This window comes from Vulpes lagopus, chromosome 7 (assembly GCF_018345385.1).
Source record: "Vulpes lagopus strain Blue_001 chromosome 7, ASM1834538v1, whole genome shotgun sequence".
NCBI lineage: Eukaryota > Metazoa > Chordata > Mammalia > Carnivora > Canidae > Vulpes > Vulpes lagopus.
The window spans coordinates 39,207,024-39,783,739 of NC_054830.1; the positions used below are offsets into that span (position 1 = coordinate 39,207,024).

A 576,716-nucleotide genomic window follows, 5' to 3' on the forward strand; every position below is an offset into this window, starting at 1 on the left:
TTTGTGGCTTAATATGTGACATATCCTGGAGTATGTTTCAGGATACATTCTCACATTCTCTACTTGAGAAGAATGTGTATTTGACAGTTTCTGGATGGGAATTTTTGTATATGTCTGGTCCATCTTTAAGACTAAAGTTTCCTTAATGATTTTCTGTCAGGATGATCCATTCATGTAAGTGGGGGTGTTAAAGTCACTTACTATTATTGTATTGCTGTCAATTTCTCCCTTTATGACTTATAATATTTGCCTTATATATTTAGGTACTTTTATGTTGGGTGCATAAATATTTAATGAATGTTATATCCTCTTCTTGGATTTATCTCTTTGTCATTATATAATGTCCTTCTTTGCCTTTTGTTATAGCCTTTGTTTCAAAGTGTATTTTGTCTAATAGGAGTATTGTTATCCAGCATTCTTTACAACTTGCATAGAATATATATTTTTGTCCCTTCACTTTTAGTCTCTGTGTGTGTGTGTTTAGATCTAAAGTGAGTATTTTACAGGTAGCATGTAGTTGGGTCTTATTTTTTCATCCATTCAGCTACCCTCTGTCTTTTAATTGGAGCATGAATCTATTTACATTAAAGTACTCATTAATAGGTATGGACTTAGAGCTATTTTATAGTTTTCTGGTTGATTTTATACTTCTCTGTTCCTTTCTTCTTCTCCTCTTGGTCTCTTCCCTTGTGGTTTGATGGTTTCTTTTCTTTAAAATTTTATTTATTTATTTGAGGTGGGGGGCAGAGGGAGAGGAATAAGCAGACTCCCCACTGAGCAGGGAGCCGAATATGGGGCTCGATCCCAGGGCCCTGGGATCATGACCTGAGATGATGGCAGACACTTAACTGACTGACCACCCACCCAGGTGCCCCTAGTTTGGTAGTTTCTTAGTGTTATGTTTGGGTTCCTTTTCTCATTATTTTGTGTATCTATTATTAGATTTTTGATTTGTGATTAGCATGAGGTTCATATAATCAACCTCTATCTACAGCAATTTGTTTTAAGCTGGTAGTTGCTTCAGTTTGAATACATTCTGAATGTACTAAATTTGTACTCCTCCGTCGCATGTTTTAGGTTTTTGACATTGTACTGCATTCTTCAGCTGTCAGTCATTCTTTCTTATAGTTTTTGTCTCTTTGTTGAAGCCCTCACTGTGTTCCTCCATTTTTCTCCCAAGTTTGGTGAGCATCTTTATGATCAATACTTTGAACCCTTTATCACATTAATTACCTAATTCTAATTCATTAGAGTTTTTCCCCTTGGGGTTTTGTGTTATTCTTTTGTGAAATATATTCTATCTTCTTATTTTGTTTGATTTTCTGTGTTTGTGTCTATGAATTCAGCAGAACATCTACTTTCTCTGAAGGAGTGGCCTTGTGTAGGAGCAGCTGGTGTGGAGTTTATATGCTTGACAACCTTGGCAGACCAGCTGTAGAACAGTTTTGGGCCAGGGAGGTCTCAAGGTTTGTCATGTCAGGGTTACCCTGGCTAGTTCCTAGAGTTGTAGTGAGCATGGAACTGGGTCTCAGGGTATGTTTCACCTGGGCCACCTTGCTGGGATTGTTAGAACTGAAGTGGGCATGGGTCCCAGTCTGGCTTGGTGGCCAGAGTTGCCTAGACCCTTTTTAATTTATGCCATCAAAGTGGAGGCAAAACAGAAAAAATGGCACTCACCAGTGCCTCTTACCCCAGAGAGAGTTTCAGCAGTTCTCTGCCCATTTGGTAGATGGTCTAGGGTTAATAAGCAGCTTTCTTTCACTTACAGTCTAGTTGCCTTTTAAATCACAATGTATTCACTTTGCCCCAGAGCAGGTGAGTGTGTACATAGGCCATTCAGTTATATCCCTCCCTAACACAGGTTGTCTTATTGAGGTTGGGATACTTCTCATTTCCATGTCTCCATCTGTCCAACCCTTCTCTGTGTGGCCTCTCTATTCTTTGTTGTGCAGGAGCTATTTAATCAGCCTTCAGTTCTTCAGGAGGAATTACCCTATATGTAGGTATAGATTTGGTGTATCTGTAGGGGGCGGAGATTTCAGGGTCTTCCTATGCTGCCATTGTGAACCACCTTCCCTGTTATCCTAAATAACTCTTATATTTATCAGTTTAAAAATTGAAGCTTAATTTTTTAATTTTTTTTTTTTAATTTATGATAGGAACACAGTGAGAGAGAGAGGCAGAGACACAGGCAGAGGGAGAAGCAGGCTCCATGCACCGGGAGCCCGACGTGGGATTCGATCCCGGATCTTCAGGATCACGCCCTGGGCCAAAGGCAAGCGCCAAACTGCTGCGCCACCCAGGGATCCCGAAGCTTAAGTTTTGATTCAAAAATAATATACTTTCAATTCTTGAAAGATTAAAACAGTACAAAGGAGAAAATGAAAATTGCTCAATTTGCTACTCTGACATTTCTGTTAATATTTTGGCACACTTGACTTTCAGTCTTTCATATCTAGATTTTGCTTTAAAAAGTTTAAATTTTACATTACTTCCTCTTAGGAAGTTATTAAAAATATTTAGTCTATATGATCACATCATTGTCATTTTTTGGGAGTACCTCCTAAGAGGAGAAAGCACTATGGAGTTCTTGGAAGCATTTCAGAGCAATTTTGTTGTCTGCTCTTTTCTGAACTAGTTTGCCCTCCTAATCATCATGAAATGTTATGAGATTCAATTTGGGGACTAGTGAAAGAAATTTATTTCTCCTCCTTCCATCTTGTCCACTATCTCTACCTTCCTTCCCATTCTTCCTCCTCCACTTCTCTCTCTGCCCTACTCTTTTCTTTCCTCAGCTGGCCCTTGATGGGTAAAAACACAGATCCTCCCATGGGGATCTTACTAATCAATACCCACACAACACAGTGGAGATGTAGATTTTTCTCAGTTGTGACTGCTGTAATTTGATATTTACCATGCCAATAGCCACCACATGTTTCTTTTAGTTAAATGACATTTATTTGACATCCTTTGTCACATGAGTAATCTTTATTCTATGCAGTCCATTTATCTTCTTTCAGTCTTTCAGCGACAATCTTTGTTCAGATAATAACAGTACCATGTATCCATCAGTTACTGGGCATTACAGTGTGCCAGGTGCTTCGTATGAATGCTTTAAATATATTTACTCACTTAATCCTTGCACACTTCTTAGAGGTCAATGGTGGCATCATGATTTGACAGGTGAGGCAGTGAGGCTCAGAGGGTTAAGGAATTTGCCTTCACATGGCAGAGCTGATAAATGGTGGAGCTGGGATTCCAATCCTACTTTCTTGGATGCTGAAGTCAGTGAATTAATCAAATGTTCCCCCAACGATTGGAGGAACTTTATAGAGTGGCGTTAAGATGTCTGCTAAATGAGTGACCTCATAGAACAGAATAGATTTATTTCTCCAGGAAGTTCAGTGAAATGAAAAGAATCCTGTGAACTTTCTCAAGGCCCAAGTTCTAATGAACTTGCTCTCAAGTCTAACTCACCACATCTTTCAAGTCGGGGAATTCCAAACTTGAGGTTTCCTCCTGAGGCTCTGCATTCAGCGATGCCCAAGGCTCTAGTTTGGCATTTTGAACAAAGCCCTTTTGAGTACTCAGACAGTGATGGGCTTCATGTCACATCTATAGGAAATCTTACCAGGAACTGGTGTCTGACTGAGTTGGTCATAAAGCAGACAAAACATGGTAGGTTATGAAAACACTCTGTTTGCTTAGTAGGAGATGGGTCATGGAATGAGCCCTGGTGAAATGAGATCTGGTCTCACATGGAAAGATGGTAAGTCTTTGGGCAAAGCGAGGGTAGAGTCTGGGAATCCATCCTAAAGAAAGTATGTGAATATTATTGGCACTTCAGAATAAGCTCCATTAGGCAATCCTGAAACACCGTGAAATCTGAGTTTACTTTTAATCAAATTTAGGGCATAGTTTCTTGAGAAAAATCAAGAATCCAAGCTCTTCATCATTTTTTTTTTTTTTTGGAGACTGATGGTGGAGGGAAGTAAACAAAAAGTTTTCCTCTTCAATAAAGACTTAGCTGCAGTGACAACCCACTATATTTGAGACCTCCCTTTTATGCACAACAAAATTATTTTCAGTAACAATTTCAAAATAAAACAAGTAATAGTAATAAAAAAGGAATGCAGACAGTCCAAATGTTATTATTATTATTATTTTTTTTTTAAAAGAGGGAGAGAGGAATGGGAAGGGACAGAGGAAGAGGGAAAGAGAATCTTAAGCAGGCTCCACACCCAGCACAGGTCTGTATCTGGACATAGATCTCGAGCTCATGACCCTGAGATCTTGATTGCAGCCTAAATCAGGAATCAGATGCTTAATTGACTGAGCCACCCAGGTGCTCCCAAACGTTCTTTTTTGACCTAATCTATAATCATGCCCTTAAAAAATAAAACAATATTACTGCATCAAAAGGAAAAAAGCAATGGGTTAAAATTTTAAATCATATTGTGTTTTTTGACAAAAGAGAGAGAACCCTTATATTCCATTGTAGTAATAAATATAGTTTTTGTTTTCAAGGTTCTGCAAATTTGTCAATGACTTCAATAAAGTCAACCTTCATGACTTCAGGTTAAATAGATGGTAGAGCCAGTTTTATCAATCTAACTTTACTCAAGGTTGATCAGAGAATATTTTCTATTTTAATTTTAAAACATTTCTTTCACATGAAGCAACAGATTCTCAAATAGCTGGGAGAAATCTTAAGCATAAGGCTAAATTTCATGGGAATCCATACAATTTTTATATCACCACAACTTCCAGAAAATGACAACATCACCCACGTCTGTTTTTATTCAGATTGGATTTTGGTGGCTTTTAAACATCTTTACAGTTGAAAAAATTTAAACACAAACACCCAAGTGGTCATATTGAATGACAATTGGAGTAACTCAAATTCTATTTCTTGGTCCATGCATCTGTTGTGTTATCTTTATTTAGAAGCTCCTGTTTAAATACAGACTTGTGTTGCACCGTGAGGGATTGGAAATAGAAATCATGCACAAAACAAGCTCAAGCCATTAAGAACTTGATCTTGAAACCAACACATGCAGTTGAGTTCCTGTTCATTGGGAATGACTGTATGATTAATTCTCAGAATTTACTTTTATATGGAATATGATGTTTATGAAAATATACAAAAAAATCGAAATCATGCTAATTTGAAGCTTGCAGGTATTTACTAAAAGTGAACTGAGTAATTAGTTATTCAGTTAGTAACTAGTAAACCAGTTAGTAAATTTAGTAAACCAGTTAGTTTAACAATTGTTTAGAACTTAACACCGACAGGAGTGGTATTTTTGTTTGTGTTTTTAAGGGAAGAGTATTTTTTACATTGACATTCTTTAGAAGCACTAGCTTATGGTCATAATAAAATGAAGACTAGGCAGTTTTATTGTTATTTTTAAAAAAAGATTTATTTATTTATTTTAGAGAGAAAGAGCGTGCATGCAGGGGGAGGGGCAGAGGGAGAGAAAGAGAGTCAAGTAGGCTCCCCACTGAGTGGGGAGTCCTATTGCAGGGCTCATTTCCAGAGGACCCTGAGATCATGACCTGAGCCAAAATCAAGAGTCAAATGCTTAACTGACTGGGCCTCCCAGATGCTCCTGTTGTTTTAAAATTCTTTACAGCCAGTGTACTTCCTCATTGCCTGAACTTGGGGAGGATCATCCTCTCTACCTCCACCTCTCCCTTTGAGCTTTGGTATATCCCCTCTTAAAGGATTGCTTTGGATTCAGGAGTTTCCAGCTATTTCTGATATATTTCATGATTCTTTTTTTCCTGCCACTTTTATCAAATGAAGGATCCCGGAGGGCAACGTGGGCCAGGGTTAGAATTCTTTGGAAATGTAGCCTGTTTGAAGGACATCCCCGATCTGAGCATATGAGCCCATTGCCCTACCATCATGAAAATAGCAGTTTGGTATTGCTAACCAGAGGAAGTAAGTGCCTCAGCCATTGGCCTGCTCACTCCTAGTCCGTAGCCAGGTGTCTCACCACAATTAGAATGCCTTATGACTCTGGTAAGTGATTTTCATCAAAATTGGATCTTTTCCTAATCTGAGTTCTTTGGGAGGTACTCAAGCATACCAGCCCTCTCTCTTTCTACCAGAGGCAGAAGTACTACCAGACTGGCTCTCTAGGTCATTCTAGCAAGTTGTTCTTGCTAGCTGTGTTTATTCCCTTCTCCTAGTTGCATTTTTTTCTAAAGTGGCTGCTTAACAGTACATTGTAATCTTGATCAGCTAATCCCATTAGGAGATGGTCCCTTTGCTGGACAATCTCATCAGAAATTCCCCTGGAGGGAATATTAGTATTAAATTTGGTGGAGGGAATCCTAATTCCATATAATACATCCTCTCTAAAACATATCCCTCTCCCAATGAAACCAGAAGATCTATGCATTCATCCTTATCTTGCTAGTACTCACTTCTTAGAGGTTTTATTTTTACTATGGAAATGATAAATATAGCAAATGAATTCCATTTGGTTTTCACTGTGAGGTACAATACTTACTGAAATGAGGAGCATTGGGAGCCTATGAGAATAATATGTCTGTAGAACATCTGGAGGAGAGGTAAAGAAAATGTTTTTGCAGGTTTTTTGGGAGGAAACAAATGGGCTTTGGGTTGTTGGAGGTAGGGGTCTGAAAGCATTTTGTCTCATATGAAAGATGAAACATATTTAGGCCAGGAGGCCAAAGAGACATGAATCATGGAAACCAAAGCCTATTAGGCATAACATTAAGTGTACTGGTTTGTTTGCCAGTCCTGGGTTTATTGTCTGGGATCTACCCTGGGGCATGAGGGGTGGTGCATTTCTCAAGTTCCTGCATCAATTGGCTGGTTTGGGCCAATGGGATTCGTCAAGGGCTAATGGGAGGGATATACCCCCTCCCCCCTCACCTTGATTAATGTTTCCTTCAGGAGCTGTTGATTCCTCTGTGGCTTCAGGCATGCTGTGATTCTAGCTTTAGTGGTTGGCCCCAGCCCCTGGACTGGGACAGGGCCACTTTTTGTCCCTGTATATTCAGGGTGGTAATAGTTTCCTGCTGTTCCTGCTCTCTGGGACTGCCTTGCTGGCTCCTCAGCTCTTTCCTCCCTTGAGTAACAGCTACCTGATTTAAATTCCCTCTGCCTTAATTGTAGAGAAGTTTCCATTTTTTTCTGATAGGGTTAGGAAGAATACATTCTGAATATTTCTGTTTTTAAAAGTGGCCCAACAAAAACCACATTTGAGGCAAACATTTGTTTATTATTCACTTACTAAGTCTTGTCCTTCCTGTCTTCCTCCTGGGATTCTGTTAAGGACTGAACCTAAATTGTTCTAGACCAATATCTCTGCTGACATGAACATCAATGGAAAAGAATACAGGTTTCATACTTATTCGGTTAATTGATTGGATGGATTGCGGGCGCTCAGTAAATTGACTGAATGCTAGAGACTCAGGGTTGGGAGTAGGTAGGAAGCCAGGCACCTCTGTGGTCATAAGAATGTTCCTGTTGCCACTACCATGGCTGACTTCTAACCTGAACTTCCACTCTTATGATGCCCAAGATCTTGAGTCCTGTCAGAGAAAATGTCACTGGCTAAGCTTAAGTCACGTGGCTCCCTCTGTAGTAGAGTATATGGGCATAGGGAAGAAGGAGCTCTATATTTGAACTTGTGTGATGGATAGGAGTCTATGCAATATAACCACCCTGCTGAGACCACACACAGTGTAGAAGAGGAGACTCTCTGGAGGGAACTGGGTCACTTTTGGGAAGGGATCATGGAGTCCCAGCAGTACAGAGGGATGAGTATTCACCTCATGCTCAATGAGTAGTAGTTTTTGGTTACTGTTCCTATTCCAGCCCCTCTGGTGAAGGTGTGATAGCAACTAATATTTTTTGACACTCAAGAGAATCTTTTCATTTAAGTCAGTTTACAGGTGAGAAAACTGTGGCCCAAGATGCTGAAGTAAATGCCAAAGTCACATTCCTGGAAATGTAGCATGACTGGGTTTTGATTCAGGTAGGTCTGACCCCAAAGCCAAGAATGGCAACTGTGATATCAGGAAGCCTTTTTCCAGAGGAGCTACTTTTGTTCACCACTCACCCTCCTCAGAGGGCCATTTTACACAGGGGTTGATTCAAGCACCAAGTCACTTGCTCAAGAACATACATGGTGGGAAATAGTGTTAGGGGCTGTATTCCAGATCTTGTAGTTCCAGGGATTTTTCTTTATTTTCTCATTCCCTCAGGTGTTTCAGTGAGAACTCTGGTCTTCAGAAGCAAAAAAGAGACAAAGAAACCTATGGTTGTATTGGAAAAAGCTGTGTAAGATTATCTCCCTTCAGGGGCTTACAGTGTACAGTGTATTGAAGGCTCTGAAAAGCCCTAAAATGATAAGCCCTGTAGAGCTTTTGGGCTTTGTTTAACTCAAAATTTACTCACCAAATTTGATCTTGGAACATGTTATACTCATTAACATTTGTATTAGGCAGTGTTCTCCAGAAAAACAGACACAATAGGAAACGTATCCTAAGCTGGAGACTCAGGAAAGCCAGTGATGTAATTCTAGTTTAAGTCCCAAAGCCTGGGAACTGGGGAGCAAGAGGTGTAGGTCCCAGTCCAAGCACAAAAAAAGGAGTGAGTACCTTCTTCCTTGCCTTTTGTTCTGTTCAGGCCCTTAACAGATAGGATGATGCCCACTCACACTGGATTTTATTGAGTTGGCTAATTCAAATGCTCATCTCATCTGGAAACACCCTTGCAGACACACCCCAAAATAATGTCTAGTCTGGACACTGTAGCCAGTCAAGTTCACACATGAAATTAACCATCACAACAGATCATCTGATGAACACCAATTAGGGAAATTTTACTATCCTACTATCTTGCCATCTAGTAAGCTGATGAGGATGTGGTCTCATGGTTGGGGCTGTAGCTGCTTTGAGGGACAGGGGAAAATATGTTGGTAGCTCAGGTGTCCCACACCACCCTGGTGGGGGCCATGCAGTTTGGGTGCCAGTTCAGAAATTCTGGAATTTCTCAGACCTGCCCACATTCCAAGACACAGCTTGTGTTTATGAGTGACTTTCCCTTTCTTTTCCTTCCCAAATACACAGGCACACCACCTTGCTATGTCACCTTCTAGAAAGATTAAAATGGATTTAAATACATTTGGAACTGTTGTGATACCACTTATAGTAACTAGAGACCTCCTAGGTGTTTAAAAACTACGTTTGGAGTCCGTATTAGTTCCAATGTTCAGTTAACTAACTCGTGGACTGTTGTATCCTGGGTTTAGGGGCAAACTCCTGATACCATGAGTCTCCCCCTGACAAAGGCACATGGGAGAATTCTACAATTTAATGGGAGCATTCTCAATTAAAAAAAGCAATCCCACCTCAAACCTTTTATACCTGACCTCGTTTTAGAAATGAACAACACAGCAATCTTTCCAAATGGAATTTTCTGGGTTTTGCGTGTGCGTGTGTGTTAGTGGTGGTGGCAGTGGTGGTTGTTTCGTGGTATCCTCATTAGAGAACTAAATAATAAGGTCTCTGTAGAATTACAGTGACTGTATTTGAACTGTCAGCCATCTTCCCGTGATGCATTGCAGCTTGCATCTTTTGGCTGCAAAGCTGTGATGTTATAAATCTGGAAAGAGACAGGCAAATTACAAATTAGGCATATTGTGCTATTAGCTGCAGATTTCATGATAAATTCTGCATGTAAAAACTTCCCAACAATGGTCCTATCTGTGAGAATTTGTACATACTCTGTATATATCTTTCGAAATGAAGACCGATGACTAATGGTTTGGTTGAGGAATAAATACATAATGAAGCATCACCTTTGATCTTTCTTGCTTTCTTTGAGGTCAAAGTTGGGATGGGTTATAAATCATGATTTATGCCTTTAAGTCTGTGGTATTTTTCTTTCTTTTTTTTTTTTTTTAAAAAAAACAGCCTGTTCCCCCCTTGGTTTGATTTGAGTTGTTTAATTATTCATCAACCTGCAGTACTTCCACTTCTTCAGTGTTAGGTGTATTTGTTTAATTTTGGATACGGTGTGATTTTCAAGGCTTGACTTTGTTTTTCCACCTGCATGCATTGTCTTTGTGTTTATTGCATTATATGACTATAATATGAAGATTTGGTTGCAGTAAATAAAAACCTAAAACACATATATGTGTCCCTGCGATGAACTGCAATTGAGACCAGAGATTTTTAAGTAGAATTTACAGGCATTTTCTTCACTTGATATATCTTTTTTATTTTTCTTGAAAACTCAAATTTCTTTTTTTTTTTAACTCAAATTTCTAAATGTTCATAGAAGCCGTGAGGCCTCCAAAACATGACATGCTTCATACACAATTATAATGAATTTTTGACTACAGCTTGACTTGCTAGTGTAGGCATCTGATAAGAGGGAGTTTTTAAAAATGGTATTTCTTAATAGATAATTGGTTAATAGAGAAAACTTGAACTGATTTTGCAGTCCCAGAGAGGCAACCTGTTCCCCTCAAGCTAGAGAGACAGCGAGGCGAATTCTTTTTTATCTTAATGGTAGGTTTTAAATTTGGGGGTTGTTGGATGGACAAGACCCTGTGACACATATAGCCCCTAACCTCCATACTCTTCAATGTTAAACTACCTCAATCAACCTCTTAGCATAATGTGATGTTATAATTGGATAACAGCAAAAGCTTATTTCATACATTCCTTCTGTTAATTTGTTTTTATGCCCCTGTTAAACATCACTGCCACTTGGTACTTCCTGGGGAAGAAACAGTTGGCAATGTACTTGAGACAAACCCTGGAGGGCCTCACATACAGGGCAAAATGCCCCCTTCCTCCCCCATATTGTCTTCATACCTTGAGAGTTCTCTTAACTATGAGATTGTTGAAAGAGCAGAGAATATTTTAGCGAAACCAGCGTCACCTCATTAAGCAGCCTTAGCAAGAGCTGAATGTGGCCATGTGGCCACTCTAGTGAATATAGTCCCGGCACTAAAAAACATTTATCGCCATCATTAAAAAAAGAACTTTTAAAATGAGTTTGAAAGAAAGTCATTACCTCCTTAACTACCAAATAAACTCAGTGGTCTATGTAGATTATGATGAAATATCTCTGGTGCTTCCATCTTACTCTCTTTGTTCCGAAGCTGTAATTCATGGCTCGCCTGTACTGGCAGTTCTCCCTCCAGGTCCCTCCCCGCTCCTCTCTGCTGCCTTCTCCCACTTCATAGTTTGGCTTGTTTGCTTTATGCTCTTGTTTTCATCTCAGAATTAACTTTATTCCCTATCGTCTTTTAATGTGTGTGTGTGTGTGTGTGTGTGTGTGTGTGTGTGTAGTCTAAGGTATAGAAACTTTGACTAAAACTTGGCTGCTTTTTGGAGGATAGAGAACCAACTATTATAGCAAGTTTTGCTTTTGGATTTCTGTTAGTGTTTTTTGCAAATACTGTAATTCACTGATTAAGTGGAGGTTGTAATATATTCAGGGAAGCTTTAATGAGTTGACTTAGATCATCAGGGATAGAGAAATGCCCAATTTCTCTATCTTCTAAAGGTCCAAAGTCTGAATGTTCAGTGTCTGGAAAGCTCCACGAATCCTAAGAGGACACACTCAGTACTTTTTCATTCAGAGAGGGCAGATAACAAAAGTGTTCCCTTCTTTCTGTTTTCCTCCTGCCTGCTTGGTAGAGCATTCTGAACGTAGCTGTGCTCTGTCTTTCAAAGCAAAGGTAGGAGTAGGGTTTGGCCAAGGCATTCTGAGGATGATACTATCACTAGGCATTGGAACCTTTGTGCTAGTCAGCCACTTTCTTGGCCTCCTGTTTCCATGGCAATATCTAGAGGGCTTTGGGCAAGAATTAGCTAAGTCTCCCTTTTCATCTGGGTCATAGTTTTAAAACTCATTGCAAATCGTTTTGTGGCTGGAGGTTTGCTTAAATTAAGTGTGGGATTTCAGTGAAAAGGGGCTTAGTAACAAACAAAACCACATCAACGTGTGTGTCTGTTGTGAATGGTCATGTTTATTTTAAACTAACAATATCTCTGGTAGGGTTGAGGCCCCAAGCTAACTTGTTGATTAAAGTCCCCTTCCATTAGTTCTGGGCCTGGCAAGCAGGACAAAGGACAAAGCCTTCATGGCTGCAGAATGACATCCAGAGGTAGCCACACAGTTGAGATACCTGGTTCTAATTCCCCTCCCTCCTTCCTGGATGTGACCTTACATATCCTCAGAGCCTCACTTAGGTTAGAAGGCATGGTTGTGAAACCAGACCAAATAATGGATGTGAAAGCATTTATTAATGACTTGAATTTGTTACAATTGCCTTTGGGCTTGATTTGTGGGAGGACCAGTGTCATGGGAATATGATCTGTGCAGTCACACAGGCCCTGTGCTCAGAAGGGCCCTGGGCTTGGTATAATGCTCTACTTTTGCCATCTTGAAATTCTCAATAATTTACAAATAAAAGGCCTCACCTTTTCTTCCTCTACTGAGTCCCCCAGTTGCATAGCCAATCCTGATTTTGGGCCCACAGGGGGTTCATCTGGCTGGATTTGTTCACTCAGCAAGTGTTTCTGGGCCCTGCTCCAGGCAGGTGTGATTTTTTTTTTTCTGTCCTGGATCAGTCTCTAGCCTCATATAGTTACAGTCCCAGGTAGAGATTCTTACTGCTGGTGCTCTCATCTGCAAGGCAGAGGCATATCAACTGGGAAGCCACTGCCACTGAAGCCACAGGGACCTTCCTTTGTAGGTCTACCTTCAAGACTTTGAGGAATGTTGAAATTATATTTATGCAAAATTTATAATATTCTGCTTCACCTTTGGATCTGCCTCTGCCAGTAGGGAGTACTGTTTGGAAAGGTATTCTGGGTATTTATGGTTTTCATAAATAATCAAGCAGGGGACAATGCTGGCCCTAGGTGTCAGGAGTGAGGAAGACTAGATTTCCTGCAATGCATGAACAGCCCCACGTCTTAGGTTATTTTCTTGCATTCCACATGACATCCTACATGCAGTTCACATGACCTAACTTAGTCATTCTGGTAGTGAAAATTACTTTCCATTTATTGAAAGTAGGAACTCAATGCTAGTTTCTACACAAGTACACTATACTTTTTACATGATTTTAATATGCACTGAATTATCCAGCAGTGCCACTACAGTAAAAAGAGAAGTTATAGTTTGTTTCATCCAGAACTTGACTGTGAACTGTTTATTCACTAATTTGAAATGTTGTCCATGAGGACAAAAGTATTGGTGGCAATGGGGCACCTGGGTGGCTCAGCGGTTGAGCATTTGCCTTTGGCTCAGGTTGTGATCCCGGGTCTGGGGATCAAGTCCTACATTGGGCTCCCTGCAGGAGCCTGCTTCTCCCACTGTCTATGTCTCTGCCTCTCTCTCTGTGTCTCTCATGAATAAATAAATAAAATCTTAAAAAAAAAAAAAGTGGTGCTTGACCCCTGCTATTGCACACTGATTATAGTGTCTACACTGGCTGTGGCATTCAGGGTAGTTCAATGCACACAGACACACGAGTATACCTATTTAGGCCTTATTTTGACATATGCAGTCCTAACTTCATTATTAAGTAGATCCAAGCATCTGCCATCTGCTTTATGGTCTACTTAACACAGGACTCAGCTCTCGGGCCACGTATCTGTCCTCTGGTCTGTGGTCTGTTTCTCTATTGGTCACAAGCCTAACCAGCATTAGGGCTGAAAAAAAATGATATTCAACAGAGACCTCATGTGGCCCACTAAGCCTGAAATATTGACTAAATGATCCTTTACAGAAAAAATTTGCAGATTGTCAATATATTGTAGTAATACTTGAGTGGTGATATATCAAAATACATAGTTCATTATAAGTTATTTTTCTTTTTCATATCTCCTTTATAGAAGTGTAAGGGCCTCATATAGATTCAGGCCATTTGTCTGTTGGATATTTGCTGCTTTCTCTCAAGATAGTAAAAGGAAATGACTGTTACGTTGAGGCTGGTGTGGGGGGGAACTTGTGGTCTCTCTTTGGGAAGGGCTGCTTTAGGCGGAAGGCTAAAGTGTATTTACAAACACTAGCCTCCTCTCCTCTGTTGGAGATGTGCCTTCTGTGCATGTTCCTGTGGCCTTTAGCTCTAGATTTCTGGGAGCACACCCACACTCATATGCCACCCCTCCTACTCTTCTCAGGTCAAGGCCCAGGGACGAACAGTGGCTACACTAAAGCTGGTGAGAGGTTGTCTATGCACAGCAGATTCCTGCCTGCCCCTCTGTGGCCCCTGGTCTCATCAGCCCTTTCCCTTTGGTCTTGGTGCATTCCACCTCCCCAGGCCTTCCTGCTTGGCCTTCCCCAGCTCTGCCTTCCTCCCTGACTTGCCTCTGCCTCACTGAGAACAGGCCTCCCTCATGTACCTTGCTCCCACCATTCCCCAGCTCCGTGGATGTGCATAGATGAGGCTCAGTCACTGTTTGTATACAACAGCTCACACTCAATGGTTGTAGTTCTTTCCCATGTGAGGTGTGTGTGAAAAAAGAAAAATTAGACATGTTTTAATACTACATTGGCCTGTCTTTGAAAGTAAAACCTTTAGAAACTTATATGTGAGTTTTCAGCACAGAGTGGCCAGAAAGATGAAGACTTCTAGCCATTGCACTTGGAAAGGTGAGAAACCACGATCAAGACTCACTGGAAAGCTTGGAATTAGGGCTAGGGATCTGAAGGAACAGGGGGACACTACTGCTTGGGAGGAGTAGATCTGGGGAGCTTACCCTGATGCCTTGGCTCTAAAAACTGCCTTCCCACTTGGCAGCTAAGTCTTTACTGCACAACCCTATCTCCAGCCACACCTCATGAGATCTGTGGAGACACTGGGCTTTTCCCCTTTGCCTTAGTTCCTGTCAGTGTACTAGTGACTAGTAATTAGTTAATATTGTCATCAGTTCACTTTAGGGTTTTTACATCATTTTCTGACTTCAGGGCCAAACCTGTTGCTCCAGTAGGGAACAAAAGTCATAGAGGCTCTCTCGTCTCTATGATCCTCCAGTCTCTTCTCTGGTGCCCTTCGAGTTGCAGTGTCTACAGTAGGATCCCTTCACTAAAGGGAATTTGGGTCACATAACTTCTGGCTGGACTGGTTTGCAGTTGTTCAGATGATCTTGTCAAGGATTTCTCCATCTCTTCTCTCAGGGTGGCTTTCAGTCTCAAGCTGTTTTTTTTTTTTTTTTTTTTTTTTTTTTTTTTTTTTTGCACAGGGGCAATGCTAGCTTTGTGGGAAGGAGAAATGCTTCTCTCTCTACTCTTTCCACTTCCATGGAGGCAGGGAACTCCTACTCCCCATCTCATGTTTCATGGGGAGAAGGAGCAGCATCTTCTGATATTTGAAAGAAGGAACTGGGTATGTTCAACTCAGCTACCTTTTGTTTTTTGGCGTGAACTGTTCTTCAGGATGCTCATATTATTGGCCATGTGTGTAGTAAGCTTACTTGGACAGGCTGCACCCCTGAGAGGCTGATGTCTCCCATTTTTGGAGGTAAAGTTAGTACAATTGTGATGTGAAGTCAAGCTTCACTCTCCAGCATAAAGCTGATACTGTTTCTCTCTGTCATCCTGACTCTCCTGTTAATCTCTTTTAATTAGGCTTGTACATAGGAGTCAAGAAAGATTGGTACTTAAACATCAAGCTCCAGACCCCATCTGTGGCCATAATTTGTGCTTTTCATCTTGATGATTTAGCAATCCCAAAGAAAAATTTCCTTTCTTTGTACTGTGTTAGCAGCAGTTTCCATATGAACCTCTCGGGTTAATTCTGAGTCACATGCCAAATCTTGAGCTGTGTTACTGATTGGCCACACCCAAGGGTCACAAGGACCCTCAGGTCTACAGGCCTCAGACTGAAAGGAGGAAGGGTGAATGTCTGCAGACAATGCTTCTCAAGCCGTAATGTACATACCAATTGCCTGGGGATCTTGATAAATGTAGATTGAAATTCTCTAAGCTCTGGGGTGGAGCCTGAGAGTTCTGCATTTTTCTTTTTATTTATTTTATTTTTTTGAGTTCTGCATTTCTAAGAGCTCTCAGGTATGCTGACACAGCTGGTCTGGGCACCACATTTTGAGTAACAAGGTCTGAAGCAACATTCGGATGTGGTTGCCATAGGGGGAATGATGCGAGTCACAATACCAGGGAGGGCCACCATAATCCCTTTCTGTAAATCCATTTTTTATGGCTTCTGCTCAGTGAACACAAGCACTAAATTTCCCATGAAACCTAGCTCAACAACTACAATCTATAGTGACCTGTCCTTTATTGAACTCCTTTACATTTACTGCATGAAATTAATCAAATTGTTGATGATAGTGAGACTTCGTGACATGAAAAAACTGAGGCTAAATTTATTCTTAAAAAACAAAGGGAAGGAAGAAACCTTTTTTCCTATGTGCAAGGGCTATTCTGTAGGGCTCCTACTGTAGGGCCATCTATTCTCTAGTACTGAGATTGAGTGGGGTTCTGTGGCCTGCCCATAAGATAACTTGCTTCATTGGAGGAAATTAGTTCTATATTCCAAACAGATTATACTTATAAAACAAGTCAGCTGGAGCAAGAATTACTTGAATAAGTTTTTTCTTTGCTTGAGAATAAGCAAGAAGTTTATTTATTATAATTTTTTCTTTAAAAAAATTTTTTTCTTTTTTTGTTTTTTGTTTTCTTTGTTTTGTTTTTAGTTTATTTATTATTTGAGAGTAATGTATGCCAACATGGTAACAGTGATTTTTCTGGTGTTGATGAGGTTGTTCTGGTTGTCTAATACAGTGTAACTATTCCCTCCACCCCAACTGCTGGCAAACAGCCTTTTATTTGACTCATGAATATGTAATCTGGTCAGAGTTTGATGGGGCAAAGCTCATCTCAATTCTGCTTGTGTTAGTTGGGGTGGCTAAAAGGCTAGAATCATCTGAAGGGTCACTCATATATCTAGTTCCTGAGCTGAGGAGACTCAAATGGCTGGGGGCTGGCATAGCTGGTGTCTCTCTAACTCTCTTTAGTTTCTCACATGGGTGATCTCTCCAGCCTGGAGACTTCCTTTATGTTAATGCAGGGCTCCCAAAGCACATGTAGAAAGAGCAGGAGTGGAGAGGGGGAGGGGAAAAGAGAGAAAGGGAGAGATGGGGTTGGCAGGTGGTGGGGGCAGGACCAAGCTGAAGCCACATATTCTTTCATGACTTGTCCTTGGAAATCATATGGCATCACTTCCATTGAATTCTCATTGGTCAGTGAGAGTACAAAGATCCACTTAGTTTCCAGTGGAGGGAACAAGGACTCTTAATATGAAATGTCAGTATTGAACTACAAACTGCCACAGAGACTGTAAGTGATATGATAGCCTTGTAAGAATATATACCTTTTTGATGTTTTCAAGAATATATAGCTTTAATATCCAAAAAAATTGCAATAAAGTGACTTTGATAAAAAGGACTTAGTATGGGACCTCGGACATGGTGTGTGTTTCTCTGTCCTAATATCCTAGCCACTCTCATCACCGATTATGACAGAATCAAGCCCGTTCAACACAGAATGAGGCGTTGGTAATTGGGCTGGCCAAATCACAAACAAATTGATTTCTTCTCAATTCTCCTTGATAGTACCAACCAGCAGTAAGTGAAAAGCTCAGGATTTTCTAAGTCAAAGGGGTAGAGAAAACCTCCTTGAAACAACTGCCAGTCCTTTCTGTTCAGCCAAACTGTGTAATTGCAAAGCCTGGCGTTGGGCTCGAACAGCAATATCCTAGCTGCAGGGCATGGCGGCAGATGGAGTATGGCGTCTAATAAGCTCAAACTCCCCAATGCAGCCTGGCCACATAAGGAGAGCAGTAATAAGACTCCAAGAATGAAAACATCCATCAAAGCCTGACAAACCTCTGACATAGATTTTCTTTATGTTACTAAAAGAGCTAGTTAAATGTGATGGAACTGCTAATAAAAATTCTTTGGTGGTCCTAATGAAACAGCTTTGTACACCCAATCTCCTTCCTTGTTAGGTGAAAAGGAAAGCTGCATTAGAATTTTTGGTGGCTAACACTGATTATGGTCTGGGAAAACAAAAGGTAACCAGATCAAAGCAACTCAACTCACTTGTCTTTTGGATTTGGAGACAACACAGTGATGAGTTGTTTTAATGGTAGCCACAGAGAGATTGACTTTGTCATCATAGTCAAAGAGCAGATGCTTGAAGGGATCAGGAGATGAAGGCGCGGGATTTGCTTTTCCCTTGTTGGGTCTAATATGTTGCTTTTTCTTTCATTGAACATGTTCCCTCAGGCCAGTGAGGTATTTCTTCTGGACTCAACAGAATGGAGAGTGATGTGTTCCATGCTGGAGTCAACACTGGCTACAGAGGAATTCTTAAGGCACTTTAGTTGCAACATAGTGCCTTGGTCATTTTTAGGTTGTGTCCCCCTCTCGCTTGAACTGCACTGACCACAAAACATCTGGAATGATATGGCATTGCATTTGTCCACCCTGATTACTTCCTGTTTTCCAATGTCTGTTGTTAGAACGCTTGATTCCGTTGGCTTCCTTGCTTCCCTGCTATTTAAGGGGGTGTCATCTTTTTTTTTTTTTTTTTTTTTTTAAGAGAAGGAGATGCAGGAGGAGGGGCGGGGTGGGGAGAGTGAGAGAGAAAGAGAGAATATGAATCTTAAGCAGGCTCTACACCCAGCATGGACCTGATACAAGGCTCGATCTTACCACCCTGAGATCATGACCTGAGCTGAAATCAAGAGTAGGACACTTAACTGAACCACCCAAGTGCCCCAAGTGGTAGCATCATTGGCCAAACTAGGAGTCCTGAGGTCTGTAGTCTTTTGTCTTCCCATGCTCTACATAGCCATGCCTTCTGAGATCTCGCCAATCTCCAAAGGCCAATCTCCTTTACCCAGGACCCAAAGCAACCCTGTCCCTTTTCCGGTCTGGGGGAATTCTTACTTTCTCTCCTTTATTTCTGAAGCTGTTTTCTTCCCTGCCCATCTAGTGTTCTGGCTTTCATGAATGTGGGCCTTTACACAACCCAGGGAAGGTGGTAACAGCCTTCTTCTGCTTCCAGGAGAGGAAGACACAGAGGAAAAACATATAAATATACTTCTCAAAAACATAACCCTGTGTATTGATGATTCTGGTGTGTCATGCTGATTTTATAGATGAAGAAACCAAGGCCTAGGGAGATGAAGGGATTTGGGTAAAATCATACTGTTAAGAAGCTGAGTGAGGCCTGTGTTCTGGGAGTCGAAGCCCCGCATGTCTGTGTACCTCTCCATCAGTAGCAACCGTCAAAGAGGTTCATCCAATACTGTTCAAATAGGCGATGCACTTCTGAATATTTGCTGTCAGAACGGCCTTTGATTTCTAATGTTCATTCTCTGGGTGGAGCAGTGGATCAAGGGTCAGAGCATCTGGGAATTTTGGCCTTCAAGCTGCCATGGTTGTGTGATCTTAGATAAGTCGTCTGACTTCCTGTGATCTCAAAATTTTTTTTTTAAAGATTTATTTATTTATGAGAGAGAGAGAGAGAGAGGCAGAGACACAGGAGGAGAGAGAAGCAGGCTCCATGCCAGGAGCCCGACGTGGGACTCAGTCCCAGGACTCCAGGATCTCACCCTGTGCCAAAGGCAGGTGCTAAACCGCTGAGCCACCCAGGGATCCCCAATCTCAAATTTTTTAAATCTAAAATACTTGCTCAGTCAACTTCACAAATACGAATTGGGAGAAAACATTGGCAGCATTCAGTGAGTTGTAAGCACCACATGGGTACAGCATAAACAGTCGTGATCACTGTGGTCTGCCTTTACTTGCTTCAGACTCCAGGAGGTCATATTCTTTACCTCCTTCAGTTCTGAAAGTCCCCAAAGACAGAGTCATGGCATCACAAAATGGGCATTAGAGGCATTTATTTGCTTATTATTTATTAATTTTTGTGTGTGTGTGTGGGACCTGGGACTGTCTCTTGTCTCCTTGGGATTTAACACTCCTACACAGAAGTTTGGGATGCCGTCATGTTGACAGAAGTCACTGAACAATTAGCTTGTATCATTAATAGTTTGTTACCAACCTCCTTGCTTTGCTGATGTGTGGCCTTGGGCATCTCAATTAACCATTGTTCCTCTCTAGTGTATTATGAAAGGGGTTGACTATGCTCTGTGACAGTTCTATCCTCAAGGAAGAAGTTCTCCTGATTAAAAATAAAAGACTCCTCTCACATCTGCTTTGCAAACACAGCCTCATCCCTTGCTCAAGATCTGTAGGTCTTTGGTGCCAAGTAGAGCAGAATGCTTCTTTTGTAGTGCTCTGTTACCATCTGCATAATGGGAATCCTTGTTCAGGTGACTGACTGTTTCCCTTACTAGGCTGAGTTGCCAGGAGTCAGGGCCTTCGTATTCTTGATGGTATCATCAGCACCATTTAGCAAGGTTTTTTTGTGTAATTACCCAATAAAGCTTATTTGAATTGAATTTTACTGCTGATATGCCTTCTCCAGAAAAAAATGGCTAGTAGACTTGCTAGGAGCTGTTGTTATTCCTATAGCAAGTGTATTTTGCAGATATTTGGTTGTTTAACTGCAGAAGGTGAATACAAAAAATATACCTTATGCCATGTATTATTATATCAAATAGTATGCCATAGTAGGCAAAACCATGGCATCAGCAGGTCAAGATGTCTTATCTGCCATAATGCCTCTAAAGTTATTTTGGAAGTTGCCTTAGAAATAAGCTTATTATGAGGTTAGAACTTAAGAGGGTCATGAAACCACAATGTATATATGTGAGGTATGAGGGAAATATTTAAAAATGTATGTCGCTAGGCCCTCCCCTCAGAGATCAGTATTCACTGTGCCAGAGGTGAGGCCCAGGAATCTGCATATTTAACACCCCTGTTGTTCAGATAAAGGTGGTCCTCTGAAAGCAATCCGAGAAACACCAGACGTTTTATTCTAGTTCATTAACAAAAAGCTGAACAGGGGATCCCTGGGTGGCGCAGCAGTTTAGCTCCTGCCTTTGGCCCAGGGTGCGATCCTGGAGACCCGGGATTGAATCCCACGTCGGGCTCCCGGTGCATGGAGCCTGCTTCTCCCTCTGCCTATGTCTCTGCCTCTCTCTCTCTCTCTCTCTCACTGTGTGCCTATCATAAAAAAAAAAAAAAAAAAAAAAAAAAAGCTGAACATTAGTTATTGGCAGCATTGAGATTTCTAAAGCATTGAAAAGTTGTGTGACTCAAAATTTCAGAGAAAGATAAAAACCTTAGAATTCACCTTAGGAATTCAGGTAAGGTTTAAGTAGGGAAAGCTAATGTTCCAGTACCTATTATGGCATAAAAAACGACCCCGTGGGATCCCTGGGTGGCGCAGCGGTTTGGCGCCTGTCTTTGGCCCAGGGCGCGATCCTGGAGACCCGGGATCGAATCCCACGTCGGGCTCCCAGTGCATGGAGCCTGCTTCTCCCTCTGCCTGTGTCTCTGTCTCTCTGTGTGACTATCATAAATAAATAAAGCCACTCTGATCAACTAAAGAATCTTAAGCAGCCACTGAGGAAGAGACGTGCAGAAAACCGAGAATTCCCGGGAATTCCCGGGACATGATGGGTGGAGGGCTTCAAATTCCTTGCTTATAAAAACTAGATTAAAAAAAAAAAAAAAAAAAAAAAAAAAAACGACCCAGTATGTAGCTTAAAATACATTTTATTTGTGACTTTTAGGGTCAGGAGATAGGGAAGGACTTGGTAATGCAGTAGGACTTTGAACTGCAGTCCACCAGCTGTTTCTATGGAGGATCCACTTCCAACATGGCCTTTTTAATGGTATGTCTGTTGCCAACAATACTCCTTGGCCTGTCTTTCTGTCCACACCCTCCTCGGCCTCTCCATATGGCTTGGCTACTCAGGGTCTCGTGGTGTCAGTGTAATGGTACTTTTTTATAGCAGCTAACTTTCAAGAGGCAGGAACTGGAAGCCACCAGCTCACTTAAAGTCTATGTGGATACTTGGCACAGTGTCACCTCTGCTGTATATCACTGGGCTGTGCATTCCTGGGGCCCGCCCAGATTCAAGGGGACATAGGTTTCACTGCCAAAAGAGCATGTGGGATGAGGAACGTTGGATAAACCATATTTGGAAAACACTATTTGCCACATGTAACTCACACAGGTTGGAGCAAAAGAAAGTCTCCTAGAGAATAAATGCCTTAGTAAGGGGGTCACAGTATAAGCATAATTCAGAAACAAGTGCATTTATTGGGAGTGAAAATGTTGGTGGGAGAATTTTATAGCTCAAGCTTAATAATTTCCATGTTTACACAGTGTTCATTTCTTGCATATTTTCATGGCATGGTTGAAAAAAGCGAACTCACTTTCTCATGTGTTCTCATTGTCCTGCACATCTTCTTCAAGAACAAGTCTCCACAAAAGATGTGCCTTCAACTTATTGATGGCCTTGGAATGTTCATACATTCCCATGGATCAGGTTTAAATGTGTATGTCCTCTGACTTTCCTTGAGTTTTTAAGAATTCATACAGTCATGTCTTCACTCCTCAGTGGTATTTCCTCTTTTCCAATAATACTTTAAAATCTAATTTCATTGTTCCATTAGATGTGGTTCTTCCATTTTGATTTCTGCTTTTTCACTCTTTTGCAATTGGGGCTATCATATCAGTGACACTAACTAGTGGTTTTATTACACTAGAGCGTAAAAGAATTGCATTTCCTCTACATTTATAAATGTCGTATCCACATTCAGGCTGTGCATAGATTTCACTGAAATGCCTTGAACTTGTTAGTTGATCCACAAATAGCTCCTCTATATATTTATGATAATACTTTATGCTGAACAACAATTTCACACTTAGAACTGTCCCTACTGGTTTGTCTGTTTTAAATGTCATCTGCTCATATTTATAAATGTGGAATGAGCTCACTTAAATTGGATTTCTTGGGTCCAAGACACTGCTGATTTTCCTAATGACCAAATAACCAAAAAGCAGAACAGATTAAGGAAAAAAAGAAAAAAGAAATCTCAGGCATACACAATTTTCAAGCAGTCAGGGTTTGTTTAAAGCTGCTTTGTTCGGCAGGAATGGTTAATAAAAGAAACATTTCCCCAAAGAATTGTTGTGGTCTTTAATTAAACTCCTTTCCCATAGGTTTGTAATGCAGCATTGAACAATATTTGGTCAGTTTCTCTGCCTGGTTTTCTTAGTCCCAGGCTGGACTTTATTGGATCTCAGGTCCTACGGGAACATTAGGAGTGGAGAGAGGCAGGCCACGTCAAATGAAAAGTTAATTGTGTTTAAGCTGTCTTGGATACCAGCCTCCAGTGGGCCTTAGCTGAGAGCCACGCTCAACTGTCGGGTACCTGGCTGTTTAGCTGGGGCCGTGGCCAAGAATTTACCTGACCCAGGGAAAGTGCAGCTGCACAAAGACTAGTGACCACAGGAAAGGCCAATCCAGGTCCTCACCTTTGAGCTGTCATGGGCTCAGGGACAGTGGACAAGGGGGCGATTCATTCTGCTGGTGGGGCTGGAAGTTGGGATTTGCCCTGGGGAAGGAGTGCAGCAGGATAGCAGGCCCTCCCTGTAGTTCATTAAGACTCCAAACTGTGTTGTGGAAAAGCTGTGATAAATTGCTCTAAATGATCTGGAAGCTAAGCACTGTGGGAGTCATTGAAGTATTTTGTCTGGCTCTCTTCCTGTCCTTGAGTTGAGAATTCCGCTTTCAGAGCAGACACCTGCAGTGTGTGCCTGGAGTATCTAAAGTGGGTCATTTTGAGAAGGCAACGCTTCCTTCTTGTCTGCTGCCAGGGTGGACCACTCCCATCTCCTTCACCCATGGCACATCCCTGGCCACACATCACTGGGAAGGGAAACATGGAGTTCTTTCAGGGCACTTCCTCATCTAGATGGTGGTGCCATACTTGTTTATTTTACGATTATTTATTCAGCAGCTCACATCTTTTACTTGCATTAGTGTATGCGTTAACACATGAAATCGCTAGGAGTTGGCCATTTTTCAACCTACAAAAATGTCAGTTTTGTGAGGTTCAGTATATTTTACACAAGGAAATTATAAAACAAGATAGTGTAAATACCATCGAATAGATCAGTAGCCATGAGATGTATATAAGCCAGAAAGAGGCATTTCTATAATCTAGGTGTTAGTGATAACGTTTCCATTGGATAGTGGTCTTCGTTTTCTTTTGCTTTGAGAGACCATGCAGTGTGGTAGTTAGTGCTTGGCCCCCATGTCCAGACATGTTTGGGTTTGATCCTCTGCCTGAGCGTGTGTCAGCTGGTTGGCCTTGGGGAAAGATCTGGACCTGTGTTGTCATCTGAAAATGAGGCTGATATTAGTACCTACCACCTAGATCGCTGAGCAGATCACATTGGATAACATCTATCTTGTCAGATGCATCTCCCACCAAATCCCTTTGCAACTTATTGCTCTGCATGCTCTGGACTTCTTTTACTTTCAGTGTTCTGGGACCCCTTCTGCCACTGCCTCTGCATGTGCCATTTTCCCACTCTCCAGAATGTTCTTCTCCTATGCTCTTTCCTATGGGGTTCCTCCTTGCTTGAGATCTCAGCTCATTTCTTGTTTGTTCTTAGCTACTCTCAGCATCTCTGACTAGGTCATAATTGTTGACTTTTACACTCTAATGGAACCTTGTAATTTCCTGTTGTAATCTGATCACAGCTGCAATTTCAGAGTAAGGTATGTATGTATTGATACATCTGCCACCCTTATTTGACTATGAGCTTCTTATGGGCAGGAAACAAGTTGGTTTTTGCTCATTGCACACTGCAGGACCTGACTCATAGTTGGTGCTCCAGAAATATTGAATGAATAAAGTAGTTTGCTTTCTAGAAGTTCTTCCATTTAAGGTTTTGGGGAGAGTCCCTGTATTTCTGTTAAAAAATGAAATAGGAAAGCATGTACATAAGCAGTGTGTATGTGTGTTTGCATTGAGAGATCCATCAGTTAAAAAAAATTTACCCTGGGCATTTTGTGCAAAGTGGTGGATAGGCATTAAAGTATAAGATTTAATAGTTCAGATTCTGTCAGTAGTCTAGGCTCAAGCTTAGTTTATCCTTTGTTTGCTCTGTGGTCTTGGGAAAGTTGCTTGTCCTGAAATTCATTTTCTACATCTATACACTGGATATTAAAAATAGTACACAGTACCTAAATGCTATGAGTTGGATTATGCCCCTTCAAAATTCATATATTAAAGCCTTAACCCCTAGTATCTCAGAATGTGACCTTAGTCGGAGGCAGGGTCTTTACAGAGGTAATGAAGTTAAAGTGAGGTCATCAGAGTGCGCTGTAATCCAATAGGGTTGGTTACCTTCTCAAAAGGGGGAATTTGGACATAGAAACACACAGAGAGGGAAGGTGAGGTAAAAGATAAAGGGAGAGGACAGCTGTGTATCCGCCAAGTTGAGAGGCCTGGAGCAGACCCTTCTCACAGAGGCTTCAGAAGGAACCATCCCTGTCGACCCCTTGATTTTGGACTTAGAGACTCTAGAACACTTGAGACAGCAAATTTCTGTCATTTAAGTTTGTGGTACTTTGTTTCAGCAGCCCTTGCCAACAAATACCCTAAATTAGCCAGTTTAATACACAGACCATATATGTTAAACAGTCCAAAAATATCAGTCACTCACAGTAGAAAACATTGATTTTTCTTGTCCATGGGCCTGTGGGTTGGTTGCAGTTCACCCAGATGCGAGGCCAGTTGGGTTCAGATCTACTCCTTGTGCCTACATCATTCTGGCACTGGCCACTACCTAGGGCATATTCTCCTGGAAGAAAGAAGAAGAGCCCAAGGCGAACAATGCAAGCCCAACAAAAGCCTCTCATGGCATCATACCTGGTGGCAAAGCAAGCCACCTGGCCAAACCTACTTCAAATAGGCAGAAGCATATATTCTGTCTACTATAGTGGGGAGTATTGACAGTGACATGGAAAAGGGAGAGAGTGACGATAATCCAATTGATCAGTTTCTTTAAATTTTTTTCTAAAGATTACTTATTTATTTGGGAGAAAGAGAGAGAGAGAATAAGCAGGGTGGAGAGGGTGAAGGAGAGGGAGAAGCAGAATCCCTGCTGAGCAGAGATCTGGACCCAGGACTTGATCCCAGGACTCTGAGATCATGACCTGAGCCAAAGGCAGGTGCTTAACCAGCTGAGCCACCCAGGTACCCCTTGACCACAATATCTATACGTAACAGGGTTGTCTTTACTAAATCAGATTTTGCACTTGAAACTTTGAGCCCAGGGCCTGGCACCTAGTTGGGGCTAGATAAATGGCTGTTGCTATTATTATTGTTGTTGTTTTTATTCCTGAACAAATTCTAGTGTTCATCTTCAATTGTGTGTCTACACGGACTTTTCCCTTTCAAACAAGTAGAATTAGCCAAATAAATTGCATTAATATTTGGTTAAGTGAAAGTCTCTGTAGGCTGCATTATCGCAGCTGTGATTAATTCTTTTAAATTCTTTTAAATTGCATGTCTGCTTCAGTGGATTGGAACAGAGATATGATTTCAAGCTTATGTTTCTCGTTAGGATGTTGAGGCCACAATTAAATGTGTTTTTTCTTCTTTGAAAAAAAAAATCAAAGGCTCTTAAAATGGATTGTTGTGAAAGGACACATAAATAGGTTTTAATCAATAGCTGAATTCTCCAAAGCATCATCAAGACAAAGTGGTAAATGTTCAGATTAAATTTGTGATTGGTTAAGCTAGAAATCCATATAGTTGCATGTCACACAGTATTTAATAAATGGCATGTAGAGTATCTTAATTGTACCCATTTATCACTTCCTTCTGTTTCTAGATGCATAAAGTTATCAGAATCTGGAAACTCAAACATTTTTATTTCCATTTCCTTGGTTGGGCTTTGTCCTCTGTCTTTTTTTTTTTTTTTTTTTTGTCCTTTTTTTTTTTGTCCTCTGTCTTTTTTGGTGTATTGGATCTGATTTTGAGCTAAATATTTCTGACACAACCTTCATGACTCATTTACATTTAAATAGTAACAGGAAATCTCTTTGCCAAGAAGGCTATTGGAATCAAATTTTACCCCAGATCTTTTTTTTAAAGATGTTGTTACTGACTTTTTTTGTACATCAAAGTACTTTTTTTAATTTTTTTAAAAAATCTAAGTATTATAGGCAGTGTACAAGTTTTTCATTTTTCATCTTGGGTGCTTATTATTGCTTCTGATGCTCATAATTTATACCAGTTGCTATAATGTTAAAAATTAGAAATGAACTTCTGAGATGTTCATTGCCTTTGCTATTGAAATTTCATTAAAGGGAGTTTGAAGTATAAATTCATGCCCTTGAACTTGTTGTCACAGGTTGAATGAGATCTACTTATAGGATAGGGTGGATATAATTATAGAAAAGGTGATGAAATCAAATAGATTTCTATTCAGCAAATTGAGGTGTGATTTATAAACATCTACATGATGAGAAGATTTAAAGGGAGTTGAAGCAAATTGAAGATGATCAAGGGTGAATCTCTCTGGCTGGGAAAACTGGCATATATGATGGAGGATCACAGAAAAAAAAACCTCCCAGGTATCCAAATGGATTTCACTTACCACACTACCTCATAGTCCTAGGAACTTTTTAAAAGAAGGTATTAGAATCACAAGAAGGCTTCCCAGCTTGTAAAGCAACGTCAGCTGCATCAGTGTACTTAGACGTTGTTGTTCTAGATGTCTATGGGAAGAAGAAATTCATTGTGTGCTAAGATCTTGTCATAATTCTCCCTGAACTAGATTTAGGAAAGGCTCAGTAAAACTTGTTTAATAATAACTTAGATTTGATTGTTTATTCTGTACCAGGTGTTGAGAGTCTTACATAGATTAGTTCATTTTATTCCTGTCAAAAGTCTTTTTAGGTTGGTTGTATTATTCCCATTTTCAGAAGATAAAACTGAGGCCTAAGGAGGCTGGGCAGTGGCCAAGTAGTGGAGCTGGGAGCAATGCCTTGGCAGCCAGCCTAGAGTGCCCACAGTCTTAACTAACACATTTGTGTTCAAAATCTCGTGTGTGTCCATCTTTTGGCATCTCTTTCTTTCCCTCAGCTGTTCATGTAGACACTCCACGCTCTGTTTATACACTGGGAATATAGTGTATTTATAGCAGAAAAAAATGCCTGTCTTCAAGGAGTTGATAGTCTACTCAAGAAACAGACAAGTACTTCTACAAACATATAATGAAATTGCAGGTTGAGCAAAGTGTGTTAACCACGAAGCTGAGGAAGGGGCTAAAAGGCTGGGAGGAGAAGTGTTGTCCTAGATGTTAGTGTTTGAGAGTTTTCAACAAAGAATATAAAGGTGTTCTAAAATTCACTGAATTAGGGATCCCTGGGTGGCTCAGCGGTTTAGCACCTGCCTTCGGCCCAGGGAGTGATCCTGGAGACCCGGGATTGAGTCCCACGTCGGCTCCCTGCATGGAGCCTGCCTCTCCCTCTGCCTGTGTCTCTGCCTCTGCCTCTGTCTCTGTCTCTCTCTCTCTGTGTCTCTCATTAATAAATAAATAAAATCTTAAAAAAAATTCACTGAATTGCTTGCTGAAAAAGTAAGCATGATCTACTAGAGTAGGATAACATCACAACTGAAATGCGGTGTGCAAATGATTAGTATTGGTATATGCAGTGGGGTAGGTGGGGAGGACAACAGAAATGGGGCAGCCAGTTAGGACCAACTGGTTTTGAATAAGATTCTTTCTGTTCAAGTCACGCTCACATTCCTTCTGTCCTTTTCCCTGCCACCAGTTCTTTATAGAATATTTGCTAGATTGTTCCCTCTGCCCCTTTTCTACCCCCTTCAGTTGGAAGTTTTAATTTTTCAGATCTCTGCCCATTTATCACATTCTCAAAAAAAAGCCTTCCTCGATTCCCTGTAGAATGTCATATTCTTTGTTAACAAGTTTCCTGGAATCCTGTTCACTCTTTTGAGCTTACGTCTCTGGTGAATGATAAATTTTTTGGCAGGTTGTGTGGATGCTGTCTTCCTTGCTCTGTTGAACTATAGGCTCTTTGTGGATAGGGTCCATGTCTGTTTTAGCTCCTCAGTTATCCCTAGAATTTACCAGAATATAGAACTCATTAAATCTCTGCAGTTTTTAAAAATTACATGAATATCGACAACTCAATATCTCTCTCCATGTTGGTATAAATCAACTTTAAATTTTACTTTAGGAGTAGTTAACATTTGTGTGAATAAGAGACCCATGTTCCAGGGCTGTCATCAGATATTACTGTCTGTTAATTAATATAAGGGATGTTAGAAATAAGTGTTACTGGTGAAAGAAATGGTGTTCAAGGTACCAATTGGTTAAAATCTGTCCTTGCACAAATGGGATTGTTAAGGAAAGAATGATTTATGACACTTGTTAAAGATGGTAAGTCAGACTTTATTCAGGACCATCCTGTTAGGTGTAGGGAACACTGCAATTGGATTTTACATTGGAGGAGAGAGAGAATGGGCCCAACTCTGAAATACAGCACAGGCAAGAGGGAATTTATAGCAAAGGAGTAGGATAAAAGTCAGTGGATGGAAAATTCCTAAGAGGGAAAATGTGGGCAAGGGGGTAGTTCTGGCTAAACCAAGCTAATAGGATTCTTACTGAAGACAGACCAGGTGATCAGACCTTACCTGGGGGACAGTGGGAAATGAAGAACCTGATGGGATATCGAGAATGATTAGTTGTCAAAGGTAGAGGGGTTCTGATTAAATGACTTCTAAGGGTTCTTGCTAAAACCAGATCTTATGAGGACATGCACAGATGGGCCTAGGAGAAGGCTCAGGAGCCTGACTAAAGTTTGGTTAAGCAAAGAATCTTTGTCAGGGTTTAAGATTAAAGTTAATATAGGTCTAGAACTCTGAAGGGTCTAATGTCTGTGCTCCAGGGAAGACTTTGTTGACTAAATTGACTTAATGAGAGGTGAACCTGGCTTTGTATTTACTTCAGGGTGAAACTTCTGTACAAGGTGCTTTCTAAAATACCTAAAACCCTGAGAACAGGTACTTGGCTTGGGCTAGGCCCAGATGGTTTGATTCTCCAGGACCTGCTTGCTCATGACTGTTTATAGGTATGGTGACCCTCAGCTTGAGACTTGCTTATCTGTGACAGACTGCTCAGGTGGGAATAGGGGGTTGAGGAGAAATATGGCTTTAAATCACTCTTAAACATTGGAGGTTCTCCAGATTCAGTAAGAAAGCTTGGCAACTATGAGTGGCCAAGTTGGGTTTGGTCATCTTACAACAAGAGAGCAATAGACCATTGTTGAATGGAAGAGGCGGTGGTGGGTTAGAGAAAACCAAGACAGTCAACAGATCTTGATGACTGATTTATGTGGATGTGAGGGAAGAGGCGAGGATGACTGAAGTGTTGGTTCTGGGAGCAGGTGTGGGTTGGTTGAAGCAGGCTTATGACTCCATCTTGTAAACTGGGCTGGTCTCTGACTCTATTAGGAAGCAGACAATGTTGGTCTTTGGTAACCTCTCACCTCTCTTTCACTGTGCCTATTGTGAAATACTTCTCACCCAGTGCTCTGTCAAGTAACATCCTGTCTGCTGAAGTGCTGTGACTGAAGGTCTCACGGTTTTTGTTTTCCAGAAAAGGCACATTGGAGTCATCTATTTACCCAACCTGCATTGTGATGATTATGGCTGGAAATCCCATGGGACTCCAGCCTGTGTAAATGAATCTGTGCATTTTAGAAAACCTTTTATCTTGGGCTCATTTTGGATTTACTGAAAAGTTGCAAAAACAATATAGATCATTCTCTTATATCTCTTTCTCCACTTGCCCCTATCATAACATCTTATACAACAATGGTGCAATTATCAAGAATAAGAAATTGATATTGGTATAGTGTTCTTAACTAAACTCCATACCTTACCTGAAATTCACCAGTTTTTCTCTAACGCCCCTTTTCAGTTCCAGGATCCTGTTCAGGCTCCCACATTGCATTTTATTGTCATTTTTCCTTACTCTCTTCCAATCTGGGATAGATCCTCTATCATTCCTTGTCCTTATGACCTTGACACTTCTGAAAAGTATTGGTCAGTAATTTTCTAAATGGATCTCAGTTTGGGTTTGTCCAGTGTTTTCTCATGACTGGGCTGAGGGTAGGCATTTTCAGCATGAATTCCACAAAAATACTATCTTTCTCAGTGACTGATAGGAAGGACTCATGATGTTGGTATGTCTTATCGCAAGTGATGTTTTCTTTGATCACGGCTTGGTAAATTGACATTTGCCAGGTTTCTCCTGCGTGAAGTAACTATATCTCCCTTTGTAGTTGATAAGCAAATCTGTGATTTTAAACCTGGAAGCAAGCCAAATGAGGCCAGTGAAATTTGGGGCAAAAAAACCCTTTTACCAACTTCCATTTAAAAAGTGCTCATTCGAACACTGTGTTCGTCTTGGAAAACTTAGGCAGAATGGTTGATGTAGCTAAAATAAAGCCATTCTTTGGCTGCTTTGGTGGAAATTTGTAAAGATGAAAAGAGTGATAATTCCTGTCTCCATACTGCTGTGATCGTAAATCCTATCTTTGATCATTTTACTTGCCTGACTAAAAATGTTTGTTGGGTTCTGAATGACCGTCAGAAAATGCCCTGACTTGCCAATATGCTCCCCAGGCCCCTCTACCACACAGGACAGCCTTGCATTTTCTCACTTTTGTTCTTCCTTGATTTTTTGTCTGTCCTCTGTGCTCTCGAATCCCATGCATTAGCCATGTTCAACCAGCAACTGTTTCTGGGTCTCTATTTTTGCTTATGCTGTCCTCGCAGCCAGAACACTCCTTCCTTTTTCACCTTTACCTTTTAAAATCCTTGTTCCCTGTGGATAAACATGATGATCTCATCAGTAATGAAACTATTGTCTCGCAGCTCCAAACTCTCCTTCCTCTGCTCTGCTTTGTGATACTGAGGCTGGGCCACTACAAACCACTGCTTCCTGGAAGGCTCTGGCAGGATGAGGGGCTGGAGAATTCTGGGAGCTGTTTTGTTGTTGCAAGTGTGACCCCAAAGGATGCTTCTCCATCCCAGAGTGGCAGTTCCTTCTCATAGCAGCTCTGGAATTCACCTGCTCTTTTGCCAGCATGAGCAGAACTAGCCACATTCAGCCTGTCCACACAGCAGGACCCAGAGACCAGTGGCCTCTCTTCACAGGCTGGGTCCCTTGAGGAGGGGGAGTCCCTCCTCTAAGTGCAGAGCTAATGGCAACCGTATGGCAGCCCCACCTTCTCAGACATCTGAGTTTTGGCTTTGTAGAGAATGTTCTCTAAGATTCTGAATTCTAATCATTCCAACCTCTCCCTTTGGTTCCTGCATTCCTGGCGGTAGTAGTGGTCTCCTTATGTGATAGCTTAATGTTCTCTTTTTGCTTTCTTTAAAGTTGATAGTTTCATCCCTAGCTAACACTTTTATTAAATTCTCTCTGTTTCAAACAAGCTAACAAAACACTGGTACGGTTCCTATCTCCTGCCCGGACCCTGAATGATGTGGAAGTCCACACCAGGGCCATTGCTAGGGAACTGAGACTCAAGATGGGTTTGAGGGGATCCCATGATGGCTCATGGGATTCTCAGACTTGAGGCACGCTGTTGAGTCCTGTTAATGGAGAATGTACTGCTGGTAATCATGGCATCCTGTGGCCTAATGATTCATCAGATTTATGGTGAAGCCCCTACTGAGGCAAGGAGTGAGGGGGCCAAGTGACATTTGTCCTTGACTATGATGGCAGTAACGATGACTCTTAGGACCACGGTGTGAGGTGGATTTTTTGAGAGTGCACAGGGGCTCTCACCGAAACCGGGTGACAAGCTCAGGTCTTTGAAACTCTCAGCTCACATCCATGGGTAGAGGACAAGAGAGCTTCCCTGGCAACCTTAAAAGACTTTCTTACTGAAGCCACAGTTGGGAATGATGGTGGTGGTGCTGTCATCATCACCATTGTTTCTCTGGTTTGAGGGAGAGAGAAAGAGAGAATATGAATCAACCCAGTTTGGCTCAGAAGTCTTCTCAAGACCAATTGGCTATAGCCAGGCAGGAATGCCACAGGGGGAACATGACTGCTGACTATGGGAGGCTTTCCCACCAAAGACCACAGAGCCGATACCCCGATAGCTGTCTTTTGATAACCTCCTGGAAGTACAGGCCATGGCGCAGGGAGGAAACCTAGTGCTTGGTCACCTTGGAGGTGGGAAGAAGACAAGAATTCTTTTGCTCTTCAATCTCCACAACAAAGTCTGACCTTGAAATAGTCTACTGCCTCTGGTAGCTCTCTGAAGTTGATTTTCTGAGAGACTTGCAAGATTCAGGACACAAGCTTGGCTGCTCTATGCCTTGGTGATAGAACAAGACTCAGAGTTGGGGAAGAGGACATTTTTTTCCTTCTGCTTGGAATGCACTGTGGCTTTGGAGCAAGGACTGAGGGAGCTCAGCACTGTGTGGTACCTTGAGAGGCTTGCATTTTCGAGGCAGAGAAACCACCTCCTTGAGGAGGGTTTGGGCTGCTGCAGCAGTGGTGGTGGTGGTGGTGGGGCCTCTTCCATCCTCAGGATGCCAGCCAGGACGCCACAATGGAAAGACACATCAAAGGGATTCCCCTGAATAGCGAGAGCTTTGGAGGTGAGGAGTACAGAGCCAGTGTAATTCAGATATAAATGTAATTTCATTTATACTCTCATGCTGCTAAGGCTGGGGATTGCTCCAGTTACTTGAAAACCTGCCTAAACAACTTTCTTTTCTCTTTTTGAACAGCATTGTTATTCCACACCATTAGCCTATGGCAGGCTCTCCTCTTTCTGAAGACTTAGGCATTTGAAACTCAGGCCAAGAGAATGACAAAGGAAGCCCTGGACATTGAGGCCCTGGTTTTCCCTTACGTGTTTTTTTTTTCTTCTCAGTGACATTTCTCGGGGTTTCCAGAACGAAGCTGACTGGCAAGGGGCTCCTGAGAGTATCAACTCCCCAAAGGCATTTTGGGGTTTGTCGTTAACAGACTTGGCCAAGCACACATTAAAATAACTCATTACTTGTTCTACCTGTTGTTTTTAAAAGGCAGCATTGAAACTCTTTGAATATTTTGCTGTGAGGGTTTTGGCAGAACATATTTCAAAGGGGGTGGGGGATAAACAGTGGGAAAGAGCAAATGAATTTCCTGTGAAAGATGGCTAGCTAGTTAGGACACATGTGCATGTTGCTGGTGGATGTAAATTAGAATATTTGGAGATTCTGTGGTATTATTTCTGAAGCCCTTTACTTATTATTCATGGTTTCATTATGGCCCCTTTTATTCACACACACATCTAAGGGCGGGGTAGGGGAGGGGGCAGGTGCTGAGCTTGGCCTTAAAAAAACAAACAAACATAAAACTCGCCATATATTATATTTTAGAGTTATAGGTGCATGCATTTTTTTCCCTCCCATCAAATCTCGCTTTTCCATTTTAGCCACATAAATGGTTGTCATAGTGACATTTGCTTCCAGCCTCCATAGCTTTGGTGCAGAGCAGAAAGCTCCAACAGTATCTGGTGACCGTAAATTCAGCCCTAACTGTCCCCTTCGCTCTCTGAAACTAATCAGAAATGAGGTCTGCCAAGGAGCTGCTCCTGCTCTCACAGAATAAGTGAAAATTACATTGAAATTAGGCTACAATGGCCCCTTTGTCTGAGTTTTTCAGACTGGTGGTGGTCATTTGTAAGGAAAAGTTTGCTCATTCAGCATTTTAAAGGACATTTAGCCAGTAAAAGTAATAGTATCTGTGACCCAGCAGTAAAATAGGACATTTAAGCCCCTTGAACAATCTCTGCATATCTTGGGTCTGGAGTTGTCTCTTAAAAGTTGTGAGATGGTCCAAAGAATAACATTTAAAAATGTCTTCCAGCTGACCTCAACTTCTTTTCTTTGGTAATATTTTGCTAATGTTATTTTGTAAAACTTTTGTATGTATTAAGATCTAGCATCATCTCTAAGGATATTTCCTTCTGGATTGTTTTTTTTTTTTTAATCAAAAGATAAAACTATAATCTAGAGGCAAAGACTCGGGGAGAATCTCACCGTTTGAAGCTTTTAATTTAGTCATTGCCAAGACTGGAAGACTATAGAGGTGGAACTAATTAATAAGAGAACGTGGAAAAGTCAATTCCCCATCCTAGCTCAGGAGGCAGGTCTGTGAAGGTCAGGTATTGCCACCGACCCTTCCTAGGGGTCCTGTGGGCCTTCAGCTGTGGCCAGTCTGACATCCAACAGAGGATGGTAGGCAGGTAGGTATCCCTCCATCAGTGGCATGAAATATGGAAAAAAAAACAAAAAAAGGATGAAGATGACACAGATAAAAACTCATTTGGGATGCTTTTGGATGCAAGAAATCAAATGGTACCCAAGAATGATTTCCTCTGTTTGGACTTAATTTTCTCCTCCTAATAAGACATTGGGAGGTAGGGAATTCCAGAGTTGGTTCTCTGTGAGCCCAGAATGCTATGGCTCTGGGTGATTATCTCTGCAAGTATCTATCCTTCCCCTCCTGGTTTAAATATGGCTACTGTCACCCCAAGTTCACATTCTAAGTCCACATAATCCAGAGCTGGAAGGAGGGAGAAGATGAACATGCCTTACTTGCTCATCCATCTCCCATGCTCCCTCTTTTTCTTTTTTGGGCTTCAGATCTTCCCTTGCCCCTGCACTGTCCACTGGTGTTTCATTGGTAGAACTGTATCATACAGCCATCTCTAGCTGCATGGAAGGCTGAGGAAATGAGTATCTGGCATTTTCTGCTACTACTGGGGTGAGTGGAACCTGCTGATAGAGTAGAAAAAAGAGGTGACTGGTTGCCATTATGGCAACCAAAAAATGGCAGCCATAGATAAAGTTTGGGAAATGAAATGATTGAATGACATTGATTTATCCCTCCACTCCTATTTATGAATAAACTGGCACCAGAGGAGTGTGGTGTCAGACCAAAGATCTGAGTCTGGATCTTCTGAATTTGAGGTTGATGGTGACTTAACATCTGAGTTGCATATTCCAGTTGGCACAGCAAGGGCTTTGTTTAGCACGTATAAGTTTGCTTCATTTTTGCCTTTAGCACTAGGGTTGGGGTTGGGGGAGGGTGGCTACAGGCTTCTCAGAGTAGAGGGCACATATGCTGTAGCTTCCCACTTCTGCTGAAAAGTGGCAAATCATTTCTTCCTAATTAAAGATCAAACATTATTTCAGACGGTCCCCTTCCTAAGATGTCATGGGAGATGTTCCTCAGATCTGTCAGTGGTACTGATCATGTTGTCATTTTTGGCAACTAATTCCTAGAATGAATAATAAAATTATAATAATCTTGCACCGGAGGGAGGACGGCCAATTTGTAAAGTCCATTAAGAACTGAGCAAAGGATTGTCCTCTAATGAGATGGAGCCCGTCAGGGAGACCGTACATCAAGCTGCTCTGTCAAGGATACACAAAGGGACCTGGATGGGAGGGGCTACTGTAATGCTGGCAGCCAAGGCGGGTTGTCTTGGATGCACATTTACATATTGTCATTGATCAGCTGCCAGAGAAGAGGATGACAAGCAGAACACCAGGGTTCTCCATTGTGAGGCTTGGGGTGTGTTTATGCCACCACTGATTCATTCCCCATGGGGGAAGGAGCATTACTCACCATTTCCTCGTGTGCCAGAAAGAGAAATGGAATCAACGAGCATATCATCTCCTTGTTGGAAAATGACAGCGCCCTGATTATAAATCCCCAATAAATTGATGGAAGAGCTGTTCAAACTTCATAAATACAAATGTTTTCTGGGATTAATGGGAAGTTATTCCTAGAAATGACTTACAGTTCAGGAACCAATCTTTGAACTGAGCTATTGGTTTTTGATTTTGGTTTTGTTTTCCTTCAGATGTCACCAACCCCTCAAAGCAGCTGAGTGTAGATGGCCAACATTGTCTCTCCAGCCCAGCCTTGTCCTCCCCCACTTTTCCTCATTTTCTGTTGCCAAACATTTATAGATTTAGAAAAGCTAAATTATCCCAGAGGAAACTTTTTCTTTTTGAAGGCCCTTTATAAGAGAACTTAAAATTGGAAAATCTACCTGCAATATCTGGGGAGACATAACCACTCCTTTGTAGGACAGAAGCCAAAATATAGCTTGTTATTGTGTCTTCTAGAATTAAAAAGAAACTTCAGCAACTATCTTAACATTTTTGTTTTCAGTGTCCTTGTAAACTAGGATATTGAGCCACTTGGCTGTCACTTTGGGAAGGGATTGTGCCAACAATGGCTTATTTTCTGAAACATTAGGATTCTTCTCCTTCGTGAAGTCTAATGGTCATCAGGGGACTGTCACTTGGTATTTGTATTAATGTTGATACTCTTATTGAGTGAGTGCTTTTATAAGTGGGACTGGGTCTTTTGTCCAGCAGTAGGAGCATGTGGGCACTTAATAAGTACAAATCAATACCTTTTGCTGATAGTGGAATGTAGACCCATCCACTTCCCAGATGGCTCCATAGGGAAAGTTGCATTTATAGCTTGTGCTTTATTCTAAAGAATATTCGAAGGGCTGCCTTCTATAGTCCCTTTGTTTGAATCTGTGCTGGGTGTGACATTGACCCAGGCAATACCTTCTGTCTGCTTGCTGGTTGCTGGAGAGCCAGAACTACAATTCTCCTTCCAATGATTTGCTATCATTCTAATTTACCCTAAGAGTGGGCTGGGTAAGCAGTGGGGATGTTGTCTCTAAGCCTGCCAGCCTCCTAAATTGCCTTCAAAGGCACATCCTCCTTTCCTTTGAAGAAGTTAGAGGCTGAGGCTTGAGCTCCTCTGCCATTTCATACTTCCCATAACTTTTTCAAAACAGAACTAGGATGAATATTATCTTCTTGTGGTTTGTGCACAGACTGATTCATTCCATCTCCTTCTTTATCTTCCAAAGTCCCATTGCCAGGTGGATATTGTATATAAGAACATTTTCCCGAATTAGAGAATAAGGGACAAGGAGGGAGCATAGGGAACATATGAAATCTAAGAATTAGGCAGCACTTTAAAACAAAACAAAACAGCACCTTGGTTTCCCTCACCATGGGGAATCCTTACTGGTCTTTCCTCCTCAGATTTTGGACTTCTGCAAAGCCCTCCTGCCCTCCTGTTTGCTTATTAGGTCAACAAATACGATTGAGCATGTGCTGTGCAGCAGGCGCAAGCCTACAAGCTTGGATGCAGAGCAGTAAATGCAAACAGACACCAGCCCTGATGTGATGGGGCCTGTGGTTTAGGATAGAGGCGTAGAGAAAGGAGGATAGATTAAACACACAACACACACACACACACGCACGCACACATTAAACACAACAACACACACACACACACACACACACACATTCTAGCACAACGCGAGAAGGCCTGAGAAGGAGGAGAACAGGGTTCTGTGAGCAAGATTAGTATCTTCCCTGCTCCTTTTGTATTTTTGCAAGCCTCCCTCTTTATCAGGTTGCCTGTGAAATTCTCTTTCTTCCTTCTTTCTGTCAACTCTGTCTGTTTGAATGGCCTCATTCCAGATGTGTCTCTGGTTTGGGATCCTCACCTCTCTTACTAAAAAGTCACAAAGGTACTTCGTTAAATAAAGTGCTGTCTCCCCTCACTGGAAATATGTCACCACTCTCCTATGGGAGGATATCTGGGCTATGGTGGTATTTTAAGTCGCAATTACTTCCTTCCTGAAATACTGTCTCAGTGTTCTTTTTTTTTTTTTTTTTTTTTAGATTTTATTTATTTATGAGAGACACAGAGAGGCAGACTCACAGGCAGAGCGAGAAGCAGGCTCCATGCAGGGAGCCTGACGTAGGACTCGATCCCAGGTCTCTAGGATCAGGCCCTGAGCTGAAGGCGGCGCTAAACTGCTGAGCCACCTGGGCTGCCCCTGTCTCAGTGTTGTATTTCAAAGTGCAAGATATCCAAAGTGAGGGGTAAAAGTTGTGTTTAGATGGTCTCGGGAGAATATTAATTAACACACATCTCATGGGGATACAGACATTTTCTTCTTTTTTTTTTTGAGATACCGTCAATATATAATAGCATATTAGTTATGGGTGTGCAACATAATGAGTCAATATTTGTATTTATTGCAAAATGATTACTACAATAAATTTAGTTAACATTCACCACTACAGTTAAAATTTGCATATATACACACACGCATGTACACATGATACCTATAATTTATTTCTTCTTCTTATCTTTTCCTTCCTTCTTTCTCCTTATTTTCCACATTCACTAGGTGGGGACACCTCACACCCATCAGTTACACATGTATGTGATAACAAAGACTTTTTAAATACTTGTTATATTCCAGGCCTGTTCTAAAACCCATTACAAATCAATACTCTTTTTTTTAATTGAAATATATTTGACATACAATGTTACTTTAATTGCAGGTGTACAGCATAGCGATTGGACAGGTCTGTATGTTACACTGTGCTCATCATCACAAACGTAGCTACCATCTGTCACCATACAATGTAATTATAACACCATTGACTATATTCCCTCTGCTGTAGCTTTCATCCCTATGACTTATTCATTCCATAACTGGAAGTCTGTATCTCTTACTCTCCCTCACCCATTTTGCCCATGCAACCACTAGTTTGTTTTTGGTATTTATGGGTCTGTTTCTATTTTTTTGTTTATTGCTTTATTTTTTTAGATTTCACATATTAGATCAAGTACTATTTGTCTTTCTCTGTCTGACTTATTTCACTTAGCATAAACCCCCTCTGGGTCCATCCATGTCATTGCAAATGGCAAGATCTCATTCTTTTTTATGGTTGGGTAATATTCCATTGTGTATATTTACCACATCTTCCTTATCCATTCATCTATTGATGGATACTTAAGTTGCTTTCCATATCTTGGCTACTGTAAACAAACAGATACTCTTAATTGGGTTCAGGAGAAGATCTCACCTGGATGTTGGTATGACTTGGTTATTTTCCTCTCTGAACCCATAAAGAACAGCCCTCCCCTTAGAAGTTCCAACACCTAGTTAAAGTTAGAGAACTCTGTTGTGTTTTATTTTGCTATCTTCTTTTTAAGGTTATCTTTTATATATAGCAGCTGATTCAGTTTCTTTTGAAAATAAAAATTTTAATATCTATATAATATGTAACCATATAAGGGGTGGTGGTGCCTGGAAACAGCAAAATCATGTGGTTAGTTGGATCCACTGAGGCTTGGATATCTTGCTACCATATGTGTTAGCAGACAATGTGGTAGGCAAGCTGATGTTGCATAGTGCAGATGGGGAGAGGATGCTGGATTAGTCAGAACCTGGTATAAATCCAGGTTTTGCCACATCTCATCCGAATGACCTTGGGCAAATCTCTCTTCTTTTTCAGCCTTGATTTTCTCTCCTTCTAAATAATGATGAATACCAGACTGCTGTAAAGATTAAATGAGAAAAAGCTTGAGAAAGCGTTTGGCATGGCATCTGGCAAGTAGTTGGTGTAGAAAATTTTTTGTTTTTAAGTGGGAGTTGCAACATTTTATTGAATTAGCAAGTGACTATTAAAATAAAAAGACATCATTATGAACAGCTGCTATGTTCCAGGAACTGCGTTGTCAGTGATGGCCATGACAGCCTGGGCCCTCTGCTCACAGAGTCTCCATGCAGAGAGACAGATGAGACATGTTTTACCCAGATTCCAGGAATGAGGACTGTGATGGGGGCAAGGGAGAGAGTACTATGGGAACATCTGATAGGCAAGGTCTCACCTTTACTGGAGAATGGAAAATGTTTGGTGGAGCAATCACAACAAGAAATTGTTTAAACTGAGACCCCCCAAAATGTGTAGGTGCCAGTTAGGCAAAGAGGAGAGGGAGAGAACCACATTGTATACATTAGACACTTCTGAGAACTTGACCCTGACCGTTACACACAGAGCAGATAAACTCATCCAATAAGCAAGCTCAGTTTATGGCATCCATAAAAGGGTTTCATCCATCCCCAGTTCTCAAGGCAGTCCCTTTATAGTGGTGATCTTTCTTCCTGTTTTATATTACAACTGAAGCTGTTCCTTTTCCAAATCGCCTGGCAGCCAGAGGAGTTTTATGCACACTTGGGTCTCTAGAAACAAGCCATTGTTCCAAGTCCTCAATTTCTCCATCTCCACTAGCCTCTTACATACTATTCCCTCATCTCCTACAGGCACTTCATTGTCCTTAAAATGAGAATCTCATTCTGTGATTGTCGGTTCTGTTTGTTTGTTTGTTTTCTGACAGTCATCTTTGATGGGGGCAAGAAGATCAGATTAAATGCTATATTAGACAGCATCTCCCTCTCTATTTCTGGCTCATTTAGAAAGGAAGATCTGTGACATTCACCATGTTGTGCCATGTAAAGAGAAGAAGTCTTCAGAAGCCAGATGTGAATTAGGATGGCAGGGGAGGTGTTAAAATGTTCTTGTTTGTGGCTTTAAAATAATCAATATTCATGTAAAGGTAACTTGACCAGGAAGGGACATTTTCACTAGCATTGTGCTTCTCATGTGTTTCTAAGCCAGGGACTCTTTTGTTATGCAAGTTGGCATTTCTATTTTCATCACTTTAGAAATAGCGCCAGTGTTGTCTAGTCTAATGTCACCTCTTGCTGGCATGCTAAGCATGAACTATACCATGAGTTTCTTTTCTTTCTCTCTCTCTTTTTTTTAAAAGGTGTATTTATTTATTTTAGGGAGAGTAAGGGGGAGGGGCAGAGGGACAGGGAGAGGGAAAATTTCAAGCAGACTTTGTGCTAAGAGTAGAACCTGATACCAGGCTTGATCTCATGACACTGAGATCATGACCTGAGTTGAAATCAAGTCAGACTCTTAAGCAACTGAGCCTCTCAGTCACCCCCATGAGTTTCTTGAATAGTTCTTGTCCCTACTCACTCCTTGGATTGGCTTATGAACCACACCTGCTTTGTAAAATGCTCTTCTGCCTGGAATACTGACCACCCCACCTCCCCATTCACCTGGACCACTCCTTCTGGTCTCAGCTGATACATAACCCCTGGGGAGCTTTCTCTGAAAGTGCAAAATGAAGTTGATGCTCCTTTCCTCCACACATGTTCATATATGACTTTATAATTCTACCATCAGGATACTTATTGCAACCAATTATATTTGCCTGATTACTTGTTAGCTTGCCCCCCACCCCACTCTACTGAGGTTGTGGGTGAGCTGCCATGCTCATAGCTGCATGCCCTGTGTCTAGCAAAATCCCTACACCTAGTGGGTGTTTAATAAATATTTAAATGAATGAGTGAATAAAGTCGTGAATGGATAGGTGGATAAGGATAAGGTAGGTGACATTATGTGTGCTTGGTTTTGAATTCAAAATCATTGATAGTCATTATTTTTCCAGTCTCTTGATATCTTTCTTTCTTTTCACCTAAGACATATCCTTCTGAGACATATGCTAAATATAAAACGTTAGCTTGGGTTTCAGATCATCTCCACTGCTCAGGGCAACCCTGTTAGAGTAGTATCTTTGTTCCTGTTTCATACTACATCTGACCTATCTCAACATAGTACCACAGGAAGGGTTTTCTAAAGGATTTCAGCAATTAATTCAATGGCTAAGGCAGGAATGTTGAAGGTAGAATAAAATTTCTTAAATCCTGACTTGCCTCTGGCCAAGGGGCTTAGCTCTTGAATTCTCATCTGTAAAATGGGAATAGTCATACTCCTTCAATTTCATAGAGTTGGTGTGACTAAATGCTGTATATTTGAATGCAGCATCAATAAAATAGACAAAGGTGACTATAAAAGGATTCTTAGAGCAGTGGCCTTTGTTGGCAGCATGTGTTAAGTAGTAAATACAAAGTTCAAATTAATTTTCACAGCTATAATGCAATGCTGAGCACTCGTTGAGTAGTCAGTAAATACTAGCTGCTCTGTTAATCCTCATTCCTATTAATTTATGAATACACTTCTCTGCTTGCCTCATCCTGAGGCACCAGGGAAAATGAAAGCATATTCCAAACTTCTGGGAGTGACAGCAAATACAGCAGCATTAGCCATACCTCTGCCATCTTGAGAACTCCTTGTCAAAGAATATTTCAAGCATCTCTCACATCAACCTTCCCTTTGCCACCCTCTCTTTCGCTTTTGCTCATGGCAACTCCAGTGACAAAACTTCACCCTGTAACAGGGAGGATGGTGACAGGTGGCAAGTGACTGTGAAGAAAAACTCTTGGGTAGAGGTTGAAGATGAACACGTGCCTTACAAATTTCCCTGGAGGCTGTCATCAGAGAGTTTCAGCCAACTGACATTATTCATGATCTAGCGTGAAAAATTGGTACTGAGGCCACTTTCAGCTTTGAAGTTAATTTGAGCTTTTTATTTTCTTCTGTGCATTTAAGATATCGGACCACGTTAGAGGTGTTGTTGTACTATGGGGCTTGCCTCTTTCACCCCTGAAGCAGTATTCCTTGCCAATCAGATTGTTGTGGATAATTAAATACTGTTGACATCTTTTTGGAAATCACCTTAAGACTTAATAATATGTTTTTGTGCTTAATTTTTGTGAAACTAGGTTCACATTAGCATTTGATTCTTCTATTAATTATGCTTTTCTGCCTGGAAGTAGAAGACAGTGTGCCTGGAATGTCCTCTGTACCTTTCTAGATGAGAGTATACCTAGAATTTCTGGGATTTTACCAGAAATGGATTAACACTGAATCTGGAATTTATATAGCTTAATTAGAACAATCACAGTGATTAGGTGTGAAAGGAAGAAGGATGTTGTTTTAGTGTGAATGTTTGTACATGTACCTACATATGAATATATACATGTTCTGACATATATAATATGTGTCCAGTGCTTTAAAACAGTTGTCACTTGCCAAGATATATAAATGACATAGAGCAACCCTTTCAACTTAGAAATCATGCTTGGGAATGATAGTAATGTGAATGTGATCAGCCATTTTTAACCTGGCCCCTTCTGCTCTAGTTGATGGATCAGTCTATCATGACATCACCCGTGAGACATTCATAGCCTTACAAATCATTCTATCACTACACACTGTGTGTTATTTGCAGCAGCTTGATTTTAAAATTGAATTATTGGCAGGACTTCCAGGTATGGCTGAGTAAGGAGGTCATCAAATCCCTTCCCCAAAATGCATCCATAAAGCTGGACAAAATTGACAAAAGCAACCATTTTGACATCCTAAAAATTAGTCAGTGGCATAAAACAATCTGAGAAGCGTTTATGCTTAAAAGATTGCTGGAATTCACCACTGTGAATCTGTGGTGTTTTAGTCTGAAGCTGCTCTCCTACTCAGGTTGGGTAGATTGGGCTGTCACAGTAGAAGGGGGCTTGCATGGATTTTGTGTAGTGGTGTTATTAATAAAAGTGACGATCTTGGTGACCAGGAAGTAGAAAGGTCTACTGGCCTGAGTTTTCAGTCGTGTTTCAGGTAACCGTGTTCCTGGTTGAGGTTTTGCAGGTTCATAGCAGGGACCAGAGAGAGCCTAAGCTATCAATACATTCCTGGCCAACCCTAAAACTTTCCACATCACTACAGAATACATGGAAGGGCCTAGCAGTAAGCAAAAGCTGGGTCAGACTTGAGAATAACCTGGCCTTTTAATGTCCACTTCTACCCTCTACCATCAGCAAAGGGGATAGTATGCTTACTGGTTTGGGTATTTGAGTTCACATTAGCATTTGATTCTTCTATTAATTATGCTTTTCTGCCTGGAAGTAGAAGACAGTGTGCCTGGAATGTCTTCTGTACCTTTCTAGATTAGAGTGTACCTAGAATTTCTGGGATTTTACCAGAAATGGATTAACACTGAATCTGGAATTTATATAGCTTAATTAGAACAATCACAGTCATTAACTGATTATAAGAACAGTACACATGAAGCCAGATTTAAAAAATAAAATCAAGGGGTGCCTGGGTGATTCAGCTGGTTAAGCATCTGCCTTCCTCTCAGGTCATGATCCCAGGATCCTGAGATTGAGCCCCAGGTCGGGCTCCCTGCTCCATGGGGAGCCTGCTTCCCCCTCTCACTCTGCTATTCCCCCCTGCTTATGTGTTCTCCTGTGTACTTTCTCAAATAAATAAAATCTTAAAAAAAAAATAAAATCAAGAGTTAAAAAAAAAAAAAAAAACCCTGAGACACAGGAGACAGGTTTCAAAGGTTAGCCAGAGAAAGTTTCTGAGTAAATTGAACCAACGAAATAGCAACAGCAGCCATCAGAGGGGAAAAATCAGAATCCAGAGTTCCTACAATATATTATCTAAAATGTTCAGTGTTCAACCAAAATATGAGACCCACAGAAGAACAGGAAAGTCTGACCTATAATTGGAAAAAAACCACATTCAGATACATAAAGTTATAAAAACCATGCCTAAAGATTTAAAGGAAGGTGTATTAGGGTTCTTCAGAGAAACAGAACCAATAGGATAATCTCTCTCTCTCTTTCTCCTCTCTCTCTCTCTCTATATATATATATATACACACACATATATATATATATATTCCTGTTATATATTAATTAGGTTACATGATTATGGAGGCCAAGAAGTCCCATGATTTGCCATCTGCAAGCTAGAGGAATCAGGAAAGCTGGTGGTATAATTCAGTCCAAATCTGAAGGCTTGAGAACAGGGGACTAGAGGTGCTGATGGTTAAAGTACTGGTCCCAGTCTGAAGGCCCCCAAACCAGGAGTACTGATGTCTGAAGGCAGGAGAAGATGGATGTCCTAGCTCAAATAGAGCACATTTACCATTCCTTTGCCTTTTTTTCCTGTTTGAACTGTGAAGGGATTGAATGATGCTTCCCCACACTGAGGTGGGGCCATCTGTTACTTAGTTCACCAATCCAAATGCTACTCTTGAACAGAAATACTCTTAAAGACACCCCAAGAAATAATGTATTATTACTAGCTTTCTGGGCATCTCTTAGCATACTCAAGTGGACACAGAAAACTAAACATCACAGGAAGTATGACAATAATTAACAGCTAGAGTCTCAATGAGAAGATAGAAATTATGAAAAAAAAAACCCACATGGAAATTCTCAAGTTGAATACAATGACTGACAGGAATAATTCACTAAAGGGATTCATGATAGCTGAAGAAAGCATCAGTGAACATGAAGATAGATCAATAGAGAAAAATCTACTTAGAGGGAAAAAAGAATAAAAATAAGAACAATGCCTCAGAAAACACAAGGCATCAAATATACCACCTAAATGTGATGGGAATTCTAAAAGAGGACAAGGGAATAGAAAAGCTCTTTGAAGAAGCAATGGGTAAAAGTTTGTTACATTTGATGGAAACACATCCACCCAGATCAACATCCCCCAAGTAGTGGTAAAGCTAAAGAGATTATCATTTAGACATATTATAGCCCAACTCTTGAAAGTGAAAGAGCAATTCTTAAGAGCAGTAAGAGAAAAATGGCTCTTTACGGACAGGGGAAGTATCAGTATGATTAATGCTTGACTGACTTCTTATCTGAACAGTGGAGGCCAGAAGATCATGGATGATGTAGTCAAAGTATTTAAGGAAGGAAACCAGGGACACCTGGATGGCTCAGTCAGTTAACCATCTGCCTTCAGCTCAGGTCATGATCCTGGGGTCCTGGGATTGAGCCCTGCATTGGGCTCCCTGCTCAGCAGAGAGTCTGCATCTTCCTCTACCTCTGTCTCTTAAAAAAAAAAAAAAAAAAGAAAGAAAGGAAGCCAAAACCATTAACTAAGAATATTATATCCAGAAAAACTATCCTTACAAATGAAGCAAAATAAAGACATTCTGAGATAAGCAAAGGTTGAGAAAATTGGTTGCTGGCAGACCTACCAAGAAATACTTACAAAATCCTTCAGGCTAGAAGGACAGGGCCCTAGATATAACTTGTTATAACTTGAATAGATATAACTTGAATCCATAAAAGAAGATGAAAATCACCAGAAATGATATAGATTAATACAAGAAACTCTGTAAATATATCTTTTGGATATCTTCTCTAATCTTTCTAAAAGATAAAATGGTAATTATAGCACTGTATTATATACATAATATACACACATGTTCGTAGAAACAAAATACCAGGGAATGGAGCCATGCTGAAGCAGAGTTTCTATTTTTTATCAGAATTATGTTAGTATTAAGCTGAAGTTGCTTGCAATAAATTAAGACATGTTTTAATTCCCAGCGCAGCCACTAAGAAAATAATAAAAAATTAAAATATTTCATAGAGGAATTAAGATGTTACACTGAAAAGTAGTTATTTAATGTAAGAGAAGGCAATCAAGAAGAAACAGGAACAAAAAATATAGAAAATAAATAAAATGGAAAATGTAAATCCAGCAGTAACAATAATTTCACTAACTGGGAATGATCTAAACACCTTATTCAAAAGGCAGAGATTGTTAAACTAGAGTTTTTCAAAAGCAAAATAATCTCTTACCTCTAACACAAAGAGCATGATTCATAAGAGAGAACAAAAATCTATAAATTTGTTGCATCAACATGAAAAACTTTTGTTTTTCAAAGGATACCATTAAGAAAATGAAAAGACATAGACTGGGAGAAAATATTCACAAACCCTGTCTCTGATGGACTATATCCAAGGTATATTCAAAACATTCTTAAAATTCAATAATAACCCACTTTTTAAAAACTGGTATAAGATTTGGATATACATTTCACCAAAAAATATATGGTTGGATAACAGATGTATAAAAGATGTTCAACATCAGTAATCATTAAAAATCCAATGAAAACTGGCATGAGGTATCACTACATATCCACTAGACTGGCTATAATCAAAAAGACAAACAGTATCAAATGTTGGCAGTATGTGGAGAAACTTAACTATCACATCATCCTAATGGTAATATAAAATGCTATAGCCTGTTGGGAAAACAGTTTAACAGTGTCTTAAAAAGTTAAAAATAGGGGCACCTGGGTGGCTCAGCTGGTTGTGCCTGCCTTTGGCTCAGGTCATGATCCCAGGGTCCTGAGATGGAACCTCTCATTGGGCTCCCTGCTCAGCCAAGAGTCTGCTTCTCCTTCTCCCTTTGCCCCCCAACCCCTGCTTGTTCTCTCTCTCTCTCTTTCAAATAAATAAATAAGTTAAAAAGAACTGTGTGGACTTAGCAATTCTACTTCTAGGGCTCTATCCCAAAGAAATGAAAACATAAGTTCACACAGAGAATGTACACATGACAGCATTATTTATAACAGCCCTAAACTGGAGACAATCCCAATGCCCATCAACTGGTGAATGGCTAAACAAAATGTGGTTTGTCTATGCAATGAATGAAACCCCATTCAGAAAAACAAAGGAATCCATACCTGTATAACATGGGTGATCCTTAGAAACATAAGTGTAAGAAGCCAGATGCAAATGACTACCTATTGTATCATTCCATTTATAGGAAGTGCCCAGAAAAGGCCAATGTAATCGAGCTAAAAAGCAGAACAGTAGTTGCCTTGGGTGGGGCTGGGGGTGGGGGAAGCAAGTGAGGATTAAGTGAAAGTGGATAGAATTTTGAGGGCAAATGGCTAAGTCTTATGGTACATAAATGAAACCTCAATAAAGCTATTTTAAAAAAACACTGATGCATAAAATATTGAATTTTATTTTATTTTATTTATTAACTTTTTTATTTTATTTTATTTATTTTTTATTTATATTATTTATTTTATTAAACAATTCAGATAAATAATTCCAGTATTTGGATTTCTGAACAAATGATCATCTCCTCTATGGCCAGATATGAGAAGAACTATCTGAAATGCATAATCATAGCACCATAATGCTACTCTCTACCTGTGTTTTACACATACGCAGAACGATACCGTGAAGCTACTGCTTCCCCAGTGAGTGAACAAGGACTTTCCCTGTTACCTGCCAGCTAGCTTAGGTTTTTTATAACACTACTTTCTGGAAATGTTTTCGAAATATATTACATAGCTTTGCTTCATAGTACCTTTTAGGATATAAATACATTCTTCTCTACAGTCAGCATGCTCCAGCACATGCTTTCATCTGCTAGTGTTTGGCAGGCGGCAGCGTATAATTGCTGCTGATGAGTGTCACGGCATGTATCATACTGTAAGATCTTTTGGCCACTGAGTGTTCCCCATGTTATTCTGAGTTGAGTGTGGAGTTTACTTATTCCTAGTGATACCAAAGGCACACAAATGGTAAGTACAGGGGCTGCTCCAGAGAAGCAGTGGAAGAGCCCCCAGCTAAATGCAGATGAAAGGATTGGATTGATTGATTATTTGATTGATTGATCGATTTTTAAAAAAGATTTTATTTATTTATTCATGAGAGACACAGAGAGGTAGAGACATAGGCAGAGGGAGAAGCAGGCTCCCTGGAAGGAGCCCCATGCGGGACTCGATCTTGACCCCCGGGATCACGCCCTGAGTCAAAGGCAGATGCTCAACCCCTGAGCCACCCAGGTGTCCCAGGCTTGGATTTAGAATGTGTGGTGGATGCACTTGTGGAGAAATACTTGAGGAAATGTAGTCAGCATCATCAGGCAGGAGGGGGCTGGGAGAAGTCCTTTGGCTTTGTGATAAACCTTGCTAGCTGCCATGACTTACTAACATTTGCCTGATGGATTGCAAAAGAAAAAAAAGCCCAAGGTTGTCACATCTTCAAGAACTGAAGCACATGGAAGTTATCACATGACTCAGGAACTTCTCAGGGCACAGATTTCTAGAACACATCCCCATGGCACAGTTTCCGGTAGCGTCGTCCCTATTTCTCACAAAGTCTTCCAACACCCATGCCTGTTGCATGGCTGAGGGGTGGGGTAATGGGCTTATACTCTGAAAACATAAGCACCCAGTCTTTCTGTCCTCAGTGGTACCTCTCTGGCTTTATTGTATCAAGTCTTATGCAACGGGAGTGATGCTTCTGAATGAACATCCAGATAGTGTCACTTCCCTGTGTTAAACCTATGAAAGGCTAGCTATTACCCTCAGGATTAATATGCATTGCAATGCCCTAACTGCCCATCCTTCCTTGTCCTCTGTTGCTCTCATTCTAGCCATGGGGTTCCTCCTGTTTGGACAATTTTGTTGCCTCACAGACATGGTACCACTCAAATGCCCCCTTCCCCTGGTGGTATCTCTTCTTCATTTTCTTTTTTTCTTTTCTTTTTTTTTTAAGATTTATTTATTCATGAGAGACACACACACACAGAGAGAGAGAAAGAGAGAGAGAGAGAGAGAGAGGCAGAAGGAGAAGCAGGCCTCATGCAGGAGCCTGATGTGGGACTCGATCCTGGGACCTCAGGATCATGCTGTAGGCTGAAGGCAGGCACTAAACCAGTGAGCCACCCAGGGATCCCCTCTTCTTCATTTTCAAGTCTCTGTTTCCATGTCTGGGAGACTCCCCTCTCACTTACGTGCTTCAAAGTAGTTGATGTGCTTCTCCAAAGTGTTCCCTTAGTAGCTCTTAAATCCTGTTTTCTTGCATTTACCACCCTTATGACAGATACTACTAATTACTCCCTCGATAACCATTATATCTTCCTTCCTTATTAACAGAACCCTGGTTTTTCTCAGAGAAACCATGTGCCCTATTAAAAATACTTACCTTCAATCGGAGAAGGACAAACATTATACGGTCTCATTCATTCGGGGAATATAAAAAATGGTGAAAGGGAATAAAGGGAAAAGGAGAGAAAATGAGTGGGAAATATCAGTGAAGGCGTCAGATCATGAGAGACACCTAACTCTGGGAAACGAACAAGGGGTGGTGGAAAGGGAGGTGGGTGGGGGGTTGGGGTGACTGGATGACAGGCACTGAGGGGGGCACTTGAGGGGATGAGCACTGGGTGTTATGCTGTATATTGGCAAATTAAACTCCAATAAAAAAATATACAAAAAAAAAAATACCTTCCCAGACCCCCTTGCAGCCACATGTGGTCATGTGACCCGCTTATAGCCAGTAGGTTTAAGGGAATGTCTCTTCGGTGGAATTTCCAGGTAATCATTTCCATTTACAAGACCTGACTTAACTGGTCCACCCATTGTTTTGCCTTTGTTCTTTACTTCACACCCCCTGTTTGGCATTCAGATTTGAGCAGCAGCTATCTTGTGGGAACAGAAATGAAGCAAATATTAAGGATGGGGTGCAGGAGAGCACAAGTTGTCTGTGGCCTTTGTCTCACAGGACATAGCCTTGCATGTCTGGGGCTGCCTGCCCTCGTATTTGTTCCTACATGAAAACAGACCTGGTTAAGTCAAATCCCTATTTGATTAAAGTAGTGTGTGCAGCCGAACTCATTCTTGATAGCACCGTTGTTGTTGTTGTTGTTATTGTTGTTTTAATTGGTTATTTGTTTAACTATTTCTAATGACTAACTTCTGCAGAAGGCAGAGATTTTGTCATCACTCTGTAGTCTCTGTGATTATAATGATACTGGGCATGAGTGGATGTTTAGAAGTGTTGAATAAATAATTGGTTCAGTGAATGAGTCAAGGTGAAAATGTGTGGATTTCCCCTATGATTTTTATTTAGTCTTCCTGGGTACACTCCCATATGGAGCTGGGTCTCAATATTCCATAAGGATTTTTGGCCCAACTCTGTAGAACAAGATGTCTCAGCCTTGGTACACCTGATATTTGGGTCAGATAATTTTCTATACGGGGAAGTGTCCCCAAGCAGTGTAGGATGTTTAACAGCACTCTTGTCCTCTATCCTCTAGATTCTACTAGCACCCAAGCTTTCCAGTTGTGGCAAACACCTCTGTAACCAGAGATTGCTAGATGTCCTCTGCAGTGCAAAACAGCCCAAGCCCCTGTTCATAAACCATTGCTCAAGAGAAGAGAGGCTGATGTTGAGTTCTATGAACTACTGGGTAGCATGGGCCTGTGTGAACCCCTTAAATAGCTTGCAAAATTTGTTATGTGTTTGTTCATTGCTTTGGGTAGAGTGCTTACAACTCTCATATATCCTTAAGAGAGTCAATGACCCAGCAAAATCAAGAACCATTCTTCTAGAATTTTCAAGCTGTTTTAAAACTTTTCATCATGTTTTCTTTTAGCCTCCTGTACACTGTTGAACTTCATTAGTTAGAGAGGCTAAGACCACTGCTTAATGACTGTGTGAGTTCTAATCGAGTGTTCAAGCCCAGTAAACTAGTATTGCTTATGAGGCTCACAAACTAAGCCATTTGAAATTTTTTGGAGAGCCATGAGGCCCACAAAATAAGCCATTTGAAATGTTTTGGAGAACCATTGTGAATATGGAAATTGAGGACAGAACTCTCATACCTTCTAACATAATGGTCAATCCACTTAACAAAGGAGAATCAAATTGCAGTTCTCAAAGTCGAAGTGCAGCATTAATTGGATGAAAAGTAAGAAGAGAAACTCTCATAAACAGGTTACTTAAAAATAGTCTCAGGTGAATATATACCAGCAGGAAAATTTAAATTATAAAAAAGAAATAAGATGGATGTAAGCATGACTGAACTGAATTTAATGGTTGATGTTCTCACTTACTTAATCACATAATGCCCCTACTTGGGACTCTATTACTGAAGCAAATCATTTGTTGCATCCAAAGGGAGCCATAATAATGTAAAATGTGCCATGAAATACCCAATTAAATTATTTTAACACATTGGAGATTGTGGGCTGGTACATGTGTCCTAGTCTTTCCTCTGGCTGACAGTCTGGAGGGTATGATATGCATTTAATATCTGGCTTTATTTCTCTACTCTGACCTGTGTGTGTATGTGTGTGATGTATACATCTGGATTCACCACTCTGTTCTAGCTATGAAAATGTTTGAGCATAGCACTACCAAAAATATAAAGAATAAAACTAATCTGTAAATAAGCCAGTCACCTCCTAGAGCATTCCTAGGGGAAGCTGGGAATGTGACATACCAGGAACTTGGAAATAAGGTCTCCTAAACTTTAAACCATGGTGGAAGCTTATTGTAGTGAATCTGCCAGGGACATGTACCTGGCTAACTCATAAAATAGAGTTGTCTGCTGGAAACACATGCTTCCTTTGCTTTTGGGGAGAGGGTGGGGAGAGAAGGTAGGAAACTACCCTTTTCACCTGTAAGGTGTTTTCATAAATGTAGCTTTTAATCATCCTTGTTATTTTTGACTATATAGTTGTAGGCGAACCATGTAGTATTTAGCTATATGTAGTATATTGTGAGGATTAAATTATATGCATTTATCATAGGAAAATAGAAGAAAATAAGAATTTTGCATAATATTACCATCAAAGACAACCACTCAATATGTTTTCTTCTGTTTTAAAATCTAAAAAAACTTTTCTTTAAAAGAACTATTCTTATTAATACAGAAAGCTGTGAAAGTAGCCTATAATGCTTGGGTCCAGAGTTTGAGGTTTTTCCCCTTCAGAGCCTTGCACCCGCACGTATCCTTAGATTGAAAACCATCCACCAAATTCTCTGTTGTTTCTATCTCTATCACTAGTCAGATCCATTATGCACATAAGCTTGCTTGCTTTTATACAAAAAGGCATGTTCTAGGAGATGGGATGAGAAGGGATCTATAGAAAAGTTCGGAAAAGGGAATAATAGCATCCCAAGCCCATCATCCTGATATAACTTAACATGGATGGACACTTAAAAACGTAAATGTCCATTTTTCCAATTTTGCATGACTGGGATCCTACTAACTATTCCGGAAAGCCAGCTTTCATCTCCACTGTGCTTTTGTGTATATTACAAAAGGTACGCCCCTTCCTCGTGGATACAGTTCCCATTTATCCCCTCGGGTTTGTGGAGGGCTCAAACATAGCCAACAACCCTTGATTTTTTTTTTCCCTTAGCAATATGTGGAGGACACATACTATCATACATAGACGTACCACCACTGGATCACATCCAAGAGGGAACACTGAATATAGTGCTTGCGAATTCTAGGCACTGTTTGGAGAGTTTTATAAATATCATCCTATTTAACTCTTCAGCACCCCTGTAGTCGTACTATTACTTTCTCCACTTTATAGATGAGGAAATGGTGGCCTAGAGACATGAAGTTGCTTGTCCAATGCCCTCCGGCTAGTGAATGGCAGGGGAGGGATTTGAACCCTGGCAGTCCTCTCCCAGAATTTGTGCTTTTACTCATTCTGCCATTCTAATTAATCTCTTGTTGGCAATTTCTTCTTTTCATTCCTATTAAAATCATGTTTTAGTGAACATTTTAATCTGCTTGTATCCTTAGGATAATTTTCTATTTAGTTTTTATTTAACACACTATTAAAGAATACTAAATGCCTGGCACCATTCTAAATGTTTTACAAAAATTAACTCATTAATCTTCCTACCAACCCCAGGAGTCAGTATATTGCAGATGAGGCAGAGAGAGATTAACTAGAATAAATGCCAGAGCTGAGCTTCCAACCCATGCAATCTGGATCCAGAGCCTGTTTCCTTAACCATCAAGTTATAGAGCCTCTTAAGAGCCTCTATAAGTATCATGGACCATATTTGGGTATAAAACTACCAGATTGCACTGAAGAGTGTTCCTGTATGATTCCCACGTTAGGGAATTTTGCTCTAGCCATCTTTTTCTATGCATATCAAAATATAGTTCAGATCATACTGTATATCCAAATTAATCCAATTATTTCTTTATTAAAAGTAATTTAATATAAAAAATATATAAAAAAAAAACACTAGCCAGTGAGAAACCATCCACAGATAATCACCTATGTCTGCTTTAGGCTTCACAGTATTTTTTTCATGGGAGTGTAAATGTATCTACACATTATAAAATTGCAATGAAAATTATTTTTTGCCATTAGTCTTTAAAACTAGTGTTTATTGCTTGTATAACAATGAATTTTGGGGTGTGTGGGTGGCTCAGTTGGTTAAGCATCTGCCTTCAGCTCAGGTCATGATCTCAGGGTTCTGGGATCAAGCCCTGAATCTGGGCTTCCTTGGAGCCTGCTTCTCCCTCTGCTTCTACTGCTCCCCCTGCTTATGCGTGAGTATTCTCTGTCTCCCTCTTTCTCTCTGTCTCTCAAATAAAATAAAAAAACCCCACAAATTTTAAAAATCTTGGATTTTTGCTAGAAAAAATAACACAGTAATGAATATATTTGTGCATTATTCTTGAGGCGATTTTCTGTTTCTTTAAGGTAGATTCCAGGAAAAAGAAAAGTTACATCAAAGGCTATGGCTTTATAGATATATTTTTACTTAGTTTGTAGCAGACATTTTCTTAAGTTACAAAAAACTGTTCACGAGGATCATTTTACTCTCTGAATAATATGCAATTATATATGGGTAGACCATACCTTAATCATTTCACTCTTGTTTTAGGATTTCTATTTAGAATGGTGTTCCTCAATTATTTAAAGTTAGTGTTCCCTTTTGATAAACATTAATATCTCCCACCTCATTTAAAGCAATTTTTTGACAGTATTTGAATTACTAACAATTTTAGGAATAAAACATTTTAATTTGATTTTGAAAAATTATCTCCCTTTCACCTAAAAATCTTCCTTTAACATTTCTTGGATTTAAGGTCTGAGGGTGACAAATTCTCTTAGTTTTCTTTATTTTTTTAAAGAGGGAGAGAGGGTGGGAAGGGGGAGGGTCCGAGAGAGAGAGAGAGAGAGAGAGAGAGAGAGAGAATATCTTAAGCAGGCTCCGGGCCTAGCACAGAGTCTGACGTCTGACTCAGGGCTTAGTCTCACAACCATAAGATCATGATCTGAGCCAAAATTGAGTTGGATGCTTAACTGACTGAGCCACCCAGGTGCTCCTGTTTTCTTTCATTTAAAACTGTTTTTATTTTGAAACATAGGGCACCTGAGTGACTCAGTTGGTTAAATGTATGCCTTCGGCTCAGGTTCTTATCCCAACGTCTTCAGATCAAGCCCCTCATCACCGGGCTGCCTGCTCAGCCAGGAGCCTGCTTCTCCCTCTCCCTCTGCCCCTTCCCACCTGCCCCTGTGCTCACTCACACACACACACACACACACACACACACTCTCTCTCTGTCTCAAACAAATAAATTAAAAAATATTTTAAAAAATGTTTTTATTTTTACTTCATTCTGAAAGACATTTTAGCATGTTAATTTTTATTTTTTTTAAAAAGTAATCTCTATACCCAATGTGGGGCTTAAACTCATGACCCCGGGATTAAAAGTTGTGTGCTCTATCAACTGAGCCAGCCAGGCACCTCTGAAGAACATTTTAGTTAAAGACTTTTCTTGGTCTTTCATCAGGTTTTTCATCAGGATTTTACAAATGTTGTTCCACCGTCTTCTGGTCTCCAGAGTTTTTCTTTTTTTTTCTTTTTTCTTTTTTTTAAGATTTTATTTATTTATTCATGAGAGACAGAGAGAGGCAGAGACACAGGCAGAGGGAGAAGCAGGCTCCATGCAGGGAGCCTGACATGGGACTCGATCCCAGGACTCCAGGATCACACCCTGGGCTGAAGGCAGGCGCTAAATCGCTGAGCCACCCAGGGATCCCCATGGTCTCCATAGTTGCTGATGAAAAATCTGTGATTTCAATGTTTGTTCCCCTGTATGTAATGTGTGGTTTTCCTCCAGCTCCTTTAGCATTTTCTGTTCATTTTTGGCTCTCAGTGCTTTGACTATGAAAGCTAGGCATTATTTTCTTTGTATTTATCCTACCTGAGGTTTGTTTAGCTTTGTAAATCTAAGTATATGTTTTTAACCAAATTAAGGAAATTTTGGATGTTTTATATCCAAGTTTTTTTTTTTTCTGTTTCTGTTTATCTTCCTTCTAGGATTGCAACTATCCAAAAACTAATCCATATGTAATCAAACCAAAATCCTATGAGGCTCTGTATATTTTTCATAATCCTTTTTCTCTGTGTGCTTTAGATTTGATCATTTCTTTTGATCTAGTTGCAATTTCACTAATTCTTTCCCCTGCCATCTCCATTCTTCTAGTAAACCCATCCACTGACTTTAAAATTTCACATATTTAAATTTGCAGTTTGATAATTTCCATTGGAATCTTTTTTTTTTTATAGTTTCCAATTCTCATTCATTATGAGAAGATGTTTTCTTTACTTTATTGAACATAGAATAGTTGTTTCAAATTCCATTGCCTGGGTCATCTCAGGATTGGTCTCTCTTGTCTCTACTCCGACAATTGGTTACTGAGTAATTTTGGATTATATCCTCCTTGTGATGTTATCTCACAGAAACTCTGGATTCCATTATATTCTTCTGTAGAGTCCTGGTGTTTTTGTTTTACCAGGCAATTAACTGGGTGGAACTCGAATGGTAACTCTGACTTTTGAGCAGTAGGTCAAATCTCTGTTCTGTTCTTTTATCTTTAGCTGGGCTGTTTGGAAGTCTGCTCTGGGCCTATTTAGTTCAGGTCAGCCAGACACTAGGACAGAAACTATATATGTAGAAACTGGACTTCTCCCTCTTTGGCTTTCTTCTCTCTAGACTTCTCTCCTTACTCTCTGGTTGCTGTGCTAGCTCCAAACTCTGTCTTCCTCTGCCTTGGGTCCTAAAGATTGGTATTTTTCTTTCAGAGTTGTGGCTGCCCGATGTGCTAATTTCAGCCTGAAAGCTGTAGAGACAAGTAAAATGATTTTATGCTTTCTTCCAAGTCGTGACTAGGAAGACTTCAGGCTTCAGTACCTTCAGGTCTTTGTTCTTTTGTGCGCATGTATGTTGTCCAGAGTTTAGAGGTATTATGTGCTGGACCCCTGGGTTCCATAGGCACCTCTTTATACCAGAATGTCTGCTCTGTTCAGGCTTCAGTACTTTCAGGTCTTTGTGCTTTTGTGTATGTGTATGTTGTCCAGAGCTTAGAGTTATTATGTGCTGGACCCCTGGGTCCCATAGATACCTCTTTATACCAGAAGCTGGGCCTGTGTTCTGAAAGTGCCACATAATTTATGTTTCAACAGTTAAACCTCAGAGGCACTTATACCCACCTCCAACTCAAATAGTACTACTTTGAGTAGCATTTATTACTTAGGTTATTAACCATCGATTGGTGAACTTATTTAATGTTTCTTTCCCATGAGAGCATGTGAGCCCTGTGATCCTGGTACATAGTAACATCTCCTCAAATATCTGAATAAACAAATACGTTCAGGAGATGAAGTGGGTCTAAACCACAGCAAAGGCACCAGCAGTAGAGAGTATAGGGTGTATTAACAAGGTATATTAGAGAGAGCTTTGGGGGAATTGGCTTATTGGCTAGGTGGGTGGGGGTGTGTTAAAGATGGAGGATGGTAGGAAAGCCTCCAGGATTCTAGCTGGAGCTACCTGGTGGGTGGCTAGAGAGGGCAGGGAAAGACAGCTTTGCTCTGATGAAGACTGGATTTCTGAGTGTTGAGAAAACTGACTCTTTAGTCTTTCCAGGCCGGTGGTCACTCCTAATTTTTGGTCAGCATTCTCCTGCCCTCAGCCCATCCTTGACCGGAACTGAGATTAAAGGAGCAGTAAACATATTTCTAATTCTTTAGCCCTGATCAGGGCCAGATGGCTCTTCTGAGAGAGAAACGAGTAAGTCTAGAATCCAGGGCATCTATTAAGGAAGGGTGTTTCTCTATGATAAGAAGCTGAGTGTTGAAATTTAATCCTCCAAAGTCCTGACTCCCCAGGACTCCATTAAATTGTTCCTATTAGCGTGATTGCTCCAAGATACCACAAGAGCAGGGGAAATATTAGAAAGCCTGAAAACGAGGGGAGAGATATTGGAAGCTGTGCTTCAGTCATGATTTAGGAGCCTCACTAAATTCGTAAGTGCAAATGTCTGACAGCCTCAGAACCTGAAATCTTTCATCTTCCTGGTGGAATATGAGTTAGCTTGTGCAGTAAAATGAAAACGGGTGGGGAGCACCGCAGTAAAGTTCATGTGCCTTCAGAAGCAGGGTGGGGACGAGAGCATAATTACACGTAGAAATGCTGCCGTGGGCCTCCGTTCCTGCAAGTGGCCGCGATAAAGACGGCATCTAGTCCTGGCTTCCAGGCCAACCTGCACCACCCAAACTTCTCTTATGAGCATCTTTGATTTTGTCAGAGGCTTCCTGCTAATCCTTCAGCGGAGTTGCTCTTGCTAGGCTCAGTCAAGGCATTTAGCCCCCGGAAAGCCTCTCCCGACGGAGTCCCCCTGCAATTAAGGCAAACAGGTTTCCAGGGGGGAGTTGCGGAGCGCTGTGTCTTCCAGGGGGGTTTCTGTTGCCGGTTCTGTTTGGAGGCGGGTCCCCCTAGGAGGCCTGGTTCTCAGCCACCCCCACAGGCCTGGCACCAGGGGACTGATTGCTCATCATCAGGGGGAGTTTTCTGCTCTTCTTGTCATGTGGTGAGAGGTAGAGACTGGGGGATGCTGGGTGAAGAAGGAAGCCAGGCAATTGGAGAATTGGATGCGGACGCCCAGGGATGCAGCGCTGAGTGCATTCAGAGTATTTTGCCCAACAGAATGGGCTCACCAAATGTCATTGACCCTCACCTGTCAGCTCCCTCCCACACGAGCCCTACTGTTACTTCTGGGAGACCCCAGGAGCCATCTGGTGAGTGCTCAAAGCACCTCTGTTATTCTGTGCCAGCCTCCTCACTACGTTTCACTGCCCTTCAGCCGTGTAGCCGTGCATCCCTGGCAGCCGCTTGGTCCAGACACAGCAGGTGCCGCTGCTACTCTGAGCTGCTTTTCTGTGCACTGAAGCCTCTCTCCTGCTTCCCTGCACATCCCTTCCCCATTGCTGCCTTAGTCATTGGGGTCCTGAGGCTGGGGTGAGGTGGGGACCAAAGGGCTCCTTCTGCAATTCCTTGAGAGTGACCTTGTCAGTAACCTTGTGTGCACCCAGAGCTTCCTGAGATTGTTCTGGAAAACAGCCCCTGCATTTCTTCCCTGATGTCTCTCTCTGAAGTTACCATCCAAAGCTGTGGCTGCACAGTGAAATCACACATGAGCTTTTCATAGGTAATGATATCCCCATCCCAGCCTAGAACATCAAAATTAGGATCCCATGGGGGTAGGCCCTGACAGTATGGTTTGTAAGCTCCCAGGTGACCCTGATGTGCTGCCTGGGCTGAGAAGGGCTGCTGAGTTGGTGGTGGAGGGGGTGACCTCAGTCTGGGCTGAGCAGAGGACTGCCATCCCCATCCTGCCTCCCTACCTCCAGCACCTCCTGCAGATGCCTGCAGGCCTCTTCCCTTCCACACAAATGGACATCTGTCCTTGGCTGGTCCTGGCAGCGGCCCATCAGTTTGGCTGGAAGTCAGAGTCTGGATGCTGTTCACTCTTAAGCATGTTAAAGTGGCCATTTCAAATCCGGCCTTGGCTTAGCTCAGGTGAGTCTCCTCACTGGATAGCACAGGCTAGATGGGGGGACTGTGGGGTGGAAAGCTTGAAGCAGGCACGATTATTTTTGGCTGTGCAACCATCCATAACTTACTCAAGCTATCTGAACCTTGGTTTCCCTACCTGTAAAATGGGACTAGAATCAACCTTGTGGAGTTGCTACATTGTACAAATCAGGCAACACATACGAAAGTGTTTCATGAGAGTGTGGCCTTAGGGAAGAGCAACACCTGTTCGGTTTTCCACTCAAACCTAGGGCTTGAGTTCCTCCTGGGGAGTGCGAGGGGCATGCTGGGAGTTCATTACCTCTACTGGAAAAGCCATTCTGGGTATATGTTCGGGGGGTGTGTGTGTGTGAAAATTTGATGTTTTATTTTTGTAAATGGGGAGCAGTCTTACCATTATTGTTTAATTCTGTAATTCTCTGCAATAGTGTTACTTCTTACAGCAGAATTGCTAATTTCCCCTGTACTAGGAATTCTGGCTTTGGAATATTTTCAAGTGTTTAAAATGTTATCTTTTAGGCTCAAGATTCTCCAATATCAAAGACCTCAGAATCACCTGAAAGGCTTGTTAAAACAGATTGCCAGACCCCACCCCCAGAGTTCCTGATTCAGCAGGTCTGGGGTGGGGTGAAAGTGTGCATTTCTAACATGTTTGTTCCCAGGTAGTATCAATCCTTCTGGTTCAGAGAGTGCTTGGAGAGCCACTGTGTAGACTTTTTCTACAGTGTCACAGCATTTCCTGTCCACAGCAGTGGTTCTTCTCCTTCGCTATACCTTAGAACCACCTGGGGAACTTTTAAAAATACTAATCTGGGCTCCTGGGTGGCTCAGTGGTTGAGCATCTGCCTTTGGCTCAGGTCGTGATCCCTGGGTCCTAGGATCGAGTGCTGCATCGGGCTTCCTGCATTGAGCCTGCTTCTCCCTCTGCCTATGTTTCTCGCCTCTCTCTGGGTCTCTCATGCATGAATAAGTAAAATCTTAAAAAAAAAAAACTAATCCCCCACAGCAACCAAATTGGTCTCCTTGGGTGGGGCCAGGGAATCATTATTTTTAAAATGTTTTGTGAAGGTTTCTAATGTGCAGCCAGAGGTGAGAACCACTGACTTGGCGTAAATCCCATTTCCCTGCTTCCAGTATTAGGCTCTAGAATACAGTCTCCACCCAGAAGCTGAGTCTGTTTTAAAAATACCAATCAGATTATCTCATGGCATTTCTCCGCTTAAAACGTCTCATTTACTTTCTGATGTATTTAGGATAAAGTCTTAACTCTGTACCACACCTCCAAAGTCCAGTCAGTCCTACTCCTCCTCACTCATTCTATCCTAGTACCTCACCTACACACCACCTCTTGGGCATCTCTTCCCTTCCTCCAATGGGCCACACCCTTCCCTGTGCCAGCACTCTTGTCCTCTCTGGCTGGGATGCTCATCCCCAACCCCAGCACTGCTGTTTCCTTCTGTCTTTCAAGCCTCAACTCAAACATTCCTTCCTGAGAGAGGCCTTCCTGGCCCATGCTGTCAAACACGGCTGCCACTATGTAGATTTGTGCGCGTTACGGATCACACAGCCCTAGGGACCCCTTTACTTTATGGTCATCACAGATTTGTATATACATGTGACAGTTTTCTACCAGGTGGTGCTAAATGTGTAGAGTAAGGGGAGGACCCTTTCCAATTCTGAACAAAGCCACCGTCTTTTCTATTGGCGGTGGCACTACTAAAATGGGCCATTTCCTACCACCTATCCCCTACTAAGCTCTCATATTCACCCATCTACCATCTTCATAGCCCTGATCAGATTTTGATATCTTGTTTATTTATTTGATTACTTGTATAGCATCTGACTCTCAGATAGAAATCATCTTCCTGAGGGCAGGGACCTTGCCTACCCTGTTCACTGCTGCTCCAGGTGCCTGTGAGGTAGAAGGTACACTAATAGCATTACTGAATAAATATGTAAATAAAGGAACCCATCAAATGATGAGCTACAGATACCTACTCTGTTCTGTGACTATTACTGCAAGGCACCTGCACCCCAGACAAACTCTTCTAGATTATCAGGCTACATTTGGCCACATTGGAGGCCATGTGCCAATCATATCCTCTCTTGAGCCAGGTTGACTTCTCACTCACCGCCCACCACAGGTTAGGTCAGACAATGGTGGGAGGGGCCAGAGCAGACCAGTACCCACATTGCATTTCGCAGGGAAATATGACAGGGGTGATTAAGTGGCCCTGCAGTCCTTTACACCATCGCCTTATGGGGGGGTGGGGCTGTGGAAGTGTCAGTAATCGATAATTGCCCATTTTATATGGAAGGTTTATAGGCTAATCTCAAGAGTAATTGTTTCTGAAAGAGTAGTAAAATTAGGCAAGGAGGCCATCCAAGAGGATGGCTTGTGAGGGGCGGCTGCACAGACAGGCTATTAGCATCATGGAGGTCAGACCTGTCTCGAAGTGAAGGGCATCGTGTGTCCAGAACGGGGCATCCTGGCTTGAAGTGTAATCTTCCAGAGAATTTAAATAGTACTTGGAAGAAAAGCCAGGGTTGACAGAAGTCTGTGCTCTGGAGCAGAGAGGTAGAGTCAGGAAGGGTCAGATAGAAATATCTAGTGATTGGAAGCAAGCAGGCTCTTTTTCCAAAGTTGTTTTCTTCCTTAAGCATGAAGAAGTTTTCTATAATCAATACAACTCCCTAATCTCCTTGCAGTTGTAATATTTCCTTCTATCCTTTCAAAGTGGTGCACAGTGCACATTTCTATGTGAAACCGAAGGTGAAAAGCAGTTGTACATCTCAAACAATTATCCTTGAATTGCAAGATAATTGGCAGGATTGTCCCAAATGTAACCACCCTTACTTACAAGGTCAGTGAGAGGGTGTGGGGCCTGTATGCCTTCTTATCATTTAAAAAGTGTTGATAGTATAGTAGAATCTCTGTAACTAGGACATCAGACCTGTGTATTTTCTTTTGTTTAGTGGTATAAAGTCTCTCATGCAAATGCGTTCAGGTTAAAAAGTTAAATTGATTTTAAAGAAAATAATTAAGGAGCTATCAGGAGAAAGAAAGGAGATACAAGAATTGGTAAGTCCTGGGAACCAGGACTGGGGCACCCAGACCTAAACAAAAGATTAAGCAAATACTCTCTTTGTTTAATGGATGGAGATGTAAGTAAAATTGGTTTTGCTCAACATCTTCATCATAAACATTTGAAGAGAGAAGCAAGACTAACCTGCACTGGGACCACCTGTTTATTCTTTGCTGAGTTGGAAGTTCCCCACATAGGCTATAGAGCAGAAGAGGAAAGGAAGAAGGTACTGCTTAGCCAGCTGGATTAGCCAAATCACTGTTGGTTTTCCGATCGATGGAAGAGCAATGCTGCCATCAGATGATGTGCACGTCCTCAGAAAACCTGCCCTGGCTTTGAACACATAAAATGCATAAATCTTCTCTAGCAGCCATTGACCCCAGCACGAGGGTGGGGCGAAGGTTATCAAACTTGGATCTGTTCCTAACTCAATAACTAGAGAGAGAACAATTTGTACTTGCTGGCTATGCTACAACACCAACAGTTGCCTGTCTTGTGGGAATGCTCCAATGCAAAGAATTTAACATGGATATATTTTTAGATGTTTAAAATGTGGGTCTTTGCTGTCAACAACTGCTACTAGTTTTGAACACATCAGTACTTGCTGACAACTGCTCTTAGCCCATTTCTCTTGATGATTTTACTATAATGGAAAAGAGGCTGGGGTAGGAATTCTAAATAGGCACTTCTTTATTGTAGATTTATACTGTCCAATATGGTAGCCACTAGCCACTGGGGCCATTTAACTCTAATTCAATTAAAATTAGATAAAGCTTAAAATTCACTTTAAATGCAAAATCTCAAATTCAGCTTAAAATTCTCCTTTGGACTAGCCACATTCCACATGCTTAATAGCATCATGTGACTATTAATACTGGATATTATATTTGATAGGCATAAGGATAGAACATTCAGGGCAGAAATTTCTTTGGACAGTATATGAATGAATCCCTTTTCCAGCTTTGGACCAAATCAGCCTATTTTCAGGGAGTATCATCCTCTCCTAGGGGATTTGGGTATATGTGGTTGTAGGGGGGAGGCATTCAGCAATTAGTAAAGTTTTTCAGTTTTTCAATTCCTAGCTATTTCTTAGTATACTTGCATCACCCCAGGATATGCCTCCTGTCAGCATATCTGCTCCATCTGAGGTTGATTGGCTTCTCCACACGAGCATGTTGTTTATTCTGGGTTTTCTAATTCAAAGGAATTCTTGCCATTTCTGGAGAGAGGTAACAGACAATGAATCAAAAAGGAAAAGTCACAAATAAATCAATCTTTAAGATTTTCACTCACTGATGGTCTTCCCCTTAAGGCAGTGAAATAGTTCATGGACAGCATTTGCTCTTTTTGGTAGAGCGTATGTTGAAAAGATTTAAAGAAGAGGTGATTTAAAGGTGCAAGAAAATTTATTTTCAAATTTTTCTAGATAGAGTCAGGACATTGAGCTGGAAAAGCCATAACTGGCTCTTGCAAACTCTGGGTATCTTTTATTGAATGGGTCTTGGCCCTTGCAGCACAGATTGACTGCTGCCCTTTGACTGATGGCAGAAGAAACATCGATTGAGCCTCTGCTAAGAAAACAAGTATCTCCACTCGATTCAAGAAAATACAATGTGTCACACACTTAGTGAAAATCAATAATGCAGGAAAATTTACTGGCTGCTATTCAAATCTCAGTTCCTCTAATTGTAGGAGCTGGCAAAGTCACTGGCTTTTGAGGTTTAGCAGTTAGGCAGTAGGTACCAATCACTAGCTCTCTGGTAGACCTGAGAAGAGCCCAACTGTGTTGTTTTCTGTGAAAATGAAATGGGAAACAAGTGGAGAAAGCCAACTGCAAAATAGATTGGAAGCTCTTGTGATGAGAGCAACTCAAACCCCAGAATGGGACTTTGGGGTTTGCTCTGCAGAAGAGAATGATGAAGAAGTGCCTGGAGCAGGGTTTCTCAAAACAAGATTCCTCACCTGGTTCACTTCCCCAGTAGAAGTTGTCCACCTGGTACTGGTTAGGATTTGAGTTTGTGACCCTGCTTTCTAGAAACCGAGGCAGTGTTTATAAGTAGATTGATTTGAATAGAGAAGAAAAGGAGAGCCCAGAGGAGCCCTGGAATGGAGGCATTGCCTGTTGTGGTCAGAATTGGAGGCAAAAATTGCTTATTACGCTCTGTCCCTTTCTGAGCTACACACACACACACACACACACACACACGCTTTAGAAACAGAAAGGGAAGATTGTAGAATGCAGAGAGGACAGGAGAGAGCTGGAGGATGTAGGTACAGAAGGACTGATGAGACACCGTAACTGAATATTGAACTCTGGGCAGTAATATGGTGAATTACAGCCCAGCCCTTGAAGGATGGCTGGAAGTCATCAAGTCTCTCAATTTTACTAAGTTGTCATTCACATGTTATATTAGCTGAAACTGTAACTACTGCTTCCCCCCTCAGAAGGGAAAATGGCTCTCCGGGCTATGTCACCACCTCCGTGGTATCGATTTTGTGTGGGTGGGCAGTGATTCATGGGACACCCCACCCCTTTCATTTCTTGCTCCAGATTGTCAAGGGTCTTGTGTGAATTGCGCTGGTTTCCCAACAACCCAGCAGGCTGCCTCGTCGTGTTTGCAAATGATTGCTTTGGATTTGGGAGAGAGAGGACCACTGGTGAGAGAATCACCAAATATAAAGTGAAATAAGTAAGACAAGGAGGAAGACGTGGTTTGTGAATCTGTCAAGGATTGAAAGAAACAGTTCTTACCCTTTAATTCGGTGGCATCCCGAGGGAAGAAGACAGGGGAAAGTAAAATTAGGCTGTTGTTATTTTTATGTTCAATTAACAGAGTTTTCCAAGCCACACGTTCTCATTTTTATTGAAAAATCTGCCCAAAGCTCTGCTGCAGAGAAAGGAACAATTAAGTGTTTATGAAGACATTAGGCTGAGTGGCTCTCGGTGAGTCAGAGCTAATTTGGTCCATCATTAGATACCGGGGTGCTTCGGGTGCCTCTCTGATTCTGTTCTCAGTTGGGATTTGGGATCTGAACCAGACTTCTGCTGACTATCAATGTTCTTTCAGACTCTGCCCTGGAGCTTGGACTCCCCCTCTCCCTCACAACCTCTTCCAAACTTGGCTCATGTCCACAGGGGATGTTTTTAAATTTATTTATTTATTTTTTTATTTATGTATGATAGTCACAGAGAGAGAGAGAGAGAGAGAGGCAGAGACACAGGCAGAAGGAGAAGCAGGCTCCATGCATTGGGAGCCCGATGTGGGATTCGATCCCTGGTCTCCAGGATCGCGCCCTGGGCCAAAGGCAGGTGCTAAACCGCTGGGCCACCCAGGGATCCCCCACAGGGGATGTTTATGAGAATATTGAAATCTGGAGATTTTTCCATGAGCAATGCCTTGATCTTGATCTTTGACCTGGGAACCCAGAGCCTTATTCTTGGTGTATTTTCACTGTAATTCTATTCTGTTCTACTCCATTCCAACTCCTTAATCCTAGGCAACGTATTTAGCAGGTAGCTCTCATCTGAGATGTGATATAATAATAACAATGTCTAATAGTAACAATCTTTGCTATTGCTATACTTTCAGTAATATGTTGCATATTCTGTTAATATACACTGATTATAATTGTATTTCATATCACTGTTGATATAATACTTCTTTTGCCACTGCTAACAGTTATTGAACTCTTAGTATAAGCCGAATGCTCTGCTAAGCATTTTTCATGTATTACCTCATTTAATCCTTGCAAAACCCTATAGGTGAGTCTTAATAATTTTACCCATTTTATAGATGGGGAAACTGGGACTTACAGAGTTTAAGAGAACTGCCCTAGGACACACAGAAAGATGATGGCAGAGCTAGGCCTTCTACCTCTGTGTTCCTCATTTGTCACCCCTGTAAATACTGCTCTGTGATTTGGTATGGTGTGACAGGTGCCTCCAGGCCCAGGTGTCTGGCCCTCCTTCAAGCCTTCTGTTCTCAGGATGATGGAGAAGCCAGTTTCAGCCTCCAGGAAGATGTCATTTTCCAGTGAACTGATGATGGCCCCAAGCCCCATTAGTTGGCCAGTGCTCTGGGTTTTAGGGTGGCTGTTTAATGGATCGTGCAGCCAGTTCACTTCTAGGTCACCCCATCCTCGCTGACCCCTGGCGATGGTTGATAGATAGGACCTGGGGCTCCGTCCAGCAGTGGGTGCGTTCTGCAGGGTGCCACCCCCGGGGGCAGTGCAGCGAATCAGATCTGTAGATTAGCAGAAGCTCTGCCCCCACTGCCGGCTGCCTCGTCTAAGTAATGTGTGAGGAAGTGTGCAGGGAGCCATGTGATGATGAATTATGGCTGGCGCTGGGGCTGCGAAGTGGGTGAAATCGACCCAGTCTTGTCTTTGTTCTCATTGAAAAGAAAAACAACAAATCCCAGTTGCTGAAGGTAGAACCTTCAACCACCATCCTAGGAAATCAAGAGAGTCTTAGTTTGTCTTATTCATTCTGCTCTGGGGTATCCAAATCAGCCCCCAGCGCTAGTTGGGGCAGTCACGTGCTGGTATATATTTTGAGAGCACCGAGAAGCATCTATAATTTGTTGTGTAGCACCTACCTGGGAATCTACAACAGTGCTGTCCCTCTAGCCCACACTGGGAGCCCCTGGTGGGTTCAAAGGCTTGCCCAGTGACCTTCACACTGGAGAACAAGATCACCGAGAGGCTACATTTCCTAGGGGCAGTGGGTTGCCTGGGACCAATGCAGTGTGCGCCTATTGTCCTGGAATAATTATTAGCTTCCCTTTCACTCTCAAAAGTATCTTCCTGAGATAGAAATTATATAGTTGTTTTATGGCCCAGTAAAAAATGAAGATGCTGGAGTCCACAGCATAAGTATGAATCTTGGGTTTTTCTTTTTATAGCCCTGTGATCTCGAAGAGTTAGCGTTCTGAGCTTCAGCTTCCTCATCTCTAAAATGGGAAGAATTGTGGCAATTGTTTGTGAGGGTTGTTTTGTGGATTAAACAAGATCATATATGCAAAGGGGCTAATGTGAAGGGCTTACATGTTAAGCACTCCGTGAAAACAATCTCTGTGCGGTGTGTGGGTACACCTTGTACATCTGGAGTGCAAGAAAGGAAAACTGGCTTGTTTTCTTGACCTCAGTCATGTTTCTGCTTGGACCCTCCTTTTTTTTAGGCTGGCAACTTAATAGTCTGTGAGCCTCTGCTCAAATTTTAGTCCTGCCAATTGATAACTGTACTACCTATGTAGGTAATTTTGCAGTTCCACATTCAGTGTCCTCTGCTGTAAGTTGGACTGGTGGTTACAGCTTAAGTTTAAGACTCTGGACTCTGGAGGCAAGCGCCTGCTTCCACATCCTGGTTCATCTGTCCTATCCCCGTGTGACCTCCGGGAGTTCCTTCCCCTCTTTATTACTGTATCCTATCTGAGGTTAGATTTTACCCTACATGGGGCCCCTTTGTGGCTCAGTGGTTGAGCATCTGCCTTTGGCTCAGGTCGTGATCCCAGGACCTCTGCCTATGTCTCTGCCTCTCTCTATGTCTCTCATGAATAAATAAATAAAATCTTAAAAATAAAAAAAAAGTGCCCTAGAGTGTGCTATGAAGATTAGAGATGTGAATACATGTAAGCCTCTGAACTGTACCCCACACATCGTGAGCATCATTGAAAGTTAGATATAGGTACAGTGTTATTTTTCAGGGAAATATGAAGAAATTTAAATAACTGTTCATGATTCCATCATCCAGAGATAGCCACTGTTAATATTTCAGTGTATTTTCTTTTATATTTGTAGAAGTAATTTCTAAAATCCTGTCATGATGTATAGACACTTTGTTATCTTTTTTCTTTTTCTTAGGTCAATCATTTCCTCTATGTTACCGGTTTTTAGAAATTCAATTTTTACTAGTAGCATTATATTACATCGTATGGTGAAATCTATTTTTTATTCCCCTGATATTATATATTTATGATTTCTAACTTTTTTCTATGAAAAGTAATTGTTCAGCAAATATTGCTGAATGAAAAACATAAATTTTGGGATGACTTCTTTGGTTACCTCCTTTGGATAGAGTCCTTTGTGCAGAAAGACTGGGCCAACAAATAAGACAGTGTTTAAGGCTCTTTTTTTAAAAAATTAAACAATCAGATTAATTTGTATTTACTTAAGAATTTTTTAAAACTCTTTTTTATTAAATAAATCATTTTGTATTTAAAATTATTCCCATTTTAAAAAATTTTAATTCCAGTGTAGTTAACATCCACTGCTACATTAGTGTCAGGTGTACAATATAGTGATTCAACAATCTGCACATTACTCAATGCTCTTCAGGATAAGTGCACTCCTTAATCCCCATTACCTATGGCCCCCAACCCCCACCCACTCCCCTCTGGTAGCCATCTGTTCTCTATAGTTAAGAATCTGTGTTTTGGTTTGTCTCTTTTTCCCTCTTTGTTCTTTCGTTTCTTAAATTCTCCATATGAGTGAGATCATAGGGTATTTATCCCTTTCTGACTGACTTATTTCGCTTAGCATTATACTTTCTAGGTCCATCCATGTGGTTGCAAGGTTACTTTGAATTTAACTGGCCACATAGTGGCTACCATAGTGGCTATGGTATCGGACAAAGCAGCGTTGTGCTCTGTTCATGAATGCAGCAGGACAGCCTTGCACGTTATCATCTGGGAGCTCATCCTGGTATTCTTTTCTGGTCCCCACTGTAGGCAGGATGAAGTGGCAGCGGAGCTGCTAGTGATGATTTTGGGAAACAGTTCCCCTTGGTCTCCTGTTTTCATTCAGCAGCATTCCCAGAAGGCCACCAGCCCAGAGAGCTGATGTCACTTCTTCCATTAGAGGAGACTTCAGTGTGCGCCCAGCTTTGCTGTTTTCTTTGCCGTGCTGACCAAGGATCTGCCTCTCTTACCCTTTTCCCGTGTGAGATGGAAACCCCAGAAAAGCCATCTCTCTCTCTCTCTGCTGCTTTGTCCCCTGTCTCATGTTGGTTTGGAAGGTGATGAGTTGGTCCCCTGCTTCCCTCTGTTCCTTCTGCCGTAGATCCTGGCCAGGGCTCAGGGTCCAGGGTTTTAGTTACTCCTCAGATGCTCAGTTTGCGATGTCTTTTGTCGCTGTTTATCCTGGTCATGTGACAAGTAACACAGGGTGGTTCGCTGCAGGCCTGGGCTCAGTACCTCTGTCATGGAGAGCCAGCCGGGCCCTCTGTGGAGTGTGACTGACTCCCATCTGCTTGGCCCTGACCAGTGGGGCCAGAGCAGAACAAGGCCAAACCGCCCAAGGAAACAGCTGCCAAATGGCTCTTGGCAGCCGTGGAGATGCCCTATGGCCTACTCCTGACCACATCAGAAGAGAAATTAATGTCACACCACAGAATCCAGTTTCTTAATTCTTGGCAAGCTCAAGCTATAGATAATCTCATTTGTAAATAAATGGAATCATTTCAAAACCCTAACAGACATAGGCAGCAAGAAGTGGTAAAAAGGTTTGAAGTAACATTTGTTTCCGGCTCTGTCCGGGTGAGAGTTAGCTTACACGGTCCCCTGTGGTCTAACTGTACCTTTTTTTTTTTTTTTTTAAATCAACTTTTAGTTCCACGATTTGAAGGAGTGGCCAGGAACTTACACATGGCAACTATTATGCATGAATTCTTTCAAAGGCAGATTTTCTTCAAAGTGGCTGTGAAGGCAGTAAGAGACAGCCCTCTTAGGTCTACGCGTTTGCTGAGTGTCAGGCACTGTGCTAAATGCTACTTGTGGGTTTTTTAATCCTTACAATGTCCTCCTAGAGCCTATGACATTTGTCTTCTCATTTGCAGATGAAGCGATTTGAGGGAAAAGAAGGTAAGTGGCTTGCCTAATGTTACCCATTTAGTAGCTGATAAAACTGGGATGGCAGTCCGAGCACATGGTCTCTAGGGGCTGTGTTTCTTCCCTCTGCACTAATCATATTTAGCACAAGGAACATAGGTACGTGCCAGACACTGCACGAGAGGCCCTTTATGTGGATTCTTCTTCTTCTTCTCCTTCTCCTTCTCCTCCTCCTCCTCCTCCTTCTCCTCCTTTCTTCTTCTTCTTCTTCTTCTTCTTCTTCTTCTTCTTCTTCTTCTTCTTCTTCTATTCTCACAATAACCTTACAGGCTGTGGGTACTACTCTTACTCCCAATTTACAGACAAACAGACTCTGAGGGTCAAGACTTGAGGAATGTTGACCTAAGACCATGTAGCAAGGAATGTGGAACGAGGATGGGTAATAGTTAGACTCTTCCAGAGCTCAAGTTCTTAGCTACCAGGTTGTACTCCCTCCCTACCAGTTAGAAGGTTTGTCCTGGGAGGTGGCCAAAGTGTTATTACCCAGACATTTCCAACCGATAACTAACATAGTTTATGCTTTTTAAATTGAACTGTGAATTAGGGAGCCGCCACAGGTCTGTGGTGATGCCACGAGAGAGATTTAGTGGTATAATCAGTGCTCTTCAAACTAGTAGCTATAGTGAAGAATCATTTTTTTTTTCAAATTTCCAACTCCTTGTGGTCCCTCTGTGCATCGATAATGCTGTAGCTTGTGGTACATGACTGACTAGGAAGCTGGCAAGACCCTAAATTTGGAGATAGGACCACAGACCTATGCTTAGATATCAGCAGTGTCAACCTTCTCTAAGACTTTCTAAATGCTTTCACTCGATTTCTGTACATATCTCACATCTCATTGTAGACTTGTAGAAAACATGGACCAGTGCTGGTGGTGGACTACACTTGGAGAGTCATTACCAAAAATGGGATTTCAAGCTTGTAATTCAGGAAACACTCATTCCAGTGCCTGCTTTTAGCTTGCTGTGTGGCCCTAGGAAAGTTTCTTTCTCCCTCTGAGTTTAGCTTCTTCATTTAGTGAATAGATTTGGAGCAGATAAATGCAAGATCCCTGCCAGTTCTGAGCCACTGTCATTCCATGTTGATTTTAAGGGTGGTCTGTCCTACAGAGGCCAGTGACCAGAAACAAAAGAACAACATAGATTTGGAATATGCTGAAAATGGTGTGTTTCTTGACAAAGCCTGGCATAGGCGACTCACACGAGCTTAAGAAAGGACCCTGATGATTTCAGTCTGTGGCATCCCTGTGTTTGGCAGATAAATTTCAAGGGCACGAAAATAGGTTGAGGCCACTGAAAATCAAAGCACACCCAATGTGCCAAAGCGAGTTGTGTGTGGTAAATCTTTTGAGCTTAATTACAGTGATAGTTAAAATAACAGGAAATATAATGAGTTTTGTAAAGTACAGTTCCCTCGTTGGTTTTTAAGTGCGGTTTCTTTCAACATCAGTCAGGAGGCTGGAGCTGAAGTCCTGGGTTTCTATATCAAAAGCATTTGAGAAAGTGATTCAAGGGCCTCCACTTACATTGAAGCTTCTGAGAGATCCCTTTCTTCCATGACTGTAAATGCTTGCCACCTAAAGTGTGGTCCGTGGCCCAGCAGCCTTGGCATCTCCTAGGAGCTTGTTAGAAATGCCGAGTCTCAGGTCTCACCCCACACTGAAGGAAACAGAATGTGTATTTTATCAAGATTGCCAAGTGAACCATATACGTTAGTGTGTGACAAGTATAGCTTGAGGCCACTGGGAATTGCTCTTGGAAAGGAGAAAATGAAAGAGTCATTCAATAAGTAACACTCTCGGTGTTTGTATGGTAGGCTGTGTACTGGGTCCCGGCCTGGGGTTTGAAGGCAATGGATTTGGCCCTCTTTCAATAGGAATAGGGCCATGCGGTCTTGCATGTCACACTGGACTCAGTGTTTTGATAGAGCACGAGCACATGAATGACATCAGAGGCACCCGGAGGAGGGGCACCTTTCCTGCCCGATGGTGGTTAGGGAAGTCTTCCTGGGCATATGGCTTTTAAGTCAAGACACAAATATGTGATCAGAAAGAATGGGAAAGTGCAGGTGTTTCTAATGGGGACTAGAAGCATAGGGGCTTGCTTTGCCATCTGTTCCGGAAAGATTTAAAGGCAGACTTATAGTTAGTTTCTGATTTAGGACAGTGGCTGGCAAACTGTGGCCTATGGGGCCTAATCTAACCTACTATTTATTTTTGTAAATAAAGTTTTATTGGAACAGAGCCATGCTCATTTGTTTACGTATTGTCTATGGCTGCATTCATGATCCAACAGCAGAATCGAGAGATTGCAACAGAGACTTTTTGGTCTGCAAACTGAAAAATATTTACTGTCTGGCTCTTTACATAAAAGTTTGGGATGCCTGAGTGGCTCAGTGGTTGAGTGTCTGTCTTTGGCTCAGGGTGTGATCCTGGAGTCCCGGGATCAAGTCCCATGTCGGGCTTCCTACGGGGAGCCTGCTTCTCCTTCTGCCTGTGTCTCTGCCTCTCTCTTTCTGTGTCTCTCCTGAATAAATAAATAAAATCTTTTAAAAAAATGTTTGTAGGCTACTCTTCTAGAGCAGTGGTTTTCAAAGTGTGGATTCCAGCTCAGCTGCATCAGCATCATCTGGGAATGTTTTAGACAAGAAAATTCTCAGGCCCCACTCCAGACCCACCGAATTAAACTTTCTGGGGTGAGGCCTAACGATGTGTGTTGAACGAGCCCTCCAGATGCTCTGATGCACATAGAATTTGAGAAACACTGCCTTAGAGCCAACTCCTTTGTGCTTTGGGGCTTTCCAGAGTCCCATCTTCTCCCAGACTGGGAGATCGTTGCATGCCTGGCTCCTTCTGTCCTTTAGGGCAGCTGAGATAACACTTCTTCAGAAAGACCTGCCTTGGGCACCCCATGTAAAGGTTACTTCCTGTCCAGTCTATCTCACCTCTTCTTTTTTTCATGGCATATGTGGTATTTCTGCCACTTACTCTCCCCCTGCAACCACCATTTTGCTATCTGCAGAGTCCTTCTCTTGCTTTGATTCCTCATCTGTAAAATGGGGATGATAACTGTACTGGTGTTATCTGGTTATTGTGGGGAATAAAGAAGTCACCATATGTTAAGTGCTTTAGTCCCTGGTACATGTAGATGCTTGCCTAAGTAGTAATACAATGCTCTAGAAATTTCCTGGTCTTTGTTTGCAGGAGTCACTTGCTAGAGGAAGCGAACCTGCTTTGGCTTAGGACCCAGATTTCCTGAGTTCTAAGCAAAAGTTATTTTCATTGGTCTCCTTGGCCCTTGCTCCAGTCACTGGACCAATGGAATGTTGGTGCCACAGACTTGAAGGTAATTGGCTTTAACCCTCTTGTTTATAGGGCAAAGGAACCCCCATCTCCTCTGTTGTTGTGAAATGCTTCCTGAATACTTCACGTGTTTTATCTCCTTGGTCCTCACAACACCCCTACTCATCCCCAAGTTTAGGTGAAATACCCATGGCTCAGAGAGTTGCATTCACTTGTCTACCACCACACAGCTACAAAATGGCAGATTGGTGGGTCACCCCCAAAGGTCTGTGTTTTTGATGGATTGCTAAAACTTGTTCTAAGGTGTCCCAAGTGAGCATGATTCCAACCTGTGTTGGCTTCTTTGGAGATCATATTCTTCTGGAAGGGTAGGATCTCACTTCAATATTAATCTAAATTAGTGTAAATTAGTGTAAATGTCATCGACATTCTTACTGCTCTCTACTGATGTGGCATTGATGGCCTTCTCTTCTCCTCCATGGACATATGAATCAGCAAAAGCTGGCTACAGTACATACCACGCAGAATGGGTTAGGCTCATATCCCTCCTATACTTAGCTTCTTTCATTATATTTGAAACAGACACTGAACCTGGCATTGCTAGAATAGCTTTTAGCAGCCAATTAGCTTCAGATATGGGTGGAGAGACTGGGATACAAAAAAACAAAAACAAAAACAAAAACAAAACCCAAAGCGCGTGCACACACACACACACACACACACACTATGTGGGAAAGTGAATTGTTAGGGTGACTAGCAAAGGTAAGACTGGTAAAATATCCACTTACCTGTATATCTCCTGCGATGCCTATGGACAAATATTAATATGTAATGAAGAGTTGCTAGCAAAAACAAATAATTTCTTAGAGTGTATATTTTAAGGGTGAGGCCTTTTTGAAATAAGAAAGTTATGAGATTGATGGTTACATAAAGCCAGGTCCTCCTTGTTCAAAGATTTAAGCAATAATAAGGGCTACTGGCTCTCCCAGGCAGTTCAGCTCAGGACTTTGTAATTACTTTCATCTTGATAACATCCCAGACTGGGGTATTTTTATTGCTTGCGAAGAAGAACTGCCCTCAAGTTATCTGCAAAAAACCAGTCAAAGGCACGTTTATAAAGGTATTGACCTTAAGATAATAATAAAGTGTGTGGTTGAGGGGGTGTGAAGGCATATTGGGTTTGTGCAAGATTCTAAGGGAAGGGGTTGTCACTGGGGAGCAGAAGGGTGGAAGAAGAATGGGAAAACTGGAACCTAGCAAATGATGGAAATGCATTTGGATTCTTTTATTTTTGTCCTGACTCAGAGAGGCCACAAGTATTTAAGAACATAGATGACCATTGTGCCTGGGGCTTGTAGGGCTTTCCTTGAGGCTGCTTCACTGTTTTGGAAAGTGCAAGGGAAAAAAAGGAAAGGGGTTTTAAATAAAAATACTAGTTTCATGCTGAAGTCGTACCTCACCACAGTAAATTTCCATACTCGAAGCTTTTCAGTGGTCCTCCGTCCTCAGACCTGAGGTATGGCCTTATGTTGGAGAATCACTCTGGGACAAGTAAAGCTTCTTCTGAAGTATTTCTTTCTGAAATAAACACCATGAAAATCAAGCCAGTTCTGGTCCTTAAGTGTAGACATGAGCCTCAGTTGTGGGATTCAAGGGAGGAAAGTAACTTGGAGCATTCAAAATCTCTCTCAAATACCTGCTCTAAGGTCACAGCCCAAGATAGCAGGTGGTTTTCTCTTTTTTCCTTTCAGTTTTACTGAGATATAATTGACATATAACCGTGCATAAGTTTGAAGTGGAGAGCACAATGATTTGATATATGTATTTATTGTGAGAGGATCACCACCCCAAGGTTAGCTAGCATCCATTACTTCACAGTTACAGATTTTTTTTTTCCTGTGATGAAAGCTTTTAGGATCTAGTATCTTAGCAACTTTCAAGCAAATACAGAGTTGTTAACCAGTCACCATGCTGTATGTTGAACTTATTTATCTTCCAACTAGATGCTCATAGCTTTTGACCCCTTTCACTCATTTCTCCCCACCCCAACTCCTGCCTCTATGACCGATTTGTTCTCTGTTCCTGTAAGTGAGGTTTAATTGTTGTTCTGTTGTGTGCACATCTTTTTAGATTCCATTTGTAAGTAAAATCATATGGTATTTGTCTTTCTCTGTCTGACTTGTTTCAGATCTACTTATTAAGTAGCTTTCTTTCTTTGGATAACTCTGATTTATCGGTAATAGATGAGTGAAGTGCTGTGTTGAGCAGGGTTCAGAGGTCGTACTTGGCCTCAGCAAGGAGGAGTGCCACAGTGAATTAGCAACATCTGCTGTGCCAATGAAAAAGGCGTGTGATTTCATGTATACCAGGCAGTGGACATCACCATGTTAATGTTGAGCTAAGATGCCATCCTGGAAAAGCACTGTGTTGTGCAAAGCTATTGCATAAGTGGAGTAGTAGTCATATTTTTCTCTGAAATTTTTAATTTTTTAAATTTATTTTTATTTTATTTTTAAAAAAGATTTTATTTATTCATTCATGAGACACACACACACACACACACACACTCAGAGAGAGAGAGAGAGAGAGAGGCAGAGGGAGAAGCAGGCTCCATGCAGGGAGCCCGACATGGGACTCGATCCTGGGACTCCAGGATCACGCCCTGGGCGGAAGGCGGCGCTAAACTGCTCTTAAAGGGTTTAGGAGAGGATCCCCTCTCTTGAATTTTTTAGAGCAGTATTAGCTTCATAGCAAAATGGAGAAGAAAGCATGGCGGTTTTCCATGTACTCTCTGCCCTCACAAATGCATAGCCTCCTGCCATAACATCCCCCAGTAGAGTGGTAGGAGAGTTGTTGCAATGAACGAATCTCTACTGACACTGCAACATCACCCACAGTCCATAGCTGACGTTAGGGTTCACTCCCGGTGTTTTACATTCTGTGGGTTCAGACAAATGCATAATGGTGCATATCCATCCATACATCCATTTTAATAGCACACAGGGCATTTTCACTGCCCTAAAACTCCTCTCTGCTTTGTTCATCTCTTCCCCACCGACCCCTGACAATCACTGATATTTCTACTGTCTCCATAGTTTTACTTTTCCCAGAAGGCCATATGGTTGGAATCACACAGTTTGTAGCTTTTTTTCAGATTGAATAACCACAATCTTAATAAGTGACTTGGAGAGGTTTCATAGACAAATAGGTTTATTTACTTAGGTTCCACAGGTGGATATGTGTCTAGGCCTGAAGGCTGAGTGATGCTGTAAAGCAAGAGTTGGCAAACGTTTTCTATAAAGGGACAGATGGCGAATATTTTAGGCTTTGTAGGTCAAGAGACAAAAATCAAAGTATTTATATAACCATCTGAAATATAACCATTTAAAAATCTACAAATTGTTCTTAGTTCATGGGCTATACAAAAACAGGTGGTGTGCTGGATTTGGCCCCCAGGCTATAATTTGTAGACCTCTGACAGTGGCTTTAGACATGGACGTCACCAGGTAGACAGCATTTCATCTTCAGTTTCCATACACCATGCTCCTCCTGTAAACTGGCTGCTTCCTTTCCTTACCTAACCTGTCAGAGTTTAGTGGGCAACTCTTGGGCCATAAGAATGAGCTCAAAAGCATGAAATCATCCTTCTGATACTCTGTGTGTCATGTCTTGCAGAGTTGGTGTCAATATGGGATATGAGGGAGACTAAAAGGGCAGTTGAGGGTGCAGAAGCAGCATGAACTAAGGGAACATGGGCTGGTGGGCTCCTATAGACGATGCTCTGTGGCTGGAGTGATGCATTAGAACAAAGGCCAGCTCTGACTCTGCCATTTACAAGCTTTGTACCCTTGGACCAGCCGGCTTTCCAAATCTCAGTGTTCTCTTCCATACAGTGGGGATACTGGCACCCGCCTATCTGCTGAATAGGCTTGACATAAGACATAGGTCGTATTGTTTTTATTATGTGAATCTGTAGTGTTTAGCATTTTTTGGATCTTGGACTATTGAATGAAGGTGAGTGTGAGGTGTGGTTTGATGGGCTTGGGAGCCATGTGCTGAGAGCTCCAAACTGGAGAACAGTCCTGGGCTCCTGAATGAGTTAGTTTTAGAAATGAGAGAAAGAAATGTCACAAGCTGGCAGATTATTCTTGTGGAATCATGTAAAACCTGGCAAGTGGGAAATAACCACCAAGAGACTTAAGTAGTCTTGTAAAGTAAAGTAAAACTCTCTTTGGTCATGGTCTGGCCCTCAGTCATGTGGCGTCAGATGGGTGACAGTTCACACTTTTGTGACTTTGTCCATCTTTCAGGGAAGGATTCAGTCTGGCCAGGCTTGCATGGCTGATGCCCCAGAATCAGAATCTGCCCCACGGCAGATGGGTGACAGTTCACACTTTTGTGACTTTGTCCATCTTTCAGGGAAGGATTCAGTCTGGCCAGGCTTGCATGGCTGATGCCCCAGAATCAGCTGAATCTGAATCAGCTGATTCTGGGGCATCAGCCATGCAAGCCTGGCCAGACTAAAAACTGCTAGTGCTAAAGGGATCAAAATGCTCATGCCTGGATGGTCACCTGCTTCTTTCCCTCTAGGTAGGAAGATGGTTCTCACCAGAGGGCTGACCAGGGAGTGGGGAATGGATGCTAGGCAGGTAAAGGAAGTGAGTCCACAGGCCCAAGGCAGGGACAGCTTATTTCTGTTTCAGTTGTATCCTGAGCGCTCATGGATGGCTTTGGCCAGGAGACTGGAACATTTTTTATTTTGCTTTAAGTGTCCTAAATTGTGTATGTGTGGGTATGTGTGTGTATATATATATATATATATATATATATATATATATATATATATATATATATACATATATATATATATAATAGTACAGCATCTGAAAAGTGCAGGAAAGCACAAAAAAGGTGTAAATCACCTGTAATTTCATTACTCAGTTACAACCTCAGTTAATATTTAATGGACAGTTTTTTCTATGTATACATACATTTTGAAAAATATGTCATATAATACCGTACCAGTCAGAGTTCTCCAGAGAAACAGAACCAATAGTGTATATGTATATATGGACAGAAAGAGATCTTGGTATATATATCTTGATATATGTCTGTCTATTTGAGAGAGAGAGAGAAAGAGAGAGAGAGAGAGAGAGAGACTTCTAAGGAATTGGCTTACACCATTACAGAAGCTGAGAAATCCCCAAGTGTCCATCATCAAGCTGGAGACCCAGGAGAGCTGATGGTGTAGAGTCCCAAGGCCAGCAGGCTTGCAACCCAAGAAGAGCCCGTGTTTCAGTTTCTGTCTGAAAGCAGGAAAAGATTAATATCTCAACTCAAGTCAGGCAGGCAGGAGTTCCTTCTTACTCTTGGGAAGGTCAGCCTTTCTGTTCTAGTCAGGCCTTCAGTGCCTTGGATGGAGCCACCCACTTTGGGGAGGGTAATTTGCTTTACCCTGTCTACTGATTCAAGTGTAATCTCATCCAGAAACAATCTCACAACACACTCAGAATAATGTTAAACCAAGTATCTGGACATCTCATGGCCCCCAGGTTCAGACATGCAATCAACCAGCATAAATACTGCTTTAGAAATGACCTTTCATCTGATATATTAGGAGCATTTTCCCATTTCATTATATAATCTTTCAAAAAAACGTTTAAATTATACCACATTTTAATTATTTCACCATTGTTGGACATTAACGTTGTCTTTCCTGGGTCTTGATGTAGTTCCTGAAAATCCTTTCTGTCCTCCAAAGACAACTCTAGTTTTGTTCCCTGAAACCCCTTTATGTAGTTCCGATGTTCAACAACTTCTCTGGCCAGCACTTCTTACTCCCTCCCTAAAACTTAGTACACTTCCTGACATATAGTGGGTATCTACCCTGTGTTTCTTGCCTAAAATAATTCCCCATCTCAAATTATTCTGTACTACACATTCTATTGTTTCTTTCATAGCATTTTCCTCTACCTAAAATATTTGCATTTGTTGCTTCTTTATAGGTCTTCCCAGCTAGAAGAGAAACTCTGTAAGCACAGGGACCATCATAGCTCAAAAATACATTTACAACACAGGCACATAGCAAGTGCTCAGTGAATATCTAAGAAAGGAAAAATGACTATGTGAGAAACTAATCTTCTTTAAAAAAATCTGAATTTTCAGAATCTGATTTGTAAGTCTGGGAAGGAAAAGAATATGATTCCCTTATACAATGAAAAATGACAACAAATATAAGCCATGTTTTGATTCACTTTGGCCAAAATTAGACTATAAAAACTTGATAATTTTTCTGTGGTCTGTTTTTATGCCCTGACATGTATTTCTGACAGTATTCTCTCAAATAAGATTTTGGAAGCATGTCCTATAGCATGCATGGTCCTTTCCTGCTCTTTTTTTTAGCTTGGCATTTCTGTCCTTGATGCCTTCCCAACCTCAGTAAAAGGCTGTCACTGAAAACATGGCAGGTAGTATGTGGAACACCTTTGAGTCCATTCCACATAAGGGTTGGGGTTCACTAAACCCATTATCTAGGGCTTGTGCCAGAGAAGGTTGCTGGGGGGCAGTGACAGAGGAGAGAAGGAGATATTTGCCTGATTCACAAAGACCTTGTTGGCCTTCTCGCCTTTGACCTCTTGATTCCAGTTAGCAGGAAACTTCTTTCTTGTTAGGGGCCAAAATGTAGCCTATAGAATAGCAGGGCTGGCCAGATAAGGCTGGATCATTGTGGCACAGAAGTCTGCCACATGCGCATGGTATCTGCCAATTGGCTAGGTTCTATTGGACAATGAACATTATCAATTGGGAGTTTTGGTCTCCTCTGATATTGAGTTGAGCTCTACTCTTCTCATGGACCAGGTCATTAAACTGTACTGAGGTCAGCAAACTTTTTCTGGTAAAGGGTCAGAGAGAAGATGTGTTTGGCTTTGCAACCTCTCAACTTTTTTTTTTTTTTCAACTTTTCTATTGCACCACAAAAGCAGCCTGACACAATACGAGTGTGAATAGAATGGCTGTGCACCAATGAATCTGTATTTATAGAAACAGGTGGCAGGCTGGATTTGCGCCGCGGGCTGTGGTTTGTACACCTCTGCACTATAGCTTTGTGATTACGGATGTGGATTCTGGAATCAAACACACCTGGCTTCACCCATTTCTGGCTGTGAGACCTCAGGGAGAACAGCTAACTACCTTGAACTCCGTCTCCTTATTTAAGTGAAAGGAATCAAGGAGGTCCGTTAAGAAAGTTGCTCTGCATGGAGACTTCACATTAGCATTATTTTTCTCAAATTGCATCAGGAACAGTTTACTTTTTTACTTAGGAACTCTTCAGTGGGGGGAAAAAAACATGTTCTGATGCAGCAAATGAGACCTTCCTTTAACTTTGGCAACGTGTGATTCTGTGGCCACCTGAGTCACCAAGCAACATAAGGTATCAGAAAGGAAATGGATCCATAAAGAACCTTCGCTTTTAAAGTCCATAACTGGCATCCTTTAAAAATGCTAACTGATTTTTTTCCTCCAGAAAATAAAAATAGGTTTCTAAAATCAAATTTTCCTTTGTGTCCTGTACAAATGTACTTGGAGTAGACAAAATAATCCCAACTTGCCTGCAGAACCACCTCCATGTGGTCCAGCCAGAGCTGCCTAGTGTAAAGGCTCTCACGGCAGTGGCTGCTCAGCAAAATCCAGGGGGGTTGCTTAATGAGGGGTGAAGACAATATGGGCTCAGGGATGCGGCCAGTTGCTTTTTCACAGTTGGTAGGCAGTGTTGCAGGTGCATTCTCTTAATGAGGGTTAATTTGTCTCATATTTTAATTTGACAGAATCTGGCCATGTTGTTATGTATTCCTTGGAGGTGACTTGGTTGTTCTTGGTTGGCATAAAGAGAAAATGGAGTGTAATTTGGGGGTTATTCGAATGATAAAGAAGCAAGCTGGAATTTGTAAGAAATCCTACGTTTCCGGTGCCCAGAGTAACAATTACGTGGAGGAAGAACATTTTAGCACAAACAGCAAAGATGAAGGAGGGCTAAATTATGTTTTGGAAGATTCCAGTTCACAGTGGCTCACTATACAATGAACTGAATCAGCATACGTACCAGAGGTGTTATTTTGCCCTGCATGTGTGATTTTGCCTGTTGCAGATTCTGCTACCTACAGGGTACTTAATGGTTCCTACTCTGAGAGCGAACACAGATTCTTTCCATCCTTAATTGGAGGCAAAAATGTTGTTGAAAAAAATCAACAACACATGTTTTCACTGAGAAAAAGTCACAAAAATGATAGGTACTTATTGAAAAAGTTAAAATGAGTAGAATTGACCCTTCCCGCCCCATGTTAATCTCAATCATAGATTATCACATGTAAGTACTGGGAAATTGCTTGGGTGTGTTTTGGATTTTGAAATGGAGCCATCCAGAAGTCCACAGGGATGTATTCACGGTATTTGGAAGAGTCCTTTAATTTGCACGTGATAGAAAACAGACTCAAACAAGCTTAAGCCACAAGTGAAATGGCCATGTTCCTGGGAAGTTAGAGAATGGATCCAGATGGATTCCTGATTGAATCCTGGGGTTCACTGGGAGCCTCCTATCCTCCTCTTCCTCTCTCTTTCTCCTTCTCCATCATCCAGTTCTCTCTTCTTTCCAGTCCTCTGCAGACAGCTGTCCTGCCCTTGGTGGGAGAGATGCTCACCTACATCCCCATGGTCCTAACACGCCAGTGCAGCAGCTCTTGTGGAGAGAACTTCTTTATCCAGGGACCTGTACATCAGTCCCAGCAAAGGACAGTGACTGGCTCTGCTTGGGCCAATCTCCATGGACAGGGGAACAGTAACGGGTCAAACTGCGGTCACTTTCGTGTCTGTGACCAGGTGGAGGAATGGTGGTTGGGGACTGTGAAGCACAGGGCCACATTAACTCAAAGGAGAGGGAGGTTCTGATTCCAGAAAAAGGGGAGAAAGAGTGCCAGTTAGAAACCCAGTGCCCCAGAGATGTGCACATGTGCACATCCTAATTTAAACAACAAAAAGCGGAATACAGAGTCTTTGCTATTCTGTAGCTTTGTTTTTCTCTTGGTACATAGCCTTGTGTGTGTGTCTCTGTATGTCCTTACAGCTTTCTTTTTAAAAGCTGTATAATACTCACCTTGGCACGCATTCTGTTTTACCAAAGCCAAAGGAGCCACCATTGAATGAAAGACAATCATGTAACATCTCTCTTAGAGCACATGACAATTTATATTTCGGTATTTCATTGTGTGTCTTTGACTTTGACAGCTTTCCTCAAACTCCTAACTCACTCTTTCTTTCTTTCTTTCTTTCTTTCTTTCTTTCTTTCTTTCTTTCTTTCTTTCTTTCTTTCTTTCTTTCTTTTTCTTTCTTTCTTCTTTCTTGATTTTATTTATTTATTTATGAGAAACACAGGCAGAGACACAGGCAAAAGGAGAAGGAGGCTCCCTGCGGGGAGCCTGATGCGGAACTTAATCCTAGGATCCCAGGATCATGACGTGAGTGAAAGGCTCAACTACTGAGGCACCCAGGCACCCTCAAACTCCTAATTTCATTAAACAGATCTAAAAAACAGAGATCTCCTGCTATGTGTAGGATTGGCCTTTGATTTCTGAGCCTCCAGAAAAGCTTCTGACTTGTTCCTTGTTGCCTGGAATTGCACATCCCTGGCTCCTTTCCTTCTTGCTTGAAAAAAGAAAAGCTTAGTCCTGGAGGTGTGATGATTTTAGTGAAGAGTCATTTTTACTCCTGAAGGTCAATGAATTTGTCAGAGCTTTTCCTGCCTGGAGGTTTGGATAGGAGGTAGGTGGGAAATCCTGTGCCCTCAGGAGCAGAGTGCTCCTTTTGGGTGGGTGGAGGGGGGGCTCCTATGAGGAAGGCGGAGGGAAGTAGAGGTGGGCAGGGATAACACTGAGTGCATGGGGGGTTCTGGGGATATGTTGGAGCTCAGTGCCTCATTAGAGAAAAAATATGGAAACCCCTCACACACCTCCTAGGGATTTGGCTCCACATGTGCCAATTTCTTTAAGAGCCTCAAGTTGCCCCCCCAGTTTCTGCCCACGTCCTTCTGCCTCTATGCCTCCCCATCTGTGCGTGCTGCTTTGACTCTACACTTGTTAACATCTGAACAATGCCCAGCCCCTTCCACTGTGTTTTGTGTTTCCATAAAACAATTGGCGAGCATCCCTTTTTATTGGAAGTTTTAGGAGTTCATGGAAAGGAATCATGTTGGGGTTCACGTGCCTCTTCCTGCCACTTTCTGGAAGAAACACGATGGTTTCTTCATTCCTGATTGCCTTTATTTCTGGGATAAAAAGAAACTCTTCTGCCTGCCGCCTGTAGGAGAGTTCTGGGTGACCTTCCTGAGCTGTCACCGTATAACCCATGTACTTTCAAGAGGTCAAATGGTTATTGATCTGCTGACACAGTGCAGTGTTGTGTTGGAAGCAGGCAGGCTTGGTTTCAGATTCTTGTCCCTGCTTCCTGACTGTGTGACTTTGAGCCAGTTACAAAACCTCCTCAGACTCTGCTTCCTCACCTCTAAGAGAGCAGTCGTGACGCCACCTCCCTCAATGCACTTACTGTGAGCCTGAAATTGAGAATCCCTAGCAGAAACCACAGCACCTGAATGCTTGTGGGGCTGGGGGATAGGGGGTGGGTACCTCGCTGAGAGACGGGGCTGAACAAGTGGGCTACAGTATGGAACCTTCTAAGTGCACACCCAGGTTTTGGCTTTATGTTTAATCCAGTTAGGAGCCATTAAAGGTGTGTGAATAGAGCCCGGTCTTAGCCAGTTAATTCTGGGAGCACGGAGGAAGATGGTCCAGTCAGGCCCAGGTGGATGCTGATGAGCGCTGGTGCTAAGACCACCACAGATCTGAGCTGGGTCGTGAAGTGGTGCCAACAGAATTTGGTAAATTATTAGATTCTACCTTGGAGTTGACTTCCATTCATTCCTATCCCTCTGCATTTATTTTTTTGTGATTTTCGGTACTCATCAATTATGCATATCGTATAGTATTCTAATAATTTATTATGACTATTTTTATAATGGCAACAAAAAGAACATCTCTGTGGGGTGTACAGCCTTTATAGGCTCTGGTTCCCCAGCATGAGGGCTACTTATCTACTGTGTTGCCCCAGAGTACTAACACCCAGCACAGCAGAGACCTTTAATTAGTATTAAAGGAGTCATCATTTTTGTACTTGTTCACTGTGGAAGCATGAATTGAGAGATATGAATTGTAGGGGTCTTTGATGGACTCTTTGGAAGGAAGAGAATCTCTCTCCTAAGGAAAATGGCAAACACTTCTCTACAGGTGGTAGTCATCTCCGGGTGGGAATATCACCTGAAGTACATATCTCAAAGAATTCTGTTGCTGCCATGTTAGACCCGATCCCCAGTCACCTGCATTTGAGATGGTGTTTTAGTTTCTTCTGATGCCCGCTGTGTGGGGTAGGATGGTCGAAGAGATGCATTGGAGTTGTTTGCTGGAAAGGGGATCAGACAATACCATGGAAAACTGTGTATTCAGACAAAGCACAAAGCTGTCAGTAACAAGCTTTCTGTTTTTGGCAAAGGCTCAAGGGCTTCAGAATTTCCCCAAATCTCAGGTGTGAAAGCTAAAGTTACCTCTAGGCTGTTTCAACTATGTTACATGATTGGTACTTCTTGATACACCCAAATCTCTGAGGGCTTGGCAACCAGAAAGGCTAATCTTTGATAGGGTTCAACAGTCCTCAAATAACTTCCCTGGCATTGGAGGTACTCCGTTGGCTTTCCCCCACCTCCACCCAGCCATATTGGTAAAGCCTCCTGCCTTGTTCCACCCTTGAGTTTATTTACTGTGGGGGTAGAGATGGCATGAAATTCCCAATTTCTGTTTACGTCTGACATGCCCCCATGTCTATCAGTCTCCTTAATTATGAAACACTGAGACGGACCTTTGAAATGGAAGCCAAATCTTATTAAAGGCTTAATCATGGGTCTTTAATTCATATAATTGCTTCTGATCTCTCTTTCTTAGTCCCTTTTAAGCAAAATAAGTTTGGGGTCTACATTTCTGTAAAGTCGTTGAGCTAGAAGAGGCGGGATCCAGTATAAGTATGTGCAAATTGTACAGAAACATGTGTGCTCTATGTGTGTGTGCCTGGGGGGCGGGGAGCGGGGGGAAAGAAAGGACTCTTGTCACGTATACTGCATGTTCCATTAATCTTCCTAGATTCATGTCCTTATAAATGAGTCTAAAATCATGTTGTCTTCCTGGGTAAGCCCTAGAAAAGTGAGGCGTGTAAGCCAGGCTTGGTCTGTGGAAGGAGGGCCTCCGCTCACAGCCTGAGTCCCTTCTGCACCACCTTTGAGGTTGGTGGGGGAGTCTCTGTCTCCATTTTTCTTTGTAGTATCCAGGAGCCTTCAAATCTCATTCCCAGAGGAACATGAGACCCATCTCTTGAAACTGTGAACATTTTTTTTGAGTTAGATCATGCTTTAGTTAGATAATGTTCAGGTCTGCCTAGGGGCTTCAGTGTGAGGAAATGAGAAAATGTAGCAGAACTGGGCTTACTGAACAAAGCTGCCTGTCTTGAGTTCATCCAACCAAGGCTAACATAAAACAAGTAAAAAAAATGAAATGAGGACTTTTGCTAAGTTTGATTTCATATTTTGCTCGCTGTACCCAGAACTTTCTGTTGCCCATTTGCAGGGTAATATGCAAGTTACCCCCTGTTATCCTTGTCTGTATTTTACAGCTCTTGAAAAATCAAACTGCCCTTTATTCTGACTGTTTTTCATCAAATACAAATGCTTACAAATACACCAAGGCATAAGGTCAGAAATCAATTCCGTCGTCTTAAAATTACCTACATGCGGGAGATGGCTGCTCCAGGGAGCCTAGTTCAATATCTCATATTTTACTTGTAGAAATTACTTGTTTGGCTTCCTAATATCTGGAACATGCTATGGGATATTTTCTCTTAATTTTCTTTTAAAGCAAAGAATTTGAAAGTGCCTGATGAAGAAGACCAGATAGTGTGGGACCAAAGGAGGTGGACATTGTTTAGACTGTGTTCGCATACAGCACTCAGCAGCACCAATGAGCAGCTGGCCCCTGGGTGCTGCTCTGTCACTCCTCTGGACCTTGGAGCAGCTGAGGATTGTGTTTCATCACAAGGGTCTAGGAGTCCTTACCCTCCAAATGATACTAGTGCAGTGCATTCGTGGTATCATTGGCCTTCAAAGTAGGCAGATTTTTCTTCTCATGAGTCAACTAAAACATCTGTCAGAGATTCTTTTCCCATTAATAGTTGCCTTTACCCATTGTAAGCTGTGCTCCAAGTGGTTTGATCCTCATAATTAAAGCATCAAAACCAATGGTTATAAATTATTTTTTAAAGGAAATTAATGATTTCAAGATCATCTCTATAATAGCATCCCTCTCACCTGAATCCTGATAATAATAGTTTTGAGTGGGATAATAAGAGTAGAGTTATGTTCATTCAAACTTAAATGTATCCCTCCATCTTTCCAACCTTCTGTCCAACCATCCATCTGTTTATCTACCCATCGTCTCTCATCAGCCATTCATTTATCCTTCCATTCATCCATATGTCCATCCATCCATGCATCATCTATCCATCCAGCATTCATCATCCATCCATCCATCCTCCATCCATCCATCCATCCATCCATCCATCCATCCATCCATCCATCCATCCATCCATCCACCACTTACCAAGTACCTGCTCTGTGCTAGGCACTAAGGTGGGAAGTGGGACAAGTGGTGAACAAGGCAGACAGGGTTCCTAACCTCATGGAGCATATATTGTATTGGCAGAAATAGAAAATTAAATAGTAAACAAATTATTAACAAAAAATAATTTTAAAAAGCAGAAAAGCAATTTTAGATAGTGGTAACTGGCTTGGAAAAAGTGAAACAGGTAGCGTGTTCAGGGTGGAGGTGCAACAGAGCCACTGTACGTAAGGTGGTTGAGGAAGGTTTCTCTGGGAAGGCAACATTTGAGCTGAGACCTAAATTTTAGAAAGACTGTGTCATGCAAAGATCTGGAGAAGACTGTTATCAGAAGAGTGAATGGCAAGTGCAAAGGGCCTAATATGGGAATGAACTCAATAGACACGAAGAACAGAAAGGAGGCTAGCAGGTGATAAAAAGAGAGGCAGCATTGAGCTGTGTTTAAAGAGCATGGACTTGGAGTTGCCTGAACTGGAATCTCAGTTGCCGTACTTAATCAGCTGTGTGACCTTGGATAAGTTCCTTAATCTCTCTGTGCTTTTCCTCACCTGGGAAGTGGGGGTTAATGATAGCCCTACCTCATGGTGTCTGTTGATAATTAAATGAGCTGATATTTGTGAAGCACTTGGAATAGTGCCTGGCACAGAACAAGCACTCTATAAATATTTGCTGACTAAAAAAAAATTTTTTTAAAGATTTCTTTATATATTAGAGAGAGGAGAGCGAGAGAGCATAATCAAGCATGCTCACCAGTGGGGGGAAGTACAGAGGAGAGTCCCTAAGCAGACTCCCCGCTGAGCATGGAGCCCAAGGTGGAGAGCTCCATCTCGTGACCCTGAGATCATGACTTGAGCCAAAAAGGAGTCAGACGCTTAACTGAGCCACCCAGGCGCTGCTAACTAAAAAAGTTTTTAAATTAAGTTGAGAAATTACATGAGATCTATTTTACCTGTGCCTAGTGATTATAGTAATTCATAGACAGAAATCTTACAATATCATGGCTTGTCACTATAGGGGGAAAAGGTGAATTGCTGACGTATTTCAATATCCTCATTTTAGAGAACAGACTGAGCCTTACTTGCAGATTTTATTTAAATTATTTATGAAGTACGATATATATGACTATGTTCTTGTTATAAGACATTCATAGAATGCTACCAAAGCTAAATTTTGCACTGTTCTTTCCCTCAATTGTAGGCCCCTCCCTGGAGGTCAGTATCTGGCTCCGCTGGCATTTCTCTATACTTTCATATGCTGAAGTGACACATATGAAAATACACAGCTTTGTTTTTATATATTGAGAACATCTTACTTTTTTAAAATTTGTGGTAAAATATACATACAGTTTCCCATCTTAACCACTTTGAAGTGCACAGTTCAGTGGCAGGAGGCACATTCCCAGTGTTTTGTTAGAATATCTTGTTCTTAAACTTCTTTGTTGTTTTCACATTTAATTTTCATTTTCTTTTTACTTAACAGCATGTCTTAGTGATTTTTCTTTAGCATTTATGTAGCTTTTTCCTCATTCCTCTTAACCTCATCTTGGCATTTCATGATGTTATAAATAGTTCTTTGAATCATTTCCATATTACTGGACGTTAAATTACTTCCAAGTTTCTGCCTGTTGTACAGAAAGTGAATCTTTAAAACATTTTCTTTCTTCACTGCTGAATAATAATACATGATCCAGAGCCATATTGGGTAGGAGCATGACTTTTCACCATTTTCGTGTTGCTTGTGAAGCAAAATGATCCCTTCCACTTTGGCAGAAAGGCATCTTTAAATCAGAAAGCAAGTGATGGGCAATTGCTCTGTAATAATCATCTAAGGTTCCAAACTGGTCCAAATGGAGCTTTAGCTTAATGAATTACACGGGCGAGGTACCTTTTACATAAAGCCCCACTGGAGAAAATTGCAATCTGCTTTGTCTCCTGTTTGTTTTCCTTCCATCATCATTTGAGGGGTGCTCAGATGTGGCCTGGTAAATAACGGCGATATGATTTGTAATCAGACACCTGTCCATCCCATCACAACTGTCAGGATTCACGAGGGTCCCGCCACATATGGGGCAGTGCTGGCAGCTCTTGCAGGCCTGAGCAACCCTTTAGTGGCTGAGAGCATGTGAGAGGGTTTGGCTCCCCAGGAGGCGCTGGCTGCTGCTGAATCCCGGGCCCTGGGAGCCCTCACCCGCATGGAAGGGTAAAGGTTCTCCAGAACTGCTCTCCCGGCAGGACTTTGGAGTGTGGTGTGTTTGGTTGTCAGGGACTAATTGCGAAGCTTCACTGGTCTAGTGAGGACTGTCGCAAAGAGGTACATATTACAGGTGAACTAAACAATAAGGTTTGTTTCTTCTTCACCCTGCTGAACATTATATCCCTAGGACTTTTATCTTATAAATGGAAGTTTGTAGCTTTTTTACCCCCTTAACCCCTTTCACTCCTCTGCCTCTGGCAAACACCAGTCTATTCTCTGTATCTATGAGGGGTTTTGTTTTTTAGATTTTGCATGTAATTGAGATCATACAGTGTTTGCCTTTCTGTTGACTGACTTAGCATAATGCCTGCAATGTCCATCCATGTTGCAAATGATAGAATTTCCTTTTTTTTTTTTTTTTTTGATGGCTCAATCGTATTCCATTGTGAATATGTACCACATTTTCTTTCTCTGTTGATTGATTGTCTGACTCTTAGATTGTTTCCATGTCTTGGCTGTTGTAAGTAATGCTGCAGTGAACATGAGCCAAGGATAGTTCTTTGGGATAGTGCTTTTGTTTGTTTCTTTTGGGTAAATATCCAAAAGTAGAAATGCTGGGTCATGTGGTCATTCTAGTTTTAGTTTTAGTTTTTTGTTTTTTTGAAGAAACTGCACAGTATTTTCCATAGGAGCTACACCAAAACAAAAAGATGAGAGAGAAAGAAAGAGAATAAGAAAGAAGGAAGAGGAAAAAACAAGAGTTTGTTAACATTCTACAGCAGATGTGGAGGTGTCACTGGTCCACATCAAGTATTACTATTGTTCCCTATTGTTCCCACTTCCTGGAGTGGCTTTGTAGAGAGAGAGATTGTGGATTCCCTCTCAGAATCCACAGTGGCACTCTTATCTGTACCCCTGCTGATTTGTTTGCAAGTAATCTCTCTCCACCACCTTTCCCTGATGAGGCAAATTCATGGATATTTCCACAAACCAGGCCCTCCTTCTGCATCCTCAGGTCATCCTAATATCAACTCAAGTTTGACAGATCAGAATTTAATGTAGAAAGGTTTATTTTTTTGGAGAAGTCAAGAATTTTTCTGTCTGACACTAAAGTTTGGTCAGAATAATAAGGAATGGGACTGCTTGGGACCCTGAAATTGTTAGGGAAGACCTGGTTTGTATGCAGTCAGCTTCAATTGTTTTATAAATCTCATAAACAAAACAAAAAAACAGTAACAATAAAAACAACCCCCCCCCCAAAAAAAAAACAACCCAAAACAAAACAAAAACCCAGTCTAAGATAATCCTATCCAAAGGAACCATCCAAAATAGACCTCAAGAAGACAGGGAAAAGGGCTCTGGCTGATGAGGCTGTGTGATATTTAAATGCAATGTGCAAAGTTCAGTGTATTAGGAATTCCAAATCACCTCAAAGAAAGGAAGAACAGAAGGGTCAGGTGCTCAAGTGGCTCCTTCATTTCCTGCAGACCATTAACATCCTCAGTCATCATTTATGCTATCTGTTGGGGACATAGACCAGGTATTTTGTGACTGACCAATTCCAGACTTTCTAAAGGAGGGTGTCCCCACCCTCCCCAGACTCCCTTTTGTTCGTGGGTGTCAAGTGTTCATTGCCAAGGCTGCCTGGTCATTGTCTATAACATAGGACATGCCGACATCCTGTTCAGGTCTTGTGAAGAGACTGGAGTGTTGGTGTTGCTACTAAGAAAGTGGCCCATAGCTCAGTTAAATACGGTTAACGGGTTTGTTCATAATGAGAGTTGACACTTCTTGAGCACTTACTATGTGCCAGGCCTTTCATACATTAGGTCATTTAATCTTTACAGCAACTCTCAGACATAGGTGGTAGTATTATCATACCCTAGAGGCTTAGAAGGGTTAACTTGCTCAATGTCACATAACAAGTGTCATTCCAGAGCAGTCACTCGTAATCAGGGGTCAGCAAACTATGGCCCAGAGGCCAAATTTGGCTCCTGCCTGTTTTTTGTACATGGCTCATGATCTAAGAATGGCTTTCATATTTTATTTTTTTATTTTTTAAATTTTTTTATTTATTTATGATAGTCACAGAGAGAGAGAGAGAGAGAGAGAGAGAGGCAGGCAGAGACATAAACAGAGGGAGAAGCAGGCTCCATGCACTGGGAGCCCAACGTGGGACTCGATCCCGGGTCTCCAGGATTGCGCCCTGGGCCAAAGGCAGGCGCTAAACCGCTGCACCACCCAGGGATCCCGGCTTTCATATTTTAAAAATGGTTTTTAGAAAATCAGAAGAAGAATGACATTTTGTAACAGGTAACAGTTATATGGAATTCAAATGTTGGTGTCTGTAAGCAAGGTTTTACGGTCACACAGCCTATATCACTCCTTACATGTTGTCCAAGACTGCTTTGGCTCTATTGCAGCAGAGTTGAATGGTCACAACAGAAATTGCATGACCTGCAAAAAACCATAAGATCTATAGTTTGGTCATTTACTAAGGAAAGCCTGCCCCCCTCTGCTGTTAATCACTGTGTAATTACCTGCCTGTTAATCATCGCTAATAATAATAGGGAGCCCTTCCTTGACCTCTGCCTTATGCCAGGCGCTGATCTGGGCACTTACATTGACTCAGGAATGGCCCTTTGCAACAGCTGTCATCATGACTTCTTTTATATATGAGGACACTGAGGCATCAAGAGGGACGATTGCAGGCACTTGACATCTATGAACATACTCCTTAGACAGGCATACCATTGCCCACATTTGATGAATGAGGAAAATATAGGACAGAGAGGACCAGTGACTTTCCCTCAGTTACGCAGGAAGCTGGAGGCACAGGTGCTCCTGAATTCCACTCAGCATTTTGACAGAGGGGCCATCGCCACATGCCCAACAGGTCTGGGTATGGATCTTGGTGACTCTACCAGCCTGCTTCAGGCTGGCTACATCCTCTGAAAGCTGGTCCCCCCGCCCCTCAGAGCCCTGGACTCCCATCCATCCCTGCTAACCGAGCTTCAGTAATGATCTCATTTACATCTGGGAGGGAGGAGAAGATTTAGTTCAAAACCAAGTGGGCAAAGACGTATTCCATATACGCGCCTTTTAAGCCGCATGCTAAAGCAGGTCTCGGTAATACCTTCTCTCCCTGGAACCAGAGGATTCAAATCCCGCCAGGCCAGCAGCAGGCCCTTCTCCTTTCATGTCAGATAAGTGGAGGCTCATGAGGCATCAGTGGGAATAGTTTTGATGGTCTCGCAAGGTGAGCGCCTTTCCTTTTCCTTTGAAGGCATTGCTTTTTAGGAGTGATTGCTGAGTCCCTGTTTGAATAAATTTAGATGGTATTTCTTGAAAGCACTGGTGCTCACACTATGGATGCATAAGTAGGACATCTGTTTTGGAGGCGTGAGAGGAGAAAGGTGCTCTTAATATCCTCAAAACGGCTTCCCGTCAAAATTTCTTTCCATCTCATGTGAAACTACTTTGCCTGCCCGCCACCCCCCACAACCCACACATGCACACACACCTTCATCAGTCCCAAGAAAATGCTCGCTAAGCACCACATGCCAAAAGCAGCTTCAATTTTTGTGATTTGTATTTATTCCCACAAATATTCATCTCCATTTAAAAATTGGGCAAACAGAATTTCACAGACATCTGAATCTGCTGTAAGAAGACTGTTATGTGTTATGTGACAGGCCATGGGCTACAGAGAGGAGAGAGTATGCATCTAAAATAGAAGACAAAAGATTTTAAAACCCATTTGAAAGCAAGGCAGTCCTGTAATTTCTGCTGACCTCCGTTGCCTTGTGAGTGTAAAAAGAAAGGCTAATTCATAGCGGGTGGCTGGGGGCAGTTTGGGAATGATCCCTGATGGAGGCAGAAACCAGTTTTGAAATGAGAATAAGATTTACAGAAGAGCATTGGGGGTGGATTTGCCACAGGAAATGGGCAACGTCACTCAGGAAGTAAAAAGAGAAACATGCTTAAATTCCTTATCATCAAGTAAAGCATAGATTAAAGACTGCTAAACTACAGCACTCGGATCTGGCCCTCTGCCTATTTTTGAAATAAAGTTTTATTGGGGCATAGCCACCCTCTTATTTATTGGCATATTATGTTGCTTTTGACACATGGTGGCCGAACTGGGTAGTTACAACAGGGACCAAGTGGCCTTGCAAAGCTTAAAATACTGACTCTCTGATCCCTTTAGAGAGAAAGTTTGCCGCCCCCTGGCATGGATACATCTGTACCAGGTGAGGAGAAGGAAAGTCACATGTGGAAAGGGGAAAAAGGGGAAGGTTTAGAAGAAGAGCAAGAACTAACAAGAAAGGTAAGTGGTGAGAGGCAGAGGCAAGGACCTCCTTGGTTTCATTTGTGCAGATGTGCATCCCCTTTTCAGCTTACCGTGTCTCCCTTTCAACCACATATGGCCTGTTAATCACGGTCCTTGACAGCTCCACTCCCCGTGGGACCCTGGAATTATAGTGTCGTTGCTGTTGGCCAAAGGGGCCCCATGATCACAGCTGGCCCTGAAGAGTTCAGTGTCATAGAAAATTTGGAAGCATAAATTCAAAACTCCAGAGAGCTGTAGGGACACATGGTGAATAGCCACATGAGGTCTGAAGGCCAGTGGCACCAACTTCCTGCTTGAGGAGTTCCACCCTGCATATGACAATAGCTCACCAGGGTGAACTTGGCATTTGCCCAGTTTTTAGAGGGTTTTCCACAGAAAAACATGACATGTTTGGTCAGGTAAAGTAGGGAAACGCTGGGATACATACAATTAAACATGTCTGTTTGCTGCAGGACTTCTCAGAGCCTTTAATAAGTCTCATGAAGCTCTGGGAGCAGAAGATGAGGTGTAGTATAGTGTTTGTCAAATGCATTTCATATGACCTTTCCCCTCTCCCTGCCTTTTTTTAAATTGACAACGGCTGGAGCTTATGGAACCCATTTGGGGATGTAGTGGCCTAGGCATTATTTCAAGATCAATGTATTTATATAGGTAACAGAGTCTTAGAAGTCATGAAGCTGCATGCCTTCATAGTAATGTTATGAATCTTCTCCCCAGGAATTCTATAAAATCAAATTTAGGCCTGAATGTTGGTGCTACTAACTTGAATGTTACTCTTGGAAGTTTGTTTTTGGTGTTTGGGTTTAGGGATTTTGTAATTGCAATTTCTATTCTAATTCCAACCTCAGCTTCTACACTCTTATTGGCCTCTGAATTCTCTCCTTCTCAAGGGGGTAATGGCAAAAAGGGGGTGGAAATAATAAAACTTTGTAATTGGACACTTAAAGGTTAGTCACTGGAAAAAATGAACCAGCACATTGCATCAATGGTTGTGGATGATGAGTTTTTGGTTTAAAAAAAAAAAAAAACTCCTGTATTTCAAATACAGCCTAGAATCAGCCCTAATTGCCTGAACCGTGGGCTTCCAAATGAGTGTTTGGAAATTGGCAATCAGCACAAGTCCACATCTGCTGTGATAAACTCCCGACTCCACTGTGTCCTCAATCACGTGAAGAAGCCTTCCTTATTTCCCTTCGTAATACTGTCCCTTCAGTGTAGATTTTGCTTCCTCTGTGACATGCTTTGCAAACAAGGGAGGGCTACCCTAGGGGCTTGGGGAAGTGTGTCAGGGTTTACTCAGAGCTCTAGGATAAGCCCAGTGTATTTTCCTCAAGTATTTTAAAATAAGTTTTTATTGAAGTCTAACATACACACACAGAAGAGTACACAGGACCTGATGGAACAGCTCAGATTTTTGACATATGAACATACCCACATAGCTGGCACCCCTGAAGTATCAGTGTCAATCACACATGTTTTATTAAAGCAAGTACAGATACTTTACTAAATAATACACCTTATGCTTAAAAATAAAATACATGACCTCAGGGAACTTTCAGAACTCATGAATTACTACTTTTTTTTTTTTTTTTTGTTCCTGGGAAAGCTGCCCACTTCTCTAATCTTTTTTAAAAAGAGTTTATTTATTCATGAGAGACATACACAGAGAGGCAGAGACATAGGCAGAGGAAGAAGCAGGCTCCCTCTGGGGAGCCTAATGTGGGACTTGACCCCAGGACCCCAGGATCACACCCTGAGCCAAAGGCAGATGCTCAACCACTGAGCCACCCAGGTGTACCCCACTTCTCTAATTGAACAAATTCATTCTTTGCTGTTAGTTGCTGTTTGCTGAAAAAGTTCGAGGAGAAATGACAAAGCAGAAAGAAGAAGTAGCCGGCCTCGCCCTGAGTCCTTATGCCGTGTTAGGCATTGGGCAGGCGTTGCCCTAAGTGTTCATAAAAAGCCTGTGGGCAGGTACACGGTGTACTTGAAGCCGCTGAGGCTTCGAGGCACTGCCTGGGAGCTACAGAGCTAACATCCCGGATCCATCTGACCTGAACATCTATTCTCTTAATTGCTCTGTTCAATTGCCTCTGTGACATTTCTCGGTTTCCTTTTGTTTGGGGCAAGTGATCTCACAAAAGAGTATTATTGTTATTATTATTTTTTAATGAATTGACTATCCTGACTTCTTTGTGTACTGCTCTAAAAGTATAAAATTTATTTTTAGGTTGGAGACACACATCAATGGTCTTGTTGCCTAGCCCTCTGTCAGTTTTAGAGGAAAAGCAATCCAAGTTGAATTTGGAATGAATTACCTTCAAATGGCCATGCTTTGCAATGTACTACTGTAATCTGGGATATTGCAAGGCAGCTTAATGTGCTGGGTGATGACACGTATGACCATTATGTGGCTCTCCCTCATTGAATGCGTTGGGCGCAACCCAAATCATAAATCTGCCAGCAGACAAAACATAAAATTTACATGCAAGATCAAATCTCCCCTGTTCTGATTTTTACACAAGGGTCACCAGTGGGTAGTAAATTAAGATTCAGAATAAAAGTTACCTGCAGGTGCTAAATCACTAGACCATGTCAGGATCATAGAATTTTCTTTTGTTAATAATACCACTGTTTGTTATCAGAGCCTGTGCTTACATGAACCCTGGGTCACTGTTTGTATAAGGAAAGATGCCCTTTGTCCCTCAGAGATTTTGGATTTCTTTTGTTGAGTGCAGTTACATTGTTTTCCCAAACAGCAGGATATCTGGTACCAAGATCTGAGTTTGAAAGCTAAACGTAGGCAAGCAGACATGCTTGGATGATCTGTCATACTAATAAATCTCGTGTTGCCAAGAAATTACACATATATTTTAATTTCATTAGCTTTCAAGAAATATTTATTGAGCACCTGCTGCCAGATATTGTTTTAGGCACTGAGTGTGCAAATAAGAATAAGACAATTCCATTGAGGAATGATCAGTCAGGATCAGTGCAAGAAAAAGAAATCACCCTAGGTGTTTTAAGCATGTGGGGACTTAATGTTGGAAATCTGATTCTTAGAAAATCCCAGGAAGTGTCAAAGGAGTGATTCTCTGAATGCCTCTGAGGCACAGTCCAGTCAGCCAACAGGAGGTACCAGGAATCCGTTGTCACCAGCACTGCCATCTCAATCACCTCTTGACGCTCAAAAGAGTGGAGAATGCATGTTAAATGCTATTGTACAAAAAAACCCTCACTTTTCTCAGCTCTTTATAACAAAGACAGGGAGATGACCTCTGCCTCACTTCTGTGTTCATGAGTGCAGTTAACATACAGAGTCGAATTTATATCCAGCTGCAAAGGAGTCTGGCAAAAAGTCCTCCAAACTCTCCCAGTGGAAGAAGGATGGAGTGGGAGATCAGGAGAATGGGTCTGTAACATCCCCCAGTGTGGTACAGGTGCAAAAAGGCATAATTTCAAGGTAAAAGGTTCAGTACAGTCACTGAACCGCATCGAGTGTTGTGGAATAGAGAGGACCTACACGCATCCTAACCTGGGGGATCTCTTAGAAGGATTTGTGGCAGGAGATGCATCCACATTGAATCTTAAAAGTTGAGTAGAAGTGATCCAGGTGGAGAAGTAAAGGAATAGCCATGGGGACAGCATGAGCGAAGTGGAGGGGTGTATGTGTATGCATCTGTGTGTATGTGTGTGTGTGTGTGTGTCTACAAACCACAGACAATGCAGAATTCATAATCAGCCTGTGAGTAGATATTATCAGGAGATGGAAGCACTGGAGACAGATACAAATAAAACCAAACATAAAAAGGCCTGTTTGCCATACTGGATAGACACTCCATAAAATGATGGAGCATATTATGAACATTTATTGTTTTTGCCTGTTTTTATTCATTCTCCATACTTTTAAGAGTATCCCTTAATTCCTCTGGGGAACTTATTCTCCCAAACTCAATCAGTATGGTTCAAGTGAGATTGACCCCACCTCCTGGCTACAGTTAGAAGGCATGTGACCTCATTGTGCCCATGAGTGTAAAATGTATTCCTGGCCATGTGAACAGGAGGCTTGAGTCAAGCCAATCAAAGACAATAAGCATCAGACCTCAGACTCTCATTGCAGTAATAAGTCACTATGACCATTTTGGGTGTGTTTTACTTTGCTGGGGTTGCTAAGTGGAAGACATGAGCTTGGAGATGCTGAGGTTCCCCCAGAGACTGCCTGGGAATGACATCAACAGGGAGGAAAACAAAGCCCAGGGGTGAGGAAGATTACGTGCTAATCATTTCCCTTGGATCCATGAGCCATTGGCCATGCTTAGCGCTAGCCTGACAACCCCCAGTCTCCTCAGTCACATGAGCCAGAAAACTCTGCTCTTGTTCAGGCCACTGCGAATTGGATTTCTGCCATTTGCAATGGAAGAGGTCTATCGAAAGGCTATCGAAAGGGGCTATCGAAAGGTCTTAAGTATCAGTATGATGACATAGAACGAGTGGGTGTAAGATCCAAAGCAGGGAGGTGAGTGTGGAGGCTCTCAGCTTCGTCCTAGGGAAACACGGTATGAGCTAGGCTTGGTGGTGGTGGAGGGCACAGGTTTTGGAAATGGTTGGGACCTGAAGTCAGAAATGCTGCTAATTTTATCTGGGCTAATGGCGACGTGCCATAGCCTTGTTTGCAGTCCAGACAGTTGTGTTACAAAGTAGTAACCCATGACAAGTATGCAGAGGTGATGTGTGCACACGCCAGGTCCTGTCTTTAAAATAAAGCTCCCAAGACACCTGGGTGGCTCAGGGGTTGAGTGTCTGCCTTCGGCTCAGGTCGTGATCCCAGGATCCAGGATGGAGTCCCACATCGGGCTCCTGGGAAGAGCCTGCTTCTCCCTCTGCCTGTGTCTCTGCCTCTCTCTCTCCCTGTGTCTCTCATGAATAAATAAATATATTTAAAAAAATAAAACAAAGCTCCTATCTTCTTCTGCTCCTCCTCCTCCCCTACCCATTGATGGGCTGGAGTAGGGACATGGCAATTGTAGGCGAGCTCAGAAATGCTGAGGAGACCAATGCTTGAGGAAGATCTATCTATCTGAAGACCCTGGATTCTGACAGCTTCATATAGTAAGACCACCTACATTCTTGCACCAATGACCACCTTCTCCTTTTACTGAGAGAGGAAGCTTTTATCCTATTAAAGCCACTGTTTCTTAGTCTGTCAAGGAGGCTGGCCCATTTTCCTGACTAACACGGCAGCCTTTTAAATACAGGGAGAGAGGAAGAAGAAGGAGTCCAGAGGAAATGATGGCCAGATTTGTATTTCAGAAAGATTGCTCTAATGGAGAATAGATTTGGAGGGTGGTTACATCTGACATCATGGGGGCCAGTGCACTGGTCTGAGGGGGGAGAGAATGGCATTTGGAACTGGGGTTGTGGTAGATGGGACAAGAGGAGATACAGAAATGGACTAGAAATATGTTTAGGAGCTAGAACCCACATAACTAATGATGAGGTTGAAGGGAAAGAAAGAAGCTAGTTGCCTTAGGCCATTGGGTGGAAGAGTATACCATTTACTGCCTTTGGGACCACAGGAGTAAGACAGGTTTGTGGGGAGAGAGAATGAAGTCAGGTTGTGGCACACTGAGTTTGAGGTGTGACCTCCCAGAGGGTATGTCCAGTAGGCTTTAGGATACAGAGGCCTAAAGTTGAGCAGGGAAAGTAGACCAGAGGTAAAGACCTGAAAGTTGGAAGCAGATAAATGGTAACTGAATTGATGAGTCTTGATGGAATTGCACCAGGAGGAGACAAAGTCTGAAACATAATCTTGAGGGTGTAGCACTTATGAAAAGGAAGAGAAGTGGACAAAACAGAGAGGGAGTGGTCAGAGAGATGGGGGAAGGTCAGAATAAAAAAGATGGGTTTGAGCAGAGGGTGTAGGTTAGAAACAGCTTGCTGCTGGGAGGCCAAAAGAGAATGATTCTTGAAAGGGTCCCCTGGATTTGGTAACAGAGAGGTTCAATGACCTTGACAAGAGTAATTACAGGGGAGAGGTGGAGGCAGAAACCACCTTGGAGTGGTTTGAGACATGAGTAGGAGTAAGATAGGAAAGAGAGAGTGTAGACACTTCCTTCAAGAACTTGGTGATAAAGGGAAAGCAAGGGATCAGGTGTTGGCTGGAAGATGACATTACATTTAAGGCGAAAGTGTATGTTTTTTCCTCCCTGTTTCTAACTCCCATAAACCTGTGAATCTGTGGGTATGCATAAAGGGTGTAACATTTTCCTGAAAAGACCTAGAAACTGTTTATTTTAATGTTATAGCCAGATAAAATATTATAAAGATCTTTCAACCAGTCTGCAAGTAGAGTGATAACCAACTCTCTCTACTTTCATTCAACCACTTGGTATTTATTGGGTGACTGCTATGTACTCGGCACTGTGCTGAATGCTACAAGGGGGAGAGAAGACATGGAACGTGTGATTTCCCTCTCGTAGGAGCTTACGGTGATAATACCTTGTAAAGGCACAGCATTTTAAAATTACACAGTGATCTGGAATACATTTTGTTAACATGGCCTGCTAGCCACACACCTGTAGGAGTGAAGTGCCAGGTGTCCGCAGGAACAGAGCTGCAGGTGCTAGCAGTGTTCTCCACATCACAGAGCGTGGACCCCCGAGTGGAGAGTCGGGGGTGGGGTGGGAAGCAGAGCTCTTGATTCCACCCCCGACCATGTAGCCAGGAGTTCCCTAAGGACATGTACTCTGTGCAGAAGATGATTGGTGTGCTGGCAGAGAGGCACATCAAGAGAAAGGGCTGATCATTCAGGACCCTGATGTGGGCAGAGGTACCTTTGGGTGACAAAGAACCCAGGGGTCTGCATTTTATCTTCTTGTGCTTGTCCACATCCCTGAACTGAGCTTTCGTAGCTGGAGGGCTCCTTCAGGTTGCCAAGAAGGCAGTCCTCCTTGGGTGATGTTAGCGGTGAAAGAGGGGAAGGGACGGCTGGGAGCAAATTAGTGTAAAGATAGTGTAAGGAACATGGAACATTCAGCCAGGTCCCATGATGCCAGCACCATCACTGAGAACACAGCAGGAGCTCTAGTGTCTGCTGAAGGCTCCCAGGACAACGATATTGCTAAAGGATCATAACTAATCCACTAATAGTTGCTGAGAGCTTATTATGTTCCAGATACTGTGCTAAGAGCTGTTCATCCATTACCTCTCTTTCTTTTCTTTGTAAAAAAGATTTTATTTGTTTATTTATTTATTTGAGAGAGAGAGAGAGAGAACGAGCACAGGGGGAGGAGCAGAGGGAGAGGGAGAGGAAAGAATCTCAGACCCTGAGATCCTGAGCTGAAACCACGAATCTGATGCTTAACTGACTGAGCCACACAGACAACTCTCTTTTGTTGTTTTAAAATTAGTTTTTGAAAAGATAATAGAGTCACAATTCAGAAAAAGCATCAATAGGGGCACCTGGATGGCTCAGTTGGTTAAGCGTCTGCCTTCAGCTCAGGTCATGATCCCAGGGCCCTCGGATGGAGCCTCACATCCACGGACCCTGCTTCTCCCCCTGCCTTTCCCCTGCTCATGTTCACACACATACTCTTTCTCTCAAATAAATAAATAAATATTTTTTTAAAGAAAAAGTATCAATACTCTTGCCTGTTGGACAATACTGTTAATAATTTTTGTATATCCTTGTGGATATTCTTTACCTTATCTTTTTTTTTGTTTGCTTTTAAAACACAAATGGAAGCCTTCTGCACCCCTGTTCTGTACGCAGCATGTCCACCAAACAGTATACTATAACTTACGGTTCTTTCCAGGTAGAACATAAAAGAACCTGTTTTTTATTTGTTTACGATGGGGAACAGCATTACATCCCATCCATTGTTTAGATTAACATAATTTGTTTAGTCGTCTGTAAAAAGCTATTGAAATTGTTTGCAAATACAAGTAATGCAGCAATAAGAAACCTTACCTAGAAGTCATTTTCTATCACAGCTGTATCTGTAGGATGAAGTCCTAGAAGTATAATTGCCACGTCAAGGGGTATGTGCCTCTGTGACTTTGGTAGATAATGCCAAAGAGCCCTGCATGATGGCTACATCTGCTTTACACGGCCTGCAGCCATATGTCTGTTCCACGCAGCACAATGGGTTACCCAACTTTTTGCACTGTTGCCAATAAACTAGGTAAAAACTGGCCTCTCAGTATAGTGACGGTGGGCATTTCCCTTAGCATGAATGAGCACCTGTTTGTTTGGTCATTTGCATTTTGCGTTTATATTGTCTTCTGTTTTGGGGTGTCTCTTTTTTTTTTTAGTTTAATAAACATTTATTCCTTTAGTTGGACAAACTCTACACACAAAATATATGGTTTAGGATCTCTTTTTGAGTGGAAAGGAATTTAGGTCTCAAGGTTTTGAGCCTGTTTTCTGGAAATCATTTAACTAAGCCTAAGACTCCTGAAAAAAAAAAAAAACTGCTTCAAGGAAACCAGCAATTAGATTTTTAAATTAAACTATGGATTAAGCCAGCAAACTTAGAACTGGGGCAATTCCTCTCCTTTGTTTCCTCAAATTCACTCTGGGAAACAGAAACCTCATCTACTGGAAGACAGAATGGAAACAATGTGGTGATATACCTTACATCAAGGTGGGCACAATTGGGCTGGCAAGTTTATGGAATGGCAAGTATCTTGAGGGGTCTGAATAAGGATGAGAAAAGTTAACTGTGGAGAACACATGTGAGGATCAAAATGGAAACTACTAACATATTGACACCTGGGGTGTCTCTTTGACTTCAATTTCTAGATGTTCTTATTTATGAGAGAAGTTAGCATTTTGCCCATGATTCTCCCCAGCTTGTCGGTTAGTCTTTTTGCCTTACATAAGTGGTTTGCCCATGCTAATTAAAACATTTTGTATATAATTGAGTTTATCAATCTCTTGTGTTGTACTGTTATCAAAAGGGTATCTCCCATTGTGATGTTATAAAAACACTGTCCCAATTTTTCCCCCAGTACTTCTTTGGCTTTATTTTCATGGTTCCATCTTTGATCCATTGCAGTTTATTCTGGTATATGATCTAGGTATGTATATTTCTTTGCCTGTTTCTCTTTCTTTTTTTAAAGACTTATTTATTTTAGAGAGAGAGCCTGAGCAGGGGGAGGGCCAGAGGGAGAGAGAGAGAGAGGCAGAGAGAATCCCACTAAGCACTGAACCCAACACAGGGCTTGATCCCAGGACCCTGAGATCATGACCTGAGCTGAAATCAAGAGTTAAATGACTGAGCCACTCAGGTGCTCCTTCTGTGCATACTTCTGATGGTTGCTCTGCTACCCCAACACCATTTATTAAAAAACCCTTCTGTACTCACTGATGTAAAATGCTTCATTTCTTATACAGCATTCTTTCATCTAATTCCTCTGACACTCTTTGAAGTCAAAATTTGTCTCCCATTATACAGATGAAGAAATGGACACTCAGAGAGGTCAAATATTCAGGAGTGGTATTACCCAGATTTGAGCATAAGCCTGCTCTGATGGCTATATTATTTTTCTCAACAGCAATCCTAGAAGAAGATGATCTGGCAGGAGCTTGTGTCTTCTCCTCAACAGCAGTACCCTCACGTTATTGGGATTATGTCTCTGTTGCCACTCTCCCAGCCACTGTCTACTGACACCTCCTCTCTGCAGCTCTTGGGCTCAAATGCTCTAAAAGGGAGAATGGTTGGGTCAGCCTGCAGGCATCCACTGGAGCAGTCTTGCTGGGTGACACAGCCTCACTGCCCATTCCACTGGTGGCCACAGTCAGGTAGAAGCGCCAATCTGTGTGGTGACAGCCACACACCGAGGAGGAGGAGTGCCCTTCATTCTGAGGCTTGCCAGAGCTGTCTAGGGGAATGGGTAACATTCTTTATTCTTGGTATGTATGAAGTCTTGTGTCCCTTGTATAGATCAGGGATTTTGGGTTATAAATGACAGAAATCCAACTTGAGCTAACTTAAAAGGAAAGCTTATTCTCTCTTCTAATAAAATTGTGGAAAAAGCTGTGGTCTTACTGGCCTGGGGATGCCAGGATTCAGGAACATCAAAACCATTAAACATTTGTCTGTCTCCTTTCTGTCCTCTTGTTCCTCCTTTTCCTTCTGTGGTGCCATAATTTTGGTTACAAAAGCTCAGGGAAAAATTCTGATTGACCAATCTTGGGTCATGAATCACTGTGGCCAGGAAAGGGGCACATAGGACCTTGGACTGGCCCAGCCTGGCCAGGGGACCACTACCAGGGTTAAGGGCTAGTGGGTAGTGTCTTTGGAAATTTCATCAAAGCATGTGGTTGGCGTGGAGAGGAACAGGGAGGGGTGACTTTTATCAAAGGCCACTAAGCAGAGCAGAACAGATTGATCCCATTTTGTTCTATCCATTGGTTCAGAGCCAAATCAGAGTACTTTGCCTGGTGTTACTGAGTTGTGGCATCCGACAGTGCCTCCTTCCACCCTTCCTCTTTCTGGGAAATGACTGAATGTCCCTGTGATTTTTAAATCAACCATCCTCTTCTCGAATTTGTGGCTACTGATCAGTTTGTCTTACATATATTCGTTTGCATATTTATTTTCTAATAGAGCAAACTTGAATTGTTTGTGTTGGTGGGTTTGCTCCCTTACCATCATGGTGGGATTAGAGATTCCAGATTTATGTGTTCATTGATGAACCAGAAATCTGGAACTAGCTCGAGCAGAATGACAAGATTTAGTTAAGGTACAATGAAGACCAAAACCTCAAGAAGAGTTCAGAAACAGGCTTAGAAAGTCCTCATGAATTCTTCTGCCCCTCTCACCTCTGGTTCTACCCATAGACTGACCTTCTAGGGTTCAGCTGACTGACTCTCCCACTGACCACATGTGTCCTCCTGTGCCTGTCTTTCGAGCGTATACACTATTGTTCTGGACACCTACAGAGACCAATTAGTTGGCTAGGACTGCTGTAATGAAGTAGCACAGAGTTGCTGGCTTAAATAACAGAAATGTACTGTCTCACGGTTCTGGAGGCTAGACATCCAAAATCAAGGCGTCCCCAGAGTTGGTTCCTTCAGAGGCCTGTGAAGGAGAATCTCATTCCTTTCTCCTAGCCTTTGGTGGTTTGCCAGCAACTTTTGTGTTCCATGGCATGTAGAAGCATCGCTTGACCTCTGTTTTCACTGTAACATGGTGTTCTTTCTATGTGTGATAGCTCTCTGTCCAAATTTCTGTTTTTTATACGGCCACAAGCCATATGAGGGCCCACCCTAGTCACCTCATCATCATGAATTACATCTACAGCGATCCCATTCCCAAATAAGGCCACATTTTGAGGTAGTAGGCGTTAGAACTTCAGCACATGAATTTGGGGAAGGTGGGGGATGCGATGAAGCCCATAACACCAACTGATTTTCCTTTTTTTGTCCAAATTCAAACCCCCCAGAAGAGAGAAGCTTACTGGCCCATCTTGAGCCAGATGGTAGATATCTACTAGCAATTGAATCAACATGGTGGTTTGGTGGTGCAGTTAGGTGGCAAGTACCCCTGTGAATTGGGGAGCTTTCCAGAAACCACAGAGAGGGTCTGTTAACTTTGTACATTGACTTCTCCCATCCACTTCTAAACTGCTGAGGCCTCTCAGTGGTCATTTGTTATTGGCAGACATCTTGGCAGTGACGTAGCTGAGCTCTTCAGATGTGCTTCCGTCAATCCAGTGAACAAAAATCAGGCTTACCCTGGCCACGCTGGGATCTAGTCACATTCCCCGAGCTGCCCTTATACCTGGCAAAATGTGCTACACTTACTCCAATGCTTGTTCTCCTTTCTTATTTTCCCTCAGAAGGGAACAATGTTTGTTTTGGATTATAAATGTTCTTTTTTTTTTAAATTGAAAACTAGATAACATAAAATATGAAGAAGAAAGTATGAAGCACCCCCACTCCCACCTGCTTGAAATAAACACTGTTAACAGGTTGATGCACTTTCTTCCAGACTGTTGTAATCTATCAATAATTGTATATACATGCAAATGCATGCATGCATATGTTAATAGCATCATATTATATGTGGTATTCTGGCTTTTTTACTAAAATGTTATTGATATCGTTCTACATTAATCTGTGTAGATGTACATCAACTTCGTACAACAGCTACGTAGCATTTCGTAATGTACTTATTCATTCCATTAATGGATATTTTAGGTTATTTTCCATTTTTTAAAAATAGTGGTATGTTAGTGATCAGATCATCCTTATCCATGTATCTTTATGAATTCCTGGAAGGAGCATCGCCAGGTCAGGGTATGCCCTCTGTTGCAGATGAAGAAATGGTAGCAGAGGATTATCAGTGGCCTGGTCATTCTACCCCTCTCCCCCACCTTTCTCAAAACACACATAGATGCTTAGAGAAAATCTGCTTCTGTGTAGCATTCGGGAGACGAGAGGATGCCGGCTTCCGTGGCAGGGGCTCTCTCCACGGGAGTTCGCATCAGACTGCTCATGTTAGTGGGCCCACTCTCCTTTGCTCTCATGTATCAATTTACAGCCTCCAGCCCTGTGCTCCTGTGGCTGCAGGCGCAGAGCCGTGATCAGGTCCCTACCCATCAGAGTAAATGTGGATGAGTTTTCCTACTCTGTTTATGATCTTGTTGTAGATTGCTTTCTTCCTGTGTCCTTCTATGTCTAGGTTGAAATCTTGTTTGTAAGATGGCCTGATACCTTCTGAGCCCAAACTGGGTGCCAAGCAGAGCAGGTAGTGACCTGGCTGTGGCCCCAGAGGCTGGGGTAGAGTGGGTTTTATGTTGACTGGAGTGGGCAGGGGGTTTTGCCTTTAAAGCCACCCATGAACCAGCAAAAACAAGAGATAAATTTAAGTGACCCTTGGCTCTCCAGGAAGATGTCTTGGTGTCCCTGATTTTAAAGGCCTCTGCATTACATGGAGGGATTGATGTATGGCTTTTTATTTAAGCTGGTCTTATTCACTTTGTCTACAAAGCCTGCTTTCAAATCACCTGCCCATGACAGATGACAAAAATCATGCAGTTTGAAAGACAGTCCCCTGTAGGTCTTTGTTTTCTGGGATATTTGCAGTTCCCTAAATCTTGGCTTATTTGTATTTGGGTTTGGGGAGCCTGTGGAAGAACTCTGCAGGGAGGAGAAGGGAAGGTTGTGTGTGTGTGTGTGTGTGTGTCTGTCTTGCCACAGGCATAGCTCACAGCTATCAGACATATCTGGGCATTGTCAAGGGAGTTTAACCTGGGCGCAGTTACACAGCTTCTTGAAAACTTCATACAAAAATATGTTACTTTTTTAAAAAAGATTTTTATTTATTTATTTGAGAGAGAATAAGCAAGGACAATGGCAGAGGGAGAAGGAGAAGCAGGCTTCCCCACTGAGCAGGGAGCCCCATGCTCAGCTTGATCCTGGGATACCGGGATCATGACCTGAGCCAAAGGCAGACGCTTACCTGACTGAGCCATCCAGGTGTCCCCACATTACTGTTCTCCCTGTCATTTATCCTAAGTGTATTGCAGGTAGGGACGGGCTTCATTTCATGCAACCATTCATCAACCCATGAGCCATAGGGACCATGCATCAGCCAAAGGAGAGTGGAGTCCATGAGGCCCTGAGTCCCTAGTTTGGGAGGGAAGAGGGGGGTGCCAGTACAGTTTTAAGAAATCTTGTGTTAGAGGATGTGAAGTTGGAAAAATAGATTAAGGGACCCCAGGGAGACTTTTTTTTAAGTGCATATCCCAAATGTGTTTGGAGAGAGATTGGACTACGCTAATTTTATGATGTATAAGGAAAATTATAAATTCACCTTACCATGCATCAGGTACCAGGGCTAATGCTTTATGCACATCATTTCATTAAATAGTCATAAAAAAACTTTTGTGCCTTCACTATTCCCATTCTACAGACAAGAAAGCTGAGTCTGGGAGAAGCTACCTCATTTGCCCAGGATCACAAAGCTAATGCACAGCAGGGGTGTGATTTCAGTTCTGTCCTCTTCAGCACCCACCTCGGCTCTCAACCACCATCCTATATGACTCCATGAGTTCATGTGCAGTTTTTGGTTTTGGTGAGATCTTTCCTGAGCAATAAATGAAAGCAAGGTGAACATTATCTCATCAGCAATAGACTTTGTTTCAATGCTGGAAGGATGATTCTTACTGTCCTGGGCAAGATGCTAACAATAATGATAATAGTTTGAGTTAACTGAGGATGTCCCAGGGGCCAGCTTTTGCGTTAAGGCTTTGACATACATTATATCATTTAATCCCACCCAATAACCCTATGAGAGGGATCCCTGGGTGGCGCAGCGGTTTAGCGCCTGCCTTTAGCCCAGGGCGTGATCCTGGAGACCCGGGATCGAATCCCATGTCGGGCTCCCGGTGCATGGAGCCTGCTTCTCCCTCTGCCTATGTCTCTGCCTCTCTCTCTCTCTCTCCCTCTCTCTGTGACTATCATAAATAAATAAAAAATTAAAAAAAAATAACCTTATGAGATAGGTACTGTGATGATCCCTGCAATTTCCCAAACTTTTGCCTGTTTGCTCCTGTTTTATTTTAACCTCCATCCCGATAGTTAGAATTAGCAATTACAAGCTTCATGAAGGCAAGGGACTCTTTCTGCTGCCTCATCAATAAGTTGCTGGTATCTAACCCAATGCCTAGCAGATGTTGGGGATCCAGTAAGTCGCTGCTGAATCCAAGACCAAACTAGTATCCTTGTGAAGCAATCAGTGAATCCCAGAGATGTTCGGTAACTAGCCTAAGACCTCAGGTCTCGACTAGTATACAGGGATCTCAGGAGCATGTTGATACTCTGGTTCCTCCAAGTATGAGTTAAAAACTTCATTTGTTGGCTTCAGAAGGTCTAATGGGAATAGTTATAATAAGGGGAAATCAGAATATTAGGAAGATTTCTAAAGAGTAAACATTTGACCCATTCTGGCTTGGGTAGGCAATATTTAGCCAGCTATGTCCCGGAGAACAGGGCTTCCTGACTGTGGTCAGCTGCCTCATTGAAGTCTGTGGACTGTCTATGGTTGGAGCATCACTATCCCAGCTCAGGAGTTGGACCAAGCTGCTCTTTAAAATCTTTTGTATCAAAATTGAGAAATATCAAGGTTCCTATGCAAAGACTGCAACAAACTTTGCAAGATGGGCCCCAATTTCCCTGGCATTTCTTGCTCTGAAGTTGGTCTTTCTGTGAACCATTTAAAATCCTGCCCTGTGGCTCTACCGGTAAGAGCACTATGTCCCAGGCATATCTTTATCTAAAACCAGCAGGAGAAACCTCAAGGAAGGTATTTTTAACCAAAAGCCATGAGGTTAGTGCGACATGGACTCTACAGACTACTCCACTTCCACTACCAAGCCTGTACCTTGCTTCTGGACGGGGGTTGTTGAGACGCGGCCTGGATGGGCCAAGAAGATACCAATCTGGGCTTCAGAAAAGAAATAGCCACTTACAAACAGGTGCCAGATTCCTTTTTCCTTTTATATTTTAGTCATTTCTTATTTAGCTATGTTAAGCATAGTCCTTTCTACATCAGGCATTGTGCTGTATGGAAGGATTGCCAACAAGTGTGCTAATGACATCTGTGGCTAGGAAATTCTGTGTTGTAGGGGGCTGTCGTAAGCATTATAGAATCTTTAGCAGCATCGTCTGCTCACCAGATGCCAATTGCAACCCCTTCCGGTTTGTGACAACTGAAAATGTCACGAGACATTGCTACTTGTCCCTGGGGAGGCAAGATCACCCTAGTTGAGAACCACGGTGCTAAGTGACTTACATACATTGTAGCATTTAATCGTCCCCACCCTCTCAGCTATTATTCCCCATTCTGCAGGGTTCGGGCCCGAGGCGTAGGGAAGTTCAATGTTGTACCCGATGTCTCAATGTTAGAGCATGTGCAGCCAGAGCTGACGTTTTTAAGTGCAGTGTTCTATCACACTGACAAGTGCAGTGACATCTTACTAGAAAACCATGTTGCCTACCTCAGTTGAGCAATTTCTCTTCTATTTCTATTCCTTTATTTGCTTAACACACATTTTTGGAGCACTTCCAATGTGCCAGGCGGTGTTCTGGATGCTCAGTGGGATAATAGAGTGAATGAAATCATATAAATCCCTGCCCTGTGGGATTTAGAAGTATGAACATGAAGCATCTCCTTGCCTGAACCCTCAGGACAAGTGAAGGAGCAGGGGGGCCACATCACCACACAAGTGACAGCTTATGTTGACATTTTGCTTTTCTTCCTAATATTACTATTATTTTTTTTTTCTAATAGTGACCTCTGTTTTAAGAGCTTTACTCCAGCCAAGCTTTGAATTCCTGGTCACTGAAATTTAGCTTTTAGAACTATACTCTATGTGGCTTTGGTGGAAATTGAAGTAAGATTCGGGAATGGAGAGCATATGTATTTTTAATGCAATATTGCAAAATAGCTGCTCAGCAGTTTTTCAAGTCTAATCAGGTAAATTTTTTCTCGCTTTCTCTCCCTTCCTGGGTAAGCGATGAGGTTTTGATGTTCTTGCAAGTCATTTAATAATAAAGGCATGGATCTGGCCCGTTTTAACTCCCTCTTAATGGGCTGGAGTTGATGTTGTGATTTTTTTTTTTTTAAAGGGAGAATTTTGTTTCATTTTAGGTTCAATGTGAGTTTTTGCCATCAGAGCACACATATAAGTTTCTAACACTTATGGAAGTCTTGATAAATGGCACCATAAACGCAGGCAATTTTCTACATCTTGTTCGTCGCCTTTTGAAATTTACAAGGTTTCTTCTTTAATACAATTGTCTATGCCAGCTAACAGGCGGTTTTACGGTCTCTGCGTATTTATCATTAGGATAAAAAAATCCTCACCTTAGATTCTTTATTCTCCCAGGAACATAAATAATTCCAAATAACCAGCAATATGTTGGCCACAATTTGATTTGGTAGCTCTGGGGAAATAGCTCCTATTTTGCTAACTGTTAAGCCCCTTTCTACCACATACATTTGAGTTCTAAAAAGCCTGGGCACATTGTGAAAGTGTGCTATCAATCTGATGCATGTACACAGAAATGTCAAAATGCAGTTTTGAAACAATCATGACATGATTGAAGTTGCTCTGAACCCTTTTCACACCTTTCATCTTAGGCTACTTTGGGGGAGGGACAGAGAACTGTGTTTAGGGAGGGCAGGTTTTCCGGTTCCATTTGAGGCTGTCACAGGTCACAGTGGTATAGAATTGTTGGAAATTGAGTTATGTTTCTATTGTATTGGGACAATCAGTCAAACTGTCATCCTTTTAAGACAATCAGATCAAATCAGTTCCCCTCTCCTCCCAAATGCCTAGATTAACCTGTTAGGATAATTTTTAATAGTTATTTTTAAAAGAGACTTTGGCCCTGCTCTATATACATCTAACTAACTGCTACCAACTTAATGTAAGATATAACTAAATATATGTGTAGCTGGAGATATATTTTCTACATATTATATAGAAGTATATTATGTGTTGTAGGGACATATCTTAGACGTGTAAAAAGTTTTATTTTTCTCATTTGCTATTATTTCTTGTATATTGCTCACAAACCACTTTATCAGACTTTCTCAACTGTATATGATTGCAAACAGGTAATAGGAAAATGATGGAGACTTAAATGGGATTAAGGTAACTTTTTTTTTTTTCCACGTTAAAAAGAAGTCTGAAGTGGAAGGTTCAGGGCTGATATGGTGGTACCACAAAGTCATTAGGGATCCTGGCTGTTTCTAGAGGTTTGTTCTCCTTCCTTAGGGTGTGACCATTGACTCATAGTCCAAAGCGGTTGCTGGGATACCAGGCATCTCAGCCAGGTTCCTGGCAAAAAGATAGAGGAAGGAGAGAAGTCTCGGCTCACACTCTTTTAAGAGCTTTTGTGGGAGCATCACATAGTATCTCTGTTTCCATCTTACCGGCTGAAACTTCTTACATGGTCACCCAAACTTGCAAGGAAGGGGTGGTGGTGGTATAATCTTGCAGCTGGTTAGCAACGTACACAGCTGAAAATCAGGATTCTGTTACTGAGAAAGTTGGACAACAAGACACACCCTCATTCTACTAGGGGAGAGAAACTTAAACTTGCCAAGTAAAGGTAACTCAGACCCTTCCTGTTTAAGACTGCTGCTTTCAAGTGAACGGTCTCTTTTGCATAAATGCTGATTCTCTCTTCTTCCTTTTCTTCTCCCTGGGTGGCCTCTGGTTAGGAAAAAGGTTAGCAACCTCAGAAGGGGACAGCTGGGCAGGGGGAGGCGCCTCTTGTGTGTGCTGACCCCGCCAGATGAATGGTCCTGCTGTGGTGTGCCAAGGGGGTGAGGACATCAAGCAGGCCTCGCTGCCCTGTGCCTGGGCTGGTTGGGTATCTGGGGTTGCACGGGGAACTATATATGCCCTCCAACCCTGGCCCTCAAGACATCAAGCTCAGTGTGCGACTTGCTTCATTGGCCAGGTGTATCATTTCCTATCAGCCCAGTGCCTGGGCTGGTTGAGTGTCTGGGGTTGCACAGGCTCCCTGCTGCTGCTGACTACACGCTTCTCACACCTTCCATTCATGAGGGCTCTTCCTGGTCTCCCCTGATCTCCCAGCCCTCTTGGAGATTTCACAGCTGCCTCTTGGGGCCCCAAGCACATGCCTGGAGAGGAGAACCCAGGCAGGATGCTAGATCCCCATCTCTCACTTTGTGAGACAACGACAACTTTGTCTCATTCTAACTGCTTGTCTTAGAGGGGTGGGTCTCCCCATGGTTCTATGGGATGTCTATGGGATGCAGGGAGCTGGCCTCAAAGTTTCTGCCACCGCCTCCTTTCAAGGTCCAGGCATATGGGGGGAGGAAGGAGAAAATCGGAGGCTCAGAGGTCTTAGGTCTTTGTCCTGCTTTTCTTGTTCCTTATGTGTGTGTCTCCCCACTCTGGGGACTTCACTGTTGTGGGATGAAGTGCATTTTCCTTCCCCAACAGACTTTATGCCTAAGCCTTAGTGGCCAAAGAACCGCAGAGGAAATAAAAAGAAAAACATCGGGGCACCTGGGTGGCTCAGTGGTTGAGCATCTGCCTTCGGCTCAGGGCGTGATCCCAGGGTCCGGGATCGAGTCCCACATTGGGCTCCTTGCAGGGAGCCTGCTTCTCCCTCTGCCTGTGTCTCCGCCTCTCTCTCTGTGTCTCTCATGAATAAATAAATAAAATATTTTTAAAAAAAGAAAAACATTGATCATAAGGGAAAATACTTTGTAAGATGTCCTTTTGGTATATGCCCAAACTGCTTGTTTTCTAAGTCAGAAACAGCATTGCAATATCCTGGGTTTGGGTGTGTGCATGTGTGTATTTCATTGTAAATGTTATAAAAATCAACTTTGATTCTGCACTGGTCCAATGATCAAGATTAAGAAATTAACAAAAATTCTAGTCAGATGTTTATAATACTATTAGTACATGGTAAGATTAGAATATGCCCTACTTTAATGAATACTGAGTTGTTTGGATTAAAAAAAGAGAGAGACTATTTCTCATTTTTTTAGGTTTTAATTATTTATTTGAGAAAGAGACAGAGAGACAGAGATTGCAACAGAGAGCAGGAGCAGGGAGGAGAGGGAGAAGCAGGCCCTCCCCTGAGCAGGGAGCTTGACATGGGGCTCCATCCCAGGACCTTGGGGTCATGACCTGAGCTGAAGGCAGATGCTTAACCGACTGAGCCACTCAGGTGCCCCAAAGGTACCATTTCTTATTACGATCAGTGTTTTTAGTTCCTGGCATGGGTTCGTCGAATGAATTACAGATATATCTGAAATCAAGTCTGTGTAAGGAAAAAAAGAATTCACAACCCTCTGGACCGGTCTTTTATTTTAACCCTAGATATTCTTTCCCCTTTGGCATTTTGATTGTCTAATTCACACTCAGCTGCCCCTTGGCACATTTTTTTTATCCTGCTCAGAGGCGATATGAAATTTACACGCTCTGTCATTGGCAGTAATTGCTTTAGGGAGCACCATCACCACACTCCTCCGCCACCCGTCAGCTTAGCCCTGTCGAAACGCATGGCACCCACATTAAGAACATGTTTTATTCGGCCTCCCTTACTCGGTGACACCGAGAAGGAAGCAAAGCATCGTTACAGAGCTGAGAGGGAGCGCCACTGTTTCTAAAGCAATAAACATTTTCCCTATCTTTTTCTTCTTTCATGTTGGTGGCTATTAATTGTAAACTTTCATGATATCGAGAACAGTAAAAAGGGCAATAAAATTGTTCCTGTGAATTGTGGGGCTTTGCGCCTGTGGCGTTTATTTGTTTAGATATTTATTTATTACTTAAGATTTTTTTTTTTTTTTAGAGATCTAATAAGTCTGCTTCAGAGGCCCAGGGTAGCCACTTTTTTATAAGGTGACCAAATATTAATCTAAAGATTAATCAAGGTCTGCCTGTTTCCTGGGGCTATACAAGGTACTCTGACTTTTGGTCATACTTATCTTTTTTTTTTTTTTTCTTTGAGAGAGGAAAATGCCTTTTGATTTCAGGAGGGCTTTATTGAACTGTAACTGGAAGTTGGAGGCTTTGTAATTTATCTGTCGAAGAGAAACAGCCATCTCTGTATTACTGGTATAATATTTGCTGGGTGTGTTATTTGTGGCCAACATTTGCTTTGGAAGGAAAAGGCAGGGTTTTCACTCCTCTTAGTGAGCTATGGGAATGATTCCTCTGGGTCAACTTGGATCCTTTGAGGAATTTATACCTGTCCAATCCCCTAAGTCCTAAACCACATTCTAAAGCAGAACCTAAGTGGATATGAGTATGGGTTTCACAGTAACCCTGTCACACTTGGAAGAACTCCCCAATTCCTGGTCCTCATCACTGGTCCACTGCAAACTAAGCTAAGTATTTAGATGTTTGTTTTTACTAATGGTTAAAATAGTACAGAAATATATATATGTATACATATATATACACACATATATATTTATACAAATAGATATACAGAAAATAATACAGAAATATTAAGTGTACAGTGCAAGTATATGGGTAAACCACTATTAGAAGTAATTGTACTTGATGCATATAAAATTACATGCATTTGAAAAGATATGGAACATGTAGACTATATGGAAGCCATAGGGTTTAGGACATGGGGCAGAGCAGATGAGATGTGGTTATTATGGAGATCAGTAATTCCCACTCATAATCGTTGCCTGTTGGAGAGAGTGATATCACCAATTTCTGGTGAGATAAGAAAGTAAGAATAATGAAAGTTCTGTCCTTCTTTTGTGGTGTTAAAATATCATTATCACAATGATAAGAGATGTTAGTGATAGTTAATATTTTCTTAATCCTTTCTCGGAGTTGTAGGCTGGGTGGTTATTCAGAGTATTTGTTACCCCTCTAAAGAGGAGAACTATATATCCCCTCCAACTCTGGCCCTCAAGACATCAAGCTCAGCTATGCGACTTGCTTCATTGGCCAGGTGTATCATTCCCTATTAGAATTTTTAAGAGACAGTGTATATTCCATCATTATTTCTTTCACCTCTTCCATAAGGTCTGACCCATTCCATAAGTCTGGTCGCAGGGTGAAGGTGACATGGAGTAGAGTGGCAGTAGATTCATACTGGGAATGTCGCATGCAGAGGAAATAAAAGTTGGTTGTTGTAAGTCACTGAGACTTGGGGCTGCTTGTTGCTGAAGCATGACTGTCTAAGCAAACTGATACACTTGGCAAAATTAAATATTTTTCTTTCTAAGGCTTCATCGGGTATTTAAAATTTGTTAAGTCTATAAAATTCAAGCATCTAGGACTCAGTGTATATGTATAAACAAAATGGTAGGTAGGAATTTTTAATATAACGGAGTATCTGCCACACTGGGTACAGTAGCCACTAGCCACACACGGCTATTGAGCACTTGGAATATGGCTAGTCAGGATTAAGATGTGGTATAAATGTGAAACATACCAGATCTCAAAGATTAATACAAAAGAATGTGAAATATCTCAATAATTTTTATATTTATTACATCTTGAAATGATAATGCTCCAAATCTATTGGGTTACCATCAAATATAGCAGTAGCATTAATTTTGGCTGCTTTTACTTTTTTAACATGGCTACTAAAAATTTTTAAATTACTTCTGTGGCTCACATTAGATTTTTATTGGACAGCCCTACTCTAGGCTGTGTTAGCTCTGATAGTGTCCACTAGTGAGACCTTGTAGAAGTGGCTTCCTGTCTCACGCTCACTCCTTCCTGTCTCACGCTCACTCCTCATCTGTAAGAAGTGAGAATAATATCTGCCTGCTAAGGGATATTATGAGGGCTAAGATCATGACCATAAATTGTACAACCCATAGTAAATGCCCTTCTTCTCCCTTCTGCCCTTCACAATGATGTATTTTTTAGAAGCTTCCTTTTGCATTACAATCCACTCATATTGTCTCCTGGGGGGGGGGCAGTTAATTTCATAACTTCCAAATGCCTCTGAAATTTAGAACCCTAGTGTTATGGGTAAGAGAACTGATTGGGCCAAAGTTTTGCTCTGAATAACATGTGTGACGCCTTCTCATTCTGCTTCTGTACTTTGGCTTCTCTGGAGGGTAGAGAATTGTCTTAGATTATTCACCTCTTTAGAAAATGCAAATGATCAATGCACTCTAATGTATTATGTGGGGATGTTCATCTAGAAATCATTCATCTTTATTGATTCTTTTGACACAACACATTTGGGGGTGCATAAAGCAAATTCCCTGTGGACTACAAATTAATTTCCTTCATGAATCTACTCAAAGATGCCAGGTTAGTTTATTTTTCCTGATGGCTGGTCCATGAGGCACCTAGAATCATTTGAAAAATGTCTTACCAGTCTAAAACATTTTTATATAAAGACTTCCTTTTACTTTCGTTAGGTATTCAAATTAGTTTATATATATATTTGTGTTTACAAATATCTGGACTCCTCTTGGGAATTCTTTGCATGTGCATATAGCAGTCTGCAAAATTTTAAAGCATCATTTATAATATAAATCTATTGATTCAACAGCCTCAGGTTGTGGTGGGTTGCTTGATGTTGTGACCAGCAAATTATGAAGCTGCAGACTGCAAGCTCTATGACCCAGCTGTCAGACAGCATCCTACTTTGTGGCCTTCACAGTACTTTCTAGAAAGGGTTCCTCCTTATTTCCATCAGCAAGGCCTAAATTAAAGGAGTGAGGATTAAGGGACTGTGGCGATCATTCCTGAAAACTCCACCACCATCACCAGTCTGTGTTGCTGGGCTCTGAATGATACAAGGCACTGTATGAACACTTCCTGAGTTTCTAATCTCCCACAAGCCCTGTTAGTCTGTCTCATTACTTAGGACACCCTTTTCTCCAGAATGGCCCCTGGGATTTGGGACCTCCTCAAGCACCTTTATTATTTAACTTCAGGTTCAGCTACAAATGAAGGATGACCAAAACAACAGTGATTGAAATAAGATTGAAATGTATTTCTTCCTACATAAAAAAATACCTGGGGTGTAGGCATCTAGGACTGCTAGTGTATTCTAAATCCCCGGGGACATGTCTTCCCTTTACCTTGCTACTCTGAATTTGTCTACCTCATGGGTCAAAAAAGCTGGTTGAACTTCAGCCATCATGGTCACATGCTGGCCAGCAGAAAAGAAAAAGGTAAAGAAGGGTCTGTCCATAGGCTTTTCCTTTCAGATCAGCTTTTAAGAAGTTATTCATAACACATCTGCTTACATAAGACTGGCCAACACTTGGTTACATACACTTGGTTGTATCAAGCTGCCAGGGAGATTGAAAGATACTGTCTGGATTCAGAGCAGCCCTGCCCCTGCCAAAAGTTAGAGGTTCTATTAGTAAAAAAAGAAGAGGAGAGAAGATATTGAGGTAAAGAGCTAGTAGTTTCTTTTCTATCATCCCAATAATCCTTAAATAGAGACTTTTATGGACCTTATTTTGTAATACTTGATTAGACTTTGCTCCTCACCAAATGAAGGAGGCAGCAGTATTTCCATTTTTCCGATAAGTAAATTAAATTCACGAAGTTTGCCTTTATGTTAAATCAAAGTCATAATAATAATAATGCCAGTTATTACCATGGATGTTTAATGTGCATGACAGCCATTTATTTTCATCTCTCCAAAACCCATCGAGTTGGCTCTATAATAACCAATTATACTCAATTTTACATGAGGAAATGTTGGCTAACTTGTCCAAGGTAACAGGCTACTAAATAAAAGGAAGAGTTGGTAGTAGAACATAGCAATTAGTTTCGAACCTTTTGGATTTTTGCTTTGTTTTGTTTTTTTATTGTTGCCATAACAAGTTACTCATGAAACTACACCCATTTGTGATCTCTCAGTTCTGTCGGTCAGAAATTCTATGGGCCATTTCCCAAAGTGTAGGAACATCTCCCCATTTTAAGACTAGCAGATTAGTAAATTTATTAGTAACCTTAATTCCACATGCAAAAATCCCCTTTGCCATGTAACATAGCCTATTCACAAATTCAGGGGATTAGGGGATGGAGTCTCTGGAGAGCCATCATTCACCTTACCACAGACAATGACCCCTAGTGAGACACACCTTTTACGTGGCAACCCAGGGCACGTGTGCACTATAGAGAGTTGAAACGAGTTTCACCAAACAGTACTTACCTCTCCAATTCTATTACTTCAGTTTTAAGAAATGCCAGGCTTAACCCAGTAGATTGATTTCATGACCCACAGCTAGAGAAACACTGCCTAAGCTGCTCCCATTTCCACTGCTGCCACCTCAATCTTGTCATCTTCCTCCCTTGTCTGGGTTGTTAGGAGCAGTTGCCTCTCAGGTGTGATTCATGATTCTCCACTCTCCTCCTTGAAGAGAACCCACCAACCCAGCTCCCTTTCCCCTCACCACTCGTTTTCCCCCAGATATCTATATTCCCCAGGATTGCCGAGCTAAGAACCCTGATGGACATTTCAGAGAATGTCTGTGACTGAGATGATCCCTGCTTTTCATAACCAAGGCCTGGGAAAGATGATCACTGCAAAGATGGCAAATGGGTTTAACTTGAATTTACCGGTAATGCCTAAGACTGGGGTGCTGTGAAAAGCAAGACGACATCTCATGAAGGACTGACGGAGGGCACTGGTATCCATGAGGGATGTCTGCTGTGGACATAGGATGGAAGAGAGATGGCACAGGAGCCGGGCATTTGCCATCTCTGCAGTTGGTGGCAGTCTATCACCCCACCCTTCCAGTTAGCAAAGCCACAGTAAACATCCCTTGGAAAGCAAAACCAAAAGGAAGGGGGAGACACTTTAAGCAGCGCTAAATCTGGAATTTAAGAAAACTCTCCCGTGTTTGTGTGGAGGACGAGATAAATAAGATCTAGCAATTAGTGGGAGGCTGGGGAAAAAATGATTTTTGTAATTTGGGAGTACGGAACTGGGAAGGATACAAATCACTTTCTTGGGCTAAAAGACTTCTTAGCTCATTAAAGCCCATTGCTGCTTTTACAACCATCTTCAGCATCATAAATCTGTGCTTTATCATTTTGCGAGGTCTTTGTATTTGGTCATGTGTCTGTTTCCTCAGACCGGAGAGCGGAAGCTCAGATGCTTACAAGGAAGACATTTGGAGGCAACATCATAACCTGGTTCAGAGCCCTGTTCTGGAGTCAGGCTGCCTGGTCTAAACCCCAGCACTGCCACTTACAATAAACTTGATTTTTAGCAAATTGCTTTACCTCTCGGGGCCTCAGTTTATCTTTATGTTGCTGACAGCTGGGGGTGCCAGAAAATGGGGTGGCATTTGTAGGCTGATGGCCTATGGATAAGGCCTCCTGCTTTGTAGGGTCCTTTGGAGTGATAAATCATAGACTGAATGAAGAACATGAAGCATGTAGTCAGAGACTGATAAATGGCAGTTATTATTATTGCTTAGTCCAAATCAATGGCTCGTATTTGTACCATTGTTTAGCCATGTTTTAATTATTTGTTTATGTGTTTCTTTTCCCCAGAGGGGGCAGATCAAAGGCCTACTTTTGTAGGCTGAATTTCAAACTCATTCTATGCATCCATGTGTGTTCCCCAGGGTCTCCTCTCCCCACAGTGGCCATAGGGATAGGGATCTTCACACCTACATCAGATTATGCTGACCCTGGTCAAACCCGACAATTTCAGTGGTGCTTCCCTACCTGTACCCCTCTGACTTCGTCACCTGTCTCACCTCATTCCACGCCAGCACGTGGGCTCCTTGTAATTCCTCCAAGGTACCAGATGTGTGCTGACCTTAGCCATTACAATAACTATTCCCACCTTCTAGAACATTCATCCCATAGAGATATTCATGGCAGTGTTTTCACTTTATTCAGAACTTTGCTCAAATATCACCTTCTTAGAGAGCCTTCTCACACTTCCCTAAAATAGAAACCCCTTCTCCCATGATCACTCTTGGTACTGTTGCTCTGTGCCATATTTTTTTCATAAGCATTTTATCATATCCAGATGTGTTGTATTTTTGCTTATTAGTTTTTTGGTTTATCTTCACCCACACAAAATGAAAGCTCTGTTACAGAAAGGACTTGACTGGTTTTGTTCATAGCTGTATCTACTGTGCCTGGAAGTCTGCCCAGCACACAGTAGGCCCTCAATAATATTAATTGATTGAATGACTAAATAAAATCTGAACAGATTTTAACTGAAGACCTACTATGTGCCAGCTACTACATCAGGCTCCAGTATGTACAAACCGAACAAGATTGGACATGGTCCTTACCATCTTAAATTTTGTGGTGGATTAAGAGAGACACACGGGCAAGTAAGTAAGTTCCCATACATGTGAAGGACATTATGATAAAGGAGCTAGAGACAGCTCTGGGGGGATACTTAATCTAGGGCCTTCTAAAGGAAGGGGTATTTAATCTACACCTAAGAGGATGAGTAGGAATTGAGCTAATGAAGGGGGTTTTGGAAGGTGGGGAAGAGTGTTTCTGGCCAAAGTGGAAACTTAGTCACTGAAGGCTTTCTGGGTAACGTGGGTTTTTGATACCCCAGATCTTTTACAAATGATGACAGTTGCACCATGGGGGCTGCGCAACTCTATGCAGTAGGGATTTAGGAGCAACAATTTGGTTGAAAGGGGGATTGCTTTGAAGGAGTATTTGCCCAAGAAGTTTATATTTAGATCATATTTTATTTTCGGTGGTGGCTTAGGGGGTCTGAGAAGCATGAATTAAGGGGCAAAGTCACTCCTGGTCCCCTGTTAGTGCCACAACCATAGATGCTTCCACAGTGGCTGTCTGGCAGATGTGACAGTGTGTAATTCCCTAGACTAGGTCAACTAAAGCATTGTGATCTCCAACTTGTCTTCTCTCCTGGGTTACTTGATGTAAGGGAAGGAAGCCAGCTACAGGTCATGAGGACTCTCAAGCAGCCTATAGGGAGGCCCACAGCAGGAGGAACAGAGGTGTCCTGCTCATATCCAGCACCATGGGAGTGGACCATCCTGGAAGGCACCCTCCATCTCCAGTCAACCCTTCAGATGACTGCAGACCCAGTCCACATCTGAATGATGCTTCATGAAAGGCCATGAGCCAGGACTACCCAGCTAAGATTATCTCGAACTCCCACAGATGATCTCCTGACCCACAGAAACTATAAGGCAACAAGTTCTTGTTTTAAACCACTAAGCTATAGGCTAATGTGATTCATAGGAAGAGATAACTAATCCCAGAATTGTACTTTTGTTGTTGGTATTTCTTTCCTATAGTAACCAACACTTTTCTTGGCTCTTAGCCCAATTTCCAAATATGTTCTTTTTCTATCTCCTCCATCTCTGTGTTATGGATCATTATTGACCCCACTGAATAGATAAAGAAACAGAGAAAAGATTTTGTAATAGATTTGTAAAAAGTTGTTACAAAACTGGAATTGGTCCTATTGGTGCTCTCATGCCATTACCATTTATTTATTTATTTAACCAGTGATTGGGCATGTACTATGTGCAAGGCATCCCATTGTGAATATGATGAGTACCCTGTTTCTTTATTTACTCATTGCCTTGAAATTGTTCCTATCATTTCTCCTTATTTTCAAATGAGAAAACTGAAGGTCAGCAAGGCTAAGCAAACTTACTAAGATCACACAGTTCATCAGTGGCAGTGTCACTCTCTCACTAACCGCACTTTTAGCAACGCTCTGAGGAGCCCTCTGGAGTTGGGTACAGAGGCAGGGAGACGAGAGGTGAGAGTGATGATGGTGTAACCCCGGGTTTCTCAAATAGTAATGTGTGTGCAAATCACTTGTAAATCAGCCTGGGAATCTGCATTTCTAACCAGCCTCCGGGCTGTGCCACTATGGCTAGCCCAAAACCACATTGTGGTGAGCACAGATGTAGAAGACATGAAGCGTGAGATCAACTGACCAAGGGGACAATGTGTGCCCCCAGCCACCTCACGCCTGATCACAAAGCTTTGGAGATCCGATTTCTGGGAACAGTAAGTGCTGACAAAGCTGTAAAAGAAAGGGCGCTCAGGAGCTTCGCCTCATTTTGGAAGCAGTTAGCCAGCTAATTTGGTTTAATCATCATAGGAAAATGCAAACAGAAAGGAGAGGGCACACAGCCTTCATCCCCTGCATCATGTTCCGGGCTGCCAGACCTCTGGACTCCAGGCTGTCGCCGATACTACACAGAGGATTTATATGTGGAATAAATATTCTTAAATCTTTATAAGGTGCCTAAAATATTTATGGTTGTTTTAGTTTGGTTTGCATGCCATATTGCGCTCCTACATTAAGCAGTTTTTACACCATCAAGCTTTTCCATTAATCATTTCGGCCTGTTCCCAGCAATCTTAACTGAGGGGAGATCTATTACATTCCGCGACCAGAGCCAAATGATCTAATTTCTCCTTTGGCTGTTTCATCGAATGGTTCATAAACCTATGGCTATTATTGTATTAGGAAGACACATTGTAGTCCCCGAGTGTCATGTTGACATGTTTACGTTTCTTTTTCTTAAGAGAAATCATGATTAAAATGGAATATTCTTTCACGAGAGGACATTTTATAACAATTTCAGCCTGATGAAATTAAAATAGGTGAACGTTCAGTCTCCCACAAATGCTGAATTGGTTGAATCAATGTCGCTGAAAGATCAAAACAGTCTTGCTCCTCTCTTCTTAGGACAGAACTATCTTAGAGGAGCTTTAAAGAAGAGAGTTACTTGCTGAGTGAGAATGTTGTCCTGAGTAAACAAAAAATGGTGGTGGTATTTTTTAGGAGAAGAGTTGGGGCTTGGAATGGGGACGCCTGGTGGTGTTGCTTCTCTCTGGTCGACGGAGTGTATGCACATTCTTGAAAAATAATTTTCTGGGTGTCTCTGAGTCCAATTTGACCCTTGAGAAGGTGACAGGTACCATTTTGAATACAGTTGGCCCTCGAATGACATGAGTTTAAACTGCATGAGTCCATTCTTATTTGGGAATTTTTTTGATAAATACTGTATAGTCCTGTGCATGTATTTTTCTCCTGCTTATGATCTTCTCAATGGCATTTTCTCTTCTCTAGCTTACTTGATTGTCAGAATACAGTCTGTAATACACATAATGAACAAAATATGTGTTAATTGACTGTTTATGTTATTAGTATGGTTTTCAATCAACAGCAAGCTATCAGTAGTTAAATTTTGGGGAAATAAAAAAGCCATACATGGATTTTCGATTGTACAGGGGTCAGCACCCCTAACCTAACCCTTGAGTTGTTCTAGGGTCAATTGTAATGTTAAAGACTAGAAAAAGAACAAAACTGCCCCAAATATATTTGGTTTCCCTTGTTTTTTTTGGATTATGTGTGTGTGTTTCCTTTTTGACTGGAGGAGAAATGATCATAATCATCCTCACACCTAAGTCATATTTAGACTTTGTTGTGTACTAATGTTAAATAGAAACCACCACAAAAACAAACCATCAGTCTAAACTCCTTTAATCATGGGATAGTTTGGCTCTCAGGAGAAAGCAAAGCCCTCAGTCTATTTAAGTTATAAAATTACCTTAACTTTTTAGACTTACTTTTGGTAATAGACACATCCAAAGTTGATATGCTCCTGAAGGAAATTTGTTATTCTTTGCTTCACCAATAAGAGAATTTGTAGATAAAATCTAATGAAGTTCAGAAGTCATTTTTGGAAATAATCACTTTCATTCACTGAGTCATCCCCAGCTGAATGTTGACTAATAGGCATCCATGCCATATTCCTTTGAAAACCACACATCCTCCTTTGCTTTTGGTTGTCATTTTGCATTAGTTTAGGCAGATATGAACTACCCAGGCCACTATCTGCCACGTTAACCTGATTAATTTGCCACGGTACCCAAAACTATACATAGCAACTGGGGAGGACAATTTACATGCAATCAAAACAAGCCCAAATCAAGTCCAATGGGCTGAACCACAAACCCTGGAGACGTTCCCACATCCATCCATTGTTACGGCTGCTTTTGTGATTGCATGATGTGATGTAAGATTCAATGTTTCTCTTGTTTTGCTTACGACTATAATTTTTAAAATAATTCTTGCTGGAGTACTCAGCTGGTGAGGAGAACCGACGAAGGGCCAAAATTCAGTATTCTTGACCAGGATTCAAAACCTAACCTAAGTTTTGTTTGCAGGTTGACAGCCCAAAATGGTCCATTAAAAATACATGAATGCAGATGGCTGTATGCAAGGAAGTCACAGCTGTTCAACCTGGTAAGATTCACATGCACATGTTCTCAGCCAAGGTATCTAAAGCTTTAAGCAAAAAGGCACAATAGGGGGTGTCCTTGTGCTGATATAATTACCCTTACCTCTGCCCTTTCTCATTCCCCTCCTCGCTCTAGCATTATGAGGCTTGAAACATGGCCAGGCTCCCTAAATCCCACAGGGCCATGATTATTTCATGATAACAACGCTCCCTGGAGTGGTCTTATTGGTATTATAAAAAGTGTTTATTGTGGAGAAAGGCTATATTTTTGGTGCTGGCAGTAAAGGCTATTGAGAGGCAAGCACAGCTGTGGTTACGGTTTGAATTGATTAATCTCATGCTTTAGACATCTCATTAGCCAATCAAAGTAATCCTAAAATAAGAAGGAAATTGGTAGAGAGGAGCTGAGCACATTTAGAATGAGGCCATTCCTTGTTTCCTGCAGCAAACAGCAGTGAAGCTTCTCCTGAGGTCTGCTTGCTTCCATTGCAGAAGAAAAGGATTCACTGCAAACCCTGCCCTCTCACAGTCAAATTCAGGGATCCTAATGCCCTCTCAGTATCTTCTAAGCCACGAAGTATCTCAGTTTTATCTTCAGAGACAAGATTAGGAGCTAAACATTGGAGGTAGCAAAAAATCAAGTGAAGATTGCCATGAATATGGGGATATTTAACAACATGACAGCTGGGGGTGAGGGGTAGATGCAGTTTACAAGCTTTCTAGAGGAAACAGAGCATGTCCCACCTGTTCAGCCAGCACCCAAGGTGTAGTCCTTGGAGTAGGTTGTAGTGAGGAGTCCCAACTGCACAAGCCCTAACATAGATATCAGACTTCTTTTTTTTTTTTTTTTTAAGATTTTGCTTGTTAGAGAGTATGTGGGGAGAGAGGCAAAGGGGGAGGGAGAGGGCCAGGGAGACACCACAATGAGCATGGAGCCCGATGCTAAGATCCTGAGGATTCTGAGATCACTAGTCCAGCCCAAATCAGGAATCTGACACTCAGCTGACTGAGCCACCCAACTGCCCCCAAATGAGTCTTATTAATGGAGGGAGAGGAGCTACTGCCAGACACACCAAAACAGGCACAATGTGGGCACAGGTCAGCAATTGATGAGCTTGGTGCCCCTAGGATGGAGAGAGGCAGTAGAAGTGGTTGGGTCTTTCAGGCACAAACATAAATGAAAAAAACCCAGTTAGATCCATCTAAATGCCACCTTTCCCCCTGCTGCAGTAGTGAAAGCCTCATTATGTGCTGTCAGTGGAGAGATGGTGAGCATTTTATCAGGGACTGTTTATTGAGCATCTATTATGTGCTGCAGGTAGGACAATGGGATTCAAAAGTGAGTGAGGTCTGGACTTTGCCCCCGACCAAGGAAGGCCCTCACCATCAGGAGCATTGACAGATGGTTCTTAACCTATCGAGTGTTGTGGACTCATTTAGCCATCTGGTGAAGCTTTAGGCTCCCTTCTCAAAATATGTTTTAAAATTATTAAATAGGTATCATAGGATCACAAAAGAAATAAGAGTAGTATTGACAGTTATCGTAATGCTAAGAAAAAAGCAAATCTGTGATATAGTAGTAAGTGTGGTTCTTTATTATAACCACAGTGGATCTAACAAATTAGGAATTAATATAAACAATATTTTGTTATATCTATAATAAATATGACATGATATGAATATATTTGCCATTTCTATGAATGGCAAAGTTCCAGGTACTTGTTTCTCTTATTTATAATTTAAGGATATGTCCAGTTTCAGTGAGATGTCCTTGAAAGTGAGAATGTAGGGTTTTTTCTTCACATCTAAGTTCAGGTTGGCATTGGCTATTTGAAAATTTTCTTAAGTCTGTGGGACCACATCTGTGTTTAAAATGCCTTAGAATTCTCTCCTTGGCCTCTGTCCCTGGAACACAGGTTAAAGCTGAGGTCAAGGGGCAGGGAGATAGAACGCTATCTGCTCCTGGCTCCAGTCACTGGGGCCTGGATGATGGAGGCAGGGGTGAGGGAAGGTTCCTATCAGAGTCAGGAAACTTTGTGAGGAGGAGCCATTTGCATGGGAGGACAAAGCTCCCCATGAAGTGTGTGTGTGTGTGTGTGTGTGTGTGTGTGTACTCTCCTCCAACAAAATCCCTTACTGGTCAGTCTTAGAGCTTCCCCTCCTATGTGAGCTGACACATGAGGCTCCTCTGGTAGGGCTGCAGGTACCAAAGCCCAGGTACTGCCTATCCCTAATCCCATACCCGCCGCAGAAGATGTGGTCCTATAGAACTTCTTAAGAAGAGTTCCAAATAGCCAATGCCAATTCATGGGTATTCTGAGATTAAATGTATTTGCCATTTCAGCCCTAAGTGTGAAAGTGTATTATGTAGGATGATTTATAAGACCATCCCACCAGCTCCGGTGGTGAGATAATCCCACTCAGCTGTGCTGAGTTCATGAGAAGTGAAGATTGCTTGGTCTTGCTGTGGTTTCCTCCATCCACGATATTTTGTACAACCAGATGAATTCAGCTTGTTTTGAGCAGAGGTCCTGGGTGTGATCATACAAGTTATGAACTGACTGTGTTAGGTCTGAGGACAGGTAGGGCTGAAATTCCCATCTGATGCAGAGCTGGGTGTACCTGCTGGAACCTTTTTATGCCTTTAAATTTTTTCCGAAGTACCTCGTATGCCAGTTGGAATTTTAGGTCTTGATCTAGATTCGTCCTTAATTCTTTGAAAAGTATGTATTTTTCTTTCTATCTTCCTCCTCTGCCTGCGCCAAGTAAAAACCCTCTTCTTGGTCACTAAGGTAACTGAGAAGCCCCCAGGCTATAGGAGGAGGTCACTTAAACCTTCTTATAAAATTCTGCTTTTGCCCTATTTACAGAAGATTCCACATATCTTGTCGTCAGGTTCTCCTAAGCCTGCATCACTTCTATTCCTTGTGTTGTTTTTTTTTTTCTCATATTCCCTTGATAGAATAAAAATTCCTTTTAAAACCTATTGTGTATTGTCATACACAATAAGAAAAAACTCTAATTTGAAACTATTAATGGAAAAATAGGAATTAATTGCCATAAAGAGGCAGTAACTATGAGAGTAGATACTGTGCTATGAATATCAAATATTGACATTCAATTCTACTTAAATGCTGGTATAGAGGTTTTCAGGACCCATTTGAGGCTTTGTCTTTGAAAGAACAGAAGGAAAATTGAAGAAATAGCTTTCTCTCTGTGTGTGTGTGTATGTGTGTTTTTTTTGAGTATAGTTGACACACGATGCTCCATTAGTGTCGGATATAAAACATAATGATTTGACATTCTCTATGTGTTATGCTGTGCTCATCACAAGTATAGCTACCCTCTGTCACCATAAAGTGCTATTATAATACCATTGAATATATTCCCTATGCTTTTATTAATTTATATGTATTACCTAATATATATATATATGTATATATATATATATTTTATTCTCATGACTTACTCCTTCAATAACTGGAAGCCTGTGTCACTCCTCTTCACACATTTTGTTCATCCCCTCCCCACTTTTCTCTCTGGCAACCATCACCTTGTTTTCTGTATTTATAGGTTTGATTCAGTTTTTTGTTTGTTTATTCATTTGTTTTGTTTTTTAGATTCCACATATGAGTGAAACCAGATTGTATTTGTCTTTCTCAGTCTGACCTATTTCACTTAGCATAATACCCTCCAGGTCCATCCATGTTGTCACAAATGGTAACGCCTCATTTTTTTATGGCTGTGCAATATTCAATTGTATATATACTATATCTTCTTTATCCATTCATCTATGGTTGGACAGTTGAGTTGCTTCCATATCTTGGCTATTGTAAATAATACTGCAATAAACAGGGACACATATATCTTTTTGAATTAGTGTCTTTGTGTTCTTTGGGTAAGTACCCACTAGTAAACTTACTGAATCATACTGTATTTCTGTTTTTGATTTTTACAGAAAACTGTATTTTCATTGTGGCTATCCAATTTACATTCCCCCTAACAGTGCACAAGGGTTCCTTTTTCTCCACATCCTCATCAACACTTATTTCTTTCTTACTGATGTGTGAAATGTGATATTTCATTGTGGTTTCAATTTGCATTTCCCTGGTGATTAGTGATACTGAACATATTGGCCATTTGTATGCCTTCTTTGGAAAAATGTTTGTTCAGTACCTCTGCCCATTTAAAAAAATTTTTTTTTGATTTTTAAAAAATATTTATTCCAGAGATGGGTAGAGGGAGAGGGAAAGAGAGTCTCAAGCAGACTCTGCACAGAGAGTGGAGCCTGTTGTGAGGCTCTGTCTCATGACCCTGAGATCATGGCCTGAGCTGAAACCAAGAGTTGGATGCTTAACTGTACCACCCAAGATTTATTAGAGAGACAGACAGACAGACAGACAGAGTGAGTGGGTTAAGAGCAGAGGGAGAGGATCTCAAGCAGACAAGCAGACACTGCCACAGCCAGACACAGGGCTTGATCTCATGACAAGAACCAAAACTGAGAGTTAGACTGAGCTTAACTAGCTGAGCCACCCAGGTGACCCTCTGCCCATTTTTAATCCAATTGTTTTTTGATGTTTATCTGAGTTGTATCAATTCTTTGTATATTTTGGATATTAACTGCTTAGCAGGTATATCATTTGCAAATATCTTCTCCCTATTCAATAAGTTGCTTTTTGTTTTGTCGGTGGTTTCCTTCACTGTGCAAAAGCTTTTTATTTTGATGTATTCCCATAGTTTATTTTTGCTTTTGTTTCCTTTGCCTCAGGAACCATATCTAGAAAACTGTTGCTATGGCTGGTAGCAAAGAAATTACTGCCTATGGATTTTTAGGGTTTTAGGTCTTACAATTAGGTCTTTAATCTATTTTGAGTTTATTTTTATGTATGGTGTTAAAAGGTAGTCCAGTTTCATTCTTTTTCATGTAGCTGTCCAGTTTTCTCAGCATCATTTATTGAAGATATTGCCATTTCCCCATTGTATATTCTTGCCTCCTTTATCACAGATTAATTGACCATATAACCAGATTTATTTCTTGGTTTTTTTTTTCTGTTCTTTTGATCTATGTGTCAACTTTTGTGATGTATCATACTGTTTTGATTATTACAGCTTTATAATATATCTTGAAATCTGGAATTGTGATACCACCAGCTTTGTTTTTTCTCAAGATAACTTTGGCTATTTGGGATCTTTTGTGCTTCCATACAAGTTTTAGTATTATTTGTTGAAGTTCTCTGAAAAATGTTGTTGGTATTTTGATAGGGAATGCATGAAATTTGTAGATTACTTTGGGTAATATGAGCATTTTAACAATTTTAATTCTAATCCATGACCATTTGTTTCTGTCATCTTTGTTTTCTTTCATAAATGTTTTAGTTTCCAGAGTACAGATCTTTCACCTCCTTGGTTAAGGTATTTTTTTTTTTTCGGTGCAATTATCAACAGAATTGTTTTCTTATTTTCTCTTACTGATACTTTGTTATTAATATATGGAAATGCTATCAATTTCTGGATATTTTGTATCCTGCAACTTTACTGAATTAATTTATAATTTCTCTTAGTTTTTTTGGTGGAATCTGGGGTTTTCTATATATATAGAATCATATCACATGCAAATAGTGACAGTTTAACTTTTTCCTTACCAATTTAGATGCCTATTATTTCCTTTTTTTGTCTGATTGCTGTATCTAGGACTTCTAGTACTGTGTTGAATAAAAGTGGTGAGAATGGACATCTTTGTCTTGCTCCTGATCTTAGAAGAAAACCTTTCAGTTTTTCACCATTGAGTGTGATGTTAACAAGTTGTGGATTTCTCATATAGGGCTTGATGTTGAGCTATCTTCCCTGTAAACTCATTTTGTTGAGTTTTTATCATGAACAGATGTTGAATTTTGTCAGATGCTCTTCCTGTATCTATTAAGATCATCACATGATTTTTGTGATGTGGTACATCACATTGATGGATTTACAAATACTGAGCCATCCTTGCATCCCTGGAATAAATCCCACTTGATTGTGATGAATAATCCTTTTAATGTGTTGTTGAATGAGGTTTGCTAATATGTTAATGAGGATTTTTGCATCTAGTTTCATCAGGGATATTGGCCTATAATTTGTTTCTTTTTTTTCTTCTTTCTTTCTTCCTTCCTTCCTTCCTTCCTTCCTTCCTTCCTTCCTTCCTTCCTTCCTTCCTTCCTCCTTTCCTTTTCTTTCTTTCTTTCTTTCTTTCTTTCTTTCTTTCTTTCTTTCTTTCTTTCTTTCTTTCTTTCCTTCCTTCCTTCCTTCCTTCCTTCCTTCCTTCCTTCCTTCTTTCCTTTGTAGTATCTGTATCTGATTTTGGTATCAGGGTAGTGCTGGCTTCATACAATGTATTTGTAAGGTTTACTTCTTCCATTTTTTGGAATAGTTTGAGGAGAATAGGTATTAACTCTTCTTTAAATGTTTGGTAGAATTTACCTGTGAATCCATCTGGGCCTAGACTTTTATTTTTGGTACTTTTTTGATTACTGATTTAATTTTTTTTACTAGTAATTGGTGTGCTCAGATTTTCTATTTCTTCCTGACTAGGTTTTGGAAGATGTATGATTCTAGGAATTTATGCATTTCTTCTAGGTTGTCCAATTTGTTGGCATATAATTTTCTATCCTATCCTATACTGTTATAATCCTTTGTAGTTCTGTCAGTTGTTACTTCCATTTTGCTTCTGATTTTATTTATTTGGGTCTTTTCTCTCTCTTTTTTTTTGATAAATCTGGCTAAGAGTTTATCAATTTTGTTTACCTTTTCAAAGAGCCAGCTCTTGGTTTCATTGATTTTATATATGCATGTGTAAATTGAGTCTCTCTGTCATATATTTCTGTTCTTATTTTTATTATTTCCTTTCTTCTACTAACTTTGATCTTTATTTGTTCTTTTTTCTCTAATCCCTTTAGGTGTGAGGTTATGTTGTCTATTTGAGCTTTTTCTTGTTTCTTGAAGTAGGACTATATTGCCATATATTTCCCTCTTAGAACTTCCTTTGGTTCATCTCAAAGATTTTGGACCATTGTGTTTTTATTTTTGTTTGTTTCCATGTATTCTTTGATTTTTTTCATTGACCTGTTGGTTATTTAGTAGCATGTTGTTTAGTCTCCACGTATTTGTATTTTTTTCCAGTTTTTTTCCTTGTGATTGATTTCTAGTTTTATATTCTTAGGGTTGGAAAAGTTCCATAGTAGGATTTCAATCTTCTTCAATTTATTGAGACTTGTTTTGTGACCTACCATGTGATCTCTTCTAGAGAAGGTTCCATGTACACATGAAAAGAATGTGTATTCTGTTGTTTGGGGATAAAATTTTCTGTATGGATTTGCTATGTCCATTTGGTCTAATGTGTTGTTTAAAGGCACTGTTTGCTTACTTATTTTCTAACTAGATGAGATATCCATTAATGTAGTTGGGGTGTTAAAGTCCCCTAGTATTACTGTAATACCATAAATTTCCCTCTTTATGTCTGTTAGCATCTGCTTTATGTATTTAGGTGTTCTGATGTTGGGAGCATAGATATTTATATAGAGATATTAATATTTATATCCTCTTGTTGGATTGATCCCTTTATTATTATGTAATGTTTTTTTGTCTTTTCTTAGTCTTTGATTTTTTTTAAAAAGATTTATTTATTTATTCATGAGAGAGAGACAGAGACAGAGACATAGGCAGAGGGAGAAGTGGACTCTCTGCAGGGAGCCCAATGCAGAACTCCATCCCAGACCCCAGAATCACTCCCTGAGCCCAAGGCAGACCCTTAGCTGCTGAGCCACCCAGGTGTCCCTGTTAGTCTTTGATTTAAAACACATTTTGTCAGGTATTGCTAACCTGACTTTTTTTCCACTCCCATTTGCGTGGTAAATGTTTTTCCAAACTTTTACATTCAGTCTGTATGTGTGTTTAGGTCTTAGATGAGTCTCTTGTAGGCAGCATATAGATGGGTCTTGTTTTTTCTGTCCTCCAGTCTATGTCCTTTGACTGCAGCACTTAGGCCATTTACATTTAAAGTAATTATTAATAGATATGTACTTATGGCTATTTTGTTAATTGCTTTCTGTTTTTTGTTTTTTTTATAGTTCTTCTCTGTTCTCTTCTTGCTTTCTTTGTGATTAATGAGTTTCTTTAGTGTTATATTTGATTTTCTCTTTCTTTTTCGTCTACCTATTATAGGTTTTGGGTTTCTGATTTTCATGAGGTTCATATATAACACCCTAAGTATACAGCAGTCTGTATTAAGTTGCTGGTCCCTTAAGTTCAAACACATACTAATTTTTTTTACTCCTTCTCCCACATTTTATGTATATACTGTCATACTTAACAATTTTTTTTTACATTTTATGTATATACTTCTCCCACATTTTATGTATATACTGTCATACTTTATTTTTTTTTTACTTTACATTTTTTTAATTTATATTTTTCTTACATTTAATTATGGCCATTTCTTTTCCACTTTAAAGAAGTTCCTTTAACATTTCTTATAAGGCTGGTTAAGTGATGATAAATTCCTTTATTTTTTGTTTATCTGGGAAATTCTTTTTCTCTTTATATCTGAATGGTGACTTTACTGGGGAGAATATTCTTGGTTGTAGGTTTTTTCCTTTCAGCACTTTGAATATAGCATGCTACCCTTCTGGCTTGCAAAGTTTTTGCTGAAAAATCAGCTGATAGCCTTATAGGGTTTTGCTTGTCATAATTCATAACTCTTTGCTTGTCTTTAGAATTCTTTATCTTTGACATTTTAATTATTATGTGTTGAGGTGTGGACATCCTTGGATTCATTTTGTTTGGAAAGTTCTTTGCTTTTCAAACCTGGATGTCTATTTATGTCTCTTGATTAGGGATGTTTTCAATTATTCTTTCTTCAAATAAGTTTTCTGATCCTTTGTCTTTCTATCATATTCTTCTGAGACCCTTATCATGTGAGTGTCACTTGATGTTGTTCAAGAAATCCCTTAACTTACCTCATTTTAAAAATTATTTTCTCCTTTTACTGTTCATTTTGGGACTTTCTATTATCCTATTTTCCAGATTGCTGATATGGTCTTCTGCATCGTCTGACCTACTATTGATTCCTTCTAGAGTATTTTTCGTTTCAGCTATTATATTCTTCAACTCTCATTGGGTATTTTCATATTTTCTTTTTTAAATTTTTTTAATTTTTATATATTTATGATAGTCACAGAGAGAGAGAGAGAGGCAGAGACATAGGCAGAGGGAGAAGCAGACTCCATGCACCGGGAGCCCGATGTGGGACTCGATCCCGGGTCTCCAGGATTGTGCCCTGGGCCAAAGGCAAGCACCAAACCACTGCGCCACCCAGGGATCCCCCATATTTTCTTTTTTAAATTTTATTTAAATTCAATTAATTAACATACAGGGTATCATTAGTTTCAGAGGCAGAGTTCAGTTATTCATCATTTGTATATAACACCCAGTGCTCATGACATCACATGCCCTCCTTAATGCCCATCACCCAGTTACCCCATCCCCCCACACCCTTCCCCTCCAGCAACTCTCATTTTGCTTCCTAGAGTTAGAGTCTTTTGTGGCTTGTCTCCTTTTTTTAAATTTTATCTTATTTTATTTATCACTCTCTTTTCCTATGATCCTCTCTTTTATTTCTTAAATTCCACATATGAGAGAAATAATAGGTAATTGTCTTTCTTTGATTGACTTATTTTGCTTAGCATAATACCTTCTAGTTCCGTCTTTGTTATTGCAAATGGTAAGATTTCATTTTTTTGATGGCTAAGTAATATTCCAGTATATATGGATACACACACACACACACACACACACACACCACATCTTCTTTATCCATTTGTCTCTTGGTGGACATCTGGGTTCTTTCCATAGTTTGGCTATAGTGAACATTGCTGCTATAAACATTGGAGCGCCCTTTCAGATCACTACATTTGTATCTTTTAGATAAATACCTAGTAGTGCAATTGCTGGGTCATAGGATACCTCTATTTTTAACTTTTTGAGGAAACTCCATACTGTTTTCAAAGTGTCTATACCAGCTTACATCCCTACCAGCAGTGTAAGAGATTTCCCCTTTCTCCACACCCTCGCTAAATTTATTGTTTACTGACTTATTCATTTTAGCCACTCTAACTGGTGTGACATGGTATTTCATTGTGGTTTTGATTTGTATTTCCCTGATGCCCAGTAATGTTGAACATTTTTTCATGTCGGTTGGCCATTTGTATATCATCTTTGGAGAAATGTCTGTCCATGTCTTTTGCCCATTTCTTGACTGGATTATTTGTTGAGTATTGAGTTTGATAAGTTCTTTATAGATCTTGGATACTAGCCCTGTATCTGATGAGACATTTGCAAATATATTCTATCTCTTTGTCAAAGGTCTCCTTGGATTCTTAAATTCTTCTTTGTAGCCCAGTGAGCATTTTTATGATCATTACTTTTTTTAAAGGTTTATTTATTTATTTGAGAGAGAGAGAGAGAGTGCAAGTGAGCAAGGGGAGGGGCAGAGGGAGAGGGAAAGACTCTCAAGCAGACTCCCCACTAAGTGTGGAACTCTACTCGGGGCTTGACCTCATGACCTTGAGGTCATGATCTGAGCTGAAATCAAGAGTCAAATGCTTAACCGACTGAGCCACCCAGACACCCCAACAGTCATTACTTTTAACTTTTTATCAGGCATATTGCTTATCTTCATTTATTTCTTTTTCAGAGGTTTGTCTTGTGCTTTCTTTTGGAGAATATCCCTCTATTTCCCCATTTGTTTGAATCTCTGCTTTTACAGATTATGTGGAATGCTGACTTCTTTTAAACTTGAAGGAATGGTCTTGTGTATGGTCATCCTTTACATAGACTATGTGCCTAGTGACTTTCATTGGCTGGATAGAGCTGAGGTTGGTATGGGCTAGAGGTCTCAAGGTGGTGGTGGGCTGCAGTTTCCCATACGCTTCATGCAGGGGACACCTTGGTGGGGCAGCTGGATCCAAAGCAGATGTCAGCCAGGAGGAACTCCAGTGCTCTGCACCAGAGTTGCCTTAGCAAGCCATCTGAAGCTAAAGTGGTATTACCTTGGAATGTTCTGGGATGCTTTGTACCTGTGTCACCTTGGCATGAAGGCTTGGGCTATAGTAAGTACTCACCAAAGGTATCCTGATGTGCACTACCCTATGGCTACCTTTGTGGGATGGTGTGGGCTAGTGACCCTAGGGCTCACCAAGGAAATAGGCCAATTATGATACCTGAACTTTGTACTAGTCTATGCTTCAAAAATGGAGAGGGAGCATAGACCATGTCAGCCAGCCCCTTCCTCCCAGAGTGAGTTCCAGCAGCATCTGGCAGAGTCCTAGGGATGGCTTTTTAATATGCTAGTTGCTCTTTAAACCACAACTTTTTCTCTGTGCCCCATTGCATCCAAAACAGTGAGCTGACTTCAGTGTCTGGACACTGTTCTAGTCTGTACTTGCAAGGTAGAGGAGGATCATCAACCATGTTGCTGGCCAGTCCCTCTGACCCTGAGGGGGTTCCAGCAGTTCCTCTGCCATTTGGCTGAGTTCTGTTATCTCTTATAAATGCTAGTTACTCTTCTAAACCACACCTTTTTTTTCTGTTCCCAAGGACACAGGAATTTGCCTCTCATCCCTCAGTATTATTCCCCTCTACTGCAGTTTGCAGCACTGGGTGTGGGGTTCCCTTTGTTTCCCCCTCTCTCTTACTGTTCTTTTTTTGTCATTCTATCTTTTGTTAAGCAGAAGCTGTTGAATTAGCCCCCAGTTCTTCCTTCAAGAGCATTTTTCTTTAAATATGCTTAATCCAGTGTGATCTGTGGAGAAGGTAAATTCAGGGTCTTCCTAGGCTGCCACCTTGGACCAGAACCTCCTCTTTGTGGTTTTAAATTTAATATTATTTGATGCCTTATTCAGAGAGATCATGTTCTACATAGTGTGAAATGGTACCTTAATGCAACCTACCTTGCCCTATAAGAGGAAATGCGAGGGAGGTATCTATTTCCATGGAATTAAAGAACAATTTCAGTTTATAAAATGTGAAAAAATTGTTCATGCCTGCCAGCTCATTTCAAACTAAATGTGAATTAGCTCTTTCTAGATTTTGTCACCTCAATCTAATTGTTATCTCCAGAGTCTGATTTGAGTGGGTCTTGAAGAGGCAGCTGGCATGGTTGGGGGTGGGAATGTTCATTACCAAGGCAGTCTTTCATCCTCATATAATCTTCATGTGTGTCCATGGGAACAAGCTAGCTAACAGTTGGCCCCACAAGTACAATATATCAGCTGCCAGGTCCCCCAGGAGTAAGTCATTTGCTCAGGAAACAGCATGACATGTAATTCTGGTAGTTTATGGGACATGTTTCAATGGCTTTGTCACCACAGTCTCCCTAGGAATGAATTTAAATAAGAAGGTAAAGGTGAAAACTGTAAGATATTTATGAAATAAATTGAAGAAGACACAGATAAATGAAAAGATAAACTATGTTCATGGATCTGAAGAATTAGTATTGTTAAAATGTCCATAGTACATTTATACTATACTAATTTATAGATTTATAGATTCAGTGCAGTTTTTATCAGTTTCAATGGTATTCTTCACAAAAACAGAAAAAGCAATTTTAAAATTTGCATAAAACACAAAAGATCCTAAATAGCTAAAGTAGTCTTGAGAAAAAAAAGAACAGAGCTGGATATCTCACACTATCTGATTTCAAATTATACTACAGAGCTGCAGTAATCAAACCAATATGGCACTGGCATAAAAACAGACACATAGACCAGTGGAACAGAATCAAGAGCCTAGAAATAAAACAAATTAAACTCTAAGGATTTTATTTTTTTTTAAATTGGTGTTTATTTTTAGAATTAAGTGTGAGGTGAATTGATGGTACAGGAAATGGCTCTTCTAGTAGGCCAAGGATGAGGTGATGGATTAAAGTGACAATATTGTCATCAGTCATTCTGGATCAGGCAATGTGCTTTAGTTTTACATTCTTTCTGGGTATCCCTACGTGGCTCAGTGGTTTAGCTCCTGCCTTCGGCCCAGGGTGTGATCCTGGAGTCCTGGAATTGAGTCCCACATTGGACTCCCTGCATAGGGCCTTGCTTCTCCCTCTGCCTGTGTCTCTGCCTCTCTCTCTCTCTCTCTCTCTCTCTCTCTCTGTGTCTCTCATGAATAAATAAATAAAATCTTAAATAATTTTTTTTCATTCTTTCTTGCATTTGATCATCCTGACAACTTTATTGGGCAGGTATTGTTCTCATCATTTTCTAGATGAGAACTTTGATGGATGATAGGTTTAGTAACTTGTTCAGAGTCCTGCTGGTCTATTTTCTACCACCAAGGAGCTATGACTTTTAGAAGACCATGCCATTTTCTTTCCTCCTCTCCTCCTCCTCCTCCTTCTTCTTTTTTAAAAAGAGTTTCTTTATTTATTTGAGAGAGAGAGAGAGAGAGCATAAGTAGGGGGAGAGGGAGAGGGAGAAGCAAAAGCAAACATCCTGCTGAGCAGAGTGTAAAGTGGGACTCGATCCCAGGACCCTGAGATCACGACCTGAGCTGAAGGCAGATGCTTAACTGACTGAGCCACCCAGGTGCCTGTGTGCCACTTTCTATTCCTTGTTTTCCTCATTTCTAGAATCAGGGACCTTGACCAGTAGATTTAAGCTTGAAACTCTACCACAAACTGGGTGGTTTAAAACAGAAGAAATGTATTCTTTCATAGTTCTGGAGGCTAGAAGTCCAAAATCAAGGTGTCATCAGGGCCATACCCCCCTCCAAAGTCTCTCTGGGGACAGTGCCCCTTTTCACCTGTGGTGGCTCCAGACATTCTTTGGCTTGTGCTTGTATCCCTCCAATATGTGCCTCCATCTTCACATGGCCTTTTTGTCTTCTGGGTTTTCTCCTCTCTGTCTCTTATAAGGAGTTTATTGGATTTAGGGCCCACCTAGACAATCTATGATGATCCCGTCCTGAGATCCTCAATTCTAGCTTCAAAGACTCTTTTCAAGTAAGGTCACATTCACAGGTGTTGGGGCTAGGACGTGGATATAGCATTTGAGGGCTACCATTCAACCCACTACACTGGGTCTCTGTTTCCCCCATGGAAAAGGAAGAAACTCATTAACACTGACACTTCTAGCCATTCCTAAAAATATTGCAACTCTCTGCCCTGCATTAGTAGGACTGTAGCATTGAAAAAGATGAGAGAGAAATAAATCAAACAATGAAATGAAATAAATGAACCATGATGGAGGAGAGGAGCTGTGTCAGTCATGGCTTTCAGAGTCCCTAGTTTCACAGACTGCACTGTAGTGCCAGTCCGAAGGCTGAGTCATGGATCACCTACCTGCCTTTTGTGCTCAAGGCATACAAGATTCTTAGAAAAGCTACCCTAGAACAGCTTTAATGCATAGCTCACCCCAGGTCTTCAGAATTCTCCCCAGGTCTTGGCTGTGCTTCCCAATGGGCTATCTCCTCTAGAATAAACCAAGTTATCATTCAGAAAGGGCCTGCTTATATCCTCAAATTTGCATACCCAGATGAGGCTGCAAAGCCATTTATCTCTCGAGAGCAGCCTGCTGTGGTCCCTTTTATTTTTTTATGGGATTGTCCTTAAATGGGTGATTAGTTTGGGGTGATTTATAAATGCTTCAAGCTTGGCAATTTCCTCCTTAATGAGTGGACAGATTTGTGTCTGGCTTTAAGCAGCCTTGGTTTTTGTTGTTTTAGCATGTTCTCCCACCCAGTCCCGCCCCTCGCAGCCCCCACTCTGAGCTGGCTTCCGTCTCCATCAGCTTGATCTTTCTGCCACATTTCCCCAACATCTAAAATTTGCCCGTCTTTGGCCATTTAATTATTTATTTAATTTGGAGAGGCAGGAAACAAGATGCACGTGGTTTCCCCTTTTCATTCCTCTCTCATTCAGACACCAGAGAGGATTGCACTGACCTTGGATCCATTATTTATCCTCTCTGGGCCTCGGTTTACTCATTGGAAAGTAGAAAAATGATAGAATCTTGTTCTGTCTTAGGGTTTGTTTGAGAAGGGAATTAGCTAACATTTGGAAACTGCTTAGCACCATCGTCTGTTCTCGGTTAGTCCTTGATGGATGTGATCTGCTGTTTTTACTGTTCTGATGATATGACAAGAGGCGAGCATGAAAGTGAGGACACAGAGCTTTATGCTCTTAAACCCCATTTTATCTACTTACAATTATTTATTCTTGGTCTCTTTACAGGGAAGCTTATCTACGGTGAGCCCAACTTTCTAACTCACTGTAATGATACACCTTCCCTATGTTTTACTTTGCTCTATTTTTAATTTAATGTCTAATACTAGTGAAGTTATAAATGTATGGCAAAAGTCACTTTGCTATTCCTGAGTTTCCCTTTCTGGAGGCAAAGCACTTTTATCTTTTTTAGCTGTTTTCCATGATGGCTACTTCTACATGTCTAAGAAATATAGTTACATTGTTTTTTCTTGACTTACATATTTTAGACTATTAATAGGCTTCCTGAAATGAAAGATGATAGATTCATTTTCTTGTATACTCTCCCACACAGACACAAACCCACACACAAACCCCCCTTTTCCTCATTCTTTGTTGTTATATCACAATTTTTGATGCAGTTACTATTGTGTGCTCTTATTATTTTTATTATGTAGATATTGTTGACTCCTGAGCCATGGAGTGAATGATACAGTTAATTCTGGCTTTTCTGTACAACCTGGAGATAATAGTTGCTCTGATTATTTATTTTAATTTGCTTAGTTTTCTGGGTACTTGTTGCTAACTTTTTCTCAAACACTCTCATGAAACTGTAAGGCCACTTTCAATATACAACAACACACCAAGTCTATCATTAGTTTTATTTCCTGAGAGTCGTTGCTCTGTACGAACTTGAGCTGTTTGTCCTGGGGGCCAGCTGCACATTTATCTTCCAGGGATTTTTTTTCCTCTTGTGATTGGTGTTCTCTTTCCTGATCTGTTGGAAATTATTCTTGGTTTACTATTTCATTTCAGTGTCACAAATCCCCTAGTATCCTGCTATATGGAATGCAAAGAATATGAATGCTTTACGTTGCTGAAAATGTAGCTATTTTTTTGTCACATTTCATTAACACTTGATTTGGGTATGTAATTCTGGGTTGGAGGTAATTTCTTAGAAAATTTGAGGTCTTGCTCTATTGCCTTTTGACTTTCAAGTTTGCTATTGAGAAGTTTAATACTGATTTTTTATCTTTTTGGGTGATATGCATATGTAAATATGCATATATGCATACATTTGCTTCTGAGAAAGTCCTTATCCATGTAGGCGTGTGTGTGTGTGTGTGTGTGTGTGTGTGTGTGTCTCAGGAAGTCCTTTACTTTCTGAGTTTGTAGTGTTCTGAGGTGTCGTAATGATTAAAGTGGACTTTTAGTCAGTTGCTCAGTCTGGGCATCCATGGGCTCTTTCGTTCTAAAAATTCATTTTCTGCTGATCTAGCACATTTTCTAGTTTTATATCATTGATGGATCACCTTCCCTTCTTTTATTCTTCCTGTTTACTTCTTCTGAGACTTGCATTTTGGACTCTTTGGATTGAGCCTCTAACTTTATTGATTCTCTTCTACTTCATATTTTGTCTTTTGTTATACTTTCTGAGAGATTTTTCTCAACTGTTTCTTCCATTTCTTGAACGGATTTTTATATCATACTTTAAGTTTGTAGATATTCTTTGTTACTCTCAAACTATTTCCTTCTATAGAATTCTGTTTCTGTCTCAGGATACAATATCCTTTTTATTTGGAAATTTAATTCTATTTCCTGCACTTTTTTTCTTCTGAGTTCTTCCCACTCACCCCACCTCCCCTGCGGACTCTATTTGTTTTGGTACAAAGCTTTCATTTTCAAAGATTTATTCAAGAAGATGATGGTCTTTGATTGCTCATTCATATTTTAAGAAGTAGGGAAAAAGCTGCTCAAAAGTTGAGTGGGTGTATTTGGGATGCTTATGTATATGTATTTGAAGTATGTGTGCATGTTGAGATAAGTGTGTAGTATTTTGTATTTCTCTCTGTGTTTATATTATATATGTGTATGTTTGGCTTATGTGTGTTGGGGGCGTGTGTATTTATGTATTTGGGATATGTCTATGGGGTGGAGAATATATTTGTACATTTGGAGTATGTGTATCTGGAGTGTGTGATTCTTATGTGGGTATGCATGTATGTTTGGAGTGTGGGTTTGGCGGGAAGAGATTGATAGCTTCACTGCAAGGTAGCAAGGTACATTATAAGCATTTTGTCTTGATAATCCTCAGAATGTCTGTGTCTGGGATTTCTTCACTTGGATCAATCAGCTTCTCAACTCAGGAATTCTTCAATCTCCTGTCTTGGGAAGTATAAACTCAGCTCCCAGGATGATTCTAGGAGCCCCAGTGGAAAGAAGGGACAGGGGTCTCATTATTGGTGTGCGGACTTTTACTGCATCCCTCTGAAGCACTTCAGTGCTAAGTTTTTGTTGTGCTGTGAGTTTTCATGATTGGAAAACATGCCTGGTTTGATATCTCTGGTATAAAAATCCCATTAACTCCTAAGGGTCAGAATGGGTCCTAGCCTAGCAGTAAGGTGATGAGAGAGGTCCCCAGGAAGTCTAACTGTCCTTTTCATGGACTTTGAGCTAATTCTCCTCTTTTTAGCCTCATCTCTGATCCTTTCCTTTTGAAACAACTGGTATCTCAGTTTCTGAATCTTTCTGGGGCTCAATGTTACAAACTGGCATCCTTGTTGCCTTTCATTAGCCATATATATTTAGGTCCTAGATTTCTTGGGCCTAAATGTATTGAGAAAAATTTTGTTGTCTTTCAACTCTTGGCACCTTATCTTCTGTTGTCTTTGTCCTTGTGAGTTTATAGCTTTTTGTACCTTTATAGTATTTAAATGAGATTTTGGAAAGAACAGAAATACTGCATGATTTCAATCAGTACTTTCCATAAGTCTTACTTACTCTTTGCTAACTTATTGTAAGGTCCCTACATCTTTAAGGAATGTAACAAAAAAAGTGAGAGTGACATATATTTCTAGAGACAGGTAGCTATTTTTGCTAGGTTCTGTGTGTTTTGGTGGGGCTGTACAAACATATTTCTTTCAACATATATTTGTTTTATTTTTTTTTAAGATTTAAAAAATTTGAGAGAGAGAGAGAGTGAGTGGGAGGGAGGGATGGAAGAAGGAATCTGAAGTTGACTTCACGCAGAACCTGACAGAGAGCTTGATCCCACAACTGCAAGATCATGACCTGAGCTGAAACCAAGAGTCAGATACTCAACTGACTGAGCCACCTAAGTGCCCCTCAACATGTATTTGTCCAGGCAGTGTTTTAAAAGGGGGTGGGGAGATGCAGAGGCTACCAGACAGCTCTGCTTGGGGGGAAATTACTTTCTAGACAGTCATGAGAGACAGAATATAAACATTAGCAGGTGGTCTTAAGTACAATGTGGGAAATAAAATAGACAAGTTCTGGAAAGTTATGAGGGGACTAGTGGAAACTGATGGCATCAAAAACAAAGAAGGATGGATAGTTGGGGCTCAGCAAGTTTTTATTGGTGAGAGGAGAGTAGGAGATGTAGCATGATTCGATTGTAGCTTTTGTAAGCTCATTCTGGCTGCTAATTCTGGAGCAGAATGGGAGATAGGGGCTAGAATGGAATCCACAAGGCCTGTGAAAAATTGTTTAGTAACTTGGAGAGAGGTGCTGATGGCTTGACCAGATGGTGAGGTCAGGGCTAAGTTGTTTTGGTGGCAGAGAATGCAGGACTTACTATGGGACTGGATGTGGAAAGAGAATAATCAAGAATAATGTCGGGGGGATCCCTGGGTGGCTCAGCGGTTTAGCGCCTGCCTTTGGCCCAGGCCGTGATCCTGGAGTCCCGGGATCGAGTCCCACGTCGGGCTCCCGGCATGGAGCCTGCTTCTCCCTCTCCCTGTGTCTCTGCCTCTCTCTCTCTCTCTCTCTCTCATAAATAAATAAATAAATAAATAAATAAATAAATAAATATCTCCATTTAAAAGAAAAAAAAGAATAATGTCGGTATTTTTGTTTTCTTTGGGACAGTTTGAGGAGCAAGTTTACGGAAAAAGGCAATTGAGAGAATGGTTCTGGAATGTGAATTAAAAAAAAAGAACCCCACCTTTTTATTACAGCATAACCTATATACAGAAAAGCACAACCAACATCAGAGATTAATTTTTACCAAGTGAATACACTCACATAAATACCATGCAGGTCAAGACATAGGGCCCTCCAGTCCCACGCTGTGTTAATTTTGAGATTTAGGTGTCTTCCACAGCCAAGTGGGGATATTAAGTGTCTGGGGGTAAAAGTTGGGAGCCTGTGGCCTATAAATGATATTTAAAATCATGGGACTAGATGAAGCTAACTAGATAGAGATCATGATGGAACCCAGATTTTTCTACTGCTATATCGTGGGTAGTGTGGATAGTTAGATTGGGAGTCTGGGGGTAGAATCGTGTTACGACCCTGAGCAGCAGCTGTCAGGTAGGAGTGACCAGAGACCATGGTGCTCTGGGAGTCAGGAGAGGGTTTTGAGGAAAGCATGACCAGGTACGCTGAAAGCTGCTGAGAACCTGGGAATAATGAAGTCAGGGATGGGTTCTCTGGCCTCGTTGGCATGAGGGTCCCTGGTGATGTGGAGGTGTGGCTTCACTTGGGAGCTAGCTGTCCAGTAGAATCAGTGGAGAGGGGAACCTGTGTGAGGGAGTGGAAACAGCAGCGTAGCACAGAATGAGACCACTGGTGAGAAGGGGAGCAGAGGAATGCAGGCATCCTGGAATTAAATTAGGAGGCTATTTTTTAAAGGATGAGAGATGCTCTCTGAGTATATACTCTTGGGAATGATCCAGTAGCAGAGTGGTCTTGACATGGGAAGGAATGGGTCTGAGTTCTAAGGAAGAGGAAGCATCCAGAGGACATCTTTATTTTAAGGAATAACAACATTTCCCTGAAGAGAACAGAAATTGTGAGCAGAGACGGGTTTGCGCGCAGGTCAGCTGATGAGCATGGTGTTGGAGTTCTCGTCTTTCTGTTTCCAACTTGTTCCTGAAGCATCAGCAAGGACATAGGCTCAGAGCACAGTGCAGAGATGAGAGAGGTGTCTGGGTGCTGGGGGAGGAGAAGGTGTGAAAGAATCATGGAGACCCTGGGGGAGAAAACATACCAGAGAGATGCAATCAGCTTGGAAATTCTGGGTGCCCTCCTGAGATTTGCAAGCCTGAATCTCCAGTGGGCCCAGCTGGCATGGTGGTAGCTTTGTTTTCTGCAACCATGTTCAAGTGCTTAAGTGCCTGCTGGAGCAGGCAGGTAGAATCAGCGACATCACGTAGTCCTGGCCACATTCCGAGGGATAAGGTAAGCTGCCTGGACACACAGAGCTCATCTGTCATGGAGCAGGACTCCCTTCTGACTCTCCAAGCGGTGCCATTCTGTAGCAATGCTGCCATGGAGTGAAGACAGAAAGCAAGCTGACAGGGAGAACAGTGACTTCCTCAAAGGTGGTGCTTGGTGGTTTTTCTTCTGAGAAGGGTCTCTCTTGGCTTCCAGCAGGAAGCAAAAGCCGAGGAACAGGTGTGGGAAACCAAACTGATTTCCAGCTCCTTCTAGGTTGGATCATCAAAGAAGGTCATCTTTCATTAGTCTCTGATTGCACAGGACCAGCTTGCCAAGCGCATCCTACCATGATTTGTGGATTACTCAACATGCGGTGTCATCTCCCTGTCTTATCTTCTTGACTGACGGGAACCATAATGAATTAAGTCCATCAGGGTAGCAGGGAGCTCTGGTCCCCAAGTCATGCCCCCTCAACCTGCTTCTGGTTTCAGCCAGAGCCAACAAGGGCTGTTCCATGGAAGCTCAAGTGCATCTTGAGCCACATGTTCTGCCTGGAGGATACACAGCTCTGCATTCTGCCCCAGGGCCTTCCCACGGGAGTTCGTTCAGCTGGCACACAGGCACCCATGAGCATTTGCATGTGTGCATGCACACGTGTGTGTGTTAATGCCAACCTTTAATCCAAAGCAAGAGGGGAGCTGGCATGTCCTAGCTCTCCCACCTTTCCAGACACTTCTGGGAGGCATGACATCTGCTCAGGAGGTCCTAGGAGCTTGGAGCCCCCGATGCTCCCGGGACTACCAGTGCCAGCTCCCGCTTCCATTAGCATTCTCTTCCCCTCCCCAGTGCCTTGCTCTCTCTGCCCACTCTCTCCCGTTGCCTGAGGTCACTTCCCAAGTAAACCCCCTGTCCCCAAGGTCTTTTCCCAGGTTTTTCTTTCAAGGAAATGTAGGACAGCCATTCACTTGAGCAACGATTCTTTTAGGGTGACTCCCACAACACTGCAACCATTTCGGGATGATGTCAGTGAATTTGACACGGGACAGGCTGAGCAGCAGTGCAAATGCAAGCTGCTGACCGCAAGGGCTTAAGAGCTTGCGCTCTGGAGTAGGATAGATCTGGAATCCAGTGGACTCTGTCCATCTAGATTTGACATTAATGACTTAACCTCTCTGAGCCTCCCCTTTCACATCTTAAGACAGGTGTGATGAGTGAGGGTTTCCCAGTCGAGATGAATGTAAGTAGCCTGGGGTTCTTGGGCGCCGATCCCTCAGCTCCCCTCTCACAGAGCTGGAGCAGCCGCATCCATCTGTCCCACTTGTGTCACCAGTGATTCTTCTGGTGGCTGGCTGCCCGCCGCACCCTGAGCAAAGCTGTCCTGGAAGCGTATTAAGTGGAGGAAGGGGAGAACCTGCTGCCCCACCTGCCAAGGGCCTGATACATGTCAGGGTGAAGATGAGAACAGTAGTTTATCATAATCGTTCTTAAGGCGCCACCTGCGATTTCTGCCCTGAGCCTGTCTCCTGCCTCCTTCCTTCTCCAGAAAAGACACAGGAGTTGGAAGAGTAGATAGTGTCTGTGCAGCCACTGGAGGAGAGGGCAGATGGCTGGGCGACCCCGGGCAGCCAGTTCCTAGGCCGCAGGATCTGCTGGGCAAACAGGAGCAGCTGCATCTACACCAGGGAAGAAGCCACTTCTGGGTGCCCTTGGTTCCTGAGCATCCAGGGAAGGGTGTGTGTGCGTGTTCCTGACCAGCCCAAGTGGGGCAACAGCTCTCTCCCCAAGATGTGCCAGGAGTTGCTCTTAGCACAATATTTATCTCATCACGTAAAGTAATCTAGCTGGTTAGAAAAACAAGTTTTATTGCATTCTTAGGCAGTGCACTTAGCTGGCTGGTCTCCTATAAAGCCATCTGTGTTTGACGGTAGAAATGACTTATCAGTGTAAAGGCTGGGCAAATTGGATTAAGGAATCACCGCGTGCTGAGAAAGTGGACAGAATACATTTAGAAATGGAAAAGAGGAGACCCCCCCCCAAAAAAAAATCGGGGTGGGAGAATGGAGTGGTGGCCGAGCCCAGCTGTAAATCGCACCTCCTCTACTTGCCTGGCTGTGTGACTGAGGGCGGGTTACTTGACTTCTCTGTGCTTCAGTTTACACATCAAATGGGGAATTCAATGAGAGAACACAGGTATTAGCAAAGTCCTTAGAACAGTGTCTGTAAATAATATGAGTAATATCAAGGTACTGAAAAACTAAACACGTTAGGAGGTAAGTAACTCTGCAGGGCCGGGATCAGGATAAGTAGTGTGAGATATTCACTTGGGGTGAATTTAAAGGGCTGGCATAAAGCTCAGTAATCAAGGTAAATGGTACTTTAATATTTTTCAAAACCTCAAAATCCATGATGAGCAAAATACCGAATTTTAAAATAAAGACCGGATGCCACCCTGCAATTGTACCACCCTGCCTCACTTGCCTTCCCCTAATCCTGGCCCTGCCCTTCCAATAAAACTTTATTTACAAACACAGGTGACCAACACAAGGGCTGCAGTTTGATGCTTCTAATTTTTAAAAAGGATTGTGTTAAAATATTACTTATCCTTATTACTGATTTTTTTTTTTTTGCCACCCCCTCATATTTTGTACGCCAGGCGTGTGTCTCATCTGCCTCACCCTCGTCCCTGTCCTGGATATTTTCTCTGAGAATCTCCAAGAAGTTCTAAATTCAAACCCACTTTGGAGCTCTCAGGGGCAAACAAGGGCTTTTCCCCTTCAGCTAGAAGATGTGGACTATTCAGGGAATACATGCAGGTGACACTTTGCGGGGGTGTCAGGCTGCAGGGACGGGCTCCAAGGTCACCTCCGAGCCCAAGTCCCAGCCCAGGAGAGACGGGTCTGCTGCCACCCCTGCAGCAGTGTATTTTTGAAGTTAAACCGAATGCAGAGGCAGGAAGAAAGCTGGATGGAAAACCCCGGGACCAAGAGTTGCTGCCGTTTTCTTTGTTGTTTTAACCTTCTTGGTGCTCTTCCGAAGGAGGCATTTGTCAGCGCTGCCATCAACTTTAGTGCCATGGGTTTATAGCACTGGATTTAATAGGAAGGACATAAACATATACTTTTCATCCATTCTCGCTGTTACTCGCTCAGCCCAGACAACAGTTAGGATTATCATCACCCTTCGGAGGGAGCTATTAGGGGGCCGGGGTTTCTCCCTGCCCTGGCAGGGCCATAAAGACTGCGCCTCGGTGCGCAGAGACACACCAGTAATGCATCCCGGTCATTATCCCAGGGCCCCCACCCCACACCATTTGTTAGGATTAATCCCCTCTTTTCAAGGCTTAAAGTCGACCCGTTTTTACCTCTCCCCAGACAGTTGCTCAGACATTACAATAGCCTGTACAGGATGCGGGCTGTGGACTGACCTTTCTTGAGGGCAAATAAGTTAGGGCTCGGAATTGTGGCTCATTTAGCCCTTCTGCTAGAGCAGTGGCACTTCTGTGTCATTTGGGCCCAGAATGCTGCCAACACAGCCACTCACTCCAGAGAGCTGGGGAGAAAGTGAGCTTTCTCCTTGACTTACCCACCAGCAGCCAGTGTGATCTGAGCCAGGCCACTCAGCCAGCCTGCGCCTCCCGTCCTGTGCGTGGAAAGTATGGCCAGAGGTCACTCCTATGTCCAGGAGAAAGGCCATGCTGTCGGGAGGCAGTGGGGTGACTGCCTCATCCCAAATCAAAAGCATGAAGGTGGTGACTGCAGATTCTCTAGCTTTGCAGAGTATCTAGCAAGAGAAAGTCCTTCCACTCATTAGAGTGACATGAGAAAAGTGTGTAAGAAATGACTCAAATGAAAAAGGAAGAGACACACACACATATCGAGCAACTATCCAATTTTTAAAAAAAGATTTTATTAATTTATTCATTCATGAGAAACACAGAGAGAGGGAGAGACACAGGCAGAGGAGAAGCGGCTCCCCATAGGGAGCCCAATGCAGGACTCGATCCTAGGACCTGGGGATCACGACCTGAGCTGAAGGCAGACACACTCAACCGCTGAGCCACCCAGGCACCTCAAGCGAACCATCATATTTTAAGGAAGAAATCTGACACAGCAAAGCAAGAGTTGGTTTTCTGTTATTTCTGTGCTGATCTTTGGGATTTGATGGTTTGTTTCTTTGCATTAATGTGAGTTTTGTGACATCCTGGAGGGCACGAAAACTATTCAGTAGTTTTTTTTTTTTTTAAATGGTCAATTTATTACAATTATACTTCAATTTTACCTCACGCTTTTTAATTCCAAATTCTAAATCTCATTATCCTATTTATAAATCTCGCATTTTAGCAATCTCATTAAAGGAGACTTTGTTTACTATTTGAGCTCATTCATTAAACTTAGTTAATTAAGCCTTTTTAAAGATTTTAAACTTAATTTATTAGCTGACTGTATCCAATTTCTTTTTTAAGAACTTTATTTTATTCAGTTGTATGAATTTTCTTTTTTTTTTTTTGGCTCTTTTAGAGTTTTTGGTTCTTTTTATTTTAATTCAATTAATTAACACATAGTATATCATTAGTTTCAGAGGTAGAGTTTAGTGATTCATCATTTATGTATAACAGCCAGTGCTCATGACATCAAGTGTCCTCCTTAATGCCCATCACCAAGTTACCCCATTCCTCCACCCAATCTCCCCTCCAGCAACCCTCAGTTTGTTTCCTAGAATTAAAAGTCTCTTATGACTTGTTTCCTTTCTGATTTTATCTTATTTTATTTTTTCCTCCCTTCCCCTATGATTCTGTTTTGTTCCTTAAATTTCACATGTGAGTGAAATCATATGATTATTGTCTTTCTTTGATTGACTTATTTTGCTTAACATAATACCCTCTAGTTCTATCCATGTCATTGCAAATGGTAAGATTTCATTTTTTGATGGTTGAGTAATATTCCATTTTATATATATATCATCTTTATCCATTCATCTGTCCATGGACATCTGGGCTCTTTCCATATTTTGGCTATTGTGGAAATTGTATGAGTTTTTAAAACTTTCCAAGTACTCAAGCAATGCATATAACTCTAAATATAAATATAAATTATAATTTATATTTAATTTATAAATATAAATTATAATTTATATTTAATTTATAAATATAAATTAAACTTCTATAAATATGGTGAGCCTTAAAACCTCTTAAATGTTACAATACTGTTCTGAAAATAGATTACAACTTCAAGCTTGAGTTACTCAAGTATAATCTCCAACAGGAATTTATAAGGGTGATTGATTAACTCAATCAAACTTATTTCTCTCAAAAAACTCATGTAAGAAAATGAGCACAAATTTTCTAAGGTAAAAAGTATTTGTTGCTCACAGATATTCCTTTTCTTAATTCTAAATCTTTATTTTAAAAGATGCTTACCCAGGTAACAGATATTATTTCAAAGATTTGGGGTCTGCCTTTTTCCAACCAAATGTAGACTTCTTTCTCAGGTTCCTGAAGTTTCGCAGTGACCCAAGATACCAGCTGAAATGCAGATTCATGTCATGTACCTGATTAGCATAATCTGCGTATTTGTTAGTCTATGCCAAGGTCTCCTTAACCAGATCTACTGATCCTACAGATCCACTCAGACTCTGTTGGGTTTTGCAAGTTCTCTGACCTTTAAAATATTGGAACTTAGTAGAGCTCTGCACTTAAAATCATACATATTCTAATTGATATTAAAATTATATCTGATTGCCTTCTCTACATCACAAGGCCATATTTGACTCATGAATGCTGTTATGAGCTGACTTGTGTCCCCCTGGAAAACCATATGTTAAAGTCCTAACTCCCAGTATCTCAAAATGTGACCCTATTTGGAGAGAGGGTCTTTACAGAGGTAATTAAGTTAAAATGGGATTATCAGGATGGGCCTCAATCCTATAGAACTGGTGTCCTTATAAATGGGAAGCTTGGACACAGAGACAGACATGTACAGAGGGAAGACAGTGTGAAGATGGTCCTGTGACACTGGAGTCAGGACTAACTGATACATCTACAAGCTAAGGAGCTCTTGAGCCTCAGCAGCTGAGAGAGAGGCATGGAAACAGATCTTTCCCTAGTACCTGCCAAGGGGCATGACCCTGCCAACACCTTGATTTCAAACCTGTGACCTCCGAAACTATAAGGCAATAATTTACTGTGGTTTTAAGCCGCACCATCTGTGGTGCGCTATTATGGCCGTCCTAGGAAATCAATACGTGTACTGAGGATATCATTCCTGTGACACTTTGTTTCTGCCAACTGGAAGGGTTGACCTCAGCTTCAGAGTAAGTTCATGCCATCTTGTTTTTTAAATCACCTACTTCACCCTGCCCTTTGTTCTTGCTGCCGTCTCCTCCTATGTCACCTCCTCAGAGAGGCCTTCCTTGACCACCCCACTGGAAGTAGCGCTGTCTACTCTCACTTTTCATGACCGACCTCCCTTATGGGCTTCTGAGTGCTCTTTCCCGTCTGAAGTTGTCCTGTTCAGATATTTTTTCATTATTTGCTTCTCCTCTCCCATACCACTAGGACATGGGTTCCAAAAAGGCTAAGGACCTCACCTGAATTGTTTCCTGCTCTATCTCTGGTATCTAGAAAAGTTGCTTGGTACATAATAGGCATCTGACAAATATTTATCTAGTGGCTGAGCTTAGAGCAAGATCAAGATAAAAATAGTTCCAGATCAATAGTTCTTCCCTTACTACTTTAAGTTCTTTTTTCCCCCATGTTCCTGGAAGATACCAGTGGACAGCCTGACTCCCCACCCCTCCCTCTGCCATCTCCCTTTCTTCCTCTTCCCTTCCTCTTCTCCACTCTCCCTCTTTTTTATTCTTCCTTCCATCACAAGAAGCATCATCCATATTCTAGGCATTGTGCTGGGTATCAGTAGGTCCTTATGAAGCTTAGATCTGTTGTGGTAAAAAGCATTAAATTGACTGTTAGCATTTTAACAAATGTTAGGAAGGAAAATCCCAAGGTGCTCTGTGTATTTATGATGGGGGACCTTCCTTAGTCTGGAGGGTGTGTATAGATGACAAAGCTTCTTTGAGGAGATGACATTTTACCTGTGGGCTGAAAGCAGAGGAGGAGTTACAAGGGAAATTGGTGAGGAAGAAGACTCTAGAAAATTGAACAGCATGTGCAAAGGTCCTGAGTGGGAAGGAATGCTCTGGAAGAAATGAAAGAAGGCAAATGTGGTTGAAACATGGATAGGGCCAAAGAGAAAGACTGAAGGAGTCATTTTAAGGATGTGGGGGTGCTTTTCATAAGAGCAAAGGAAACAGGGATCCCTGGGTGGCGCAGTGGTTTGGCACCTGCCTTTGGCCCAGGGCGCGATCCTGGAGACCCGGGATCGAATCCCATATCAGGCTCCCAGTGCATGGAGCCTGCTTCTCCCTCCGCCTGTGTCTCTGCCTCTCTCTCTCTCTCTCTGTGACTATCATAAAAAAAAAAAAAAAAAAAAAAGAGCAAAGGAAACATAGGATTTAGGCTAAATGAGGACATGACCAAATTTGTGTTTAAAAGAGATCATCTTGGGGCACCTGGGTGGGTCAGGTGGTTAAGCACCAATCTTTGGCTCAGGTCATGATCTCAGGGTCCTGGGATCCAGCTCTGCATAGCATTCCCTGCTCAGCAGGGAGTCTTTCTTTGATTGTCTTTCTTTGATTGACTTATTTTGCCCCTCCCTCTGCCCCTCCCCCCTGCTTGTGGGCTCTCATAAATAAATTATCTATCTATCTATCTATCTATCTATCTATCTATCTATCTATCATCTATCTATCTATCTTTAAAAAAGAGAGAGAGAGAGAGAGAGATCATTTTGACTGCCTCCAGGAGGAAGCAAGTGTAGGATGCACAACATTGAATTTGGGAGACCAGCTGAAAGACTATGGCAGTGGCCCTGCTGAAAAATGCTGGTGGCTCAGATGCTGTGTATCCCCTATTCTAACATACAGCCATTGTGTCCATGATATTTCATAGGTTGTCAAGTGAAGGCATCTCTTAACACGCTCTATGCAGCTGGGCAGTGTAGCAGTTGGCATAGCCTTCTTGGAAGGGGCATCTCTCAAAATAAAAAAGGATTTTGCAGTGTGGGATTGTGAAATAATGAAACAATGGAACAGAAGTGCAAAGATGATTCTAAGAAGTTCGCTGCAGTGCTGATTATGGTAGTCAAGCCTGGGCAACAGTTAGATGGCCCTTCTCATGGCATGACTGCCCATACACCCACGTGGTGGTACATTCTGCACTTCAGAACAGTGATGATACAGATAGTTATGGACATGAGAGAATGTCTGCAGTATCTTTTTAAGGGGGAAAACAAGGTTATAGAAATTATAATCCTATTTCTGTAAATAAACAGACAAGTGTGCTCTGGCTTTCAGGAAAACGTAGAAATGATTCTTCGAGTATTTCCTTGTGTAAGAAACTCTGTAAACTCGCTCTCACTCAGGCAAGAGAAAAAGGGAACTATTCCAGGGCATGGTGTAGGTGGACTCTTGCTAAGACTCAGGGCTGGGGCAAAGTGTCCTTGAGGTCTCTCTCACTCACACTATTGGTTTTAGAACTATCCTTAAATGCGAAAGGAAATCTTAAAAAATGATTACTTGTTTATTTAAAGCAATGTCCTCCATTTCATGAGTACTCAGCAGGCTATGTAGATAGGCAAAGAGCATTGGCTCTGGAGTGAGCCCTAAGGTGCACCCCAGCTCTGAGTGGGACTTCAATAGGTCATTGAGCCTTGTAGAAGGTTGTCATCCTCACTAGCGCAAAGGTACATATCTCACAGGGTTTTCCAAAAGCCAGCTGAGATTCATATTTTGGCTCAATGCCTGACACATCTTAGGTTCTGTGTAAATGCTGAGAAATTGTTATCGTTGTTCTCTTAGTACATACCTGCTCCCAGGCACCTGATGTGTTCTTGATTTTAATTGACTTTTACCCCCTTGGAGAACCCATTCAACAAGGGATGGTGGAGAGATAAAAGCTCTGGGGTGTAAGTAAGAGGCCTGGCCATTTTGAATTCTCAGTTTTCCATGAACCCTCTGTGTGAGAGTTAGTACCATGTAGCCCCACAAAGCTAAGCATCTTTAACTTTAAAGATAGAAGGTTAGGCTGAGCCAGCTTCCATCTCTATAAATCTGAGACTGCATGGCCTACGGCCCTGATAAAACCTATGTGACCCTTTGTTGAGACTTCCAGGTAGAGACCCTTATCTGTGTGCCCTCGGCTGGAAGCGATCTTTTATGAACTAATAAGAAAAAATTCTGTTTCTGTTTGCTTTCTGACCCCCTTACACCAACTGATAGGCCTGCATAATGCTGTTATCAACAATTTATGGTCACCTCAATGCCATGCTCTTAACAGCAAAGCTAATCACATTTTAAGCTTTTTGAGTTTTTCTCCTTCAAATAATTGCTTGGCTTTCCCGTCTAACAAATCTTGAAATGATAGTTCGATTCTTTGGTGCAGGAGAACTGGAAGATGGTTCTGGTCAATCCCAGCGATTTCTGCCCCAAACAGGGACCTATTAGGAGGAAATGGCAGTGGCCCACTTTTTCTCTTTTTGTAAGGTGCTGTGGGCCTTGGCTCTGGATGGTTCAATATTGGCCGACTTATTGCTTCCTCGTCTGTGGGTGTCTCTGAAATTATCCATAATTCAAAGTTTATTACCAGCATTTCCCAATTACATTTCTTAGTGAGTTGTTCTCAGAGATATGATTGGTTGGGTATTGTGAAAAGAAATACAAGAAGAAAAAAAAAGATTGCAATGAAATAAAACTTCAGTCTTGGGAGACTATATTTCTTTTTTTTTTTCGGAGACTCATAAAGTCCTTTGTCCTATCAAAGTCACTAAAATGTCCTGTAGTCAAGAAACTGTTTCCACGTAGTTTAATATACTTTGGTGAATAATGCTTTTTTTTTTTTCTCCTCTTGTGAATGACGATTTGTGTTAAAACACTTCTTAGCATCTTGGTGAAAGTTTGGAAAATACTCTAGATTGTGCTGTTGACCATTTGAGCACAACTGAACCCTAATTGTAGCTTCTATCTATAAGAGCTCTTGAGAAGCATTTGACCTTGACCTCCAATTACCTAGCTGAGGGGTGACTGCATGGGTTCTTCTGTGGAAGTTCACTGTCTCTCCCTCCTTCCCTACCACATGGTGAGCACCCCTTGAGGTTCTGTGAGATGTCTTCTCTCCCCAGCTTCTTAGGCTTTAATGGAGCTGACTTTGGCTTCCAGGATCAGAGGTGAGGGGAACAGAACTTCATCTTGTTCTAGCCTCCTACCTTTCTAGCAGCTCTGGGGCAGGCCGGAAGTCAAGAGGCTTTTCTGGCTCCTGAAATCCAGGTCTCCTGTGCCTTCTTGTTCTTCCCTCATTTGGAATCTGGGCTGTCTGCTTCCTGTCTTTGCTTCATCTTCCTTCTATTTGCTGACCCAGGGGTAGTGTTGTATGTGTCTCTTTAGAGACTGGCTTTGATCTTATTTTTTAGATAGTCACTCTGGAAAGCCAGGTAGTGATCCTATTTGAGAGAAATCAAGAGTTATAGGAAACTTCCCAATAAAGAGAAACCCAGGAAGACATTTTGCCCCTGTTGTATGCTTGAGCATGCCGGTTCACTAGGGCTGATGTGACCAAGTACTACACACTCGGTGGACTACACAACAGATACTTACTCTCTCACTGTTCTAGGCTAGACGTTCAAAGATCAAGAAGTAGGTAGATTTGGCTCCTTCTGAGAGCTGTGGAGAGAATCTATTCTGTGCCCATTTCCTAGCTCCTGGTGGTTTGCTAGCCATCTTCGGTATTCTTTGACTTGTAGACATATCAGTTTGCTTTCTGCCTTCATTGTCACATGGTGTTCTCCCTGTGTTTTTGTCTGACTCCAGATTTCCCCCTTTTTATGAGGACATGGGTTGGATTGGATTAAAGCTTACCTCATTTTAACTTGATTACCCCTATCAAGACTCTATCTTTAGGTCATATTCTGAAGTGCTGGTGGGGGTGGGGGTAGGGGTTAGGACCTCAACCTATGAATTTGGCGGTGGGGGGGAGGGGACACAGTTCAACCCATAACATTGAGCATGAGGGAGCACCAGAGTAGTGATGATACACATAGCATCCCCTACTCCTGATGGAAAACGGGAGTAAGGGTGCTGTTGACATTACCTTGCCAAGACCCGTGGGAGGCTGTGGTTTACCCATCAGCTGGAACATCATACAATTTGTATCTATCCTTTGTTTAATGCCTGTAGAGCATCAAGCAAGTTTATATAAATTATCTCATTAAATCCTTAGAGAACCACCCCTCTTCCCTTAGACTCCTGCCAAACTCCTCATGGTGTCTGCCCTCATCCCTCTGACAGAGTCTTCAGTCACTTCCCTCCTATTTTCCTGCTCCAGCACTACAGGTACTCTTGCTGTTCCTTGAACATACTACCTCACTTGGTGTCTCCTCTGCCCAGAATGCCCACCACTCATCCCATACCCTCCCATTCTTAGCTGCCTTCAAAGGCTCAGGTCAATGAAGACTTTGTTGACCATCCTGTTTAAAATGACAATACCCCCCACCCCCCAAAACTCCTTGCCCCTTCCTTGCTTTATTTTTCTCTGTAGTACTTGTCATCAAAGGAATTCTGTGATTTTCTTTGTTGTTATTGCTTATTATCAGTCTCTACATTGGAAGGTAAGCTCCAAGAGGGCAAGGATTTTTCTTTTTCTTTTCTTTCTTTTTTTTTTTTACTGAGGTTGCCTTAGCCCATCAAATAACATTTAGTGTACTGTAAGGGTTCAGCATATATATTTTTAATGAACAGATGAGTGATTGGAATAAGTGTTAATAACCTAAATCCCAGATAAGGAAATAAATTCAGAGTGCTAAAGACCAAGGATACACAGAAAGGGGAGGCGGGGCCACAATGCAAACCTACACTCCAAGAAATGCATAAATCAAAACCACAGTGAGGTATCACCTCACCCCAGTGAGATGGCCACTATCTGCCAAAGAGAAAATAACAAGCTCTGGGGAGGATATGGAGAGATTGGAACCCTCCGACACTGTGGTGGGATTTTAAGATTGTATGACTGCTGTGGAAAACTATAACTACCATATGACCTGCATTTCTACTTCCAGATATATGTTCAAAAGAATTGAAAGCAAGGCCTCAAAGAGATATTTGCACACCCATGTTCACAGCAGCACAGTTCCCAAGGGCCAAGAGGTGGAAGCAACTTCACTGTCTGTTGACAGATAAATGGTTTAAGAAAATGTGATGTATATGTTCAATGGAATAATGGTCAGCCTTAAAAAGGAAGGAAATTCTGACATTTCCTATTATATGGAAGAATCTCGAAGACATTATATTAAGTGAAATAAGACAATCACAAAAAGACAAATACTGTAGGATTCCATTTTTATGAGGTACCTGAGCTAGAAACAGAAAGTCGGAAGGGTGTTAACAGTCGGAGGAGGGAGACAGCAAGGCAAGTTCTTGTTTAACGGGTATCAAGTTTCAGTGCCATAGATGAAAGAAGTTCTGGAGATCTGTTTCACAACAATAGGAACATACCTGACACTGATCTGCACATTTAAAAATGGTTAAGATGGTAAAATAAATAAATAAATAAATAAATAAATAAATAAATAAATAATGATAGTTATCTAGATAGCATCAAATTAAAAAAAATATTTGCTCACTGGAATAAAATGGGGGAGGGTTGCATTGCAGAAAATGGCAACTAATAAATGTAGAAGGAATATAAAAAGACAAAGCCAAAACCACTCATAGTCTGCAGCCTCCTGGGGTATTGCCTCTTGGGCATGTCTTCTGGGTGCTGGCAAAGGTCTGTATCAGATGTAATGACCTCACCAAGAGCTGCCTCTGTTTAGAACCAGGAGGGCCTGGCTCTGGGCCTCAGCATGAAACCAAATAGTGCCATCTCAGGCTCGTTGAATGCCCTTCCCTTTACAAAGAGTAATCCTTCACCCAAGAGGAATCTGGTATCAGGGAGATAGGCTGAGCCCATATAGAAAAATCAAGGGCAAATGCATTTACTGCATCTCTGGCAGAGGCACTTCTACACCACAGCCAGGCCATCCCATAGAATGTGCTGGTGAATTGTTGGGGGAGTTTCTCAGAGCAGTTAGGGCAGGAAGTATAGAAGAGCTTGCATTGGACAAAAGTCAAAAACAGGGCCTGAACCAATGTCTATCAATACTACCGACCCAGGAGATTGTTTTCCAACCAGGGATTAAAAGACAGGGCACTCCTGGAGGGAAGGGGGGGTAGTCCCTCGGGGAGTCTAGGAGCCCAGGGTGTGCTCAAGAATGTCTGGGGTGCAGGCATGGGGGCATCTGTAGGGGCACCACACATGTCCATCCAACAGAGCCCATGTCCACCTCCACCCCAAAGCTGTGCCCAGGCAGGTGTCAGGAAGGCCTCCCACACCCTCACAGCCGGAGGACAGCAATTTGCCAGGATGCTTATTGGCAGCTGAGGCTGCAAGGGAGGGGGAAAGGGACATGTTTTTTGAAATCATGGTCTCAGGAGGAATCCTCAAGTTTGGATGGTGATGGTTAATTTTATGTGTCAGCCTGACTGGGTAGGCAATGAAGTGCTCAGATATTGGGTCATGCATTATTCTGGGCATTTGTGTAAGAGTGTTTTGGGGATGAGATTAGCATTTGCATTGGTAGACTGAAGAAAGTCTTAATTGCTCTTACCAATGTAGATGGGCCTCGTCCAATTAGTTGAAGTCCTGGGTAGAGGGAGACCTGGGTGGCTCAGTGATTGAGCATCTGCCTTTGGCTCAGGTTGTGATCCTGGGGTCCTGGGATTGAGTCCCGTATCAGGCTCTCTGTAGGAAGCCTGCTTTTCCCTCTGCCTGTGTCTCTGCCTCTCTCTCTCTGTGTCTCTCATGAATGAATAAATAAATAAAATCTTAGAAGAAGAGGAAGAAGAAGAAGAAGAAGAAGAAGAAGAAATAAATAAAACCTTAGAAGAAGAGGAAGAAGAAGAAGAAGAAGAAGATGGCTCCCTACAAAGCCATCTAGTAGTAGCCAGTAGTCGTCGTCGTCGTCGTCCTGGGTAGAACAAAAAGGCTCACTGTCCTCAAATAAGAGAGTTCTTGCTTGGGCTCCTTTGTCCTGGTCATTAGTTTTTTCCTGCCTTCAGACTTAAAGGCAAACATTCAAAATTTCTGGGGCTCAACTTGTCAGCCTTTGGACTGGACCTAAACCACCTGCCCTCATGGATCTCCAACTTGCCCATTCACCCTGCTCATGTTGGGATTTGCCTGCCTCCATAACCACAGGAACTAATCCTTATTGTCAGTACCCACTGCCCCATACATACATATGTGTGCATGCATACACACATTCACAGATACATATACATACACACATCCCTTTGGTTCAGTTTCTCTGCAGTACCCTGACTAATGCATGGCCTAGGGTAGGAGGTAGGATACCCATGCCATGAGCCAAATCCAGCCTGCACCTATTGTTGTACAGCCAACATGAATTAAGAATGGTTTTTACCACAAATATTTGTAATCAGTGTGATGATAGTCTCACTAACCTTGAATCCCAAGTAGGGGATGTCCCACCATCCTTGCATTCTTCTCATTAGTAGGCCCATATTACTAACAATAACACATACTTGGAAATTCATCAATAGAAAATAGTGGAAATTTGTTTTCTCTCCTCCTTTTTTTTTTTTTTTTTCAAATATAAGCTCTTTGCCCAGCATGGGGCTTGACCTCACAACCCCAAGATCAAGAGTCACAGTTGGGATGCCTGGGTGGCTCAGTGGTTGAGTGTCTGCCTTCAGCCCAGGGTGTGATCCCAGGTCCTGGGATCGAGTCCCACATTGGGCTCCCTGCCTGTGTCTCTGCCTCTCTCTCTCTCTCTGTGTCTCTCATGAATAAATAAATAAAACCTTTAAGAAAACCGAGTCACATTTTCTACCGACTGAGACATCGGGGTGCCCCATTTTTTCTCTTCTTATATAAGTATCTGGTTAACATTCTTGATTTTATCTCTTGGCCCCTATATACTGAAATATTTACTACCTCATCTTTAATGAAAAAGTGTGCTGACCCCTCACCGAAATTCTAACCTGCCCTAAGTGAAAAAATTGTGGGTACCTTGAAGACATCCAATACAATTTTTTTTTTTTTTTGCTTTTTACACTTTAAAAAGTATCTCTGTTAATATTCTGTTAATTTTCAAGATTAAAAAATGAAATCAAAGAAATTTCCCCTGTGGGCATAATTAGAGCAAAGATTGCGTCCTTTCTGAAGGCGGATGTAGGTAAAGAGGGTGCTGCCTCTGCCAGTGGCTCTGGCTGCCGCCTTCATGCGCTGCCGCAGGGGACCTAGGCTGGGTGTTGATGATGCAGCATTGGCCTTGACCTGTCCCGACCCTTCCTCTGGCTCCAAGAAGCTTGAGTCACTGCAGTGGTGTTTCCCATTGCTTCCTCTCATTGGCTGCCCTTCAGCCCTCCCTACAAAGCCATCTTGAATGCGTCTTGGAGCGTGCTTTGCTGATGGCAGAAAAGATGAGGACAGGGCCAGCTTCAGAAGGCGCTATTGGAAGTCCCAGCTGCTGCACACTACCCACCTTCTGCAGCCTTGCTTACCAGGTGACACCCGGGAGCCTTTCTGTCCAAGGTCACTAAGGTCATCTTGACCACCAAGCAGGCTCTGTCAGTGATGGCCTTGTCTGCCCCCCGGCCCTGTGTGGTGGGTTTTACAAGCACACCCAAACAGGGAAGGCAGTCATGCTCACAGACAGGTCAGGTTTTTCTTCTGCTAGTTAAGCTAAGAGGAGACCTACTCTTGTGTTCCTCGAGAGGTAAGACTCTGGACCCCAGAGTCAGAGATGGGACTCTTGACCTGCAAAGCATGGCTTGTCAGGCAGTCTGGTTTTGAAGGAATTTGTCGCCTACCCCAGGGCTTTTGCACTTGGCTCTTGCAGTTGGCTTAGAACACTCTTGCCCACACTCTTGGCATGGCTGAGTCTTGCTCAAACTTTAGATCTCAGGTTAAATTTTTAGAGAGATTCTCTGATAACCCAGCTGAAAGTATCATATCTCACCCCAATTTTTCATTTATTTACCATATGTCATAAAGTGTCCTGTGTGTCCAGAAACTATTCAAACAAACAAACACCCCAATGGCCCAAACCCCTGGTTATTTGCAGTGTGTCAAAGTTCAGCATGCACCTGAGTCATCTGGAGGGTTTGTAAAACAGATACCTTGACTCCTGAGTATCTGAGTCAGCCAGTCTTGCTGGAGCTCAAGAATCTACATTTCCAGGTGATTCTGGGGCTGTTGGTCCCGGGACCCCACTGGTGGGTAATTCTCTCAGACCTGTGCTTGTTTCCTTATCATGATTTGTAAGTCTTTTTCTTTGTTTGTTTACTTGTGTTTCTTTTTCTGAATGGGCACTCCTTGAGGGGGATCATCTCCGCCTAGCCGCCAGGGAAGCCCTGGTGTTGCAGAGTGACCAGCACATAGTAGGTGCTCTGTGGACACTTGAATGGGTAAGGCCAGCACGCAGCAAGAAAAAGCCTCTCATTGCTCTTCCTCCCTGCATATACCCATCTTGACTTAGCGGCTTCCAATATCCATGAGAAATCTTGGCAGGAGAGACAAGTAGAACCTGAGTCAGCTTCTCGCCCCCAGTGAGCACTTCATGTATTTAGGTTACTTTGGTGAAATCAGTGCTTTAGGATCCAGGGGTTAAGGTTGCAGAGTGGGTGAATGTATTAGAGATAAAAGTGAGAGACAGGTGGAGATTATGTAATAGTAGGTGTCCATAAGTATAGAATGGGTGTTAGGATGAAGGATTTTGCAATCAGAGGCCCTGTTGCATTTAAGCTGCTGGGGAGTCTTTTAAAAAGAGTTCAGTCTTGCTGGGAGCCATCTTCGTGCCTAGGTGTTTCAGATTAGAGAGAACTCCGTGCGGTGCAATCTCCTGAGAGCAACAAGAGGCAAGCCAATCAGCTTTACCTCATGCCTGGAGATAGGCCCTTGTCCTCTGCTGGTTAGAGCCCAAAGTATCTTCGTAACTTACGACACCTTAAGAAGTTTTCTGAAGAATGCTTTGGAACTTGGTACCATTTGCAATTTTTCATTTCTTGAGAGATACAAAGCATCTTAGTCTGTTCTGACTGCTGTTAAAAAAATACCGCAGCTTAAAAACAACAGGAATTTATTTCTCACAGTTGTGGAGGCTGGAAGTCCAAGATCAGGGCACCAGCATGGCTGAGTTTCAGTGAAGGCCCCTTGTGTGTTGTAGATGACCACCTCCTCACTGCATCCTTGCTCGGCAGAAGTGGGGAGGGAGCTCTCCGGGGCCTCTTTTATAAGAGCACTAATCATATGAGCAATCGCCTCGCAGAGGTCTCACCTCCTAATATCATCACCTTGGGGGTTAGGTTTCAATGTATGAATTTTAGGGAATACAAATATTCCATTTGTAACACCAAGGCAGGCGTGAGCCCCCTTGCCCAGGCATGAGCAGTCCCCAAGCCCAGGAGACATTGGCATAACTTATTTTCTCAGCAACTAAATTAATAAAAGCGTCCTCAGCTCAAATGAAGGGACACTGGCCTCATTTTGCTGTGGATCCATTTTATCCATTTTACCTCAGATCAGAACCAACCTGGTGTCTGAGACTGCTTTTGCAAAATCTGTGAACCCAAATAAATAAAAATTGGCATATGTATTCATTTTCTGATTGAAAGTGTGCATAGGTCTCAACAATGCTTGCAATAATCTGTGCTGTTAGGAAGCCAAAGGGAATTTGGCTTGAGAGTTAGAAGATATAAACTAGTTTTTAATTGTGATTTTACACATACGTTATAAAACTTACCATTTCAACCATATTCAGTGCACAATTTGGGGTACTGATTACATTCATAACATTGTACAACCATCACCACTATCTGTTTCCAAAACTTTTCCATCACACTAAACAGAATACTTTGTGTGCATTAAGCAGTAATTCTGTACCTCGCTCCCCTGGTCCCCTGTAACAACATTTTGATTTTCTGTCTTCATAAATTTTTCTATTCTACATGTGTCATAACTGGAATGATATCACATTTGTCCCTTTATGTTTGGCTTATTTCACTCACCGTGATGTTTTTGACATTCATCCACGTTGTAACATTTATCAGATCACCTTCCTTTTTAAAGGCTGAATAATATTCCACTCTGTGCATATACTACATTTTGTTTATTCATCTTTTAGTGGACACTTGTGTTGTTTCCATCTTTTGGCTGTTAGGAATGATATTACTGCTCTGAGCATTAGTTTACAAATACCTTTTTCAAGTCCTTGCTTTCAGTCTTTTTGGTTTACATCCAGAAACAGAATTTACTGGATCATACAGTAATTCTAGGTATAATTTTTTGAGGAACCACCAAACTGTTTCCCCAGAGTGGCTGCACCATTTCACATTCCTGCCAGTAATGTAGGTGTTTTGATTTCTCCAACTCCTCACCAACACTTGTTATTTTGTTTCTGTTTTCTTTTGGTTTTGGTTTTGATAGTAGTCATTCTAGTGGGTAGGAGGTTGTGTATCTCCTTGTGGTTTCAATTTGCATTTCCCTAATGATTAGTAATGTTGAACATCTTTTCATGTTTCATGAACATCTTTTCATGCTTTTCATAGCATGTTCATATGCTATTTATGCTTATTAACCATGTGTACATCTTCTGTGGAGAACTATCTACTGAAGTTCTTTGCCCATTTTTAAATTGGGTTCTCTTTTTGTCATTGAGTTGGGTTAAGGTGGGCCCCCAATCCCATAAGATAGATCTTTATAAATATTCTGGATATTAAATCCTTAGCAGACATATGACTTTCAAGTATTTTCTCTAGTTCTTTGTCTTTTCACTTCCTTAAGCCTGTTAGTGCACAAAGTTTTAAATTTTGATGAAGCCCAATGTATCCATTTTGTCTTTCCTTGTTTATGCATTTGGTGTCCTACCTAAGAATACATTGCCAAATCCAAGGTCATGAGGATGACATGAAGATGATAGGAGATCAAGTCAGTATTAATCATGACTTTGCTTAAGATAGAACATTGGTTTGTGAATCCCCTGAATTATATGCAAAGTTTTGTAGTTTGTCTGGAGTTTTCAGGGGATCGCTATGTTCAAGATAAAGAACAAGGAAGCATCTGGCATAATATGAATTATTTGGCCTCTGCTTGGTTTAGAGTACGGTCTGCCGGTAGGTGTCCTGGCTCACCCGGTGGCAAGATCTTGACCATGTTAATTGTGTTTGGTGGAGGATCTATCATACTTGCAGGTCTTCCCTCTTTATAAATGCTAAGGATTCATGAACTTCTCTGGGTTTTAAGAAATATATTTAATATATGGCCTGTTTCTAAATGTATAACTATAAGCTTCTATTGGAATTAGGCTTGATGTTAATTGAAGGAACGAATTCCAAGCCTGGTTTATAAAATGTACTTGTTCCTCAGGGAAATCAGGTCATGAGAACTTAGGTATTAAAGAAGTGACCCTGGTACAGAGGAGGGTAAAGTAGGAAGGTTAATGGAGTAGAAAATAGACACAGTTGGCATCTCTAAAAAGACTGGGTCAAGAGTCAGAAAGTTGAAAAGTTGATTAAAAGACATTGGTCAAATATAAGCTTCCTTACCAAAGTACTCCTCAAAATGTCGGCTTGGAATCCAGGGAGGGGGCATGCCACATGTGCTTAAGGTAATAAAGTCCATGAATGTTGGTAACAAGGCTCAGGTCAGGGTGAAGGTGGCTCTTAGAAAATCCTTTTTTCATTAGAACCAGTACTCTTCTCCCCAAGACTCTGCTCTACAACCACCTGGGCAGGTTTTGTTCATTCTGGGTAAATGTGAGGCATTTGCAAAACCCATGTTCCTTGTCTTAAATGCCTATTTCTCAGAAAAGGGAAAGGCTTACATTATATTTAATTAGGATGTATTGAGTTCCTCTGCGCTTCCAGGTCATCAGCGTGGAGAAACTTCTTTATGGAGGTAGATGTTTAGTGCCTTTGGAAACTTGCGGCTTCTGCTTAGGACACCTTCGAGATCACTTATGGAAGGAAGAGCTGAATGAGTGGCAGCAGGGGTTGAAAACCGCCCTCTGATACGGAGTCACCTTGTTAGTTCACACAGCAGGTCACAACTCAAGAGAGGTATTTCCAAAGGCTGGCTCATCAGAGAAGCTGTGTGGCCCTGAAACTACTTAAATTGCCTTCTTCATTATACATTCATCAGGTCAGGTTCTTTTCCTCCGGAGAGTGGTAAGACCTGGGAGGCAGGGTTTTAGCTGCAAAGGAAGGGAGGAGGAAACTTGCCTTTTCCTCGCTCCTGATCTGTGTGTTCATCATGGGTGGGTGATGGAAAAGGGAGCCTTGGATAGGGAGACACATTCTTACCAATGGTCAACTCGGTGAACTCGGTAGAGCGAATTAACTAAGCTTGCTAAGTTTATCATCTGCAGTAGCATAGAGATGGGAAGCAACAGGGTTATAGGCAGATTTACACCTGCGCTGGAGGAGGACATGAAATGTTTAGCAGAGGTCATGCTGATACTTAGGGACTAGATGTTTGTGTCCCCCAAATTCATGTGTGTTGAAGTCCTAACCCCCAATGTATTGCTATATGGAGATTGGGCCTTGGGGAGGTGATTAAGTTTGGATGAAATCATGAGAGCGGGGTCCCCATCATGGAATTAGTGTCCTTATAAAAAGAGAAAGAGATCAGAGCATGCTCACTCCCCCCACGATGGGGAGACAGCCATCTACAAGCCAAGAAGTGAGTTGTCATCAGAACTGATTATGCTGGCCCCCTGATCTTACACCTTCTAGCCTCCAGAACTGTACGAAATACATTTCTGTTGTTTAAGCTCCAGCTACGATACAAACAAGTATCTGGCATCTGCTGAAATATAAGCATGTCTCAATGTGAAAATCTATGAGCCCCCTGTCAGGGAAATGCTATTTCCAAGCACAACGATTAAGAATGGTTGGAAAGAACTGGTTTTACCTTTGCCCTTTGACCTGTACTAGATCTTTCATTTTGAGCAAGTTGCTTTCCTAAGTCGTCTTTGTTTTCTTATCTACAAAAGAGGATAACATTCCCACCCATCTCACAGGCTATTTATGCTTAAACAAGGTAGCCCACATAAACTTTTAGCATAGCTTCTAGCACACGTTAGGTGCTCAATAAATGTTGGCCATACTGAATGAGTATTTATGGTCAAATAGAGAATTGGGCTGTTTCTTACCTCTCCAGACTTAATCACAAACTTCATTCCCTTCCCCCCTCCCCCATTACTCGAACCATACTGGCATTTTGTAAGTATTTGTGTGATGATTGTTTTCTTTCCCACTAGACTGTAAACTTTATGAGAACTCACTGTGGCCTTAAACCTTGTGGACACAAAAAAGTACTGTCTTAGCACATCCATGCGGGGGTTTGATGTAGCTCCCAGAACAGAGGGGTGGTAACACTTCCTCAGAGGTGAAAGTGCTAAGTCAAACCCATAAGGTCTGGGGTGGCAGGTAAGAAGGAGGACTAAATGCACGGTACAACCTAATCCTAATATATTTTCATTTAGGGAGTTTCATTTGGCTTCTGAGGATTTTGGCAAGACCCACTAAATTGGTGAGCTAGTTTAACCCTGCAATAGCCCCACTGAAGTAAGAGTCCTTAATAGCCCATTTTTCATCTTAAAAGGTAGCTGAGTGCACAGAGGTCAGTGTTCCACCATTGAAAGGCAAAACCACATTACTGGCAAATCACATGCCCCCATGGACAGCACTCTTTCAGGATTAGTTGAAACTGGAAGCTAGAGCAAAATGGATCATTTAAGCAGAAAAACCCATCTGAATGAAACCCAAAGAACCATACTTTTTTTTGTAACTGCTTTAGGGAATTCACATTTAATCAAAATTGAAGACTACAGCATTTGCCATGAGAATTCTTGCATCTTATCGCGGTTTTAGTGATTTCTTTTTAATTAGTTGCAGCTCTGCAGAAATCCTAACGTGCTTAAAACAATCAGGAAACAAATAAAACAGAGCTGCAGTTGCTTATGGCACAACTGTGTTTGCTTCCTTGGTTTTGGGCAATTTGGCTAACAAGTGACCTGTAACCTACTTCTAAAGGTACAAGTAGATAATTATTTAGTAAATTTTCATACTTCAGTTTATAATACTAATTAGTTCTCCAACTAGTATTCCCTAGGCAATGTATGTCGTCCTCCCTCATCACATTTATGATTCTTTTGACTTGGGATCTCCTGTTTTCATTTAAAAGATGAAAAGCTTAATTTGTGCCCCAAATTCCCGTATTTTTATGTGTCGTCTCTCATATGTTCTTGCCAGGAGTTAGAATACTCTGTAATTTAAAACTCAAAGGGAACTGAGCAAGATGCTTGTCATTTTGAAGCCATTACTTTTATTGCAATCATGACTGTGTTACAAGTAATAACATAACTGGAACAGACTTTTAAGTTACTTCTTGAGAAGTAGATGGAGGCACAGTGGTGACAGGTGAAGGGTTTGGCAGCAGGTAGATGTGAATTCAAAGCACATCTCTACATTCATCTGGGCACATTTCATAATCTGAGTCTAAGTTGTTGATAAGGCCATCTGCCTCGCAGAACTGCCCCACCGATTCGGTAAGATGATGAGGTGGTTTTGCACATGCATGTCTGGTCATTGCTATCAGTGCTAAACGATAGAAATAGAATATATGCCACATACATAATTAAAGCTTTTCTAGGAGCCACATTTAAAAAAGGTGAAATTAAAAGTATTTTATTTAACCCAACATATGTGAAATATTATCATTTCAACATGCATAAAAATGGAAATGTTTTGGGGTTTTTTTAGTAGTCTTTTAAATCCATTTAAAAAAAAGATATTTATTCATGAGAGACACATTTAGAGAGAGAGGCAGAGATGTAGGCAGAGGGAGAAGCAGGCTCCCTGCAGGGAGCCTGATGTGGGGCTCGAGCCTCAGACCCAGGATCATGCCCTGAGCCAAAAGCAGATGCTCAATCACTGAGCCACACAGGTGCCCTTAAAATCTATTTTCTCAGAATATTTCAATTTAGGCTAGCCATATTTTAAGTGTTCAACAGCCAGATATGGCTAGTGGCTCCTGCATTGATTGGACTGTATTGTAGCACTGAATCATCAATAAATTCTTATTTCTTTTCCTTTGTATTTTAGAAGTATTGTTTAAACTTGAGTCATTCAGCCAGGTGAGTGGCTGCTATGGGGATGTGGGGATCTGTCCTCATAGTCCTGAAATTTATTTAGCTGTGAGAGAAATAATCAGTAGCATAATAACTAGAAGAGTATAGGTGCTAATGGTTGCTTGAATTTTTTTTTTTTTTAAAGATTTTATTTATTTATTCATAGAGACACAGACAGAGAGAGAGACAGGCAGAGGGAGAAGCAGGCTCCATGCTGGGAGCCCGACGTGGGACTCGATCCCAGGTCTCCAGGATCACGCCCTGGGCTGCAGGCGGCGCTAAACCGCTGCGCCACCGGGGCTGCCCGGTTGCTTGAATTTTAATTGCCATAAACATTATGGTTCTAATGGGAAAATATTCCTTGATATTAAAAATGGGCACCTAGATTAAACAGTGATGTCAGATGCACCTAAAAACAGCATGAAAAAAATCCATAGAACTGTCCAATTCAGTTGGCCTAATGTTTAGGATTTCGTACCTTTAGGGGAGGTCCGTGAATGGACTTTGGGAGCACAGAAGGCCTCCAAAATTATATGCAACTTATATGTATGTTTTTCTGTGGAGAGAATCCGTAGCTTCCAGCAGATTCTTACCTGGGCCAAGGAAAGCTCAGCCGCTGAGGTCTGCCCGTTGGTTATGGTGGAAGTCCTGTTTGCACAGGAGCTAGGGTTTCACCAGTGAGAAGTTGTAAATTGTATCTTGTCACCATTACCCAGGAAAATCCCTCAACTCACCCACCGGCTCAGAAATGTCTGCACAGCAAGGCACTTGGGAGGCTCAGACTCACTAAAGAAATGGCAGATTCATGTCTCCTGGCTTATGCTCACTCCAGGGCATCCACTGGTGAAATGTGTTTATTTTTTGGTTGAGGGCACAGGGTTGAATGCATCTGAGTTAACTGTGTATATGACAGCTACCCCTCTCTCCCATGTGGCCATGGCAAAAAGAGCTGCGGGAATAGGATGTAGGTTCCGAATTCAAATCTCCATTTGTTTATTAAATGAGCCACACTTGTCTCCTCAAGCCTCTTGCTTGTGGATAAAATGATGATTTCTGGAGTGCCTTCCGAAGTTTTTTTTAGATTTGATTTGCCAAGGTAGATTTGGAAACCTCCTATCACCTTGCAAATTACGACCCAATGTATTTATATGATAGAATGATTTAAAACAGAAGTTGTAAAAGGGATCTAGAATTGGATTTAAATGTCTGTTTTTAATTTCCCTCTACTTTTTCATCAGTGGCACTGGCTGACTCCTCTAAATCTGGAGGCAGGTGGGGAGTCTGATGAGAAACTCCTCCACTTGACTTTGAGGTGAAACCCCTTTGCTTGACTCTGATGGCACAGGACTATCTAGGCTGGTGCTCCTTGTTCTTGTGTGTTCTTCCAAGTGTCTTGTAGTAGTGTTTATTCTCTGGGACACATTAACTAGGAAGAAAGGCGTGAGGGAAGAGCGTTGTCAATGAGCTGCTTCTGGGGGCCAGGGATCTGCTTCTGTCAGCGGGTGGACTTGGAGAATATTGGAAAACCATGGCCCTAATAGTGCACCTTTTGCAAACACTTGTCTTTGGAGGGTTGTTTACATAACACAGCAGATGTAATTATCTTTGCAGCACCTGTTCTGGAAGAGGCAATGAATAGACACCATTAGCACTTCCATGTCTTACTTTCACTTAAGTTGTTCTATGGCAACTGTGACTGACGACTAGTTAGCCTCAAGATTTTGGACCCAAAGAAGGAATTCTGGTTGGAGGAGGGCATAGGGGAGTTACCTACGAGCTGCCTAAACACCTGGTCATATGCATCATTTTTTTTTTTTTTTGTCAGATCAGTAAGCCAGATGTCTGGCATCATGGCAAATGAAACGGACACCCTTTCTCATCCTATCTGTATTTTGTATTTTCAGTAGATATTACAGCTGCAATCGGTGTCATCACTATAACTAGGGAACAGCTATAGGAAATTCATTATTTAAAATCCTGGGGGTTGTTGAGATTCTGAAAGATACCAGTTTTAAAACGCATCCACTTTGGTGACCTATGTTATTCCGTGAACATATGAAATAGTTTGCAGCAATGGGAAGTCGGGTCCAGTCACCCAGAGTCGTTTTTACCAGCAGGCAGTAATGGTTGCAATAGACCGAAGAGATTTCATTGTAAACGTGACCCTGTCTGATAAACTTGCTCATACTTATTCTTGCTTTCAGGGTAACTGGGCCAGGCTGAGGCCTTCTGCAAGACAGCAGTCAGAATGCAGGATTCAGTGGTGAGTCTGATTTCTTCTTCTTCACCGACAGAAATTTGTTTTAGGTCTGTCTTTGGGTTCTGGGCAGAATGAAGGTACTGGATGATTCAAAAGACTTAAATATTCCCAAGGAAGTAGATAATGTATTGGAAGAAAAAAGAAACACCGCCAAAGGCTTTTTATTTTATAAGTACCACTGCAAAAAATGAGCAATCACTTCAAAACATATCAAATAGAAAATAATAATTTATTTTAACTTCATCTTACTTAAGGTTTGTTAACTAATCATGATTTCATGAGCTTGCTTGTAAAACTCTGTCCCTTCAAATCTACAAAGCAAAGGTTTACTACGATGAGCACTTAAAATTCCACAAACCACCTCCATCCACAACTTCCCTGTACATGCAAATTCTTCCATCGGGCTGCAATATTTGCAAACATGCTTTAAACTTCCGTAAAGCTGCATGGTATTTTGCTTTCTGGTAAAACCTTTACACTCTCTTGGGAACTTTAACCAGAAAAAAAAAAAAAAAAGTTTAAATGTGTATCCCAACTCTAAAACACTGCTGGTTTGGTTATGTGTCATGAACCACACAGTTTGGGAGTTTTGAGTTGAAACCTCGACCCTCAATCACGTATTAATGGTCACTCCTATGAAACACGTTGAACAAAGTAACGTAAAATAGGGTTCCATTAAAAATACACACTGGCAGTTGTATTCGTGTTTTCGGCAGGAGAAAAAAGCGTGTTTAACTTTTTCATATGAATATAGTTTAGACAAATTATTCTGTGAAAGTATGCTTAATAAAAGATCTTTCTGAAATTTAAACACTTTATGTAAAAGGTTAGCGAGTAAAAAAGTACAATTGCTATTTTGGGAAAAAAAAAAAAAAAAGAAAGAAAGAAAGAAAAAGCTCTGTTTGTTAATATTGCCTTCCAAGACAGTTAAGGGTGGTTTCTCTCCACTTAAAATAGAGCTATCGACACCCGGAGCTGCAGAGTTGGCCAGTTTTGGACTATAAACAGGATGACCGTCTTTATCTTATATACAAAAAAAAAACAAAAACAAAAAACTTGCCGCATTGAACGAGGCAGGAATTTCTACCCCAATGGTAGCGTTCTCTCTTATGTACACGACGCAGGAGTGGAAAATAAAAAAAAAAGAAAAAAGAGAAATTTATACAGTAGTCACGGATAAGAAGGAATTGTAGACTCTCGTGCCATCCGGGGATTTCGTGCCGTGGGTCAGGAGTTCTTGGATCGTCATCCAGTTGTCAAATATCTTTTTGTTCCTCTTCTTCATCATCTTCTTGTGGCTCAGTTCCAGGATGCTCACCTCCCTGCGGTCGTCGGCCGCCTGCTGCTCGCGCAGGCACTCGAGCCGGCTCTGCATCATGAACTCGCGCCGCCGCCGCTGCTCCTTGGCCTTCACCACGTGCTGCTTGCGCTCCTCGCGGCTCCAGTAGCGGCCCAGCTTCAGCTCGCTCACCGCGTCGTCGTCCGTGGTCATGCCGCTGCGCTCCTCGCGGATCTTGAGCGCGCGCTCGCGCAGCAGGCGGTCGCGCACCGGCCGCTTGGTGATGTAGCGCGAGCCGTCGCTGCGCACCTTGACCTTCCACTCCAGGCGGGCTCCGGCCGCGCCGGCGGGGGCCAGGTCCTTGCACATGCTCACCAGGCTCATCTGGCTCTGCGCGTACTCCACGGCCGACTTCTGCTGGATGAGCTGCATGTAGCTCTGGTAGTGCTGCGCGTGCGCCGGGATGTGCGCGTGCTTGTAGGGCGAGTGCGGGAAGGAGGGGCCGCCCGGCCCGGGGCTCCCGGGGCTCCCGCCGTCGTCGCCGGGCCGCCGCTCCCGCTCCCGCTCCGGGGCCGGGCCGGCCTCCAGCTCCCGCGGGGCCGCAGGGCCGAGCCCGGCGCCGCCCGCCTCGGCATCCTCGGTGATGGAGAGCAGGCTCTTGGGGGCGGCCGGCCCGTAAGCTTCCGCGCCGCCCTCCGCAGCCCTGCGCAGGGAGTTGTCGGGCGACAGCTCCAGGGTGAGCGGGGTGCTCCGGCAGCTCTCCCCCGTGTTGTAGGCGCTCGAGCTGTCCTTGTCCGACTTCTCGGGGAGCTCGGTGATGTCCGACAGCTCGTGCCTGCGGACGTCCACGCTGGTGTTGTAGTTGCGGAAGCCGCTGTGGTGCAGCATCCACGACTCGCGGTACTGCTCCCGCAGCTGCTGCATCTTGTGCGCGCGCACGATGCTCAGGCACTCCAGCTCGATGCTGCGCAGCTCCTCGTTGAGCAGCTCCAGCTCCTTGTCCACGCTCTCGGGGTCGCTCTTGCTGGCGTCCAGGTACAGGCTGTACGGGCTGCTGCTGCCCTTGGCCTGGCACTTGAGCTCCAGCAGCTCCCGGAAGCGCTCGCACTCGTCCACCGGGATGCCCAGGTAGTCGGCGTCCGCGCAGTCGGCCGACAGGAAGGACTCGCTGCTGAACGGCAGGTCGCCGCTGCCCAGGGTGTCCTGGCTGCACGTGAGCTTCCTCTGCCCGGCCAGCGGGGTGGACGAGGCCGTGGCGTCGTCGCCGTTGTTCTCTTGCTCCGAGCTCTCATCGTTGCGCGTGCTCTCGTCCGTGCGTCCCACGCCGCTGTCCTTCTCGTGCTGGTTGGACAGGATGGTGGCCGTATCCGTGGTGCCCCCGTCTTCCTCATGCTTCTTCTGGAACGAGAGCAAACAAACGGCCGCGGTGAGGGAGTTTCCCGGGGGCCCCCGCCTTTCCTGCGGGTCACGGGCTGCCGGACAGGGCAGGCTGTGCAGCGCTCAGGCGGAGAGGCAGGGCATGGTGTCCGTACCTGGCCGTGAGGCGGGCCTACCCGGGCTAAACACCTATCTCCTCCTCATCCTCCTCCTCAGTTCTCCCACCTGTAGGACGAGGAGAGTAGTCCCCTTACCTCAGTGGATGACCCTAGCCATCCATTCTGGGCGGTGGCGGGGGGGGGCAGGAGGCATTCAGCAGGACCCTGATGATGCAGGTGGTGCAGAAGGAAGCTAAAGGGATCTGAGCAGCTCAGGCTACACCCTATGCCCAGGGAATTGCTCTACTTTGGAAAGTATGACTTCATGTTTTCGGATCTGCGTGAAAGCTGGCACTAGCGTTTTCTAAACAGATACGGACCGCTCAGCTGTAACAGCCAAGGCAGGCTCCCTTGGTGGGGGTGGTGGGGGGACACAGGAAAGCCAGCAGTTGCACAGGAAAGCGCTTGGTTTGCTTGCTGCCTTCCAGGCCCGCTGAGTTCCTGATGGTCTTTGGCACAGTGGGGGAGAGGGAGGGTGCACACCTGCCTAAAGCTGCTGGAGGCTGGGGGGGCCTTACCTGCTGCAGCCTGCTGGCCGTGAACTGCATGGCCTGCTGGTGCTGCTCTTCAAGCATGTCCATGTGCAGGTGGTCCAGAAAGTCGTTTCTGTCCTCATCCATCCAGCCCTCGTCCAGCTGGTGGGGAGCGGAGAGTGGAAGGAGAGGGGGGTAAGTAGCAGCCAACACAGGCTTCAGAAAAGAGTCCTTCTGATTTCATCTTATTGACTTTTTAAAAGCACGGATGTTAAGACTCCCTCCAGGAGCCATGAAAATGCAGTGGGCCAGGTGTTTTGCTGTACCTCAGCAAACGAGCCCCCCCTTCACATCAGAGACCTTCCACCCCAGGAAAGCCTCGGCTATCCATGGTTTTATCTTTTTTCAGGGTGACGCTCCTGCATCCACAGCAGCTACTTTCAGTGAAGTGGGCCCCCCAGTGAGGGGGTCAGGTGGAGCGTGCCCTGACTCCTGCGCTCTGGCCCACAACCAAGGTTAGCTGGCCCTGAGGAGAAAGTATCCACGGCATGGGCGGTGTTCTCTGTGACACAAAAAGTGGTCTGCTCACCAGCTGTCTCTGGGGCAAGGCCCAGCACTTTCATCAGGTGCACATCTTCCCAGAGTAGACTACTGAGGGGCCTGACATCCCACAGCCTATGGGCCATATCTGGCCTGCTGTTCGTGTACCCTTTGCGGCCGCTTTTGTCCTACAATGGCAGAGTCTAGTAATTGCGCCAGAAACTACATGCCCCCAAGCCAAACATATTTATTACATGGCCCTTTGAGAGAAAGTTTTCTGGCCAATGGTTCTCTTATATTTTAAAATAAAAATTGTATTTTGTGTATAAAATGTACATGGCGATGATTTATATAAACATAGTGAAAAACTATATTTTGTGTAGAAGATGTACATGGTGATGATATACATAAACATAGTGAAATAATTCCTAGAGTCAGGCTACTTAATGTAGCGTTTCCTCACAGAGCTACCATTTGTGTGTGTATGGTGTGTGTGAGAGACATAGAGCGAGCAAGCGAGATGAGAGCACCTGAAATGTACTCTCTCAGCAAAGTTTTAGTAACAACACAGTATTACTAACCACAGCCATCGTGCAACACGTTGCCTACACTCCACCCAGGTCCAGGATGGTTTGGGAACTCAAACATTTTGATGGTTATGACCTTGTTGTGTTTTCCAGTCCATTATGTTTCCTTATCTTCTCCTTCTTTACCATTCCTACACTAATGAACCTGCTGGGCCTACAATGTAACGTCAGGCTGGATGTGAGCACTCTCCTTAAATGGTTAAAACATAAAATAGGTTTTAGGTCACATCAAGTGAGACCACTTTTTCAGGATGTACAAAATGCCTTCACATATTCAGACTTAACACTTGGACAGCGGTCTACAGTGCCACGGACTTGGAATACAGACCCAGCTTCATATGCGGGAAGCAGACTCACCTGGAGTTCAGGCCTTGCAATCAGCAAGGAAAAGTTCTTGTTTTCTTCACTGGTTAGAAGAGCCACGGCCTCCTCACGGTTCTGTACCTCTATTCCATTAATCTTAAAAAAAAAAAAAAAAAAAAAAAAAGGAAGGTGAGGAGGTGATGGAAGGGTTGGCCACAGCATAATTAGATCATACACAATCATTCTATACTGTTCCAGGCTTATGTGTGTCACCCAGTCACAGCTGGGGCACAGAATAGTCCATGCAGCTTGAAAAGAATGCTCATTTTCAGAAGGAAAGGCCTTGCCTGGCCTGGTCTATCAGTCAGCCATGACAGGTGTACAAGGGAACTAATGTGGAAGCTATGTGAACATAAGTGGCTGAGACTCCAGAAGGCAGACTGAGAAAAATCACCATGTTGTGAAGAGGGACCATCTGAGCAATTTAATCAGACATAATACTCAGGCAGGAACATAAAGGGAATATACTAAAGCATTATTATAGACATTTTCAGATAATATGGGAGAAAAAGCAGCAGCAGGTCTCATGTGACCATTATGGAAGTTGAGGACAAACAAGGCAACGGCATCATACATGGTGTTCTTGTGCTTAGGGTGTCACACCTTGGCTTCTTTAGGCAGGACGGAAAGGCTAGCAGGAGGGACTCTCACAGCATGTGTGAGTCCCAGGGTGGGTGATTCCTCCAGTGGACACAGGAACCGTCTCACCGAGCAGGAAGGTGACCCTTCTACCCAACTCCTTAGGCCAGTGAACCAAAAGGCAACAAAGAGGATGATTCTACTGGTCAGGGTGACCTGACCCAGTGATCAGTGGAGTAGGCAGGGCCATGTTCAGAACTCAGGACTTGCATGTCCCATAGTAAAAGCTAATGGGAAATGACAGCATCCCCACATGGCAGGACTGCAGAGGAGTAGGAGCTTTTAGGAATGAAGGATCCTTAAGCAGGAAAGGGTCCTTAAGCAGCTGAGGTTTGGGTTGAAATCTGGGGAAATGTAGACTGTGCAGTGGAAAAAGGGAATACAAATTACTCCCGGTGAGGTAGAAATACAGTAGATCAGAAGTGAGAAGACACGAGTGAGAGGAGTAGGAGCTAAGCCTTGTGGGACACCGTAGAACAAAGAACCTCCATTTCTGTGAGATTAAGAATTACTGTAGATGAAGCAAGTGGTCTCTTTTTCACTCCAAAGAGCAACAGGCCTTCCGGTAAAGAAATAATCCTTACGAGCCGTTCTATGGTATGGTTACATGTCAAGTCATGAAATATAAAAGGCTTCTCCATCAATTTCACTAAATTTGCCAAAGATGTTCCTATTTTAAGGACAAGACCAAACTTGACACTCATGGTCCAAAATGAGACCTTTAGAGAAATCTACAATGAGAATTCTTCTGGTTCATGAGCTGCGGACTCTTGGCTTGACTTGGGCCCGTTGTTGTACTGTCCTGGGCCCTACAGAGAGAATGATAGGAAGGGAGGTTCGCCTTTGGTAAGGTGCTAGGGCCTCTCTGTCCAGCTGTCCTAGGCCTCACCACTCGTGGCATGTGTCACTTTGCAAGGTTTTTGCTTCACTCATCAATTTAACCTGTCTGGCCTCACTATACATCTGATTTGGTAATCCTTGTTCCTTGATGTCTTCTGTATTTTCGGCTCTAAAGCTATTATCATCAACCATAAAGTGTGCTCTTCAGGGACGAGGCTCCTGGTCAAAGCGGACCTACCTGGATAATGCGGTCTCCTTCTCGAATGCGCCCATCCTTGGCTGCGATGCTGTTAGGGTCGATCTGAAACACACATGGACATGTCAGCATGGAGTGGATAATAACGAAGACATGCATGAAAATCAACAACAGCACTTCTCAAAGGCTAACACATAGTCTTGCTTATCCCTATATTTTTGTTTTGCACAGAAATAAAGACGACTTAGTGTCATGCAAGGAGAGACAAACATGGATTGATCTGTTTCCAAGCCCTTTCCTGGGCATGCATGCTCTTGGACCCCTGCATGCAACCCTGTTCCATGGCAGTGTGCACAGGCCCTGCTGACTCAAAGGATGGTGAGGCACAGCTGACTTCCATTGCATCCACAGAAATGAAAACTGAAGTGTGATGCAGAACAGGCTAAACTGTACCCTTCACTATGCTGGTGAGCAACCATACCTTGATTATTTTACTAAATGCTTCAATTTTGGAAAATAACTTTAAAAATGAAATATAATGGAGACAAGTGGGATTAAGTATAGGAAAAATCGCTCCAAATGCAGTCACAGGAAACCATCTTAAGTGTGGTGAATAAAGTACATCCAAAGGGATAATTATTAAGCCTAGTAAACACATCTCTTGGCTCATTTCACAGAAAGAGGTTTTTACTTCATGACAAGACTGAGTTTCTGTGCTTGCATGGATGGGAGTCTATGTAAAGTATCCATACTGAAATCAGTGGCTTTGCATTGTCTTCTTTAAGAAGATCAAAATAGCTTCCATCTGTGTACTTTGCAGATGCATTTAACTTACATGAATTCAACGATATTCACATTCAACCAAAAGGAGAAAGAGATAAAAAATACTTTAAAAAGTGTAAATGATTCCATCCACCATCCCATTCAATGAACACAAGAAGGGAAATGTGCATCCGCTGTCCCCTCAGGGTTGAACACACAGAACCACGTAAACGGCTCCATTTTATGGCCGATTTGCAGGCTTCTCCAGGGTAATTTCACCTTATGTGCTGACTGACATTTGAACTTAACCTCCATGTAAAGACATAACTCCCTGGACTGTGTGATGAAGGGGATAAAGACATTTGTGTCTTTCCAAAGACTTCTCAATGAGCCAGAGTTAAGGCTGGTTAACACATAACAGAAAAAACAAAACAAAAAAAAAACCCCAAACCAACACAATGCCTTCTCTGCTCTTGAGATGATAGGTATACACACTCTGCCTTCCTACCTCACTTATATAAATCCCAATGTCGTCTTCATCATCGGTCCGGTAGCACACAGTGAGGCCCAGCTTGTCCTGGCTGTTCATTCTGTAGAGATCCACTTCCTAGGCAAACAAAAGGTATTTCCCATGAGCTCCAGCAGGCAGGGAGAGCTGGGGGGGGGGGGGGGGCAAATCCTTTAAAAATATTTTGTTTCAATGATGAACTGGATTTCTTTGTATTTGACTGTGTAGAGTGGTTAACTTACTAAACAAAAAGTGATTATGGACACAGGATCAATGCCCACAGCATTTCTGACCCTTCAGTCAATATAAAGTCATTTTGAAAATAGTTATTTTATTGATTCCCCCAAAAGAAAAATTACCTATATTTCACTCAGTGTCATGACTTCTGGAGTAGGGCTTTTAAAAAGCATTCTTTCACTGTCTGCCACAAACGAGAATATTTCCATAGCCCAAACCATCCAGCCATTTCAGTACAAATGTTTCCAATGTGTTCGGTTAGATTATTTCACGTTGCGTTCCCTTAATATTCACAGTAATAGAACTTGCAAACAGATTACACATAAATTGATCCAAGAAAGGAGGGTAACGTGATAGCGCGCAATTAATGCTTTCCACAACAGCTGTGATATTTACAGTCGAGAAATTAGTTTCAGCCGCTATTACTGCAAATTAAATAAGATAAAAGCAAAGTGAGCCCAAATGCGAGACACATGAGCTCGGGGAACGCCACTGTATTTGCCAATTAGTCTGCGCTTCAGAATGAAGTCAGAACTTTGAAAACTGCTGGAGCCTTGGGAGGAAGTTCTGGGTTTTCTGAAAGTATTTTAACAGGCCGAGTTGCCCTCTCTGCCACGTTGCCAACTACCCCTGCAAGATTCTGCAGCACTAAACTGCAGGCCTGTTTGAAGGTCTCCAGCAGGTCTCCTGATCTGGTTTTTACTGCTGACTGTTCACCAACCAGGAGGGTGATGGCGCTGAGAGAATGGGTCTCCAAAACCAGTCTCTGGGGACTACTCCCTCTCTACATCCATCCTACTGTTGGAGGGTGGTAAGGATGCAGTTGTCGTTGTGGGGAAGATCAAAGCAGATACCTCCTGAACCCTCCCCTATGCAAGGTAGGGTGCCCCAAACCATGGACACTTGCAAGGTGGAATAGCAGCAGGTGCCAATGTCCTGGGCATCAGTGCCAAAGTCCTGTGTGCAAGGGAGAGAGGTGGGCTGAGCATGGCCAGGCATGAGGCCAGACCAGGTTAGGAGGACCCCAGAGGCTAGCAGGAGGAGCTTGGATCTCATTTCACCATTGTGGGAACCCATGAAAAATTTTAAGTCAGGACTGCTCTGATCTGATGGACTATTTTCCGGCAGTCTTTCTGGCTGATGTATGGAATGTAGTGGGGTGAAGGGTTAGGGCTATGAAGACAGGTAGACCTGTGTTCAGATCCCAGATCTACCTTTCTAGCACCTTCCTCATGGACCTGTTGCTGTAGTTCTGTCTCCTTACTAGTAAACACCAACTCCGCTGCCTCAGGCAGGGTGAACACTCAGTGAGGTAAGGCACACAGAGCTCTCAGCACAATGCCTGGCCCAGAGAAAGCAGGAGATGGGAATATAATAATTACTGCCGGTATGTTTACTTGCCTGAAGTCCCAGAACTTGACTGTAGCACAGTGGGTGTATTTCACACGCCCCTCCCCCTGATAACTGTATTTTCCGAACACTGATATGTTAATTAATTCAATGGCTTCCTAATTATGGCTTTAGCAATATGGCAAATTTTCACTAAGCGAAATCCCATTAATTTCTGATACTTTAGGTGAGTTGGATGGAAATTTCTTTCCTAGTGTTTTGAGAACAGGACTACGCACAGTAATGGACAAAGCAGGAATTCGAGGGTCACATTTAACTAAATGTGACCAAATCTTTCCAAATACTTGCGAGTAACCAATTTGCACACTTCACCTATCAGTCACACATCTTCCTCTAACATTTCAAACACATGCCCACATCTCTGTCTCACATTACACTTCCTTTGGGTCTGGGTAAAAGGAAACACTTTCTCTGTTTTGGCCCTTCTCACAGCGTGATTCAGTGCAATTGCGTGATGATTTGTTTGGGTCTAACTGCACAACTGTAGCCAAATGCTGCCACCGAGCCCCGTGCTATCATGGCGGAAGCCAGATGGTTCTGGAACAGGTCCATAAGCAACCAAAGCAGAGAGAGAGAGAAAATGGGAAAGGTTGTAGGGAGGAAAATGAGAAAGACAGTAAACGTTGTGATATTCCTTTTAATAGAATTACAAATGGCAATATGAGTTTTAGCTTTTCATGAATCAACTGGCCGCCAAGGTGAGTATCTAAGCATAAAAGATTTCACAGTTCAGCTGGGCTTTATTCCAGTACTCAGAGTGAGCTTCCAAGTGCAGTTGGGAAGAGTAAGTGCAGAAATTGAGGGAAGTGTTTATGAACTACTATAGCATTTGGACACTGTCATAATATCCAGGAACAAGATTAGCAGGCTTGTCTCACTGACCAAAGTGTGCATCGGTTCAGGAACTCCTGACTCAAGTGGCAAGCTGTATGTGGGGCGAGCTATATAGTCTCACATGGTGGAACCACATGTTGATTAGTGACACACTGAAAATTCAACTGGTCGACCTGCTCTTCGTGGTTTTTCAGTATAGACAATTTGAGAAGCATGACTCTGTGATACACATCTAGAATTGACAGCTCCATTTGAGAACCCGGGAAAAGTGAAAAGTCTGGAAATCATATTTTGGAAAAGAACACACAATGTACTAGGGGTTATTCAAGTCAGAAAAAGGCAGGCTCATAAGGAATGGGAGAGCTGAAGGTCGGCTACATAAAAAAAGGATTACATTTATTTGGCTTAGTTCCCAAAATGTAGAGTCTGCTGTCTTAGGTTTTTATCGAACTCATTAACTCGACACTGAACTTCAAAAGCATTTCTACTTTATTTTTTGGTCAGGGTTTTGATGGACAGATATTTGGGGAACTAGGAAGCTATAAATGTGGACATCAGTTCACGTTGCTATTGGTGGGAGGATTTTTTTCCCTGTACTTTACTCTTCTGAATCTGCCAGTTCCTTTCAACACATCTTTTATAACCAGGGAGGAAACTTTCTTAGAATGTCAGGCTGGTGACTTTAAAACAGTTTCCCCTGAATCCCTGATAACCGAATCATGGATAATACTTTCAGCTCCCCTGAACACATTCTATGTGCTGCCATTAACCCCCCACGTGATTAGCAAATTAATAATAGATTTCCAATAAACACTGGTGGAAATTACACACAATACATGATGGTTAAACATTCCCACATGTGTGCACGGGAGACAAGAGGTTCTAATTACCAGACCTATTCCCAGTTAGCAATACTCTGAGAATGCAGTGCTCTCTCCCTACAGCAGAAAGGTTTAGCCAGCACTGCACCGAGCCTTTAAATTCCACTGCAAATCCTCCCAGGACAGACTGTCATGGCGACAGTCACATTCTCACTTTGTTTAGATTTAACTTAAATATAGCAGAAGCCAAATTCCATCCTTGATACAGATGAGAAGCTGGCTCTGGCACCCCCCCCCCCCACACACACCCCGTGACAGGACAGAGCACAGGAGGAGCAGGCTCTCCTCTGAAGCACTTGCCCTGAGTATGTTAAAGCTTTCTCTTCCACCCTCAATTCCAGTTGGCTGTGAAGCAAAATTTAGGACATTTTTAAAACAGATTCAAGAATGGGAGTGTAATTCTAGTTACACTAGGGGGGTAGTCCTCCAGGAACAGGTTTCTATTTTAGAAATGGTCTGGTTTTAAAAAGGATGAGTGGTACTGGGTGAACAAATGCTGATATGACATTTCCAGTTAAAATAAAGGAAGCGGTATTCTGAACTCCACTTCAGGTATGTACTCGACATTGGTATTAGATAGGATGGCTTGGGTTTTAATATTTCCTTGTGTTACCTGGATCTTCTGAGGAACTCTAGACCAAAACCAGCAAAGTTTCAATTAGAAGGCATATGGTCTAACTTACCTCAACTCATTTTCCAAAGATGGTTCAACATCATAAAGAAGAGCCTGGTTGCTAATAGTTAAGCAAAGAGTGAACCATAAAGGGTTTTCAGAATCTCCTAAAAAACAACACTGTAAGGAGTGCTACTGTCTCGGCTGTATATAAATCTGAGTTTTACCTTGGCTGCTCATCAAGATTATATTAAGGCAATAGTAGTTGAATAATGAGTTGTGAAGTAGAAAAAAAGGGGGGAACTAGCCTAATGTAGTGTGCACAGTAGGTGGCTCAAAAGTGAATGAATGAATGAGCTTGAGATTCCAAGAAAGGAAAAAAAATAGAAATGAACAACAATCCTGGCTGCACCATGAACAAGCCACCTTGGGAAAGTCACTTCATGTCTCTGAAACGTCTCAGTTATTCTATAATTTCCTAACCAGATATATCTGTGAACTTAGCAGACAATTCTCCAAACTCACCGGGTGGCTTGTAAATTCTCAACACTGCATTGTGACTCCAAGCTAAAGGCAGAGCCTTACACAACTGAGCACACATCACTGAAAGCTTAGAGGTTATCAATACATATCTGTCTGTGATGATGGAGATAAGATTTCAAAGAAGACCATTAATCAAACTGGTATGAATAATGTATTAGCATTATCTGGATTATAGTTCCCCCACCACTGGTGTCCTGTTGCTTACTGGTCTAGATGGACTGTTGGATAAAAAAGGAACTGCTAAGCCTGACATTTCAGATGAAATTGAAACGATAGCCCAATTAAGAGAATTAATGGGGCCATTCCACCTGGGTGATTCGAGCTTTCTGTTTCAACGTCAGCCACTTTAATCAGAGGGGATCCCAAAGACTAATTTCAATGGCTTATCCCACACTAGGAAGACGGGTCACTGAAGCATAACTCTACCTTATCGGTTCAGAACTGCTGTGCATATTTCTTTAAATTATCTCAACCCTTTCTATATCCATGCACGGGGCAGGCTATGTGCAACACAGAGGTGTCTCAAAGAGGCTGCACTTCCCTTCAAGGACCTTTATTTGAGATAGGGTAACGAGGCCTTTCTTCCTTCACTCAACAAATGTTTACGGGGTACCCACTCTGTGCCAAGCACTATCCAGGCACGAGGAGTGTAACCATGAATGCGTTGGATAAGAGAGCAGCTCTCATGGAACTTGTATTCTAGCGGGGGGAGCCAGATAGTAAGCAGGGAATGGCACTTGGGGTAGGGATGGCTTAGAGTGGCTGGGAAGCTTCTCTGGAGGTGACCTGTGGCCAAAAGACAGAGCTGGACAGGACCAAGCTAGGATCTGTGGGCTGAGAGCAGAGCAGGTGAAAGGTGTGTGGCTGGTAGTACAAAGAATGGTCAAGTGCCGACTCGGTGAGGGCAGGGCTGACCAGGGAGGGTTCCCTGGAGGAGCCCTTGAGCCAGGCCTTTAAGGCCAAGGACAAATGTATAGATTGGCTGGAGCATCCTGCATCATCTCCAGGACAATCCCTATTCCCTAGTGATCTACTTAGGTTACTCGATGAAACCAGGTTTGGAGGTCATTTTATAGTTTCCCGTTGAAACTGTAGCTTTTCCTTTTCTTTTCTCACCTCAAAATTACATCATCAGAACACAACATAGGTGAGGGCAGACTCATAGCCTGGTGGGGGGGGGGGGGCGGGCTACTGATGAATCAACTGGGAAATTAACACAATAGATTAATGAAAAAGCCTTCTTCAGACATCTATTTTCCTTCTTAATTGCCTACAGAAAGATCTAGAGCAGGTGTTCAGTACCTGAAAATTTATGGGTAATTATGTGGCTGCTCAACCCTTGGGTATACTTGGGTATAATCCTTGTAGCTTTACACAGTTTCACAATAACAGGGATTTGACACTTACCTAAATACGATCATTTTGTGTGCTTTAAAAGACAGAACATCTGTTTTTCTCTGCGCATTTGCTTCCATAATATCCCAACACACTCATATATTTTCCACCTATATCCATGGAACCAGTTATTTTTCAAAAGGTGTGGATGTTGATCTCATTCAACTCAGATGATGAGTGGTGTGTTGAGACTGACCCCCAAACTCAAAACACACCCACTCTTTTTGTAATCTAACCCCAGAATGGAAAAGAAGAGGACGGAACATAGAAAAGAGCGTGTGGACTGTTCTAAGAAATTTGGTGAGAAGCGTGGATGACGGGTACATGCCTGGCTCCCTAAAAACTGGGTCTGCTTGAGAAAACTCCGTCCTTCACACTGAGGTTTTGTTTATGAACATTCTGGAACTGACCAGACTACCTTTGGAGGACATGCCTCTGAAGCAGGGCAGTCCTAGAGGTTACAAATGCCATTCCCTATGGGATATTCCCTCCTGGTTAGCGGCCACACTGAGCTTCAGGGACACTCTGAGCCTTCACCACAGGACTTAGGATGGGCCTCTGATCCCAAAACACCAGGTTCACTTTATGAGATTTGCTTAGTTAACAGAAAGAACCTGGTGACATCTAAGCTGCTAGGGACAAAAGTTCAGAGGTGAAAGCAACCTTCCTGCCTGATTTTAACCCAAAACTGTATTTTGGTTTTCTTAGGCGATGACACGCTTATGTCTAACAATCCTCATGACTTAGGACCTGCCAGGGATGTGAACTCCTTAAGGGCAAGCAGGGTGGCGACTCCCTGAGTTTGTGTTTCTAGCACCAGTGTATTCACTGTAACAGATGCTCAGTGAAAGCACACAAGTAGAAATGAATATAATCCTGGGTGTCTCATGGCATCAGAGGTCTCATTTAAAACACTCAACTGATTTTCTAAATACCTGGGTTGTTTATCTCTGCTTTTTTACTCATGAGAAGAAAGAAGTCTATACTGAATGAAAGGCAAACCAAAGCCTCACTGCTTTGACCCAATGGCAAGACAAATGGAAGCTTAGACTTTTTTACCTCTAGGTTGGGCCCCTCCAACTACTGTGCACAGAAGCACCTGGGGATCCTGTGAAAATGCAGATTCTGACTCATTAAGTCTGAGGGCCAAGATTCTCTGCGTTTCTTGCCATCTCCCAGGTGATGCTGTGCTGGTCCCGGCAGTACACTTTGAACAGCAAGGTTCTAGGGAACTGTTTCAGAGTGGCTTCTATCAAAAGCAAGATGCTCTAAGGTAGTTTACACTGAGAAAGTTACTTCCTTTAGGAAGGCAGACTCAGTCTGTGCTAGTCTTAACACTTCTTTAACACTAACTAGCCCATCTCCTGAGAAAAGAGGGAGTGGGGCGAATTGGCCTCCGGCTCCCCAGCCCTTACCGGGCACCACCTATGATGAGCACCAGGATTTGAGAACACTGCCTGGCGTCCACTGTGTATATTGTGTAGCACTTTCTATTTATGGCACTTGCTGATTTTTTGTCTGAGGCAGTGATAGAGCATTGCCTTTGAAGTAAATTTACCTAGTTTAAATGAGTTGAGTTGGGTTAAAGCAAAATAGAAAGCAAATAATGGTTCTGGTCATAGTCAGATATAATGAAAAATTGTAAGGCAGAATGGGCCACATGGGGCAGATCCTGTGGGAGCTCTGTGACCTTCCAGAAAGCATCTGCAAGTTCTTTTAGACATGATCCTTTTGTCTCCAGGAAGAAACCATAGGTTCCATTGGGTTCCTCAAAGCATCAGACATGAAAACAGATCACTGTTATGGAGTCACATTTAACCAAGTGCCCATGACTTACCACATCTATACAACCCTTGAACAACATGGTTTTAATGGCATTGGTCCACTTACATGTGGACTGTTTTTGTTAAATACAATACAATCTTGTAAATGTATTTTCTTTTCTCTAGCTTACCTGGCTGTAAGAATAAAGTATCTAATGCATGTAACATACAAAACTGGTGTTAACTGACTGCTTATGTTATAGGTAAGGCTTCTGGTCAATGGCAGGCCAACAGTTCAATTTCTGGAGAGTTAAAAGTTAGATGTGGATTTTCAACTGCACTCCTAATCCTTGTGTTCAGAGGTCGGTTAGACTCTGTAAATCTAGCTCCTGAGATATTTAATAGCTCTTTAAAGACTGCTTTAAACACCAATCATCAAAAAGCAGTGTTGTCCTATATGGATTATGAAATAGCCCTTCTTGTAAAGTACTATTCCAGAGAACTCCAGACCCAGGAAATGCTAAGAGGTACTTGGCTAAAGAGAAGTGTTAGATTAAGAAAATATGTGTATGTATGTATGTTTGTTTGTTTGGGTAATTCTTCTATTGTATCTGCTCCCTTTTCCCAGGGCATTTACCATGCTCTTTAACATATTCAAGACTGAGTAGTCCTCTGTGACAGAACTCTGTTCTCAGTGGTTCACTCTGACATTTCTCAAACACAGGTGATGTGGAACCCCGTTTGCACACACTGCGTGTTAACACCTTAAGGACGAGTGTCCTGGGGGAGTCCCTGGCTGCTTCACTAACTAGCCCTGACACTGGGGAGATGAGAAATTGTAAATAATAGGCAGAATCTTCAGTTTTCTGGAAGGCACAAGGCTACCTTTTGTGCAGCCAGTGATGGGTTGCAAGTATTGGGGTCTATGTTGGATGGCATGTATGAACAACAGCAGTTTTTAGTCAGAATAACTGCCATTCCAATTTAGGCCATATGCATTTAGCAGGAAATTTAAATTTTCCAAAAAAATAAAAAAAATGGCCCAGGGACAGTCATGGCTCTCCTGCCAAGTATACTGATTGTTCTGCATCAGCCTGTAGGGGAACAGACAGTGGAGGTGTTGTGTCAACACTGTGACTGATCTTTGTCCTCTGTTCTGGAAGAAAAACCCTCAGTAACCATAAAGAGCTTGAGGATCACAACTATCTTCCATTTGTCTGCTGCGTCTACTGCTGCCTCGGGACCTACTGCCACCCAACGGCCCATGGAGTGCACATGTGTCAATGGGAGGCCCAGACTACATGGTGGTTGGCCATACAGTTGAATAAAACATTACTGGAGTCTTCCTGGATGGCCTGATGGTGCCAGAGGGTTTCCCCTCCACATCAGAAATCTTTCTAAATGGTACCCGATTATCCTAGTCTGTAAAGTCAGTTTTGAAAAAATGCTCTTGTATTTTCAGAAAACATGATAAAACATAGGAACCGATGTTTCCCCAAAAGTACAAATAAGTACATCTTGAGAGGTGACTTTTCTCTATTTTCTATCACTCTTATTAACAGACAGATGAGGGCTGGAGCTCTGTAAAATGGTGTTCTCTAGGGGAGGTGGGTGAGGGATTTGTGAAACAGGTGAAGGGGACGAAGAGCACACTTAGGGTGATGAGCACGGAACACGGACAGGATGGTTGAATCACTATTGTATACCTGAAACTAACGAGACACTATGTTGGTTACACATGACTAAAAATAAACTTAAAAACCCTTAGAGGCCAACATTATCCTTATATATCAATATCTAGAATCATATGAGTCATATTTGGCTTGAAATAACACTTAAGGAGAGTTATGGGTTTGCTCATTTTCTCAAGCTCAATGTTACAAAATGTTGGGCAAACCCTTCTGTGTTGGTGTGGGCTCAGGCCTACTCTATTTATCCACCTGTTCCTGCCTTTGAGTAAAAGTGATGATGACTTCAAGAGGAGACAGGTGGGGAAGCTCACCATAGTTACCAGAACATGTAGAGATCCTGATGAGAGGAGATGACATGAGTTCAAAGATCCACAATAGGACTCATTACCCTATTTTTAAATTAATTTTAAAAAAAACCCTAAATGTCCGCTTTGGGATCAGATCGTTACATTCTATTTTGAAGGAGTAGGGGGGGAAGAAAAGCTGAGTAATGCCTTTAAATCGCATAATGAAAGTGGTTCTTTTAGAAAAAACTCACAGTGGCCATTTCATTAATATCTGTAAACTATGTTTATGCTCACAGCGAACTTGTTCAACTTAGTGATGATTCCTAAATCGAGGCGAGGATGCTCTTACCTCCAACTCCAGCTCTTCCCTGTCCATCTCCTGATGGATGCCTCCAATGTAGTCATTGGGGTCATAGTACTCGTGGGCTGAGGGGTGCCTGAAAACAGAAGAAAGACCTTTATGGCCTGTTTGCAGTTCCAAGTTGCTGCTTTCATTCCCACCTCCCAGCTAGGCCCCGCTGTGATGTAGCCGCAGCTCTCAGGGCTGGGGGACACTGTGTTAGCTCGCTTCTCTCTGGCTGTACTTCCCAGCAGCATCAGGACCTCCATTGTTTAACACTGCCATCCTCTGGGCTAAAGTCTGTCCCCCTGGAAGAGGATGCAGGTGACGGTAGGACCAACTCTGGTGCTTCCAGTGACCAACCTCTAGGCAACTAGTCATGTGAGTCAATAGGACTCATGTCTTTTTTTAATTTTTTAAAAATTTATTTGAGAGAGTGAGAGACAGAGCATGAGCAGTGGGGAGGAGCAGAGGGAGAATGGGGGAGTCTGATGCAGAACTAGATCCCAGGACCCTGGGATCATGACCTTAGCTGCAAGCAGATGCTTAACCCACCGAGCTAACTCAGGTGTCCTAGCAGTTTCATTTCTAACTCTTTCTCTAGGTAGCAGACATATTCCCATTTCCCACTTATTGCTTCACTGTTAGATTTTCTCTTTGGGGAGAAAAAGGCTGGACTTCAGGCAACACTCAAAGAAATTTGCTAGCCTCTGAGTTTGGTCCAAAGGACTTATGACCAAAACTACAATGCTATCATCTAGGACACTGTCTTCCCAAACTTTTGTGTTCCATGACAAGGAATATGTTTGCCATGAAAACCTAAAGCACACATATGTGCATACATGTGCATATAAAGCACACGTGTATGTAAGCACTGAGTACCCACTGCTCAGACAATAGAAGCTTGAGTCTCTCTAGGACAACATATTGAAACCCCATGTTTAGAAGCCACCACCTCTCTGGAACCTGTTAAGAGCAGAGGCAGTGGGAATCCTAACAGGCCTGGTTGGTAGCTCTGATAGGTGCCAGATGTGCATGGAAAGCTGCAGCCTGATTGCTGACTGGGGACTCAAACCATCTTGTTCTCAAAGGTCAGCACAGCAATCAGTGGGCTCCGGTCTTCCCTCCTGGGCGCTTATAGTTTTGAAATAATGGACCAGACATGAATGGTCAAACAAGGGCTGGCTTTCAATTTTCTGGCCCTAACAAGTTAAATATCCTGCCAGCACTGAAGGGGCTCTAAGTGCTGAGGATGCCGCCAGAAGGCCTGGGCTTTCAAGCGTCAAGTTAACACTGGCTTCTCAATCCCAACGCGCACTCTCGCTCTGCTCTGCCCTTGCAGCCAGAACCTGGAGCAGGCTGACCTCTGGACTCTACTGACATTTCTCAAGTTGCCCCTTGGGGGTAAGTCATGTCATGTTAACTAGACTTCCGAGGAAATTACGGGTTTGGCTTCCACAAAGCCCATCACTGTGACAGCTCAACCTCTGAGGGGCAGGAGTTGGTGTAGAGGCTTCATCGATACTGAGAGGCAGGTTTGCTCTGTGAAGTCAAAGGACCGGCTTGAATGATTGTACTCTGTGAACCGGGCAGTTCTTTCCTAGGATCGGCTGGGACACAACAGAGTGGTAGTGTGGCTGAGAGCTGGCAGCTGGGGCAAGACAGACCCGCCTTTCAGGCCGGCTGCCCACAAGCTGAGTAGGACAGGCGCGTCTGTGCTTCCTCATTGCATGGAAGGAGCGGTCTTCTTTGCACAGTGCTGTGCACAGAGCATGCATGTCAGATGGATGATCCCTTCCACACTGTCGGCTGCACCTGAAATTACTCTGTCGGCCCTGCGTTCCCATGACGGCTAGCAGGGAACACCATGGGGCTAAAGGCAAGGCTCTGTCTGGACTCTGACAGAGCCACACTTGCTTCAGCTACCGAGTTCCTAAGAGAAAACCACCAGGTGGCATTCAGAGGTTTGCCCTGCAAGAGGTAAAATGCCCTTTGAGATAAAGCATCAAGTCAGTGATCTGAACCAGGGGCAAGACAAGAAGAGCCAGGAGGGGCTCTCACATCACCTGGAGAGAGTGAAGTGGATGGGTGGGCGTCCTGCCCTCACACAGGCAAAACCACGTGCCCCCGGCTGCAGTGAAGTGCACATCTTCTCAGACAGTGGTCTTAGAAAATTTTCTCACTCTTCGTTTCTTCCCTAGATATTTAATCTCACTCACTAAATTCATGATCGCTGCTCCCTCTTGAGGGCTTACCATATGCCATGCCGAGAACTTCCCATACATTATTTCCCTTAACCCCACACTCTTATACACTGGGTGCTCTTGCTATTTTTCCTATATTAAAATGGGGATAAATTAAATTACCCCAGCTGCCCGGCTAGTTATCAGTTTGAGCATCCGGCTCGTGTGACTTGAAGGCTCTGAGCTACTCTCTCTCTCTCTCTCTGACACTAAGTAAGGTAAGAAGAGAGTCATGTGTAAAGTAATTCATGTGGGGTGTTGGAACACAGCTGTTACTTAATCGGTAAATGCGCTGCTTATATGAGGCACGTGTGGGCTTATTAACAAGGATCCAGGTTTGAAACGAGACCCGAGAAAGCGGATGCACAACCTTCAGGGCTCTCTTTACACTCCCAACTCACTCTGTTGTCTGCTTAAGAGTTGAGTTGTAACTCAAAGCCTTCACATTGAGTTGTAACTCAAAGCCTTCACATTGCCATTTGCGGTGATTAAATTTTATTTTGAAATAACTTTTACGACGTTTGTCAACTAATTTTGTTCTTAGAATATAATTTGAATAACTCTGCTCCAGGGTTATAATAAAGTAATTAATATGTCAGCGAGGTTTTGAGGATTCAGTTGAATGCCTCTATAAACAATAAAGTTAAACACAGACAACGTGGAGGAAAACTGTAAGACACACTAATTTTTTTCACCACACCGAAGGGAAGAAACCAACTTGACTGGACTTTACCATAGGTAACACATCTGAGCTGCAAGATCATGGCACTTACTCCTCGGGCAGGAGATAGGGATCCAACACTGGTGGGGTTGGGGAGGACATCTTCGTGAGTGCCATGATGTGCTCGAAGGTGATGTCGGTCTGGGTTCCCGTGTCCACCAGCTGTGACTCTGACGGAGGCGTGAACATTTTGGTCCGAGGGGTTCTCCTCAGCACCTGTACCACAATGGGCTCTTTGGCTGTCTTGAAAGCTTCCACAGCCTGGTCATGAGTCGCTCTGGATAAGTCTTTACCATTGACCTGTGGAGAAATATTTGGGGTGAGAGAGGGTCATAGTCCAGCAGAAGCTGCAAAGATGGTTCTGTGTAAGCAAGCCAAAAGGAAGAACAACTGGAGGGTGTCGCAGAATTGCAGTCACCTGTTTTTGGTTTCCTAGGGAATGCCTGCTGGGATGGGAGTGAGTTTGGAGGGATACAGATCTGGCATTAAATGATAAATCTCACAGCAGGGAGGTCTGGGCTTCCTGCTGGAATGTCTTTAACACAGTTTCATCACCTGCTAACTTGCCTGTGAGAGAAAAGAGCAGCCTTGGGGCTCAGAGCCTTTATCAGGCAATAATAGCTAACTAGAAATTAATTACATTGTTATGTTTTAATGGGGTGTACTATGTCAGGTGACATTAGCTTTCCTTTTATGGAAGTGATAGGACGTTTCCTTTTTAAATAAATTGCTTTGTGTGTATTTTTTTTAAGTCAATCAAATATATTAAGTAAATGATAATCCGGGCCATAGGTGGATATGGCAGGTATCAAGGAGGCAGTACGCAGATGGCTAGCATTCTGGCCGATGTTTGGGAAGTAAGAGATGGTTTAACTGTTGTCCTGTTTCCCACTGTGTGTGGCCTGAGCTGCTGCTGCATCCCCCGTGCCTGGACGTTACTGAGTGTCCACTGTCTACTGCATGATTTACATGAAGCTACCACTTAACACTTCCCTCAACGTAGTCTGGGAAGTTGGCAGAGCCAACATTATGTTCATCTCCCTTCTCTAACAGCTTCAAATTGACCACATGAGATCACACAGCCAGTCAGTGGTAGGTTACAACTCTGTACCCCTGGGAAGAATTCTGGATGCACCATCCAATCATAGCTGACTCGATGTGGCTATCTTTAGCACAGCTTACACAAGAGGAAATAGAAGCCAGACCTTTATTTCTAGAAAATGAAGTCATTCCAAGCAACCTTTTTGTCCAACTACTGAATTTACCTTGCCCTCCCATCCCCCGCTGCAAAGAAATAGGATATTATATCCTGGTAGTTTGGTAATGTCTAATGTCTGCACTGCAGGCCAGGTTCCAGGCTCTGACGTATTTCAATATTATCCCCCAAGTGGTTGGTTTGCTTTTTAAAGTCAGACACAAAACGATCATACAGGAACCATATTCTGCAGAATATACCGCTGCATAAGTTCCTGAGCTTTTCAAATCTCTGGAGGGCAACACTGACAAATTCGTGTCACTTAACGTACGAGTTCCTGAATACAAATCTCTTAGACTGATAGCCCATTTTTTCAATAGGCATGTTTTTAGTATTTATTTATACATGTCAGAATGAACACTGAACCTTCTCCTGTCTGGCATATGCATCCTGCCCCTGGCCCCCGCCCCCCACTCTCTTGTACTTCAAAGCACACTGACAGTGAGGTCCATCCTCCGAGGCAGAGAGCACTTCAGTGTTTCTTTGTCTGAGCACAACACAAGTATTGATTATGCAGCTGTTTTCCTATTTTTGCTGGGTGCCCTCACTCTGGCCCTCCAGGGACAAAAACTCTTAGGACCAAGTATCTTGTAAACAACTGCTGGGTTGAAGAATAGATGTCGGACTCTCTCCTTGTAATGAAGCCCAAGTGCATCATGCCCGTGGAGATTATTAATGATCTGGATTCAATCGACTTAAGTCATTTACTCACATCACATCAGCAGAACAAGAACTCTGAGCTACGGAACGACTCATGTGCACAGTAAGTGAGCGGCTGAGGCACTGACCTCTTCCATCCTCTACCCCGGAGGACTGGGAACACCAGGGCTTCACCTCCCAACCGTCTCAGCTCTTCCTCCTTTGAGAAGAGCATAAAAGGGCACTAAAGGCATCCTTCCCAGCTTTCCAAACCAGCTGACCACCTTGACTCCCTCCTTGCTCAGAGTCCCATGTGCTGAGGACTTGGGTCGGGAGGGGTGGGCCAGGCGGTCAAACAGCAACTTGGAGATCTGTGAAATTCATGCTGTAGCAGAAGTCTGCGAGCTGTATTTTCTTTCCATTACTGCCCGATGCCAAGAGTCAAACAATACAGGAATTTGCAGGGTGATAGTTTGTTCCTAGGTTAAATCAATGCCACAGACAGCAGGTGTAGGAGATATGGGTGTGGCCAATGCCAGCTAGCCTGCATCATCTTCTACCCTCGGGAGTCACTGTGGATCGCTTGTATTGATCGCTTGTATTACCTCTAGTGAACTCACACATGAAGACTTTCTTTTTTTTTAAGCTTTTATTTATTTATTTGAGAGAGAGCCCACGCACGGGTGAGGGGGAGGGGCAGGTGGAGAAGCAGACTACCTGTTGAGTAGGGAGCCCAACGGCAGGGCTCGATCCCCACACTGCAAGATCATGACCTGAGCCAAAGGCAGATGCTTAACTGACTGAACCAGCCAAGTGCCCTCAGACCTGAAGACTTTTGAATGGGTCCTGCAAGATCTGTCCAATCTGCTTTCTCTTGTCATGCATAAACACCAGGTCTTTTGCCAAAAGGGAACGAATGTGAGGTTTTCTTCCAGGACTCTTCTAGTTGTGTCTAAAAAAGAATCCATCCTAGGAATCTACTTTTTACATGTACAATTAGGTCTTGCAAATACAACACTAGACAATCTCAGCTACCTGGTCAACAAACATCCCTCCCTTGCCTCACCTTCTTCCTCTCTGTGGAAGAGACATAGGTTTTGTTTTCTTTCCATCAGATCAGAGAGCCTTCCCTCCTGGGGAGATTGAGGTGGGGGTTTGATTAACTTTGGCCTATTATGGCCTTGTTCCTTTAGTGATGGATTTAGGCATGGGTATGCAACATATCTCTGGCTGATAGGATAAGATAAGGAATCTTCAAGAGAGCTTTTGAAGTTTTGTCTGTTCTTAAAATAGGACGCAGGTAGGGATGGCCCTCTTTTGCCTCTGGGCAAATCATCTGCATGTGTTACATGGACTCATGGGAGCACGTTGGGACCATGCTGAGAGCCTGTCTCCGAGGCCAAATTAACAACATACTGAGGGATTCAGAGCAGAAACATGGGAGAACTGGGGCTCTGATGTCACCAAGCAAATGAACTAACCAAGCTTAGAATCTCTTAACCCCAAATTTCTTGTCATATTCAGTACTGAATACCTTACTACATCGACTGTTTTAACTTAAATCTTATAGCCCAAAACATTCACACAGGTGTATCACACAGATGTATTGTAAAATTAGGCAGGAATGTATTCTGATTAGTTCCTAGATGCATCCTTCTATCTGTATAAAAGAATTAGTGAAAATGCTTTTCTAATTGGGAGTGTATCTTAACCAGCTCATTTTTATAGAAAAGTGATGGCAACTATGACTTAGGGAGATTTTATAAATCAGTGCTACAAGACTCAGCAGATGTTTAAATGGTACCTCAAAAAAAGAAACACAAAGGACCCGCCTGAGTCAGTCTAAGTTATGAGGATTCTCAGAGGCAAACAGCTGCCCCGTGTCTCCATGCACACAATTCCAAAAAGCAAGAAGGCTTTTCTGAATGTGTCCCACTTTTGGTATTATTAAAAGGTGTTGATTCAACAACATCCATTAACATCTCTACTGCCTAGGATGAAGAAAGAGGGTGGCAAACCCAAAGGGAGGCCTGGAATGTTGGGGTGCCTGCGAAATGACCTCTTGTCTCCCTCCAGGAAGTCACTACTACTGACGGCTGGGTTCCACAAAGAGCCATGTCTGACATCTCTGCCCATAAGGACAATTTCAGGAGCCCAAGGCCACGTGTGTATGTTAATCAGATGTAGTTCAATGAAAGCCTGGGCACAGTCTAGGTGAACTCCTCCTTCCTTAAGTTACAGCTCAGGGACAGAGAGCACCAGGTCTGCAAGTAGGAGAGGAGGGCAGGGTTGGAATCCTGACCGTGGGCTTTGAACAATTTATTCTGAGTCTCAGTCACCTCATCCGCAAAATAAATATAATTATAGTGTTGTGCCTCTTAGGGTTATTATCAAGTTTAATGAGATAATCTACTCATAGTGCCTAACACGCAAATAATAAGAAATTTACTAAGATACCAGTGCTAATGGGGATCCTATACCAGAATAGTCACATTTCCCCAGCAGAAAATAATCTATAAATCAAAGAAGCAAAGTGCAGCCTAATTAGGTAGTCTTAAGAGACATGTGTGTACTGAAAGGCTCCCTGCCCATCTCCTTTTCCTGGACCAACATACACATTAATATTCTAGAGCCCTCAAGTTGGTATTCTCAGGCAGGGGTTTGGGGTGTAAGAGATTAATTTTATAAGACTTGACCCCTGCCACACAAGCTTCTTGACAGGGTATTTTAGGGATCATTACATTCTCTTAAAAGACGATGAGACAAGGCGGGAGTTTACTATCCTTAGACGATCCATTTTTGCAGCCAAATTTGTTTTGAATTACCTTGTGCACATAACACTTATTACACTGTCATCTTGGAAACACATCACTGAGAGCCTTCGCGAGGGGATGACTCCTGTGCACTGTCATCCACCAGAGAACGACAGCTTTTATTCTCGGGATTAGCATTACATCTACATTACACAGCGCGGTGGTGATGATGGCTGCAATTACAGATGGAATGCTCATCCGGTGACGTTTGGCCCGGTCAAATTAAATATCATTAACTCGCCCAATTGAGCAGATTGCTTTTAAAACAGTTTATGCAGCTCTAAAACCAAGTAAATGGAATGTTTTGGAACAAGAAATGCTGATTGCAAACTTTATCTTTATTATAAATTAAAGGCTTAAGTTATTCACCTAAGGCTCTGGCTGGTCCCTTGGGACTTAGGTGCAATTATGGTGAAAATCCAATCAGTCTGTCTCAAGGCAAACATCACTGCCACAAATATGACATGACGCTAAGGAACCTTCAAGAGGTCCTTTAGTGTAAGGTCTCCCGAGACAAGACAATTATGCTGTGGGCGAGGAATAATTCTGTCCTGGTTCCAATTGGGTGGGGGTAACATGCCTGCTGCTCTTTGTATGCGGCAAACGTGACTGTCTTTTCCATGATCCTGAGCACTAACGCAAAACCGGTGGGATTTTCCACCTGGGGGCAGACTTCATTGACAACCCATCTGTCCATCTTGCAGTCAGTCATTCAATCCGAGGAAGTATTTGCCGAGGTTATTTAGTGAGAGTTGTTCCTCTCTTGGCAGATAGGATGGCACTTGGGAGAATTTCTTGTGGACAAATGAGGACACAGCATGTGCTAGCCACTCAAGAAATGGCCAGAAGGAATGTGTTGGGGACAGCATTTTCCCAAGATGTCTAGTGAAGGATCTGATCTGCTAAGATGGCCATATTGCTCCCAGAGACTACACATGCTGGAACACAAGTTGAGCCCATAACCCAGAGAGAAGCTGGATGATCACTGTCCACCTAAAAATGCCATTGGTGAAAGTCTGTCATGCACTTTGAGGGTCGCCTTTCAAAAGAGAATCCCAGAAAGCTTGCAAGGTGCCCTACAACCTAACTGTGAGTAGTTCAGGATACTTTAATATATGATATTTGGAAAAGACATACCATATTCTCTCTAAATTGGAAAATAAGTATCTATTTATGGGAAGACATTTGGTTTCTGAGAATCAAGGAACTGCAATCGCCTCTCTTCCTACTGCAGGTGTAAATGACCCCCACAGAAAGCGCTAATGCAGTTTTAAATCTAGCCTCCTATCCATTATGCCGCTGGCTAAAACAGAACTTTTAGAGGGTTCATTTAATTAAATACAGGGGCAGTGATTTCAGTCAGTAAAATATCACACCTGTGTTGTCAAACTAATTAAAACTTAGATTCCACTGGAAGCAACAGACAATAATAAACTACATGCCAGAAAATAAAAGGTTTCAAGCTCTGATTCAGGTTGAAGCAAACATTTTCTTTTTCATTCATGAAACTCCTTCTCTGTCTTAATTTATTTCAAACATATAGCCTGCTCTGGGGCTTGATAAAGGGAAGGCTAGCTTATCTAAAATATAGGTATTATGTCCATTAAGAAGAGGAGTCTGAATGAAGAAATAAATGTTTATATTAATGTGTTCCTGTGGAAAGCACTCATTTTACTATGTGATGTCTATGTATAAAAAGACTATACTTCCACAGATCTCAATTCCTAGGATGCAGAAACTTAAATCTGTGGGAGTACGTTGGTTTTCTAACACAGATCACACTAGAGTTTGTCCATGATAATTTCTAAATGCGTCCTGATGTTATTACCCTGGGTTTGGTATTTCTGCAACCAGAAGTTTCCCCTACCTTATTGCATTCAGAGTGCCCTGAACAACTGAATTTATAGCGTAGGTAATTGTCTTGTTAGAGGAGACTTCCTTATGTATCACTTAAGTATCTCACATTTTAAAATCCTTTACTTTTTTTCTGAAATAGAGAATATTCCTGGCTACAGCCTCTGAATAATAAAATGAATGACATGTCTTAAAGAAATAAAGGCTTAAAAACCACACATGTACCAATTTTTTTAAAAGTAGTATTTGTCCTAAAATTATAAAATGCTTTCTTTTCAGGTAAAAAAAAAAAAAAAAGTTCTACTTTAATCAACAGTATTTTGTTTATCTCCTTTGGAAGGCTTAATGTCATTACCCAAAGTCTCATTTTAAGTGATGACATCTAAATGTCCATTAAACTACAGTATATTTGAACCACTCTGCATCTTAAAATTAACATGCACATTTTTACATCATCTTAAAGGTGATGATTTAAAGATGCAACTCAATCTATTACAGGAAAGCCAATGTCGAGTTCTTGGAAACAAGGTGTTTCTATCACTAAATCTCCCTACTTTCTCTGATTCCTAAGTTCTTTGGAACATGAGTGTCTTTTCCACTTATATCTTTAATGCCTTTGCAGCAATGATTGGTTTCAGGTTTAAAGTCAGTTAAATATGGTCGATTTTTTCCACAGCCCATCACTGTTTACTCCTGGAAGACACTCTTCCAAATGCTTCTAACCATCCTTGCCCTTCTCTTATTCCTTATACTTATCTGGAAAACCCCCGACCAGTCCTTATGGTCCAACCATCTGCCTGTCGTCCATTTCTATACATGAGTCTAGTGATGCTGGAGAACATTTACACAGTGAGGTGTCACTAAGTAGAATTCACAGTATTTTCTTGATTTGTAATCACATAGTTTTTCTTTTCTTTTTTTTTCTACTGATTGCCTGTATTTTCTCACCAGGCCCTAAACTCCATGAGGGCATGAACCGTGCCTTTTGTTCCCTGTAGCACACACCCAGACCTTAGGATAGCAGCTGGAATGTAGCAGGCTTGCCAGCAGGTCACTCAGGTGACCTATTCACTGATTTGTAGACAGTCGCATTCCCCCACTGTGCACATCTGCTGTCATTTCATGGTCCTTTCTCTACTCCAACAAAAATTCAACATTCTCTGCTCTGTGATCTTATATGCTTAGCTAAGTTGAATAACAAATCTGGCTGAGCCTACTATATCATTTCCAAACTTCAAATGAGAGTAAAATGTTTTGTATTTTTTACATCCATATTTAGTGAAAAGCATTTTCAATATTAAACATATACAGCACCGTTCTCAATATGATCAGCATGGCATCGAGGAGAAGTGTCCTTTTCGGAGAACGTAAAACATGAGGCCCAGAAAAGTCATGGCATGTCTGTAAAAGACCAAAATGGCTCTACCCAAGCTTTCCTGTCCTCTGTGGGTTCTGTATTGTAGGAGACAAGGTCGGGCCACTTCAAGTGAAAACAGAAAACCTCCCATATAGAAGGAGGGAAGGAGACAAGAAAGACTGAAGTTATAGACCTCACAGAAAATCAGAGAATGCAAAAATGGTTTCTTTTTCTGAACCACTCTCTTCTCTCTCTCTCTCTCTCTCTCTCTCTCTCTCTCTCTCTCTCTCTCTCTGCCTCCCTTTCCCCTCTCTGTCCCCCTGCCCCGTTCCCCCACAGCTCCCCTCTCTCCAGGATCACTGCTTATGGTTGTGCAGACTGAGCTGTGAGCAAGGTGTCCAGACAAGGAAGTGAGTAGGGTGGGTGGGCTCAGATGAAGAGGGAGCCCTTTTCTAATTTCCACTGAAGTGCTGGAGAGGCTGGCAGTGGTCCCACTTCGGGCTGTCATCAGGGCAGGAGCAGGGGTAGTGGAAGCACACATGATGACCTAGTCTCTGGACACACAGAGGGGACTGCTTGGTGGCTCAGCTACCTCATCCCTACCCCAAAAAAGGTTTAAACAAGGTATCTTTACCCAGGACTACTGTGTTGCAGACTCTGGGAGAGCAGCACTATCTTTCTGTGCTCCACTGTTCACCTTGGTATCTAATGAGAGGCCAGAATAGATGAAGTAAAATGCAGAGGTGCTTTGGACACTTCAACCATAATAAAGTCAACAGCGGTACAGCGCTCCCGCTATGCCAGCCACTATTCTAAGCACTCTGCATACATTTACTTAGGTGATCTTCACGAGAGGGAGATAATGTAAAATTATCTACATTTTACAGATGAAATCAGGAGGCCAGTGAGCATCTGTGTATCTGCAGACCTTTGACAGTGGCTTCTCCCTTGAATCAGGAGATGCATGCTTAGTTCAGAGGTAGCCAAGCTTCTTCTTCTTCTTTTTTTTTTTTTTTACGTCAATTGTATTGCATTTAATGATCCGTATTGGCATTATCTCCTACTATAAAAGCAATATAGCCACCAATCAAAGGAAAAAGGCGTGGTTACATTTTTGCAAGCATCATACTCAAGACCTTATGAAAACCATTTTATTATGTCATTTCCATTTCCCTGGTGTAAACTTTATATTGGTCTCATAAATGTATCTTATAAACTTAAAGTTGCTATCTGTTTTCCTCAAAGACTAGGGGAGTGCTTAGGATAAAATTCTACCCTCAAGCCAAGGCCAGGTAGGAAGATTCCTCCCTCAAAACAACTGTTGTTATGCCAAAATTAAGAGAGTATTTTTTAAAAAGTGTTTAATGATGTTTTATGTGACCATGGTTATTTAAGTTTCAAATAGTATCCTAATGGAGACTGCACGGAAGTGCTTAAGAACAGGAAGGATAAGACCCTTCAGCTCTAGGGTCTCACTGCTCAGTTTAAATATAGGATGTGTCAATTATGTGTTCTATCTTGAGCAAATCAAGCTCCTGGCTACTCAGTGTTCTTATTCGTAAAATGGGTCAACAGGAGGACTTAACTCACTGGTTTGTTTGAATTCATTAGGTCATACATAGAAAGTAATTAGGCTTCATGCTCCAGCAGAGCGAGTACTCAAAAACTATCAGGCATCTATTACCCTCATTCATTTGAAGATTTATTGGGGAACCTACTATGTGCCAGGCACTATGTCCCACTGATAACGTGGTAACCAAAGCTCAGTAACAGTGGATGAGAGTGACCACTGTCTGGGCTGTGGAGTGAGACACATATGGTCTGAGTCTCTACCATTTACCAGGTGTGACACTGGGTAAATTACTCTACCTCTGTGTGCCTCAGTGTCCCCCAGTGAATCTGGAGGATATTAAAGCATTTACCTCCTAGGGTTTTGGTAACCACTACACAGTATAAAGTAAAGTTCTCAGCACAGTGCTGAATGTTGGCCATTGTCATAACGCTGCAGACTTGGACAAGTTAGTTGACTTCTCCATGTGCCTCATCTGTAAATAGAGCTGTGAAGATTCACTGTAGAGGGAGTCTGGCTCACAGTCAGCACTTTCACAGGAAATACTAGCCCCCACGTGATTCCTAAACACGCCAGCCACCAAATTTCAGTAAAAACTTTACTGCAAATAAATTGTGTAAGAACATCAATAAAAAAGATTTTATGTTACGCTCATGTCTATGGGAAAGACACAGATGGATCCGTAGAGAGATCCTAGCACTGTGCTAAACACTTTCTGTGCATGATCCTATCACATCTTCTCAATCAGGTCACTGGTGAAGTCAGCGGTATCATCTGTCTTTATAGATGAGAAAATAAAAGCCCAACGTTGCTAAAAGCAGCATCTTAAGAAGAGTGCAGCTCATAAGCAGTAGAGATGGGATTTGAACCATGTCTGCCCAAATTCAAGCATATGCTATAATCTGTTTACCATTGAGCTGTGTAGCTGGAGCACTGTTATCTGACCTCCGGCCAAAGGTAAGATTAGGTGTAAACAAGATGGGAGGGTGGAGTGAAAAAGAGTCATCATCACAAGGGGGGGGGGAAGTGGCAGGTAAACCTCAGAGGGAAAAAATCAAAGCTCTGAGAACAAAGTTCCTTGGCCAAGAAAGACAGTCACTGTTGGCTCCTCGGTGCGAAGGGGTAAGTGGGGCCAGGCTAACCCAACGTGGCTAAGCCAGCTGACCTTTCCCAGAAACTCCCCTCGGTAATGGGACGTGTTTCAGGAGTGGAGTGAGGAAACAGGAGTTTTCACTCACCCACCCTTTCCTACTTAGCTGCAGAGAAGCTGAAGGCAGAGGAATCTATTTTCTCATTTCTTTTCCTACGAAGTTGTTCCTTCAAATTTTAACGTGTTTGTCCTACAAATGTCCCGAGGCATTTTGTGAAGCCCCAGAAATGGGACACCATTGAAAATAGTCCAACTAGGAGGAAAATAATGTTAGTCTTGTTAAAATGGAAAACTCTTGAGCCTTAAGAAAACCAGGAGCATCAGACATTTTGAAGCCCTTGAATCTTACAGGAGGCAGGTAAAGAAAGCAAATTTTGAAAGAAGCTCACGGGCCTTAATGACCTGTATCTTATTTATTCCTCTCGATAAGACAATGAAATTTCCTAACTGTCTTTATACAACACCAGCGTCAGGAAACAAACCAACGAATGCCAGGACAAATGAAAAGCTAAAGCTGATGCACTTTACATAGAATTTCCTGGCTCTTGTGGATTTGTATCTTAAATATTTAGTGTAACTTTAACAGTGGTTTGGAATCTTTTTTTGTTTTCTGTTTTCTTCCAAGAAACAAAATTAAGACTTACATAACTTAGATAAAAACTAATTTTTGCTACTATGTCGCAAACTAGTAGTAAAATTTCCATGAAAATGACTGAGATAGAATCCTTAAAGGAAATGTTGTGATTATTGTACTGTAGTCTTAGCAGTTCAAAAGAAAGGTCCATTGAGAATGGCATAGTACCAGCATGAACACAAAACTGACACTGAATGTTGAGAGAATGGACTAGTTTTTCTTTTGTTTTCACAGAATAATTAGTCGGCGGGTCCATAATTATCTATCTCAATAAATTATGATATATCATCTCAAACACTTCTGATTTCCTAACTAGCATTTTTAAAAGATCCCCACCAGGGAAAACCTAGAAAGTATGGCTGGGATTTGCAATATAACTCCAAAGCTAAAAAGCACCTTGATGGGAGGGATCCTGCCTTTTACTTCAAGAAATGTCAGACATCATTCATTCAGAGTATTTTCTGTGTACCGTGCACTGTGCTTAGGCATTTTATATTCAATCACTTTCAATCACTCATTCATATGCTTATTGATCTAAAAAGTATTAGGGATGACCATGTACCCAGTACCCTGCCTGGAGTTGCCAGTGCACTGGTGAGCAAAAACCAGAAATGGGAGCTGCCACAGTAAGTTCATAGTCTGGTAAAGGGGACAGATGCTAATGATCCTATAACTGAGAGAAAGAGAGAACCTGGCTGGGGCTGGGGAGTGGGCCGGTATCAGGATGAGGGCGATCCTCTGAGAAAGAGATGTTGAGCACAAATTGGCAGAATAGACAGGATTTACATGGGGAAAAAGAGAGGATATTCCAGACAGAAGGAGCAGCATGTGCAAAGGTCCTGCAGCTGGAAGAAACCTGGCACAACTGAGGTTCAGAACAGGTAGAAAAGAGGCTATCGCAGGACTGGAGAGGCGGGCAGATGCAGACCACACTGACCATGGGAGCCCACAGAATGGACCCTGACTCTGCGAGAGCTAAAAAGGGGTGGGTGGAGAACTAAACAGACAAAGAAGATACACGTTCAGGTTTGCCTCTTAGAAACATGACTGAGGCACCTGGCTGTTGTGTGAAGGCTGCAATGGGAGAGACCAGGAAAGACATGTCTGAGGTGGCCCAAACAGAACAAAGAGAGATTTAGGAAGTGGGGCCCCTTCAGCCACCCTCTGAGTTATTTCCATTTTCACAGAAGTTGAGACTCAAGAGAGTAAGTGACCTGCTTAAGGGTCACAGAATTATTAAATGGTAGTTAGGGAAGCCTGAACTTGGTTTAACTCCAAGATAAATTACTAGAGGTGTGTCTATCTAGGCAAATGCTAGGCTTCTCAAGAATTTTTGTTGTCCTGATACTGGATTTCCCCTTGAGTACAGGCTCTTTGTAATGTTCTGAATCCTAAATCACAGTTCCTTCCTGGGGCTCCCTGGAAAGTGCACAGCGAGAGCATCACGTCACCATCTGCTCTTCCTGTCCAATGCCAGCTACCATTTTGTTAGACCCTCTGTTTCTTAGGACTCTGGAATCCTACACGTCCATTCTTTTGCTGGAAAACTGTAATGAGGCTAGAATATAGGGGAAGAACGGTTTATTGTGCCAACTGGTTAAAAAAAACACTCCATCTTCTAGTTCAACAATTCTCTCTGCAAAATGGGACACACAGTCCTCAGCCTCAACAGGGGAAGCTTTGTTCTTCACATGAGTTTTCCTATATGGCTGTTTTAGAACTATATTTTAAAAAATGGAAACCATATCTAATTATACAATTCCCAGATTTTTAGTTTTTTTTTTTTTTAAGATTTTATTTGACAGAGAAAGAGAAAGTATGCATAGGCAGAGTGGCAGGCAGAGGGAGAGGGAGAAACATGTTTCCCACTGAGCAAGGCGCCCAATGTGGGGCTCAATCTCAAGACCTCAGGATCATGACCTGGGCCAAAGGCAGATGCTTAACCGACTAAGCCAGGCAGGCACCCCCCAGATTTTTAGTTTTAATCTTTACTGGACATCAACATTCTAAAATGGTATTATGATGGGTAATTTTCAGCATTTTTATTATGAAAATTTTTCCTGATCTTCTTTTCCCTCTTAATTATCCCCAGGAGGAAAATTGTAGAATTGAAGTCTGCAGTTAGCAGGATGGCCTTTGCTATGCCAAGTGTCCTCAGAGTCAGTGGATGGGCTCTATATTTTATTCTCCTAACTTATGGCCGTGGACTCATTATTCTGGAGAAGGAGGGGTGTGTGTGTGTGTGTGTGTGTGTGTGTGTGTGTGTATGTGAGTGATATAAATTCACTGCAACAGAACAAATAAGACAACATAATTCATTGCTTATCTAGTTAATATGATTAAAGCACAAAAACTAACCTCTTGTTTGTCCTGAATTGTACAAAATTTTCTATTTTTAACTGCAAACTGGTGCTCAATTTGTTGAGAAAAATTTTGGTTAGAGGAGAAAATACGTGTCTCTCTCCTGCTGGGTGGAGAGATTATTTCTAAATTTGAATAAAATTTCTAAAAGACAAAACACTTCATCCTACCAGCTCATACTTCATCTGTCCTGTGTGTAAGAATAGTCCATTTAGGAGTGCTTAAATGCAGTCACAAATCCAGATATATCTTTAGTGAATTGCCAAAAGATTCACAGTTTGCAGATACCTTCCCTCGCAACCAGAGACAACTTTATATCAAGAGGCTATATAAATTCTCTTGAAGTTATCTCCACTGGAAGACAGAGCTACCTAATGATCACTGTGAGAAATTAATGCGGAATTCTGGAAATCCTGGCTTTGAAAGCAGAACCACTGAAAGTGAATAGGAATGAGGGACTCTGGAGGAACGGAAGGAATGAGCCTTTATGAATCAAAAATAAACTTAAGGTGGTACTTCTTTCTCCCAAGATTTATAAACGTGATTTATAAATGGCACCAAAAGAATAATGATGACATCCTAGGATATTTATCACCTCTAAAATAGGGAATAAAATGACTCTCCCTCTCAACTTCACAGACACGGAGGGCTTTAAAATATGACCTCATTATAATAATTGATCTTTGCTTTTTTGGTGATTAAATCCTAGGCAATGAGAATAGCAGAGTAATTACAAGTTTGAGCTGCATAAAACTCCCAGGATGGAGAAGGTCCATGATACATCTGTTGATATTAACGGAAATAAAAAATAAAAGATGTTTATGGAAAGTATGAACTTTAATATTTAATAGCCTTTCTAGACACAATGGATTCCACAATCCCCTGCTTCAACTACTCTACCACATGATGGGAGCCAAGAACTACGACCTCACTTCCTTTCAGCTCGTAAGGACAGCCTCAACTGTTAAAACTTCTTGAGTCCTCTTTCTCCTCTCAGTTTTGGTTACACGGAAACATCCCATCAGGGTGGCGGGTCCTTTAGACATCCTCCTGATTCTCGGCTCCAGCACGGGACACCGAGGAACTTTGTTTAGATGACAAAATAACCTTGAGTGTACTTCAGTGAGGTGAGCCATAGAATCCTCCAATGAGAGGTTGGCCAAAGCACAACCGTGAAATCTTTCCTCTGCTGTCAAATTGTCAGTGAGTTTTAAGGAAGAAGCTAACAGGATTGTTTTGGCGAGAGGAAGGAGAATAAAACTGTTTTCAGGGCACAGGAATTAGCATGTGGACTCTCATCCCTATGACAGAGAAGAACCTGCAGCATTTTCTAAGATGATTTATTAGACATGGGTAGAATTTGCTAGAAACCTACCAGGAGCAAATCATCTGGGAAGGAATTAATGATCCAAACACAACACTTGATAATGCAATTAGAATATGAGGAAATGTAGGAATTTTCGAGAGAGAGAGAGAGAGAGAGAGAGAGAGAGAGAGAGAGAGAGAGAGACTTAAAAAAGTAGGGAGGGAGGGGGGCAGAGAGAGACAGGGAGGGGAGCAGTGAGAGAGAGGGACAGGGAAAGAGAGTAACGTATGTGTACATGATTTTGATTATGTCAAACTCAAAGCCAAAAAAGAATCTAACAACTTTCCGAAAGAGTAAAGTTGTCAGGGGGCAGAAGGAGAGGACTAGGGTGCTCTTTCTAGCTCTGATGCTTTGTTATGGTTAGCAAGTGTCCCAGCTGAGTGGAAATGCACTTGCAGCTACGTTTCATCAAAGTGGTGTGCGGGTCTGAGAAAAAGAAACAAGACCACTGGCAGCAAAAATAGGAGACCCGCCCACCACAGAATGGCAAAGCGCAGTGATGAGACACAGTGTTTTTCTTTAGCTGCTGTAGGCAACAGTAAGAGTTCTCCCTCCTACTTTGGTTTGGGTCAGGAAATTTTTCCTTTAAACTTTTTCTTACTTGAGCTGGAAACCAAAAGTCTGGAACTCTGGAAGCTTCTTTTTGACCTCATTTTTTCTTGCCTCATGGATGAGCTCATAGAAAAACATGTTTCCCAGTGGCAACATCCACTGTGTGTGTCCAAAGGAAATTTCCAGCTGTTCTACTTTTCTAGCTGCTGTCCTAGGCTTTGTGTACACACTCTGTCTAGGTAACTCAGGCTTCATTTTCTTTATTTTTACGAATGTCTAACCCTAGACATTTTAAATTTTTATTATTGAACACTGTATCTTCCTTGTCCCCCTCATTTGTTTAGTTTGGAGAGGGTATGGCTAACATTTGTAATGCCTTTTCAAAGCATTTCTTTATTTAAATATTTGGTGTAGTCATACCACCATCTACACAGCATTTTCATACTTTCAAAGTATTTTCATCTGCTTTAGCTCAGCATGTAAGTGTCAAACTTGGGATGGCTCCCTGGAAGCAGAGCCCTCTTGGGATACTCAGGGGCCAATGAGACATATCCACAGGGAAGTATCATGAATGAAATGCTTTTCCTAAAAGACAGGACTCTTTCTGCCCTGGAGCTCCTGCCTGGCTAATGCTGCCTGCTTGGTGTTCAGACAGCTAGGAAGCCAGCCTGGCCACCAGGATTGGATCTTAACCCCGAAACAGGTGGCTCCTCATGCTTACCAACGGCCATCCACAGACCATGTTACTGGTGTGTTTTCATCTGTGTGATACCTTGGCAATGTCGCCCTCCACCTCTAGGTGGTAAGAACTGGGAGGATCACGACTTTGTTGGTTTTGCAACTCCTGCATCATCACCAGTGGCCGTCCCTACTTGGCACACTAGAGGTGTTTAAGAAATAGCATATGGAGCAAAGGACAGAATCTGAGCATTTCCGCCAAATGTACTGTGTATTTCCACCTTTTCATTACTCTTCTTGGGAATAATTTCTTTTAAAAGCCCTGTGTGCCACTGCTCTATTCTAAGAAAGGACTGAGCAACAGTGGTGGCCAATCATGTCCACATAAATTGCCCTTCTGGGTCCACTGCCATGACTTTCTCTGTCTCCCGGAGACCTTCTACCCACAATGATGATCCTTTTAGACCCAAACTTGGAGGCCTGGCTGCTGTCATGTCCTCTAAGAATGCTGGCTTTCTCCCTGCGTCCCCATAGCCTCAACTGGCTTGACAACATATAATAGTTAGCACCATGCTGTACCGGGGCCAGGGCATGAGTGCTGTGAGCCCAGGGCTGCTTTCCATCTTTTCCTCAGCATGACCCAAAGAACAAAGTAGGCACTCAATAAATGCTGGCTTTAGGACAACTAGAGGGTGACTCTCAACTGGGGTAACTCACAAAAGGAACTCCTCTCCGGCTTTCATTAGACAGCAAGATGAACTTTCCTTGAGGGAAGTATCACATCAGTACCTCATGTAACCCCCAGAGCTATGGAATTGCCTTTTTTTTTTTTTTTGTAAAAAAACAAAAACAAAACCAACCTCCCTTTAATAAAGGAGAAAACTGAGCACAGTTTCCTGGTCCAGTCTTTTGACGATACTTCCATTGCAGATCCATATTCTTTCAAGTTTTCCTTATAACGTAATTATACGCTCATTAGTGTAAAATTGAATTTCTGACCTCCCGCCCTTCCAGAATATAAGCCCCCTAGGACAGGGACTTCTCTATCGCACTGCCAGATATTTAGTACAATGCTGAGGACATAGTTCAGACAGCGTGCCGGAGGCAGGTGGTTCTGTGTTAGGATCCTGGCTCTGCCCTGTAGGAACTGCGTGATCTCAGGCACATTAATCTGCTTCTTTGACTAACACTCAGTTGTCTCATCTGTATAATGGACACAACAACAGGAGCTGTACTTTAAGGAGTTGTGTTAGAATTACATGAGATTCTGAAACTAATACTTGTATACAGACCACATGCATGGCAGACAGGAGTCATTTATCATTGTTATTAGCATAAAAATCCAAATCATTGGAGTGTATTAGTCTTCAGCCTTCACTGTTAATTCAAGGACAAAGAATACAGAGCTAGAATTGCTTCTTCTTTTCTCTGGACGTTTCTTAACTGTGGCTGAATAAGGAATAGAGATCATTCTAAAACTTGATGGCCCATTGAGAAAAAGAATGTGCTAGCTCTTCACCTTGACTTCTCCTGGAGGTTTGTCCCTCCCTTCACTGTAAGGGGAACAGATACTTGTTCTCACGTTCCACTTCATGGAGGAACCTGAACAGAAACTTCTATTGCTGGAGGGAGAGGCTAGACAGGCCAGACAACTCAAACTTCAATTCCTGGAAAACTTCTAGATACCTAGGCCTATACTACACATTTTAGGCTTAAAAAGTTGCTAGAGAGAAAACAGAAAAGGAGAAAACACTGGACCCAGGGAAACAGGCACCTCTGGTTACGGAACTATAACGTGTGCAAACACATTGATACATGCAGGTAAGTGCAGCATATGGTATCTGGTATCTAACAGGGAAAGTATAGGAAATACAAGCTATTCATGCCAGGCATTTCATAATTAGATAAAAAGGAACAGAATCCCAGATGTAAAATACTATTGTGATTCTGGGGAGTGGGGGAAGAGCCACTGCTCTTCATCTCCTGATGCCAACTGAAATATTGTTATGAAGGATAGTAATTTCTCTCTAGGTTTTCCAGATTCCCCAAATAGTAAACAGGTGTTTGATTAAGGACAATTGGTTCATATTATTTAGAGTTTTCTTTTATTAAAATGCATGTCATTTCTAATGTTATGTGCCACACCACTGACACTTTTGGGCAGAGGAGGGGAATAATTAGTTGTCACGTATGGCAAAACAGGAATGCGTCTGGGCTGTGGGACACTGCTTAACACACTGGGATGAAACTTATTTTCCCAGATGTCTGACAAATTAACTCTGTTTTCATTGCCTTAATGCTGTGAATAGTGTTTGTCTGCATTATATGGTTTATGCATTGTTTGTTCACAAAAAAAGGGCATTTTTGCTTAAGACTTCTTTATATAGAAACATGCAAACATGCCAACTCTTAAGAAATGTGTTTGTAAAGATACAAGTTCTAAGTGTAGTCGTACAGCTGTCTTCTGTTACAACAAATGGTAGAGTTTGAGAGAATTCTTTTGCAGCAGATGAAGAATGCTTTAATGCTAAGGAAAAAATAAAGCAGTATTTCAATACTTTTTTAAGATCTTGATTAGCAAACCAACCCCTTCCTTCCTATCATTACTGTTTCTGATTTACTTTCCTTCAGAATTTGGGGGAGAGGGAGGCTTTTTATAACAGGCAATATTTCTTCTTGGGGCTCTTCTTAATATTCTTATTTTATTAAATACGAATACATTACAAGTTTTGTAAGATACACCTAATTATAAGGAATGCTACACTGAATATTTGTAAGCCCATCCCCCAATTTGAGAAAAGAGCACTACCAATATGTTGCTTTGACAAGCTGAACATCACATGTCTGTGGACAGAAAGAATGCTGAGAAGAGCAGAAGAAGGTAGCAACAGAGAAGGGCCTGTTCTCTCAGGGACAAGAGTTACTACAGAACTAAAGCACAATAAATCAGATCCTCGTAGTGTGAAGCTGGTGCAATGAGACTCTCGATGGACCGGAACAGAAAGGCCAGAAACAGCCCTAAACACACAGGCACTGTCCTTTGATGGGGGAAGAGATGGGTTTTTTTTCTCCTAGTGGTACTAGGAGATCCAGCCTATGAAAATGAAGTCGACTCCAGCCTTACACCTCTCTGTGAAAGGCAAACGTGATAGAAAGCTTTTGGAAGAAAACACAGGATAGCAGTTTTATAGCTTCAAAGTATAAAATGTAATTCCTTACAGACAGTAAAAGCACAAACCATAAGAAGAGACTGATATATTTGACCGTGTTCAATGAAGGGATTTGGTTCACTGGAAAACATCATAAAGAGAGAGCAGAGACAAGTCACAAACCGGGAGACAAGGTCTGCAAGTCATACCTGATAAAGGACTGGCATCCAGACTCTGCTCTTAAAAATTCTACGAATCAATGGAAAAAGATGAAAAATCCAAAAGAGAATTGGGGCAGACACCTGAACAGATACTGCGCCTACGTGCATACACACACACACATATGCACAGCTCAAATACAGTCAATATACACATCAAGAATAAAACACTCTATTTTGTTAATAATCAAGAGTAAAGCATAGTGAGATCCCTCTTCATATTCACAGCATCATAAGAAGTAAGGAACCAGACGATACCAAGTACTGTCAGGGATGTGAAGCAGCATCATCTACCGTGATGCTGAGAGATAATCTGGCATTGGTAAAACCAAAGAAGCATATACCCTAAAGCCCGCCTTCCTTCCCACCCTCCTGTCCTTTTGTCCATCTGTCTGTCCATCCATTCATCCATCCATATGTAATCACCTATCTCTTAGAGCAGTGTTTCCCAAGGAGTGATCCCCAGACCAGCAGCATCTAAACTGGGAGTGGGGCACAAGACTCAGTGCTTTAACAATAATGCTGATCCATGGTGTCTGATGGTGATGCTGATCCATGATCAAGTTTGAGAGCCAGTGTCCTAGAGGAACTTTTGTGCTTCGAGGCTGGTGCAAGTTACAAATGAGAATCCATTCCTCTCCCCCTCCCCACTTTTTCTATTAAATTCCAAAAAAAAGTGAGAATATCTTTAATGCCCAGTGAGTATGGGAATGGGCGGTGAAGTAAAACAGACACTTATTTGCTGGTGGGCATTACATAGAGAGGCTTATTTGGGGGATAATCTGGCAATACTCATTAAGACCGCTAAAAGTATTTATCCCCTGGCATAACACATCAAAATGTATACTAAGGTAATTATTAAAGATTGGTCAGCGGTACTGTTTTGTTAGACACAGTGAAACTGAGTCCTGCAATGTGAAAGTGCTCCAGAAGCAGAGTCTGTAGGTCCCAAGCTCTCATCATGGTGATGACCACTTAGTGCATCATCAGAAAGAGGTCCCTGCTCAACTTAGTTCACTTAGAATTCTGCAAATTAGGGTACATCTGGTTAACAGGGTCTCTCTAAAAACATATATTTTCTTCTGGCAGGAGGATTCTGCATACCATCATTCACATTATGGGGAATGACTTTAATTTCCCATTTACTATGGAAAGGGAACATTTACGGAGTAGGAGGGTATGTAACTTAGGAGGATACAGGGTACTTCTGGAATCTGAGGTGATTCTGAGAAGGATACTGGTTAAAGAGAACTGAAGGTTAATTTGTAGAAGATACACACACGCATATACACCTGTATGTGTAGGTATATAAGTGTATATGTCTTTAACAAAGCTTCACTAGCCTTCATTTTTCCACTTGTAAACTAGATATTACAGAACAACTTACTTGAAAAAAGCCTTGCTTGGGATACCTGGGTGGCTCAGCGGTTGAGCGTCTGCCTTTGGCTCAGGTCGTGATCCTGGGGTCCTAGGATCAAGTCCCACATTGAGCTCCCCACATGAGCCTGCTTCTCCCTTGCCTGTATCCCTGCCTCTCTCTCTCTTTCTCTTTCTGTGTCTCTCATGAATAAATAAATAAAATCTTTTAAAAAAAAAGAAAAAAAAAGCCCTGCTTAATCACAATAAAATGACTTTTATTTTGTAGTAACCCACTGATGGTTACATTTTGATCTGAATGTTAAGTGTCTGAGATATGAGTTTGTTCTGCTACCTATACATCCAAAAGAATTAAGGAAAACTACCCAAGAGCTTAGGTAATTTAAGAGTCTTCCCTCTTCTAGTATTTTTAGTTTAACTTTGAACAGAGGTACTCAAACTAATGAGCACCAAACTCACCTGAAGGCCAGGTTCAACCCAGATGGCTGGCACCCCTCACAGAGCTTCTGGATCAGTAGGTCTGGGGTATGGCTGGAGATTCTGCATTTCTAACAAGTTCCTACATGATGGTGATGCTGCTGGCCCAGGACCATATTGTGAGAATGAATGACTTGAAAGAAACTGGAGATTCTTCAACAGTTAGAAAAGCTCTCCTTGATCCCCACTGCCTCTCAAATCAAGATCCTTGTACTCCACAATTGAACACTGATGTCAATAACTTTATCTGACTTCTGCACTGTTTCAGCATATTCTTTATAACTGATGAGTATAATAAAATATATTTGAAAAAAAGATTATCCTGCTTGGCAGGTGACCAGTACACTGGAACAGGGACTCTTTCCCCAAAGTTAACCAACACACACACACCACTCAATGTGCTCTTGGTGAGGAAATAGGAAAGCAGGTCATTCAAAGTAGAAACATTCATTCATTCTTGACTTTTCTCAGTGCAGCACTTGCTGTTAGGCAGCAGAATCCAAGGACATTTCACCAATGTTATGACACCTGCCACACTACTGAAGGTTATGTTGCTAGAATCCTGGCTTTGTGAGCTTTAGAGAAGGGATGCTATGTTCCCTGCTGAATCCCACGCTGGTCAGAGAATGCAGGAGAGTTATTTTGGCTCTGGCATGCCTCCGGACCTGCTGATGGTATTCTTTTGTGCCTGCGCTCCCTTACCCCCAATATAGCCATGACCTCTCCTTGCATTATTAATGACTCCAAGAGAAGTCATTTATTAAAGCTACATTTTTTCACTGTTCCATATGTTTCTTTCTGCCAGCCATGGCAGGCGTGTCACAGGAACGCTGAGGGAGGGGCAGTCGTCTCCCCTGGGACTGTACCACCTGCCTCATGGCAATATGCAGCTGTATCTATGGAAGCCATTAGAATCCTGGGACGGGGACTCATTTGTCATTGCTAAAAGCCTTCCTAGACCAAAGTGGGACCTACCTGATACACTCCTCATTCATAAGTTAATTTGGTAAACATGTCCCGAATAGTTTACTGGTTATGTGTCAGGACCTGGGGTGTCACAGACAACAAGACAAAGTCCTTGCCTTCTTAGGACTGACATTTTTCCTGGGGACTGGGGGTTGGAGAAAATAGATAAGTTAATAAGTACATGGAATTATGATAAGTGCTAGGAAGGAAATAAACTGCAGAGAGAGGTCAATATGGTTGGGTGTGGGGGGACCTCTCAGATCAGAGAAGGTCTCTGTGGAGAGGGATATTTGAGCTGAGTCCTCAAAGATGAGTTAGTGAACTATGTCTCAGATGGAGCGGAACAGTCAGCTGCAGGTTCTGAAAAGTAAAAGAGTAAGGTAGGTTGTAGGTGCTGCAAGGACCAGAGCAGATGCATGATGGGCACATGGCAGGCAACTCCCCGAAGTGGTAAAACAAGGCCAGACCACATAGGCCCCTGCAGGCCACAGTTAAGGAGCAGGTTTTATCTTAAGGGCATTGAGGAATCAATGAGCAGGGAGTGGGAAGCTCACTACTCAGCATAGGGTTGGTTGCGTAAACACGGTGGCTGAATGAACGGTAAGTAAATGTCTTGTATGCCCTGTGTTCTCCACTGGCACCTTCCTGATCCAAATCACAGTCATCTCTTCCAACAGCTCATTCTGGGTTCCTAACTAGTACCCTTGTTTCTTTTCTTGCTCCTTGTGCCCTACCAACATGTACACGATCCAATGTGTTCAACCAATCATCTGCTGAGGGTAAACGTGGTGACTAGACCTCCCAGGATTTCACAGCATAATTAAGGAGGCTGAATTAACAGATAATGCAGAAATAAGGGGAGGCTTGGTGCAGGGATACATGGGTACACAGGACCTCATGGAAGCTTAGTGCAGGGATGCAGAGGTGGGTAGGGGTTCATGGGAAGGCTCAGTGCAGGGCTACAACAGACTGCAGAGATACAGCAATGTACAGGGTCTCATGGGAACACTCACAAAGGCACCTAAGCTGGGGTGGTACCAAACTGGCCTCAGTACTAAAAGTAAAGCTAGAGAACTCCTTTAGAGTCACCTAATGCTTTGTGCCCAAAGAAGAGGTTGGTAGAGAGAGGGGAGCAAGTCCTGGTCTAACCCTAAGCCTTTCCTTTTCATTCCTTCATCAACATCGAAGTGCTTTACAGTCTACTGTTAATGGAAGAAAAAGACAAGACCTAGTGATAGATAAATGCCCACAGTGGAAAAAAAGGACTTTCTCAGCCACGGATAAGCGCCATGTCATTAAGGCAGAAGGAGATGGGCTTTCTTTTTCCACACCTGCTTTACCTAAACTAATTCGGATGGTAAAGCTACTTCTAATAATAAAGCTTTTGGCATTGATAAGTTGTGTAAGCAAACATACTCTCACCCACAGGAGAACTTAACAATTTTCAACACTTCTGTATGGAGGTCAAGGTTATGTTCATCCAGGGAACCACCATTAACTCTGTCCATACTTTATCATACCACCACCTGGCTGATTCTCAAAATCAACAACTGTAGGGAGCAAAAAAGGCACAAATTCCTATTTTTTTTTTTGTTACTGAGAGGGAAAAGAACATGAGTTTTCTTAAATGAACCATTCTTAAACCTGCCTGGGAGTTTGATGGGAATGCTGCGCTCCTGAACATTCTTCTCTTTGTCCACCATTTTCCCCTAACATGAGGGACCAGAGGCCCTGTCCCAAGTCCTCTCATTTGTAAGAGAACAGACCCAAATACTCCCAGGCTGATGGAGGTGCCAAGCAGCACGTGGCCCTGTTTGGGAATGCAGGGTCTCCATGTTAGCTTCACAAAGGTGAGAATGATTTTTAAAAATTAATCTAAGTGTTCCATGTAACATAGGTCATCTATTCACTGGTTTTGATAAAAATGATTTGTATTAGAGAAGAATTCAGATTTTGGAATCCCAACACAGACATTGCTGCCATCCCCAGTTATAATTCCTTTGCGTTTCAGTTTATTTTTGAAATGGGGATATAATATCACCCATCTCTTGGTGCCGCTGTGAGGATCTGATGGAGAAATGTGCAGTCAGCACTTAGCACAGTGCTGGCACACAGTAAGTACTCAATAAATAATGCTATGGTTCCTGCAATGAACATCACTGAAATCATATCATTATGTTCTCCTTCCCTTCTTGAAAATGTGTATGCAAGACTTTTAGTAAATGTATTAGTTATTATAATTTCTAGGTTGAAGTCCCAGACAGAATTATTTCCTCATGGCCTAAATAAGTGAGCAAAGGTGACTATTCTACAAAGAAGAGGTGGAAGGAATGAGTGACACTGCCGGGTGTGTTACTCCTTTCCCCTTCCCCTGGCCTCCATCTGAAAACTCTCCTCAAAGCATCCACATACTGGCCTTCCCGTTGTCTGAAAGGACACAGCTGGGGGGAAGGCTGATGCTTGGCCGGTGATGGGGTCCCTGGTACTAAGCCAACAGAGCCACAGACCTCTCCATCCCTAAGCGACTCCTCCTCCACCCCTTCCCCATAACCAGGGGACCGGCTTCAGCTGGGTTCTGGCTACAGCTCTAAAGCTGTCATGTTCCCTATGCCATCAACCCCTGCACATATGGGGATTTTCTGGGCAGTTAATTTATCCGAGTAGAATAACCTTGAAGCATCTTCCTTGATAACTTTAAAGCATCTTCCTTTCTTGTGTCTGTCCTTCTGCTGCAGCAGTGGTCCTGAGTGATCAAAGTCACCCAAGAGGGGCGAGTTTTCCAAAGCAGGAGACAGCTGCTAACTTCACTGTTAAATGTCCCACAGGTACAGGCCCTGTCTTGATGCTTCCCGGGACTCTCTACAGTTACCATGAAAGCACAAAGACTGCTATACCTCAACTGATCTTACAACTCCAAGGTGGTCAAGGGGCTCCTCTTGTATCCTCCTCAGAAGTATTCCAAAGATCCCCAAATATTTCAGCGTATCCCTTATTGCATAGGGCAAATCACTGATATGTGTGCACTTCTTTGCAGTGCTTTCTGACAACCAGGCAACTTCATGTGCTGCTGTTGTTTTTCTAATGTGATTAAAGGTACAATAAGGTATGTGTGCAACAAGAGGCAAAGCCATTGTTCTGCATCATTAAGCTCACAGCGGCCCCAAAAAGAAACTGTAGGCAGCTTGCCAAAGGCCCTAATGAAGAGCATCTCTTTGAATTATCTCTGGATGAGGAAAGGATAAAGTCTGAGCCCCAGAATATTTGATCCTCTTTGCGCTGCTGTTACGAGGGCTTACTAAAGCCAGACACACTGGACCTTCTGGAACTGTAATTTATGGGAACCTTAATTTCTCTGCTTTTAATAAGGCTTTGCATAATAAGAAGGGGAATGCAGTTATTAATTCCTGCAAGTGTTTTGTGAATTCCTTTATGCTACGGTTCAGGACTCCCAAAGAATAGGAGAAAGGGGATTTTACTTAGTTGGCACAAGGGTAATGGGTCTGAAAAGTAGTTTGAGTTTCCTGAAAATAAATCTGCATGGCTTCCTAAATTGCTGACAAAGTGTATTCCAGATGGAAGTCATTTATCAGCAATTTACTGCATGATGCTTTGGCCAAAAATATTTCCACATAAATTCACCTAGTAAAAAACAAACAAACAGAATCCAGGTTCTTTCTTTTGGGGGGCTATGGGATGGGGGAAAGAACCTAAGTAATATAGAAGAATAAGGCACAAGTTAACATCAGATTTGCAGGAGATGGTTAGGGTTGTCACATTTTGGAGGGTTCCAGTGTAATTAACACACCTACAACAATGAATGCTAAATGATATTTTTGTGCACTTATAGTTAAAAGAAAAAAAAACCCCAGCAAGTTATTAAGACTTCATTTTTATGTACTATATTATATACAGAGTAGTGGGAAGTCTGTGATAAAACCACCTTGGTGATGGTTCTGTTGTTCTGCTTGTTTTGCTTCTGAATTCCTGACTCACTGAGAACTGGGGGCTCACTGCCCATTGCACATGACACTCTGGCAGAATTTGGATTACGACATCACCATATGATCACACAAGGGATGGAGGCCAGATCTCCAGTGCCAGTGGCACTTTTGCCCACGCCTCCAATGTGCTCCCAGACTGCTTTCAAAGGACAGAAGTCCAATAGAGTGCTAAGCATGAACTCCTATGTCAGAAGTGTATGTCAAACTGATTTAAGATGCTTGTTTTTTGTAAACAAAAACATTGTTTTTGTTTTTTAAGATATGTGTACTCTGTATACAGGGTGGCTGGCAGTTGTGGGGTGGGGACACATGACCAAGCCCCAAAAGGTTTGTTTTGATCTCTATGCTTCAGTGGAGAAAAAGACACAGACACAGGTACACATGTACACACACACACATCTTTTCTTCACCCAGGGTCACTTTATCATTAGATTGTTCACAGAGGCAGCCAATGCACAGAAGCAGCCTTGCTTCACTATGTCTTTTTAATGCGACGCGCCCTCTGGTGGCGTGTGCAAAACTGGTGCCCAATTGATGGCTAATCAAATTCTTTTTTTTAAGCTCTCTGGCTCTTTAAAGAATATATTGATATGCCATTCATTGTGATAAATTAAGGAATAACCACCTTTGGTTTTTTTTTTTTACCATAAAGACCTTATTCTATCATTCTAATTAAAAAAACCTTTTGAACGGGATTATAATTTTTGATTACTGAAAAAAATTGTTAGAATGATTTAAGGGGAAAACACTTAACTGCCAAGTTCGGTTACCAACAACAGTGTGCAAACCTCATCGTTCAGGATAAAACTGGAATATTTAAAAATAAGACACTCAACATAGATGTAAGGTAAGTTATCTGGGTTATACCTTAACTGTCCCATTTCATTCATCTCAATTGAATTTTCACGTTACTAAGGATGCAGAAGTTTTGAGAAGTCATCTGCTGTGGATGACAGCACCCAAGATCAAGTCATTTGCTCTTGAAGTTCTTAAAATTTTCACAGGGTGAGGTATAGAAATGGCAAGTGTGAAGCATAAATCTGAACCACATGTCCCAGCACAAGAAGTTGCTGAAAGAATCAAGTCTGTGGTAGACGCTTGTGCTCTACTCAAAGGCGCGCCTCATAACTATTTGTAAACAGAGACAAAACCGTGCAAGCATTAATCATCATCCCTCTCTTCTCTAACGTGTTCAAAGGGTGACCACGCTCTGACCCTTCCTAAGACATTCGGGGACACTCCAGAGAGCGGTCAGTTGTAAAAGAGCTTTGTGACATGCCTGCTGGATACATACTTTGTGACTGTCAACATCTACTTAAATATTCAAATATAGGCACCTAAGTGCCACTGTGAGGGCAATCACGTAAGAGATTCAAGAGAATGTACAGAAAAGTCAGAAGAGCTGTCTCGGTCAGAACACAAATACACACCCAAATCCCCAATTCCTTTCCCAGAAGTTACACTCTGCCAGCTGAGTGCCGGTACACTCCCACAGAATAAAATGCAATGCGTTACCTGGCAAACTTCATAGAGCAATTTGTACTGCTCCTCTTGCTTCTGCAGGCTGCACAAACTGCATCCCATGTTTAGAGAAACGTCAAAGGAAGGCTTCAGTACTCGCCAGCACCCGGGGAAAGCAGCGTCCTGCGTGCAGGCATGAAGGTATCCTCGGAGAGCCTCAGGTGCATCGGGCGGCTGCAACACTTCACATTGGCGTTGCTCTCTAAGGCTGAAAACAACTCTCTCCCCTTCCACGCTTCCCCTCCTTCCCTCGCAGCATGCACACACACACAGACACACACACACACACACACACACACACACACGAGCGCGTGCATGCACACACACACACACACACACACACCCCACTCCCTCCTCTGAGGGACTCTGGCAGCTGGATTGTGGTCCAATGCACACGCTATATATACTGCTGCTCATGCATATTAATCAGTTCTCATTGACTATTCATAACAGACAATGATACAGAAACTATAATTGCCAACTATGACAGTTGAAATTTCTCTAATTAACAAGCAAGTGCTCCAGTGGTAGGGAATAATAAAAGACACTAACAATTTTGTAAGCCATTTTCGGGCAGTTACAAATAAACATGACTGCATTTTTAGCAAGGTCTCTTAGGATAATCCCTAATGCATTTAAGCTAAGTAGAAATTCATTTTTAAATATATCATAAAATTTTTGATGATATAAAATGTATTTAATGCTGCAGATAATGATGGCATATAAACGAGCTTTACAGAATGCACATGTTTTGAATAATACTCATATAATATTTAGAGCTTTACCAAGTTGTAGGAAATATGTGCCATATATGAATAAAATACAGAAATTTAAATTGCAGGATCTACGTGTGTATATGCAAAGTAACCAGGGGGTTGTAAGGAGATAGCCTGCCCTAAAGGTGAGCAAGCAGATAATCACTGCTAAAGTGCATTTTCAGTTCCCAAAGCAGAAAGTTCTTTCTTAAAGGGCTGCCCAGCTAAATGGAAGGAAAAGAAGCAACCAGCTTTGTGCCATCTCTATAGCTGTGTAGATGCTTCAGATAGCTTAGAGCCAACGCCACTGAGCTGTCACTGGCTACTACAGATCTGGATGTGATATTCCATGGCTGCCTAGACTTACAGAGCTCTGCTCTGTGCCGTGTGTCAAAAAAGCAGGGAGTTGCGATGATAACATGGAAGGTGAGTACTGACAGCATTTTTAAGAATTTTAATCCTTGCTGTCTTGCCTCTTGTCTCCCTTCATTTAGCCTCTGATCCACTAAGTTTGATGGCTTTAAAAACAAAAACTTTCTTTTTTCAAATGATCACCCCACCGGCTAAGTAAAAAGCACAGGTCCCATTGTTTCAATCCAAATCACTGATGTTTAAAATTCTCACAACTGCTTCCAAATCAGCACCGCACCCCCCTACATTTTATAAAGGTTGAACTGTCTCTCAGGAGGACTCCCACGTCCTGCCAAGAGACATTACAGGGCCTGAAGAATAATGCTCCCTTTCTCTGGGAGCCCAGACACACCTGTGATGTGAGTAAACCTATACATAAAATTCCACTTGGGCTGGTGGCCAGCAGATACATCTGGTCCCATTTCTCGGACCCAGAAGATGAGGCATGGCAGCTTGTCACAGATCACCTAATAGCCTTGGCTTGCTGGGCGGGGAGGAAGGGAACCTTCATTTCAGACCCATACCTGGTGTCACCACGGTGGCTGGAGCGGAGAGCGGAGGCGTGCCACCAGGGAAAAGAAGGCACAGATGGGGCTGAGCAGTGGCAGTGACCTCTGACTTGCTCTGATGATGGATCCATGAGCAGGTTACTGGGAGCTCAGTTTCCTGATCCCTAATTAGCTATAAAACTACTTTGCAGAGTTTTGTTGTAACAATGTGGGAAAACACAAGCCAAAACCAGAGGTCATGCTTATTCACTGCCCTCATCCCCAGAGCCTTCCCTCTCTTTGTGGGTCTGCTATCTTATTCCAAGAGAAATTTCAATTCTTCCCACTTCCGTTTATCCTCTGGCACACCATCTACTCCACCTGGATGACATCAAGAGCCTCCTGACACACTTCTGCTTCCTCTCTTGCCCACCCATGGACTACCCACTCCACAAGGTTGTCAGGTTGGTCTTTATAAACCAGAGACAGGATCACTTCTCTTGCTTGCTTGAAAACCCTGCCATGACTTCTCATCACACTTGGATTAAAATCACATTCTTCACTGAGCCTCCAATGCCCTAGAAAATCTGGTCCTTGCCCGTTAGTTTTCTACCATCATCTACTGGTGCTCTGGTGCTCACCTCACTCCCACCAAGCCATGTCCTTCTTCTGGGTTCCCTCTATCAGAATGCACCTTTCTTCTTCTTCCTACCCACCCAGCACTGCCATCTCAGAAGTCTTGTTAGAAAGGCAAAGGCTTTTCTAACAAAAGCCCGGGCACCTTGTATGAATTTATTTCTCAATCCTCCAAATTACTGTGTGTATCATCCCATTCATTTCCTCAGTCTTTCCTGTTCACTTATGCTTGTTTGTTCCTCACTGGTCTCCTTTCCGGGGCAGGGAACTGTGTCTGCTTTACCCTACAGTCCAGCCCTATGAAGGTGCTGGGGAAACACATGTCCTTTGGTTGAATGAATAGGTGAAGGCTGACGTCTCACAAACTCATACCCTACAGTGCAAAGTATAATTTCCACATACGGAGGACAACGGTGTGCTTGGTTTTCCTCCTCCAATGTTGTGGGCCTTTAAATCTTCTTTTCTTTCTTTCTTTCTTTCTTTTTTTTTTTTTGGTAAGGTTTTGTGCTTCACACTGGCTTGTATCCATATTTTCCCTGCACATCCACAGGTAAATGTAGAAATGGTCGCCTGCTAAAAGGATAGGGAACTTAGGCAAATCCCTTTGGTGTTTGTTAGAAAATGTTCGAATCTCATTCACAAGCCAGGAGAATTTTATTACATATTGCCCTGTATTTCAGAAAAGTTTCTCAAACTTTTGAGTCTTAGGAATCCTTCACAATCTTAAAATTAAGATTGGTGAGAATGGTGAACGGCTGCTGTTTATTTGGGTTATACTTATTGATGTTGATCATGTTAGAAACAGAAATACGAAATTATGTATTTCTTAATTTATTTAAAATAGCAATAACAAACCTACTACATATTAACATAAATAACATTTTTATGAAAAATTACCATTTTTTCCAAAACAAAAATAATTTTTTGAGAAGAATGCTATTGTTTTACATTTCCACAAAGCCCTCTATGTCTAGCTTAATTGAAGACAGCTGGCCTTTTGCTTCTGCATTCAATCATTTGTTATGTGATAGAAGGGCTTCTAGAATACTCTACTTCAAGTACATTTATAAAAGACTGAAAGCAAAAGAAAAAAATAACATCTTGATGTTTTTATGAACATAGTTTTGACCTCAGATCCCTGAAACAGTGTTGAGGACCCCCATCCCCCAGGTGCCTGGGTGACATCCTGAGAATTGCTGCTCTAGAAGAACACATCAATGAGCTAGGAGTCTAAGAACCTTATTCTTGGGGGTGGAGAGAAGAGCGGAGAGGATGCTAATTCAAATTCAACTCAGGGTTGGTTTTCCATTCTTATGATTAATTACATATTATTTGGACTCAAGAATGAAAAACACTCATACCCATTATGCCTGAGACAAGACTTGCCAAACTGATTATTGGCCTTAGAAATACCCTTTCCTTTGTAAAAGTACATCTAGAACTGTTCCATTTTCAAAATGTTGCCTTCACAGAGTGAGAAACACAGCTGCGTGAAAGGAGGTTCACCTGTACTGTGATCCACACCGAGGCATTTAATCCCATGGATCCAAGAGGCACAGATCTTAGCGACGGGAAGTTATTTACAATAGAACTGTTTTTGAGAGAACAGCTGTCCCAAGTAAAAAATGAAAAACGACCGGCCTCACAAAGACCCACATTGTTCGATGAAGATGCTAAATGTCCTTTTCAAGTTAGTAATCACATCATCGGAAAGTGCCCAGGGAGCTCACCAGAGCGCACAGCGCTCCTCTCGGGCGCTCTGTGCCATCAGACACCCGCCTCTTCCTGCCTCCGCGGTAATGAAAAGCGCAGGGCAAAGGAGGGTCACCGAGGAACCGCAGAGACAGGAGGGCCGAAGATGCCCAGGGAACGGCCTCAGCAAGCATTCTCTGAACTTCTGTAAGTCATCAGGGATGCGGCGCGACAGTCAGCAGATAGAGACCAAAACTTACATTGGCTTAATTGTGGAAACCTCTATCTAATTCCAGCATATTATTCCAGCACACAGACGGGGTGCCCATTTGTCCACTACCTGTCATTTGACCTTCCTGTTTTCCCCAATGGGTGGGCGACACCGGTGTCAGCGAACACTCTCTGTCAAACGGTATGTCTTCTGGGAAGAGGATGACAAAAAATAGGTGGGATGATGGATCCACATTCGTGCTGAGAAATGGGGTCTCTCTGGGGGCCCAGCTCTAGGGAGTTGTGGAATCACTCCCACCGCCCTCGAATCTCTGACACCCGCCCACTGGCTCTGCCTTTCCTGAAGCACCTGTCAGCTTTTTTTGGGAACCATGCGGCTTCATTACCTTGGTTTCTTCCCGGTTTCAATCTCGCTCTCATTTTGGTTCCTACTGTACAATGTGGCTGGAACAGTCCTACACACATACACACCCACACGGCGGGTAGAGCACCACCCTCAAGACCCAGTCCACGCTTGCACACATGTGGACCTGACCCCTCCTGCTCTGCCCAGCGGCCTCTGTCTTCTCTTGTTCTGCAGCATCAGGGTGCTTCGTGCCTCACATGTGTGCACATGGTGGGCCTCCGGCATGCACCACCAACTCCACAGCCCTCAGCGTGCCCCTCCCCACCTCTGCCCCTGGGCCATGAGGCCCCTCAGTGCATGCTGCATTTTTGCCACCTCCTTTCTGGCATGCTTCCCACTGTGTGGTCCTTCTGTGTTTACATCACTCCCTTCCTCACTGGAGAGGGCACTGGACGAGACCAGGCCTGATTCAGCTATGGACACCCACCCCTCCCCCCAGCCCCTAACGCTCAAAAAATATCTCAGGAGTAAATCTGATCTCTGCTATTAATTGAATGCTCCCTCACTATGAGGCACTTTCCTGAGTTCTGAGAACACAACAGTGACCAAAATGGACACAGAGTCCAGCTCTCACAAGATCAAGGCCATATACCTGGGAAAAGCACTTTTTTTATGCCTGCTATGGTCTGGATGCTTGTGTCCCCTCTCAAATTAATATGCTAACATCCTAATGTTCAGTGTGATGGTATCAGGAGGTGGGGCTCTGAGAAGTGCTCAGGTGGTGAGAGTGGAGTCCTCATGAATGGGATCAGTGATCTTATAAAAGAGACCCCACAGAGCCTCCAGTCCCTTCTGCAGTGTGATAATACAGCAAATCTCTGACTTGGAAGTGAGCCCTCACCCAATCGTGCTGGCACGCTGATCTGGGACTTCCAGCCTCCAGAATTGTGAGCAATACATGTCGGCTGTCTATGAGCCCCAGAATCGATGCTATTTTGTTAAGCACCCAAAGAGACTGAGATACTACCCTTTTGCAGGACAAAAATTGCTCCTATAAGCCTTCCATACTAGTCACGGCTGGAGATTCAGATCATAATCTGTTGAGGAAACAGCACGGTACCGTCTAGTTCACCTTCACCTTTGTTAGGGTGACACTTCAGTAGCCACCTTCAATGAGTTCTTGGACTAATTCCTGAGCAAGGGGTGAGAACTGCTGGGAAGCCAAGTGTGGATGAAAATCACAATATCACAGCAAAGAAAAGAAGCAACTGCCAACAGGTTAGAACACACAAACACACAAATGTCATGAGTTGCAAAAATATATAATAGCAGCTTTGAGTGCAGTTTTGTTTCTGAAAAGCTCTATCAGCTCGGACTATCTGCTCACGACCTCAACTTTTATTTTTATAAACGAAAGGATGTTTTTCCTTTTGACTGAGGCCCTGCTGTCCTGAGGGCATGTCCTCTGGGCTCCAGGTACCTGATGAACACCCTGGCTGCCTGAGACCCATGGCTTGCTGTTTTCACCTGCAGCAGTCTGGAGCGAAGGCACCCACTGAACCCTGGGAGAGGTGGGCGTGAGAGAACGGTGAGGGCAGCAGGCTGCCATTCAAATGCCACATGGGCACATGGGTATCAGACTCCAGGAGTTGCCTGATGACCCATAAAGCAGCTGGATAAGAATGTACCCAGAGCGCAGGGATCAATCATGGGGAGGCTGGAACACGAGCATTTTTGTTGAAGGCAGCCAGTGGGAAAAGAGCTTCAAGGGGCCTTGGCTTCCAACAGAAAATTCAAGTGTTCTAGCAGGCTGGACCTTGAGGCTGCCCCAGTAGATGCTTTTACTCCTTGAAGGCCCTAGAGCATGTTGTGTTTGTGCTGGTAACAGTGCCTCTTCTTGTTACTGGTAGTAAGGGTGTGCCTTACTTTCCCCAACTATCTTTTGAGATTCCTGGAGGGTGGATTCCTGAGCAAGTCATCTCTATGACCCCTGAAATGCCTAGAAAAACATCCAAACCCTCTCTAAATGCTTGTGAGTTCCTCACAGAGAAGAGGAAGCACACCCATTGGCCCTGGCTCAGGGAGCCAAGTGGGGAAGGGAGGTCAACTCAGTCCAATCCAGAATACCCTGAGAGCTGTAGGGAGGAAATTCACCATCTCCTGGGACCTTGGCTTCCCCACTTTACAGTGTGGCACCCACCCTCCCAAACCAAGCCTGTGGAGGGAGAGCGTTTAAGAGAGAGAAAGCCTACAAAAGCTCTCAGAACAGCCTATGGGTCTGCAATCAACCGAAAGAACCAGGGGACCCCAAGCCCTTCCAGCATGTTCTAGTGCAGGGGGTGGTAAACTTTTACCATAAAGGGCCAAACAGTAATTTACATTTTGTGGGCCAAGAGCAAAATCGAGAATACCATGCAGAAACTTATATAACAACATTTTATTATTTTTTAAAAGATTTACTTATTTATTTTAGTGAGAGAGAGACACACGCAGAGAATAGAAGAGAGAAAGAGAGAGAGAGGAAGGGAGGGGTGGAGGGGGAGAATCTTTCAAGCAGTCTCCCTGTTGAGTGTGGAACCCCCGTGGGGCTCCTTCTCATGACCCCTGTAATCATGACCCAAGCAGAAACCAAGGGTCACTTAACTGAGTGCGCCACACAGGCACCCCTATAACAACCATTTTAAAATGGACAAAATAGGGATCCCTGGGTGGCGCAGCGGTTTGGCGCCTGCCTTTGGCCCAGGGCGCGATACTGGAGACCCGGGATCGAATCCCACGTCGGGCTCCCGGTGCATGGAGCCTGCTTCTCCCTCCGCCTGTGTCTCTGCCTCTCTCTCTCTCTCTCTGTGACTATCATAAATAAATAAAAATTAAAAAAAAATAAAATAAAATGGACAAAATACTCTTCATTTGCAGGCCGTATATAAACAGGCTATGGGCCTGGGTTTGGCCTGTGAACCAAAATTTGCCAACCAGACTATGGCAGAACGAACAAAGAGTTCCTTGATACAGATAGCACCATGAGGCCGTGCTCACTCTTATCCCCTCGTTATGCAGGTGAAAACTGTGGTTGTGGGCAGGCAGTGTGAATGACCCAAGAGCACATGGTCTGGAACAGTGGAGAGGAGATCCAGGTTCAGACTGGGTAACCCCAAAGCCGGCAAGCTGCTGGGCATCACTTGCTTCCCACAACCTCACGTTTGTCAGGAACACCGGTGCACGCAAAGAGGCTCTAAAAGCCAGGTCCTTGTTGCGAAGTGGCAGGAGCTGCTGTAGAAAAAAATCTAAGTGACATAATATATTCGTGATGATCCTGATCAGCAGGCAAAATCTGTATAAATAAGTGGCCTGCTGAATAGGACAGGCATGTCTTGCTGCAACTGTGATGTGTTCCCATCTCATGCTAGATATTATTTTCCTTTTTAATATTTATAACCACCTAGCAGCCTGACCCCTGGGGTCCCTCCTGAGTCCAAGGGATATGAAATGTGTCCGGTCCTCCCAGAGCCACTCTGCCCGTGTACCTGTGATGGATCCCTCAAAGGCTACTTTCTGAATGGCAGGAGGGGGTGACGAGTTTTGTAGCTCCATGACCCCGGCCAGGCTCCCGGCAGGCCTGGGGGTTATCTCAGGCCTGCTGGGAACCACAGGAGTCTGTTCCAACCACTGGATGTGGGGGAGATGTGACAAAGACAGATGTGTGAAGACAGAGGCTGAGGGGAAGGGAAGGTATCTGGAGAGGGCGTCAGGCCAGGATTTGGGGGAATTAAGATGAGGGCAGGCACATCCTTCAAAGACCTGAGGGCTTAAGCCAGGCTTACCCGCGTGGAGCCTAAACTGGGATGATAGAAAGAAAGCAAGTGTCAGGACCAAATAGCCAAGATGAAGGACACTCGGCAAGAGAAACGGAGGAGAGATTCAGAACTTGGGCTAAGGGACACATAAAAAGGGCACCGACTGTGTGACTGTGGATTCAGAGAAATGATCAGAATAAAAGGCTGGAAAAAATGTACATAAGGGGATAACTGTACGTGACAAAATCTTGGAGGGACAAAGGAGGAAATGTGACCTCATCTAATGACATTAGAGGTTACTGACCATATGCTGGACTGGGGCAGCATCTTTAAAATTTTGGATTAGGCACCAAGTAAAAATACAATCAGGAACTTTCACCTCGGGGCACCTGGGTGGCTCAGTGGGTTAAGTGTCTGCCTTCCGCTCAGGTCATGATCTCAGGGTTCTGGGATCAACCTTCAATCTGGCTCCCTGCTCAGTGGGGAAGTCTGCTTCTTTCTCCCTCTTCTTTCTCCCTCCCCGCCGCTCGTTCTCTCGCTCTCAAATAATTTTTTTTAAAAGGAACTTCCCCCAAAATGTATATTTTGTGGACATCTTTTGATAAGTCCCCCAAATCTGACACACGTGTGGCACACATGAGCAAGAGCAAAGACTGTCTCCCTGAGATGGGGGGAGGGGCATTGTGGTCCCCACCTCCCTCCCAGGCCCCCTCACCGGCCAGTTTACATGGAGTACACCAAGGTGCCCAGGCCCCTGTGGTGTCGGTAATGTATCATGATATAAAGTGTAAGAGTCTGGGTGTGAGACCACAGCTGGAGCCTGCAGGCTGGGTTGCTCCGGGGCCTGCCCCCCTCCACCTGTGGGGAGGAGGCAGTGCCCACCAACCCTGGGCTCCCGTGAGCTCATTGGGAGGGGGCGTGGGAACCAGGCTGCTGCCAGCATAGCAGCTCTGGCCAGGGGCGGGAGGAGGGAGGCAGCCAGAGTCAGTGCCCCGGGTGGAAATAAAAGCCTCGCTTCATACCTACCACCTACTGATTCACACCTTCTTATTAATTGCCTGCTATGAGCCAGACACTGTTGTTTAGTGGTAAACAAGGAACATAAAATCCCTGTCTTCATGGAATAAGCTGCTCTGCATCTGACTCACGGCGACCTCAGGACTACCGCTGTTCTCGCTAAGTTCACCGTTGGCTTCCCAAGGGGTCAAACTCCAACAATCCTGTAGTCCTTGGCCTAGGTAACTTTTCTGCAGCAACTTCCCATTTCTATACTGGTACCCTCCGAACTTCCAGCCATAGGGAATCACCCTTTTCAGTGTATGGCCCCAACGCTATTTACTTCCTAGTTTTCTTTTTTTTTTTTTTTTTTAAAGATTTTATTTATTTATTCATGAGACACACAGAGAGAGAGGCAGAGACATAGGCAGAGGGAAAAGCAGGCTCCCTGCGGGGAGCCCGATGCAGGACTCGATCCCAGGACCCCAGGACCACGACCTGAGCCGAAGGCAGATGCTCAACCACTGAGCCACACAGGTGTCCCTCCACTGTGCTTTCAATGAGCCTGTTAGCAATAAGTAGAATACCCTCTGCTTCTCACAATTTGAACTCCAAGCTTTCAAAATCCATTTACATTAAAGCCAATCCCAATATCACCTATCAAAATTCATTTCTAGATCCTAGGTGCTCTGCTAGAGCATTTGCTGCAATCTGGTGTGTGCTACTTTCTTGGGGGCACGTCTTTCCGTTTTCCAAATCGTGTAAATTGGCAAATGTTATGCTAAGTGTTTGGGATAGAATGGTGACTGTGACCAGCCTCTTCCTTCTCTGGGGAAAGCTTCAAGTTCCTGAAGACAGAAAGCCCACAGTGTTTTATGACAAATAAACGGCTTCATTACAGTGATTCATCAATAAGCAAGTATTTACCAAGCATCTGAATTGCACATCATGCCCCCTGAGGAAACACAGAAAAACTGTAAAACCTTGTCTTTATACTCAGAGCTGACAACCTCCTCTGGAAGACAGGACTGAACCATAAGGGGGATAGGGGGAAGAGTCTGAGCTGCAGAGAGCAGAGGTTTAGGACAACAGAGACCATTGCTCCTAATGACCCCCAGGAGATAATGACAACAAAGCTCTTTGGGGCTATGATTCTAGGGTCTGCTGTAATTAAGATAGCCTCCGCGAAGGAGATAGGATTTAGGCTGGTTGTTGCAAGGTGCAGGGGATCTGAACATGGGAGTAACAACCCAAGGGGAGCAATGTGTGCAGAATAGTGTGAGGGAGGACATGCTAGGTGCAGATGTAGCTGGGTGCCGGGGCCATGGTGGGAAGTCCAGGGAAATGGCAGTCTCAAGGGCAAATAAATGGTGGGACAGAAGCCATGTCCGAGGAAGTGGTCTGGGACCAATGTGTTTGTTAGTGTGAAGGTGGCAAAGTATAAAATGGTGAGGGTGTGACACGGGGTAGAGGCAAGAAGTGGTAAGAAAGAGCCCAGATCCGGATTCAGAACTGGGTGTCCTAATGGGCAAATTACTCAGTACCTTTTTTTTTTGGTGCATGCCAGGTTGAACTGCTGCCAAGAGTGGGTAAAACGCAGCTTCTCTGTTTTAGTCTTGGCCAGGCTCTAGGATTTAGGGCACACCTCTGCCATAGACTGTTTTTTTCGACAGCCCATAATGGAGCCAGAGGCTCCTGGACTATTCATGTCTGAAGGAATTTGCGATATAGGAAAAGCACGAGCTGGATGGATGACTTGGGCAGTAATGGGAAGCTAATTCATTATTTTAAAGTCACTTAGAAGATAAACAAGTAGTGACGAAGAGACTTATTTGTGGAAAAGCAACAATATGGCAAAGGGGGGCTTCATAATTCACTTGTACCGCTAAGGTTTGTGTGCTACCACGTCTGACATTACTTATCAAGCTTCTATCCTGGATTTACTTTCGATATGAAACAGCACTTCGGAGAATAAGTAAGCAAACACTATTATGACCAATGGCTTGTTTTAAGGGAAAAATGCCCTCACAAATGGCAATACTAATTTTTAACATTCTCTGGGAAAATGTAACAACTTGATACACTTGAGAACTGAGTAAAAACTATTGACATTATACTTCATCTTTAAAACTGATATATGTGAATCCAAAAGCTAATGAAGTTCCCTCTAATATAAATGAGGGGGAAGTAAAACACTAGATCATAGGCTGCACTCAAACGCTTCAGATTGTGGTCTTATGGGCAGAGCCCAAGGGCAGAGCAAATGGAGGTGATTTAAAATAGTCTCTGATAGGATATATCTGATATTAGTGGGCTTACTGAAGTGAAACAGTACTGTCAAGAGATAGAAAGGTGCAGAACTGTGCGTCTGAATGTTGGGACGCCTGGATCCTGCATATCTTTCATCTACCATGAGGCAGGCACAGCTCTGCTGGGTAGCATCAACGACAAGGTAAGTGGGTGTTCTGAAACCACAACTTATTTTATGGGATGAACCCAGGAGCACTAACGGCATCTTCTTTCACTTTTCATGCCTTCCGTCAGGGCTCGGCAGTTCTGCGCATCTTTCTGAGCCCCTCCACCATGACCTACCTTGGGCCAAGGCATTTCATTACAGGAAAAGAAACAAACGCTGTGACATAGACAAGGTGCTCCTTCATGTTCCTTCACCACTTTGCTTGGGTGAGCCACCCCATAGTCCCACTCGTTTGCCACGCTGAGCTGTTAACTGTACCCTGAACACCAGAGACCACGAACTCTCTGCCACTTGGGGGTTCACGGACCAGCAAAATTATCAAGGGTGAAAGTGCCTGATGAACAGAGTGGCCAGATATGTGTACTGTCTTTAAGGACCTTTGAAATAACTTGTTAGTATCTTAATTGGGAAAAAAAAGTCCTCAAAGAATTGCTGGACATAATCTACAAATTTACAAAGCAGAATAAACGTGTATTTACGGAGTACTCGCTACACGGTCCTGTTTGGGCCTGCGTAGCCACCTACCCTGAAGGGACGCACCGTCTGAAGGTACGGCAGGTGCAGACAGCAACACAGGCCCGTGAGCCTCGAGAGCGTGCCAACCAGGCCGCCCCTGGCCACATGCGGTTTCCCTGCCGGGAGGAAGAAGGATTAACTGGGGTGCACAGAACGATGGAGAATGAACGGGGTAGCAGGTGGTGTTCCTTCGTAGTTCCTCCTCTGAAATGCCAAGTTGTACTGCGGCGAGCCAGCCCTGCCTCCCTGTCTCGCCCTGGCACCTGTGCCCTCCGTGTCTCCTGGGCGCACGATGCTGGCGGGGCAGGCCTCCCACCCCGCTCTTGCCTCCCCCGCTTCATTTACCCCCGCCCTGTGCCAGCTCCTTTGTGCTGGTCAAAAACAGGGCAGAAGGCCTCCTGACGGGTTCCGACCGACGTGGGCTAAGCCTTCGCTGCTTCTAGGAACCCCATGGAAGTACACATTCTATGCGATCCACGGGCTTGCCTCCCTGTTACTGCCCTGCCCCCAAGTTGTCTGCATTGGTGAGAGACCAACTCTGTGCACGTCCTCCCTCTGCCCCCTCCCCTTGCTCCGCTCCTCCAGGAAAGGAAGGCCTCGTTCCCTCTGAACTCAGGTTCTCTAGACAGCGATGGCCTATGCAACTGCAATCCCTCCCACCGTGCTGTCCAACCCAGCCCCTGTTGCCATCTTTCTGCTCATTGGGCCTTCAAGTTCCTCATTCTGAAGAGGAATGAGGATACTCCAATCTGCCACCCCCCAACCTACTCCTCCTGCCATTCACTGTCACACTTTCTGACAGAGGAGTCTACAAGGAGATACCTTCCCTTCTTTCTCACCTTAACACCATGTGATTTGGTTTGCCCTCACCACCTGTCCCTCCTACAGACAACACGCTACCAACACCATCTCATCTACACTCACAAGAACCTCTCCAATGTCACAACCAAGAGCCTTCTGTTAAGTCCTTGATTCAACTGTCTAAGTAGGAGGACACAGAGATCTGTGATCCAAGATTTACTTCTATCAACTTTGGAGAAAATTAAATTGCAATCCAAAAAGACTGGGGGGTCCTTGTAGCCAGGGTCACCTGGTCACTTACTGGCAGAACTGGGATATGAGCCCAGCTTTCTGGACACTGTACTAATGCCTTTTTTTTTTCCCTAAATGCGACCACTGGTTTTACTTCCCTGTAAGGTCTGACCCTGGTCACCATCTAGTCCTTCTTAACTCCTCCTGATAGTATATATTCCTGCTCTCCATGGATCCCTCTGGTGACTCACGCAGGTTTTTCTTCTTTCCTCCTGCCTTCTAAATGAATAGAAGACACACTCCGATGTCATAGCCTTTCCAGGAGTCAGTAGGGTATCAGCACAGATACTAATTCTCTCCTCCCCACCTCTTCTGTGTGCACTCCTGTCAGTGGAGGTGCAACATATCAGAAATGCCCTCTGACATCTAAAAATATCTTTTCTTTTCATCACTTGTAAATAAATACCTTCTGTGCAAAATTGGGAGAAGAGTCAGGGATTGGGGGCTCAGGCTGCTGAATTTGAAATACTGGCTCAACCCCTACTCTAGCACATGTCACTGGGACTTAGCTTGTTTCTGCCTGAGTGCCCATGTCCTCATCGAACCACAGAGGATTGTTGTGAAGAACACTGAGAAGGCTTTTCTGAATTACTTGGTATAGTGGCTGGTTCACGGCATTTATGGTAAATGGGAGATTTCAGTTTGTTCTTCTTCTTTAAATTTTCATCCCTACTGTCTGAGAGGAGAGAAGCCCCACTTCCTTGAGTAGCTCAGTGTCTGTAAGAGCCCACAGACACATGGACTAAATGGCACCAACTTCAGATGTGCTATGACAGATGTATGAGAAGTAGCGTGGGGAAACAGGGTGAAGAGTTAATTCTACTTAGGACATCAGAAAAACCTTCATTTTGAAGAACTGAACACTGATCTGAAGCTTGTTGGCCCTCCTGGGAATTAGGCTCTTCCATGGAATACATGCAAACTTTGCCTTCTTAAGAGTGCAATATCATGTCAAGAACAACACCCAAAACATTTAGAACAGAATTACTCAGACTTTGGGGTGCACGAGAATGCCCTCCTTCTGGGTGGGTGAGGTGGTGGGGTTTGTCAAATGCAGATTCCTAAGCCCTCCCCAAAGAGGCGGCCATTCAGTAGACCTAGGGACCCAGCCCTATGTTTCACGCAGGTAGGTGGTCTATGAATCACAGGGTGAGCACACCGATTGTGATGTGGTGCCAAAGTCCGAACAGGCATCTTCGTATTTAAAACTAATCACTGGGACCACCACTACCAGTTTCCGGGGCCTCTTTAGCATGTTCGATTTCTTGCTACAGTGTGGTGTGGCTGAGGTCATAAGGCTGATGATATTCGTGGGCTTTTGAACCTCCGCTTCTTGTATATTTCTCTGAGTTTTATTGAAGCCTGGTCTTTGAGAGAGAGGAGGAAGAAATCTCGGATAATTAAAGCTTAAAATATTCTTATTTCACGGTGGGGATAACAAGTGAAACTACAAGTAATGATGTAATCCAACTTGTCAAAAAGGAAAATGAAAAGAGGAGACAGAAGGCAGGACACAGCCTTGGGACCCGGCATGCCATGTCATCTTCTAATTAACTAACTGATCCTTTAAACTGTCAAACTCAGAGAGGAGCTCCGTGGCCTGGCGTCTGATTAATATTCATATTTGGGCACTGGATGCTCTGATTTAGGTCCCAGTGGTTGTAGTTAAACATCAGTCTTTAAAAAAGAGAGAGAGAAATAAAAACCAGCCTGGCCAGCCAAAATCTCCAGGTTTTCACATTCATAGGGAAATGAAGGGAGGCCACCCTGAAGTCCATAATCCACGGCAAAAACAAATCCTCCACGGATGCATATTGATTTCTGAATCATGATGAGGACTTGTATATTGAAAAAATAATTATTTTGCTTCTTCCTACTGGCGGCCACAGTGTTAATCACACTCTGGGCTTCATTGTTAAACAAGCGAACGGCGCGTGTAAAATTACACAGCATTCGGTAATATAATCAAGCTTTTAATTTCAAACAAAAATAATTGAATATGTAATTTAATCAAAGCAAGCTAGAATCGATCATTTAAACTATAATAGTGGCAACCTGGACTTTCGTTCTTATGGCACAGGCTGCAAAAGAATATATTCCCTCTCTCATATTGACTTTCCTTGGCTAAAAAATTATTCAGGCCAGGGCGTAAGAAGCGCCTGTTCTAACAAATGCTTTCTGTGGAAAAGGCAGTTGGCTTAAAAAACAAAACCGGCTCCCTCATGGTGAGTCTGGTTCACATTCCCAACCACCAACAGCCGGGCAGGACACCCTGTGGGTTGCTCTTCCAGAAGGTGGTAACATGAGGAAGGGTCCCCTAGAGGCACTGGACAAAACAGGCCTTTTCCTTCACATTCAGTTCACATTTTAAAAATTAAAAATCTACCAAGGAGGAAAATACTTCAATCCAGTTCCACTGTGAGTTCCAACAGCAGTGGCTTTTAGAAACGATTTCCTAAATTATAATTTGAGCCTGGCCTCTCATGGTATAAATCCATCCCGCAATACTCCATTCTGGATTGAGATGCCCTATATCCCATAAACTTTCTCTGCTGCAACTCCTCTTTATCTTATAGAGCTTATTAAACATTCTCAAGCTCTTGTTAAACTTACTACACACTAAGCTATTTCAACTCAGATTCAAAAATGGGTGATGCTGCTGAAGAATGCTCAGACTGGGACCATAATTCACACACACACAGAAAACAAGTGGTGTGGAACAGCTAGACTCAAGCTGATGAATTCAACCAACAGATATTGAGGTCCTACCATGTAATCAGACACATTAATAAGTCTCAGTTCATTTCTGTTTGGTGGGGAGAGAGGCCATACCACTTGTGCAATCAATACATTTTTAATAAAGGAATAGCCCACTTTGAATAAATAAATATATACACTACAAATGACTTGTAGTGCTTTCCAGATTGAGAAGAAATCCTTGGCTAATTTAGTTCAGGGCACAAGTTTAAATTCTAGAAAGCATTCATCTACTTCTACTAAGCAGACCAGGAGAAGGATGGAAACCACTCAGCAGCATTAAGATTATGTTGCCTGGTTCACAACCATCTACGAAACATCAAAAGTGACAAGTTCCAGAGGAAAGATCAGTAGATGCCACCCATCAGGAGCCTTGGTTCATCAGTCCCCTTGGATGAGACCATCAAAGTTAATGGTAAAAAATGTCCTTCTCCTAGATAATTATTTCTAGGATGACTTGGAACATTTCTCATGCTCTTAAAAAAAAAAAAAAAAAGCAGCAGCTGACACGATGCCAAATTCACAAACGCCCACCTCTACTTGGAGTCTAGGCTGTTGGGGAAACCTACCGTCACTGCCAAGCCTGACCTGTGAACTCCACACGGAGAGGAATCCAATACCAAGGCAGGGAGAATCTTGATGTCTCACTTTAGAAGTCAACACACAATGTCAGTACACTGCCTGCCACACGACATCCTGTGCTGTGTTTCTCGGAGCTGCAAATACTCCTTTGGGTGGGGAGCAGACTCCGGGGACACCGAAACTGGCTCAAGTCCACAGGCAATAAAGTAATTAATGGTGTCTTTCAGGGCAAGCGCAGTAAAAAAATAATTGCTCTCAAATTTTTACTGCTAATGAATGATTGGTAGAGTCAATATTTGTGTTGTTGGGAGTGGATATGTGTGTGTGTGTGTGTGTGAGAGAGAGAGAGAGAGACAGAGAGAGAGAGACAGAGAGAGAGACAGAGAGAGAGAGAAGGAGGAAGAGTCTTTTGGATGCAAATATCCAAACCAGTCTATCAGCCTGGTTAACAACTTTGAACCTCCAGACCACAAATGCTGAATACGTTGACTTTAAATGTCTACGGGGAACATATGCCATGGATCAAAGAACACACTGATTAATCCAACAGAGACTAGAGTCTGTCACTTTGGTCATGGTGCAAAGATGTGCCAAACAAGGTCACTAAATATTGTAAATAAATGGGAGAGAAATATCAAAGTTAAATTGGGTTCAAAGAGTGGCTGAGCTGCCAACTACCTGTCTAAATGTGACTGGATTAGGTAAATATATTTCCTTCCCCAGCATATCTGTCCACTAATGTTAAAATAGCACTTCCTCTTTCTTAAGACGCTACCAGCTTGCTGACGCCAGGTAACTCTCACTCACGCCATAATCATTTACTATTACATTAGGTCATCACCTTTCCCTCTACTGAGTCCCACAGATACTCCAATTTCTCATCACACACACACACACACACACACACAGCCCTGCAAAAAGATTTAAAGATAAATCTGCTCATGTTGTTTAATGGGAGTCAGTTCTCATAAGTAATAGGAATCCACTGCTAGTTTGAACAGTGAACACAGAGAAAATTGTGAGCAAGCCAAACCCAGTCAGATCTTGACTAGTGTACATAAGAAACAAGTTGCTATGTTTTTTTTTTTTTTAAATGGGCCAGTTTGCCCAATGGTTAGAACACAGCTGCAGCTGAGGTCATGGTGGCGAGCTTGATTCCCATGTGAAGAGGACAAATGGCCTCATGGCTGCAGAATGAATCCCTAATCCCCACATCATTCCACAAATATGCACTCCTGAGGTGGGGGCACTGCACGTGACCAAAACAAAGAGAGTCAACATGGTTGGTTAGCAGCACAGGATCTCAGGCAGAGATGCAGGAGGGCTGGGGGAGGGAAGGTGAGGAGGAGTTAGACTGGGCAACAAACATTTCCTTCCTCTGCCTCCAACATGGTGATGGTCATTTGTTATCTTCTGCTAAGAAACCATAATATATCTGTCACACAGAGTTCTGCAAAACTGATACAGGGAAATATACCTTGGATAGTTCTTTTGAAATTTGCTTCTAAGGACACAAGGGTGGCTCGGTGGTTGAGCATCTGCCTTCGGTTCAGGTCATGATCCAGGGGTCCTGGGATTGAGTCCCGCATCAGGCTCCCTGCAAAGGAGCCTGCTTCTCCCTCTGCCTCTCTCTCTGTCTCTCATGAATAAATAAATACAATCTTTTAAAATTTTTGCTTCTGTTTTACTGCACTGTAGACAGAGCCATGTGCTGGGAACTCCATGCTCCTAGGGAGCAAAATGTGAGGCCGAGTCTGTTCTGGCTGCGCCAGGCTTCTTGCACAGTCCCACTGCCACCTCCACTGTGTTATGATTCATGCATTGATTTAATACTGGGAATTCCAAAGCACACGCATTTCCTTTTGGCTCTCTCTCTGGTCACCATATTTCACTTGGTTTCAAGTTTTGAGTTACTTCAGTGCTGCCCCACCCCCGCCCCCTGGGCAAACCAAGCTACGGCTTCACTCAGACAGTATAGTTGAATAATTTTATAAGTTATTCATGAAGTAACAACTGGTGTTGACAACAAGCTTTCCAAAGGAAATTCTTTTTACCCAGCCACATATCTGGGTTGTTTTTGCAAGTCCACTGCAGTTGTCTTTAACTTGTTCTTCTGCATAATTTATTGGGCAGCTGTCAAACATGCATGTTCTCTTGTCTCATATGTGACATTTGCACGGTGAGAAATGACACCGGAAACGGGCTACAAACAAACGGACACTCTGAGACTGAATAAATGAAAGCAAAGAAGTACAGTGATGAGAGAAAACAGTTGGGACAAAGTATGCTACATCCTTTGCCAGCGGGCAGGCCTATGAATGGATTCACTGTTAATTCCTGAGCGGTCTGCAAAAATGGACTTACTTCACAGAAACACTTACTTCACAGTGACTGATAGGATTTCATTTAAAAAGCACACTCATTTTAATATACATAAAGTTGTTTCCTTCTTGCCTGAACTCTATATACATATACACACACACATAATATATATATACACACATATATGTATTTACATGCATGTATATATAAATCTATGTATAATTTTATATAATCTACAATGATTTTATAAAATCAACAATGTTGATACTGTAATGGAATACACAGGTTGAGAAACTCCTAAATTTTCCCGAAGAGAACACCCAATTCCTGTGTGTGGGCCAAATAACGCAATTCTGAAAACCTCACATGCACAGACAATTGATCTCCATGCTAACCTACGGAGCACTGTTGCTAAGCTAACACACTCATTCTTTTTGATCTCTTTCCATCTCCTGCATTGTATTCAGTGCCTCTTATCCTTATCCAACATCAACAGGTCATTTGCAGAGTGGTCAGTGTTGGCCAATATAAATAACCATTATAAAACCTCTAGCATGTTTTAAATCAACAACCCAAGTGGCCTACACTGTTTAAAGAATAAATTCCAAATATTTTGATGGCAGAGTGTAGCCAGGGCCTGTGAAAAGCACAGGTACAAATTATAGTTAAATAATCAGATCAAAAAAAAAAAATCAGATCACAGCAAGCTATCCTAGCACAACATTCTCTATTTTTAAACCAGCTTGAAAACAAATAGAGATGATAGTATCCCTTGGGCAGGACAGTAAGCCTGGGCTTTATATCACAGGCAGGTATGTTTCAGAAGAGGTTCATACACATGGCTGAAATTACCGGTACATACACAATTGCAAGGGTTCTCAGCCAAATCTACAAGAGCCAGAGAATGAGAGAGCCCGGAAAAACTCAGAGGAGAGAGAGGAAGCCATTCTCTTAGTCTCCACCTGCCTCTTTCTCTCTCTTGCCCCCAAAGCCCATTAGCAATGACGCCCCCTACGCTCACCTGAGCAGGATGATGCATTGCAACATCAATGTGTCTCCACACAAACTCTCTCTTGAAGGACTAGAAATGGGCTGATGTGAATAGTCTGAGACTTGCTGATGTCTCCCTTTGAGAAGGATGACATGTATCCTCACTCCAGATTTACCTCTTGTTTGCTCTGCCCAGGTTGTTATTGGAATTAATCTGCATTATCTAAGAACACAGTCATTAAGCTGGGCGGAGTAGTATCTATAAATGCTAAGGACCAAGTAGGCCAAGAATAATATTGACCATGAACATGAAGAATATCTACATTAATTGCCATGAAGAGATGGCTATAGCATGGTGCTAAATGAGAAACCAAGGGGTTCTAGAACAAGCACAAACAGTGCAGCATTATTTTATTCATAACTAAATAGGTGAATGCAACAATGTGTGAATAAGTACATAGCATCCAGAGGATGTTTAATCAAGTCTCATCTCTGTGCACTGAGATACCAGCTGATTTGAAGTCTGTTTCATTATTATCATTATAAACATTTTTTCACATTGATATTTTGATCTGATTGACTTATCATCCCTAGGAGATTTGTCTTGAATTTCTACACTCTTTTGGTACACTGGCTGATTTCTTCTAGGGTTCTATCCAATTTTGCATCTCTTATTTCAATCTGTTTGTTTAGTAGTGTACATATCTTTCTGGTGAGCTGAACCCTCACTATTTCGGAGTTCCCTTTCCCAAATTTATTTTCATAATACATTTAAGTTTTTATAATTGGGAAAAGAAGCTGTTTTCCTGTTAATGAAAGAATCACCATGAGTAATGACCAATGACTATTCTCAGAGCATCATCATTGATATGCTTTAAGCATTATTTAAATTCAAATAATGCACCTTGCATTATTTAATTCTTATGATAACTCCATGAGGTTAAAAAGTCTTGCCTAGAATATTCTTTCCAGTTTGTAGACAAGAAAGGTGATGTCGAGAAGGTTAGGGAACCTACTTAGAATCACTCAGAATCTGCTGGAACCAGAATGAAACCTCAGTTGATCCAAATCTAGAGGTTGAGTTCTTAATAACTACAGAACGTCGTGTTAACATTAAAAAATAACTATATTTGGGCAGCCCCAGTGGTTCAGCGGTTTAGCGCCACCTTCAGCCCAGGGTGTGATCCTGGAGACCCGGGATGAGTCTCATGTTGGGCTCCCTGCACGGAGCCTGCTTCTCTCTCTGCCTGTGTCTCTGCCTCTCTCTCTCTGTCTCTCATGAATAAATAAATAAAATCTTCAAAAAAAAATAGCTATATTAGTATCCCTACTCTTGTAAAGAAAGACATTTCAGATCCAGGAAATCAAGACACTGGCTACAACATGCCACTTCTAGAAATCTACCTTCTTAGCACAGAACCACTCTTACTTGCAACACATGTATGATTTCTGAGTTTCTATTTTTCTCACTGTAAAACATATTATAATAAATCTTGTTCCTAGGATGAAGATGCCTTGTTTCCAAAACCTTCTGAGAAGGTGGGATGTAATATCCTATTTTTTACAGTGACAGGTGACTTTTCTCCAGCACCGAGCAAACAAAAACATAACACTGCATTTATGTTTTTCAGACACAGGTTCATACAAGTCAAAAGTACATTCTCTTCACTTTCTTCATGAGGCCAACTGTCTTCCTCTGGCCCCCTGCTAATTTTCTTGATGATGTTTCAACAAAACATGCTGATTTGGGTAATTCCACGTCCATGTGCAAAAATAATTGATGACATCAGCATAGTTATGGGAATTAGACTTATTAGTTAATTATAGAACCAGCAGAGGGAGCACAAACCCTGCATAAATAATAACCGTTTCATCTGAGCTTCTTAAAAAACAGTAGCAATTAATAGTAGGGAGAAATATATTTAAAACTAAATTATCAGTAGTCAGAAGAGGGTCTTTGCTTTCTTGGAAAGCTGTTAGGTAGAAATCCAATATATTGTCTATACAATTTAGATTTTTTATTTATTTTTAAAAAATATTTTATTTATTTCTTCATGAGAGACACACAGAGAGAGAGAGAGAGAGAGAGAGAGAGAGAGAGAGAGAAAGAGAGAGGCAGAGACACAGGCAGAGTGAGAAGCAGGCTCCATGCAGGGAGCCCAACGTGGGACTCGATCCTGGGTCTCCAGGATCCCACTCTGGGCTGAAGGCAGCGCCAAACCGCTGAGCCACCCGGGCTGCCCTACAATTTAGATTTAGATAAAAGTCGCCTTCTTGGGTGTTCTAGAGGGAGAAAGGTGTGTGTGTGCGCATGTATGCATATGTGTACTTGTGTGTGTGCCACTTGGTATCATAGTGATACCCTCTCCACTGGTGAATTAAGGTTAGATGATGAGACTTGCCTAGAGTTGGCAAATACTCACTTGTTTAACCCTGAAACAGATGTTGTTGACTTTTTTCCCTGGAAGAATAAATTACTGATAGACAGTAAAGAGACTGGGTCTCCAACCAAAATACTACTTTCATATAGAAATGGAAGAAAAAGGGCACCCATTTATCCATCCTTTGGTAAGTTGGGTCAATTGCTTTAAAGACAGCTATGATCGACCCCCTCCCCACCACCCAGCAAGTTGTTAAATTTAGAGATAATGTAAGGAAAGACTTGATTTCTGTGTTATGGATTTCTTCTGTTGATTTTGAGAGGATGGTCTCCTCACAGTTAATGTGGGGAAATTAAAAAAGGAAATATGGAACTTATATATTAGCATTTGTTATATGCATCCTGATACACTAAAACAAAATATTTATTTTGAAAAAGTCTTTGTGTGGAAGCAGGCAGGGGGATACATTTCTGCTGTAGCTAATATTCAGAGAATTGCCAAGGCTCAGGATCAGGGAAATGGCATTGGTGAAAAAATAGTATGTGTTTGGTGAAGAAAGGCCCCAGTGTATATCTGTCTGCCTCAAGGGAGAACCAAGTCAGGGGATGACGGAGACAGCCATCCCCTAGAGTGCCTGCAGTTTCCCAGGTGTCCCCTGGGCTTCCGCCAACCTCTTCCTCATGAGGCCTCTGTCCTGTGAGCAGCATTTCCTGTCATCCTCCTGCTAGCCCAGGGCCTACAACCCCAGGGAAGTAGAATGGGAGAGGAACCAGCATGGAAACTGGAAAGGTACTCTGGTGCAGAAGACCTAGAGTCTGGTTATCAGTGAGGAAAGACGAGCTCAGCCCTTGTTCCCCCCTCCCCTTTTTATATTTCTTCTTCCATGAAGGACTCTGAACATAGTGGACCCTCCAAATGTGGCTCTCATCAATTGCTGCAGTTTCCTTTGAGGAAAGGAAACTTTCTTTTCTTTATCCACATGATCAGAAAAATGGGAGGTACCATGGTGGGCCCAATGGACAGACTCTCTTAGGGCGCCCGTGGTGATGGCTATTAACTGACTGCTCCCAGATCTGATGCCAATGCCTCTCTATCAGAGATGGATTGCATCTGAGTGGTAGTTTCTTCCACTACTTTGAAAAAATCCGGAAGACCTGGATGGCTCAGCGGTTGAGCATCTACCTTTGGTTCAGGGCATGATCCCGGGGTCCTGGGATTGAGACCCACATGAGGTTTCCTGCATGGATCCTGCTTCTCCCTCTGCCTGTGTCTCTGCCTCTCTCTCTGGGTGTCTCTCATGAATAAATAAATAAAATCTTTAAAATAAAAAAAGAAAAAAATCCAAATGAATTGATTTTACAGGGTCAGGTAACTCCCTGTGACTGAAGAGTATGTCTCAACACAGATATTTTAGGAGTCCTTTTTTCTACTTATTGTCCTGCAATGTTTTGCATATTTGAGATTTTAATAGCAAAGTAGGATTTACTGAGCCCCTATCATATGCCAGCATAGTGTTAGAAGCCTTAGCTACATGATCTCACTTAATACTCAAAATAGCTTGAAAATGTAAGCGCTCTCTTTTATTTCTAGTTTGCATATGGGGAACCTGGAACTCAGAGCAGTTAAGTAACCTGTCCGAGGTCACCCTGCTCATGTGTGCTAGTCAGGAATCACACCCAGAAGCCTGCCTTTTCAAGTCCACACATGCCCATCCCATGAGAACTTGGCATGTTGCCCATGTCAAGTGAAAAAAGGTAGATGACAATTGTATGGAAGATGATAGAATCCATTCATTATTAGAATTCTCAAACATACATTGTGGGGATTTCTTTGTTGTTGTTTTATGCAATTATTAGTTTGTTGGTTTGGGGAATTAACAGTAAAAAAAAATGAGCAAAAGAATCCCACTGAAAAAAATATCAACTGGTGAGAGAATAATGATTGGGAAAATAATGATCTATGCTAACAGTCTCTCCATAATCCTATTGCCCCTGTTATGAGTTGTGTCCTACATGAGAATGAGCTTTCTTTTTCCATCATGATGGCTAAAGGTCATTACAGACCCAATCAACAAGCCAACTAGCTCATCTATCTGAGTCATTAAGACCAAAATAAATGGGACCGACAATCTGAGGCCTCGCATCCTGATTCATCTTAACAATCCACTGAAAACCATAGTTTTCTATGAATTAAGAAATTTTTTTAAAAAATTCTCTCCAGGAAACATATTAGGTATCTGGAAAATATAGCCCAATCATTTCCTTATTTATGAACCATATTTTCTAAATGAAAAGTTTAACATTGAATGTGATATGAACACTAAGTTTTCTTGATCAAGAAACTTTTCTTTAGTTGATCAAGAATGAAGAAAGATACTGACAATACTTACTTTCACTCAACAAATGAGTTTAACACAGCTTATCTAGGGATTACACATGAGGACAGGGATTCATTCATGTTGTACTTACTATTGCTCATTATAATATTTGTCAAGTGGCCTCAGAATGAATCAAGAGAGACCAGTATAGGGTCTTGTCTAATCATGTTAGAAAATGGTTGAAAATCAAACCCAGTGATTTATTTCAGTGAAAACATCCAGGCTTGAATAGAGCTAACCATCTGTCAAGCCTATGCTATGTGCACATTTTTATTTGTAGCATGTCATAGCCATTCTTAGCCAGTTCTATAGGTAGTTTCAGGAAGTTGTATAAACTCAGGATAGGTGGTGTAAATTTGGAGAACCCAGAAATCTTTAAAGGAATCCTTTGAGTACTTCCCCCACTTAACTGAATAAATACCAGAACGATCATGTTAGTGAAACTCATCTCATGAATGTATGAAGCACTAATTACCACCAATGTGTTTATGTCAAAAACAGGTAGTCTGCTTCCTTCATCTGTTTAGAGACACTGTCTCTGCATCTGTACCCCTGAACACAAGTTAGGTTCCTGTGATCATCTGGAATAGAAATGCAAAAATTTCCCAAGAGGTTACTGATTTGCTTTTTCCAGAAAGACCCAGAGACAATATTAACTCATTTGGATGGTTCTGTGGACAGTGGATGCTACAGCACAGACATGTCACACATGTGTGAGAAAGTACATCTCACAGCAAGTGCCAAGTCATCCACAGCCTGAGGTTCCCTAAGGACAGGGGTTCAGCCATGGGGCGGCCAGAGAAAGGGCCATGATTCACTCTGGCAGGGCTGGGGCCTGGACAGACTTGTCTCTAATTGCCTGGTTGTCATCTCTGAGATACTCCTGGGTGACATTGTGGCTAGAGTAATGAAGAAGATAAATACAAAGAATCCCCTATATTCCAGGATCCTGAAATGCTCTATTTATTTGCTCAATATTCATTAAGAGGGAAAAAAAAATCACTTCATCTTTCATGTTATGCATCAATACTGTATATCATTTTTGCTTGAGTGTAAATTGTGATGTGTGTTCTTTCAATTATATGAAAAGCAAGGTGTCAAAGAGATTACGAATTTGCAGTGATGCTGTTCTTTGTGCTCACATTTTTGACTGTGGAAGCCTGCAGTTCAAACACAAGAGTAATCAGCTCAAACAATCTGAATGGTAATTTTGCTCTAGAGGTGTAAAATCATAATTTCGTCATGGAAGTGTTATATAGCTTGTGAACCTTTAAAAAGAAACTTGATTCCATTTATGATCTAAGAACTTTTCATCCTATTGCATAATGTCACAAAAAGTCTAAAGCATTTTAGGTTGGGTATAATGGCATGTCAAGAGAAAACCAAGCCTCCAGTTGGCCTCCTCATCCCTCTGCATGTTCCATGGGAGGTCCTGTCCCATTCTCTCAATTAACTAATCAGTGGCCACCACAAGATACCAGGTACCATGCTAAGCACTTTGCACCCATTATCATGTTTAAGTTTTTCAATACCCTTTTGCCATAAGTTTTATTGGTCACACTTTTATAAAACTGAACAAGAGGCTTCAAGGGACTAAGTATTATGCTCCAAGTCAGAATGAATTCATACTAGGTCTGTCCTGGTTTGGACCGCCAAAGTAGTCCACTGCTTTTGATGCTCTGCTTGCTGTGTTACTGTTGACTGTTGGGACTACCACTGATGGAAAGTAAACGGCGGAGAGAGATGAGAGGATCAAGTCTTAGCCTGGCAAGACAGATGAGCACATATGCGAAGAAAAAAAGGCAAGCTTCAAAAAGAACTGGTTGTCTTATCGGGGTAGCAAAGGCAGAAATCCTGCTCTCTTGTGACCTCAAGCAGGGTCTCTCCTTACTCTGTCAGACTCGGGAAGGAAAGATCTAGCAAAATTGAGAAGCAGACAGCTGAGACTATCATACAGAACAGTATTCGGGAGCTTACTGGTCATTCAATGTCAAGGTTTTTGTCCCTCCATGAGGAGCTGCTGTGCCATTCACGTGCTACAACTCACTATACATATTCTATATATAGATATATAACATATATGTATATGGCGCATATATATGGCCTATAAAGACCCTTATTATGACTGGCTTTATAAGCTAAAAAATAGAAAAGCGGGTATCTTTTTTTTAAAAAAATCTGAAGCCCAGATTCAGCTCTGCTTGGTTTTTAGAGACCTCTGATCACAGGATTTAGTGGCTAAGTGGTCCTCTGCTTAGTGGTCAAGGAACTGCCTTGTAATAAATCTTAATTACATCACAATAGAGTATCCGCCTCTCTTTCTCAGGCTAGAAAGGAAGTGTTCACAGGCCGGAATTGGTGTAGTAATGACTGTTTTACTCACAGAGGCTAGCCTGGCACCTGGTACGGATGAGGTATTCAATAACTATTTAATGAATAATGAAGGATACTTTCTTCTGTGTTTTTTAGTTTTTGTATTTGTATTGTATTAGTATTTGTGTTTGTGTTTATATTGAATCTCATCTCTCTTCCTCTTCTACCTATTTCTCTTCCTTCCCCCTCGGAGCAGGCATTCCCTAACAACAAAAAATCAACGTCCTTAGGCATGGTGGTAAAGGATGTGGTCTGATCATCCACCCTGGTCCTGTGTTTCCAGGCCGCAGAATCTGAGGAGGGGATTTGGTAAACACAACCCCAATTAAACAAAACAAAATATTCCGTTCTAATTTTCTAAGGAAAACCTCTGAAGGGACTGGAGTTGAAGAACAAAAAGCACGCCTCCATACTTCACCATGATGAAGGGAGCCTGGTGTGTGGGTCAGAAAGCGGCTACCGGGAAGTCACAATTATTGTTGTATATTATTTGTGTTTAGTGCCAGAGAAACGATTTTCTTTTTGCAATATCTCTGTCCCAATAAAATTAAGAACTTAGTGTAGGATCCAAATTCCCCCCAAAGGAGTCAGCTTAAAAAAATTTACTAGCTCTCCTGCCACCCGGATTTATGGCTGCTTCTTTAATAGTTACAGTCTGATACACTATAAGTTTCTTTGGTCACTACACAGATTCATTTATCTTTCTTTTGAAATACACACTGAACATTTTAAACAAATTCTGGGGCTCCAAATTGATTGAATTTTACATCGAGGAATGAATTGTAAAATGGTTTTGGAATAGGCCTCCAAAAGAAGATGGCCTTAAAATAAAAACAGATACTGAAGACTGTATTTTCCTGATTGTCAGTCAAGCTAATTATGCTTTACTCTAAAGCTTTGTCTATCAGGCAAGAAAGCAAAAGGCAATTGGGGGCTCTCTCCTTGCACACTGCCTGATGTCTGGGAATATAACACCAGTTTATTCACAGCAGGAGGCTGCTGTAATTGGCAGTTCCATTTTCCCCTACTAGAGGGTAATTCTCAAGTGAAGGAAACACAATGTTAACAAGATTTTACAAATTTGACATATGGTATTCTATCTGAAATGACCAACAAAAGTTCCTTCTCTCCCCAAGCAAACAGTTATCACTGGAGAGGACTACAGGAGAATGTGATAAAAGGTGGTAAAGACACCTGGAGTTCTTTTATGGGGACGGTAGATCCATGATCATAAGAAAAACAACAACAAATAAGGGCAACAAAGGTAAGCCACTCCGGGTAGTTGTGTCTCAGAGAGGTGTTGGTAAAATGACAATAAAAACCTCACCTAGAACACCAGCTTCCTTAAATGACACTTGGTCATATCTAGGGCCCTCCAGGTGAGGGTTCAGACCCAGGAGAGAATCCTTAGTAGGTCTACTAAGGTGGGGGTAGGGCTGGTCCACGGTGTGAATGAAAGTGGTAATCAGAAAAGATGCAGGCGACCTAGAAACAGTTCTTAGCTTATCTTCATCCTCTCCCTAAACATAAGAGACTCTAGAATGAATTTTTAAGGAAGGTCTGATTGCCTTGATGTGACTCCAAAAACTTTATCACAACATAATTCTTGTTTAAAACCATATACCCCCAGGTGCCTAGATGGCTAAGTTGGATAAGCATCTGCCTTTGGCTCAGGTGATGATCCCAGGGTCCCGGGATCTAGCACAGTGCTGGGCTCCCCACTCAGCAGGGAGTCTGTTTCTCCCTTTGCCCCTCCCCCTGCTCGTGGGTGCACACTTGATCTGATAAAATCTTTATTAAAAAAATTTTTTTAAACCCCATATACCCTCACTGAGATCTCTGGGTTCCATTTTAACTAAAAAAGGAATGGAAGAAAGAATATTCTAGTATGTAAAAAACAAGGCAGAAATGTACAAAAACTTTCCAGGAAAAAAACAAGGATTGTTCCACGCCTTCCTCTTTTATTTATTTATTTTTTAAATTTCATTTATTTATTCAAGAGAGACACAGAGAGAAAGAGGCAGAGACAGGCAGAGGGAGAAGCAGGGAGCCTGATGTGGGACTCAATTCCAGGACTCTGGAATTACGCCCTGAGCCAACGCTCAACCTCTGAGCCACCCGGGCATCCTACTCCCCCTTCCTCTTGAGCATCATTTCATTCTTTCTTGGGAAGGCATTGGGTAGATTCCAAAGATGGGCAAAGATGGATCCCTAGGAATTTATCCTGGATTTGCTGCTAAAATACCCACAGTTTATGGTCTATAGCTCTAATCCAGGGACTGTTGCCAGACCCCATCTAATGTTACATTTGACCCCAGCTGCAGAGATGGTGCATGGACTGGAGATTCATTTTAAGGTTGGTGATCTCCAGGGGATTACACCAAGGGATTAATGAGCGTTTGCAGCCACCAGGTACTTGCAGTAAAGGCACAGAGGCAGGGCAAGTCCTAATTTTCATGGGGAATTAAACTGCCTTTTGTTGCCACCTGGTGACACATAATTGACAATCAATGAGAATCTGCCCAGGTGAAAGAAAGAAAGATGGCAGAGCCACTCTCTTGTTTCAGTGCACTCGATGGTACAGACACTGCACGTACTCCAGCAACAATATTTGCTTCTCCAGGGAGACTATTTGTGTGTTCCTGCCCATTTCTTCTTTCCTTCTGGGATATGCTACAGTGGTGATTTCCAGTAGCACCTGAGCTATTTTTAACTAGTACAAAGACAGGCTTTGAATTAACACTGAATCACGTTAACAAAGAGAGTTTTTACTCTCTCCATTGTCTTGCTATCCTCTGGACTGCATAAAGTGAGAGTCTCAGATATGAAAAAGTGGGAGTCTCAGTTTGGTGCTGATATATCTTTTGTACCTTGCTAATGTGTGCTAATCTAAAAGGGAGCTATGAAATCAGAGTGCCCCAAAGACAGTAGAACCCAGCTAGCATCCAACAACGGGCTGTTTCCATTGTAATTCACTTTTACAATTATTTCTTTTTCTATGACAAACATTACCGATTCTCCACTTCCAGAACTTAGAGAAAATTTTCAACAGTTATGCTAGGTGACATAAGCTAGTCACAGACAAATATTATATGATTCTAATTATACACAGTATCTACAGTAGTCAAATTCACATAAAAAAAAAAGTAGTACTGGTTGCCAGGGGTTAGGTAAAGAAGAGAACAGAGTTGTTTCTTTGGGTACAGAGTTTCAGTTCTGCAAGATGAAAAGTTCTAGAGATTGGTTGCACTACAATATAAATCTACTTAACACTACTGAACTGCTGTACACTCCCCTAAATGGGTAAGATGGTGAAATTTATGGATATTTTATTGCAACTAAAAACATGGAGGAGAGAAGTAGAGGATGATTTGACTGAAGAAAGGTCAGAGAAATGTAACATTGTGGGCCTGGAAGACAGAGGAAGAAGCCATGAACCAAGGAATGCAGGCAGCCTGTAAACACTGGAGAGGCCAGGAAATGGATCCTTCTCTAGAGCCTCCAGAAAGGTATACAGCCCTGCCAACACCTTGACTATAATCCAATGGGACACAGTTGAGACTTCTGGCTTCCAAAGCTGCAAGATAATAAATTTGTGTTGCTTCAAACATTCCTTATCTCCCCACTCCCTGAAAAACACAAATCACTCAAATGTATCTTCCTCTGAGTCAGCTGAGGCTTATTCGGGAATGACAGAGATAAGGTCCATGTCTATGGAAACACTGTAAGCGCATATGAACACTGATATTTGGTGAATACATACCCTATCTGCTAGGGCTATAAAAAGCAAACAGTTTTCTAGGATCTGTTATACCTAAGAGGCATCATGACCACGGAGTTAGATTCAAATTTGGTGCCAACACACTTCATGTTCAACTTACCACCTGTTCTCAGAGCCTCAGTGTATCAAGTATGAAATGGGTTAAGTCAGTACTTCCCTCGAACTACTGTGAGACTCGGTCAAGATGTATGGCAACTTTTGGCACATGCCTGGCTCCTATTATGAATATGACTATTACCAGGCATTCTGATTCTACCAAATTGCTATTTTCTATTTGGTAGGGAAAAAAAAAGAAAAAAAAAAACAGATTCAGGACTTTAACATATATTAAGTCTGAGCAACTCCAGCCACCAGTCCTTTGGTATTTTGGAGGGCACATTATTTGGAGTGAGGGAAGACACCACCATGTTGGGGCAGGCTTGTTCTTGAGGACAGCTTTACCATGTGGGCAGCTCTGAGCAAAACTGTCCAGTGTTGTGCACTCATTCACTGGGTAACCACTATGACAGTAAGGGCCAGTCCACGAACTTGAGCCATTTAATGCTAAAGCCTGGCCTGAGTGCCAGGATTTTCCACAGCTGTCACTTACCAACAACACGATACCTTAGGGACATGTATTCATCAAATGCTTATTGACTTAAGCTGTAGGGTTTTTTTTTTCTTTCATAACATTAGAAAATATTGCTTCTGATTTAAATAGTTTTCTTTGAAGGATGGAAATAAAAAGCAAAGATCCATTTTCTGATTGTATGCATTGATTGAAGGTAAGCACTTGGGAACTTAAGGCAGGGTTTCTCAACCTTGGCACCACTGACCTCGTGTGCCAGATAATTCTATATTGTAGAGACTGTTCTGACCTTTGTAAGATGCTTAGCAGCACTTGTGGCCTCTACCTGCTAGATGCCACTAGTATCCTCACCCCCAGATATGACAACCAAACATGTCTCTGGACATTGCCAAATGTCCCGTGGTGGCAAAACTCCTTCAGCTAGAACCACAGCATTGGAGCATGAGATCAACTCTATTACTAATGGCAGCTGTTCCCTTAAAAAAAAAAAAAATCAAAAAATATTTAACACAGAAAGAGCCACAGTTATGGCCACCAGTTGTGAATAATTTAAAAGAAGCATTTTATAGTGTCCCTCAATACAATAAATATAAATTAAATGTAATAATAAGTAAAACTGCTTTGTAAACTGCAAAGTGCAGTGTTAATGATTATTAAAATGATAGCAGCATGCTCTGGGACTATAGAAAGCATGGGCTGCTTGAAGAACTAACTTTTTATTAAGCCCATGCTATGTTCTAAGTACTTTGCTCACACTATCTCATTTGAATTTCATCCCCCGATTTGTATGAATGAGAAAACAAAGGCTCAGAAAATAAAGTAACATCATATAGTCAAGGTCATTTGGCTTCAATCTTCATTACAGCAACTTAATGATTACATCATGGCTAGTAAAAGGTGGTGGTAGGATCTGAATCTAGGACTATAATTCTCCAAAGCCCATAGTCTCCTATCCCACCCACTGCCTACCATATGCTATGGATGCTAGTCTGGAATGGGAGGGAGATACTCATATGTTCTTTGACAAACCCTTCTGGAAATAATAGCACATATATCTAGAGAAGCCAGCCAAGCTTGGAATCAGATCTATAACCTGAGCTGAAGCCATTTGAACTGGTTAATAACTCGGGCCTAAATTCAGAATCTAAGACTCAGTGAGCCAATCATCCAACCAAGCAGTCACAAACTGACATTTTTAGGGTCAATTCTTAGTACATGCTATTCTTCTTCTCCCTTTATATATTCAGAAAACTAAGCTTTGATGCAAGTAGGAGAAATACATTTCAAAGTGACCTAAATCACAAGAAGGAATTTAGATTCTGTTTTCCAATTTTTAAACTTAGTAATTTTTATGGGTTGAAATGTGTCCCCCAAAACAGGTTATATGTTGAATTCCTAACCTCCAATTCCTCAGAAAATGACCTTATTTGGAAATAGGGTCTTATATTATAGAGATAATCAAGTTAAAATGATGTCATGAGGGTGGGCCCTAACCTAATATAGCTGGTGTCTTTATAAATAGGGGGAGAATTTGGACACAGATGTCAAGAAATATAGGGAGACACCAGGTGAGGACAGAGACACAGCTATAAGCCCGGGAACATCAAAGAAGACTGGCAACCCATTAGAAGTTACCACAGAGGCAAGAAAGAATTCCCCTGTAACCTTCAGGGAAAGCCTGCACTGCCAACACCCTGATTTTAGGCCTCTAGCTTATAGAACTTAGAGATGATAAATCTCTCTTTCTTAAGTCATTGAGTTGGTGACTTTATGGATGAGAGAAATTATGGCAGCCCTAGGAAACTAATACAGTCTCTATTTCATAACTTTTTTCCTATTTCATAACTTAATCCATAAACAGAACTGAGGAAATGCATATGGTATGTTTTCAGGGGGGTTCTAGAATACTGTATTTGTATGAGATTAAGGCACACCAAGTTGTCTGGGGTGGCTTGTCAACTGAGTTGTGCCTGCCATATGCATGTTTTGGCCCATTGCCATGTAATGACAGGGCCCTCACCCATGCCAACTGGCAGCTGGGCCCCCATCAGCCTATCTTCTGCCTACATCCCCAAGGCATGCCCTTTCTGGATCCCAGGCAAAATGGCCTCCTGGCTTTACCCTGCAGGTTTTGAACAACATTTATTCACATGAATTTAATAGATTTGTAAAAATAACATCTTCAAGTTTCTACAATATTTCTATTAACATTCACATTATATAAATATGTTCAGAGAAAAAAGGAGGGCTATTTACTACACGTTGAAATGCATGGCATTAATATTCACGCCCATCTGAAATGTGGGCAAAGACAGGGATAAATTAGTGGGCCATGGGAAAATAAAACAGCAACAAAAACTTTTCTCAAAATTTTTTGAACTGAAGTAGAGCACTAATCTTGAAGATACCAGGGTAGAGGAAAATCTATTTGTGAAAAGTTAAAAAGTTCACATCTGGCATTAGTAAAGCAATGCAGAAAACAACACAGCTCATCTCCTTAGTGAGCTAGGCCAGGGCTGTTATCTAATTATTGCACTTCTGGCTTTGTTTGAGCTGCCAGTGCTGGATTTGTTTATAGGTGTCCTGTCCTTCAAATCTACCCGCAGAGGCTCACCCAGGTCATTTGTCAGGGGCTAAATAGCCCCAGGCCAGGAGTAGACATTTACTTACAGAATCTTCAGATTCTTTTAAATAGGCCTTTGGGATTTTGCCACTGACTGTTCTGCGGCAAGAGGCTCTGGACACCTTGCACTGGGTGTTTCTTTTAATTGACTACCTCGATGTCGCTGCTCAAAACCACCGTAACCCACACATGCCCTCAGTCTGAAGCTTCTAATGACCTTTCTCTGGCCCTCAACACATATGGCTGAGACAATGCAAACATCATTTGGAAGATGAGTAAATTCAATAACACAATTACAGCTACACCAAAGCACCATTTATCAAACTCGGACCACAGCACTTTGTCTCTCTTAGAACCTCTGTTTTTCCATGGCCAGGCATTTGGGGAAAGTCACTAATCAATTTAGGAATGATTAAATTGGAATTTGTAACACTTCCCATTATTAAACCTTCAATCTTCATTACGGCAACTTAATGATTACATCATGGCTGAGAAAAACAAATTATGGGTAGCTGGCATCGTGCAGAGAGCTGCAGTAGCAAGTAGATTGTCAAAAACACCCAAAGTCTAATACATGTGGGTGTATAAATGATTGTTTGCTGTGTACAAAGGAACACCAAATTGCCATTCACATTAAGTAAAAATATGCATTAAAACTTGACATGGTATGCTGGCCTTTACAGTACTCTTGCTTTTTCTGTAGACTGAGTTGATTAATCTGGGGTGAATGGATGGAAATCGGGAACCCCTCAAAAATCAATGCAAACCTGGACATATGCACGTGAGCTTTATTGCAAGAGGAAGTCCCTGAGATCTTACCTGATCCCTAAAGGGGTGCATAAATAAAGACAGTCTCTATTTAGTAAGGGAAGACATGTTCCATAGCTTTCTACTCTGACTTTTTTCTAGGCCCCTTGTCCTCTTTCTTCCAAATTCCAGTATTAGTTCTCTCATCAAAAATTCTTCTATAGGAAATTTTTTTTCCCTCAACTCTTTTAATGACATGGTCACTACTTGATCCAGGTTCTTTGCAATTTCTACCATAAATCATATCCTCCATGTTCTGGCAGCCAGAGAAAACTCAGCTGCACTGCCGATGTGACTTTAGGTATTGACATTCTGTGATGGGTTCTAATTGGGCAGCCAAGGAAAAGGGTGAAATTCAAGTAAATGAGGGGATTACTAACAGCAAGAAGGAAAAGAAAACAGGAACTGGCGTTATACTGGCCCATTTAAACACTAGAGAAATTCACAGGGTAGATACACCTGTGATCATGATGACAAAAATAATATTGAGAATTTATCAGGAGTCAGATAATATGCTTTGATTAAAATTCAATCTTCACGATTATGCCACTAAAGTATTATTTTTCTAATTTTACAGATGAAGAAACTGAAGCTCAGAGAAGTAAGGCAGCTTGCGTGGCTGTGGTCTCTATCCTCCAATATGGCTCCCAATAGGCCATGTCTGGTATTCACAGTCTTGTCCTCTCCTACGATGTACCAGGGCTGGTCTGAGTAGCTAATGGAATACAGCAGAAGTGACTCAACGCCACTTCTAAGGTTAGGGTATAAAAAATAGGAAGGCTGCCTTCATCTGGAGCATTCGTTCTCTCTTTCTCTTTCTTGCTCTCAAGGAAGTCAGACGTAGCGTCACGAGCAGACCTTCCCCATGGTAGAGTAACTGAGGCCTCTTGCCAGCAGCCATGGGAGTGAACTTAAGAGGTGGAACCCGAGCCCTGCCAAACCTCAGATGACTGCTGCCCCAGTCAATAACCTGAATATACCCCTGGGAGAAACCCTGAACCAAAGCCACTCAGCCCTAAGCCACTTCGGATTCCTGATATTCAGAAACTGTGTGACAGATCAAACGTATGTTGTTTTAAGCTACCAGGTTTGGGGGTAATTTGTTACGTAACAATAACGAACGTACTAATCACACATCTAGTGAGGAGGAGAGTCTGCACTCAAACCCAGGCCTGCCTGGCTCTAGAGTTTATGTTCTTACTCTCCGTCAATGTTTCTTTTTTTTTTTTTTCCGTCAATGTTTCTAAACTGCTCTTTTACGCACCTAGCACCTCTTTCATGGGAAAACATACATTTATTTCTGCTCCCACTGCCGCCTTAGTAGGCACTTGTATAAGTAGCTGCCATCTTCCCCCGCCTGCCAATCATCAAAGAAAAAGGTCAAAGGTAACATGGCTCATCATCCAGACAGATGGGAGAAATCCCAGCGCTTAGCAGGTGTGTCCTCTCCCTGGTTCTATCAGCTTGGGAAGTTAATTTTATACACGCAGGACTGCTAAAGCAGACTGCTATCAACGACATTCAGTGGGGAAAATATAACCACATCTCATAATTACCTTATTTATTTAAAAAGATGGAGAAGATTAAATTCACCAAATACCATCTTCCACCACGGGGTTCACATATTAGAGTAAGTCTGATGAACAATAAGGTCACTGCCTTGCCTTCGATCTTCATTTAAAAATGGATGCAGTAAGAAAACACCTACATTAAAACACCGTATGTCCGTAATTTCCTGCAATCCAAGCTTCATTTATGGTGAGAGTGCAGAGCAAATGCTACTACTATTACGGTGACAGTGTACACTTTTAAGCTCAGAGAATAGAGAGGCATTAAACAAAAGAGGACCAGTGGGAGACCCATCCATTTCAGGCCCTGGGAAAGGTCCCTCTTGCCAAGTGAAGGGGGAAAAATGAGCCGTAAGGCATTAAGAAAGGAGCAAGCTGTGAAATGAACCAAGGGGTAGATGGTGTGGTTCATGACCCTGTAGCCTCATAACACAGTCCTTCAGCCACAGGGTCGCTAATGAAGGGCGATGCCTGGAAATTAATGGAGTGGTGTGGGGTGTTCGGGTGAAAGTGGGAGCATGGTGATTTTTCGAGTCCTTTCTGCTCAAGAGTCAGGGCAGGATGGTTATTAAAGCGTCTAGCACTTTGATAAGTTAATATTTCACCATTATATTATAGGGACGAGCAAGCCCAGGCATTGAGTACCCAAGCATCTTCTTTTTTTGAAAAACAGAAGGGATCACTAGTTCTAGAAAGAAGAAAGAGAATAAAGACATGCCCATCTGATTCCAAGCTCTGATGTTCTGATGAGGCAAGAACCTTCATTTTCTTTTGTTTTAACTCAAAAGGCCCCTTTAGTCAAGTGGACCCTGTGAAAATCCTCCACTGAGAGCTCACATCCTAATCACGTCCTTCCAAAAGCCTCACAAATAGATATTTATGGCAAATACAAAACACTGAGCGTGCTGACTTATGAAAGGCGATTTGTTCCATCTGTGAATTGAGACCTGAAACCTTTCTACTTTCATGTTAGCTGTCATTTTTCTCCCACAAATGAAATGAATAATTCCTCCTCATGGCAGTCAATTTCAAATTCACAGGGTTCCCCCACCCCTGAACCCATTATATTTTGTTGCATAAAACCCATCTCATAAAATAAACCTCTCAAAGTTGTAAATTAAAAAATAAACATTCTTGAGAAAATGTCAAATGCAGGCCTGAGAGAAAGGCCAAAAAATCCATTTAAAGGAATACTGCAGTGAATCCGTCCCCAGAAAATTGGGGGAAAACACTCAGACTGGTGATTGAATATAAATTCACTGCCTTCAGCCAGTTTGTAATGAAATGAACCTTTAGCTAGGGGTTGCTATATACTTTTAGAATAGACTATAAGATGAGCCCTGCCTGCAGTGGAGGGAAATAAAAAAAATATGTACCAGAATATTAAAATAAAAGCGAGGGTGAACAAATGGCAGAGGGCAAACATAGTATTTGGCATCATCTCTGGGTGCGCACATAAATAGTCAAGAAAGTACTCCCCCCCAACATGCATGGTGGTTGCATTTAAATTATAAAATGTACCAATATACTGATTGTTCAGGCTGGTAGGGTTTCAGTGGCATATCCTTAATTCCAGAGGAGTTCCCCTAGGTTCTCTGATCAACATCCCCTCCTCCATGGTTTGGTACATGCTTCAACATACTTAGAAACACAGAACACAAATGCCACTGCAGCAGTCAGCCTCCAAGATGGCCCCATCACCTTGCCTTCTGGTACTCACACCTAGGGTACTGTCCTCTCACATTGGGCCGGAGTTCTGTCTGACATACAAGATATGGTTGAAACGATGGTATGTCATGTCCAACATTAGGTTAAAAAATACACTGCAGTTTCTGTCTTTTGTTCATTCTCCCTCCTTCTTTCTCTTTCTGATAATTTGCCATGGGGGAAACCAGTTGGCATGGCTTGAGTAGCCCTTCGGAAAAGCCCACATGGTGAGAAACTGAGGCCCCGTAACGATAGCCAAGGAAGACCCGAAGGAGCCTTGGCAAAAGTGAATCACTGTAAATGAACCACTGTCAACATAGATCCTCAGATGAGCCTTCAGATGACCACAGTCCAGGTGGACAACTTGATTGCAACCTCATGAGAGACAATGAACCAGAACCCAGATTCTTGACCCTCAGAAACTCTGAGACTATAAATTTTTGTTTTTGTAAAAGCAGTACATTTGGGGAATTATTTATTATACAGCAATGGACTGCAGTTGTAACCACTGTTGACACCATATATTTATTGAGTTCTTGTAACATACGAAACAACATGTGAAAAATTTTTCATGAACTATCTCACTTAATACATCACATAGCCTATTGTGCAGGTTCTATTATTCCCAGGTGTCCTTCACAGGGTTGTAGGGAGGATGAGAGGACATATAAAGCATTTAAAATAGTGCCTCGCACATAGTCAGGACTTTCTAAATGTTAACCTTCAAGACTGTTCATATTTCTAGTTTTGTTTTTTTTTTAATTTTTTTAAATTTATTTATGATAGTCACAGAGAGAGAGAGAGAGAGGCAGAGACACAGACGGAGGGAGAAGCAGGCTCCATGCACCGGGAGCCTGATGTGGGATTCGATCCCGGGTCTCCAGGATCGCGCCCTGGGCCAAAGGCAGGCGCCAAACCGCTGCGCCACCCAGGGATCCCCTGTTCATATTTCTAGTAAAGGAGAATATCAAGGTTTTGCAAGAGAAACTGCTTTGCTTTCAGGCACACAGCAGGGAAGCAGAAAACCCCATTAGACTCCAAGTGTCTCTGGTTCTAAGGCCCATGTTCTAAAATCAGGATGCTTCCTTTGACAGAGCAGTTTTAAGGAAACAAAATAAAACACACACTAAAAGCAAAGGTAAATAATTCCCGGATTATCTGTGGTCGTGGATTAACCATGATTTTGGATCTTGGGTTAAAATCCTCTTTGCATGGGGTGCTGATTGAGCCAACAGGACTTACAAATGCTCCAAAAGGACTTGGTAAAAAAAGAAAAAAAGAAAAAAAGAAAGCCTATAACAAATCAAGATTTTTATATGGTGTAAAAATTTATGGAATACCAATGATATTTGAGCATGAAACTGGCTAAATGCTGCCACGAGTCACTAAATCACACCTATCTTTAAGATGAAATTGAGTAAGACAAGGGTGTATGTGCATTACTCAGGCCAAATCTTGAACCTTCAGGGAAACTAACTGATGAGTCCCATTACTAGATTCAGTAGTAGTTGTAGAATTAAAACAGTCAAAGAGAGGTCCAGCCCTCTGACAAATGTTGCTTTTTGTCTTGAGTATAACCCAGGTTGGTTATAATCTTTATAAAATAAGGTACTCTGTAAAACTAAGAGAAAATAACAGAAACTGCATACTGATATTGTTCAAAAAACACATTGTGACCAAGTTTCATACAATTGATTAATCAACATACACCTTTCATCTCTAGAGTGAAATATTAAGTTCTACATAATTCAGGGCTGAATGAACATCTGTTCACTACTGAGATTTACTTATCATGAGCGCTTGTAGGGTGGGAAACTAAGAAATGTGGCTTTTATCCTATTCTGCCTTGAAGAATTCTTTCCTCCTCTGAGTGAGGCAGCCTGAAAAAGGTACTGGCTTTTTGCGATCTCATTTCTTTATGACACTGTCATCATTTTTCGAAGTAGCCCAACAACTTCAAATAAAACTTCTGCTGAGCGCACCCATACTCTTTCAGTCCTTAAGGAGGAAAGTTCAATTCCTTCTGTTTATCAGTGTTTTCGAATTGTGAAGGGAGGAATTAGTAGAACCAAAACCTGAGGGTCTCTACTTCAGGGAGATGCTCCTTTTTGCCAGTACACACTTGCCCACAGTTAACCCACAAAGTTTCTTTTCCACTGTTACTTGGCTGGCCATACCCCAGTAACTATCCAAAAACACCTAGGGGGCGGCATCCACCAGGCTGCTGTAGCCCAGGGCAGGCACCTGTTGGAACTCCTCAAATCCAGTATCCACGTGAGCTCGCCCTGAGAAGCAGATCACCAGTGGCGTGGCCACCAGGAAGTGCTTCAAAATGGTCTTTGTAATGAGAGCTTTTCTGAGAGACCCAAACCCTTCCGATTCCCCCTCCTCAGACAGTTGGACCAGATGGATGGAGCAACCCAAAGCAATCCTGCCGCCCCTCCTGGATTTTGCCCCATGTCCATGCTTCTGATTCATTATGTCAGGAGCTTAACTCCATCTACACAAATGTTGTGGATGCTCATCTATATGTTTAAAAAACAACCACAAAAACAAAAACCCAGCCATGATCATATGCGGCTCCACGTAGTGTTCTTTAGCAAAGCGAGATGGACAGACTGAGTAGGAGGGGGAGATTATGGGAGGAAGACAAGGAAATCAGGTTACGTGCAAGGGACATTATAGTGCACTGGAATACAATTTCCAATACAGACGCTGGCACCAGGTGTTCCAATAAACCCTTATGTTTGTAATGTGATTTTATTGGGGGCAATCCAATTACAGCAAAGTTCAAACCACCATCCTTAGGGTAAGACCTGAGGCCAGGGTCTAACTATTAATAACTCTATTAATACTCCTCCTCACCACACAAACTGTGTCTGCCCTTGGCTGTTGTGACTGCCTATCAGAGAGCACTGTGATCCTAAAACTACTGGGGCATGAAGGCAACCAGCCTGAGATCAGCCACGGCTCAAGTCACTGTTGTCAAAATTGTCGCCAATTGGTTATAAAGTCCAGAAGAGTTGGCAGCTCTCAGAGCTCAGCACCCAGGAGAGCCCTTGGTGATGTGGGGTGTCCACTGCTGAGAACCCCACGTGACCCTTTATGTTCTTCCTCTGCCCAAATGATGTCAGTGAAAGATGCAGGTGAGCAGGCTCCTCAGACCTTTGGTCCTCTGCACACACAGGTCTTTTTGCTTGGAAAGGCTTCCTAATGGTTAGTGTGACGTGTCTAGTTCTCTGGTAAACCATACTGAAGGCAGGCTCTGCTTTGCTCTCTCCTGGACAAGGTCTCTATCTGGCTCTTCAAATCTTACTTAGAAAGCATTCCTGGGACCTCCTCTGTAGCCTGCTCCCTGCCAGTTCACACTTGGCTTCTTTAGGAGTGCTTGGTTCATGGACAAGAGGAGCTGGTATTTCTACCGTGCACCACACTACACTGAAGAGTGAGGGCCTCCCTTCATCATTCTGTTCGCCCAGCACCATCAGATGATGAATTGGGCTAAAGAAATGCTGTCCAATCTATGCCCTTGCTCCCAATTCGCCATGTTTACAAAAGCTCCTGCCCCTGTGTGTATGTACAGCTTTCTTCACCACACATCCCGCAACACTTTTCTTCCCCATTATAGTAACAGGACAAGCAGCTTCTGCACTTTGCTTTTTGGCAGTTACTGACTGATCACTAGCATGCACGATTTCATTTACCTCTAATAATCCTGTAAATTAGGTACTTGTATCATTCCTAATTTATAGCTAGGAATTAGGATTTGGGTAAACGACTTGTCCAAGGCCATGAAAGTCTAGTAAATGACAGAAGGTGGGGTTTGGCCTACGCTGTCCTGACCCTGAAGTCTGTGCTCTTCATTGCTGTGCGCATAAATTGCTTATTCTTACAGGCTCCTGAACCCTTTGACACAAGGACTGTGTGTAGTGATTGGGTGTGTCAGAGGCTAGATGGGTCACAGGGCCCATCCGGGAGTCTATCACTTTGGACAGTAATCCACTTACCCTTAAAATAACAAAAAATGGAGATAACACAATTTTTTGAACTTAATAAAAAGGTCTGATGATCAGAATCTGTCTCCTAGAAGACAATGAGCTGGACAAACAGAAACCCACTGAGTTCATGAGAAGCAAACCACTCATTCTTACTTCTACCCTTGAAAAAAAAATGGAACAAAAAATTCAAATTAATGAATAAGTTGTTCATACTATTTATAATGTGATTTAAAAAATGTAAAGGACATTAGATATTCTCTAATCCACCTTCCACACTTTATAGAGGTGGGACAGAAAGTTCCAAGAAGAGAGAAAAATACTTGAGCAAAACCACAAAGCTAGCAGGTGGAAACATCTGGACTGAACACAGGTGACCTAAATCCTGGCTCAATGTCCTTCTCATTATCCAAGCATGGCGAATTGTTTCAGCATGAAGGGCACCTCTGACTGATGGGGGGGTGGCTGCTTGGAGTGACCCTGTGAAGTCTTTGGAGCTACGGGGGGCCTCTGAGGATAAGAAGGCAGCGAGTGATTAATCATGCCTGATGCAGGGATGGGTCAAAAGATGAAAGAGTCAGCTGCTCTCTTCTTAAGTTCTCTATTTACAGAATTGTATCTAATTGTAGTGAACTCATAATTTATCTCAAGAACAATTATATTAACACCATCACAAGAGTCTAGTTCATCAGATGGTTACAAATCTATTTCAAAGAGAGAACACATTTCTATTTGCAATATGGGATCCCCAGAACCCTGGACTCCTCTTTAGAGGAAAGCCACCAGAAAGGGAAATGGAGATAGGCTCACTGGAGAATCTCAACTCTTTATCCTTTTAAACAGTGGACTTTTACATAGACACACCCTCTCCTATTTGGCCAGCATGGCCACCATTCAACTAGGCTGTGTTGGAATGGCTACATCATACATTTATTACCTGGTTCCTAAAACCGTTAGAGATGTTTTTGTCATTTTCTAAGGTATCTGACAGTCTTCAACTCTATTTTCTAAAATATCATACACCCTAAAGTACCATGGAATGTACTAAGAGAAAGCTCTTATCTATTTTGGGATTGCCCTAAGCAAGCTCAACTGAGTACCTGAAGATACTGCAGGGAGTGAGGTGCCCCAGGATAACCACAAGGCTGGTGTGGGAAGCCCCTCACCAATAAAAGGATGCTGAGTTGCCAGATACCATTACAAAATAATACAGCCTTTGATTAATCTTGAACTTACACAGTTTCTGAGGACACAATACTTCTGGTCTTTCTGCTGGCCAGATCCAGAAATTATTGTACATGCCCTGGGTCAATCCAATGTATTCAATCTCTCTCCAACTTTCCTCATTACATGAGCATAACTGATCCCGGGACACCACTGGGCTTCAGGGAATTGCTGTTGATGGTTTCCTATTTTATTATAGATAAAATAAAAAGTTCTTGCGCATTAGAGAACAAACATGCGTACCTTGCCTTCACTTCATAATCCAGAATAGCAGATGAAATCTTCCCTCTACTTCAGAGAAGGTGGTTTAGAGAAGAAAAGATTACTATGGTTATTATAGATATCCCAGGCCCCTGAGTGGCTGATCACAGCACACAGAAGGGAGAATGTCACCAAGAAAAATCTACAGAGTTAAGGGAAGAGCTTCATTCTGAAGCAGTCCATATGAAGCCACAAAGATGTGCTTTCTTGAACATGTTCTCCCCACCTTCAAAGTCAACATAAGGAAGATGTGAGAAACAGCAGTTAACATAAAGCATTTCAGCTAGGTGCATTTTTGCAATCAGAACGCTCTGTCAATGATGTCTTCACAGTGCTGTCAGTTATCCCAGGGCAGAAATGTGTCCTGAGGGATGCCTGGGTGGCTCAGTGGTTACCGCCTGCCTTTGGCCCGGGGTGTGATCCTGGAGTCCCAGGATTGAGTCCCACATCAGGCTCCCTGCATGGAGCCTGCTTCTCCCTCTGCCTCTCTACCTCTCTCTCTCTCTCTCTGTGTGTGTGTGTGTGTGTGTCTCTCTCTCTCTCTGTGTCTCTCTCATGGGTAAATGAATAAAATATTTAAAAAACAAAAAAAGAAATGTGTCCTGGGTTCACCAACACTGAAGTGCTTACAGAAAAGGAGAAATTTATTTTTTGGTTCACAAGTTGCTATGATGGTGGCTGTCATAATGCTCTTTCAGGTTTTCCTGTCGCTATGTCTTGTCTGGGCAATGTGACTGTCCTGTAGTTAGGCAAATAGATGCCTATTCTTTAAAAGGCAAACATAGAGGTGGTGGAAATTAACTGCATATGCTAGAAAGTGAGGTCACTTATCTGGTTGATTATATTATTCGCAACACAGAGCCTTATAGAAAAACAACGTGGGGGGATTTAGCAAGAAGCTACAAATATCATCGTGTCTACCAAACATTTGGTCCTCCTTTCTCGGAACCACAGTGTAATCAAGAATTTGGTGGGGGGAAAAGTCCACTGATGGTATCAAGAATTTGGTGGGGGGAAAAGTCCACTGATGGTATCAGTAAACTCTGCTTCAGAATGAGCAGTGAAACACTCTCTGCTTTTGCTTTTCCCTGATCTGTTTCCAGAGGATGGACAGAAAGTCAATTTTCTTAGTCCCTTTTCTGGGAATGATAAGTGCAACCCCATCAGTTAAAAGAGTAGGTAGATTTGGCTGAAAAGGCTGGGAAGGAGGTCTCAGACGGAGGGGACAATGGACACAAAGTCACAGGAGCATGACACTCCTGGATGGGCCTGCAACAGGATGGCTGGTGTGTCAGGCTTGGGTTAGAGCCGACTAAAGAGGTAAGTGGAGGCTGAGAGAGGCTAAGAAAGGTCTTAGGGACCAGGCTAAGTAACGAGAACTACACAACGGCTAGAAAAACTTTCTTCCATGAGGAAAAAATGTATCACATGACTGTTTTAGAAAAATTTCAACTCTTGGTGGTAGTATAACAAAAGGATTGCAAGGTAAAAAGGAGGGGAGGGCAAAGATGATGGGGGACCAGGGATGGAAATGCAGAGGAGGGGATGGATAGGAGAGACAGTAACCCGAAGTTGGAACTGACAGGAACTGACAGGTGAGTGAACAGGGAGAGTCCAGAATACTTCTTTTTCTCTTTTTTTTGAGGATTTTAGTTATTCATTCATGAGCGAGAGATAAAGAGAGAGAGAGAGAGAGAGAGAGGTAGAGACATAGTCAGAGGGAGAAGCAGGCTCCATGCAGGGACCCCAATGCAAGACTCAATCCCTGGACCTAGGATCATATCCTGAGCTGAAGGCAGATGTTCAACTGATGAGCCACCAGTTGTCTGAGTCCAGAACATTTATAAGATTTCTAGCTTGAGCGACTGGGTGAATAAGGATGATGTGAAATAAGATGTGGAAGGTAAGGAGGAGGAGAAGGAGGGAGGGCAAGAGTCTGATTTATAAACCTTAGGTTTGAGGTACATTGACCCATAAGCAGAGATGTCCCAGAGACAGGGGGTAGTACAGACCTGGGTTCTGGAGATGGGGAATGGTTGTTTTGGGAGTTGCCTAAGTCAGGGCTGCCCAGAGTATGCAGGAGGGAGGTGAGGTCAGAGGAGCATGGGGAGTGGTTGGTCAAATGCTCCAAGACCCAGGGTAAGAACTCTTGGTGCTTGTTGAGTATGATGGCAGAAAGGTCTTACAGTGTCCTCTGCCACAAGAACTTCAAGACAGAGCTGAGGAAAGAAGCCAGATTATGATACAGAAAGTCAAAAAAGAAAGCAGGGATAAACTGTGTTTTCAGGATGAGAGACAGATAAGGCAATGCCATCACGGGGAGGAAGGTGTGGTCTGGGAAAGGAGTAAAACACAGAGCCTTGTTATGCCCAGTGGGATCTACAGGCCAGCGGCATTAGCATCACCCGTGGGTTTGTTACAATTTCAGAATCTCAGGCCCTTCTCGCGAGGGTAAAGGAATCAGAATCGTTGCACCTTAGTGAGATCCTCAGCTGATGTGTTTGCATATTCAAGTATGATAAGCTGCATATGAAGGAGGCTTGGATTTCTCTGTGGGCAGAACAGGAAAGAGGGGGAGCAAACAGTCTCCTAAAATAAGTGCAATGAGATTACAATTGAAGGAGTGAATTTAACCTTAAGATGAAGCCAGAGAAGGCATATGACCTCATCTTTCTCCCTCTCCCCAATTTCCAACAAATACACCTGGGTGATGAAAATAAACTTTCTTGGTTCTCTGACTCCTAAAACAAGGATAATGAAGAAATATTCAATTTCACAATTAATTTAATTTTTAACATCATCAATATGATGGAATGGGAAATACTTTCCTCAAATCCTCTTTACATCTTTTTAGAATGAGGCCCTTACAGAATCTGAACCAATGACAAGAGGATATTTCAATAGCTCAGATACTGCTCCTACCTCAGATTGTTCACGGTAGAAGCAGTTTTCCTGCCACAGTTTGGCTATAAATGTCTGGCAGCTACAAAGTCAAATATAGTTTGCATCACAAAGAATTAAGCCCTAATTTTAGGATAGATGGTAGTATTTCAATCTTCCAACAAACCTCATGAATGAGATCTCTGTCAGGTCCAAACTTGGCAGGAGATGTTCATTTTAAACCCTAAGACCATGAGAAATGTTTGCTGTTGTTATAGTTTTTTAATGCAGGCACTGTGAGAAACATAGTTAGCATGCAAAGGATGACAATTAAATAAATCAATTTCAGGAAAATTGGCAGGTAATTTGATATGTGTTGATCTACCCATCTCCGCTGCTAATGTTTAAAAAGAAATTTGGAAAAACTTACAGGCAACGCAAGGCTGATAAAAACCTGTAATTACAACCAAAAGGCGGCCCGGGGAGCATCTTTATCAAGTAATTAACAACGTGTCTGGCAATGATGGCACGTGACTCACTGTTCCCAATTTCTTTAAGTGAATTTTAAAGCTATTACCAATGCCCTTGCCAACACACAGCAAGGGATGTGGCCGAGCAGCTTTCGTGCAAAGAAACTTTATCTTCATCAGAGGAAGGTAAGTGGATCAAGCTGACGGGGAGCTGGGAAACAGCGCACGGCAAGGATGGACGGGTGTGGCGAGGGAAGCGGAAAAATCATCAACTTGCTGCCAGATGCTGGGGTCGGGGAGATGCTGGTGGCTGCAAATAGCTCACTTTTAGGTCAACAGCTTGAATCCAGCTCCAATGGGCAATAACTCCAAATTCTATGGCCTGTGTAAGAGCTCACAGATAGGAGGGGTGGGATTACAATCCAGGCCCAAGCACACAGCTGGGAATTTCCACCGCTTTCGACTTGGCAGGGCACTCACAGACTCGAGAGGAGACTGGGAGAAAAAAGATCATTCAACCAACCAATATGATTTTTTCAAACACCAAAAACAACCCCATTAAATCAACAGACTAAAGCCACATGCTGGCTTAGCGGTTACAGCTTCTGTTTGGGACAGTGCAAATATCTGGGTATAGTCAGAGGTGATGGTTCCACATTCAACAGGGAGTCTGCTTCAGATTCTCTCCCTTTCTCTCTGTGCCCCCCTCCCCACCCACCCCTCTCACATGCTGTCTCTCCAAAATAAATGAATCATTTAATAAAAGGTAATGGCCATATATTTGAGGTATGAAGGATTGGTTATGATAAATTAATTATAAAGTGATATTTATGAAAAGTTATCAAAAGGTAGGATTTAAGAAGCTTAATTGGAGGCATAAAGTTTAGCTATGAAGATTTAGTTTCTCAGATAACAGCCACCTTGAAAAAATAATTATCACTCTCATTCTCTCTTCAGAGTACAACCTTATGAAGCTAATTAATTCCACTAAATCATACATTTCAAAATGGATGAAATGGTAAATGTTAAGTTATGCAGATTTTGCCACAATAAAAACAAACATAGAATAAGCCACACATTTAATTTATCCAGTCCATGAAAATTTCCTCAATGTGGCTGGCTACACTGGGAGGCAGAGTTGGCAGGCATTTTGTGTTGTGATTATTTTGTGTGCTGCTGGCAGCTGATTGGTATAGATAACATTCAGACCTTATCATCAGACATGTCAGAGAGGTCATTTAATTTCATATGAGAGAAAAACTAAATATTTTAAAGTACTGGAAAGATACTTAAAAATCAATGGGAAGAAATCAGAGAGGGAGACAAATCCTGAGAGACTCTTAACTGTGGGAGAGAATTGCTGGAGGGGAAGTGGGTGTGGGGATGGGGTAACTGGGTGATGGGCAATAAGGAGGGCACGTGATGTCATGAGCACCAGGTGTTATACGCAGATGATGAATCCTTGAACTCTATCTCTGAAACTAATGATAGTTTCTATAAGTTGGCTAATTTAATTTAAATAAAATTTTTAAAAATTAATTAAAAGAAAAGAAATAGCCTTAAACCTAGTCTATTACAAGGTAAATGTACCTTGTGGAATGACAATGTCTTTTTGTGTCAAAGTCTATTGTATTTTATACTATCTCTGCTATCACCAATAAACTGGTTAAACATAATAATACTCAAAATTCCCTATTTACATGGGAATTAAATGGATTTTCATAGTGAATACGATAAAAATTTACCAACATCGACTTCTAAAAGGAAGTGATCTGTTAACTTGCTGTACTGCTTTTCATTAGCTTTAGTATCTCTAAACTTACATATTTCCCTAAGAAACAGTTTTAGGTTTTGAAATTGAAGGCATTTGATATATTTTTTAAAAATTTATTCATGAGAGACACAGGGAGAGAGGCAGAGACACAGGCAGAGGGAAAAGCAGGCTCCATGCAGGGAGTCTGACGTGGGACTCGATCCCGGGTCTCCAGAATCACGCCCTGGGCCGAAGGTAGTGCTAAACCACTGAGCCACCTGGGCTGCCCGATAATTTTTTTTAAAATCAAACTTAGATGGTATTTAATTCTATATCTTATTATCAGATGGTCAAGTTCTTCTTTAAAAGGAAGACATGGAGCACCTGGGTGGCTCGGTTGGTTAAGCAGCTGACGCTTGATTTCGGGTCAGATCATGATCTCAGGGTCCTGGGATGGAGCCCTGTTTCATGCTCTGAGCTCAGCAGGGAGTCTGCTTGAGGATTCTTTCTCTCCCTCTCCCTCTCCCCCTGCTTGTGCTTGCTCTCTCGCTCTCAAAAATAAGCAAATCTTAAAAAAAATAATAAGACAAAGATTTTTTTGCTCCTGGAAAAATGTCACCAATACAATAAATAAGACTTAAATAACAAAATGGAGCAGAGGCACCTAAACTGTCATTTTCTACGTTCACTCTGCACAACTCCCAGGAGAAGCCTGTCTCCCCTTTCTGTGTTTTCTGGGAGGCAGACTAATCAGTTCATTATAATACACAAGATGAAGACGTCACAATTATCCGATCGCAGTTAATTACCGCTGAGACTGTCCGGGACACATCAGAGCTCTCTCCTCTCATGACATCCAAGCCTTCTTCGGCTGAAAAGAAACTATCTTTTACTGCAAATTCTGAACAAATGTGTCACCATTAAATAGCCAAAACATTCACAATCCTGAATTTCTGTAAGAGTCTAAAAATGGATTTCGTGTAAGCCAGTAATTTCTGTGTTGTTATTTGACGTAAGTGCAGAAAACTTTTGGAACTCATCTCACTGTCCCAACAATTTCTCACTCCCTGCCACAAGTGAGGCCTTTTACTGCTGTTTAAAGCACTCAATTTTGAGGCTATTTCTCAACAGGGCAAAGCCTCCCGGAAACATCACCTCATGAGAAGCCCAGAAACTATTTTCTTATCTCAGAGCACTGTGCAGAAAAAAACACATCCTATACCTAGGGCAGGCTGATTTCCTCCAATTTTAGATAAGCTCTTTTCAATAAGGTTGTGATCGAGGTATTAGGCTTTTATATTTCATGAGGGCAAATACAAGGTACCCAGTGTGGTCTGATTTTTAGATTAATTGTCAAGTCATGTGCCAGCACAGGTCCTCCAGCTACTAGATGAAATCCCTCTTTGAAGGAAATGAATGAAAGTCTGTCTCCTTGGGGTGAAAATGCTGGGCCTTTTTGGCTGAAATTAACCCAAGAGAATGAGGTGTACACAGACACAAGTACAATTTAAGGCTGCTCTGAGGAACTAAACTTAGCTTGTCCCCAAGTACCTCTATCAATGGTCTGTCAGTCTTTTCCACTTTCTCCCATGCTGCTTTCCTTGTCATTCCTCCTGACACAGCCAGTTACTTTCAGTTTCCTCCTTTCTGGCCTCAGGGCCTTTGCAGGTACTATCTGTCCTTCTTCCCAACTCTTGCCTTAGCTGCCATCTTCTCATAGCTTGGGTCTTAGTTTAAATGACCTGTTATCCAAAAAGCTGCCTACCTAACATTTCTAATGGTCTGTCACCTTTTTGGTTTTACTTTGCTCTGGTTGCTTTATTTCTTCTTACCTTACTAAGAATTATATTCACTGGAGGTGGGAGGGTGGAAGGATGTCATCCTAACTTTCTGTTTTTTACCTGTAGGTCTAGCTTCATGTACTCAGAAGTGCCCTATGCTTGGGGCTTAATGCTCTATCTTGAAAGCCTTAATAATTTTATCTTCGAATTTGTATGTTGCAAGTGAAATCGGGTAAGACAAGGTAGTATGAGCTGAGGGCTTGGTGTACACCGAGTTGCCCTGGGCTCTGCTGGCTCTGCTACTGACTCCCATCCTTGGTGGGGGCTGGGCCAGGGGAGGGTTTGAGTCAGCTGAACATGACTGTGGCATCTAGGGGTGGGGCATAGTAGTGGCCATTTTCTCCCTGGGCTGGCCACTCCCCAGTATGTCTGATGGGCTGAGCACATCTTGGCACTCTGGCTGCAATTCCCTTGGGGATCACCTGTCAGTAGGAGGATTAGGACTGCAGGGCCATGAGATGGGGAGATACCTCCTCTTCCTCAGTGGGGACACAAGGCGTTGGGAGGTGACTGGCAGGAGGGGGACCCAGTGGTGATTGTGTGTGTGCCGACTTGTGGAGAGGGCCCCCAAAAGCGTGTGAGGGTCTGTACTTGCAGGCATTTTGGTGTGGTGAATAGGTCCATGCCTGAGTAAGCACAATATCAAACAGCAAATAAAAATACCATGGCAGGTGGCAGGTAGACAGACCACGGGAGAAGAGTGTGTGTGTATGATTTTTATTTATTTCAGAAAAAGCTCACATGGGAGCATGTATGAGCAGGGGGAGGTACCTGAGAGACAGCGAGCCAGTATATGCACAAGTGGAGGGAGAGGCAGAGGGAGAGAGAGTGGATCTCAGGCAGACTCCATGCTGAGCATGAAGTCCTTACTCAGGGCTCCATCCCAGGACCCTGAGGCTCAGGACCGGAACCAAAATAAAGAGCCAACTACTTAACCAACTGAGCCACTCAGGTGCCCCCCAAATGGCATATATTTTAGTGCCACTAAGTGATCCTCTCTTTGTTTTCTTTTTTTCAAACAACAGGGCCCTATGTTTTCATTCTGTACCAGTCCCTGCAAATCAGGAGGCTGGTCCTCTTTACCACTGTATCCCTGGCATCCAGCAGTGTAGATACCCAACCTCTATCAATCCAACCCTATGCCGCCTTCTGTCAGAACCAGTTTCAAGGGGTGGGAGGAGGGCTTTCAGGGGGTGGCACTACTGAAGACTGAATGCAAGCTCTGAGGCTGTCCTTGCTGGGTGTACAGGCAGTTCCTGTCTTCCTCTAAGCACCATGCGGAAGAATGTCCCTGGGGGATCTAAACCCACAAATGTGATTACAAAGTGATGATGGGATCTCTACGAGTAGCTTGTAGAATCAACCCACATTAATTGTAACCCCATCTCTTCATCTGTGAACCTATGAACTGAGTAAAAATCCTTTGATGAACTGATTTTAACTGCCATGACCTGCCCTACAGAACCTTAAAGGCACCAGTTTTTTCTCAATAACTCATGTCATCTTGAGGCCCCAGCACACCTGCAGCCAGCCTTGCCAGGGCACACCTCTCTCTCTGTGAGGACAGGTAAGCAGCAATGCTTGCTTTCCTCCCTAGGGGGAAAGAGAGCACCCTGCACAGCCTAGAAGGCTCAGGGTGGTTGGCACAACACTGACCATCCCATCGCAGGGACTGACTCTCATCCCTGCACACGGAATCCCAAGTCCCCTCAGGGCCACCACGCAGAGGGTACATACTGGGCCTCATCGGGATTCTTGTGGTTTAGGTACAACCAGTACATCTTGAGGGGTTTCGGATCCACATCTGAGAGTTTCTTGGGTGAGAAGCTCTCCTAGCCTCTCTTATCATGCATTGCAACAGTGATTTGTGCTTTATTGGCATGGGCGTCCGTACCTTCCAGAGCAGCAAATGTGGGCAAAATCCTCACAGCCACATTTGTACCTGTGGCCAAACGAAGGTTTCACTCTTCATCAGTTCTCCAGCCATGAATTCAAATGCATGTGATGTCAGCAAAACTTGGGGGTATGGGGTTACTCTCCTTTGCCACTGAATCAGCAGGAACTCTGACTTAAGGAGAAAAGGCTGATGTGAAGGTACTTTGAGACTGCAGTGACCTTTCTGGTGACGGGCTTCTTGGGCAGGCACGCTGCCACTGAACCCTTGCCTTAAATAAAGAATGCAGGCAGTGGCTTCTGGCCTCTGTTACCTCTGAACTTCAAAGGAATTTCAGCGACTGGGCTCTCCTGGCTGCCAAAGAAAACAGAGTCTGAGGACTTCCTGGCCAGAGGTAAGCAGGGGTCTAGCCATCCTTAAATGCACAGGAACCTCTCTCAGGGCCTTCCCGTTTTAAGCTGAAACTACAGTACCAGGAGCCAATAAAACCCTGCCAGGCAAACTCTCCCAAGTTCAGGGTCAGTTCAGCAAGCTCCAGGAAGGCTCAGGCAGGCGGCTGCCATTCCCTGCAGTCCCGTCTACAAAATGCTCCCAGGCCATGACCTTCTGGCCTGCTGGCGGGCAGGCTGCACAAGCCCCTGCGCAGCTCCGGGGGCTCCTGCTCAGGGGGCTCCTGCTCAGGTTACAGAAACTCGTATTTTAAATCAGTGAAATTCTCCCCGGGGTGCTTAGGAGGAATTCCTGCAGCCCGTGTCATTCCTCCTTCAGGGACTGTGCTAAGATTAGCCTATAAATGACTCAATGGTTCACCAGGGGCTCCTTTCCCAGCCTCCCCCACAGAAAAAAAAAAAAAAATAGAAAGGCGAAGAGGGAATCTTGATGTCTGAATGCTGTTCACTCTGCTTGTGGGTTCTGAGCTGGCTCTGCCTGCCATAAACTTGCTTCCTGGAGCCCAAGTGTGAGGATGTGAATTTATACCGCCAGTTGGCTTTGCACCAGTTGCTGACACAGATTTGAAACTGTGAGTGTGAGGTTGTGAGAGAAGGAGATTGTTAATTCAGGAGAAGATATGGACTAGCTGCCTCTAATAACAAACCGATTTGGGAACCCCTGAATCTACCACATGCTTCTCCAGACCTCCTTTCCCCAAAAGAAAAACCCACAAACCACTGTAAAGAGCAATCTTAAAGAGTCTAAGAACCAGCAGTGAAGAAATCTTCAACCGGTGTTTTTCATCTTCTCTCATCCTGGAAACCCCTTCCGGGACCCTAGCAGGCCTGAACACCAATTCAGTGGGTCTCTGAAATTTGTAAATTGGTTTTCAACCCAAAGAATCAAAATATTCACAGAAAATCCTGGCTTGCTGTCTTCTCTTGCAAAAAATGTAGAAGCTCAGACAGCACCAGGCTTGCATCTCCTTGTGGCAGTAACTTGCTGGCTCTGAGTGGCTTCCTGTCTAAAGCCAGGCTGTGTGTCCCCGTGAACTCTCCATGGTGCCTCCCCTCACTCACTCTTGTCCTTTGCCTGCCCGGCCCTAGGCGGCACTTGGTTTCTGACCCTTGTCCTGAACACGCTCTGGAAAACACGAGATTTACCACCTGTCCAGAGCCCTAGTGGAGGATATCCACTGAGTGACTACGTGCAGGACGCTATTCTCAGCAATTTGGGATGGCAGCGGTGTTTCAGAAAGCCTCTCCTGGGGATCCCTGGGTGGCTCAGCGGTTTGGCGTCTGCCTTTGGCCTGGGGCGCGATCCTGGAGTCCCGGGATCGAGTCCCACGTCGGGCTCCCGGTATGGGCCTGCTTCTCCCTCCTCCTGTGTCTCTGCCTCTCTCTGTCTCTATGTCTATCATAAATAAATAAATCTTTAAAAAAAAAAAAAAGAAAGCCTCTCCTCACAGGATCTTACAGCAAGGTGAAAAGATGAGGCATACTTAAGAAGAGAGGCACTCGTGGAAGCCATGTGGTCCTCAGGCTCTAAGCTAAGGTAAGCCATTTGACCTTTCTGGAAATCTTTAAAAATGAGCATTTCCCTTGCTTTTTTTACTTAAAACTTGGAAAAGATTTCTCATGAAAAATTTTATGCAAAATGAAATCTGAAAGGGGGGAAAAGAAGGAAAGAAGGTAGGTCTGTGGCCTCCATCCCCTCGGCTTTCTCTTCTTACTCCATACCTTCTTCTTGGCCCCCAAAGCCCAGGTGGAGCCTCAGTGACCTGTGTGATGCCTGAGGTCTCTCCATACTCTTTATGTTCCATCTGTCTTCCCGATAGGCCCCATGGAAATGGGAGGGCATGTGTGATGGGAGAACTCTCAGCTACCTGACAGAAGAAAACAACTGGTAGGAGAGATAATGATAATATTCATGACCTCGTCTACATGGAGCCTATGAAGGACTCTGAAACTGTAAGATGGAAGGTCAAGTACCATCTCAGAAGCATCTCTGAACCTGACAGAGTAGAACTCATGACCCAAACATGACAGCACTCAAAATAGCACCTGAGTAGATGAGGAGGATGTGTATGCAGGTATGTGCCTGTGTCTGCGCGCGTGCACACACACACACACACACACAATATGAGCCCTTGGCAAAAGCCACATAGGCCGCAGGCTCAAATACCTGGCATTTCTGCCGTGCGTCTCTCCTCCTGCCTATCCTTTTACCTCTATCTCTACTTGGTAAGAGCTCCTTATTTCTCCTTGGGCAACCATTCCTCCCTCCTCTCAACATGGTTCAGCTGAACTTGACCCCATCACTAGTTCCAGAGATGAGCATGTGCCTCCAGACTGGCCAATAAAATTACCACGAATTGTTGGCATCAGTGATTGGTTAAAGGATGGCACATGACCTGAACTAGTAAAGTGAGAGAGTGCTGTAAGACTTTTGCTTAAATTACCAGGAAAAGAACCTGCTTTTACCCTAGGGGTGCTGGGCTGACAGGATCAATTTTGTAAATACTAGGGGCTATTTTTTTACTACCTTATGGGAAGAACACAATCCAAAATGAAACCAACCAGAGTTAGGCACAGCTAAGAAATGCAAAGAGATCTATGTTGGATAATAAGATTTGAAGAGTTGGATCTAGTTGAGCCTAAAACTAGACATGCTTGTATTTTTCCATTGCTCGAGCTAATGAACTGCCATTTGTCCTTTGTTTTGTTTACTGCTGAGGCCAACTTGGGCTGGGGTTTTGATATATACATTCCCAAGAATCCTGACCAATATCATCACTGAGTACCACTGTGCTTTTAATTAACGATCTTAAATGTATAGTAAGATTTTCATACTATAAACCAAAAGATCAAATTAGAGAACTAAAAAGCAAAAGGCTATTTTCATTATCTGTGTATTTCTATCTTCTGACATTACTCATTAGCTGATTTTAACCACATGTCCAAATCTAACCATTTCCTAAAATAACCGACTTTCCCTTCATTAACAATGAAGCTCAGGGAAGGACAGTCTTGACACATTTACAGACAGCTACTCTGGGGAAGAGGTGTGAATAAAATCTATGTCTACCTTACATCAAGTCATTTGCTGTCATCCAAAACAGCAAAATAATAATAATAATTCAAATACCTCCTATAACACTTATAAAGGGAAATATTTATAACCTATGAAATACTATTTGCAAAAGCCTCATGGCAACTGCTTATAAATTATTTTCATTGAAACGGAATATTTAAGAGCTGTTGGTTTGGGACATAATTCTTTAGTTTCTTTAAGACGCTTAATTTACACAGTAATTCTGGTCACCTATGACCTTTCTCTTCTGCATTATTTTAAAGACACTTATGTAACCCCATGTATTCATTTAGTTTTTTCAATGCCAAAAGACAAAACCTAAAGACTATAACTTTTTTTTATTGAAGAATATGATTTCTGGTTTCTCAGCATACCACAATATAAGACAAAACTTCATAAACCAAATAGAAAAAAATCCAGTACAGCAAAACCAATAAATTTTAAAAATCACTTTACAAAATGATTTATTAAAGAGCTCTTTTCAATAGCAAGATTGAAAGGAGTTTAATCAGTGTCTTATCTTTTACATAACTTTTAATTGCCCAAGTAATACAAGAAAATATTTTCCTTATAAAAAAATTAAAACATGCCTGATCAGCCAAAATTCCTCTACTCATCTCCAGTTCCAAGAAGAAACCAGTGTCACCTGTCTGGAGTGTACCTCCCAGATTTTTTCCTTTTTTTTTTTTTTTTAATTATTTATTAATGAGAGACATAGGCAGAAGGAGAAGCAGGCTCCCTGCAGGGAGCCTGACGCGGGACTCAACCCAGGACCCCAGGATCATACCCTGAGCCAAAGGTAGATGCTCAACCACTGACTCACTCAGGTGCCCCCCGGATCTTTTTCCTTATTAGGTCTATACTGCTTGATATGTAGCCGTCTTTCCACAAATGTTGCCAAACATTATGCAGTATTTTGTAACTTCTTTTTTTCTCCCAGTAGTCGTACTTGGTAGAGATCTTTCTCTATTATGTACTACAGATATATTTGTCTCATTGTTTTAAATTCTATACTTTATTCGGTTTTGATTGGTATTTAGGATGTTTCTGATATTTTTTTCCCCACTACAAACAACACTGTAATGAACATCCAGGTATATGCCTCTTTTGTACAAATAGTCAAGGACTTCTCTTGGGCTGATTCACACTCATTTTTTCAGGCAGATAGCTATTAGGTTAAAAAAAAAAAAAGGTGGACTACCAACAAAATTATGGCTCCATAAAACTATCATAAACCAAAGTTGGTTGTTTTTCCTCCACTTTTAAAGAATTATTTTCTTTGCTTTTCAAAAATTGTTGTAGCTTTAACAAAGGCTGCCCAATTATACAGAAGCCATAGCTAGTACTCAACAGTGACGTTTTACTCGATCAAAGACCATGTTTTCCCCCAAGAATTTCAGCATTGTTTATTATTCCTGTTCTTAGTTGATGTGTTAATTATAAGGCTTGCTGATGTCAAAGTACAATCCAATAGACTTTGACTGAGTCACAGTCAAGCTATGTATTTGAAACAACAAAACCATTCCACAAAGATGAGCTTAATTGTTAAAGTGGAATGTATGATAAAATAATGCACACATACACACAGTGAATGTGGTACAAAGAACAGTGAATTAAACACCTATGTGCCCACCATTCTTAAGAACATTCTCCAAACCACAGATGCCTATTGAGCAATTACCCCATTCTATTTCTTCCCGGGGTATATATATATTCTCATTTTCTATTTATTCTTTGTTATTAACATTTTATTGTGGAGATATTGGAACATATATAAAAGTAGAAAGAATAACCTAATGAACTCCCATGCACCCAACACACAATCTGAACTACTGGCAACTTTTTCTGCCACTCTGAGTTCATCTACCCACTCTCATTCTTTGTATTTCCTGGAATTTTTAAAAGAAAAAATCACAGGGGGGACTGGGTGGCTCAGTCCGTTAAGCATCGGACTCTTGATTTTGGCTCAGGTCACGATCATGGAGTTGTGAGATTGAGTCCTGTGTAAGGCTCTGCAATGTGTATCAGGCTCTGCATTTAGCACAGAGTTGGCTTGAGATGCTCTCTCTCCCTCTGCCTCTCTACCTGCTTGTGCACACACATGCTCTAAATATTAAAAAAAAAAAAAGAAAAGAAAAGAAAATCACAGAGACTATTCGTGTCATATATAACGACTTCATAATGTATCTCTAAGAGGGCTTTAAAAACCCCCAAAACCTACCATGCCATTATCACACACAATACAACAATGATCTTTTTTTTTTTTTTTTAAAGATTTTTAATTTACTCATGAGAGACAGAGAGAGAGAGACACACACACGCAGAGACACAGGCCAAGGGAGAAGCAGGCTCCATGCAGGGAGCCCGACCTAGAACTCGATCCTGGGCCTCCAGGATCACGCCCTGGGCTGAAGGTGGCGCTAAACCGCTGAGCCACCCGGGCTGCCCCCAACAATGATTTCTTAATCTAACATCCATCCATATTCAAATTTTCTTAACACAGAGTCTATTTACAGTTATTCAAAAAGTTCATTGAAAAGTTAAACTGGGATACAAACTCAAAACTCTACATTATTTAAAAAATATTTTACTTCAAACTTTAATGAAACGGCCTGTTTTCCCCTCAAATTAACCTGCAAGAGGGAGGTTTTATTTTATAATCAACAATCAGTGAGCATTACCAAATATACTTCCTCCCCTCCCTGCATATTTGCCATAGTACACAACAGAATCATTAATATATGGACAAAGCAATTGGTAAGGTTTTTACATTCGCAAGTGTATTGATGCGGTTAACAAATGAACTAAATTATATGGTGACTACAGTGTTACAATGTGACTAATATACACTATGGGCCTTATTTTCCAAGCTTAAAAATAATTGGGTAGATACCACAGAGTATTTGGGTTTGGAGCTTGTTTATTCTGCTTTCTTTAAGGAAGCATATGATTAATTTAAATGTGGCCGTTAAGGAATATTTGCTTCCCTATTCTGGTTTGCTCTTTACACTTGGGGGGAAAAGTATGTTTGGAAAGCAGTAACACATGTGCTTGACAGGGGAATTGTTAGGTAAATGTTGAAACTGCTTCGATGGGGTTTTGGTCCTACTTTTCTTGGTGTATTTATCAATAGTGAGGAAATACATGAAAATCATCTTGAAGATGAATGACCAGATTTTTTTTTCTGTACATTCAGCTGCTTTTCTAAAGCAAATGCCTCATTATCCCTGCTGATATTGTAGGTGCATCCAGCTCTAAGAAAACTAAAAATTCAAAAGGCTCAAGAGTTAAAGAGTGATCACTAATGATTTTTATTATGGAAAAATTCAAGCATCTCTGAAAGTAGAGTGACAATATAATGAAATCCTATGTACCCATCACCCAGCTTAAATAGTTATCAACTCATTGTAAATCTTGCTTCAACTATCCTGTAGATGGATTTACAACAGTGACATGGCATGGAAATGGACTTCCCTCCAAGGGTATTTTGGGAATAGGAGGAGGGAGAGAAAACCCACCTAGAGCTGGGCCACAGCAACTCTTAAGCTAGCACAGTGCTGGGCCCATAGCAGGAGCTCAAACATTCCCCAAGGGCATCAAGTACCCACAAGAATCTCCCATCCTTCCCCAGGGGCGTGACAGGTTGATTTCTGAAGAGAGACTTGAAAGGGGTATGAGCTGGGAAAATGCCAAGTTAGAGTCACAGACAACATTGGAATCTGCATAGTTCCAGCCCCTTCTTCCCCTCCAGGGAGGGATTTGAGTTTACGAAGTTCCTGGGAGTTGCTAAGGTCAGGAACCCAGTTTACTTGCCTCTGCCCTATGTAGACACAAAAATTCACCCTTTCCCCTCATTTTCCAGATGTGGTAAATCATTCTGCCCTGCCAGTCCACTTGAAAATACCTCCTAGAGATGTCTGGGTGGCTCAGTGGTTGAGCCTCTGCCTTCAGCTCAGGGTGTGATCCCAGGGTCCTAGGATCGAGTCTAGCATCAGGCTCCCCACAGGTAGCCTGCTTCTCCCTCTGCCTATGTCTCTGCCTCTCTCTGTGTCTCTCTCATGAATAAATAAATAAAATCTTAAAAAAGAGAAAAAAAAGGAAAGAAAACATCTCCTAGGCCCATCTCCTTTCCTCCATCCTCCTGATACCACTCTTCCCTTTAGGCTTCACCGATGGGTGACCGACCCCATTTGTATCCTGTTATGGCAGCTGGGGTAGGTATGACATTCAGTGGTTAGTCTTGTAAGGGCAGCTTTGGTATAGTGAACAAAAATTACTGCTGGAATCTAGGTATCAAGAGAGGACAAAAGAGTTTTATTTTTATTTTTTTTTAAGGTTTTATTTATTTATTCATGAGAGACGCACAGAGAGAGGCAGAGACACAGGCAGAGGGAGAAGCAGGCTCCCTGCAAGGAGTCTGATGTGGAACTCGATCCCAGATCCCAGGATCACATCCTGAACCAAAGGCAGATGCTCCACCACTGAGCCACCCAGGCGTCCCATGGACACAAGAGAGAGGCGGGGCAAGATGGAGGAAGAGTAGGGTCCCCAAGTCACCTGTCCCCACCAAATTACCTAGATAACTTTCAAATCATCCTGAAAACCCATGGACACAAGAGTTTTAATGTCACTTACATTCAAAAATTCTTATAAAACCTACTTATCTATCTGAAAAGTGGTAGATTAAATGCTTGAGTGCCTTCTCCTCATTAGTACATCTACATAATGAATATTGCTATTAGCTGTCACCTATCTTTTCGTAGCAGCAGTACAAAGAGGGTGGGGTAAATGTTCCAAACCCACCGCACCTCCACAACAAGCTGTTTTCACAACACAGACAGGGTAAGGCCAGCTGGCGGCTGTGAGTCTCCTTGGTCAGACTTGCTGCTGTTTTCTGAGGTAAGAGGCAGAGATGCTACTACCCCAGCATCGTGGAAAGCAAGCTCTGTTCCTGTGTGAGGAGGATGGGTTAAGGCCAGGTGATTCCCAGTGGCCCGTGACACCACAGCAAAGGGACAAATGACCACATGCTTTGTTCTCATGCTTAGTAAGAATCTTAGTTTCCTAGACCTCTTTTGGTCACCCACCAGCAGCATGCTTCCTGACTTACTCCCTTCATCGCAGACCAGGCTCCAGGCACTGCCACAGAGCTGTGGAAAACATGGATGTTTGCCTTCAGAACCTTGATAGTGTGACTGGGGATCACTCATGACCTAGGCATGAACCTACAAAGCCTAGGCCTGTGCCAGATGATGCTGGTAACTTCCACAGCCACAGGCTACAGTTGTCATACCCGGAGGCTCAACCATGCACAAGTCACCCTCCCAGGCTCTCAGGCCTGACCTGCCACAGTCTTCCGGGCGAGTCCTCACGCCAGCTCATCACCTGAATCAGTGATGCCCTGGATTCCAGGGCACCTATTACCATCAGTGTAAGGCTGCTGGGTGGGTGCTCTAAATACAAATGACCACAAGCTCTGGATTTTCAGGAACTATCCTAATTTCAAGGACTCCATAGATGGTTAAGAAACCACTGAAATATCAATATCGAGACATCCTTCAAAATGCCAAATGTCTGGAGTTGGAGGAAGAGTGGGAGAAGGAAGGGCAAAGAGGTCTTCTGTTGAATTACCAGATGCAGTAGGGGATCTGGGGGTGGGGAAGGGGTGCTAGGGAGCCTGCATTTGGTTTGCTACTTCCTGCAGCTGCACCTTCTTGGGCAACCTATAGAACCTCCCCATGCTGTGATTTCCTTGGCTGTAAAATAACGATTATGACAGCACCTACCTCTATGTTGCTGTGATGATTATCCGACTTAATACATGTTTAGTGCCTAGACAGAGCCTGCCACAGAGAAAAGCTAATGGATATTAGCTAGTACCATTGTTCTTATTGGCATTATTATCAGGTTTCCTTTATTGTTTGGAAAACCCTGTCCCCTATAGGAATGGAGGGTTATAAAGAATGTCAAAGGAACCCCTCGTTACTTTTTAAGTCTGCTATTAAGATTGAACTTGAACTTGGCCTTTTAAACTTCTTTTGTTATCTCCCCCACCCCACCCCCTGCCCATCTTCGATATGAGGTATGTCACATTTCACTTTGGAACCTGAGCTGAATTACTAGGCCTGCTGAACGTTAATCACTGTGGCTCCAGTCTATACCAGTGTCATTGCCAGAGTAATCTTCCTAAAACACAGCCTTAATAAGCTCTGTCCCCACCCAGCAATGGTTCCTTGTTGTAAACTGGATTAAGGGCAAGCTCCTTTTCTTTTGGCAACTCAGTAACCCAGCCTCAAGCCCACCTGTCAACTCCTACCTCCATCCAAGACTGGTCCCTTTTAAACTATATATTTATATTTATATTTATATTTATGTATATTTTCCAGGCCATATCTACCTTTGTCCACCATAGCCACCCCTTCTAAAGAAAGCTCCTTTCTTTCTAAAACTGTCCATCTTAAAGCTTTGATTTCTCCATGATGCTTAGTCTATCCACTGCAGCCTGTATGAATCTCCCCAACAGGTCTTCTATGCATTTTGAGCCTTGTTTGTTTCTTCTTGTTTAGTATAGCTGGATTTTGCTTCCTTTGTGCAAATCTGGTCTCCCAAGATAGACTCCAATTTTCTCAAGAGCAGGCATGGTGTCATACATTCTTTATGTTGTCCACATACTCTTCTCCTTCCCTACCAAAGTCCAGTTAGGGGATTCAGAGATCTTGTAATCTTAGGAACTATTTGGATGGGTTATTATAAACTCTTGCTGAAATTTTGCTATTACTTCATGAACTTGATTAAAGTTGCAAAATCCAAACACAAAACTCTAGCTGCCTTGGTTTGCTGTGGGGCTCTTAATAACCAAACCAATTTCTCCACTTGATTCCCATCTCTGATTAAATTTATGCCAACTGCCTTCCTGAGCTAAGGGAATCTTTCCAAGTCCTTTCTGCTCTCTCAATTGGGAAGTGGATGTCAGAGATGAAACTCTTCACTGAGGGTTCCATCCACTGTAAATAAACATGCTCCTGTTGCTTATTCCTAGGCTCTATGGAATCTGCTTCCGAAACAGGGCTCATCCAGCCCATCTCCAACTTCCCTGCCACTTCCCTATACAGGTCATTATTCATCCTGATTACTGCAGAAGACTCTTACCTAGTCTTTCAACATTCAGTTTTTCCCACTTCTAACTTAGCAATGATTTATTCAACACAAAGCTACTGTGTGCCTACTACAGAAAAAAACACAACATCAGACAGAGAGGAGGCTACAACCCTAGGTCCTTAGGTGTCAAAAGGAAGCCGTGTTAAATTTGACCCTCTAGCTCCATATTTGGTGGAAACAAAGTGGTTGACAATGTCATCTAAATTCTAAAACAAGCTGTCAGAAAAATGAAGCTCCTTGAATTATCTCCAGCTTTTAGACTAAATGAGACCCTTTTCTTAGAGTCATGTTATTAAGTAAAGAGGAAAAACACAACAGCAGGCAATGGGAGAGAAAATCAGGTGCTACCACACATGCATCTTGATTAAGTTGACTCATCATGCACAGAATCAAGTGTAAAACCTTTTGTCTGAAGTAATTATTATGTTTTCAGTCAAAATTATAACTTGATTGCAGCCCAAATGATAGGTTTTTATAGGGAAGATTTCAATTTCCATAATGGTGTTCTTCAGTATTGAAATAAATGGCTTCCTGTAAGACGGGGGATTGTCAGATCTGAGAAGGGAGTGGAAGAGACTTAGTTTTCTGTAAGTTTAGGGCACCAACAAGTAGAATTATTTTTTCAATGTTCATTAAAGATGATAGTGAATATCCATCTTCCTGAATGATCTTTAGATCATCATTAGAGTGGTTCCCCCTCCCTCACCACACACATAAGTAAGGCTGCTTGATAGGAGTTCCTATTTTGTGGTATGTTATGTTCTGGAACTGGCATCATGAAACCAGGCAACTGTAAGAAATGACAACTTTCAACCTACAGCTACAGAGAAGGCAGCTTGATCAAGGATGTTAAGTGGTCAGATATAAGGCAAGTCCCTCAGGGGTCCAGGTATATCTAAAGATGAGCTGTGTGAGATTTTTCAGAAAATCCTCAGCTGGGGCACAGGGTGGCCAGAGCCTCCCTTCAGCAAGGGATGGTATCAGAGCGCCACCTACTGGCACAGCTATGCCAATGTTTTACACATAGCCCTTATTCTAGAGGACGGTCTTTTTGATCCTTTTAAAATAAGAAAAAGTGAAATTCTTCCTCCGCACAAAAGAGATGCAAAATGCAGTTATGATTTTGCATTCCTTGAGGCTGGATATATGGATACTACTGGCCCGAGAACATTACACTACCACAGCTAGTTTTGTTTTAGAAACAGCATTTTTACTTCAAGTTTTCTTGATCTCAGTTTTATTATGAACATAAGATGTCATCTAGAAGAATTCTGGTACCTCTATCTTTTAAGAAGAGGCTAAACAAGTTTTGGATAGTTGTGTTTTCTTTATAGACTAAATCTAGGTTTTAAAGGTTTCGTCAAATTCTTTTCTATTAGGTGCTACTTTTACAAGCAAATGTATAAGCGGTACATTATTTACCTAGAAGATTCTACTGAGGTCATAAATCTGATGTGAGTTCCATTTACAAGTGACAGGTGGGTTAAACATCTGGGAATGCCTAACCAAGTTCTAACATTACACATGGGTAATTCTTTATTTTTAAACCTCGAGAAAGTATGATTTCATAGTTTAAATACTGGGCCTCAAAAAAAAAAAAAAAAAAGAAAGCAATCTATTTGTTTTTAAATCAAACATTTATCTATAATGCTTCATTCCAAACAGCATTCCCATTGCCATCTCTTCAGCTTTACCTGACAAATAACAAAAACTCCTCCTTTTACTTAGTTGGGTACTTTTTGATTACAGAGGACATCATCTAATGCTTTTCCCCCATGCACTTTGCAAAGTCTTAAATGACAGAACACAAGTACATTTCCAAAAATATAACACAGCATTTATTGTGTCTGAACTCAACGGTCTCCGTGCAACCATGAGCATGTCTCAAGAAACTTGGTAAAAGCTTTGAACTTCTTTGGGGTAGAAAGGCGTCACAGACTGAAATAAAAAACCTACAATTAAAGCTTTTATACAAAATTGATACATAGATCAAGTTCTGCTCTCTGACACATAGGCCAGAAACCAAGGGGGGGAGGGATGGGGACTCCGACAGATGCGTTTTTGTATTATGCATATGACCTTCACATCTGAAACGTAACTCAGCGAAACAGAAATCCCAGCGTGTTATTCCTTTTTTGAACAGAAATGCAAATGTGGCATGCTAAAGTCACAGTGTAGATGCGAGACGCTCATTTATTCAGTCTTCTGCTTTCTTGATTAAACGGAAATTAATATTACACCACTGGCTGTGTATGTGTGCCTGCCTTTTGTGGGTACATTGTTTTCCCTGGATGACCAACCAATGCACCTCATTCTCACCATTAATTAGAACACGTAGATGGTTAAACACATAGGAACATGGGGTTAGTTAGCAAGTGTTGTGTAACAAATGAATTCACATAAAATCTACATGTGATTTAATTAGCTGATAATGGGTCATTAGTTGAGGGGCTGAAGAAAGGAAACATATTCTTTTGGACACATAAAGGCACCATTCAGGAAGAAGAGATTTGTTTTTACTCAGCCCTTCTCGGCTAGGAAAACCACCTGTGCAAATATGGGGCTCAAGTCAGATGACAAGCAGGGTTTTTATGGTACCAGGAAGATTTTCATCTCCATGACAACTTTCCTGGTTCCAAGTAGAGAATGTTATTTTTCTGGAATCAACATCTCAGCCACACTAGCAGGCTCAGCCGGAGCCTGGCATGCATTTGAACGCTCCTTCTCGGGCAGCCGTTACTAACCAATGCTGCATCTGCCAAATCATTATTAGTTGGTGATTACAGCTCTGACATATTTTATAATGACTCCGTCTTCCGAGCCCTTCATTTTCAAGGAATGAAGTAATGCCCTGACTCAACAACTCACTAGAACTACAAACCTATGCTCCCATCCCCATAGTATACTACTTATTATTAAGCAGCAGGTCTATACTCCTGTAAGTCCTCAGATTTTATATATGAAGATAATCGTCTGCGTATCACTTATGTGTGCATGCACAATAATTTAAGAGTAATGATAATTTTTCATATATGGATCAACAGCATGACTGATCGGTATATGGAGAAGTACACAAAGAAGCTTCCTGGGAACTTCACTCAAAATAAGTACTGGAAAAAACAAAACAACATTTCTATGCAACTGTGCTAGTGACACGGAGAGAAAGGTTTTTGTAGCAACTCCAACAGGTGCTTCTGGCTCTTTGGAAATGACATTTCACCAAGTTTCTGATTATAGCTAAATCCCATTCCTAGTCTCTGATCTCTCTACACTCTAGAGGGGCAAATTTGGAATGGACAAGTATGAGATCAAGGAAGTGAAAGCAAAGATTTTGTTCTTTTGATTAAGAATTAAACCATTCTTTTGGGGCACCTGGGTGTGGTACAGCTGGTTGAGCTGTCCAACTCTTGGTTTCGGCTTAGGTCATGATCTCAGGGTTGTAAGAGCAAGCCCCATGTTGGGCTCTGCACTCACTGTAAAGGCTGCTGGAGATTCTCTTTCTCCCTCTGCCCCTCCCTCCCATGCTCTCTTTTTCTCAAATAAATAAATCTTAAAAAAAAAAGTCACAATTTCATTCATGCAACTTTCTTCACTGTGTCAGATTTGTCATCGGTTTTAAAAGAACTGAGCTACCATGCACTGGATATATATAATATTGCACAAAAACTCCCAAACAAAAATTGCAGATTAACAAAAATTGCGGATCAGCAAAAATGTATTCTCAGAATTTTCAAACAGTCCATTTTGTGAAAGATATTCTATATAATTTATCAAATATTTGAAGCTTAAAACTTAATGTATATTTATTAATGTATTTATTAAATAAGCAATGTTTATTAAAAGACAGTTTATTTGTATCACTCAAATCTCAAAAAAAGGCAAAACAAATGGAAGTAAATGTTTACAACAAAGATGAAAATGCTGGTATCTCTAATATAAATGAAGCTTTTCTATATCATTAAGACAGATAAATCCATCAGCCAAAACATGGGGAAGGTTACAAACCTTGCACCAAAGAGGAAATACAATTAGCTAATGAATAAGTAAAACAAGGTCCAACTCTATATGTAAAACCAGTATTAATTTAAATAACAAGGAGCTGGTTTTTTCCCTTATCAACATAGCAAAAGTTAAAAGTAACAGTACAGCAAGGAGCACCGGAAGACAGGACTCAGATATTACCTATAGGAAAACAGTGGTCTCCACCTTCATAGGGAGATATTCACAATAATGGGACAAATACTTCAATTCTAAAAACTTTGGGAAAAATGCATAAACAGACTGAAGGATTTACAAAAAAGAAGGACCTTTAAGAGAGCATCATTTATAATGGCAAAAATGACAATAATAATAGCAAGGTAAGTTATAACACAGCCCCATATCACCTACAGAGCCATTAAAATCCCTGAGGCCCCAAACTGTCTAATGACAATGGATATATATCATTTAGGGTATGCTAAGTAAGAACAGGCTACAATACATCAGGAAAAAGATGATCTCTATTAAAACTCTGTGTGTGTAGGGTGCCTGGGTACCTCAGTTGGTGCAGTGTCTGACTCTTGATTTCGGCTCAGGTCATGATCTCAGGGTCATGAGACTGAGTGACCACATCAGGGTCCTCACTGAAAACAGAGACTGCCTAATATTCTCTCTGCCTGTCCCCCTTCCCCTCCTCCCTCAACGCTCTCTCTCAAAAAAAATTTTAAACTGTGTATACAGTTTCATTTGCTCGAATGCACTTATTTACACAGACACACACCATAAAATACAAATAAGGTATAAAAGAGTAATAGTTTTTATCCTCCACATGGTTGGATGACAGGTGACTTTTCTGTTTCAGTGCTTTTAGAAACGAGACCGTATCACTTCAGTAATCTGGAGAAGTTACGGAGTTTGGTAACGTCAGGTCTAATTCGAATGAGCCAAATGAGAAAGGACTATTGGCAGTTGAACATTTGGCAAAGAAAAGATGGATTTAAATGAGGCTTTCGCCAATCTCTAAAACTGTATACAGGAAGGGGGTTCTCAGGCACTAGTGATCTTAAGTCAGACTTAAATTTTGTAATTAAGATGTAGGTATTGCCACCCTATTCTCCATTCTTTACAATACTCATATTGTACATACAATACTCTATCGACTAGAAAGTTCCTTGGAAAAAAACCTCTCTCCATCATACATGGACACCCAGGCTGAGCTGCCTGTGGCCACCTCCACACAACCCCTCCCACCGTGCAACTGGGAAGAAGGAAGGCCTTGGACAGAGCAGCTGCCAAGGAAGGCTTCATGCACAACATTGGTCCCGAGTCATCTCTAGAACCCTGGGGACAGCAGCAGAGAAGTAGAAGAAAACCATGCAAATGAAAGATGAAAAGCCAAAGTCTCTCCATACAGAACTCTGCCATCATGGTGGCCAACTGCATCCCTAAGCACCATGTCCAGGGGACCAGACCCGCAGCTCCTTTCCAGGACCCACCGGTGACCCCTGGGACCACCAGGGGGCGACAGAGGAGTGAACAGTTTTCCATCCTTAGAACCCGCCAAAGTCTCCAATTTGCAACCTTTAGTCACAGGACAGAACTAGAGTCTCAGGTAAGGCCTGTTTGAAATTTTAATCACTAATATAAGCAGAGTCTTCCTAACTTCTCTGGATATATAAAGATAAAAGGCTTTCTGCTACAGATGTGAGAAAGGGGAGGGTATGGCACACGAAGCTGATAAGTTGGAGAATAAATATTTTTCTCTCTCCTGTCCACTTCTCAGGCCATAACCAAGGCTTCCTCCTCCAAAAGACAAAATAAATAAACAAACCTCTGGCAACAGGGCCTGTAGTGTCCCTCTGAGGTTCTATTTATATATTACAACCGTGGTCTAAAAGGACGGACCTAAGAACTTTCTGCAGCAGCAAAGACAATTTCACCCACTCTGGCGGCTCAGCATTTGTTACTCGTCCCCCTTGTGTGGCTGGTTATTAGCTACTCACTGCCTAGCAAGGGCTCTGCTACTGGGGTTTAATGCTCATAAGAGGTCTTTAAATCCTTTGTGGAAGGAGGCAAGATATAAATAATAATTTTAAAAACACACAGGCTTACTCTGCTATTTACATTTTTCATGTGTTTGACTTTTCCTTTCTTATTTTCCGAGACCCCCATGAGGAAGTGTTCACGTTGGAAAGCAGCCACCGTGAGATAGGAGGATCTCGGGATAATGAATTCACTGAATACCTACCATGTGTCCATGCTAGGTACGTTCTGGGGTGGCAGGGGCGGGGTGGGGGGAATCCAGCAGGCCTCTGATCCATGTGGTGGTCTCTGCCTTTGGGAGACAGAAGGAGCTGGCTCTCTGCCTCCTGTCTGGCCACTCCTTCCTCCACAATGTGTGGAACTAGGCTGATCATGTAATTCCTCCTGCCTCAGTTTCTACATCTATAAAAACCAAGTTGTTGAAGTAGATGGTAACTAGAGGTCCTTCTGCATCTCACGCTGCTATGGCTCAAGGGGCATCCCGTCAATATTTATTATCTTACTGACAGACGAGTCTTTGAGCCCTGGAAGGGAAAAGTATCTCATGGGGAGAGACACACCAAAATGTCATTTTAAATTAGGGTCTCAGGTTTTGAGGCCTTGGGAGGAAAAACATCCTCTTCCCTAACCTCCTAAGCAATTGCAAGCAGCAACTTTCAGCTCCAACGGAGTAATCAATTCTTGCCAGAAGTCGCCTGAGTAAATACCAAACAGACAACTTCCTGCCTTCAGTGCTGGCACGGGGAGCTCTTCTCTATGATGTCTCTGAAAAGGGCTGCAAAAGTTTCCACCTGGGGAAACCAGGGGCCTCCTGCCACCTTTCCTTGAAAGCAATAGTTGCAAATGTTTTGAAAACAACAGATTATCTTTAAAGAAGAAGCAACAACAAAAAGCCATTTGTTTCTTCGGCCATGACTGATTCATTTGTTGTACACTGGGGGGTTGGGGGTGGAGAGGAGAGGCCCTCAAACAAATGTTTCCTATCAGAGGCAAGTATTTTGATAATCAGGAAAACACCAAATAAATGTGCAACCAGCTCACAAAACCTCTTAGCTTGAGGATTCAACAGGATCCGTACTGCATTCTTTCTGTCTCCTGTCTCTTCAGTCTATTTTTCCTGTTGATTGATCTGTTGGCCAGAAATCAAACACAACTACAGTAAATATAGTCAGTGGCTCTGTATGTAAAGTCAGTGCTTTTGCATACAACGTCTTGCCCAAGAACCAGCAATTCCATTCCTGGGTCTCTACAGAAAAGAAGGGCAGCACAAGGGAAAATGTGCAAGGAAGCTCAGAGCAGCATTGTCTGGAAAAGCAAAACAACTGCAAACAACCTAGAAATCCAATAACAGGGGCGATGAATCAAGTGCGTGCTCTATGAAGAGGCTTGAACCTGAGGGAAATTTAAAAGGTCCTAAGTAGAAAATAAAGACAGAAAGAACACGTATCAAGTTCACAGTCAAGTCTGAGTGGGGAGTGGTCTAGCGTGTGATCTGACAAAGGTTTTATTTCTGTAGGTAATGTTTTATAGTTTGAACATTAAATCACGAAGAAAAGGATGTTCAGCTATTACTTTTTATTTATTTATTTATTTATTTATTTATTTATTTATTTATTTATTTTAAGATTTATTTTTATTTATTTATGATAGTCACAGAGAGAAAGAGGCAGAGACACAGGCAGAGGAAGAAGCAGGCTCCATGCACCGGGAGCCTGACGTGGGATTCGATCCCGGGTCTCCAGGATCGCGCCCTGGGCCAAAGGCAGGCGCCAAACCGCTGCGCCACCCAGGGATCCCAGCTATTACTTTTTAACATACAAACAGAGAAAGAAAAAAAGCCACTGAAAGCAAAGTGGCAACATGGTCACAGTGGCTGCTTTTAGGGGGGCAGGAATACTTACTTTCTCCTTTTCTCTTTTTCACTCATCCCTTACTTCCAGTAAGAAAACAAGTAAGCAAGCCTTTGTCCTTGCACGCTCACGGTTAGGGAGAATGCAGTCTACTGAAGAAGCTTCCAGCCACAGCAGCAAACAAGGGTCAGAGCAGGAAGCAGGGACATACTATTTATTCCCTCAGGACTTCTTGCCCAAGCTAGAAAACTGGTCCTCCTTTCCAAGCCATCCCCACCCCAGCCCTCTGGTATCCCTGGGCCCCCTTCCTCAATCCGTCCAATCCTAGATGGATTCCACACGTGGGCTTGCTTGTGCGCTTGGGCATTCCTTGTGGGGCAAGCTTTTGAGACGGGGTCTCATTTTCCCACTGCTCCTTAAGGAAATGACATTGCTGCACGTCTCATCCTGAAATCAGGTCCTCGGGGTGTGGAGCCTGGGGCGGGATCAGGAGATGGAAGGAGAAGACGGCAGCAGTTCTCACCGCCCCAAAGTACTGTCCACAGCATCAACACACAAAGCAGGGCATGCTGTAAAAAAGGCAGTTCTGCTGGCAAACGGGAAAACAAATCCGTGCTTTTGGACCGAGGCTTGGCGGCGGCATCTAAAACAGACAGCTCATTGTGCTCAGTTTTAAAAGAAGCCCTTCCGAAGCAGAGGCCTTTCGGGCTGACAGTTCAATCACAACGGCCGCTATTTATACGAGCGGCTTCCAACTGTCTGGGCGAATACATAATATTTCTATTTCACAGAAACCAGGGACTGTAAGGACACAGGAGCTGGAGAGGCCAGAAAGTAAACCTCTGATTAGTACGAATGTGTTTAAGAAGCAGAGCTTAGACACTTGCAGGAGTTAACACGCTCCTTCTGTAAACAAGTTTGTTTTTTCTTTAATTAAGTGACAAATGTAATAGATCAGAAGACACCCATACATACATGTCTCAAGACGGCTTTATGCTCATTAAATCGAGTATGTTGCTGTGAGCACTTTCAGCCATTCAGGCATTAGCAGGGAAGCTGCGCGATTCTTAGTTTCTTATTAAAAGCTAGGAAAGCACTGCTAGGTCAGCCCAGAGCAGCAGCTACGCATTCCAAATGCAGACAGGAAACACCTGGAACTCTGTGCGCCACTAGGACCACACTTTACATTTCAAAACAGAGGATTCTGAATTGTTCATAAATATTTGTCTTGTTTCAATAAAACACTCTTCAACCAGTTTCATAAACCCTTGGTTCAGAAGGCTAAAACATACACGCTACTAGTCGTCCACATTCTTTTAACATTGCATATATTTATGTGGACAATATCCTAGAAACATAAAACCCAAAGGAAGGCCTTTAATAGCGTCATAAGGGAATTTCAGTGTTTTTTTTTTTTTTGAGGGGGGACAGTTCTCTGCCCCCATAAATAAGGCCCAAATCAAGTTTGTTTTCTAAAAAGATTTTTAAAAATGCTGAACTGAAGTAGAAATTAAACCTAAGCTTCCCTAAGTTGCCTATTAGGGTAAATAAGACCCAGACAAACCCTTCTGGAGGCTTAGAAAAGCTTTAATAAATTGATTATTCAACCTCCAGCTATAGGGGAAATGCAAACTTCAGGCTTCGTAGCCAGACTTTCATACTTACACATACTTGAACATGTTGAGCCCTTTAAAATGTTTTAAAAAGCTCTTTTTAGACACTGAAAATTAGCTCAGTGTGCATGTTGAAAATTAGATTTTTAAAAGCTATGTTCTTATTTTCAAACTCTTCCAGATTTCCCACCATGTAGAGGACATGTATTGCTTTTACTTATTTACTGTATACTTTGATAATCAGAAAAATGAAAATGTCACACACACACAGGGACCTACAAAGAGAAAAGGAAGGGAGAGAAAAGGAAAAAGAAGGGGCTTCTTCAGAGCAGTTTATACACACGGTGTCAACCCAGGAGAGACTGGAGTATGGAGAAGGTCTAGGTAAGTGACGAAGGGCAGGTGCCAGGTTCTGAGGCAGACTGTGGGGAGTGGTGGCTTGGCTGGGAGCAGAGCCAGCACAAGAGGGACAGAAATGGACTCCCCAGAGGCATCAGATGAAGCCTCAAGCCCAGACTGCCTGCCAGGGTGCCCTGACTCTACCCCATTGACCCTGAGTCTTCCAAAATTCAAAAGAAAACGTAGAGACCCAGGGTTACCAAGAGTTAAGTGGGAAAGTAGGTCATGAGAATACAAACTTGTGAGCATGGTCCAGAGACTACAGTGAGGGAGCTGCTGTTCCTTTTCTATGTTTCTTTAAAGCAGTAGTGATTAAAAATTCCTCAACTGACCATAAACCGCTTACTCTGGTCCAACGAAGGAACGTCAGCGCACTGGCCTCTGGTTAATGAAGATTAGGCTTGGCGGTGATAAGAGATTTCATAGAAGCTCTTCGGAATCATAAAAGGCAGTAGTTCAAGGTAATGATAAACTACTTCTGAATACACAGGGGCAGACGCTCAGCCTCAGGTTAATGATTAACATGCTGGACTCTGGCCAGGTAACAAGTTGTTTAACCAGCGCCCCTGAAAAGCAAACCTGTTAACATTCACATGTCCACAGAACAACAGCCACTGTTTCCTTCCTCCATCTACACAGAACTGGAACTCAAAGTTGTCACCTCTCTCTGCCTCAAACCAGGACATTTCACATCCAGGAACATGTGCAATTTTCTCAGATCCCTGGATTTTATTGCAAAAATCCATAACATAAATATTGCTCTCCCACTAAAGTATTTTGACCCACAGTTGAATGGTAATTGGTAATAGCTGAGTTTCTTATTCTTGAATGAATTCATTTTTATCACTCTTGAAAATAGACACCCACAAAATTTAGGCTCACCATTCAGATAAATGTCTTTTAAAAAAGGACTGAATAGAAGATTCTTACTTGTTTCTGTGTATAAAACTTTCTGTGATCTTCTGGTTAGTACTTGCATAGACACGCCTCCCATGTTTAAAGGGTCAGGCTGCCTTTGTCAAACACAAGGGAATAATTTAGGGCTCTTAATCTAATTTTAGGAATAATACTTGCGGAGGGTGATTAGTAATGCAAATGAAAAATCACCTTTGGTTGGGATAAGCAAGACAATCAAAGGGAACTCTTGTGGGGGAGGGGATGGTGCTTTGATCATGCTGAAAGGCAGATTATAAAAAGACTGCAAAGCTAAGTCTCCAGCATATGAGGGCTGAGGTCTGTTTATTCTACTTAGTTCAAGTTGGAATTAATGCATTGAAAAGTATGAGATGATCGCAAACTACTCTTTCATTGGGGCAGGCAGGAGGGCAAAGAGTAGATTTAGGCAAGTGGACTATACTGAGTATCTCTGCATGTGTGTGACAATGAAGTACCCTTCTATCAAGATTTTCTTTGAAAAAAGACATAATGAAAGGGTCGGATGGAAGACTGGTGTGGCAGGGAGAAGCGAGGTGGCTGTGATGAGTTTATGTAGGACTTTCTATTCGGGCAAATTCTCTGGTCTTCATATAAGCCATGAGGATCATGAATACACAAATATATTCACGTTCTAACAATTCCAGTCAATATCTGACCTAAGAAATTCCAACCAATAGGTCTGGATCCTTTGTATTTTGCACTCTAAGTTAGGTAACTAGCAAACAGTCCTGAGTTCTGATCTTTTGAGCTGCTTTTCTGTTCATCAGTGCTGTTTGGTAACCCATCTAATGGTCAGAATCCCAAGCAATAATCTATTTGAGCTACCTGGTTTTTTCATCCAAGGAGAATTGCACACACTCTTTAAGTGTATGCAGTTGTAGTCCAACAGAAATGAGAGGTACCACAAAGGCTTGACAGGTGCTAGGTGGGAAGATAAGCATTTCACCTGCATTTTCTCATTTAACCCTTAACTCTATAGGCAAGATGTTATTCATAAATCCATTCTAAAGACAGGAAACAAGCTATGCTAGACCAAAAAGAAAGTGATAGAAGACATAGTTATATTTAATAGATCTGATTGTGAAGCAAAACTCCCTTTTACTGTATTTCAGCATGAAAAAACCAACTACCCACAGCAGAGTTTATCCTGTATATACTATTCAGCTGTGTGACACAGTGGGCTCTAAAGATAGAGAAGCCTACGTATTCTTTTCTGACCAGGCAATCTGAGGAGCCTGTTTTCTTACCAGGCAATCAGGGGAGCCTCCTTTCTCACCAAAAATCAGCCCTGCTGAAAGCCTTAAACTATAAATATGCTACCAAAAGTTCCTACAAGGAAATTACCTCACCTATATGTTCTTATTTCCAACGTAACTCCACCCAAGACTTTTAAAAGATGGATTTCCATGGAAAGCAGAGGCCAGGATATATCCAGATCATTGTGACTCCCTATTTTTCTCTTCTTAATGAATAGCTCTGGATGGTTGGATTGCATAGATTAGATCAAGACTTAAAGCTAAACAATCTATAACTGTTAGAACTATTTTCACATGTATTTCAATCAAATTCTCATTTTTAGACCCAAAACTTTAACCACTGTGAGCAATGTCCTATGTATCCTTCCAGATAAAAGCATACACCAGTATGTAGATATCAATATAAGAAACACACAAATAGTTGCTGCTTCATTGATAAAGTTTAAAGATCTAATTGAGCACTTGCATGTCTACTTTATTCTTTTTAAGAGGGCAGCCCATTGATGATGTATGGTCACTTATTCAGCAGCTACATTTCTAATTCAGGAGCAAGGGATACCTTGTGTTGGTTTTTCATTGCTTAACGTTATAAGTAGAATCCTTGCCTTGCCTGCGTGCATGCGCACATGTCTTGGCATACTCTTGTGATTTTATCCCAGCCTAATAATGGAAATTTATGAGCCAGAGCCCACATTTTAATTTTAATGGATATTGCCAAAAGCTGCACCAATTTAAACTCCCACCAACAGTTTATGAGGATGTTTATGTCAACCACTCATCAATGCTGCATATTATCAGACTGTTACATCTTTGCCAACATCATCTCAATTATGAATGAAGTTGAGCACCTTTTCATACATTTACTGATGGTATTCTTGGCTACTTTTCTATTGGGTAGTTTATCTTTTCCCTATTGACATGTAGGAGCATATTAGGAAAGCAGGAAATCCATCCTTTGCTTCTGCTGGTTTAATTTTTATTATATTTTTGCCATTATATGTAAGTTGTGAATTTTGTATAGTCAAATTACCAGTCTTTTTCCTTAAGATGAACGGGTATACAGGGCAAAAACAAAAAAACAAACAAACAAAAAACAGATTCAGATTCAAACGTATAAACAGGTATCCATGAAAAATGTAAAACCAACTCTTGGCCAAAATTATCCTCGAAGTCTGATATTTAAAACAAACACTCCAGAAAGAAGTCTACACTTGTTGCAATATAAAAAGTTCTGGACACCTGCCCAAACCTTCTGGAGCAAAACTCTGCAAATCAATTTATGGTCCTGCTGTGCTACAGGAGGTGATCATTTGCCTACAAGCTAGAGGGTGGAAGAGTCTTCCAGGTCAGAGCAAGCACTGCAAGCAATGGCACACTGCACTCAAGTTGCTAAGCTGAGCTGTAACCACAGCTGTGCCTGCATTCAGGTGGAACTCTCATCAGTAGAGGTGCCTCAAATTCCACCACCATGGAGAAAATCCAAATCCTTATTTTATTGAATATTTGAAGGGAATGTTCACTGGCTACCAGGAAGCAGGTGTTGAAGCACTCCAAATGTCTAGAGGGGAAGTTGGGTGTGTGCGCCCATGTGTGTGTATATGCATCTGTGTTTATGTTTATCCTATTGCACGTGGCTATAAGTGCAAGAAAAAAAAGTGTGATAAAGCACAAAGACCCCAGGTGACATTATGTATCCTCCATTTACCAGCTCTGTGACTTTGAGTAACTCAAAAGTTAATTATTAATCTCTCTGAATATCAATTTCCTTATCTGGTAAGTAAAGGTGGATAATTCTATTATCTTCCAGTCTTATTATAGTAGTAATAAGATCAGACATTTAGATCTAAGAGCTAAGTGCTTCGGCTACCGTGAGTACTTATTAGCGTTACCTATTATTAGGAAAAATAATTCACATGTGACTAACTTTTGGGAAGTTGTAACACAACTCTAAGCCAATTAATCTTGGTTCACCAAGGATTTTCCAAATGGCTTTTACATGAAAAGAATTCTCATTTTGAACACCGCATGACATGCTTTTACTTTTGGCACCTAAAACTTATAGAAGAGTAAGATGTTAGAAAAACCATCAAAACCCCTCAAACGTAGTATCTCAGTTAGGTTTAGGCCCAAAAGGGTCCTGCAAGTTTTTTTAAAAGACTGGGCAGCCTGGACAACTGAGGTATATTCAAGAGGATACACCCAAAATGACACAGAAGAATCTTAGAGAATATTTGTAGAATCTGTAGCCATGGCAATCAAAATATTCAGTATGCCATATAATTGAATCCATATCTATAATTTACACATCTGCTTTGAAAATTGGTTTCATATTTCACAGGCAAGATGATGCAGAGCTTCTCCAATGCATTTTGTTAATATATTTTGTGGACCAAAATATTTGCCGGCTCAAAATTATACATGGATGTAAACAAAAGTAGTTGATCTCATAGACATGAGTAAAATAAGATTCTTTGATGTGGGAAACAATATAGATATAGCAACTATAAGAGTTAGTCTTTTGGGTCAAAGCAAACAAATAATAAGAGAGGAAAACAATGTGGTGTATTCTCAAAAAATTAAAAATAGAATTGCCATATGATGCAGTAATTCCACTCCTGGGTATACATTCAAAAGTATTAAAAGCAAGGTCTTGAAGAAATATTTGTAGACCTATGCTCATAGCACTAGCATTACTCCCAACAGTCAAAAGGTGAAAGCAATCTCAGTGTACATTGGCAGCTGAACAAAAAAATGGGGTACAGATGTACAAACCGAGTATTATTCAACCTTAAAAAAGGAAATTCTAACAAATGCTACAACATGGATAACCTTGAAGATATGATGCTAGGTGAAATAATCTAGTCATAAAAGGACAAACACTGTATAAGGTACCAGAGTAGTTAAATTCATAGAGACACAAAGTAGAACAGTGGCTGCCAGGGGCTGGAGGATAGGAAGAAAACGGAATTGTCTAATTAGTCGAGTTTCAGTTTGGGACAATGAAAAAGTTCTGGAGGTGGACAGTGGTGGTCATGGCACAACAATGTCCAATGTACTTAATGTCACTGAATTGAACTCTTAAAAATGATTAAAACCAGGGGAGAGGGTTCAAGACGATGGCATAGGAAGATCCTGAAGCTCACCTCCTCCCAAGGATACACCAAAGTTACAAGTACATATACAACAATTCTATCCAAAATGACTTGAAGACCTACAGAATAACTCTTCCATAACACATACACACACAGGTAAACATATACACAGACAAAAAAGAAAAAGAAAAAAAAAGCTACATCCAGACTGGTAAGAGGAGCAAAAAAGCAGTCTGGCCAGGACCCCACCCCTAGCCCCTGGCACTGTGACCCACAAAAGGGAAGGTTATCACAAATGCAGAGCTTATCTCTGGGGAGGGGTCTGAGCCCTACTTTAGGCATTCTAGCCCCAGAGCCCTGCACTAGAAAGGTGAGCCTCCACAACTACTGGCTTTGAAAACCAGCAGGGCTAATATACAGAAAAGCCAGAGGGCTGTAGGAAACAGATTCTGTTCTGCTGGCTGTGATTGAGGGAGATAGGTTGATTAGTCTTAGTCTTAAGAAGTGTACTGAAGGGGCAGGGGTCTGATGGAGATCTGCCCCAGGAGAGAAGTGCTAGTGAGCACTTTTTTAAAAAACTCTTCTTTCTTGTTAGCACAGTGTGGGAAGATGCTATTTTTTGGTGTTTTCCATCTGCTTCCCTAGTGCCACCTGCTTCACCCCTATAGTCCCCTATAGTCGACCAGACCTGGCCCAGTGCTCAGCCACCTGGTTTCCCAGCCTGCCACAGCTAGCACCTTTGCTCACCCTCCCTCCCCACAAGCTACTGGGCCTCCAGCCTGCTGAACCCTCCAGGCAAGAATGCCCCAGACCCTTAGTCCCAGGAGGTTCATGCAGCTCACAGAGGGAACCTTGAACATCTGGCACTGCTGGCCACGGGGGCTTATATTTCTGCACCTACAGACTGAAACAATTACAGAGACAAAGCCTGAAAGGCTACCACTCCATAAGACACCAAACAAACAATGGGATGAAACACACCTTCAAGACTGGGAAAAACAGTGTAACTTAATACATAGAAACAAACACAGGAAGTTAGGAAAAATGAAGTGACAGCAGAAGACCTCTAAAAATTAATGAATTGGCAATGAGCAATTTATCTGAGCAACAGTTCAAAGAAACAGTCATAAAGATGCTCATCAAACTTCGCAGAAGAATGGAAAAATACAGTGAGGTCTTCAACAAAGAGACAATAAAAAGAAAAGAGCAACAGAAGTTACAAAGCTCAAGAATATAGTAACCAAACGGAAAAACATATGCTAAAGGGGCTCAACAGCCGACTGGATGAAGTAGGAGAACAGACAGCAAGCAAGAAGACTGAACAATAGCTAGGAAGATTCCTTAAGGGACCACCAGGACAACACCACGTAAAATAATATTCACATTATAGATGTCCCAAAAGGAGACAACAGAAAGAAAGGCCGAAAAACTTACTTAAAAAATAGTAGTTGAAAACTTCCCTACTCCAAAAGGAAAGAGATAATCAGGTCCAGGAAGGAAGCAGAGAGTCTCAAATAAAATGAATCCAAAGATATCTCACACCAAGACACATTAGAATTAAAATGGCAAAAGTTGAAGGTAAGAGACAATCTTAAAATTAGCAAAAAAACAAAAACAAAAACAAAACCATGAAAGACTAAGTCTTACATATAAGGGAAACCCCAAAAGGTATCAGCAGATAGCCTTTTTTTTTTTTTTTTTAAAGCAGAAACCTTGCATGCCAGAAGAGAGTGGCAGGACATACTCAAAGAGTTGAAAGAGAAAACTTCCAACCCAGAATTTTCTCCCTGGAAAAGTTATCATTCAGAATTGAAAGAGAAATCAAGAATTTTCCAGGTAAGCAAAAAACTGAGGAGTTCATCATCACTAAACTAGCCTTACAATAAATGTTAAAGGGACTGCTATGAGCCGAAAATAAATGGCACTAATTAATAACCAAACAAAAAAAAAGGAAAAATACCACTGAAAAAATTAAATATATGTTAAAGGTAGTGTGAGTCAATCATTTACAAAGTATGAAGGTTAAGAGAAAAAAATGATAAAATTAAAACAATAATTAAAATAAGCATAAAATAAAAAGATGAAATATGTGATAGTAAAGATACAAAATGTGGGTGTAGGGGGAATAAAAATATAAGATTTTGGAATGGGCTCAAATTTATGTTGTTATCAGCTGAAAAGAGACTGACTGCTATATAATGGGAGGATACATGTGAACCTCATAGTAACCACAAAGCAAAAACTCATGGCAAATACACAAAATACAATGAAAAAGGAATCTAAACATAACATACAAAAAAGCCACTGAAGTACAAGGGAAGAGAGAAAAAGAAGAAAGGAACAAAGAGAAAATTAAAAACAACCAGAAAACAATTAACAAAATGACAATGGTCCCTACCTATCAATAATCACTTTAAATAGAAATGGACTATAAGCTACACTCAAAAGACACAATGTGGTTGAATGGGTAAAAATCAAGATCTACCTACATGCTGCCTACAGGAAACTCACTTCAGGAGTAAATATACAAAGAGTGAAGGGATGGAAAAAGATTCCATACAAGTGGAAATGAAAAGAAAACCGGTGTAGCTATAATCACAGCAAATAAAACAGACTTTAAACAAAGACTGTAATGAAACACAAAGAAAGACATTAGATAATGAGAAAGCAATCAATCCAACAAGGATATATATAACATCTATAAATATATATGCACCCAACATGGGAGCACCAAGATACAGAGCACAAGTATTAATGGACACAAAGGGAGAAGTGACAGCAATATAGTAATAGTAGGGGACTTTTAACACCCCCACTTACATCAGTAGATGGACCATCCAGACAGAAAATCAGAAAGAGAACATGGACCTTCAACAATGTATTAGATCAGATGGACTTAATAGATGCTTACAAAACATTCCATCAAAAAGCAGCAGAATACACATTTTTCTCAAGTGCACATGGAACATTCTCCAAGACAGATCATATGCTGACCACAGAACAATTCTCAATAAATTCAGGACTGAACTCATATCAAGCATCTTCTCTGACCACAATGGTATGAAATTAGAAATCAATTACAAAAAGAAAGTGGAAAAACCATCAAAATGTGGAGATTAAACAACATCTAACTGAAGAACCAATGGGTCACTGAAGAAATCTAAGAAGAAATTTTAAAAATACACAAATGAAAACAGAAATATAACATTCCAAACTCTATGGGATGGAACAAAAGTGGTTCAAAAAGGGTAGTAGTTCATAACAATACAGGACTACCTCAAGAAACAAACAGAAACCTCAAATAAATAACTTTATACTTTAGGGACTAGAAAAAGAAGAACAAACATAGCCCAAAAAGTTAGAAGGAAGTAAATGATAAACATGATTGGAAATAAATGACATGGAGACTAAAATTTTTTTTAAAAAATCCAAAAACAAAAACAAAAACAAACCCCCAGAAAACATCAATGAAACTAAGAGCTGACTTTCTGAAAAAAATAATAAAATTGACAAACCTTTGGCTAGACTAACCCAAGAAAAAAAAGAGGGCTCAAATATACAAAATCAAAAATGAAAAGGGAGAGATTACAGTTGATACTACAGAAGTAAAAAGGATCATAGAAGACTATTACAAACCATTACATAACACCACATTAGATAACTAGAAGAAATGGACAAGTGAGACACACAATCTTCAAGGACTGAATCATGAAGAAATAGAAAATTTGAATAGACCGCTTATTAGTAAGCTGGATCAGTAACTGACAATTTCCGAACAAACAAAAGTCCAAGACTGGATGGCTTCACTGGTAAATCCTACCAAACATTCAATATATGTCCATTCTTCTCAAAAATGCCAAAAAATTGGAGAAGACTATCATCAAAAAGACAACAATAACAAGTGTTGGTGAGGATGTGGAGAAAAGGGAACCCGTGTGCTCTGCTGGTGGGAATATAAATTGGCACAGCCACTCTGGAAAATAGTTTGTAGAGATTGACCAAAAAATTAAGAATAAAACTACCAGATGATCCAGGTATTCTACTCTTGGGTATTTAGCTGTAAAATACAGAAATACTAATTCAAAAAGATATATGCACCCCAATGTTCATAGCAGCGTTGCTTACAGTACCCAAGATAGTGGCAACACCCTAAATGTCCAATGACAGATGAATAAAGAACATGTGGTAAATGTATACAATGCAATATTACTCTGCCATAAAAAAATATTGCCATTTGTGACAGAACGGACAGACCTTGATGATATGATGTTAACGTGGAATTAGAAGGGAAAGACAGAAATGGTATAATTTCACTTACAGATTTTACTTTTGTTATCTCAAAAAAGAAAACAAAACAAAAAACAAACGCATAGATACAAGGAACAGATCAGTGGTTACCAGAAGGGAAGGGGATTGGGAGTTGAAATGGGCCAAGGTGGCCAAGTGTATGGTGATGAATACTAATCAGAATTTTAGAGGTGATCATGTTGTCATGAATACTGATGTCAAATTATAATTTTATACACCTAAAATGTATATTGTGTTCTATGCTCATTTTACCATAATAAAAAGGAAAAAAATTTAAAAATGGTTAAAATGGTATATTTTATGTTCTATGTGTTATTATACACACACAACTTAAAAAAAAAAAGAGTAAGGTATACTTCTGAGTAAGGAAACAGGTAACATACTTAACACAAATAGGGCTGACTTGCATAATAGGTATCGGGGAGAACCACCGGACCAGCAGAACTGGGCTGTTACCACTTGTAGGTCCATAACCTACAGAGTGTGCCTTGAGAAGTGTAGTGAGCTTTCCTCTACAGCCATAGCCAACCTGAGATAACCTCTCAGGGAGAAAGTGAGAAATGATACTCCAACTTCATTTTCCTTCTTCTCATGTGATATCCTGCTCAGTGCTCCCATGGCCAAACCCATTTAGAAGCCAGAGAGCACTGGGCTGTTGTTTGGGACAACTGGTAAGAGATATTTGGGGCAGAGATGAGAGGAAGTCAATAGGTACTTTGGTAGATCTGTAATTTTTCAAAGATTTTCAAGAAGAATGTGCTCATGTACCATCTGTATAGTTCAACATTAGTAAAAACTGGGTAAAGCCAATTATTTAATTTGTTTTTATAAAATGCAGATACCTCTAGGTCTCACAAAACTGGATTAGGTAGCCTACAGGTAGACACATCGTAGAGGCTTTAAGTCAGTAAAATGTTACAACAGAAAAATGTCTGTCTTATCAAGCTATGTCCATACCAGTGGTTCTCAAAGTGTGGTCCCTGGATCAGCAGCATCACATCACCTGGAAACTTGACAGAAACACCTATGTTTCAGGCCCAATTCCAGACCTATTGAGTCAGAAACCCTGGGACTGGCATTTGGGGAGAGAGTTGTATGGGCTATCGTGGCGGGTCAAAGTCCAAGAATAGATGTTGCTGGACCCTGTGACCCAGAGCTGCCATGTACAGTAGAATAGGCTACAGGGTGCACAACCGAAGGAGGCACTGTTCACAAGACTATGATGAGAATGATGCCTCCGAGGGTTGTGTAGTTCAAAACCTACATAGCATACCTGGCAGTTTTTAAAGCAGAGGGAAACCCACAGAAGGATTTTAAGCAGAAGGAATACATGATTTGTATTTGAAAAACACTCGCACAGGGGTAACAGGAGAGAGGAAAGGGAAGCTATATGCAGCCACCCTATCTTGAGTATATATCATTGGGGCCAATTATGTGCTGCATCAAGAGTGAACTAAAGTAAAAGATACATTGAATGGAATCCGAGTTGTCCTTATAGCCAAACCTCAAATTCAGCCTCCCAGATAGTTGGGTCTAGACCAGTAGAAGATTGAGGCAAAGGAAAATAAAGACTATCAAAGGCTTGCAGATCATTTAGTACAGAGAGACTGAGAGAGAGAGAGAGAGAGAGAGAGAGAGGGAGGGAGAGGTTGAAGAGAGAGAAGTAGAGTCAGAGTAGAGGCAAACAGGTCTTGCAGAGGGAGAGAAGAACTCTTTGGGAAGGTAGTTGGAGGAAGAAACACAAAACCAGGGGATAGGCCCAGCTGGGGACAGTGATCTGAAAGCCATCAGCACCCAGATGGTAGTGAAACCACAAGTAAGGATAAGATCAGTCGAGGGGAAATGCATAAACACTGGAAAAGCAGTGTGTCAGGGAGTGAGCCCTGCGGAAGCTCTACATTTAAGAAGCACAAAGGCTGGTGAAAAAGTGGGTTGCACCTGGTTTGGAAGCTAGGGGGCCGGAAAAAACAGGAACACAACCAAAGAACTACTGGCATGGGAGAGTTAAGAATTTAATTCAAGCAAGACATGACAGTAAGAAAAAAAAAAGGAGGAGACAAACACGGGGAAGTATTGTCAATGGACTCTGTCCCTGGGGAGTGTTCTGCTGGTAGGCCCTTTAAACTGGTCAGTGTGCATGCAGTGCCCCTGGTCCCCTCAGCCCTGTATAACCTAAAGGTAGACTTCATGCCTCTGGACACCTCTTCTAGAGCCAATCACAACCTCCATCACCCATTCATTCTCATTTTGAGGAGCTAGATCAGCTGAGGAATGTTTCACCAAGCTTCAGAGGACCAAAATGTGCATTTGGGATGAGTGGGCGGGCAGATGGCACTGGATGAAGAAGATGCTGGATTTGCTTGCTGCTCTGCGGTGTCTGAATTGTCTCCAGCACAGCAGTGTGGAATCAGGAACTTCATATGACCTAAAAACTTGTGAATCTCTCCCAAGAGACATCAACCCCTACAAGACACTGAGGGGAAGGGGGGCCATTATAAAGGGTCTGAGATTCCAGAAAACCCACAATTCACCAGGAGCTTGCTGGCATCGATGATTCTGTGCATATTCTGCTGTACATCTGAAATATTTTTCATATTGTGTCACAACTTTTTTTTTTTTTTTTAACCACATCCATCTCTCCAAATAGGCTGTAAACTCTTCGAAAACAAAGGTCATCTTAATCATCTCTGTATCTTTGCTGCCCAAGAAATGCTGGTCAAATGTACACCTTTAATTTATCTGAAGTTCTAAGACTTAGAGTGTCAAGCAGGGTTGACAAGCTATAGCTTCCTGAATAAATTTTGGCTGTGGGCTGTTTTGGGAAGGTTTATGAGGTTTGAAATGACTAGAAAAAAATTTTTGTGTGCAATGTGTGAAATTATATAAAATTGAAATGTTTGTGTCCATCAATAAAATTTTATAGGAACACAATCACATCCATTCATTTCTGTATTATCAACAGCTGCTTTAGGGCTCTATCAGTGGTGTTAAGTAGTTGTGACAGGAATAACACGGCCCAAAAAGCCTAAAATTTTTATTCTCTGACCTTTATGGAAAAGGTCTGCTGACCCCTAATATCAAGTAACACAAAATGAGGAGATAAACATGAAATATTGATCAGAATATAATCTTCCTCATAAGTAAAGTTTTTCTTTTTCTTAAGATTGTATTTATTTATCCATGAGAGACAGACACAGAGAGGCAGAGACATAGGCAGAGGGAGAAGGTGGCTCCAGGCGGGGAGCCCAATGTAGGACTCAATCCCAGGACCCTTGGACCACATCCTGAGTCAAAGGCAGATGCTCAACTACTGAGCCACCATGGTACCCCCCAAGTAGAGTTCTTTAAGACTTTCTAATCACTGACATGAAAACAAAAGACATTTTACCATTTTACCCCACCATCAGGCATGAACATTAAAACATCCTAGTGGTGTAAAGCAGCAATCTTTGGACTCATAAGAGCTTACATTTATCACTATATTATAAGAATGTCTGACAGGTTATTTACTTTCTAAGCTTCAGTCTCCTTGGCGTAAAAAAGCACTATAAGACTTTTTCTCAGAAGGTTGCTCTAAGAATCAAATAATACAATGTATTTTTACCTCTTTTAAAATTTTTTTTTAATTTATTTATGATAGTCACAGAGAGAGAGAGAGAGAGAGAGAGAGAGAGGCAGAGATACAGGCAGAGGGAGAAGCAGGCTCCATGCACCGGGAGCCCGACGCGGGATTCGATCCCGGGTCTCCAGGATCGCGCCCTGGGCCAAAGGCAGGCGCCAAACCGCTGCGCCACCCAGGGATCCCTGTATTTTTACCTCTTAAGCTTATACCTAAGATCTAGCAAGCATCTGATCAATGGAATTACTATAATTTTCTTCATGGTCTTTGGAGGAATATATTACTTTGATATGTGCTCTTTGATATTTCCCTCTAAAATGAATTACTTATGGGGCCCCCAGGTGGCTTAGTTTGTTAAGCACCCGATTCTTGGTTTCAGCTTAGGTCACAATCTCAGGGTCATGATATCAAGCCCCGCATCGAGCTTTGTGCTCAGCAGGGAGTCTGATTGAGGATTGTCTTCCTCTCCCTTTGTTCCTCCCCTTGATCACGTTCTCCCTCTAAAATAAACAAATCTTTAAAAAATAAAAATGAATTACTTATATCAGATTGCGGCTTCTACGTCTAATGATAAAAGCGGAATTATTACTCTAGGACATAACTGCTGACTATGAATTCACTCAAACCTTATAGGTGAGTATCTAAATAAAACGTTAGAGTCTTATGATAAAAATATTTTAGCCAATGAAATATGACAAGAAAAAAGCAATAAATGGTAAGAGCTATTTGAAAGAGAAACAACTGTCATTTTCTATAAATGACATGATAGACTACCCTAGAAGACTTTATAATGAAGTATGAAACTATCTAGTCATCAATTACAACAGCCATACATATATATGCATATGTGTGTATTATGTATACATGTGCCTATACATATTTTATGTACATACATACACACAGTGGTGTATACACATACACACATAGACACACAAATACCAATAGCAGAAGGAATGTGTAATAATTTTCTGCAGAAAAATACAATATGCTACTGAGGGTCACAAAGGAGATGTCATGAAAAAATATGGAGCGTAACACTTCAAATAAGTGAAAAACAGGACCACGAAAGCAGAACAGTTGGTTAAAGGTCCAAAGAGAAATCTGGTGGTGTAACTGCAGGGATGGAAAAGCTTCAAACAAACCTCAACCTTAGTATCACACAGCGGAATAACACACAGCCCTCCCATTGCTCAGATGTTGGCCAGTGCTTTCTGGAAGCTGCTTTCATTTAGGCCTGAGCAGATGCAACTGGCAGAAAGGAAACAGGAGGCTTTCGAAAGCAGCAGGAAATGAACAGGCAGGGAGCAATTCACAGAGGCCCTGGCAAAAGATCCAACGTGTTCTGTAAAAGGAGTTAGGAGACTGGGAGTTGATTCTTTGGATTTACAAATCAGGAAGGAATAGTTTCAGTTCTGTGAAATATTTCTTACACACTGATAGATACCAGAGGCCACTCCTATCCTTCCCTGGAACCTATCTGTTCACAGTGAACTTGTATTCTGGTGTTTGGGAAAGATTTTTTTTTTAAAGATTTTAATTATTTATTCATGAGAGACACACAGAGAGAGAGGCAGACAGAGACATAGGCAGAGGGAGAAGAAGGCTCCCCTCAGGGAGCCTGATGTGGGACTCGATCCCAGGACCCCGGGATCACAATCTGAGCTGAAAATAGATGCTCAACCACCCAGCCACCCAGGTGCCCCATGGGAAACGTTTTGGACTGCAAGGGCTGACTTTTAATTTAATTTAATTTATAATCCTGCACAAGGGAGACATGGCAACTGAAGACTAACAACCCTTGTTATAGTCAAGGTTGCAAATATATCCAAGATTTTTGGAGACTATGTGTGTGTATGTATGTACATAAAATATGTATGTATGTATGTATGTATGTATGTATAGCTGTCTTCCTGGCAGATCTGGAAAAAAAAAAAAAAAGGAAACTTAAGTAAAAGTCAAAGTGTGTACATATTTTGCCTTTCTGTAATATGAAACTCCTTTCACCCAAAGATATTTCAAAATCAGTCTTTTAAAAAAATGCTTAAAAACTGCACTGAAGCATATTACTACTAGCAGCCTAAAGGAAATCACAGGGAGATTTGAAGTTCCATATGACTAACAAATTAGCTTCACTAAACAAAGCAAGTCCAGAAAAAGCAGTGACCTTTCAAAATAGGTTGTGACCTCCACAGGCCACTCGTCACAGGCTGCCTGTGCTGGATGTAGTGTGGTCAGGTGTGCCCTTGAAGATCAGAAAACCTCTTTATTAAAAATGAAAGAGAACTTGATCTTCTCATAGTGCTTTGATGTAAGATCAGCAATTTCTAATAAAAGGGATTTTTTTTTTTTCCTGGACAGGGCCACAGAACCAAAATCTATATTTAGAAGGGTATGTTTTCACTGGCAAGCTCTAGTTTAATTAATTACGATTTACAAAGGAATAGCAAGGGTTAGTGACATTGTTAACCAGTCATGCAAATTAAAAGTGAACATAATCCTACTTTACGTTTTGGGAAAATAGCCAGTGTAGCTCAGGAGGTAAGATATATCATAGAGGAACAAGAGACAGGTGATTTTATATATATACATATAAAATATTTTATATATATATATATATATAATTTATATAAATATATATATTTTTTATAAATATATATATATATAAATAAATATATATATATAAATAAATATATATATATTTTTTTAAAGAAATGCTGCCTCTTGTGGTAGAATCAAAAAAATCATATTTATATTTTTATAAATATATATAAATAAATAAATAAATAAATATATATATATATATTTTTTTTTTTTTAAAGAAATGCTGCCTCTTGTGGTAGAATCAAAAGGCACGGGTAGGTACTTGCAGAGAGGTTTTTCAGGAAACATTTTTGGTGGTCTGCATGATGTTGCTCTGTTAAAGGCAGAGTAAATAAATTAGCATTCATTAATTTTATGCATCGCATGCTTCTGCATTACAATTACTATGCTCTTTTGAGGACTTCCTTGCTCAGAGTTATGACTCTGTAAAATCCCTTTTTTTTTTTTTTAAAGAATGTATATAAAGGCAGAGGAACATCATTTTTTATGAACACATGTCAGGTTCTAAGGAACCAAAGCCCCATAAAAGACCGCTAAGGAAATATTTGGAGGCAGAACTTCAAAACTTCTCCTTCCTTCTGTTTTCCCACATTTGGAAGAAGGGAGGGGACAGTGACATGTGGCCAATTACAGGCATTCATGAAAAGGCAAAATCTCTTTCATGTTTATAAATTTGAACATATGTAATAAAAGAGAGAAAACACGAGAGCCACAGAGGCAGCTGCAGAAATTTTCTTCTACTGATTGTGAGTAGTTTTTAAGATCTAAGTATTCTTTCTCAGTAACCATGTTCACTCATTTTAAGCAGCTACTTTACAGGAGCCCTGGGTATACAGCTTTCTCCCACTCCTGGGCTTATACACCACGTCTCCTTTGCTGAAGCCCTCTGTTCCCTGCTGGTCACTTGGCTAACTGCAATTCTGCTAGATTTTAGCTCAAATGTCACCTATCCAGAGAGGCTTGCCTCACTTAGTTTCACTTGCTTGTCCCTTTCATCTCATCCTGACCCCTCCACTCATAGCACTTAGCACAGTGTGTTGCTTTTATGCTTTTCATATTTGCTTATGTTGTCCTTTCTCCATTGGACACTGAATTTCCTCTGGGTGGGGATGGGGTGGGATCCTCTGTGCCAGAGCAGCAGAGGTACTACAAGTCATGATTTAAATGCAGGTTTTAGAGGTGGATTATTGGGTGCCAACCTAGCTCTACCATGCACAGGCTGTGTGACCTCAGCAAGTCATTTAACTTCTCTGGGCAGTGGTTTCAACATCTTATGTGGAGATAGGGTTAATAATACCTGCACTCATGTCTTCTATGATTAAATTAAAATGTGATGATATAGGTAAAGCACTTAAAATGACCCCTGGCACAGAGTAAGCACTTAATAAATGAGCACTATTATTATTCATCACTGTATGCCTAGCCTAGGCACAGCTGACATACTAAAATGTGCTCAAATAATTCCTAAATCAATACACTTTAATATATCAGAGTATTCTTGCAACAACTCATGCTGTGTTTCTGCCTCCACTTCACAGAGAAGGAACTAGACAGGTTATCAATGCCTTTTCTGACATCTCATAACACTCTAGAAACTTCTAATTTTGAACTTCTGCCCCACTAGCATAAACTCAGGATATTATTTGCAGTACTTCTCTCCCGAGAGTTTCACACCAACCTGTTGAGGGTAGGAGCAATAAAAAAAACAAGTAAACAATAACAAATCTATAGGCATAAAACAGTATTTATTTGATTATCAATATGGTATAATATGGACGTTCTCCTGTCTAGTACCATAAACTCTTTGAACGTCAGTTTTTGCTGTGAAATGGGGATAATGCAGATGAAAAGAGGTAATATTTAGAGACTGTCTCCCACCGGGCTTAGCCTTAAGTAGGTCCTTTAAAAAAGTAACTTCTGTTACTTACTTCTTCATCCTCTCCAGGCAATGTGAACCAGTGAATGATTTTTCAGGCCATAAGCTACATTTATCCTGGATCTTAACAACTAAGAATCCAGTAGAAAAAAAAAAAGTCCATTATTAACAGCTATTTTGCTGGGACACCTGGGTGGCTCAGTGGTTGAGTGTCTGCCTTCAGGTCAGGGCATGATCCTGAGGTCCTGGGATGGAATCCCGCATTGCGCTCCCCTCAGAGAGCCTGCTTCTCCCTCTGCCTATGTTCTGCCTCTCTCTGTCTCTCATGAATAAATAAATGAAACCTTAAAAAAAAAAAAAAACAACAGCTATTTTGCTTTCAAATTACAGGGCAGTTAGAATGTTATCCTTGGATTTACAGTAGGTACTGTATTAGGGCATTCTCCCTATGCATTTCTAAATTGTCTTATGATACAATATGAAAAATTAAAAATCCCATCTGCACTAGAATCTGACTACCAACCTGGCCTCTTCTGATTTCTAAATCTATAGCACGGAGGGAAAAAAAAATGCATACATTCTAAGCTGTTCTTAGAATTCTCAAACTCATGGGGTGGCTCGGTCAGTTAAGCATCCAACTCTTGGTTTCATCTCAGGCCATGATCTTAGCCTTGTTAGATGGAGCCCTGCCTTGAGCACCATGCTTGGTGTGGAGCCTGGTTGGGATTCTATTTCTCCCTTTCCCTTTGTCCCTCCCCTGCCTCCTCTTTCTCCCCCTACCCACCCCTGGGGGAAAAAAAAATCTCTCAAACTCATGAATAAAGTTGTTTCAGAGGAAGTGGCTATCTTTCTTTGAGCTATTTAAAGTAGTCCAACTATTTAAAGAATTTGCCCACTTCCAATATTAGAAATATCCATTTACCAGAACTCTAATCAACGGGGGCCAGCACTGTTTAAAGGCTACAAAGGCAATACTAAAAAATCATGTTTCGGGAATCCCTGAGTGGCTCAGTGGTTTAGCCCCTGCCTTCAGCCCAGGGCGTGATCCTGGAGACCCGGGGTCAAGTCCCACATCGGGCTCCCTGCATGGAGCCTGCTTCTCCCTCTGCTAGTATCTCTGCCCGTCCCCCCCCCACCCCGTGTCTCTCATGAATAAATAAATAAAATCTTAAAAAAAAAAATCACGTTTTATGTCATGTCCCAGACCACCCAGAAAGACCACACGACCTAAAAACCAAATGACAGAAATAAACCCTTATTTACTTGGTAAAAAACATGTAACTCTTCTCCATGATAAGCAGATGCATAAGGCTCCATTCGTGAGGATGGCTTGCAGGCATCACCCAAAGCCCACTGGTTTCCGTTCATACACAAGAAACCTGGACAAATCAATCAGAGCTATGAAGGTCAAGGTCAATGGGCAGAGGGCTATGAGGTCAAGAGCTGCCCACCACAGACTAGAGAGGCTGCAGGTAAGATGGCTCCTTATTACTGACATGGTCAGTTGCCTTGGATTCCTCCTGGCCTAGACCTGCCTGAGTGAGAAATGGGCATGCTTGAGCAGCTGGTTTAAAAGTCTGTCGGCTGATCCTTCAAATGCCCAGTTCTCCTTTTATTCAGTGTGCCAGGAAGGTTAGCTAAAATGGTTCCTTTCTGAAGGTCACGAAAGCTTGCTAAGGAGTTTGAAGGCTACCCTGTAGAGAGAAGAACGTTTCAATGAGAATAGTGGCCAAGAGGGCAGGCACAAGCAGTGATCAATAAGGATTAGATAAATCATGAAATATAGTACGGCTCTGCCGAAATTCGACTAATACCACAAAAAGAGAACATTGCCCCATTTCAACCCAAGGAAGATCAGAGTCTTGAGGAAACGGTCAGAAATAAACACATGACTCCAAAAGCTGACCATATTTTATACACAATTGTGAAGTTACATAGATAATTCCAAATTCTGCTAATTTACACAGTAAATAGCATTTTCTACTCTATTTTTGGCTGCATTATTAATTTTGTTGGTATCTTAACAGTGCCATGTGACAGGGATCAAAACAAAACAAAGTAACAAAATGAAGCATTTTTACAGGCTAGTGAAATAGAATCAGGAATGTTTCCCAGGGGACTGGGTACTATGAACGGATTTTATATTTGACACTGAGATCTGTGCCCCCTGCCTTTAGCAGTGGGGGAAAAGTGGGCAGACACAAGGAAAAGTGGATATTTTTAGGGTCTTGAGACCTTTTTCGAAAACAAACAGCTAATAGGGATTGTTTTAAAACCTTGCAAGAAACATCTAACCCAAGGAGGAATAAAACTTGCTCAGCAACTTATGTTCACCAAAAGAACCCTGACAAGAGTCATATATACTCAAAAATATTTAAGAGGCTTTTGTTTTATATCCCCATGACTAGGGCTGGGGAGCAAAGATTTGGGACCAAGGTCCGGGAGTACAAATAAAAATTAAGCACCTCTGCTGGAAATAATTTTAAACAGTATCTTCCTGCATCAGCTGGGCTTCCTTCATTAATCCACTCTACTTGAATTTGGCAACTTCAAAAATATGACCTCGAGGGGCTGCTCAGAGCTCTACTCCTTGTTCAAGACCTCTAAGGCAGAGACTGCAGAGGCGTTCTGACTTTTGCCTCTGCACATCAATATGCTCATCCAAGGTATTAACACAAAAATGAACTGAGAACTGGCAGGCCTGTGGTCTGAGCTGCATGCTCTTCACTACCTTCAGTCACCCCTCTCCCTGTTACTTCATGCTCCTGGTCATTTGTACCAGGGCCTCTGGTGCCATGGTGTCCTTCCCACCTCACTGCTCCCCAAAATAGCCCAGATTATCCATTTTCAATTCAAGCCAGCAAATACGGAGTCTGTCAGCAAAGCACTCTGCTCTGCGAGGGGGTTCTAGGGAAAAGCAAAGATACAGGAACAGAAGGACAGTGCTTGTCCTCAAGGGAATGACAAGGAAAATAAGGACTTTTTTTTGAAATATATGGGGTAGAACTGGATTATCTTGATGGATTTATTAATTCTCTAAAAAGAAGAGAATTTTCTCCAGCTCCTCTTAAGAGGGGACACAAGAGTTAAGAACATCAGCCAGACTAGACTGGATGGTCTAAATTTTCTGCCATTGCATTAACTGCCCTGACTGGGGGAAGTCATTTTATGAGCCTGTGGCTCTAGCTCCTCACCTGTAAATAGAAGAGAATAAGAATCCCTTCCTTGTAAAGTTTTTGTGGGAATTAAATGAATTTATGCATAGCAAGCCCTCAGAACAATTCCTGCCATACTTGAGCTCTTTGTGTATGTTTGCTGTCAACATCATCAACATTATTAGCATGACTTTACTTCTTACTCATTTATTTAATTCCTTCAGCTGATAACCACTACAAAAGCCTCCTGCAAAGCCACAGAACACAGATTCTCTTTCTACTCTGCAAATTTCAGCCCCACCGCAGTGGTTCTGTGCAGCCTGAAGTCAACAGTGGAATGCTGGAACCGTGACGGCAAAGATGTCAAGAGAGGTCTGGTTCTTTTACTGAGCACAGTGTAGACACTTTTTACGACTTCATACTTATGCAATAAAAATTAAGTGGTTACCTAAAGACCACTACCAAATGACAAAACCGCGATTATGCATCTAGAAAATCCTTCACAGAAATGGATGCTAGTGGAGAACTACTTATAAACATGAATAACCTCAAGATCAATGCCAACATATTTACTTTTTTATGAAAACCAAGGTAATTCTTGGTTCCTTGAGAATTAAAAAAAAATGAAAGTAATCAAAGTGATCTTGTAAAAAATCTTGATGGACCAAGTTATGCTAAATCTGGGTCAAGTATGAGACTCAAACGGCCTACAAAATTGTAGAGGTCATTGAAAGCAGAACATGCCTCTTAAATTACAGTTAAATAACATTACATTTTTTAAAGAAAGTTTAAGCCTAGTCTTAAATTTATTTCTTAGGGGAAAAAATCAGAGATACATTTAGTCTCTATTTATTTCTTATGTACTTCAAAACATAATCAAAACTCAGGAATTCTTTTTTTTTTAATATTTTATTTATTTGAGGTGAGGGAGGGAGACACACACACACACACACACACACACACACACGCACGCACGCCTGGGTGGCTCAGTGGTTGAGCATCTGCCTTTGGCTCAAGTCATGATCCTGGGGTCCTGGGATCAAGCCCTCATCGGGCTCCCCACAGGGAGCCTGCTTCTCCTTCTGCCTATGTCTCTGCCTTTCTCTGTGTCTCTCTCATGAATAAATAAATATTTTTAAAAAGAGAGAGAGAGAGAGGGACAGTGCATGAGCAGGGAGAGGGGCAGAAGGAGAGATGAGCAGATTCCCAGCTAAGTCAAAGTTGGAAGCTTAACTGACTTAGCCACCCAGGTGCCCCAAAACTTTGGAATTCTAAGGAAAAGATACAAGTATTTCATTGAATGGACCAGTATGTCAAGTGACAACTCTTCTGTCACTAAACTGAGAAGTTTAGCAGGCTGTGATGAAGATGAGAAATGTATAAAGCTTTAAAGAAAGGGAAATCAAAAGATTATTAGGAGAGTATAACTTTTTTGTTGAAGTACAGTTGACACACAAGGTTGGTTTCCGGTAAACAACGTAGTGATTCCACAGGTTTATATGTTATGCTCTGCTCATCACAAGTGTAGGTACCATCTGTCACCATACAACCCTATTACAGTACCACTGACTATATTCCCTATGCTGTATCCTTTATTCCATGACTTAATCATTCCATAATTGGAAGCCTATACCTCCCATTCCCCTTCACCCATTTGCCCATCCCCCTACCCCCTCCTCTCTGGTTCATCTGCAAATCTACCTGGTCCCATACAATTTTTAAGTATCTTACTTTGATCAAGAGTGCTGTTTCTGTTCCAAATCATGTTTGATAATGAGTTATCCTGTTTGTTTTGAACCAACTGGATCCTGCTTTCTCCTTTATAAGCCATATTCCCTATTCTATTGATGTCATCACTGTAGTTTCCCCTACTCATAATCTCTACCACTACCATGTTGGCCTGTGTGACCCTTGAGTGATCTGAGTGTGTATCTATCACCCCACTCAAAGGCTGGTTGTAGGAGCTGATCCTCTTTCCCAACCCTGGCTCCCAAACCTTTTCCCAAATACCACTTCTGATTAGTCCCTGGAAGGAGGTGTCTCTTCTTCAGTCAAGAGTATACAAGGGATTTCCTCTCCTCATCAAAGTCAAAAACCTCCTAATGCCCATCTTTAGCCTCCGAACTTCTTAATGTCACACAAAGAAAACAGACATCTCTGTTCATTGAGTGCAGTTAGTCTAACATCTGGACTGGGTACCCACTTTAGGTGCCCTCAGGGTACAGGCAGGCACTTGAAGGAGGTGTATCTCATCTCCATCTAAGGGCAGCCACCACTTCTCAGCTCCTACTGACTGCTGGTCATGCAGGGAAGAGTAGAGGAAGGGAAGTATTGCCAGAAAGTCTCAATTTTCTTATCACGCCAGAAACCCAGAGTTCTCTCTAAAAACCTCCTCTCCTTTTTAAATGTTGACAACAAATTCCAAATGTTTTTAGACACCATGTTAGTGTCTTTGCCACATCTAGCCTATACGATGCCTGTTGTGGAGATAACCCCTTCAAAAAGCTAAGAAACCAGAGTAATAATTCCCGTCTCTCTAGTATCTGTAAAGAACTAACAAATGGGGAGCACCATGTGCTAGGCATTGTGCTTTCCATGCATCATCTCCTTTTGATTCTCATTAAAAACTGTAATATTGCCACTCTGGTTGGAAAGATTAAAAAAAGACATCCAGGGATCCCTGGGTGGCGCAGCGGTTTGGCGCCTGCCTTTGGCCCAGGGCGCGATCCTGGAGACCCGGGATCGAATCCCACATCGGGCTCCCGGTGCATGGAGCCTGCTTCTCCCTCTGCCTGTGTCTCTACCTCTCTCTCTCTCTCTCTCTCTCTCTCTGTGACTATCATAAATAAAAAAAAAAAAAAAAAAAAAAGACATCCAGGGAAGTCAAGACCTTGTTTAAATTTCCCCAGCCAGGAAGTACCAGGATTTGAACTTGAGTCTCAACTTTAAACTTTACCTGCTTTCCACCAAACCACAGGACTTGCCGCTAGAAACAATAGCACAAAGCTGACCTCGCAGGGACCTCTTAGGTCCTGGGGAAGGTTGGTATTGCAGATCTCCATGCTATACGCTAGGGTATAAACTGCCAAGTCTGTTGTTCTGAGGTCAGTGTTCTAATGTGGTCATCTCAGAAGTGAGAAATGATACTGTCTTCATCCACGTTTCAAAAGTCTGATGCGGCCCTTCGGCATGGTGTGCCACCTGTCAGAAGAAGCCATAAATCTGGCCACTAACTGTATTTGCAAGCAAAAAGACTCTTAAAAATAGTGATAATTTTTAGAAAGACAGAATTTTTTTTTAGAAGCTTTTGTTCTTTGATTCTTTCTTGTATTTATAGGTCTCACATTTAACAAGTTGATTTGGGGGTGCCTGCTGACTCAGTCAGTAGAGTGTACGACTCTTGATCTCAGGGTTATGAGTTTGATTCCCATGTTGGGTGTAGAGATTACTTTTAAAAAGTTGATTTTAATCCTATTATTTCAACATCAAAGAGAGAAAAAAAGTTTAACATCAAATGGATCAGAAATGAATTATTTTTACAAAAGAAGTCCAATAACTTCATCCAGCACTCTTTCTTAATTAAGTTAACTTAAGCAACTTTCCATATTTTCCTAATGCTTCTTTTTGGCAGAAATAAAAGCAAAAGCAAACGAATCCAAAATTAGTGCACAGGCCAGTTGTGATTTTTATTTGCCTTAATTTCACTTGACAATAGAGCCATTGTGAAGGATAAACTTCCTCACAGAGGTTCCAGCTCTTCCCTCTTATACTAACCCATTCAAGAACAAGCTTCAAATTGTTTACAGAGCTGTACAACTCTAAGAGTTTTTAACTGTTTATCAACCCATTACCTATTTTCAACTTCAAATGCAAAAAAAAAAAAAAGAGAGAGAGAGAGAGAGAGAGAGAGAGAGAGAGAGAGAGAGAGAAAACCTCTATCCACAGTGTATTCTGAACTCAAAGGACAATTTTTTTTATTTAAAAAAAAAAATAGCCTGGAATCATGTGGGGCTGCAGTCCAGTGCACTTTATGTAGCAGAAGTAGCCCACCCGCATCACCTAGGAGACATATGCTGCAGGGCAGACAGGATACGTCCACAGCCCCCACCACCATCCTTGTGAAACTCACCAGCTGCCTGTGCATTAGAAGCAGAAGCTCTTACAAAGGTATAACATACAAAGTGAGAAGCCCAAGACATAGATAAGCAAAAACACCCGCTAGGGATGGTACTGGCAGCTGTTCCACTTTGTATTTTCTGTCCCCTCACTCTGGAATACCTTTCACCAATATTACTGCCATTACCCCTAGGTCTCTGTTCCTTTGTGACCTCTTCCATGAGACCTAACCTGAACAGTCCATACCAAACAGCACACGCAATCCCTACCCCCTCCTCTCCGCTAGCCAACCTCCCTTCCTTACTCACCTTTACATTTCATCCCAGCACTTAGCACCACTGACATCTTGTGTATTGACTCATCAATTTATATTCTACTTAACCACCAGTAGGATGGCAGGTCCATGAGTGCTGGGCTTCTGCTCATTCCCTTCACTGCCAACTCCTCAGTATCTAATAACTAATCAATGCATTACTTTTTAAATGTAACTAATTAACATGCAAATGAACAAATGATAGATCATTAATGACCACACCCACCAGAATGTAGATGCCTAAAAGCAGGGCTCCATCTCCCTGCAGCCTCCTGTCCATTGCCTACAACAGTGCCTGGCATATAGTATTGAATGGCTGCATCAGGGAGTGAATGAATCACACACTCTTGTTCATTCTGCAGCCAAGCTAATTCCCTTGACTGGGCAACAGTATTTTTCTATGTGCAGTCAAGACTCCAACGGAGGTTCAGATTCCGTTTCTTCTGGTTTTGATTGGGACACCTCCAGATCTTTGGAGGTAAATTCTGCAGCTAGACAATCATATCATTTATGTGTTAATATCCTGACTCTTAAAAGTGCTGTTGAAAGGAACAGATGCATTTTAGCCACCTCATGGGATGGGACGTTTTTGGTAAGGAAAATGTTTAGGGGAAGTCAGGAAAAAACAGTGATCAGATCTCAGAAGGTTGGGCAGCCCCGGTGGCGCAGCGGTTTGGCGCCGCCTGCAGCCCAGGGCATGATCCTGGAGTCCCAGTATCGAGTCCCATGTCAGGCTCTCTGCATGGAGCCTGCTTCTCCCTCTGCCTCTCTCTCTCTCTCTCTCTCTCTCTGCATCTCTATGAATAAATAAATAAAATCTTTAAAAAAAATTTAAAAAGATCTCGGAAGGTTCAGAAAATCATGAGTCAAGATTCACAAGGAATCTGTGAACCTGGAAGTAGAAGCCCCTCGGCCTTCTGTAGGCAGCACTATTGCTCTTGTAGGCTCACATTTTGCCACACTTTTCCCAGGTAACACCTTGGGACACAGAAGATTCTTAATCACCTTTACAGCAATAAGGATTAGAAGAGAGTGAGGATTCCATTTCTGTGTTTCCAATAGTACACCATTCAGTCCCCAACTACTACAGAACACTTCTAGTTTACAAAGGACAGCATTAAGAAAATCGATTTTACCACACACCAACTGCAGTAGGCTATATTATTGCTTGGGATATTTGCTGCCCTTCCCTGTGAGAGGATTATCCTTCCCTGTCCTGGTGATGTCAGACTTGATCAAGTCACTTAGTAATGAAATGTGGCCAGGAGCGAGTGTGTCCCTTCTAAGTGAAAGATTCGGGACCGTCACCTGGTTCTGTCATGCTATCTTCTCATTCTGCCTGTAGACAGAAATCTTCCAGGTAGAGGGCCACTCCTTCAGCCTAGGTTCTGGAAGGCTGAACACATGCGACAGAGCTGCTGCTGACCCAAAAAGGATATATAACAAGAGCAAGAAATAAACCATTACTGCAAGCAGCTGAGCTTTTCAAAGAACATGCTAGTGCAATAGAACTTAGCCTAAGCAGAATGGTAACTCTGATGATGATTTTCAGTGATTGTTCATTTCCTCACACTCTGTGCTGTTATTAAACATGTCAACAAAGAAGTGGTATTGCCGTAACAGTAAGCAAGGTTTCCACTCTTGACACTTGAATGTCGAGACAGACTAACTGGCCCAGTAAGGGCAAAGGCCAACATAAATCAGCCAAGTCATGGACCCCTCCCCCCCATTCCCAACACTTAAAACACCTAAAGTGATAGCCAAGGTTCCCAGGAGAGATAAAAGCAGACCCACTTCCACAGAACTGGCTTTTTGGGGAGAGAGTATCTCGTGAAATTTTCACCTGACAATTCACATGGGCAGACAGCAGCATAAGAAACAAATCAAGGTCCATATAGGCCCATCATTAGAGTAACTGCACACTTAATAACCTGCATTTCCTAAACTGTCCTTCATGTCATCTGTTCCTACCTATGGTATAGACCTTGCACGTACTGTATACCTGGAAGCTGACTGCAGAATGGTATTTATGAGGCACCCACATGTGAGGAACACTGTATAAACAAGCAAAGCAGACTCTAGGTATGCCCTGAAGTCAACTCAGCTTAGAATTTAAGTGCAGGTAAGGGAAGAATTTACAAGGATATAAATTTGGGGTTTTCCATAATTATATATAATGTAACATCAGTGTAAAAAGAAAATATGATATGATCTAGACAGGCTCCCTTAAACACACATACACAATTTAATAAATGTGACAGATATAAAAGCCAGAATCTTTTTGTGATGCTGAGTTGACTCAAGAAAAACCCCCAGGAATGTTACTGTTTGGGCTACAAATTTCATCATCATGGTCAATACAATGTCTATGCTCCCATAGTTCACAGTAAGCCGTTTCTGACAGATCACAGCATCTGTTATATTTAATGACTCACAGGTACCATGTGTCCATCCAAGAGATGTTGAAAGTTTCATTAAGTAGACTGATTAACAAGATCTAAAGATTCAGGGCTCCTTATCAAATTCTCTTTGAGTCCCTTTAACAGTAAGGGTTGACCAGATGGAAGTAGAGGGTAAGTCCTCACAGCTGGGTTTCCAATGGTAAACTTTGTGGTGGTCCAGAGCCTGTCCAAACAGCCCAGCCATCACTTCTGCTAGGGTAGACACTGAGGATGTGGCTTTGCTGGCATGACAGGTATGTGTGTCATTCTGCAGCATCTGTGGTACCCAATGAAGAAATACTCAGACGCACATCTGAAACCTCTGCCCCTTCACAAAGATTTCCAGCTGTTTCTAATCCTGGGCAATGAGAACTTATTTTAAGAGACAAAGGTTTCTTTAAACCAATATCCATAATTTAGAGACTGGAAGGAGGGTCCTGTGTCTAGAATGCCACATGTGGTCTTCAGATGACTCTGTCCTTAAATCCCCCATGGTGGCAGGTTCTACACAAGAACATGTTTCCCATACTCATGAACTACTGCATTAGAGACCAGAAAGGGAATGGACCCAGAGGGAAATACAGCCAAGGGGCACTGCTTTACTGGGTGTGACAGTAGTAGGCACAGAGGTCTTGACCACTCCAAGAAACTTGTTACACTTACAGAGAATTTCTTCTACGTTGCAAGAGTCTTTTACATTGCCTATCATCCTAGGGCCATTGGAGAGGCTCCCTATTGCTGGTGCTAAGATTTATAGCCACATGTGAGAGGGCAATGACCCTCTCCCCTGGTCCTCCACTGAAAGGCAAGGACCCATACCATCAGTGTTCACAATGTACTGCTCATGACCTTAGCCTCTCCTACCTTTTGCTAAAGTCATGAAACTGAAGTTCTGCCCATATGAGCAGAAGCGAAACACATAACTTCCAAGCCTGGCCCAAAGAAACCTCTCCTACAGCTCTTCACTCACTTTCCAAGTGAAAAGATTCAGGAGATTAGAGAAGTTGGGCTACAAGGTTGGGAGAAGCTTGGGTCCCTTACTTGTGGTGAAGCACTGACCCCGAGCCCTTGCTGAACCATATCTGGCCCTCATTTTAAACAAGGGATAAGTATTTATTGTGTAGGGCCTCTGAATTTTGGGGATTATTTGTTATAGCACTTAGTCTACTCTAGTACAATGGTAAATTTGCTCTAACCGACCAGATGGCTTTAATCTACAATGCAGAACCATCAAATACTTGGGAATATGTTGATACCTGGCGTCAATAAGCCCCAGGCAACAGTCTTGACATTCAACCTTTTATGGAACACTACCAAATCTGGCCAACAGGATCCAACTATTATCTTCTCTAAGAGACACAGGAGGCCTTTCTTTCATGTTTTCCTTGTGTAGAACCTGCCACCATGGAAGATTTAAGGACAGGGTCATCTGAAGACCACATGTGGCATTCTACACACAGGATCTTCCTTCGAGCCACTAAATTATGGTTATGTGATTAAGGAAACTGTGTCTCCTAAGTCATGTTCAACATCAGCATTCAATTCACCATTGGGACTTCCAGACCAAAATGACTCTTTAATGCTCTATCAAATCTTGAGTGGGGATGGTCACGTGGAATCCATGAATCATGTTTACAACTAGAAATGTATAAACTGTGTTCACTTGTCCCAGTTACATTAAGATCTAGGATATGCAGTGATGCATTCTACTTTAATTTTCCACCTTCATTTTACACTTCAGACTTCCAGGAGTCTTGCATCTGTTTTCCAGCAACCGCAAAGACATCCTCTAATTGCTTCTGAATGAAAGCAGAGACTTCATTTCCTTGCACAGAACATGGGGGAACATTACACATACTTCAAGCACAATAGGGCTGTCTCCCTTTCTCTAAATTCTGTGCATTGTCTCGCTGGCAAAGAAGTGCTTTTTCAAATCAAAATAATACTCCTAAAAAAGGCAATCTAGTTTTTTGAAGTTCTTCAAAATGAGCTTAGCCAGAACACCAGGGACTCCAATTATGTGTATTTACCTGATGTACTTTTATAGGAAGCATAATTCAAAAATTGCAGACCGACTTTTACACTGTGCACTATGCATTTAAAAAATGCACTTATGACGTTGAGCCCTTTCTTTTGTGGTTTCCTCATGCTACCACTCATTTAGAGTAGTTTCCTGGTCTTTCCTTATGTGAGGCAACACAGTTAACCTTCAGCAACATAAAGCACTTAAGGGTTGTGCAAGCCTTGCTTTGCGCCCACTTTTCTCCTGCATTTGATTTTTCATCTGGTTTTAATCTTTTTTTTTTTTTTTTAAGATTTTGTTTGTTTATTCGTGAGAGAGACAGAGAGAGAGGCAGAGACACAGGCAGAGGGAGAAGCAGGCTCCATGCAGGTAGCCCAATGTGGGACTTGATCCTGGGTCTCCAGGATCATGCCAGGATCACACCCTGTGCTGAAGGTGGCGCTAAACCCCTGAGCCACTGGCCCCATCTGGTTTTAATCTTATGCAATGATGTAGGGAAAGGCAAACTCTGAGACCTGGTCATGAAGCCCTCACCGATGACTAGCAGATGCACAGGAGATGTCTACTAAGCACAGGGATATGATGGATCTCATCTGGAGAGCTGTGTTTCTAAAGGTGCCTCAAAAGTTCTTACACTAATTGCTTACACAAAGACACACACTGGACAGAAGCCTTTCTCGTAAGAAAGCACATTCCCAAAGAAATGTTATTTTTATAGCTAGCCCCATGGGCTTTGAATGGAGCAGTACACAGCTTGATCCCACCCCATCCTCTATGGGAGCACCAGCACTTCCCCCCAAACCTGTCCTTGTCCTTTAAAGATGACAAGGAACTTGTGTTTCTTCAAAGGCAGGCTTCACTGACTTTACCATAGTTATTAAAATATAACGTCAGGTAATTATTTTTTAGACCAGGCAGTCCCCTCCCATTTGAGCCTTTAAATAGGTTTTCGTATTACAGGTCACTCTCTTAACTACTTAGTTTTGAACCATATTCAGGGAAGATATGTTAGCTTGCATAAATTTTAACAAGGGAAGTTTGGGATGCTTATAGATCTTACTATAGAAAATCAGTTAAAGAAGGGGTTGTGGTGGGCTAAACATGGCCACAAATTCTCTGGTGCTCCTTTCATCAAGAGGGAGACTCTATTTCCTTAGTGCAAACCTGGGCTGGCCTATGACTAAACTTTGATCAAGAGAACATCAGAGAAGTGACATCGGGGGACTTCTGAATGCAGTCACCAGACCTTGCACCTTCTACTCTTCTACTCTTCCCTCTTGATCTGAAACTGCCCATCAAAAAGCCTGCATTAGCCTCCTTGAGCAGGAAAGGTTACATGGAGGGAGAGACCCATCAACATCCAGCACCAACTACTAGACTTGTAAGTGTGGCCATTTGGACAACCCAAGTAAGGCTAGCCAAAGAACAGCCCACATGATCTACTGAATCATGAGGAATGATGTATCGCTGTTGTTTTAAGCAACAGACCCGGACATGGTTTTTTGTACACAGCAAGAGGTAACTGAAACCAAAGGCAAAAAAATAAATGACAGAGACTGATTATTTATTCCTGGTAGGTGTATCTATGTAATTCCAAGAGTCAGATTCACTGGAAATAAGTCTTTTAAAGATTAGGTTTGAAAGCAATCAATAAATGGTTAATTGTGGAGAGCACAAATATGCTTGTATACAGTGAATGGTAAAGTATGTTGAAATGCTGCCTGGGTGAAGATTTATGGTTCAGGATGAAAGGTCCTATGACACCGATGATTCAAGAGGTGCTGTGCCTCTAACAACTTAGACAAAATTACGGACTTTTGGAAAACAACAGGATGAGAAATGCAGCTCTCATGAGATGACAAAGACATTGGCGTTTAATATGCAAGTGAAGTTTTAATAAAACTGTTTCATAAAATATGATAGTATAAAGGCAGTATTTCTAATTTAAGACGTTTTTGAGGGGCGTCTGGCATCTGAGTGGTTCAGTCGGTTAAGCAGCAGACTCCTGGTCTCAGGTCAGGTCATGCATGGTTCCAGGGTTGTGGGATTGAGCCTCATGTTGGACTCCCTCCTCATCAGGGAGTCTGCTTGTCTCTCTCTCTCTGCTCCACCCCCTACTCGCCCTCTTTCTTCCTAAAATAAATAAATAAATCTTTAAATAAAAAAAGACATTTTATATGTGACTTACCTGAGATCCTAAATACATAGAGCTGAAACATTTTACATTATGAGTTGACACTAGAGTATTGCATCTGCATCTATAAAAGTTTACATATTGAAGTTGGCCTCTTCCAAAACAACACAAAAGTTGTTCTTTATTCTTCTCGTTGGGGGAAATGCTGGAATTGGCGTATATATGATATTTTATAAAATGATAAAGCTCAAAGGTATAATAAATGATTGGATACTACAAGTTAGTGAAAGTTACTCTGCAGAGAGACAAAAACTATTTTTTGGAAACAACTGCAGTTAATTAAATTACCTGCCAAGAGGCCTATTTATCCAATTCTTTTTTTCAAAATTTATTTATTCATGAAAGCTAAGAGAGAGGCAGAGACATAGGCAGAAGGAGAAGCAGGCTCCCTGCGGGGAGCCCACTGTGGGACTTGATCCCAGGACCCCGGAATCACGCCCTGAGCAGAAGGCAGATGCTCAACCACTGAGCCACCCAGGCGTCTCACTATTTATCCAATTCTTGGAAGGCACTTCACCATTACTAGTGATAGAGGCAGTGAGATAGTCTATCCTGATGTATGCCAACATTTCTTGAGGAGCGAAGAGGTTCTGGGAACTGGCAGTAAACTTTAAATCCATTTATGGAAGTTAGTAAGGCATTTGTGTTGAATGTCAGCAAAAATGTTGCCTAACCTCATGAAAATATGCTCTAAATGGCTTTTCAGTCCATCTAAGTATGACTCACCTGTGGTATATATATTTTTAAATCATACTAAGAGCTCCTACTTTAAAAATACTTTTTTCTTCTGATTATCAAAGGCACATGTTCACTGTAGAAAACATAAAAAAAATTAAGACTATGAAGAACTATAATTTCCCATAATTTCACCATTCAAATATGCCCAATTTAGCTAATACTTACTGAGTACTGACTGTAAGCCAGACAGTGGTCTAAATTTTCTACATTCATGAATTCATTTAATCCATGTAAGTCTTTGAGTTATGCATCAAAATTCTTTTTTTTTTTAAACCAATGAGGAATCCAAGGCAGAGAGAGAGAGCTAATGTAACTTTTACTTATATGATCCATTAGACTATAAAAAGAAGAGCTGAGTGTTCTGGCTCAAGGCTCAGGTTCTGAATCACTACATACAGTACTGCCATGGAGCTGGCATTCTATTACTTCCCTTCCAGTCTTTTTTCTGTATCATATATACATTGTACACACTACTCTGGAGTTACACTGAGATTTTTTTTTTTTTTGAGATCCCTAATAACCATCTGTCGAAGTCTCATCTTTGCCACAAAGTCTCTCCAGGTGTCTCCAAACCCACACTGAATTCTCCTAAGTGGCTAAAGTAGCCATTTCAAACACTGAGTATTTATACTGTGGAGTTCAGTTCTATACCTTTCACAGGTCATTAAGCACAAGGTGTAGAGACCACATCTGATTTTATTTTTATCTCCCAACTTTCTGAAACTGTCTAAAATTCTATAAATGCTAGAAACATTTAGGTACTTGACATATTTTCAACAGAGTAGGATATTAAAAGAGTAATACTTGAGTGACTATTTTTAAAAAACTCGAAATATTTTAGGGCTCTGATGAGATATGTCATCAGAAACTAAAGTTGTGTGTGTGTGTTGTGGGGGGGACAAACAGAAGATAAGAGCAATCTGCAGTTTCTCTGGAGAGGGAACTATGAACAATGGGGTCAATAATGGGACAGGTCTTCAAAGTTCTATAAATGACACATGGAGAAAGTACACAATAAAATATCTACTTTGATGGCATTATTAACTCATTATGGACAGAGAAATGCAGAGCACAAGATAAATCAGCAGACGTATTTTACTGGTCATCTCTCTGGATGACCAGAAACCATCAGGTCAGCAGTACCTGGGAACACATTGGTGTGTCTGTGTTATGAGAGCAATGGCCCCACCGTCACACTGCCTGGGTTTCAATTCTAGCCCCATTGCTCTGTATCAGTGAATCTGTAGCAACTCATTTTTCTAGAAGAATTATAACTTAAATCTAAACAAATCATTTACATGGATCAAGGCACAGTAAAAGGTCATTCTAAGACCTCTTGTGGATGATCACCATATGAAAAAACACACATATTCACTTCATACTGTTATGTGGAATATCACCAAAATTGGTACTTCATGAATCCTAAAACCATCACTTTCAAAACTGGAGTTGGTCATCACAAATGGTGCCTTTCTGCTCTGGGCACTACAGGTGTCTGGCACTTCTGGCCCTTTCAGGTTCTACTTTTGGATTCCTATTTTACCTGTTTAACTGCAAATACACACAGGTCATATTCATGGACAGCTTTAAGAAGGTGAACATGACACCAATAGAGAAATGCCCAGGGCTCCAACTTTCTATTGTTCCAAATACCACTATGCAGCCATTTGCCAAGACAGCATCCAGAGCCAAGCAGGGTCCCAGGATCCAATCTCAGCAGGCAGGCAGACCCAGAACCCAGCACCTGAGAGGTCAACACCATGAGGCAGGCACTTAGGAGATGGCATCTTCCAACAGCCCTCAACAGCACCGCCTGATCTACCTTGACTGGCCCACCTGCTCCTCAGAATCATAAGGGCAGCTCCTGCTGTGAGATGGGGAAGCATCTGAGAAATGAGGAATGAGGAATGAGGGAGTTACCATACTGACAAACTAGGCCAAATGGAGTCTTGTGCTGAGAATACCAAGGACATCTCATTCAGACTTTATTTTTTTTAATTTTTATTTATTTATGATAGAGAGAGAGAGGGGGGGCGGTGGGCAGAGACATAGGTAGAGGGAGAAGCAGGCTCCATACACCGGGAGCCTGATGTGGGATTCGATCCCGGGTCTCCAGGATCGTGCCCTGGGCCAAAGGCAGGTGCCAAACCGCTGCGCCACCCAGGGATCCCCTCATTCAGACTTTAGATGTACTCTTGCAAGCTTGCAAATGTGATTTGGCCATAGGGTTTTCTCTTTTCAGTCTTAACTACAACTTAAAAATAGAGGCTTTCCTAATAGATCAAGGATCCAGTATTTCTTAAGGCTCCGGCCTCTTTCACAGTTATTCTCAGAGATAGCTCTCAATGCAGCTGGCACTGACGCACACCAGAGGCATGTTTTATAAAACTGGACCAACTATTCCACTTAGAAATGAAGTTCACTGTAGGGTGTGAGCTTAGCATGGCCAATCCTTGGAGCTATCACACAGGCTATCTTCTACATTAACATCTCAAATAGACCACTAAAACTGCAAGCTAACAAGCACACTGAAAGTATCACTTCTTGCCTAACTCAGATTCAGCACTTTTAGTTATAACTATCCAAATAAATACATGCTCATTATCCAAATAAATAAATGCTATCAAAAAAACCCTTAAAGAATAAAACACGTATAATCAACAAGTCTGTGCTTACCCAACCTGTCCCCCATCACAGTTAACCCTGTGCATTTCTTCAAATTGTTCTTAGCACAACTTGTTATTTTACACGGATGAGACCACATATGACACAGTTTTAAATCTTGCTTTAAAAAAAAAATAAAACAAATCTTGCTTTTTATTTAACAATGTATCTTAATCTGTTACATATATTTGTTGCCTTTATTGATTAATCACTCGGTATTAAGCAGGCTCTATATGCCTGAAGGTGGGGCTTGAACTCAGGACCCAAAGATCAAGTCACATACTCTATGGACTGAGCCAGTCAGGCACCCCTTAAACTGCTACATATATTTAAATAGTAAATTTAAATAGTTACCTCAGAGAAAGACAAACATTCAAAGGTTCCACCATACCATGGTGCCAACATACCCAGTTCCACTGTTGTTTTGTTTTTTTTTTTAACAGTATTTTTTCCTTGAATCTCCACTATCTGGATTTTCTCCTGGAAAGAGTGAGTCAGTAAGATGGTTTTTGAAAGAGTCTAAGAAAAAGCTCATAAAATCAAGTACTTTATTTTATTTTGAGAAGGAAGGAAATATCTGTTAGAGTTACTGTTAAAAACATTTTCTGGGTTTATTATGTGCCAGGCATTAACCTGTGGCATGTTTCTCTACAAGTTTCATAATGTGCATGAGATGTGATATGAAAACTGAGCCCAATACTGTACCTTTTCATCAAAATCTCCACAGTGTATTCCCCACCTCCAAATACTTGCAACATACAAATAACAAAACAAGCATAATTTTCAAGAAGAAAAAATTTTAATCCACTTAGATATCTTGTTCATTTCACAGCATGTCTACCTACACTGACATTTGTTTTGAGTGTAGCTGACACAAAATGTTACATTAGTTTCAAGCGTATAACATAGCAATTACGCAAGTTTATACATTATGCTCTGCTTACCACCAGGGTAGCTACCATCTGTCATCATGCTATTATAATGGTCACTGACTATACTGACATTTAATAGTAATAATAAAAATAACTGCTCATATCTACAGAGCCCCACTGGATGCCAGTACAGAGCCCCACTGGATGCCAGTACAGAGCCCCACCTGGAGTCTCAGTACACAGTCAGGGGCGGGGGGGGGGGGCAGGTAAGCTGAAGGCCCCCAGGGCTAATAGTGCTGGATATGCACCTGCTTTATCCCCTGTGCCTTCAGGACCCCTCTTGTTAACACCTTAACAGGTGAGAAGAGGGGTTACCAACAACATCCTTCTCAGTAAGATCATAATCGAGGATCAGAGAGTTTAAGAAATCCTTTGGAGAAGGGAGGATTGCAAAAAACCCTATTAGCTACCACTATGAAGGTTATGAATAGTAAGTTTTAATAAAATGTTCTACAACTTTGCTACATACAAAATCACAAAATGGACAAAAGGCAAGTAGTTTTAGACTGATCATAAATGCCTGAGGGCCTGGGACATGCAAAACAATTTTGCTTATATTTATTAAGTACTTACTACGAATGAGGTAAAAAAGAGGCAGAAAATCTATTAGACTAAACCATAAGGAATTGTCAGTATTTGATAATTCTGACCTATAACAAAAAGAGATTTCATACAGCTCACCCTCGAAGTTCTAGTCCTTGAGACATTCGCAACTAGAAGTCATTCAGAACATGTTGGCAAACCTTCCTGGATCTTTAAATTTCTTGGCTATACCAAAATTCTGATTAAAATGCTTTTCCCCCTCAAAGTCTTCCATTTTAGTGTGGGGGTTTGGCTGAGCACTGCGGCAGACTTTTTTCCACAAGATAGTGTTAAGGATCATTCTGAGGGAAGTCAGCCATGGTGTGCGTAGGGAAGAAAATCACCACTCTTGCTCAATAAAGTCCAGGGCCCAAGTTTACCATCCGGCTCTGTGGCTATCTGTGTGAGCACCAGAGGAACAGAAGCTGTGTGAAGGGAGAAACCGTATCTGTCCTAGACACGATTTCCCAGCACCCAGAATAGGGCTCGGCACTGGGAAGGCACTTGGTGTCTGTTGAAGGAGTCAATTAATGAATGACTCACACTGGGCAAAATACACTGGATGCAGCTCAACTTCTATTTCTCCACTAGAAATGAAAGTACTGGAAGACTGAGCGGGAATTAAATAGACCATGCACAGACTGCCGGATTATCTCTAAACCTGAGGCGGCAATCTATTACAGAACAGTAAGGACCAGCAGGAGGAAATGAAGGAAATCTCACCCACCACTCATGGAACCTATGGTCCTCACTGTCTGTCGGGCAAACTTTAAACCCCTTGAAACCATTTTTGCAATGGACTGACAGTCATCTGTCCTTGGACTGTATAAGAGCTTTTCATTTAGAGAAATAACTAACCTAATGAAGCACCCTGGTGTCATGTCCTTTCACCAGTGATAGGATAGTTTTAACACGTGTGACTGGTCATGGATTTTTCCCTGCCATGGGATTTTGGATGATGTTCAGACTTCAAGGTTGCACAAGACCTAATTGAGACTTTCCTAACTAGCCTAAAATATTTTACAGTTGCTGTTAAGTATTTTAAAATTTCCACTGAGAATGGCTCCCCCACTTGTACACACACGTGCAAAATGTATATAATAATTAACCGTACTGTCTTCAAATTGAAGCTAACCAAGGACGTTATCAAATTCTAAGAATGAGAAGACAAAGCACACTTCTCCAGACTCATCCTGAGAGTCAATGTCACATGTGAAGGAGTAGATGACTTATATTACATTGTATGTGTCCACATGAGGAAATAAACATGCTTGGGAAACAGCCTGAGCTCACTCAGCAGCTGAAATACAGGGTGAGAACTTCCAGGTCTGGCTTTACTTCCCCCTCCCTGCCACCTTTGCACTACCAGGCACCCAGGCTGTAGTCCCTGAAAGGTCCAACACCATCCTGCATCAGACACACGAGATGGATGCACAAAACAGAGGTTGGAGTTCCTTCTACCCCACTCACTACAACAACCCAAGTAAGGAATCCTAAACTCCTGAGTGGCTGTACATGATTCATCTTCTCTAGGGTCACAAAGGAAAATTCTAACCTTTCATTAACTTAACTCTGAAAATAGGTGGACTCACATCATTTCTGTGCTGGTACAAAGTAAAAGGGCTAGTCTTAATAGCAGTAGTTTCCTTCTTAAAGCTGATAAACCTTACTTGATGAAGAAAAACACTCAAAGCAAGGCTTCCCTACTAAAGCCTATAGTTGTGGGTGCCTCAGTCACCATCCCAGCAAGACAGAAGCCACTGGTGCAAAGGAAATCCCCCTGCTAAGAATCCATGGCTGGCGAAGTTGTAAAGATTTCAATTAGCAACCCGTTGGTGGCTGGAGGTGGGAAATAGCGCAAGGAACCACTCCTCTGAGCTTGTGCAGCAGCCATCTGCTCCCTCAATGGGCCAAGAGGGAAGAGGTTGAGCTGTGTGGGGTCAATCAGCTGTTTCCAAGAGAAGCTGGGGAACAGACCAAATTCACTGTCATGTAGGGTTTAAGTGAGATTAGTGCCACTTCTATGGCACCTTCAAAAGGGTAAAAAGAGTCTTTTTCTTTTCTTGCTGAAGCTGTGAGTCTGCTGAAGTTTGGTGGGTCAGACCAGAGACAGAGTCAACCCTGAAGCTTGATTTTATTTACTCTTGGCAAGTTCCAACTTCCTGGTTCTAAGGGGAAAGGGAGGGAGGTGTTTCAAAGTCTCATAAAAAGGCTCCAAATGCTTCTTGGACACCAAAGAGCTCTTACAAAACTACATTTTGATGAGCTACATGTAAATGAATCAGAAACATATGGATTTCATTTCCTTTATAATACACAGGGGTTTAGGAATGAAGAGGTGGGGGGGAATGCTCCACAAGATGAGTCTGGGCTCTGGTGAAAATGTTAAAAGGGGTGGGGAGCCTCAGACATTTGCTAAATTAAGATGAGGATAATAACCAGTGCATCTCTTCCTCTATGTGCCTTTGGTATCCGCCAGCCAACCTTAGATGCTGGTGAGAGAAAGTACTTACATACCTAAACCTGACAACCTGGGGTCTAAAGCTTTCTTTGATGCTGGGGACCTGGAAACTTTCTGTAACAGGCCAAAAAATACTGAATATTTTGGGGCTGTTGGGAATCATGAAGTAGTATATATAAAAATTTTATGTCCCTAGGATTCCACTAAAGGGAATGAGGGGGTGTTTCCATATGAGGGGCATACTCAGTGTGCCAAAGCAAAGAAGGAATCCTTCTCCTGGGCATGCACTAATCTGAGGTTCTTCAGAGCACCACATTCTGGAAGCTTGACATTCCCATTGTAAGCTCAACCCTCCCAAATCCCTGGATGGGGGGGAGGGCAGGCCGACATCCACACACCATAGAGCTGTGGTTTCTGCCCCTGCCCTTTCACACATGCATTTTATTAAGCTAAAGAATTATGGGGAGATAATAAAGAAACCAGGAGTAAATGAGGTTTCTGGAGTGCGCCACTTGATAGGGTCAACCACTCAACACCTGCTTTGGCTAAAAATTAGATAAACTGTTTTAATTTCACATGTCAGAAAGCCAGCGTGTCTAAATCAAGAAAAAGTGATTCTCATCAAAAAAGAAAAACAAAATATAAAACAAAAAGCAGGAAAAGCAGATGCTGGAAGACATAAAAAGAAATGGCAAACAAGCCAACGTTACAAAGACAGTCCCTAGAATCAATGAGCAAGAACCTGAGAGCAGCTGGGAGAGAGAGAATGGGACAGAGAACAGCACCTGCCCCATAACAAGCACAAAGCTGGCCGGCTGTCGTTGCGGGGTGGGGGAGACTCTCCTCCGTCACAAGAACCATTTCTTTTGCTAAGTCACATGTTTGGTGGCTTATCTCTTCTCGCCTCTGAACACAGGCACAATCACTTTCTGTTGATCATAATGTTAAGCTTAATTATCCAGAGGTTCCACTTGAACATTTCCTTCCTCAAAGCTGAAGCGATGCCATTATTTCTCACTTAATTGCAGAATAAGGGGTGCTCTGTTTGTCAAGTCCAGGATTTGCTAAGATAACAATGGTGAATGCCGTGGCAGTGCATGACTTCAGTGTTCATGATTACTATTAATTAAGGGTCTGTCAAATGGATAGAATGGGCTCTTTTCTTCTCTATCAGCTAACGCTGGGCACTTCACTCAAGAGAAGCTGCATGGCAAGGAGGAAGAGTGAGGCAAGCTGCGCCATTGCTTGTGTTCAAAGCCCAATCCTGGAAGGCCATGAGGATGGGACACAGAACAGTTGCTTTTACAAGTTCACTCTTCCATAAAGGTCAGGCGAAGACAGACGGGCAGCAATGCAGCAAGACGACTCCTGGGACAGGGCAGAGGGCAGAGTTGGCATCCTAGAACTTTGAACATTTCATAATGAGTTTTTAAAAAGACTGAGGAAAACACTTGGGGAATCCAAGGGGACTATGAGAAGTCCCAAGAATCAGATAAAAAGAAATTTAGGGTTTCCATTTAAGAAATATATACGTTTAGTCATAGACTATACATTCTGCAGCTCAATCGTCCTCTTTTGGGGGCTAAGTACCATGTTTTTTTTTATTCATCTTTGCACTACTGTGTCACATTTCATGCTGCCCAGAGCACTGTAAGTGTTGCCACTCATCTGTTTCCAAACTAGGTGTCTCAGTAAAGCTCCCCCATCACAGGTCATTTGCTAGCCTGAGTAAAAATTCCATAGACCCTTGCCACATTTTCTTTTCTGTTTAACCCTAACCCGCCTCCAATCTAGTTCTTTCAGATCCTGGTCTCTAGCTGCCCTACCAGTTAAGATACTGGTTTAAAGAAGAAAGCTAATGGCCCAACTTGCCTAGAAATGGAGAGCTATGATATTTTAATACTCATGCTGAAAGCATTTGTTCTACTAAAAGCAACACTAGATATTTGTGTTGGCATCACTTTTTTTTTTCTGTAATAGACTCACCTAAAGCTACTGGAAAGATCCTTCTAGGCCAGCAGTCCTTAAAGTGGGTTCCCGGAACTAGTGCATTAGCATCATTTGAAAACTTGCTAGAAATACAGGACCTCAGGTCCCACCTCAGACCTACTGAACCAGAAATTCTGAGGGTAAGGGCCAGTGGGTTGTGTGTTTTAAAAGCCCTTCAGGAGATTAGGCTGCATACTCAAGTTTGAGAATCACTGTTCTCAATCCTGGTTCTGCATTATCAATACCTGGAGAGCCTTTCAATGTAGGGATACCTGGTCCCACCCTAGATCAATTAAACTAGAATTCTCTGAAGGTGGGGGCTGAGCTTCAGTCTTTACTTACAAGTTCCCAGGCTGATTTAATGTGCTGTCAAAATGGGAAACCACTGTTGCCGGTGAGGAGCACTGCCCCACTCAGCTTCCAGCTAAATCTCGCAGCAGGAGACACTTTCAATACTATAAGCAATGACCCTAAAGCTATGTTCCTGTTGTGGATGAAGAACTATGTTCTAAGCACAAAGGCCGATCTACATACTGTGGTTTCCATCCAAACAGGCATTTCTCTAATATCCTATTTGTGTACTAGAAAGAAGTGTGAGTGCCAATGATCAGAACAAGGAGGGGGATGAATTAATGTTCAGAAAATAAAGACAGCATCTGGGCCCACCTCAGAAACCAGCAGATTCGTTAGCACAGGGGTCCCAAGGACATGGATGCTCCCGAGTGTCCCTGCCCTGCTGAAGCAAAATGCTGCGAAACGCTTTAATGTTTATTTTGAGAGCATCAGAAAATGAGTTCAAGCTGAACAGCACTGAAGAGCCCTGGATGTGCTCAAGGAGCGGCGGTTCACTCCCCTGCATCTGTCATCCTCACGGTCCATGTCTGAGGTGGTAACAATTGTACTGTCATTCGCTTCAGTTCAAGTGGAACCAGAGCCCTGGCACAGGCAGCCTCCCTGCCCGCTGCTCTGTGCGGGCCTGGCCGAGCTCGCAGGGTCTCGGGCCACTGAGAGTAGGGACAGCTGCACCCCCGTCTTCCCACAGGCCAGGCACAGCCCATCGCACCCGTTTCCCGCAACCCGAAGCACAACCCGTGATGAAGGCAGGCCACGACCGAGGAGAGGCCGCCCTGTTCGGACACTGCTTTCCCATCAGTAAGCTGGGACATCTTCCTCACTTCAAATTCACGTCCAAGGAGCTTGTTCTTAAGAAGCCCTGCTCCCCAGAGTCAAGTTTCCGTCTTAAATTTCTTCGATCATAGGTTTAGATCCACGCTTCCCAGTAACAGTGCCTTCCCTCCTCGCTGCTTTGCCAGTGCCCCAAGTTGTGTGCTGCATACCCAGTCCCACTAAATATCTTGTCTGTGGACTGCACGTCTTACACTTGCCACTATATGCTCTTCCGTCTAGATTCCATGATAGCTTATGTTCATCTCAACCTTAGGTTCACAAGAGTCACTGTGACAACACAGGACTCAGAGCAGACTCTGAAGTCACACCAGTCAGGTTCCTCCACTGGCTGCTCCACTGATGGATACTACAACCTTAGTAAGATCATTCTGACACTCTGAAGCTTCAGTTTCTGCATCTGTAAAACGGAGGGATTATGGTACCTACTTGAGGATTGTTGTAAGCCATGAAGGAATCTGTTTTTCATGTATGGATTTTAATCTAAGAAAACATCAGTCTTAATTCCAAAAATACTCTTTAAAAATGCAGAGACAGCAAGGACATACACCAACATTAGAACACTCCTTTTACAGCTCAGGAGGGAGGAGATGGAATCAACCAGAGCTGGTAAAATGGTATTATTATCTGTCTTTCACAGTACTGACCCCCTTAAAAGAGTTCCAAGCCACTATAGTAAAATGTCAACACACCTGTTAGAATAATGCCCATATTCATGTTTCAGTCACTACTCACAGAACTTGAGTGTATTTAAATCTTGGTATATTATCTGATGAAAAATCAATTTAAGAAAAGGAAGCACAGGGGATCCCTGGGTGGCTCAGTGGTTTCGCGCCTGCCTTTGGCCCAGGGCGTGATCCTGGAGTCCCAGGATCGAGTCCCGCGTCGGGCTCCCGGCATGGAGCCTGCTTCTCCCTCTGCCTGTGTCTCTGCCTCTCTCTCTCTCTCTGTGTCTACCATAAATAAATAAAAATAAATCTTTAAAAAAAGAAAAAAGAAAAGGAAGCACAACAAAACCCACAAACAAAACTCATCACTCTTGAAAAAGTCACAAACCATAGAAAAATCCTGTTTTTAAATTACTTTCCAAAGTTATGGTATCACCAGTTTTAGCTGTTTCACTTTGTCACTTCCATTGTGGCTAGGTAAGAAAATGTTTATATTTCTTTAGAGATGATGGATACTGAAGTATACTTCATTCAGTACAGCAAGAAGAAAAGGAAAAAGAGAAGGCAAAAAAAAAAAAAAAAAAGCCAATGTAGCAAAAATCAGACCTATATGCTGAATGTAAGTAACAGTTACAACTGTTCCAGGTTTCTTTGGCTACATTTGAAACTAACGTAATTATTTTCCTAATTGTAATAGTAGAAGCTCACAGAGATAGTCCTGAAAGTGGTAAAGGACATATTTTTGGAGTCTATGCCTTGGGGCTGTCAACTACTAATCCTTTTGTTACACATTGTTGTATTTATTTCTCATAGCAACACAATGGCTATTACCTTTCTCTTAATGTACCAGAGGTTAGTACCTCACTTCCGGCCACATTTCTAGGAGGCAGCTGGGCTGAAAGACCCATCCATGTCCAAACAACTGATGCCTGTGGTCTTCCAGTCCCTTTCACTGCCTCTCCCTCCTTCCATGTGGATAGTCCTCTCTACTCGAGGTCAGGGGCAGTTTTACAAAGGCAAAAAGTCCAGTCACCTGGAGTACATTTATTTTCTTACCTCTTTCTCTAGCACATTCCTCTGTTCTCATGGTTACTCATCTTCCCTGGAGTTCAACTTCCTCACCTGAACACTGCCTCTTGGATTTCTTATGGGAATGAAAGGAATAAACAGGAGCATGATTTTAACTCCACACCTTGGAACAATCACTGGATATAGTAAGTGCTATATCCTCGGTAACTATATAAAGCTATATAACTGGGGTAACTCTTCCCTATATTAGGAATTAGCTAGTTGCGCTGGTACATTCTTACCACTCAAAACTTGCCCCTTCCCCATCAAGTGTCCTAATGACTATTTATAATTGGATTATAACTAGATATAGACAGTAGGTTCATCAGGAATTCACACAATTATCTCAACTCCTCATGACACTATAAAATTAGGTTATTTTCTCCCCTGGGAGGAATATGAGCTATAAGGAAATTATGGTGTATACAGGTTGTGCGTCTAAAATAACTTTCAAAAGGACAGTTTATTTTTTATCAAGTAGATTCTGCCAAAACTAAGCAGGATAATATAAAACATACCGCTAACACATCACTATTTGTGTTATTCAGTAAATTCTAATTGGACTGATCAAGATGTCCACCTATAGGTATCTGCCCAGGGAAAATAGGTCCACTGTTTGGGAGAAATATGATTAATAAACTGTTTGGAATTTGAAGATACTGAAATATGGTGTTTGGAAAACAGCTCTCCAGAATGAAGGTAAATGTTTTTATTCATGGATAAACAGCACAGCTTAGAGAGCACAGTTGCTCAGCATGATGATTCACGCATTCTCAGCAATGCTTTACTCAGTAATAAGCAACACCTACTCTCTGCTCACCACCACTCTGGCTTGATTCTCTGGTGGATAGACAAGTATCAGGTGACCCTAGCTCCCATAATTTAAAGAGGCAAAATGAGCACATAAAATAGAATAATCAAGGCCTAGGGGTGAGACTATAAAGAGGGGAAAGCGTTTTGAGACTGTAAAACAGTAGTAAAAAGGTCACATTTTCTACAAAGTCATATCATTTTTTTCTTCATAGTTGTATAAGAACTATTATCTCCATTTTGTAGATGAGAAAGTTAAAGGCCAGCAAAGCTAAATAACCCAGGTCCAGTATTTGAACCCACTCAGATACCACAATTCACATCCTTAAGCATTCCACGGAGAGCATTCCACAAGAGAGAAATGTCAAATATGTGCTAGAGCAGTTAGCTGGCAAAGGTAATGGGGGAGATTATCTTGAGTTCTGGCAAAGGACAGGTAGGATTTGGCTAGGTGAAAAGGGCACGGAAAGGGATGAGGAGAGACGCTGAAATATGCATGGCACACAAATGACAAGAGAGTTCATCCTGACTAGAGCGGGGGTGGGGGTTGGAGGGTGGGAGGGGTAGCAAGGAGGGATATATAAGGGAGACAAAAATAACAGAGAATGGGGTTGGGGAATATGAAACCTACAAGCGTATGCAAATATCTCACTTTGCAAAGCAGAGGCCAAGGGAGCCTAGAAATCTGGGCATCACCAGCACAGAACTGTTAGCTAAAGATACAGGCAGCTCTGGGATAGAAGAATAGAATGTCAGAGTCTGAGTGTGAGTAATGACCACCATTTGGGCAGGAGAAAAAAACCAAGGAAGGGGAATATATGTTTTAACCATTTTATATATACCTACAAAGTACCATCTGAATTCATATGCCAGCTATGAAACCTAGTAGCTATTATGGTTGTCAAGTTAGAAAGCATCTCTGGGCCTCAATTTACTCCAATGTAAAATATGAATAAGAATACCTATCTCACAAGATTGTTGTGAGGATTGAAACCAACATACCAATGATGTGAAGAACAATGCCAGGTGCATAAGTAAGAAAGTACTTTCTAAGTGTCAGTTAATTGTTAATGCTGTTGTTGCCATCATCATGATGGTTCATGAAAGCATGGTCTGCAGCAGAGTTTGTTAACAGGGAAAAATTAGAAACAACCTTAATGGACATCCACAGAGAAATGGCTACTCTGTGGAAAACCAGGCCTTGGTTTAAAAAATCATTCCATCCCAACCTGGAAAGACCTTCAAGATGTAAAGGTTAAGAGAAATAAATTAAGACAAATTCCAGAATTCCCATAGATAGATAGTCACTAATTGTAATAACAGTGACATCATACTGTCTTTCACACAAACATCTTCAGTATCTTACTAAGTTCTCAGTAGAATGAATCTTTGCAGACTCCTACATGGTAGGGAGAGCAGTTTTCTATAACGATGCATTGAACAAGGCCAAGCACATTGTGAGGGCTGAGCCAAAACCGTGAGTGACAGGGAAAGGACTAGATTCCAACAGGCCTGACTGTCGCCTGCTTTAATCACCAGACAAAGCAGATAAGTTGCAGAGAGGATAGAAAAATTAAACATGTCTGTTTTTGCTTTTTAGAGGCAATTAGGGATTTATAGCCAAAGTGTTGTTATATTTTGAATCAGAGCCAGAATTATTTTTTTTCTTTCGGGGAAGATAATTATACCATAATCACTGACATTTTAAAGGAACATTTTAGAGCCACTACCTTATTCCTCCAGAACAAGCACTAGTTCCTTAAAAAAAAATATCTAGCCATGTCCCTTGGGACCACAAAGCAACTATGAGTGTAAGGCCTTGGAGAAGCTTTCAGAAGGAGCACCTTTGTTTTCAGAGTAAAACAACAAAACAGAGCAGCTGCAATGGTTATTGAAATGTGGAGCCAAATCGAAATTTACAAACCCATAGGGAGAGCCCTAATTTGCAGAATTTCCTACAGTCCAAGATGTTCAGAACAGTTCTATTCTCTTCAGTAACTAAAATTTCCCCATTGACATTTTGTAAAAACTATCGTTCTCCTTGGCATATCCTTTCCTTGTGAGCAACAAGGACTGTCTTCAGATTTGCTCCAGCATAATGACCTCCAACTCCACATTAATGGAGTCTGAACCAATGCCATGTCTTAAAGTCCACAGATTTGGAAAAATAATGCTGACAGAAAACATACACTGAATTTCCACAGTAGATGAGGGGGAAACTCTATGAAAAGAACAAGCCTTAGGATATAGAAAGATGACAGGGAGAGGCCAATGGTGACCTTGGTCCTCTGCTTCTGAATTTAAAGCCACTATCATCCAAAATGTATAAAAGTAAAAAAGAACAGGCTTTAACACAAGACTGGTCATAGCTAGATTTAGGTCTTCCTTCCATGTTCTTATCCATAGCTAAATGCATACCTTGATTCAAACCTACGTCCAAAACCTAATACATGCAGGGTGCTGTGCGAATCATTGAAGAGGGCTAAGTAATTTAGAAAAGGCAATAATTACAAAAATAAACTTAAGAAGTCACAAGAGAAAATTCTGAAAATGTCCCCTACCCACCATTTCTCTTTCCCAAATCTGCCACACTAAGAAATCCTCTCAACTTTCAAAATCCCTGCCTTTAAAAGGAGTAGAATAACATAAACTCACTCTTTGCTCTTTGAAATTTTTAGAGTGGCTTATAAACACCAAGGAAATCTCAAATATAATATGCAATAATTCATTCATAATCTATGAATGTTTTTCATTTAAGAAACTTGAAAAGTTAAGACTTTGCTAAAAATGATTTCAGACAATATAAAACACATATCATTTTATAATAATATAAAATACAATCATATCTAGTATAAAGAATACTGTAATTTTGTCTTTTTCCTGTTGACAAATGGAATACTATGCCCCCTCCCCAAAAGGGAGCTATCAACATTTGCACAAATATTTTCAAGATAGTTCAGATATCTAAATAAAGCAAAGAGATGTAAAATTACTTGTCAAAAAAGTCATCTTTTTTTCTGCACTAACCATTTACCAAGAGCTTCTTGGTAAAGCTCTGGGCCAGACGTGGTACCTGGTGCTGAGGATAAAATGGTGAATAAAATAGGAGGAAGAAGACATTTATTAAATACTAACTATAAACTACGTAAGGAAAACTACTCAGTGTTTAGAGAGGAGTTCATGCCAGGAATTAAAGGCAACTCTGAAGAAATAACATCCAAGCTGCTCTCCTAGGGACAGACACCATGGTCACATGGGAGTTTGTAGAAGCAGCTGAGGAATGGAGGTGGCTTCCAACCCCCAAGCGTCTTCCCTACTTGTCCCTCTGGAGAACACTGGGGGCAGTGATCTGAAGAACCTAGTGCAGAATGCCACTGCTCAACCTGTGCACCTGACCAGGGAGCAGCCTTCTCCTCCCTGTGCTGCCCCAGAACTCCACCTCCTTCTTGCCTTCCCTCTACAACGCCTGAGAAGTTGCTCTGCCAGCTTGCTCCTCACATTACTGAGGCCCTGTGGGCAGGGTTAGGACGGTGAGACACATAGCAGCAGGCCTGCTGTTGGGGAAATACAGAAGAGACAGAAGAAGGAGGGGGTCTGTCCTTCTTTCCTCTGGCCCAAACACGGCTATGGCTGGACCCTGCACATGATGGTCAAAGCCACCTCTCCCATCCACCCAGCTCCCTTATAAGAAAAACATCCAGAGCCTGGGGTTTCTCAACTCAAAAAACAGCTCAACGATGGGAAGCCAGCTGCTTTCAAAAAGAAACAACACAAGTATTCTTTATAAGACCTTTTCCATTTCCAGAAGAAGAAAAAAAAAAGTACTGTATCAAAGGCAACAGCTGCTTCAAGTTAATATAATCTGAATTATCTTGGCTTGGAACCTGATCACTAGTTTTAAGTCAGAAAGTTGGATTTCTAGGACTATTTCTCATCTTAAGATTTGAATCCTTCCTTTTTGTGGTGATAATAAAATTGAATATGTGGTTATTCTTTATTCTTAATTTAGGTTAATAATGAAACATTTTAAATCCAAGGCCTCATATTTAAAAAACTATGTAACCAAACTAGTGGTTGAAAATAAAACCAATTCCAAACCTGGAATGTATCTCAACATTTTTAATCCATCTCTCTGGCTATTTTCTTCCATTTAACATTTAAATGTCATATCTTATGTCTTATGATTAACACATTTCTGAAGAATGTTTAAAGATATGGAAGACTACGTTGTAATGATTCATAAAGGCAGGAAATGAACTAACATTTTAAAGCATCATCATTTCAAATCATTTTGTTGACTCTAATTAGTGAGTTTTAGAACATTAAACACCATTTAGTTCAACTTGGGTCTTATAGATGAGAAACAGAAATATGAAAATTCACAAAGTAAGGTAAATGGTTTAATGCAATATTTGTCTCCTATGTATGAAAGTAAAGGAAACAACCAAATATTAACACATTAGAGTGGTTATCTCTAGTTGGTGGGATTTTGCCCTGTCACATAGTTTTCTGTATGTTCTAGGAAATGCATTATTTTCACACATCTGGAAAAAAAAAGTTTTTCTATTTACTATGTTTTTTTTTAATGAGTCAAGAAATCATATATAGAAACTGTGCTTCCAAAAATAAACCCTGTAGTATTACCAGTTATTTTTATATAATGAAAATAAAACTCTTGGCTAGCACTATACTGGGAGGAAAAAATTGCTTGGGTATATAGGGGAAAAAAATCTCCATGAGTCTATCTACAAAGCTAGCAGACATATAATTTAAAAGTACTAAATATTAATGTAAATGTCCTATGTTTCATAGGACATTTCCCAGTGGTTTTTTTTGCACAGTATAATAGAGGTCTTTGTAAGCTGTATTATTATAATGGTTCAAAAACATCATTATTTTAAAATTTAGTAAGGTCTAGAGTATCCACTCAATCAAAACAGAAAAGTAGACCAAAATAAATTAAATAATTCACTCTTCATTCGCTTTCGCCCTGTCCCAGGCATACCTAATGCCCAAACCATGAAGTGTGAACATGCATACTGTCCTTCCTATTCCTTTTCCTGTCCAGGCTCCCTCTACTGGTCAAGGGCTCAGTGCCGAGGACTGATAATAAGGTCAGGGGAGAAGTAGGGGGGCTCCAAGCCTATAGAGAATTCAATCCAAGGCAAACACTACCAGCTTCCTAGACCCTTCCAAATGCAAATCCATGGGAGGAGCAGGTTAAAACCTTCACCTAAAATATGCTGTGTACTTTCAAGGCATGTACTCTCAGAAACCTGTGAGTTTCATCACTGACCCCAGAAGCCAGGAACACCTGAGGTCCACACTATTTGACAGCCTATGCAGAACGAACACAAAATGCTCCCAGGGACATGGGACTACTCTTCCTGGCAAGCCACCAGATGGTCCAAATTTACCGAGTAAGTGATTCTGGTGTCCACTCTATGTCTATCACTAGGATTACACCACAAGAAAAATGCTACAGGAATGTTAAGACAGGGCTCCTATCCTCAAGAAGCCCAAGATACACCCAGCCATCAGAACACCCAGGTACCCACAAGGAGCCAGAGGCTGTGCATAGCCAACATTCTACTTGGTTGACAAGGTCTTTCCCAACCTGATGGCTTAACTGGGGAAAAGTTACTCAAATCTGGGTTTTTAAAAATACAGTTTCAGCCCAGCAACATACTGAACTTTGATTCATCTTGTTTCCAATGCTTTTTTTTTTTTTTTTTTACAGGCCAGGGGAATGAAGAATGGGAACCTCACATGACAATGGTACTAATAAAAGGTCAGGCTATGCCATTCAGAGAGGTCTAATCTATAAAATATGTTGACACAGGAATACAAACAAAAAGCCTTCAGAACTTGTCCTTGGCGTTTACATTAAGGAGAAGCCCTCTGATGGGTGTTAATGCATCTTAAACATCTTGCTCTCATGTGTGTCAGGCTTAATCTCCCTTTTGCCACAAGGGTTGCAGGCTTTAGGCCTGGAGCCGTCAGCTAATCTGAAGACAGTTTCCATTGTACATTAAAGCTACCTTCAAGTTACTTCATATAATAATTTCCCACTTACATAAGGCAAGAAATATTTATTTTATTTACTTAGTTATGAATGTAGGATTAAATCTTTTTAAAATTAGTTTGCATTTAAAAAGAATGAATGTAAGTAAAGCTATTTTTAAAAATAACAATATGGATAGAAAAGCTGATGGTGGTATCTGAATGTCTGAAGTCTGGCCAAGGCTGGGATACAGTTTCAATATGCATGCAATTAAAATAAAACAAAACAAAAATCTAAACAACTCGGAAACGTCCCACACCACAATATTATCTTAGTTCTTCCTTAGAATCAATATTTACACTCACAGAGAACATGTGAGCAGACAGTTCACTTACAAATCACGTATAATATTTTCTGCCAAGGGCAGAAGCAGCAGCCCTGCCCTGCCCACCATCCCTGACATGATCTAATTAGTACACCGAACATTAAAACTTCTATCTCTGCAGGGGACAGAGCCTGCACCAGGCAGTGCCTGCTCTCAAGGTAACCAACAATCTATAACTATTAACATGACTTTTAATCCAGTAGGTTTAAAACCCTGTCCCTCCAAACCTTAAAACCTTTTCTCTTAAAATCTCAAGAGAAGAAAAACACTTTGTAGAGTCCTTTTTATGTGCCAATGACTATGCTGGGCAACTTACACCTATCTTGTGAATTTGATAATCACAAAAACCTATTCATTAACATTAATGAATTCAACAGTTTATAAAAGAGAGGCTAAGTAAGGCAGACCAACAAGAATAAGGTCAAAATTCAACCCTAAAGCACAGTACCCTTTCCACACCCACACCAAACAGGGGTGTGTTTGTGAATACAATCTAGGGAGCCTAATTTTTATATTCAGATTAAGAAACAAGACATGCCATAAGAAAACCTGCATCACTGCATAGATGGTAGAAGTAGGAAATTATTTCAATATACCTGCTTAATGGCATTTCAGATACATTTTGCTCCATAACTGGAAACACCCAACCTACCCGTTCAAAGGAGTTTAGATGCAGCTTTGTAAACTCTGCTCCTCTTCTCATAATCTAGGGATAGAACATGGTCTTTGGCAGATGGGTCCTTTTGCATCAGCATCAGATTAAGTGTACAGAGATGGAAGCTTTAGAACAGGGATGTTTGTGTGTTAATACAGCCAGGGCTGACCCTTACTCATGGCCAGGAACATTGCATTATTAAGATTAAGAATCCTTAGAACAGAAAGCCCTCTGACTCCAAGAGACTGGTAAACAAAGAGTCATGGCTTATGTGCATCAAGTGGGTTTGGCACATTCGCACTATTTGAATCTATCTGCTAGATCTAAATGATGTTTGTCAGAGAGAAACAGGGAGAGGAGGAGGAAGAGGACAAACAATTAGGTAAACAGCTCATCTGGGAAAACCATTTGAAAAATAAGTGAATTCATCCATTAGCATACCACAGCCCTCTAAATGGATCCAGATAATAAACTTCCTCTGATGATTTTATCTTACCTGCAGTTAGGAACTCTACTTTTCACTGATTAACTGGAGTGGTTTTCAAGACAAGTAGCAAATATTCTGGAAGTTTTCAACCTTTCATGGAACAGGGCTTAGCCCCACATGAACAAACTCCACACTTCCTTCTTCATTCCTTTTTTGTTTTTTTTTTTTTTTAAGATTTTATTTATTTATTCATGAGAGACAGAGAGAGGCAGATACATAGTCAAAGGGAGAAGCAGGCTCCCCGTGGGAGCCTGATGCAGAGCTAGATCCCAGAACCCTGGGATCACGACCTGAGCCAAAGGAAGATGCTCAACCACTGAGCCACCCAGAGGCCCCACCTTCTTCCTTCTTTATCATTGCTGTGCAAGCTGGTCGAATGAGCCTTCTATCTCTGCTTACTCAGCATTTCTACAGGAGGAGAGGCTGCTGCACACACCAGTGAACACTGGGTCACAGAGGGCAAGGGCGTTCCAGACAATGGATGCAATTTGTTCTATTCATCAACGGAGACACCCCTCAAGTGTACCCAACATGCAAGTGCCTGAGTGTGGAAGCTGTTTCCTAGCATCTCACATTACTAGTCTGTTCACCTGCCAGGATACTGGTATTATCTGAGAAATACTGAACTACTTCTGAGATATAACATGTTTCACATGACGGACGCCTGAGGGGGTACTGAAGCCAGTCTTTGAAACAGCCCGTGTCTAGATTTTCTGAGGCCTGTGTTTGCAAAACTTCAACTTGAACTCATAAACTCCTAGGTCTCCATTCCTGAACAAGAAAAAAAAAAAATCTCTTTTCTCATGTCTTAGTGCAACTTTAAACAAAATCACAACTCAGTACCATTAGTATGAGAGAGAAACCCAAATCATCTTTTACGCTCAAAAAGCTGTCTTGTTCTCTCAAGGTATCCACATGAGTGAGCCTAATGAATTTCCAGAAGATCCATACTGCTCGCCACACCTCATTGCCAGCATCATAAATTTTGATCAAAAACATCTTCTGATTCAAGCTGATTTCTAATATCTAAAGCAGCACAGAAAAGTCTGAGTCTTCATGACATTCACATTCAGAGGTGAATGGACTACACGCAGTAGGAACTAACGGACACTTGATGAATTAATGTCAGACAGATAAATAGTCACAAGATTTCCTCATAATAATCAGAGTCAAAACTAATAAAAGAAACCTAAAGAGACTGTGTGAATGCAGGACACCCTGTTACATGATGGCCATGAGATGCGATTCCTATAAAACCCAAGAAACCCCTGATGTTAAGAGGTGTTTCATTAGACTGAAATTAGACATGCTTTCCAGAGTCCTTTTGAAAAATTAAACAAAAAGGCCTCATTCCCTGCAAACTACAGACAAAATATGTCATTACTCAGACATCACTTTGCTTTTGCTTTTGGAGGACATCATTACGAAACTCCCTTCCAGCCCCCAAAAACCTATATTAACCTAAAAGGTCAATGCCCCTTTTAGGCAGCCATTTACTCTTCCTGGCTTTCATTTAGTTCCAGAGCATCTAACATTTACAGTATTAGGGGCATGATGGATATATATGGGCATTTATTGTCCCAAATCACAGCCTGAGTAGACAGCACCATATTATGACTTTTTGCACTTTCTTTACTTCTCTTTCTTTTTAATTTGAGGAGAGGGGAAGGAAGAGGATTCTTTACCAAAAAAGGTTCCAAGATACATTTCTCAGTTGTTTCTCACCTTAAAAATGAAGTATATCTCCTTTAAGTGTTACTAGCAACATACAACATCTCTAAGTGAGCTTAACCCTCTTCCTTGTAAATGAAAAACACATTTTCAGACTTTCTGGTGGTACTTACTTAACCATGGGCTGCAACTTGCCAAATTATATTTTCTATTCAAGAAAGGGTAGATGAACTAGATAAATCAAAAGCAGTATTTAGGAAGAAGGCTGGCAGACTTGCAGAAAGAATATGCCTCATTTTATCATGTTTACACAACCTAAAACCCTGTATTTTTTTTTTTTTAAGTTAGCCGTTCTTTGCATTTGACTGTGTTGACAATCTGGAGTCCAAAGTCTAACATAAATTTATGGCTACCATTATATGCAATTTCATTTAGAAGTCAAGGGCCACTTGCCAACTGTGGGCTTTTCTGCAAATTTTCTCTGATAAATAATAGATTTTCAAATGCTTGAATTTCCTACTAACTCATAGCAGCATGGAATAGTCTCAACAAAGACCCCAAGACCATATGGCTCCCAACGCCAAAGATATTCACCATTTGTCTCTTCATGGAAAAGATTTACTAACTCCTGCTATAAATCCTATGAAGTATTATTATGAGTCCATTTTTGCAGAAGAGGCAAAGGCAGCCCAGGGAGAGAAAGCAATGTACTAGAAGAAACACAGCAAGAAGATGCAGGCACTGGTACTTGCGGCAATCTGCCTCCAGGGCCCAGGCTCATAATACCCTTGGTGTGACTTCTCTGTCATTGGTATTGCTGTAATTATGTCACCCACATGCACTCTCCGGAACACACACATCCTTCCCTGGGCTTTGGGCTGCTGTGAATCTGGTTACTGGTTCAGAGGTTGCACCTCTGCAGTCTTCCTGGCTCTGGGTCTTGCTTCCTGAGCCATGCCTTCTCAAGCCAAACCTGTGCAATACTACATCCATTATCTCCAATCTAGAACCTGCTAGTCCCAGCTGAATGACTTACAGCTACAGACCAGAGGCTATCATTTCAAGTCTCTAAAATTCTCTTTTCACATCTGAGTGAGTTCTATATAATCCTGGGACTCGCCCACCTGCCTCGCAGGCCTTTGGCTATTGTCTCCCCCATCTGCCCATGTGGCCCAGTCCCACCTGTTATCTAAGCCAGCATCTGGGTCTCTTCTTAGCAGCAGCCATATGGCCTCAATTTGGGGTGTGTGTCATGGGGAGTGGGGATCACAACCCCAGCGCCATCTGTGTTCCATCAGCTTCCTCCAGCACCTGTACCAACTTCTTTTTTCAAAGCCTAATGCTTTGAGGCTTCTTCCCTCCCCTGCTCTTCCTCTCGCGGGTTGAAAAGTAAATTCTAGTTGTCACCTGATCCACACAGTAGCCCATGCCATGGATGATCCAATCCTTCCTAGCGCTACTCACTGTTCCAGGTCACACTTGATGCCAATCAGGAACCTTCCTTCTCAGCATCCTAACCATCACCAGTCCCCTGCCGTGATTGGTGGCAAGCTGCATCATTAAGATCCAAAAGTCTGCAACCAGCCAAACATGGGCTAGAATCCTAGCACTGCTGCTGACCAGCTGTGTGAGACTGGGCAAGTCTAACGTCTCAACTTCCCTTCTGTCATCTGTAAAATGGGGAATACTATGGCTTTTATGAAGCTGAAGGGATAATGCCAGTACAGACCTAAGCACGCTGCTCAGCATACAGTAAGTGCTCAATAAATGTCAGGGAGTGCTATCTTATTTATTATTCTCATAATCGCTATTACTGCTGCTACCAATTGTGACTTTTACAACATCAAAGTTATCTAAATATAGAATTGTTATAGTAACTATACGCACAGTGCCCAGAGAGTAACTAATTACACATACAATACTGTGTTGTGCTGTGTGTTCTCTGGGGCTAGAGGGAAGTGAAGAATGCACCAAAAATTAACAGAAGTGAACATATCACTCAATCCCTCTATGCCCACATTTCCGCTTATGAAAAGGAGAAAAGCTGGATGAACTGGGAGTTCATGTTTCTCACTACTGTCTATAAGAATAAAGCTGATAAACCTGTATGCTGATTTCAGGTTCCATAATACCCTAGGGAGATAGGACAAATCCTACAGGTTTCCTAACAACACTGCTTATTACAAACTTTGTTTCCAATGAAAAGCATCCCTGTTATAAAAGCCAGGTTTGTCTTCATCCCTCAAACCATTTCCTGAAGCTTATCCTGTAAGATAAGAATTTTTATGTCAAAGAAATACTTGACATCTGAGCAAAGTAAAAATAAACCCGAGACGTGTCTCAACTTCACAAAGGTCAAACAGTGGACAGCCAAAATGTTCAAAGTATTAGCATAATTAGGGAAAAGGGCAAGGTACTACAAGCTTGAAATTTCCAGATGCCACATGATGATGGCTTGACAATTTTAAGTTACATTTCAAATTTTGGTCATGAGAGAAGGGAGGAGGGATGGTTTGTCTTACAACTTTGCAGTTAGACTTACTCGAACCGATTTCCTTTCCTGGTTTACACAAAATGACATCTCTTTTAACACGAGGAATGCAGAAAACCTCAACTGGTAAACAGTCATGCTCACTTACCACACTGAGACTAAAATGTGATTTTATAATCTTATCAGAATATTCCCATGACCTGCGAGCAGAACATTCATTTCATAAAATACTGAAAGACTGGCTTTATCATAAAATTCCCAGAAGGAATATCTGAATCTGTGTGGGAATTCCCCATCAAAAGACCTATCCCCTTGTTCCAATTTCATTAAATGCTCCTTATCTGAGGGCAATGAACACATGAAGGAGGATCTCAGCAGGAGAAGCCTGGAAAGCAGTGACCACTTATTTTCTCACCTTTCCTATGACAGTACAATCCACATTTTAGCCACCCTCATTGAGGGAATAAATCCCAACAGTGCCATACCAATCACAGTAAATTCTGTCTCATAACTGAGTTGGGATGTGACCCATTCTGTCTAGCAAGTCAATACAAAGATGTAGTCTGTTTTAGGACTTCAAGGAAAGCATCGAGAGATGCTCACACTCACAAAGAGAGACAAAGAAACAATGTCTTGCTGCTGTCTCTGGAGCTGTCTTGTCTAGATGTGATGCTAGGACCTGTGGCAGCCGTCTTGTGACCATGAGGAGACAAAACTGACAAGCTCAGGATGACTAAGAAGAACCTAGGTCTTTAAAAAAGCAAAAACAAAAACAAAACAAAACAAAGAACCTAGGTCTTTGACAAGGTCACCAAACTGCTCAGCTCCCTCATCTGGAAATTACCCAGTCCTTGTACTTAAGACAACATGTTTTTGAAGTCCTGTTACCTATTGCTGAAAATACCTTAAGTAATAGAACTGGACCCGTGGAAAATCATTAAAGAAAAATCTAGTTGTTCATTAGATGTGCCTTCCAAAGAGCATCCAGAAATGGGCTGCTCTGCCTCACCACAAATGGCAAGATGTGAAAGGAACAAGTTTTAAGAGTCTGATATCTTGAACAGCACAGATGCTGATTGCTGAGGCTGGATCTTTCACAGCTCACCTATGATGCGTGTAGATACTTCCCCATCAAGTGAACCAGGTCTTAAACATCCCCGTGTGCTGGACTCTGCAATCTGTGAAACGAGGATTTAGGAACAAGCTTTCTAAACTGCATATAAATATGGTATAAAGGATTAAAAAAAAAAAAACAGTGACTACAACATCTATCAGCAATTGCTACATACAGCTGCTATTAGAAATCACAGTTCAAAATCATGGCCTGAGTTTCCAAAGTTTTTTCAAAAATTCGTTAGGGGTTTAAAGCAAAACTGATGATTTAAAAATTTTTATCAATTTTACTCAAACAGAACACTGAAACTACTTCTTATTCCAACTCCATTTAATTAAAAACAAAAATAAAAACAAAAAAACAAGGGGTGCTTTGGGGGGCTCAGTCAGTTAAGTGTCCCAACTCTTGATTTCAGCTAGGGTCATGATCTCAGGGTCCTGAAAGTGAGGCCCGCATCAGGCTCTGTGCTCAGTGTGGAGATTGCTAGGATTCTCTCTCCCTCTGCCCCTCCTCCTCCGCAACTTGTGCATGCTTTCATTAATTAATTTAATTAATTAAAATAAACCAAACTAGTCTTCTACATCTGGCAGACATAATTCAGAGAACTCTATACATATTAAAAGCATAAACCTGCTTCATTTATGAAAATGTTCTAACAATGCTCATACCTCGATCTTCTCCAGACTCTCTTCTGCCTTGTAAACCTAAACTTTCAATGAAAGGCTTAGACTTTTAAAACTTCAGCTACTATCTTACTTGCTTAAATAGTAACCAAGGGAAAAAAAAGTAGTAACCAAGGGAAAAAAAAGTAGTAACCAAGGACCTCAGGTGTGTCAGGCACTAGACGAGGGCAGCAGGTACAAAGGGGCCTGTTGTCATGCAGTGTATGCTTTAATAGTAGCGACAAAATTAAATAATAAATGCTAGTTTAAAAAAAAACTAAACTAAAACTTTAAGAAATAAAATTAAAGCTAATGCTAATAAGGAGATAAAGAAAGGGGCTAAAGGAAACTGGGTGGAGAAGGCAGTTCTACTTCCAATGGAGAATTAATCAGTTTCTTTGACAAGTGACATTCCAGCTGTGATCCCAGAGAGAAAGAGAAGCCAGCCAAGGGAACAGCCATGTGAAGCCAGGAATCGAAAAGAAACAGCTGCTGACACCAAAGCCACAAACCACCCCAGCGGTCTTATTTACAAAAGGTGCAGATCATCTCTAACCTGCCTTTCTACCTGCAGCTGTTATGACAACAGAAAGTCCTCCTCTTTTAAAATTCAAGGTTAAAAGCCCTACAATTGGTAAAGTCCCCTTATTATTAATCTTCCCTTGGAAAAGCACAAGGCTTTAGTTGCTCTAAAAATAAACACTCATCGCTGTCTTATGTTTCATACTGGATCCCTTGAAGCAGTAAATAAAACTAGTTTTGACTCGAGAAGTTGAGATAGCCTTTGAGATCCCTGAAGATCCACAAGGCTTCTTCTACATCAGAGCCGAGAAGGGCTCTTCTGCAGCACTGTGGTAAATCCATGTCAGTGCTATACTGACTGACACAATTACACTGCAAAACTACCTTCTAAATAGCTACCCAAGTGAGAAAGGCCAACCAAGAGCTGGCTGAGGATTCTGGGCCACTCATCTGATACAGTAGCACGTGGCAACAAAGAAAGCTTGGAATTTGCTGGTGGAAAACCAAACCCTTTTGGTGGCATACACTTTTTATAGTCCCAGCTCCTAATACATGATATTTGCCACATGCCTATATAAAAATTAAACAATAAGCCACAGCACTAAGAAGAAACTAAAAATCCTTCATTGAAACAAATGGCAAGCACATCCATAAGCAGAGAAGCATGTTTTGGGTCAACCCAAAGCAATGCGCTGGAAACTTTCTATTTGATGAAGGTAAGCCAGCACTGCATTTTTTTTTTTTTTTAAGATTTATTGATTGATTTGAGAGAGATTGAGAGAGAGAGAGAGAGAGAGAGGGAGAGAGAGGGAGCACAAGTGCTCAGAGAGAGAGCGAGAGAAGGAGAAGGGGGCTCTAGCAGGGAGCTGATATACAGCTCCGATCCCAGGACCCTGAAATCAAGACCTGAGCAGAAGGCAGATGCTTAGCCGACTGAGCCACCCAGGTGCCCCCAGACCTGCAGTTTTGTTTTATTTTATTTTATTTTATTTTATTTTATTTTATTTTATTTTTTTATTTTTTTATTTTTTTATTTTTTTATTTTTTTATTTTTTTATTTTATTTATTTTATTTATTTTATTTATTTTATTTATTTATTTATTTATTTATTTATTTATTTATTTTTGACCTGCAGTTTTTAAGAGATTTGCAAAGCAGCAAGAGAAAAGCAGTGGAAGGTAGGGAGCACAGATTAATTTCCTCCTTAGCTCCTGATCCCTCAGGATGCTGGTCTCATTGTTCCATTTCCAAGTGAAAAACCGGAGACCCTAAGAAGTAAATGAACTTGCCCAAGGAACGTACTGCACCTAAAATGTCAATCAGATTCATGTGGCTCCCAGTCACATGCCCTTATCATCACACTGCCTCACCTGGTCAACTAGGTTTGATTCATTATTCCTTGAGTAACCGGGAACAAGATTTGTCAAGGTCCTTCAAAAACAATTTTAGGGATCCCTGGGTGGCTCAGCCATTTAGCATCTGCCTTTGGCCCAGGGTGTGATCCTGGAGTCCCGGGATCAAGTCTCACATCAGACTCCCTGCATGGAGCCTGCTTCTCTCTCTGCCTGTGTCTCTGCCTCTCTCTCTCTACCCTCCCCCAACTCTCTGTGTCTCTCATGAATAAATAAAATCTATTAAAATAAAGAAAAAAAACCAAACCATTTTAGTCCCTAGAGATTAATAAGCTGAAGAATGTCGCATGCGATGAAGACTGAGTTTCACTCAGAACCCTCTCAGGTGAGTATGAGGACAAGCAGTTGAGGATCTTCTGAGAGGACAAGTGGAGGATGGGGCCACCCGTGCACCTAATGCCTGTACCTCGGCACAGAGCCCTTGGATGTCACATTCTTTCAAGCCTCTGCTTTCTACTCTGACAACTTCCACTACACCAAATGCCTCACTATTCTTTACTCTGTACCAGACCAGCTCCTCCTCAGGGAAGTTCTCTGAGAAGTCCGGTGCCACCATCACCGCTGCCACTGCCGCCACCACCACACCCCCAAACCCCAACGGACACCACCCCAGCAGTGTGCCCCAAGGCCCACAGTGCTTGCTGCTCCTAGGACATCCCTAGCACAGTAGCAGAATGTTCGAGGTACCTCTTCACTGCTCTGAGACTTCTCCAAGCAGGACCTGAGTTCAAGTTTCTTTCCTCCCTGGTACTTGGCACGGTGCCTTCGAGTTACAAATTCAAGTAGATACCCACTGATCCTTCACCTGGCCACATGGGCCGGGGCAGAAGGAGTTGAGATGAGGGTTGAGAGCAGGGGCTCTGGATAATGACATCTACCCACTATGTCACCTTGGTCTCCTCATCTATAAATGGAGGTAAGGGTTTTGCTTAGCCCCTCGGAGAGCTATCCTCAGGATAACAAAGTCAGGAGATGCTGACACCTGAGTGAGAACATAATGAATGTTCTGTTAGTGTTCCTTCCCTTCCTGTACCCCCTACCCCGCGCTTCATTTCCTTCCAGGCACTCACTGTCCAGCTGACACATTAATAATTTGGTTTGGCTTACTGCCAGGCCCTGCCCTGCTAGGATAACAAGTCTGTCAGGAGAGGACTCTTGCTTTCTTCTCTGCTGTGTACTGGAACGGACAACACTAACTGGGATGCAGAAGGCCTCAAGTATTTCTTAAGTGAATAAAGGCACAAACAAACAAGTGAATGACTGAACATTCACAAACAAGTGAATGACTGAATATTCAAGTATTCGCTTAAATACTCACTGACCAACTCATGAGCATACAGTCTAGAAGACACTTGAGGAATGTTAACAAAACTGAAGACCATGAATTGGTAAGTCAATAATGACAGGGATATTTCATTTTTTGTATTAGTAGCAAAGTAAAAGTGACAAATGAGTGAAATTCTTGGACACAAATTTTTTTTTTTTTTTTTGGACACAAATTTATTGCTGATCTCACACTAGGTGGAAAAGGAGTCCTCACACCAATACCTTATCTGTCCCCAGACTCACCATTATATAATTAATGCTATGTGAACCCACACCCTCTCCTACTGATAGAACTATGCTTTAACAGAGCCCTCTAGAAAGGCACAAATCCTCTGTAAGAAAATCTGCTCCAGTTGGCCAGCTGCCTGGCTTCGGGTTTCCTCAAAGGCTAGTCTTTGATTGATCGGGGCAGAGCCTTCCTATCTACATGGAAGCACTGGTGGAGGCCAAGGAGCCTCCAACTGCCCCTGTAGTATCGGTACCATTTCCCCTGGCACTGAGAAAAGAGGAGGACGACAAGGAGGTAAAAGTACCCAGGAAAGAAGACCCCAAGTTTGCAACCTCCTCTCTAGGCTTATGCCTTTCAACATGTTCCTCAAGTCTTTTAGGTCTCTCTTGCTTGGTTCTCACCCTTCACATCCAATAGATGAATGTGCTCCTCTTTTTTCTAATCTGCATAGTTGTGGGCAGCGCTAAAGAAATTTGTGCAGGAAGTAAAGAGAAGATAAAGGTCCTGAGTTCTATTATCACCATAATTACCTGTTCAACTTGCATGAAAACCCTAAATTTAAAAACATCACGTGACTCTGTCCAATGGATGGACTGAGTTTTTTGAGATTCTGTACCAAAAAACTTGAATTTCTCTAAAAGTGTTCCTCATAATGAAATGAAAGCATTTCATTCAACACTACACATACCCATGATCTTGGTTCTCCTACAAACGTTCTACAGCATCTATAGGCAAAATGCTCCGGAGTACCTCTGCTTTTCCTATTTTTTTTTTTTTTAAAAGGCCTTTGTATTCCTTTCTTCTCCATATTCAGTGGTGAGAAAAGTGATTTATCACCTGCCACAGGACCGCTACTCGGGCTCCCCACCATAAATCTTGCCTTTGTGACAAAACCCTTATCTTCAAAAACAGATAGCATCAACCATTACTGCTTTCTGTGTCGATGTCCTTTTATTAAAGAACGACTGTTTTCGTTATAAATCCTTAGGCATATGAGTGGAAGACACTTTCATAGCACATGCCTTCACTGAGGGGCAATCAAGCTCAAGCGACATTCTCACTTCTAAGCAAGGGCAAAATCCCTAAGTAAACACGTTCCACAGGGGCTGAGCTGAAGGACATTTTTCAAAGACCAATGCCATTTGGTGGAAGTTGGCTCTGGAGGGCTGCATACCTTTTCAATCAAAGCCATAGCTGCTGGAGGGTGAGCCCTGCCCCCGGAGACGAGCCCTGAGAACTCCACACATCTCCATGGAGCAGGTGGGCCCCACCTCATCCACAGACTCTGCTCCTGGGCTTCCCTTCTAAGGTGGCTGCTCAGAACCCCAAAAAAGGAAGCCGTGCCCTGAAAGCCGATATGATCACAGATGCTTCCCCTGGTCTGTTCGGTAAAGGAGGCGACATAGCTTTCTCTACCTCACAGGTTTGCAGGCAGCCCCCAGAATGACAGGGCAGGGCAAGGAACGGAAGACGGGGTTCGGTTTGGTGGAAACATTCTGGACAATGCTGTACTTAGTGTGAGTCGGGGCACCATGACTGTTCTCAGAAAATTAATTCCGTTTGTGTCAACAGAATTTTGACTCACACACACAAAAAAACATCTTAAAAATCACTTCATGGGACACCTGGGTGGCTCAGCAGTTACGCATCTTCCTTCAGCTCAGAGCATCCTGAGGTCCTGGGATCAAGTCCCACATCGGGCTCCCTGCATGAAGCCTGTTTCTCCCTCTGCCTATGTCTCTGCCTCTCTGTGTGTGTCTCATGAATAAATAAATAAAATCTTTTTAAAAAATCACTTCATTTAGCGTCTTTCTTTTATAAGTAAGCCAGGTGGAGTGAAATAGTTAGGATTCAAGTCTCTATAGTCATTCTTTTTTTTCAAGCTTAGTAATAAAAAAAAAAATAAAACATCAAATCTACTCACACCTATGTGTTTTTTAAGTTTTGACCCATTTAGTGTGTGGTCACATGGATTGATTCTCTTCCTCTCTTATCTCTCTTTTAAAAATTTTAGTAAGTTCTTCCAAAGTATCAAAGCGCACATAGTCAGATTGCTAGTTATTGACTCAGCTGTGCCTAAATCCAATGCTATGTACTGTCTACTAGAGAAAAAAGTAAAGAAGTTCTGGATTGATCCATCGCAATGCTTTATCATTAGCTTCCATCTGCTTCTTTTCCAGTATGCTTTTCTTCCATGGGCCTGAAGACCTTGCATGGATGTCGGGGAATCAAGCTATCTGGTGGATCTCTGTGGGAATGAATCATGCTGTGCATTCCGGCAGTCATACAGCATATAACTCAAGCACAGCTAGTTGCTTCTCAGGTCCAGGCACACCTGAGTCCCTATGAGCAGGGACACAGCAGTCCTTAAAAGGACTACTGTCCCAAGACAGCGCATAATCAGGTACTAATAGAAATAATCAGACCAACCCAAGAGGAGTCAGCCAAAGAGGAAGCAGCTTGATTTTGCAAGAGTACCCTCCCCTCAAATTTCTAATAAAAATGGAGATTCCTTCCTGTATTTGGGGGGATATATATATATATATATATATATATATATATTACATATATATATATATGTAATTTATCACTTGGATTTCAAGAGTTTAATCGGAGACTTGGGAAAACTGGAGTTTTGAGAAGATTGTTCCTGGAGCTTTCATGCTGGAGACCTCAGATAAACAGAAAATGCCACAAGCTCATTAGCAAAAGCGGGGTTTTCAGCTCTTCCTTTGTATTCCACAGTGTGCTGCAGAGACTATGGCTTATCTCGTCTTATAGCAACATACAGAGCTTGTTGATAGTTGGTTGGAAACGAGGGATGGCTTGTTATAAATGCTGATCAGTTTTGCTGGCCCCAAAGGCCTCTCTGAGGTCCTAAGGTGACCGTTTCTGGCAGTACAAGACCCCAGAGCTGATAGCTAGGCATGATCTCTAGGGCTTCCGTTGCCTGGGAACCACAGAGCGTATACAATGCACCTCAGCCCTGATTGTCTTTATTACAATGTGTAGCAAGTGACAGTGGAATGTAGGTGACCAAGAGGACCAGGGGGAGAGTGAGGAACAATGGCCTCTAAGATGAAATGCTGCCACAAAGCCAGACCTATATACATCAGGAGGAGTACTTTCTAGCAGAGATTAGCAAACCAAATCTGGCTCACTGCCTGTTTTTTTAAAAAATAAAGTTTCATTGTAACATAGTCATGCTCATCTGTTTACATATGGTCTGTGGCTATTTTCACACTAAGATGGCTATATTGAGTTGTTGCAACAGAGATTATATGGCCCCCAAAGCCAAAACATTCATTATGTGATCCTTTACAGGGAGGAAACCCCCGTTCAGTGGTAAAATGCAAATGTTATGGACCATGTTCATTCTTCCAAATCTATACAAGCTCTCCAAAAATATCTTACAAAATAACATAAAATCGACCTCCCAATTCACATGGGTCATTACCACACATTAAGAGTAACCCAGGCTGTAACACTTTAAAAAAAGGGGGGGGGGGGCTGCCAATACTGAAGGGCGTTTCCACTCCACCAGGATAAGCCATTCACTTTTGCCTTGTCACAAATGCAAACTTTTGGCCGCCAGGAAGAATATGCAGCTAGACTCTTAGTACACCCTCTAGACAGGAGTGGACTGTGAGAGGCAAGAATACCTAAAATCAAAAGGGCAAATACTCTATTCTAACATCACAGAGAAGTAACAGTTGCCAGGATTAATGAGCTGGCTTTAGCCCTGTCCGATATTTGACACTCAGCCTAGAAAAAGAAAAAAATGTCCAACATTAATTACCTTCTTCTAGGGCTAAAGGCTGCCCTCTAAGTACATTCTAACTCCCTCTCTTTGAGCCTCTTGACTGCTAATCTCCTTAGTATCAAGAAAACCTGCCCCAGGACAGAAGTGCCTCCTTGGCTAAAGCTCTATAATGCTTCAGAAACCAAACTGAGTGCTTGACCATGCTAATTAGGTAGTGTGAGCCCGGACAGCTAAGAAAGCCTTCTCAGCTCACTCTCCTTCCCCAACACTTCTTTAAAAACAGAAACAAAGTCAATGAGTGCAAACATGCACATTCTATTACTGCAAAACAGCCAAAAGGCAGAGCCAATAGCGACTCTACCGAAAAGACACGGTGATTTTTAAAACCAATTCAAGTTTTTCCTCTCCTCTAGCTCATTTCTGTCTCTGGCAGTTCAGTCCTGTGTTAAACAATTGCTTCATTTACAACACAAGTTGTACTAGGGCATGCTGTGAATTATAACCGAGTTTTAAACCTCTCAATTCACTAAAGGGCTGTGATAAGATGCTTCTCCTTTGAAGTGTGGTACGAGTGAGCAAAGCAATGGTTTAGAAAGGAAAAGTTAATAAGTTAATGTACAAAAAATCTCCCAGTTCGGAAGGATTTCATCTTTCTCATGAATACTAGTGCTTCTGTAATTCAACATGACTGCCTATAAAAACAATGAACACAAACAACATTATATCATACTTAAAAGGAAAACAGCGGCTTATAATTACAGTTAAGTCTTAAGAAAGCTCACAAACAACTACAGAACAAATACAGTATGTGTGCTGTTCACAGATCACAAAGGTGCCTACAACGTTCTGGAACATGAACAACTCTAGTGTAATACATTACACCTCCAAGAGTGCTTAGAGATCCCACTTCCAAGGCAAGTCTTCTTTTGACATTTGTGTCCAGTGCAGTGAAGCTCCACACAAGAAAAAGTCATTCCTGGAATGTTCATCTCATCTTTTGCTCCCAGAAATCTAACACAGTAACTTTCCCAAGGACAAACTTGAGAAACAACGGTCGAGTCAAACAGAAAACTCATAATCAAACTTGGTAATGTTTATAGCTGGGCCAACCTGAGATGTGTGGGTTTTTTGTTTTTAATATTTTATTTATTTGAGAGAGACAGAGAGTGAGCAAGAGAGAGAACACAAGTGGGGAGGGGCAGAGGGAGAGGGAGAAGCAGATTCCTCACTGAGCAGGGAGCCTGACATGGGGCTCTATCCCAGGACCTTGGGATCATGACCCGAGCCAAAGGCAGATTTTTTTTTAAAGGTTTTTTATTTATTTATTGATGAGAGACACAGAGAAAGAGAGAGAGAGAGAGAGGCAGAGACACAGGCAGAGGGAGAAGCAGGCTCCATGCAGGGAGCCCGATGTGGGACTCCATCCTGGGTCTCCAGGATCACGCCCTGGACTGAAGGTGGCACTAAACCGCTGAGCCACCCGGACTGCCCCAAAGACAGATGTTTAAGTGACTGAACCACTCAGGTGCCGAGATGTGTGTTTAAAAGACAGTTTACAAAACAAAAAAACAAAAAATAAAAAAATAAAAGACAGTTTACAGAAGCTTACAAACTTAAGAAAAAGTTCAGAACAAAGGATCAGAAAAGGTTTTGACAAGACCATGTGCTCCGTTGTGGGAAGTGCACCGTGGCAAATAAGCCTCATCCCAGGTTCAGCTCTGCCACTGTTCAGACCATGGGATGGGAACAAGGCCTTCACTGCTTTCAGAGTGATGCAACTCGAATTCTAAGACCCCACCAAATACTAAGAAATTTATCTTTTCAAGACCATTTGCTTTTCAGAATACAAGCAATAGCACCAAACACAAGTTTCCGATAGTGCCTGTTGAAATCATCAACCTTTAGCCTTTTAAAATTCTGCTTGATTCAACTCACTACATGTGTTGACAGAAACCAATACCTATTTATCCTATGTCCTGCAAAAGTGAGACCTTACAAACCTGATACCTTGTTGGTGTGGGTTACTATGCATTTAGTGATAGCTATGAGAGCTGTAAATGAAGAAGGCAAAGTCCAAGAGATAAGTGGAATTTCTAGAGAAAGAATCAAGAAGCTGAATTATAAAGAATTTTTAAAAAGTGAGGATAAATCATGCACAACACATACTCCCCCATGATACTTATTTTCAAGGCCTCTATTAGGGTGAATTGCAAGGTTATCAAAGACATTGACTTTTCCTGTCCTTACTTCAATCCACAGTGTGATGAGATGTTTTGGGACAGAACTAAATCAGTACTTTCCTTAAAGGGAGTAATTCACTAATGCATGGTTGATGACTCATCCTATTAAAGGTCAACATTCATTCATTCATTCAAGCATATAGGGTTTCCCCCTGCTTTCAAACCTCAGTTGAGAGCTTATCATAATGACCTTCCAAAAGCAACCTTACAGAAAGAACAATGTGGAGAAGAACCTGACTGGCCCAAGGGATTTGAATCTATTATTATGACTAACTTCTGCATCAAAGGGGTCTCTGTAGAATGCTATTCCTGTTCCTTGATTCATTTACTCTTCTGACTGTAAACTGAAAGAATCCCTACATGTAATCAGACACGTAGATGTTTATGATGACTAGGATTAATACGCAACAACAGGAAAAAAAATGTTTACAGAGCCCCCCCGCCCCCCTTGGAACTGGGGGAATCCAGGCTCATTAGCTTCTCAGGTCAGACAGCTTCCTTTTTTCCCCACCCTGCTTCTTTGATCCCAGGGAGGACACTCTACAGAATAGGGTCATGTGTTCCCTCTGCTCTGCTAGCTTAAGTCAACAGGGCACACCAGAAGTGAAGCAAGGGAGGGAGGACAAATGAGGCCTGGTATTTGCCCCTCGTTGTGGGGTGATCTCTTGACAGCAGTGTCCTTTCAGGGACAACAGCTCCTGTCTGGGCAGCCCTCTCCACAGTGCTCCTTCCTTCTAGATTCTGGGAGCTCCTTCCTGCCCTGCCAGCCAAACTAGGTCACAGCAGTGCTCCTAGCACAGGATGCCCACCTCTATGCTCCCCCTACACCAGGGGGTCAATGAACCAGGGCCCAGGAGCCAGATCCTACCCAAAGCCTGTTTTGGTTAATAAAGTTTTATTGGAAGCCACACCTATTCATGTATGTGATGTCTGTGGCTGCTCTCTATGCTAGAACAGCAAAAGTAACTGAAACAGAGGCCATGTGGCCCCCCAAAGCTGAAAATATTTACAATTTGCCTCTCTACAGAGAAATCTGCCAACTCCTACCCTACACTCTTCTCAGATCCTTGAAAATAATCCTTTAACTTACTTCTGATTTACCCTACGTTAGGTGTGCTATGTTTATTTCTGGGATCTTGTATGAGATAGTCCTCGATGACTACTATAATGTGGCTTTAGTTACTGTTATTATTCTCATTTCATACAAGACAAAGAAATTTAAGATTCATTTTGGAAGAAATATGTAGGTAAAAGGGAGTAAGAACAAGTTAAAAAAAAAAAAAAACAACTTAGAGATTGATGTGTGAAGTGTTTAAATTCTGTCGATTCATTACTGATCCAGAGGATTTCCCCCGTTATTTAAAAGATAAATTAACAGCAGCCAAGAATCTAAGTTTGCTTTGGCGACTGATGAGGAACCTGCCTGCCACCCCCTACCCCCCGCCACGATTTCCTGCTCCTTATGCTTGGGTATGAGGCACAATAATACTTTGGTGAGCGAACTGGAAAAGATTCTGCTACAGAATTCTTTCTTCATTCATGAATGGTGTCAAACAATTTCATGGATCTTGGTTGGTACACAGAAAGAGCTACATGGTTAAACCCAGTTCTTCTTGGCCGGCCCTTGCCCCAGGATTTTGAATATTAACTTTGTAATACGTGAGTGAGTCATATCCAAAGACAGAAATCTTCCAAGGAACACTGAATTTGGAAGGCCTCACTGTGTGGGGTCAGAGACCAATAAATGACTGCCACTAGATAATAATAAATACTCATTAATTCAAACTTCCAGCTGTTCAGTACTTTAGATGTGCCAAGGCCTATGCAGACACTTCATGGTTTTTTTTCTCCATTTACTGATGCCTGCAAGCTTATTTTTAAATGTACTACCATTACTTTCATTTCTCAGATGAGAAAATGAAGGTAAATAGGTATTGAGAACTTGCCCAAATCTGTAAATGACAAAGTCTAAAGTGCAGAACCTGCCTTTCTGAAGGAGGCATGCTGAAAATTGCCCCTGCATGAGAGTGTGTCACTCCAAGAGAAGAGAAGCCTGCCATTGACGATCTGACTATAATCAGAGAGCAACTCAGAGGTTATTTTATAAATAACTGCTATCACTGTTCTTGGAGCTCCTGGTGGCTTAAAACCATTACTGTGATCCCAACAACCCTAAACGATAGGTAGAGTGTTTGTTCCATGGGGTCTATGCTATTAGGTATGGAATAAGTTTGCAGGTGGGGGTGGGGGGTGCATATTTATAGTCACTATGCTTCCTTAGACTTTCACAGAAAAAGTTACAAGTTTCAAACGCCACTGGAGAAGCAAGGACTCCCCATGAAGATATTACAAGAAATGAAGGTCCTACCTGTCCCCATAAATCACCATCTATTGGTTTCCATGTTATTTGGCACCTCATACCTTCAAAGTCTACATTCTGTAAAGCGTTCCTCTGGATGTTCATTTATACTGTTTGAAAATGGAAAGCCTATGCTAGGACCGAGTTGGTCTTGACTGAGGGGAAAATAATGATTTTCAGAACTTTGTCTAAGACTCTGCAAACTTAAAAATTCTTTACAGGTTCATGGATGGGTTCCAAGGAGCCTGAGTCCTGTGAAATTGTGTGAGCACACGCATGGGAGAAGGAAGGAATGAGAGAATATGAGAATATGCATTTTTTGGCAAGGAGATCCAAAACTCTCATCAGATCCTTATGGAGGGGTCTGTCTCCCCAAAACCACAATCACTGAGATGGGAGCTAACACAGTCCTGTTCCTTTGGTGCAATCAGCTCACACACAGCATGCTGGCTGAATTAGAGCATTTAGCTCCTCCTCCTCCTCCTAAGCTGAGAGCCTTTGCCATTCCTCTTTGCCCTATGTCTTGCTCACCACGTACTCACAATGAGCCTGTGACGTCACTATTCCCCACAGAGGGGAATTCAACACAAAGAAAAGGCTGTGCTGGACGCCAGCTGAGAGGTTTAGTTTCTCAAGTAACACCAAGGCCTTTTCTGTGGCCATTTCACCTATGAGGCAATAGCTTGACATCCAACCGAAGTCTCAAAATAGGGCTTTTATTTCATCTTGACTTCAGCCTGACTACCAAAAAAATGCATATGGACCTTCTCATATATCATATCTGTGGTTTGGTAATTCTTCATAAGTGTCTATGTTCTATAATTGTTATTTTTCCAGAGACTGGATTAAATTATATCTTGCTGCATAACAATGAAGTTTACATCAAACTAATTCTCAACTACAATACAGCCGCCTTCATAATATCCAGTTAACAACTTCCACATAACACCCCAGAAGCAACCAGCAACTGGTTATATTTCAGTAAATGCCCTTTTTGGGGAGGGAAGGGAGGAGGAATTCTGGAGGAGGAGTTTTAAACTAAGCACAGATCTTCAAGGTGCAAACATACTCCCATATATAGAACAGCCCTTACAAAACTAGAAGCAATGTAACTTTGGGATTTTTCTTCATACAAAGAATGAGTGTGTGTGTGTGTGTGTGTGTGTGTGTGTGTGTGGCTTTCTTACAATCAGCTGAGTAGGCAAAGAGAACTGATGGTTTGCTTAGTATGTTTGCCAATTTCCCCCAATTTTAAAACAAAAACACTCTCTGTGCCATGACCATATGTCCTTACGTATCTTCTTTTACCACAGAAACCCAATGATGAACACTCAACAATGTGACATTACTCTTTGAATAAATGTGACTCTGCTTTTGGAAGAGAAGTCTTTCACACTGGCTTTGGAGTTGGTGCAGTATGCCTGTGCGTGGGTGTGAATGTGTGAAAATCTAGTTCTATATATTTTACTTGAAATTTTATTTCTGATTATAAAGAAGTATCTGCTCATTGTAGAAAATAAAATTGCAAAAATTATATGAATGTATAGTATACACAATTGTTGGGAGTCCAAGCCCAAGAATCAAAAGAAATACGTATAGGGACATTACTACAGAATTGTTTGTAGATGAAAAAATTATAAAGTAATTGAATGTTATATCAATACATGTGTCATAGAATAAACTGGGATTATATTCATATTTGGAAATTGCATGCATTTATTAAAACCAAGGACTTTAATCTATAGGTGGTATGTACATGACATACTGTTAAAGTTTTTTTCTTTTTTCTTTTACTGTTAAAGTTTAAATAAAACACGAGTACAGTAGGATTCCACTGATATAAGGACAATGATCTAAAAAAGAAAAGAAAAATCTAACACCCCATATGTGTGTGTACATTTCTATTTTTGCATAATTATGCAGAAGGCTGTGGAAAGATCTGTGCCAGACTGAAACACTGCTTATCTCAAAAAACAGGAGGAAAAGGAAAAGAAGGAGGAAGAAAACTGTATTTTCCATCTTAAAATTTCATTGTTTTAATGATTTGGGCAACTGCACATAACTTTACAATCTGGGTGCTGGTGGGTTCAATAAAAGTTTTTTTCTATTAAAGAAAGAAAGAGAAATAAATATTATAATAAAAAGGTCTCAGAATCCACCCCCTTCCACCCACCATGATAGGCCACTGCTGACAACTTGTATACAAATTTCCATTATCCCCAGACATACACTAAAATAGCTTTTTAAACAAAATACATTTTATATATAACATTAATACAGAATATATATGTGATATGCATATATATGTATATGCCTTTTTTAAAATATGCTTTTCACTTAGTGAGGTTTAAACATGTTTCCACTGGCATGGGGTCTGATTGGACAGAAATGTGACAGAGCAAGATGGGGACTTGGATCCTACAGTTCTCACCTGCCAGCTGTAAAACCTCAGATTAGGCACTTAGCTGAGTCTCAGTGGTATCTGCTATAAAACGGGAACAAGGCCACCTGCTATTGCAGGGCTGCACGAATGACACAAAATTCATCAAGATAATCAAGTTCACTTGCTGAAACACAACGGATGCTCAACAAATGGAAATTACCAGTAAGAATGACATAATGGTAACGTCACTGAGTACTTGCCCTGTACTAAGAATGCTTCTAAGAGCTTCTAAAACCTTGAGACATATTCACTCATTTAAGCCACACACCTAACTTCTGAAATAGATGGCATCATCCTCATTTGTCAGACAAGAAAATAAAGGTCCAGAGAAGTAACTTGCCGAAGGCTACACAGCTAATAGTATTAGAGCCGGGATTCGAACCCATGCAGCTAGTTTCCTTTTTTTTTTTTTTTTTAAGAATTTATTTATTCATGATAGACACAGAGAGAGAGAGAGAGAGAGAGAGAGGCAGAGACACAGGCAGAGGGAGAAGCAGGCTCCATGCGGGGAGCCTGACGTGGGACTCAATCCCGGGTCTTCAGGATCAGGCCCTGGGCTGAAGGCAGGCGCCAAACCGCTGAGCCACCTGGGCTGCCCGCTAGATTACCCTTATCCACTCTGTATGCTGCTGCTCAATATTGTGATTGTGGATGGGTTTTAGGGAAGTAAATACTTTACAGGAACATCTGTGTAGACCACATAATAAGTGATTAACCACACAACTACAACAGCCTCAAGCCAGCAATTTTCTCAGTGCTGGTAACCAGGCCTTTTCAAAACGTGGGCACATATGTGGTCATTCACCTGGACATCCCAAAGTAGCTCCCCAGTGATGTTCAGCACTTCCCGCCCATCTCTCCCCACATGACCCACCAGTTATGGTCTGCAAAGGACCCCAGTCAGCCAGAAGCACTTCCAACACTCAAAACAAAATTTAAGCAAAGGGAGGGAGATAATGCTACAAGTAAAATAGAATAAGGTGGCCTCAAGGGCTGGACTCACCTAAACCACAGTCCTTTACTGGGTCACCAGGGGTATCTGCATCCCAGGTGGCTGGCTCAGGCAGTAAGTATCTCATTAGCTTATGATGGAATGAACGGTTTCATGTCAGGCTTTGATCATGAGAATCCCATGACCGGCTTCTTAAACATACAGCTGACCCCAATGTCATGAACAAAATAACTTCTTTCCAATCTCCAGAAGCCAGGCACATTTAGCAATGTGTCGACCACCACTTTTAGGACTCTTAAATTAAATCAAAATGGCATTTCTGTTTCCCTCAAGATCTAAGAGACCTCAAGTTCTGGCCCTGTCTCGTTGGTGGTCTGTAACATTAAACCATCAACAATTAGCTTTATGTTTTCACTTCCAATTCCATGGCAGTCCTTTTCTCTCTCTGACATGGCCAGGACATTCCCTCTGTCTGGTGCAGTGAATGAGGAGGTAAAAAAGAAGGAAAGAAGAAAAAAAATAGGCCATTTATAATCAGAGAATTTGTTTCAATTCTTAACAAGCATACTCTAGCATCCCTGTTACAGGAGCATCTTCCGTGATCACTAGTGAACTTGGGGTGCCATGGAGTTAACATGAAATAAGAGGGGAAATAAGAGAAAAAAGAACCACTTCCTCCCAAGAAAGAGGGTAATGTTTTCTCACAGACCCCTCCCACCCTGAGCTGAACATGCTTTGCTCAATGACTACATTTCTAGAAAAAGTTAGTTTCATTTATTAACTGGATGCTCTATTTAATGGTGTGTGTGTGTGTGTGTGTGTGTGTGTGTGTATGAAAATAAATGTAAACTAATTTAGAAGAAAACAGAAAAATTATTACTAATAAAACCACCTAGCTTTTGCTTTCTTAAAGTTCCTTGAAACATTTATTTTGATCCCTCGGCAATTATTCTAGTTTAGATTCTAAGCATTATTTATGGGACGTCCTTAAACCACAATGCTTCGTGGCAATTCCTCCAAAGGAAATACTAACACTATACTGCATTCTATTGCTAATATTGTGCATTCTCACTTAAGTAATCAAGCTAAGCAAAATATGAGGTGAAATGCATTCAGAATCACCAAATATCAACCAAAGTGGCTCAGTATACATAAAGCTTGCCACTAACCTTTCAATTTCCGTAACAGACATCGCTTACTTTTTAAAAAGTCCATTTGGGGGATCCCTGGGTGGCGCAGCGGTTTAGCGCCTGCCTTTGGCTCAGGGTGCGATCCTGGAGACCCAGGATCGAATCCCACGTCGGGCTCCCGGTGCATGGAGCCTGCTTCTCCCTCTGCCTGTGTCTCTGCCCCTCTCTCTCTCTCTCTCTCTCTGTGTGACTATCATAAATAAAGATTTTAAAAAAAGAAAAAAAAGAAAAAGTCTTAAAAAAATAAAAAAAAATAAATAAATAAAAAAGTCCATTTGGATGAATTCGCCATTCCCCCATCCCGAAAGAAAAGAGAAACTGCTCTGTCCCTGTTTGATCTCTATCTTATGAAATCTTCACCAAAACGTTATTTTTTTCAAAGTAAACTCTGAACGTGAGGCTGCTTCCACCTTTGAGAGGTAATGTTTCAGGTTCAAGCTGGCTGGTACATAAACATAGAAGCCAACACCCGGCTCTGCATAAGTTTAGCTTCTTTTCTTGGCTCAAGTGTTTAAAGGAAAAATTAAGGCAATTGCTCCATCTTATTGTTCTCAGCATTCCAAAGCATAGGAATTCACGTTTTAAAGTTTCTGTTAGCAAATGTTATTGGGAAGCACAGCAGGAAATGTCTATTAAGAAACTTCTATCTGATGTCTTCATTTACATGAACACTTACACTGTTCTTAGCTTGTTAGTCATTCTATGAGGACATTCATCTGTTTTCAGCTTGTCACCCTTTTCTCGCTACTTCAGCAGAGAACACAAAATCTCAAATGTTTCAAAAGAAAGGTCACAGGAGAAAGGTAAGATACATCTATTTACTCTGACAAGCTTCTAACAACGCCTCCCTCATCAGATCCTTCCTGGGGTGGACTGAGGGTAAGGAGCAGTGAAGACTGTTCCAAGGCCCTTCCTCAATGCTCCATGTACATTCCCCTCCAGAGACGCCCCCCGTCAGAAAGTTCCAATGGGGTTTAATGCTTCACTGACAAGTTGGTTTAATGGCAAAGGATTTCCTGGAACATGTATGAAAATTCCATTCCAACAATAGTGACTAAACTTCTAAGAAAATGGCAGACCTGAAATGGAAGTGAGTAGAGGCATTTTCCAGAACTTAGTGCAAGTTGCTATCAATTTTACAGTGTTAAAACAGGATCCTATAGGAAGACCAATGTCAATGAGGCAGAAGACAAAGGTGACCAGGGTCACATATTTTCTAAACATGATAGCAAAGCCTGCAGCTTCGTAAGCAAAACGTACAACTGCTAAACAAAACGAAACACAAATCCTCTATACCTCCCAAAAGTCAAGTAACTAGAGATGACACAGTTCTCTAAATCTTATTGCTAAACATGACTAATATGTTTACTTAAAACATAAAGATTGGAATTCATAAATGCAGCAGACTTTTTAATTAACCTTAGTTTATAAAACCTAATGGTGTATCAAAAATTGAGCCCTTTATTTTCTTATGGTACCACCTTATATATATTTTTTAAAGACTTTATTTATTTATATATTTATTCATGAGAGACAGAGAAAGAAAGAGAAAGAGGGAGAGAGAGGGAGGCAGAGTCACAGGCAGAGGGAGAAGCAGGCTCCATGCAGGGAGCCTGACGTGGGACTGGATCCTGGGACTCCAGGATCACACCCTGGGCTGAAGGCAGATGCTTAACTGCTGAGCCACCCAGGCGTCCCTTATCTCTTTTTTTCTTAAAGAAAGAGCAAAAATAGGGCTTCCTCATTTCTCCTAACAGGCCAATTTACTCCCTTGCTTCCAAATAAAGAACTCTCTACTCCTAAATCCCACCCAGCACTGGGAGTGAGGCCTATTTTAAGCCACTGCTATTCCTGTATGGACAGCTGGCAGATTCCACCTGTCTGCAGGAGATGTTGTCAAAGTATCAAATGCCCCCAAGACCTCATGACATACTGTCACCTGCCTCTAATGCTTCTAATGTTAGACTTCCTATGATTTTACGCTCAGAAGTTAATCATGTGACTTCAAAATCTATTTCCAAGTCAGACAATAGATATTTACTTATTGAATACTCTGCACCAGGCACAGTGCTCGGTTCTAAGAGCACTGCAAATACATAGCTTGGTCAATGTGTCCCTGCTCTCAGGAGCTTATATTCACACACAGGACCCTCCTCGGTCATTTCCTAATGAACAACAAATCTCACAGGGACACCTCACCAGTAGTGTCAAACACATGTTGGATTCAGAAGCCTATCTAGGTACAACTTACAACCTTGTCCATAGACTCTGGAAGGCAATGATAACACATGCCACACAAAGCAGCCACATCAAACATCAGACAGATACAAATGTCCTCAATGAGAGAAGAAATTGCCCGGCACACCAAAGCTCCACTACAAGAAAACAAGTTAGGCTTCTAAGGCTGGACTTAGGTCCCTTTGTGGTTAAGTCCATCATAACCCAAGTGACCACTAACTAATGCCATCCATCTGCTGGTGACATGCAAAGCCTGTGAACTTTGCCTCAGGCACGAAGATCCTCAGTGGAAAGTTGACAGGTAATGGGGCTTATTTTTGCAACTACAGCCATATATCCTAGTATCATACTTGACCCTATTCTTTTGCAAGAGGCTGGGACTTAGACATGCCATCAGCAAATATGACAGACTTCAGGGTATAATATCAGAAAAAAGACATCTGCTGTCAACACAGAAGGCACAGCTCTGTCCTTCCATGCAGAATGCTTTTAAAAACTGCTGGCCACTGCCTCCTAGTGAGTCATGAAATCAACTTAGTGGGTGGCAAAGAGCACTAAATAAGAAAATAAAATAGAAATACCAGACTGCTGTGTGCAATAAGGATAAGTATCCCTCATCAACACTTCTTCAATTTTTGTACATATGCACCAGGACCCACTGGCATTTGTGAGTGCTACATTGGCTTGTATAAAAATAAAGCATACTTCTGTCTCTCTTTGAAGAGCATTCCAGCACAAGGGCCTGTTCCAGCATTTTTAAAAACTGAATTACAGGTGACACACAATGTTACATTAGTTGCAGGAGTATAACTTGGTGATTCTCTAACAAGTCTATATATTATGCTGTGCTAATCCTAAGTGTAGCTGCCATTTGTCACCACACAACCCTATTACAATGCCACTGATTATATTTCGTATGCTGTACCTTTTCTTTTCCTAAAGATTTATTTGAGAGAGAGAATACACAAACGAGCAAAGGGAAAGGGCAGTGGGAGAGAGAGAACCCCAAGCACATTCCATTCTGAGCATGGAGCCTGATGCAAGGCTCGATCTCGCCACTCTGAGATCATGACCTGAGCTGAAACCAAGAGTGAGATGCTTAACTGACTGAGCCACTTAGGCGCCCCTCCCACGTTGTCCTTTTTATCCCCATGACTTATTCATTCCATAACTTGAACAGTTCTTGTATCTATGTTTGGGTTGCTGCAATCGACAAATGTGCACACTCCAAAGAGCTAGAAATGGAATGCATGAGGATAGCGTAGTTTTTAAAAAATGCATAAATACAAAAAAAAAGTTTATCAAAAGCAGATTCCTTGGTTTATGGCCTTTGACACTAATATTTACCTTTTTGCCTTTGAAATTCTTTAACAACGATGGTATTATTGTCTGTAGTGGAATCTAGTCTCTAAAAGCTCCTCATTCCTCAACCAAACAAACTTAAGTAGCTACACAAAGCAGTTAGCTCAGACTGAATCATGGCTGCCTACGTAAGATGAAGTTAGAAGGTGACATAGGTAGTTCTTGGGACTATGCTATTCAAAGACCTTGACTGACATTATGAGCAAATCATTCTGTTGTCAATCTCCAACCAATGTGATTCCATCTAGGGACAGATTCATTTGGGGCCTAAATTTTTGTACCATTTTTAGAAATAAAACTGTCTAGATGTAACATACACACAGAAAGAGAGTACATCTGAGGTGAAAATCCTGATGCATTTTCACAGCATGAGTATGCTCATTAACCATGACCCACATGAAGATGGCAATAAGACCAGCACCCCAAATCCTTCCCGGTGCTTGCTCCTAGTCATCATCCTTAGGAATCCCATAGATTAATTTTGCCCTAAAGAGAAAGCAAGGCTCAGGATCTGTGATTAGCCAGTACAAGCTGAAATTTACCCACTCTACCTTTCATTATTTTTATTGCTATCTTTCTCTTTACAGCACATGAAAATGACTTTCCACAATCACGACACAGTTCCCTTTAAAATAAATTTAAGTTGCACAAAAGTACATTGCTTTCAGAAAAATGTTAAGTATTTAACAAAAACAGGTGGTGTGTAGATGGTACAAAGCGAGCAGGTGGTAGATGACTAAAGTTTGAGAAACACTTGTTTCAGTTTGCTGATCAGTATGAAATGCTAAACAGGCTTAACTGATCATCCATCACTCTGATTTTCTGCAGATAAGGGTAGATTCTCTCTCCTGCTCATGGTGTATCACAAGGACTAATTTCCTCTCTTGCATATTTTTATAAAAGTTTAATGCTTTAGGAAAATAATAGGACATTGTTTTTATACTCTCTGTCTTGTATTTCTCTCATGCATAATCTTAATCGCAAACGGAAATCGCAAATGGATTCAGAATGCAAGGAAGCTTACCAGATTTGTCTTTCTTTAAATCTCTATTTTACTTTTTAAAAGTTCATTTAGAAGTAGGATCAACTATAACAAAAGGCTACAAACAGCTCATACTGAATGTCTTTAATGTTCTAATAGTGGCAAAAATGAACGGACACTTACATGTACTTAACTTTCAAACAAACCGAAGGGGAAAGGAAAAGATTTCAAAAGAAACAGCAACTTCCTTTCTTGTCCTCTTCTCTCTGAATTAGTATAATTTCCTCTATGTTCTATTAAATCTAATGAGTTTAGCAGAGGAGACTCTCTGCATTTCTCTTATAAGACTAAGTATATAAGGAAAAGAAACCTGCATTTACCTATGAATATACTTTATAGATAATTAAGTCACCTTGTCAAAACAAAGATTTCCTTGCTTCTACTTTACATAATGCCATCTGCCCAATGGATTCCCCTTTCATTTCTTACAAAGTATAAACGAAGGTTACTAAACAGGGACTATATTAAAAAATAAAAAAGCTTAGAACCCCATTTAATTGGTCTTGGGTCTCCAGTGAGTGATTCATACAAAATAAAAGCAAAATCTCATGAGTTACTCATGTGAAGTTAAGGAAGTACTTATGTATTCAGGCATACACATCCACCCAGATTCATATACTCAGACAGTCATACAGATACATATATGTAAAACCTATTATTGTATAAGCTCTTTAAGCAATCTAAAAAATCTTATTTGTCAAAATGCAGTAAATTAAAGGACTTCTATTACTCTGGGAAGTAATAGAAGTTAAAGCACTGTTTAGAACTTCATTAAAACCCAAACGCTGAGGTTAAGGCAACATTTCTCTGAAAATAATTCCACCAAACTTAGCATTTAATGTCCTTCCTCAATGTGATCACTTTCTCTCTGCTGGTTCAGACACCAAAGGGAATTAGTTCTCCAGACACCAAGATGCTGATCAGGACAGCCAAATGGAGAAATTTAAAATATTACCAGCTTTGTTACCATTACTACTAGTTCTTTAGAAGGATAGAAAAAAGTAGTTCTTCCCAGCTTTCAAAGTTACCTTTAATTCCCGAAGAAAATTACAATGTTTCTCCCTTAAGCCCTATAATAAAAATATGATGGAATACTTTTTTCTTGATCGATTCCTGCTCCTCTATCATTCCTTTATCACCAGCAATTCTATTCCAAGTAATCACCACACACTAATACTCACCCAAGGTTCTTATAAGCATTGCTCTCTCAGTTCCAAGAATGATACAGAGTATTAGAAATCCATTCACAATGCTATAACAAAATCATACTTAATCCTATTTTATTTGAGCTCCTCCCATTTCATTTTAGACTTTAAAACAAGGAATAAATGTGTGCTCCATATGCAATTTACATGTGCCATCAGATCCCAACACACAGGCAGTTGTATCTGTTCTTTTTTTTGTCAAGATGATGCTTACATCAGTAAGGGTTTCTAGTTTCATCTTTACATTTGATAGCATTTTTCAATTTTTCTATATTGGTATATTGCATTAGTTTCCAGATGTAAAAAGGAATTAAATGCAACTTGTAATCTTAAGGGTAGATGAAGTCAAACTCTTCACAATTTTAAGAAAATTCCAATATTCTTCATGAGTCAATATAAAAATGGAAATCTTTTCTGCTCTGGCATTTTAAAAATAGCTGATTTTAAACACGCAATTGTTTAACCATATTTTTAGAACACTTAAGTCAGCACATATGCAATGAATTACCATGTTGTTCACACTATGATGTAAATTAAGAATTATTTTTGATTGATCAATTAGTGTGATTTATATGGCCTTAGGAAGTGACAGCTCTTTCTCAATCCAGATTCCAAGGGTCACTAATTTTAAAAGGAACTCTAAAACAAATTAAAATGATCTACTCACAACTGCAATTTCAGGTTCACGAAACTATGCTATAGAACCATCATCAAAGCATGGTCTCGCTGCAAGGCCCCTCCAGGCCAGCCTCTATAGAACTACAGGAAACAATCCAGCAAAGCTAACCACCTGGTGACTGTTTATTCTGGGGCCAAATTTACAGTTTTTAGACACATGCATTATTATCCTTATTACATCAACGTTATAATATATGTAACAGTGCCTACATGAAAAAAAGCAGTGTTCAGGAATGATAACAAGCTTGCCCAAGGTCAAGAGGATAGTGTGAAAATTAATAAAGGGAAACCTCACTGAAGTGCACTTGAGATGCTAGAAAGAGAGGCTGGTAGGGAGAGCTGTACAACGCAGTATCAGTTACAGGAAGAATTGTCAATTACAGAACTCTACAAGAAGAATCCCAATAGGGAAATATTTATGTTCTAACTCCTACAAGAAATCAACTACCACTGCAACTCAGCCAGTGAGAAACCATCATCACCCTGAATTCTTGATCCCCTCTAATAGACTCTAGTTCAAAACAACCTCTCTCAACTTCCTCCTTCTTTTCCATTAAATGATGTTCCTCTCTTGTTTTCTGGTCTTGCCTATAGTTTTGTCATAGCTTGCTTGCCCTGGATTCTAATTCTCTATTATTCTGGGATAAACCCATCTTTTGCTGGAAAAATGACTAGCAGGTTTATTTTTAAGGCTAACAGTAGCAAATGGTTGAACTAGAATTCAAAATCCGGTCTGATTCCTAACCCTGTGACTCTTAGCCACTCAATACACAGGCCAGCTTTCTTATAACCCATTGTCAGTCATCTTGCTCTATATACTAGTCTTACAAGTAAACATCCTAGACCCAGGGACCACATTTTAACTCTCTATGGATCCTGATCTCTCTATTAGAGGGAACTCAATGCACATCTAAAAAGTAAACATAGCCAGCCAGTGGTTTCTCTTCTATTATCCTAAGAACTCACACAACATGAAGATTTATATAGTAAGTCACAACCACAGATCACTTTATATAATCATCTTCCTCCCAAATTTTTAAATAAACACCTAGTAATTTTTTGGACAGGAGGTCTAAGTGAATTCTCAAATTATTGCGTCTGGAAACACAACACTTCATATCAACAACCATTCCCTGAAAAGAATAAAAACTGTCTTCTTTGATTAGAGATTGCCAAAATTGATGCTCTTCCCAATTTCTCCAAATGTTGAAAACAAAAAATATATGTATTGAGCACCTTTTAAAATGGACTGGAATATCTCTTTTGGGAGGTGGAAGAGCAGTTGTGAAACCAACACTCTTAGGCTTTCAGTTTTCCTGACCCCAGAGAACTGTCAAATGACTCGCTAGGACCAGCAAAAAAAAAAAAAAAAACAAAAAAAAAAAAAAAACAAGGAAGTGATGAAAGAGAAATTAAGAGAATCAGAAAGCCAAAAAGGCAGCAGGGAGTGCCACCCTCAGGAGAAAAGGGGTGGGACACACTCTTTGGAGTTCAAATGGCTAACCAAACAAAGATAGGGTAAAAGGCAAAGGTCTCCTTGGTGCTGTGTGGCACTCAGCGTGGCAGAGGCAGAAGAGCTCCATACCAGCTGCTCTCCCCCTCTGTGAGGTATGAGGCTCCTGGGGACCATTAATCATCATTAGAGGAAGCTGTGCTGCTGCAGCTTCCCACCCTGGGGTATTCAGAGTCCCCAGTGAAAGTGGCATAATGGCAGATCAGTGCTTGCAGCTGCCGATTCACCCCAAATCTTCCCATTTGCAATTTGCAGTGACAATTTCTAATTCAACACTCTCCTCCTGTTCACAGCACCCAAATCAATAGGCACTGTGGTTAGTTTTTATTTCCAAAATGATGCCAATCTGCTATTTTGAAGGGTCTCCCCAGCACCTCTCTCAGGAAGCAAATTCCATATGCTTCAGTTTATCATTAAGTCCAACTATCCCAACATACCTTCCAAATTCATCAAAAGTACATCTAAGCTCATCTTGCCTTATCGAGACAGAAAGACAAAAAAATTAATTTTTAATAAAATTGTTCTCAAAACCCCCCTACTTAAAGGTGTCTAGCTATCATGTGTAAAGATGATGAGTGAATAAAATGCACCTTTTTAAAAAGATTTATTTGAGAAAGAAAGAGAAAGCATGCATGTTGGGGAGGGGCAGAGGGAGAGGGACAAAGAGAATTTCAAGCAGACTCCCCACTGAGTATAGAGACCTACTAGGGACTTGATTTCATGACCACGAGATCATGACCTAAGCTGAAATCAAGAGTCAGACACTCAAATGACTGAGCCACTCAGGAACCCCTAAAATGTATCTTATCTGTGTTGTCAAAGGTTTGTGGTTTTGTTTTGTTGTCCTCGGGAAATTACCAAAAATTTACTTTTTTGACCTAATCTTTATTCAGAATATTTAATGGGGACACCAGTCACTTCTGATTTATTCTTGACTTTAAAATGCTTTGTGGATGATCTAATTAAATCTTTCTATTAAGAGATGACCATGAGGATAGATTTAAAAGTTCTGTGGAGCCAGAACTCCCAGAGAATACAGTGTCAGCGTGAGCTGAGAATGGGAGGGAGCGGCTCTGCCAAAGAGGAGCATCCAATGCCCTGATTCCAGAGTTTGAACATGAAGCTAAGCTGATCACATATCTCCACACTAAAGGCAGTGTGCAATGAGCTTTCAGGAATGAGAATGTCGTTAATGTTCTATGTTTAAAGATTTATTTATATTGGAGAGAGAGAGAGAGAGAGAACAAAAGAACCTGAAGGGGAATGATGGGCAGAGGGAGAGAGAATCTCAAGCAGACTTCCCATTGAGCTGGAGATGGAGCCTGAGGCAGGGCTCCATCTCATGACCCTGAGATCATGAACTGAGTTGAAATCAAGAGTTAGATACTCAACTGACTGAGCCATCCAGGTGCCCAGAGAATTTCAACTAATATTTTAAATTAAGGAAACATACAAGCAGGAGTCAGCCTATGACATTTAAAACTAAGAAGAAACTTCTAACTCATCACATTTTTCATCTTTGCTTTTTTTTAGAATTATAAAAATAATACTTTGGAGAACTCCAACATTACAAAAACGTGACTTCAGAAATCCAAAGTTACTGCCCATAATCCCACTCCACAAAATTACTATCATAACTATAAAATGTTTATTAGTTCAGAGTATTTTTCCTATGAAAAGACTAATATATATAAATGCTTTTAAAATACACAAATTGCGTCATGCCACATGTCCCATTCTTCATCTGTATGTTAATCTGGCTGGTGTGCAGTGATGTCTGTTACAAAGATGTTCACTGAAAACCTAGTTGGGTTTTGTTTTTGTTTTTGTTTTTTAAGCTAGTTTTAGGGATGCCTGGGTGGCTCAGTGGTTGCGTGTCTGCTTTTAGCTCAGGACATGATCCCAGGGTCCTGGGATCAAGTTCCACATCAGGCTCCTCACCAGGAGCCTGCTTCTCCCTCTGCCTATGTCTCTGCTTCTCTCTGTGTGTCTCTCATGAATAAATAAATAAAATCCTTTATTAAAAAAATAAAAGCTAATTTTAATAGCAAAATAATAAGACAATAACCACAACACTTTAACAAACATCAGAATAGTCATTAGAAACTCTGAATACGGGTTTTTTTTTTTAAGGCAGGGATTAAAAACAGTGTTTTTGCTTTTAATTGGTCACAGTGTTATTCTGGAGAGGATGACTCCCTGAAATAGGTCAGAGTTTTTTTCAGTAATCCTAACAGGAGCACTACATTCCTGCTAAAACACATAACAAGAGGAAAACAGATATCAAGAAAATTATTTTTTCTGACTTCTATCCTTAGCTTTGGTATTGAATTCTTGTGTCAGGGATCCCTGGGTGGCGCAGCGGTTTGGCGCCTGCCTTTGGCCCAGGGCGCGATTCTGGAGACTGGGGATCGAATCCCACATCGGGCTCCCGGTGCATGGAGCCTGCTTCTCCCTCTGCCTGTGTCTCTGCCTCTCTCTCTCTCTCTCTCTGTGGCTATCATAAATAAATAAAAATTTAAAAAAATAAATAAATTCTTGTGTCAGATGCTAAAATTTTAATTTAAAAAAAAAAGGCCCAATTCTTCACATAGTACTTAATAGCAAACATTCTTTGACCTATATATTATCTCCTTGATCCACCTACACAGTATGACAGGTCAAGGGAGACAGTAATGCTCTTCCTATTTTAGAGATGAAGAAATTGAGGCTCAGCACTGAGGGTACCAAGAGCGCAGAGTAAGTAACTGGGTAGAAATGTTGGGTGTCTTGATCTAAATTTCAGAGCTTTTTCCACCTCAATGTGTACTTTCTAGTACTCAAGAAATCAGCTGCACCTTAGAGGAACATTATATCATTCCGCCAGGATCTTCCATTGCTGAAATACAGGGTAAGATGAAAATGGTTAAACAGAGGGTTAAGAGAAGGGGGGAAAAAGACAAAACAAATGTGTGAAGGTGTTTGCTTTCTTTCACGTGTGAAGACCATGAAGGTTGACTGATGCATGATAATTAAGTAAGTTCTATGCCAATGAAATCAGAGTCATGACTTCCAAATGATAATATAGTCATTCCAAACACATCCCCTAGGTGGGTCCATCATAGCAAATCCCCAACCAGGATGTCACCTCTCTCTCCTCTGCACTGAGAGCAACAATCATTAAATGACCACACTCATGGACTCCTATGTGGCTTAGTGAGTAGAGCATGCAACTCTTGATCTTGGGGTTCTAAGTTCAAGCCCCACGTTGGGTGTGGAGATTACTTAAAATCTAAAAAAAAAAAAAAAAAAAAAATGACCACCACACTCATCTCCTCCTCCACCCCATCCATGCATGACCTCAGAACCTTTCCACATCATGATCCAGGGCTTAACACTCAATCTATCAAAATTGGTATATAAAATAAAACTCTAATCTCTGTCTCTGGAAATGAAGAGTTGGAGTCCATTACTAATAGCTGGTTCCTAAAACCAGCTTATTTTTGCAGGTAAAAAGAGTCTTTTAAACATGGGTTGGATTTACCAAGTCTCTTTCATCAAAACAGATTATTTAGATAAATGACACAAGAGTTAGAGATTTCAAATTGACATGAATAGGTTTTACTTCTAAGAAAATAACTGCCCCAGTATTCTTTCCTCTGCTGAACATGGTCAATGGGCATCAGTCACTGCAGAAGACAGTAGGATTACTTCATGTATTTATTTCTAACACTGCCCAGAAATAGGTAGTGCCTACCTATGCCTGTTTAGCAGTAGTAACTTTTGTGTATAAAGTTACAAAAGAAATACTAGCCTTTCTTATCCCTAAAAGAAGAAAAACATATTACCAAATCATCTAGTTAAGAGTATATTTTTTCTTCAAAATCAAACCAAATACAGAAATATTTTAAACAATTTCCATCAACAATTTTTAATTCACTGATAACATCAAAGCAAAGATCAGAGATTTGATTCCAAGGAAGACTGCATTCATCACTAATTCAAAAGGGACTCTTGCTAAGAATTACAAACACTTAAAGAGGAAGAATAAGGGCAGCCCGGGTGGCTCAGTGGTTTAGCGCCGCCTTCAACCCAGGGCATGATCCTCGGGACCTGGGATCGAGTCCCGCGTCAGGCTCCCTGTGTGGGGCCTGTTTCTCCCTCTGCCTGTGTGTCTGCATCTCTCTCTCTCTGGGTCTCTCATGAATAAATAAATAAAATCTTTAAAAAAAAAAGAGGAAGAATAAAATTACCCATGCAGACTTGGAATGAAACTAGAGATACTGATAAAGGTATAGTTTTCAAATATATATAGAAGGATGAATAGAGAAATAGATGGAGGGGTATTAATGTTGATGATGATACTGTGTGTTTATATGTGCATTTTTACATTTTCTAGCCCTATCTATGGAGAGTACCTAGAAGCAATGAAACCTAGGGCACCTGGGTGGCTCAGCTGGTTAAGCATCTGACTCTTGGTTTCAGCTCAGGTCATGATCTCCAGGATGTGAGATCAAGCTTTGTGCTGGGCCATGCACTCTGCAAGAAGTCTCCTTGAGATTCTCTCTCTCCTTCTTCCTCTGCCCTTTCCCCAGCTTGAGTACTCACGCGTGTGGGCTCCCTCAAAAAATTGACTAATCAAAAAAGAAGCAATGAAACCACAATCATAATGATCAGCCTAGCACCCATATCATTGTTTAAAAACACCATTCCTCACTAAATGGAGCCAGAGCTACTTAGAAAAGTAGCTGAATCTAGAATTGGGGCAAGAAAAGTACAGAATAAACCAGAAACATTCTGTGGTGACAGAAAGTGCTCAAAAAATGATGGGAGCATGTCAAAAAGATATAGGTATCATCTTTCAAAGAGCTCCATCTAGCCAAAACTAGCCAACGTGACCATCAAATTATAAGAATCAATGAGTCCATGCTGAGATGGATATATGGATAACGTTGTGGATGGATGTAGATAAAAAGGTAGGGAAAAATGGGAAGAAAAGAATACCCTTTCTTTTATAGTGAAAAGCCAACTAATACACAGAAGGAATGCAGTGAGAAAATCACTATTTGCCAACCATCCTAATAATAATAGATTCAAGTAAAAACCATAAATGGATGCTACAACCAGTGTATTCCAGTTTGAGGAGCAACAGGATATTCAGGTGGCCTCAAAATATCCACCCATATGATACAAGATAAAGGCGAAAATAGTAACTTGATAGTGGAGAAGTCTGGCAGATATACTTGAATCAAGCAGTCCAAATTAACGTCACCAATAAAGAGACAAATTGACACCATGTGATTCCCAACAGGATGTTCTGAGGAAGACACACTATCACTTCTGTGGTACCTAAAAATGTACAACCTAAATCCATACTCATGAGCAACAAACAAATCCAAGTTGAGAGAAATACCACAAAAGACCCAGCTTGTACTCTAATATAACATGCAAGACAAAAAACTGAGGGACTGCTTTCCAGTAAGAGATACTAAAGAAATATAACTAAATAAAACCTGGTATCTCGGATTTTGTTTCACTGTAATGGACATCATAGGGATTATCAGTGAAATCTGAATAAATTTGGTAGATTAGACAATAGAGCCTCACCAGTGCTAATTTCTTGATTTAGATAACTGTGCTGCAGTTATGTAAGAGAATGTCTTATTGCTAATAAATAAATAACACACACAGAGAGATATATTTAGGAAGTAAGAGTAGAGAGCAAAAAGGATTCAGGTAAATGTAATAGATGTGAGTATTTGGGGGAATCTGGATAAAGATGATACAGGAATTCATTTATATAGGTCTGAAATTATGTCAAGATAAAAGTTCATAGGATAGGGGTGCCTGGGTGGCTCAGTGGGTTAAGTGCCTTTAGCTCAGGTCAAATACCAGGGGCCTGAGACCAAGTCTCAAATTGGGATCCCTGCATAGCAGGGAATCTGCTTCTCCCTCTGCCCCTCCCCCTGCTCATGCTCACGCACGCACGTGCACGCTCTCTCTCTCTCAAATAAAATCTTTCCTTAAAAAGTCGATAGGATAAAAAAGAATCTTAATAAAAGTAAGTTTCTTCTTCTAAATAAATACTTCATCAGGTGAATTCACAAGCCATTCTGAAATTTTTGTTGGTCTCAGAACATTATCTTCTAACAGTAACAAATGGTGAAACCTCATTTTCTTCTATCAAAGTCTGGCTCTGGAAGGGAGGGTACTGCTAAATCTTTCTTGTCAGTCCTGTAACCCAGCCTTCTTAGCAGTGACAGACTAGCTAAACCTACAGCAAACAAAGCAGTAACTGGTTTACACAAAAGCCACTGAGGTTTCAAATCCTCTGTGACCACAATGTTGGGTCTTCAAATCCTGAAGCTCCCAAGAACACTTTTTACAGAAGACTGTACAAAATAATGGTTCTTGGCAACCTCCCACCACCTTCACTACACTCAATTCCATCTGCCCTCTCCAAGTACAACAGGACACTACATTTAACCCAGCAACTGTTACAGAAGCACATTTATTACCAAATGGGAGACTTGTACAATGCAGGCATGAGCTCAGTTCTCCAATTTAAGATGCCTAAAAACCAGCAAAAATTATATATAAATGTGGATGGCCTCTATAAATGTTTAAGAGTTTCAGGGAAGTTGCATCACATGGTCATGTGCCTGCTATGCCAGCCATGTAGCTAAAAAAAAATATATATTAAAAAAATAAAATTGAATCGGGAAAGAAACTAAAATATTGATCACACATGCCTCCAAGTGAATTTGCTAGTTTCTTAGTAGGCTTTGGTTTTTCTGTGCTTTTCTTGGCATAAGCATTTCACCCAATGAGGTATTCGCAATAACAAGTCAAATGCCTCATATGGCAGTCAACTGAGGGAATAGTGAGATGCTCCAATGCTGGGGAAACCAGCTGGGTAGACTTAAGGAGAGATGTATGTTCCCCACATGGAACATCCTGAAGGGATTTTTGAGGGTAATATCAACCATATGTAATTTTTCACCTTTGGTTTCTCTTCTAAATCACTTACAGTAGAATTGGGTAGAATGGGATTGGCCCAGAGTAGACTCTAGAGGTTACAGAAAAAAAAAGCATTATATTTGTGATGAAACCTGTTTACATTGGTTAATGCATACTCAGGGGGCAGGGGAAAGAATTTTTCCAAAGGTTTCAAACTATTGCAAAGAACAAAAGCATTGTTCCTTTAAGAAACCTGGTGGTATTGAGGTATAATAGCATTGTACCATCTTCAGAAAGCAGGCTGGGCTCTGAGGAGAAAAACTAAAACCGCTGGGGTACTGATGGTTTAGAATGATTACAAAAAGTACTATGGAGAAATTAAATTTAGTTTTCTCAACAGAAGCTGAGTATATACAATCAAAGGTGAGATCAGAAGTTATGAAAAGGGCCTGGGGCAGCTCATTACTAAGTACAGGGAGAAAACAAAAATAATCAGAAGCAAATACTAAGTCGGAGTTGGAAGTTGCTGTATCTCAGTGTCAGATGCAAAGTAGGGTGGGCACAACTGTTTGTCCCAATCCAGGGCAGATGGGGACAGGAAGTGCCAATAGACAGCATGGGCTCCTGGATCAGCCACACTCCAAAGTTGCAACCATGTGGGCAGAGAGGACACTTGTTTGGAGGGGGCCTGAGATTTCTAGCCCAGGACAGCTCAAGGCTTTCTTTTTTTCTTTTCTTTTTTTTCTTTTAGCTCAAAGCTTTCTTATAAGGGCCTTTGAGAGCCCCCAGACAGGGAATCCAAGCAGTCAGGCTGGAAGGCAGCCGGGAATGTTGACAACTCTCTTCCTGAGCAACTCACCTTACATCATAACGTTTGGGAATAAGATAAATCTCTGATCCAGTGATTCTCCCTGGTACCCCATCACTCCCTGAGGTAGGGCTGGAAATCTGTGGGGACACTCACTGGCACGATGATTGGAGTGGGGACCAGGGGTGCTAGAAGTCCTTCAATGCACAGAGTCCCATGCAATGCACAATTATTATGCTTCTAGTGCAAATTCCACATAGCTGGCCAGACATTTGTAAAGGTAAAATAACAAACATTTTATAATTACTTGAGGGGAGACCCTAACAACGCTTCACATTTAAACACTAAGGGTTCTTCTTTTTTAGTTTAAACACACACAGGTTGCATACCCTTGTTCACAGCAGCATTATTTACAACAGTCAAAAGGTGGAAGTAAACCAAGTGCCCGTCAATGGATGGAGATATAAACAAAATGTGGTATATGCATCTCTATACCCAGTGGAATAGTATTTAGCCCTAAAAAGGAAGCAATATGGATGAAGCATATTACAATACAATTCTTACAATATGGGTGAACCTAGAGGATGAATCATGCTAGATGAAATGAACCAGAAACAGAAATACTGTATTCCGCTTACATGGAGTATCTAGAGTAGTCAAATGCACAGAAACAGAATGGTGGCTGCCAGGAGCTGAGGGTAGAGGGAGGGAGATTGTGTTTAATGGGCACAGTTCCACAGCGGGAAGATGGAAAAGTTCTGGAGATGGATGGTGGTGATGCATTAAGTACATGCACGACAGTGTGCATGTACTTAATGCCACAGAAAGGTATAATTAAAAATGGTTAAATTTTATGTTATGTATATTTTAGCACATTTTTAAAAGTTCATACGCATCACACACACGGAAGTGTGCAAACCACAAGACGACTATACTGTGTTGTGCCAAAACTTAACCACAATCTGTTCACCACTGCAGAAAATCCAATCACAGATGGCGCCAGTGCTCCCGGCGCCTGAGCCCCCAGCACCACCCTCCTGCTCTGGCAGCCTTGACAGCTGGTTCCTCATGTGGAGTCTACGAGGAGGTGCCAGCATCTGGTAGCATCATGGTGTCTTCCAGTGTTGCTGTGCCCATGCATTCACATCCTGATACATGTATTTTATTATCAATTTTCTTCCTTTTATTTTTCTATTACAGCATACAGAGATCATATAATTCGGTGTGTATGAATCTAAACATTGTTTATAAATTTCATTTCATGACAGGATTGGGGGCACTGAAAAATACTTGTTATAGAAAAAGAAGAGAGTGGGCCTGGCTCTGAGACAGATGGGGACTACTGCTCTGGTCTCAGGGGACACACAGGAGTAGGAGCAGTGGAATTGTTGAAGTTCCTCTGCTGTGAGAACCAGACTCAGTAAGTCTCCATGGACTGAATATAAAAGCCACCCTTCTCCAAGAATTAAGGTTCTTATGGTGAAGGTCTGGTGGTAATGTGCCCACTCCCCTGAAAAGGAAGAAATAGGGTGGAAAACTAGCAAGGGCCTGACTCTCCTTTGTGATGAAACACAGGCATACTTAAAATAATCAAATTCATGCCTGGTAATAAACTCCGACAGAGATGAGGTGAACCAGGGTATATATTTTTCAGTCATGGGAATCACTGTATCCTGTCAAAAGAGATCAGGATTTAACTGAGAAGGCCACGGTGTGTCAATTGCAATGACACATATATTGTTGCTCTATTGTGATCATCCTTCTTTTCTATCTCAACACTGGGACATGATTAATATTTTACATACTGTCCAAAAGGGGAATGTGACTTACCAGAAACTGTCCTCAACATTTCAAATACAGATCCCCCCTCTGCCAAGAGAAAATCCTGCCCAGCTGTAGATTTCTCATTTGCAAAACATAAGAGCAATGAAATTCCATTACTTAGAGAAACTGGCTGTTCCACCAAACCCTTGGCAACGGAAGCTGTACTTATCTTTCTGAACAATAGCCTCAGAAAATGTATTCTCTCTTTAAAAAAAAAAAAAAAAAAAAAAAAAAGACAGTAAGTATGCCTTTGAGCTCTTGAGAAAGTGCTCTTGCCCAAGCGAATTCCTGTTAGGGAAAATCTACTCCCCTGACCTGGGAAGCACAAAGATTGACCCTAAGACAGGCAGTAAAAAGAGCTCCAAAGTTTAAGAACCCTTCAAAAAGTCAATGGGGATGTAAAAATACGAATAATGTCCTTTAAACAAAATCAAGTATCCTTTTAATATGTAAGTTACCACAATGTACCTGCTCCCTCAGAAAAGTGACTCTTATACCATAACATGTTCCATTTGTTTTCCTTGTGAGGTTTAACTGTATGTTTTCCTGAGGACAGAAGTGATCCTGCAGTGTGCTGCTTCTCTCACATTGAGGAATTCATCCAAACAAGAATGGAAAGGCGAGACTCTGATCTCTGTCTTCCCCAGGCTCCCTGCTCCAGGAGACACATGCAGCCAAACTCCAGCGGGTTATGTGAGCTTCGCTCATGGCTTATCTCATAGTCAGAGTTCCCACTCAGTCCAAGGTTTTGAAACAGACCATGAAAACGCTCAAGAAATACAGACGCTCCGGCAACGTGTTCAGAACAAGCACTGGTGGCATCAGGGCTGTTTTTCCGGTTTCCCATTTAATGTGCTGTGTTATGGCCATGGCCCATGGTGACCTCCTGGTGGGATTCAACATATTATCTTGGACCCTCCTAACTAATTTCTTCCTCATATGAGACCCAAAAACTTAGTCCATGTATTTACCCATTAAGAATGATCAAAAAACACCAGCAAGAAATAGTCATTTGTGCCCAAATTTGCACCAAAAGTCCATACAACGAGGCAATAAATACTTCTTTCCCTTTCAGCAACCTGGAGCATCCTAAGACACCATATGACCCTATTCTAGTGCACTGGACGGTGGGGTGAGATATCTAGCCCAGTCCATCCCCACCAGAGCAAATCCATAAACCCACTCTGTAAAGGCTTAAAATGCTCCACGAACAACTGAAAAATGAAGTCGGGGATGCTGTAACTCTCCTGACTCTTGAGCTTGGCCTGCACATCCTTGAACAATCCCCTTGTACACCTGACATCAGACAAACCCAAGAGAGAACACCACTCTCAAGGCAATAACTGCATGCTGCGAGCCAGGAGGGACATGAGCAAGCCTCCAGGGCTGACACAATTTTACCCTGGTAACCAACGTGAACACCGACACAATTTGCACAACAGGGGTTGCTCATCTGGTTCTAACTAGCATACAACTCTCCGATGGCTTTCACACAAAGCTATAACTGAAGCATACTAAACCGATGCAAGGCCGCAGGAAGACAGCCAAATTGTGAACATGCCACTCATAATCTGGCTTCTCTATATTTAATATAAACAAAAACTTAACACCAAGGCAATCAGCACTCTATATAGTCCCACACAATGGGAGAGTTCTCCTGTCCAACCATCCACCAGCTTAGGCCTCCCTCCCCGACCAAACATCTTGCCCTGAACCAGACGAAGATGGGATGGCATTCAGCCTATTAAAAGACACTGGCCAGCGTTCACATACCTCAATAATCCTGTCATGAATTTGCAGGCCTCCGTCCTTGGCTGCGGGCCCACTGTCAACTATTTTGGATACAAAGATTCCTTCAGTGGACGATCCATCTTGGTTGTCCTTTGGGTTAAAAAAACACACATATGAATGCTAGGCATTAACTTGGTCATGAAAATAAAGCTTACACTCTTAAGCAGTAATGGACTCTTGCTGATATCAAAGTGGCAATGGGGTGAAAGCCCATCTGTTACCCCTAATTTCTGTTTTAACCTAAAATTAACATATACACATGGTAAAATACTTCATATCATACAAAAGGTATAAAGTAAGTCCCTGCTATCTCCTACCCATTGCCCTTTTTTCCACTATATACCATCTATTTGTAGTTTACATATCCTTTCCAAAACATTTTTTCATGTATTACTTTCCTAAACATTTATCTGTTCCTTTTTCATGCACATGGAAGCTATATGTGTGCAGGGGGTATGCTCTCCACACTCTGTGCATCTTGCCTCTTCTACTTAAGTTTACAAATCTTGGAGTCTGTCTGCCTTACTCCCTTAGGAGGATGAACAGTTTCCCAATATCAGGATAATTAGCACTGTTTCCAACTGTTGCTCTCGGAGACAATGACATTTCTAAGACCTTCCTACCTGTACTACGAAATGTCTTTTGCATTATGTATCTGGGGAAAATCCCTAGCAATGGAACTGGCGGGTCCAAAGATATGTAGATTTGATGGATATTGCCAAATTATGCACTGATAGCTCATTAGGGTCTTTTCCCATATCCTCACCAGCTTAGGGTACTATTAAAACTTTTAAATATCCAATAATCTGATTGTGAAAATAGGTGTTTTATGTGTGCTCAGATTTACATCAGAAAAGCTCACCACCACCACCCCAAGCCTAATAAATTCTCATCTCCAATCGCAAATCCCTTTAGATCTTTCAAAGTCTGGACTGAAACTTTCTGAGAAAGGCGATGGCTTGCTGCTCAAACTCCTTCCATTATTTTAAATCAAAAAGTTTCAATAAGCTCATAAAAAAAACCCTCACAGCTTGTTCATGAACTTCTTTCCAAACAGCACTGGGATGAATTCTCTCCAAGTCTGTGGATTAAATTTCTAGTGATTAACAGACGGATTTTTAAGTTAAATGGCACAGTATGTATTGTTCCCAAACAAAAGCATTTGAAAAGTAATTTCAGGATCTTCCAGAAAAACTTCGAATCATGGTAAATTCTTTATCATAATGCCATAAGATCTATTTTAATAATAATTTCTGTAAAGGGAATACATACAAATTCCATTTGTTAACAAGTAACTACGAAGATATAAAATTTTTCTCTTTAAGCAGCAAAATAAAACAAAACCCTACCTTCTAAAGGGGAAAGGGATGATTTTAAATGTGGTTCAATCTACCCCTCCAAGTGCAAGAGCAATGGCTTAAGGTTGAGAAAATCAACATTCAGAACCTCTTCTCTCTCCCTCCCCCCGACCTCACCTCTTCTCTCAAAGACCCACATACACACTCTCTAATGTTATAAATAGGATTCAAAAGAAACCAAAATCACAACCTAAAATGAGCGGTAAGTGTTCTTCCCAACATTTATCCCCCAATGACAAAGATAGGTCTTCTAAAATGCCATCTGGATTTTATCAACACTCTCCCAAGAGAGAAGGGTCAGAGAGACTGTGGGTGCTGTACTAGATCAGCTATCCTCAAAAGGCAGTCCTGCTCAGCGTCACGGCACCCTGCACCGGCACACCACACACTAACCCTTCACTGTCTGAATTTCTCCCTGCCTCCTTTCTCTCTCACAGCTGCCTTATGAATGCATTAATCCCATTCGTGTATCTCCCTATGCAGATCTCAAATGTAAGTACACAGCTGTGCAACAGGTTCTATTTACTGAGAACATACTAGGTAGGTAGTGAGTACTCTATGTCCTGTTTCATCCTCACAATAACCACAAATGTTAAATACTATACTATTATCCATTTCATAGGTGAAAAATCTGAGACAGGTTAAGTAACTTTCCCAAGGTCACACAGCTAAAAAGTAGCATAGGTCTGTTTAAACTGTGGACAGTTCAAGTCCCTTACAGGCTCCAAGTGCAGTACTGCCTCCCACAGAGAAAAATCTCAAAAATATAAATGAATTCACAAGTTCCACATTCCAGGCTATGGAGGGTCCCACTGGACAAACCTGAAGAGCCTCAATGGACCGCAAAGGATTTACGGACAACCTTGAATTCTATAAGAGGTGATGTCAATATATCCAATGAAAAGACATTTGCATTTCTTGGCTGGAGAGGAAGAGGGAGATGGGGGAGGGGATTTGGGCTTTGATTTGTTTTGCAGAATGCTATATTGTGCACAGGTAATGTTTTTAGGAGAGTAAGTAAGTTCAAGCAAAAAACAGAGGCACAGGCAAAAGCAAACAGCACAATTCAGGTTAAATTAAGACAGGGGTAGGAGGTGGAAACAGAATGCAAAACAAAAACAAAACAAACAAACAAACAAAAAAAACAGAAAGCACAAAAATCAAAGAAAGCCAAATCGATTCCATCCTGGATAGCTGGATGTGTCTCTTAAAAGACATCTTTCTGTTCTTAGTTTGTTTGGCTCCTCTCCTAATACATTTTAAGTCAGAGCTATTTATCAAGGTGAACTAACATGGCTTGGGATTTGTTTTGTTTTCCTGGCTTGAGAAAAGGAAAAATAAAAGGGATTGTTTTCATCCCAGGGGTACCTGACAATGAAGTATACTTGCCAAAGGCTGAAGCGAAAGGTTTGCTACACCAGACTGGATGCTGTTTCTTTAGGGATGTAAGAATTAATGAATGAATGATGTGATTTTGCTAAGAGCAGTGCATCATGCAATGAAAAGCCTTATGTCAGCGACTCCCGGCTGGGCTTATGTCACAACCCAACCAAGCTTCTAACACCAGAATTCCTTGGGAAACACACACGTCATGTGTACAGCATTCTACTTCCAGTACTAACAATGAGTGTGCATTGTTGCTCATTGTGGCTTTTTAGCATGTTCTCAATGACCTGCCAGATTTCCAGGCAACAGTTCAGAATACATTTAGGGTTCATTATGCGATCTCTGCTAATCAGGACAAGTTAAAAAAAAAAAAAACACTATTGCAACCACATGCATATGGAATTAAACTTTCCTCCAGGGGACATGCATGTAGTTCTTGCAAAAAGACCACATGAACTGAGAACACTTATGAACGCTATGAATTTCACTCTAGCTTGTACTTCAATCAGTTTTTTAAAAGAGAAAGAAAATAATCTAAAACATGTACTTTGATAAACAAAAGAAAGATATTTATATTCCTATGAAGCTAGGAGTGTCCTTTCATTCCCGGGGAGAGACAGAAAACACAAAGCTCTCCACCACCGCCAAGACATAGGAATGTCTCTCCATTTCAAGCATTTTTCAAACATTGGGCTCCTTTTTCCTATGCACACTCTGGTAAAGCAGAGAGGGGATCTTCCTGGTTTGGGTTCTTTCGGTTGTGCAAGTTTCTGAAACATCTAACAGTGAAGAGCATCTTAGTTTGTTGAAGTCATTTCTTAAAACTGGTAACAGTGGATGGGGAGAGGGGAACTGATCGTTATGAAGCCAAACCAAGGACAGCCTCTGTCACTTGTGCGAAACAGCATGGCAAAACACATTCTAAAACATGTTCTGGAGGGTAAGCTGGGGAACATGGACCTGTGCCAGTCCTGTTGTTTCCTGGGACCAACTACCTTGACATCTGAGTCCCAGTCTGCTCCTTCTTCCCTTCCCTTTGCTGGAGTGGGTGGACCCCCAGCAGCCAGGACTCAAGCAGAACAGCACATGACATGCTGCCTCGTTGCTCAGTCAACTGGCAAACGAGAAAAGAAAAAAGGTACCAATGAGACATAAATTCTACAGTCTCTTAAGAATTTCAACCAGACGAGACAAACCACCGTGTGTACCCATCCCTGGAGCTCAGCAAAGTGGGGGTGTTACCCACCCCCTTCCTTCTCAGAGTTTAATCTCACTGTCTGAAGGGTTCTTTTCTGTAGGTAAGTTTTAGAGGGCAGATGATGCATCAGTCCATTATTTAATGACTGTGTATTGCCGGTAACTAAGCTGTCATTTCTTATAATAAGGCATATATGTTTTTGAAGCCATGACTTTGGCCAAAAGCAAACGGAACTCAGCTCTAATCCTCATGCTAACTTCCTCATCTTCTCCCAATCTCTTTCTCACCACTTCCTGCCCACCCCTTGACTGTAGCAATGCTGTATGCTTTGCAGCTCCCCCCAAGTGCCAACTCCAGCGCTGTTCCACGCTTTGCATGGGCTTCCCTGGGCCTATTCACTTTCTTTTAGCTCAGTGGTCTCCCAAGGCAGATACATGTGATGCAGTGCAGCAGAATGATGAAAGAACACAAGAGAAATTGTCTTCATACTCCCATTTTAATTTCATCATTTAAAATGCTCCTTTTTACATGTAACTTTTATAAGACATGCAGTATTAGTTCAGCAGCAAATGTATAATTTAAAGCTAACTAAATAAGCTCAATTTTTTACAGTTAAGAGTACTTAATGGAACATATCATATATGGGCCTCTGATCTAGCAAACTCCTACCCATCCTTCAGAATTTAGCTCAAATGGCCCTTCCCCAGGACACCTCCTCCCCAATAGTGAGCCAGACCCAGCCACAGAGTTTAGCCATGTCTGGATGCCTGACATCTTCTCATACCTTAGGATTCAGCTTAGTATCTCCTACTCTTTTTCCTGATCACCCTGGGCCAGTGATGTGCCTTGCTACCTGGTACCTCATTTGCCATCCTCCCATTTTTTTCCCTACAGCACAAGTCCCCCCAATCTGTTAGATTTACTTGTTTCTTGCCTGATATCCCCATCGGGACATAAACTCGGTGACCACAGGCCAGTCCCCTTGGCCTCCACAGCGTCTCCCAGCTCCTACCAAACAGCTCCTTCCTATTCCATACTTATCTGTTGAGTGAGTGAATCTGATTTTCTCTTCCTTTCCTTAGACTATTATTTCCCTTTTAAGGTAACAAATGAGAAACTGATCAGTAGAAGACACATGAGCAAGAGACGATGCCCATTCAAATAAGCCTGCATGAGAGGTGTGATCCTGCAACACACCCTTTGCCACATCCCATCCCCAGAGCCCTTTCAGCAGACATTCTCCTCCCTGTTAAACAGATTGGTCTGAACTGGGTCCTTTATTCCTGGAGGAGGAGTTAACAATGAATGGGGTGAACAAAGAGCTGCAGTGGGAGAAAAAGCAAAGGGACGCAAGAGCCCCCAAATTGGGGAATCATCCCTAACCAAGAGCTGACAGGGCGGAGCACCAGATCAGACTTCCAGTCTCAGAGCCCACGCTCCAGCTCAGTTATTCAGTTCCACCTGCACACATCTCTCCCAACTCTCTTCAGCTCAGCTGCCACACCACCAGACATGCCCCCCAAAACCTAACAGTTTAGATAAGCTGTTGTGTTACGAGGACAGTGCTATTTTAGGAGACCACAACTAACTTAAAATCCCTGAGGGTGAAGATGTCAGATAAACGATGAACTCTAATTACAGAGAGCAGAATGAGGTGAGCAAGGTTTCCTACCCCTCACCCACCCCCCAACCTTGACCCCTCTCCCCACTGAAGCAGGGAAGGGAAAAACACATCTTAGTAATTAACATACCACACAAGGCCGGCCGCCAATAATATTGAATCCCAGGGAGCCAGAGTCCCGATGTAGCACAAGAGTCAGACTTTTGGTTTCTTCACCCTGTAGGGAACAAATAAGTTGGAAATTTTATTTACCAATAGGGAATAGCCGGTAGCAATTTTTTTCCAATCTTAGTGGGCCCCAGGACTCTTAGGTCATCATTCAAACCCCTCTGTCTCTTGGGCAGTGTAAGCAAGGAAACTTTGAGGGCCCAAGCTGAAACTGTGTCCTGGGCAGAGGAGGTTACAGGCATTTCTAGACTCCCACCCAACTGTGCGGGGCCCGTGTAAGAACGGCGATGTCCGGACGTGCCTAACGAACACTGCCCACCAGTGCCTCCTTGGTCTGCAAACGCACCCTCCCGAGGCCGGCCCGCTGCACGCCGGCTGGCTAGACAGCCTTTCTGCTTGTGCCTCAACCATCCTCAACAGCAGCATTCACGTTTCGTCATGAGAGGTTCCAGCAGCAATGTGTCCGGAAGTCTGAACACACGTAAGGCCTGTCAATAGTCATCTGTGTTTGGGAGGCTTGAGGGGAAAGCAGCCCGTGAAAGTCAGACGCAAACGTGCAGGGAAACAGAAAGATCGTGCATCGTACTGCAAGGGGAGCGGGGGCCCTTTCACAACGCGATTACTGTCCCGTCCACAGGAGATGCCGGGCTGTTTAACAGAAAACGCTCTGCTCAAAGGAGGCTGGTCAGTGTGGACCCCTTCAAATCACACAAGCAGAAGTCACTGAGGCAGGTCTCACTCTGGCCATGTCCAACTCCCAGAAGCGACAGCGGTGCCGCGGTGCCTTAACTGACACTCTCAAGTAACAGACAAAAATAGAGTTAACCTTGTGTGGACACTGTCACTAAACTGTGACATAAACACTAAGCTCACTGAGACACTTCTGTGACGTTTCCAATTATTTGAACAATATACAAAACTTCACAGGTATGGACTGCAGACCCTCGCAAATGCTCTGCTCACGGTTTCTGTTTAAACATAGTATTTAAAGGCTGCAGTTTCTAAAAATATGAAATACTCCATTCTAAGTTTTTTTTTTAAGATTTATTTATTATTTATTTATCTATCTATCTATCTATCTATCTATCTATCTATCTATCTATCTATTTATGATAGACATAGAAAGAGAGAGAGGTAGAGACACAGGCAGAGGGAGAAGCAGGCTTCATGCCAGGAGCCCGACGTGGGACTCGATCCCAGGACTCCAGGATCACACCCTGGGCCAAAGGCAGGAGCCAAACTGCTGAGCCACCCAGGGATCCCCCTCCATTCTAAGTTTTTAAAAAACAACAACACTAACAGCTCATCACAAAACAGATTTCATTCTGATGTTTACTGCTTCCTGATTAAACCTTTGCCTTCTATTTTTTCTGTGGAAATAAATAACAACATTTGAAGGGTGGGAATGTAAGCATCTGACCCAGGCACACTGGCAAGGGAGATCACTCTTTCTGACAGGCAGTGCCAATGGCTTTTCTAAAGCTCCATTTATTGCTACAGTTGTCAATGAAAAACTAGTTCCATATCTGGGCAGAACTGTGCCCAACAGAAGCAAAAGACAAATAATAATACATGTATAATATGATTAACGGGCCTCAATATGTAAAATTATCTCCATGCTTAATGGGACATACCATATATGGGCCTCTGATCTAGCAAACTCCTACTCATCCTTCAGAATTCAGCTCACAACTGTTTCTAACGACTAGTAGTTAGCTAGCAAACAGAATTAAAAATGTTAGAATTTTTAAAAATTTCCAAAATGTTATGTAAGCCTAAGCATCAATTTTCCAAACCCTGTAAAAAGAAAAATGACAGTTTTTCATTTAGAAAAAGACAGTATTTGATGAAAGAACTAAGTGTCCTCTAAGAATAATGCAACAAAATATTCATTTCCACAGGCTCACTTACTTGCAATATATAGAGTATTTTAATACAAAAGATAAACAAGTCTCTATCAAGCTACTGTATCTAACCAAAAACAGCCTCTATAATAACCACCTATTGATTTTTCAAAAAATATTTCCAATCCACAGCATCACCATCCAGAACATCTGTCTGTCAATGGTATGGATATAATTAACTTGATCTATACAAGTTAACAAGGAACAACTATCACTGCTGTTAACGGAATAGATACTCAGGATCAACCTGATAGTTCTGAAACGTAAATGTGATGATTCACAAACTGAAACAGTTTATATCTCTCTGCCTTGGGAAAGGAAAATCTTGGTAAGCCCATTTCTTGCAGAAGGGGTGAAAAAGTTAGAAATACACTGGAATTTGAGTGAGTTATCACACATATCCTACATTTCTGGTTTTTGTAATTAATAATAGAAACTGCACAGTTACATGGTAATCCAAGGCAGATGGCTCCAGTCTACAATCTCAAATGATGGACAGAAGAGAACACACAATCGAATTTCTTAAGACTAGTTTTAAATCTTGTTTGATAACCACTTATTCTTTCTAAAAGTGAAAGAAAACAAAGAAATCTTATTACACTGCATTAACAATGATAGCAGCTCACATTTATTGGCCGCTTACTATGTGCCAGAAATTAACATTTAGCCACTTTAATAAATCCCACCAATCTCATCGACCGGCACTATTACTACTCTCATGATACCAGTGAAAGAGCTAGCTAGTAAGAGTTCAAGATGGTATTTGCTCTCTGATTCTAGACCCCAATTATTCTTCTACAATATTCTCTTTTCATGTGGAATGTAGAAAAGAATGTCACGTAGCTCAGCAATATCTGAGGTCCCTCTCAATATGGTTCAGTTGCTGGAGTTCCAAAAAGTTCTATAAAGGAACTCATGATAGGAAGTCTTACCCAGGAAACCAATGTCAGAACAAAACTCCACCTGTTCACGAAACTATTTCTCTCCCAAAAACCCAACCTGAGATGCCCAGACACCTAAGTCTGTACCCAGCCTCAGGGATCTCTCTCTAGGGAGAAGTGCGACAATGCCTGAGACACACCACTCCTCAGCCAAACAGCAATTTGCAAAGAATGTTCTGGAATAATCAGGCCGACCATTTACACTTCCTTGCCTGTCACAATCACCAGGGAGAAAAAGAGGTGCTTTCAGTTGTACAAGCATCTTGATATAGTCTGCTGTTTAGGAGGGTTACAACAGGCTTTAGGTACCACTGGTTATTTTAGGACTGATTTATAATAGTGAGCCAACACACCAAAGATTCACCACACGAGGCTGGGCACAGAAGAGAAAAGCTCCGTCGGGGTGGAATTCCTCTCATTTCTCCATTTAACTACCAAAGGTAATTTTTTCTCAGACACCATGAACTTGATTCTGGCTTTTCCTTTCCATTCTTCCCTCCTCAAAACAACCTTAACTACTCTAATTTCTAATTCTTCAGAAAAAAGCATGAATAGAGAATTTAAACACCAGACCTTGCATCACACATTTACATGTTAACATTAATTCCTGCTTAATCGGGATCCCTGGGTGGCGCAGTGGTTTGGCGCCTGCCTTTGGCCCTGGGCGCCATCCTGGAGACCCGGGATCGAATCCCACATTGGGCTCCCGGTGCACGGAGCCTGCTTCTTCCTCTGCCTATGTCTCTGCCTCTCTCTGATGACTATCATAAATAAATAAAAAAATTAAGACCAAAGGGGGCAGGGGGGGAGGGGGACGACGACACTGACCAAAAGAGGAGGAGCACCTGGGTGGCTCACTCAGTTGCGCATCTGCCTTTGGCTGAGGTCATGATCCCTCTCCCTCTGCTACTCCCCCTGCTTGTGTTCACTTTGTCAAATAAATAAATAAATAAAATCTTTTAAAAAAAATAATTCCTGCTTAATCATTTAACCTATTCCTGAGTTGAAAATGCATCAGGATAAAGGGCATTTAAATCATTCTTGTTCAATTATACTTCACCAATTAAAGAGACATATAAATGGCACAAGGGCAAAGGCTCCCATCAATGCTGCTTTGCTGACTTTTCATAGAGATAATGTTAACAAGCAGCTCTTTCATCCACAGAAAAATTTAACCAATATTGATCTGTTTGGGTAGCTTATCATAACCCATGCTTTGAAATTTTCCCAATGGCCCCATGAAGTAAAACAAAGAAGGGAAAGAGCTCCATTTCACATAAACAACTGATTAAATCAGCTTTTTGAAGCAGGCGTTGTATCCATGCTCTACACCTGAGAAACTGAGGCTCCAAGAAATTCGGACATTTGCTTAAGATCACACAGCTGCAAGGAGGGGGAGCCAGGAATCAAGGTCCACGGGACATCAAGGTCCACGGGATGCCAATGTCCACAGGACGCCAACGTCCATACTCTTTGTACTCTGCGGGTAAATTCTGGCACTATATCCTAAAATCCCTTTGCCTCACAAGACTGAGCCTTCACATTAAAATGTCATGAAGGATTAGACATCTAATTAGTTTTGTAATTAGAGTTTCAAGCAAGGTTTCTTTGGACTATGTAATAATAGTGACGAAGATTAAGAGTGTCTATTATACCATGAAGGGTATCATAAGAGTATTATGCCCCCGACAGGAACGAGGTAATGGTTAAGATCTTGGACTCCAGAGTCAGAACCTGAGTTCAGTTTCCTCATCCACAGAATGGGGATAATAATAGTTTCTTCTCACATTACAGGATTATTACAAAGCATGAATGAGATAGACAATCGCTAACAAGTGCCTCAGCACAGTGCTTGGCCAACAGAAGTGCTCAAGATACAGACAGGGCATAGTGTGTGATGGATACTACTGCAGCTCAGCAAAGAGGCCGTGGCACTCTTTAACCACATAAATTACTCTGCCACAAAATCCAAGCAATAAAATATGTCTAATCCCAAATTAACTTAGTCTGTCTGAGGCAAGTTTGGGAGAGCTGGGGCCTGAAGTTAAGCAAAATAGGATAATTATATACCCATTACACCATCTGGCCATCTGATGGGGGTTCCTTCCATGCACATGTCTTTTTTTTCCCCCCAAGTCTGGAGAAAGAGTGCCACACTCTAGGAGGGATGGCTAAGTGCCAGTAGACAGTTTTTATTCCAGAGATGGGAGCAGGAAACAAGTAAAGAAGACAGTGGGAAGCAGCTCAGCCTGGACCTTCAGTGGAGCAGAGCTAGGACAGGCAAATGATACTGACCTGGCGGGATACAGGTATGAGGAGGGGAAATCAGAGAGAGGACATATCCAGGTCTGAGGGAGGTGGCCAAGGGCATGAAGAGGATGAGGGAACAGGTGCTGGCCCACAACAGCATAGGAGTAGCAGTAAGTCCAAGAATCTGTGGACTTGGAGAGGGACAGCGAAGCTAGAAGCAGCTGAGAAGATGGGGAGCTAAGGGTATTTGGGGTTTGCTGAGGCATTCGGACTGTTCCATGTCCTACCAGATTAGTGAGGCTTGATGGGCTGGGAAGAAAAGGTAAAGAGTAAGATGACAATCAACAACAACAACAAAAATGAAGGTGAGCTGGCACCTCCTTGGCAGCTTTCCGTAGAGCTGCTCTTATTCTATTGCTCTTCCCCAAAGGCATGTGTCTCTTCCCTTCAGGAGACAGAGACCCCTCACCAAAAGCTGGGTGGCAGATGGAAAAGGCAAACTCCAGCTGTACTCTAGAGTCCAGTGACAGCACGCTTTCTGGGGCGGGGGGGGGGGGGGATGGAAGCTCCCAGCCTCCACCCCAAAACCCAGCTCACTAGCTGGGCCCCTAGTACGCTGTAGGCCCTCCTTGGGAGGTGCTGAGGTCTTTAAGAAAGAACAGAGATATATTAGCCTTGGAGGAGATATGGGCACCATGCCCTAAATAATGGCATCAATAGTCTAGAGTATTTACACCAGTAAGTCACAGGCAGAAATGGAAGCTGAATGCTCAGAAACACAATCGCTGACTGCACCAAACATACGCTTTGGTATCATATTTGAACAAGTAACTACGGGATCAAGGTTTAAATTGCCCAAAACACAATCTACTCAAATTTCAGCTCAAGGTCTCAGTGGACAAGAATCTGGGGGGAAAATAAAAACACAGGGGGAAAAAGCAAAAATCAAATGTACTTTGTCAAAGTCACCTTATATGGTGGCTGGGTTTTTTTTTTTTTCTGTTGTGTTTATGTCTGTGTTCTTAAGTGTCCAAGACATGAACTGTCTTCTATAGGCAAAGTCCCTTTTCCTCTTAGATTTACTGTTACCATCCTCCTCCAAACAATCTGGCCTCGGAAGCTTGGAAGCATGCCATCTCCTAATCTGTGTGGTGGCCCCCAGAGCCCATCCATGCCACTGTCAATGTGGATTCTTTCTAAACACTCCTTTCTGCCCAATGATGGGTGTTCCCCAATTACTGCTGTTGTGGGACTCACAGCCGAGAACTGGCTGGACTGGAAAGCTGCCCAGCGGGTTCTGAGAACTGTAATTGACTGACCGCTAGTCTGTGTATCTGGGGTGACATGACACCTCTCAGCCTCAGACTATGCAAAGCTCTCGGAGAGTCGCACAGCTGGGAACCAGCTCTGTCTGGTGACCAGTGACAAGAAAGCACAGGAATGTGCTGCGGTGGGGGCTGGGAGACCAGTATGCTGAGCTGGCTGCCAAAACTGCTGCACTCCAGAGATGAAGTTGTCTTCACTCCCTACACTAAAATGTTTTTGTCCTCTTTGTCATTCAAACTATGTTTCCAATGGTGAAGCACCTTGCGCCAACCTCCTCCGGAGAATTCAACCTCCGGTTCTAAAGGAGTGATGTTCTCGATATTCTCAGATGAAGACCAGCAGGGAAAACTGTTCAAGCCTCAAACTGAGGGCAGTCATAGTCATGGGGTTGATGCACATGAACTGAAAATGGTTGAGACAATCAATGGAAGTATTAGTGGTATGTACTGGTCACCAAAATAAGTGCAGCGAAGACAAGAAGAGGCAAAGCACATGGAGAAACAGAAAGGGACAAAGAAATAGCTTTTCTGGAGTCATTATAGCTCCAGAATAGTATATATAAACTCATCTATAAGCCAAACAAGTTATTTTTGGAAAACAGTGTAAGAGAAGTATTCCCTTGGCCAAATATACATATTTTCCAGTCGGCAGCTATGTTTAAATAACCTGAGAAATCCCCACACACTTACTTCTCTATTCCCATGAGTTTGATTTCAAGTTTGTACCTCTAATTTTTGTCAACTCATCTCTTTCCTGGTGACCATCCACAAACAATACTTCACACCAAGAAACAGGCAAGAACAAACCTGATTTATAGGGCTACAACATTTTCACATTTCCACTTGATGGACTATAAGGTAGTTTTATTTAGTCTTTGAGATGTAAACCTTCCATCACTCAACCTGAAGCGTTTTCCTCTGCAAATCAGAACACAGGGCAAGGCTACCCAGTGGTAACAGTCTAAGTTCTTGCTTGCAGAAAGGCAGGCGCTCTGCCCCACTCACCTCTCCTGAGCTTGGTTAGTTCTGGTGAGACAGAAATACACCTAACAACCCCTGAGCCCTCACATTATTCACGAGCCTAATCCTCCTCCTTCCCAAGGCAGCCCAGGGCTGCTACCCTGACACAGTCCAACTGACCTGCATATTCCTCTTTCACCCAGTTCCCACCACCAGAAACTTGTCAGATAGTAACCCAGAGAACTGGTCGCTCACAGCAGTGCAAGGCTCCCAATGAAACTGTGACCCTCTGAGCAAAAGCCCCTTTCCATGTCTGCATTACATCACTTCAAATTTCTAATGTTTCTTCAGCACTTCATTTTAAAAAGATCTAAAAACCTACAGATGCCAGGCACTTAACAGATGTTCAATAAATGCTCCTTAAATCTCACTGCACACTTGACATAACATCAGCTGGTTTAATCCTAAAGCCAACTCTATCAGCTCACATATTATTATCCTGTTTTAGAGATAAGACAATTAAAGCTTACAGGAGGTTGCAAAAGACCTCCAAGAGGCCCTCAACAAAGAGATAGAGGGAACACATGAACCCTATTATCACGGACTCCAGGGTCTGAATCCTAACCACAGACCGACCACCAGCTCAATTCAGGGTACTCTGAATCCCGCCTGTTTATATGAGGCCCACATCCAACCCTGAGCCACAACCTAAAAAGACCATATCATCTTCTGATCCGTGTTCAGCAGAGACAAGGGACACCTAAAAACAGCTTCTAGAGAAATTCTAAGGGTGACCTCTCCACCCAGGGCCCATTTCTGCATACCCATTGCCCATGAGAGAGTTCAGCCCTCCCCATTCCTGGGGGGAAGAAGCTGCTGCGAGCTCATTCACACACAGGCTGCAAGGTATCTCTATCCCTCAGGTTCCCTGTGAAAATATATACGGAATGCGTGAGAAAGATGGATGCTTGTGTCCATCTGTTAGTTATTTTCTTTACAAGACTAATCATTATGTTATACCACTTCCCTTTTTTATTGGAACAGGCTTATTAGAACACCATTAGTTCAGGGGGGACAGAAGCTAATCTGCAGCAAGAAAGCTTTACTGAACAAAGAATAGTAAGACTTGCATTGTGTTTTCAAAAACTCCAGTGGGTGTCTGATCCCATGGGTTAAAGCTGTTCAAATTGGCCTTTGTATCCAGGAGTGCCTATCACAGTGCCTGGCAAGCTATGCATTAGGACATGAGGAGCTAAATTGCAAGAATACATTAGGAAGGATTTCATTTTCTTCCTACCATCAACCACTCTTTAAATGACTAGCATGAAAATTAGAGAAATGAGTCACTATCCCATCCAGGATACCATCTCTTTAATTCTTTTTGGTATGTTTTGTTGAAATCGTTTTCATAGGATGTTTTATGCTCCATGTGTTCTATACTAGAACTTTGAAAATGGGAATTATGGCATGGGAAGAACAGACTTCACCAGCATGGACCAGAAGCCATCAGACCAACTAAATAGAGCCAAAGGAAGATGCTGGGAGAAGGTGTTTAATTTTCCAAGCCTCTGTTTCTCCATCTATAATACGGAAAGTAATGGTTTATGGGTACCTACCTCATAGGATCTTTCTGAGTATGAAATAAAATGATGTACCTATACCTCCAATTAACATAGTGCTTGCATATATAATAAGAGTCCTCTGGAAACATATAAGACTTTATAGGAAACACTGCCTCAGGGGAAAATGCTTTTCTTATTATGGTGATAGTGTATGAGCCTGGAGTCAGATGCTGGGTTCAAATCCACAATCTATCCCATTCCACTATCATCTTTCATGTAGATACTAAAATGATCTCCTTTCTCACTGGTCTTTTTACTTCCATTTTTATTGCCCTTTATTTTTTAAGGATATTTTCTGTGAGAGACGCAGAAAGAGGCAGAGACACAGGCAGAGGCAGAAGCAGGTTCCTTGCAGGAAGCCTGATGTAGGACTTGATCCCCGGACTGGGATCACGCCCTGAGCCGACGACAGATACTCAACCACTGAGCCACCCAGGCATACTGCAAATCCCAGTTTTATACTGATAATCTGTGTAATTTTTGCCCTTAACCTAGCTTTTATCTAATCTGTTTTATAATCTGCTTCTTTTATCAAAAAAGGAGATCTACCTAACGAAAAAGATCGAGAAGCTCGCATATGTGCATACGTAAGGCACCCTAAGTGAATAATATTTTTTCTTTTATGCTCCTTGGTCTATAGTCTAACACATAACTGCCTTATAGATATTTGTCCATCTAATAATTTTAGAGAGGCAAGCGACATTTCCCAGGGCAGAAAGGACCACTTAAAAATGTGTATCACCAGAATTCCCAATTCAAAACTTTGTTATAATCATGTAATCCAGTGTAGCAAACATATTGTAAACCATATCTTAATTTTTTTTTTTTTTTGTAACACTTAAATGAAATGGATTGACAGCCCACAATTCCTTCAGCTGAGCTGGGCTGTTTTGTTACATGCTCTATGAAATGGTTATTTGCTGAAGCTTTCCAGAAACAGAAAATATACTGAAAGGTGAACACTCTGATAGATACATTTCAAAGTGTTTGGACATCTGGAACGCCTTTTGATACAATTGTCTATTAGACTCACTTACCTCCAGGAGTTCTGAAATGGACAAAATCGTTTCTGGGATTTGGTGCTTGATACAATTTGATCTGGGTGGATCTAGCAGAACAAAAAGAAAGCCTCCCAAAAACCTGGGAACAATTTTGTTAACTTGGGGGTCACAGAAAAACTCATTCTTTTTCAATACGAGCTCACTGTTGGTTAGCAATCTGAAAAGTTGTGATAGCTGACAAGACAGCCTTTTCAATCTTGAGTTCACCCACTGAACAAACACATACTGAGAGCTTACAGTGCACATGGCAATCTAGTGCCCTGAACACAGCTCTGCAGACAGACGTGCTCCCTCCTGGAGAGACAAAATAAAGAGCCCTTGCAATTATTCAGTTACAGCTGTGATAAGTGCCGCTCAGGAGGAGTACCAAAATGAACATCTCAGGGTACCAGACTTGGTCTGGGAGATCACAGAGAGCTTTGTGGAGATGGTGATGCTTGAACTGGGATGGGAAGGATGGAAAAGTTATCTAGTGATAAGCAAACCCTAAATGCTGACATAGAGGCAGAGGCAGGAGGGGAGAGTTGGAAAACTAGCAGGTTACCTAGTGATTAGCTGGAAAGACTGTTGCTGGTAGAGAAAAGAGTGCAGGGATGCGGGGAGAGGTTGGGACATATTAATGGAACTGCCAGAGAACACTAAAGCTGGGAAAGAGAGAATAAAGAGGTTAGGAATACAGGCACACAGATGATGACTGGTAGGATCCAGAGCATGCGGGACCTTACAGACATGCAACAGAAACTGGAAGGCAAATGCAGGGTTTAAGAAGGAAAGATGCTATCAGATTGACATTTCTAAGAGATTATTCCTGGTGCTAGGTGATAGCAGGGAAGCAAGAAGGTATGTAATGGTAGCAGCTGTGACCCAGGCAAGAGATGATGGTGGCTGAGACCAAGACTGATTTTGTTCCCTAAGTGACATCTGGCAGTGTCTGGAGACATCTGTGATTATCACGACTTAGGAAGTACTACTGGCATCTAGGAGGCAGAGGCCAGGGATGCTGCTAAACATCCTATAAAACAATGAGCATTGCCCCCATCCCAAAACACAAACAACTAACAATTACCTAACCCAAAATGTTCATTGGTGGAAGTTGGAAAACCTTGGTTTGGACCATGGTGATCATTTGATGGGGATGGAGAGCAGTGAACAGTTTCAGTAAGTGTTTTGGAGGCAAAATTAAGAGTTACTGATGGACTGGATATAGAAGTAAAAGAACAGAAGGAAATCAAGGACAGGTCTCCAGTTTTTCAACATTTCTAAGAAAAGTTATGTTCACAACTTTCCCTTTCTCAGAAAGCCAGAGAAGTCTGCTGCGAAATGCTTTTGTTCCCAGAAATCAGGTGGGAAAAGAGGACGGGCAGCAAAATTCTAACTTAAGCATACTATCACCAAGTCGGCTGCAGCTCAGATGTGGCTTCCTATTAAAGATGCCTGTCAGGCCGTGGTTACCTATTGTAGAACTGCTGGGTTTCATAACTTCACCTTGGTCTGTGCTAGGAGGATACCAATACATGCTTGTCTATGGCTACACCTGAATCCAAACTCTCTATCCAGCTGAGCAGCTACTCAGCATGACAGGTCGACCAGCATCACCTGGGAGCTTGTGAGAAATGCAGACTCTCAGGCCCCAAACCAGCTGTAATGGATCGACACCTTTATGAGCAAGCCTTGGGAATCTTGTGTTCTCCAGGTGATTCTGATCATAGGGAGGTTTGAGAAGCACAGCCCCCAGTACCCGCTATAGAACAGGAGACACGGTGCCTACGTAGGTACAGCACAGACAAATACTCAATACTCAGCTAGTGTCAAAAACCTCAAAGTTAAGATAATTTAAATAATGCCAGATCATTTCATGGAACAAGGTCTGGGCCTTGAAGGGCTGGTATTGAAAATCTTTTGAGTGTTTCTTATCTACTTCAGCTTCTTACAGAGATAAACATTAGGACTTATTACAAAAAAAAAAAAAAAAAAAAACTGTTGTGCATGAGAGTTTCCAAGCAATATAAATCCTTCTGCCTTTTGGAAGAGAATAAACAGTACCCAGCAGGAGCAGAGAGTCGGCCAATGAAATAAACAAGTTCTTAAACTGCTCACAGTGGGAGAGGTTTTTCTGGCTGACGTAGGAACAGCAAAAGCTTTCAGCAAGGGCCATGGAGGGTTAACTGCGGGGCTTTTAAGAGGTGCAAGCTTCCCCAAGGCCTCAGCCAGGGTCTGAAGCCAGGGAAAGGACCTTGTGCAGCCTGCAGGCCAGGCCATTCTTGGCTGTCCTTGAGGCTAGCGTGGAGGCGCACGAAATTCCAAGAAGGGCTCCAACTCCAGAAGGGAACTTGCTCTGTAAGCTCAAAAAGCAACATCTTGTTCCTAAACTTAATACCCTTGATTATCCTACTGGTTCACCCAACACAGCCTCAAAAACATCCTCAGTTCAGATTCAAGTATCGTATTTTTCGATTCTGAGAGAGGGTTTACCCAAACACTCCAGAAAGAAAACAGAAAGGCAAGAAGAAATAATAAACTAGCTTAACAATGAATGATGTATAAACTCTGGGGTAGTGAATGGCTTATTTATAAATAAGCATCACTTAAAACTACGCAGGAAGTCCACATGACAGCATAAACAAGAGAAACTCAGGAACTCCTTTGCCCCAAACCCGGCGCCTGCTACAAGACCAAGCTTTGCCCTCTGTTTTGGTGACTCGCGGGCTCACACCAGAGTCTTTTGTAGCCTGTGCGGTCCTGGGTGAGCCTCCAAGTTGTAAATATTTGCCCTTCACCCAGAGCTGGCCAGCTGCTGAGACTGCAGCTGACAGGCCAGGGGGCCAGGATGAGGGGGTGGGGAGTGGGGAGACAGAAAACTTGCAGGCCTGGTGTGCTAGTAGAGAAGAGGGGGTTGGGAGAGGGCTGTGAAAGGCAAAGCAGATACAGGTCCCTGGGAGCCCCTGAGGCATATATGTTCTCCTCCACTGCAGCCATATGGAATAGGCAACCGCATAGGGGCACCAAGCCCCTCCGTGTTTGTACCAAGTGGGGCCTTTGCAATCAGGAAAACCCTGGTTCTCAGCATGCGATTTTGTGCAGCACACACCCCAGCCCCAGACGACACCTGATAATATTTGGACACATTCTTAGTTGTCACATCTTGGAAGGCAGGATGGGAATCACCATGGTATCTACTGGGTGAAGCCAGAGACGAGACGCTGCTAAACATGTTACAATCCGGAGGACAGCCTCCTATAACAGAATGGTGGGGTGCAAAATGTCTAAGTGTCAATGTATCCCAAGGTTGGTAGCTCTGATGTGGAACCTGAATCCCCCGCTCCGTTCTCTGACGGAGTATGGCTTTGGACAAGTTCTAGGACTGCTCTGAGCCTGCCTCATCCCCCTCAAAGGATTAAACAGATAATACCTGTGCTTCTCACAGTTGCTGGCACACAATAAACACTCAAAAAAAAAAAAAAAAAGGTACTTGTGGTTACACTGAGGCAGCACAGTAGTGCTTAAGACCTGGGGCTGGTGGGACACTTGAGTGGCTCAGTCAGTTAAGTGTCTGCCTTGGGCTCAGGTCACCATCCTGGAGTCCTGGCATGGAGCCCCTTGTCAGGCTCCCTGCTAAGTGGGAAGCCTGCTTCTCCCTCTCCCTCTACCCCCTCCCCACTTGGGTTCTCTCGATCGCTTGCTCTCTCTCTCTCCCTCAAATAAATAAAATCTTGAGAAAAAAAGACCTGGTGCTGAAGAGACCAGCACATGAGAGTTCACTCTGGCACTGAAAAGCTGTTGTTACCCAGAACCAGGCACGACTGACCTTCCCTAGAGCTTGGTTTCTTCATCTACAAAATGAGAAACATCACACCTGCCTCACTCGATTAAAAAGGGAACAACTGAGAAGCACTTAACATAAGGCCTAGAGCAAAGCCTTCGCTATGGGGGGGGGGGGGGGGGTTGCACTGTAATTACACCAACTACCAGCACAAGGGGATGGCTCAGGGGGAGATGTTACAGATAACTGCAGGCAACATTTGTGGAGCATTCGCTCTCTGTCAAACACTCTCTCCCTGAAGGCTGACAACCACCTACTTTACATTCAGAAAAACTGAGGCACCTGGAGGTTAAGCCACACAGCCACCTGGCTGGCTAGCAAAAAGCCTAAATCCTGAGTCAGTTCCAATTCCTGAGGACTCACTCTCAATTATTACTCTATTATGTTTGGTGGCGCCTCCTTTTTTTTTTTTTTTTTTTCTGGAATCCCCGGATGAACGCCACAGCGGGTGCCTGGCTGTGTTTTACCCCCGTGTCACATCTCTGTGGACCCGTTTCTAACTTTAGAGAGGCTAAGCAGCTTGCTCAAGGTCAGCCAGCCAGCCAGCCAGCCAGCTAGCTGGCAGCCGAGCCCGCGTCTGAATCCAGCTCTCACTCACTCCAGGGGCCTGTCCTCTGAACTTACTCACAACTGTGTGGTTCCCTTTACCCTTTCTGGAATTCCCAAGGATGCACGGATATAGTTCACCCTGCGTGTCAACATCTCATCCTGCGCGCCACGTGCAGAAGGGAACTTTCCGACCTTAAAGGAGGGGGGGGGGGTTATTAAGCAACTTGTCCCCCTTCCTCCTCCACCCACCCCCAAGATCCCGGAGCTGATGAGCCTGCAAAGCCTCCGGACACAGTTCTGACCTGGAGGCTGCACTCATTCTTGCTCCAAGCCCACCGACAGTGGGCTCCTTTCGGTCCTTCCAGACGCCCTGGAAGCTGCGGCAGCTACATTTCCCCCTGGGCACGTAATCCTCCGGGGACCACGGTTTCCAAGCTGAAGCTACTTCAACGCCGGCGCAACAGCTGGTTAAGCCGTGGAGGAGGGAGGCAGGGATGCTCCTGGAAGTGCCAGGCATCCCGGTGCCCAGGGGAAGCGCGGGGGGGGGGGGGGCGCCTACCTTGCCGGCGGGCGGCGCGGCCACGCAGCGGCTGAGCGAGTCGAGACGCGCGCTGTACTCGGTGAACTTCTTCTGGTAGCGCAGGGCGGTCATCTGCAGCTCCAGCTGCGCCGCGGCCAGCTGCGCCACCAGCGACTTCTCGCGCTTGCCCGCGCGCAGCGCCTCCTTCTTGAGCGCCTTGTGCAGCGCGCCCAGGCGGGCCTGCAGCGCGCCGTTGTGCGCCCGCAGGGCCCGCGCGCAGCAGTGGCCGCCCGCGCGCTGCTCGCCGTGCGTCAGGGGCAGCCCGCAGCCCTCCTGGCAGCGGCCCACGGGCCGCGCGTCGCACCCGTCGCGCATGTGCGCCTCCACGTCGCGCCGCAGCAGCACCTGGCCGCAGCCCGCGTGGCGGCAGCGCGCGGGCGCGAAGTCGCAGCGCTCCAGGTGCTCGGGCAGCTGCTGCAGCTTGACCACCCGGCCGCAGCCGCGCGCCGCGTGCGCGCACTTGATGTCCAGCTTGAGGATGAGGCGCTTGAGCGGCAGGACGTGGTTGAGCTCCTTGGCCGACAGGCGGCCGCGGCAGCGCGCGGGGCAGCTGCCCTCCTGCACCACCCAGGGCAGCACGCAGCCGGCGCAGAAGACGTGGCCGCACGGCGTGGTCAGCGGGTCCTCCAGGACCTTGTGGCACAGCGCGCACTTCAGGTCCGGGTCCACGTCGCCGTCGAAGCGGTCCAGCTCGAAGCCCATGGTGGCGGCCGGGGCCCGGGGTCGCCGCCGGGCGGCCGGCCGCCCCTCCCTCCCTGCGAGGCAGCCCAGACGCGCCGCCCGCCCGCCCGCTCGCTCGCGCGCTCTCCCCGGACTGAGCCTAATTGCTCCAGACTTCCTCGGAAAAGGCCCGAGGAACAGGGCTCCTCCGGCCGTATATGCGCGAGCGCGCGCGCACGCACATCCCGCCTCGGCTGCCTCCCTCCGCCCCCCGCCTGCAGCAGGGAGGAGGCCGGGAGGGCGGGGCAGCACGGGGGCACCCCGAGGCTGGCCGAGCCCACCGCCCGCCCGGGACGCCAGCCGGGGCCCTTCCCTCCGGGGACTCCCCTCTGCTCTCTTGCGCTTTTCGCTGTCGGATACCGACGCGGGCCCAGAAGAGCGCTGCAGGCTTGGAGCTGAGGCTGCCGCCGTCGCCCAGACGGGTTCTCCTGGAGCCCCCTTCCGGGCCAGACCGTGACTCTTTTAGCCCTCTCCCCCGCCCCCCTCTTCTTCTTAGCAGCTGGCGGAGAAGGAAGAATATTTTTTGAAGGCCCGCTATGTCCGCACTTACGGTCTTTATTTATTTCATTCCAGGGAAAGTTACTGAGCCTGCGGAACGCTGCAGCTACGACGGTTCAGACCGGAGGTTTGGCGGACCCCGGGGTCTGGGCGGCCCGAGGTTTGCAGGACTGGGGGTGCAGATGTGCAGGGGTGAATGGCGGGGACGAGGGCTCCGAGCCGGCTGTCGGGTGCGAGAGGCTGCAGCGCGGGCTCCGGCCGCTCCCCTGCACACCTCTGGAGTGTCCGCGCTTCTGAACCGGCCCCTTTGGGGAGTCCCAAGGACAGTGCTCCGAGAGAGTGTTAGCGCCATTTAAGAATCATTTCACTGCATTACGGAGGAAGTAACACACTGGCCCTACAAGGTTAAAAATCGCGCCAAGTATAGATCTTAGGGAAATCCTCCCATAACGCATCCCCCACCCCCACCCCCACCCCCACCCCCACTCATGTGAACTGTGTTCCTTCAAGGCTTTTTTTTCCCCCCCTTTGTGTATACTTTGTTATAGTTGCATTTTCCAATCGGAGAAACTCAGGCTGGGAGAAGGGGGGAAAAATTTTTTTTTGTCCAGTAAGGTCCTCCTACAGCAGTGTTTCGGAAATTTTAATGTGGATGTGGATTCTGATCCAGTAGCCTGAGGCGGAGCTTGAGAATCTCCATGTTAAAGGAGCTTCCCAAAAAGGCTGTTGTGTCTGGTCCGTGTACCTCCACTTCTTTGGAAAGTGGCCATCCAAGACTCTGAACTTCTTCCTTCTACTTCTACTTTCAAGCAGTGGAGTGAGCCTTGTAGCTTTCAGAAATACTCCTGTGTGTTGGAACAGTAGATTGGGATTCCAGTTTAGATTATAAATACATAGCATCATCCATGGATTTGGTGATTTTTTTTTCTCCCAAGGCCATAGACATTGCTAAAAAAAAAAATTAAATTAAATTAAAATGGAAAAAAAAAAACATGCAGTTAACACTGGCAAGAAAGAAATCAAACTATGGAACTCTCATTTGGATTCTGCTGCCAGTTTCTGAATAGTGAAGTGGAAAAGTTGGATCTCTGTGTTTAGTGTGGCTCTGAGGTCTAGAAAGTGGGATTACAGCATCCATTTCGTCTAATTGCTTTTACTTGTCTTCTTTATCTGGCGGCTAAAGCCCCGTGACCTTCACTATTTAGCTGCTTCACAGAGTGAAAGGATTGCCTTGATGTCCACAGGATTACTTGTTTTGAACTGACCTTTAAAAAGTTGTCACTGACTAGATTTTTCAGTGCATTATTGAGGTCACTGGACAGTGGTCTTAAATCAGTGTTGGTGGCATTTGTTGTCTATTTGTGGTAGAGGCTTTCTTTTCATTGCTTTAATCAATTAATGCATTTCTTTGATAGTACATGGGGTGGAATATAATTGGCCTTTGTTCAGATAAGCATGTGCCAGGAATCCTCCATCAGTATATTTATTAAGCGGCTCACAGTTTCTCAGATAATGAGCAAGAAACACATTCTTTGAACAAAGGTGTGTGGGCTTGTCAGTTTCACAGGGTGGGCTAGTGTCAACAGGGGGATAATCTTCAAACCAAACTGGTTTTGAGAAACAGGAAAAGCTCATCATACACCATAAATGGGAAATGAGTGCTTGCTTTGAGTGTCAGCTTATTTTAGGAGCCACCCACCACCACTCCCCATCCCACCCCCCAACAGACCTAGAGGTGGTTGATGAAATGCTACAGTGGAGACCACAGAGAATCTATAATGTAATGGGAATTGGCCTCTTTAGGCAAAAGCAGTCTGTCTGAGCCACTCCTCTGGTTAATTTTAGAATAAAAAAATTTGGAGGTCCTAAAAAAAAAATGTCAGAGTTGTCAGACCATGTGTATTATTTAGTGGCTTAATTCAACAGGGAGACTGAGAACCAAAAAGGTTTAAAAAAAAAAAAAAAAAAAAGACGATTTAGGGTGAGGTCTCTCAACTTCAGCACTGCTGATAGTCAAATAATTCTTTGTTTGCGGGGGGGGGGGGCTTGTTCTGTGCATGGTAGGATGTTCAGCATCTCTGGTTACTGTCCACTAGATGCCAGTGGCAGCCCCACCTTCACCCCCCAGTTGTGACAACCAGATATTGCCAATGTCCTCTGGGGGCAAAATTGCCCTAGATTGAGAGCCACTGGTTTAGGGTCACCTTTCATTAATCGCTGAAGTCGGGCAAGTACTAGCAGCCCACGTCCTCTGCTGGCCATAGAATGACCTGGTCAATGCAGCACAGTGAGAAACGGGTGTTAAATTGCAAAGTTGAGGCAGCACACTCATAAACACGAATACACGTGGTCGGAAGGTGAATGTTTGGCACTGGTCTGGCAGGCCCTCTGAGAAAAGGAGCTAGTTTTTCTGACCTGGATGAGTTTTTCTGACACATCCACAGTCACAGAAGCTGCAGACTGTTCATAAGCAGATGATTCCTTGGAAACAGTGGACTGCTCACTTTGCAAACACTTCTTACGGCACCCACCATCTCTGCCATCACTCCTTCCTTCTGCAGTCAGATTCAGCACTTTCCAACCAAAAATGATCCCAAGCCTCATGGAAATGCTATGTCCACCATCACTCTGGTTTTAAATTTTGTTCTTACTGTCTTTTCTATCACATTTAATCAGAAGATGATAACTTCTGCCCTTTTTTGAACTGGTACTCCATGCCAAACATTGTGCTCACTACTTGACCTTCATTTTTCTCATTAATCCTCGCAGCACATCCAAAAGTATAGGTCATTAGCTCCAGTTTACAGATGAAGAAACTGAGGTTTACAGAGATTTTGAAAGTTTTCAAAATAGCAGTCAGGAATATAGACAGAAGGACTCCAGAACCCTCACATTAACCTCTATGAGCATTATGCTGCCCCTTGAGGAACCCCGAACATCTCAGGAGTTATTACTATTACAAATGATGTAGAAAATCACTCCATGCCCCCAACATTACTCACCTCCTCCTTCCCCCATGAACCTTTAGCTTCCCCTAGGCTTTCAATAATTTGTGGGTTCAGTACTAGAGAAAGCAAAAAAGTCAGTTTTTTGCTTTTTTTTTTTTTTTTTGGCAGTTTCTCAGTGCTTAAATATTTATACTCTACTAGCTGAAATAGCATCATACAGTTTGATTAAAAAAAAATTTTTTTTAAGTAGCAGTACTACCAGAAAGTGAGATGTATTAGTCACAGGCAAACATGTGTGACACATCTCAGGCAGACTGCTTGCTTCCTATCATAGCCAATGTCAGCCACTCTGGGGACCTGGGCATTTCATTTGGCTTTAGGTAGGGAGAAGACTAGGTAGTTTTTTAAATTTATCCTGGAGTTTTGAAAATTTGGGTAGGTCAGGATGAGCTACCACACTGGGAGCACTGGCCAGAGAACAGGAGGAGTTACAAACAGTCTTCTTACAAATTTGTGTAGGAGTCCGATTCTGCACAGTGGTGAGGCCTCCTTCTTTGTCTCTTTAAATGGGGTTAGTGGGATCCCTGGGTGGCTCAGCGGTTTAGTGCCTGCCTTTGGCCCGGGGTGCGATCCTGGAGTCCCGGGATCGGGTCCCATGTCCAGCTCCTGGCATGGAGCCTGCTTCTCCATCCTCCTGTGTCTCTGCCTCTCTCTCTCTCTCTCTCTCTCTCTCTCTCTGTCTATCATAAATAAATAAATAAATAAATAAATAAATAAATAAATCTTAAAAAAATAAAATAATACAATAAATAAATGGGGTTAGCTTCTATGGCACCAGGTACATTCACTTATGTAACATTCATCACATTTGAAATGTCTTCATTTATCTAACAGTTAATTAGTAGCTACAGTCTGCTAGGAAGGTGCTGTCAACAGGGGTGAACCAGATGGGCACTGTTGCCTTCTTGATGCAGAGAGGCAAGTATCAATGAACAATACCATCCTGACATCATAATGAGATGTTGGAAGTTCCCTACAGCAGTGCTGATCAAGGTGTGATCAGAGGCATGGGCATAACCTGGAAGCTTGCTGGAAATACACAATCTCAGGCTTCATCCTGGATGCACTGCATTAGAATCTGCATTTTAACAGTATCTCCAAGTGGCATGTAGACACTTAAAGTTTGAGAAGCACTAGTATAAAGACCGTACAACAACCTAATGTGCTGGAGAGAAATTGGAGGAGCCCCTTCTAAATAGGGAAGTCTGATGAGAGAAAATGTGAGTTGCTGCTTGAAGGATGAGAATGATCCAGTAAGAGCAGGAGACCATTCCAGGCAAAAACAACAGAAAGTACAGAGGTCCAGAGGGAGTCAGTTGGTTTATTTAAGTTAGATGGAGCTTGCCTAGAACTGAAAACAGGGTGAGAAAGGGGAAGAAAATCAAGTAAGGGTAAGGGTAAAGAAGTAGATAACCGAACATCTAGGGCTGGCAGGGCACACAGACTAAAAGGTTTGAAATGATGCTGAGAGTTCTGGGTGGCCCGGAAAGGTTTTAGGCAGCAGAGGGGCACAGCTTGGTCAATATCCAGTCTCTCCCTCCCCTGTTCTATTCTGGAGCTGGACAACCATGTCCACATTCCCTCCCGTGTGTTTAACACTTAGTGGAGACTGAATAAGTGTTGAACAAATTGTTCCCTCTTACTGATCTTTGTAAGTTTCTGCTTCTAAAAATCCTAAGCACAGGTTGATGCTACTGTATGAGGTATCTGTATCACAATGTGGGTTAAAGAGTCTTCGTGGCCTATCGTCATTTAGGACATTGTTTCCACAGCAAAATCTATTCTGAATTTTGAACCACCAGGTCTCATAGGAAGAGTTAGATCACTATCTGATTGTGAATTGAGTTTTTATAAAGAAAAAGTGTGTGGGTGGGTGTGAGAGAGAGAGAGACACACACAAGTGTGATTCCAAAGACTCAGAATATTGTAGACATTTGGAGCTAGAAGGGAGCTCCTTTTTTATCCCACAAATACTGACCCACTACCATGTACAGAGCATGGACAACAGACATATGAAAAAAGACACAGGACTTAGCTCTTACCTTAGAGAGATCATAGGGCCCCCAAGTTTGCCAGCTGAATAAAATCACCAACAGTTCTCATACTAAAACAAATGTATCAGGTATCTTATCCAGTCCAAAGTACTCATTATAAAGTGGGGAAATGAAAGCTCAAAGAATTTAAATGACTATACAGCAGAGAAAGGATTGGACCAAATGTCAGCTGAGTGTTAACGCTGGTTCACTGAGTAACCTTAGGTAAATTCTGTGATTTTATATAAATGTGGATGTGTATGTATATGCAATTCAATTGGGTAGGAAACTCCAAATTCTCTAAGACCTAATACTAAAGAATGTTTTTCTTACTCTTGTCCTGGTATCGATTTCCATGTGGTCATTCGGGGTCCAGGCTCCTTCCATCTACTGGCTTTGCCCTACTTCAAGCCCTCTCCTCAGACCTGTCCACATTCAGTGAATGGGAAGAAGGGAAGATTGGTCATGGAAGGTGTTTGTAGATAGGACAGGGAGTGGCTTGCCTACTTCCACCCACGTCCTACCAGCTATAATTCAGTCACAGGGCCACACTAATACCAAGGGATTCTGGGAAACATAGGCTAGCTATGTTCTCAGGTAGAAGAAGAGTTAAGTTTTGTGTGTGTCTACTCAATCTATACATGTATATGTGTGTATGTAAATGTGCATAAATACATATATGTATACATACATATGTACAGGAGGAAAAAAGATTAAGTTTAGCTGAAGAAAATAGAACATCGAAATAACCATGAAGTCTACAGGCGAGAAACTTCTTTGTCCCTCAAGTAAAAAAGTATGATCCATAGTCAGTAGCGCAAGTCTGATAGCATGGCTTTCAAGTCATGAAGGATTTATTTAGGATTCTTTAATATTCCTAATCTACCATCATGGGGCTGGCGTCTCTGCTCACTTCATGGACCAGGATGTCCATTGCAGAGCTCAACCACTCCAGGAAGGAAAATGAAGGAAATTTAGGCTTCTTTAGGACATTTGTGGGAAGCTTGTCTGAGTACTTTCTCTTACATCTCAGCGACAATCCCTACATGCAAAGAAGACGACTTGTGAAATAAAGTCTTTTTTTTTTTTAAAGACTTTTATTTATTTATTCATGAGAGACACACAGAGAGAGACAGAGCCATAGGCAGAGGGAGAAGCAAGCTCCATGCACGGAGCCCCGTGGGGGACTCGATTCCGGGACTCTGGGACACGCCCTGAGCCAAAGGCAGACACTCAACCACTGAGCCACCCAGGCATCCCAAATAAAGTCTTTTATGAGGGTACATTGGTTCCTGGCATATATCATAGGATCTTAACACAACATATCATTTCACATCCACTAGGATGGATAATGTCAAAAAGACAGTAACAAGTGTAGACAAAGATATGGATAAATTGGAACCCTCGTACATTGCTGTGGGTTTGTAAAATGGGACAGCCACTTTGGAAAGTAGTTTGGCAGTTACTCAGAATCCTAAACGTTGGATGACCACACGACCCAGCAGTTCCACTCCTAGGTATATAACCAAGAGAACTGAAACCATAAACTTGCATATGAATTTTCATGGCACCATTATTCATGAGAGTCATAAAGTTTAAACAACCCAAATATCCATCAGTTGATGAATGTGTAAGCAAAATTGGTATATATCCACATAGTAGAATATCAGTCACCATAAAAAGGAACAAAGTACTGATTCATGCTATAACTTGGGTTGACACTGAAAACATTATTCTGAGTAAAAGAAGCCAAACATAAAAGGCTACATATTGTGTGATTCCATTTACAGAGAATTTATAGAGACACAAATTAGATTAGTGCTTTTCAGAGGCTGAGAGGTGGAGAGATGGGATGGATATGGGATTTCTTTTCGAGGTGACGAAAATGTTCTAAAATTAATCATTACAGATGGTTACATAACTGTGAATGTATTAAAAGCCACTGAATTGTACATTTTAAAAGGGTAAATTTCCCAGTATGTGAAGTGTATCTCATATACTGAGTATTCAATAAAGCTGTGTTAAAACAAAAGCAATAAGGATCTGTTAATAAGGAAGAAGAGAATGATGGATATTAGATACACAAGGAGCACTCTGCATGTGTTTATATACACACATAAGCTTTTTTTTCAAAATTATATCTATTAAAGCATTATCTCTATCTATATAAAATCTATTTTCTCATCCACATCAAAAGCTATATTTTTAAAAATTGATATAAATTGCATTAGAACTCTTTTTGCCTTCAAGTTCCTGAAACTCACTTTAAACCGACTCAGGCATTTAAAAAACAAAGAACAAAAAACAAAAACACAAGGCGATATCAATGAAAAGTCCAGGAGGTAAAAATGGCTTTGGGCATACCTGAACCCAGGTGCTCACATGAATGCATTAAGCATCTACTCTGCTTTCCCCTGCACTGGCTTCCTCCTCGAGCAGGCTCTCCTCACATGTCCGACACATAACCCCTACAGCCCAGGTTTGCATGTCATGAGCTTATCAACTCCAGCAGAGAGAGCATTCTTTATCTAATAGTTCCAATACATTTCCAAGATATAATTCTTGGCCTGCCTTAGGTTCATCTGTCCATTCCTGAACCAGGGAGTGGGGACAACCTCACCCAGACTACAAGAAATGAAGGTAGGGGAGGTAATGATGCCAGAATGGCAAAAAATATATGCCCACTATCACCTTATTACAGAAGTCATCACCCATCCTGGGTAGTGGTGGTGGAGGGGGATGAAGCGTTGCCTGTAAAATATATATATACCCCTTGTCTTGGAATAAATTTCAAAAACGCCAGTCAGGCTCCCTCATCCTTATCAGTTATATCCTGCCTTGAAGCAATCACCTATGAAAGGAAAACAAATACACATAAGACCATGCAATATTCTTTTTAATAAATTCAGAATGACTTCATGAAACAACGGACCTGCTCCCATCAGCTAAATCACATGAAGTTACAGTTTCTAAAGTCAAATTTAAACTTTAAAGTTGAAAAGATTCCCGTTATGTTGGTCAGTGCTATATATCCCTAAGACCTAGGACAGTATTTGGCTGACACTGGACACTCACAAAACATGATTGTTGTCATTGGCTATGTGACTTGCCCAAATACTTATTAGTCCAAAGACATTTTCCAGGTTTCTAAAACCTCAGAGACCCTTGATTATTCCCAATAAAGAGAATGTGATCTTCCTAAGAAGAGAATGTGGTCCTTTGATCACATGGACTCCCCGTTAAAAATAAGATGGCTCAATCATCACAGGTATATGAGAAGGTAAAAAAAAAATCATAAAAAGAAATATTCATAAATAAAAAACAGAATCCCAGTACTGGTAAATAGGTCATTTTTAATTTTGGAAAATCTGCTTTTCCAGTATTTAAGTTTCACTTTATAATGTGTTCCTTAAAATAAGCGAGCTCTTTAACCTCCTTGCAGGTCAGGCCTGTGATCTAGGAACTCATTAATTGTAATTTTTCTCTTGGCACCTTCTCCATCACTCTCATTTACTCCGTCTGTAAAATTATGATAATAATAATCTGTGCTCACCTAACATACGGTAATAATTGCTAATTAACTAATTTTTATATGTAGAAACCCCTGATGACTTTACACAGGTGCTAAGTTATTATTTTAGGCTGGGGGTGGGAGGAAGATATGACTTTCTGTTTGCAAGTATGATGGCTCCACTCTAATGCTGCTCACTTCACAGGGATGCAATATTATAAACCATTTCATGTCCCATCCACTGCTGATTGATTTGACAAGCAAACCCTGCACTATGAAATCACTTTCTCTTGTCACCTTGGGCCTCAAATAGCCAGAGTTGTGCTCATTGTTTCATCTAGGGGGGCTTTTTTACAGCAAAATAGAACCACTTAAGCATTAACTACACTCAAAAGACACAGAGTTGCAACTCTCAAACTAGTGATTTCCAGAATGTACCCTCCCCCCATCTAATGTTGAACCACAATTGCTTTTCATGTAAATACTATCTGATTGTATTAAAAAAAGAGAGTGGTTCTCCCCTCTAACCCTCTCCCAAAAGAGAGAGCTGCCCATTATTTAGGGTTTTTTTTTTCTTTCCTTCCCTCCTTATCGTTTTTTAGAACAAAAGAATAATCTTTTCATCTAGGAGGGCTTCAGGCAGAACAGTTTTGAGATGTCAGCCAACCAAGAGAAATATGACATTACCATTCTTTGAAATCTTGTTCTGAAACTGTGGTTTTGGTACCCAGATCAACCGGGCACTTGGCAATGAAAAAGCTAAAACAAAACATTACTGAAAATAGTCCTACAATGGTATGGTGTTTCTAGGATAATCGTTTGTTATATTTTAACAAACAAAAGTCACTTAAACCTTTCATTCTATTTTCATGGCTGCACAGGAACAGACATGAAACATTTCACAAAGCTGGCCACGAGCTGCCTGTTACAGGGGCAAGAAGCAATCATGGAAAAAACTTCAGCAATGGTAACATTTTTCTATACAGGTAAAATGGAAAATGTGTCCGAATGCTGGCATACTCTCTGTAATTTTGCCAAATAGCACACTCCATCTTAACAGAATACACAGAGCCTTAGAAGTTGAATCCAAAAAGATGAAAGAACTTGGAGGACAGTGAGTCAGTTTGTCATTGGTGGGAATCTCTGCAGTAACTTATAATTTATCCATGGGTTGTGTAAACTTAAAGATGAAGATAAAGCTGCAGTTGGAGAGCTCAGAGAGCTCACTTGTACTGGTGTTCTTCATACTTGAGGAACTACCAAGTTTCTGATGGTTCTTTAACTGGTAGGAGATAAGTGAAAGTGAATTTTGAGCTTTTGTAATACTCGCTCTGTTTCTGTTATTTCCTGAAGGGCAGTAATTGACTAGCAAAGACAGAAACTACCCAGTTCATGAATGGAATTGTGGATGATAGCCTAAGAATTACACACAACTCCATATAGAGTAGCCCATCTTATCCAAGGGTGGGGGTGTGCATTCCAAGAACCCCAGGGGATGCCTGAAACCAAGGGTGGTGGCAAACCCAAGCTATGTTTTTTCCTACGCATGCAGACATATGATACAATTTAATTTATAAATTAGGCATAGAGATTAACACTAATAATTAAATAGAACAATTGTAACAATATATTGTAATAAAAGTTATGGGAATGTGGTCTCTCTCTCTCCCTCAAAGTATCTTCTTATACTCACCTTTCTTGTGATGATGTGAGACGATGAAATGCCTGTGTGATGAGTTGCAGTGCAGTGAATGGCGTAGGCGTTGTGACGTAGGGTCAGGCCACTACTGACTTTCTGACCATGTGTCAGAAGGAGGATCATCTGCTTCCATGCCCACTCTCGACCCTGAATAACAGAAACCACAGAAGGCGAAACTGCCCGTAAGGGAGGAGGACTATTGTAGCAAAAACTTAGAGGAGTGCCTTTTGGGAAAAGTCACAAGAAGTTCCACATTTCACACTTTAATTGAGAATGGGACATTTTCTTCTTCATGCCAAAATCCCCCACAGATGGAGTTCTGACCTTCTTGTTTGGTGGCAGTTGATAAAAATGTACTGAATTAAATAATATATACATATAAATTTAATAGCAACACCGACCCTAAGTCAGCAAATAACACCATTCTACTCGTTAGAACGAATTTCATCAAAAGAACAATACATGTGATTGTGCTCCATATTGGGGCTTGGCAAGCTTTCTCTGTAAAAGAACCAGTTAGTAAATATCTGTGGCGTTGCTGGCCATGTCGTCTCTGTCACAGCTATTCAACTATAACCGTGTAGCACAAAAACAGCCATAGAAAATATGTAAATGAATGGATGTGGCTCTATTCCAATATAGCTCTATTTTCAAAAGGGTTGGCTTTCTCCCACAGGCCTTAATTTGCCAACCATTCTCATATATAAAGGCACTGCCATTGGGGCAAGACAAAATCAACTCAACTGGAACCCATTAGGACCATCAGAGTGAGGCAGACTGATATGGACTTTATAATAAATAGATGTTCAATTAACGTCGATACTTTGAACAAAGGGGACAGTGGAGCATTGTAAACGCGGGAGTCAGAAAAACCTATGTTCAAATTTTTGTTCTACCACTTACTGACTGTATAACCTTTGCGAGTCATATAGTCACCTCAGTTTCTTCTCTGGGAAAGGGAGATGTTATTAGCACCTGTTTCACAGGGTTGATGCAGATTAAGTGGCATACCATTTAAATGAGGAAGCCTATGAAAAGTGCTTGGCACAGGTCCAGACATCTACTGAGCTAAACGACATTAAGACTGAATTAATGACCATAAGGAGGGTAAGCATTCTAGGGGACTGGTATTGCCCAGGTTTCCTAAAGTTATCACCTATAAACTAGGCCCAGATTCTCTGCCCTAGATCCCTGGAATGCAAGGATCCTGATGCATTTGTATACAGATTATGGATACAGAGTGATAGATGGTGTACTATGCAAAAGCAGTTTGTTTATAAGTTCACCAGAAAGGAATTAGAGGAAAAAGAGGCCATATCAGAGCTATGTATGAGTCATCTCTGTCTTGGAGTTATTTATTATTCTGTAAATTAGCCAAAAAAACCAAATGAACAGAAGAATGTGAGGTCCTTTCTCTTTAGAAAAAAAATGGTGCCAACAGTCATTAAAGGTGATTCTTTGAAAGGGAATTACTGGAGGTCACTGTCTTTCAAGGATAAATGTGTCCACCATGCTAAGTGTAAAAACCAAAGGGTCTTTGCCAGAGCCCTATAACCGAGATTGCCTATGAAGATGCCCTCCTTACTGGGAACCCATTTCAAACAAACCTGGGAGATATTTGTTCATCTTCTGTTTACAGGGATTATAGGAAGAAACTAAAGAGCAATTTAATTGAAGAAATCATAAGGTCAGACATATCTTGTTCTCACCTCTATATCCCCAAGATTGAGCACAGTCCCCAGTATACAGTAGATGCTCAATAAATGCCCATAACACTGTTGACTGGCAGAAGAGAAGGTGCCATAGCTTTCTCAGGCTTCCAATGGCACAGACACACAGTTCTGGAGCATTCTACTATTCAAAGTCCTTGTGCTGCACTGTGGGGCATATTGGAGACAGTAACCGATTGCATCATATTATATGCTTGGCATAATTATACTGTAGGCTTTTGTCTCCTTTGGTGCCAGTCAGTCTCAAAACACACACCGCTTCCTCTCTTTGCTTATGTAAAGCGCTGGGGTTGCCCACTCATTACAATTGGGATTTGTGAACTCTGTGTCCACAGTCTGAGTCACTGCAGCCCAGAGGCTCAAGCTTGGGAGAACCGGGATGGCTTTTCCCCGGAGAAGATATTCAACAATGGGCATTTGAGTCCTGGAAGAAAAAGAAGAAAGTAGCAGACATGGACTGGCTGTGTCTCGATCAGATGTAACATGGTGATCAAGTTTGCTTTTCATTTTTTAAAAAAGAAATGTTCAGGATGCCTGGGTGGCTCAGTTGGTTAAGCATCTGCCTTTGGCTCAGGTCATGATCTGGGGGTCCTGGGATCAAGTCCCGCATTGGTCTCTCTACTCAGCGGGGAGTCGGTCTCTCCTTCTCCCTCTGTGCTTGCACCTTCTTTCTCTCTCAAATAAATAAAATCTTTTAAAAAGTAATAATCAAACTGCTTTTTTTCTTAATTTTATAAAGGGGGTTTGTCTGCCGGGAGCTATAGATTCTCCCCTCTGAATCTCTTTCCCATCCATTTACTTCGTCTTTGCCATCACTCTCATCCGAGCCACCATCTCCTCTACCTGGATGATGGCGATATTTTCCAAAGTTGTCTCTCTACATCCTGCCATGCCCCTTTCCATTTCCACATTGCTGCCAGAGTGCTCTTTTTAAAATGGAAAAATGGTTCTGAACCACCGCTGCTTATAACCATTCAACGGTTTCCCGTGTCTTTTAAGAGAAGAATTGTAATCCTACACTTCACTTCTCAGGCTGGGCATGATCTCATCCTGCCTCTCTTGCCAGCCTCATTTTGTGCTTCTCTCTTAGTTCTGTATTTCAGCAATTGAAGACATTGCCAATTGTCCCTCAGTTTCCATTCTCCCTTGTGTTTAAAAAAACCAAAACAAAATAAAAGCTGAGTTTCCCCAGAGCCCATGACTCCCCAGCCAAAAACTACAATTCTAGTCTTTCTGAGTTCTTGACAATAGAACATGAGAAGAAGTGATGTTGTCCCTCAAAAGGAAATGAGCCTGCTCTCCATATCTGTGCTTTCTCCTCCTACTGGTTGGCATGCAGGCTAAGCACATAGGACCAGGAGAGGATCTAAAGTATATCCCACAGGCCAAAGCCAGCCTATCAAGATTATGTCAACAAAGTTTGATTGGAACACTGCCAGCCACATCAATTGATTTAGGCATCGTCTGTGGCTGCTTTCATACTGCAATGTCAGAGTTGAGAAGTTGGGACAGAGACCAGATGACCTGCAAAATGCTGCCAGTCTGATCCTTTACCGAGAACTTTGCCAACTTGTACCATCGGGAGAAACAGAGCAACAAGATTGAAGGGGCCTAGGTTCATGGCATTTATAGAGCCAGTCACATCAGCTGAATCAGTACATCTGGACAATAAATATAAAAATAAATCTGCCTTGTTTAAACCTTTGTATTAGGGTCTTCTGTTGAAAGAGTCCTTCAATCTGAGCATTATTGACATTTTGGGTAGGACAACTCTTTGTTTTAGGATGCTGCGTTGGGCATCGTAGGGTGTTAAGTATCATTCCTGGCATCTACCCACTAGATGCCGGTAGCATTCACTCCCCAAGTGCAATTATAACTATCTCCAGACATTGCCAAATATCTGTTGGGGGATAGAATTACTCCTGGTTGAGAAGCCCTGTAGTAGAACAACTTAATCAGCTATGCCAAGCATCTCCCTCTCCTTAAGCCTTCCAGAACTAGGAACCACTAGGAACTCTCACTGTCCCCTCTAGCAGAAATGTTCTTCCTCACTCCTCACATAGTCATCTCCTACTTTACTTTGTGTCAGCTTCAACATCCCTTCCTCAGGACCCTCCACTGATCCGCCCAGGAAATAATACTCCGGTAGTCACCTGTAGTTTTCTTAGGCAGCAATTATTGATATTCTATTTACCATTCACAGACACAGATAATAAATAAGTGATTGTTGAATGACTTTCTCACAGGACATTGAAATTTTGTAGGGAAAGCAAAGGACTAAAATTGGTAGAGGAGGCAAACATGAGTCTTGCCATGGTCCTGACTTGGGGAGCTGGGTTCATACTGCTGGTTATATAGAATAAGCAAGAAGCAGCCAGGGAGAAATGGGCTCTCCTTACTTCCCAGCCCCGGAATTCCCATAAACCAAGGGACCTGCCTTCCTTCCATAGCAGCCAAAACATCTGCTAAAGTTAGTCCGTTTCTGTATTTCAGAGCAACATATGGATTTGTACTTTGCCTTTGGTTTTGAAATCGCTTGCATATTAACCCTGTACTTTTCGGCCTGCAAAGTTGTATGTGATATGATTTATTAACCCTGCACTATACTCTTTTAAGGTAAGTTAAAGATAATCCCTACAGTCACATCTTAAATTCAAATGCAGGGATCCCTGGGTGGCGCAGCGGTTTGGCGCCTGCCTTTGGCCCAGGGCACGATCCTGGAGACCCGGGATCGAATCCCACGTCGGGCTCCCGGTGCATGGAGCCTGCTTCTCCCTCTGCCTGTGTCTCTGCCTCTCTCTCTCTGTGACTATCATAAAAAAAAAAATTAAATTCAAATGCAGAGAAATAGGCGCACCCCCATACACTCTCCAGACCTTCCAACTGTCCGAGCTAAGAGGCTAAGCATTCAGATAGACCTAGATGCTTCCTTAGCACAAGCCATTAAGAGAGATGTGTGTGGTCTACTTAATTCCTTTGTATTTCTCTCTCTCTTCAGATAGTTTGTCTTCACTCTCAATCCTACTCTTTAGAATCCTGCACCTTCACAGCACCTTCCAATCTTTTTCTCAAGATCCTTAGCATTCTGTAAGTGGACCCATATACTGTTTGAAATAAAGGCACATTCTTCATCCTCTCTTAGCAGAATACACACTAGCTGTGTGCACATGTATGTATAATGATTGCAAAAGATATTTGACCACCATACCAAAAGAAAGTCTTTTGCAACAGATCTGGTTATAAGACTTAGTTCCACCAGTAACTAGGATGCCAGGATGTCTGTGAACAGTCATATAATCTCTGAGCCTTGGTTTCCTCAGCTTTTAAATGGGTCTAGTGTTGCTTACCTAAAGATGTGCTGTACTGAGGAACACAGTGCCCTGGACACAGCAGGTATTCAATAAATATTATCTAAATTTCTATGATCCATTCATTTAGTCTTTCCTAGAATTCCTGAGACAGGTCATTAGGCCTTCTCAAGATGACCAGCTGGCATATGAGGCAGACCAGTGATTATGCCCCGCTAACTAGACCGTATGGAACTTCACCACTTTACCTTGATCTAAACATTTGAGGGAGCCCCAGGCAGACATTGTAAGAGACAGTGTATCTTTCTAGGAGGGCATGGGGTGAACAGTACTCTCACATCTTGACACTTGCACTTCTCCCATGCTTCACTGTATGCATGCATGCACCCACAAGCACATGCATGCAAGCTCATGCCCATGCTTATATGCACACAAAAATACCACCTGCATACCACTTCCCCTCAGCACCAGAAGTTTTGTATCTTACTCAAGAAATCTTTAGGCTTGCTCTTCTCTCTCCCCTCTCCTCTCCTCTTGTGTAGGGTCATGGATATTGGATGGAAGGTACACATAAAGGTTAGGAAAAACCTTGGAATAGGAGAAGGTGGGACAAATTGTGAGTCACATCAGGGTGAGGATGTGTTGGGAAAATGGGAATAAGAACAAAGTGTCACAATATCTCAAGATGTAAGTTATCAAACTATGCACAACTAAGCATCCAGGAATTTTATCCTTAGTTGGGTCATGATAATGATAGCTTCCATTTACTTTGCACTTAACTCTATGACAAAAGTTTAGCAAAGAATGTATGAATTACTTTATTTACCCTCAAAACGACTATGATACTATTTCCTCCAGTTAATAGATGAGGAAACAGAGGCCCAGATTTGCCCAAGACTTCCTGTGGACCTGTGGGTGACAAAGAGGAATTTCAAACTTCTGGGTGCTTGATGTCAGACCCTAAACTCACTGTGCTATAGAGCAGGGTCCCAGGGATTCCACACAGTAGGAAGGCTGAAGAATCCTGAGATAGCTGATGCTAACATTCCCCTACCCCGCCCCACAAATCCATTCTACCCATCTATGCCATGACAATATGGCTTGAACACGGCTGCCCAGCCAGGGACAACACTTCCAATAGCCCTTGCATTGAGATGTATTGTGTCAATCACATTCACCATTGGAGTGTGAGTGGAAGTGGCCTGTGTCACTTTAGAGCCAACATTTTTAAGAGGCAGGCATGACTCCTCCATGTTCTCCTCACCTCCTACCCCCGACCCTGCTAGCTGGAATAACAAGGCAACCAACCCTGAAGGAGGGCTAAACTTGAAGATGGAAGGGATCTGGGTCTCTCCATCACCATCACCATGTGGAAGCAAGGGAGGCTGACCAGCAACACTCCCTCAGGACACTTCTTTAAGTAAGAAATAAACTTGTATCATGAATATGCCCTCAGAACATTTAGGTCTCCTTCCTTATAGCCATCATACTATCTGAACTCACACAACTTCTTTCTTTGCTTTAAAAAACAAAAATGGGGGCAGCCCCGTTGGCGCAGTGGTTTAGCACCGCCTGCAGCCCAGGGCATGATCCTGGAGTCCCAGGATCAAGTCCCACATCAGGCTCTCTGCATGGAGCCTGCTTCTCCCTCTGCCTGTGTCTCTGCCTCTCTCTCTCTCTCTCTCTGCATCTCTATGAATAAATAAATAAAATCTTAAAATAAAATAAAATAAAATAAAAAACAAAAATGGCCCCCTTGCTGGTCTAATGAGATTAAAAAAAAAAAAAAAAGACCCCCAGTAACGTGGGTCAATGGAAAAAGAATCACAGCTCCATAAAATAAACATCTCCATAAATTGGAGATAAAACTCATTCAAACATGACTTATTAGACATGGCAATTATATATATATATATATATATATATATATATATATATATATATTTATATTTATTCATGAGAAAGAGAGAGAGAGAGAGAGAGGCAGAGACTCAGGCAGAGGGAGAAACAGGCTTCATGCAGGGAGCCCAACATGGGACTCAATCCCAGGTCTCCAGGACCAGGTCCTGGGCTGAAGACTGTGCTAACCCGCTGAGCCACCTGGGCTGCCCAACTTGGCAATTATTTAAAACCATTTATCCCCTATCCTCTTCCCTTCAAATGAAGCAAACACAGTACAACAGGGAAAATGTGAAAGGATACCAGACGATGCTCATAATATTTCAAACTCTGAAAGGTGTCCTGACACTTATAAATTTCAAATTCATAACAGGAGAAGAGAATGAAGTATTTACTGTAAAAAAAAAAAAAAATCATTAACCTCTTTTTCCTTTGGCCTGGAATTGTTTCTCTCATTTTCTTCAGTCACACTTTATTCAGTTGAGTGTCTGGCTTTCTGAGCCAGCTTGTCTTTTATGAATTTTCCAGGTGGTTTGAAATGCAGAGTAATTAAGTGACTTCTCCGAGGTTACATGCAAGGAGCTGCAGCCTCCGCTCTGAAGCCTCCTCTCCGGGCCTCTGGGCTTCCTCCTTTGCATATTGCCTCCAACCTCCATGCAGAAAACCAAGCACGGATGAAGTCTTTTTCTTGGGAAACAAGAGTCAAAACTGCTTTTAACCTTAAAATTAACTTACTTATTTACCACTCCTAAGCTCTGACTTTTGCAAAGTTTGGGAATTCTTATTTGATATGCCAAATCCTGAAAGCATGAGATGAAGAACCATCTTCGCTGAAGTTGGTGCCTGTGGACTCTTCCCCGACACCTGGAAACAAACTCTCTGCCTTTCACTCTGCCCTGTATTTGTGCTTTCATGGAGAAAGGGAGAGTGCATGGAATTAAAATGCCAATCTGGCACCCAGTTACAACCCCCCGTGGTTCTGGCTTTGTGCTTTTGTACAACAGGCTCAGAACAGAGACAATAGCTAGTACACAAGCCTAATTACTCTGTGTGTGCCACTTGTGAGCTGCAGTCTGGACCTGGGTTTGATTTAGCGCTTTTGAATAGAACATAGAGAGGATGGTTAAGACTTATTGCCACAATTGTGGTTTCCAAGCTGTCACACTCACACAGATGCTGGGGGCAGGCTCCATTTTTTAGAGCTTTGGATATTTCACCTAACTCCACACCATTTCCTGCTAAGCTCAGAAATGGGTCTGTAACCTTTGACTTGTAAACTTATCCCTTAGGATATTTAGATTTAAAAGTTTCTTGTCCTTGACCCTGACAGAAATCTCAACCATTGTCCTTGGGGGCAAGGGAAAGCTGTAAAGGTGACCTTACACAGCGTCATGTCACCCTGTTCCTTTTAGAATCCTAAAACTGATCATTTTCATAAGCAGCCACCCTCATGTTTCTGACTTCCCCTACATCTACACACTTATATCCTTACTTAGGAGGGTAGGAATGTGACCTCTTAATTTTGGGGTCCTCCTTCCATGGCCCATCCTCACCCCTACCCACGACTGCCTTTAGAGTTTGGTACATATGGCCACCCACTAAAGGAAAGTCAACTTTCTGGTTGATTGTCTGGTGGGATAAATGGAAATACCAGATGTTATATGTAGTTAGTGTATTTGGGAGACAGAAACCATCCCTAAGCATGGCTATTGCTTTTCCTGGTCCAGCACTGACATCCTCTTCTGAAAGTAGCACTCTGATTTTTTCCTCTGAGGTATTGTATAGCCCCTGTTTTCAGGGCAAGGTGTAATGCACATCTCTTGGATTTAGGGATGGGCATGGGAGCCAGCCTGGCCATCAGCATATTCTGGGCATAGTGACTGGCATACGATAGACACATGATCCAAGCGCCATAGACTGAATGTTTGTGTATCCCCCACAGAAGTTCATATATGTGATAGTATTAGTACATAGGGTGATTGGGAATTAATTAGGTCATAAGGGCAGAGTCTTTATGAGTGAGATTAGTGCCCTTATAAAAGAGGCCCCCCAGAGCTCCCTTGCCCCTTCCACCATATGAAGTGATAGCAAAAGGACCTTCATCCAGGAAGTGGGCCCTGCTCAGATACCAAATCTGCCAGTGCCATGGTCTTGGACTTCCCCATCTCCAGAAATGTGAGAGATAAATGTTTGTTGCTTATAGGTCACCCAGTCTGTGGTATTTGTTGTAGGAGCCCAAATAGACTAGGACATTGAAGTAGCAGTCAGAAGAAATCCATTTATTTTTCTGGGATTATTGCAATGGATACACTCTCTTTAACATTGTGTTTACAGAAGAATGTTGGGCACCAAGGAGAGAGACCTGGCCTGGAATGAAGCCAACATGGAGGAAAAGTGATCTAAGAAATAATGTGTGACTGTGTCCTGGTGATGCATATGACCTCCTGGATCCATCTCTGCCTAAAAACATACTGATTCTTGGCATGTTTGAAGCAATAATTCCTCTTTGCTTAATATAAGTTGACCGGAAGAGTTGTAACTAAGTTATGGGTGACCAGAAGAGTTAAAGCAACTAAAGTAAGGCCAATGTGACTATACCCAATGATTTGCAACATGTGAGCTCTGAAGTTTTAAGTAATAAAGTGGCTAAGATTCATGGGGCTCCTTTCTTTAGTCTTTCTTTATTGCATTCACTCATAGGACTTGAAATATCTTATGTACAATGCTGTCCAGTTTCTGCTGGGTGCTCCTCACTACCCACATTATTTCCTGGAGGTAACTTGCCAGATTACTCAGAAACATCTCACTGTTCATTTCTAAAATTGAATGCTCCTCCCAAACAGACTCTTTTCTTGATCACCCTCATGTCAGTTAAGACCATATTATCTATTCAGCTGGTCAAGCCAGAAACTAGAGACAGCAACGCTTCCTCCCTCTCCCTCACCTCCCACATTCAGGGTCTCAAGATGTCCTGTCTATTCTACTTCTTAAATGTATTTCAAATCAGCAGATTTCTCTCCATCTCTGCTGCCTCCACTCTAGTTCAAGGGTCACCAACTCTGTCCAGGGATATGAGAGCAGCCTAGATCTATTCTCTGATTCTTTCATGGTCATTTTCAAATCCTTGCTCTACAAAATAGCCATCAAAAGTCAATTTTATTGTATTATGGCATGCCAACCATGCCTAAACACTTCGCTTCACGTGAGACATAGAATTAACATTTTACTGTGGTCTAAAGGGGGCTCTGACCCCACATGCCCATGCCTACAAGGCTTTTCTTTGCTTTCTAGGTCATGGACAGCCCACTTCAGGGTAAGCTCCTGGTGATGTTCCTTCTACTAAGCTTGCTCACTCTTCCTTAGTTCTTCATATGATTTGACCTTTTTGTCCTGTAGTTCCCAGCCTGAATAACAGGCTATTCTGTGTGCAAGTCCTTTTCCATCTCAACCCTCTATTTGCTTTATATACTTTCACACTTTGAAAATACTTATTTATTGGTTTACTTATATACTATATATCTTGACATTCGACCAAATTCCATAAGGGCACATGGTAAGCACCTGATAAATATAATTGAATGAAAGAAGTTCTGTGAATCCATGTGTAGACAAGCCATTTTTCTACAGACAGAATAAATAACATATGTTGCACATACATGGGCTCTTTGTCAAATGTCTGCATATGTTATTGTTGTGTACCCAAACACAAGTACATTTACGATCTTAATGAATTCAGATTTTTTTTTTTTTTGTCTTTAGGTATTTTCTTAATCCATCTTTACGTGAAAATTTCCCCAATTCCACCTCCAGTCCATCAAGCCCTGGCAATTTCTACAGGCCTATTCCCTAGCATTCCCCTACCCTTTTTTTAACGTTAAAAATTGATCCTCATTAGAGCTTTCATGGTACAAAGTTCTAATTTGGGGGTTACTGAAAATGAGGAGATGCATTCTCAGGAAATAAAAAATTATAGATTTAACGATAAGATCTATGGTGTAATAGTCCATAAATCTGAATGGAAGCTACACATTGTTTCAATGCTAATTCAGTTATATCACTGCCCACTGCCTTCAGCAGGTTGTGTGACTTATTAAAAAATGATTCATAAGAAAAAGAACCAGATGGAGCATAAGCATAAAAACCAGAAAAATAAAAAATATATATACATATAAACAAGAAAATCTATATTATATACATATGTATCTCTACATAAATAGAATGAGATGAAATATACAAATATGAGATGAAATATACAAAAGATGACAGAAACAACCTCCAAGGAATTATTTGCAATATAACCTAAGAAAATATTTTAAATAAGATGTATAAAGATTCAAACAAAAGGCAATAAGACAATGGAAGGTGGGGCGGCTAGATGACTCAGTGGGTTAAGCATCTGCCTTCAACTCAGGTCCTATCCCAGGTTCCTGCCTCCCCCTTCAGACTTCCTGCTCAGTGGGGAGTCTGCTTCTCCCTTCTCCCTCCTTTCCTGCTCATGCACTCTCTCTCTGCTTGACCATCTTCAGGACTGGCTTTTAACTCATAATATTTCTTCTTTCCTCTTACTCTTCATTCCTCCTTCCTTCCTTCTTTTCATTTCTCTTGCTTTTGTGCTGTCCTGCCTTCTTTTCTTCTTATTCACGTGGAGAAATATTGAATGTAATTATCACCAAATGTTAAAATGGTTATTTCTGCGAATTTTGAGTGATTTGGGGGTATAATTTTTAAAATTTTATAATTATATTAATTTATATACCTCAAAATTGTCTTTTTAAGTGTGAGTTGGGTCTCTATCACTAAAAATACTGAGACCCATTGGCTTAGTCCAACATCCTCATGTCACAGGTAAGGAAACAGGCCCTACAGCATAGCATGAGATACAGCATGAGGGGAGGACTCATGACCAGTCATGGTGCTACTTTGTGCAATCCAGAACCATGAATAATGCTCTCATTGTTGAGGGTGGTTTGTCAATAGTTAGTCTAATGGTTGGCCACTGCTAATGAATGCATTTTTTTCTCCCAGTTAACATTGGACATGGATCCGAAGTGAACCACCTGAGTTTTGCCAGAGGATCCTTCAAGGCTAGGGCAGATGCTGACTATTTTAGACAGAGTCAGGCCAGTGAAATGGTAGGTAGGTACTTTTGTTTAAGTACCTATTGACAGCCATGAATTCTACCTCAAATATTACCATCTGCTCTGTTTGCAAAGACAATCAACCAAATTTCTGAATTCTATCTTTTCAAATGAAGTGTGGGTATCAGGATCTCTTTCTTGGAGCACATTTTCTTAGCTTTTTGCTTTTCTCCTTATTACTCATCCTTAGTTCTAAGTTTAAAAGTTTCTCCCTCAATTTAAAAGTCCCCTCCTCAACCTTAGTTCTCAACTTAGAAGTCGCCTCCTCAGCAGGACTTCTCTGATTTAAAAAGGGTCACTTCTGAGGTTACCTTTCTCACAACCTTGTTTATTTTATTCAGAGCAATTATGATCATTATAATTCATTTCTTTTCCCTTGTTAATCCTCCCACTAAAAGTTAAGTTCCATGAGAGCTCACTGTGTTTATATAGCCTTAGCCCAGCACCTGAGATCTATCAGGTTCTCAATAAATATTTGTGGTGTGAATAAAGGATTTAAACGTATTTCTTTACCCTTGCCCTCCGAAAGAGTCTTATCTGAGAAAATATCCTATTAAAGTTTGATTTTAAATAATGATCACAGCTCCATCAACAGTAAGTTGGTGACTGGTCACTCCAGAGCTACTCCATAGATACAGGAGCATCAACCTCTGTTAAGTCTTATCAGTGAGACCTGGGGCAAGTTGTTCACCTCTCTGAACCTCAGTTCCCTCACCTGAATAATGGGGGTCATATTAGTTGGGAGGATAATATAGAATATGCTCCAGAAGCATTTGGAAAACTATATAGAGCTATGTAAAGTAAGGGATTCAGTTGTCATACACTATATGTTGGAAGGCAGAACTTTAAGATGCTTGTTGTCACCCCATGGCTTGGGCTTCCTCAAAAATCAAGGTTTAGGTGAGCATTTGTGTGAAAGTGATTCACTGGGGAGTGCTTCCAGGCAAAATGAAAGGGAGAGTGCAGTGTGAAACAGGGAAGAGAAATAAATCAAACAAGGATGCCATATCATGTACCATCTTACTGAAGGTGACTCAGGCCCTTGGGGGAGTTCTGGACACATCAAGTTTCATGCCTCAGAGTAGTCCCATTCAGAGGTGAAGCCCCACACCCATCAGTCGTTGGTTGGGAGCTGCCCCCAGGGATTGGGGTGTAGGAATTCCCAGGTACTTCTACTTCAGGAAGGCAAAGCAGGCTCCAGCAGCCCGAGCAGCCCGAGGGCGGGGATAGTATTCCAAGAACTAGTGAGCACAGAAATGGTAAAAGGATTAAAGGGAGAGTAAACACAAACAGAGCATTCACTAGGAAATTCCTGTCTCAATCACAGACTATTGTCCTTGGCAATAGGGTTCATGTTATGAGTTGAGATTAGATTCAAGTACACTACTACCTTGTATTTATGCAGCATTTCTCGTTTCTCTTTGAAGTGCTTCTCCACATAACTCATGTGAAAGGATAGCTGAGAGCAGGCTTGGTTGGATCACGTGCAAACCATAAAAAAGTACATTTTCAAGGGCAAAAGGTTAAATAAAGGAAAGAGGTTCACTGGTTTTACAACCATGAGTGGTTTCTATTTTTCAATAAGTCAAACCCTTTAGAAGACATGGCTGAATGGGCAAAAAGCCCTCTCGGGGAAATTCATGCCTTCACAGTTTGATTTTCTTTGGGGTAAAGGGGAAAATGCAAGCCATAGTTTAAAACTATTCATTCTATCACGATCCTGAAAAAAAAAGTTGCAATACTTTGGGGATTGAAGATGTTTTATAAAATATTCTGTGAAAGCATTACTTTTTGGATTTTAAGTGTTGTTTTCTACAATCAACTCTATCCGGCTGGAAACATTCAAACTTCTTTGCAGGACTGGTATGGTTTGTTTCCTTTTCCATCCACCAGAATGTTCCAGCTTTACTGACTGTCAACAGCTGACCTGCAGGGATGTGACAGGCCAGGAGTGAGTTGTCACTGTATTAGCCTCTGGCTTGTTCCTGGCACGGAGGAACCCTTCTCTTTCTCTCTTTCTCTGCTTGGAAGCTTCATGGCTCAGTGGCAAGAGAACTGGCTTGGACACGACACAATTTGGCCTAGGTTGGCAAGCTAAGGCCTGTGTACAAATCCCATCTGCTACCCGTTTTTGGATGACCCATGAACTAAGAATAGATTTTGCATGTTTAAATGGTTGAACAATAGTCAGAAGAAGAATTCTAATCCTGTCATGTGAAAATTGTATAAAATGCAGATTTCAGCATCTATACATAAAGTTTTATTGAAACACAACCACATCCCTTTGTGTAGGCTTTGACTGTTTCAGCCCTACAAGAACATAGTACTCAGTTGTGGCAGAGACTTAAGGCCTACAAAGCCAAGAGTATATACTATCTGGTCCTTTAGAGGAAAAGTTGGCTAACTCCTGACCCAGGACAATTCACTCCTCTGAGCTGCACCTTCTTCATCTGTAACATGGGTTATTAATGGGACCTGTCCCTGAGACAGGCAACTTAGACAGTGTAGGAGGCAGTCAAGAGCACAGACAGGGTTCTAACTCTGGCTCTGCTTCTTACTAAGTGGGTAACTTTGGGAAAGGAACCTAATCTCTCAATGCCTCAGTTTCTCCTTCTGTGAAATGGGGCTAATGAAAGCCTTTGCATCCTAGTTATAAGTTTATTATAGGCACATCGCTTGGAAAGGTACTTGGCACGCTTACATGCTGTGTAACATTAGCCACTTCTACTTTCCTAGGGTTGCGCTGAGGAGAAACATGCATGCTTGTTAAAACGAAGAGAGGTGAAATTATAATCTTTCTTTTAAAATGCTCCAGTAGCTGTATAAAAGGGCAAGGACTCTGGAGCCAGACTGTGCAAGTATAAAATCCAGGTTCTCTCTCTCACTAGCCCTATGACCCCAAGCATGTTACTTAATCTCCCAGGACTTCAGTTTTATCATCTGTAAAATTTGGGTAATAATAATAATAATAATAATAATAATAGTGAAAATAATGATCACTTCCTCAGATTTTGGTGAGAATTAAATGAATTTTGAACATGTGTAAAGGACTTCAAATGGTGGCTGGCACAGCGTGAGTAAATGTTTCTTTCTGATACATATTTCTGAATGCTATAAAAATAAATGCATAATCATGAAAAAAGTTAACCCAACAACCACCTAAAAATCACCTCTCATGCACTAATGGTACATGCACCATGATTTGGGAAACACTGACCTGCTGGCAGGTGGATGGTGGAAATTTGGAGAGAACAAAGAGGAAGAGGCAATAGTTTGTCTCCGCCCTTTTAACTGTCAGGATCTACCTCTCAAATATCCCTGAGCAGGAGAAGCACTCTGCATGAGCATGGTACCCTGTCTCCAGATCTTGGCCTCACAGTATACTGCTATTCACTGTTGTGACCCACTGGTCCCTGATCACATCTTTCCTGATTATTTAGTCCTGACTACAAGCTACTTTCCCCATTTCTATAGCTACTGTCAATGTAGTTTCAATCTCTATCTTGAGGAAGCGTCTCTGGCTCAGCTTCTGCCCTCTTCTCAGACACAATCCTGGCCCTAAGACCTGCCTGCTAGCCAGAGGGAGTGAACTTCTGACATTCTGGATTCATGATATCTGAATATTCTGTTTTGGAGGATCTCAAGATAGGAACAAACCTAGGGCCATTTTGCAGTATAAAAGCCAAGAGGGTAGGGTGTGTATTCCCTCTCCGGCTTCCTGGTGACATAGACCATCAAGTGCAGAAGCCCAGAACTCCGAATCCTGGTGAGTGACACAAAGGCTTGGGACCAGGTAGCAACTATTTGCTGGAGCATGCAGACCCCAGGGCCATGGAGGGAGCCATCAGTGGCAAAGGCTTCAGGGGTAGTGACAATGGCCCTGTTGGAGCCCACTAACTAGATTATTCCTGTGGCTAGACTTGGTCTTCTCCTGGTTCTTGCCTGGGCTAGATCTCTGCCTTCTCTGATTCGTGAGCTATCTGATATCCTTCCAATGAATTTCTTCTCTGAGTAGGCTAACCAGGGATGTTGCCATTGTTTGTAACCAGAATTTTGACTTGCATACTGGGTTTGGGCAACGGGACCATGATGTATATTTACACTCAAGTCCTGCTGTATCTTCCAACGCTGGACTGAGATCTCTCTTGGGAGTTTCCCTAGGGATCATAGACAATGACCTACATTTCTACTCTGCTTATTTTTTCAGAATCATTATGGCCACATTAATAATTTTTTGCCATTTGCCATGTTATTCTTGCATCCTGCATTTTCTGACCGTACAGCATTCATCTGGTTTATAACATTTTAAAGTGCTGGAAGCCTAGAGTTAAACCAGCAAGAGGGGGAAAAAAGTTTTATTAAAAATATAAGTCAAACTTCTTCGGATGAAGCCAAGTAACACTATTAGGAAAGACTTCTGTCCAATTTTCTTTATTGGATTTTCAGTGATTTGGTAGCATTGTGTCATCTATTCTATGCATAGTTTTTAACTTTTAATTTTCATTGTTGTCTTGGATTTTTTTAAATTTCATGTGGAAAACACATCTTTGTGAGCTCTTGGGGGTTATATTTCGAGATGAAATGAGGATGAGCTCTTGTCTCGTGAAATATTGAAGTAATATCAAGAAAGTATAAAACATATACAGACCGACCTTCTTACACAAAGTAGTCTCTACTATCCATATAATTCCGAAGAATAGAAGTAGGTGCATTTATTCTAATGTCATCCTATAACTTAGATAGATTTCTTTCTTTCCAATGGTTTCTCCTTTTGGGTGTATTGATAGCCTAACTTAATGTCCCTTTCCAACATAGATATTTGTTAAGTATTTGTTGTTGTAATATTTGTTCTTCCAGGCACACAGAGACATGAAGAGAAAACGTCTTTCCATTGTACCTTGGTTTTTCCATATCAAGAACTCATCAAGGGGATCCCTGGGTGGCTCAGTGGTTTAGCGCATCCCTTTAGCCCAGGGCGTGATCCTGGAGTCCTGGGGATAAAGTCCCACACTGGCTCCCTGCATGGAGCCTATTTCTCCCTCTGCCTGTGTCTCTGCCTATGTGTGTCTCTCATGAATAAATAAATAAAATCTTAAAAAAAAAAAAAGAACTCATCAAGGACAAATCCATAGTCTTTGTATGACCAGAGCCTATACCTGTGCCTGGTATACAACAGGTGTTTAATAAAGTTTGTTGAATAAGTGAACAGTCCTGCTTTCAGAGAACTCATGACATAGTAGCATAGGGAAATGTGTGCAGGTATAAATGCCACACAGAGAGATAGGAGTTATGAGTAGAAGTAGAAAATGAACTAGGGTAGGTATGTAAGAGAGGGAGAACACCAATCTATCAGAAAAGTTGGAACCAGCACCTTACTATTTTTTGCATCCCCCATGTAATGCAATCTTCTGTCCACTTTCAAATCCCCCTTCTAACGTAAACTTATGGAAAGGGAAGATTATACCGATGCTCACAGTAGCTGCTGGATCAGTCCCCACTGGTATTTTTCTGCTTTGTCTCTGTGTGGCCTCTCATCTTGTCTTTTGAGAGTGTCATTTTCTCTCATCACTTCTTTTCTGGACTGGATTATTTTTCTTTCCTTCCCCCTAAGCACTTGAAACAGAAATGTTATGAAAACTAGTAGACCTTTAATGAATTCTTTGGTAATCACAGACCATAGCCAGATATGATTCCAGACTCAGTGTTTGATCTCCCTATACTCTTATTGACCACTCCTCACTCTAGGGAACTTTCTTGTTCATCGTAATAACACCTCCCTCTCCCCAAGAGATACTCAGCTGCTCACAAATTCTGGTGAATTTCCCATGATAAGCAGGTGAGTTCTTCTGCTCCTACCCTTAACTCATGTCTAGACCATTCTCTGCACTTCCAAAATGTCTTGGTGGTGTTCTGTTACACAAAGAACCATCGACACTGGGTGTCCAGCCTTAGCACTATGAAGAACTGGAAGGAGCTTCACACTTAGAGATCACACACTTAAGCAGGGATCGCTTCTCCACTGATTAGAACAAAGAGTGCTCAGTGGGAGTGGAGAATTGTCTTTTCTGTTTTACCCCTCAGCCCAGTGACAGCCATGCACAAGGGGGGAAAGGTGTTTAATAGCAGGCTAAACGGAATGGGAAGGAGACAGAAAGAACAGGTGATTGGAGAGGCAAGTTCCTTTAGGAGTCAAGGACAGAAAAATACAAGCTCTCAGGTTAGTCTTGGTGAGGAAAAGGGAATGATCTTCCCTAGAAACAAATGAGGGAAGACAGAGACAGACAAGACAAAAATTAAATGAATCTTGGTGTATGTTTCTCTCTTGATTTTCTCTGTACCTAGATATGGAATGGGATAGGGTTGAGAAAATTTTCTACCTTGAGCTTTGTCCCAGGCCTCCTCTGCTTAGGGTGGCACATGTAGCATGTATAGAGAGGCAATTGTGAACTTGGGAAAACAATCAAATCCAGGGGGAAACAAAGAGCTTGGAACCCTTGTACACCCCAGAAATGTGACATCAGCTCTAAATGTGCCTCATGGAACTCTAGGTGGCCTTTCGTTGAGTTTATAGGAGTTATTTCTCTTTCAAAAAATAAAAAGTCAGCAAGCCTGGTTCTTATTTATTCCCTTTGGTGTGTCTGGGATCCCCTTTAAAATCTCTATTAGTTCCAAGGATGGCCAACCCAAGGAACAAAATGTAACTGGATCCCGGCCATCGCTTTTATGGTCTGCTACCTCACCAGACTACATAGATGCACAGAATTTTCTAGTTTTGCACTGAGCAAAGAAAAGGAAAGAGAAACAATAACAAACCATACTTTGCTTTCTTCTCAGGATATTCTAACTTTGAAAAGAGATTGTCTTAGGCTGAAGTAATAAACAGCATGTCATGAGATGGATGTATCAACATTCGCTCTCCCCAGTTTGCCCAAGTTTGAAACAAATCAAGCACAAATTGGTATTTTTATTCCCTTCTACCAATGTGAACAATAATAGGTAATGAGTTACTAATCAATTCTCTAAATCTCATAGTTGACATGATTTTATGATTGGAAGTACCCTTTCAGATCACTTAGTTTTACCTCTTTACTGTCAGTTGAATCCCTTTACAAAGCCCCCACAAAACAGTCATCTGGCTTACCTGTGCCAACCTCGTATGTGGGTAACTCATCATCTTTAAGGATACTTTATTCCTTCCTTTGCCAGATACGACTAATGGAAAGTCCTCATTTACATAGTATCCCAGTCCGTCTACCATCAGTTCCATTTCAACCTTATCAAGGCCATACAGTAAAAATGGAATCTTCACTCATCCAGTTGCTCAGGTCAAAATTCTGAGAGCCATTCTTTACTCTTGTCTGTCTCTTGTACTCAGTCTCCAAAATATCAATGAACACCGCCAGATCTACCATTACATTTATGCTGAGCTTTATGACTTTCATCTCTTTTGCCACCAATGAGCCACCATCGTTCCCTAGCAGAAGCTACTGCCTAATTTCCTGACTGGTTCCCATGCTCTCATGATTGCCTGCCTTTATCTGTTGCCTACATGACATCCAAGGGGGATGCTCTTTAAATGTATTCTAGCATGTTCCTCCCTTGGTCAAAACTTGCTGACAGCTTCCCAACTGACTCATACTGTAGTCACACAAATTAAGCTCAACATGACCTAGTCTCTTCCTTTCTCCCCTATTCTCCTATTTCTTTCTCCTTTGATCACCATTCTCTACCTACTCCTGGACATCCGATAAAAAACCCAAGGCTTTGCATCTGCTCCTCCCCCTGCCTTGAATGCTCTTTCTTTTGGTACCCCATGGTTGGCTCCTTTGCTTTATGCTGATCTTTGCTTAAGTGTTTCCACTTCGGAGAGGTCTTCTCTGATCACTGAGTCTCAAATATCACCACCACTACCTATTTTCAGTTTTGATTATCTTCATAGTGTTTATCATCTCCTGATATTTGATATATTTATTTCCAAAATGTGTTAATTGTCAGTAACCCCTAACTAGCTTTTAAGTCTCATAAGAGCATGGATTTTGCATTTATTCACTTCTGTAATCTGACGTATTTTAATACAATTGTTCTACAAAGAGTGAATGAGTAAAGAACTACTCTCATCTTTACTCTTTCTTCCAAACAACTATCCTCCAGTAATTTGAAGACATTTACTTATCTCCATGTCAATATTTTTTCCAGAATAAAGGAATAAAGAATCCCATTTCATTAGTGGTCTACAAATTGATTTTCAATCCCTTTTCCTCTTGCTTCCCCTTTTCTCTCCCCTATTTGGTCTGTCAGCTCTCCTCTCATAGGTGCTGGTGCTGGACCAGCATAGCAGTTAAGCGTGAAGGTTCTGGAGTCAGTCCGAAAGGTTCCAATGACTTGTTTACCTTGATTTGTTGAACTGAGCACTAATGACTTGTTTATATTGATGCAAGGCACTTGATGTTCCTTGGTAATAAGCAATAGTAACTGTCTAAACTAACAATAAAAACATGAATTTATTAGAACTATGTGAACTGGCTAAGAAGTCAGATGAAAAAAATCAGGCCCTGGAAAAATCAGAAATAGAAATAGCTTGGGGACCAAAGTAGTAGGGCCACTTCTTCGGAGTACTGATGTTGCATGTTACCACCTTCACTACTTTTCTTTCCTTGTTGTGTTCCATTCACAAGTCAAGTGCCTATAACTGGTAATGCTATGGGTTTGGTTTGACTCACATTTCCATCCTTTGTTGTGGATTGGACTGATGTTCAATAAGACTGTACATAATGGTGGAGAGGCAGTTACCCAAAGAAAGAAAGAGGATGGAATGGACATGGAGTGGGCACATGGGTGGATGCCCATTTCACTCTCAAACCTGTTTCCTAAGTTGTGAAAGGGGTATAATAACAGTGATCCCTCATGGATTGTCTGAAGTTTAAACAGGACAATATATATAAAGGGTTTAGCACAGAGTAAGCCGATAGCAAGTAGGGGACCTGGAATGAAGTTCAGTACTCGAAGTGTAGTAGAGCAGGATGCCATTTCCCTCATTTCAGACCCTACTAACAAAGACGGGTGGAGTGCACATTTTCTCCAGCCATGGTCATGATTGACTCTAACTCAGCTTCTTGTCAGCCAAGACCCCTGGGTTGTCTCCATCAGTACTTCTGTCAGTTCTTAAATCTCCCTCCTCACACTGACACAGCTGACTGTTTGGTCTTTACACTTACTCCATGACACTTAATCTTGTTAGATAATGACCCATCACCGTGTCTCCTCCATAGCCTGGAATCTGGATTCTATCATCTCACAAAAACTTTGAGCTTTGCATCACTTGCACGTTTGTTACCAGATTAGCTGAGATTACAAGAGAAAAAAATGCTCATGAAATCCTTGCAAATATGAAGCACAACACCAATTAAAGGTATTATTTTAGTGACCCTCTAGGTCCTCCCAAGCGGCAATGGATGCAAACTTCTCAGCATAGTGTCTGTTTTCCTGGCACATGCCCAATTCCTTGTTTTCCAGTTTCAGTTCCACCAGGTGAAATAATGCCATGCACCTTCCAAAGCAAGCAAATCTAAGTACTTTACAAGCAGGAGTATGTGGGGTTTTCCCATTACCATCAGTCTTCCGGATAACTTCAAGGAATTCAGGTTTTAAGCAGACATCAATCTAGTTCTGAATCCATATGGGCATATGTTCTCCATCTTTTTAAATTTGACCTTGGCTGGCTTCAAAAGCAACAATCCGGGCTGTTTCAGAGCAAATGTAATTTACATTATCTGATTGTCAACAATGCAATATCTCTACTCTACATGGTCATGGTCATGGAGATAGCTACAATAAAGACTTTATATGAATAGCTCTGGTTAGGGATTTAGAGTAATGTTATTTACATAACTTTAGCTTCTTCCGTGGAAACCATGCAGAGCAGTGATATTCTGTGAAGTATGTATTAATGATATACGCCTGCTGGGTGCATGTCCTTCACTTTTTTACAAATTTACTTAGATGCCAAATAAAACTACTGTTCTTTTGACTGGAATTCAATTCACTCCACCTTATTAAAATAAAAGACATTGTAGTATACAAAGATGGTACAGATCTATGCACTTTAAGCCATGGTTGGTACACCTAGGGGCCTGATGCATTGTCTAATGCCATCAGTGTCATTTTATATTCCTGTTTCCTATGCCACTTTAGGTGTTCATGCCTTTCCCATTAATCTTTCATATTGACATTTATTATGTTTATATATTTGAGGAAAATAAATGCTTTTTTTTGTTCTGTTCAAAAACATTTTCAGCAGATACCGAACTCATTGAATTATAGTTTTTTGGCCTTCCAAATCCAGGCATCTTTAACGCATGTGATGAGGCTTTTGAGAAGTGATTAAAGGTCTCTGTTCCCCAAACCAGTCCTTGATCCTCAAAGGAAAGTGACTGTAGCCATAATTGATCTCAAATGGAATAAGGCAGGAGTGGACAGCTGAACGCAAGAGTGAGTGCTTGGGGGAAACTCTGTTAGCAGATACTTTTCCTCTCTGAGAATTCCCCACTCCATAGATATGATCAAGCTAAATTTCTGGTATTCTCGAACAGTCCCTGAGCCATTGGAGGGTACTCTGGCTTCAGTCCTCCTCGAGATAAGAAATGTTCAGCCGTGACAGGAGGCATTTTCCGGCTGGAGCATGTATGTTACAGCACGGCGCCTGGGTGGGAGAGAGGTTTGCTGAATTGTGGCAAAGAGGATTCTAAACAAAGGTTTTAGAAAGTGAGAGTGTCCCCTGCAGAGAGACATGATGATTTCATCTCAGTCCCCAGCTCTGTTCCACAAGCACGCAAGGGATTCCGTGTCTCCTCACAGCTTTGATGCTCTGAATGCTAATTGGAAAATGTAAACCTGATAATGCTTCTCTCCCGTCTATTTATTATTTGTACTTGGATGAATTCTGGCCTCACAAGGCGAGCTCATGATCTTTGGTGTAAGAAGCTTTATAGGGGCAGTGTTTTTATTTTCCTTTCATATTACTTTTTAAACATCCTGGGGCCAGATTCCATTATTTCCTCTTTCTCTTCTGACTGCACAAAGCAGATGATTATTCCCATAAGCTGGCCTTCTCCCTCCTTTTTATCTTTTGCTAGTAAGAGTGGATAAAACCTGTGTATGTTTCCCTGGAAGATAAAACCCAAGCAAATCTACAAGGTGAATGTATATGTAAAATGATATAATTAAAACAGAATGAGGTTTCAATAATGTAATATCATGACTTGGTATTTGGAAAGTACCCATCAGCTGGGACTCAACAACCAAGTATGAATGAGGGTAAGGAAAACCTAGGCTGAGGGGTTGCATAGTAAGACTTTGTAATCTCATTCAGTGGCAGGATCTCAAAATGTATTTAAGCTCAGGATAACCTATGGAATTTGGTGCTGATCATGCAATCTTGTGAATGATCCTCGGGTCAGAGATGACTCTTATCTCAAGGCCTGTTTTGTGTTATCCTCTCTGGTTCAGTCTTCCGTGCAGCTGATGATCATCAGAACCCTCGGCTGCACTGTGGAATGTCACATGTGTTATAATAAATGCCCTTCAATGCTCGGAAATACGTGCAAAGGGCATATTGTAGCATAAAGGACCCTGCTTTACAAACCTTCTTTCATATCATGTGTGGGAAAATGATCTGCTTTAGGTTTTGTTGTATGAGATTATTTAACTGTTTTCTGTGTACTTCATTGAATCGCAGAGCTTACTGGCATTTAAAACATGCTATATGGTGCATGCTAAGTTCGATCTCATTATTTAGCTATGGTAGAAGAAGGACTAGGGCAGTCATATGCCTTCAGATGGGAGGGAAGATCTTCCAGAAAACCAATGGGTGAAGAAGAAAAATACTTGGAGCAGCAATCCTCAAATTACTATGCAAAACATTCACCTTGGACTTGCTAATACACGCACGCGCGCACACACACACACACACACACACACACTCCTATGCCCTAACCATGGGGAACCCGGTTGTCTAAGTGTTAGGTGAGGCTCTCTATATTTTTAACAAGCTCCTAGGTGATTTGGAGGCAGATAGTTCATTGACCATACTTTCAGAAAACTTACCTCGGAAAGTACCTTGGAAAGTACTGCCTTAGACATGGGAGCCCCAGCTGGCCTCAGTTTGGCTACAGTGTTGTTTATTGGTCAAATTTCTTAATTAAGCTTTTTCTTTGTTCATCTATAAAATCAGTATAATGGTACCCCCTGGAAAGTGTATTGATGATAGGAAAACACCTAGTACATTGTTGGATACATGACAGGAGCTCAATACATATCACAATTCTTCTTATTATTGTTATTTAAAAAAATCATTTTCAAGGAAGTGCTAAAGTGACCTCAACACTAGACAAATTCCTGGAAAGCAGGGAGCAGGGCCAAGCCAAGAAAAGGGCTCTAGATCCTGATAGATGTGCTATTATCAACAACTTGGGTTGGTCAGTCCATCCTCTGTATTTCTAGCTTCCTTGTTTTTATTTCTCTGTGCCGTTTTCTTCTTTCTTTTTTAAAGGTAAACACCACAAAACTTGTTTTGTTACTATAAATTATATTCCCTTGTGGATATATTAGAAAAATATGGAGTATAATATTCCTATTTTCCTTTGTTTTCTCATGCCAGTTGAAGGTGTTATCCCTGAGGCTGTCCTAATATTCACTTGAAGACAGTGACTACCAGAAGGGAAAAATGCCAGGAAAGTATGTTCTGAAACTCAACTATGCCGCAGTGATGGGAGCAATTTGCAGAGCTCCATTATCCAAAGCAGTATTTGGCATCCCAAAGCACTGTTTGCAAAAAGGATGCAATATAGCAGGGAGTTGGTAATGGTAGTGGTGGAGACAGGACTGGTTTCACAGTCATTCACCAGGCAGTTGCACTAGGTCCCACGCTTAGAAGGGCTGCACACTGCTTTTACTATCCTTCTGTTATTCTCTTAACATTTTTAGTAATTCTGAACACTGGCACTACATTTTCATTTTGCACTGGGCCCCATGTTTCTGTAGCTGGTCCTGGATGGATTTTAGGAGGGCCACTGTAGCTATTGATAAGAACACCATGGAATGGGGGTTTAAAACATCAAGGTACTCTGACTTATACTCCAAAGAGATTTTTCTTCTCCTGCTGATCAAGAATAGATCATATAGGGCAGCCCAGGTGGCTCAGTGGTTTAGCGCCGCCTGCAGCCCAGGGCCTGACCTGGAGACCCGGTATCAAGTCCCACGTCCCTGCATGGAGCCTGCTTCTCCCTCTGCCTGTGTCTCTGCCTCTCTCTCTTTCTGAATAAATAAATAAATAAATTAATAATAATAAAAGAATAGATCATATAAAGGGAAAGAAGAGGGCACCTGGATGGTTCAGTGGTTGAGCATCTGCCTTTGGCTAAGGTCATGATCCCTGGGGTCCCAGGATTGAGTTCTGCATCAGGCTCCATGCAGGGAGCCTGCTTTTCCCTCTGCCTAGGTCTCAGCTTCTCCCTGTGTGTGTCTTTCATGAATAAATAAATAAAAATCTTAAAAAAAAATAAAGGGGAAGAAGAGTGGAAGCAAAAAGACCAGTAAGAAAGGAGATCATTTTAGTATCTACATGAAAGATGATAGTGGAATGGGATAGATACTGGAAATGGAATACTCCAGGTCTCAGAAGGAATTCAAATTGAGATACATTTGTGATGGCAGAGCCAATGAGACTAAAGTTTAACAAAAAAAAAATGTTACAAATTTCTGCCATCAGCAAGATGGCCTCTTGCGAAGTGAGGGAAATGCTCAGGAACCATGCTGGTGGGAGCAGTATGTTGTAACAAGATTTTTGGCACTGACCCTGACAGCTTTTAGGCCTGGATCTAATGACCCAGCCGAATTAGCACTCTGCAGAGTGGGTTTCAAGCTGACCCAGGTCACTCAGCAGCGAATCTTATGCATGTGGCAGAAGAAGACCATAACTTTCAACTGTGGTCCCAAGCTGCTGCTGACAGCAATTATTGATGAAGGTCCTTTGTCTTGACTTAGTGGCAGTCAATGAATGAAGAGGATAATATTGGACTGGATACATCAGTACAAGCTTGTTAAGCAGAAACAGCAGAAGAAAACCATCCAAACACTAGTTAAATGGTTTTTTTAGAGTTCCAATGTTGTCTAGACTAGAGAGGGCAGCATTTAAATATTTATAGTGGTTTCTTGTTTACTACGTTTTATTTTATTTGGCCTGTGGAAAATATTACAAAGATGAATTTCATGGTTGTTTCTGATGATTAAATTCCATAATTAATTTTAAACTCAACATGACCTACTGCTATTTCTTTAATCTAACTAATGAGACTCCTTGGAATTTACATTAACCAATTAATCAACATGACTTTGGGGAAGATATTAGGGCTGCAAGTCTTCATAGCCACAAAGTCAACAGTCCATTCAAATTTAGAAACCTCAGAGACCCAAGCTTATTTTATACCCACCTACATAGACTTTAATCATGTTTATGAAATGCATTGAGGTACCATTATTTTTCTTTAATTTCTTTAGTTTATTCTGGTTAAGGGGCTGAGGATGTCACATGGTCTTGAGATAATGAGCTACTTTTGTAGTGACTTCATGACAGGTTTTTGTGTTTCTTCCATTAAAATGGAAAAAGAAAGCTAGGTTGGCTATTCTTAAGTGAAAAATGATTCTCCAAGTTCATGCCAACATTTTGAGTTAACAAATCTATGATATCGTGTTGAAATGAAACTAGAACACTAAAAATGCTCATTGTCTACCTATCCCTTTTCCTTAAAAAAATAACTGAAACACAACTTATGGTTTTCAAATCAGTTCTTTCTTGGATGCTGTTTTGTTGTGTTAGGTTTTCACCATTGCAGCAGCTCCATTTGATGAAAATGAATGTAAAAGAAAGGGTAGAGCATAAAGCCCTTCAAAAACAAGATAACACCATTGAATGAACTGGTCTTTCATCAGAGAGAAAACTTTTTGCCTGTTTTCACATGTAAAGCAAAAATGGGGCCTTAGAAAGGCATTGGCTGACAGGCAAATTATTTGTTTTAATTTGTGTATTCAATTGGTCTTAGAATCCACTTTAAAGATACACAAATATTTTCTTTGGAAATGCAGATACTTCCTGCATTTATGAAGGGAAAAATAAATGAAAAATCTGTTTGTTTTGCAGGACCAGATGTGGGCTGGATACAATGTGGGATGGAGCAAAAAAGATTGGGACTGGCTTGGGGCCCCACTCTAGCACCAGCTATGACCTTGGGCAAGTCACAGACACCCTCCCCCAGTCTCGCTGTCAACTGTAAAATATCAATAAAATACTGACAGGACTGTTAAGGTTTCTTCTAGTTCCACAATTTGTCAATACCAGGAGCCACTTCCTTTTTTCCCCTTCATTTCTACATTTTGGATAATTTAATGCGATTTTTCTTATACTATTTTGTAACTCAGTTCAGTATACCTCCCATATCATTTCATCTTCTCTCCTATTTGAATTCTTTTACCCTCTGGTGAACCTCCAAGGCAAAGCAAGATGTCCTTCCAAAAGGATTTAATTAGGGGCTTATTGATTTTCCTCACATTGGTCCATTGTCCCTTCATTTTTTAGTTGTTTATAAACACATAAACTTGCATTTAAGTGTTTACAGGCACAGACTATGTAAACAATTATTGTAGAGTCAAGAAAACATATAATCACAGAAGAAGATGGTTGTTGATACATTTTAAAATATTTGACTTTACTCTCCTGGAAAAAAAAAAAGGGTGAAAAAATGTGAACAGCCCATGGCTTACATATACTTTATGTAAACTAAAATCCAATCTAATCCACCCAGCCACACCCATCATTCTTCCTAGCAGAAAACACAATTAGGTAGCATAATGGCAACATGTACTCATCTTGGGGATTATTTGAACTTCAGTACTATAACTTCTTAGAGTTGCCATATAATTTCACTTTTTGACTATTCCTCTATCAAGCAAGTGCATATATTCCAAGCATTAAAACACAATTATGAAAGGCCCAGTGATCTACATATTTTACAGAGTTATCACAGGTCTCATGAATGATTTCCTCCAGTCCTTTATAAATTATTCTAATATCACCTTCATATTTCCTTGCAGAGCTGCTGGCATTTTTCTAACTTTAAATGTAGTTTTCCCTTAAGAAAAAGAAATTTCACAGAAATTGCTGCAAAGGGGATCCCTGGGTGGCGCAGTGGTTTGGCGCCTGCCTTTGGCCCAGGGCGCGATCCTGGAGACCCGGGATCGAATCCCACGTCGGGCTCCCGGTGCATGGAGCCTGCTTCTCCCTCTGCCTGTGTCTCTGCCTCTCTCTCTCTCTCCCTGTGTGACTATCATAAATAAATAAAAAAATTAAAAAAAAAAAATTAAAAAAAAAAAAAAAAAGAAATTGCTGCAAAATGTTTACAAAGGACACTTTCCCCCCACCCCTTCTTCTGCATAGTTAATGTTCCACAGGGAATGGGATTTGAAATCAACTTTGAAATACATTACTGGAAGATACAACTAAAACTTTCACAGACACAAAAAGACAAATGCTGTGTGATTCCACTCGTAGGAGTTAAATTCATAGACACAGAAAGTAGAATGCCAGAAGATTGCCAGAGGCTGGGGTCAGGGGATGAGGGGTGGGAATGGAGTTAGAATTTAAAGGATACAGAGTTTCAGGTTGGGAAGATGAAAACCTCTGCAGATGGGTATTGGTAATGGTTGCACCACAGTGTATTTATTTATTTATTTTTTTAATTTTATTTATTTATGATAATCATACAGAGAGAAAGAGAGAGAGGCAGAGACACAGGCAGAGGGAGAAGCAGGCTCCATGCGCCGGGAGCCCGACGTGGGATTCGATCCCGGGTCTCCAGGATCGCGCCCTGGGCCAAAGGCAGGCGCCAAACCGCTGCGCCACCCAGGGATCCCATTTAAAAAAATTTTTTTTTTAATTTTTATTTATTTATGATAGTCACAGAGAGATAGAGAGAGAGAGGCAGAGGCACAGGCAGAGGGAGAAGCAGGCTCCATGCACCGGGAGCCCGACGTGGGATTCGATCCCGGGTCTCCAGGATCGCGCCCTGGGCCAAAGGCAGGCGCCAAACCGCTGCGCCACCCAGGGATCCCCCGCACCACAGTGTATTTAATGCCACAGAACTATATACTTTAAAATGGTTAAAATGAAAAATTCTATATTGTGTATATTTTATCACAATTTAGAAAAATTGAACCCTTTCAAAATATTCTGATTCTCTCATTTATTTTTCAGCTATAGGATAATTCAGGCTCCTGATTTAATTGGTCAGGCTGTAAAACAATTAATATTCCAGATGTTCAAGATGAAATTTGGTGAAATTCCTCAGCAAAAAGAATAAATTATAATGTCGATTCTGAATGTCTTAATACTTTCTTAATGACTGAAAATCTAAGTCAGTAAATGCAACAGATGTTGACATAAAGGTGTCATATCTCGTAGAGTAACACTGTCCCACAGAAATACAAGGTCAGTCACATAGGCAGCTATAAATTCACTGATAGCTACACTTGTAAAGGTAAAAACAAATAGGTGAAGTTAACTTAATAATGCATTTAATTTAATCATAGATATCTACATTATTGTCATATCAATGTATAATCCATATAAAATGATTAATTAGATACTTGATTTTTTTATTCTAAGTTTTTGAATTTACTATATATCTTAAAGCACATCTCAATTTATGTATCATATTTTTATTGGAAATTATTGATTTTTATTTAGATTTTATCAAATTTGTAGTTGAAAAAGTAGATTCTCCTAATGTCCTAAACATATCTAAACATTTTCTAAAAACTGAATTGAACATCAGAAAATGATTTCCTTAAAAAAAAAAAAGAAAATTATTTCCCTTAATATTTGCATCCATATTGACGAAATTGTTTCATTTTTTTTAGAATTGATTTGACTTTGAAATAAAAGCTTATGAATTTCAGATCTCCATGCATTCAAATTAAATAAATTTGCCACTCTTTGTCAATTCAGGATTATTAACATCAAGTCCAAAAAGGTATAACAATTTGAAAAGCAACTCTCTAACTCTCTGAAGAAAGTCCATGGTATTTTGATAGGGATTGCATTAAACGTGTAAATTGCCCTGGGTAACATTGACATTTTCACAATATTAATTCTGCCAATCCATGAGCATGGAATATTTTTCCATCTCTGTGTCTTCCTCAATTTCTTTCAGAAGTGTTCTATAGTTTTTAGGGTATAGATCCTTTACCTCTTTGGTTAGGTTTATTCCTAGGTATCTTATGCTTTTGGGTGCAATTGTAAATGGGATTGACTCCTTAATTTCTCTTTCTTCAGTCTCATTGTTAGTGTATAGAAATGCCACTGATTTCTGGGCATTGATTTTGTATCCTGCCACGCTACCAAATTGCTGTATGAGTTCTAGCAATCTTGGGATGGAGGCTTTTGGGTTTTCTATGTAGAGTATCATGTCATCGGCGAAGAGGAAGAGTTTGACTTCTTCTTTGCCAATCTGAATGCCTTTAATGTCTTTTTGTTGTCTGATTGCTGAGGCGAGGACTTCCAGTACTATGTTGAATAGCAGTGGTGAGGGTGGACATCCTGGTCTTGTTCCTGATCTTAGGGGAAAGGCTCCCAGTGCTTCCCCATTGAGAATTATATTTGCTGTGGGCTTTTCATAGATGGCTTTAAGATGTTGAGGAATGTTCCCTCTATCCCTACACTCTGAAGAGTTTTGATCAGGAATGGATGCTGTATTTTGTCAAATGTTTTCTCTGCATCTAATGAGAGGATCATATGGTTCTTGGTTTTTCTCTTGCTTATATGATGAATCACATTGATTGTTTTATGAGTGTTGAACCAGCCTTGTGTCCCAGGGATAAATCCTACTTGGTCGTGGCAAATAATTTTCTTAAGGTACTGTTGGATCCTATTGGTTAGTATCTTGTTGAGAATTTTTGCATCCATGTTCATCAGGGATATTGGTCTGTAATTCTTTTTGGTGGGATCTTTGTCTGGTTTTGGAATTAAGGTGATGCTGGCCTCGCAACTCTCACTTTTTAATATCAACAAAGTATTCTTCAATTTTTTCTTATAGGTTTTATAACCCATTTATAAAAAGCTAACAATTTTAATAATGTTTTCTGCAGATTGATTCATGTTAGAAAATTTGTAAAATCATTATTATTGGTATGTGTTATGAGAAGTTCACATTTGAACATCAATTCTCATAATTGTTTAGGTTTGTCACAAGCTTGTTTGTATATAAAGACTTTTTTAAAGATTTATTTATTTATTTGAGAGAAACAGAGACAGAGACAGGGGAAGGGACAGAGGGAGAGAATCTTTAGGCAGACTCCCTGCTGAGTGCAGAGCCTGATGCCTCTGACACTTGATCTCATGGTCCTGAGATCATGACCTGAGCTGAAATCAAGAGATGCTTACCTGACTGAGCCACTCAGTGGCGCCCCTGTGTATAAAGACTTTTTAAAAGTAGTTTTAGGCTTACAAAAAAATTGAGAAGAAGGTACTGAGATTTCCTATACACTACCTGTGCCAACATACGTATAGCCTCTGCAATTATCAACACCACTCAACAGAATGGTACATTTTTTTACCAAGGTTGAACCGATACTGACATGATTATCATCCAGAGTCCATAGTTTACCTGAACATTCACTCTTGGTTTTGTATATTTAATGGATTTGGACAATGCACAATGACATATACCATCATTATATCGTGTAGAGTATTTTCACTGCCCTTAAAAAATCTTCTGTGCTCTGCCTATTGTTCTCTCCCTCACTCCTTGCTTGGCAACTCCTGATCTTTTCTCTACTGTTTTGCCTTTTCTTTCTTTCTTTCCTTCTTTCTTCCTTCCTTTCTTTCTTTCTTTCTTTTCTTTTCTTTTCTTTCTTTCTTTCTTTCTTTCTTTCTTTCTTTCTTTCTTTCTTTCTTTTCTTTCTTCTTTCTTCTTTCTCTTTCTTTCTTTCTTTCTTTCTTTCTTTCTTTCTTTCTTTCTTCTTTTTCTCTTCTTTCTTATTTTTAAAAAATATTTTATATATTTATTTGACAGACAGAGTGCAAGCATAAGCTGGAGGCGCAGTAGAAGGAGAAGGAGAAACAGAGCTGCCCACTGAGCTGAGCAGGGGAGTCTGATGCAGGGCTTGATTCCAGGACACTGGGATCATGACCTGAACCAAAGGCAGACGCTTAACTGACTGAGCCACCAGGTGCCCCTCGTTTTGTCTTTTTCAGAATGTCACATAGTTGCAATCATACAATATATACTGTATGTGAAATAAGCCTACACAATTGGCTGATTTCACATAGTAATGCACACTTAAGTTTCCTCTATGTCTTTTCATGGCTTGATAGCTTATTTCTTTTTAGCACTGAATAACATTCTATCTTCTGGCTGTACCAGTTTATTTACCCATTCACCTACTAAAGTCCATTTTGGTTACTTCCAAGTTTAGATAATTATGAACAAATCTGCTATTAACATCTGTGTGCAGGGTTTTGTCCTGACATAACTTTTCAGCTCTTCTGAGTAAATATCAAGAAGTACAATTGTTGGATTGTATGGTAAGAGTATGTTTAGTTTTGGAAGAAAGTGCCAAACTATCTTCCATAGTGGCTATAACATTTTGCATCCCACCTGCAAGGCATGAGAGTACCTGTTGTGCCTTATCCTCACTAGCATTTGATCTTATCAGTGTTCCAGATTTTGGTCATTTAAATAGGTGTGTGGTGGTATCTCCTTGTTTTCATTTCCCTGGTTACATATTGATGTGGAACATCTCTTTATATTTGCCATTTGGCTTACTTGCCATTTGTATATCTTTGGTAAGTTGTTGGTGAAGGTCTTTGGCGTATTTTAAAAATCAGGTTATTTCTTGAGACGCCTGGGTGGCTCAGTTCATTAAACACCTGACTCTTGGTTTTGGTCATGGTTATGAGATTGAGTGCCACTTCAGGCTCTCTGCTCAGTGGGGAGTTTGCTTAGAATTCTCTCTCTCCCTCTCCATTTGCCCCTCTCTACCACTCTCTCTCTCTCTCTTTAATAAATAAATCTTTTTTTAAAGTGAGGTTGTTTGTTGTTTAATTGTTGAGTTTCATGAGTTCTGTGCATATTATGGATAATAGATGTGTCTTTTGCAATTATACATTCCCAGTCTGTCTTGTCTTCTAATTATCTTGATATTGTCTTTCACAGAGTAGAAGTTTTTGAATTTAGTGAAGTCCAGTTGATCAATTATTTCTTTCATAGATCATGTCTTTGGTGTTGTATGCTTTCTCCTATATTATCTTCTAGGAGATTTATAGTTTTGCTTTTTATGTTTAAGTCTCTGATCCATTTTGAGTTAATTTTTGTGAAGTGTATAAGGAATGTATTTAGATTCATTCTTTTTGCATGTGAATGTCCAGCTGTTCTAGGACCACTGGTTGAGGACATCATCCTTGCTCGATTGTAGTACCTTTGCTCCTTTATCAAAGTTCAGTTGACTATATTTATGTGCGTCTATTTCTGATCTCTCTATATTTTTATTTATCTATTTGTCTATTCTTCCACCAATACCACACTATCTTAGAGCAATTAGAAAAGAAAAATAAATAAAAAGCATCCAAATTGGAAAGAAAGGAGTAAAACTCCCACGATTTGCAAGTGATAGGATATTATATGTAGAAAACTCTAGAGATTCCACCAAAAACTAAAAAACAAAAAGCAACCCCAAACCATTCAGAGCTAATAAAGGAATTCAGTAAAGTTTCAGGACACAGAATCAATGTACAAAAATCAGTTGTGTTTCTACATACTAACAATAAAATATCAAAAAAAAAAAAAGAAATAAACAATCCTATTACAAATTCATCAAAAGGAATAAGAGATCTAGGAATAACTTTAACCAAGGAGGTGAGAGACCTAGGCACTGAAAACTTAAGACAATTATGACAGAAACTGAAGAACATGCAAATAAATGGGAAGATATTCCTTGCTCATGGATTCAAAGAATATTGTTAAAATGTCTTTATTACACAAAGGAATCTATAGATTTAATGCAATCTCTATCAAAATTCCAATGGCATTTTGCACAGAAATTGAACATATAATCTTAAAATTTCTATGGGAACACAAATACCTCAAATAGCCAAAGCCATCTAACCATAGTAATCAAAACAGTGTGGTATTGGCATAAAAACAGACACAAAGATCAATGGAATAGAAAAAGAGCCCGAAAATAAGCCCACACATATATGGTCAAATAATTTTTTAAAAAGATTTTATTTATTTATTCATGAGAAAATCTGAGAGAGGCAGAGACATAGGCAGAGGGAGAAGCAGGCTCACTTCAGGGAGCCCAATGCATGATTCGATCCCAGGACTGGGATCATGTCTTTGGTGTTGTATGCTTTCTCCTATATTATCTTCTAGAATAATATAGGCAGATGGTCTGAGCCAAAGGCAGATGGTCAACCATAGAGCCACCTAGGTGCCCTGGTCAAATAATTTTTGATAATGGAGCAAGAATATACAATAGGGAAGGGACAGTCCATTAAATAAATGGTGTTAAGAAAACTGAACAACTACATGTAAATATGGTAAGCCGCTTGATATATAGTCTTAGTGATGATTTTTTTGATCTGCATTTTATTTCTTTTATTTGCATTATTGAATTAGCAAGGACTTCCAGTATAATGTAGAAAACAAATGTTTAGAGAGGACTTCCTTTCCTTGTTTCTGATCTTAGAGGGAAAGCTTCAACTTTCTCACCATTAAGTATGCTGTTAGCTATAGGCTTATAAGGTGTCTTTACCCGGTTGAAATGTTCCTTTCTATTTCTGGTTTACTGAGAGTTATTTTAATGAGTCAGTGTTGGATTTTGTCAAATGCTTTTTCTGTGTCTATTGATACACTCATGTGGTTTTTCTTTTTTAGTCTGTTGATATGATGATTACATTCATTGATTAACTGACCTAGGTTAAATCCCACTTGATCATGGTGTATAATTCTTTTTATACTTTTTTGGATTATATTTGGTAATGTTTTTGTTGAGAATTTTTGCATCTATATTAACGAGCTACAACAGTCTGTAGTTCTCTTGTAATGTCTTTGTTTTGTTTTGATATTAAGGTGATGCTGACCACATAGAATAAATTAGGGAGTATTCCTATCCTATCCTATCTTATCCTGCTCCTATCCTCTGAAAGAGATCATAGAGAATTGGTATAAATGTTTGATAGAATTTACCAGGGAACTCCTCTGGGCCTGGTTTGAGAGATTTTTATTATTAGTTATTGATTCAATTTCTTTAATAAATATAGGCATATTTATATAATCTATTTCTTTTTGTGTGAGCTTTGGCAGATTGTCTCTTTCAAGGAATTGATTCATTTCATCTTGGTGAACTAACTTATGGGCATTGAGTTGCTCATAGTATTCCATTATTATTCTTTTAATTCCATGGAATCAGTAGTGATGCCTCTTTTTCCTGATATTAGTAATTTGTGACCTCTATTTTCCTTTGTTAGTCTGGCTAGGGAGTTTTTTGACTTTATTGATCTTTATAATGAACTAGATTTGGGTTTGTTGATTTTGTCTATTTCTTTTTTTCAATTTCATTGGTTTCTGCTCTAATTTTTATATCTTTTCTTCTACATACTTTAGATTTAATTTGCTCTCATTTTTTTTCTAAGTTCCTAAGGGAGAAACTTAGTTTGTTGATCTTAGATATTTCTTCCTTTGTAATATATGTGTTCAATGCTATAAATTTTTTGTTTAAGCACTGCTTTTGCTGTCCCACAAATTGTTAGTTTGTAATTTTACTTTCATTAGTTTAAAACATTTAAAATTTTCTCTTCAGGATTTCTTCTTTGACCCATGTGTTGTTTAGAAGCATGTTGTTTAATCTCCACATATTTTGGGATTTTCCAGTTATCTTTCTGTTATTGATTTCCAGTTTAATTCCACTGTGGTCTGAGAGCAGACACTAAATGATTTGTATTCCTTTAAATGTGTTAAAGTGTGTTTATAGCCCAGAATGTGACTTATCTCAATGGATGTTCCATGTGGACTAGAAAAAAAACATGTATTCTGCTGTTGTTGTATAAAATAGCTTATAGATGCCAATTATATCCAGTTGATACAAATAAGCTTTTTAAAGTTTCAAACTTAGTTTGCTCATATGTAGTGTGATAGTGTGAAAAATATAAATAATTCTGCCATTTTTTGTTCTTGATTACTGACCATGTGGGAAAGATTCATTTTGTTTCAAGAAAATCTTAAATTGAAGTTGAATCTTTTAAAACTCTTCCATGACACAACCAGTGTGCATTGGCAAAGTACACAGCATCATTAAAATTATTGTCTTCTATTCTCATCAACATTTCTATAAACTGGTGATGATTCCTAGCATTTGCAGATATAGTGAACATTTTTTTTACTTAAAAGTTGGCTCCACACCTAGCATGGAGTTCAATGTGGGGCCTGAACTTAGAACCTGAGATTAAGACCTGAGCTGAGATCAAGGATCAGATGCCTGACTGAGCCACCCAGGTGCCCCATATTGAATAATTTCTAACAATTACACCCATGAGGGGTGCCTGGCTAGCTCAGTCAGCAGAGTTGTGAGTTCAAGCCCCATCTTGGAGATAGAATTCACTTTGAAAATAATAAATGTACAGCTTAAGAAAAAACAATTGTACCCATGATATTTTCCATAAAGTCTGCTTTAGAAAACTGAGCACAAATAGTTTCAATATGAATCCTAGTATTGAGCAAAGCAAGGAAGTAATCATCTGGTTTTTGTTTTAGGGTTCCATTATCTTTGGATTTTCAAACGAAATATACCTAGAACACCATACATCATAAACTAATTTTTCCTGTCTAGCCGAAGTTTTCTATGACAGATATAAACAGGCAAACAATATTTGCACAAGTTTTATTTATTTTTGGTTTGATTTTATATTTCTTAGTAAATTTGGAAGTTCTTTAAGATAAAATATACCCAGAGTACTAACTGGGCTGTGTATCTTATATCATATAATTCACTGAAAGTTCTTTCAATATTTTCATAGTTAGAATCATTTGATCTTTGATACTGTTAGGAAAGTCTGGCATTCTATGTTCAGTTGCTTTCTAGCTTAATTGAAGAAAGTCTACTTTTTATTTTTTTTGTCTTTTCCTCATAATTTTCTAGCACAATGTTCGTAATGGGATTAATTTATTTAACCATGTCTCTGGCTTTAAATTAGTTTTCTATTTTTTGTGTGTGCAAGAATCCAAGATGGTTATAGTTGGCCAAAATTATAACTCAGATCCTTTAAAAAAACACAAATTTGTTTCTTGGACATTTAATTTGGATTTCACATGACTAATTTCATTGATTTCTTTTTGACTTTTGAAAGGAAACTTATTACCAATATCACCGAATAGCATTTTGTAATGGCTTTTGCCTAATGCACATATAAGTATTAGATTCAATCATTCAGTATTAAACTGAATGATGAAAGTGTTTGCTCAGAGCTTAGTGTGAAAATTTAGAAGCTAAATTCAGGCTTCATGGTAAATGTTCCCATCTGGGATTGAGAAGTCAAACTGTTTGCTATTTGCGACCTTAGTAAAAATTACTTGTATTTTCCATGTCTAAAATTATGGAATATAACTGCTAAACAAGGAACTAAAACAGCTCTATGGCCTGGCAATAATCACTGTCTCTCTCATAGTCTCTGTATTCCTCTATTTGCTGGAAATCCCTTTAGCCACCAAATACTTTTTATGCTGTTTCAAAAATTCTGCTGTTTTATAACATGGCTTCCACTTGCTGTGGCACCAGTTCTACTTTGTAGCACCTCTGTGGCATTGTTTCAGTTACAATTCTAACTGGCTCAAGGTCTCCACGTTTCCCAAGTAGAATTACTAAGAGTAATGACATGACTTACCAACTTTGTCATATTTAGCATGTCCCTGGCTAGCCTATTGGGGAGCTATTCATCCCTGAGCTAATCAGCTGGGGAAATGAGGTCATCTGGGAGAAGACAGGTCCATGAGGGCAGCGGAGGTTCTACACAGAGTGGCTGCCCTTAGAAATAGTGTGGGCAGGCAGGAAGAAATTATTTGACATCTGAAATACTCGAGATTGGCATCAAAGATCACTACAGCTCCTGTTCTGACAAGTGTATACCAAATCATTGGGAAGATTCAGAATAATTTTCTGAGGAAGCAGAAGAGATTTGTAAGGGAGATTCTTTATCCCAATAGAAGAAGAAAAAAGGATGCCAGCATTATCGGTGCACCTCAAACTAATGATATCTAAATTTGATGTCCTTTTGCAATTTTCCATCCACAGCACCACTGAATACACAATAATTCACTTTGTCTCACAGATTCCTTCTCTGGTACTAAGCTCCTGGCTGGCATCCCTGCAACCAACTCTCTGTGTTTAAGTTGGTCCGTGCACCAGAAGAATATATCATATTTTACTTAAATGTGATACTTGATTTCCACTTCCTAGAACTAAGTTGTGATTTCTTTCTTTGTTTTTTTTTTTTTTTTTTTAAGATTTTCTTTCTTTATTCATGAGAGACACAGAGAGAGAGGAGGCAGAGACATAGGCAAAGGGAGAAGCAGGCTCCATGTAGGGAGCCCGATGTGGAACTCGATCCTGGGACTCCAGGATCATGCCCTGGGCAAAAGGCAGGTGTTCAACTGCTGAGCCACCCAGGCATCCCTAAGTTGTAATTTCTAATAAATTCCATTTATAAGTAAATATGGAACATACAGTGTGCAAGATGCTTTGAGGAATATAAGCATGGACAGAGTATCTATTCTACCCTCAATGATTGTGCAATCTAAAAGAAGTTTAATGACTTATAACCAATTATCTGTAATGCAAGGAGAACCTGGTGTCCTAAAAGAGGTACAGATTGAGAAAAATTTTCATAAGCATTTGAAAGAAGGCAGAAAGCAATGTTGTGCTATAAATATTTAACACCTGACTCTGGGTTGTTTGCTTGGAGGAAGCCCTGGTTTATACTGTTTGCTGATTTCCATAATGTAAATATACCCATTATGGCCAATTTCAAGCTGCCAATCTGAAATCACCGAACATTTAGTTGGGAAGAGACAAGTAGTCACCCATCATGATGTAGTATTTCCATCATTCAGATAAGATACACTTAAATAACCTCAAGAACACAGACAGCAGTAAAATGTAATAAAATAATTAGGAGGTACATAATATTTGTTTTTAATAAAACTTATTTAATCCCAAATTTAATTTTAATAACAGGTATGTTGAAAACTGCCTTAGAAAATTCCCGAAAATGTGGTGACTGCTACTCTCAAGCCTGCTCCAGCATACTGCTGGTTAACAGGCTCTGAGGAACTTCGATTCTAACTGGAGGAGAGACGGATCAAAAGGTGGCCTTTGAGTCTGAAAGTATCTGTAGGATTTAGCCTCTGGACAGGTGTGGGGGATAGAGGCCCATTTCTGAAAGAGAAAATGAGAAGGAACCAAGAACAAAAAGCTTGAGGCATGAATAAAAAAAAAAAATTAAGTAAACCACTTCTTTAATCCAACTCAGTCACTAACTACGGACCCAGCTCAGGGCTAATTCTCATCTCCAACTCCACCCATTTCAAACTGATGACAATGATAACAATAATAATGATAATGGTAGCTAATATTTGTTGAAGGATTGCTTGGTTCCAGGTACCATTCTAACTAAGAAACAAACCTCCCTGTTTCCTTATTTACCGTGTTGCTGAGCAGCCACTGTCTTCTCTGGGTGAGGCCACTCCATTCTCCAGCTTGCCACAGAGCCTGCTTTTCACCCTTGTGTTTCTCACACCATAGAGCAAGCTGCCATTTGTCACAGAGCTTGTGCAAGTACTTCTTGCAGAGTGAAGAAATAGTCCTCTGCATCCATGACTCAGAAATGTGAAAACAAAATAGAGATGATCACATCTTTCCAGAAAGATAGGAAAGGGTGTATTTCTTTGTGGACATAAATAACACTTCTTATGCGTTTAATGTGGAAATATCTGATGTTTCATTAATTTATATTCTGTTGACCTCCCCACCCAACACACATACCCTGCCATTGGTATTTGAGTTTGAGGTCCTGTTTCTTTTTTTTTTTTGAGGTCCTATTTCTATGGGCAAGACACTCCCATCAACAAGTCATAAAATAAAAATTAGTTTTGTAGTCAAGGACTTTCCGTACTTAGGAAGTCTACAAATTTAAAATGTGTCCAAAACTCTTTGAAAGTCAGTATGAAGTTTGATGTGTATCAAAATAGTTATGAGACAGGCTTTTCATACATGAGTTCTGAGCAGTTAGGAGTAAGGGAATAGAAAGAGACTTGTTTTTTCTTTCTGTCAATTCCTCATATACCCTGTCTTGTTGGAAGCAATCTTATTTCTCACAATTTCAGGTTAAGAAATTATAGGAGCAATGCACTGTATTGCCACTTAGATTTCAGGAGTGATGGGAAATAGGGAAAAAAAAAGTGAAATAAAACTAAGATGAATGCTATTCCAAATATGGTAAGACTAGTAATTCTGTTTTTATTTGGAAATCCATTTATTTTGGTAAAATCCACCTGTTCTCAACTTGGAGGAAATGTCTACTTAGGGAGAAGCAATTTCTATGGTTCGAGTTTGAAATTTGTTTTTAAGGATAGATGAAATGTACAATTGGAAGGGAAATGAGAGTACACTTGAGGACCCCTGCAAGGATTACATATCACGCTTCTCACAGGAATCCATGTTAATTGAGAAATTCTATAGCTTGAGACACTCACGGGAAACAGTGTAATGTGTTAATTACAAGGGTGAAATGTGTGTGTGTGCAAGTGTGTGTGTCTGTGTATGTGCATGTGCATGCACAAGGAAGGGGGATTAACCAAAGGATGGTTTATTTTCTTAGAATTTGTTATTTGGCTTGCTTCTACAAAACGCTCAAAAGGCAAATAGTCTTTCTGTTCTCCAATAAGATATGCTGAATTGCATCAACATTATTTTCACATTAAAGATAAACCCAGTCGTTTGCTGAGGGTAACATGAGGTATATGGCTTTAGAATAACCACCTCTACCCTTGCCAATAAACAACTTTAGTGAACTCAATTTTCTCTAATTTATAGTCAGCATGTTTAAATTACTGTTATTTGGCTGGGATTATTTCATAGGGATTTAATTGTGCCTGTAAATCGAGTTTCTTTCAAATTCATCTCTTTATTCACTTTATTTCCCTCCCCCATGTCTCATTTTGCATATGCTCCAAAACATATCAATAATTTATGCCACAAAGCCTTGTTTTCTCCTTTGTAACTACACACATGTTCTGCATTGTGTAGTGATGTCAAAGGAAATGTGTACATTGTGAAAAGGTCTTGAATTTTTCATGAAAGTTGGTTAGGGCCAAATGGCATTTTATAGATCTTTGGGAGAAGAACAGATCTACTTTGTAAAAGTAGACCTACTTTTCTCAAAACTGAGAAAAGCCATAATAGAATAAGTACTAATAAAGATAATATTTGCTGAGCACGGTTTTTAAATTTTTTTTTATCTTGAACAGGTCTAAACATTTATACTCACTACCTAATCCTTATAACCACACTGTTAAGAAGGTTTCATGATCTCCACTTTACAGATCAGGTAACTGACATGGGAAGTCACTGCGCAGCGTCACACGGCCAGGGAATTTAAACTCAGGCCTTTGGGACCTCAAAACTCAAGTAGCCTTTTCAAAAAATCACTTATGCAACTTTCTCATATGTGGGCCACAATAGTTGAGACAGATTGGTTTTGCTTTAATTCTAAGTCTAAAACTAGAACCTCCAACTCTTCTTAAAAAAATTTTTTTTTCATACTGTCTGTCCTACTCAATTCCTGCTGGCTCTCAACTGACCACCAAATCAAATGAATAAAACCTGATGGTATTTGCAGCAGAGGGGGAAGGGAATGATGTCATCTACACAGATGTCTGTAGGGCATAGGCAGCATGAGATCACCCTGAGCTGATACTGAGTCGATGCAGAATATTTGTTCATTATTAATTGAACATCAAGTATATGCTACATTAGCGGTCAATGAACTGTGGCCCATGGGCCAAATATGTCCTGACTCCTGTCTTTGCAAATAAGGTTTTTGTTTTTTTTTGTTTTTTAGATTTCATTTATTTCAGGGGGGCGGGGATCATGAGTGGGGCAGAGGGAGAGGGAGAAGCATACTCCCCCTAAGCAGGGAGCCTGATATGGGGCTCATCCCAGGACCCTGATATGGTGACCTGAGCTGAAGGCAGATGCTTAACTGACTGCACCCCCCAAGCACCCTTCAAGTAAAGTTTTATTGGAACATAGCCATGTGCATTCATTACACGTGGTCTACAGTGACTTTTTTGTTACAGCAGGGACATTGTGTAGTTGATAGCACCATATAGCTTACACTGATGAAACCACTCGTTGACCCTGTGCTAGAAAATGATCAAAACAGACACAACTCCAGCGCTTGTGAAGTTTATTCTCTTGTGAGACACATTAATAAAAAATATATTATTAAAAATTATGATACATGCTATGAAAGTAAAATAGAGTAAGGAGTAGATTTTACTGTGCTTATCATTTGGCATTGGTTCTTGAAATTCAGTCATTTGGGCTTTATTCTTTTACATTAAAAGGTGCTTTTTGAGTGGAGTGACAAACATATATTCTCTCATTTTTTTTTTCATATATTCTCTCATTTAAATTCAGTGAATATATACTGGGTACCTGCTGTGTAGTGGACACTGTATTAGGCTCCAAAACATAGAAGTGAACAAAACTTGGGAGTTGGTCTCCCATTTGTTGACTCTTTGGCCTTACTTCTCAATTGGTTTAGAACTCAGGAGATGAAGAGTTCTATTTATTGAACCCCATCAGTCTCCCAGCAGAGTCCATTATAAGATCTGGCTCTTTTTTGTCCTTGACTTCTCTGAAATAGCCTTGTGTTCTTATAGTATATCCCCCTATTTTATTTTTTTCATCTTTTTAAAATATTTTATTTATTCATGAGAGACACACACAGAGAGGCAGAGACATAGGTAGAGGGAGAAGCAGGATCCTTGGGGGGAGTCCAATGCGGGACTCAATCCCAGGACCCGGGATCACGACCTGAGCTGAAGGCAGATGCTCAACCACTGAGCCACCTGGGTGTCCCTATCCCTTTATTTTAATTAAAACTAATCTGACTCGGTTTCAGTTCTCCAAAACTTGGAGTTTTGTGACTGAGTCAGCTAGCTGAGCATTTGGCTTTATAGACTCAAGGGTGGGTGGGAGGAAGCAATGGAACAAGGTGCTGGAAATGGCTTTATGTAGACAACCATGTCTGTCCTAGTTCTGTTCTTGGCTTCCTCTCTTCCTTCTCCATATGTTCTTCTTCTCGATCTTATCTTATCCTTGAAAACTTCAACTCCCACTATCCTCCCAGTAGCTTTCAGGAGATAGCTCTGACTCTGTTCCTTAGTTCAGCTGCTTGCTGCTCATTGTTGCCTCAAAACTAACCGGACACATCCACTTCTTCCACCCCTTTCTACATGCTCGTTGTCTTGACTACACCCTTGGAGAAAAACACGGATCACAGAAACAGCCAAAACCACATGTCACACCTGAGTGGGGAAATAGCTGCAGGCCTAGGGTGGAGGCCACACTATGAGGAGCATCCAGGTGAATTCTATCTCCCTGTCTTACCTGGGCTCAGTTTCCCTCCTTGATGATGTCTCTTTCCCTTCCCTCCTAACTCTGACTCTGTCTCTCCTGAACTTGAACTTGGTTCTCTGAATCTCAGATCTGAGTTCCTGAACTTGACTTTGTACTTTCTAGTTCTTTTTTTTTTCTTTCTTTTTTTTTTTTTAAAGATTTTATTTATTCATGAAAGACACAGAGAGGCAGAGATATAGGCAGAGGGAGAAGCCTCTGCCTCCCCATAGGGAGCCTGATGTGGGACTCGATTCTGGGACCCCAGGATCATGCCCTGGGCTGAAGCCAGATGCTCAACCACTGAGCCACCCAGGCGTCCCTGTATTTTTAGTTCTATGTCATCCTCCATCTAGGAATACTTCCTAGATATTAAGTGTTTAAGAAATGTTACCTAATTTCATCCTTAAAACAATCTTGTGAGGAAGGTGGCATTATTATTATAATCTATCTCCAGATGAGGGGGAGAGACACCAACAGGTTTAAAGTGCCTTGTCTGAGGTTACACAGATGTAGGGAACTCGCATTCCACCTGGGTCTGACTGGCTCCCAAAGAGCACCCTAATTCCTTCTTCCTGCTATTTGGAGTTGATTTCTGTTCCCTTCATCCTTAATGTACTACTTGAGGGGCTTTTAGTTTAACAGCTATGCCAGGGATTAGTAAACTTTTTCTGTAAAGGGTCAGACACTAAATACTTTCGGCTTTCCAGGACATTAGGTCTTTATCACAATTATTTTAGCTCTGCCACTGTGGTAGGACCATAAGTGATATATAAATGATGGGTGTGGCTCTGTGCCAAGAACACCTTATTTTAGATGCTGAAATTTGAATTTCATACAATTTTCACATGTCACTGATTATTATTCTTTTCAGTTTTCAAAAAGAACTATAAAATGTAAGACCATTCTTAGCTTGTGAAACATAGAGAAGTAGGCAATGAGCCACATTAGATCCATAGGCCAGAGCTTGGTAACTCCTTTTTTCTCCTGTTTGTTTGTTTATTTGACAGAAAGAGAAAGAGAGAGAGAAATGGAGGACAAGCAGGGGGAGCAGTGGAGGGAGAGGGAGAAGCAGGCTCTCCACCGAGCAGAGAGCCCAATGTGGGGCTCAACCCCAAAACCCTGAGACTGTGACCTGAGCTTTAGGCAGACACTTAACCGACTGAGCCACCCAAGTGCTGCGCCAAGTCCTTTTCTATACCACATCATTTGGCTTTGAGGTTACTTTTTCTGAAATCCTTGCCCATTAGCTACCACTTATGGTGAGCTGAGTATACACCAATGTTCTGAGCATTTTCATATATATTAACTAATGCTAATATATATGCAGCCACTCTGCAAGGAAGATGCTATTATCATCTCAATTTTACAGATGAAGAAAATGAGCCACAGAGAGATGAACTAATTTGCACAAGGTTGCATTAAGCTAGGAAATGGGGGAGCTTAGATTAGAATCCAGGTAGTCCCACCCCAGGGCTGGCATTTTAAGCACGGAGCTATACTTCCTTTCTGGTTCCTATGAGATAATGTACTTTAAAGTATCTTAAAAATTATAAAAGTTTATGTAAATATAAGTTAATAAATATCATAATTATTAGTGTTATATCTTTATCTAGGTTTCTGAAGGGATTGGATAGCAATCAAATTGATGTTAATCAAAACAAAAACACCCAGGCATGCTGTGGGATGGTATCTATTTTTCTGTCCATCTTAACATTCAACATTTTTAAGTACTGAATTTCCACCACAAATAAGCAATGGAGGAGACTTCTTCTTGTAGGTAGTTTGCTGTTCGCTTCTATCTCCCCTGAACTTGGCATTATGTCTCAGTTCTGATTAAAATGAAAATGAAGCTGTATATATGAAAGAAGTTGCATATCAATAAGGGTTGTGATTAAGTGTTGTTTTTTTTACCCTACTCTTTCATTTGTTCAGGTTCTTAAATTAGATAGCAGGAGAGACATGACTTAATTATTGAGAATACTTTGGAGCCAAATGGAAAATTATACTACTACTTACTCAGATGCCAGGGTAATTAGAGCCCAATTATTTCTCTCATTTGGCGCTAATGAATGAAGATCAATTAAAAAAATAATGTAACTGCGAATTGCTTTTATTGAGCAGAGAACTCTAAGCAGCTGAAATTGTCTACTCTTTCACTAATTGAAAATACTAAATGAAGGCAACCCAGAGTGTAATTGTCTCTATGTAATTTTAGAGCGGTTTGATTTTCAAAAATCATACAGATGGCCAAAGCCTTGTATTAGACTCATTTCCTGGGTACAGCCCGCTGGTCTTTCTTCCATAAGGAAAGTCAAAACATGGCTCAAGACATTCCTATTTCCCTAGTGATAACATCAGGTTTGTTGGCAGGACTTTATCGTTGCTTCTGGGTTGGTCGTGCTTGGGCTAAGATGGAATGTCTGATTTGCTTGGCTATTTTACTTTTCTCCTGATTAGTATATCCATTTCATCAAATGTATTCTGAAAACAACATTTATTTGACTGTACCAAAATCTGATTGAAAGAGACATCTCCTTGATTAAAACTTTAGATTCAGCTTATGTGGATATGGACTTACCTGCTCAAGATAACCTTGGACTTCAGCTTGCCTTTTAATGTAATGTTTAAACAGCATCTACTGTAACAAAACAAAACACAAAAAAAGCAAGTTTATTTTATTTTACTAGCATATATATATATATATATATATATATATATATATACACACACACACACATATATATATTTTAGAGCGGGTGGTATAAGAATTGCCACTCTGTCAGTTTGTTTGTGGTCTGAATATACATGCCCAGGAAGGAGTTACAGGGTAGCCTGACACACTGTACGCTACGGAGGAAGTAATGGCACCTTTTTTAACAATGACCTTTTCCCTCCTCCCCACCCCCCATGCAAGCTTCACACACTCTAGTGACCTTTGCAATTCACAAGATGTGTTTACCTCTATTATCTCATTATACCCTCAAACAACTTTAGGAAATAAGTAAGGCATGTTTTATCCTTAATTTACAAGCAAAAATAAATAAATAAATAAATAAATAAATAAATAAATAAATAAAAATGAGGTTTCAGAGAGCTTACACAGCACCAGAGCATCATAACCAGGGCTGTTGAGTCCCATTGTGGACTCTATGAATGGTGACCTCCCAGAGTTGTGTAGTGTGAAACCTATGCAGTCAAAGACAGCACCCTGATTTTGACTCCTAATTCAGCTTTAAAGAAAATGCAGACAGAAAGGCAAAAGAAAATTCTAAAATGTGTGAGTCAGAATGCAGGCCAACCTTAAAACATTTGCTCTCTTAGCATTTCCCCAGCTGAAAAAGAATTGGGTGTGACCAAAGTCTGAATCAGCTTTGGTCGTCTGGGCTTGGCTACATGGCTGAGCAAGTGGAAATTCCGAATAAATCCTCTTTGTCCTGTAATGTAGTCAAAGTGGTATGTGTGTCCCATGTTCGGATTGTGCAGTTACACTAATACGGAAGGCCTCAGGGTGGGGATTCGAAACCCATCATTGATCAAGGTTTGGCTTTTGCCTTTCTGGCCCCCAGTGGCTGTGGACTTCCTGGTTAAGCTCTCCTCAGGACCATCAGGAGGTGAGGGGCAGGTGAAGGAGAGCTGTTTAGTCTTCTAGCACCCAGGTTGTTACCGCCAAATGAGGCTGTGCATAAGGTCCTAGAGAAGCAGTGACAAGATTAAAAAAAGATGCCATTTTTTTGTGTCTTCTAACTGCCTCTCTCCAACTACAGTTCACTGATAATTACTACTTTATTTTTAATAATTCCATTTTCACCTTGTAATGAGTACTGCTACACCTCATTGTGGTTCTTTTTGTGTGTGTTGTATATTAGAAGCATAACTTCGCTAAGTAAACACACTTAAAATACTCCATATTTTTTTGCCATATTTTGGCATGTTTTTATTAAGAACAAAAAATAGCAAGAGCTTAAAAAATAGGATGCAATTTCCCCCTCAACTCTTCAAAGCTTGTACCATGTACAAAGGATAAAGGAGGGTATGCTGATGGGAAGCAATGTAATTCTGAGGTCAGCACCCTTGGAATCAAGTCTGACTCTTCCACATCTAAGCCTTGGGCAAGGCTCTTCTTTTAAAATCTTAATTTCCTCATCACTAAAATGGGGACAATTATAATTAACTTCCTCATAGCATTGTTCTGAGAATTAATGCAATCTTACAGGTCAAGGGCTTGGCGTAATACCTGCCACATAGTGATGCTCACTAAATGTGAGACCTAATTATCTGTCTCTTTTAGATGAACACATCTATATGTGGGAAATTCCATGTAAGTGGTGTGTTTTCCCAAAGATGTGGAGAAAATGAGGTAAAAGGGGAGCTCTGTGGCTGCTGTGGCTGAAAATGATACTTGGCTAACTAATTCAACAAATGTTTATCAAGTTTTGCTATGAGGAGACCTATACAAGGCATGGGAGATGGTGAACAAAACAACTATTTGCTCTCATGGAGCTTATGAACTAGTGAGGGAAACGGACAAATATATCTTAAAAATAAACATGTATTATGTGGCATAAAGAACAGTGAATCCAGGTAGGGAATGATTAGGTTTGTGCATAGCATGTGTGAGTTCTGGGAGGCTGTTTTAAGAGTATGGACAAGGAACTCCCCTCTGATTGAGGTGGCATCTGAACAAAGCCCTGAAGAAAGGGAGGTAGTTAGAATAACTGGGGAGTTGGTTTCCAGAAAGAGGGGAGAATAAGTAAGGACAAAGGTCCTGAGGTCCACAAATGAATTTGATCTGTTCAAGGGTTAAGAGCTCTGTCTAGAGCAGAGGATGTGTATTACACTGGTAGGAGATGGGGTCAGAATGAGAAGTAAGCAGGGCATGTAGGTCTGTGTAGACCAAGTTAATGAATGACTTTGGGTTTTATTCTGAGTCTGTGGGAAGCTAATGGGTGAGACACAAGAGAAAAACATCTGATTTGCATTTTTCCAAGTTTACTTTGCATTCTGAGTGGAAGATTGATTCCAGGGGGTAAGAGAGGGAGCAGAGAAAATAGTTAGCAGCCTCCTGCGGCCATCTGTAGGAAATGATGGTGGCCTGGAACAGAGTAGCTGCCATGAAGGGTTCAAGGAGTAGACTCATTGAAGGTACCGTGGGAGGACTTGCTGTTGGACTGGTCATGGGTATGAGGGAAAGAGAAGAGCCAAAGATTTATGACTTCAAGATTTCTGGCCTGAACAGATAGGTGAATAATGGTATTCTACACCAGGGTGGGGCAGACCGGGAGGCTTGGGGGTATGGATGATGAAATAAAAACTTCTATTTGAGATGGCCATTGAAATCATGTCAAGTAGGAAGTTGGGCATATGAATCTGAACTTTAGAAGAGAATTTTGACCTGTTGCCATTAACTTGAGAGTCGTTAGCTTATAGGTGGTGTTCAAGATTTCAAAATGTTTCTTAATATTGATTAACTCAAGTGTGAAGGTTTATCATCAGTCTCTTCCTTTGCATATTCAATCATTGAGTCTTAAACTTTGCTATGGCTTCTCATATTTCAAAATCATTTAGAGGAGTTTACTGAGAATACAATTGCTCAAGGTTCTATTTCTTAGACAATTATGCCTGTTTATACGACTTTTATCTATTATTTTTATTTTGTGGTCATAAATGTACACATATGCCTATTTCTTTTCCTTGGCAGCCCTTCCAACATTTGAGAAGAGTACTCACAATAATCATGGCTATCAATATTGTGCACACTCCATATGCCAGCCCTTAATCCTTAGAACAATAAGGAAAATTTGAGTGTGCAGACAGGTGCAAGGTATCTGATCATCAACCCCGGGAAGAAGAAAAGCAACGTTGGTTTTGTCTTGACGTGGCTAATTGGAAAGTGTCATCTGTATCTGAGTTGTTTCAAAAACTCTACCAAACTCAGTGAATGTGATCCCCTTCTACCAAACACACGTGCTCTAGGGCTAATTTATTTGGATGTTGAGGAGGACACAGGAAGTCAGAGTGGGGTAGAGATGGCAAGTAATTTCAATCTTTCTGTAAAAACTGTGACTTCAACTTGAGGCTTGGAAGGGCTCAGGTCTCTATTGCTTGCAAGAGACAAAACCTGTACAAACTGGCTTAAGCAAAGAGGGCAAGGGGTTAACTGGCTCATATAACAGAAATGTGAAGCAATTAACTTTACACAAGGCTGGATCTAGGCACTAAAGTGAAGTTCCCTCCTTTCTGAGACATGGATTGAAAAGTGGGCCAGGGTTATTCTGTAAACAAGAATCACCAGTGTATTACTAGAAATAGGGTCAAGGGCTTGTGGAGAGACAAACAACAAATATCCGTGACAGGCAGGATAAGAGAAAAGGAAATGGAAGCTTGTGTCAGCGGTTGTTTGGAAGGTGAGATCTTGCAGATTTTGATTAGTATTTAAAAGAAAAGAAAACAAAACAAAACCCAGGACAGTGGGCTCTCAGTAGAAGGGCAAATGCGACCAAGACTTAGAAGGTTCCCTCTACCAACCAGGGGAGCGTAGGAATTGTCGATCAGGATGGTGAAAGGTTTGGCCAGACCTCTGGGGCTCACTGGTGCACTTCTAACTGCACAACCTATTCAAGAGTTAAAGACTGAAGTTTTCCAATGTACCTGATGAAAGCCCTCAGCTGCTAATCCTGTCATGTTTGCACTGGTGCTGTGGGCAGCTTGATGTGATATAAAGGGGACGCATTTCCATTGGCCTGTCATGGTTTCAAGTCAGTTCTGTCACTAGCACAGGAAAAGTTTCTGTACCCCTCCAAGCTGTAGGTTTCTCATCTACAAAATGGGAGTGCTAATGGGGTCTCCTTCTCAGAGCTGTGATTGAGGACCGGCAAAATCTGGTGGTACCTAGCATAGCGCTTTGCATAAAATAACCTCTCAAAAAGGTGACGCATCTTTTCCTCCCCTCATCTTTATTATTATTATTATTTTTAAAGATTTTATTTATTTATTCATGAGAGACAGAGAGAGAAAGAGGCAGAGACACAGGCAGAGGGAGAAGCAGGCCCCATGCAGGGAGCCCAATGTGGGACTTGATCCCGGGGCCCCAGGATCACAACCTGGGCAGAAGGCAGACGCTTAACCACTGAGCCACCCAGGCATCCGCCCTTGTCTTTATTATTTTTGATAGACTGGATTCACAGTGACTGATAAAATGCACACAAAGCTGACTCAGGACATTTTATCATCTGCTTCTGCTCGAAAGGATTTTGTTTTGTCTCGGAATAACAGGCTTTTGATTGACTAATAGCTTGGCTTTGGGTGCAGGGAGACTAAGATGTTTTGTCTGGGATCAGATAACCCTACTAGTCAATCCTTGAGCCTCAGTTTCTCTATATAATAATTCTCACAGGATTGTGAGAATAGCTTGAATAATGGATCTACTGTGCATATTGTAGTGATGAGACCTTGAAAGATTTTAATAAATAACAATAACAGTAATAACATCTATCATTATTTGATCTGTAGCAATTTCTGCAAGGCAGCCTTGGGCCTCATGGAAAGAAGGGTTCTGATGGGAAGATAGAATTGTCCCTTGAGGACAATGCAGTTGTCACATGATGAACCTTCGCCATATGGATCACCTTAGTCATCCTCGTTCTAGTTGGTTGGAATGTGACATCAGTGTCCATTTGCCTGCTGGGTGTCTTTGGAGGAGAAGGGTCTTGACTCCTTTCCACCGATGATTTATTTAGAAATGCCTGGGAGCAGAGAAACACAGAATCTTCTGAGAAGTCGACGTGTGCATCTTGTCCCAGAGTAATTTCGTGACTGCTCATTTGCTGTTTACGTGGCTTACCTCTCTAATTTATAGACTCTGAAAGCACCAGTGAATGCCACAAACTAGCTTTTGGATCGCCTAATATAGTTTATAGTGCAACCATAAATTTGGAGCCATTTATGGAACATTATGACTTGCAAACATCTCCCCCAGTTTTATTACTCAGGGAAAAAAATGTTTGGAGCTCACAATTGCTCTAAAAACTGTAAAAGCATTTAAGAAAATTCGAATGGCTATATGGTGCAGGATGCAAGCTTTTATCTTGAGTAGTGTATTGAAAGTCCGTTTCTTTCTGTTTTCTTTTTTTACTGAAACATCAGTTTGTTTTAAAATATTTAAGATGAAGGGATTGGAATCTTTACTGAAAAGAACTCATCTTTGCTTTCCACTTCCACACACAAAAAATTGTGCTATGCTTAAGCAAGGAGGAATTTAGCAATTAGATGATTGCTGTAAAATAGCAATTGACATATGCCCTATTTTTTCCTACCATCAAAGATGTTTAATTTAAATAAAAGCTTTCTTCTCCACAATCTGACATTCTCCCTGAGTTTTATCTTGCTCTAAAGTCATTATCTTACAATTAGGTCTGAACTTAGGGGTAAGACAACAACGACATGAACCAGGAACTCCAGCGCAGAGACCTTCCTTGGGCTGGAGCTGTCTGATGCTATCTGGGTTGAGCAGCTTTTTATCATCCTGGTGTTTAAAGGGAAAGGTCTCTGTTCTGTTGCCTTCCACGCCCCCATTATTCTTTAAAGTTGAACCTGCTGAGTAGGCTTGGGCCTCTGTGCGGCAGGACAAGACATTGTTATCATAAAAATGAATGTGGAGGTCAGACATTTATCTTTGTCTCCGTCTCCCCTGCAGGATCCCGAGAAAGAAAAATTATGGATGAGGTGCTTTTATCTAAGCAGAGTTCAGATGGAGATAAATAGTGTGGGGTGGGGAGCAAACAGAAACAGCACTGGGCGACGGTGAGTCTTGGGAGAGAAGATTCTGTTCTATTGAATCCTGGAATTGCCGCCCTGGTAGCAGCCCTAGAAATGCTCTAGTGTGACTCCTTCGGGGTGCAGAAGCAGTGCAGCATGAGGGCTGCGAGAAGGGGCAGGTTCCTTTCATGTTGCTCCTGCATTAGGAATTTAAGGGCCCTGGAAGGTACGGGTTAAGGGTGTGGGGATTTGGGGCCAGATGGTTTGGTATGAACTTGCCCAAGTCACTTTTTGGTTGTGTATGGGCAAGAAATATAAATTCTCTGAGCCACAGTGCTCCAGCTGTCAAATATGGAAGAACAATAGTCCATACAGCATGTATTGCTGAGTGTCCGACTGAAAGTAACAGAAAGCACAGACCACTGTGCCTGACACAGTATGAGCTGTTCCTCCCTCCCAGCCTCCCAGCCTCCCAGCCTCCCAGCCTCCTTGTCTCCCTCCTTTCCTTCCTTCTCTCCATTCATTCACTCAACGAGAAATAATTGAATATTTGTGATGTACAAATAATGTTCTTGGCACTGGGGATGCAGTGATTCACCAGACAGGGGTCTTGATCTCATGAATTTTACCAAAATGTTAACTACTATTATTACAATGAGTGAGGAAGAAACTGAAATTCTAAGAAGTCGTGACATCAAATAGTAAAAGGCCTGGAAATAGAGCAGGGTCTTCAGATTCCCATGCTTCTCTCTCCTTGCCCAGATTCCCCAACCCCCACCTCATACCATGCTGCTTCTACTCAGTTTATCACCTTCCATTTGCTTTGGTAAGAACTGTATTTTTAAAAAATTGCATTTTTTTAAAGTACGGTTTTTGAATTATAAAAAAATCATGAAGATAGTATAAGAATTCCCATATACCTCACAGTTTCTCCTAAATCTTATATTAGTATGTTACATTTGCTACAAATCATGAACCAATATCGACAATTTATTCGATTTTCCTTAAGCTTTTCTTTTTCTTTGTTTAATATTTTACTTTTTTACTCATGAGAGACACAGAGAGAGGCAGAGACATAGGCAGAGGGAGAAGCAGGCTCCCTGAGAGGAGCCTGATGCAGGACTCAATCCCAGGACCCCGGGATCACACCCTGGGCCAAAGTCAGATGCTCAACCACTGAGCCACCCAGGCATCCCTCCAACCCTCTTTTTCTTATCTTGTTGCTCATATTGTTCCAGCTTTGGTCATTGACAGCTCCTTCAATTAGCTCCTGTTGCCTTCACCAAGGTGCTGGATTTTTGTTGCTGTTGTTTGTTCTTCAGTACTTCTCATTGTCTGGCACTACAAGGTTCTGTAGGCTTATTGTATATATTTTCTGTCCAGTTCTTGAATCAGCCATTTCTCCAAGCTCCTTTCTAGGAGAATGGTATTAGAAACTAGTATCTGGATCCGAGGTGTGCTCCTTGCTACTGTGGTACTGTTGTTTCTATGCACTCCTAGTTGACAGGGCAAGGAAATGCATGTGTGTTTGCTAACTTCTGTGTGTGTGTGTGTGTGTGTGTGCGCGCGTATATATATGTGTGTGTGTGTGTGTGTGTATATATATATATATATATATATATATATATATATATATATATAATTATTCCTATATGCAACTTTCTGTATGTAAAGTAAGCCAAACATGAGTTCATACTAATGTCTCTAACTCTGATCCATTATCACACAGGTCATTCTGGCCTCTTCTCATCTCATATCTGTAAATTTCCAATTCAACAGTAACAGATGGCTCCCGTTATCCACCACCTACTTACTTATTCAATTCTAATATACATGTATTATGGCATCAGAATTGTTAACCTACACTCCTATGTTACTCAACTTTATCACTAGCAAAGAATGCTTCTGTATACATTCTCTTCTTTTTTTTATGATGAACTTACAGATTCTGTACAATTCCAAAGTTAAGTCAGCATCTTTTTCTCCAATCCCCTTTAGAGATTGTCTCATACTGTCGGATTGCTTCATCACATTCCACATTCTGTCTTGGGATCTCCAAACTCCTAAATGATTTCTTGAAAATTTACATACATTATGGTTGACTCTTTGTTCTGTAAAGTTTAATGGGTTTTGACAAATGTAGTATCATGTATCCACCATTGCAGGATCATTCAGAATAGTTTCACCATCCCATAACTCCCTAATGCTTCACCCTTTCAACCCTATCCCTTCCACCAAGCCCCTGGCAACCACTGGATCTTTTCCCCATTGCTCCAGTTTTGCCTTTTCAGAATGTCATTTCATTGGAGTCATACAGTATGGAGTTTTTACAGACTGGGTTCTTTCACTTAGCAATGCTTGCTTAAGATTCATTCTTTCTCTCTCTTTTCTTTTTCCTTCCTTCCTTCTTATGGCTTAATAGCTCAAATGGATGCATTTTGCAAAATACATGAATATTTCAAATATATACATTTAATCCTAATATTCTATTATATGGATGTACCACAATTCGTCAATGCATTACCTACTAAAGGAAGTCTTGGCTGCTTAGTTTTTTAGCGACTATGAATAAAGCTGCTGTTAACATTCACAGGCAGTTTTTGTGAGAATGTAAGCTTTCAAATCAGGTGGGTAGATATTTAGGGGGATGATTGCTGAATTTTATGCTAACACTATGTTAAGCTTTCAAAGAAAATGCCAAACTCTTTTCCAAAGTGGCTGTATTATTTGGCATTTCTACCAGAAATGAATGAGGGATCTTGTTTCACATGTTTGCCAGCAGTTGATGTTGTAAATTAAAACTTTTTTTTTTTTTGCCATACTCATAGGTGTATAGTGATAACTCATCATTGTTTTAATTTGTAATTCCCTACGGAATCTTTTTTCCTAATAAATCTTTTCATATATTCATTTATCATATATGTCTTATTTGCCATGTACATTTTTTTTTTTGCAAGGCTCTGTTCAGGTTTCCTGATTTTTTAAATTGAGTTTCTTGTTTTCTTTCTGTTAAGCCTTAAGAATGCTTGTATATTTGGGGCACAAGGCCTTTACCAGATATGCCTTTTGTAATTATTTTCTCCTAGCTGTGGCTTGACTTTTTATTATCTTAATAGTGTCTTTCACAGAGCAGAAGATTTTACTTTTTATAAAGTCCAACTTACCAATTTTTTTCACAGGTCGTGCTTTTGTTATTGTATCTAAAACTCATGGTCAAACCCAAAATCACTAGAGATTTTTTTCCCTTATATTTTGATCTAGAAATTTCACAGTTTTGCATTTACATTTAGGTATATGATCTATTTCAAATTAAGTTTTGTGAAAGGCATAAAATCTGCCCCTAGATTCATTCCCCCCCCTGCTTTTTTTTGGGGTTATGGATATTAAGTTGTTCCAAGTGCTATTTGTTGAAAAGACTTTTTTTTTTTTAAGACCATCCTTTTCCATTGAATTGCCTATGTGACTTCATCAAAGATCAATTGACTATATTTGTGTGAATCAGTTTCTGGACTCTCTTTTCTGTTCCATTCATCCATGTGTGTTTTCTTTCCATAATATCATACTTTTTTGGTCACTATAGTTTTATAGTAAGTCTTGAAATTTGATAGTATGCCTTCAATTTTTGTTTTTATTCTTCATTATTGTGCTGGATATTCTAGGTCTTTGCCTTTATAGTTTAGTATTAGTTTGTTGATATCTACAAACTAGTGTGCTAAGCTCCTGATTAGTTTTTGTTGAATTCCTAGATCAAGTTGAGATGAATTGATATTTTAACAATATTGAGTTTTCAAGTCCATGAACACAAACTATTTCTCCATTTATTTATATCTCCTTTGATTTTTTGAATCAGAGTTTTATACCTTTCTACATATAGATCCTGTATATATTTGTTAGAGTTATATCTATTTTTTTATGCTACCATAAATGGTACTTAAAAATAAACTCTTCAAATTCCTATTGTTAATTGCTGGTATATAGGAAAACAACTGACTTCAGGATATAAAACTTGTATCCATGCTCACTGTTTGTTTTAGGAGGTTTTGTTTTCATATTTGTTTTGTTTTTCAATTCTTTGGGATTTTCTACATAGACAATCATGTCATCTGTGAACAAGGACAGTTTTATTTCTTCTTTCCCAAACTGAATACGTTTTATTTTCCTTTTTTATTGCAACAGGTAGAGCTTCTAGTGTATGTGAATAAGAGCAATGAACAGAGACATCCTTGCCATGTTCCTAATCTTAGAGAGAAAGTTACCACTTCTCAACATTAAGGTTAATGTTACTATAGGGTTTTTTGGTAGATATTTTTTATCTAGTTGAGGACATTCCCCTGTAGTCCTAGTTTGGTGAGTTTTTATCATAAATGAGTGTTGGATTTTGCAAATCTTCTGCATAAATTGAAATGATCAGATGATTTTTCTTCTATCATCCATAGATGTGGATTACATTAACTGATTTCAGAATGTTGAACCAATATTACATATCTGGAATAAATCCCATTTGGTAATTTTGCATAATTTCACTATTGTTGGATTTTATGTGTAATATTTTTGTTCAGGATATTGATCTATAATTTTCCTTTGTTGTGATGTCTTTACCTTTTTTTTGGGTATTGGAGTAATACCAGCATCCTAGAATGAGTTGGACAGTATTCTTTCTGTTTCTGTTTTCTGGGAGAGATTGTGGAGAATTGGTATAATTTTTTCTTTGCATGTTTGTGAAAGTTTATTCACAAAACCAACTGAGCTTGGTGGGTTTTTAAATTCATTATTAATTACTGTAATAAACATGAGCCTATTTAAATTATCTGTTATTCCTTGTGTGTGTTTTAGTGGTTTGCGTTTTTTAAGGAATTGGTTTATTGCATGTTAATAATTAAATTTATGGGCATAGAGTTGTTCATATGTTCTTTGGTTATACTTTTAATGCCCATGGGGTCAGTAGTGATGGCTTTTCTTTCATTTGTGATATTAGTAATATGTACCTTCTTTTTTTTTCTCTTGGTTAGCCTAGCTAGAAGTTTGTCAATTTGATAAATCTTTTCAAAGAACCAGCTTTTGGTTTTGTAGACTCTATTATTTCTTATTTTCAATTTCAATGATTTTTCTTTTCTTTCTTTCTTTCTCTCTTTTTCTTCATTTAGGCTCAACTTGTTCTTCTTTCTCTAGTCTTCTAGTATCAAAACTTAAATTCCTGATTTTAGATTATTCTACTTTTCAAAAATATGCATTGCATGCCATGAATTTCTAAGCACAGACTTCACTGAACTACACAAATTTTGATTAGTTATATTTTTGCTTTCATTTAGCTAAAATATTTTAAACTTTCTTGTGAAATTTCTTTCTTTTTGCCATGTGTTATTTAGAAGTGTGCTATTTAATTTTCAAGTATTTGAGGGTTTTGTTATTTGTTAATTCTATGGTGATCTGAAAACATAAATTTGTTAAGATTTGGTTTTATGAGGGATCCTTGGGTGGCTCAGCGGTTTAGCGTTTGCCTTCGGCCCAGCGCCTGATCCCAGGATCCAGGATCGAGTCCCACATCGGACTCCTGCATGGAGCCTGCTTCTCCCTCTGCCTGTGTCTCTGCCTCTCTCTCTCTCTCTCTCTCTCTCTCTCTCTGTGTGTGTGTGTATCTCTCATGAATAAATAAATAAAATCTTTAAAAAATTTGGTTTTATGGCTCAGAATGTGGTCTTCCTTGGTAAATGTTCCATGCAAGATTCAAAAGAATATGTAATCTGCTGTTGTTGGGTGGAGTATTCTGTAGGTGTTCATTAGATCAAGTAGACTGAGAGTGCTAGTCAGAACCAGTGTATCTTACAAAGTTTCTGCCTGCTTGATCTATCAATTACCAAAAGAAGATATTAAAGTCTTTCACCATAATAGTTGATTTGACTATTTATCTTTGCAGTGCTATCAGTTTTTGACTCACATATTTGAAACTGTTGTTAAATGCATACATATTCATAATAATTTTGTCTTCTTAAAGAATTGACCTCTTTATGAATGAAATGCCCCAATTTATGCCTGATAAAATTCTTTTTCTGAAATAAGTTTCATATTTTTTTATGTGGTAGGTGATCTCAAGATCAAGAGTGAGGGAATGAAGAAGATAAAACATGTTGGGAAGGAACAAAAGACAACAGCAGTCATTGAAGCTGTCACCCTTGGAAATGGGACATTGATTGTGCTGGAACGGCTGAGACACATGTGGAATGCTTCCCAGAATTGTTTACTCCAAAGATGGGAAATTGGAACATTTACCTACTAGCTCTCATCCCTTTTTGGATGAGGTGATCCCTGGGGGCATTAACTTCCCCACACTTAGGGCCTGGGCTTGCTATAAGTCCAGTAGAGTCCAGCAGTGCCACAGAAGGTGCTAAGTAAGATATAAGTTGTGGCCATGCACTTGAGGTGAGTGTCCCCTGCCAGCATAAGGTGGATAGAACAGTCCACTACAGCTGTGAATAGAATGGGAAGTAAGGCATGCTAATGAATGCAGTGCAAAACCAGGCATCTGCTATGATGCGTTTCTACTGCAATCCTTAGTATGGAAAATTATTGTAAAATATACCAGTATACTTTCCTACCTGGAGAGTGCCAAGGGATGCTATTTATGTCTCCTCACTATGCTGAAAGCCATCTTAAATAAGCATACTAAGTAAAACCAGTGTACTTACTATGGCCTGCAGCTTTAGAACAATTTTTTTGGCTGTTCACTTCAACTCAGATGGCTGCTCCTTTGCAGATGGTTGCAAATTCTGAAACTTAAATGGGTAGTACACACACAGAATGAGGCTGATTCCTTGTTTGAACATTGAGACATGAGCAGGATATCTCTGTCTGAACATCCATTTTTCTCAAATTCCATTATATCCTTATATGGATTTATTTCTCATACTTCTGCAAATTATGTATAGCAAAAGGATATAGTTATTTCAAATGATCAGTTAGTTGAAGTGTGTTAAAAAAAAAAGTCAGCTGTCTGAGGTGTGGGTTACTTGCAATTTCTCATGGCAGTAGGCAAGAAAACCAAGGAAAGAATCACTCCATAATGGGGGCAGTGAAAAGTAAGCCTAAAACACAGGGCTTTCATTAGGGGTGTCTCTTGCTGTTCCCATACCTATTGATAATGGTCTAGGAGATGCCACTAGTCCCACAGTGGCAAAGAAACCCAAGACTCAGACCTTCTGAAGGTAAATATTTAAGTCATTACTGGGCAAACATCCTGGCTGAAGTGTTAGCCAAGGGTGAAGGGTATCCAGAATGGCTGGTGGAAAGAGGTCTATTGAATATCAATTCTAACCTCAGGGCTGGCTGCAGCTGTCATTTCGGCTGGTTTACTAACCCCTTTGTAGTAAGTCTTTGCAGAGATTGTGGTGGCTGCCACTTTAAAGAAATTGTGTAATTATTTGAACTGAGAGAATAAACGCATAGTTGAGGGGTTCAAAGGGTAGACTGTATCACACACATTGTGTGTATCACCTCAGCATCTTATCTGTTCTTATCTTCATCTCTTACTTTAGTCAATCTGCGATAAACAAGTGGTTCCACTCATGCTTCAGCCAATGCTGAAATGCTTTCTTTTGGGCTCCCAATGCATGTCTCCTGCTTTCTGTTCTAGAATTTCTCTTATGCTGTGATACAGGATGTCCCTGATGATCTATTTGGCACTCACTCAGGCACAGTGTATAGGGCAATAATTGATCCACAGAGAATAGGAGCCCCTGGTAAATGCTTCCTCCTTCATTTCTTTGGGGTGGATGGACCCGAGATGTGTTTCATCTAGCTTTTCTGAAAGTCCCATGGCATTAAGCACTCAGTTTCCCCAGTAGTGGTTAGTATTGTCAATAACACAGCTGTATATTTGGTCTCATTCACTTCCCTGTGTTTATTTCTTCATCCTATACTTCCAAATGAGCTACCTGCACATAAATCTTTTTTGGGGGGAAATATAAAATTAATCAAAATTAAAGCAGTTTAAGAAGCATAACTTTTACATGGACAGTGAACATTTTTCCAATTTTGTGTAAATTAAGAACCAAAGCATCTTAGTAATCTTTGCTATTTTGTTTAAATGATCACACATATTATTAAAAGCATCAAGGGTTCTATGCAGATATAATCCTAAGACAAGTTCTCTACCAGCTGGATGGCAACCCCTAGATAGAACTGTAGAGCTGACAATGAATTGGAAGTTGTGACATCTGAGGAGCAAGCCCAAAAATGTTGCCATGTTTTTAGCCACTAAGCATGGGACTGTTTATGTAGTTGGATGATGGGGCCAGTGATCATTTCTAAAAGTGCATTATAATTTTCCTACTCTTTTGATTTGTCTCATGTTCTCATCACTGATGTTTCAATTATGTACTGAAGAGAATGACTCTCATGCTTCTTCTAATATCTTTTCATTATGGATTAAATTTCATTAAAGATACTTCATTAATGATGCTTCACGTAAAATGTGCTACTTTTCAAGAATATTTATGTTCAAAATTTTTGTAATGAAGTACCGCAATTATAGCGGCTTAAAACAAGAACATCATGGCAGTAGGCAAGAAAACCAAGGTTCAGTTTTCTATAAGGTATACTGAGAATATTTGTCTCTGCTCCATCTAGTATTATCTGGGGCAGCCTAGAGGCTAGAGTCTGCAGAGGCTCCCATGTCTAGAGCATAAGCAGGGGGTCAGCTGGGGCTGTGGTGAGAACTATTGGCCAGAGCACCTACATGTAGCTTTTTCATGTGGCCTGGGCTTCCTCATCGCATGGTGGCTGGATTCCAAGGGGGGAGCATTTCAAGAGAGAGAGGGCAAAGCAGAAGCTCTATCGCTCTATCATTTTTCTTGTAACATAGGCTCAAAAATTCCACATTCCATCTCATTCCGTTTAATAAAAGTAAATTACTAAGTCAGTCCATATTCAAGAAAAGGGGAGTTAGAGTTCACATATTGATGGGTGGTGGGGCAAAGACTTCATGACATGTTTTAAAACTACCATAGTATACATGAGAAATAAAAACTCCCCCTGCTTCTCATGTAGCTATGACAATTTTTCATGAGAATTACCTGTTTCATGGTGCTTGATCTTATTTTCTAGAGCAATTCTCCAATAAGATTTCCTGTGATGACATCAGTGTTCTACATCTGCTCTATTCAATACAATAATCACTAGTCAGATATGGTGATTGAGCACTTGCTAATGGAACTGAATTTTAAATTTTATTTAATTTTAATTAATTTACATTAAATAGGTGCCTGTGTATAGTAGATACTATACTGGGCAGCTTAGTTCTAGAACAACAAGTAAAGAAATAAAGTTCAAATTCCAGCAGTGGGGATCCCTGGGTGGCGCAGCGGTTTGGCGCCTGCCTTTGGCCCAGGGCGCGATCCTGGAGGCCCGGGATCGAATCCCACATCGGGCTCCTGGTGCATGGAGCCTGCTTCTCCCTCTGCCTGTGTCTCTGCCTCTCTCTCTCTCTCTCTCTCTCTGTGTGACTATCATAAATAAATAAAAATTTAAAAAAAAAAAAAAAAAAAAAAAAAACAAATTCCAGCAGTGATGTAAGTGTTGGGCAGGCTTTCTAGTACAACCCTACAACATTCCAATTACAAGCAAAATGCTTCCAGGCTTGACTGCATTCAAAGTAGAAATGGAGATGATTTGGCCTAGGATGTCCTAGAGAGGAGAAATTTCCCAGTGTGTGGGTGTGGAAAAGCAGAATAATCACTGGGGAGAAGAGTCAGGGCAACTCCTCAGGTGGGCAAGATGCTGGAATGGTTTAGACATGCAGGTCCTTGCTCAACAATCTGTCTCTTCACACAGAGACTCTAGCCAACTTATTTTGGCGTGAAGTATGAGCACTCCCTAAGTTTGGATCTCACAGGATGATGACTTCTGAAATTCCTGTGTGCGCCTGTCTCCTGTGCCTGCTTCCCCTGGCCTCTTTGCCCTCCTTACCCTTTTCTTCATGTTCCTTAGTCTTGAAACTTGTGATTTTAAAGTCATAATGTTGAAAACATCATGGCTATCCCATCAAAATAATGAGAAATGATCATCTGAAGATTTTTCTTGATCATCTACTATGCATAAGGTACTAGGCTGGCTATGTCACTAAGGATCAGTTTCTACCCTTGGAATGCTGTCTTCCAGTTGGGTGAGATTTAATAGAACAGCTAACATTTATAGAGAGCTTACTACTTGCCAAATATAATGTTATTTTTTTATCAATATGATCTCATTTATCCTTTTAAAATCCCATGACAGAGACTTTCTTATCCATGCTTTATAGATGGAGAAACTGGTGTCCAATGAGGCTAAATAGCTCACACAAAATAAAATACCTATTAAGTTGTTGAGTGGGTTTGAACTTAGGCTGATGAATGCCAGTCTCTGCTCTTAACCACTGAAGCATGCTTATGTCCCATTATTCTGAATAACATTTCCCATTTTTTTGGGAATACCAAGTCACTAATAGTTGAAAGTGTTAGCAGACTTCCTGAAGGACACCAAGACATTGGTCTTGGGAGCATACCAAAGAGTGCAGGTGGTAAAATTTGCTCATCTGTCCCAAAGACATGACAACAGGTTAAGGAGAGAGTTAGTGAGAGAGGCTGTGAGAAAGTTTTGTATTCAGCATTATCAGTTGGAAGAAAATATCTTTAGAACAACGACTAGGTAACTGGGAGGGAATAAGTGGTAAATGAGAGGCTTTTTGAGAGTCACAGCTTCCATGAAAGATCAGGTCCTGCCAACTTACTCTACCTGGGAAGGAATGTTACATTAGATGTGCATGTTTCAACCTACTGAGCTCATCAGAAAGCCTTGAGGAATTGCTTTCAAATGCCAGCATAAGCCTCCCTGAGACAATGAACAGATCCATATCACTATGAAATACAATTCGAAGGACTTTGATTAACTCTAGGGAGGGGAAAATATCTCTACTGAGGGCACATAAGAGAGATACAGAATTTAACAAGATGATCATGACAAAGATGTGGAAAAATTGGAACCCTTGTGCACTGGTGTTGGGAATGTACAATGGCGCAGCTGATGTGAGATTTCTAAAAAAATTACACATAGAATCACAATATGATCCAGCAATTCTACTTCAGAGTATATGCTCAAAATAACTGAAATCAGGGAATTGAAGAGGTATTTTTTACATCGTCATAGCATTATTGACAATTGCCAAAAGGTGGAAGCCACCCAAGTGTCCACTGACAGATGATTGGATAAACAGAATGTGGTGTATATACACAATATAATGTTATTCAGCCTTATAAAGCAAATGAATTTTGGTACATGCTTCAACATGGATGAAACCTGAGGACATGGTGCTCAGCGAAATAAGCCAGTCACAAAAGTACAAATACTATAGGATTCCTCTTACATGAGAGCCCTAAAGTAGCCAAATGCATAGAGAGGGAAAGTGAGAATGGTGGTTGCCAGGGACTGGGTGGGGGGGGAGGGTTCGGTATTTAATAGTACAGAGTTTCAGTTTAGGAAGATTAAACACTTTTGAAGATGGATGTTGGTAATGGTTGTACAACAATGTGAAGGTACTCAGTGACAATGAACTAACTCTCCACTTAAAAATGGTTCAGATGACGAAGTTTATATTACATGTATTTTATCATAATGTAATAGAGATAATGTGTCAACTGCTTACATGATTACCTGGGACTGCATCTAAGGCTTTGCTATGATGATGATGGTCATCAGTATTATTATTTATTTTACAATTTTGTGCACTAGACTCATGTAAAGCTGCATAAATTAACCTGTGCTTTGTTTTAATATGACAAAGATAATAATCACCCAGGAATTAAACAGAAGATCAGCACTCAGACCAACCTACCTGCCAGGTTTTTCAGAACACTGATTATTTGATGTATGAGAAAAATGAATATTAATGACTTTCAATTCCTTTCTTTTATGTTTATGACCAATCTTGTAGCATCAAAATAAAGAGGATAAAAATGTAGGAAGATTAAACCAAGGGCTTATTTTTTTCAATAAAAATTTTTAAAATTCAGGAGTCTTACTAGTGATAGACTCTTGGAAGAACTTTGAAAACAAAGAAAATATGTCATCTCATCATTAGTTAAAAGATTCAGAAAAATTCTGCAAACCACAAGGCTGGAAGAAATCGCTCACATGCTAAAACTAATAGTCGTAATTTTCAAATGCCAACCTAGTTGAGCTGTCACCTTCTGGAAAACTGCATGTTCACCCTGACAGTAATTCCTAATGCTGGGAAGAAAAAAGGAAATTAAGTGACCGGTTTGTTCAACTTTGCTAATTTCAAAGGCTGAGGCTTATTTCTGAGATTTGTCTGAGAACCTGGGTCACTGTGACTAAAGCTTCCAACTGAGTCAGCAGACATCAGAAATGAACCTTTATACTTATTATTTGTGTTGATTGATGTGTGACAGAGTCAAAGAAATGAAATGCAGGGGTTAAGCACAAGGCATCAGGAGTCAAACTGTTCCAAATCCTAGGCTGGCCATGAAATCATGAAGAAATTATTCCTTGTGACTCAGTTTCCTCACCTTAAAGTAAGGATATTAATAGCTTCTGTGTCAGCAGTGTCGTGATACTAGATAATACATAACTGATTATTAGATAATAATTAGGCAACAGTTTTGATTATTAAATAATTATATAGTAAATTAGAGAATAACTGATAAATAGTAAGGTCATAAAAATAATACAGGTAAATGTTCAATAAACTTAATGGTGTGGTGATGATGATGAGGATAATGATGGAGCCCAGGAACCTCTCACCTCATTGCCAGTGTTGTCACAAATGCTATGGAGTATGTTGTGTAGATGACTAATCTTACTTTACTAAGAATACTTTTAGCATTCTTTAGCAATTAGTGACAGAAAACCCAATTGAAAGTGACCTACAAAATATGGTACAGTGTTTGGAGAGAACATTCTTGCTCACACTGGTTGGTTGGCTCAGAGCCCCAGTGATCTAAAGGATCGCCTATCTGTGAATACCTTGGCCCTTTTATCATTCTGGTTGCCTTTTGGTGCTGAGATGATTGCTGTCAACCCCAGGTACCATTTGTGAGTGCAAGCAGGAATAAAGGGCAATGGATGGCATCTTCTTTCATTAGGAAAGTAAAAATTTACCCGGAAATCTGAGGGGGCATTTTGCTCACATACTATTTGCCAGAACTGTGCCCAAGGCCACTTCTTTCTACAAAGAAGCTTGAGAAAGAAGTATTTAGCCAGTCACATTGCTGCTTTAAACTAACTGGAGTTGTGACATCAAGGAAGGAGAAGGGAGCAGATGTATTTATTTCTCCTACCCTTGCCCTGTTTTCCATGTAGAAAATGGGGTGAGACGCTGGATGCTAACGTACAGGATTTTTCTCTGAGAATGACATCAGAAAGTAGCCAATAATGACAGCACAGACCTGAATTTCAGCATGTATTATGCTACAGTTGTTATTCTGTTAGGCTTCCAGATCAGTGATCTGCAACATAAGTCACGTGGGCCAAATCCAGCTGGTGGGCTGTTTTTGTAAGGCTACTTTACAAAACCAGTTAAGAATGGTAAAATTTGCATCTATCAAGTTTTACAAAAACAAACAAGAAGGAAGCATATGCAACAAAGACCCTAAATGGCCCATGAAGATAAAAATATTTGCTTTCTGGCCTTCATGAACACGCTTTGCTGCCTGTCGTTCTGGCCTGTGGACTCCTTGAGAGGAGTTCAGTTGACATTCTCTTTATCTTTGTGTCTCTGTTGATGGTGTCTGGCATCAAGTGGGTGCCCGCTGAAGCGTGATGAGTGAATGTAGAAATAGTGACATGAATGAATACTTTGCGTTCTAGTACTTTCTAAAGTGATTTTGATTAATAAAGAGCTTCCACATCATTTCACTTAATGCTCGCTATAGCCCTGCCAATGCCTGAGTACCATCAGCTCATGACTCCTGCCCAGGATGTGAAACTTCGAATCACGAGTACTCACCCTCCCTGGACCTGACATTGTAGAGGGGCACCTACTTGCCTGTAATCATCTTGTTTACTTATTTCTCTTGTTTACTCTTATATTGTGAACCCCATGAGGCAAGGGCTCCTGTTCATTTTATGAGCTGATGAGTCCCTGGATCTCAAAAATTATCTGTCCAATAAATGAGTAAATGGAACCCTCCCCTGTAGGAATATGTGGGGTTATGTTTTAATGTGGTAGTACTTTTATGTACCCTCACTGTGTCAAGTATTGATTTGAATGGTTTAATTCCTAAGGAGAGAGTTATTTATTCCTCACATTCTTTGAGCTTCCTAGGTTAGTTCTGCTCTGCATTCAAGTTGACTCAGGCAACTGGGAAGTTTGTTGTCTGATTGATTGAAAAATACACATGTGGTTCCCAGAGCTCTGTTTTCACTGCATATGCAGAGGTATCCAATCCTTTCTTAACATTCTGCAAGATTCTTCACATATAGATGCCAGTTAATTCATTAAATCACCCATTATCAAATGATGTTTGAGCATCCACTCAGGGGAGGTGCTGAGGTTCACTGGTGGCTCCTGCTCTATCTAGAAGGGCACACAATCTAAATGGGGAAACAGAAGAGAAACAAATAAGTTCCAAGTGCTCAGATACATACGGGCTGTGAGGTGACATTTTGAGGTTGAGTTTTGTGTGTTTATCTTGAATAGCACCAGTGGCACCCACACGGAGCCAGCTCTTTACTAAAGATGTGGATCAAGTTTCAAGGATTTGGTTAAATAGACCAGCCATCATGTCTTGGAAGTGTCAAACACAGGACATTTTATTGCTTTGCTCATTGGCTCTGTTTTCTTGGTTAAACACCTATGTAGATGCTTGGTACCTAAACATAGTTGTGGAGATGGGAAGAGTGAAATGCGAGGTCTCACATGTCCTCTGAGCCCTTGTCAGTACATACAAGTAACAACATCATTAAACTCTATGATTTAACATGGGCGACATTCTTCCATTTTTAAAATAAACTTTTTGTTTGTGAATAATTTTGGAGTTACCAAAAAGTTGCCAGATGTACAGCATTCCTATACATCCTTTATCCAATTTCTACTAATGTTAGCATCTTACATAACCATGGTATGTTTGTTAAAACCAGGAAATGAACCTTAATGTGTCATTATGAGTAAAACTCTAGACTGTGTTCAGATTTCCTCCTGGTGTCTTGCTTCTGTTCTAGAACTAAAAAAAATGGATTTAGAGCTAGTTATTTTGAGGATAAAGAATTATAAGTTAGATAGAATCTTTTTCTTTTAAAGTCAATTAGTGTAAATTTGCATAAAAAACTACTAAAATAGAATGACTAATTTAAAATTTGCTTAATGTTCGTGAGAACTTAGTCAAAGTAATTCACAATATTTAACATAGAGACTATCAAAGACAGAAAGTTTATTTAGGAGATTACAGGCATAAACTTTTTTGGTAGAAATCACAAAAAAAGTGAAAGCACATGCCAATAAAATATTACAACATAACAGTATGTTTGCATACTAAAACGTGCATCTAAAGCACAAGAAAGGTCCTATGGAGACTATTTTAAGTGATAAACATTTATTTAGAAATAAAAATTCTCTTAACTATGCTGTATGAACGTCTCTCTTCTATAAATTCCCCAATATTATGTACACTTAGGATTGCCTGTAAAAACTTTTTCCACCTAACAATCTGAGACTTTCTTTGCTACATTTAGCCAATAATTAATTTTTATGAGCAAATCAAGGAAATGCTGACAGGCTTGTGACTTCTGAATGGAATCTTTCTACTGAGTTATATTTGAATCTACTAATCCTTTGTGGCCATGCCACATCTGTACACTTCAACTATTTTATATCTGAAAGCTGTTCCTTCATAGAAAGAAATTGCCTTAACCTTATACACACTTCAGTGGTTTAGCTGCTTTCAAACCAGACTGAAATAGGTTTCCATTCTGCACTTGGCTGTGATACTAGCAATGGTATTAACATGGAATATTTTAAACTATGAAAAGGGGTGCATTTGGAAATGGTGGGACATCATGCATTAGGGTTTTCACTTTAGCCATAAGGTAGCCTGGGTCTGTCTATCATTTTTCAAGACCAGACAGAGTAGAATGCTGAAACATGGGCATTGGAGTTAGGTAATGTTGTAGATCTGAGCTCTACCACGTATAAGCCATGTAACTGTGAACCAAATTATCAACCTTTCTGAACTTGAGTTTACCACTTTCTAAAATCAGAGTAATAGTAACAATGACCTCTTTAGGCTATTGGATAATTGACTTTGAAAGCATGTAGCACAGTGACTGGAATGTACTTAGGACTGTTAGATGCTATCATTGTTGCTGCTGCACTACTGCTACTACTACTACTACTACTACTACTACTACTACTACTACTGATACTGGCCTGTGGGATATTGACAGTGTTCCTAAAGAAAAGTGTGAGAAGAATGGGTTTCAAGAATTTTGAAATGGTTCTTTGGTGCAATATTTCTCAAGGTATAATATGCAGGAGTTCCCAAACATATTTGTTCAAGACACTCATTTTCTCTAAGCCACTTGTGCTAGTTTCCTAGTGCTGCTGTAACCAATTACAACAAGCTTAGTGGCTCAAAACAGCGTGAATTTATTCCCTTATGGTCCTGGAAGTCATAAGTCTATAATGAAACCTTACCAGGCTCTAATCAAGGTGTTTGCAGGGCCACATTCCTTCTGGAGGCTCTGGGGGAGAATCTGTTTCCTTCCCTTTTCCACTTGCTACAGGCTGCTGTCTTCCTTGGCTTTTGCTCCCTTTCTCCATCCTCAAAGCCAACAGCATAGCAGCTTCAAGGCTCTCTCCCACTCTCTCTGACCTCCGCTTTCTTTGCCACATCTCTGTGAACTTTGACCTCCTGGTCTTCTTTTTATGAGGACTCATGTGATTAGATTGGGCCCTTTGGGATAAATCCAAATAATCTCTCTATGGCAAGATCTTTAATCACATCAGCAAAGTCTTTTTTGTCATAAAGGTAGCATATTTGTAGGTTTCAGAGGTGAGGATGTGGACATCTTTGTGAGACCATTATTCTGTCTACCACATGTGACCTAAGAAGTCTAGAAGTTAAGAAAAACCCTGGACTTCATTGGTCAACAGTTTGGGGGATGGAAACAGGAAGGCAAGGATAAGAGTGTAACTGGGACACTTCATTTATGATGGCAAACCATCATTACGGATGGCAAACCTGTCAGGATTCCAAAAGAAAATGGATGGCAAAACAGGATGGTAGGATAAACAAAAGAAGGCTTAATAAAATAAAAGTAAGAGGCTTCAAAGGTATGCAGCAGGGATAGGGAACCTGCTAGAACAGTTCCAATCTCTCAATTTTCTCTCCTCCCTGCTAGGGCTACCCTTTGACCAAACCCAATGGCAAAGAACAGGAGAACAATTGTTCTCAACCTTTAGCCTGTGTCAAAAACACCAAGAGGGCTTCCTGAAACACAGACTGCTGGGGCCTATTCCCAGAGTCTCTGATTCAGCAGCTTTTCAGGTTAGTCTGATGCTGCAGCCTGGAGTTAAACTTCAAGAACCACTGAAGTTGACCAAACTGGTTAGCCTCAGAGCCAGTGGAGAAGGATGATGAATGGGTCTGAGCAGACCAACTGAAGTTATATGGACAGTAAGGTGTACAACAAATACTGAACAGAAAAGTGTTGACTTTGAGTGCAAAAGGAGTCCTAGCATGTGGAAAGCCAGACAGGCTGGCAGAGTTGAGGAAGATTTCATGGAATTTCATCAGAGAGATTAGAAAGATTCCAAGAGCAGGGGGGGAGGGGGAGAACAGAGCACTTAGGTGGTAAGAAGCATTCAGACTAGAGGACACTGGCATGGTCCCTTTTAGGAGACTTAATAGCCTAGGGAAATCAGCCTTAGTGAGAAAGTCAATATTTAGGAGTGTTTGGAAAAGCAGTTAATTGTGTAAGAGAGGGGCAGAAAGATAGATAACATGAGCTAAGAAAGTTGTTAAAATACTTGCATTATAGGAAAAAAAAATCCTTACTAGGTTTGGGAACAAGAGTCTAGGTTTCTGGTTTAGGCCTTGTTATTAACTAACTAGCTAGATAAGTTGGTCCAACCATTGATCCACTCTGAAGGGAGTGGGATAAAAGTGTGTTGATTGGCTGGAGAGAAAAGAGCAAATAGGAGAAACACTTCAAATGCTATCAACATTTACATCTAGAAAAATAACAACATCTGACAACCAGTGTATAAACTTTGTCACATCTTTGGTAACAACAAACTTTAATTCTTGCTGGTGGTGACTTGTTGCTGACCATGCAAGGATAATGGCCTATTCTTCGGGTAGAGGATATACATCATTAATGTGGAAACAAAGAAAAGAAAAAATGCTTTACACCATCGAAGCTAAATTATTTCCCTCATTCATTCATCCATCCATCCAACCATCCATCCAACCATCCATCCATCCATCCATCCATCCATCCATCCATCCATCCATCCATTTATTAATGAATTGTTGGTGTAAATGAGAACATAAGACCTTGAAGACTTGGAGAATATGCCTTAGTGTATAGTAGCTCTTGTTGAAGAAATTTATTGTCTTCAGAATAATAAACGTGGAACTGACATTAGCCATCTGCCCTCACTGAGATAAGGTTTTATGTGCGTTCTAAGCATGATGTCTACATTGCTCCAAAGGAAAAAAAAGAAGTATCATTTTCTTGAAACAACTTTAATTTCTCTTCAAATACATTCCTTCCAGATCTATTAACTTCTGCATTGTATTCTATGATTCTTTGGAATGTTTTGGATATACAGAACTTAAGTTGAAGACAATGTACTTAAAAAGTCAGTCAAAGTTCTGATATATTTCAGAATGACAGGAAAGAAAGAAAGGAAGGAAGGAAAAAAAAATGTGTGTGTTGGGGGGACAGGCATAAAAATGGTATACTTTCTCTCTGAAAAAAAATACCAGGGTGGCCCGGGTAGCTCAGCGGTTTAGCACCGCCCTCAGCCCAGGGCATGATCCTGGAGACCTTGGATGGAGTCCCACTCCCTGCAGGAGCCTGCTTCATCCTCTACCTGTATCTCTGCCCCCCTCTCTCTCTCTCTCTGTCTCTCATGAATACATAAATAAAATCTTAAAAAAAAAGATTGTCAATACCAGATCTGAAGAGTATGTGATGTTTGCCATTAATGATAGGATCACTAATAGTAATAACTTAAGCCTAACTAGTGTTTGCCATGTGTTAAGTAGATTAACTCATGGCCATTCCATCTTTTAATCATCACAAGTATACAGAGGAGTTATTATTATTTTGAGAACACAGATAAAAAAGAAAAAGAAGCTTAGATATGTTGAGTGTTTGACAACACGTTGCACTGACATGAGTCTTGGTGCTGGGTTTTGAATTCATGTCTGGTTTATTTCAAAAAAATCATGCTTTTTACCATTGTACTATTCTTTTCTAACACACTCTCTCTCTGACCCCCAGTTACTTTCTTTTTTTCATGGTTTTATTTTATTATTATTTTTGGATGGGTGGTTTATACTCAAAGCCTCTACTTTTCCTACTGCATAAGTTACCTATTGCTGCAAAACAAGTTACCCCAAAACTGAGTTGATTAAAATAATGTTTATTATCTCACTTTCTGTGGGTCAGGAATTCAGGAGTACTCAGCTAGGTGCTTCTGCCCACAGTGTCTAATTGCAGCTGGCATTGCAGTCATCTGAAAGTTTTTTTTTTTTTTTAAGATTTTATTTATTCATGAGAGACATGGGGAGAGAGAGAGAGAGAGAGAGAGAGAGAGAGAGAGAGGCAGAGGGAGAAACAGGCTCCATGCCGGCAGCCCGCCCTGGGACTCAATCCCAGGTCTCCAGGATCACGCCCTGGGCCAAAGGTGGCGCTAAACCACTGAGCCACCTGGGCTGCCCCATCTGAAAGTTTTGACATCTGGTTTCAAGATAGCCCCTCATGTAACGATTGTCAGGAGGGTTTAGTTATCCATTGACTGTTTCTGAGAGATCCCAGTGCCTTACCACCTGGACTTGTCCATACGGTTTCTTGAGAGTCTCATGTCATGGCAGCTGGCTATCTCAAGAGTGAGTGACATAAGAGAGAGCAAGACAGAAAACATCCTTAATGATCTAAGTTTTGGAAGTTACACTCGTTATTTCTGCAATATCCCGTTGGTTACATAGTCAGTCCTATTCAGCATGGGAGAGTGTGAGTACCAGAGGGTGAGAATACTTGTAGCCTGGCCACACACCTCCCACTTGGGAAGCTGGCTACACATTTACCATTTTCTTCTTTCTTAACTCTCCATACTTTAATTTTTTTCCCCTCCTTCCTAGGTTTTTAGAATCTTCTTCCGAACAGATTTTATAATTTCCTTCCTACTATATTTCTTTTTTTTTTTTAAGATTTCATTTATTTACTCATGAGCACACACACATGCACACAGAGGCAGAGACACAGGCAGAGGGGAAGCAGGCTCCATGCAGGGAGTCCGATGTGAGACTCGATCCCGGGACTCCAGGATCACGCCCTGGGCTGAAGGCAGGCGCCAAACCGCTGAGCCACCCAGGGATCTCCCTCCTTCCTACTATATTTAAAAGTTTTTGCTATATTTAACAATCCCTTACCATCACCTCCTTCTATTTTTGGTTTTTCATCAGATTTATTGTGTAGCATAGTGCTGGGCACATAGGAGGACTACTTAATCTACATTTGTTATATGAATGAACACATCCAATGACTATATTCTCAATATCTATCCTCCTCTGTTCTCCTGTAGTGCTTGCCCTTTGCTAGGGCTCAATTGCAGGCTGGGCATTTTTGGGCCAACTGAGGGTGTTTGATTTCTTTGAATCACACAGAATTTTTAAAATTGAGGCAACATTTATTTTTTTTTTTTTATTTTTATTTTTTTTTAAAGATTTTATTTATTTATCCATGAAGGACAGAGAGAGAGAGAGAGAGAGAGGCAGAGACACAGGCGGAGGGAGAAGCAGGCTCCATGCACCGGGAGCCCGATGTGGGATTCGATCCCGCGTCTCCAGGATCGCGCCCTGGGCCAAAGGCAGGCGCCAAACCGCTGCGCCACCCAGGGATCCCTGAGGCAACATTTAAAAGCTAGAGGACTTCTCACAAAAATATGAGTTCTTGCTTTTTCTTGAAAACTTAGAAGACCTGACATGGAAATTGTTGCTGGAGCCAAGAAAGGAGGTTCCCCTTTAGAGATGGCAGGTGCCTTCCTGTTCATCATGGTTCCTGCCATTCCTGCTTCTCCATCTGACACTGAGACTCCTTCAGCTTACTCTTTATTTCTGCACTTACCATATTATTTTTCTTTGAGTGCAGAAGTGTCCCTAAAATCCATGCCTCTTTCAAAGTGGGAAAATGAATGATAGTCCAGCTGCTCACATGAGTCTTCTTAAACTTCCTTGGTTAAATAGGCAAGAGTTTGTGACCTGCTTGTGTTATCTGCTCCATGTTTTGGAAAAAGATCTCATTATGTAGTCCTCAGCAGGCCTCCTATATCCTTATGTTTGATGTCTTTTCTTTCTTATCACTTCAGGCTTGAAATGGAGAGTGTGGTCGTTGCTCAACTGCAGGAGAGACTGACGTTTCTAGGACTATGTGGTGGGCAGAAACCACCATGGAATGCCTAGTCTTCTGGTAAGAATACATCTATACACACTGAATCATTTTGTTTTGTTCTAGGGATTCATCTGGCTAAGGCCTTGGTTCTACTGTTGGAAATAGATTCCTACGCATTTCCGATTCCTACTCATGTCTGTCCAATTCCTACTCATTTCTATATTTAAAACATCCTCATGTGTCTAGATCAGATCTCAAGCTTCTGTGTGTGTATATGTGTAAACCAATGGAAGAATGGGAAGATAAGAGTGTGCTACTCTATGGGCAAGATTGTATGTAACTGAGGAAAACTAATCTCCACAAAGGCCAAGTGAAGTCTAGACTGAAGAGAAGGACCAGTTGGTCACCACAGGGGTAGGTGCTAGAATGGGAGATAAAGTGGACAGATAGCTGTATGAGTGTCTGCTGTCAATCAACATGAAAGTGAAGAGAAATTCAGATCTTCAGTTTAGTTATTTGTGATATTAGTTAGGAATTGCTTCTTGCTCTTAAAAACAGAGACTCAACTAAGGGTCTCAAATCCTTTTAAAAGCTCTCTCATTTAAAAGATCACTAGAGGGGCACCTGGGCGGCTGAGTCAGTTAGGCATCTGCCTTTGGCTCAGGTCGTGATCCCAGGGTCCTGGGATTAAGCCCCACATTGGGTTCACTACTCAGTGTGGAGCTTCTTTTCCCTCTCCCTCTGTAGCTTCCCCGGCTTGTGCTCTCTCTCTCTCTCTCTCTGTCAAGTAAATAAATAAAGAGAAGAGCAAGTCCAAAAGGACTCTTCCAGCTGCCCCCGTCCAATATTTGTGCATATATCCCATTGGATATTCCTATGTATAAGGGTGGTGGTTGTGGTGGTGAAAATGTTTCTTCATCTAGATTCATTGCTTAAGGTTCTGGTGGTAAAGACCAAAGGATGAATAAGTGTAACATACTGTGTCAAATCTTTTTAAGGGAAAGTGAGAAAAGTAATTATTATTTGATAATTTACTATGTGCTGGAACTATGCTACAAATAATCTCACTAAATAGTCAAATGACCAAATGAAATAAGAAACAGTATGTCATTCCCGTGTGGCAGATAAGGAAACTGAGGCTCACAGAGGTTATGTAACTTGACTGAGGTTAAGTTATAAGTAGTGAGTAGGCCAGCGTTTCTAAAAGTCTAAAAGCTGTTGGTTTGTCTTTGGAAATTTATAGGAGATGAGATACCCTTTCTTTTCTTCCTTTTTTTTTTTTTTTTTTGAGATACCATTTCTTGATAACACTGGAGTTTCTCATTTTCTTAGGGTTGTAGAATTCCTGAGGACCACCGTGAACCTCCTGCTCTTTATTACTGTGCTTTTAAAACACAGTAAAACAGCAGTTAAAAGCCTTTGAGGACTTTAGGAAAGTGATAAACTCTTTTTAGATCTTCTCCATTCCTGGATGTCACCTTAACATATTAAGGCCCTACAAACAAAGTGTTTTCCTTGAAGCTATATATGTACTTTGCTCATGTGAATCAAGATCTACCTTACAGATGAATGTTCCTTGGCCTTGTTTAGGCATTGTGTCATCTCAGGATGAGAAATAAATTGTGCTTATTCTAGTCAAACCAAGTATAAATTTTGTCTTATAATCCAGAACAAAGAACTGTGAATTGCTTACTATAAAAAAATAACATAGTTTTGTGGTCTTATTATGCTAGTTCATTGTTTTTTTTTTTTTTTTAAGATTTTATTTATTCATGACAGACACACAGAGAGGGAGAGAGAGAGAGGCAGAAACACAGGCAGAGCCACAGGCAGAGGGAGAAGCAGGCTCCATGCAGGGAGCCCGATGTGGGACTTGATCCCAGGTCTCCAGGATCCGGCCCTGGGCTGAAGGCGGCACTAAACCGCTGAGCCACCCAGGCTGCCCTATGCTAGTTCACTGTTATTTGTAAAATTAAACTCAGCAATTTATGAGTGAGCTTTTCAAAGAAAGAGTATTACTCATAAAGTTCATGATGGGAAGTTTGGAAGTCTGGCCAGACTAAGCATGGTGTCATGGACATTGTTTTTAATGGAGAACAAAAGATCAGATTTCCTCAAATTCAGGAGCAAAACAAGTTGCACCTAGAAAATTGAGCTATGGATCAAATGTTCAAAGCTTGGTTCATGTAATATACGTCATTGTCGTGTCAACCACAATACTAGCACTGTGTTAAAAAAAAAAGGTATTATTGCTAATTCCTCCAGTGTCTTTCTCAATCTCTTCCAGAAAGGAAATTCAAAGCTTGCTATGTTAGCACATCTTTTGAGAAGTCTGAATGTGAGGATGCAGAATACATTAGGATTGAAGCTTTCCAAGGGCAGTGATCATGTTTTCCTTGTTCATTGTAAATCAGTGCTCTGAGCACAGAGTAGGCACTCAAATACTTACACAAGTGAGTGAAAGAAAATCAGATTTCCTAGTTTCTTTTAAAGTCTGAAAATCTACTTAGGATCACACTTATGGCTTCCAGACCTAGAAGACATTTCTCTGGTCATTCCCCACCTTACCCTTTTAGGCTTTGACTACTGCTGGTCTAATGAAATGGTCTTGAAAATCACCCTTTGCCTCTTACTCATTAACTGTTCTGACTTTTTCTCAGCCCTTTTTCTACCTGGTCTGACACAGTATTGGTCAAGGTTGGCTTGACCTTGAAGCAGTCTTCTCTCTTTGTTCCTACAATGCTATACAATCTTGTTTCCTTTCCTCCGTTTGTGACATCATCTCTATCATTGACTGAACGTTCATTCATTTTCATATGGAAAGTTACTAATATTCCGTTATCCACTGGGGTCTCCTCATACCTTTCTAAATCCTCTTGATCTTGTCTCTACATTTGTCTTCAAATATTCTTTGGAATTTACTCCTATCGTGTTTTCTCTACCTGCATCTTCTGTGTTCTTACCTCATACTACCATTATCATGCTCCCTAGAAGACAGTAGCATACACATCTAGAGTGAAAGTGATTACCTCCTCTCCCCTCCTCCAATACACACATGCATACATGCTCTCACACATGTATACTCACTGTGATGATTAGTTTTATGTGTCAGCTTGACTGGAGGATGGAGGTCCCCAGATATTTGGTTAAACATTATTCTGGGGGTATCTATGAGGGAATTTCTGGATGACATGAACATTTGAAAGTAAAGCAGATTGTCCTCCCCGATACGGTTGTGTATCATTCAATCATTCATTGAGAGCCTGAATATAATAAAAGACTGAGTAAGAATAAATTCTTTCTCTTTATCTGATGGTCTTTGAAGTGGGACATCAGTCAAGTCCTCTCTTTGGACTTGGACTCAGACTGGAACTTCTTACACCTATCAACTCTCTTGGTTCTCAGGCTTTCAGACTCACACAGGAATATTATTATTATGGGATCCTCTGCATCTGGAATTCTCAGTCTTACCAACTGAGCCAATTCTCTATAATCTCCTACCCTTCTTTATAATCTCTTTCTCTCCACAAATATATCCTATTGCATTGTACTGGTTCTATTCTCTGGAGAACCTTGACTAATATAATATACTCACATGCCCACACCCATACCCACACCCACTGACACACACTCACATTCACATAAGCAGGTCCTCACTAATGGCTGTTCCCACTTCTGGACCCAATATCTCAAAGAATAATCTTCAAGGTAGCTTTGACTCACCACCTACTCCTTTATTCTCCAATACTAACCAACCAGCAGGTACTGGTGATGCCTCCTTTCATGATCTTTCAAAGGCAACTACTTCTATTTATGTTTTACAATTATTTTAAAAAATAGTTTTAGTTTTACAGAAAAGCTGCAAAATAGTATCAAGGATTTCCCTACATCCATCACCCAGCTTCCCCTAATATTAACATCTTATAAAACAATCATACACTTACCAAAGCTAAAAATCAACATTAGTACAATACCACTAACTGAACCTCAGGCTTTAATCAAATTTCATCCTTTTCTCCTTCTTTTCAGTTCTAAGATTTCACATTGCATTGAGCTGTCATATCTTTCAACTCTCCTCCAATTTGTGACAGTGGCAATGTCCATCCTTATTACATAGATAGTAACTTTGCTGGGTTTTTCCACTGAAAAGTTACTACTTTTTTTTTGAAATTAATAAACATCTTAGAGAAAATACTTTGAGACTATACAAATACAAGATTTTTCCTCAGTTTTTGCCTACCAATTATAGTATTCATTGTTCGGTCTTACAGGCAGTAATTATTGCTACCCTGTTCTAATGGTGATTTTCTATTTCCCTTGTTCTTTCGAACTTCATTAATTCCTTTCATTCCATTTGAAATTAAAACTATTAACAATAGTCACAAAAAGCTTTTGTGGTATTTACTCTGCACCAGGTATTGGATTATGAATTTAATATTTACTGTATCATTTAATACCCACAGTAACCCTTTGAATTAGGTATGGTTATCATCATTTTACAGATTACCAAAGGGGGATGCTTAGAGGCCAATAATTTGACCATGGCAAATAGGATGAGGCCTGCATCCCACCCATCTTTGTCTGATGCTAAAATTTGTTCTGACCCTTATATAATCCTGCTATTACTTTGGTTTATATACTCATGTCATTAGAACATCTGTGAGAGAGCTCAATGTTACCACAGTGCCTATCAGGGTCCAATTTGCTTCCCTAATCCATAATTCTATGATGTTACTCTTGTCCTCAAGATTTTTCAATGTCTTCCATTAAAGATAAGATGAGGTCTGAAATTCTTAACCCACATTGAAGTTATCTGACATGTAACCCTAAACCAACCTTCCCTTCCTTCTGTATATTTGTTCTCTCCTCCAATCCTCTAATCAAATGTTCCCGTCAGCACTGGGTATTATATGCAACTGATGAACTATTGAAAGCTATATCTGAAACTAATGAGGTACTGTATGTTGGTAAATTGAATTTAAATTAAAAAACAAAACAAAACAAAACAACAACAAAATAAATGTTCCCTTTACAGTGGCCTGCCAATTCATGGTGTTTTCTATCTCTTGGCTTTGCCTTACATTTCATTTGCTCTTTCTCTTTCTCTGCCAGCTAATCCTGCCCATTCCTTCAAGCTCATGACCTCCATGAAAGGGAGATCCTATTGGCTCTATTTTCCAAACATGTCTGGAATCTGGCTGAATCTGGATGCTTCCACTACTAACCCCCAGGCCCAAGCCCCCATTATCTCACTTCTGAATTATGGCCGAAGCCTTCTAACAGCTCCACCTTCTTCTGCTTTTATCCTCTACTTCTTCTTCTTTACCCACCAGCCAGTGATCCTTTAAAATGCATATTAGAAGAGGTCCCTCCTCTACCAGACTCTGCAGTGACTCCCATTTCATGAATGTAATAAGTAAAAGTGCATACTTTGGCCAGAAAAACTTGATGAGATCTGCTCTACCACCTGCTTCCCCACTATCGCCTCTCCAACCTGGTCTGTTTCTATTCTCACCTTTATTAGTTCCACTCCAACTACACTGACCTCTGTGCTGTCACTAGAGTATCCTAGTAGTCACACTGAGGGCTGTGATTTGGCTAATCCCTCTGCCAGGAATGCTCTTCCCCCAGATATTTGTACAGCCAATTCTCTCAGGCCCTTCTGTGTTTCTTTTATAAAAAATGCTCCTTGGACTTATTGTTTTCCCTTCTTTACATATCATTCATTCTTCCTAACACATTTTAGTCAGGTTTTCATCCCCACCCCTTCATTGAAATTGCTCTTGTCAAGGACCTCCATTTTGCTAAATCCAGTGGTCAACTCTCAGTCTCTATCTTAGTTTGTCACTTAACAACTGGACATAGTCGACCATCTCTTCCTTCTTGGAACACCTGGTTTATGGCTCCTCCTTCATCTCCCATCCTGAAAATATTGATGCTCCAGGATTCAGCTTTTGGTCCTCTTTCTTTTCTCTCTGCATGTACATCTGACTGATTCTGACTTTGGAACCATCCCTGTACTGGTGATTCGCAAATCTTTATTCCAACAAGGACCTCTTGCCTAAACTCCAGACTCAAGTAGTCACTCAAAATCCCCCTTGAATGTCTCATGGCAGCTCAAGACTTGTCAAACAGAACTAATCATGATAAATCAGCTTCCTCACCTTAGCAAATGTCACCCCCATTCACCTAAAAAAACCAAACCCCACAACTCTGAGTCATGATTGATTTATTCCTTTTTTCACACCTCAATCTACCAACATCCTAGTTGGATCTACCTGCAAAATATATCTTAAATATAATCCCTTCTTTTCTTATTTTTTACTAACATCCTAGTCTAAGTTATCACTCTGTGCCTGTATTATTACAGTAGCCTCTCTCTGACCTCTTTGATTACATTATTTCCTCCAATATGACTTTTAAAATAAAATTATAATATTGCTTCCTGAACCAAAACGTTTTATTGCTATTCTATCAAACAGAATAAAATCCAAATACCCTATCATCGTGTTTAAGACTCTCCCTGAGCCTTTCTGTTACCTCTCCGATCTTGCCATCTACTACTGCTCCTTTAACTCACTTCACTCTCATCACTCTGGACTTTTTGGTCTGTCTTGGAAATGTCAAGCCTACTTCTGCTTCAGTGCCTTTGCACTTGCTATTCTCTTCACCTGAAACCTTCTTTCATAAGATCTTCGTATGACTTGCTCGCTTATTTCATTAATTTTTCTACAAACATGTCCTCAGAGAGTCCTTCCCTGAGGCCCAAACTAAAGTTACCTCCATCCCCACCACTCTCTCTCCTTTCCTGCCTTAATTTTCTTCACAGCACTCAGGAATGAAATCACTTAATAACTTATTTTCCCGACTGCCCTACTAAGATGGAAAGCCTCTGAGCACATGAAACTTCTTTGTGTCACTGTGGAATCCTTGTGTTGAGAATACTAAATACCTGAATAAATCCTAGTTAAATGAATAGATACAGTTAATCATCTATTGGAATATGCATTTGTGCCAGACACAGGACAGAATGCTTTGAAGATAGAGATGAATGAGAAAATCCTTGCCCACAAGGAACTCACTTATATAGTGTTTCTTGACGTGAACCATTTATATAGTGGTTCTTGACCAGCACCATCTGGGCATTTATTAGAAAGTGAAATTCTCAGGCTCCACCTAGTACTACTGGATTAGCAGCCCTGGTAGTGAGACAGCAGTCTGTGTTTTAACAAGCCCTCCTCACAATTCCAATGTCCTGTGGAGTTTGAGGACCACTGTTCTAGTGGTGAAGTCAGACCGGAACAGGTGATGATAGTATATGGGGGCTAGGGCCATTAGCAAACGCTGGATGTTTTGATGACACTTTTGCCTGAGGTAAGACTGCTGTGCCAGTACAAATAAATCCCCCCAATGTACATGTTGTTCTCCTTTTTCTTATCCTTCTCATTTTCCCAAAGGGAGTGAACTTATATTCCAAACGGAGGGGGAAAAAAAAAAAAACAAAAACAAAACACAAACAACTGGTGTAAGACCAAGGGAGTTGTAGCCTAGTTGAACCAGTTTTCCAAATCCAGTTAAACTAGGCTATAACTCCTGGGGCTGGCCCACGCTCTGTGTTGTTTAAATTACAGAATCTCCAAACGAATTGGAACAACAGGCCCAGTGTTGTTCCGTGTGAGCAGCCCAACACCTAGACAATAGAAGTCACTCACCAAACAAGGACTTAATACAGTGCTAAGAATGGAAACCCCGGTGGAAAGTCAGCCTTGATCCGAGAAAGCAGGCCAGTGCAGCTTGGCCTCTCTCTGTCCACTGACCACTATTTGAGTCTCTCTGCTTGAGGTTTCTGTATGTTCACAAGGGCTGTTGCCAGGACAGTTTTTAATGAACACCAGTGGGCTGTTTCCCTACCACCCTGACAAATACCAATCTGCCTGCGAGGCTCCCTCTGATTTCAGCTCCAGATAAAAGAAGACCTCCCGGACACTTCCACCTCATATTTATCCACTGAGCAAAACTTTGAGAGCCAGTTTAATTGGCTTGAATACCTCTCAGACTTGCTATCAGCTGATAAATCAGCAGGAGGCGCTTAGAAAATTAGGTTGGCCTTAATCTTATTTTAAAACTTGGAGTTGCAGGAAAAAAAAAAGAAAGAAAGAAAAAAGAGAAAGCGTTTGACTAAGTTTTGGTGGAGTGAAATTATTGGCTATTTCAAATGTTCTAGGATGTCGGCTGAAGCCCATATGAAAACAGTTAAATGCTATTCCAAGAGAATCCAATATGCTAGGAATATGATAGGGGACATTGAATGGAAAATTCTGTAATTACTATGTTCATATTTCATGGTAAAATATATTCAAGATTAACTGTATTCTAATGGAACAGTACATGTATCCAAAACATTTGGGGCAGCTTGGTTGGGTGGGAAGGAGGAATAATTTAATTAGGACACAGATAGAGTTTTCTTAGAATTCTTGGTGATATGTAGCTCGTTCTGAATTTCTTCTTTTACAACTTTGAGCCACTGGTTATGAAATCAGCATTATTAGGAAATAAACCTGATCAGCAGACTTATCCCTTTGGTTCTACATACGTGGGGCTATCTTTGATGCAGTAGGAGCATGCAGAGTCAGGACAGCCTCCCAAGGCATTGCTCCTATACATAGAGCCTTCTGTGGGTTTCACAGCCATACACAGACTTTAGAAACCGGTCAGTTTTTCTGAAAATATACACGACGTTAAACCACAGGCCGAGTTTTCAATATGCTGTAAACATTCTCACAGCGAGAGCAAAAATAGCCCACTTTGATTCACTGCCTGCCAGTGCGTGCTCTTAAGAGTGGCCAAGAGGGGCAGAGAATCAAGGAAAGGAACGAGAAAGAGATGGAGCCAAAGAAAGGGACAAGTGAGGGAAAGGAGGAGGGGACAAAGGAGAGAGAGAGATTGAGGAAGAGGGATGGAGAGGGAGAAAAGATTTTAAAGTAAACTAGCAGCCTCAAGTACCCTAGAATGTTCAGCTTGCTAAAAACATCAAGGGAACAACTGAAGGGCAAACCTTACTTGCAGGATCCTGTGGTAAAGTTCAAGTCACTTTGGATGTGTCAAGGCAACTGATAATGGCAAAGCTGCTGCCTGCCTGCCTGGTCCCAAAACTTTAGAAATTCAGTTGGATTTGAGAACATAAGAGAGGAAACATTCCTAATGCTCATCTAGAATGGATTTCCCAGCAGAGTTCATCACTGCTCATTACTGTGAAGCTATTTGGGGCTTTCCAGGCTTTCTCAATTCTCAATGTATCTTGCATCTAGGGACAAAAATCACTGGAGTCCATTCACAGATTGCAGAGAGGGGGAAAATACAGGAAGAAGTGGTGTTTGTGATACTTATGGTATGCATACATGAGAAAAATATTCAGAGGAAATTATTTTTTTTTTTGGAAATGATGTTGAGTATGATATTTTAATTTTAAAATTTTCCTTTGATTTAGTTAAAATATTTTTGTTTTATTGTTCTTTATACTTTCCATTGTGAATTTGCAGAGTTTAACAGTTATTTTTTTAATAAGAGGATTTTTAAGTGACTGTAGAAGACCTTACTATCTGTTTAATTCCATTGCACTCTTCCTTGTATTCCATATTTCTTTGAGTAGCTCACCCCTTTCCAAGGACTTTGCTCCTGAATTTCACAGACTCAATTTCAGAATTGATGTTCACTATTTCAGCCCACTCTATTTGTCCCATTTAATGATATATATGATTCCAGGGATTTTGTAGACCACCAAGAAAGCAGTGGTTTTCTACTTCTTCCAGATTCTTGGGTTCAAGTCTCAGTGTGTAGCCTGTGAATTGTGTAACTGTGGGCAAGTTATATATTTTCTCTGCAATTCAGTTTCCTCATTTGTCAAATGGAGACAATACTACTTTTTATATAATATTATAATACTACTTACCACATAGGATTGTTTTGGAAGTTAAATTAGTTGATATGAATTAAACGCTTAGAATAGTCTACAGCATGTGGTAAGTGCCTGAGAGATGCAAGTTTTTATTCTGAGCCTACCATTCATTCATATAACCAATTTTTATTGATCAACTAATCTGTGCCTCCCTTCCTTTGACCACAGGGTCTTTGCAGGTATAGTACCCTTCTTCTGGAATGTTTTTCTCCTCTTCACTTGATTAAACTATACATCTTTCAGTTCAAATGTCACTTTTTATTGACAGTTTCCCCTGAGCCCCTAGAATAGATCATATTCTCAATGTCTTGCTTTCCTTTCCTTTATAATATTAATCAGAATTTGTAACTATGCGTTTGGCTTTTATTATTTGACTACTATATGTCCCTCACTAGACCATGCACCCCATAAGAATAAGGACCATGTAGGATTTTGTTTACCATTATGTCATCAGTGACTGGCAGAGAGGAAATGCTTCATAAGTAATTGTGACCTGAACCAATGGATAAGTCTGTCATCACTGTGCTGAGGATTAATGATGAAAAGATCAACAGTGCCTGCCCTGAAGGAGCTTGCAGTCAACTAGAGGTGGGAATCCTGTCTGGAATCAATTTCGATTATCTGGGTAAATAAGGAGGAAGGCCAGATGTAAGGCAGTGACAATGCACTGGCTTACCTCACCCAGTGACTTAATTACCTTCCTTGGCAGCCTCCTGAGCAATTGAGGGCATGGTCCCTGGGTCCAGTGAGAATCTCATCAGTGAAACGGACTAATGGGCTTCTTCAGAATGTTGCACTTGGGAATTCTCAGTTCATATTTGTTTGCAGGCTTAATATTAGCCTGAAGCTCCAAGAAGCCTCTCTCCATTTTTGTCCCTACATAACTTATTCAGGCTGTTACTGACAGTATCTCTGCAAAACTTTCTCTCCTCCTGAAAGATATTTTTACATGTTAGTTGTGAATTCCGTGGTATATTTGTGATTCTCAGAGGTCTACTCTCTTTGGAATGGGGCCCAGGCCTGCTGTTCTATGTATAACATTTGACTACATATCCATATTGTGCTTGATGTTTCACTTCCAGGCAGACATAATTCATCCACACAGTGTATGGTGGATGGATTCATCTCAAAACCTAAATCCAGCTGAATCTGTATCTTTATATCCATTCTCTTTTTTAAACTCACAAGAACAATAATTTACAGTGATGAACATCATCAAGATATATTATTAAGTACTTATTAAAAGATAGTGATCCTTTAAAAAAATTGTATTTATTCATGAGAGACACAGAGAGAGAAAGGCAGAGACATAGAAAAAGCAAAGGGAGAAACAGGGTAACTGCAGGAAGCCCAAGCGGGACTTGATCCCAGAACCCTTGGATCACCACCTGAGTGAAAGGCAGACACTCAACCACTGAGCCACCCAGGTGCCTCTAAGTGCTAACTATCTTAGTGGGCCCTGGAGTATTGGGATTTAGGTTACAAGACTTCAGTAGCTTTGCCACTAGCTGGCTAACTGACCTTGGGTTCCAGAATTCCTTAATGTCTTGTGTCCTAGCTTTCTCTCTGTAGTAGGGGAATATTGCAATACCTGCATCATGAGGTTTCTGTGAAGTTTAAGTGTGAGAACACATCTGCAGCACTTAGTCTCATGCATGTACGAATCTGTACACAATAACAGTAGGAAGACAATGCTGACGCCAATGATATGCTCCTCAATTGTGAAGTCCATTGTTATCTCAACCCAGGAAGTTACTTTAAAGTTATTCTGGGCTGATTATGTATCTAAGTATGTGGCTGAGGCAATTCAAATGATCTCCGGAGGCTGACATCTTCAACTTAAGTCACACAGAATCTCTACAAACACTTTTTAAAGACAAGGCCAATATATAGCTAAAAATGGTCAAGCACATAGGAAACAAGGCACCAAGAATAAGAACCAGCAGAAACAACAAAAAGCAAAAACAACCTCATAAAGACTTTAGATATTGGACTCATCAATAAAAGGTCATAAAAAAACTATTTTTGAATGATTGAATAAATAAAAGGCAAGCCTCAGAATAGCCATGAGCTAATATCTAACTCCAGAAATGGTAGAGATGAACTCTGAGTATCCTTGCAGCTGAATATGTTTTCTTTGGCTCTTCCATTCACCTTGGTCCTCTAATTAGCCCAGTCTGCAATTTCCAATTCCCTTGAACCCTAGTCCTCATGGCTGGGGCACTCATTGGTATCTTCCTTCCCTTGAGGAGGTAGGTTATTACACTTCCTGCACTTTCTGGGCAGAGGTAGAAATCTTCCCATGAAGGAACAGATGTTTTGGGAATCTCAGCTTGTCTTAGGGCACTAGTATATCTCTTTCCCTGTCCTTTGTTCACTTTTATAGGAAAGAGGCTCCAAATGGTTAAAACAATAAGGAAATGTATTATTTCACAAAACAGAAATTCAAAAGGTAGGCTGGGCTTTAGGACTGGTTAATTTAGTGGTTCAGCAACAGCCCTCGATTCTTTCTTTCCACCTTCTATCCATATCATTAGCTTCACTCTAGAGCTGGTTCCACTCATCATCCCAAGCCATCCCAAGATGGCTTTCAGAGGCAATGAAGAAGAGTATGTGTCTTTGCTCAGCCCAATCAGGAACAGAAAACCAGATCCTGCACCAAACCACTGGATAAAAGGGTTTCCTATGGTCTGATTGGGCCAATAAGGTCATGTGACCACAGTAGTCTAAAACTATTTCCTGATCGGCTTAAGTCTCAATTCCTGAAACAATGGCTGGCAAGGAGGAATTCATTTATGTAAATTGTTTGGATCTGTGGTTCATGATTTTTGTGGGGGCTGAAACTAGCGCTGTGAGGACACTGCAAGGGCTGCTATTGTCCTCATACTGATTTGGAGGATCAAGTGGATGAGAAGCTAAATGTCTTTAGGATAAGGGGACTACTGAGATATTGAGATATAATTCATATACCTTATGGAGATGTAACTCATATACCATAGTACTCATCTATTTAAAGTGTATAATCCATTTTTTATAGATAATTTAAAGTTGTGCAGCTAGGGGCACCTTGATGGCCCAGTGGTTGACCATCTGCCTTTGGCTCAGGTCATCATCCCGGGGTCCTGTGATTGAGTACTGCATCAGGCTCCCTGTGGGGAGCCTGCTTCTCCCTCTGACTATGTCTCTGCCTCTCTCTGTCTCTCATGAATAAATAAATAAAATCTTTTCTTTAAAAAAATAAAGCTGTGCAGCTGTAATCACAAGCAATTTTAGACCATTTTCATTGCCCCTCTCCGTGGCAAGTAAACCCCCACAGCAATCAGCCCCCATCCCCCAACACACACAACACCTAATCTACTTCTATCTCATAGATCTGCCTATTCTGGGCACTTTATATAAACAATACAAAGCAACATGTGGTTTTTGGTGACTGGCTTCTTCGCATGTTTTCAGGTTCATCCACCATTGTAGCAAGCATTGGTACTTCATTTCTTGTTAGTGCAAATAATAATTCATTGTATGGATATACCCCATTTTATTCATCCATTTATGAGTTGAGGGACACTTGAGTTTTTTTCCACTTTGGGTTGTCATCAATAACACTTTGGGCATTCATGCACCTGCACCAGTTTTTGCATAGGCACATGTTTGCATAGGAACATGTTTACATTTCTCCTGGCTATACACCTAGGAATGGAATTGCTGGGTCATACAGTAACTCTATGTTTAAAATTTTGAAGAATTGCCAGATTGTTTTCCAAAGAATTTAATATCCTTACATGATCTGCATGTGGAAATGTTCTTGTTTCTAATTATTTGAGTGCACTAAAGGACCCTAATTTACACATAAACATAAAACACTGTTTTATGCAGTCATTGTGTGAAATAAGGGGATGCCTTACTATATGCTTTGCTTGGAACTTTACTAGGAAGTGGTCACCACTTCAGAAAAATCACTTCACTGACAACCACACTGTTTGTTGTATTGGAGTTAACCAAAAAAAACCCCACACCTTATATTCAGTCTATGCCAGTGGTTCTCAACATGATTGTGCTCACCACCCATTTGCAATGACTGGAGTCATTTTTGGTTGCCTGAAAGATGGGGTGGAGGTGCTACTGGAATCCAATAGGGGATTCCTCACAACAAATAATTAGTGAGCTCAAATGTCCACAGTGCCAAGGTTGAGAAACCCTGGTGTATACTCAAAAGTTCTCAAATTCACACTGTATCTTCCCTTGAGTGTAATCTTCCCACTTGTTATTATGTACTTTAGTGGAGTCAGGCCTGGGTGTTTTCTGATTGAAATGCATATAACTTTATTATATGAAACTTCTATTTTTCTTTTACATGGCAGTTAGGGAATTATACAATTTTATAAAGTACGTATCTCTCAATTTCATTTCATGGTACGTACAGGGGATACTATAAATCACAAAAACCTGCTAGGAGAGTCAGTGCTTTGGACCTCGCAGATTCAACAACGGGAGCTGGGCAGATGTTCTGTAGCCCACTGGGTTGTGCAGAGAAAGGATAGATGTGGAGGGGAACTGGGACTCTCTCAGGAAGGTAGGAAAAGGAGAATGCTGTCTACTAGAGTTACTGGTGTTTGCTGAGATCCTAGTTTTAGATCCCCGGGTAGCCTGCTTATATTCTCTACTTTCCTGTTTGAGTCACCCTGGCCTCTCATAATCCCCTTCCTTCCTTCCTTCCTTCCTTCCTTCCTTCCTTCCTTCCTTCCTTCCTTCTTTCTTTCTTTCTTTCTTTCTTTCTTTCTTTCTTTCATTTCTTTTCTTCCCTTCTTTCTCTCACTCATCTTAGTAGATTCTGTTATTTGCAACCAAAAAGAACCAGAAATAAAACAAAGGCAGGTGGGAAATCACTACAAGTGGGAAAAAATAGTATGGCATCCTCATTCTCATAAGCTTCAAGAGGGACTGTCACTGATATGATTTAAACCTGTTTTTCCCATTGGGTCTTATCAGCAGCAGATGTTGCTATGGAATGTATCCATCTAAGAATGTGACAATAGATAGAGAAACTTGGCTTTCATATTGTGAATGGTGCAGAGCTTGCATGTGGACAGCAGAGACCCCACAAAAAAAAGAGCTGTCATGGGACAAATAGGAGCTGAAAATATTTCCTGCCCCTGGGAAGTCAGTGCTATGAAACTTTGTTCTCAGCAATCAAGCAACACATTCTTCACTGGTCTGTGAAGAACAAGGTAGTTCTAGAGTTGACTAGTTAACCTTTTCTTCGCAGTTTAAAACTTCCCTGCAAAGAACCACAGCATGTGTATGCATGCCCACATGCTCATGCACTGTTTAAATCCAGATTCCTAGAGTCTGCCCTAAGGGATAACTATCATAGTAGGTCTGGTGAGTACCTGGGAACCTATATTTTAAACAAGAGGCTTCCCCTCTCCCTTCCTGATCCCTTTGATTCAAGCTTTGAGAATTGTCCTGTAGACATAATGATTTTGGTCTTTTTCCCTGACTGAGGCAAGAATCGGGAAAGAAAACGCTGCCAGAGTTTTTCCTGCTGCAGGGAGCTTACTCAGATCTGTCTGTCAGCTCAGCTTTCTGGCTGCTTACAGCTCAGCCTAAGAAGTTGGCTCTTCTGGGGCTGGCTGACATTCCCTCTGCAGTGGAATTTCCTTTGCAGCAGAACCTGTGGCCTGCATCATGCTGTGCACAGATTTTGTTATTACTCAGTAAGATTTCCTTAAACCAGCCTCAACTGAGCAATGTTTAGGAATGGGGCATGCAGGCCTCCAGAGCACACGAATTGCAGCATGAACAGCAGGCACCAGTTTGGCAATGCCCATTGTCACCCGTCCAGGGTGTAAGGCCATTGATCATGTCAGCAGCCTTATGAAATGTGTTCTCATGCCCTTGTAGAGGATTTACTCTTGATAAAGACCAGGGTTAGAGTATTTGATGGATGTATTTATATATGTATCTAACCCCTGATAGGCTGAGGTTTCTGTGTTTCCAATGGACTTTGATGTGGAGGAGAAAAATACATTTCAGCAAGAAATCCCTGCTGGAGAGAAGGCTTGGGTGCCCTCCCCCACCCTCCAAAGTCTTCTGAACCAGATAGAAAGCAGGTCCCGAGGATATGAAAAGTTGAAGTGCTGTAGAAAACAGTAATTTCAGCTGGGATTGCTGGTGGGTGTGGAGAGATGACTCAGATTCATGAAAGAGAATCAAAGAGATGCTGGAAAGGAAAAATGCATTTGGTAGCGTATGGTTGTTCTGCCTTTTTCTTGCTGGGAATGGGGGTAGGGGCTTCAAGAAGAGGGAATGTAGGCCATACAGTGGTGTTTAGATAAGCTAGAGAGGTAAGCGCCCTCTGCCAAGGCTAGAAGTGTCTTTAGTGTTCTTAGAAAGAAGTGCAAACCATCTTCATAATAGAAATTTGGTACCATATTGGTGCCAGCTCTTCACTGATAGCAAACATCAGACACTCAGGTCATTTCTCTCCTAATCCTTGCCTGCAACAGACATTGCCAATGGATCACAGCAATAGTTTAATCACTCTAAGCAGTCATTAGCAATTGATCAAGGTTAGCATTCAAGATGAGATAGAAGAAGACACTAAAGTATTTGACCAGGGAACTGGTGAGAGAATATCTTAGACTAGATGAGATGCAAGAAAAGCAAATGTCACAAAACAATTCTGAAGCCTCAGGAATTTGGGGGAAATTCTTTGATTTCTTTCTAAAGAGTGAGGAATCTTAGATAATGTATACCAATGATAATAAAAGCAACTCTTATTTATCAGAATTTCCATGCACTGAGCAATTTTTTTTTGTGTCATTTAGTTCTTATCCTAGAGCTGTGAGGGGCTGTGATTCCCATTCTTTAGATGAGGAATTGAGGCTCAGCAAAATTAAACTTGCCTGAGGTCATGCAGAAGTATAACTGCGGAGTGTCAATTTTAAGCTGCTGCTCAGGATCCAGAGGCCTTGGGCCCACAGTGATCTCTCTCATTTTAAGTGAGCCTTGGGTAACACGAAGGCACAGCGCAAGAGAGACGTCCGGCCAATTGTTTATCCCCTAAATTACCTGTGCAGAGATTTCTGCCATCCACCATCTCTCTTCTCTCTGGCTGTAGGGGGCGGGCTTTGTAGTAAGGAGAAGCATGCAGAAATTGTAAGCTGACACCTCACCCTGGTCACTTCCATGACTTATGAGCACACATCAGACACACAGTTGCTGAACACTCTTGCATGATACTCATTTTCCTCGGATCCCAGCTGCCTGCGAGTTCGGGAAAGAAAGCTGGGGCCAGCTCTAGGGTCAGCCGAACGAACAGATGGGGATGAGCAGAGGTGACACACGATCACTCCTTGGCATCTGCTGGGACTGTCGTGGCTGCTTTGGCTGGCCGATGCCTTGACCCAGCTAATCCTGTTGGTCATCCTGTGCCAGCTGTGTTGTGTCACTCATTCCAGGCCCTGGGGTAGCTTCTGCTTACAGAGGGTTTCTTTCCTTCAGAAAGTCGTGCTGATAGTTTTCTGACTGCTTGCTTCAATTTTGGCATTGGGTTGGCCTTTAGCCAACAAATAGCCCATGGATAAGGACGATGGGAGAATCTAAGACGCCAGATTCTAGGTAGTTCACTGATAACATTTAGTCTATTTCCAGGTCCTTACTTTCCTGGTATTTGCCATCTCATGCCAACAATACTTATATGTTTACCATGATTACTTGATTTTTAAGAATGTCAAGCTAGACAAAAATAGAGAACACAGGCTTATTTGGGGGAGTTCTTCTGATGGCATTCATCGTCCATCTACCTCTCTATTAGTTACTGAGCACTTCTTATATGCCAATCAATTTTATTAGGAGCACTGCCACATCAGTGGTGAAAAAAACCCTAATTTCATTAGTGTCACCATAGAATTTACTGCCTACTGAAAAAGGTTGAAAAAAGGCTAGTTAGAAACAAATTAGTATAATTATAATTTGAGCAAAGCTAAACTGGGAAAGGATATTTCAGGACCTGATATGTAAAGACCCAGAAGCAGGAAAGAGCTTGGCTTGCTCTAGGAACTGGAAGGTGGCCATTGGGGCTGCAGTGTTGTAGTAGGCAGTGGGGATGGGGCTAGCGATTGGGACAGATTAGATCACATAGCTTCATGCTAGGGAGCTTAGATTTGGAGTTTCACTGGAATATACTAAAGGGTTTTAAGCAGAGAAATGGCACATTTTGGGGAATATTTTTAAACAACTTGTTTTCCTGCATTGTAGAGAGTATTTTGGACAGAACTAGAGTGAAGGAAATAAGACAAGAGGCTATCACAATACCTCAGGAACACTAAGATGGCTGTACTAGGAATAGAGAAAAGTCAGAGAGTGGTCAAAATTATTCTTTCCGGTCATTTGGGAACAAAATGACAACAGGTTAATGGCCTGGGTGACTCAGCTTCTCCATTGTAAATTTAGAGATTCAAAAAAAAAAATCTAATTAGAAATTGTGCTACTAATTATGTTTATATGAGAGTAATCAGATAACTGAACAAAAATTTTCTATAAGAACGTTACTACTATGTTGTTTTCATAATAGCAAAAATTAGTCTGAAGGTCCCAAATATCTTACCTAGGAGCTTGTCTAATATATCACAATTTATCTGCATAGTAGAATTTAATGAAACAATTATCAAAGACATAAAATAAATCTATTGATATAGACAGGTATTCACAATGTGAATTTGAGTAAATAGGGCATATTGAAGATCAATATGGATGGTATGATGCCATATTTTGGGTGACATCTCAAAGAAAAAGAAATCATGGGCAGTTATGAATCTTTTTTCTTTGTCATTTCTATTTTCTGTTTATTCTATTATGTACCAGAGAATTCTTTTGTATGACTTTATGAAGTAGTGGATTGGTAGTAATTGTGCTTTTCTGTTATTGCTACACATATTGCTTTACTCACTGCGCCTTGGCACATGACTAATATGTTCTTTTCTCTTTGATCTTGCTCGTAATCTTCATTTACTTCCTTCTTGAATATCCTCCCTACTCCCTCTTCCTTGTATCTGAATTCGGTCTTCTATAAACAGGGTGTGACCATGTAATTTCTCATGCAAACTGGGACACTTTCACAAATGAAAGAAGCCGATATAATGCCACAACGTAGCCAAATTGGTACATCTGGTCAATCTCTTATAATTCCTTGCTCATTTGGCATCTCTTCCATAATACTCTCTCTGCCATTTTTGTACTTCATCCTTTGGCAATAGTTATCAACATAACTTTTGTTTTATGTTTTTTCCCATATAGTCATTTGTGTCTTTGTTATTGACCATTTCACCAGCCTGTATCTTCCTTCTCAACTGGACATTAAGCTTGGTGATAGTAGACACAATGTTGTCCACCAAGCTTCCTTGACTTCGATATCTAATAAATGTTTTCTTTATTTCATTGTAAAATTATTCTATTCATCCCAAGCATATGAAAAAAAAAAACCATTTACTCAGTTGAGAAAGAGAGTTAAAGCAAGCCTGTGGGGAAGGTGCAGCTAGTAGAAACATAGCCAAATCAAGCCAGGTTTCCAGTTTTCCAAGAGTCAGGGAGCCCTATGGAAGTACTCTAACCCAAACTGTGGAAATTGGGAACAAATGCTTTTGGAAACTTCACATGTTTGGGGGCGGGGGTTCCTTTACAGGCTTGTAGGCCACATGGCAGTTTCAAGTTTTGGTACACAAGGCTTGGGAGTGAAAGTCAGATGTGATTAAAAATACACGTCTTACAGATGTCTGGATGCTGTTCAAATCCCCAAAAGTGTGATAGAAAATCCAGTTGCTTTCCAGATTTTTAGGGCAGGGAAAAAAGGCCATCATGGCCCCCTTTGTCTCCTTATTGAATGGGTATGTTCAAGTGACGTTTTAAATTTGTAGTGTTATCTCAGCTGCTTGTTTACCTTTTTAGCAGTCCTGCTCACTGCCCTGAAACTGAAAGCAGGGTAATTGGAGGAACATGTGACATGTCCCAGGAGATGAAAAGTTCTCATTATTTTTAGCATATGCTAAGTAAGGCGAGGTAAAGTGCAACACATATATAAACATAATTTATGGAAATGAAAAAATACAAAATCCTGGATACGCCCCCCTGATACCAAAATAGAACAAAATTATTTTCTTTCAGCATTTTCCTACGTTCTCATTTTTAAAAAGAAAATTTAAATTTTATTTATTTGACTTTTTTTTTTTCATAAACACTCTCTAACCATATCCAGCTGTCTGGCTTTGTTTATAATAACCTGTTTACTCATCATCAATTTAAACATACAATCTGAACATCTGTCTCCTTTACCCCAACTTATTTCTTTTAGTCTTCATTTCAGCTTGAACTTGAAGGTCAACATCTTTTTCTTTGGGGCTCAAAGGAGTTGCAGAGACCCCAGAGATGTTTCCTTGCAATGGGCCTGAGAGGTATGTTTAATTTAAAAATTCACATCCTACACACGCACCCCCCTCCACCCGAAAATAAGAAAGGAAAAAAAATTGGTCTCTGTTACATAGGGAGAAAACAAAGTGGGAAAGAAAGGCACTTTGTTTTGCCAGACAAAGACAGGCTATCAATTTTCATAAATCTGCATTCCCAAGACAACTGCTCACGTCTGGTAAGAGGTCCATTTCTTTGAACTTACATACCAGAAAGTATTTTTTCCCTTGTCTCAGAAGGCTGAAGAATACAGTTAATAATAGTATAACTTAAGTAATCAAATACAGATAATTTTATTAGTTTCAACAATTCTATTTTATAAGGTTGGGGTTCCTTGGTGGAAGGAAAGTGGTCCAGAGCCAAGTAGGGAAGTCCTAAACAACAACTTACAAAAATACACTCTCTGGTTTTCTAGAACACATTCTTAGAATAATATGTGTGTGTTTGTGAGTACTTTTATGTGTCGTTTGTTAAATAAAAGATGGACATTTAAATATATAATTGAAACAAGGAGAACCTGACACATCTCCAACAGGATTGGCAAACTGTTAAAACTGTTTTGCTTCAAGGAATAAAACATTCCTAATATTTACTGTTTTTGTCAATGTAGATGTTGTAAAGTCTTATAACTGTTGTGCTTGTTCTTTTCCTTCTTTCCTTTCGTTTTTTATCCACCGAACAACCAATGTTCTTGTACAAATAAAACACTAGCCATACATACATACCAACACCAAGTATGCATATGTATAGTATCTGTCAGCCTTAATCCATTTCCTAGTGAAGTTTTATCACTGGGTCTTTGAGGCAGACAGGGCTCATGTTACTAGGACTGCCTAATATACATAGAGTTCCTTAAATAATGAGATCACATAAGTCACTAACCATAAATAGCATAGATCAGTTGATGCAACATATGAAAGACTTGGATTTTAAAATTAATAATTGTTCCTGTATATTCAGGTATATGAGAGTCCCAGGGTTGGTATTTAGAGTCATCTAGACCAGAGACTACAACCTGGCTGATGATCTGAGTCACTTTGTATGCCCAATAGACATTTAACTTTCCTGGCCTCTCTCTTAGAGATTTTGATTCAGCAGGATGGGATAGATCCTGGAGATGTGCAGTTTTCAAAGAGGCTTCAGATAATCCTTGTAATGGGGTGATATGGGGGACAACACTAGATCCGTGCTACTCAGAGTGTGGATTATGGATCAGCAGTGTTGGTATTACCTGGAGGTATTACCTTAGAGATACAGAATCTCATGCCTCACTGCAGGTCCACCAGGTCAAAATCTGTACGTCAGCAGCATCCCCAGGTGATTTGTATGCACACTAATGTGCATACTGTTCTAGATCTGTATAATGCCTATCACTGTTATTGTTATAAATCCACATTTCCAAACTCCATTTTATCTTATTTTAGTGTACTTTCTGGCAGTTAAATGTATTCTATAATTTCATATTTTGCATCTCAATTCAGGGAGCATGTTTTCATGAAGCTGAATTTATTGGCTAAATCAAGTAGTCTGGTCAGGTAAGTGGTTAATTCCGTAAAGAAAAAAAATGCACACTCACAAAATCCCCTAACCATCAGCCAAGACAATTATTCATTATAATGGCAATCAAAATATCTACCTGTGCGATTGCATCATTGCTGTTGCAAAGCCTTGTTGTGATGGGACACAATGTTGTGATGTGAAAGGGCAAATGTTGACTTGCCGTGACTTAGCAGCTGGCTGCACCTTGGATGTCTTCAATGGAATCGTGGTGTATAGGTTAAAATTCTAGATTTTGGAAAGAAAAAGAGATAGGTTTGAGTCCTGGTTTGTCCACTTATTACCACATGTTCTTGGGCATTTCTTTCCTTTGAGCCAGTTTCCTGATGTGTTAAATGGAAATAATAAGAGGCCCTACCTCCTAGTGTTTGGCATATCATCTCCATGCTATGAAGGTGAATTCTTATCATTGGAACAGTTTTAGGAGCTAGTTGCTTTTTGTTTTGTTTTTGAGATATAGTTTATCTGCTATAGAATTCACTCTTCAAAATGTGTAGGGAATAGTTTTTGTTTGGGAATAGGTTTGGTGGATTTTGGGGTGGTGTTGGTGTTTTAAGAGCCAGGAAGCTTTTTCATGAGTGGTCTATGCAAATATAATCAAATTAAGGAGAATTGAGTGCATCACATTTAATTTATGAGTCTTGGTGATCCTGTTGAAGAGACCCAGGACATCATACAAGCATTTGGGTTTTCCTTAGAATGAATCCTCTGCTTGAACTCTGAAACTAGTTCTCATATACCTGTGGTTTCACTTATTACTTATTACTAAGCTTGTAAGAGCCATAGGACTTTTGAATAGGATTGATTTTCTCTGAATCATTGCATGATTCTGCCGAAGGGGAATTGGAGTGGGTGACAAATCACTGCACAGGTGGCCTTGCTTCCAGCCCAACATTTGAATTCAGTAATTTCAGATTAAAATGAATTTTCAGGGCAAGGGATACAGAAGTCATCAAAACCAAAACCCGTAGCCTGGAGTCTGGTGTTGGGCAGAAGGAGCAAACATGGTTCCTTTGGTAATTGTGTGTGTACATATAAGAGGCTTATATTGTATTTAGGTTCACCCCATCTTGCTTCTTCATCTACCCCTCCCAGAAGTACTGTCCTCTGCTTGGTCTCCTCAGGTTTTGGTAAAATCCCAATGGTACTGATTCCAGAGCTGATCTGCTAATTATATGCAAGCTAATTCACAGAAAATACTTGGGTTTCAGAATCATTTTTCCTCCAATAATAACTTGCAAGAGGAATAAAAAAATACAACCAATAATAGTAACATTTTTGAACGTACCCAATTAATAAATTTGTTTTATTTCTGTGTGTGTGTGTGTGTGTGTGTGTGTGTGTGAATGACTATATTCAAGGTTGGTAATTTGCTCTCAATCATTTACTCTTAATTGCTGCTGATAACTGTAGAAAGTGGTCTGATAATATGTATTAAGACTTGTCAAAAGTTTGTATTTTTTTTGAACATTGGATTTGGACTAGCAATCCTCACGATGAATACGAAGAAATTATTAACGAATATTTACCTGTACTTAACATATTTTCTTTTTTGCCACAGAATATGGGTTAGCAATTTTGAAACTATTTTCTGTGTAAACTAGGACTGAACAAATAAGTAAATAAGTTGCAGGGAATAGTAGCAATATTTCAGATTATTGGAGGAGGGAGTTACAAATACAGAAAGGGCAAAAATTAGAAGAAATTCTATTCTGTTATTTTGGAATTGGAGGTCATCCCATTTGGAGGTCATAAAACACTCATTATTTTTAATATATATATATATATAGATATATATAGTCATGGATAAACTAATAGATATGGATATAAGTGGAGATGTATGTATACACACATGTACATGGGGATGTATGAGTATATAAATTTATATTTTCCAGCTCTGTAGGTTGAAAAGATCTAGAAGCAACAATACCTCAGTGACTGCATGCATTCCTATCTTGGTCTCAAAATATCATTTCCTCTAAGGAACTAAGACCCCTTGGAGAAATAGTTGATCAGGGAAGAGGCAACAAAAAACAAACAAAAAAGAACATAGATCTGGAACTTCATGTTATGTCTGAAAGTAGGAAGTGCTCAAAGAATAATGGGGATATGCCAAAAGGACATGGGCAACAATCAACTTGAAGGAACTACCACTAGCTAAATCTGGAACACTTTGAGTATCAATCAACCAGTTTGGCCAATTAAATAAAACAGGAACCATAGAGATATAAATAACTAGTTAAGGAGAGGGAAAGTTTCTCCTTTTAGGAGACTGCACCTGAGAAATGCAGAGGTAATGTCAGAATCAGAAAACAACCATTTGGTAACTATCACAGTAACAATGAGTTCAAGCTAAAATAGTCAATAGATACGAAAACCAGGGGGTCACAGTTTTTGAGTAATAGACATTTCCCTTGTTTTACAAAATATGTATTAATTACAAAGGGGAAAAGGTATGTTTTCAGCAGAGAAATATGGTGGACATCACCTTAATCAAGGGGTCAGAGTTAACATCCTGGGTCATGAGATAAACCCACATCTCATGGGGAGCCTTATGACATGATGCTCTGAGAAGAAAACGATACCACAATCTACAGTACTCCTCCCATAAATGAGTAACCTGAAATCACTCACAAGAAATCTGGAGTGAAGGACATTTGACATAATGGACCTTTATTCTCTAAAGATGTCAATATTGTGAAAGACAAAGAACAATTGAGGAACTGTTTCAAAGATTTTATTTATTTGAGGGGCACCTGGGTGGCTCAGTGGCTGAGCATCTGCCTTTAGCTCAGGTCATGATCCCAGGGTCCTAGAGTTGAGTCCTGCATTGGGCTCCCCACAGGGAGCCTGTGTCTTCCTCTGCCTATGTCTCTGCCTCTCTGTCTATGTCTTTTGTGAATAAATGAGTAAAATTATTTTATTTACTTAAGAGAGAGAGAGAGAGAGAGAGAGAGAGAACATGTGTGTGTTAGTGAGTGAGGGGAGGGCCAGAGGGAGAGAATCTGCAGCAGACTCCCCATGGAGTGCATGCAGAGCCCTATGCCAGGTGCGATCTCATGACCTGAGATCATTGCCTGAGCCAAAGCCAAGAGTCCTATGCTTAACTGGCTGAGCCACCTGGGCACTCCTAGGAATTGTTTTAGATTACAGAAAGCCAGAGGGTTATGACAACTGAAGACAATGAGTGATTCAGGATTTTATTTGCTATGAAGACCATTATCAGGACAATTGGAGAAATCTGCACAAATTCTAGAAATTAGACAATATATACTATTAATTTTATATAGGGTTCATATATGTGCTTCTTTCAGAGAATACCTGAAATTTTAGGAAATACACACTTAAGCATTTAGGGCTAAAGATGTATCATGCCTGCAAGTTACTTTCAAACAGGAAAGGGAGGGGGGATCCCTGGGTGGCACAGCGGTTTGGCGCCTGCCTTTGGCCCAGGGCGCAATCCTGGAGACCCTGGATCGAATCCCACGTCGGGTTCCCAGTGCATGGAGCCTGCTTCTCCCTCTGCCTGTGTCTCTGCCTCTCTCTCTCTCTCTCTCTCTCTCTCTCTGTGACTATCATAAATAAATAAATTAAAAAAAAAACAACAGGAAAGGGAGAGACCTTGGAGGGAAGAAGGGAAGGCAGAGGGGAAAGGGAGAGAGAGAGAGGGGGTAATGGTAAAGAAGGACTGGGGGAAGAAGAGGAGGCAGGGAGAGAGATCCATAAAGTACACAAAGTACACAGAGACTCGTACTCATGTTACTTGCACCGCCGCTGCCTCTGGGCCCTCCCAGCACATGCATGGTCTCTTCTGCCGCCCCGTGGGTTCCCTGTTCCCTTCCCCAACTTCAGTCACTGTCTCAGCTGCTCTCCCATAGTTGGTTATTTTTTATTTGGGGCAGTGGGCATGTATGGGGAGGGGGTGCTCTTCTTCCCCGACCTCAGGTCCCAATTGTCCTCACGTTGTTAACTCTACATGCTCTTCTGCTTTAAAACAAGCCAGTTGGGTGTGGTTATAAAAAAATGTGAATGTGGTGAAATGTTAAAATGTGGGAAATCTAGGTAGACGTATGAAGGGGTTTTATTGTACTTTCCATCTTGCCTGTAAGTTTAAAAGTAGGTCAAAGTAACAAGTTAAAAAAATGTACTTTTGGTTGGATAATTTTACTTCTAAGAATCTCTCTTTGGTATATAAGAGAACAGATAACAATTCATGTGCAATGTGTTTATTATAGCATTATTTATAATAATACAAAATTAAAAATAATGGACAATGTAGAATAATGAGAGAATGTATAAATAATTAGACATAAGCTTTTAAAAACATTAATTAGCAAAATGAAGTTTTTAAGAGCTAGAATTCAGTGCAAGATGCCATAATAATTATAAATATGAACTCAATTATGCAAAAATGTGTATAAACTAAAAAGAAGGTATATAAATATGATGATGGAGCATTTCCTTAAATATGTATGAATTTTCACACTCATTCATAATATATTTCTAGTAAGAAAGAAAAGCATTTTTTCTTATTTTCATAGCTTCTAATTTGAGATTCTGTTTGTTTTGAGCAAAGGTGAAGTTTTCAGTAAAAGAATATGATAGTCAAGGAGACACTTGGTTTCTGCTCAGGCCCTGGCCTCAGGGTGATAGTATCGAGCCCTGTGTCACACTCTACACTTGGCATGAAGTCTGCTTGGGATTCTCTCTCCCTCTCTCTCTCTGTCCCTCCACCTTGCATGTTCTCTCTGTCTCTAAGATAAATAAATCTTAAAATAAAAGAATATGGTCGTTAAAAAATAGAAAAGTTATTTCAATTACAAGATTACCTCACATGTGGGGTACTTTAGAGACCTCAATTTATAAACAATTAGCACAGTAATTATAAATTGCAACTTGTCAACACTTCAGTGGTTTAATTAATTTTTACTACATATATTTCGAAGTAATGCGATTACACTTAAGCTTCCTGAAATACACATTTCCTTGTTTCAGACAGACAGACAGACAGACCTCCCTTCTACAAAATACACATACATTATCCATCCTTCTATGATGTGAGATCCAAGGATGGGAAGCGACTTCTGATAAACTGACATGCTCTTTGTAGAGGTTGGAAGACCTCACCATAGGGATGGTAGTTATGATTTCTTCCTTATTTAAAGAACTTATAAAATTTTGGCAAGGAGAGAACCTGACTAAAAGTCACGTAGGGATATTTTAAAGAGTTGCTAGTTATGGGTAATTTGAAACCTTAACAATAGTTGTGAACAACATTAACGTTAAGAATGTTGGGGCAATATTTCCAAGGATGGAACCTTTTCTTTGGAAGCAGATATATCTATTATTTATTGAAGATTCCTTCTTCAGAGGTGGTTGGTTCAGGGAAATTTTTGAAATAACAGAGATTGTGCAGAATGTTCCACATTGCTGAAAGAAGATATCAGTAGAGAATTTACAAGGGGAACACCTGTTAAGCAAAATTAAAAATGCCTTGAAGTTGGGCTTTATCAAAACCATGTTGGTAAATGAAAGCCAGTAATATCAACAACAATGAACATGTATTGAGCATCTACTGTTTACTTAGTGCTTTGCCTGGCTCTCCTCCTTTACTGCTCATTTCTAAACTGGATAGCCTGGAAAAGCTAAAAATAAAAAATTGTCTTGCAATGACTTGGTATCATCTTTTATGCTTAGGACCCAAATAGCTCAAGAAAGATAGCCTGGTTGATTTGTTTATGGGAGATAGGAATTGAGTTCAAGCAAGAAATCCCGGAAGTTGGGCTTCAGGTGAGCCAGAGGATTTGGCAAAGGCAGGCATGAGGCAATGTTTCCATTAGGGATGATTGGAAAAGAAAGAGGCTGGAAAGGAAATATCCATGGGCTGTTGGATTGCCAAGAAGAACATGACTCACCAACGAGAGATTTGTTATCTGAGCCTCTAAGTCCCTTCTTGAAAAGTAATACTTCTCTTGAGGTGGATTGGACTCAGGGAGAATGAGATGTGAGAATCTGGATGGGTTCCATTTCGAGGGGGAGTGATACCAGACTGCACTCTGCCGCCAGTACTTTAGAGGCAAGGTATTGCATTTCCCCTGGACTTTGTTACAGATGTACAAGCCTGATGGACAAGTGGAAGCACAGGAGACCAACCATTTCAAACGAGCAAATCTTCCAGTGAGCCTTTACTCATGCCTGCAATCTGTCTTTTCTTTCTTCTCTTCCTCCTCCACATTTTTCCCCACATGTCGAAATCCTGCTTTAGTTTAAAGGTTAACCCACAAATACAGTCTCCACTGAAGAATCTTCCCTGATCCGCTCACGAAATGAATTGCTCTCTTCTTGGTGCTTTCATTTCACCTTGTTTATTCTTTTTGTCAAGTCATGTCTTGTGTTGGCATGGCTTCCCTTCTACTGTAGCAATTGCAATTGATGTTGGTTTTGATATTGTGAAAGCTCTTTGAGGGCAGGGACGAAGTCTTACATTATTGTCCCTAGACCATCACTCAATGCCTTGCCCAAATGAAAGATTAATAAGTATTTTTTTTTTTTGTGAGGTGGAACTGAAGAGGTCCATCTGTGTGATATGCAATTACATAATGAAGACTGTGAGAAAGGGATAAGAGGCATAGTGTGGGAATAGGTGGGCAAGATAGAGTAGATAAGAGATCTAAGATTATGAGAAAGAAAAGTCAGCTAGCTACATCATTTACTCTCTTTCCTCTAAAAGGTCTTTGTGAGTTGATTTAAATCAGAAATGACACTTAAGGCACTGAGAATTAAAGTGAGAGCAGCACCACACTGCTGGAAGAATGCTGGATTAAGGCTGAATATCTGCCCATCTGACTTTAAGAGGGCATTTAACTTCTATGTGCCTTTTCCTTCTCACCTGCAAAATAGAGATGAAATACATCCCCTCCCTTTCTACTGATTTGTTGTCAGAATTCATGAGATCACTACAAAAATGATCTGGATGCTCGGTGTATTCCTTCTCATTGTTGGTTCAGCATTCCCTGGGAGCTGGTTAGAAATGTAGGACCTCAGGCCCCACCCTAGACCTCCTGAATCAGAATCTACATTCTAACAAGGTCTTCAGGCAGTTTGCATGTACTCGAACTGTTTCAGAATTACTGCTCTAAAGGGCTACAGAATATAACATGCAATTGTCAACAAGGTCTGGTGTGTATGTATTGGGGAAAATGGATGTGGACTCAGTTCTGATGACTGAGAATTGGAAAGGGAACCAGACTGGTTAGGGGAAGGGTCCTTGCACCCAGGGATCATACTGGTGTACTGGCAAGGTAGGAAACAAGGGACCTCTTCTGTTGCATATAAAATGGTGGGCATGCTGATCCTCCAGACATGTGTTTCCTTGATGCCAACTTTGCACAGTACTTTTCCCTGTCCTCTTCTGCCATCAAAACTCGTCTATCCTATGTTCTTCTTTTTCAATAAACCTTGTCACATGAGTGTTAGGTAATATAAACTAAGGACTTAATGTTAGGTGGTATCTCAGAAATTTGCATTACATGAGAGATCTTCCCAAGATAGTGTTTTCATCCCAAAGAGTTATGTAGGTAGGAAAATTTGGGGTGTCAAGGAAGACTCAAGGGGCCTCATTAAACAACATCATGTTGATCATGGCCATTAATGACCAGAACTTTGCACATCCCAGGGTGGTAGGGTGATAGTGAGACTACTGGATTTGTATTCATATAGGGCAATAAGATATTGAGAAGTGGCTAAAGGAAGGTTGGAAATGATCATGAAAGCTACTATGCATTAAGCAACTACTGTGTGCTGGGCATCATGCTGGACCTTTTACCTTTACAAAATACTATCCTGTTTCATCCACTTTATAATCTCTATGTTAGCATAGCAGCTGAGGTTTTGGAACATGCACAAGATCACACAACTAGTGTACAATGGAACCAAGATTGTAATTCAAATTGGATGGATGGCAGAGCTTTCTACTGAAAAGAATGTAAGCAACAAGGCTCTCCAAAGAAGTACCTATGGATATCTAACTTTTGATGCCATAAAAACATATGTAATAAAATTTAGGACTGGTTAGGATAAAAAAGTCCCTCTTCATGCAGAAATAAAGTGGAAGTCAATACTCTGGATAATAACTAAGATACTCTTTAAGCTTTTTCTTGATTTTGTACTTGAAACATGAAACCAAAAACGATCACCACTTTCATTATAACTGTGTTTTGTCTTTTGGTGAGTTACAAACAGTTCTAGTATGAAGACATGATGAGTTTGAGCTGGAAAAAAATTCCCCCACATTTATCTGAAGAGGTAAGAAGTTTTGTTACTTACAAAAAGTTTTGTTACTCACAAAAAATCTATCTTGAAGAACAAATTGTACATTCTTTCTACATTTTTAATGAAAGATTCTAAAGGACAAATAATTCTAAAGATATTTTTGAGCTTACATAGTTAACAAAGGATAGAGCACCAGTGTATGCTTTCTAATAAGTTTTTGGGAAAATTACAATTTTGTATACTTCATCCAGGTATCTACACATTCTACTGTATATAGGATATGACAATTTTAATTTCAGAAGACTAATATTTTGGAATGATAAAATATTGATAGATTCTATAATAACAGTCCTTGAATTTACTTTTCTTGGTTTCTCGTAGTTACAGTGCTAGGAGCTGAAATGCACATGATGTTCTTTCCAACCATTTGGGAAGACAGATGTTTAACTGCTATCTAATAGGGGTCATTTAAAAAAATAGTTGGGCCAAAGCAACAGAAAACCTTTTTGCAAATATAATATTAGTGCATCTGTTCTAGGGACATCAGATAATTCTCTCTAGCTATATGCTAAATTGAAGGCAGAGAAGATTTCAATTTATAGGGGATGTAGGAATGTTTCAAAGGGTTAGTAGTATGGATTTAATGTCAGCTACTGCTTCAAGTGCAGCTTCTACTGTCTATGGGAATTTGTACAGGTTATTTAACTCCTAGTTGACAGTCATCCAATGAAATAGTGACAGGAACAGTATCTGTACAATGTAGACAGGATTACTGGGAAAACTGGAGAATGTTTGCTAAGTTTTAGCACAGGACACTGGCATATTATAGTCAAGAGAAAGCTACTGTTACTGAAACTTACAAATGTTACATCTGATTATTTACAAGGAAAGGAATTCTGGCTTTAGTTTTATATGGGAGCTCTGGATGGAAATTGGGAGTGAGTTAGAATTAGAATGGTTGGAATATGCTTTAGAACTTGGCCATCCCCAACTGTTTCTATGTTTCTGCTCAATTACCAAGAACTGTGGCTTCATACTGGATCCTGTGAGGTTCTTAAGGCTCAAAAGGCAACAGTCGGGACTTCTTAAGAAAATGGAATTCTGGTAGATTTATTTATTTGTGTTTGTGCCAAGTCCTTTAAGATGCCCTAGAGTTCCGCCAAGAATTAGATTTTCAAAGTTCTACCAGCTTGGAGAATTCGAAAACCAATTTCAAGAGGATGATGGGAAATTTGATAAGTAGACCAATGTGCAGTGGATAATGTTACCGAATGATCAGCAAAATCTTGGATCAGGCTGTGGTCTGTACTTCTGTTCTTCATTGAAATGTTTCTGCTTTAAAGGCAGGCAATGGTCTTCACTAGGAAGTGATAGACTCTGGGAAAATGATAAATCATACACAAAAGTTTTCATCTTTAGATAATTATGTTTTAAGTATTGTTGTTTATGCATAACAACATGGATGAAATTGTGTCTCCTCAGCAGCTGGTTTGAGGATTTTTTACACTGAGGAAATATGGCCTTTGCTGAGAAGTTACTTTCAGCCAGCTGTGTGGTAAGAGCAAGTGTGGGTCTGGGACAAGTTTTCATGCAGAAGAAGGAAGGGACTTTACATTTATAAGAATCAGAAGCTGGAGTTGAGGCAAGAGGCCAAGAGAGTTTGAGAAGCTAGGGTTGAGGGTTAGGAAAGATGAGAGAGAGACAGAGGGGTCCACTGGTTACTTGGAAAAAAGCCCCAGTACGAGAGAATGTCTTGTGGGGACCTTTTTTGAGGTGTGGCCTCTGAGGTGTAAGCATCCTCTTTCTCTCATTTAAAAACTTCCATAGAATTTACATTGCTCACCAGTGCTCACAGCTTAAGCAGCAGATTCTTTTTGGAGAACACAAAGACGTACTGAGCCTGCCTCAAACTAGGCATGAGGGAAAAATGGAGCTTGTGTGGGAGGAAGCCAACATATGGTACACATAAGTGGCACATGCTAATTGTGGAGAAATGAGAAAATATGGGTGAGTAAAAGAAAAGAAAGGAATTGTCCAGATTTATACCATCCCGAAACAGCTATTCTTAATGTGTTGATGGCTTCTGCTCCTTGTTCTAGATTATTGTGCACATTTGTGTTGTCCTATTATACTTTTCTTAAAAGAAAGTGCTATCCATGCAGTAAATACTGCTTTATAACCTTTTTCATTTGTCTAACAATATGCTGAGGCCATCCCTCTAGCTGCAGGGTATTACTGGTAGAGGTCATGTAAAATTCTCATGTGAGAAACATTGATTTCCAGGCTTTTGCTATCATAGTTACTGGTCTGATCATACCCTGGTGGCTAAATCTTGAACTCTTATCTGGTTATTTCCTTCAGAGAAATTTTGCCTTCTCCTCTTCTTCCTCTCACCGTTTTATTCATCTATTAACAAGTAGTTGCTGTCTTAGACTGCTAGGGCTGCTGTAACAAAATACCAAGCTAGGGCACCTAAATCCCAGACATTTGTGTCAGAGTTTTGGAGACTCATGAGTCTCAAATCAAGATGGTGGCAGACTCAGTTCCTAGTAAGAGTTTTCTTCCAGACTTATAGACAGCTAATCTCTCTCTGTGTCCCCACCACACACACACACACACACACACACACACACACACACACACACACACCAAGCCAGCTCTTATCTCTTTTCCTCTTCCTTTCTTTTTAATAAAGGTTTTTTTTTTTTTAAAGAAAGATTTTATTTATTCATGAGAGACACAGAGAGAGAGGCAGAGAAAGAAGCAGGCTCCCTTTGGGGAACCTGATTTGGGACTCGATCTCAGGATTCTGGGATCACGACCTGAGCCAAAGGCAGATGCTCAACCACTGAGCCACCCAGGTGCCCTTCTTTTCCTCTTCCTATAAGGACACTATTTCTATCATGCTCCCCTCCGCCCTAATGACCTCATCACGCCGAATTAACTCCCAAAGGACTCGCCTCCAAATAATAGCACATTGAAGGGTAGAGTTTCAACACATGAATTTTGGGATGGACACAAAACATTTAGATCTCAACAACTGATGAATGTGAATGTTTCCTTGGTGTTGGGCCCAAGGGGATACAGATCTGTTGACCTTCTTGTGTAAGACACAGGCAGAAACCAAATAGCCATGCAGAAAGAATAATTTAGGGAACTCATGGAAGATTTCCCTGAAGAAGTAATACTTGAGCTGGGATGTGAAGGATGAACAGGAAATAATTAGGGGAAGATAGAAAGGAAGAAGATCTTCCTTTAAGTGTAGTAAGTGAAAAAAGAATAGTAAGTGTAGAGACTTGAAGACGGAAAGCGTAATGCTAGAACAAAGGCTCTAAATGGAGATCAGTATTATGAAAGGAGACATAGCCAGAAGGTTGCCAGGAACTGCTGGTTAAAAAGTATCTAGTATTTTCAGGCCTTATTTTAAGTAAAATTGCCCTTAAGAAATATTATATCACATTTGGTTGCATTACATTTTAAATACTCCACTGAGTTAAGTTATTCCAATGAGAAAATTCAAGTAGAAAACTATTGGACTATGGATATGGATGGTATGGGGGAGGCTGAGCAACCTGAGTGAATCTTCAAGAACATGCAAGAAATCCCACTTTAACAGTATTTGTGACTCCTTTAATAGCCCATAAATAAAAACTCCTCTGCGTTGGGCTTGAAAGAGATACATATATCACTAGTGAACAAATCAGGAGTGTAACTAGATGGGCTTAGTCTTATTTGGTAGGTTCTACCAAAGGACCATTTCATCAGTCGCTAATCTTGGGCTGAGTTTTTTTCTCAGCCAGCAAACGTATGGCATCTACAGAGCAAAACAATGTGTACTAAAAGCAAGAATGCTATTGCTCAGTTGACACAACTCCATGACATTGTTGGACAAGGTCCAGAATTAAAACATGATTTCGTGAACATTTCCATGAATTTTTGTCATGCTGACAATACTGGTGAAGCTTCTAAGTGTTATTTATTGTTCAAATGCCATATTTGGCAATCACTTTGCTTTGGCTTAGGGCCGCCACTAGTCCACATTTGAGTCTGTGTGAATAGGAAAATGGTACCACCCATGGCCGATGCTTGACTTGGTGATCTTGTATGGTGTCTGTGTGAATTAGGGAAAGGTAAACCTCCCTCTGCCCTCATCAGTGTAGCATCACACCAGGATGTGCAGCTTGGTAAGGGGTCTATAGGGTACACTTTGGCTTCATTTGCCCCCTTACCCTGCCACCTGTGTATCAGGTACAATCAACAAAAACATGCTAGTGATTTTTGCTTTGCCTTAACCTCATTTTGATGTAAATCATAGCTATGAGGTTGTTGCTTGCCTCATCTTTATTTTGGCCTTTTTTTTTTTTCAGAAAAAATGAAAGAAAAAAAAAAGCAAGGTTTAAAAATCACCATTTTTTCTTTTATTTGATTTCCCAATATTTGATCCAGTATCTACCCTGGTCTTATTGTCATATGCGTGACAATTTATCATATTGCATGAATAATTTCTTATTTCCACAGGGGAAGTCTGCAGACGATCTATTTTTACTTCTGATTAAGGAGACAGTTGATTTTCAAGTCTTCTTTGTCTTTTTTTTTTAAAGATTTTATTTATTTATTCATGAGAGACACACGGAGAGAGGCAGAGACATAGGCAGAGGGAGAAGCATGTTCCCCATAGGGAGCCTGATGTGGGACTCGATCCCAGGACTCCGGTATGACATCCTGAGCTGAAGGCAGACACTCAACTGCTGAGCCACCCAGGCATCCCTCAAATCTTCTTTTTTTAAAGAGTGCTGAGTTACACTACACTCAAAGTACAACTTCACTTTGCAGATGCTTTTCTGGCTTTATCTTTTTGTTTGTTAGTGGTCTAGAAGGACTCCAATTTATGGCTCTTTACTTATGCTTCTAGAAAGCTGATAGCAGTCTAAAGAGAACATACTTTGTTTTTGAAATTGTTTTTAAAAATTATTTTAGGGACCCCTGGGTGGCTCAGCAGTTCAGCACCTGCCTTCAGCCCAGGACATGATCCTGGAGTCCTTGGATCGAGTCCCACAACAGGCTCCCTGCATGGAGCCTGCTTCTCCCTCTGCCTGTGTCTTCTGCCTGCCTCTCTCTCTCTCTCTCTCTCTCTGTCTCTCATGAATAAATAAATAAAATCTTTAAAATAAAAAAATAAAAAATAAAATAGATAAAATTATTTTAATTGCTACACAACTGATGGAGGAAAACCTAAACGGTTTCCTAGGTAAGTTCTCCTCTCAAACTACTGTGCCCAGGGTAGCAACAAGGGAAAATAGGGCACTTCATTGACTCCATTTCCATTTGTTCTGAATTGTCCTTCTCAAGCATACAGCCATTATTCACTCCAAATATTGGCCCAGTTCAGGCCAATCATTAAATCAAGTTAGGCGCCAAATTTATGACAACTGTTCAAGAAAACAGCGAGCTGGTTCTGTGCAATCGGAAGAGATCATGTGCTGAGCACAGAAACTTCTAGACACACACCATTTCATGGAAACTTGGTCTGCCCAAGGATTTCCTTTGTGCTCTTCAATGCTGCTTGAATCCTTCTTTAGCAATTTAAGTTTACTCCTCTCTTTTTGAACAGTGCCTTTTCCACTTAAAGGATACATGATCTTTTTCTCTCACATCCATTTTCAAGATAAACAAAAAGAGATTTCTCTCTCACAATGTGCCAAGCTTTGTTGGCAATAAAAATAAAGAGAGAAAGAAATATAAATAAATACAACAATTATTTAAAGGAGGAGGAGTGACATGTAGGAAGCAAACTGCAAGTGTGTCAGGAGGCAGTTGAGGAGTGGCACACACACCAGGCGAGCTCTGGGGTTTCACACAGAAGAAGGGTTCATCAATAATTTCACTCCATAAATACCTCAACTCCTGTCTTGTTCTATGAGGCCACACTGACAGGATATTCTACAGCCTAGAGCTGCCTTCTGTAAATTTATTTTCCTTCTAGTTAAATGGCAAGGAAAGCAGGCTGGGTTTAGGAAATGTGGGGTTTTGTCTCAGCTCTACCATTAACTTGTGTTTTAGTCAGCTATTGCCTTAATTATGCTGCAAAACAAACCACCCAAAATCTCAGTGGCATGCAACCATAAGCATTCATTTCTGGCTCACCGGACCATGGGTTGGCAGGCACAGCCCTGCTTCTGGCTGTGAGTCTATGGGTCAGCTGGGGTGGCCCTGCTCCAGGCTGCCAGTCAAAGTGAAGCTTACTCCAAGGTCTCTCACGTGGGGCCACGCTGAAGGGGCAGCAGCTACCCAAGTCATATTCATCCCACAGAGCAGATGAGAAACTACTGAGGCGCCAATGGGAACACACGATTCCCCTAATGGTCTATGCTTGGAATTGTTGTTTCCACCTTCATGGACCTTTCTTCTTCAATTGGCCAAACTAAGTCATCTGGACAAATTTAAAATCAAAGAACAGGGTAGGGGTGAGGAGTGAGTACTGGCTGAACAGTGAAATTTGCCATGATTTGATTTCAGGTAACAACTGCATTTCTCTTTCTAAAATTTGTGAAATAAGGCTTTGGATCACATAGGCAGGGAGATCATTGAGGTAACAATGGTTATTAATTACTTGTTTAAAAAGTCAGAATTTTAGGAGTGCCTGGGTGGCTCAGTCACTTAAGCACCTACCTGCCTTCAGCTCAGGTTATAGTCTTAGGGTCCTGGGATGGAGCTCTGGGCATCCAGCTCCCTGCTCAGTGGGGAGTCTGTTTCTCCATCTCCCTCTGCCCCTCCCTCTACTCATGCTCTCTTTCTCAAATAAACAAAAACATTTTTTAAAAAGTCAGAATTAAATATACTTAGTGATATCTATAAAAATCATAATTTAGGCTGAATATATTATTTTTTGAAGATTTATTTATTTTAGAGAGAAAGAGCACAAGTGAAAGGGGCAGAGGAAGAGGAAGAGAGAATCTCAAGTAGACTCTGTGCTGAGTGCAGAGCCTCACACAGGGCTTGCTCTCACAGCCCTGAGATCAGCACCTGAAATCAAGGGTTGGACACTTTACTAACTGCGCTACCCAAGCACCCCAGGTTGAGGATATTATTAAATATTAGAATGTCAATGAGAAAGTTGCCATTGGTTTCTAACATCCTGAATTTTTCTTTTTTTTTTTTTCCTGAATTTTTCTATTCAAGCCCACTGGAGAAGTAACCTGACTGAGGAGCAAAAGCAGCCAGGTTACACAGTGACAATCTCCCACATCCACCCCAGGGTTTCTGTTACCGGGCTCAATCAGAGGTCAGCAAACTATGGCCCATAGGCCAAGTTTGTTTTTTGTACAGCCTGTAAGCTAAGGATGGTTTTAAGTTTTTTACATGCTTTCTTTTAAAAAATAAAATAATATTTTGGCAAATGTGAAAATAAACAAAATTCAAATTTCAGTGGCCATAAAAAAAAATCCTCCTTAGAACTAGCCAGGCTCATCTGTTTATCTATTATTTCTTCTTTTGTGCTATGGCAGCAGAGTTGAGTAGTTATGACAGAGACCATAGGGGCAGAAAAGCTGAAAATATTTCCTCTATGTACCCTGGCCCATGAGATTTGCCAGCATCCGGACCAAATGATTCTCCCAAACCTAAAATGCTGTAATTGTGGGAAGCCTGGGTGACTCTGGTTGAGCATCTGCCTTTGGATCAGGTCATGATCCATGATCAGGTCACTGATCCAGGTCCTGGGATTGAGTCCCACATCAGGCTCCTCAGAAGGAGCCTGCTTCTCTCTCTGCCTATGTTTCTGCCTCTCTCTGTGTCTCTCATGAATAAATAAAAAAAGAAAAGAAAAAGCTATAATTGCATATTGTTCTTAGAAGGTTTGAGGCCTAACCATTCCGTATCATGGACATAGTATCTAATGGGTTCCTTTGCCTCCCCTGAATCTGCATCACCCCGAGAAGGCAGGAGGCTCAAATGTAGTGATCCCTGACTCTCCCTCAACACTTTCCAGACAGAGACGGCAATGCAGACCGATCAGCTTCTGTAATGAAGAAAGAAATACCTCTTTTTTGCTGCCTACGTAAAATTTCATCTTTTTCTCCCTAGGTGTTTCTTGACACTGGCTGGAGTTCAATATCCAGCTAGTCAATGGTCCGTGGAGTGTGCCTCCAAGACATTCCCATCTATATTTCCTGTGGTATTTTGAATAATGCCAAAAATGGATCTTGAAGTTCCTCTCTTGACATTGATTTACATTTCGTGTTGGTTGATGCTATTTTTTATTGTTTTTCACACACATTTGTTTTAAACCTTCATAAGCTTAGATTTTGATTTAATTTTGGTTTTATAAAAATAAATGTCATCCCACAAGGGGAGATAGCTTTTGTTATAAACACACATGTGTAGGACTGTAAAACTTAATGAAATTCACAACCAAACGTTATAATAAAATGGCCTTGGGACAGAAACAATCTGATCAACCTCCAGTGAGTCACAGATGATCGGCTGGAATCGCACACAGGTGGCTGAGGGCACAAGGCCGCTGGCGTCTTGCCTCACAACACACAGGGGACGTGCATTTTATGACCCGACTCTACGTGCCCTGTCGTGCTTTATTGTTTGCATATTTCTGTTTAAACCTGCCCTGGCAATGTAGCTGCATAGAAATTACAGTCTGCGAAACCACACTCATTAGAAGAAGTTAGCAAATATTTCATTGCCTGAGAAAGGACCAGTTTCTTTGCAGAGCAGCATCCAGATGAGGTAACTCAGCCTTTGGGGGCCCTGACTAGAGTTTGCAGCTTTGAAAAAGAGCACAAAGAACTCCCCTTCCTGCTTACTTGTCTTTAAGTCTTTTTTTCTTTTTTCTTTTTTTGTAATTCTGTGGGGAAATGGAAAGTATTTTCTATAATTTGGGCTATATGCTTTATTGAATTGGACAGAGTCATTGAGAAAGTGGACATGACTTTTAGTTAATGACATAGAAATATCTGAGCAGCTTTGGGGAGGAGCAGTATGGAGACAGCTTCCCAATCTTCCATTCCAAAATTAAATCATGAGCTCTGTTACAAATCTTGGGAGGTGTTGCAAGCTCGCTGAATTTATCTGGGGGCCCATTTACAGTACTTGGTTGTGTACTGATGCTGACCAAGCCAGCAGTGGGGTAGAGGCGTACATTCTAAGAAAGATAACACAGGCCTTATCATGGCATTGACTGATGCTACAAAGGGAAGTATACGGAATTATCAGTTATAAGAGGCTGTCTGTGACACAGAAAAAATCTACCCAGTTTGAAAATAAATGCATAAACACTATTGCATTATTTTGCATATAAACACTATTGCATTATTTGAAAACCTGGGTTTTTGGAATTATACCAATGGTGGACCCACTACTACCAGTAATCACTTTTAAGGGTATCTGCAACCCTTTTCTGGATGGCATTAAAATGGAAGAATGGTCAAGAGCAGGCTCTGGAACCAGACCACCAGGGATTGAATATTGGTCTTCCCTTAAGAGCTCTGTGACCTTGGGCGACTTACCTAATATCTCTGTGCTTCTGTCTCCTTCATAGAAAAACAGAGATAATAACAGCACCTACCCAGAGGGTTACTGTGGTGATTCAGTAAATTAATCCATGAAAAGAGCTTCACACAGTGCCTTGCACATAAGAAGTTCTTTCCTGATATTAGCCATTATTAATGTAAGTATTTGGTGTATATGTTTGTACAACCACTTAGGCATCTACAATCATAAAGTTATTTAAGAAGAAAGAGGAAAAAATAAAAAAAATAAAAAAAATAAGAAGAAAGAGGGATGAGAACTCACATTTATTGCATACCATGGGCTAGTTCTTAGCACATTACTCTCTGTTTATTGTCTTATGTATTTCTTCTAATGGTCATACAGTGGGAGATACAGATGAGAAAACAAATTCTAAGAAGGCAATGCACTCAGAAAGTGCCCCTCAGCTGTATGTTGGTAGAGCTAGTGTCGGCCACTTACCGATCTACACCTGGTTAAAGAGCTCAAGCTTTGGGTTTAATTCCTGCCTTTGTCTCCTACTAACTGATCTTGGACAGTTTAACCTCTTTAAACTTCATTTTCTCCCTGAAAAAAGAGGTTAATGATAGAAAGTACATCACAGGTACACCATAAATATGAACACCCATAAACGTGTAGTACCCAGTACTTGAAAGATAGTCATCGATCACCACTAGCAGTGTAACAGGACACGTGCATGTCCGTTGGCTCTCTGTGTTTCCCCATCACAACATTTATCGTGTGGTTGGTTAGTCCACCCATCATCACTATAACAGTGTGATCTGTAGAACAGAGGTGACCCAGAATATAGTCATCACCATGTGTTCTCAATTCCTGGGACAAAGGTTTTAGCTCATGTCAGTTATTCAATAAATACACTAAATGGTTGTTGAATGGCTAAATAAATCCATTTTTACATTTAAGTTACCCATTCTTATGTTTTCCTTGAAGGTATGAAAAAAAGGCACATACTTAGAGCAGAATGTTATTTATCCTTAACAAAGAAGGAACCTCTGCCATCTAAGGCTCCAGGGACTAACCTGGAGGACCTCTTGCTAAGTGGAAAAAGCCAGTCCCAGAAGAATAAATACCATAACACTTACATGTGGTATCTCAAATACAGATACTTATAGGATGTATTTAAAACTCGTCAAACTCCTAGAAGCAGAGATTAGAATGGTGTTCTCCAGGGACTGTGGGGAGGAGGAAATGGGGTGTGACTTTTCAATGCGTAGAAAGTCTTAGGTATGCAGATCTAAGAAGTTCTAGAGATCTACCGTATAATATTGTGCCTACAGCTAATAATTGTATTACACATTCAAAAATTTGTTAAGAGTGTAAATCTCATGTTAAATGTTCTTACCACAACATCTTAAAAAAAAAAAAAAAAGCTACCAGAACTGACATTTGTGAAATAGTTCCCATTAGTTTCAAGGGAACTTTGCCCAAGAAAATATTTCTAATTCCTTCCTTCCTTAATTTGGCTTGAAGAACTGACCTTTATGGATGATCCGAATAAGTCTTTTTGCTCTTTGAAGAAAGAGGGGTAGTGACAGAAACAGGAAGCTCTTGCCTGCCTGACACTTTCAAGACAATGCTTAATGACATGGCACCTTCACTACTAATGGGCTACCACCATTAGATCTTTTTTTGTGCAGCAAATTATACCGAGACCTTTGAAACAATGTCCTATTTAACCCTCCCACCAACTCTTTGAGTGAGAATTCTCATTTCTATTTTCTCAATGAAAAAGGACTGATGTTCAGAGAGTTTAAGTGACTTGCCCAAGGTCACGCAGCAGGAATACGTGGAGAGTGTGGGCTGGAAGGCAACTCTGTCTGATTCTAGAACTATAATACCCTTCAAACTCTCCCTATTCTCCCAATTCTATGAATATTTATCGAGTACCTACCATTAAGTAAGTAGGTATCTTTCAAGAGGTTTGTGTCAGACACAAAATGAGTGCTGTGTGTTTGGTAAATCAAGAAATACATCAGTTCTGGGCTTTCCTGGAATATAGCAATGAATGAAGCACCTCACAATCCCTGCTCCTGTGAAGCTTACATATAATGGAGGAGATAAGTGATGAACAGTGGACATAAGTAGTAGAGTAGGATAGAAGATGCTATGGAAGGATTAAAGCCAGGTATGGGAGATCCAGCAGGGATGTTCATAGGGGTAGTGGTCTGCATGCAGTATTTAGTGTGGTGCTCAGGACGGGACTTCTGGACAGGGCTCTTGAGTGAAGGTCACCCATCTGAGGAAAGGGTACTCCTGATGGGGAGGAGTAGAGCAGTGACTGGGGATGACTGAGGAACTATAAGGAAGCCAGCGGGCCTGGGCTGGAGTCAGCAAGGGCTAGAACAGCAGAACATGAAGTCAGAAGGAGGAGGGGGTGAGGGTGGTAGGCAGTCTAGTATATTCCAGTCAAAGCTGCTTGGCTTAAGATCCCACTGCCCCGACCCCTACTGGCTGGTCTATTATTTGCAATTCTTGCTTGGGGACTTTTAGAAGGTCTCAATAGCCACTTCCAGTGTTTGACATCTGTGGGGGGGAGAAGGAGGGGGAGTCAAGATAGAATGCAAAGGCGCCGGCTGGTCAGCAGGGTCTGCTCAACCCAGGAACATTAGATCCTGCAAAGGGCAGAGGTTATTTGGGTGGCTGCAAACCTATAACATCTGTCAACCATGCACAGATAAAGGGTCAAAATGGTATGAAAAAAATGAATATGCAACAGAGGGAAGGGCTCTCTGGGAAAAATAAAAGCTGAGCAACAAGAAATATAAATAGGTGTGTGTGTGTGCAGATTTAATTCAATTGAATCACTGTGTAGTAACTGCCTGCTATCAGCAAGTCACAGTGGGGAACACAAGAAAAAAATCTGTGACATGGGAACTTTTTTCAGGCATCCCGAAAGACTAGACAGGGCATTATCATTTGGAGTCAAGAGCAAAGATTGGTAATTTTTTTCTGTGAAGGGCCAGAGAGTAAGTTGGGCTCGTGGGCCTATGGCCTCTGTTGAACTACTTAACTCAGCTGCTGTGGCAGGAAAGCAGCCACGGACAAAGGATTCACAAGTAGGTGTGGCTATGTTCCAATAAAACTTTATTTATGAAAACTGGCAGTAGTCCCGATTTGGCACATGGGCTGCACTTTGCTGTGCCCTGAGCTGGAGACTTGGCTCACTTCTGCAGAAGTGCCTACTCACGGACTGTCCCTACTTGCTGCCAGGACCATGTTAAGTGCTTCTCCTACTAATCCTAACATAATTCTTTCAGCATAAATGTTATGATCTCTATTTTGTAGATGAAGAAAGAGAGGCTCTATTCAGAGAGGGTAAGTAAATTAACTAGGGTCACACAGTGATTAAGGTGCAGAACTGAAAAGCCGGTTCATGGAACACAATTCCTCATAGCATGTCATTTCTGTCAAAACACACGGAACCTCAACAGAAAAGACACTCAGATAATAATCAGACGTTTAGCCCTTTGTACAAAACATGGAAAACCAAATGGAATGAAACTGAGATTTTAGTCGCTGTGTATTCTAACATTTACAATATCCATTTTACTTCTGGGAAAGGAAAAAAAAAAAAGACATGTTCCGACTTTGCCTTCTTTGGTGTGTGTGTGAACTTCCCTCCTGAGATTTCAAAGCTGCTTGGCTCTGAGGTTCTGCATTTCTCTTGGAAACAATCTGTGCCTTTATGAATGCCAGAGGGGGCTTTTAGGCCGCCGAGGGATAAAGGAACTCTGCCCTTGTCCTGTGCAGCAGACTGGCAGACTCAAGAATAAAGGGGGGTGTGGAACGAAGTGCAAAATGACTCCTTGAGTCACGTGAAAAATTAGAATTTGTACAGAAGTGAGGCCACCGCCACATCCTGCTCTCTCTGTTCTTCCATGGATCCTACTCCCTGTGCACTGAGAACATGAGCCTTCTTTCTGTCCACAAATTACATGGCAAGCTCAGTCCTGAATCATGGCCTTGATGCATGTTCCCTCTGCCTGGAATGCTCTGCCCCAAGATTCTCACATGCCCAGCGACTCAGGTCTTGGCTCAATCATTTCATCTTCAGAGAAACTTTCCAGAGCTCCTAGTCTCAATGTCCCAACCTCAGGCCTTTCTCTATCACGTTAGCCTCTACTTGTTCTTGTCCATTCATTTGTGTGCTTTTTATCTTGTTTCCTCTGATGAGATCACACACTCCATGGAAACAGAGATCTTGCCTACTTCGTTCATCACTGCCCACAGTGCCTGGGACAGTGTCTAACACAGAGAGGGCAATTGTAGGATGTTTATTGAATGGATATGTGATCAACCACTGGAGCCAAGCATCTGTATTGAGTGTTTACCCTCTGGCCAGCACTGCCCTGAGTCTTCACATAAGTTTTCTCACCGATCTTCTCTGCAACTCAAATTCCTCAAGAAATGCTGATTTATTTCCATTTTATGGATGGTAGAGTGGAGACCTGGAAAAGTGAGCCCTGCAGGTGCACAGCTACCTGACTGGTATGTGGTGGGGCCACGATTTTCACTCAAGCCCATTTGACTTTGAAGCCACCATTTGCAAGATATGGGGGAACTGGAAGATTGAACTACACATATTTATTAGCCTCAAGGATAATGAAAATGTTCTAACTGGCAGAGAGTCAGGTCAAGAAAGATAACAGAACTACACCAGCCTCACTTTCTTAGAGAGCCTACGTGAGGGTGAAGGAATTGTCATCTGTGTCCAATTCAAAGAAATGTTCAAGAAGGAACAGCCGGCAAAACGTCTGCACGTTTCCGTGGAAGTCCACGGAACAGCACAAGGGCATGGCTTGTTCTCGTGTCCCAGGGGAGGTGGCACTTTTGTCATTTGGCCTTGCAGCATTTTCAAGGTGAGTTATTAAAGAAATGACTTTCAGGGGAGACTGGAAATCTCAATGGGGAGCCCTACTTCTCCACCCAGCGTGGAGTGCCTAAGTTCTGCTTTGGGTGTGACAGTCATCACCTCTGCCTGTTAGGGGGCTGTATTAAAAAGTGACACTTAACAAAGGCGTCTCCAATTCCACCACTTCCATTTGGGCTTTTGGCACATTTGCTTTGAGTTTCCAGCTTTGATGTTGGGCCTGGTTTAGCCGGCTCTGGGGTTGGGGAGTGAGAGCTGCAGTGAGCAGGAGGGAGGCTCTGTGTTTGAACTGGCACAGTGATTGATTAACCCTTTCTGCAGCTTCTCTGGTGAAAAATAGATGGCTGGGCAAAGCAGGCTCCAGATGGCCACAGGATGTAGGCTACATTTCCTGAGATGCTGATCTGGGGGGTTGTATGCTCTGCAACAGATTGAGTTTGACATGTGGCCATACTAGCATGTGAACCCCGGGAAGACTGGTTTCCTGGAGTGCCTTTGAATAGTTTGGGAGTGGAGATTTCCTTCTATCCACAAATTTCAATCTCAGGGTAGCTCTGGTCCCCTCACAGCACACAAAGCAATCCAAAAAGAAGGGACAAAAATAAACTCTCAAATAAAGCCTGTTTACAGCTTATTTTGGTCTTGATTCTTTGTTTTGCATTTTGTAAACTCCACTGTCAATTGGGTGAAGAGAAAGAAAGAAAAGGAAAGGAACTGGAGGAGGGAAGGAAAGAAAGAAGGAAAGAGACTACGATACTAATTTTAAATAATTGGCCTTCTAAAGAAGTTTGTGAAACACAACACTGTTGCCATAACATTCAGTGAGTAGAGCAATATTTTCATTTCTGGAACATCATTTAATATTTTAAGGCAAGAGATATGTGCTCTTTTCCCCCCCATTTATTATTGTTATTCCAAACACTTATTCTGGGGTAAAGTCAAAGAAGCCAGCTCTATTCTCTTAAATGTAAAAGAAGACAGTGTTTACAGGCATGTTTTTAATCAGACTTGTTTTATTTTATTTATTGTTTTTGCCAATTACCAAAAAAGTTGCTAGTTCTTTCGAGGAAGAGAATGTACCATGTTAAATGAGATTCTGTTCTCTCTGCTGCTTTATCCACAGGCCTAGTCTTTACAGCTACTCATTCTGAGAGTGGGAGACTTGGTTATCTGCCATCATGACACCAATTTGGACCCCTGGGACCAACGGCAGCCACCAGGCCAAGCTCCTCACCCAACCCTTGGTTGGGTTGAAATCAAACCAAAAAACAGAACAAGTATGCCTTGCTCCATTTCATAAGTATGTTTGTAGTGGGAAACTGGATGCAAATGTACAGAATGGTTCAATATGAATGTGGGCATATGTTAAAAAAAAAAAAAAGCCAGTAATACAAGGCATCAGTTGTTAGCAGTAACTCAAGCTGTGCCATTTGATCAGAGCACATTCAGACTCAGCTATCAGATATGTGAATTTTAGCCAACTCATCATTTCCTCTGATTAGTGCCAGAGAGAAATTGTTATGTCTATTAGGCCCAGGCAAACTTGCTTTGACGCTGTGAGAATGGGGCTCAACAAGATGTGAACTCAGGCTGCCATTCTCCCATTTCTCGCCCATGGCAGACATCACTAATCGATTATGGCACTCTTTCCTACTGAGGCCCTGAGGCCTCAGAATCTTGTCAAAGTGAGGTGCCATGTAGTTAGTCCATCAGTATTGGAATTGTCATCACATGAAAATCTACTAGGGCCACCTCCAGGTGACACAAAATTATTCTGCATTTTTGACAACTCTCTGCCATTAACAAATATTTCTCCTACTTGTACCCTCATTAATTCCATCTCCTTGAGTGTGGGCTAGACTTAGCACTTCATTCTAGTGAGCAGAATATGGCAAAAGTAGGGCGCCTGGTGGCTCAGTCCGTTAAGCATCTGCCTTTGGCTCAGGTCATGATCCTGGAGTCCTGGGATCAAGCTCTGTGTCAGGCTCCCTGCTCAGTGGAGAGCCTGCTTCTTCCTCTACCTGCAGCTCCCCCTGCTTATGCTGTCTCTGTTAAATAAATAACATCTTTAAAAAAGAATATGGCAAAAGTGATGATGGGATGTCACATATGAGACTGGGTGACAAAAGACTGTAACTTTCACCTTGCTGGCACTCTGCTCTTGCCCTCTCACACTGAGGAAACCAGCTGCCATATTGTGAGTAGAGTCATGGAGAGGCCCAGTGACAAGGAACCAGAAGAGGCCTCTAGTCAATAGTTCACAGGGAACTAAGATTCTCGGTCTAAAAGACAATAAGTGAATTTTGCAAAAATCCATGTATGCAATCTTGGAAGTGGATGTCTCCCCAGCAGGACTTTGACATGACTGGAGCTTTGGCAGACCCTTTCACAGCTGCCAGAGGATCCAGATTTCTCACTTGCAGCAATTATGAGATAATAAAACAGTTGCTTGAAGGCTGCTCAATACTGGGCTGATATGTTACACAGCGAGGGATAGCTCATGCAGTAAGATTTTAGCAGACTCCATGAAACGAAGGAGGCAAGGATCAAGGGGACTTGTTCAAATAAGGAAACTGAGGCTCTGAAAGGAAATTCAAATTTTTCTGGTATGGAAAATACTTAAAAGCACATCACACCTCTGTGTTGAGCTACTTGGCTTCAGGATGATTCTGTCATTCTTATCCAACATTTACTGCATGTTTAGTCCAAGTATGGCCCCTCATGGGATCTTGGAGAAACAAAGAAGCAAGCCCTACTGTCCGTCCTTAGATATTTCAGGGTTAGGACAGAGGTGCTAGAAGATAAGAACATTAGGTAAAATCACGTAGTGGGCATGGACTGTTTTCATCTGCTCAGCAACCATCCTTGTTCCTTTAGTTTCAGCAGGCTGACTTTTCCTGAGGAAACCACCCTGAACTCTCCCAGGCCATTTGATCTGGGTGGATCTGACCGGCATCTCAGGTTAGATCAGACAGTGAGGTTGCTGCTAACTTGGTGAGTAGAAACTTAGGGATGTTGGTGACCATCTTTGCTTCTACATGGGGACTTTTAGACTGAATCACACAAAACAGAAGAAAGCAAAGCCGATAGAAGGAAAGAAGCCCATTCCTGAGAAAGCCTTCCAGCACCTTTCTCCAACTGCTCTTGAACTGCATCTCTCAGTTCTGCTAACCAATAAATCTTGCCCCTCTTTTTTCCTTAACCTTATGCCTGTTTGAATTGGGTTTCTGTAACTTGAAACTGAATTGTTTAGGAATAATGCAATATGAAAGATGTGAAAATGGAGGCATTTTAATGAGCTAGTCCTGTAAAAGTGGCTTTGAAATGGGCCTGGACTAGCGGGAGGACAGGATCATAAACAGTTTTCTAGGTTGCTAAGACCATTGGAGACAACTCAGATATTCAAAGAAAAAAAAAGGCATGACTTCTGATTTGAATTCTATGAATGACTTGTGGTCCACCTACACTCACAGAGAAAATGAGCCAGGATATTAATAATGTTCATTCATTCAGCAAGTATTTATAAAGTATTGATTATATGCAGGAACTATTGGGGCACTGGGGATGCAGTGACAAAACAAAGGATCTGTGCTTGTGGAGTATGGGAGAGTCAAGTCAGTGTGGAAGGGAGATGAGAAATAAATCCGTCAGTGTATGATGAGGCTGGTGGTGACAAGTACCAGGAGACAACAAGCAAATAATGGCTAGATAGGGATGAGGGGGGTTAAGAGTATGAGTGACGCTGTTGATACAGAGACCAGAGAAAAGATCTATGGTAGCATGCACATGGGAGCAGACACATGAATGAAATGTGGGATGATCCATGCAGGTGGGAGGGTACTGTAGGCAGAGGGAAGGGTAAGTGCAAAGGCTCTTGGTTGGGATAGAATATTTGGTATCTTTGGGGACAGCTATAGGGCCTGTGTGTCAGGGAGAAGTGGGAAAGGAGGAAGGGGAAATAAGCTGAGGTTCGGAGAGGTCTGATCACATTGGGCCTGCAGGCCATCGTGATGATGTGAGTTTTTACAGTGAAAGCAATGGGCCACCATGCTCAGAATTACTAGGCTGTCTCTGGCTGCCCTATTGAGAAAGGACTGTCAGGCAACAGGTGGAAACAAAAGACCAATATAGAAACTATTGCAACAGTCTTGGCAAGAACTGATGGTGATTAATAGTGTTGGATTCTAAATATATTTTGAAGGTAGAATCTATATAAGATTTGCTGATGTATTCGATACAGCACGTAAGAAAAACTGTGTTGTGTAGGAAGAATAAAGGGAAGGGTAGAAGGTACTTTCAGTAAGACAGAGAAGACTGGAAAAGAAGAGTTTGGCTTGGATCTTCTCAGTGTACAGTGCTTGTTACACGCTTGAGTGACGAATCAGGTGGTGGGTGGATGTGTAAGTCCAGAGAGCAAGGGAAGGTCTAGGGTGGAGATGAGCATTTGGGAGACACAACAGACAGAGGTATTTAAAAGTGGGACTGGATGAAATCACCTAGGGAGTAAATATAGACAGAGGACAGAAGAGGTTCAATGGGCTCCTAAGATACTCCCTCATTTAGAGGTTGGGAAGAAGAGGAAGCTGCTGGAAAAAAAAAAGTGAGACAAAGTTTAATCCATGGTGCTGTGTAGTCACCCTCAAAACAAAAGCACTAATCTCTGTGCTTCTGTTTTACTTAATATCACTTCCCTTTCACTTAATAAAGCACTTTCTCATTAAACACTAGGAAAGTTAGACTATAAACACACAGAATCACTATAGCAGTTTTCTTATTCAAGATAAATTTTAACCAAGGCATAGGACACAGACTTTAAAGAAAATACAGGGTTTCTATTGTAATGAATTTGGAATGCAGCTTGAAGGGCAGGTGCAGCTTGGGGGAAACTGAGGCAAGTTTCAAGGAATCATGTGAGGAGTCAAAACCATGAAGACAGGCAAATCTGAAATCAGGAGACTCCCAGATCTGGGTCAAACAATGAGCAAGAAGTAAATTAGATAAAAATCTTGCCATTCCAAGATCCTGAAATAGAAGGTGGGAAGTCCAAATCCAGGTACCTCTGGTATTTATGGGGCTTCATCTTGCCTTATTCAGGTTACTTTCTTTTCTTTCATTTGGAGAAAGAAGCTAATTATTAAAGCAGAACAAGTCTGGGGGTTTGTAGGTAGAGATACTTGGAAGTCTTTGGATAGAGGGAAAACTGGCTGGAGAGAAAAGTGCCCATTGACACGGACATCTGGTCAACCAAGCAGGACAGTGCTGTTGTCATTCACAGCTCTCCACTACATATAGAACTGATAGACCAGGACCCCTGAAAGCACCTATAAGGCAGCCTCTGTCTTCACCTTTTCTGTACCTTACTTGGTGCTTAGCAGTGTGTTATTGTGCAATGACCATGGGCTTTAAGCCATCTGACTTAAATAGTTTTTAGTAGCTCAGACAGCTTTTATTCTGCATGTTTGTTGGGGCCTCCTTTTCCTCCACAGATTGGCTTTATCACCCATTCACCTAGAAAGCCAATTTCCTCACCCACGAACACTATAAATAACAACAACAACAGCAACAACAACAATCAACATGGCAAAGTGCCTTCCATGTGTCCAGCACTGAGCTAATGACTGACTTATTTTATACTTATCACTTCCCTGTTTCCAGATGGAGAAGTTGAGACTCAGCAAACATAAGTGACGTGCCGAGGTTCCCACAGCTAGTGAGGAAGGAAGCTTCAATGAAACCTAGAGCTTTGTGCTGGCATCCTGACACAGTGTCAGTGGTATGTAGGGTGGGGCGTGGGTAAGGGCTAGGTGAGGTGGGGTTAGATGGATAGTTTTGAATGAGGGGCTGCCTGGCCACGGGGATCAAAGTAAATATTAAGCAAAAACTGATGGCAGTGCTGATTTGGACACATCTCACGAGTGGGTATCAAGTTCTTGCATCTTGGAGTAGAATATCTACCTAGCAAAAGAAATGTCTTGATGACTTAGGTGGGTTGTGGAATTGGGGTGGGTGAGGTACAGTATTCTTTCTGGTCTCAGGGTCTGTGATCAACAGCCTCAGTCCCCTAGAGGAAGAAGGTGGTAAACACCCATTTACTGAGCATCTGTCAAACTGAGTGGCCACTGAGCAAAGTACTTCCCATGTGTGGTTTTCAGTATCTTCCTAGAACAATTCAGTAGGGTCGTTATCAGTCCCCCTATGATACAGATGAAGAGACTTAGACTCAAGTGAATGACCAGGCTTGTCCAGTATGGAAAGAGATGAAGTCAGTTTGTTCCAGACTGTGCTCTTTCTCATATTCCTGGGGAAAAGGTATTCTTTTTCCTGTCCTTAAAAACCAGTACAAAACCAGATGTGTGTTTTCTTGCCACTTGATATCTTCTGTAATAGTTTCCCTTTTCCTTCCCAACCCTTCCAAACAGTTCTGGGGAACATACGAATCATGCAGGCCAATATTTCTTTCCTTCCCTCCTGTTTCCTCTCCTGTCTGAGTCTCTGAAGCACATTTGAAACTTGTCCTCATTCCCTTCCCCCAAAGTGAAAGTTGCTGTCTTTTGGTTAACTCAGAACTGCAGGGATAAATTCTTGGGAAAGTCATGTGCTTTTTATTATTATGTTGTTTATTCATGTACTTGAAACACATTTATATTGTTAGGCTATTCATGGAATAAAACATTCGGATGAAAAAACAAACCAGCAAGTTTGGAAGTCATCTTGAGGAAACAAAGAGAAGTCTCCTAGAAAGGAGCACAGTTAACTCTTCTTGTCTCATTTCCTAATTCAGGAACCTTGTTGGCCATTGCCACGAGTTAAAAGGACTCAGTTTCTTCCTGTGAAAGTCGTCATGGAGTTTGTTGTCAGCATTATGAAAAAAACGAGAGGCTCAGAACTTACTGGAATCACATGCAAAGCAAACAAAATCAGTGCTTATAGCACCCCCAACTTTCCATTTCAAAGTCTTTATTTGGAGTATATGTTTCTATGGAGGGTGGCAGTGGGGAAATAATATCTATTAAATACCATGATCAAGCACTCTACAGCCTTGCTACTCAAAGTGTGGTTCTGGGATTGGTAGCATTGGCATATTTGGGAACTTGTTAGAAACATATAATCTCAGATCCCACCACAATCCTACTCAATCTATATTTTCATAAGATTCCTGGCAAAACTTTCATGCAGATTCAAGTTTGAGAAACACTGCTCTGCTAGGCATTTACTTGGACATTTCTCACATTTAGGGAACAGGTATTCATGTCAGTGTTACTTAAATGAGAAAACAAAAGCTCAAGGTGAATATGTAAGTTGGCCAAATCCTTGCTAGTTAGTGTCAGGGCCATATTTGAACCCACTTTTGTCTGACTTCAAAGCTTGTCTATTTTCTACTCTCTCTCGTATTACCTTCATTTTTTTCCCCCTAAAGCTTAGGTTGCAGTGTGCTGCTTTCATTTCAATGAGAGGAAACATGAGACCTGAATTTCCACAGGGGGAGACTCAGTGAAGCAAGAATTAGAGGCCCCAATAATGGTGGACCAGGGGAACCAATAGGCAAGTCAACTGAAGATAGGCTCTTACAGGTGAGGGTGAGAAGGACGTGATCTCAACAATACGGACAGCTCACTATGTGTACTCAGGCCACTGGAAATATGTCTGTGCATACTGGAACCTCACAGCCTTGTCTGGCCTTTTTCTTTCTCCCCTGCCTTTGAATAAGTGCTAGAAAAGTCAGAATTTTTTCCCCTCCTAAGTTCTCTAAATTAAAGCATATGAAGAGTGACCTTGAGGGCTTAATTCAGCCCACAGATGGGCATTATTTGGCCTACGAGATGTTGGCCCAGATAATGTTTTAAAATTCTTCTAAAAATTGAAGTATCTGCCAACACAATTAAAAGTTTTTCATTAAAGCATAACATATACAGAAAAGTACATATGTAAGTGCCCAGCTCAATGAGTTTTCATAAAGACCACACCTATGTAATTAGCACCAAGATCAAGAAAAGAACATTACTGCACTCCAAATTTGTACTTATATCTTTCACAGAAGGGAAACCCATATCCTGACTTCTAATCGCATTGATTGGTCTACTCACCAACATTCAAAAATGAGAAGATTTAACATAAAAATCTGAGACTTCTGGCTTCTCCTGAAAAACTGAAGATCCAGCAACATTGGGTTCCTGTTTTCACAGAGCGACAATCAGCTGGAGAGGAGGAGGGACTATTCTCTTTAAGAATGCATGCCCTCTTCAGCTTTCCACAGTCTTCATCACTCCCTACCATGCAACACTCAGCTAGTGGTAAGGATCTTTAATCAATATCCTTGCAGTCAATAGTAGAATTAAGAATTAAAACAGAATTATGTAAAATCATTTTTTACATTCTCTTACTTCCCTCATTTACATTATATGCTGAACACCTATAGGCATTTGAATCCGAGATCCTTGCTCTAAGCCTGAGGATTCCCCACATAATTGTCAACCTCAGAGGACGGTTCAGATGTTTTTTAAGAATGGAAGTTATGACAATCATTTGTTATCCTCACATTTGGCTTGGGAGTGCCAAGGGAATGGTTAAACATTCATGTGAAATTTAGTGCAAAAGGGAAGAATATTCAGTTTCTTAACAGATTTTTTTCTTTTCCTCTTTTCTGGCATAGCTAGGTGTTTTGGGCATGGTACAGCCAAAGACAGGAAGGAAGCTGAGCACACAGCTTGGGCAGCTTTGCAGGAATGGCCACATCCAGACCTGAGTTCTGAGGGCTGCTCTCTTGCTCTGCTGAAACAGTCCTCTCCTCCTGTGTAATTTCCCCCCTCAATTTATAAGTTGGAGAAAAAATGTTCTCACAGAATAGATGTTGCTCTGGACAATGGCAAGAGAAAGGAAAGAAAACGAGGAACTGGAGAGGAACCTTTCATATAAGGAAAGAATAAAAACACCAATAACAGTTGGAAGGGTGGGCTATGAGGACACAGAGCCAACACCAGGGTGAACATGTGACCTCTTTCTCAAGGCCTTCTCTCTGTCTTCTATTGAGGACAGTCCATTTACAATTTAAGAAAACCACTCTAGGAGCACCTGGGTAGCTCAGTGGTTGAACTTCTGCCTTTGGCTGAGGTTGTGATCTCTGGGTCCTGGGATAGAGTCCCACATCAGGCTCCCTGCAGGGAGCCTGCTTCTCCCTCTGTCTATGTCTCACACAAATAAATAAATAAAATCTTGAAACAACAACAACAATCACTCTGACTCCAAGAAAAGACAATGCTATATTCCCTGCCAGATAATACAGGTATAGAATGAACCCCTGAGGTGATAACAGGTTGAAAAATAATTTTAAGAAAAATTCTGATGAATGATTCTATAAGGTGAAGTTACAATCCAAAGTTTTCAGCCTTGAAGTTGTCAATGAGGAGAGACTTTCCCTCTTTTAAAGTTCCCAGATACTGAAAGCTTAAATTTGAGGCAGGATACCTTCACTAAATGGTAATGGAAAAACCAGATATTCACATGCAAAATAAGGAAATTGGACCCTTATTTCATATGATAAATAAAAACTCAAAAAGGATTAAAGATTTAAACATAAGATTTGAAACTGTAAAACTACTAGAAGAAAACGGGGGAAATCTTCATGGTTTTGACCTCGGTGATGGCTTTTCAGATATGTCACCAAAAGCACAGGCAACAAAAGAAAAAATAGACAACTGGGAATAGATCAAACTAAAAGCTTGATGGGAACAATTAATAAAGTGCAAAAGTAACCTGTAGGATGGAGAAAATATTTGCAAATCATGTATCTGATAAGGAGTTAATATCCAAAATATATAAGGAACTTAACTCATTACCAAAAAAAAAAAACAAGCTGATTAAAAAATGGGCAAAGGAATTGAACAGACATTTCTGTAAAGAAGACATAGAGATAGCCGACAAACAAAAGGAAATGTGCTCAGTGTCACTAATCATTAGGGAAATGCAAAGCAAAGCCACAATGAGATATTACCCTGCACCTGCCGGGAAGGCTATTATTAAAAATACACACACACACATATATATACATATACACATATAACAAGTGAGTATACGGAGAAATTGGAACTTTTGTACACTGTTAACAGGAATGTAAAATTGTGTATGGAAAACAGTATGGAGTTTCTTCAAAATATTTAGAATAGAATTACCATATTAATCCCACTTCTGGATATTTACCCCAAAGAATTAAAGTTGGCATCTTGAAGAAATATTTGCACTCCCAAGTTAACCGCAGTATGATCCACAATAGTCAAGATATGCAAACAACCTAAAAGTCCACTGGTGAGTAAATGGATAAAGAAAATGTGATATACCCACCCCACACACAAAATGGAATATTACTTAGCCCTCAAAAAGGATAGTCTTTCATATGCAACAGCAAGGCTGAACTTTGAGGACATTATGCTAAGTGAAATAAGCAAATCAGAGGACAAATACTCCATGATGCCATTTATATGAGACTTACAATGTAGTAGAATGTAGACAGTAGAATGGTGCTTTCCAAGGGCCAAGGGGAGGGGAAATGGAGAGCTGCTATTTGACTATTTTAAAGTTTCAGTTATGTAAGATGATTAAGTTCTAGAGAACTGCATTGTGCCAGTTAACAATACTGTATTTAAGATCTGTGAAGAAGGTAGATCTCATGTTAAGTGATCTTGGCACAATTAAAAAAATGGGGGCTGGATACCTCATTTGTTCTTAAGGAAACTGAAAAATTCCTTGACGAGAGGAGAGCAAACATCTCTTGAGGCTCTGGAGTATGCTAATCAGTCTGTGCATGACATCATTATGACAGAAACCACAGCTCACATAATTTCAAAATAGACACTCTGAGGTCAACATTATGAGATTTCAGATGTTGTGGATGAAGAAATTAAGGCAAGGAGAAGTAATGTATCCAAGTTGCCCAACTAGTGCTCTGCACCATGTTGGCTAATGCCAAAACCCTATGCTTTTAAAAACCATGCCTCCTGCCTCATCATCATTAAAACAAGGTTTTAGAGTTGATCCCAGGTGCCAGCTCCCCTCTCCCAGATTTCTAACTGGGATGATAAAGAGACAGAGATGGAGTGTCAAGTGGGTGAGCATTTATCTTGCTTTGGGTTCTCCTTTGTCAAATGCCATCAAGTGAAAAGTATGAGGTGTTGTCACAGGAAAATTGGCCACCCAGGAGTGAGAAGAAAAGCTGTCTTGCTTCTAGGAGCCCAGGATAGGCTCTTCTGGATTCTCTTGGAAACTCTCTCGCAGGAAGTGTCTTTGGCACATTTTCTATTCCAGAAAGATTGCTGCTAAAATTATCTGTGTTAGGAATGTGAGAGTTCTGGCCCCCGAGAATTTGGTATGGAAATAAACAGCGGAGCTGATTATCTCTATTCAACTTAAATAAAACCGTATGAAGAGCTCAGCCAATCCCTCCCCCACCAGCCCCACCTCATCTCTGTGATTTTTGGAACATCCATTACAGTGGAGCTTTTTCTTTTTCTCTTCTCTCTCCTCCTCCCCCAGATCATGGCCCTTTACTCCCAGCTGCATGCTGCAAATCAGCATATATCCCCAAGTCTTTCCCAAATGCCTAGAGGCTAGAGAAACCCCAAACATATCTCCACCAAATCTCTTTCTTCTGAAATTTTAAAAGTGTGTACAAATTCAGAAATGTAATCAGAATGATTAAGATTCATCTGTGCTTTGCTTGTTCAAGTTCTACGTTGCAAGAGCCATTTGATGTCAAGGAGAATTTTTTAGTCTTGTCCCCCCTCCCACCCCAAGCCTTTTATCTTAAAACCAGGAAGTCACATTTTGCCAGCCGACTATGAACTATAACCACAAAAAGTTGGAGATTGGTTCAAAGCTCAGGACTCATGAGAGGCCTGAATATGTTTTAACCTTGGCAGCAGGCATTCCACAGTCATTTGGGGGGAATGCATGTCCATGGGTGCTGATGGGGGCAGCGGTGCAACTGGTGACACGGTTGGTGGGTTGTTCTCACAGTCAGGAATATGTGAGCAAAGCAGCCTTGTTTGGGAGGTGCTGCGCAGGACTGGAAGAGGAGTTAGTTTCATTTTCCACTCGGAGGCAGCTGTGGAAAGAATCAGTCAGGAACCTCTCCTTCTTTCTTCCTGCCTCTCCGAGCTCAGATGTAAAAACAAGGAGGATAGTTCTTCCTCTCACATTAGGGAGACAAACCTAGGCCATACGAAGTGTTCACTGTAAACACTCAAAACTGAGAGTGTGTGTGGGGTTCTCCCTCTTGAGTATATCATCTCCTTCTAGCTCACCTTCCTTGCCCTTCTTTATCCTTCCACAACACAAAATAGCTTGAATTCCCAGGGCATACTTGTGGCTTTTTTCGGTCTTCCTCAGAGCCTTTGTATATGAGGTGCCTCTTTAGTGAGCTCTCCTCTTCCCCTCAAGTCTTCCCGAAAGCACCTTGATACTCCTCAGATGACTCCTGGGGTATCATCTTTCGTGTAAAGACTTCCACTTAAAGGGTATCTTCCTCGATCTCTATCCCTCTATCCCTCTGTCTCCTTTGACATCATTGGAAAGAGGTCACAGTTCCCCTGTTTCACCTCCTTATTTTGTATATTGATCTGATAGTGCTTTTCAGAATGATTATCAACTTCTATGAGTCTGCTTAGCCTTCCAGACCACACTCTGTTGTCCAACAGAATTTTCTTCAGTGATGGAAATATTCCACACTTGCATTATCCAGTATGCTAATGAAGAGTGACATATGGCTATCAGGCACTTGAAATATGGCTGGTGCACTTGAAGAACTACATTTTTAAATTAATTTATTAAAAAAAGGTTTTTATTTATTTGTTCATGAGAGAGAGACAGAGACAGAGAGAGAGAGGGGCAGAGACATAGGCAGAAGGAGAAGCAGATTCCCTGAGGGGAGCCCAATGTGGTACTTGATCCCAGGATCCTGGGATCAGGACCTGAGCCAAAGGCAGATGGTCAACCACTGAGCCACCCAGGTGCCCCTGAATTTTTAAATTAATTTAAGTGTAAATAGCTGCATGTGGTTAGTGGATACTGTATTGGACATCATGCTGCAGACTGTGACCTTCCTGATGAAAAAACCAATGTATCACTTATTCCCTGTGTCTGGCACACAGTAAGGGATCAGTCAGTCATCATTCAACTACTGTATATACTTATGATGACAATCCTGCCAGGCAGATATTACTGGCTCTAGTAATTTCATCTTTATGTACAAAAACGAAACACAACAAAAATAGCAAAATGTGGCTTGGTGAAGTTAACCCAATGTACCCAGGACAGGTACCACAATCTGTTTGAAGCAAACCCCTCATTCTTTCTGATTCCACTGGTTTTGGTACGTGGTGAGTAAATTTGTATGTAAGTAGTTGTATATACAAGATAGGAGGAGGCAACATTTTATAGAACAGTTAATTGTCTCCACACAATTAGACATGCAAAGACTTGCTTATAGAAAAGGCAATGGGAAGAAAGAAAGCAAAAAAAAAAAAAAAGCAAGTTGGCCGGCTGCTGATGCATTTTTAGTACCACGCACACATTTAAAGGATATATTGGCTACATAGATCTCTTTTAAAAGAGGAGTGTATCATAAAAGAAAGGTTCCAACAGCCAACAAATTGGGCAGCTGGTGAGCAATTTGTGATTGTTAACTTTCGAACGTTGATGGGCTCTGAGTTTGGCAGATGAAGATCAAAATGGTGGAGGTAATGCTGCCATCTCCTGGCGACCGTGCACAGTTCGCTGGTATTTCAAGATGTGAACAGCCTATCCCGGATGCTGTGAGCAATCCCAGTTACCTATGCTTTTATTACTTGGCCTTATACATCAAAAACAGCTTCAAAAGTATTAAAAATTTAAAGAAAAAAATGACCATCCCTCGAATTTTCTTGTTTTTGTTTGCAAATAAATATAGCCACCTGGGGTTTTTCAGCTCCTCCCTCATTTAGCTGGATTGCCTGCTGGTCCCATCTTATAATAGTTTCAGTTGGCTTTTCTCTGATTCATGTTCTATCTCCTGACGAATGATTGTATCAGGCTACATTCTGGTGGGACTACACATAATCACAGACCACAGTCAGGTCTTACAGAATTTCTTCCTCTCTGCATCAAATCTGTTTCTACATCAGTGTTGAAGATACGCAGTTAGGGCAAACTTTGGGATTTGGTGATCACGCTGAGTCAGGTACTCCCAAACTAAAAAAAACAAAACAAAACAAAACAAAAAACAAACAAACAAAAAAAAAACACTTGAAGAAAATTCTAGTTATAACCAACTGGAATAAATTAACCAATACTCTTTGCCAGAAACCAGAACTTACACTGCCATTTTTATCAGCCATAAATGCCCAAAAGGCAATATGGAACATGAGATTTTGATGTTCTATGAGTTGGATTTTCTGCAGAGGGATCTAGACTTTACCTGATGATTTTATAATAAGAATCACACTGTTGCTACCTGTTTAGGCAATCGGAAGTAAGGCAGTAATATGATCCTAGAGAAATAAATGAAGAAGGGGAAAGGACAAATCTATACTGTCTTTGTTTCATAGATTGTACACACACATATGAGTTTCAAAGGACATGTAGTAGAAAAAAACAAACAAACAAACAAACAAACAAAAACAAAGGACATGTAGTGACTGATGGTAGGAAGACCATCATCTGATCTTTACCCTCCAGGACCTCGCTGTCTCACTGGGTCATTGCTCAACCTTTGAGCACCTCATCAGTCTTTGTTCTAAGCAGCAACTTGGATATGCCCTACCAGAGATGAATTGCATTGACACAGATTCATGGATTTATTGACGTAGTTATCCATTCAACAAATACTGAACATGTAAAATAGATGTATTAACAGGGACTCAAAACAGAATGAGAAATAGTCCCTATTTTCAAAGGATCCATCGCTTTATCTTACATATATTGCATATATTGTGTGCTAGGTACTATGTCAAACATTTTATAGCTACTATATTAGTTATTCATTTGTTCAACAATGTTTACTCAGGGCCTACTCTGTTGGGCATTGTGCTGAGCGCAAAGATGAAATGATACATAAGGTGGATATGGGTCCTGGCCTCCCAGATATGGCTGCTTTTTGCAGAAGTCAGAAAAGTAAACAAAGAAACTTCCTTGTGTGTATTTAACTTCTGCAATTCATTTGGCCTCTCAGTATTTGATTTGCTTTTTTTGTTTTTGTTGTTTTATTTGCTTTTTATATGGAGAAATGTCTTATCAGTCTGGATGGAGCAAAGGCCTCATCTAACTATAAAAGCCAAAAATGCTGTGTATTTTTTTTCTCCCAGAGCCACTTGCAGATACGTTATAGGCGTGTGACACAAGTTCCGCCAATCAGAAAACACCTTGCTAGATTTGGAATAGGTTCTACCTCAAGGAAGAGACATGGCACTTTATTTCTCTGATTTTGATTTCCCACATCAAAATCTCCCAGAAACATAGTTTTAGCTACTTTTATTTATTCATTAGTTTTTTACTGCTTTCTTTGCGCCAAGTTCACCAGGCTTTCCAGTGATGCTGGAGCCTCTTATTAGTCTCTTAATAATTCCTTTTGTTTTTGATCAGTGTAAATCACTATCTGTTGTGTGGAACCAGGAACCCGGACCATACCCACTGTGATGTGGAAAGGACACGCATCGTCAGTGGCATCACCAGTGCACAGGGATTACCACTCTACCAAAGCAAATGATAGCACTTGTGTCTTAAAGACAAGGAATTATCTGGGTTAAAGGTGTTGGAGGAAGGGTCCAGCATATGGATAACAGGCAGAGGAAACAGCACATGTGAAAATCCCAAGGCAATCCTCCAAGGTAGGAATTCTTAGACCTATGCTTTACACTTGAGGAAACTGAGGCTAGTGAGCAGCAAACCCAGGGCTGGCTGTAGAGTTCAACCACTATGCCTCTCTTTCAATTGAAGCCTGGAAATACACTTATTTCAGTGGTTGTCAGTACTTTTTTTTTTTTCAGTGGACTTTTAAAAAATGATTATTTATTTGAGATGGAGGGTGGGGGTGGGTGAGAGGGGCAGATGGAGATGGAGGGAGAGAGTCCCCAGCAGACTCCCCACTTAGTGCAGAGCCTGACACTCCACCTCACAACCCTGAGATTGTGACCTGAGCCAAAATCAAGAGTCAATTACTTGACCGATTGAACCCCCAAGTGCCCCTGGAGCTTTTTATTTTGAAGTGTCTGTATACAGAAAAGTGCCCAACCCAGAAATGTACAGCTTCATAAGTTATCACAGGGCATTCATTTAACTCCCACTGATTAAGGACTTAGAATACTAAATAGCCCAAAAGATTCCCCTCCCATCCTTTCCAATCAATATCCTTCTATTCTCCCCAGAGGTAATGCTATCCTGACTTCTAACACCATAGTGGTCATACTTGGTTTTCAACTTTGAATAAATGGAATAATATCATATATATTATTTTGTCTGGCCTCCTTGATATTAGGATCCTAAGATTCATGAATGTCATTTGTAGCTTGTTCATTTGCATTGCTGCATAGTTTCAATTGCATAGATTTATCTTTTATAGTTAATGGCACTAGATTATTTTCAGGTCCTGTAATGGCACTTACCAATTATATTGCTAAAGACATTTTCACTCATGTTTCTTCTGGTATGAAGAAATTTGTGGAAAATATACCTAAGAGTAAAATCGCAGTTCATAGTGTATTATATATTGAACTTTAGTGGATAATGCCAAAAGTTTTCCAAAATTGTGAAGGCAATATAAATTTCCACCTGCAGTTTATGAAAGTTTCAGTTCCTCTATGCTCTGCAATATGTGGTATGGTTAATCTTTTTAACCTTAGCCATTCTTGTGGGTGCAGTGCTATCCCACTGTGATTTTAATTTGCATTTCCCTGAAGACTAATGATGTTGAGTAACTTTTCATGTTTATTGGCTAGATCCCCAGTGCTATTTATCAGATGGCCACTTCCTGGCATATATTTTAGGGTAAAGCGCCTTAAGGATGAATGCATATGATTTCCAAAGATAGTGTATTCTTTTTTTCTGATTCCCCAAGGTCATGGTTTTCATTATTTCTCTTAAGATAGACACCTTCTAGATTTGTGGGGCTCTGTTCTTTCTCAGGAAGTGACTCTCTTGGGGCTAACTTTCTATATGTAGAGTTGGTTCAATAAATGTAGAAAATCAAGGACAGACTGAGGAAAAAGCCACAGAGGCCCTTGACTGGGTCACTAATGGTCTCTTGCACATTGTTTGGCAAACACTAGCCTTGACAATATTTGTATTTTCCCACATGTTCACTGGGTAAAAGTCTCAATGGACATGTTACTGTGAATTTACGATGCTCTTTGAGGGGTTTGGGTTAGTTCGGTAATAAAAATTCTGGCATATGGAGACATACGTCTGGTTCCCACACATTTAAGGCTAGAGAGAGAGCACAGCTACATTTTCTTAAGGTCAGCTTACTGATGTCTCCAAAGATAAAAGGCACCTCTGATTGAAGGCTTGCTCTGAAAATATTTTTGGCAAAGGATTTCTAAGTTCCATTCTCCTGGGATGATCGAATTGAGTTCTGTTTTGTCTGTTGTTTTGACAAACTCACTTTGGCAGGGAAAAGGGCTTATTGCAGGCCCCTCTGCTTTGATTTCAAGATTTTATAATTAGAGGCAAGAAGAAGACAATTGTAATCAATGAAAACCATTCACTCAGAAGACAGAGTCGGGTCCAGATATACAACAGAAACCAATAACAGAAATCACAGCTTTGCTCTTGGGTTTTGCCAAAGGTTTCTTATATTTAGATGTTTTTAATCAGGCTAAGTCCATAACCTCTACTATTTTTAGCTTAAAACCATAATACACTGATAAGATTCTAGCCTATTTTACCTATGTCATGATGTCTCCAGTCTTACAAAGATAGGGACATTAACTATCCACAACCCTTTGAACAAAGCCTCTTTCCATCAGTCAGGATTTTGTTTGTAAGCAACGGGCCCTGACCATAGTTATCCTAACAAAGGAGGAATTTATCTAAGGAATACCAGAGACTTACAGATTTAGACTTGGGAACACAGACCAGAGTCTAGAAAGCTGCAGAGAGCTGAGTATCAAATGGTCACATAACAGGAAGGTCAGTTCATCATGGTGCTGGGCCCACTGAAGTCCCTCTCCTGGAAAGTGCATGTGTCTCTATTTGAGACACATGAAGGTTGGGTCTTGGAGTTGCTTCATCTTATTGCAGCATCTGTGTGAATAAACTCTCTTTGATTTCTACTATCTGAAAGCTAGAACTCTCCTAATTCCTATCTTTGCTGTACATAGTTGTTCATATCTTTCATGGATATGGTGAGTTACCCAGTATTTTTTCAGCCAATGATTTAAGTGGCTGTTGGCCAGTTTTCTCTTACTTGCAACCAAAAACTCTAACAGAGATACTGATGATGGCTAATATGGCCCAGGCCTACATTTTGCTATAAGAAGGATGAGGGAGGAGATATTTTCCTACTTTTGGAAAAGTCAGAAGCCTCATGTGGTCCAAAGAGAGCTACTGCAGTTGACCAACTTCATATCTCCAACATATGAATCACTCCTCATATTCACACATGAAGGCCTTGCAGAGAAGAGTGCTTTGGGCATAGTGGGCCCTCAAAAGATAATGGTTGAGTTAGGCAATACATTAAATTACTGGTTTTGAAACTGGCATCTCAGCAGTCCCAGGAATTCCCTGAAAGTGTTTCAGTGGTCAGTGGGACACAGTGATGAGGGGGTTTTCTCTGCCATCACTTTATTCAGAGTCCTGCTATTATCATTCTATATACCGGGATTGCATTTAAGATTTCTTCTTTTTTTTTTTTTAAGATTATATTTATTTACTTATGAGAAACAGAGAGAGAGAGAGAGAGAGAGAGTCAGAGTATGCCTCTGACAAAGGCAGAGGGAGAAGCAGTCTCCCCACCGGGAGCCTGATGCAGGACTGAATCCCAGGACCCCAGGATCACCACCTGAGCCAACCAAAGGCAGGTGCTCAACCATTAAGCCACCCAGGTGCCCCAAGATTTGTTCTTTAATAAGTCCTCTGCATTTCAAAAGCACTGCACTGAATTGTCCATTAACACTTCATTTTAATTCATTTACTAGTCTATTGAGAGAAGAGAGAGTGATATTTACTGGGTTCCTACTGAGTTGTAGGCACTGGACCACTTTCTCACCTGTGTGGTCCCATCTCATTCCTTAGAATCATGAAAGTCAGCTCACCTGTTGGCTGATCATTTATTCATTACATTGATCAAAAGTCTCTTCTCTAAAAGAAAATAGTCTATTCTCCTATAGGTTTGTCATTTTATTAGCTTCTCAAAGGACTAGAGTTAGACTGAGTTGATCCTCATTAGTATTTGTTTTTAAAAGAATTTCCATTATTTTTGCTCTTACATTCATTGTTTCCTTCTGGCTGCTTGCTTTTCTGTTATTCCTTTTTTCCTAGCTTTTTGAGGTGAACACCGCTCATTGACTTTTAATTTTTGTTTTCTTTGATATATATTTCGAAGGTGATACATTTTCCTACAAATAAAGCTTGGAGTTATTATAGATATGAGGTTTTAGTCAGTTATTTCTAAAAAATCTTTTTGCTTTCTTCTTTCGCTAATTGCTAACAGAAGAATGTTTTACAATTTCTAAGTGTATGTGTTTGGGCCCTGACTGTCTTTTTTTTTTTTTTTAATCCTATTTCCTTAAATTCTAATTTTATTGTACTCTTGTCAGAGAACACACTCTATGTAATCTATATTTGATTTTTTGATATCTGTATGATTTAGATTCTATAATATTTGTGGCCACATATATATTGAATTTTTAAAAATCTATGTTGCACATACTTTTGAAGAGAAACAAAAGTAATATTGTTGGGTGGAATTCTAAACTGGCATTACATCAAACTTGTTAATTATGTTCATAGCATCTATAAACTTATTTTTAGCCCTTGATAGAGTGTTTTCTGAGGCAGCTATGTTAAATCTCCCTTACTGATTATGGAGTGGATAATTTTTCTTTTTAGGTCTATTAATTTTTGACTTATATTCTGAAATTCTGTTAGGCATGTATAGACTCAGAATAGTTCCATCTTCCTTTTGCCATTACGTAATATCCTTGTTTACTCTTATTATTTTATTCTTGTCTATGTAATGTGCTATTCATATTTTCTACAAGAGCTGTTTTTGATTAATGTTGGTTTTATATGTATTTGTATGTTGCTTTAGTTTCAAATTTTCTGTTTTACACACACCTCTTGTAAGCTATGAATTTTGTTTCATTTTTATATACATCTAAGAACCTGTGCAAGGCAACCGGCAAATTGTATTCATCTTTTAAACTATGATTAGTAATGTATCTGGATTTGTTGTTACAGCCCTTGAGCTTTCACTTTGCCATTTTTTCTTTCCTAGATTCTATCATACTGGTTGAGAGTATATAGGTGTATAACAGAGATGGGATTTATTCTTTATGTTGCTGGAACAAGAATTCCCCTAATGTGAGCGAGTGGCACATGGTAGGGGCAGGCATAAGTGGGTCTTCTCTAGTGGCTCTTGTACTTCTCACACAACTCTTTCAATCTGCCACAGAAGGATTATTTTGTTTAGTTGTTTCTTCATTCATTCAACTAAGATTGACCGAGGACCTGCTATGTACTGGTTTTGTACTTGGTGCTAGGTGGCAGGTGTTGAATAAAATACATATAGTTTCTATGGTCTAGTAGGGGAGCCACTCAATGTACCTGCACATACATAAGTACAAATTTTATTGTGACCTGTAAAGGAAATCATTTGTGTGCAGTGAGAGAAAACAATGGAATGGGGTTTACTCCAACCCAGTGGCTAGGCTTTTTGAGAAGAATAAAATTAAATAATACGCAGAGTGGGAGATGTGGCAGTGCCTAAAAATTACTCCCAGTAAGTATGCCTTCCTTCTTGCTTAGCAATACAATCCCAAAGTTTAGGTGGGCAGAGTGACCACTAAGAATGAACCTGATAGCCTTCCTTGCAATGGCATGTGACCATGTAAGATTCCAGTCAAAGGGGTGCAAATGGAAATGGTGTGTATGACTTCTAGGAAGTATCTTTAAGGGGAAGGTATGACCTTTTCCTTCTCTCCTTCTAGGTGCCTAGAATGAAAATATGACAGCTAGAACCAGAGAAGATCTCTTGAATCATGATGTGAACCTGAGAACAGGGGCCAGGAATGGTGAAGCACCAAGAAAGATAGTAGGAGTATGAGTTGCTGATACAGTAGAATCCCATTCCAGCCCTATTTTGCCTAAGAAAATTTTTCCATGAAAAAGAAATACATTTCTACATTTTCAACCTTTGCTATTTTGGTTTTCTGTAAACTCTCCCTTGAGTGCATAGAGTTTTTCAGGTCCCAGGAACAGAAATCTTTAGTGACTTTCAGACTTTCACACTCAAAAAAAAAAAAATCACATGGAGAGGGTGTTAGAACACAAACTTCTGGATCCTACCCCCCAAAATCCTGATTTATTAGGTCAGCAGTAGAACCCAAGAATTTGCATTTCCTGTAACCTCCCAGATGATGCAGAAGACCCTTGGACCACACACTGTTCTAGGGCTCTGAGTCAAAAAAGAGTTCAGCACATTTAAGGAACTGAATCAAGGCTGGTTTAGAGAATATTGAGAGACATGGAATAAGGTTGGAAAGGTAGGCAGAGGGCCAGATCATGCAGAGCTTTGCAGTCCAGAAAAGGGAATGGTTTTTCTTCTAAGTGTGGTAGGAAACCACTGAAGAATATTAAGTAAGGAAGTGACCACATCTAAGGTTGTAAAGTCATTATCTCCTACATGAAGAATGGATCGCAAAGCACTAGGATGTTGTATCGGTAGTCAAGGCCAGAAACGCTAGTAGCTAACTCCAGGGTGTATCAGTAGAGATGGAGTCAAGATATTTTGGAAGTAAGAATAACAAACACTTTGCTGAAAGATTCAGCGTGTAGAATAAAGGAGGAGGAGGAATCAAGAAAGCAGAGTGATTCCCAGGTTTTTGTTTTGAACAAATGGGTGGAACCTGCATAAGAGATGCTGAGCAGGTTCCTATGCAACTGACCACAAGCCAGAGTTTCCAGGGGTGGTAGTCTACCGCTCCCATTTGTGGCACTTTTGAGAGATGCCAACCTTTGAGATTATCCCTCCACTCCAAACTATTCACTGCAATTGCCTAATAAGCCTCTGGGTGGGTTGGCCTCACCCACTTGACATCTCTTCATGAGCACTTGTGCCTTAGATGTGGTTTGGAATTATTTTGTCTGTTTTCCAGAGACGATCTCCAGAGTTTTGTTTTTGTGTGTTTCTGTATGTTTGTGTTCCCTTTGGCAGGATACGCTGTGATTCTTCAATCCCAGGGCACAAAGAGTTCTCAGAATCCTGTAGTTCTGGAGTGTCTGGATGTCTTGGTCGATGTGTCCAAATAGCCTCTGTTCCAGCACAGTTCAACTGTAATTCACCTCTTTATGGGATGACTATCACAAGAAGTCATTAAATTTTCTTTGGTCTTACTTCCCATAACTTCTTGTTGACGTAGAATGATTGTTCTAAATGTTCAACAAGGCCCTGTATGATCTGACTCCTACCTACTCCTCCTGGCTCATCTTGGCTACCCCCGCCCCAGACCCTCAAGTGTCTTTCCGCTGTAGCTATACTGAACTTCTCTCAGTTTATGCATTCCACCTGCTTTCTCCTGCCTCTGGGCCCTTGTACAAGCTAGTCACTATTTATAAAAAAAAAAAAAAAAAACTTTCCCTGTTGGTAACCTCGCCAATTCCCAATCATTCAGCTCAAACCTGAATAAATGATAGTTCCTCAGGGTTACTTTCCTATGGCCTCTCCCATACCCTTTCCAATCTCCCTAGATTGGATAGACCTCCTTATTAAATGCTGAGACTCACTGAAGAGATAGTTTGCTAATTTACCCTACTTTAGTTAGTTACCTATAGGTACTTGCTTTATTATTACTTACTACTTGTCTTTTCAAGTTGACTATAAATGCTATGAGGGCAAAGACTGCATCAGCCTGCCTTGCCTTTGTAGACCTCCAGTGCCTGGCATGTAGCAGGTTCTCACTAAATATTTGTTGGTTCACTGATTGATTTCAACAATTGAGATACATTTATTCTTTATCTCTAGAAAGAACCATTTTAGTAGCTCAGATTATTTTCTACTCTGAGATCATGCACTGGTCTTATTTGCATCCCAGTGCACTGGTGGGCAATGTAATAGAGCTGCCCCCACATTTTCATATTGCTGTTTTTTTTATTTCTCACAATTTCAAACTGAGGCTTCAAAGAATTTATTTACAGGCAAATTACTTCCCTGTTTTATTCCTCAACCAGTTTCAACACACAGTTCTTTTCTATTCAAAATTTCATCCTTTCATGTCTGTTTCTTTTCCCCTTTACCAGAAGCACTTTTTGGACTATATTTTGAATATTCTTCTACAGTCAAATATCATCAATTCTTAAGTACTGTCCCTCACTTCAAAAGAATCAGTAGAAACATTCTTCACAAGATACCCACCCATTCTGTGTGTGTGTGTGTGTGTGTGTGTGTGTTTTCCAACTCCCTAGATTAAAGTTAACTCCCTCTATCTGCAGATTGTAAAATTTCTCTCGCTGGGAGGTTTTCTACTCTGTGTACTTTTATGACATTTGTAAGCATTAATGATATGCTGCAGCATTTTGTAGAGTACTATAACAGAGAATTACATATTAGAAAAAAATTAAAACCATCAAGTCTGTCGTCAGGCATTAGGAGAACTGCTGAATATTTCAAACACGTTTGGGATTTCTATAAATTTTGGCTTGGCATTTATATGGGGTTCCAAATAGTTTTTATCTCTCTCATCTTAATGATTACCCCAATTCATGTACTCGGTTTTTCCACTTTGCAGGAGAAATCAGCAAAAAGAAATTTATAGATCAGGTCAGAACTGGTAAAGCCAAAATTAGACTTTTTGCTTTATCTGTTTAAAAAGTGAAGAGAAAAACCTTTAGCTGGCGAATCTCTTAAATGGTTGAGATGATGAAAATGTAAATATCAACTAATATCTCAAACACAAAATAAAGATAAAGCTAAAAGATGTTAATTTGCTAAAAGGCCAGAAACTGAAAAGTCCTCTGGCCCTTCTGGTATATTTATCTACTGTTCACATTTCTGAAGAAGAAAAATTCTATGTGGAAAGTAAGAAAAAAGGCACAGTAAATTAGGTAAATTGCCCCAGGTCTTCTGCTTAGGAAACTGTATGAGATATCAATCTACATATAGATTGTTCCTATAGAAACATATAGAATGTTTCATCATTTGTGCTCTAAGACATCAATAATTCAGACCAGGTGTCTGCCCTCATGGAACTTATATTCTGATGGGGGGGTGGGAGGTAAGCCAATACTACATTGACAAGATGACTTGAAAGATCTAGGTTCTGGGAAAAACATCAAATGAGACAAAGCAAAGAAGAAAAAGCTGGTGCAGGCAGTGGGGCTGAGGAGAGATATTTATATTCATTGAAAAATTATTTGTAGGTTTGTCATGGAAAAATTCAAGCATATAAAGTAGAGAAAATAGGAAAACGAACCCCCATGTAACCATAGCCTCCTTCGGCAATGTCAGCTCATGGTCAATCTTATTTTCTCTTTGTCTCCACCAAATATTCCTGATTATTTCATGTATAAATATTTCATGATGTATTTCCCAAAGATAAATAACCTTTTTTTTTCTTTTTACACAAACCACACCACCACTTTCACATTCTAAACAGAACTTGATAACTTATGATTTTAGAACTTACCCTTGAGGGAAGGTCTATTGGAGAAGGTACAATTTGATGAGATCGGAGTGAAAAAAAGGAGTGAGCCTTAAGAAGATATGGTGATGGTACCAAACTTTAATTTTTTGGTTTTTGCTTTTTTTACACAAATTCACAAGTTTATTAGCTATAGGGGAAAGACTGATTGCTCAAAATCAATTCTTGTTCCCTATCAAACACGAAGCTCACAGAACATTCTTTACAAAGGAATTGAAGATCTACATTTTTGGTGCAAGGTATGTCGGGATTTTTTCCCCCCATCTTCTTCATGACAGAGGGAGGTAGCTGAATCAATGAAGGAACTATACTTGCCTCAGATGGACAACATAAACATAGAGGTCCCATGAACAGAAGATTCAAAACTGGTACTGGAACAGAGCCAACTTTGAGCCCTGGTCAATCTTCTGTGTAGAAGGTTACATCTGAATGACCAACAAAGTCTTCAGCTGCTTCCTTGTTCTAAAGCTGGCCAGACTAGAGATCTTGCTGGCTGGCTTTTTCATTATTTCTCTTTGGAAGATCTCCTTAACCACACCTTTCTGGAACCAAGAGACAAAAATACTCTTTAAAAACCGTTGAATTACCTGCCACCACTTTGAGAAGCATCTTTGTGCTTACTTGTTCTTTCTCTGGATGAAGAGCAGCCCAACATAGAAGCAGCATTAATGTTCCTTTGCTGGCAGTTCCATCCAACCTCCCAGGGGAAGGCATTTTGCCAAGCCCTCCTCTGCCCATTTGAAATTCAAATCTTTGAATTTGCCTCAGTGCCACCTTTGTCCAGAAACCTCAAAAGACCCAATCCATGTCGATCTGCCTTGAAATTATAAAGGGACATATTACTGCGTAGGAAGATAAAGTGTGTTGAAATAACATCCAGGGTGGTGGTTAAATAAATTCAGGAAAACCAGGACATTCACTGTGAAGCCGAGACTGTCCTCAACTCACCTCCCAGGCAAGAAGTGGGCAGACAAGCCACATGATGGAGGCGGGCACTCTTGAACTAATGACTTTAGTGACTGTTTGACTTAGAAATAACATATCTTCCCAACTCTTAGCAACCTCTGAGCTCTTTTCCCAGGCATCTCAAAAAATGTGATTAAAGCTTTAGCTTAAGAAAATTTTAGTGAAGTTGGGAGAACCTTGTGTCTATTTTCTCGCTCAGGGATTTTCTTGCTGAAAAGGCCTTGGCATATTCATTCAGGATCAGCTTGCACTTTATTTTCCATATCCACCAAATGGGACCATTCAGGTTGGGTTATATAGTTGATTTGAGGATAAAATAAACATGGCAAGATGCTTTGAGAAGTAAAAGGCCCAATGTAATGTAAACTTTAAAGATCAGGAACGCACCGAGAGGCCATGCAGCTGTACTTTCTGGCTGCTGAGGGATATGTTTGGTCCCTTTGATCTCAAAGGAATTTACCAGGCACCTACTCTGTGTTTGCATGTTTTCTCTGGTGCCAAAAAATGTGTGAGTGTGAGAGGGTGGTGGTAGGGAGACAAGAAACACACAAAATGATGAAGTGGCAATATATTGCACCATGGATCCTTCAGAAAGTTAACCTCTTCGAGCCTGAGTTTTCTTGTCAATTAAATAAGACAATAATAAGACCTATCTCATACAATACTTGTAAGGATTGAAAGAGAAAGAATGGGCAAAGCATTTATCAAAGTGTCTGGCACAGAAAGCTCTATAATTCTATCTACTTTTAAAAAGACTTTTACATTTTTCCTCCTCAAAAAAAGGCAGTAAAATTCTGATTTCTCCCCCTCTCTGTCAGCGTTAAGAAGAGTGGATTTTTTTTTTTTTTTTTTTTTTTACTGTCAGAAATAGGAGCCATGAAGATTGCTGAAAAAGAATTGCTGTCCAAGAATCACCGAGCAGAAGTCTTAGTGGAGAATGGAATGAGGGAGGGTAGTAGTTAGGCCTATTAAGATGTTATTTTGGGGGCACCTGGGTGGCTCAGTGGTTGACCATCTGCCTTTGGCTCAGGATGTGATCCCAGGGTCCTGGGATCGAGTCCTGTGCCGGGCTCCCTGCAGGGAGCCTGGTTCTTCCTCTGCCTGTGTCTCTGCCTCTCTCTCTGTATCTCTGATGAATAAATAAGTAAAATCTTTAAAAAAAGAAAAAAGATTTTAATGATTCCCAAGACAGAGGCATGGAAACTGTGATTGAGAAGGATGATAAATGATGGAGTCAGTTCTCAGAGGAAAGAAGGGCCAGAACCAAGGATATAGGACTCAGTGGCATATATCTATGTCCCTCTTCTTTTTGTGGACAAGGGTGCTCGGCACCGCCCTCTCATGCAGTCTTTCTCACTGAGCAAGCAGAGCAGAGATGATGATTGCTCTGGCTGACACTTGGCCCATATCATGTGCTCTCTTTAGAGATGGAAAAGTTATTTGCAGAAGGGAAGAGCATGACTTTTTCAGAAGCAGGAGCTAAGGAAGAGACAGGGGGTGAATACAGTGAACAACCTCGAGATGAAAACAGCTGGATCATTTCACCTACCTCTTCCATATAGGAACCTGGCTTATGATTTGAGCTTGCAAGAGAGCAATGAGGTGGGGGCTGCGGGGGGTGAGGAATGAACAGAGATGGTTTAGATCAGTCTACAGAATAACAATGACACAGACGCTTCGAGCATTATGACTAGGCACTCCATTGGGTGTTTTGTATATCTTTTCTCCTTTAATCCTTCCAGTGATTTGATGAAATAAGTCATGTTATTACCTCTATTGGGTGGATAAGGAAACTGAGGTTAGTAACCAAAATTATTCAACTAGTCAGTGGCAGAACTAAGGTTTGAAGCCAGGCTGTATGATCCTGGAGCCCAAGCACTGAGCTCAATAGAGGATTTTGAATATATTAAAGAAACAAGAAGTGGATAAAAGCCAACGAAGGAGAAAATGCAATGGATTTTGCACTTATGCCCAGGGCTTCCTATTTATTTATTTAGTCTCAAAAATATGCTTCTATGGTAAACAAAACTGAGGAAGAGTGAAACTGCTTCTTTGACACAAACTATAGACAAAAGGCTTTACAAGTGGTTGTGTTTGATAAGAGAGAGTACTTCTGTGGTGCCTAAAGGAGAACTGATTATAAATGCTGCAATGAAAATTTGACTTTTCAACAATATCTTCCTTAAAGTTACCTGTCGATTGTTGATAAGTGGTAGTGTAGTGTACTATAGGGTCCACGTGTGTGTGTGTGCGTGTAAACCCACCTGTTTGTGTTACACTGTCTAGTCAATCTGCTAAAAACAGCTGGACATTAGAATGATCTAACCACAAAGCAGCTAAGTGATTACTTAGAGTGGTTTGGTTGTCATGTCATATTCCTTTGATTCATTCTTATGTTTTGCTTTCGAGTTTCATTCCATTGAACCATTTAGTGGTGCTTCATCATGGAGCTTATTTATTCCTCATAAAGTAGGAGGACTTTATCACCAAATATGATATTGTAACGTCATAAATGTGTCAGATGTCCGAAAGAAACACACTACTGGTGCAACATCACTCTGCGCCCACATCTCTATTAAATCAGACCATCTTCTGATAGATGGCGGCTTTCAAAACCATTCCCTTTCTCATTCAACAGCGCAGAGCATCCATGCAGTCAGATGTTTATTTATTATACAATTCATGCCTCTGAACATTCACTTTTTGTTTCATGTTTCTTATCAGTGTCAATTGTAATCAATTACTTGTATAAAATGATGGAACTCCTAATTTATGACATGATGACACACAGTAGATACAGCATTTCTATCTAGAATTGAACTGAACCTCTGCACTAGTTTTCTGCCAGAGCCAATAAAGGGCTCTGGGGATTAGAACCAAGATGAATAAAGCATATTTTCTTTTTCTTAGCCCCCTTTCCTAACTAGTTCAACTTTTAGAAATAACATTGGCTAGCCAATGAAAACACTCCTTTGATAAAGGCTAAGAATTTAAGATAAAAAACAGCTGGGCAGGGGTTTTTTTATACAAAAGGAAACAACTTTGAACTACATAGACAATGTCGTTTAAACCCAAACAGATGTGGTTTAATCTTGTTTTTGATCCTCTTGTAGATTTTTCTCAAAATGCCTGCATATGCATAGAAATGATGACTTTCAGATGTTTGAACATAATTTGTCTCTGTTAGAATATCACCTTGGTACATAGATCATGTACACCAAATACTCCCAGTCTTTGAACACGGACAGCAGGGTACCAGGGAGAATTTATGTTGGTCTTTTGGTCTTGCCCACCGATTTTGTAAGAAACTGAAAGGGGAGAAGAAAAGCAATGGTATCCATATACTGTCATTTTCAGAACAAGAGTCACATGTGTTCTCCATGACTTCAGTAAATCATGGTGATAGTTTTAGATCCTAACACTTAGAAATGCTTTTAAGATGAATCCTATCACGTGAATGCTCTAAAAATAACACACTGTTGATTTGTGCACCATTTCGTGTCCCCACTGATTATTATCCACTTATCATATGATTTCCTCATGTATTAAGGCTTTCCCATCCCCTCTCTAGGAGAAGAAACCACTAGAGCAAAACTATGTTAAAATATAAAATGTCATCAGTTAGACTGTAAAGGCACCCACTAAAATATACTCAAACCCACTTTCAACTTCAAAGGCTATTAGAGTTGTTACCACGGGCATTATCCCAATGATTGAAGGAAGGGTTGTACAGATAGAAATTTTATATAATTTTTTTCTTCTCTTCTCCCTCCGTCTCCCCACTTGAAGAGTATAATGGTGAAGTGTGGGGAGAGTCTGTGAAACATGTGGAGAGACCTAAGATCATGAGTAGGAATCAAAAGCACGGAGAGCTCTGGGGGCAGAGGGCGCCGAGTAGTTAACACCCAGCTCCATCAAATGACCTTGGGCAAGTACATGAACAGCGCTGCTTCAATTTAGCCTTGCCTTCAAGTTGCCTCCTCCTTGGTTTCTACAATTTTCTCCACAGTCATAGTCCTTGAGAGTATTTAAAAGACCAGCTGGACAAAGAGGAAATGAGATGCACATATTTATTTGAAAAATTCTGAAAGGAACATGGAGTGCACACACGTGTGTGTGTGCATGTGCATGTGATGTAAAGAGAGTAAGCAAAGGGAGAGATGGAGATGAAGTGCACTGATGGCAGTGGTGGCTTTATGCTTGATCATTGGGAAACCAGCCCAATAGCTCCCATCAAAACACACAAAAAGGGTCCCACTTTTAAGTGGTCAGTTTCTAGAACTCTTGGTTCTTTGGCAGCAAACTGTTGCTCTATGTAATGTCTCACCCCTTTAAAACTCACCTCGGGGCATAAGTGCAATGTGAGGTCATTTGGAGCCACAATCTAATCTACAAGAATCATCTGGCATCATATGCGAATGCTTATTATTTAAAAAATGCAGTTCTGTTTATACTGTTGGAGTCTCTAAGTCCTCTTCATTATCCGTTCATGCTGTCTGTCTGGATGTGTTTTCTGATCTTTGTGTGAGGAAGTTGTCTCTGCTCGATGTGACTCAGGAAGAAAATATGAGGCTCTGATGCCCTATGTTGTCATGATTCCCATGCCAGGGGCTTCATGAATGATGTTTCCCACCAAGAATTACAGTAGCTGCCAAGTGATGGAGGAGGCGGGCACTGGCCCAATTATAGAGCAGTGAGTGAGAGTTCCAGAAGTTTCATGGAAATCCAACTGACTCCTGGGGCAGTGAGGAAGGGGCCAGGGACTGGAGGAAGCAGGGTGCGGGGGGAAGCAGCATACCCCCTACATCAAGGGACCCTTGATCCTGAGCCAGGAGAGGATGAAAGTGAAGGTGGCTGCAACCCCTCTGGTGAATAGTTTTAGGAGTGGGAGAAGGAGTATATGTGACATAGTAGGGACAAACAAGATGGAAAAAAGTCACTGGACCAGGGGACCACAGAACTGGGTTCTAGTACCACAACTTGTTCATTCTGTGATTTTAGACAAATTATTTTCACTTTTCTTGTATACCTCGTGTAAAAGCAAAAAAAATAAGATATCTTCTAAAGATCCTTCCAACTAGAAATGTTTTTAGAATAAGTCTTTTTTTTTCTACTTGTGATCTAGTAAATACATAGCTCTAACTCCTTTTTTTAAAAAAATTATTTATTCATGAGAGACACAGAGAGAGAAAGAGAAGCAGAGACACAGGCAGAGGGAGAAGCAGGCTCCATGCAGGGAGTCTGATGTGGGACTTGATTCTGGGACCCCAGAGGACCACGCCCCAGGCTGAAGGCAGGTGCCAAACCGCTGAGCCACCCAGGCGTCCCTATACCTCCAACTCCTATTTCAGCTGTATGCATGGCAGAAAAGAAAAGGTGGAAGGGAAAAGAAAGGGAGAGAGAGACAAGAGCCAAGATGGAAGAAACATAGAAATGAAACAGTGATGATAATTTTGGCCCGTCTTCCAGTCTGTGAGGGCATGTGTGGTGTGGCTTTGAAGAAATGGGAGTCTTTATCTGCATTTGGTCTCAGACTCCAGGAGCCTCCCATGCCACGAGAATCTCACCCTGCTGAGTAACATCCTGATATTTAAAGAGACTAGTGTTAAACATTATCATGGTTTAAATTTTTATTATTGTTTTTGGTACAACGTAGGCTCTAATACAAGCCAAATACTCCATCTGATACTCAACCAAAGACTCATTACTCTGGTGTGATGCTGGAGGAAAACCTGGCTGGGTTGGACTTGCAGAGAATGTCTTTCTAATGAGTCTTCAAGGGTAATTCAAACTGTATGGGATTTTTCACCCCATGTGGTGACTAGAAAAACTAGAATGCTATACCTACTGTGTGTATATGCCTCTTGGCATTGTGGCAGTCCCTGCTGTAATGTGGAGGACAGATTAAAGAGATCCAGCAAGAAGGGAAGAGGGGGTGAAATCATAAGTCACTCTTCATCTTAGAGTCTCTGTGAGGTGAGGATGTCAAATAACTAATTTGTATTGAGGCCCTTCTGGGTGCAAGGCACCATGTGGGACATTTTAGATATATATATATATTCTTCTTCACAACAATCTCATGATTCATTCAAAGGCTTAACTCATTTTACTGCCCTCCTATTAAATGCCAAAAACTCTCCTGGACTCCAGGGGGAGAGTAGTAAACAAAAAGGATTCTGCTCTCTCTTGTGAGGTTGAATTCTGGTAGCAGGGAGAGATGAGAAACAAATTCACATGACGTCAGGTAGTGAGAAGCACTGCGGAGAAAAAGAAGGCAGAGCAAGGGGATAGAGAATGCCAGAAGGACAGGTGGGTGGTCAGAGAGGCCTCTCTGGTGAAGCCAAAGAAGCAAGGGAGCAAGGCTGGTTCCCGAGCAGAGAAAGCAGTCACAATTCCCCTACTACAGATGGGGAAACCGAGCTTCCCATGGTCTCTTATTTAATAAGCTGTGATGATCCCATGAGATCGCCACACAGCATCTGCTTCACATTTTAAAAGGATGCAAGTCAGAGGAGGGCTGTGAGTACAAGCATGTCTGGCACTAAACACTGCATGATTCTATTAACAACACACCATTGCTTTGTCTGCATAGTGCCTGAGCTGGCCAGGTTCTCCTACTATACTGAACTAAGAGAATTGGCAAGTTGCGCTGGTATTATATAGAAAAGGCACACATTTTCCTGGATGTCTTTCCCCTTATTTATTCTACTCTTGAACCTCGGGCTATGAACAAAGAGTCAGTGAAGCATGGTTTTCACACAGTGTTCACAAAGTGACAGGACTCCTCAAAGAGGCTTCAAGGACTTTTGTGAAACATGTCAGGGAGGGTCAGTAGCTAGAGCTCATGGCCACTGGCTCCTGTGTCACCCAGAACAGAAATGATTTTATGACTCTAATATATTGGGGCTCTGAAATGAAATTTCCAGTCCTAGTACAAAATTTGAAAAATACATGAAAGCTATGGCTCCTTGTGAATAATAGAGAGGCTTCTTGAGCCATCTTAAAAATGTGGCTTTAAATGCAAAGTTTCTTAAAAAGTTCCTGGTGGAATGATCACCCTACGGGGTAGCCTTAAAGTAGTGAGAAGTAAATGGCATATGCAAGTCTCCAATTGGATGAGAAAGCCAACTGATCCAAGCAACTGCTAAGAAATTCTGACCAAAGATTTGGAGAATCCATTGGAAGGGCTGACTTCTTCCCTAACAGTTGTGGTATATACACTATGTGCACAGGCACACATGTGTGCACACACACACAGCATGAGTTTTTTTTGTTTTGTTTTTAAAGAAAGGTTTTTAAAAAATAGATAAAAATCAGGTTAGAAAGGACTTCTTCCACTCTAAACATTTCAGAAAATGTATAATTTCCACACTAAGAGAATTAGAATTCTTACCCATTAGGTAGTTAAATAGGAAGAACTTGGAAAGAGAGTTTGAAAGCTGAAGTATGGTGTCTCATTCACAATTGATAAGAAGTTCATTTCCTCATTATTTAATTGTTTGTTGCTGTTTGTTTCAATCAAATAAGGAATATCCAGAGCTGACAGATGGATGCCTCTGGCTGTGGTGGTCGTGGCGTGTATGTTTGCATGCGTATGAGTGCAGTCTCTGAGAAGAAAGATCTTTCTGTCTCCCAAGTTTTTCCAAAAGGCCTCTTAGAGCAGAGAGTAGGTTCTCACCAAGAGAGTGAAAGCAACAGTAGTGGGTGTATCTTCTGAAACACTTCCTTAAATGGAATTCATTTCCTCTGTACTCTCTCTTTCCCCCTTCTATGAGCTGGATCTTGGATGTATAGTGGGAGCTACCTTTAATCAGGTGGGTAAGAATTCACACTAGAGGATAGCAGAGCCGTCTTTCTGGAAAAAGGAAAAGGAAAAAGGAAACAGATACTTGGATGATTTCTTGGAGAGAAGCTACCTACATTCTGTGACTGCCTCTGTAATATTTCAGGAAAGAGAAACTCTCTTGTTCGCACCACTGTGTTTCTGTGGTTGTCCTTGCTTTGTTTCTCTGTTTTAGCAATTTATCTTATACCCCAACCAATAACCACCAATTAGATATAAGAAAAGATTAAAAGTTTATTTGGCTCTAGATTACTATATTTTTGAATCCTCTCTTCAATTGACCGCTTACTACCCTTTGAGGCCCACAGGGGAATTACATATGTAGATAAGAATTGGACCTCAAACTTTAGTCTTCTATTGAGGTTGGCTGAATCATACAGAAAGATATTAAAAACTCAGTCACCAATAGGGGTTGGGCAGATCAATGCAAAGAAGCAAAGCTTACTGGGTAGTGTTGCACTCGGTGAGAATGTGTAACCCATTTAACTGTCATTCAGAAAAATGGACTGAGTATTTGATATTTTTAATCATTTAAAAGAAAATGGAATCTAGATTTTTTTTTTAAAAGTGAAATCCACAAATTTTAATTAATAGGCTAATTTAAAGAAATTTAAGAGAAAATACCATGTGCACCAAAGAAAAAATTTCTTTAGGACAGCCCTCTAAGGCTTAGGAGAAATTTCCTGTTACCTGGACTAAAAATTAGTCTTTGATCTAGAACCAAAGATATGTGGTTTGTTGGATGTTTTTTTACTTATTCTCTTAAGTCTTACACCAAAACACCACAAATCTAATCGGATAAGTATCAGTAAGATAAGCCTATTCCAGGCCAAATGTATATAAGCAGCAAAAAGTTGCTAGCCCCAAAGTAAGAGAGGTAGCCTCATGTCTTGAGTGGATATGATGTGGGTCATTTGACCAAACATTTTTGGCCTGACCAAATAGTTCTGGAGTCGGTTTCATTTTTCCAGTAGAATCAATCAGTGTTCTCAGTTCCCAGCAAAGGAATTATTGGTGCCAAGGAAAATTAATAATTTATTAGAATGTCACAATTAAATGGCTGGGAGGTTGGGAAGAATAGGAGCCAGTGAAATTCCTGTAATCTTGTTTTTCTCCAATGAGTAGACACAACATCAACTATCTTTTGATTCTGTCTGTGACATTTTAGCAGAGCTCCATGTCCACAAATAACAGCTGCTAAATGGCTCTATATAAGGGACAAGTTAACTACACCATGGTACACAGAGTCAATGAGCAACTTGCAGCCATTAGAGAGAATGTGGTAGATCTCTTGCCATCAGGGCAGTTGGGGCACCATGTTGATGGCCACAGAGTAGAGCCAGGGAAGATCTACAAATGAAAACAAGGGTGCTACTTCTATAAGAGTGGGAAAAATATTCCTGGTTATGCCAAAACAATAGATAGTCACTATGATAACAGTTCCCATGTAGAGATTGCTTCCCGGACTTTCCTGAAAAAAACTTTTTTTCCTGAATATTGCATCCTGAGAAAAATGAATTTTATTTTATTTATTTTTTTAAGTGAATTTTAGAAGTCAGGAAAATAGAAAAAAGTATCTTAATTCTGTGGGAATAAAAGATTGACATCACTTAGAGACATTACTCTTCAAAGGAATCCAGTGCTGTCAAGAAGAAGAAAGCAAGAACAGGAAAAGTTCATGCAGAGTTGAAGGTCAAAGTCAACGTTTCTTACTAGTAACTGGGATGGGATGAGAAAAAGAGAAGCATTCACAATCTTATTGGTTTTGCCTGTAGCTGAGCCATGTTATAACTACATGTTAGTGGCACTGTTGCTGCTTATGGTGCATTATTTCGATAAATAAAGTGAATGCTAAGGTTATTCACATGATATCCAAGTTTACAAGTAGTAAACTTGTGAGTGGTATTCAAAGAAATGGCAAGTTCTGGAAGAAAAATAATAAGTCTTTAAATTGTCAATTTCTACACACAATTCTATGTAGAGCTTACCACATGAGTAGAGGGTTAACATTTAAAACTCCCCAAAGGTATGCCTGAGTGGCTCAGAGGTCGAGCAACTGCCTTCAGCTCAGGCCGTGATCCCGGGGTACTGGGATTGAGTCCTGCATCAGGCTCCTTGCAAGGAGCCCTCAGGGTCCCTCTGCCTATGTCTCTGCCCCTCTTTCTCTGTGTCTCATGAATTTAAAAAATCTTAAAAAAATTAAAAATAGAAAAAATAAAACTCCCCAAAAATGTCCCCAGATTTTTTCCAGCACTTGAGTATCCAATGTAGACTACAGTTTGTTGTTAGTACTTCTAAATTTAGGTATCTTTGTTATTAAACAATTTTGTTGCTATTCCTAATAATGAGTTAAGTATATGAAGAAAGTTGGATGTATTTGATAACAATTTATGATTTGAGGTATTCCAAATAATTTCAATTTTCCCCCTATTCTCTAACATTATCAGGCTAGAGTTCAGAAACTAATAACACTTGCCACAGGGAAGAGGGATTGTCCAAAGAGAAAGCCAAGGAGAGAAGCAAAGAGAAGGAATGCTGGCTGAGGCTTCCAAGAGAGAGAGCTGAGGCTGGTCTATACTATCACAGCCCTGAGAAAGAGAGAGAGAACTCTTCCCAAGAGAGAAGACCAAAGGAGAGGCAGACCAGTCTCCTCCTTTAGAGAGGAATAAGGGAAAAACAGGATTTAAATGTGTATGTGTGAATCAGGAGAGGGTAGGAGGAAGGAGGAGAGTGGAAATTTTGGCTCCTTGAAATCCACTAGAATTCCAACTAATCCTTCCTTCCTTCCTTCCTTCCTTCCTTCCTTCCTTCCTTCCTTCCTTCCTGTGGAAGCTTCACTGATATTACAGAGCTAGAAGGGGACAGAACAGGGCTTTCAATGTAGATCTTTGCATTCTTCTCAATGGCTTTCTCTATGTGACTATGTCCCCACTGTAGGAGCTCCCCTACTCTGAGTCTGCAGCAGGGATGATGGGGGTCGGGGTGGAAATGGAGGTTGAGAATGGGTTTTGGGAAATGGGGGTTGAAAATGGTAGGGAGAAAAATAAGGGGATTAAACAAACCATTTATGTGGCTACATCATTTCAAACAATTCAAAATATTTGTTCCCCTCAGAGAGGCTCAACAATAGTATCTTTGCATTTAGTTCCAGAGAAGTGGTTGGGTTTGGACTTCTCAACGTGCCCACACTCTCTGATGGGTCCGATGAAATGCTTCTAATTTTAAGTGACCCTTGAAGGAAGATCGAGTTGTGAGATCAATTGGTAAATTTTTATTTTCCTTTCTCTTTAACCCAGAGAAAGCTATCATATTCTCAATTTACGAAAAAAAAAAAAAAAAAAAGAAAAAAAAAAAAAGAAAAAAAAAAAGAAAAGAAAAGAAAAGAAAAAGTTTACAGGAAGAAAAAAATGTTCTCTCTTTGGAGATAAAAATAGCATCTACTTTTCTGGGAGCCAGTTAGCAGCTGGAGGAAATTATTTCTATCTTATCTCTGACCCTTTCCTAAGTTTGCTGGTCACCTTTTTCTTTAATTACTTTTGCCACTATGATTTAAAACTACCACAGTTTTATCATCCAGAATTTCACTAGCACCTGGATGCTCAGATTTTTTGCTTAGCTTTAAAGTTTAGCCAAATTATACTACATGGCAATTTTAGGAGCTTGTCACCCTGTTCTAAACACTTTACTCTGAAAACAATAGCCATCATTTTAAAAGAAAATGCTCCCTGACTTCACTTATATTGCAAAGTTTTGACAAATTCTGAGTTTGAATTAAGCCACCAGTTCCCAAAGCCATGTAGGAAAAACAATCAAGTCTAGGCTAGGAGCTATCTTTGTTTTCTTTTCAAATATGATATTTTAGTAAATTATATTTTGGGGGGCATGGAGAAGAACACATATTTAAAATGTGATCTTTATTCCATTTACATAAAACTTTTCTGGTACCCACTGGACTCAGGGTAGGCAGAAACCTTATTATTAACTAAAATTTGAGAACTCTGTAGCATGGTCACTTTGAAGTGGCTCTTTGTTGTGGTTTGAATTCTAGGATGGGAGAAAAAGCTGTCGGCAACCTTGGGGAATTACTTAACTTTTCCTGTATTTGTTCCTTAGCAGTATAAGAAATTGCTCTTTTCAGC

General features: G+C 41.3%; 1 protein-coding gene and 1 long non-coding RNA gene across 3 annotated transcripts; one reads left to right on the plus strand and one right to left on the minus strand.

The window, feature by feature from the left end:
- Nucleotides 1–71,126: 71,126 nt before the first annotated feature.
- LOC121495006 lies at nucleotides 71,127–171,702 on the plus strand. The gene is made up of 4 exons (XR_005988947.1): nucleotides 71,127–71,347; nucleotides 74,577–74,718; nucleotides 125,658–125,736; nucleotides 171,646–171,702. It is a non-coding gene; the product is annotated as an uncharacterized LOC121495006 (long non-coding RNA).
- Nucleotides 171,703–171,867: 165 nt separating this feature from the next.
- Nucleotides 171,868–409,381, minus strand: PDZRN3 (PDZ domain containing ring finger 3). 2 transcript variants are annotated; one of them, XM_041762221.1, is made up of 10 exons: nucleotides 408,527–409,381; nucleotides 393,498–393,584; nucleotides 387,787–387,894; nucleotides 192,434–192,681; nucleotides 189,427–189,514; nucleotides 179,424–179,522; nucleotides 178,196–178,258; nucleotides 176,473–176,574; nucleotides 175,034–175,150; nucleotides 171,868–174,378 (listed from the first exon to the last, which is right to left on the minus strand). In XM_041762221.1, the coding sequence occupies exons 1-10, from the start codon at nucleotides 409,247–409,249 to the stop codon at nucleotides 172,861–172,863; spliced, it is 3,153 nt and encodes a 1,050-aa protein (XP_041618155.1). In that variant the 5' UTR covers nucleotides 409,250–409,381; the 3' UTR covers nucleotides 171,868–172,860. The 2 variants fall into 2 exon arrangements, with proteins under 2 accessions (XP_041618155.1, XP_041618156.1); XM_041762222.1 differs by lacking the exons at nucleotides 387,787–387,894; nucleotides 393,498–393,584; nucleotides 408,527–409,381 and adding an exon at nucleotides 220,314–220,559.
- Nucleotides 409,382–576,716: the final 167,335 nt, after the last annotated feature.

Excerpts from the sequence above, each read along its gene's own strand:
- PDZRN3 (XM_041762221.1), bottom strand. The coding sequence starts at position 409,249 with ATGGGCTTCGAGCTGGACCGCTTCGACGGCGACGTGGACCCGGACCTG. Across the intron at positions 393,585-408,526 it reads CCGCGCCGCCCGCCGGCAAG|GGTGAAGAAACCAAAAGTCT; the intron begins GTAGGCGCCCCC and ends TGTTCCCTACAG. Across the intron at positions 387,895-393,497 it reads TTGGCGGCCGGCCTTGTGTG|GACAACCAAGATGGATCGTC; the intron begins GTATGTTAATTA and ends TTTAACCCAAAG.